General features: G+C 43.2%; 5 protein-coding genes across 14 annotated transcripts; 4 read left to right on the top strand and 1 right to left on the bottom strand.

The window, feature by feature from the left end:
* Positions 1–55023: 55023 nt before the first annotated feature.
* On the top strand, positions 55024–160127 carry RUFY3 (RUN and FYVE domain containing 3). 8 transcript variants are annotated; one of them, XM_075860727.1, is made up of 18 exons: positions 55024–55764; positions 112029–112202; positions 112429–112546; positions 115792–115893; positions 117166–117289; positions 117769–117830; positions 119926–119991; positions 122359–122428; positions 126761–126841; positions 126952–127035; positions 129540–129707; positions 130055–130152; positions 135704–135823; positions 140915–141041; positions 143493–143566; positions 144090–144123; positions 148420–148494; positions 159381–160127. In XM_075860727.1, exons 1-18 carry the CDS (start codon positions 55350–55352, stop codon positions 159522–159524), a joined length of 2136 nt encoding a protein of 711 aa, XP_075716842.1. In that variant the 5' UTR covers positions 55024–55349; the 3' UTR covers positions 159525–160127. The 8 variants fall into 8 exon arrangements, with proteins under 8 accessions (XP_075716842.1, XP_075716841.1, XP_075716843.1 ...); XM_075860726.1 differs by having other exon boundaries at positions 140915–141050; XM_075860728.1 differs by lacking the exon at positions 159381–160127 and adding an exon at positions 150692–150739 and having other exon boundaries at positions 140915–141050.
* A 5936-nt stretch (positions 160128–166063) lies between these two features.
* On the bottom strand, positions 166064–242457 carry GRSF1 (G-rich RNA sequence binding factor 1). Of its 2 annotated transcripts, none has more exons than XM_075860722.1 (10): positions 242047–242457; positions 227827–227980; positions 217918–218073; positions 212881–213069; positions 208110–208248; positions 195228–195409; positions 192987–193108; positions 190559–190697; positions 177886–177971; positions 166064–166603 (listed from the first exon to the last, which is right to left on the bottom strand). In XM_075860722.1, exons 1-9 carry the CDS (start codon positions 242236–242238, stop codon positions 177922–177924), a joined length of 1323 nt encoding a protein of 440 aa, XP_075716837.1. In that variant the 5' UTR covers positions 242239–242457; the 3' UTR covers positions 166064–166603; positions 177886–177921. The 2 variants fall into 2 exon arrangements, with proteins under 2 accessions (XP_075716837.1, XP_075716838.1); XM_075860723.1 differs by having other exon boundaries at positions 242288–242455.
* A 97-nt stretch (positions 242458–242554) lies between these two features.
* MOB1B (MOB kinase activator 1B) lies at positions 242555–341529 on the top strand. 2 transcript variants are annotated; one of them, XM_075860725.1, is made up of 6 exons: positions 242555–242644; positions 285623–285789; positions 304602–304695; positions 314705–314838; positions 316314–316477; positions 339033–341529. In XM_075860725.1, exons 2-6 carry the CDS (start codon positions 285735–285737, stop codon positions 339108–339110), a joined length of 525 nt encoding a protein of 174 aa, XP_075716840.1. In that variant the 5' UTR covers positions 242555–242644; positions 285623–285734; the 3' UTR covers positions 339111–341529. The 2 variants fall into 2 exon arrangements, with proteins under 2 accessions (XP_075716840.1, XP_075716839.1); XM_075860724.1 differs by lacking the exon at positions 242555–242644 and adding an exon at positions 251469–251589.
* A 54119-nt stretch (positions 341530–395648) lies between these two features.
* Positions 395649–401354, top strand: LOC142739167 (deoxycytidine kinase 1-like). Its single transcript, XM_075849798.1, has 5 exons — positions 395649–395932; positions 398406–398521; positions 399891–400084; positions 400173–400320; positions 401235–401354. The coding sequence occupies exons 1-5, from the start codon at positions 395818–395820 to the stop codon at positions 401352–401354; spliced, it is 693 nt and encodes a 230-aa protein (XP_075705913.1). The 5' UTR covers positions 395649–395817.
* A 19196-nt stretch (positions 401355–420550) lies between these two features.
* On the top strand, positions 420551–443194 carry LOC142758708 (deoxycytidine kinase 1). The gene is made up of 7 exons (XM_075860721.1): positions 420551–420820; positions 423294–423409; positions 426594–426787; positions 426876–427023; positions 427925–428040; positions 436025–436124; positions 442867–443194. The coding sequence occupies exons 1-7, from the start codon at positions 420706–420708 to the stop codon at positions 442891–442893; spliced, it is 816 nt and encodes a 271-aa protein (XP_075716836.1). The 5' UTR covers positions 420551–420705; the 3' UTR covers positions 442894–443194.
* Positions 443195–444932: the final 1738 nt, after the last annotated feature.

Genomic DNA, 444932 nt, shown 5'->3' with positions numbered 1-444932 from the left:
ACTCCTCTGGAATATTATCTGTCATTGACTTCTGCTCCTTCTCATGTGCTGTCCTATTTACATGGGATTCTCCAACCTGGATACTCTTATTCTCAGTTGACATTCACCACAGCTTGGGATGAGGAAATGGGGGTTCGACATTCAGAGGAGGACTGGGGAACTTCTTTCTTTCTGGCTCATAAGTTACTAACTTCTTGTTTTGCTAAGGAGAAAAACTATAAAATACTTACCAGATGGTACCGTTGTCCTTCCTTTTTACATTGGATTTTTCCTGATGTGTCTGCTGACTGTTGGAGGTGTGGGGAGGCTCCTGGAACTATGTTGCACATTTGGTGGGATTGCCCCAAGCTCAGTCCCTTTTGGGGAAAATGTTTTGATCTTGGTAACAAGCTTTTTGACACTGACGTTCCTACCTCGCCTTCTTTGGATTGCTTTCCATGGTTCCTGGATCACTCCCACACCTCAAAAAGGGTGTCTTTAGGCATTGTCTGACTGCAGCTAGAACTGTAATCCCACGTCATTGGAAGTCTAGTACTGTGCCTTCTTTAAAAGAATGGGTAACGGAGCTGAATGGGATTATGAGGATGGAGGAGTTGATGTCTGCTGATCGGGGTAAATCCGAGATCTTTGTTCGAACTTGGTCAGTATGGTCTGGATTCCGGGGTGGTGCTGATCTGCCTCTCTGGTTGGATGGCCTCTTTTGAATGCTCATATCGCCAAATTTTGTGTTCTTTTGTCCGTTTGTGTTTCCCTTTGTTGTCTTGTGTTTATGTAACTTTATGCTGCAATCTGCACTTAAACATGTCATTATTACTCGTTTTTGGGACTGGTTTCCCTAAATATTGCACTACTTTTGCTGTGGTTATGGTACTGTTACTTACCATTAGATTTTATTATTTACTTCCTATTACTTTGATGTTTGGGAGGCTACCTCCTACCATTGTTCATATGTCTCTGTAAACATTTTCTACAGTTTGAATTTATTGTATTGCACTGCGTGCAAACTTTTGCAATTTTGTGAGATGTTTTATCTGCTCTGTTTTATCTTCTAATAAAAATGTCTTGATAAAGGAAAAAAAAACTTTCAAGAGCTCAATCAAATTCTGCCACTACAGCCTGGGAAAACAGGACTAGAACAAAGTCCATCGCTATCAGTAAAAACTGTAGAATTCTGGTGTAACTGTGGTAAATGTATGAATTTGCCTACTGAAGAGGAATGCGTCTGTTGTCAAGATATACGCAATGTGCTCAACAAACTGGAAGAAGAAGATGAGCCTATGTCATGCATTACAGAGCATCCTACTTTTATTGACACATGTCTCGACAGGAGAAATTAACACTCTGTGAAATATATTGATGTTTTGGTCAAACACGTACAGCTCCAATGGATAACAGGTAACGACATTAGTTTGTGACATTATTTGGTAGCTCTGGTCTTCTAATTTTAACATGTTTTAACCAATGATGCGAATGTGAACATAGCCATATGCCTGTAATATAATTTTTTTTAATATTTGGATTTTGAGCTGCATGCATGTGGCTAACATATGCATATGTCAGCCCAAATTCTCATAATGTGGTTAGTGTAAGACTAGCAGTAAATTATGATTGTATAACACGCTGCAATCAACCTATGTGTGTTGCCACAGCCTTTGCTAGCTCTTATGTTTGCAGATTCTCCAGTCAATAATATGACAATGTTAGGGTTGACAGTATAAGTGTCACGTTGGGTTTGTGGACCCACTGGGCCGTACCGCCTTGGCGGTATGGCAGCTGGCCAAAAGGGTGCAGTTCACAGTTCGTATAAGGTGCCTGTGGCAGCTCGGACAGTAGCAAGGCAGGGTCGGCTAGGACTAGGCAGCAGGTAGATGTCAGGCGTGGAGCAGCAGGACAGGCGTAAGTACAGCACAGCACCGCTACAGCACAACACGGCACTGGAACAGGATAGCACAGGATACAGGAAAAGGAACACTGGAACTGGAAAACACTAGAAGACCATTTGCAAGACAAACTAGGATACGACAAACAATGATCAGGCATTGAAGCTGGGACCTTCTTATAGCCCAGGGTGCTCTGGGAGCAATCAGCTCAATTTCCCACATGCGTGTGCTTTGGTTTCTCAAGTCTGGACTGAGCTCGCGAGCGCACCCTGGTGGTCATTGCGGAAAAGGACGGCCGCATGTGCAGACATCTCTGGAGAGAAGGGCGTCGACTGGATGGAAGGAGTTCGTGTTCAGCGACCACGGACGTTACAGTATCCCCCCCTCTTACGCCCCCTCCTCTTAGGACCAGAACGAGAGAGAAACCTCTTAATGAGGGTAGGAGCGTTGAGATTCTCTTCTGGCTCCCAGGACCTCTCTTTTGGACTAAACCCCTTCCAATCTACTAAATAAAAGGTTCTTCCTCTTACTTTTTTAATGTCCAGGATCTCTTTAACCTCAAAGGTGTCTGAAGGACCGCTGGAGGCAACCGCAGGGCTAGGAGTCTTGGTAAAGCGGTTCAGAACCACTGGCTTGAGGAGGGAGACATGGAAGGAATTAGGGATCCTGAGGGTAGGAGGCAGCCGAAGCGTGTAGGTGGCAGAGTTGATCTGCTGCAGGCTCTTGAAGGGTCCGAGGAACCTGGGAGCAAATTTGTATGACGGCACCCTCAGTGGAATGTTCCTGGTGGACAGCCAGACCTTCGTGCCAGGAAGAAACTGAGGAGGTTCTCTTCTCCTAGTGTCCGCCTTCCGTTTCATGCGGTTGACCGCCAGCAGGATGGAGGATCGAGTCTGCTGCCAGATCTGCAGAAAGTCCCTAAAAGCTATTGTAAAGGATTTTCCAGACACTGCTTCTGTGTCGACACCTGTGGTTAATCAGCCTGCATCTGTTCCCAGGTCTGCTAGAGTGACTCGATCTGCTACCACTCAGGCTGGTAGGCTGAGGAGTGGGAAAACCTATCAGAGCCTGGCCAGACGGTTCTAGCTCCCGCCCTAGGTCTACTTATACCTTCATTTGCTGCTTGTCCTTTGCCTGTGATTCTCTTGTTTCCTGGCTCTGCTGTTCCTGCTATTACCATTGACCTCTGCTTCAAATTGACCCTGGCTTGACTGACTATTCTCCTGCTCTGCTTTTGCTACCATGTACTCTCCTGTTTTGACTCGGCTCGTTCACTACTCATGTTGCTCACGGTGTTGCCGTGCGCAACTGCCCCACTTCCCTTTGCTTCTGTGTACCCTTGTCTTGTGTTCTCTGTCCTGCACATATTAAGTGTAGGGACCGTCGCCCAGTTGTACGCCGTCGCCTAGGACGGGCCGTGCAAGTAGGCAGGGACTAGTGGCGGGTAGATTAGGGCTCACCTGTCCGTCTCCTTACCCCGACATTACATAATCACAGGCCCAAATACCTTTTCTACCCTGGTCCCTGACACAACTATGGACCCCCTTGAGGCCCTGGCTCAGCAAATGCAGGGTCTCCCCCTACAGGTCCAAGACCTAGCTCAGAGCTGCAACCAGCGTGATGCTACCCAGGTAGTGCCCCCCACCTCACCTCTTGAACCTCGCCTCAAGTTGCTTGACCGGTTCTCAGGGGACCGGAAGATTTTTTTTCTCCTTTCGGGAGAGTTGTAGGCTCTATTTCCGTTTAAAGCCCCACTCCTCAGGTTCTGAGAGCCAGCGAGTGGCTATAATTATGTCCCGGCTCCAAGACGGCCCCGAGGAATGGGCCTTCTCCTTGGCTCCTGATGCCCCTGAACTTTATCTGTTGACCTTTTTTTCTGCTCTCGGACTCATCTATGACGAGACTGACAAGACTGCCTTTGCCGAGAGTCAGCTGGTGACCTTACGTCAGGGTAAGAGACCCGTTGAGGAGTACTGTTTTGACTTTAGGAAGTGGTGTGTAGCTTCTCGGTGGAATGACCCTGCCTTGAGGTGCCAGTTTAGATTGGGTCTGTCGAACGCCCTGAAAGACCTGTTAGTAAGCTATCCCTCTTCAGACTCTCTAGATCAGGTTATGGCTTTAGCGGTACGTCTTGACCGACATCTCAGGGAACGACGACTTGAACGTTTTTGTGCCTTCTCCTCTGGCTCCCCTATCATGGCTCCCGAGGTTCCGTTGCTTCGTTCTTCCACGGAAAAATCGGATGAACCAATGCAACTCGGGGCCTCCGTGTCTCCCCAACAACGTAGAGAGTTCCGAGGGTAAAATGGTCTCTGCTTCTATTGTGGGGATGACAAGCATCAAGTGAACTTCCGCGCCTAAGTGACCATCGGGGAGGTCGCTTGGGCGCACAGGTATTTCCCGTAAATATGAAACCTAATAAGATCTTGCTTCCCTTTCAGGTCTCTTTTGAGGGTAGGTCTGCCACCGGCAGTGCCTTCGTGGATTCAGGGTCTTCTGCTAATATTATGTCTGTGGAATTTGCTATGTCTCTAGCTATGCCATTGATTGATTTGCCTAAACCTGTCCCGGTAGTGGGTATCGACTCCACTCCACTTGCTAATGGCTATTTTATGCAGCATACCGCTGTTTTTGAACTCATTGTTGGCTCCATTCATTTGGAGCAGTGTTCTGTGTTGGTGATGCAGGAATTATCGTCCGACTTGGTTTTAGGCCTTCCTTGGTTGCAGATGCATAATCCCAACGTTTAACTGGAATACTGGGGATCTTACTAAATGGGGTAATGAATGCATGACGTCCTGTTTTTCTATTACTTTAGTTTCTCTCGCTGAGGAGGTGAACACTCTACCTGAGTTTATTCAGGACTTCGCCAATGTTTTTTCTAAAAAAGCCTCCGAAGAGTTACCTCCTCATAGAGAGTACGATTGCGCAATCGAATTTGTACCAGGAGCTAAGCTCCCTAAAGGTAGGATATTTAATCTCTCTTGTCCTGAACGTGAAGCCATGAGAGAATATATCCAGGAAAGCCTGGCCAAGGGTTGCATTCGCCCTTCTACTGCTCCTGTAGGTGCTGGCTTCTTCTTCGTAGGGAAGAAGGATGGTGGTCTTAGGCCGTGCATCGATTACCGAAACTTGAATAAGGTCACTGTAAGGAACCAATATCCCCTTCCTCTGATTCCTGATCTCTTCAATCAGGTTCAGGGGGCCCAATGGTTCTCTAAGTTTGATCTTCGGGGGGCTTATAACCTTATCCGAATCAGAGAAGGGGATGAGTGGAAGACTGCGTTAAACACGCCCGAAGGTCATTTCGAATACCTCGTCATGGCCTTTGGGTTGTGTAATGCTCCCGTGGTCTTCCAGAATTTCATAAATGGGATTTTAACCCCTTCCCACTCCTTGACGTACTATTACGTCATGGCAGCTGTATCGTTCGCGCTCCATGCCGTAATAGTACGTCTCGGGAGTAACGGCCGTTTCGGCCGTCCTCCCGACACATACAGGAGCTGTGACGCTGCTGTCTTGTTCAGCAGCTGTCACAGCTCCTACAGCGGGGACCGATCGCTGTGTCCCCGCTGATTAACCCCTTAAAAGCCGCGTTCTATAGAGATCGCGGCTTTTTAGGGGTTTAATTGCCATCGCCGGCCTGCTACGCGATAGCGGCCGGCGATGGTGACTATGGCAACCGGACACCAAACAATGGCGTCCGGCTATGCCATAGACGGAAGCCTAGTGGGTCCTGACAACGTCAGGACCCACTATGCTTGCTGTCAGTGAGTAGCTGACAGTTCTAATACACTGCACTACGCATGTAGTGCAGTGTATTAGAATAGCGATCAGGGCCTCCTGCCCTCATGTCCCCTAGTGGGACAAAGTAATAAAGTAAAAAAAAAAGTTAAAAAAAGATGTGTAAAAATAAGAAAATAAAAGATTTAAAAGTAATAAAAGTAAAAATCCCCCTTTTTCCCTTATCAGTCCTTTTATTATTAATAAAAATATATAAACAAACAAATAAACTATACATAATTGGTATCGCTGCGTCCGTAACGGCCTGAACTACAAAATTATTTAATTATTTATCCCGCACGGTGAACGCCGTAAAATAAAATAATAATAAACCGAACCACAATCACAATTCTTTGGTCACTTCACCTCCCAAAAAATGGAATAAAAAGAGATCAAAAAGTCGCATGTACCTAAAAATGGTACTGATCGAAACTACAGTTCGTTACGCAAAAAATAAGTCCTCGCACGGCTTTATTGATTGAAAAATAAAAACGTTCTGGCTCTTAGAATAAGGTAACACAAAAAGTGAATGATTGTTTACAAAACGTATTTTATTGTGCAAACGCCATAAGACATAAAAAAAAACTATAAACATCTGGTATCGGCGTAATCATATCGCCCCGCAGAATAAAGTGAATATGTCATTTATAGCGCACAGTGAACGCTGTAAAAAAAACGAAAAAAAAAACAATCGTACAATTGCTGTTTTTTAGTCACCACGCCACCTAAAAATAGAATAAAAACTGATCAAAAAGCCGCATGCACCCCAAGAAAACTACAATGGATTCCTCAAGGGGTCTAGTTTCCAAATTGGGGTCACTTTTGGGGGGTTCCCAATGTTTTGGCACCACAAGACCTCTTCAAACCGGACATGGTGCCTAATAAAAAGGAGGGCTCAAAATCCACTAGGTGCTCCTTTGCTTCGGAGGCCGGTTCTTCAGTCCATTACCGCACTAGGGCCACATGTGGGATATTTCTCAAAACTGCAGAATCTGGGCAATAAGTATTGAGTTGCGTTTCACTGATAAATACTCTTGTGTTATAAAAAAAATGGTATAAAGAGGATTTTCTGACAAAAAAAAATGTACATTTCACCTCTACTTTGCTCTAAATTTTTGTGAAACACCTAAAGGGTTCATAAACTTTCTAAATGCTGTTGTGAATACTTTGAGGGGTTTAGTTTCTAAAATGGGGTATTTGATAGGGGTTTCTAATATATGGGCCCCTCAAAGCAACTTCAGAACTGAACTGGAACCTAAAAAAATAAATAAATGAGGCAATACTTCGCTTCTTACATTATACTGATAATAAGCCGTGCCCACCCCGAGATGACCCCAGTTTTGACCATTTGTATAAACGGAGACCCCTATTAGACCGTTCCAGTGGCCGGTTTTCCCAAGCATACACCCCAGAGAAGTGTATTTCTATTGATGAGTCCCTGGTACATTTTAAAGGGAGGGTTCAATTCCGCGAGTACCTGCTGGGTAGAGGGCAAGGTATGGCGTGAAGATGTATAAGCTGTAGGAGTGCATCAGGGTATACTTACAGGTTTAGGATATATGAAGGAAAGGCCACCCCCAAACCAGACTGCATCCTGGACTACAATAGGTACATGGGAGGTGTGGACTTGTAAGATCAAGCCCTGAAGCCCTACAGCGCCATGCGGTGTGGTATAAGAAGCTGGCCGGGCACATCATACAGATGGCATTGTACAATGCGTACATGCTACGTCGATGTGCAGGCCAGACGGGAACTTTCCTGGAATTTCAAGAGGTGATTATCAAGAAACTAATCTTTAGGGACCAAGAAGGGGGGGCACCCAGTACTTCTGGAAGCGAGCCCACACGCATCGTACCAGGGCAACACTTTCCAGGAGAAGTTCCCCAAACTGGCAAGAAGGGAAAAAGTCAAAAGAGGTGCAAAGTCTGTTATAAGAGGGCGATAATGGATGACACAATATATCAATGTGACACGTGTCCCGAATAACCAGAGCTCTGTATGAAAGTGTTTTAAAATTTATCATACATCCCTTGGTTTATAATTTACCCCAATTTTACTTACCCTGATGCACTCCGCACAGCTTATCCCCCCTCGTCTTTCCCCTCTGAGCCCTGCTGTGTGCCCAGGCAGCTGATAACAGCCACATGTAGGGTATTGCCATACCCGGGAGAACCCACATTACAGTTTATGGGGTGTAGGTCTCCGGTCAAAATGCTCACTACACCTCTAGATGAATGCCTTAAGGGTGTCGTTTTTAAAACGGGGTCACTTCTTGCGGGTTTCAACTGTACTGGTACCTCAGGGGCTTCTGCATACATGACTTCGCACTAGAAAATCCCCAGTAGGCCAAATGGTGGTCCTTTCCTTCTGAACCCTCCCATGGGCCCAAACGGCAGTTTATCACAACAAATGGGGTATTGCGGCACTCAGAACAAATTGCGCAACAGAATGGGGTATTTTGTTTCTTGTGAAAATAAGAAATTTTCAGCCAAAACTACATATTATTTGAAAAAAATAATTTTGTTTTCATTCCCAGCCCAATTCAAATAAGTTCTGTGAAAAAACTATGGGGTCAAAATGGTCACAACACCCATAAATGAATTCCTTGAGGGGTGTAGTTTCCAAAATGGGGTAATTTGTGGTGGGTTTCTATTGCTTTGATACCTCTGGGGCTCTGCAAATGCAACATGGCACCCGAAAACCAATCCAGCAAAATCTGTACTCCAAAGAACACACAGCGCTCCTTTCCTTCTGAGCCCTCCCATGGGCCCAAACGGCAGTTTATCACCACAAATGGGGTATTGCCGCACTCAGGACAAATTGGGCAACAAAATGGAGTATTTTATTTCTTGTGAAAATAAGAATTTTTGAGCTAAAATGACATATTATTGGAAAAAATATATATTTTTTTAATTCCCAGCCCAATTCAAATAAGTTCTGTGAAGAAACTATGGAGTCTAAATGGTCACATTACCCATAAATGAATTCCTTGAGGGGTGTAGTTTCCAAAATGGGGTCACTTCTGGTGGGTTTCCATTGCTTTGATACCTCTGGGGCTCTGCAAATGCGACATGGCACCCGAAAACCAAACCAGCAAAATCTGTACTCCAAAGAACACACAGCGCTCCTTTCCTTCTGAGCCCTCCCATGGGCCCAAACGGCAGTTTATCACCACAAATGGGGTATTGCCGCACTCAGGACAAATTGGGCAACAAAATGGAGTATTTTATTTCTTGTGAAAATAAGAATTTTTGAGATAAAATGACATATTATTGGAAAAAATATATTTTTTTTTAATTCCCAGCCCAATTCAAATAAGTTCTGTGAAGAAACTATGGAGTCTAAATGGTCACATTACCCATAAATGAATTCCTTGAGGGGTGTAGTTTCCAAAATGGGGTCACTTCTGGTGGGTTTCCATTGCTTTGATACCTCTGGGGCTCTGCAAATGCGACATGGCACCCGAAAACCAAACCAGCAAAATCTGTACTCCAAAGAACACACAGCGCTCCTTCCCTTCTGAGGCCTCCCATGGGCCCAAACGGCAGTTTATTGCCACAAATGGGGTATTGATGCACTCAGGAGAAATTGGGCAACAAAATTGAGTATTTTGTTCCCTGTGAAAATAAGAAATTTTGGTAAAAAATTAGATCTTATTGGAAAAAATTTCATTTTCTTAATGTCCCAGCCCAATTGAAATAGGTGCTGTGAAAAAACTGTGTGGTCAAAATGCTAACAACAACCATAAATGAATTCCTTGAGGGGTGTAGTTTCCAAAATGGGGTCACTTTTGGTGGGTTTCCATTGTTTTGATACCTCTGAGGCTCGGCAAATGCGACATGGCACCCGAAAACTAATCCAACAAAATCTGGACTCCAACAAACATATAGCGCTCCTTTCCTTCTGAGCCCTCCCATGGGCCCAAACGGCAGTTTATCACCACAAATGGGGTATTGCCACACTAAGGACAAATTGGGCAACAAAATGGGGTATTTTGTTCCCTGTGAAAATAAGAAATTTTGATCACAAATGACATTTTATTGGAAAAAATGACATTTTTTTCATTTCAGAGCCCAATTCAAATACGTGCTGTGAAAAAACTGTGCGGTCAAAATGGTAACAACAACCCTAAATGAATTCCTTGAGGGGTTTAGTTTCCAAAATGGGGTCACTATTGGGGGATTCCTACTGTTTTGGCACTTCAACACCTCTTCAAACCTGGCATGCTGCCTAAAATATATTCTAATAAAAAAAAGAGGACTCAAAATGCACTAGGTGCTTCTTTGCTTCTAGGGCTTCTGTTTTAGTCCACGAGCGCAGTAGGGCCACATGTGGGACATTTCTAAAAACTGCAGAATCTGGATAATACATATTTAGTAGTGTTTCTCTGGTAAAACTTTCTGTGTTACAGAAAAAAAATGAATAAAACTGAAATTCAGCAAGAAAAATGAAATTTGCAAATTTCAACTCCACATTGCTTTAATTCCTGTGAAATGCCTGAAGGGTTAAAAAACTTTCTAACTGCTGTTTTGAATACTTTGAGGGGTCTAGTTTTTAAAATGGGGTGTTTTATCAGGGTTTCTAATACATAGGCCCCACAAAGCCACTTCAGAACTCAAGAGGTACCTTAAAAAAAAGGCTTTTGAAATTTTCTTAAAAATATGAGAAATTGCTGTTTATGTTCTAAGCCTTGTAACGTCCAAGAAAAATAAAAGAATGTTCAAAAAACGAAGCCAATCTAAAGTAGACATATGGGAAATGTGAACTAGTAACTATTTTGGGTGGTATAACCGTCTGTTTTACAAGCAGATGCATTAAAATTCTGAAAAATGCAATTTTTTCAAAATTTTCTCTACATTTTGCAATTTTTCACCAATAAACACTGAATATATCGACCAAATTTTACCACGAACATGAAGCCCAATGTGTCACGAGAAAACAATCTCAGAATTGCTTGGGTAGGTTTAAGCATTCCGACGTTATTACCACATAAAGTGAAATATGTCAGATTTGAAAAATGGGCTCTGAGCCTTAAGGCCAAAACTAGGCTGCGTCCTTAAGGGGTTAAGAGACTACCTGGGGGTATTTCTTGTAGTGTACTTTTATGATATACTTGTGTTTTCCAAGGACTGGTTCTCCCACATTGAGCATGTCAGGAAGGTGCTCCAGGCCCTTCGGGAAAGCAAACTCTTTGCTAAAACCGAAAAATGTGTGTTTGGGGTGCAGGAGATACCATTTTTGGGTCAAATCCTCACTCCTAACGAATTCCGCATGGACCCTGCTAAGGTTCAGGCTGTGGCTGAATGGGTCCAACCTGCCTCCCTGAAGGCTTTACAGTGCTTCCTGGGTTTTGCTAATTATTACAGGAGATTTATTGCTAACTTCTCGGTCATCGCTAAGCCTCTTACGGACCCTACTCGCAAAGGTGCTGATCTCCACTGGCCTCCGGAGGCGGTCCAGGCTTTTGAGATCCTTAAGAGTTGCTTTATCTCTGCCCCAGTGCTGATTCAGCCTAACCAGATGGAGCCATTCATATTGGAGGTTGACGCCTCAGAGGTGGGAGTGGGTGCTGTCTTGTCCCAGGGTACTAGGTCTCTCACCCATCTCCATCCCTGTGCCTACTTTTCCAGGAAGTTCTCCCCCACTGAGAGTAACTATGACGTTGGCAACTGCGAACTCTTGAAGTGTGGCGCAACTTCCTGGAGGGGGCTAGGCACCAGGTAACGGTCCTTACTGACCACAAGAATCTGGTTTTCCTAGAATCTGCCCGTAGGCTAAACCCGACACAAGCTCGATGGGCGTAGTTTTTTTTACTAGATTCAACTTTGTGGTCACCTATAGGGCTGGGTCTAAAAATATTAAAGCGGATGCGCTGTCGCATAGCTTCATGGCCAGCCCTCCTCCGGAGGAGGATCCTGCTTGTGTTTTGCCCCCAGGTATAATCATATCCTCTGTTGATTCTGACTTAGTCTCCGAAATTGCGGCTGATCAAGGTTCAGCTCCCGGGAACCTTCCTAAGAACAAGCTGTTTGTTCCCCTGCAATTCCGGCTAAGGGTATTCAGGGAGAATCATGACTCTGCACTATCTGGCCACCCAGGCATCCTGGGTACCAAGCACCTCATTTCTAGAACCTATTGGTGGCCTGGGTTGCTTAAAGACATTAAGGCCTACGTCGCCGCTTGTGAAATTTGTGCTAGGTCCAAGACTTCCAGGTCCCGACCAGCGGGCTTACTATGTTCTTTGCCCATTCCCCAGAGACCTTGGACCCATATCTCCATCGATTTTATCACCAATCTGCCTCCATCCCAAGGCAAGTCGGTGGTGTGGGTTGTAGTAGACCGCTTCAGTAAGTTGTGCCACTTTGTGCCCTTCAAGAAACTACCCAATGCCAAGACGTTAGCTACCTTGTTTGTCAAACACATCCTGCATCTCCATGGGGTTCCTGTCAATATTGTTTCTGACAGAGGGGTACAATTTGTTTCATTGTTTTGGAGAGCTTTCTGTAAGAAGTTGGAGATTGATCTGTCCTTCTCCTCGGCCATCCATCCTGAAACTAATAGCCAAACTGTGAGGACTAATCCGTCTCTAGAACAATATTTAAGGTGTTTTATCTCTGACTGTCAAGATGATTGGCTCTCCTTCATTCCCCTCGCCGAATTTTCCCTTAATAACCGGGTCAATAACTCATCAGGGGTCTCCCCCTTTTTCTGTAATTTTGGATTTAATCCACGGTTCTCCTCCGTTTTGCCTGGTGGTTCCAACAATCCCGAGATAGATGTCGTTCATTGGGAACTGTGCACATTCTGGGCCCAGGGTTCAGAAGAACCTTGAGGCGTCCCAGAGCATACAAAAGACTCAGGCAGATAAAAGACGTTCTGCTAACCCCTTGTTTGTGGTCGGAGATCTGGTGTGGCTGTCTTCAAAAAATTTAGGGTGGAGTAGTGTAGGGGTATTTAAAGAGGTTCTGTCATCAGTTTATGAATTCCCTATCTCCTAATTTATCTAATAGGCGCCATGATGCTGATAACTACAGTGTGATTTGTTTTAAAAAAAAAAGTTTATTTGCAAAGTTTTGAGCATTTTTCTAAATATGCTAATTTGGCTCTAATAGCCAAATAGGAGGTGACTCTTTCTTTTCACTCTGGACGGTGTAATGTTTTCTGTATGACGCTGTCCAGTCGTCATACAGCTTCTCCCCTGTCCCTGCCCAGCAACACAGCGTGACCTTATAGTATACAGCCAGGGCCAGCCTTAGGGTAGATGGCGCCCCGTGCAAAATTATCTTTCGGCGCCCCACGCCATTATAAAAAATGCCCCATAAAAAAGCACAATTCCTCCCCACAGTATAATGCCCTATATAGTGCCCCCACACAGTGTAATGCCCATTTAGTGCCCCACACACACAGTATAATAATAATATTTAATAATGTAATATATTATAACGCCTTCAAGGACACAGTATTTTGTCCTCTAATTGTGCCCACACAGTGTTATGTCCCCTAAGTGCTACACACATTATATTGCCCCCTGTAGTGCCCCTACACAGTATGATGTCTGCTTAGTGGCCTCCACAGAGTATAATGCCCCCACACCCCCCTTGTAGAAAGTGCCCCCTGTAGATTGTGCTGTACAGCCTCCCTGTAGACAGTGCCATAATCCCCCACCTCCTCCTTGTAGACAGTGCCATGCAGCCCCCACCTGCCCCTTGTAGAGTGTCATACAGCCCCACCTCCCTCTTGTACACAGTGCCCCCGACCTCCCCCTTGTAGACAATGTCATACAGCCCCCACCGCCCCCTTGTAGACAGTGTCATACAGCACCCACCTCCCCCTTGTAGAGAGAGACATACAGCCCCCACATCCCCCTTGTAGACAGTGCCATACAGCCCCCACCTCCTTATAGACGGTGCCATACAACCCCCACCATTCCTTTGTAGACAGTGCCTCCCAAACAAAATTTTTTTTACTCATCTAGGCCCCGTTCCCACGACGAATGGAGCTGATCCACAATGCAGATGCCCCCTGTAGATAGTACCACACAGCCCCCTGTAGATTGTGTCACACAGCCCCCTTGTAGGTCGTGCCACACAGCCCCCTTGTAGGTCGTGTCCCACAGCCCCCTTTATGTCGTGCCAAACAGCCCCCTTGTAGGTCGTGCCACACAGACCCCTGTAGATCGTGCCACACAGCCACCTGTAGGTCGTGCCACACAGCCCCCTTGTAGGTAGTGCCACAAATCCCCCCTTGCTGCATAGCCCCCTTGTAGGTAGTGCCACAAGGCCCCCTGTAGGTAGTGCCACACAGCCCTCTTGTAGGTCGTGCCACACAGCCCCCTGTAGGTCATGCCACACAGCCCCCTGCAGGTCGTGCAACACAGCCCCTTTGTAGGTAGTAGGGATGTCACGATACCTGAATTTGGACTTCGATACCGATACTTCGTGTAGTATTGCGATTTCGATACCAAAACGATAGTTTGCCAACAGTAATAAAAAAAAAAAGTTCTTCCATTTTCTGATGTGATGCTGAATTTAACCTCCATTTGCCTCACATTAATAGTAATTAATCCCATCATGTTTCTCAGTCATAATGGGTTAATGTGTGAGGTACATGATGGGGTTAATTACTATTAATGTGAGGCACATGGAGGTTAAATTCATCACACCTTGTGCCTCACATTAATAAGTGAAAGAAGTTTTGTTTTTTTTTACAGCGTACACATCATAAATGATGCAAAAAAAATAGTTGTGAAGCTTATTACGGCCGCGCCAATACCGAATGTGTGTATATTTTATGTATTGAGACTTATTTTAATGTTTATTTTAATATTTATGTTTTTACTTTATTTTTAAACTTTAAAGAGGCTCTGTCACCAGATTTTGCAGCCCCTATCTGCTATTGCAGCAGATCGGCGCTGCAATGTAGATTACAGTAACGTTTTTATTTAAAAAAAACGAGCATTTTTGGCCAAGTTATGACCATTTTCGTATTTATGCAAATGAGGCTTGCAAAAGTACAACTGGGCGTGTTGAAAAGTAAAAGTACAACTGGGCGTGTATTATGTGCGTACATCGGGGCGTGTTTACTACTATTACTAGCTGGGCGTTGTGTATAGAAGTGTCATCCACTTCTCTTCACAACGCCCAGCTTCTGGCAGTGCAGCACTGTGACGTCACTCACAGGTCCTGCATCGTGTCGGCACCAGAGGCTACAGATGATTCTGCAGCAGCATCGGCGTTTGCAGGTAAGTCGATGTAGCTACTTACCTGCAAATGCTGATGCTGCTGCAGAATCAACTGTAGCCTCTGGTGCCGACACGATGCAGGACCTGTGAGTGACGTCACAGTGCTGCACTGCCAGAAGCTGGGCGTTGTGAAGAGAAGTGGATGACACTTCTATACACAACGCCCAGCTAGTAATAGTAGTAAACACGCCCCGATGTACGCACATAATACACGCCCAGTTGTACTTTTACTTTTCAACACGCCCAGTTGTACTTTTGCAAGCCTCATTTGCATAAATACGAAAATGGTCATAACTTGGCCAAAAATGCTCGTTTTTTAAAAATAAAAACGTTACTGTAATCTACATTGCAGCGCCGATCTGCTGCAATAGCAGATAGGGGCTGCAAAATCTGATGACAGAGCCTCTTTAATATACTGGCATATATTAGATATAAGCCAGTACATTAGCCTGTGTATGTATAGTACATATGGTAAGACAGCCCTGGGGTCCTTCAATAGACCCTGGGCTGTCTGCCCATATATGGTATGGCCCTCGATCGCGTCACAGGAATTCCCTGTGACGCGATCCAGGGGCATCCCCCCTCCTCACTTTCCCCTGAATGCTGCAGTCAGCTTTGATCGCAGCATTCCGGAGAATAGCGGCGGAAATAAGAGGTTTCTCTGATCTCCGCCATTATAGAGCGGGGCTGTGGATGTGTAATACAGTCATGGCCCCGCTCCTGACATTAAGTGCACGCGCGGTCAGCATGAGGTGATGCGGCCGGCGCTGCACTAATGAGCGGCGGCGCAGACACCGAAGACAGAACACGGGGGTGTTTTGCAGTACGGCCGCCATGTTCTGTCTTCAGTGCCGCCGCTCATTAGTGCAGTGCTGGCCGCATCGCATCATCCTGATGGCGCGCACTTGTCAGGACTCAGGAGCGGGGCAATGGCTGTATTATACAGCCGCAGCCCCGCTCTCATTCATCATGTATTACTATTGTCGTGGAAATTCATCGCTCAAAATATATTAGACTGAAATTTATACGAGTCCCAACAGACTCTCAAGGCCAGACTCCATTAGTCAGAATCCTAATTAGGATATTGCACCGATATATATCGAGAGAGGAGAAGAAAAACACACAGACACGCTGAAATGTTCAAAATTCTCATCTGAAGGATTTATTACCAAACTCAAACTGTTAAACTGAAATTCAGAAGGGGTGTAGGCTTGAGGTAAACCAATCAGAGACAATGTAACAATATTTGTTATTCAGTAAAAAGCATATCATAACGTACAGCCCAGATACAGCATTATAATTCTTCACACATTATGTTTACAAGTGTCTTATCTCTCTTTTGGACAGAATGTCCTCGTGGAGATGGGGGGGGGAGACCTTTCTTCATGCATACTTGCCATCCTCCCATCTCCACTCCCTATCCAACTTCACATGGGAACCAAGGTCAAAGATAAAACATACGAAATCAACATTACTTGTATTAAAGGAACAATGACTTTTCTATTCACTACAAAAGAACCAAGATGGGAACTCCAGACAAGATGGCTGCTGCACAAAACTAAATCATTTAAACATTATCATCACTTTCACATATTACATATCTTAGTAATTCGGCCTCCTGCTTGATAATTCACAATGTAATTTCATACAGAGAATATAAGCAAATAAATCATCCTTCACAAACCTCCCTTTTTCTCATATTAAATTACAGAAATTATATATATTATGATTATGAAACTCAAACAATATATCAATAGGGCCACAACTAATATGATGCCATCACCAATGTCCGGTTAGGGTATGGGGTCCCACCAGTGTATTGACAAGTCATGTACATCATCGTCCTCTTCTTCTCCTGTCTTCTGCACTTGATACTGCTGATGGATTCACTCAGGTCTTTGGTCCTTACTTTGATCTTTGCTGATGTCATCAGGACTTGGTTTGGTCCTTTTCATCTGTCAGACACCGTCTCTTTTAGTTTACTTCACCGGGCTATACACAACACCTCATGCTGTGAGCCTGGTGTGAGATCCCACGTAGGCGGATTAGTGGCGTGTTATTGTGACGCTACAAACCCTCCGCTAATCTGTCTTGTTTCTCCGGTAAGTTACTTGTCTGAGCGGCTTCTTGGAATTGTGACACTGCCGTCAGTTCATGACAAACGCGTTGTACTGGCTCCGGCTGCGCCTGCCGCACCTCAGTGATGGAGTTCATCGTATTAAAAATCTTTTAGTTCATGTTTACTGGCACTTTCTGGGGAACCCCAACCCTTGTCAATTGTTACTAATCTGGTGATAATATCTACATATATAAAAGTTGTTCTAAGTACATACAATAACAATGTCAGGCCCTTAAACTAAATCAAACAAACAAACACCTTTTATATAAGAAAAACTTCTGTTCCAATGGACAGGGCACCTAGAAGATGTGTAATTATTGGGTACATTTCATTTGCACTTGGTGTCACGCTTTCCAGCAGGATTTGTACCTTGATCTGAGCTGATTGCCTGGAACATTTCCAGCTCACCAAAATATACACAGATTCCACATGTTTATCTGACAAATGTCGCAAACCAATTTCTCTTACTCTAATTTATATTGTATGGGAAGGCCTCTTAAGGTCTGTTCTCTTCGTGGGAGGCGGGTATGATAAGGTTGGCACCAGTCTGCCAGGACTGTTCTGTAGGCAAATCAAACAGCTCTAACAGAATTTAGCAGCAACAGCTGTAAAGCCTGGGACATACCAATTAGATCTTACCAAATCGATCCTTGCAGTCTTGGGGCCTATGTGAGGTCATACACCATCAATGCAAACGCCATCAAGAGTGCCTTGGGTCTTACCGGTTCACGTTCCCTTATCCGTCCACATTCTGTTAGAATCTGGTTCTCACGCCTTCCGCTCCCAGTTGGACTCTTCCTGTGGAGAACAAGCTTTTTCATTGTATAAACATTAATTGATCTTAATCAAATAATTAATTTGAAGAAAAACATTAACAAATAACATCTTTACATCAAACGTTCACATTGAGCAATAACTAGAAATGATACATGCAAACTCATTTTTCTTCTTTATATATATATATATATATATGCACACATACATATATATACACACACACACACACACTGCACAGAATTTTCCTTTCACAATAACAACGACAAAAAACAAATAACTAAAAATGTTTTCAAATGGGAATATTCCACTTCTGTACCTTTTATCTGACGCATGACCCTAATAGTCCAATGCTAAGGCTGATCCAGAACTTTACATAAAACTTAACTTCAGTATTTAATATTCCCACAACACTTCTTAAATACAATTATTAAACAAACTAACTTTGGGATAACATCTGGAGAACTGCTGATATCTTATTGTACAAACATCAGGTCAATATTTGGGATAACATTGTTTCCCTGTCACTTACACACAACGTCTGCAGTGGGGAAAATACAGGCCGGGCTTCAGGCCCCCCTGAGAACAGGTCTACACACACAAAACACTTGTCATACACGTCTACCTCGGGTAGTTGTATGTTCTGCAGTCGCTGGGACTGTTAATCTGGCCGGGCTTCACTTTTCACAGGTACCTTTGCTGTTTTACCTATGTCACGCCGTGTGCACATCATGCCGGCTGCTACAAACCTAGTGGTGGCATCATTGTATCCAGGGACAAGCCAATTTACTGACACCTGGCTGCATATATATTCTTGTTGTCAGTTCTGTTTTCTCTTGCTCTCTCAATTGGCTTACCCGATGATCCAATAAAGTTCCTACTACCAATGGGCCCATAATTGTGGGCGATGCCAAAAGCGTACCTAGAATCAGTGTATATGTCGGCCGTCTTACCTTCTGCCAGGTTACAAGCCTCAGCGAGCACCTCCAGCTCCGCTCCTTGAGATGAACAAGAAGGTGAGAGTGGTTTCTGGGTAATTTACCTTGTGCCTCGTATCCTGTTCTACACATGCTGTATATGATAAAGTATGTCTACATTACAAATTTACATTGGAAACCCATGTCACATATAGATAGAACATTTCAAAAGGGTGGAGTTTTATTGTTCCACATTTATCTGATGATCCAGAACACTTGTAAATCCCTCCCACCAGGTCCTGTAAATACCTGATTAATACAAAAACAAACAAAATATGTTACTGAAATCTGGCATAAAATAAACAATATTCAAACATTTTTTTGTTTTGCCTTCTCCCCATCTAAATCTGTAAAGACTCATCTGTGAGTGACGTCACCTCTGCCTCCTGTGTAAATTGGCTGGAGGGGGATCTGGAACCATCTACACAGAAAAACCTCAAAATATAAGTTACTGTCATACACATTTAATCTGGGTTACTCCTTGAAGCTCATACACATTTTGTAGATCTCCTAGAACCAAATTCATTAATTCAAAACAAAATAAAACACAAAACAAAACTACCTGATCAAAACTACCCTTCAACATTCCCTCCTATTTTGACTCTGCGAAAGTAATGTAGCAGGGTTCAAAACTACATATTAACATAATGAGATTAAGCACTCCATCGGGGGGCACTAGTTTAACCCCCTGTAATACACAACAGCCTGGAACAAAAAAGATTACTTTCTCCTGACAAAAATACATTTTATCTTTAAAATGACCTGCAACCATTTACCTGTAAAACATCTCACATTTTCAAAAATAACATTTAGTCAGCACCATAGCCCGTGCCTCATGTGTGAAAACAAAAACAAGACAAATGTAATTAGTTATTCAATAACACAGAAAATAATATATCTGGTAATATTAATTACTGCAAACCAATAAGCTGTACATAAAAATAGGGAACAGTGGGGGCACATACATTTTCAAGACCCCGTGTCTCACAATATCTGTAGTTTAATACATTTGAATTAACATCAAAACATTCCAACATTAAATCTTATCACATTATAACACATTAATCTGCAGTATAGCTTTTATCTTTCTACAAACAGATCCAGCCGGCTGTAATATTTTTCTCCCTTGGTGTAGTTACGGACGACTGCGCTGCGCGAAAATAAAACACATTACATAAAAAAATGAAAAAAAAGTGGAACAGATTTTAACCCCATACACAAAACACTAACATTTTTAGACATTACTGCTGTTAAAAATAGGAAACATACAATATAGTTCTGCTTTAGGGTATGTTCACACGGCGGGGGTCCGTAACGGCTGAAATTACGGGGATGTTTAAGCCTGAAAACATCCCCGTAATTTCAGCCGTACCGGCATGTGCAGGCGCTTGAACGCCGCGTCAATTACGGCCGTAATTAGCGCTGCTATTCATTGGAGTCAATGAATAGCGGCTCCAATTACGGCCAAAGAAGTGACAGGTCACTTCTTCTACGCGGGCGTCTATTTACGCGCCGTCATTTGACAGCGGCGCGTAAATATACGCCTCGTGTGAACAGACAAACGTCTGCCCATTGCTTTCAATGGGCAGATGTTTGTCAGCGCTATTGAGGCGCTGTTTTCAGACGTAATTCGGGGCAAAAACGCCCGAATTACGTCCGTAAATAGGCCGTGTGAACATACCCTAATAGTGTGGCCATTAGTTTCAAACTTCAGACATGTTACATTACACACATCACACAGATGTCTCATCACATCACACATGTTACATTGCACACATCACACAGATGTCACATCACATTACATATGTATCACACATCACACAGATGGCTCATCACATCACACATGTTACATTAAACACATCACACAGATGGCTCATCACACCTGTTCACATTACACTCCCCCCGTTCTGACCCACGTTAGTCACTGCAATGTGCCCTCTCTGCTCCGTTTTCTTCACTCTTCCAATGAAAATTTACACCTGTATTTAAATTGTTCTTTCTCACATCATCTTACTTGTAACTACCTGTAATCACCTGATCACATGCGCTTACGCTGCCAGCCTCTTCAACAATTTTTTTTTTTTCAGTGTGTTATTTTGCCTTCACATACTTTATAATTAAAGCCCCAGCTCCTTTTGCTCATTCTAATGTTGGGGGGGGTGTCTTTCAGTTCATAGAGCCCGTGATATAAGATATATCCCAAACTCTTTCCTCTAGCACTTTGCAATGGTTTCACATGCAAATTATATTTGGTAACATATATATATTATCCTCCCCGCTCAGCCGTTCACTCTGTGGGTTATAGTTTAGGGGGCTGTTATCTATGTTGGTGATGATTTCTTTACGGGCTATGGGTCTGAGCCAATACCAATGTTCTTCACTGTAATTACTACTACGACACAGGTGGCACCTGGGATAAGTGTCAGGGTCATTCATTGAATACAGGATGTTATATTACAACGGTATTCAATCCAGCGGTCTGATGTTACACTACTACAGACTTAATTACTTGGATGTTATTTTACATCAAAGTGTATATGCCGGATTATCATGTGCTAGAAATCAGTCTGTACTGATTCCCACCTTATGCCAGTCTGGCAATGCATACAACTGGTTTATGGACCCTTACACACAATATCACTGGCTGGCAATGAGCCAGGAAAATATAAATGATTTTCTAATACAGCATTCAAAGTTTTCCCTATTGCACTGGGTAATGGTATGGAGTGCAAATTCAATATAGACACAATTTCTTCTCCTTGCACTGGATTCTACATTATCAGGACTTAACCATTGAAGCCCCTGTGGTACTACAGGATATTACTCACAACTATAATCCCAGACTAACGGGTAACAGATCAACTATTAATCCTCAACAATTTTACACAACTAAACAACAAATGACACTACAATAAAGCACCAAGCTCAAGTTTTGTTTTTTTCTGCACAGTCCAGACTACAATCTTTGAATTTCAAATACTTCACATGTGAGTTACGACTTCTCTCCGCCATGCGCTACGTCACTGCATTCCAAAGGCAGAAGTCTTGCACTTCTCACAATTTTTCCTGGTTAACTATGTAATTGCTGGCAAAAATTCTCTCATGTCTTTCATATCAACAGTTTAAGATCACTTACACACCTGCAATCCTTCATCACACAAAAAACTTCAACATACCTTTTTGGATCCATCTTTCAAACCGTTCTGACTAAGGAGTCTTATCCATAAAGAAGTGACGTTCTGACAGCTGGATTCCAAGGCTTACGCAATACATGTGTGAATGGTGTAAGAATAAGCTCCTTACCTACCGCGGTTTTTTGTAATTCACAGATGCAAAGCCAGACCTCTTCAGTGACAGCTTATCAGACGTGCAATCTTCCTGGGTTTTATCGGCACCATTACTGTCGTGGAAATCCATCGCTCAAAATATATTAGACTGAAATTTATACGAGTCCCAACAGACTCTCAAGGCCAGACTGCATTAGTCAGAATCCTAATTAGGATATTTCACCGATATATATCGAGAGAGGAGAAGAAAAACACACAGACACGCTGAAATGTTTAAAATTCTCATCTGAAGGATTTATTACCAAACTCAAACTGAAATTCAAAAGGGGTGTAGGCTTGAGGTAAACCAATCAGAGACAATGTAACAATATTTGTTATTCAGTAAAAAGCATATCATAACGTACATCCCAGATACATCATTATAATTCTTCACACATTATGTTTACAAGTGTCTTATCTCTCTTTTGGACAGAATGTCCTCGTGGAGATGGGGGGGGAGACCTTTCTTCACGCATACTTGCCATCCTCCCATCTCCACTCCCTATCCAACTTCACATGGGAACCAAGGTCAAAGATAAAACATACGAAATCAACATTACTTGTATTAAAGCAACAATGACTTTTCTATTCACTACAAAAGAACCAAGACGGGAACTCCAGACAAGATGGCTGCTGCACGAAACTAAATCATTTAAACATTATCATCACTTTCACATATTACATATCTTAGTAATTCGGCCTCCTGCTTGATAATTCACAATGTAATTTTTATTTTTTATTTTTTTTTATATTTACATTTTTTATTGCATTTTTCAACAATACAGAGGATATACGTCTTAACAGGTGAGCATTACATCCCATGCCATATTATAAGTACTTTACAGACCATAAAGGGGGGGGGGAACAGGGAAGAGGATATTGAGGGGAAAAAAGGAGGAATAACATTGGTACATCCGTGACAAGCATTACAGTTCACATACGAAGGTATAACTTTAACCTCTAATTCACAATAAATCCCGTCACACAAATTTACGGTACTTTTTCCATGGATGCCATATCTTGAGAAATTTATCTCTCGACTGCGAGTTCCAATGAGATAACTCCTCAAACCTATAGATCTGATCTACCCTCGCAATCCAATGATCTAAGGATGGAACTGTATCTGTTAGCCAATGTAGGGGTATTAATAGCCGAGCCGCCACTATCAGCAATTTGAATAAAGCAGATGGGACTACCGAAACTGAAGAATCTGCAATAGAAAGTAACGCAATTTCCGGTGATATCGGAATTGTTCCCTTACACACGGAATTACATATTGAGAAAATTTTCCCCCACCATTCTTTCAGCGGGGCACATTCCCACCACACATGATAAAAAGTGCCTCTGTCCCTCTTGCAACGCCAGCACGTATCTGGATGCGTGGAGCTATACATGCAGGTCTTATCTGGTGTCCTGTACCAACGGGATAGTATTTTATAACTGTTCTCCTGAATCTTAATGCATCTGGACACTGTGTGGGGCGATCAATATCCGGGATATTTCGGCCTCAGTAAATTTCCTTCCCAAATCTCTTTCCCACAATCCTATATAGTATGGAGGTCTAGTTGCAAGAGGGACAGAAATCCTTCTATTAATCTGAGAGATACTCTTAACTGGCGTGCGTTTCTGGGAACATAGTGTTTCAAACCAATTAGCTTCTCTGTGAAACGAGGTGGACCTACAACATAACAGAGTAATAGACTTTACATATGCAAGAAGTAAAAAATTTCCCTCGTTAATCGATAATTTAGACAGTAGAGCAGAATGGGGAATTGGACAACCCTCGTCATCTAATAGTTGAGCCAGCGGCATCTGAGAGCTACTGACATGTAACGGGGCACTATCCCTTACTGCTTTTGTGGCTGCCCCTATAATATCTCTTACCTCTATCAGAGGAGATGGCAGCTGTATTCCCCCTAAGCTAGCTACAAACCCTTTCCAGACTGAAAGTGTTGCCCGTGTAAAGGGATTCGAGGGGCCGTTATCCGAAAGCAGAGAGGGGTCCATAAATATTAGAGTCCTGAGCGGTGACGGGGAGGGTGCGTTTTCCAACGACACCCACAGTTTATGTCCAGGTGCTCGCACCCAATCTAACACCCTAGCTAAATGTATTGCTCTATAATATTGTTCTGGGTCTGGAAAACCAATACCCCCTGTTCTTTTTTGCCGAGTCAGAATGGCTCTCGCAATACGTGCCCTTTTCCCCTTCCAGATAAACGTAGCAAATAATCTGATTATACGAGAGAAATATAGCCGAGGAATAGCTACTGGCAATGTCTGCATCAGATAAGTAAGCTTAGGCAGGACATAGGACATGACAATGTTCTTTCTACCAAACCACGACAGATAAGGCAAATCTAATCGTTGTAACAAGTCTGGTAAAGAGGACAGGAGCGGTAAGAAGTTCAAGGAGAACAACTCATCACAATTTGCACACATCTTTATCCCTAGATAGGATATATGGGGTGACGACCAGTCAAAGGCCGTATTGGCCCTCAATTTTTCTCTACACTCCGGCGACACCGCTATCCCCATCGCTTTTGATTTACTCGCGTTAATCAAGAAATTGGAAACGTACCCAAAAGGAGTCCAGTACTTCTTTTACTTTTGGGAGTGCAATGATAGGGTTCGTGACAATCAGTAGTAGATCATCTGCGTAGGCTGCTACTTTGTGTTCCACCCCCCCTACCCACATACCCGCTATATCTGACTTTAAACGTATAGACTGCATCAAAGTCTCCATCACTATGACAAACAGCAGGGGGGAAAGAGGACACCCCTGCCGGGTGCAATTGCTAATTTCAAAAGGGGAGGACAGGGCCCCGTTCACAGTAATAACCACCGAGGGGGATGCATACATTGAAAAGACCGCATTAATGAATGGGGTAGGGAGGTGGAATGCCCGCATAGTCGGTCTCATAAAATTCCAGCTAACCCGATCAAAGGCCTTCTCCGCATCCGTGCTGAGAAGGACTGTTGGAACCCTATTTTTTTGTGCGTGATGTAATAAGTGTAGTACTCTCGTAGAGTTGTCCTTTCCCTCTCTCTGCATTACAAATCCGACCTGATCTGGTGAAATAATGTCTGGGAGGATCTGTTTTAAACGAGATGCCAGCATCTTTGCTATCAGCTTCAGATCCGTGTTCAAAAGTGAGATGGGTCTGAAGTTAGCACAGATCGTATGGTCCTTCCCCTCTTTGGGAATGAGGGAAATATATGCTCTTGACATATCTACAGATAGAGGTACTCCTTCAGTGGTAAGATTTGCAATGCGTAGTAAGCGAGGGAGGAGAATCTCTCCAAAGGATCTATAATAATCTATAGATAAACCATCTGGCCCCGGGCACTTCCCCACTGGGGACTGATTTACTGCTATCTCCAATTCTGCCAAAGTAAATGGTTCTGCTAACACTGCCCCCTGCATCTCGGAGATGACCGGAAGAGAGAGAGAGTCTAAAAATGAGGATATGAGCCCAGGTCTCTCTGCCAGACATTCCGAGGGTAGTGATTTCTCCAGATTATAAAGATTATGATAAAAGTCTCTAAACAAAGAAGCTATTTTAGGGGCCGAGTAAGTCAAACTGCCATCTGGTGACTTTAACATATGGACATGATTGTTAACCTGCCGTTGTTTGACCCTTTTGGATATGAATTTAGAGGCTTTGTTGCCATGAGCGTAAAAATTTTGTCGGGACCTCTCAAAGTATTTAGCCGACGAGGCGTTAAGTACGTTTTTAAGCTGGGATCTAAGGTCACTTAGTTCAGTCAAATGTCGGCTAGCCAGGGACTGTTTATGGATTTTTTCCAATTTCTGGATCTGGGACAGAAGTACCTCTACATCTCTATCTCTTTCCTTTTTTATATGAGAACATATGCTGATCAGGTGCCCTCTTACAACAGCTTTGTGAGCATCCCAAACTACCTGGGGGGAAGTGTCTTGTAAAGCATTTAGTCTAAAATACTCTTCCAACTTTCGTTTGATATTCTCCTTTACGTCTCCTCGCCCTAATACCGAGTCATTAAGCCTCCACCTTGGCGATCTGCTTTGTGTGTTAGCTAACTGTAATGACAGAAAAACCGGTGCGTGATCTGAATGCACTCTGAAACCTATATTTGTGTTTCTACAGTATTGAAGGTTAGTTTTGTGCAGAAAAAAGTGGTCTAATCTTTGATAGGAATTATGCACATGAGAATAAAAGGAGTAATCCACCTCCGTTGGATGAAAACATCGCCATACATCAACCAGGCCACGATCCTCCAAAGAAGTTTTAACCCTCCTCAGAGCTCTGTATGATAAAGCCGATTTCTTAACGGATGAATCCATTAAAGGATCCATAACCAGGTTGATGTCCCCTCCTATAATAGTCATACCTTCTGCCACGGAATCTACTACCAGTAGTACCTTACTCAACCACAATACCTGTCCAACATTAGGAGCATATAAATTTACAAAAGTGACCAATTGAGTGCCTATCTTACCTTTCAATATAATGTATCTGCCCTCTGGATCCAGAGTGGTAGATAAACAGACAAATGGTCAATTTTTTCCAAAACCCACACTCACCCCCCCCTGGAGGCCCCACTATTGCTGCCACAATGAAACCATACTGGAAAGTGAGAAAAGGAAAGATTTGGATAATGATCCTTCTTAAAATGTGTTTCTTGCAGCATAAGGACATCACATTTTGCTTTCTTCATAAAAGAAAAAATTTGGCTTCGCTTTGAGGGGGAGTTGCAGCCCTTCACATTATATGACACTATCTTCAGAGCAGCCATATTACAGTGCAGAGGTAGGTTACATTATCGCATCCCCAAATCAGACAGGCAAGTACCCAACATATGATCTTTCTGCTACCATATGAAGGCGAGCCGAGAGATATATCCCACATTTTCCATAGTACTACAGGACCATAGATAAGGCACGCGGGTGGGACATAAAGTACCAATGACAGGACGGGAAGGGGGAGACCAAAAATAGATAACAAAGATAACAAAGACGGGGGACAGTACCCCACAACTGAGAACAAGAACAATAACGGTTCACACAGAACCTTCCACCGGGGGGAATCTGGTAAGTTAACCATGTATCAACACAATCAGCTCATCTAGCCATAGCAGTCCATGCCATGGTCAAAATAAAGAATATATTGAGATAAAGCGTGAGTTACCATGCCGCTATTCAAGGCAGTTCCTCTCTTTCCCCTGCTAATCTACATGAGCCCAAACGTCCCGATTTCTTCTTGCTACGTTGACGTTTAGGAGCTGGAACATCTTCCCATGGTGTCAAGTGGGATGTAGCAGGGAGAGACGTCAAATCCAGGACCGGGTCCCAGTCTTCTATATCCAGTGGCTCTATATCCAAGTGCGCATATACGGACTCCAGATCCGTCACGGATGAGACCAGCATGCGACGACCTTCATAGAAGAATGATAATCCAAACGGGAATGTCCAGCGATACATGATATTCTTATTCCTCAAATGATCAGTAAGTGGCTTCAGATGACGACGTTTTTGAAGGGTACTAGATGCCAAATCTTGATATATAGAGATAACAGAACCTTGTAAAGTAAGGGCATCCGTGTTTCTTGCTTTAGTCAGCACAGCGTCCTTATCCGTGTAGTTCAGAAATCGGCATATTACGTCCCGCGGGGGGTCTGAGGCAGTTGGTTTAGGGCGCAAAGCTCTGTGAGCCCTCTCCAAAACAATGTCCGCATGTGTATTAGGGCCGATCAGCGAGCGGCAAAGTCCCTTGATAGTTTCCATCAGAGCATCAGCAGAGATGGATTCTGGAACACCTCTAAAACGCAGATTGTTCCTGCGGTTCCTATTCTCCTGGTCTTCTAGGGCCCGGAATACTGAATTAAAGTGCTTTTGACACGAGGAGAAGCATTGTGTGACTGCCGTGTTAAAATCAAGCATTGCCGCCTGAGTAGCCTCCAGCTTCTCTACCCGTTGTCCCACTTGCCTCATATCTTGCTTAATGTCTGCCAAATCTCTAACCAGAGGCTCCAAAGCCTTATTAAGTACCTTTGTGAAGAAGTCTCTAGTGAGTGGCAAGTCGGTCGAAGTGCTGCCTGCATCGCTGCTATCATCTGCTGCTCCTGCAACATCTTCCCGGGAGCGAGAGGACGACGGCGCCATCTTGGCCTCATGTCCGCCTGCACCCAACGGCCCCCTTTTCACGAACTTCTCCATGTTTCCTTGAGCCCCAAGTGTTCTGGGAGGATCCTGGTCGTCTCTGGACTTACTGCCGCCGATCTTGACCATGGCTGGCTGTAACACGCTAACTTATGCAAGAAATGAGCTGTCGGTAGTTACGGAGCTCAGCAGCACACGTCCATTCAGGTCCGTCGCTAGCTCCGCCCCCCCATTCACAATGTAATTTCATACAGAGAATATAAGCAAATAAATCATCCTTCACACTATATTTAGCTGTGTGGCTCGAACCATTTGGGGATGCACAGTATCGGAACAGTATCGAAGTTTCGATGCATTGTGTATCCCTAGTAAGTAGTGCCACAAATCCCCCCCTTGCCGCACAGCCCCCTTGTAGGTAGTGCCACACAGATCCCTTGTAGTGACACACACCCCCTTGTAGATAGTGCCACACAGCCCCTATGTAGGTAGCACTCCCTTCCTGTAGATAGTGCCACTGTAACTCCCTGTGGCTGGGGATTCCGCTCCTTGACGGAGCGCTTGATGTCTCTGTCCATATATGAACAGTGACATCAGGGGCAACTAACTCCTGAAGCGGAATCCCTGTCCACAGCGTTGCCAACGCTGTGACTGGGGATTCCACTCCAGGAGAAGCCCCTGATGTCTCTGTCCATTTAGTCGGGGGGTGCTATCTACTTGGGTTCTGCAAAAAAATCTCCTCCTCCTCACATCCACTTCGCGCTATGAGGAGGAGGAGAGAAAGCACGTCCGTGGCAGTTGTCCAGAGGAGTGTCGCGGCACCCCTGGAGGGTTCTCATGGGAACCTCATGTTGGGAACCACCAGCCTAGTAGATCGCAGAGCAGGGAGATACCTCCCTGCTCTGTTATAGTGTTGAATAGTATCTGCGTCTTTAGCAGGGCTGTATTTACAACTCACGCTGCCCTAGGCACTAAGCCTGAATATACCCCCATTAAAGGCCTATTTAGTTTAGCCAATCATCATGATTCGCTAGTTTCGAACCAATTATAATGATATTTGGTCAGTGTTAACAAAGGAGAAGATCAATGATAAAAACTTTGCTTATCGTTAATCTCAAATGAGAAAAAAAAAAGTAATACACCCGGCCGTAGTCATAGCGATGCGTATTCTGTTCTGAGCGTAGCCCGACCTCCAGGGATGACGATGCATCCCATGTGACAGCTGCAGCCAATCAAAGGCTGCAGCGGTCACATGGACTACAGCGTCATTGCAGGAGGCCGGGCTACGCTCAGAGAGAGAGAGGGACTACGGCTAGGAGTATTAGCTTTTTTTTTAAATTTATTTCTGCAGTCGTTCCGCCCAAAAAACTGCACCAAAATTTGGTGCCGTTTTTCAGGTGAAATTCCCTGCGGTTCTCAGGACGTATACACTGTGTAGTTTTACATATCCACCCTGTGTGTTCCTACCCTTATAATCAAGTTGCTCTCCCCCACAAATATTATCTCTAAGGGTAAGGCCACACGGAACGGCCCTGACACGGTTGCAACGCGGCTAACAACCACCCCGGTACCATGTTCAGTGCGGCTGTCAAACAGCCTGTTAGTGGCCGCACGTATTCCAGTTACATTCGCATGCGCACTGCCGCTCCATTCATTCTCTATGGCAGCGCCGGAGATAGCCGAGTGCAGTGTTCGGCTTTTTCCGGCGCTCCCATAGAGAATGGATAGGGGGTAAGCTGTTGTAATTTGCTAAATCGTGCGGCCATAAAGGAATTAATACACCCTTTATGGCCGCACGATTTTGCAAATTACAACAACTTAACCCCTATTCATTCTCTATGGGAGCGCCGGAAAACTGAACACTGCACTCGGCTATCTCCGGCACTCCCTTAGAGAATGAATGGAGCGGCAGTGCGCATGCGAATGTAACCGGAATACCCCTTAACCAGGTATTTGACAGCCGCTCCTACATAGTGCCAGCGCGGTTGTTGGCCGCGTTGCGACAGTGTGAGGGCCGCTCCGTCTGGCCGTACCCTAAAGAATCCTTTCTCCCCATATATAACGCTAAGTTCCCCTCTCCCATGATTCATAATTAGCTCCTACACCACAAAATAACCTATACAGAAGTCCCCCTCCTCACAAAATACATTTATAAAGAATCCCCCCTCACTCCTATAGCATTTAGGGCAATGTCCCCTCACCTTCAAAATCGATCTGTAAAAAATACACACACACAAAGCACCTATAACCTAGTCTCCCCTCCCCCACAAAATCGATCTTTGAAAAAAAAACATCCTGTTACACATTACTTAACCCCTTTAGGACACAGCCTGTTTTGGCCTTGTGGACACAGATGATTTTTTCAAATCTGACATGTGTCACTTTATGTGGTAATAACTCCGGAACGCTTTTACCTATCCAAGCGATTCTGAGACTGTTTTCTCGTGACATATTGTACTTTAGGTTAATGAGAAAATTTGGTCGATAAATTCAATATTTATTTGTGAAAAACTTTGCAAAAATTAGCATTTTTCTAAATGTAAATGTATTTGCTTGTAAAACAGATAGTAATACCACACAAAATAGTTACTAGTTAACATCCCCCATATGTCTACTTTATGTTTGCATCATTTTTTTTCACGTACTTTTATTTTTCTAGGACGTTACGAGGCTTAGAACTTTAGCAGCAATTTCTCATATTTTCAATAAAATTTCAATAGGCCATTTTTTCAGGGACCAGTTCAGTTCTGAAGTGGCTTTGAGGGCCTTATATATTAGAAAGTCCAAATAAATCACCCCATTTTGAAAACTGCACCCCTCAAGGTATTCAAAACCACATTCAGAAAGTATTTTAACCCTTTAGGCGTTTCACAGGAATTAAGGCAAAGTAGAGGTGGAATTTACAAATTTCATTTTTTTTGCCAAAATTCATTTGTAATAAAAAAAAATCTGTAACACAGAAGGTTTTACCAGAGAAACCCAACTCAATATTTATTGCCCAGATTCTGCGGATTTTAGAAATATCCAACATGTGGCCCTAGTGTCCTAATGGACTGAAGCACAGGCCGCAGAAGCAAAGGAGCACCTAGAGGATTTTGGGGCCTCCTGTTTTTAGGAATATATTTTAGGCACCATGTCAGGTTTGAGGAGGTCTTGTGGTACCAAAACAGTCAAAACCCCCAAAAAGTGACCCCATTTTGAAAACTACACCCCTCAAGGCATTTTTCTAGGCATATACTTAGCATTTTGACCCCACAGTTTTTTTGCAGAATTTAGTGGAGTCTGTGAAGATGAAAATCACCTATTTTTCTGTGGAAACATAGAATTTTTTCATTTTTACAAGGAATAAAGGAGAAAAAGCCGCCCAACATCTGTAAAGCAATTTCTCCCGATTACGGCAATACCCCATATGTGGTCGTAAACTGATGTTTGGACCCACAGCAGGGCTCAGGAGAGAACGAGAGCCTTTTGGATTTGGGAGCGCAGATTTTGCTGGATTGGTTTTTAGTGCCATGTCGGGTTTGCAACGCCCCAGAGGGACCAAAACAGTGGAAACCCCCCAAAAGTGACCCTATTTTGGAATCTACACCCCTCAAGGAATTTTTCTAGGGGTATAGTGAGCATTTTGGCCCCTCAGGATCTTTTTTAGAGCTAAGGTGACCAAAAAACAGCGATTTTGGCGCTTTAAATTATTTATTACAGCGTTCACCGTAAATGACTTATTATAGGAAAACAAAAACTTATTTTTTCCACTTTTATAAAACATTATTAAAATTTTTTTACTTTTTACACTTTATATTTTTGTTTATTAACTTTTCTTTTACTTTTTACACTTTCTTTTTTTGACCTGCAGCTTTGATCGCTGCTAGAATACATTACACTACCTAGGTAGTGTAACGTATTCCAACGGTCAGTGTGACGTCACAGTTGGTCTACGAGGATCAGCAGAGACTGATCCTCATAGGCTGACATACATGGCAGACTTGGGGGCCGTTGTCTGGCCCCCGGGTGCCATCACAAGCATCAGAAGCCCCCACGATTGCATGGGGGCTGCTGATGCGCAACAAACCCGCTACATGCGGAGATCGCAATCGAGCCCCGCATGTAACGGGTTAATTGCCGATATCAGCGGCGATTAGCCGCTGATCGGCAACACTGGAGTGTCAGCTGTCGGGGACAGCTGATCTCCAAGTTCCCGATGCACACTGTCGCCGACAGTGTGCCATCGGGAACGACACAGTGACTTCCTGTCACTCTGACAGGAAGCCTATCAGGACCAGCCGAAGGTTGGTCCGGATGGGCTACCGTCCATGGCAAACCCGGAAGCCATTGTTTGGCTTCCGTTTGCCATAGTAACTATCGGCAAACCCCGCGATTTCGGACCGGGGTCTGCCGATATGTTAGAAACCCCCAAAATTAGGCGATTGCACCCGATCGCCGAATTTAAGGGGTTAATTCGCCGAAATCAGCGGCAAAGGACCGCTGGCCGGCAAGAGGGGAGTGTCAGCTGTCGGTGACAGCTGACCTCCCGTTTCCCGGTGCACACTGTCGCCGACAGTGTGCACCGGGAAATACTCAGTAACTATACGTCCTCGTGCGGGAAGTAACCTCCCGCAACGACGGACAGTTACGTCCTGGTGCGGGTAGGGGTTAAAGCTCCCTCTTTCCTCCTCCCTCACACAGCACATAAATAAACAAACATGGATTAACCTAAAGCTGCTGCTCTTACCGGACTCCGGAGCTCCGTGGAGGAGTCTTCACTATGGCAGCAGCACAGCAGGAAGGAGCTGCGGGAGGCGCTGAGTCTGTGTGACTGTGCAGTACAGGCTGTGCTGATAAGTGGAGCAGACAGAGACCCCTGCTGCTCCACCAATAAGCGCTCACTTCACACAGCAGTGGAGAGGAAGGAACATTTCTCCTCTCCGGTGGTGTCACAGCTAGAACTGCGATCCTGGTCTCATATGCCACAAGAACCGCTGTTCTAAGTGGTCCACAGCCGGTGACATGGCTATTTGAAGTGATCCTCCTTCCTTCCAGCCTCACTCTCACATACTCTGTGAGGCAGCTTCATGCAGATAGGACAGCGTCAGAGGCTGTGATGTAGCTCCTCCTCAGGAGAATCTTTGGTGTTAACACCCACTTGTCTAATAAAGGCTGATTCACATATTTTGAAAAAAAGCTCAGAACTTTTAAAATAATCAAAATTTTGGCACCCAATTTTCACTAGCATTATCAGGCATTGCTGAACTAGTGACGGAACCTCTTTAAGGCAGGTCATGTGAGGGAGAGCAGGCTAATTCTGTTTCTGCTTACAGGGAATAGCAAGATTGAATTGTGCTGAAGGGACCAGAGAAGATGAGCAGGATTAATGAGAACATTGTTGACTGTGAGCTGGGAGTTTCTCAAATGAAGATGCAGAAAAGGAAGATAGTGTCCACAGAAGGTTCTTGGAAGCCAGCAAACTTGGTAAATCAGAGGTACAACTGCAGTTAGGAGCGGGTGCTAGCAAGCAATATTCAGCCCAGCCTGGTGGTGGTGGGGAGGCCGTGGATATTTCTTCCCTTAAGCCGGGGCCCAGCATGTCTAGAGATATATGTATGCAGGGAAATCATTTTCCCGGGAGTGCGTTTTGTGCCGGGGCAATGGTGTCCATATGTATCAGGCTAGATGCCATAGGCTTGTCATCAAGGCTTGCCAGGGGATTACTTAGTAGTTCCAGGGTTTGGGAGCAGTTTGTGGTGGCTTATCAATGGGCTATGGGGCCTTTAAGCAAGGGAACAATAAGGAAGCATTATCACCGATCCAAGGAAAATGTTTGGGCTAAGGCAGGAGAAGGGTCACATAGGAACACATACTCGCACAATATCTTTTGATGCAGGGAGCGAAGCAGCGATAGAGCACAATAAGCAGAGGAGGGATAGCAGCAAGCCAGCCCAGCAACCAGCAACCCAGGACGGAGTCATTAAGAGCCTGGAAACCGAAGGATGCAACAACTGGGTGATTCCGATTCATCGGACGGGCATTATTTGTGTTCAGATGAGGAGTAATGCAGTAAGGGAAGAAAAATTATTAGTATATTAAAAAAAAACATTTAAAGGTAGTGGAGGGAAAAGCAAATAAGTAAAGGGGCTGTTGCTGGGAGGGGGGGGTGTGAGTTCAGAACAGTGATTTAGTAGAAAAAGGGCTAGCCTTTGGGGGATCAGGATACCTATGCCTGTTCATTGTTGCCCACATATGCACATTTGCCACAAAATGTTTTGAGAAGGGTTAGAGAGGGAAAGTATGTGGTTGTCTTTGTTTTGTCTAGGGAAGTGAAGGTAGCTAAAGAGAAGGGCTTAGCCAGGCAGATAGATAACAGAGGAAAACTATAGTGGAATGAATAAAGGGTTTTCTGGTGTACGCCAGAGTGTCGGTGGATGGTAAACCAAGCAATGTGTTAATTTGTAAAATACATGCATCTAGTGGCGGACGCACATGCTTCCTATAGTGGAATGGGCTGGTATGATAGGGCCTTCAGGAAAAAGATGGGGGAGCAAAATATTGAGCTTTGGTTAGAAGGATTTGAATCTGTGGTCGAGATTTATGGGCAAGGAGAAAGTAAGTACGGAAGTAAGGGCAGATGGGCCTAATATGGGGAGCAGGGAAAGTGCCCTATAATGAGAGTGACTGTGACCCGGAATTTGCAGGCATGTTCCAAGTATAGGGCAGGTATTTCCCAAGTAGAATGTGTAGGAAAGAAATTTCAAGGGAAGCCCAAGACCATTTTTTTTTGTGAATTTGCTCAAGGTGGAGTTTCAGGTGAACATAAACAGATTAACTAGTTGCTGAGTATCCAGATAGGGAGAAAGCGGAATTCCTGGAGAGCGGGGTTAGGTTTAAGTATTTAACCCCTTCAGGACCCAGCCTGTTTTGGCCTTCAGGACCCAGCCGATTTTTTTCAAATCTGACATGTGTTACTTTATGTGGTAATAACGTTGGAATGCTTTTACCTATTAAGCGATTCTGAGATTGTTTTCTCGTGACATGTTGTACTTTATGTTAGTGAAAAAATTTTGTAAATAATTTTGGTATTTATTTCTGAAAAACACCACAATTTAGAAAACATTTGCAAAAATTTGCATTTTTCTAAATTTAAACGTATCTGCTTGTAAAACAGATAGTAATACCACACAAAATAGTTACTAGTTAACATTTCCCATATGTCTACTTTATGTTTGCATCGTTTTTTGAACGTCCTTTTATTTTTCTAGGACGTTACAAGGCTTAGAACTTTAGCAGCAATTTCTCATATTTTCAAGAAAATTTCAAAAGGCCATTTTTTCAGAGACCAGTTCAGTTCTGAAGTAGCTTTGATGGCCTTATATATTAGAAAATCCTCAGAAGTCACCCCATTTTGAAAACTGCACCCCTCAAGGTATTCGAATCAGCAGTCACAAAGTGTTTTAACCCTTTATGCGTTTCACAGAGATTAAAGCAAAGTAAGGGTGAAATTTACAAATTTAATTTTTTTTGCCGAAATTCATTCCTAATAAAAAAAAATTTGTAACACAGAAGGTTTTACCAGAGAAATGCAACTCAATATTTTTTGCCCAGATTCTTCAGTTTTTAGAAATATCCCACATGTGGCCCTAGTGTGATAATGGACTGAAGCGCCGGCCTCAGAAGCAAAGGAGCACCTAGTGGATTTTGGGGCCTCCTTTTTTTTAGAATATATTTTAGGCACCTTGTCAGGTTTGACGAGGTCTTGTGGTGCCAAAACAGTGGAAACACCCTAAAAGTTACCCCATTTTGGAAACTACACTTCTCAAGGAATTTATCTAGGGGGTACAGTCAGCATTTTGACCACACAGGTTTTTCGCTAAATTTATTAGAATTAGTCTGTAAAAATGAAAATCTACTTTTTTTCTGAAAAAACATAGAAATTTTTAATATTTACAAGAAATAATAAAGAAAATGCACCCCAACATATGTAAAGCAATGTCTACCGATTATGGCAATATCCCATATGTGGTAATAAACTGCTGATTGGACCCACAGCAAGGCTCAGAAGGGAAGGAGGCCATTTGGATTTTGGAGCACAGATTTTGCTGGATTGGTTTTCGGTTCCATGTCGCGTTTGCAACCCCCTGGAGGGACCAAAACAGGGGCAACCCTCCAAAAGTGACCCCATTTTGGAAACTACACCTATCAAGGAATTTATCTAGGGGTATAGTTAGCATTTTGACCACACAGGTTTTTTGCAGAATTTAGTGGAATTAGGCAGTGAAAATGAAAATCAACTTTTTTTCAGAAAAAGCATAGAAATGTTTAATTTTTACAAGGAATAAAGAAAAAAAAGAACCACAACATTTGTAAAGCATTTTCTCCTGATTACGGCAATACCCCATATCTGGTAATAAACTGCTGATTGGACCCACAGCAAGGCTCAGAAGGGAAGGAGGCCATTTGGATTTTGGAGCACGGATTTTGCAGCACAGATTTTGCTGGATTGTTTTTCGGTGCCATGCCGCCTTTGCAACGCCCTGGAGGGACCAAAACAGTGGAAGCCCCCCAAGTTACCCCATTTTGGAAACACCCCTCAAGGAATTTTCTAGGGGTATAGTGAGCATTTAGACTCCACGGGTCTTTTGCAGAATTTATTAGAATTAGGCCGAGAAAATTAATATCACAATTTTTTTCAATAAAAATGTTGCATTTTCTCATTTTCACAAGGGATAAAGGAGAAATAAACAACCAATTTTTGTAAAGCTATTTAAGGGAAATACGCCACATGTGGTCATACAAGTTTTTCATTATAAATGAATTAACCCTTTCAGGACTGATCCATTTTTTGCTTTCTTATTTTCGTTTTTCACTACCCGCCTTCCAAGAGCCATAACTTTTTTCTTTTTCCGTCAGTAGAGTGATGTGAGGGCTTATTTCTTGCGGGAGGAATTGTAGTTTCTATTCATACCATTTAAAGTGCCATAAAAAGTACTGGGAAACTGAAAAAAAAATAGGAAAATATAGTAATATAGGAAAAAAATCTGATTCCATTTTTTGGGGTTTTCGTTTTTACCGCTTTCGCCGTGCCGTAAAACGAAAACTACAGCGATTTTGGCGGTTTAAATTATTTACGTTTTTTGTTCACCGTGCGAGTTAAATAATGGTATATTGTAATAGTTCGGCCTTTTACGGACGTAGCGATATCAATTCTGTTTATTTTTTTTACATTACTTTAGAAGAAAAATGGGAAAAATGTAAACTTTCTTCTTTCTCACTACTAATAACTTTAATTCTTCTAAACATTTTATTAGTCCCCTTAGGGGACTTGTACCAGCGATCATTGGATCGCTGGTACAATATACTGCAATACTAATGTATTGCAGTAAATTGTTATTTTTACAGACTCCTGTAACAGCGCGATCGCTGTTCCTGTCCGTTAGTCCCGGGTGTCAGCTGTAATACACAGCCGACACCCGCAGCGTATGGAGCGGGCTCAGCAAGTGAGCCGGCTCCATACATCAACCCCTGCACCATGAAGTGCTATTAAGTCATAGTGCGCAAAGGGGTTAATGCACAGCGGATGGTGTGAATATTGAAATTTCCACTGATATGCCATTTTAGTGCATAATATGTCGTCCCCAGTTTGTGCCACGGAAGACAAATACCTCATAAAATGTTAAGCGTGTTCTCCCGGGTATGGCGATGCCATATATGTGGGCGCAAACTGCTGTTTGGGCACGCTGCAGGGCTCAGAAGGGAGGGAGCGCCATTTTGCTTTTGGAGCGCAGATTTTGCTTGGTAGTTTTTCTGTTTTGGGTTTCGCTGGTATTTCAGTTTATAATGTGGGGGCATATGTAATCTGTGCGGAGATCAGGGCACAATAAGAGGGTATAATAATGCGGTAAATAAATAATAATTCATAGATGTGTGGCCGGTGTCGCACTGATCAATAGTGTCAGATGTTACCCGCTTTTAGAAAACACTGCACATTTTGCATCGCCATATTCTGAGAGCCAGAACTTCTTTATTTTTTCAACACCGGAGCTGCGTGAGGGCTTATTTGCTGTTGGACAATCTGTACTTTTCATTGGTACCATTTTGGGGTACATGCAATTTTTTTTATCACTTTTTATAAAAAAATTTTGCAAGCCGGGTGACCAAAAACAAGCAATTCTGACAATGTTTTTTAGTTTATTTTTTGTAGCGTTCACCGTGCACTATAAATGACGATTTTACTTTATTCTGCGGGTCGATGCGATTACGGCGATACCATATGTATATAGGTTTTTTTATGTTTTGCAGTGTTTGCGCAATAAAATCACTTTATCAAATAATTTATTTTCTGTGTCACCATATTCTGAGAGCCGTAACTTTTTTATTTTTCAGTCAAAAAAGCTGTGTAAGGACTTGTTTTTTGCGGGACGGGTTGTAGTTTTTATCGGTACCATTTTCGGGTACATGCAACTTTTTGATCACTTTTTATTCTCTATTTTGGGAGGGGTGGTGACCAAAAAAATAGCGATTCTGGTGTCGTTTTTTATTGATTTTTTTGGGGGTGTTCATCGTGCGGGAAAAATAACATTACAGTTTTATAGTTGGGGTCGTTACGAACGCGCTGATACCAGATATGCGTACTTTTTTTAACGTGTTCATTTTTTGCCTTTAATGAAAGACTTATTATAGGAAAAAAATGCAGTGTTTGTTTATATAATTTCGAACTTTTATTTTTACACTTTTTTAAAACATTTTTATAATTTTTTTTTACTTTTTTCACTTGTTTCACTAGGGGACACTTGGACTTGCAGCTCTGATCGCTGCTGGAATACATTACACTACACACGTAGTGTAATGTATTCTAACTGTCATTGTGACGTGACAGTCACACTGACAGGAAGCCTCGGAGGACTGTGCAGGAGGCTGCTCCTCCGAGGCTTTCGTACATGGCAACCCGGAGGTCATTGTCTGACCTCCGATTGCCACGACAAGCATCGGTAGCCCCCATGATCACTTTGTGGGGGCTGCCGATGTGCTTCAAACCACTTAAATGAAGCAACGGCAATCTGTCGCCGCATTTATGGGGTTAATTGCCTAAATCGGCGGCGATGGTCCGCTGACCGGCAAGGCTGGAGTGTCAGCTGTCGGGGACAGCTGACCTCCCGGTTCCCGGACACTGTCAGTTAGGACAGTGTGCGCCGGGAACTACTCTGCAATAGTACGTCCTGATGCGGGAACTAACCCCTCTGCAGGACGTACTATTGCGGAGCAGCGCGGGAAGACGTTAAGCTATCGGTTAATGATGGTGGTGCAAGGAGGAAATTTGAAGTCAGCAAATGAGTCACCAGCAATTTTGGTAAAAATAAATAAATAGTAAAGGTTCAAAGGTAAGTTTGAGACGGGATGGGCCAATTGACAAACCCCTGGTTAATGGCAGGGTTGCTGCCCCGCTAAGTGTGGTTTAAAAAAAGGAGAAGGAGAAGTACAGGATAATCCAGCATCTATTCTATGCAGAAGGGTGTTTGGTAAATGATGAGATATGAAAAGAATCATTACCTTAGAGCAGACGCAGGTGAGGTGTTGCGGGAGAGGAGCACTAATGGCTAAAGTGGACATTAGGTTGGCCTTAAGACTATTGGCTTTGTACTCAGAGGGTTTTAAATATACTGGTTGTTGGTTTAGGGGCAAGTACTTTGTTGATAAATGTCTTCCAATGGGTAGTGCCGTGTTGTGTGCTAAAAGGGGTTTTCCAGGGACACTATGTTTTTCAGGCGGGGCAGCGCACAAGCACTGAGGAGTTTTATTAATAAGAGGCAAATGGAGTGGGCATTGAGGCGTAATCAAAGAATTCAGCGGGGTGGGCATTGAGGAGACTGTGGACCAATAGGATGCCTCAAACCCGGGTATATGTCCAGAAGTCCCGGGTTTGAGGCATCCTATTGGTCCACAGCCTGGGGCGTAATTAGGAAAGACAGGGCCCCATAGCAAACTCTTGACCTGGGGCCCCCCAGGTGCCACAAGCAGCCCCCTTATAAATAGTGCCCCCTGTAGAATGTGCCATGCAGCCCCCCTGTAGACAGTGCTATATAGCCCCGCCTTTAGACAGTGTCAGACCCCATTTGTAGATAGTGCCATACAGCCCCTCTGTAGATATCGCCATAAAGCCCCCACTGTATAAAGCGCTATAGAGCTCCCACTGTATATAGTGCCACACAGCCCCCCTCTCTTGTATATAGTGCCACACAGCTCCCCTTAGTAGATAGTGCAGCACAGCCCCCCTTAGTAGTGCCACGCACAGACCCCTGTAGATTGCGCCACACTCAGTCCCCTGTAGATATAGCCACAGCCCTCCCCCTTGTAAATAGTGCCATACAGTTCCCCCATATGTATAGTGCCACAAAGCTCCCCCTTGTGTATAGTGCCACACAGCCCCCCCTTGTGTATAGTGGCACAAGGCAATGGCGCATTCGTGAAAGTTGTATCAGCCAAGGAGATGTCACTCAAACATGGAAAGGTGGGTTTGGAGGCAGGATTATGTGACTCTTCAGGATAGCGGCACTGACCCATGACCCTTTAATGAGTAATTAGAATATAGTGTGCGCCATTTTAAAAGTGGATTTTAAAGATTTTGCTACAGCTGAAAAAAACATACAAGGGAATGCTTGGAAATATTGTCAGGTCATGTATTACAGCATGGTGGCGGTTCAAGGGGTTAAAACTACCAGACAGGTTAACATGAAATATACAATGAATTGAGAACAATTCCATCTGCCCTGCAATTTTGTTATTATAAATATATCCTATACAATTACAGATCCAGAACCAAGCTCTATCATATATATACAGTACCACCACCAAGCTCAGTACATATATACAGCACCAGAACAAAGGTCAGTACATATATACAGCATTAGAACAAAGCTCAGTATGTAAATACAGCACTAGAACCAAGCCCATACAAATATACAGCACCAGAACAACCTCAGTACATAAATACAGCACCAGAACTGTCATGTTGGGTACGTGGACCCACTGGGCCGTACCGCTTTGACGGTATGGCAGCTGGCCAACAGGACGCAGGTAACAGTCTATAGTTAGTATAGTGTACCTGTGGCAGCTCGGACAGTAGCAAGACAGGACCGGCTGAGACTAGGCAGAAGTCAGGCGTGGTGAAGCAATACAGGCGTGGAATACAGCACAGCACGACTTCAGCTCAGCACGGCACTTGACCAGGATAGCAAGGGATACAGGTACAGGTAGCAGGAATGGGGAACACTGGGAACTCGGAAACACTAGGAGACCTTTTGCTTAGACAAACTTTGGGTATGACAACAATGCTCAGGCATGGGAGGAAGGGGCTGAGCCCTTATTATAGTCCAGGGTGCTCATGGGCTAATTTTGACATAACTCAGGTGCATGCTGGCCCTATAAGAGGGGTCATGAGCGTGCATGCGCACCCTACGGGACCCGGCCGAGGTAAGCGGAAGTGAGCGCTTTCGTCTCCTGAGAAGGAGACTGGGGCCAGCGCTCGCAGACCTATGGCTGCGGCCATCAGGAGGTGAACGAGCCTGACGACCCGCGGCCATGGACATGACAGTATCCCGCCTCTTACGCCCACTCCTGTTGGGGCCAGAGCGAGAGAGAAACTTCTTCAGAAGGGTAGGAGTGAGGAGGTTCTCTTCTCCTTGTGTCTGCCTTCCGTTTCATGCGGTCGACTGCCAGTACGATGGAGGATCGAGTCTGCTGCCAGATCTGCAGGAAGTCTCTGCGGAATCAGCTGCTGGTACCTCAGACGTAACGGGCACCGGGAGAGGAATTTGTGGGTGTTGGCCGTAGACAATGAAGAACGGTGTGGTTTTTGTGGACTCGCTAGTGTGATTGTTACATGAGAACTCAGCCCACGGAAGAAGCTGCACCCAGTCATCATGATGCTTGGAGATGAAGTGGCGTAGGTAGTTCTCCAAGATCTGATTGATCCTCTCGACTTGACCATTGGACTGAGGATGGTAGGCAGAGGAAAAGTCCAATCTCACGTTAAGGAGTCTACAGAGGGCTCTCCAGAACCTAGAGGTGAACTGGACCCCCCGATCAGACACAATATGCCGCGGCAAGCTGTGCAGGCGGAAGTTGTATTGTATGAAAAGGTTTGCCAGTTGGGGAGCAGAAGGAAGGCCGGTCAGTAGAACGAAGTGGGCCATTTTCGAAAATCGATCAACCACCACGCAGAGAGTACTGCATCCCGCAGAGGGAGGCAGGTCAGTAATAAAGTCCATAGCTATATGCTGCCAGGGAGCATCGGGGACAGGCAGCGGCTGGAGCAGACCAGAAGGTCTGGCGTGAGCGACCTTGTTAGCTGCACACACTGAGCAGGAAGAAACAAAGTCCATGATGTCTTTGGGCAGCGTGGGCCACCAGAAATGATGGACAATCAGGTCTCGGATCTTACGGGTACCCTCGTGATCTGCCAGTCTAGAGCAGTGTCCCCAGCGGAGGATTCTCCCTCTGTCAGCAAGGCGCACAAAGGTCCTCCCCGAAGGAATGTCCCTAACTTGCAAGGGGTTGACAGAGACAATACAAGACGGATCAATAAAATTCTGTGGAATCTCCATGGTGTCTTCTGTCTCGAATGACCTGGACAAGGCATCGGCACTCACATTCTTGTTGGCCGGAGCTCAAACTGGAACCTGGTAAAGAACAGCGTCCACCTGGCCTGACGAAGGTTCAGCCGTTGGGCCGCCTGGAGATAGGTGAAATTCTTGTGGTCCATAAAAATCAAGATGGGATGAGCTGCGCCCTCTAGTAGATGTCTCCACTCCTCCAGGGCCAATTTGATGGCCAGTAACTCCCGATGCCCCAATCAAGTAGTTGCGTTCTGCGGAAGAGAAGAGCTTAGAGAAATATTCACATACCATTGACTTGCACTTGGAACCTCTCTGAAACAGGACTGCACCAGCACCGACAAAGGGGGTGTCCACCTCCAACGAGAACTGTCGAGAAACATCGGGATGATGGAGGATAGAGGCTAACGTGAAGGCACTCTTCAGGCTATTGAATGCGGACTCTGCCTCAGGAGTCCACACCTTGGCATTCATACCCTTCTTGTTGAGGTTAGAGATAGGAGATGTCAGTGAGGAGAAGTTTGGAATGAACAGCCTGTTAAAATTGGCGAATCCCAAAAAGCGCTGTATGGCCCTCAAGTCTTGAGGGCGTGGCCATTCCAGGACGAACTTTACCTTTTCAGGATCCATCTTGAGACCTCGATTTGAGACGATGTAGCCCAAGAAGGGTAGCGCATCTCTCTCAAACACACACTTCTCCAACTTGGCGTACAGGCGATTCTCCCTTAACCGCAGCAAAACTTGACGGACATGTCTTTGATGAGTCATAGGATCTGGAGAAAAAAAATCAAGATGTCATCAAGATAGACCACAACACAAACATAGAGGAGGTCACAGAAGATGTCATTAACGAACTCATGGAAGACCGCGGGAGCATTACACAGGCCGAAGGGCATTGCTAGATATTCATAGTGCCTGTCACGGGTGTTAAATGCAGTCTTCCATTCGTCACCCTGGCAAATCCGGATTAGGTTATAAGCCCCACGCAGGTCTAGTTTGGAAAAAATCTTGCCACCACGTATACGATCAAACAGTTCTGAGATCAATGGCAACGGATACTTACTTCTTCAAAGTGATCTGGTTGAGACCCCGGTAGTCGCTACAAGGACGCAAGGAACCATCCTTTTTCTTGACGAAGAAGAACCCGGCTCCTGCCGGGGAGGAAGACTTCCATATGAAGCCCCTCTTCAAGCTCTCTTTAACATACGCGGACATGGACAGAGTCTCTGGCAAGGAGAAAGGATATACCCTACCACGGGGAAGGGATGCACCAGGAATCAGCTCGATAGGACAGTCTAACGCCAGGTGTGGGGGCAGCGTCTCCGCCTCTCTCTTGCTGAAGACGTCCGAAAATGCAGCATAATGACCAGGCAATCCTGCCAATGACCGAGGCAGAGGAGGCTGAGCCGAACGAATCCGTGCAAGGCAATGGTTGAGACACTTGGGATCCCACTGGAGAACCTCTCCAGAGTTCCAGTCCAGGACTGGGTCATGTAATGGGAGCCAAGGCAGACCCAGCAGCACGGGGTTAACGGCCTTGGACAAGACAAAGAATGAGAGAAGCTCGGACTGGAGAGCTCCTACTTTGAGCCTCAGCGGCTTCCTCACAGCTACAACTGCGTCTGGCAGAGGTAGTCCATTTACAGATGCAACCATCAACGGCCTCTCCAGAGGGATAGTGGGTAATTGGAGAAGATCCACCAGGTCTCTATGAATGAAATTAGCAGCAGACCCAGAGTCCAGATAAGCAAAGACCCAATGCGTTTTTTCGCCGGACATTATGGTCAGAGGAATGGACAATTTCGATGAAAGTCCTTCTTTATCCAAGGTTGTCTCTCTTACCAACCCTAGGCTTTGGGGCTTTTGGGGACACAGACGCACAAGATGGCCTCCCAGGCCGCAATATTGACAGCGTCTGCGTTGTCTCTCCTGGGTAGATAGCTTAAACTGGTCCATCCTCACAGACTCCTTAGGAGGGTCGACATCTGAGGACAGCAGGGGTTGCTGTAAAGTAGGCACCGGACTAGGGAGACCTCCCTCCCAACGAACTTCTTGGAGCCGTTCTTGGATCCATATATAAATCCGGGGCGGCCAGAATGATGAGGTCATCCTGGGTAGACGGTAGATCTCGAGCTCGTCCTTAATCTTATAAGACAGTCCCTGCCAGAATGTAGCCAGCAGGGCCTCAATGTTTCACAAAAGTTCTCCAGCCAGGGTGCGGAAGTGGATGGTGTACTCGTGAAAATTGAGGAATAGCATGCACGCAAAGAAAATCGTGCAGCTATTGAAGTACAAGCAAAGAATGAACGGAGCGGACATTGAGGAGGCTGGACCAATAGGATGCCTCAAACCCGGGTATACGTCAGAAGTCTCGAGTTTGAGGCATCCTATTGGTCCACAGCCTACTTAATGTTTGCTCCGTTTATTCTTTGCTTGTACTTCAATAGCAGGACCATTTTATATCTAATTATTATGGGGTACATATATTTAGGGATGATGGGGATCACATTAGATATATGTGGTGCAGTCACAGGATTCTGTGACCGCACCTCAGATAAAGCAGATGGGCGGGATAAACTAAAGGGGAAGTGAGAACTAGTGGGGAGGCCAATAGACACAGAGGGGGTGCAATAATTAGTAAAGAACAGCCCTGTGTCGTTACGTAGGTCAGTGCGGTATCGACACAGGGCTGTGTGTATTATAAATCTCGTGCACGAGCCTGTGTCGAGAAAAAAAAAAAGACACAGATGAAAATCAGATCTTCCGGCAGGGCAGAAGTAGGGAGAATAGGAAGGAAAGTCTTTAGATTTAATACAGACTACATATTAGCAACTTTATAAAATAGTTACATAGAATATTAGGTCAAATATTTTGAGTCCCTGGAAAATCCCTTTAATTTGAAGCGTTCAGTACCTGCTTACATTTGTTTTTATCGGATTACCTAGACAGGGTCTGCATGCATGGCTGGCATTGGACACTCGCAGAATGTTTTGTGCTTACAGGACTCAAGAGGGAAGCAGTGAAAGAAACCAGGATATCGCCATTTATAGAGCACCTACAGGTCATGAAGCACAAGGACCAGGACTTGGGGCGTAATGGTATCTTCAGAGAAGAAGGTGTACATTTGTCAGACAAGGCTGGTATGTTCAGTTAGCCACGAACGTTGGTCAGGATGATCAACAACTACATGGGTGGGCCAGCTGGGTGCAGATGAGCACGGCAGGCCGAAGAAGTGGGCTTGGTGGTGAAGCACAAGCACTTGGGCTGTAAGGGATGGTTCAGAGGGGATGGTCTGTTCAACATCAGATGGTTGAAGGATTCGTAAGTGGTGTGTAAAGACGGGGTAGGGAGACAGACAGGTGAGCCCTAATCTACCCGCCACTCAGTCCCTGCCTACTTGCAACAGCCCGTCCTAGGCGACGGCATACAACTGGGCAACGGTCCCTACTCTCACTATGTGCACGACAGACAGACAGACAAGGGTACAAAAAAGCAAAGGGAAAAGGGGCAGATGCCCACGGCAAAGCCAGGGTCAATATGAAGCAGAGGACAAAATAGTACAAGCAGCAGCAGAGCCAGGAAACAAGCAGAATCACAGGCAAAGGAGAAGCAGGAAATGAAGGTATAAATAGACAGAGGGCGGTAGCTAGCTCTGTCTGGCCAGGCTGTGATAGGCTCTCCCACACCTCAGCCTCCCAGCCTGAGTGGTAGAAGAAGGAGTCACTCTATCAGACTTAGGAGCAGGTGCAGACTGACTAACCACGGGCGTGGACACAGAAGCTGTGTCTGGCAGATCCTTTACATGGTAGGGGCAAAGTAGGGCAGTTGGGTAAGCCCTACTTTTTGTGTCGGGATTGCAGCACTTCACACACATGGTGTCAGAAGCTATGGGCCACAGCGAGATAACCATAAACTACATAGCAGGGTTTCTCGTCTGTGGGGAGACACAAGCTAGACGGCTGGTTCCCGGATTGGACTGACTTGGGCAACTACGAAGGTTGGTCACGTTAGCCAGCAGTTGCTCAGGGGGAGCAAGTGGAGGTGCGCGTGCACTGCTGGCTCCAAGTCCGTGGAAGGTCCGGTGGGACGCGCCCCAGCCCATCACGTGAGGTGCTGTAATTCGTCGGGTTCACCCAACTGAACAGTATAATGTGTTGTAAATAAAAAGTGGCTAGTGCCACAAATTTATTTGGCATAATATTGTTGTGTGGTTATTTGTGTTAAATGAGTGGGAGTTTAACATGCACACTCCTTATGTAAAAAATGTAAATTAGATACAGTATGTTATCTATCCATAGCAGTGGCGGATTATCATATGGGCGTTTCGGGCGGCCGCCCGGGGCCCGAGGCTTCCAGGGGGCCCATGGCAGCCCGAAACGCACATTATCTCGTAAATCTATTCAGCGCGCTAGCGCTGCTAACGGCCGAAGATGGGGAGGAGCAGGGAATTCGCCGGGATCCAGGGGTAGGACACGCCTCCCTGACAGTGCGGGCCGCCGCCATTGAGTAACAGAACAGCGACGGACGGCTGTTCTGTTACTCCAAAGCAGCAAGAGAAGAGCCGGCGGGCGGTCACCGGCGCTGAGGTCAGTACAGGATTATCCTCCTGCCCAACTGGTTCCCGACCGCTGGCTGTATTTTTACGGCCAGCGGTCAGGGACGGGTGCTTAAAACCCGAGCCATAGACTTTCTACGGCTCGGGTTTTAACTTGCTGCCCGCGCGATCGGGCAGCTGAATGTCGGGTCTCCGGCTGTCAGTGACTGCCGGGGACCCTGAGGAGAAGACAGAAGCAGCTTTCGCTGCTTCTGTCTTCTCCGATGTCTTCTTACACAGCGTTCAATGAACGCTGTGTACAGGAATAGAGACAGCAGCAGCGGCGCTGTCTCTATTCCTCCCGGTGATCATGTGACAGGTCACATGATCGCCGGGTGCCGTTAGTGGCAGACTGTTGCTGGGTCTTACTAGACCCAGCACAGCCCTATTAGTGACAATCGTCACTGTGAGAGGGCTGATTTCCCCTGTAACTGGGGCTGCTGTGCAGCTCCAGTTACAGTGGAAAAACATGGTGTAAAACAAAGAGAAAGTAGATATAAAGTTCCCCAAAGGTCTTTTTTGACCTTTGAGGATCAGAACATAGTAATAAAAAATAGTAAAGTGCAAAAAAAATAAATAATAATAAATACACATAAAATACCCACCCCAAAAAAAACGTTCCCCCCCCGCCAATCATTGTTGTAACGCTAGCGCTGACCCAATTACCCTAATATAGACATGTAATATATTAAAATTTACGGTAGACAATGACGATCACAGATAAAAGGTCTATTTTAGGGTAAAACAATGTTATTACCAAAAAAAAATAGCTGAAACGTAAAAAAGCTTCTTTTTTTACTATTATTTTCAAACTTTATGAATAAAAATTCTAAAATGGCAAAAAATGTGTGCATAAAAACGATAAAAAACGAAACCTGCATTGTCTACGGAAAAAACGTCGCAAAAATAACGTCGGTTTTATTTTTTTTTAATAAAAATGTGTGTTTGGTGCAACTTTGTAATTACGTTTTATTAAAAAATATTTTCACTTTTTGAGATACAGCTGCTTTGTATCCTGTATCCGTCAGGTCAGCAGGACTGACGGGATCAGTGAAACGGGCCCTGCGCTAAATTATAATCTTAGATGTGATAGATTTGAGGTGGATCCTGCGTGTCACTGATCCCGTCAGTCCTGCTGACCTGACGGATACAGGATACAAAGCAGCCGTATCTCAAAAAGTAAAAATATTTTTTAATAAAATCAATCAATCACACTGATACACAGACATACTATATATATATATATATATATATAATTATAATATAAAGTTTTTAAATGTGTACATAACCTTGTGGCACTATATACAAGGGGGAGCGCTGTGTGGCACTATATACAAGGGGGAGCTCTGTGTGGCACTATATACAAGGGGGAGCGCTGTGTGACACTATATACAAGGGGGAGCGCTGTGAGGCACTATATACAAGGGGGAGCGCTGTGAGGCACTATATACAAGGGGGAGCGGTGTGAGGCACTATATACAAGGGGGAGCGCTGTGAGGCACTATATACAAGGGGGAGCGCTGTGAGGCACTATATACAAGGGGGAGCGCTGTGAGGCACTATATACAAGGGGGAGCGCTGTGAGGCACTATATACAAGGGGGAGCGCTGTGAGGCACTATATACAAGGGGGAGCGCTGTGAGGCAAGGGGGGGCTGTGTAGTGCTATCCACCGTGGTATGTGTGTGGCGCTCTTTATAGGGGGGGCTTTTTGGTGCTATTTACAAGAGGGGGAGGGCTGTGTGGCGCTCTCTACAGGGGGGCTGTATGGCACTATCTATAGGGGGCTGTGTGTAACGCTCTCTACGAGGGGGATGTGTGATATATAGAGGGGGCTGTGTATGGCGATATCTATGGGGGTGTGTAATATCTACAGGGGCTGTGTGTGGCACTATGTACAGGGGGCTGTGTGTATGGTGTTTTACAGTGTGTGGTATTATATTCAGGCGCGCAGTGTTTGGTGCTATTATATTTAGGGGTACACTATGTGGCACCATGATAACTTTATTTTCGTTTATAGGTGTGGAAATGTTGGAAAAGTGAGGAGACGTCTAAGTGGCAAATTCTGCAGAAATGAGTCATGGCCGGGAGAAGTCGTCATGAGCGCTGGACCGGATGGAGAAGAAAAGAGGAAAAAAACTACTAGAATCTGAGACGTCGTCACCTGTGAGTCACTAGATTTATAGAGAATCTGTCACCTCTCCTGACATGTTTATTATAGGAAATCCTTGTATTTCACAAAAAGTCTTTCTGCGGTCCAGGACTGATAGACAATTCCCCTTGTCAGAAGGTTGTGTCCCTGCACAGTGTGATCCTGTCAGTATGTAGGGACACCGCGCTGTGACAAGGGGAATCGTAACACTGTTAATGCTTGCCCAAAAAGGTAGTGTTAAAAATAGTTACGGTGAGGAAGGGGGGCCCAAGTTTGGGTAACAGCCCAGGGCCCATGGTCTACTTAATCCGCCACTGATCCATAGTCTAGTATATTTCACATGAACCCCCCCCTCCCCCACCTCGGTAATTAGAACATTGCCACTGCGCTGGTAACAAGGAGGGGCGGGGGCATTTCAGGGATGAGTACCTGATATCTGAGTTCAACATCTTAAATTTACTATCATTGATAGGGTACCTCCACCAAAACGAGGTGGTAATAGGGAGTTAATCTTGAAGCAACGTGAACTTCAGTGGATAACTAAACTCAATTCTTTATATCCACATGGTTTAAATGTAGACTATCCACTGAATGTTTATAAATAATATCTGGATCAACATATCTCTACTTCCCTTATAACTATCTGATATTATATTAATCTTTGACAATCTATGCTCTTCCTGATCTTCTCTCCCGGGATCCTGTTGATATCGTGGGATGGTAGTTGAAATATATATTTTTTATGTGTAAAACCTGTATGAGTCTATACAGTTTTGTATAAGGGAATAACTTCCAATTTTTGTTCTCTTCTCTTTTTAGAGTGTCAATGATATGATATGACTGGACCCACACGATCTGGAATTGGAGAGTTTGGACTCATATGTTATAATCCTCCCTCAACAATCATGCCTCCATTATATTTCTACATATAAGAAGATCTTTGTCTCTCTTTAATAGTAAAAAATAAAAAAAATAATGAGAATTTTTTTGAAAAAGTTATTTTATTTTTTTATTCATTTTTTTGAGAAAATGTATTACCAAAGTGATGGTCTTGACGTATAATACAACAATTTCAATGTGAATGGGATTTGATTTTTAAAAAAACATCTAGAATTCTACTTTAGATTGGTCCATTTTGATATTATATGCTTTGTCCATGTTCACACTAGGGATCGGTGGCGTTTATGACCATTTTGGTACAAATATTATTTTTTTTTGTTTTAACAAATAATATATATGCAACTAATGGATCCCTGAATTAATTGTGTCCATCATAATCTGTCCGGGGTGGGGAACCATCACCTGACGATATGGTAGATACTTTTTGACATTTATTGTTCCCTTATGGATATGAGGGTTACAGTGCGTGTCTAGGGACAGAATATTCTTTTGATCTGTACCTACACAAGCTATCTACATAAACGTTTTTCGCTATATTGGCGAATTGACCGTTAATATCCCTAGGTGTGATGAGGGACTAAGCAATAAAAACTGAGCGTTTTTTCGCTTTTAAACTTGATTGTAATCTCGAATCCCATTTACCTTATTGCCTTCCCTTCTTAAAGATAGCGTCTTCACACCCGAATGGGCAGTGACGTATATACACAGTCACGTCCATTATGATGGATGACTCATGTTGGGTCATCTGATGTTGCTTCCTTGTTCCCTTGACGACTATTGATCACATGTGCATTTTGACCCAATTGGTGGGTTAGTTAGAGGCATGCTCAGTCTAAGATTCTACATGCTGTTAATGGAGGATGTAGAATACATATGAGTCCAGCTACAATGATTCCTCTCTTTCTAGATTGGTGAGTGCCAGCTGTTGATGTTTTTAATAATTACATTGCTTATATTTAATTAACTTTTTAACACTTTTTGTAACACGAGGATAATACACTTTATGAAAAGCAATATATTATATCATGTTTTATCTTTTGCACCATTTATACTTATGTCACTAGTCACTTTATATCATTGTATGATGACAAAAAATCCTTCTATTGTATTATTGTATACTGATTGATTGCACTGATTGTTTTGGGTTGTACCCCTTATATATACGTACGTATTTCTAACACACACTACTTGAAAATGCCTTCATAGAGGAGGTGAAACGTTGTGGTTCCATGTTGGATGAATAAATTCACTTTATTTGAGTGCTGCTTCACGTTCTCTTTTTTTGATATCTGAGTTTGTAATTTTATAGTATTCCCTGCCCTAGTAAAGATTTTTAAAAGTGTAAGGCCTTATTTACACGACATTGAAAAACGGCCGTGTGACGGCTGTACTTTGAACGGCCGTCACACGGACGTTTTCAGAACAATGATGTTCTATGGGTGTATTCACATGGCCGTTTTTTAACGGCCCGTGAATAATGGCCATCAAAAAATAGGACAGGTCCTATTTTTGGCCATTTTCACGGCCAGACGTCCCCCATAAGTAGTCAATGGATCCGTTTTTAACGGCTGTTAATACATGTAACAACCGTTAAAAACTGATCTGTGACATGGGGATTCAAGAGGTAAGGGGACTATTGGTTCCCTTGCTGGCTATCGGCGGCGCGATGACACATACTCACCGATGCAGCTCCATCCTCTTCAGTTGTGGTCGCTAGTCTCACGTGTTCTTGGAAGGCAACGAGATGACATCATTATGCCGCGTTCGCAGAATCAGTTAGACTACAGACCATACGTGAAGTAGTCGGCGCTGCATCAGTGAGTATGTAGGGCATTCAGGCGGAATTATATGTCTGGTATTGTTGATGTCACGATGCAGGGTGTGGATCCACTGGACCGTACCGCGTAGCGGAATGGCAGCTGACTAAACAGGTAAGTACAGAGTCTATAGTCCAGAGAGGGTACCTGTGGCAACTTGGACAGCAGTAAGGCAGTCTCGGCTGGGACAAGGCGGCAGGTAGACATCAGGCGTGGCGTAGCAGAACAGGCGTGGTATGCAGCACAACACGACAACAGCGCAGCACGGTACTGGATCTGGATAGCAAGGGAAACAGGATACTGGAAGACACTGGACCATTAGCAAGACAAACTTTGGGAAACGAACAATGCTCAGGCAAAGAACAAGAGGGCAGGGCCCTTTTTATAGCCCAGTAGCCTTCTGGGCTAGATTGCAGACTTCCTGCAATATGCGCGCACTGGCCCTTTAAAGGAACAGTGTCATCACAAATTATTTTTTTATATGTTAAAGATGTTAGTGCTTTATTAAAAACGTTTATATTTATTTGTGTGTTTGTGTTTTACTTTTTCTTATTTTTACACTTTTTCTTCCCTGTGGGGGCTGCCATTTTTTGTTCCATTTCTGTATGTGTCGATTAACGACACATACAGACATGGAATACGGCAGCCACAGTCCCATAGGGACTGCGAACGGGTCCCGTCCCATTCACTTCTGTGTACGGCGTCTGTGTGGGAACTGCGCATGCGCCGCTCCCACACAGTCCAATTTGAAATTGGCGCCGTCCGGCGCCATTTTCCTGTGGACCGGAAGTCGCGGCCGGACAGTAATATTACTACTTCCGGTCGCGGCTTCCGGACTTGTGCACTTGGACCAGCGGCAGCAGACGGAGCGGACGGGCCGGAGGGAGCCGCGGCGACAGGAGCAGGTAAGTTATTTCTATGTATGTTCGTGTTTGTGTGTGTTTACTACTGTATGTAAACCTACTACACTGTGTGTTAGCTCAAAAAATGGCGACACACAGTGTAGGAGGTTACACCGTTCAAACCCCTCGTTTATCCCAGCACTAGCCAGGATAAAGGAGGGGGGGATGCTGAGAGCTCACTAGAGCGAGGGCTTTTTACCCAATTTTGCAATGCTGCAATTTTGGGAATAGCTCCATCTAGTGACCAGAAATGGGAAATATTATAAATTAGAATTAAGTTATAATATTTCCTGACTCGTGAAAAAAATAAAAAAAATTTGAACAATGTTTAATCACCCACACACTAAATGTTTAATTAAAAAAAAAACAACATGTTTTTCTGGCAACACATTCCCTTTAAGGTCGTGCGTGCGCCCTCCGGCGGACAGTCTCGAAACCAGGAAGTGAGTGCCGGCGCCTCACAGGAGGGTGACGCTGCAAGGAGCTCAGATGTCTATGGCCACGGCCGTCGAGGGGTAAGTCAGAACGACGGGCTGTGGCCATAGATGTTACAGTTGCGCTCACTGCAAGGGTAGTGTGGCGCTAGTACAGGGAGCATTGTTGTCAACTGTAGCTAATTTTTTTCAGCACTGTCCAGAATTTACAGAGGCAGTCCCGGAAGATTACTACAGGGAGGAAATTGATCAGTTTTTTTTAATGGCCATGAATAACGGATGCAAAATGGATGTCAAACGGCCATTAAAAACGGACAGACGGACTGGAAATGGATGAAAATTTGGAGACACACTGATGCAAAACGGCCATGAAAAACTGACAGTTGATCACTTTTTAATGGCCATTGTTTTTCACTGTCGTCTGAATATACCCTAAGATAACCCCTTCAGCTCCGTCAGCTTTAATGGCAAGCATAGCATAGCATGCAGTGTTGAGGGGGTTTTACACTGGGCGATTATCGGTCAGACGAGCGTTCATAGGACGCTCGTTCCCGATAATTGCCCTGTGTAAACACGGCAGCGTTCAGCAGATGAACGAGCAAACGCTCGATCATCTGCTGATCGTATCGATTTAAAAAAGTTAAATATTATCATTGTCGGCAGCACATCTCCCTGTGTAAGCCGGGAGACGCACTACCGACATGATAATAATGGATGGGGACGAGCGATCGGAATAACGACCGCTCGTCCCCATACGTAGCTCCGTGTGACAGGAGCAAACAAGCGCCGATCAACGAGTGTCGGTCGGTGTAAAAGGAGCTTTATTCTTGCCTTTGGAAATCATGACGGAACCACCAACAGACCACATTATCAGTCAATGGGGTGCACCTGATGCTGTTGGAATCCGTCGTATGAACGCAAGCCATGAAGCATATGTGAACAGGGCTTTATATGTACCTCAAAAATAATTACTAAGAAATCTGCAACTCAGCCCGCAAAAAAACAAATAGTAATGTAAAGTAAATGTAATCATACAAAAATGAAAAAAAATCCTGTAGTGAAAATAGGCTCGGTCCCTAAGGGGTTAATTATGAAGCATTAGGAGAGGAGAGATTTACCCATGTGTAACCGCGCAGATTCGCCATTCAGTCATGTGGGACAGCTACAAACATAACCAGGCAATGACAGAATATTAAAGGTACATGCGCTGCTGTTTTAGTGGCAGAAGCTCCGGTGAACGAAAAATCACTTCATAAAAGACAGCAAGCTTACACTTTATTTTACACATAAATATTTGCTCTAACATTAACATTTGTATAATATTATAAAGTGGTATGTTGTCCGCGCCGTGCACTAAAGGGTTACAGCTTGAGGGGAGGAGCTAAGGAAGAGTCCTGTGTCTGCTTCCTCCTCTGCCTGGCTTGGCTGTCGGGGGAGTTCCGGGCACAGTGGACTGGAGGGTGGCGAGATTACGACGGGCACCGGAGAGTGCAGCCATTGTGCTATCCGCGCCTCACTCTCTGAAGCGCTGTTTGCGCGGCATCTTTGTTACTTATGCCTCGGCGTTATAGTGAGGAGTTGTACAGGAAACCGATACTACATAATGTATGAGCCTCAAGGGAAGACATCATAAGCGCATACATTTGGATGAGGGGACGCCTCACGCCTGGCAGGAGGATTTCTACACATAAGTGACAGTACACGTCGGGTAAGGAAACATGGAAGGGCAGCAGAGTAGTAATGGTGGCCCCCAGGACAAGTCTCTGCGTGGGCGTGACATAGAGATACTGCCGCTACACCTGGACCAGAAGGGCTGTCAGGAGCCTGAAGAATCCCCTCCGGCATCTCCATTGCCACCACCCATATTCCTTTACCCAGGAGCCAGCAAACAGAAGCAGCAGGTCCGATCTTCCCCTAGTAGCGCTCAAGGAGCAGGGGTCCAGCAGGACTACACCCGTATCTCTCCATCATCCTCGCTGTCATCCTCATCATCTCTGCAGGGCTGCGCAGAGCCTTCCTCACCTGGATCCGGGGGCCTTTCTCCTACATCTTCTCTCCAGCTCATGATGCTGATGATGAACTACACAGGCGCCGGCAGTGGAAGCAACAGCAGCGCCGACAAAGTCCCAAAAAGTGAGTCAAGTTGATGGTGGGGAAGATTGAGCAGGATCTGATTTCTAATGACTATAGAGAGCTGTCCACCAAACAATCATTCCAAGGTCCGCTGTCACCGACTGCCCCTTTAAAGGGAATCTGTCATCGTAACTGTTAATAGATGCCCCAAGAGACAGTCCATTGGTGCCCCTCAAAACCCTGTTTGAAGCACCGCAACATAGTGTTTTCTGTTTGTAAATTGAGCAGCTGATTGGCTGAGATCCATCAGGTGGCCACAGCCAGTGTGTCCTGGGCTTCTATTAATGGGGTACATATAGATGTCATTTGGCACCAACGACTTAAGTATTCTATTTGAAAACGTCTAAAAATGTCAGATGAACTTTTCCACAGGCATCTGCATTAAGGCTACATTCTCACGAGCGTGACAGATCTACGTGTGTAAATCTGGTCCGTGTGAGTTGTTATTGCATCTGTGCTTTGCGAGTGGAATGTGTTTTTCACGCACTCGCAAAGCACATTTTTTTAAATTAAATTGATGCGCAAACTGCGCACAGATGTGCATCCGTGTAGTGTGCGTGGTTTTCACGCGCCCGTTGACTTCAATGGGCGGGTAGGTGTGTGAAAACGCACCAGTATAGGACATGTAGCGGACTCTCGCTGCACGAAAACTCCTGCGTGTGTGAACGGCCCCGTTGAAATCAATGGGTCTGTGTGCTGTGCGTGATTTCCATGCACAGCACACGCTTAAGATTCACGCTCGTCTGAATGGGCCCTGAGTCTGGGTTTGTAACGCTCCTTTGTGTCATGACAAGGCCCCGACTGCAGTAAAATACTCTAAAGTCTACAGTGTATGGCCGGCTTTAGTCACGGTGACAGATTTAATTTATTTCTATGTTGCAATGGAAAAGGGCAGTTACCTGACACCCCTGGCAGGACAGTTCAGAGGACACCGATGGCAAGTCCTACCAGTCCAATCCTTATTCTTTGTGATCGGAGAAGTCCTGGAACGCCCACAGATCTGAGATTCTCTGTCAATCGCATAAAATCTGTGGCGTTGGCTGAGGCAGGGTTCACACGACTTATTTGCAGACGTAAACGAGGCGTATTATGCCTCGTGTTACGTCTGAAAATAGGGCTACAATACGTCGGCAAACATCTGCCCATTCATTTGAATGGGTTTGCCGACGTACTGTGCAGACAACATGTAATTTACGCGTCGTCGTTTGACAGCTGTCAAACGACGACGCGTAAAAATACAGCCTCGTCAAAAGAAGTGCAGGACACTTATACACATTATATGCAGGACACTTCTTTCAGACGTAATTTGAGCCGTTCTTCATTGAACTCAATGAAGCACAGCTCAAGATTTACGGCTGTCAGAGAATCCTCGCAAAATGCGAGGAGGAGCATTTACGTCTGAAACGAGGCAGCTGTTTTCTCCAGAAAACAGTCTGTCTTTTCAGACGTAAAAGACACTTATCGTGTGCACATACCCTAACAATCTGATGTCCAGCATTGCGCTGGACCACAAGCAGCAGTACGTTAAGCGTGCCATTAAAGACTTGTATTTTCGGAGTAAGAGACCTTTCATAACTGAAGGCTTTTATTTAAACCCACCCTTCAGGTATTAATCTAGTATTTTTATAATCTGAAGAAAAAAAAAGTAGATATTTCAGCTGCATCCACATTTGATACTTCTCTTTCCCGGACCTCCAGCATCACTCTGGTATGTCACATTGAAGTGGTCCCCACTGCTGCTAGATTTTTTGGGTGGGACTTTTGTGAGCTTTGAGCACCAAGACTCTTTGGTTATAGGGATTTACTTGAGTCGTAAGGGGACGGTGCATAACACAGGAATCCTTTCTTTAGAACGTATTATATCCCAGTGTATTGTTCTTGACATAAGAGTATCCGTTTTGCTCAATAGTAGGTTGCTCTCTAGCAGTAGACTGTTACTTTGCAACAGTATGTACTCCTTCTAATAAAGTGATATCTAACATCCTTTTCTCTTAGGTCTCGGGCCGTTTTTGACGGCATCCGAGTGGCACCCGATAAATCTTCACGGACCCATTCACTTTAGCGGGTGAAAAATGGTCCGAGTCTCCGATCCGAGGAAAGATAAAACATGTCTTAACTTTCCTCGGATCACTGACGGGACTCGGACGGCACACTCAGTCGTGTGCATGAGGTGTTAGGCCCTATTCACACGACAGGGTTTCCCGGCCTATGGTCTGCTGGAGCGGAATCCCTGGCCACAGCTTCGGCAACGCTGGCCGGGGATTGGGGATTCTGCTCCTACAGGGAGCAAAAAAAATCCCCTCATCCTCGTCCGCCGCCGGTGTTGTCCGTCGTACAACGGAAACACTGCTTCCGGTATTTTCATTGTTCTGCTCCTCTAACGGAGCAGAACAATGGAAAGACCACGCAGGTGTGTACCTGGCCTTATGCACACGAATGTGTGTCAAATTGGCAGTGAAAAAACTGGTGTTTTTCACAGCTGATTTGCATCCGTGCGGGACACTATTTCAAAGATCCCTCGTAGATTTGAGTCTATTGAGGCATCCGTGAAAACAGATAAAAATAGTACATGTCCTATATTTTTTTCACCGGGTGTACACAGTCTGCTAAAACAACGGCTGTGTGAATAGCCCATAGAAATATATTGACTTTCATGCAGTCTTGTGACGGCCGTTTAAAATACGTCCGTCACACAGCCAACCTCAACGTTCTTGTGAATAAGGCGTTACTGATTGTTTTCTCCAGTCGTCCCTGATCAGGTCTTGTAGTTCTATAGGGTATCCCAGGACGGCCGCCCAACAACGTCCCCTCTCTCTTCTTGTCTTCCTATACAGCATACTAAGTGGACTAAGAAGGGGACACTGTTTTGGGCTCATCCAGGCTTTGCTTATAGACTAAGGCCTCATTCACACGGCAGGGTTTCCCGGCCGGGTGCCGGCCGTTCATAAATCGGCCGGCACCCGGCTGCATTAGGAATGATAGACCCCTAATGGGGCTATTCACACGACCGATTTTTTGACGGCCGGGAAATCCGGCCGTCAAAAAATAGGACATGCTCTATCTTTGCCCGGGCACCCGGCCGCCCGGCTCCCATAGAAGTCTATGGGGCCGGGTATTACACGGCCATCACCGGAATGTGTTCCGAGTGATGGCCGGGTTTCCCGGCTCTTGCGCTCTATCTCCTCCTCCTCACAGCGCAGAGTGCATGTGAGGAGGAGGAGTTGATGCCATTCTGACGAATGGCATCGCTGTACACTGTGTGGCAGGGCCGGGGTGTACAGCAGGTGGAATTGAGCGCTGCGCTGGCTCCCTTCCCCTGCTTGTTAAAAGCACCCTGGCTCGGCGACACCTTCGATGGCGCCGCTAGTAGTAGTAGTAGCAGCAGCTGCTGCGGCTGCTACTACTGTAGCGGCGCCACTATAGCAGAGCAGGGAGGTATCTCCCCGCTCTGCTATGTGCTAGCCGCACTTTAGCTCCTTGAAGGAGCGGAATCCCCGTGTTTTCGGGGATTCCGCTCCTGGACAGAGCGCTTGATGTCTCTGTCCATATCTGGGCAGTGACAACAGGGGAAACTCCTGAAGCGGAATCCCCGAACACATGGGGATTCCCCTTCAGGAGCTGCCGCTGATGTCACTGTCCGGATCTGCCCGGCCCGGCACGGATGCATAACTTTATGCAAACCGGCCGGGCAAAATGGCCGATTTTACCGGCCGACACTCGGGCTCGGGAACGACCCGGTCGTGTGAATCCCGCCTAAGGTGACCTGCTGGTTTCTCACCCCTGTCTCTGAAAACAACAATGGTCAAAGGCAATGCTTCATTGTTAGTTACTGTCAGCCATCTTTCTGAAAAAACATTCATACTTATGTAGCCATGGCGACGTGTCCCTCTGCTGTCCTGCAGGCCGTCCTCTTGGGATGACGTGGTCTCATGGGATAAAATGCCATCCCAGGAGACCGGTGTGGATGAAGAAACACGGAATTCTGGGCATAAGATTTTTTTTATTTATTTTTTTTGCGGCAGAATCGCCGCTTTTCCGCCGCAAAAAATCGCAGCATCTGCTATTTGTTGCGGGTTCTACCTACCGATTGAATTCAATGGGGAAAATCTGCAACAAATAAGCAGCGATTAAACAAATACAATTGACGTGCTGTGGATTAAAAAACCGCACCACAGGTCAATTTCTGATAGTTTTTTCCGCTCATTTGCGCATCGTGTGGATGACATTTGTTCACATCTCATCCACTCTGCTGCACTGTATTATGCTGTGGATTTTCTGCAATGAAATCCGTTGCAGAAAATCAACAGTATTTACACTACGTGTGAACTCGCCCTAAGGCCCCATGCACACGACCGTGCCCGCAATCACGGCCCGCGATTGCGGGCACGGCCGGCCGCTGACTGACAGCCGCATTTTTGGGCTGTGCTCCCATACAAAGTATGGGAGTACGGCACGCAAAATGCGAAAGAACGGACATGTTCCATAATTCCCGGAACATTTTCACGGCACGGACACCCTTCCGTAGTGCTACGGAAAGGTGTCAGTGTTCAATTAAAGTGAATGGCTCCGTTTTTGCAGACCGCAATTGCGGTCCGCAAAAACTGAGGTTTTTTACGGTCGTGTGCATGGGGCCTTAGGCCGAATTCAGATGACTATAGTCTACATCTGTGTGACGGCCATTAAAACAACGGCCATCACACAGCTGCGTGTATTTCAATGGGGACGTTCACACGGCCGTTGTTTCAACGGACCGTGTGAAGGGTCCGTTGAAAAATAGAACGTCATATTTTCTCCCGTTTTCACAGATCCCTCGATAGACTCAAGTCTATGAGGGATCCGTGAGAACGGGTCCCGCACGGGTGCAACTCGGACGCGAAAAAACTAACGTAAATCTGGCCTTATGCTGTCGTTTTAGGCGCTGATTTCAGCCTTGTTATTTTCAGTGTAAAAATTTTGTATTCTGACTAAACTAACAGTTTATTGGTTGCAGCTTGCTGCCATTGATGTGAACATGGAGTCAGTCATCTTCGGAGATGCAGGCTCCCCCTCCCTCCCGCCGTTGACTGACAGAATTCTCCCTATGCTCACTTAAAGGTAGAATACTGTGAATTAGCGGTTGGATCAAGTCAAACCTACAATCCTAATGTGTTAATCCAGAGGAAGGCAAAATCCCCCATGAGGTGGATGACCATTTCCTCATTCGGGGAAAAATTCCTCCGACTCGAAATGTAGCAATCAGAACAAATCCCTGGGTCAACATCCCATCACTTGTAATCTAGTACTCATAACCTGTAATATTATATTTTTCAAAAAAGCATCAAGTAATAGAGGGAAAGCTGTCAATTAGCGGTGGGAGGACCTGCAGCTCCTGAATACGCGGGACCCCATGTTCACAGCGGTGACGGTACGCTTCAACTAATAAACTGTTCGTTTAGCCAGAATGACAACGTTTTTCCACAGAAAATACTCCTGGCTGAAATCGGACCGCTGGACACTATTTAACTGTAAAATCAACTTCACTGGGGAGGGGCGTGGTTCGAGCGTTAGATGTCGGACTCTCGCTGGTCCAGGGGGGCATGGTGCGCGTTACATTATAAGTTATTATTTCCACTAATGCAAGCAGTAACTGCAGCAACACAGCTATGTAACTAATCCATTACCCAATAGCTATATCAGCCGTTTAGTAGCGTAAAATCTACTGACCGACTCCATTTAAAGTGGGTCTGTCACTAGTTCAGTAATGACCTATCTCCTAGCTAATCTAATAGGCGCTGTCACACTGATCATGCTGGTGAAAAATTGTGTCCCAAAACTTTTATTAATTTAAGTTATGAGCCTTTTTTCTGGATATGCAAATGAGGCTGCACTAGACAAGTGGGTGTCAATACCAGTGATTCTCCTGAGGTGGAGCTACCTCGCAGCCTCTGACACTGTCCTATCAGCATGAAGCTTCTTCACACAGTGTGAGAGACTGAGGCAGCACTAGACAAGTGGGTGTCAATACCAGTGATTCTCCTGAGGTGGAGCTACTTCACAGCCTTTGACGCCATCCTATCAGCATGAAGCTGCTTCACACAGTATGAGAGACTGAGGCTACCCTAGACAAGTGGGTGTCAATATCAGTGATTCTCCTGAGGTGGAGCTACTTCACAGCCTCTGACGCCGTCCTATCTGCATGAAGCTTCTTCACACAGTGTGAGGCCCATGCACACAACCGTAAATAATCTCCGTAATTGCGCACCGTAATGTATTCCGCAATTACGGACGCACCCGGTTTTATTGGCTGCGGACACCTTTCCGTATCGCTACGGCTAGGTGTCCCTGCCGGGAATTATGGAGCATGTCCTACATTTAGTTTCTTATGGGCCGTGCAGTTGGGGGCCGTGATTACTTGCACATCCGTGTGCATGAGGCCTAAGAGACTGAGGCTGGAGGGAAGGGGGATCGCTTCAAATAGCCATATTTCCAGCTGTGGGCCACCTAGAACAGTGTGGTCCAAAGCCGGAGCTGTGAAACAACCGGAGCTATGACACAGTCGGGAATGGAAGCTGTATACTATAAGATCACACTGTGTTGCTGGGCAGGGAATGGGGAGAAGATGTATGCTGATTGGACAGCGTCATACAGAAAACATTACACCGCCCAGAGTGAAAAGAGTCACCTCCTATTTGGCTATTAGAGCCACATTAGCATATTTAGAAAAATGCTCAGAATTTTTCAAATAATAAACTAATATCACATTGTAGTTATCAGCACCAAAGCGCCTATTAGATAAATTAGGAGATAGGGAATTAATAAACTGGTGACAAATCCTCTTAAACTTTCACATTGGCTAAAATCACTTGTGGTGTACCCCAGGGTTCAGTGCTGGGACCCCTACTATTCAACTTATTTATTAATGATATAGAGGATGGGATTAATAGCACTATTTCTATTTTTGCAGATGACACCAAGCTATGCAATATAGTTCAGACTATGGAAGATGTTCATGAATTGCAGGCAGATTTAAACAAACTAAGTGTTTGGGCGTCCACTTGGCAGATGAAGTTTAATGTGGATAAATGTAAAGTTATGCATCTGGGTACCAACAACCTGCATGCATCATATGTCCTAGGGGGAGCTACACTGGCGGATTCACTTGTTGAGAAGGATCTGGGTGTACTTGTAAATCATAAACTCAATAACAGCATGCAGTGTCAATCAGCTGCTTCAAAGGCCAGCAGGATATTGTCGTGTATTAAAAGAGGCATGGACTCGCGGGACAGGGATGTAATATTACCACTTTACAAAGCATTAGTGAGGCCTCATCTAGAATATGCAGTTCAGTTCTGGGCTCCAGTTCATAGAAAGGATGCCCTGGAGTTGGAAAAAATACAAAGAAGAGCAACGAAGCTAATTAGGGGCATGGAGAATTTAAGTTATGAGGAAAGATTGAAAGAATTAAACCTATTTAGCCTTGAAAAAAGACAACTAAGGGGGGACATGATTAACTTATATAAATATATTAATGGCACATACAAAAAAATATGGTCAAATCCTGTTCCTTGTAAAACCCCCTCAAAAAACAAGGGGGCACTCCCTCCGTCTGGAGAAAAAAAGGTTCAAGCTGCAGAGGCGACAAGGCTTCTTTACTGTGAGAACTGTGAATCTATGGAATAGTCACCGCAGGAGCTGGTCACAGCAGGGACAGTAGATGGCTTTAAAAAAGGGTTAGATAATTTCCTAGAACAAAAAAGTATTAGCTCCTATGTGTAGAAATTTTTCCTTCCCTTTTCCCTTCCCTTGGTTGAACTTGATGGACATGTGTCTTTTTTCAGCCGTACTAACTATGTAACTATGTAAGGTCTGTGTGGCGCAGAGATGCAGTTTTTTTTTTTTTTCTTTGCTACTTTTTACTGGACAAGCAGACTAAAATATATATATATATATATATATATATATATATATATATACCAACCTACCAAGTTTGACACTAATAACACATTTCTATGGCCATTGATGTCATGTTAGTTTCTCCGTACCGGTGTGTACTGGATGCTGTCCTAATGTTGTTACAAGATGATGCCCTTTTATTATTCTGGTGTATTAATCTAATATCTTGTGTATCTAGGCGGGGTCTTTCAGGAATATTGTTCCTTTCTTGGATTGGGAGCTACCGTATTTTGAGCCCACAGGACACAGATTTTTCACCGTAAACCGTTTACATATTACTTAATGCAGTTTTTTTAGTAAGCCTTCATCACCATAGCTAAACATTAGGTGTCATGTACTGTATCTACAGTTCTCTGTATGTACGTCGTGTCCAGGGCCCCTCACGCAGGATGTCTCTTATGTAATGTATAAGACTATTGATTATATGCTGCTCTAGAATAGATATTATTTTCTCTGCTTGCCTACATTATGGGCCTCATGGGTGTTTTTCTGGATGAAAGGAGGTGTTTATGTTTTGCTGGGAGTTATTCTGAGAACCTTTTCAGAACCAATTTCGTTATCCCCACTTAAAGGGAAACTCTGGCCCAAACTAAAGTTTCTCGTGTTCTATTAGGGCACTTCATGTTTCAGTCGCTTACATGTTTTTTTTTCCTCTCGCTGCTTCTATCACTAAATATAATGCTAGGGCCGTTGCATATTGGCAGTCTGAATCCGGCTTCAGGGAGAAGGGTTTTCTTTTTGATTCAATGGTCATTATCCTCAGTCACTCATACAGGCACCAGAACGAACTTTACATATAATGAAATTGCATGGACTGCTCCGCATAAGCTCCCCAAATCCCAAGACCCCCCCCATCAGTTAAAGCTGATGATTAAACCGGCTCCTGACACACAGTTCGACGGAAGATCTCCGTTTAGCATCCCTGGCTCTGCTATGCTGAAGGAAGGATACAGTAGTGTCCTCCGAGCAGGCAGACTTGGTACTGACTCTGATACCATAGCACAGAGGAAGAGAAAACGGTGTAATCTAAAATTTAATATGGCGTCTGATCAAAAGCAGAAATGAAGCTTGTCTCCAGGGAAGGGAGTATAATATACATATTATAACAGCAGTCCAGAGCTTAAAGGCTATATAAACCTTTTGAAGGGCATTTATTTATTTTTAATAAAAAGGTCAGTCAGTGTGATTAGTGCAACGTTCTTAATAGTTTTTATTAAAAATTATTTTTACTTTTTGCGATACAGCTGATCTGTATTCTCTATACAGAGCAGCTGTATCATTCGCTATGACCTCAATCCGTCAGTCTGTGAACTTAGATGTGATAGATTACAGGTGGATCCTGCGTGTCCGAGAGAGAACAATAATGAAGACACTCCACTATCTAGACATATTAGATCTACACACAATGGGAACACTAAAAATCTCCAAATCTGGGGGATCACACAAACTAAAATTGGGCCCCAGAGCTGGTGATCTTGACAAGAAACTCCTCCAGGAGGAAGCCCGGTCGATCTAGAGGTTGAGCTCCTTGAGCCCTTATTGTCTCAATGAGGGCTTCACCTATGATGCCTTTCTTTGAACAAAGGGGGCACTGCTCTATAACTTTTGATCCCCCTTTTTAAGGGATCTCTTTGACCACTAGCCTTTCTACTTCCTCTGATCATCACTTATCTGTGATTTTAAAATAAAAATATTCATATAAAAAAAAAAAAAAAAGACATAAATAGGTACTATTCCTGAATATGACCAATCTTACGGCGTTTATATCTATAGTCCTAGTTGTACATCTAGGATAACAAATCCCCCTTCCTTCCAGTTTTCTTATCCTTTTATTTTTTTCCTTTTAATTTTTTGGACTTTCATTCAATCATTAATCCAGTGTGATTTATGGTTTCCATCGCTTGGCTTACCCTTATGACTGTATCCAAGTCTATTCCCTCAGGGACTTGATACCAGCACTTTTTTCTGGAAACGGCACATTCACTCATTTTTCATTTACATCCCTTTACCTCCCCCCACACATGTCTGAGTATTGTCACGTGCACAGCTAATTTACCTTTGTATTCATTATTTCGTATTTTAAGTTTCCTAATTATATGATGATCTTATCTGATCATATATTTTGTTTCACTTCTCTTTTATCACTTTTCATTTTTCCCTTTATACACCCATACACTAACACATACACTGTTAGTCATTGTTACTCTTTACATTTATTTATTTATCCAACATCTTGTAAAAATTATTTTTATAATCGTTATTCATTTTTATTATGATTTCTCAAGTATTTCATCTTTTTATACGCCAGCACGGACACAGTGTGGTTTTTCCACACGTATTGTTTCTGTGATCTGCAATAACTATCAGCTAACCAAATACCTGGTTACCTCCTTCTTGGCTCTATGTTAGTCTATTTTACTTACCTTGTAGTTTTTTTTCTTTTTCCGACACTCTAAGTGCAGTGACATGCGCACTTCTTGTTCTCTCGCACTTCTTGTTCTCTCGCACTTCTTGTTCTCTCGCACTTCTTGTTCTCTCGCACTTCTTGTTCTCTCGCACTTCTTCTTATTTCTCGGTGTACTCGAACGCCTTGTGCGCAGGCGTGCCTTCCTCGATTTCTGATTGGTGCAGTCTTATCGGCCATCTTGATTGGCCTTAAGACCTGTCCGTCCCATTAATGACGGCCGGTCTGTTTAGCCTCCTTCTATTGGATCCTCGCGGACCGACGCCCACTGTCATGGTGGCCCGAGGCTTTAAGAAGGGTGGCAACACGCCGTCAGTAGGCCCAATTGAACCCCTGAGGACGCTACGTTTGTAGCGAAACATGTCGGGGGGGCTTCTTTCTATGTTTTAACCGCAGTGCTTCACTGACTGTCGGCCACTGTTACTATTTGACTTAGGCTGGGTTCACACGACCTATTTTCAGGCGTAAACGAGGCGTATTATGCCTCGATTTACGCCTGAAAATAGGGCTCCAATACGTCGGCAAACATCTGCCCATTCATTTGAATGGGTTTGCCGACGTACTGTGCAGACGACCTGTAATTTACGCGTCGTCGTTTGACAGCTGTCAAAAGACGACGCGTAAAATTACAGCCTCGTCAAAAGAAGTGCAGGACACTTCTTGGGACGTTTTTGGAGCTCTTTTCTCATAGACTCTATTGAAAACGGCTCCAAAAACGGCGCGAAAAACGGGAGTTGCTCAAAAAACGTCTGAAAATCAGGTGCTGTGTTCCCTTGAAAACGACTCCGTATTTTCAGACGTTTTTGGCTCAGCGTGCGAACATACCCTTAGGAATTACAGCGTACTGCAGACGCTGTCCAAATATAGACATACCACACTGTACTGACTGATTGCATCTTAGATATGCAAAATTCCCCACTGCCAGTGAGCATTGGCTAATTTTTAATGAGTGTCGTTTTTTTTTGTTTTTTTTTGTTTACTTATTTAACTATATCCAATAAAAGTTATATTTTATCTTATCTCATGCTTTTGGAGCTGGCTGGAAATAAGGGCATTCCCCCTCTTTTTGCTTAACCGCAAATTAGTTGAACCTTTTGACAGTATTATGCCTGCCAGCCAGCTGGGTCTCTCTTTTCTTTTCTATTATTAGGCCCCCGGCTGCCATAGAAGACACTCTGCAATCTTCTCGCCGTGTGTCGGTGGGAGAGAGTGGAAGCTGCCTCCCTCTTTCCAAAACCCCTCGGATGCGGTGCTCGCTATTGAGTGCCGCATCCGAGGGGTTAAACCGGTGAGATCAATACTTATATCGCTCTCACCAGTTAGAGCAGCTACCTACAGTAGCTGAGAGCAGGGACATTTAACGGCTCCCTGCTCTTTGTTTATTCTGATGCAGTGCCGTAAAAAGGCTATTGCATCAGAATAAAGCCCATTAGTGGCTGCCGTGAAAAGGCGTATTGGAGGTCACTAACTGGTTAAGGGCTTGTTTATTGCGGGACGGGTTGTAGTTTTTGGTACTATTTTGGGGTACATGGGACTGTATGATCAATTTTTTTTAATCCATATTTTGGGAGGGGTGGTGATAAAAAACTATGCCTTAATCACAATTTTTTGATTTTATTGTTTTTTTTGCGGTTTTTACCATGTGGGAAAAATAACATTATACATAGTTTTATAGATTGTGTCATTACGGACGCGGCAATACCAAATATCTGTACTCGTTCATTTTTTTCCTATAATAAAAGACTTATAGGAAAAAAAGCAGTGTTTGTTTTATTAACTTCAAAATTTATCCCTTTACACTTTTATTAAACCTTTTTTTGTCCCACTAGGGGACTTGAGGACCTGCACCTCTGATCTTTACTTTAATTCATTGCGCTACTCACGTAGTGTAATACATTAGAGCTGTTAGTCATTTACTGACAGCAAGCCTATTAGGTCCCGTCTGTGGGCGGGGCCTAATAGGCTATCGTACGCAGCAGACCAGGAGGCCATTGTTAGGCCATCGGTTGCCATAGCAACGATCGGCATCCTCCCGGTCCGATCACATTGTGTTGATGCCTTGATAGCGGCATCTAAGGGTATGTGCACACACACTAATTACGTCCGTAATTGACGGACGTATTTCGGCCGCAAGTAGTGGACCGAACACAGTGCAGGGAGCCGGGCTCCTAGCATCATACTTATGTACGATGCTAGGAGTCCCTGCCTCTCCGTGGAACTACTGTCCCGTACTGAAAACATGATTACAGTACGGGACAGTTGTCCTGCAGCGAGGCAGGGACTCCTAGCATCGTACATAAGTATGATGCTAGGAGCCCGGCTCCCTGCACTGTGTTCGGTCCGGTACTTGCGGCCGAAATACGTCCGTCAATTACGGACGTAATTAGTGTGTGTGCACATACCCTAAGAGGTTAATGGCAGGGATCGGAGCTAGCGCCGTTCCCTGCTGTTACAGCATGGTGTCAGCTGTAACACACAGCTGACACCGGCGGCTGATGTCGCAGGCTCCGCTCCTGAGCCTGCACCATCTTGTTACTGCGACCGAATGCCTTTTAGGCCCCGCCTCTGGGCGGGACCTAGCAAGCATCTGTACTCTGCAGACAGGAGGCCATTATTAGGCCTCCGGTCTCCCGGAGCAGTCATCCGATCTGCCTGTAAACACCATAGATGCAGCGCTTGCTTTTGAGCGCTGCATCTAAGGGGTTAATAGGCAGGATCGGAGGCTAGCTACGGTCCTGGCCTTGAAGCAGTGATGGCGTTAAGCTATCACTGATTTAACCCTGTTAATGCTCTGACGTAATAGTCCGTCAGTTTGTGTTAACAAGACAACGCCTGTGACGGGCTATTACATTCCTGTGTTTTCTTATTGTCTAAATTACAGACTTGTAAAACACTGCTGAAGACTTGTGTAGAAGATTAGTAAAGCAGACCCAGTCGTCTTCCACCTGGCGTACGGACTGAGCTGAGTCTGCAGTATAGAGTTCAGTGTATGGCCACTGTGATGCTGCGAGCGGATCCATCTGCTGCACTTTCCTGGTTAACCCCTGTAGCCGAGATGATGGTGCTGTATGTGTGCCATCTGCAGCTGTGAAGTGTCGCCGCGTCGGGCATGTGAGCTGAACGTCGCCCTTTAGAAGGTTATAGAGTGTATGTAAATGAATGACTGTGGATTAAAGGTACAAGATATCCGCCCTTCTTCCTTACAAGAGTGGTGAGTCATGATGCCACCTCTGCCAGCTGTTGATAATGCTGTTTATTTCCATAATAAAAAATAAAACCTTTTTGTGAAGACGATGATCCCATTGTGCTTTATATTACAGTAATTCATTTCTCTGCCTTATTGATATGTGACTGGATAATGTTGAGCTAACATGAATCATTTATGTGTACGTCAGCCTGTGTGATAGGAGCATTGTGGCAATATGCCAACATCTGTGTAGGTTTTTTTTCTTCTGATCAATCCCCTTGTCCCTGTGATGTCTCTTGAGTATTTCCCAGCATTGATTTATTTTTTTTAAGAGTATTTTTGTGTCCTTTCTAAAAGGACGGCTCACAAAGAATCGCTTAATAATCCTAGAAGCTTTCCAGTCTGGTCAATGCTGTCATAAACTCTTAAGTCCGCACCCTTCCTGTCGTAATCACCTAAATAACCATAGAAAATTGCGCAAGGAATCGCCAGATTTTAATCTGTCCCAGGAAAAGGTCATCTACCCGTTGTAAAATCTCAGGCTGCATAAGGCTCAAGGTTTTCACACAAACTCTACCCTGTATCTAACCTATGATTCCTGTATTAGTTTTCAGCTCCGTGTGTTTAACCCCTTAAGGACTGAGCCTGTTTTGGCCTTAAGGACACAGCCTATTTTTTCAAATCTGACATGTGTCACTTTATGTGGTAATAACTCCGGAATGCTTTTACCTATCCAAGCGATTCTGAGATTGTTTTCTCGTGACACATTGGACTTTATGTTACTGGCAAAATTTGCTCGATACATTAAGTATTTAATTGTGAAAAACATCAAAATTTAGCGAAAAATTGCAAAAATTAGCATTTTTCTAAATTTATATGTATCGGCTTGTAAGACAGATAGTAATACCACACAAAATTGTTGCTAATTAACATCACCCATATGTCTACTTTAGATTGGCATCGTTTTTTGAACATCCTTTTATTTTTCTATGACCTCACAAGGCTTAGAACTTTAGCAGCAATTTCTCACATTTTCAAGAAAATGTCAAAAGGCTATTTTTACAGGGCCCAGTTCAGTTGTGAAGTGGATTTTAAGGCCTTATATATTAGAAACCCTCGATAAGTCACCCCATTTTAAAAACTTCACCCCTCAAAGTATTCAAAACAGCATTTAAAAAGTTTATTAACCCTTTAGATGTTTCACAGGAATTAAGGCAAAGTAGATGTGAAATGTTCAAATTTCTTTTTTTTTTTGCAGAAATTCATTTTTCATCTATTTTTTTTGTAACACAGAAAGTTTTACCAGAGAAATGCAACTCAATATCTATTGCCCAGATTCTGCAGTTTTTAGAAATACCCCACATGTGGCCCTAGTGCACTTATTGACTGAAGCACCGGCCTCAGAAACAAAGGAGCACCTAGAGGATTTTGGGGCCTCCTTTTTATTAGAAAATATTTTAGGCACCATGTCGGGTCTGAAAGGCTCTTGCGGCGCCAAAACAGTGGAAATCCCCCAAAAGTGACCCCATTTTGGAAACTACACCCCTTGAGGAAATTATCTAGGGGTATAGTTAGCATTTTGACCCCGCAGGTTTATTGCAGAAATTATTGGAAGTAGGCCGTGAAAATGAAAATCTACATTCTTTCAAAGAAAATGTAGGTTTAGCTAATTTTTTCTAATTTCCACAAGGACTAAAAGGAGAAAATGCACCACTACTTTTGTAAAGCAATTTCTCCCGAGTAAAACAATACCCCGCATGTGGTCATAAACGGCTGTTTGGACACACGGCGGAGCTTAGAAGGGAAAGAGTGCCATTTGTCTTTTGGAGATCAAATTTAGCAGGAATGGTTTGCGGAGACCACGTCACATTTGCAAAGCCCCTAAGGGACCAAAACAGTGAAAACACCAAAAAAGTGACTCCATTTAGGAAACTACACCCCTTGAAGAATCCATCTAGGGGTGTAGTGAGCATTTTGAACCCACAGGGGTTTCATAGATTTTATTAGAATTGGGCAGTGAAGATAAAAAAAAAACATTTTTTTCCAATAAGACGTAGCTTTAGCTCAAAATTTTTCATTTTCTCAACAAATAAAGGAATAAAATAACCCCAACATTTGTAAAGCAACTTCTCTGGAGTACGGCAATACCCAATTTGTGGTCATAAACGGCTGTTTGGGCATACGGCAAGGATCAGAAGAGAAGGAGTGCCATTTGGCTTTTGGAGCACAGATTTTGCTGGATTGGTTTCTTGACACCATGTCACTTTTGCAAAGCTCCTAAGGTACCAGTACAGTGGAAACTCCCCAAAAGTGACTCGATTCACGAAACTACACCCCTTGAGGAATTCATCTAGGGGTGTAGTGAGCATTTTGACCCCACAGGTGTTTCATAGATTTTATTAGAATTGGGCAGTGAAAATAAAAAAAATCCTTTTTCTTCAATAAGACGTAGTTTTAGCTGAAAATGTTTCATATTCTCAACAAATAAATGAAAAAAAGCACCCCAACACTTGTAAAGCAACTTCTCCTGTGTACGGCAATACCACATATGTGGTCATAAACTGCTGTTTGGGCACAGAGTAGGGCTCAGAAGGGAAGGAGCGCCATTTGGCTTTTGGAGTACAGATTTTGCTGGATTGGTTTCTGGGCGCTATGTCGCATTTGCAAAGTCCCTGTGGGACCAAAACAGTGGAAACCCCCCAGAAGTGACCCCATTTTGGAAACTACACCCCTCAAGGTATTCACCTAGGGCTGTAGTGAGCATATTAACCCCACAGGTGATTGGCAGAAATTGGTGTGCACTCGATATTGCAGAGTGAAAATGGTTTTTCAATAGATATGCCAATATGTGGCGCCCAGCTTGTGCCACTGGAGACACACACCCCAAAAATTGTTAAAAGGGTTCTCCCGGGTATGGCGATGCCATATATGTGGAAGTAAACTGCTGTTTGGGCACACTGTAGGGCTCAGAAGGGAGGTAGCGCCATTTGGCTTTTGGAGCGTGGATTTTGCTTGTAGTAGTTTTGTTTTGAGTCTTACTGGTGTTTCCGTTTATAATGTCGGGGCACATGTAAGGCGGGCGGAGTATATAAGGGGCATAGTCAGGTGGTATAGTGGGGTAAAAAAAAACAATAAAATAATCCATAGATGTGTGTTATGCTGTGACACAATCCTTTCTGCACAGGCCGGTGTCGCACTAATAAATGGTCTTTACTTATTCCCCTTTTGGTCCACACTCGGCACCTTTGAAGTTTGGGGAATTTTGCTGGGAAAGTGTTGTCCAAGTATAATACGGGCACCCTCACTTCCAGCAGATATGTTTGGGCCCACCCCTTCCTGGTTCCCTAATTTTAGGGGCCTTGATAATTCGCCACTTGAAACAGAAGAAATGTTCCCCTCGAGCCGGCACAACTACATATTTTTCTTTCCTGATTTATTGGTGCCTTGACTAATTTTATTTTTTCATAGACGTAGTGGTATGACGGCTGGTTTGTTGCGGGACGGGCTGTAGTTTTTATTGGTACCATTTTGGGGTACATGCGACATTTTGATCACCTGTTATCCTTTTTTTTTTGGGAGGCAAGGTGACCAAAAAACAGCAATTCTGGCATATTTTTTTAGTTTTTTTTATACAGCGTTCACCACGCATTATAAATTACATGTTACTTTTATTCTGCAGGTCAGTCCGATTCCGGTGATACCTAATTTATAGCACTTTTTATGTTTTACAACTTTTTGCACAATAAAATAACTTTTGTAAAGCGAATGGATTTTTTCTGTCGCCAAGTTGTGAGAACCATAACGGTTTTAATTTTTCGTCGACGGTGCTCTATGAGGGCTTGTTTTTAGCGAGACGAGTTATAGTTTTTATAGGTACCATTTTTAGGTACATGCGACTTTTTGATCACTTTTTATTAAAATTTTTGGAAGACAAAGTGACCAAAAAATAGCAATTATGTCAGTATTTTTTAGTTTTGTTTTTTTACGGCGTTCACTGTGCGGAATAAATAACATAATATTTTTATAGTTCAGGTCGTTACGGTCGCAGCGATACCAAATATGTATGGCTTTATTATTTTTTTCAATAATAAAATGACTTGATAAAGGAAAAAGGGCGATTGTGTTTTGTGTTATTATTTGAAACTTTTATTGTATGTTTTACAACTTTTATTTTTACTTTTTTTACACTTTTTTTTACACTTTTCTTTGGTCCCACTAGGGGACTTGAAGGTCCAACTGTTTGTTTGATGTTCTAATACATTGCACTACCTATGTAGTGCAATGTATTAGAACTGTCAGTTGTTCACTGACAGCAAGCCGATCAGGCTCCGCCTCCGGGCGGGGCCTAATCGGCTAACGTAATGGCAGATAGGAAGCCATTGTTAGGCATCCTGTTGCCATAGTAGCAGTCGCCAGCCTTGCCATCGCATGGCAAGGCTGCCAATTGCATACAAACCACTTTGATGCAGCGATTGCATTGAATCGCTGCATTGAAGGGGTTAATGCCAGGAATCTGAGCTAGCTCCGGTTCCTGCCGATAGATCGGGGTGTCCGCTGTAACATACAGCGGACACCCACTGCTGATGACGCCGGCTCAGCTTCTGAGCCGGAAGCTGAGCCGGCGCCATCTTGCCGATGGTACCGGAAGCCTCCTGGGCCCCGCCGACGACGGGGCATAGGAGGATTCCGTTACAGGCTGATCGGGAGGTAAGCATTAGCCCTCCGATCGCCTTTGCAGCCAACGGCAACCCAGCGATCACGTTGCTGGGGCGCCGGTGGCTATAAACTCCTCACATGCTGCGATCTCTATTGAACGCAGCATGTGAGGGGTTAATCGGTCGGATCGGCGGCTAGCTCCGGTCCTGGCCGATACCTCAGGGTGCCAGCTGTAACATACAGCTGTCACCCGGCGGTGATGTCGCTGGCTCAGCTCCTGAGCCAGCTTCATCTCCATCACGTACAGTTACGTGGAGATGCGCGAAAAGGCCATCTCCCATCACGTAACTGTACGTGAAATGGCGCGAAGGGGTTAAAGGGAACCTCTTATCTCCTATTTGCCTACCAAACTGTCCCCAGGTCTTGTAAAACTGTGCCCACATACTTTGTTGTTTTTTGTCTGGGGCGGTCCGTTTCCCTGTAAGTGCTTCTGTTAACTGCATTTTAGCTTGCTTAACTCCACCCTCTTGCCTAGGATTTACTTCACTCTCCTCCACCCTGAATTTTCACGCATGCATTCTATCCATAGAATAGGCCAAAGCATCCCGACGTCCATCCTGGGTCAAAGTTGAACAGGCTAAAATGCCGAGAACGGGAGCTTTTTGCGGGGAAACGGACCTCCTGAATACCACTTGCAGAGTCATTTGCATATGGCATTAAAATCGTTTATCTGGACAAACCAGGTAATACAAAGGTCCTACGGGACCTACCAGACACTTGGACCAGTTTGGTAGACAGGAGCTGACTGTTTCCCATTAATAACTCCTATAAAGTTGGAATCTGTACGTATCCTTACCTCCGCTACTGACCTAGAAGTCTGTGCAGGCCGAATTGGATTGTAAAAATTACAGCCTATGAATGAAATTGAATAAAAAGAATATCTTTAATCTAGTTATCAGGACTGGAGATATATTGGAGATCATGTGGGGGCAGACATTTTGTAGACTTCCTGGCAGTCATCCCATTGAAGAGCACTACAGTCAGCTTAAAATGGCTGCTTACTAGGAACAGCAGATTGCGTTCGGATAAGAGAAACTTTATTATGCAAACTTTGAATCCGTTTCTTTCCTTTTTAAATTCCGCGTAGCCTCTGTAATACCGTAGAGAATTCGGTTTAATAGTATGTTGGTGCTGTATGTATAGGGAGGAGAGTTTTACTGTATGGTGCTTTACTCCGAAGCTTTGTTCATGTGGCAAGGTTTAAGAATTAACAAGCAGTTCTCATGTAATAGTTGAGCAGTCATCACATCCTGATATTTCCGCTATTTGCTGAACTGACAATCTTTTGACCTTCGAGCTGGGCGCTGAGCTTCCCTAGCGACCGTAGTCCAGCTGGAAAGTGAATGGATTGGAGGAAAGTAATTTTGAAACCTGAAACAATGAAGGATATGAACACATGCATATATTCTATTTGGATGGGTATGTAAGTAGGATATAGTAATGAGGATATATTCACATTCCGTCTAGTGCGTAAAGTGAACTTCAATGTCAAATCTCAGCAGGACACAGTGACATTTCGTTCATAATGTTGCCGCCACTGTGAACACAGTCAATGAGGCCTAGTATTAGGGCTGGGCAATTAATCTAAACATAATCGAAATTTAGCACAATTAATCCGTGTCCTCTTGCGAATTTCGGTTTTATCAATTATTTTCTCCCGTTTTAAACTGTATCTGCATTTTCAGGACGCAGATACAGTTGAAACCAATGGCAGAGCAGGGGACTGTGTTGTGTAAGGGCTAGAAAAAACCTTCGTTAATACCCAAAGTGTGAAGAAGGCCTATAGGCTCCCTTTGCAACAATTGAACACTGGAATATGTTAATTAGGATCATTGGAAAATTGAAAGGTTTTCATTCCTCGTTGCTGATGAGAGAGAGCCAAATAATAGCCTTGAAACTATCGTAACATACCTACAATCCAGAGCTATTGGGGGTAGTTTACGAAGACTGGAGTAAAATGCGCCTAAATTATTAAAAGGCGCACACCTCTTATTGAAATTAGGTGCATCTCTGGCTATTGGTGTGCCAGAAGGCCGTACATTTTCGCTATAATTTGACGATTTCTGGCGTAAACTATAGTAAATGTGTTGGCCCGCGGGTGAAAATGCAAAAGTTGCAAAACTGCGTTTTGAAGTCAGAAAAGCAAGACCCTTTATTATATATTTCTTCTGTTTTTAGGTTTCGCTCCTGGTTTTGACTTTCATTCAAAATCTGCATCAAATCTACAGTGTGCGAAACAGGCCTAAGGCTGGATTCACACCGTGTTTTTGTTTCAGATTTTTTATGAAGATTTGAGACCAAGGCAGGTGTGGTCTCAAAAGAAAAGGAAAATATAGTAGAAGAACTTCTCCTTCCTCCTAGATCCACTTCTGGCTTTGGCTCAAAAATCTGCAACATATACGCGATGTGAATTCAGCCTTAGAGGCTCTGTCACCACATTATAAGTGGCCTATCTTGTACAATGGGATCGGCGCTGTAATGTAGATCACAGCAGTGTTTTTTATTTAGAAAAACTATCTATTTTCTCCAAGCTATGAGCGATTTTAGCTTTATGCTAATGACTTTCTTAATGCCCAACTGGGCATGTTTTTACTTTTGACCAAGTGGGTATTGTTGAGAGAAGTGTATGACGCTGACCAATCAGCGTCATACACTTTTCTCCATTCATTTACTCTGCACATAGTGATCCTGCGTTGTTCACTATGTGCAGCCGCATACTCACACATGAACGTTACTGAAGTGTCCTGACAGTAAATAGACATAGTGTACAACCGGGACGGGATGTCTATTCACAATCCCTGAAGAAAAGAAGATGATCACAGCACCAGAGAGAATATTTGATGTAATATGATGGGTTCAAGCCTTTACAGGAACCTGATCCAAGGTTCCACAAATGGAAACAACAATTTTCAAGGAATAGGAATTTTATTAACCCACAAATGCGACGTTTCAGTCCAGCAGGACCTTTCTCAAGCATACCTTATACCAATAATAGATGCAGAGAATACATGCGCTTAGGGATGGCTGTGGGACATCTTTATCACCAGTGTCTTGTTCCTTGAAAATTGTTATTCACAATCCTGACACTTCGGTAACGTTTGTGTGTGACTAACTCACACAGCACATTGAGATCATGATGTGCTGTCATTTACCAGCGCGATTACGCTTACTGTGCTGTAAGTCACACACAAACGTTACCGACGTGTCTGGATTGTGAATAGACATCGCGTCCTGGCTGGAAGCGATGTCTATTCACTCTTGAGACACTTTAGTAACGTTAATGTGTGAGTATGTGACTGCATACAATTGTGCTGATGCCCGTCGTGGTTTTGCGCGATTAGGTTTTCCTGGCAAGATCATGCTGTGCGTGACGGTCTGAAGTTGCCTAACGTTGATTGGACAGCATCAAAGGCTGTGAAGCTGACTCCACCCTGGGATAATCCGTGTAGTCCATGCCCCGTTTGCTAACTACAGTGAATTAGCATTAGGGTGCCAACGCAATGGTGGCTATATCTCAGGAACAAAAAAGAAAAAACACGCTGGAATCGGGAGGGGGGGGGGGGCATCGAGATTCAGGTCAGATATACAGTTGGGATTAGATGACCTAGTGACAGGTCCTCTCTGAGGCGTTCGCCCCTTTATAAATGTATCTTTAATCCAGCAAATTATTTGAGACTGAAGTAAAATCGTAATAAATCTCACCCCCAAGTATTTGCAGAAAGCCGTCTGTATTTCTCACATGTGATTCACGTGCCTGTCTAAGTAATGCGTTTAGATCACATGCTGAGCACCCCCCCCCCCTTCTTCTTTTTTTTTTCAATTAAAAGATGGATGTGGACGTTCATGCTGTGTATGTGGTAAGGCTGCCTCAAACACATTGTAGCATGTCTTTAACCAACATGGTGCCACCATCTGTGCGGTTATTTGTCTCCTGGAAATGTAAGTTATGAGCAAATCCTTGCTAAAAATGCCAATGCACCTTGCACCAAGTAGAAGTGAATGTGTAGTAAATAGCACTGGTTTTAATGAAGATAAACACTCTATTCTGCTGGAATGAGGCTGGACTGCAATACCAGACACATTCCATGGTCAAGAGTGGTGCTGTTTCTAGCGGGAGCGAACCTTTTGTGCAAACCGTATACAAGTCTTTTACGTTTCGTTTATTTGAACGGTACAGGTGTTATTTGTGTCTTTTTGCATAGCTATATTCTATTTTATTTTTGTATATACTAGTACATATCATTTCAATGTGGAAAATATGAGAATAGAACCTCTGTCCGCCGACACAACAAAAGGTTCTTCTTTTTGCTGATCGGAAAACAAGCTTTTCCATCTTCTCTACATGTGATCCTTTTTCCGCTCCGTGTTTTCAGCTGTGTCTGGGGTTAACCTGCTCTTCTGGGTGACAGAATGAATGACAATAGCCTCAATGTGCTTAAATTGAGATTCAGGGTTTGTTTGTAGAGTCTGAAGCAAGGAGGAGCTGCTGATGGCGAGGGGGGAGGTTGTCACAGAGAAGCCACTGGGGTTGGCTGCTGGAGGAGAGAGAACATTTTAATTGCTCTCCCTACATCAGCAGCATCCAGACTGCATCCTGGGACTTGCTTACGCTCCTAGCATCTCTGGTCACATGAGTGTGAATTTTCTCTTCTCTTCATTAGTCAGCCATTTTGGTCACCACCCTGCTTACTGCGCAGAACCAATCCTACAAGATCACAAGTGCCTGGCTTCTGCAGACCTGCTGCCCCCTTTAAACCACTTGCATTCCTGTATTTGCCTTTCATTGTCATATACGTTCTGGTGGAGGACTGCTTTGAATTTTCATGATCTTTGACAAAGAATAATCGTAGAATCTGGAGTAAAAAGCAGATTTGACGCATGACCATTGGCAGCAGAGCAGAAGAGGCACAAACGATTCTCAGGAGCAAACCAGAAAGGAAGAGCATTCCTCCTGTATTGGGGTCAACCAAATAACTGTTCGACATTTTCTGTCTGTATCTCGCTGCGAGTTGCTTGAGCAACTTTACCTCTCTGATCATTGCCTTTCTAACTTGTGTGCAACCATCTTGGATTCTTGAAGGCTCTTTGTGCTGTTATTGTTTTTGGGTGACTGTTGTATCACCTGAGCCATTATGTCGGCTCTCACTCCTCAAGGCGACATGCCAACCCCCACCACAGACAAGATAACGCAGGCTGCCATGGAGACCATCTACCTTTGCAAATTCCGTGTCTCTATGGATGGCGAATGGCTTTGCCTGCGCGAACTTGATGATATCTCACTAACGCCAGACCATGAACCTAATCCTGAAGGTATGGGCCAAATTCCTGCCATGACCACCTCCCTTAATCCCTCCGATTATCACATCCAAGCATTACGTATGATTGTTTTCTACTTTCTACACACCATTATTATTAATTTTGTGCCAAGGTTTTGCCTAAAACCATTTGCCTTTATAAATTGGTGAATTCATTGGGTTGTGGAATGTAATATTTGACTTGGTAATCCTTAATTTGGCTATTGATAGTGAATTTGAATTCTTCCTTAATATGTAGGAGAGAATTGCCTTTTTGTGAAGGTCACGTGTCTCCTGGCCTGCTATGTATACACCATATTTATTGTGCATGCGATATTAAAAGCGTAATAATGTTCCCTGTTGACCATAAGCCTATTTTTATTTCTATGGTTCACGATTACTTAACAGTATTGTATTATTGTTCGCATCCTTTTGACCTGTGAGCCTCCCCCTCCCTATGATCAGTAACCTTCATGTTACCTTTGTAATACGATGCAGCGAAATACGTCAGAGCCTTCAATGGATCTGTGCATCCTATTATGTTGCTGCACAGATGGAGTTAATAGCATTGCTGGTCCATCTGGTTGCAGTGATTATTTGGGACCTGCAGAGGTGAAGTGGTTAAATAACGTTGCCTCCTCCCTTGTTGTAGGGCTCGTGCCATTCTGCTTAAATAGTTTTTAGACAATAGGACATTAGAGAGATCTGCTGTCTGTCTGTAAATCACTCTCTCGTGATCTGTGCCCGGCTCTTTGTTTTTATGAGTGTTGGTAATATGGCAGTGTGTGTATGTGTATGTATGTATGTGTGTGTGTGTGTATATATATATATATATATATATATATATATATATACACAGCTTCGTTCTTACCGACATATAAATAAGGTATACCGTATCTGTGTTGTAATAGTATTAGAACACATTGGAAGGGTCTAATGGTTTGGGCCTTGCACTGGTCGTAACATTCTTCTGCTCGCAGATGTTTTCAGCAAAGCTCTTCTGGAAAAATATTTGAATTGGTTCAAATATGAATTATTTTATATATTGCCCATTTGGCTACCTTTTTATTGTTAATTATTTTGTGCTTTTCCTCTATTTTGTAGTTAAGAAGCAATGTCACTAGTTTTCCTTTACTAGCTCCAATATAGATGGACAAAGTTCTGTAGGGGAAAGTAGCCAGTGTAACATTAACCCGGCAATAAGACCCCCCCCCTCCCCCAGGTTTCTTCGCCCCCTGCACTACCATGTTCCTTTTTGTATGTTCTTTTTAGCCACCACCACAAAAGCTCCATAACTGCTCTGTATAGTTGGACCTTATTCACATGACAGGGGTTCCCGGCCGTGTGACGGCCATTCATAAAACGCCCGTCACACGGCCGCAGTAGGAACAATAGACCCCTAATCGGGCTATTCACACAACCAATTTTTTTTTTTTTTTTTTTTGACGGCCCGGGAAGTCCGGCCATCAAAAAATGATGCATGCCCTATTTTCGGCCGTTCTCCTGGCCGCCGGCTCCCATAGAAGTCTATGAGGCCGGGTAATACGTGGCCATCACTGGAATGTTTCCCGAGTGACAGCTGTGTTTTCTGTCGCTCGCTCTCTCTCCTTCTCCTCCTCACAGTGCGAAGTGCATGTGAGGAGGAGGGTATTTTTTTGCTGCCTGTAGAAGCGGAATCCCCAAACCCTGTGGACAGGGATTGGGAATTCCGCTTCAGAAGTGCCTGACGTCAGTGAAGTCAGGGACTTCTCCTGGAGCGGAAACAACGGCCACAGGGTCGGGGATTCCGCTTCAGAAGGGCCTGACGTCACTGGACACAGTGACGTCAGGCACTTCTGAAGCGGAATCCCCGACCCTGTGGCCGGTGTTTCTGCTCCGGGAGAAGTCCCTGACTTCACTGTGTCCATATATGGACACAGTGACATCAGGCACTTCTGAAGCGGAATCCCCGACCCTGTGGCCGGTGTTTCTGCTCCGGGAGAAGTCCCTGACTTCACTGTGTCCATATATGGACACAGTGACATCAGGCACTTCTGAAGCGGAATCCACGACCCTGTGGCTGGTGTCTCCACTCCAGGAGAAGTCTCTGACTTCACTGTCTATATATGGTCAGGGACTTCTCCTGGAACGGTGGCGCTATCTACATACAGGGGAGGGACCATCTATGGGGGGGATGCTGTGTGGCACTATCTACGGAGGGAAGTGTGTGGCAAAAAATGTACAAATTAAACTCATCCGATTTTTAAAACGGACAGGGAAAAAATGGATGCAAAATGGGTCAAAATCGACCGTTCAAAACGGGGAAATGGCCTGAAACGGAATCGGAATGGATGCAAAACGGCTGGGAAAACGGTCTAAAACGGACGTTTTTATCGGCTGACACTCGGACCCTGTCGTGTGAATGGAGCCTTAAAGTACATGATAAGAAATACTGTGTGTAACTAGTTTATTATGTTAAGCACATCAGAACTAACGAAAAATGAATTTGTGGGCAAAATGGAAAACTTATTCTTTAGAGATGAACCGTTCTCTCTTATACACATTACTGTTCTTATTAGAACTTCTAGCATTATCTACGTTGGGTCCTATGATCCAAACATTTCCAACAATAAAGCTGGCCAACTTTATAGGTGGAGGAATTATAGGTTTCTCGACTTACGTTTTTGCTAATTACACCACAAACCGCGTGGTTGAATATAGTCCGATTTACAATATCCAATAGACTGATCGGATGATTATACCTTAAACTACATGTAACGGCAAGCTACCAGCTCAAATCCCAGGCAGGGACTAGGTGGAGAAGTGGCCACGCATGCGCCAGTCTCTCCCCATTATGTGACGCCCCTTTCTCTATATAGGTGCAGGGGACTTGCACCTATCAGACATTTATGGCATATACTGTGACAATGCCATAAATGTCTGATGAGAATAATCTTTTAAAGCAGAAATGAAAAGGCTAGATATCTGTGCGCCCAAAGTAAGTAATATGTGGCAGTGGCCGATTGGCTCATCTTTGTGAAAAAATGGAATTTCTAGTGTTTGTGTGGAGCTCCACTTTGAATGCAAGTATCCCGTCAATTGCTTATGCGAAATATTACCACCTTGGTTATTTATATGCTTGTGGTGGCATGCATTAAGTGGCATTTTGCTGTAAAGCCAAACGAACAATAGATGGCAGATTCCTCTAGTAACTGTAATCACTAGAATTTATTGCGTCCGTGTGTGCGCCACACCCTTTTATGTTGTTGTGATAAACTGCTACCAATGAACACAGCCACTCTTGGTGGCTAAGTCTACTGGTTGCTTATGGCCGCCTTTCTTTTTTTTTTTATGCCTACATTTCTACCAGAAGGAAATAACATGGAAAAAATAAAAAATAAATCCTCATGTACACTAAAAATGTTAACGTGTTTTTGTTTTTTTTGCTGGTCACAGGCCCAAAGTCGAATGGTTCATTCCTGAGAGATTCCAATGGCATATTTCCTTCAGATTCCTGTCCGGTGCAGTGTTGTCATGAAAAACTTGTGGGCCTCCAAAAGGAAGAGCAATATATATATTGCTCTTCCTTTTGGAGGCCCACAAATATATATATATATATTTTGGTTCCTACCTGTCTTGAATAGTGAGTACGGTATATGCTGCAGAGCTGGAGCTCTCTAGAACACCATTGCACCTGACAGGTCGGAGTAAGAAATGTTGACATCGCTATCTCAGGAATGCACCATAAGATATACAAGCGAGATATTAAAGAATGCCTTTTACAAGACCAGGGCAACGACTGTAATACATTCTCACTGTGAGATTAAAAAAATGTAAAAAGCGCACAAAGACAATATTTTTACACTTTATTAGACTTGCGCCAGGATCCATCATGATTAGTTATGAAAGATCAGTTTTCTTCTCCATTGACTTTTAATGGATTAGTCATGTTTCTGTCAGGTATCCATTCTTTTTGCTGGATACGATACTGCAGCACGCTACGCTATTTTGACAGTCAAAAGAAAAGCAACTGAAGCCTGATGGAATAGAACTAACGGAGGTGTGAACAGGGCCTTCGGGACTATGATGCCGGATTAGCTAGATTTCACTGGATTTCTTTTACCATTAAAAAAAAAATAATGCTGGTAAATGTTACTGTTCCCATCATAAGGGTCACTTCACACCGTTTTTTTGGTGCTGATCTTGACCCGGAAACCGCGTCTGAGTCAAAAAACGTCCGAAATCTCCCCTATTGATTTCAATGGAAGGCAAAGGCGTTTTTTGTTTTATTTGTTTATTTTCACGGGTGGCTCGTGGAAAAAAAAGCGGCCTTTCCTGTTGTGGTTTCCGCCTCTCACCTCCAATTGAAAACAATATGAGGCAGAAAAACCCGCGGCACTCGTTTCTGAGCGGTTTTTTTTGTCCGTGGTCCTTACTTTAGCTTCAACAGCTGCGGATGAAAAACGCAGCGAAAAAACACTGAAAGATATACGTGCAGGCAGTTCAAAATCCGCCTAAAAATTCCTGAAGGAATTCAGAGAGATTTTTTCTGCTTGAAAAAAAACTGTGTGAACTGGAGCTTAAGAGTCCAGCGGTTTAACCCTGTTTGAAGCACCTGATAATAGTTTTTAAAAATTACGAACAATTTTTGAGGAATAGTTGATCTCGGTGGGCCAAATTAGAATTTTTTTTAATTTTTTTTTGCAGGGTGGACGCTTTGGATTCCTTTGCTCTTTAATAGGAATAGCCTCAGTAATGCTAAGCAATTTCCTATCTATTAGGGCTGATTCAGACGAACGTGCCGTTTTTGCGCACGCAAAAACTGCGGCGTTTTGTGTGCGCAAAAGGCACTTGACAGCTCCGTGTGCCCTGTTCATATGGATGCGCGGCTGCGTGCTTTTCGCTCAGCCGCCATCTTTATGACACTCCGCATCTTTATGTCGTACGCACCTATATTAGGCTATGGGGCAGTGCAGACAGTGCGTGAATTTTGCGTAGCGTGAGTGCGTTGCGTAAAACTCACGACATGTCCTTTCTTTGTGCGCTGTTCGCGCATCACGCACCCATTGAATTCAATGGGTGCGTGAAAACCACGCATGCCGCACGGAAGCACTTCCGTGCGAACTGCGTGATTCGCGCAACAGCTGGCAAACTCAATGTAAACCGAAAAGCACCACGTGCTTTTCTGTTTACAAACATCCAAACGGAGTGTCAAAATGATGGCGGCTGCGCGTAAATCACGCAGCCGCGCATCATTCACTGATGACACACGCTGCTGTTAAGTGCCTTTTGCACACGCAAAACGCCGCGTTTTTTGCGTGCGCAAAAGGCACACGGTCGCGTAAATAAGGCCTAAGGCACTTTTTTTGTTTGTTTGTTTGTTTACTTGTTCATCCGCTAGCTTTTTTGGCAAAAAAAACCCAACTAAAAACTTTGTCGAGCCACGCGTTTTTTTTTTTTTTTTTTTTTCTGCCTCCAATTGATTTCAATGAAAGTTCAATAGCGGAATCCACTCCAAGGTAGAGCATGACGATTTTTCTTCAGTGAGCAGAAAAACAAACCTCTGTCCTAGGAAAAAAAAAAGCCTTCTAATTCTTCTAGTCTAGCTTTTATGCGCATGACAGCAGTTCCGTACTAGCACTTCTTGTATAGTTCACATGTGCGTATTTAAAAAATTTTACATCCGTATTTCAGCAATATTAAAAAAATAAATAAAAATAAATTGTTAATCCTATAACAAAAAATTTAACAAATACTGATGAAAAATGGACATCTCATAACAAAATGCTTTGTTTTATTTTTTCATCTAAGAGCTAGAACTAGCTTTTATTTTTACGTCAGTGGAGCGTTGTGAAGGCTTATTTTTTTGCGGGAGGAGTTGTAGTTTCTATTGGCACCATATAAAGTACCATATAATGTACTGGGAAACTGAAAAAAATTCTTTGTGGGGTAGAATTTGAAATAAACTGCAATTCCTCCATTGTTTTTTGGGTTCTGTTTTTTACGGTTTTCACCTTGCAGTATAAACGTCAACTTAAGTTTATTCTGCTGCTCAATGCGATTACGGCGATTTACTAAATTTTCTTTTTTTTTTTGTTTCACTACTTTTACAAAAAAAACATTTTTTAAATAAAAGTCTCCATTCTATAAGCCTTCATTTTTATTTTTTTTCGTTGATAAGGCGGTGTGAGGGCTCTTTTTTTTTTTTTTTTTTTTTGAGCTGAAGTTTTTTTATTGGTGCCATTTTTTGGCACAAGACTTTTTTTATATTTTTATTTTTAATCACTTTCTATAAAAAAAAAAATATTTTTTGTACAATCGTCGGGTCAATGGCTGCCCATGGCCAGGTTCGAGGTATGCGTCGGGTGCATTCACGTACTTATAGGGTATGTTCACACAGGGCGGATACACTGTGTAAAAGCACACCGCGTATTCACCCTGGACGCAGCATGGAATCCCGGCTGAAAAAGTGCAACAAATTGTGGTGCAGTTTTTCGTATGGAAAGTCCGCTGCGGAGACCTCATTACGCGATCTCGTTACGCAATCTTTAGCACGTGCAAAAAAACACTTGCCTGTAGGCATAGCGACAGGTCTCTCTGACAGGCTGGAAGAGTTCTGGGTAATTCTTCATGCCCACTTTAGTCTTTTTCTTCAGGGTGCTAGCCGTTTTTCAGATGGCTAGCACCCTGACCCATTCATTTCAATGAGGCCATGCACACTTCAGTTGTTTTTGACGGTCCCGTTTCTCCGTTCCGACAAAAGTAGAGCATGTCCTACTTTGGTCCGAGATTCCGTGACCGTGAGGCCCATGCAAGTAAATTGGGCCGTCAAAAAAACTGAAGGCACACGGAAGGCATCCGTGTGAGACGGAGCCGTTGCCTAGCAACGGCCGGGCGGGCAGAGGTACACATACAGACATACTGCACTGCACTAATCGGCAGCCCCTTCTCTGTCAGCATTGATAGAGAGAAGAGGCTGCTGATCAGTGCTGGAACACAGCGATATTAATAAAAATAAGTTCATACGTACCCCGGCCGTTGTCTTGGTCACGCGTCCCTCTTCTGACGTCCAGTCCGACCTCCCTGGATGACACGGCAGTCCATGCGACCGCTGCAGCCTGTGATTAGCTGCAGCGGTCACATGGTCTGAAACATCATCTCAGGAGTCCGGACTTGAGAAAGAAGCAGGGAGTTCTGGGTAAGTAGTAATTTTTTTTTGCAGGTTTTTTATTTTAACCCCTTCCTGACATATGACATACAGTTACGTCATAGCCGGGTAGGGGAAGTATGGAGCAGGCTCACGGAGTGAACCCGCTCCTTACGATGCCGGTGTCGGCTGTATGTTACAGCCGACACTTCAGAGTAACGAGTGGGATCGCGCTTGAGCGCGATCCCGCTTGTTTCTCATTAAATGCTGCAGTCAACAGCGACCGCAGCATTTATATAGTTAGAAAGAGGGGGGTGACCCCCCTCTAACAGCTCATCGTGCCCCCGCAACGCAATCGCGTGGGGGGGCGGGCGATGATGCAAATGGCTGCCTGGGGGCCTAATGAAGGTCCGCTATCTTTGTGCACCTATTAAGCCCTGCCTCAGGGCTTAATAGATGCCTGTCAGAATCACGATATACTGCAATACATTAGTATTGCAGTATATCGTGCAAGTGATCGAACGATCGCTGGTTGATGTCCCCTGGGGGGACTAATAAAAAAAAAAAGTAAAAATGAGTTAAAGTTTTTGATTTATTTTTTTTGTGTAATAAAAATAAAATAAAAATATTAAAAGTTCAAAAACCCCCCCATTTCCCATTTTCCCCCTAGAACATAGCAAAATATAAATAAATAAACATAATTGGTATCGCCGCGTCCGTAAAAGTCTGAACTATTACAATATATCATTATTTAACCTGCACGGTGAACGCCGTAAAAAAACCCAATTGTAAACACCAGAATCTCTATTTTTTTGGTCACCTAATCTGCCACAAAAAATGAAATAAAAAGTGATGAAACCGTCGCATGTACACCAAAATAATATTATTAAAAACTACACCTTATCCCGCAAAAAAGAAGCCCTCATACCACTTAATCGACGGAAAAATAAAAAAGTTATGGCTCTCGAATTTGGCGACTCAAAATACATTTTTACACTTAGGTTTTTACTTGTAAAAGTAGTAAAATATAGAAAAAACTATATATATATTTTGGTATCGACGTAATTGTATTGACCCACAGATTAAAGTTAACATGTTGTTTTAATTGCACAGTGAATTCTGTAAAAACGGCGCACAAAAAAACAATGGAGGAATCGCTGTTTTTTTCATTTTCTACCCCACAAATATTTTTTTCTCCCTTTTTCGTAGTACATTATATGGCAAAATAAATGGTGCTACGAAAAACTACAACTTGTCCCGCAAAAATTAAGCCCTCATAAGACTATATCGACGGAAAAATAAAGACGTTATGGCTTTTGGAAGGTGGGGAGGAAAAAACGAAAATGAAAGTTGTTTACGACGGGAAGGGGTTAATGAACCATTAATCTATATTGTGAGCGCCGCACATGGTATTCCCTGTCCAGCGGTAGTCTCTCTCCAGGGTGCTGAATGAGTTAAAGGGCTGCACTGATCGGCAGTAATTTATTCAGCACCCTGGACAGTGAGTACCGCTGGACAGGGAATAGCATGTGTGGCGCTCACAATTTCGTGTATTTCCTCTCGGAAACTGAAACATGGAAGTGTACACAGAGAACACACTGTTCCAATCACGGACACACGGATCCGTGAAAACGGTGATGAAAGTGTGCATGAGGCCTAGTATGAGGTTTTTGGTTTTTTTATTTACTACTTGCCATTCTTGTGGCAGAATCGCAGCTTTTTCGCTATACATCGGCTATTTGTTGTGTGTTTTACCTCGCCATTGAATTCAATAAGGAAAACCCGCAACAGAAAACCTTCGATTCCACAGCATAAATTATCATGCTGCGGATTAAAAAAATAAACTACACTGCAGATCCTTTCATGATGGGTTTTCCAGACGTTTTTTTAAGGCCTAATTCACACGAGCGTGTTAGGTCCGTGATATACGGTCCATATGTCGGCGCATTTCCCTGACCGAACACAATGCAGGGAGCCGGGCTCCTAGCATCATAGTTATCTATGACGCTAGGAGTCCCTGCCTCGCTGCGGCTCCCTGCAGTGTGTTCAGTCCGAGAAATGCAGCCGACATGTGGACCGTGTATCACGGACCTAACACGCTTGTGTAAATCCAGCCTAAGCAGCGTGTGGATGACATTTGTTCACATCTCATCCACTCTGCTGCTAGTGTATTATACTGCAGATTTTCCGCTATGAAATGCAATGTGGAAAATCTGCAGTATTTGTGCTTCTTGTGAACCCGGCCATACGCTGAATGGAAAAATCAAAGCGTGATGTGAACATGGCCTAACAAGGGCAGAGCCTTGACTAGGCTTTCCTTCACCCTAGGCAAAGATTCAGTTTGCTGCCAAAGCCCTGTATTTAAATACCCTATTCAAGGCAGAGTAGTTGGCATCTGTCCCTGGCCTAAAGCATCCTGGGGATTTTCAACACATTCGACTTGTTTCCAACATACAACTCGTTCATTCTGGTAAACTTTGATACAGGCAAATCTTTCACATGTGCAGTAGATCTATGAAGACAATAAACATGATGTTTTCTGTATGTAGGGGAAATGGTAGACCCTACTTGTGTCTGGTCTTAAATGTCATGAGGGTAGTGGTCTTCTTCTGAGCCATTATACTCCTGAAGCCGGCCAAGCCCAGTTCTTCAGTGTGCACGTATGCCTACAGAATGTTAATGTTCTTCATTCCCGCACAACCCCTAAGTACGTGTCTTGTGAATATTATACGTGCCTTGCTCTGAGATGGTCATGTATTCCCAGAAGTGGTTTATACCAGTAGCAAGGATTTAAAGTGATACATCACATGGATGGAGGCAGGAGAATGGATCCGGGGTGTCATGGGAATTGTGTGAGTCCTTGCTTAGTCAGATAACCGGGTACAGATGTTGTCTCACCGAGATATCGCGCACTGTGTAACAATTCACGGTTTGATATTAATATTGCTTTTATAGTGTCTGTGCATATGTAGATTTTTCCTTCTACTATATATGTATACATATTTATTTTTTTATGTTAGTCATAAATGGCACAAATATGACTGGAATAATATTTCCATAACACTCACTATGACCGTTTTCACTGCCGCAATTCATTCTTAGAACATTATTCTTTCATGGGATGTGTTATGATGACCGTAAAGTGGGCTTCAGATGGACGTAATATGACTGAATTTTAGCTTTCTTATTACAGTTGTAATGCCCAGGACCCCCTGTCCCGTTCTACTAAACCTAACTTCTATGTTGATGTTAGTTCTGTTAATTACAACCACAGTGCAACTTGCGACTAGTACTTACGCTAAAGTAAACCATATTACAGTCATCTGAAATGGGCCTAACCCACAAAAAGGTTGTTTCCAACCAGTGGAATAGAATTCAACGTCAAACCGTTCTTGTATGACCATTTCAAAGATTTGAGAGTAGTTAATAATGGACAGTTTAGACTTTTTGGCCAACGTTTGATAGTCAATAGTTTATCAATATTATATCCTCGAAAAATTAGGTTCTGTTCAATAATGTCCTATTTTGTCCCAGATGTGATCGTTATCCTGATCGAGATATCACCTGTCTTATCGTTCACATGCAGCTTTTCGTTTTAACAAAAAAGTTGTTTTTGTATGAACTACTGCCATTTTTTGCTGACACGATCATATGAAGATTAACCTTTTGGAAATCATACTTTTCACATGGACAAATTATCACTACAAATCTTTTCTGGTGCATTTCTTCTAATAGGTGCCCTAAATGGGCCTTAAAGGTTTTTTTTTGTTTTTTTTTAAATCTCCTTTTACCTTCATCTCATGGCTGCCGCTGAATTCAACTTCTTGATTCTCTCTTGGTCTGGTGGATGGTCCTCCTGTTGATTGCCAGTTAAGGTCTGTTGTCATCTCTCCGCTGACCTGCGCATTCACGCTGCCAATCGGAGGTGCAGAGCACTAATGAACGGCTCCAGGGCTACTACTGCGCATGCCCTGAAGCCGTACATACACATCTGTTGAGCTGCAGAGAGGTGGCCGGACTGGGGATAACGTTCATGCGTTAGCAGACGTTCTCCCGAGACCCTGGCCATCTACAATAGAGCAATTGGAGAAGACTGCGCAAGCGTGCCCACCGCTGCTGGACCACAACAAACAAAGAGGAGGTGTCAGGGTGGAGATGGGCAAATATCTGATGAAGGCTACAGTTTAAAAAAAATAAAAAGTTATTTAGTAAAGCTCTTATATTTGGGTTAGCTTTCATATTACACTGTATTAAGGAAATGGGAATATCCTCTTTTTAACCCTTTCAGGACCAAGCTCATTTTGGCCTTCAGGACCAGCCGTATTTTATCAAATCTGACGTGTCACTTTATGTGGTAATAACTCTGGAATGCTTATACCTATCCAAGCGATTCCGAGATTGTTTTCTCGTGACATATTGTACTTTATGTTAGTGAAAAAAATTGGTCGATAAATTTAATATTTATTTGTGAAAAACGCCAAAATTTGGCGAAAATTTGCAAAAAATATGATTTTTCTAAATGTAAATGTATCTGCTTGTAAAACAGATAGTAATACCACCCAAAATAGTACTATTTAACATTTCCCATATGTCTACTTTATGTTTGCATTGTTTTTTGAACGTCCTTTTTTTTTTTCGAGGACGTTACAAGGCTTAGAATTTTAGCAGCAATTTCTCACATTTTCAAGAAAATGTCAAAAGGCTTTTTTTTTCAGGGACCAGTTCAATTCTGAAGTGGTTTTGAGGGGCCCATATATTTGAAAACCTTAAAAAACACTTTATTTTAAAAACTGCACCCCTCGAAGTATTTGAAACAGCATTCAGAAAGTGTTTTAACCTTTCAGGCGTTTCACAGGAATTAAAGCAAAGTAGAGGGGAAATTTACAAATTTTATTTTTTTTGCTGAAATTCATTTGTAATACATTTTTTTCTGTAACACAAAGTTTTACCAGAGAAACGCAACTCAATATTTATTGCCCAGGTTCTGCAGTTTTTAGAAATATCACACATGTGGTCCTAGTGTGGTAATGGACTGAAACACAAACCTCAGAAGCAAAGGAGCAGCTAGAGGATTTTGGGGCCTCCTTTTTATTAGAATATATTTTAGGTACCATATCAGGTGTAAAGAGGTCTTGTGGTGCCAAAACAGTGGAAATCCCCCAAAAGTGACCCCATTTTGGAAACTACACCCCTCAAGGAATGTATCTAGAGCTATAGTTAGCATTTTGACCCCACAGTTTTTTTGCTAAATTTATTTGAATTAGCCTGTAAAAATGAAAATTATTTTTTTCCCTGAAAAACCATAGAATTTTCAATTTTTTACAAGGAAGAAATGAGAAAAAGCACCACAACATTTATAAAGCAATTTCCCCTGATTACGGCAATACCCCATATGTGGTAATAAACTGCTGTATAGACCCACGGCAGGTCTCAGAGGGGTAGGAGCACCATTTGGATTTTGGAGCACAGATTTTGCTGGAATGGTTTTCAGTGCCATGTCGCGTTTGTAACGGACTGGAGGGACCAAAACAGTTGAAACCCCCCAAAAGTTACCCCATTTTGGAAACTACACACCTCAAGGAATGTATCTAGAGCTATAGTTAGCATTTTGACCCCACAGTTTTTTTGCTAAATTTATTTGAATTAGTCTGTAAAAATGAAAATTATTTTTTTCCCTGAAAAACCATAGAATTTTCAATTTTTTACAAGGAAGAAATGAGAAAAAGCACCACAACATTTATAAAGCAATTTCCCCTGATTACGGCAATACCCCATATGTGGTAATAAACTGCTGTATAGACCCACGGCAGGTCTCAGAGGGGTAGGAGCACCATTTGGATTTTGGAGCACAGATTTTGCTGGAATGGTTTTCAGTGCCATGTCGCGTTTGTAACGGACTGGAGGGACCAAAACAGTTGAAACCCCCCAAAAGTTACCCCATTTTGGAAACTACACACCTCAAGGAATGTATCTAGAGCTATAGTTAGCATTTTGACCCCACAGTTTTTTTGCTAAATTTATTTGAATTAGTCTGTAAAAATTAAAATAATTTTTTTTCCTGAAAAAACATAGAATTTTCTAATTTTTACAAGGAATAAAGGAGAAAAAACACCCCAATATTTATAAAGCAATTTCCCCTGATTACGGCAATACCCCATATGTGGTAATAAACTGCTGTATAGACCCACGGCAGGTCTCAGAAGGGTAGGACCCCCATTTGGATTTTGGAGCGCAGATTTTGCTGGAATGGTTTTCAGTGCCGTGTCGCGTTTGTAACGGACTGGAGGGACCAAAACAGTGGAAACCCCCCAAACGTGACCCCATTTTGGAAACTACACCCCTCAAGGAATATATTGAGTGGTATAGTGAGCATTTTGACCCCACAGATTTTTGCTGAATTTAGTGTAATTAGGTCATGGAAATGAAAATCTACGTTTTTTTTCAAGTAAAATTAAGTTTTACCTCAGATTAAAATAGGTAAATAACTAATTTTTTGTACCAGGTATAGGATTTTCTTGATACCTGGTATGGCTGTAGAACCTGATCAGCAAGGTCTACTCCCCCCATGTATTTGTTGTAATCAATGATTGACACAGGCTTTTGCTTTTGGGTAGTAGAACCTCGTTCTACAACATCCATTGTTGCATCAGTGTGGATCGAGCTGAGGATAAAAATATCCTTTTTGTCTTTGTATTTTAGGGCAAGCAGCTCTCCGCTGCGAACACCGCCTGACTGCCCCTTTTTGTACTTTTCATTCACTAATGATTGTGGAAACCCCTTGCGGTTTTTACGAATGGTCCCACAAGCCCCTGTGTTCTGTTCGACCAAACTTTTAAAAAGGGGTATGCTTGTGTAGTAGTTGTCCACATACAGGTTATGGCCCTTTTCTAGAAATGGGGTAATAAGCTCCCAAACAATTTTTCCACTTGTCCCTATATAGGAGGGGCATCCTGGTGGGTTTAGTTGGCTATCTTTTCCCTCATAAATGCGAAAAGCTGATGTATACCCTGTTGAACTCTCGCACATTTTATAGAGCTTTATTCCAAATCTTGCTCTTTTAGATGGAATGAATTGTTTGAAGTGCAGTCTCCCTTTAAATTTTACTAGGGGCTCATCAATGGAAATGTTTTGCGTGGGGGTGTAAATTAATAAAAATGTGTCTGACAACGCTTTGATGATGGGCCTGATTTTGTAGAGTCGGACATAATCTGGGGCACTTCTAGGGAGGCACTGACTGTTATCGTTGAAATGACAAAATCTCATGAGCATTTCATAACGGGCTCTAGGAAGAATGGCAGAAAAGGCAGGGGTGGTTAGAACGGGATGGCTGGACCAGTAAGATCGAATGCTCGGTTTTTTTAACAAGCCCCATCGCAAATGTGAGGCCTATAAATTTTCTTCATTTCATCAATATCTGTTGGCCTCCATGAATTTTGCCTGGCATAATATGAACGGGGATTCTGAGAGATGAATTGGGAAGCATATAAATTAGTTTGGAAAACAATATGTTCCAGCAAATCATTTGTTAGAAATAAGTAAAAAAAAATAATTGGACCAAAACCTTCCACCTCCACATTTGTACCTGGGGTGGCATTAAAGTCAGGGATGAATGGCGCACCAGAATTTGAAGCCTCCCATCTAGTAAATGCTACATCTAGTGGCAAACTCTCTTGTAGGTTGGCATGCGCTTCTTCGCTAAAATGAGGCATGTCACTTGTACTGGGCATCGTGCCCTGATTTGGAGATGTTTCTCCAACAGCCCTCTCTACCTGTCCTGTACTGGTCCTTGTATTTTTTGGCGATGAACCTGAATGACTGCTAGACTCAGAGCTGTCACTTTCGCTAACAGCAAAACCCTCAAAATAGTCTTCGCCATCTGACAAGACACTATCTTCACTGTCAGAGCATAAAAGGGCATACGCCTCCTCTGCAGAATAAAATTGACGGGCCATTTTATTACGTTTTATATTTTTATACGTAAAGGTATATAAACGTAAATGGTATGAAGTTCGTTAATTTAATTAGAACAAATTAATTGACTGGCACAGCACTTCCTATCAAATTGATTACGTATATAACTTATACTACCCTAACCGTCACCTAAATTATTACTAACTATACCGTAATAATTATTATTACTAACTACCCTAATACTAAAACCTAGCACTATACCCTAACCCTATATCCTACCTAACAAGGCAGATTAATGGGATTGGGGGAAATTGTTATGTGGTGTGTTTTTTCACTGTGTCTTATACTGTGATATTCACAGATCTGACACTGTCTCTCTGTTTGCTCTCTGACAGAGCAGCAGGGGAGAGACAGTGTTTATATATACTTGGTCCCAGGGAAAGTTTGTTGCTGCAACAAACTTTCCCTGCGATGGCCATGATTTGTTACCATGACCAGGACCTGAACCAATCAGGTCCCGATCATGTCTCCAGGACCAGAGGCACTGTCTCTCCTCTGTTTGCTCTCTGATAGAACAGCAGAGGGGAGACAGTGTAAGTTACGTGGGAAAGTTTGTTGCTACAACAAACTTTCCCTGCGATGGCCATGATTGGTTATCATGACCATCACATGAACGGGACCTGAACCAATCAGGTCCCGATCATGTCTCCGGGACTAGAGGCACTGTGTCTCCTCTTTTTGCTCTCTGATAGAACAGCAGAGGGGAGACCGTGTAGGTTACGACGGAAAGTTTGTTGATACAACAAACTTTCCCTGCGATGGTCATGATTATCATGACCATCACATGTTCGGGACCTGAATAAATCAGGTCCCGATCATGTCTCTGGGACCAGAGGCAGATGACAGCAGCGAGATCCGGGTGTCAGCGCTATTCTGAGACACCCAGATCTCGCTTTTAACATCCACCGTGAATTCACGTCGGCACTGCACAGAGCCCAGCAAGTGCCGACGTGAATTTACTGTGGGCGGTCGGGAAGCGGTTAATATGTGTGTTTACAGCAAGTAGAAGGATACATTATTCATGTGCTTTCTATTTTTCCTTTTTTATTGTCGTTAAGGACATTACTCAACACGACGTACTGGTATGTTGTGTTGCTGATGCGGGTTCAGAAGCTGAGCCCGCACCATCGCCAGCGGGTGTCAGGTGTATATTACAGCTGACCACCTCCTGCGTGGCCAGGACCGGAGCTAGCCTCCGATCCGGTCGATTAACCCCTTAGGAGCAGTGCTCAAAAGCGAGCGCTGCATCTATGGTGTTTCCTAGCAGATCGGAACCCCGCAATGCAATCGCGGGTTCCAATGACTGCTCTGACAGATTGGAGGCCTAACAATGGTTTCCTGTCTGCCAATTACGGAAAAGCCTGCTAGGTCCCGCCCGGAGGTGGGGCCTAAAAGGCTTCCGGCCGCAAACCTCAGCCACGGGGGTCAGCTGTATGTTACAGCTTACACCGTGCTGTAAAGGCAGGGAACGAAGCTAGCTCCGATCCCTGCCATTAACCCCTTAGATGCTGCGATGAAAAGAGATCGCAACATCTTAGTGGTTTGTAGCGATCGACACTGTGATCGTTACTATGGCAACCGGAGGCCTCCTGGTCTGCCATGTTCGATAGCCTATTAGGCCCCGCCCAGAGACTGGACCTAATGGACTTACTGTCAGTGAATGACTGACCGCTCTAATGCCTTTCACTACGTGGGTAGTGCAATGCATTAGAGTAAAGATCAGAGGTGCAGGCCCTCAAGTCCCCTAGTGGGGAAAAAAAAATAGTTTCAAGTTAATATAGGAAAAAAAGACTGTTTGTTTATTTTTAAGTCTTTTATTAAGTGAAAAAAAAATGAAACTTAAAAAAAAAAAAAAGAAAAAAGAGTACACATATATTTGGTATCGCAGTGTCCGTAACGACCCACCCTAATAAAATCTTATTTTTCCCGCGCGGTAACACTGCAAAATAAATAAATAAACGATGCGAGAATCGCGTTTTTTCATTTTTTTTTTCCCATCACCACCCCTCACAAAACATGGAATAAAAAGGCATCAAAAAGTCGCATTTGCACCCCAAAACAGTACCAATAAAAACTACAACCGGTCCTGCAAAAAACAAGCCCTTACACAGCTTTTTTTTTTTTTTTTAACTGAAAAATAAAGATATGGCTCTAAGAATATGGTGACACAAATTATAAATTTTTTTTTTTTTTTAAGGGATTTTATTGTGCAAACGCTGAAAATTTTTAAAAAGATATACATTTGGTATCGCCGCAATCATATCAACCCACAGAATAAATTGTCATTTATAGCCCACGGTGAACACTGTAAAAGAAAAGAATAAAACACATTATTGGTTTTTGGGCACCTTGCTTGCCAAAAAATGGGATAAGAAGTGATAAAAAAAATTGCGTGTACCCCAAAATGGTACCAATGAAAACTACAGATTGTCCCGCAACAAATAACCCCTCACACAGCTTCGGTGGAGAAAAAATATAAGCGTTCTGGCTCATCAGAATATGACCACACAAAATGTGCAGATCGTTCCAAAAGCAGAGACGATCGGGCACCATTTATCAGTCCGGCCACACATCTATGAATTATTTATTTACCCCATTATGATACCTGTTTATTATGCCCTGATGCACTCCGCACAGCTTACATATGACACCACATTATAAACTGAAATACCAGTAAAACCCCGACCAGGACAACTGCCAATCTAAATCTGCGGTCCAAAGGCTAAATGCCGCTCCCTCCCTTCTGAACCCTACTGCGTGCCCCAACAGCAGTTTACGTCCATATATGGCATCGCCATACCCGGGAGAACCCGATTTAACATTTTATGACGTATGTCTTCAGTGGCTCAAACTGGGAAGAACATATTGTGCACTAAAATGGCATATCAGCCATATTAGTTTCCAAAATAGGGGTCACTACTTGGGGGTTTGTTTTACTATTTGACCTCTGAGCCTTGCAATTGTGGGCCAATTCTGTAAAAATCACCAAAATAGACATGAAATGCGCATGGTGCTCTTCATTCTGAGCCCTGTGATATGTCCAGGCAAAGGATAAATGCGTTGAGAGGTGTAGTTTCTAAAATTGGGTCACTTCTTGGGGGGCTTCCACTGTACTCTAGTACCTCCAGGGTTTTGCAAATGCAACATGGCACCCAAAAACGAAGCCAGCTAAATCTGCATGCCAAGTCACGTTCCTGCCTTTCTGAGCCCTGCCGTGTATCCATACAGCAGTTTGACCACGTAGGGTGTTGCCGCACTCTGGAGAGATTGCTTTTCAAATGTTGGGGTGCTTTTTGTCCTTTTATTCCTTGTAAAAATGTAAAATGTCCACGTTTTGTTCGAAAAAATAAAATTTTCCATTTCACAGCAGAATTCCACTAAATTCAGCAAAAAGCCTGTGGAGTCAAAATGCTCATTATACCAGTTGATAAATTCTTTCAGAGGTGTAGTTTCCCAAATGGGGTCCCTCTTGGGGGCTTTCCACTGATTCGGTCCAGCAGAGGTTTTGCAAATGCGACAGGACGCCCAAAAACCATTCCAGCAAAATCTGCATGCCAAGTAGCGCTCCTGCCTTTGAGCCCTGCCGTGTAGCCATACAGCAGTTTGACCACATGTGGCGTATTGCCGTACTCGGGAGAGATTGCTTTACAAATGTTGGGGTGCTTTTTCTCCTTTAACCCTTGTAGAAATGAGAAATGTTAACATTTTAGTGGAAAGGTCTGTGTTTCAGTACATTAGGATACTAGGGCCACATGTGGGATATTTCTAAAAACTGCAGAATCTGGGCAATAAATATTGAGTTGCATTTCTCTGGTAAAACCTATGTTAGAGGGGAAAAAAAAAGGTTTAAAACAGATTTTCTGCAAAAAAAAAAAATTCTATTAAATTTGTACATTTCACCTCCACATTGCTTTAATTCCTATAAAACACCAAAAGGTTTAAGAAACTTTCTAAATGCTGTTTCAAATACTTTGAGGATTGCAGTTTTTAGAATGGGGTGTTTTATGGGGGTTTCTAATATACAAGGCCCCCAAAGCCACTTCAGAACTGAACTGGTCCCTGAAAAAATAGCCTTTTGAAATTTTCTTGAAAATGTGAGAAATTGCTGCTAAAGTTCTAAGCCTTGTAACGTCCTAGAAAAAGAAAAGGATGTTAAAAAAAACGATGCCAATCTAAAGTAGACATGTGGGAATGTTAATTAGCAGCTATTTTGTGTGGTATTACTGCCTAACTTACAAGCAGATACATTTAAATTGATAAAAATGCCAATTCAGCTCAGTTCTGTAGTGGCTTTGAGAGGACTAAAGACCCCCATAAGTCACCCCATTTTAAAAACTGCACCCCTCAAAGTATTCAAAACGGCATATATAATGTTTCTTAACCCATTAGGCATTTCACAAGTATTAAGTAGGGCTGAAATGTACAAATTTAAGTCATTTTTTTTTTTCTGTAACATAGAAGGTTTTACCAGGGAAACGCAACTCAATATTTATTGCCCAGATTCTGTAGTTTTTAGAAATAGCACACTAGGGCCACATGCATGGGTAATGGACTGAAGCACAGGCCTCAGAAGCAAAGAAGCACCTAGTGGATTTTGGGGACTCCTTTTTATTAGATTATATTTTAGGCACCATGTCCGGTTTGAAGCGGTCTTGTAGTACCAAAACAAAGTAAACACCCCAAAATATACCCAATTTTCCAAACACCACTTGAATTAATCTAGGGGTGTAGTGAGCATTTTGACCCCACAGGTGTGTCATAGATTTTATTAGAACATGGAAGTGAAAATGAAAAACTACAGTTTTTCCCAATATAAAAAAAACAACCATTTCCCCAACATTTTGTAAAGCAACTTCTCCAGAGTATGGAAATACCCCATATGTGTTCCTAAAATGCTGTTTGGGCACATGACAGGGCTCAGAATGGAAGGAGTACCATTTGGCTTTTGAGCACAGATTTTGCTGGAATATTTTATAAGCGCCATGTTGTTTGCAGAGCCCATGAGGTACAAGTACAGTGGAAACCCCCAAGAAGTGACCCCCATTTTGGAAACTACACCCCTTAAGGAATTTATCTAGGGGTGTAGTGAGCATTTTGACCCCACAGGAGTTTTCCAGAACTTGATGCAAAGAATGAAAAAGTACAAATTTTTCACAATTTTGCCATTTCAGTGCCCAATATGTTTTGCCCAGCTTGTGTTATCTGAGCTGCTCCAACCATTAATAGTTACGCAGGTTCTCCCGGGTACGGAAATACCCCACATGTGGCCATTATCTGCTGCCTGGGCGCAGGGCTCAGAAGAGAAGGAGCATCAGTTAGCTTTTGGAGCTTAGATTTTGCTGGAATGGTTTTTAGTATAAAAATTTGTATAAAGTTTATACTGAAAAGTTTAGATAACTTTTGTATAGATTTGCATAAAATTTGGATAAAGTTGGAAATCTGGATAGTTTGGATGAAAGTCACTGATCAGCCACAGGAATACAGGACTAAAATATGTGCAGCTGTGTTCAGCTGGTCTTTCCGGGTACGGCCTAGGCACATGGCAGGGCTAAGAAGATATTTTATTAGAAAGTTTGGGTTAAAAATTAGTCATGGCAACGTCACTGATTAGCCAGAGGGATGCAGGACTGATATATGTGCAGCTGTGTTCAGCTGGTCTCTCTGGGTACAACTTGAGCATACGGCGGTGCTAAGAAGGGAAAGAATGGCATGCGGCATAATATTACTGTGGCTGTGCGAAGTACATCAGGGTAAATATAAAAGGCGGTTCAACAACCAGATCAGAATTTCAGAGACGTATGGTATATTTTAAAACACTCCTTCATGCACAGTCCTGGCTGCTCGGGGCACGTGTTGCACTGATGGTATCTTTTCTTGTGCCGATTTTTAAAGCATCCCTTGCACCGTTTTTGGCTCTTTACCTTCTTGGCATTTTGGGGAACTTAACTGGGGAAATGTTGCCCTGGCACCATGTGTGTGGCCTCGCTTCCAAAAGTACTGGGGCCCTCCCCTTCCTGATCTCCAAATAGAAGGGACTTTATTACCACCTTTTGAAATTCCAGGAAAGTTCCCTGCTGGCCTGAAGATCTGAATAGCACGTAAGCATTATACAATGCTATTTGCATGATGTGCACGGCCAGCTTCTTGTACCACACCCTTGATTTCCGCATGGCATTGTATGGCTATAGCACTTGATCTGAGAGATCAACCCCTCCCATGTATTTATTGTAGTCAAGAATGCAATTGGGTTTGAAGGTCTCTGTACTGGTACCTTGTACAGGGACGGGGGTGTTGCTATGGCCATGTATTGTCAATATATGGACATCTCTCATGTCCTTATACCTGACCCACAATAGGTTGTCGCTGCATTGTGCCCTACTTTCACCTTTTCTGAGCTTTTGCCCGAGCAGTGACCTAGGGAGGCTTCTCTGGTTCTTGCGAACTGTGCCGCATGCCACTGTACTTCTGGAAGCAAGGCTCTTAAAGTAGTACGCTGGTATAGTAATTATCCAGGTAGAGGTGGTAGCCCTTATCCAGCAGTGGATGCACCAAATCCCACACTATTTTGCCGTTAACTCCCATGAAGAGGGGGCATTCTGGGGGATGAATAGTGTTGTCCTTCCCTTCATATATCTTAAATTTGTAGGTCTACCCTGAGTACTTTCGCACAGCTTATAATCTATCCATCTAATCTATCTATCTAATCTATCTACACCACTCTCGACACAACCGCGGGATCATAGTGAAAATGGTCACCAGTGTAATATGATTGGCCTGTCACAACTGACAGACCAATCATAGCAATCGCCGACGAGGGACCAGTTTAAATTGGTCCCTCTGTGATGTATAGTAATTGGCTGCTGTCATGGACAGCAGCCAATCAGTTGTTTTCACTCCCCCCGAGGTGAGTCCGTCAGTTTGCGTTAACAGGACAATGCCTGTGACTGACTATTACGTCACATAGCGTTAAGGGGCTAAGTAGGTGTATTGTTACTGTCGTCTTTGAGGATATAAGATGTTGTACCAATCTGCTGACTACTAGGAAAGCGTTTTCATATGATCCAAACTGAAATAACTAGAACATCTGCTGAGTACAGCCGCTATAGTTATCCGGCTTTTGTGCGTGACAGTTATTGTTTTTCTTTTCCCTTTTTTTTTTTTTCTTTTTTGCTGTTTGCAAATACTCTTGGGAGGATTTGACAGAGTTGGTGTAGAAAATTGGTCATGATCCAGAAGGTGCGTTCCTCACCACCATGACAAATACTTCAGTTAGAATGTGCGCCAAAGCAAATATCTATCATTTTGCAAGTTTTGCTTTTATTGTGGCTTTTACAAGGTGAACAACTGAATACCATAGGATAACAAACTGTATGGCCTTGTTCACACAGTGCAGATTTGCTGAAAATTTTTCATGCATTTTTTCAAGTCCAAAACTAGAAATGGATCCGGGAGAGCAGACCTTTTAAGACCTTCCTTTAGGCCATGTTCCCACGTAGCGTAAACTCTGCAGAATTGACAGTAGCAGCAAAGTGGATGAGATTAAAAAAAATCTCATGCCCACGCTGCGGAAAAAAACTTTATGGGTTTTCCCCACTGAATTCAATGGGGATACAAAACTCGCAACAGAAAGCCAAGTTTTGCAGCTTAATCGAAGCGATTACGCCGCAAAAAAACGCAAGTCCGGGGAAAAACAAATCATACTTAACCAGAACGCTCTACTTATTCCTGCAGTCCAGCCTCCTGGGATGACGTTTCACCCCATGTGACCGCTGCAGCCAATCACAGGCTGCAGCGTCGCATGGCCTGCAACGTCGTCCTAGTAGGCCGGACTATGCGCAGAGAAGATGGAGGAGGGAAGTATGAGCTCTTCCACAGCGGAGATTCTGTACGAACGCACCACAATGTGGTGCGAGTTCCAGGTGGGATACGCTACGTGGTTTTTACGCAGCTAATTCAACCCAAGGGAATCTGGCCTTATATATTTCTTCTGTTTTTAGGTTCTGTTTCTGGTTTTGACTTAAATAAATATATGCAAAATCTTCAGCAAATCAGCACTGTGTGAACAAGGGCTTGTCCACACGTAACGGATTTGTTTCAGAAAATTTCCGCATCAACTAGCATGCATTCCGCAGTGGAAAATCCGCACCATTTCATGCGGTTTTTACGGCAGAAAATCGTGTGGATTTTTTTATTTTTTTTTCAAGGGCTGTGTGATGGTGATATTTCTTCATCCTGTGATGTCTTTTCCACCCCCTGTAAGAAATTCTGCAGCGTTTCCGCAGCAAATTACGCAGCACAACAGAACTTTTTTTCGCAGCGTGTGGATGACCTATCTTACACACCCACTTTGCTGCTACTGTATTCCACTGCGTATTTTCTGTCCAATTCCGTTATGCATGCACACGAACGTAAAAACGCCCGTAATTACGGCCCATAATTACAGGCCCATAGACTTTTATTGGCGACGGGTACCTTCCCGTGCCGTTGAAAAACATAGAACATGTCCTATTTCAGGCCGTAAGTATGGCACGGGCAGGCCCATAGAAGTCTATGGGGCTCCCGTAATTACGGGTGGCTACGTGTGTGCACCCTTAATTACGGGAGCGTTGCTAGGCGACGTCCGGGGATAGTCACTGTCCAGGGTGCTAAAAGAGTTAAACGATCAGTGCTGGATAGAGAGAAGGGGCTGCACTGATCGGCAGTAACTATTTCAGCACCCGGAACAGTGAGTACCATGCGTGGCGCTCACAATATAGATTTCTAATGTTTCCTTCAAAAACCCACAACAAAAACAGTTAATACTTACCCAGAACTCCCTGCTTCTTACTCCAGTCTGGCCTCCTGTGATGGCGTTTCATCCCATGTGACCGCTGCAGCCAATCACAGGCTGCAGTGGTCATATGGACTGCCGCGTCCTCCAGTGAGGTCGGACTGGATGTCAAAAGAGGGACGCATCACCAAGACAACGGCCGGGGTACGTCTGAGCTTCTTTTTTCCTTCTATCGCTGTGGAAACTCTGCCCGAAAGGGCTGCCCATAATCTCTATCCAGCACTGATAGAGAGTAGGGGCTGCCGATCAGAGCTGGATCGAGAGTAGAGGCAGATTTTGTTTCAGAAATATGAATGTAACCTTAATGTCGTGCTGCCAGATGATCGGACTGAAGTATATTTGATCCTATATATATATATATATATATATACTTTATTTACCTATGGGGTGAGAAACTACATGGCAGAGACCTATAGTAGTGTCAATAACCTCTAGGCTACGGCGTAGTTTGCACGTAATGCTGCCATTGCAGCCTACGTGTTTTTTTTCCTTGTCCTATCCATGGGATCATGGGGCATTAAATCGGGGTTACGATGTCTCAATGTGTTGCAGCTCACTTTGGCAGAGTTGTAAATTGATGATTTAATTTAGCTGATCCGAGCGCACATTTTTATCAAGAAGTCTGTCAGCATTTTTGCAACCGCCATCTTATGTATGTGTGTATGGTAGTTTTATTTCAGGCGAAAATGATTATTTTAGTACATCTATATAACCATTACACAATTGAAGCCGTATAGTATCCATATAAAAATGTATACTGCTTATTGAAAAACAAAGCGTAAACGCCTTTAGGCCTCATGCACATGAACGTAAAAACGCCCCTAATTATGGGCCCATAGACTTCTATTGGCCACGTGCCGTTGAAAAATATGGAACATGTCCTATTTCAGGCCGTAATAACGGCACGGGCAGGCCCATAGAAGTCTATGGGGCTCCCGTAATTACGGGAGGCTGTGTGTGCACCCATAATTACGGGAGCGATGCTAGGCGACGTCAGGGGATAGTCACTGTCCAGGGTGCTGAAAGAGTTAACTGATTGGCAGTAACTCTTTCAGCACGTGGGACAGTGACTACCGCTGGAGTTAATAGTATTAAAAGTTAACTTACCCAGAACTCCTGCTTCTTCCTCCAGTCCGGCCTCCCGGGATGACGTTTCATCCCATGTGACCGCTGCAGCCAATCACAGGCTGCAGCAGTCACATGGACTTCCGCGTCATCCAGGGAGGTCGGACTGGATGTCAAAAGAGGGACGTGTCACCAAGACAACGGTACGTATGAACTTCTTTTACCTTCAATCGCTGCCCCTTCTCTCTTTCCAGCACTGATAGAGAGAAGGGGCAGCCGATTAGTGCAGCAAAAACGGGTCCGTAAGTACGGGTGGAATACCGTGACAAAGGACCCGTAGTATTTACGGGAGGAAAAAAATACGTTCGTGTGCATGAGGCCTTAGTCTGTATAAATATGAGACTGTACTCCTATAAATAGTTCCCTACGTGTTGTTTTTTTTTTTTTTTTTTGTCTACCATGCAGCAATGTTTATTAGAGAAGTAAAAAGTTAAAATATGCGGACAAAGATTTTATGAAATGTGACTCCTCTAAAATATCTGTAAGGTGAATTTACTTCAGCAGTAGAACACATTCTGCTTTAAATGTGGCCATACCCATTAGATCGTTGGCCAACCATCTGATGTGTATGGTGGTGTCATGACTCATCCCCGACGGCAGATTCAGGGGAAAGAAGGATCGTCATTTGGGTTCTCAACACGCCTGATTATTTAAGGTGTCTGGCAGCAGTTTATTCCCCTCTCACTGTTGGGAGCACAAACATGCTCGGCTGAGCCAAGGGTGCATGTGTATGGGGGAGGGGGGTCTGGAGGCCAACCGAGCGTTGGGCCCTGCAGCTATCTAGAGTGTATGGCCACTTTTACTGCTGGTTACAGTGCAGCTTTAGTTATCTGTTGTCCAATATGACTTCAGCATAAATGAATGTTTAACTACTGCACCAGAACCACACTTTTACATTGAGAAATATTTAATTCAATGCCAGGTAGTTTTGGCTAGCATTATTGAAACTTGTTTAAAAGGATTCTTGAGCTTATATTTGCTCATATTCTAAGGCCTAATGCACAAGACCGTGGTGATTTTGTGGTCCGCAAAACCACGGATCCGTTGTCTGCATTTGCGGTTCATTTTTCCGCCAAAAAACTTTTGTAGCGCATCAGTGTGTCCTCAGTATTCATGGAGCCTCCAAAAATAGAGGGCTGGAACCCCCTGAGTACGTCACATAATCCGTAAATACGACCGTCCCATAATCCGTAAATACGACAGTAAAGTGACATGTCCTGAGTTCTTGCAGCCCCCACATGGATCCGTGAACATCAGTCGTGTGCATGGGGTTATATAAATGAATGAGTCCGTGGGCTATCCGTAAAATTGCGCATAGCACAAGGACAAAAAAAAAAACCATGGTCGTGTACATTAGGCCTAAATGAGAAGCAGAAGCTGAGCGTGGCCAAATGAGTGAACAACCATGTAATAGATGGTCACACTGAGCCACCGTCTGTTTCCGAGAGTCCCATTATTTAACATGAAAAGTGACTACGCATGTGCAGCCAACTCTCTGGCCAAAGATCGTATTTGACCAGAAACATTAAATGAGTTATTTCTCTTGACTTCCCCATAAACATGCATGTCCTTCTTTGCCATGATATCGATCATCGGGGGAGAGTCAGGTGGTCCCCATACACATTAGATCGTGGGCTGATCCCACTGAAATCAGCTGGTCTGACTGCAACCACTTTATCTGTCACATCAGCTTAGTTCTCGATTTGTGTTTATGGCCACCTTCACCAGTATATCGGTCATGATATTTTCCTATTACATAAAATCTTATTCCAGCTAAATTTTCCTACGAGAAGTACGTATTTATTCATGGACTTCTAGCCGATCAGAAGACTCTGTATTAATAGGTTAACTGTTTGGCTGGGTTCACACGACCTATTTTCAGGCGTAAACGAGGCGTTTTACGCCTCGAATTACGCCTGAAAACTCGGCTCAAATACGTCGGCAAACATCTGCCCATTCATTTCAATGGGTTTGCCGACAACCTGTAATTTTACGCGTCGCTGTCAAAAGACAGCGCGTAAAATAACAGCGTCGTCAAAGAAGTGCAAGACACTTCTTGGGACGTAATTTGAGCCGTTTTTCATTGACTTCAATGAAGAACAGCTCCAAATTACGGCCGTAATTGACGCCTCGCAAAACGCAAGTACGAGCAATTACGTCTGAAATGCAGGAGCTGTTTTCTCCTGAAAACAGCTCCGTAATTTCAGCCATAATTGTCGATATCGTGCGCACATACCCTTTGTCTCAAACTTTTTCTTGCCAAAGAATGTTGTTCTAAAGCGGACCATAGATGTTAGATGTTTTTCCTAAGTGGATGATGTTCATTTTAACAGATTTGTTCTACATGTCTATTTGTAAGGGCTGATGGCCCCCCAAAAAACATGGATCGGATAGGTTAGATTTCAACTTGTTCAAATCCTATTATTACTGCCCCCCCAGTCAGGTCTGATAGCTGTTCCCGCGATTGTTTATCTGATGGCTAATGTATATCTAAAGCCGGTATAACTATAGCCATTCTTATCATTCTGCAAGGCTCATGCAGGCAACTGGTGGACAAGAGAGCAGTGTCACTCCAGTTTTTTGGGCACACCCAACGTTCTGTTTCATCTGAGATTCCTTTTGAAATATAATTAACTACTTAAGTTTATTAAATGGGAGTAAACAAAGAACAGCAGTCTTTTTGTCAACTAGTTTAATAAGGCCGCTAAATAATGGTGGGGATGGGTGGACTGACATTAGATGAACCTCTTCATGGTTTGCTATTTATCACATTTAATCTGGAAAACTGTAGATTGTTTTTCTGTGTGTTCAGTTTAGCATTTATCTCTCAACATGCAACTTCTATATGAATAATAATTATGGAATCACAGTACTTTGAGCGTTAAAGCCTCATGCACACAACCGTAAAGGTTTTTACTGTTCACAAATACCGATACACATCCGTAGCAGTTCGCAATTGCCGAAGCGCCTATAGACTTCCATGCGAGAGTCCGTGCTGTAATTGCGGACAATAGGACATGTTCTATATTTTGCGTGTCATTTCTACGGCCCGGACACAAATCAGCAAATATACGGAAATGTGTCCGTGGCCAATAGAAATGAATGGGTTCTCAATTTAATCAGTATTTATGTACTCGTAATTACGGATAACCACTACGGCCATGTGCATGGGGCCTGACTGAAACTTTGGATTGTCAGTCCAAAGCAATTTACTAGGTAACTTTTTGGGGCTTAGATTTTATTTTGCACCAGATTTGGCCAATTATTTTCGGAGTGTGGTATTCCAGCGATCTATGTAGTCCTCCCAACACCTTGTCACATAGTTTCTTCTGCTGCTGTTCAGCTACCATGCTTGGTGGCATAACCAGAGCTGGCCCAAGAACCTCGCTTTGGTACATATACAGAACCCTTTAATATACTCTATCTTCATATGCACATTAATGGCAAACATCTATGAAGATGAATGTGAAGAAACAAAAATTATCCGAATAAGGAATAGTTGCAATATTTATTTCTCTTGCTTATGTAGCGCCAACATATTCCACAGTTTTGTGCAGATGATGTCATCACTCACTACCCTTAGCAGGGTTCCCAATCTAAATTCCCCATCAGTATGTTCTTGGAGTTTGGGAGGAAACCCATGCGAAAGTAAGAAGAACATACAAACTCCATGCAGATGTTGTCCTTGGTTGGATTCTTCACCCCGGTGCTGCATGGCAACTGTGCTGACCACTGAGCCACTTTATTTATGTATGCCATTAAAGTGTACCTATTTTAAGACCAAATAAAAGTGGTTGCCTGGGACATTTAAAGACAGGCTGCAGGGAGGGGAAGTGATAAAATAACAAAATGAGTAATAATCACCTTGTAAATCCAGCGCCGGTCCAGTGGTCTCCACCGGTCTGTTTATTTACTGGAAGTGTTGACATTCCGTTCCATCCATGTGACTGCTGCAGTCAATCGCTGGCCTCAGCGGTGATGCTGGCAAAAACAGGGTGTCGTCGCTATAGCCAGTGATTTGGCCGCAGCAGTCACGTGAATGGAACGGGAATGTCATCAATTCCTGTAAAAATTACAGACCGGTGGAGGCCATAATGGGTCTTTTAGTTTCTTTCTCCCTGCATCGGCAAATCTACACTAAATTGTGTGAATTTTGGTGTGCATTTCCCAGCGGTAAATCAGCGGTTATGTGTGATGACACGTCATCGCTGGAGCCTCTATGTACAGAGATTGAGAAAAGCCTTGCCATGGGAGGGGAGTGTAGTGTTCTTATTTTGACCTATCTGGACTTGCGGATATGGCTGCGGACCCACTGGTAATCTGCAACAAAAAGATTTTATTGCAGATTTCTTTCGCCTTTGAATTCAATGGAGAAAATCTGTAACAAATCTGTGCACTTTACGCAGCACAAATTTACTTGCATCGCACTGCAGGTCAATGAGCTTGTTAAAATCGTATCCACTTTGCTGGTACTGTATTCCTGTCTATTTTCCATCCGCAAATCCAGACGGAAAATCACGTCACACTGCAAGAAAGTGTGACGTGTGCTTATTGTCTGAGCGTAACTAGAAAATGCTCCGTAGAGTCTTTCCACTTGGAATCAAAAATCCACTATTAACCCGTTGGTGACCGCCAATACGCCTTTTCACGGCGGCCTCTAACGGGCTTTATTCTGATGCATATGCCTTTTTACGGCACTGCATCAGGATAAGTAAACAGAGCAGGGAACCGTCAAATCTCCCTGCTCTCAGCTGCCAGAGGTAGCTGAGAGCTGGGGGCGTCCCTGCTCTGCCATGTGAGATCGATATAAATATCGATCTCACCCGTTTAACCCCTCAGATGCGGTGCACAATAGCGTGCACCGCATCTGAGTGGTTTTGGAGAGAGGGAGGGAGCTCCCTCTCTCCCCCACCAACACCCGGCGATACGATTGCCGAGTGTCTGTGTCTCCAATGGCAGCCGGGGGCCTAATAAAAGCCCCCAGGTCTGCCTGTAGCGAATGCCTGCTAGATCATGCCGGAGGCATTAGGAATAATAGACCCCTAATGGGGCTATTCACATGACCGATTTTTTTGACGGCCGGGAAAACCGGCCGTCAAAAAATAGGACATTCTCTATCTTCGCCCGGGTACCCGGCCGCCCGGCTCCCATAGAAGTCTATGGGGCCGGGTAATACACGGCCATCACCGGGATGTGTCCCGAGTGATGGCCGGGTTTTCCGGAGCTTGCGCTCTATCTCCTCCTCCTCACAGCGCAGAGTGCATGTGAGGAGGAGGAGTTGATGCCATTCTGCCGAATGGCATCGCTGTACACTGTGTGGCAGGGCCGGGGTGTACAGCAGGTGGAAGGGAGCGCTGCGCTGGCTCCCTTCCCCTGCTTGTTTTAAAAGCACCCTGGCCCGGCGACACCTTCGATGGCGCCGCTATCAGCTGCAGCTGCTGCTGCTGCGGCTGCTACTACTGTAGCGACGCCACTATAGCAGAGCGGGGAGGTATCTCCCCGCTCTGCTATGTGCTAGCCGCACTTTAGCTCCTTGAAGGATCGGAATCCCCGTGTTTTCGGGGATTCCGCTCCTGGACAGAGCGCTTGATGTCTCTGTCCATATCTGGGCAGTGACATCAGGGGAAACTCCTGAAGCGGAATCCCCGAACACATGGGGATTCCCCTTCAGGAGTTGCCGCTGATGTCACTGTCCGGATCTGCCCGGCCCGGCACGGATGCAAAACTTAATGCAAACCGGCCGGGCAAAATGGCCGATTTTACCGGCCGACACTCGGGCTCGGGAACGACCCGGTCGTGTGAATCAATGCTTTACTATTAAAAAAATAAAATAAAGTAAAAAAGTTACACATATTTGGTATCGCTGCGTCCGTAACGACCCCGACTATGAATCTATTACATTATTTAACCCGCACGGTGAACGCTGTAAAAAATTAAATAAAAAACTATGGAAAAATTGCTGTTTTCTGTGAATCCTGACTTAAAAAAAATGTGATAAAAAGTGATCAAAAAGTCACATCTACTCCAAAATGGTACCAATAAAAACTACAAGTCCTCCCGCAAAAAAAAAAGCCCTCATACAACCGCATCGGCGAAAAAATAAAAATGTTTCGGCTCTTCAAATATGGAGACACAAAAACAAATAATTTTGAAAAAAAAAGCGTTTTTACTGTGTAAAAGTAGTAAAACATACGATTGCAACGATACCAAATTTGTATAGTTTTTGTAACAACCCGCTGAATAAACTTATTGTGTTATTTATATCACACGGTAAACGGCATAGATTTAAGACGCAAAAAAGAGTGGCGAAATTTCATGTTTTTTTCTATTCCCCTCCCCCCCCCCCAAAAAAAAAGTTACTAAAAGTTAATCCATAAATATGTCCCCCTAAATGGTGCTATTAAAAAATACAACTCGTCCCGCAAAAAACAAGACCTTATACAGCTCTGTCGACGCAAAAATAAAAAGGTTATAGCTCTTGGAATGTGACGATGGAAAAACGTAAAAAATGGCGTGGTCATTAAGGTTTAAAATAGGCTGGTCATTAAGGGGTTAAATATACGTAATATAAAAACCCTTTACATTCTATTCAGCTATTTCTTCGTGTTAACTGTTTTTGCGTCCCGTTTTTTCCAAAAGTGACAACCGGAAATGCAGCCATTACATCTACTAAGTGGGGTTTTTTCACCAAAGACCCCTGTTGTGGCAGCCGCCACATTAGGCGGATAATGAAGGGAGAGGTGGCAACGCACCCAGAGGACTCCCGTTCTCGACATGCAAATCTAGAGCTGGGATATGCCATATGTCTTGGATGGGAATAATCCTTTGAGCATATATATATACCTTGTCATTATTCACTCACCTATGACACTTCTGTATAGAGGGGAACAATGCCCATCCTATTTGGATACTTATTGATGGTTTAATTGAAGGAAAAGTAATAGCAATTTGACTTCCAGAGACACAGAGAGCGTCTGTCTCTCACTTGTATATATTCAAAGCTGCTGGAAGTAAGCGAGTCAGTGGTTCTCCTGCTCTGGAAGCTGACACTGTGATGTCTGCTCAGGTACTTGCTTTTTTATACTCATTGATACAGCCAAAATCTGATCTCTGGCAGTTTGATCCTCCAACGTCCCCGACGAGGTTTGAATTGGCTGGCATTGCTAGAAAAGGTACAGTAATAGATTCTCCTCTATATGTAATCTCTACATCTGCCCTGACAAGTTTCTGTGTATATGCAAGATAATGCGTTAGATTTATTAGAACTGACGTACCTGCTATTAGCCTGAATTTTTACAGGGTAATAAGGTGCCTCCCTTTTGGGGAATATTTTACCTGCTTCTGTATAATGCCGGTTATACTTCGTGGTATTCATGTACTTTAATCCGTGGCCCCTTTTACCAACAAATGCCTTTAGTCTCCGTAAAAGGGGCAAATAATGGGTATTTGCTATAACTGGCACAGCTACTAATTTGAGGTTTACGTCTGCACACCAGCACAACTTGGGTATCGCAAGCTTACAATATCAACCTTTTTCTAATTTTAGTTATTCATTTTATTTATGGCGAGCATAAACCGAAGTAATTTTTTTGTATAATATTTAATGTTCTTTTCTCTAGATCCCAATTATCTCATGGCCAACGAACGCATGAATCTCATGAATATGGCAAAGCTGAGTATAAAGGGTTTGATTGAGTCGGCTCTGAATCTGGGTCGTACCCTGGACTCGGACTATGCACCTTTGCAGCAGTTCTTTGTGGTGATGGAGCACTGCTTGAAACATGGATTAAAAGGTAAGAACGCAGCCACCTTCTGTAGAGATCTTGAAAGCTGAGGAGATTACAATTCTCTTAGATTAGGCTACAAGATGTGTGCACACTTTATTGTGATCAGATGTTCTGTACACCAACTTTTCCATCGTAATTGACAACTGCAGAATTGTTTTCTTCGTCATTTGCTATAGTTTATAGACTTCATGCAGTGGGAAGGGGTTTCATTTTATATGCTATCATTTTCTAGGTAAGAAGACGTTTCTAGGGCAGAATAAATCCTTCTGGGGACCTTTGGAACTGGTGGAAAAGCTTGTACCAGAAGCAGCAGAGATCACCGCTAGTGTAAAGGACCTACCTGGCCTCAGGTAATTGGGGAATTCTCATAATTTAATGTTATGGCATATAGTTAGGTCCTACTTCGGGGACCCTGCTGATCTGGATGACTAACAAAGAGTTGCAGGTCCCTTCATCATTTCCTCCTGCGCAGTGGCACTACCGGCAACCCGCTGTTCAGGGAACTGAAATACCACTCCATTTTAAGGATTGTGGGCTGTCAGTCGGACTGCCAGAGATCGGTATGTGATGGTATAGCCTAGTAATAAGTCATCACTTACTTTGCTGGGAGAACACCTTTAAGGGATTACTATGTAGTATGTGGTATTTGTTTTTAGCATCGTTCTTAGTCCCAGTTCACAGAGTTATTTGGCGCTGATTTTGAAGCGGAAACCGCGTCCGAATCGGCACCAAAAATGGCTGACATTGCCTCTTATTAATTTCAATGGGAGGCGGAGGCAATTTGTTTTTTCCCGGGCGGCTTCTAGTTGCTTGCAGGGGAAAAAAAGCAGCATGTCCTTTCTTGCCGTGGTTCCGCCTCTGACTTCCCACTGAAACAAATGGGAGGCAGAAAAGGCGTGTTTCACTGTAAAACACTGTGAAAGCCGGTGCAAAAAAAAAGCGCAGGCAGGTCAAAAAAAGGTCAAAATTTCTTCAGGAATTTTGAGGCAGATTTTTGTTTTTTCTGCCTGCAAAATACTCTGTGCGAACTAGGCCTTATTGTCCATATTTATTTTAACATTAAATCATACAATGTTTACTTAAACCCATATGTATGTGATCTGCGAGTGGTTAGGCCTCATTCACACGACAGGGTCCGAGTGTCGGCCGGGAAAATCGGCCGTTTTTGGCCGATTTTCCCGGCCGGTTTGCATCCGTTCCGATTCCGTTCCGGGCCGAGTTGCCGTTTTTACCGGCCGATTTGGACCCGATTTGCATCCTTTTTTTCCCTGTCCGTTTTAAAATCGGATGAATTTCATTTAAATTTGTTGCCACACACAGCCCTTTGTAGATAATGCCACAGCCCCCCTGGTAGGTAATGCCACCCAGCCCCCTGTAGGTGATGCCACCCAGCCCCCTGTAGGTGATGCCACCCACCAGCCCCCTGTAGGTGATGCCACCCACCAGCCCCCTGTAGGCGATGCCACCCACCAGCCCCCTGTAGGCGATGCCACCCACCAGCCCCCTGTAGGCGATGCCACCCACCAGCCCCCTGTAGGCGATGCCACCCACCAGCCCCCTGTAGGCGATGCCACCCACCAGCCCCCTGTAGGCGATGCCACCCACCAGCCCCCTGTAGGCGATGCCACCCACCAGCCCCCTGTAGGCGATGCCACCCACCAGCCCCCTGTAGGCGATGCCACCCACCAGCCCCCTGTAGGCGATGCCACCCACCAGCCCCCTGTAGGCGATGCCACCCACCAGCCCCCTGTAGGCGATGCCACCCACCAGCCCCCTGTAGGCGATGCCACCCACCAGCCCCCTGTAGGCGATGCCACCCACCAGCCCCCTGTAGGCGATGCCACCCACCAGCCCCCTGTAGGCGATGCCACCCACCAGCCCCCTGTAGGCGATGCCACCCACCAGCCCCCTGTAGGCGATGCCACCCACCAGCCCCCTGTAGGCGATGCCACCCACCAGCCCCCTGTAGGCGATGCCACCCACCTGCCCCCTGTAGGCGATGCCACCCACCTGCCCCCTGTAGGCGATGCCACCCACCTGCCCCCTGTAGGCGATGCCACCCACCTGCCCCCTGTAGGCGATGCCACCCACCTGCCCCCTGTAGGCGATGCCACCCACCTGCCCCCTGTAGGCGATGCCACCCACCTGCCCCCTGTAGGCGATGCCACCCACCTGCCCCCTGTAGGCGATGCCACCCACCTGCCCCCTGTAGGCGATGCCACCCACCTGCCCCCTGTAGGCGATGCCACCCACCTGCCCCCTGTAGGCGATGCCACCCCCCTGCCCCCTGTAGGCGATGCCACCCCCCTGCCCCCTGTAGGCGATGCCACCCCCCTGCCCCCTGTAGGCGATGCCACCCCCCTGCCCCCTGTAGGCGATGCCACCCCCCCGCCCCCTGTAGGCGATGCCACCCCCCCTGCCCCCTGTAGGCGATGCCACCCACCCTGCCCCCTGTAGGTTGCACCCATCCCCCCCCCCTTCCAGGAGAAGTCACTGACTTCAATGTCCATATATGGATAGTGTAGTCACTGAATTCTCCTGAAGAGGAATTCCCTGCCACAGGTCGGGAATTCGCTTCAGAAGTGAGTGACGTCACTGTGTCCATATATGGACAGTGTAGTCACTCACTTCTCCTGTAGCGGAATCCCCGGCCATAGAGTCAGGGATTCCGCTGCAGAAGTACGTGACTTAGCTGTGTCCATATATGGACAGTGTAGTCACTCACTTCTCCTGTAGCGGCATCCCCGGCCATAGAGTCGGGGATTCCGCTGCAGAAGTGCGTGACTTCGCTGTGTCCATATATGGACAGTGTAGTCACTCACTTCGCCTGTACCGGCATCCCCGGCCATAGTCGGGGATTCCGCTGCAGAAGTGCGTGACTTCGCTGTGTCCATATATGGACAGTGTAGTCATGCACTTCTCCTGTAGCGGCATCCCCGGCCATAGAGTTGGGGATTCCGCTGCAGAAGTGCGTGACTTCGCTGTGTCCATATATGGACAGTGTAGTCACGCACTTCTCCTGTAGCGGCATCCCTGGCCATAGAGTCGGGGATTCCGCTGCAGAAGTGAATGACTTCGCTGTGTCCATATCTGGACAGTGTAGTCACGCACTTCTCCTGTAGCGGAATCCCCAATCCCCGGCCGGGGATTGGGGATTCCGACTCCTACAGCGAGCAATAAAAGACCCTCCTCCTCCTCCTCCTCACATGCACTCTGAGGAGGAGAGAGAGTGCGCGAGCGACGGTAGACCCGGCCATCACTCGGGACACATTCCGGTGATGGCCGGGTATTACCCGGCCCCATAGACTTCTATGGGAGCCGGGCGGCCGGGCACCCGGCCGAAAATAGAGCATGTCCTATTTTTTGACGGCCGGTTTTCCCGGCCGTCAAAAAATCGGTCGTGTGAATAGCCCCATTAGGGGTCTATTATTCCTAATGCAGCCGGGTGCCGGCCGATTTATGAACGGCCGGCACCCGGCCGGGAAACCCTGTCGTGTGAATCCCGCCTTAGGTGATAATGGTTATAAAATGTTTTCTTAGCTATATAACTTTGTTTTTTGTACTGTATTGTTGTTAACTGCTCTTTTGTTGACAGGACACCCGTGGGCAGAGGCCGGGCCTGGCTGCGCTTAGCATTGATGCAGAAAAAGCTTTCCGAGTATATGAAAGCCCTAATTAATAGGAAGGACCTCATGAGGTAACATGACCATTGATTTTTCTTTCTAGATTAGAGGAAGTTCTCATTCATAGTCAGGTGCTGGTCTGGATGGACAGGTTGGCCTTCTCTTGGTGGAAATAAGTCCAAGTTAATGAGAGAACGAAAAACTCTGGTTTAACATTTTTATGAGTTTGTGATTTTTATTTTTTTGCTTTTAGTAACCTTCCGCATTACTGTGATTATGGCATGCATGTGATGAAGTAGGTTAGTCAGTTACTTGGCTCTTAGCTCCTCTTGTGTATATTTGCCTCTGGTCATTGCTGATAACAGTCGCCAGTGATGCATCTTACATATCTGCTATCAAATGCAAAACAAATTCCACATTCTGAACTTTGTGTTTGAGTGGTGGGTGACAGGTTATTAACCTTATTAGGCTAAGTTCACATCTCGTTTTTACTGCACGTCTGACGTGCACGTTTTGACATGAAAGAACAGTGTCAAAATGTGTACCGCAGCGTGAGCGTTGATTTCTATAGTCAGGATGGGTGACCTAATAGTGTCGTTTGTGCATACGTTTTGTGTGCTTACGTTCTATACTTTTTTTTTTCTTTTTCCCATGTACTGAAAAGTGTAGTCTACTATGTTTTCCGGGACTTTTCCAAAACTTCTACCACACGCATACATTTTTATTTGTATTGAAGTCAATGGTGACATATGGATGACGTATGCAATCTTAAACCCTATGTTTGCATACATAAAACGTATACGTTTTTGTCACCATATATGGGAAATCTTGACTTTATAAAGTTTGATTTAGCTAAAAAACAAAAAAAGTCGACGTTTTTAGAAGTAAGAACGGACACAAACGTGTAGTACAAAAAAAGTAAGCCTATGTTACAAATGCATACGTTTTTGTAACTTTAAAAACGTATACGTCGTCGTATACCACAGACGTGTGCACAAAACCAGATGTGAACTTTGCCTTAGTTGAAAATCAAATGCTTCAAAAGATGGTTTTACAATATCCATTACAATTGTTGTAAAAGCTCACATCTATTTATACTTTTATTCCTGTCTAAGTTTACAGTATTTCTTTTTTATGTAAATTTAGGGCATTATAATGCCATGTGACTATGATCAAACAGTAAGTTTACACGGTAATTTTATGTCGCTATGAATTATTGCACGCTTGTGCCATAACTTGGAGCAACACAAATAATCACGTCCACCATTGTGTTTGCGTCTCTGTCCATCAGCCATGTGGAATTGAACCGTGTAAAATCGTGTTGACCGATTTTCTTCTTGTTGCAGTGAATTCTATGAGCCCAATGCACTAATGATGGAAGAGGAAGGGGCCATCATTTCTGGCCTTTTAGTTGGACTCAATGTGATTGATGCTAATTTTTGTATGAAGGGGGAAGACCTTGATTCACAGGTATGCACTCCGGTATCCTCCTGTAACTGATAAAGCAATCTTATTATAAGCTGGTACATCTCTCCAAAAAGTTTTAAAGTAGTTTATCTGGATGCTTTTAAAACCGGCAGCAGGGGATGGTGTAAAATAATAAACAGCCAATCACTGGCCTCAGTGGCTACATCACCGCTGAAATCAGCGATTGGCTGCAGCGGAACACGACAGATGAACGGCACGTGATTGCAGGAGCTTCTGGAGCCGTGAGCAGGTGCTTCAGTGTGGCGGGGGGGGGGGAGTATCCGCCAGTTTATTATTCTATACCATCCCCTGCCCTGCTGCTGATATTAAATAAGTCCTGGATAACCCTTTTAAGTGATGACTGTGTTATGCTTTGCGGTTAAGAATTATTTTGTGTCTCCTTGAAGCATTTTATTATTAATATGGTAATCACCGCAGTGATCTGGAAGAACTAACAGTCACTGTTTTTGTTCAACTTTCAGGTTGGAGTGATTGATTTTTCAATGTACTTAAAGGAAGGTCCTATTGCCAAAAGCAGCGACGAGTAAGTGCGAATAATGCACCTAAGGATATGATAATTGTAGTTTCTACTGTTATAATAATCCACTTACACCTCAGGAGATATCCTAAATTTTTTAAGACCGATCTATTTTAGGTCCGCAGATTTGGGGAGGCAGGATGGCGAGAATTTATAAAAAAGGCGTACGCCTCTTAATTAATGTCACATTTGAAAATGTCTGACTATTTGAACTTCTTTTGTATTTCTGTGAATGTGTATTAGGCCTCATGCACACGGCCCGTGATTACAGGACAGGCGGCCGAGGAATGTCATCCGCGGGCCGTCTGCAAATCACAGACCGTGCACACATTGATTTCAGTGAGTCCAGATCGCAAATGCGGCCCGTATAATGACGTGTCCTATTTTTTTGCGGTCCGGGCTCCCGTCCAATGCATGGACCATGTAAACCACGGTCGTGTGCATGGGCCCAAAGAAATGAATAGGTCTGCAATTCATCCGCATTTTTGCAGATTAATTGCAGACGCAAAAACACGTTCGTGTGCATGGGGCCCTAATGTACAAACCCTGATTATCTAGGACTATGAACCTTGAACATACATTTACAGTTTATATCTAATGCTGAAGTAGATCAGCATGTACTCATTGTGAGTTCTAGGCTATAATATATTGCTGCATTCATAATTCTGCTGGCATTAGAGCTGAAATCTCCTAGATCTGGCTCTTTATATTTTAGAAAGTGTCGTTATTACAATAGGCACTGCACAGTAATCTGATGTGGGGGGGGGGGGGGCGGTCGTACTGCATATCGACGCTCAACGAAATTGTTGGGAATCTGTCAACACTATCCAATGACAACCAGCAGAATTCTGAATGCAGTGCTAAACTGTATTAACCCCTTACAGCCGCAGCCATTTTTCAGTTTTTCCTTTTTTCTTCCCCACATTCCAAAAGCCCTAACTTTTTTTTGTTTTATTTTCCCCTTGACATAGCCGAATGAGGGTTTGTTGTAGTTGTAGTGGTAGTTTTTCATGGCACCAATTATTCTAGCAGATAATGTACTGGGAAACGAAGAAATTTCTGCATGTGGTATTATTTTGTGGGTCAATATGATTACGTCAACACCAAAAAAAAATATATATATATATATATATATATATATATATATATATATATATATATATATATAATTTTTTTTCATTTTTTATATATATATATATATATATATACGTATATATAATAATTTTTTATTTTATATATTTTTTTTTAAACTACTTTCACTAAGAAAATTGAATGTTAAATTCCAAAAATTTGTCGCCATATTCGGAGAGCCATAACATTTTTATTTTTCCATTTATTAAGCTGTGCGATCGCAGGGTGCCTATTTGTTGTCGTGACAGCCTGGGGGATAAATGAAGGCCCCCAGGATTGCCATCTTTGTGCTCCTATTACAATATACTGTGCAAACAATCCAACGATTGCTGGTTCAAGTCTCCTAGGGAGTTTAATTAAAAAAAATATATATATTTTTTTAATACGTTTTTTAAAAAAACATTTACCCAAAAAGTAATGTAAAAAAAAAAACATAATTGGTATCAGCGCGTCCAGAAAAGTCAGAACTATTACAATCTAACATTATTTAACTTAAAGGCTGAATGCCGTAGAAAAAAAACAAAACACTTCATCTCTCAAAAAAAATTGGAGTTAAAAGTGATCAAAAAGTGGTATGTAACCCAAAATTGTACTAATAAAAACTACAACTCGTCCCGCAAAAAAAAGCTGATGGAAAAATAAAGTTATGGCTCTTAGAAGGTGAGGAGGGAAAAAACTAAATGAAAATTGGCCTGGTCATTAAAGAGTTAGAACATGCGTGTTCGTTATTTCTTTGCGATGTAGCGCTAACCTATTCTGAAGTAGTATGGGAGGAAACTGCAGCACTGAGAGAATGTGTTTGTATACGGGCCACATCCAAATTTCAGGCAGATGTAGAGACGTAAATAGGTTTAATCTTGGGACCCCAGAGCTATGTAAATAAAGTACCGGTATATATTCGAATTGTGGTTTACATACAAAACAAATGCTTCATATTAGGTATATGACTGTATATTCATTTTATGTCTAGAGATGTCCAGATAACTGCTATACTAGATCAGAAGAATTACGTAGAAGAGCTGAACAGACAGTTGAGGTACAGTATACAAATTTTACAACCAGCAGGATAACATTAAACTGGCGTGATTTGCATTAAGTGCCGTATTGCCTTCTTTTCAATCTGTAACTACGTTTATGTAAAATTATCAGAAAAGGTGTCCATACAGTAAAAGCACTACATCTTGAAGCGCCTGCATTTATTTGTAATGTATATATTTGTGGGTCATGGGCTGCTGAGCATGAATAATTTAAGGAATATTTAGTATTCCTGACAGAAGGAAGCCATACATTGCCCCAAGCAGACCAGTAATTCTAATTCCCTCCATTTATCCCATTATCCATGCCCTGCATAAAATCAACCTGAGGATACATTCACACGACTGAAAAACAGTAGAGTTCTATGGGTGTACTCACACGCCCGTTTTTTAAACGCCCAGTTTTCAAAAATGGGCCGTCAAAAAATTGGACATCTCCTATATTTGGTGACGGCCCCACGGCTCCCATAGAAGTCAATGGATCAGTTTTTACCAGCCTTTTTTTTTAGGAATTAATCCTTGTAACGGCCGGTGAAAACTGATCCTGGCCGAGGATTCCCCGCACACAGCGCTACTCTGAGCGCTGAGCCCGGGGAAGCCCTTGACATTACTGTCCATACATGGACAGTGATGTCGGGCTTTCAACAATGGAATCCCCGACCAGAGCATCGCAAGATCTCTGGCCGGAGACCCCAGTCTTGTAGATAGCACGCTTCCATATAGATGGCACCCCACTGCCTGAAGATAGCAACCCCTCCAGCCCCCGTAGATAGCGCCACTGTAGCTCCCTGTAGGAGCGGAATCCTTGGTGGCCAGACCCCGCTCTGGCAGGGGATGCCGCTCCTGGAAAAGCCCCCAGCGTCACTATCCATATATGGACAGTGGCGTCAAGGGGTTACTCCTGGAGCGGAAACCCCGGCCCGCTCTGGCAGGGGATTCAGCTCTCCTGAATTAACTGTCCATATACGGACAGACGTCAGGGGCTCTTCTATGGGCGGAATCCCCGGGAAGAGGGATTCCGCTCCCACAGTGAGCTTCTGTGGCGCTATCTACAAGGGGTGTGCTATCTACAGGGTGGGTGCTATGTGGGGGGTGGCGCTATCTACAATGGGCACTCTGTCCCTTTACATGTGGGCACTCTGTCCCTTTACATGTGGGCACTCTGTCCCTTTACATGTGGGCACTCTGTCCCTTTACATGTGGGCACTCTGTCCCTTTACATGTGAGCATCCTAAATGCAGTCAGCCGCAATACCTTTACGCCAAGATCCCAATCTAGCCACAATCTGCAAACAAGTGCTTGATGAAGGTCATAACTTGATCGAAACGTCGCACATGCATATTGGCATATAAATTATAATAAAAGACTTAAGACTTTCACTCCAATCTGGTGTGCTGAGTACTTATTATAAGGATAGATCTGTCTTCCTATTGGCCAAGAGGGTACACAAAAAAAATATTGTGGTGTTTTGGCTAATAGGAGTGATCAAAGAGTGCACTGGACTTAGTTATGGGTCTGGTGTATTCATGAGGCGAAAGCTCTCCCACCTCTTCTCACCTCTATCCGCCATCATTACAATGATTGACGGCTGGCTGCTGTATATCTGCCCTACACAGCAGCCCTTTCCCTGTATTGTACTTCTCTTACCTAGTGCAGCATATTCATCTGACCTATTACTACTTTATGTTCAACCCTTTAATTCTAAAATCTATTGTTCACTGCAAGCCAGTGCCAAAAAGTCGCATTGGGACCGTCATATTTAAATACCATAATACATTACACCACACTATGTTACTTACACATTGAACGCTTTGAGTGACTTTTTTTTTTTGTATGTTTATAAGCTAGTTGTGATTTGTCAAATATTCGCCTGTTGGAACTTGGAAGGATAGCTTATAGAATCGGTTCCCAACTATTTGTGTCTTGCGAGTCACTTTTAAATAGGAAAGGTAGTACTGAGCCACGCTGAGTAGTAAAAGCGAAAACCTCTACTTACGATATGGCTGAAGACCATGGCTTTTAATGTTCATTGTTCGTGATGTTGTTTCGATGGTAGGACCAAGTTCTAGTGATGCTATGGTTTCCATTCCACTAATGCACAAAAATACCTGCAGCTTCTGACCGCTTGGGAGCTACCTGAAGGGGGCGATCTGCTGCTTGTAGATATTGTCTTACAGTATAGTTACTTGCTATTTACTATAAAACTGCTACTCTATATCTATATGTATAATGTTTTTTAGAAGTAGTGATACAAATTTATTTTAGAGGTTCAAGAATAGGAAAGCACCACCAAATTATATTGGTATGTTTTAATGTTTTCCTTGATTTTGTTTTAGAAATGAATCTTTGTTTCCTTCAATGTATTACAGTGCCACTGTTAACAACTTGCAGACAAAGGTGGACGCATTAGAAAAATCCAACACCAAACTAACTGAGGAGGTATGTGGATCTCGGTTCACTAAAATGGCAATTCAGATGAAGCAATACAAAAAACTAAAAATTGAGCCCTTAACCACTTAATGACCAGGCCCGTTTGCACGTTAATGACCAAAGATTATTTTTTTGTTTTTTCACGGTCACATTCTTAGTCGTAACTTTTTTTTGTTCCGTTGACCTAGCCGTATAAGGGCTTGTTTATTTGCGGGACGAGTTGTATTTTTTAATAGCACCATTTTTGGGTGCATATAATATATTGATTAACTGTTTATTTTAGGAAAGAATTGAAAATAAAACGCTAATCCAGCATTGTTTTTCACGTTCTAAATTTACGCTGTTCACTATGCAAAATAAATAACCTGTTACCATTATTCTATGGGTCGGCACGATTACAGGGATACCAAATATCAAATATGTAAAGGTTTTATGTTTTCCTATGTTTGCAAAATAAAAACCCTTTAAAAAAAAAGAAATGTGTTTTTTTTTTTTTTTTTTTTTTTTGCTTTTTGCATCGCCGCGATTCAAGAGCTGTAATTTTTATTTTTTAGTCGATGTAGCCATATGCAGGCTTGTTTTTTTGCGGGACAAGGTGTAGTTTTCATTGGTAGTATTTTGGGGTATGTGGAACTTATTGATTTTATTTTATTTTTTATGGGAGGGAAAAAAAGGAATTTTGCATTTTTATTTTTTTTTACGCTGTTCACACGGCGGTTTAATGTACTAACTTTGTTTGAGTTGTTAAGATCGCGTCGATATTCTATATGTGTTTATTTTTATTTTTTTTACACTTTTACTAAATTTTGGGGAAAAAAGTGGTTTGATTTTATTTTTACTGTAATCCATTTTGTTTTTGTTTTTCCATAAACGTTATCTTTTTTTTTTTTTGTCCCACCAGGAGACTTCACCATGCGATCTGCTGATCGCTTATGCAATGCTTTGGTTTACTTAGTAGACCAAAGCATTATTGTCTGTCAGTTTAAAACTGACAGGCAATCTATTAGGCCATGCCTCTGGCCTAATAGGCAGTTGCTGAAGGCAGACCTTGGGGGCCTTTTTTCGGCCCCGGCTGCCATGGAAACCCAAAGGCGCCCGCAATTTCTTTGCGGGGGCACCGATGGGGTGACAGAGGGAGCTCCCTCCCTCTGTCAAACACAGATGCCGCTGTCGCTATTGACAGCGGCATCTAATGGGTTAAACTGCCAGAATCGGAGCGCACTTTGATTGCAGCAGGAGCCAGGCTGTGTATAACAGCCGTGCTCCTGCCGCTGATCGTGTGGGTACACTGGCATTGCCACGCAATCAGAGCGACTGATATCTGTCGCTATGCAGGAACTAACACCTGTTTGTGACAGATATATCCATCGCTCCTCGTTAAGCGGTTAAATTAGCTTTTTGTGGCAAACTACTTTCGTGGGTTTTTTTTTTGGTTTTCTTTTGGTTTTCTTTTGACAAAAATATGTAAAAATAAAATAAAAAATATTGCTGTTTTCACATTGACCACTAGATGTCAGCAAATATCTAGTTTTACCTTCTACAGTGAAACTGAGTGTCACCAGGTCATTATCACTATTTGGGGGAGGTTTAATGCCCAGAAGACAGATCTATTCTACTGATAGCCCCCAAGATAAGCAGCCGTCATACCGGCTGTAGCAAAGTGAAAATTGTAGAGTTATTGGGGGGGAGCTGGTGGTGACCCTACTGATTCTGCTGTGAAGCATAAAATCTTATGATGTACAAAGAGGGTAAGGAACAGTTCAATTAAGGATTCCCTTCAGAAAGTTAATACAATATTATATTAGAGAATATTCCGTAAATTTATAATAATAATTTATTTTTTCTTTTAAGTATTATAAAATGTTTTTTTGTTAGTTTTTAGCTGGATTACCCCTTAAAAAAACAATCTCCTGATGTCATAGATAAATGTTGAAATTGCATATGTTGAGTCCATGACCACCATCGATTTCCTGTAATAAATAGGCTCTGGCGCTTAATAAAGTGATTGTGCCCTTTAGATACCACCCAGAAATAACGTTTACTGGAACTAGCTGCCCCAATATTTTAAACCAGGCAGCATTGATTTGAATGACCTTTAGAATGCGGTGTTAGTTTGTGATGGAAACCTTTTCTGCGTTGGTGAATACATTTTGGGACTTCATGTTTTTAAGAAATCATTGGAGGTCTTAAATCCTAGTCCACCATTATAATTTTCAAATGTTTCAATGACATACCCGTATGTCACTTTCTGTGGATTTCCCATAGAATAATTTAAAATGAATAGAATTTGAAAGCCGTGTTCCTGTATATTGACTGCCACCTACACACCTTAGGGAAACTGTCATTAGGTTTAAAGCCGCTAAACCGCCAGCATGTTATGTCACAAGGTGTCACAATCCTGCCTAACATTAAAACAGTCTGCCGCACATGAAACTGAGGACCGTAGACCCCGCTTTACTGCTCATGGAAAGTTTACTGACCCCTGCTTTAAGTGCACTACACACATGACCCCGATTCCGCTGGACTCAGTAACTTGTAAGTGATTTTACTTTCTATTGCCTAAACAGACTGTTTTGACATGGGTAGGTTTGGAGCACTAAACCCCATCTGCATGACGACATCAAGTGGTTTAGGGGCTTTAAACTTACTGGCAGATTCCCTTTAAGAGACTGATCGGAGGGTTAGAATTAATAATCCGATATTTGTAGCCTGCTAGTTCATTGGCAGTTAGGACTAATGACCACTTCGCAAGCATGACAAGTGATGGGACTTATCCCCTGTATAAATACATGCTCCCTCTATTGGATTCTCTATTATCTAGCAGAGAGAGTGTCTGTTTGCAGAGAGGACAGCAAGGAAAGTGACCTTCAATCCAGAGGAAGCAGGCAGGAAGAATTGGCTAAATTTCCACGTAGCAGAATGGCATTTAAAGCGTAACTAAACGCTCAATCAACTTTTTATTTTCTAGCAGCATGTGTAATATAAATATATTTTGTAATATAACACAAAAAGGAGCCCAAATTCATTAATAAAGTATGTGTTTTAAATGGCCACTCTGACACTTTTCTACCACGTTTTATTTCTTGTATTTCAATCCGTACATCGTATTTGAAGAAGTATTCGGCACACAAAATGTAGTTTTTAAATTCTTTAGGTTTATTGTATTTGATGCCAGAGGCTTAGTGCGTGCGACGTTTTGGTCAGGAGACCTTCTTCATCAGGCACTTAGTTCCACTGGTTCCTGGCGCATACAGGTGTTCGGCGCTACTGTCTGTATGGCGGCTAACCGCTTGTTTTGGTGCCAAAACAAGCGGTTAGCCGCCATACAGACAGTAGCGCCGAACACCTGGCTACGCCAGGAACCAGTGGAACTACATGCCTGATGAAGGTCTCCTGACCGAAACGTCGCACGCACTAAGCCTCTGGCATCAAATACAATAAACCTAAAGAATTTAAAAACTACATTTTGTGTGCCGAATACTTCTTCAAATACGATTGGGTTGGGACCCTATTCGTGCACCTGCCTTGGTCCAGTGCACTCTGAACCACTACCTAGAAATCCGTACACCGTTTGAATGTATCAGTGTACGAATTCTGATACCTATGAGTATGGGTGGTTGGTGGCCCCATCCTGACGTCGAATGTGCACGCCCCCATCGTGACGTCAGGAAGGTCTCTCTGCCTCTATACACTACACAGTTCTCTAGCAGCAGAGCGCATGGAAGAGACTGTGTGCACTGGTCTCTGTGCCTGCATGATTCTCCACCCTTCTCTCCGGCAAAGACTGTCGGGACACTAATCTGAGCTGCTAATTAGCATCAGATAAGACTAGGACTGCTCCGTCTGTCTCTGTCCCCCCCCCCCCAATCACCCTGCCGTCCTGTCTTATCTTCCCTGCACTTGCCTGGGAAAGGGAAAGAAAAACTGATTGTTTTCTCCTGGAGTGTGCAGAGATATTTACATCTCTGTATATAATGTGTTGTGCTGTTCATAGCTCAGTGCACGCTCACAGTATTGTAGTTATACCTCAGAGTTCACTGCCCATGAAAGATACAGACAAATCGTAACATCACACACAGCAAGACACGCCCTTAGACACGCACCTAGCAACTGCCAGAATCACGAAGTGTGGACGGTTTCACAAGAAAAAAAAGCTGCAAAAAAGGTACTTTGAAGTGAAAAAAATAGCTAGGAATAATGTATTCACATAGAGGGACATAATAGCCGTTTAAATATTTATTTATTTTTGGCGAAAGTTTAGCTACGCTTTAAGTATTTTCTGGATAGACCAATTTAAAACGGTTCATCATGAAAAATATTTATTTTTATTTAACTTTCCAGCTTGCCGTGGCAAACAACAGAATTATTACCATGCAGGAGGAAATGGAGAGGATGAAAGAAGACACTACACATTTTTCTAAGGTAGGCTTGGTGTGCGATATTGTATATGGTCTTTGTAGCATTAATAGTTCCTTATTGTTTGGAGTCCCAGTAAATGTACGTTTTTTGTTTTTTTTTTCTATGTGTTTAAGGGTAACAAACAAGAGCGAACTGCAGACGGGCAAACACTCAGTGAAGCCAGGAAACACTTGAAGGAAGAAACCCAGTTGAGACTGGTAGGATCACGTTTCATGGCACAAAATTGTTTTAACAACCCAGATTATCAGATGCATGTTTAACAGCAGGAAATAAAAAAAATTTTGTCAATTCTTTATTTTCAGAATTTTTAGTTTTACATTTTTACAGTGAATTAATCACACCGTTTAATATCACAGTTTTGTATATAATATAAGTATGATTGCGAAGTAGCGGGGTGGGGGGATAACAAAGGTAGGTGAAGGTGGAATTGGTATCGAACTCTGAGGAAAGTTAGTATTGCATTTTCATACAATGCTCGAGTACTGTCAGACGTTATAAATATTTTATATTTTAAAGTATCACGAGAGTTATTCCTTATTTCTATGGCTCGTGTTTTGTAAGTGGATTATGAGTCTCTTTAATGTTCTATCATTTCATTCACATGAGTCTCCTTATCGAGTTAAAAAATTAAGTTAATGAAGTTGAGAATTTCCTGATTCCTGAAATATAATCTATTTGTTCCAAATCTTGTGGTACTTATTTAGTTTCTATTTTCTCTCGTCCATCTAATCTTTTCAGTGCTGTTTATTGTACCTACTTCAAGAATCAATTATTTAATTGGTGGGAGCGCTTTTTCCGTCCAGTTTCTTGATCCGTATCTTTGCTGCATTTAATGGGGAACTTTAGATGGTTTTCTTTTTAATCTAAATGGATATTGCTGCACTGATTAATTTTAGAATACATCTTTATAGGGGTTTGAGCTCTGTTTTTATTATGGGTAGCTGTAAACATGTCCTGCATCACTTCACACAGCCAAAGAACCGTAAGATTCTAGATTCCTGAAACCACCACTAGGGTAAACAGAGATTTACTGCAGACTGATTGGTTAACGAGTTCACTGGAAACCCTATAAACCCATGTACAGTAAACGCCACCTAATGGTAGAAGACAGAATTTTATCATTTAACTGTAAGGGTCTATTCAGACGAACATTGTTCACGTCCGAGTGTCACAGACCGCGCACTGACTGAACACTGACACATTAAAGTCAATGGGCCAATCAACATGTCCGATTTTTCCGCACAAGAACATTGCGGCAACTTTGGTCCAATTCTTGCACTGGACTCAAGTCCGTGGAAAAAATGCACAGCACGTGGATGCCATCCGAGTGCAGTCAGTTTTTTTTACTGATAGGTTGCTGGCAGATGCTGGAATGACAGCAGAAAGTACTGCCAGAGCAGTATCCGTTTTTCTTACGGAAGTGAAAAACTGATGACAACCGATGCTATACAGATGTAAAAAAAAACTGACAAATTGATCGCACTCTACACAATACTTATTGAACCCTGATGTAAAACGGTCAGTCTTTCCCTGATGAAACAGACAAGTTTTACAACTGTTGTCTGAACTAGGCCTCATTCACACGAATGTGTCCAATTTTGCATCCGGAACAACTGATGTAACGGACCGTTTTTCATATCCGTGTTGCATTACATTTGCGTCCGTGTGTTCGTTTTTCTTGTCCGTAAAAGAAATAGGCCCATTATGTCACTTTTGTCACAATTTTAGTCCCAAACATCTGAAAACACCCAAGTCGGTAACCTGAGCTAACAGACAATATTTGTTTTACTGCATATATAGAGCTTTGTCTGATTCCATGCTTTGTTGGGCTATTTTTTGGCTGCTGATCATGTCTTCCAAACTTGTGGAAAGTGTTCTGTTCGCCTGACTCCTCTGTCGTGGATTTGGCCAGCAGCGTAAGAGCCGCGTGGAGCCAAAGTGCTCCAGCAGTGTCTCCTGGTGATGAAGGCCTCGGTGCCACTTCCTGGTTTCACTTTCTGTTCCTTAGCAACAGATCTGTAAAAAACTGATTGCACACGGATGACTTCCATATGCAATCAGTTTGTTTTCTTACTCACATAGACTTGAATGGCCTAGTCTGATCCAGAAAAGTTGACCAGAATAGGACATGTACTGAGTTTCTTATTCAACTGTGGGTCAGTGTGCTTTCCATTTTTTAAAACGGACACCACCCTGAAGAGAAAATGGGTCGTGTGAATAAGGCCTTGCCTGTAACAAAAAAAATAAAAAATCTATTTATAGATCCGACCCCGAAACAAAGCATTATGAAATTAATCCGCAAATATGTTCATATACCATGTTAGGTAGTTCTGGGTTAATAGAGGGGGGGTGGTCCCTATTCAGGATTCTCATCTCTTTGCCAGTGTGGAGACAGGCAACCCATTGATCTGAATGGGCATGGTGTAATGCTTAATTTCTCCTGTGGTGGCGCTTCAGGATAATTAAACACTTACTGCCAGGTTTCCCCACAGATTAGAGCTGATCCCTGTAGATTCCAGCAGGACACTTTGTGATCAGCTTATTTTCTAAGGACCCTTCTAACAAGTAGTGATTGTCCAAAGCAGAGAACCCCTTTTTTTAGAAAAACCTAAACGATAGGTGAACTTCAATAGAAGATACAAGATAAAGGCAGATGTGTGTTTGTGAATTTTTTCTTGTTCTGATATACTCTCTGTTTTAGGACATAGAGAAAGAATTGGAGGTGCAAATAGGAATGAGACAAGAGATGGAAATGGCTATGAAGATGCTGGATAAGGATGTTTGTGAGAAGCAAGATGCTTTAGCAGCACTCCGACAACAACTTGATGATCTCAGGGCTTTAAAGCATGAGCTGTCCTTTAAACTTCAGGTAGGAAGACATTACATAAAAAAAAAATTAAAGGAACACTCCAGGAAAACAAATTTCACTTTTCGGTGGTAAATGACTGTTTGGATGAAAAGCCATGGTCTGCTTTATTTTTTATTTTTTTTAGTACTTCAAAGCAGATGTGTCGCTGATGAGCAGCTTTTATCAGCTATGTTTGGTAAAAGAGGCTTGTCAGCTAAGCGTTAGTTTAATAGTGTTGTACAGGTGGAGCTCCCCTTTAAATAAGTAATGCAGAATGCTGTCCCCTTGAACTGATTTGCCCAACTATAGCGCATAACTTCTGTTCCTGCGAGACATTGTTTTAATAGCGATGGTAAACTTCCCTGCAGAGCTCAGATCTGGCAGTGAAACAGAAGATGGAGCTAAACAGTCGCTTGGAAGAGAAAACCAATCAGATGGCTGCCACTATTAAACAACTGGAGCAGAGGTAACGCGCGCGCGCACACACATGGAGTGGGTTCTGCGGACACTTTATGCTTTAGATCTGAATAGAAGTGTTTGCTGAGATATGAAGACTCTAGACATAAATGAAAGACAATAACTTAGCCATAACATTTAGACCACTGACAGGTGAAGTGAATAACATTTATCTCAAAACAATGGCGCCTGTCAAGGGTTAGGACATATTAGCAAGTGAATAGTAAGTTCATGAAGTTAAAGTGGGAAAAATGGGCAAGCGCAATGATCTGAAAGACTTTGACAAGGATCAAATTGTGATGGCTAGACGTCTGTCAGATACACTGTTTGATGCTCATGTGCCCATTGTAGATGCTTTTGGCGATGGATAGGGGTCGGGATGAGCACTCTGACCAGTCTATGGTTACCCAGCCCCAAACACAGCAAGCTGCGATGCACTGATTTCTAGAAAAAATTATATTGTATCCAGAGTTTACTTTTTTTCAGCAGTTTGTGCTACAGTAGCTCTTCCGTAAGATCGGACCAGACAGGCTAGCCTTCACTTCCCACACCCATCCATGATCTTTGGGCTACCATATCCGTGTCACCGATTCACTGTTTGTCCTTCCCTGGACCATTTAGGGAAGGTTTTAGCTGCATACCGGGAACTCTGGACAAGACTTGCCGTTTTGGAGATGATCTGACCCAGTCGTCAACCATTACAATTTGGTCCTTGTCAAAGTCGCTTAGTTCTTGAAGTGGATGTGTTGGTAGCAGGAAAAATGGGCAAGCGTAAGGATCTGAGCGACTTTGACAAGGGGCAAATTGTAACGTCTAGACGACTGCATTTGGGGCTGTGTAGCCATAGACTGGTCAGAGTGCTCAACCTGACCCCTATCCATTGCCGAAAGCATCTACAGTGGGCACATGAGCATCAAACAACTGAGCATCTGACCCAGTCGTCTAGCCGTCACAATTTGGTCCTTGTCAAAGTTGCTCAGATCATTACACTTGCCCATTTTTCCTGCTACAAACACATCAGCTTCAAGAACTGACTGTTCACTTGCTGTCTAATATATCCCACCCATAGACTTAATGTAACACACTTCACCGGTCAGTGGTTTGAACCCCTTCCTGCCGCCGCCGCCATTTTTTTCGGTTTTCCATATTTGTATTTTCCCTCCCCACCTTCCAAAAGCCATAACTTTTTAAGCCTTCCTTCAGTATCTCCCTTCACATGTCAGTGGTTTTAATGCTACGACTTGTCTGTCTAGCTATCCTTTTTTTCCAATAACTTACCCAGTTTGCAATTATTAAAATGTCCCCTATGCATCCTTTCTTGCTGCTTTTTTTTTTTTTTTTTTCCTGACCGTATGAAGATTTGTGCCAGATAAAGTAGTGAATTATAGGCATACATACATGTCACATCTTGCACTGTTAATTTTGGTATAAATTTAAAGGGGCATTCCAGTCTCAGACTTTTATGGCATATCCTATGGAATACGGACTTGAACTAGATACATCAAAAGTTATTGTTTGATGTTCTCTAGCTGTAGCACATTTACCAAAAGGGAATTAGAGATTGACCAGTCAAATGGCTCTATCTGTCAAGTCCAAGTGAAAACATCCTGAATTCTTTGTTAGAATGCGTTTAAAAAAGTTGTGCTGATCTGGATGACTATTTGCCCATGTATTATTTCTTAAAGCAGCAATTCACTTTTATCTGGCATCCTACCGTCTTTGGACCCGCTATGGACCAGTCACGGCATATTGAGCACTTTTAATAAGCGTTTAAGAACTCCCAGTACACTGACTGATTTATGTATCGCACCAAAAAAATCTGGGAGTTTCTTCACATCCTGGGATATGGCACAGCGCCCCAATGCATACAACCGATTGTTTGTGGGCCTGTCATTATTATTTCCAACATCCTTTTCTCCACTACAATGACAAACTCCAGCCCCAACCCAAAAAAATACAAAGGACAATACTTGTTGATGCAAAATATGTCTCAACTCCTGAGCCCACGCCATTACAGCACCATAATAGTATGGCAGCTTGCATTAACTGCTATTACGGCATGGGGCAGGAAAGGGTTCTAGTAATACACATCTGAAAAACACCGCAACACCCACACTACCATATAGTGATGTCCGGCCCATATCCATTACAGTGCAAGAAAAAATAAATATATATATATAGATATATCCTGAATTTTTGTATTCTAAAATATTGTCTATTGTTATTGTGTTGGAGTGTCTCAATGTAGCATGTTTTCATGTTGTACAGTTTCAAATCACCTGATTGGATATATAGTAAACTGCACTAAGGGGGCTTAGAAGTTGGATTTAAAGTCTATGTAGACTTTTGTAGCAGTTTTTTTTTTTTTATTTATTATTTAAATCAATGTTTTACTTCGCAAATTTTATATAGATTTATATAAAAACATTTTTACTTTTTCAAAATGCAGCTTCTATGTATCCTGTATACATTGAAGCTGTATCTTGCCGTCAAAGCCGATTCCTTCAGGTGAACTGGACTAATGGCTTGGCAGAAAGCTAATCCTGCGTGACACTGACAAGCAATGTTCCGCTATTAACAATCACACCTCAGTTTGTGAACTTGATGTTTCGTTATTAGCTGGATTGGGAGTGTCAGCGATACGCAGGACCCGAACTTAGCCGAGCCGTCCGTTCAGCTGAATCAGCTCAGACAGAAGGATAAAGGTTCTATGTATACAGGATAAGTTCTGGTTGCTATTAAATATATTTTATGAAATTACTCCGCACAGAATTTTGTATTTTGATTGCAAAAATGCTCTACAAGTACAGACGTTCATGTTAAAGGGGTTCTCCGCTTTGGACATTCCCTACTCATTAGAAGGGTCCCTTGATCACAAAGTCTAACTACTGGATCTGAGCAGTATAGTCAGAGATGTAATTTACAGCTGGAAACAATAGCTGCGTCCGTATATGCTTTCTGCTGGTAACGAGAACCTGTCACCTTTGGGTCATTTTGTTCCTACTATTGCTAAATCCATATTAGAGGCCGTCCATTACCCACGTCCCCTTGAATTTGCTAAGAGCGATGCTAATGCATTAGGAATATGTAAGAAGAGGGGAGATTCACTAAGCAGTTGTAAATCTTACACAAACTTGACAGGTCGTCTTTATTTTAGTTGTATATCTATGAATTTCTTAATTGATCTTTTCCTCTTGATGTTCTGTCTGTTTTATTAATCACTTCCCTCAACCCCCATATAACTTTTTTCTGTTTTCGTTCTTAAATTAACAAACCAGTGAAAAGGATTTGGTGAAACAGGCAAAAACCTTAAGTAGCACAGCCAGTAAACTCCTACAGAAGCAGCACTAGGCGGCTAATACCAGGCTCCTCGCCGACACTAACCGAGCAACTTGGTAGCCGGAGGGAGGAAGTCTGCCATGTTACGAGCTACTACATAGATGTTCAATGTCGCCTACTGTTAATTTCAAAATTGCTGCATTTTGAAGCCATGGCTCCTCCTTTCTGTTACCCTTTTTTTCTCCCACCCTCTCACTATAGATGGAATCTTTGTTAGAACCCCCAAATATTTGCCAAATAAACTTTTTAAAACCATGTCTTTGTGATGCTTTATCAACTTTTTATCCCTATGTAGTACAGTCATTTTAAATCTACTAAAGGAAATTTAAGTATTCGATCATTAAAAGATTACTAGCCCCCCCCCCCCCCCCCCCGCCGCGCCCAAATAGATTCCTTCACAGGAGTACGGAAGAAGTGTTCTTCATTATTACGCTGTCTTATCATAACAGTTCTTCACATCTTGAGTATATAGGTCTAGAAAGGATTGCATATGTGTCAGGAACCTAGATAGAATCATGTGATACATCACACCGTGCAGATTTGAGGCAAAACCCATGACGGAAAACATTCACGGTGTCTGACATATTTAAAACTACATATTTTAAATACTTACTGAAAGAAAGACATTGCTCCTTACACCAGGAATTGGTTTTAATTAATATGGTGACACTTTATCTGGACACATTAAACTGTGATGAGGGTATCCACTGGAGTACTTACCTTTTATGTGGCACTTAAATTGCACCTTTCAATTAAATGAATGTATAAACATTAAGTGGACCTGATTGTACCGTGTCAGTGTGTGCTAAGGCACCCTATCGACAAGGGGAATGGTAACACCCAGTTGTCCGTTTATTTATACATTTCCAGGAGGAATAACCGAGGAATGGCACAATAGAGTTCGTAAAAAAAAAAAAAAAGTGCTCCAGCATTATTTACTAAAACAGGTATGCTAACGGAGCTGGCAGGTCCTCTTCAATATCTTTATTATTCTTTGACACAGCAGTATTTTGGTCAATATTTTTCATCCGGGTTTGTTAGCGAAAACCAGTGGCTTCCAAAATACAGAAGAGTTACAAATGTTTCCATCATGCTTTTTCTGGTTACTGGTTTTGACTTGCATATACTGATGCGGATACGCTGCATAAAGTTACACAGCGTACCCGCAGGGAATTCCGGGTGAAAAACCGCACCAAACTGGTGCATTTTTTCGCCTAGAACGTCCGCTGTGGAAAGATGCAGCATTTAGCCTGCCTGATAGCTGTCCGGCCTCCTGGGATGACGTTTTATCCGAGGAGACCTCTACAGCCTGTGATTGGCTGCAGCGGTGGACATGTGGGATGTAACGTCATCCCAGGAGGCCGGCCCTCTGAAGTCATCCAGCCCGGCCTTCTGGGATTACGTTTCATCCCATGTGACCGCCGCTACAGCCTGTGATTGGCTGCAACGGTCACATGGGATGAAATGTCATCCAAGGAGGCCGGCCTGAAGGTGGAAACACAGGCTTGTGGCGAAGTATAAGATTTAAATTTTTTCCTGAGTTGTCTTTTTTGCGGCGTAATCGCTGCGATTCCGCTGCAAATAACAAAGCAACTACTATTTTCTCTGAGGGTTTTACCTCCCTATTTAATTTAATAGGGACAACCCACAACAAATCAGCAGCGTTCACGCAAATACAATTGGCATGCTGCGGAATAAAATTCCGCACCGTAGGTCCATTTCTGAGCGTTTCTTTTCTGCTTCGTATTTACGCAGAGTGTGGATGAGATTTGTTAAAATCTCATCCGCTTTGCTGCTATTGTATTATGCTGCGGATTTTTCGCAACTAAATCCGTTGCGGAAAATCCGCAGTATTTACGCAACGTGTGAACTGATCCTTACACGAACAATATAGAAACATTTCAGCCATAGCTGACAATAGAAGTGCAGTGTTTCCTTGAATCCATTATATGTAACCTTTTAGGAGATCTATTTAATGAATAGCTTTAGATCCGTTTTTGCCTGCTTCACCTTCAAGCTTCTGTAAATATTGTATAGATTTCCCTCATCTCCTTTATTTTTAAGTACTCTGTCCATTCTAATTTTTCCACCCTTTTACTTTTGTTTTTCTTTGGGTTTTATATTTTGTTTCTTAATCCCTTCCTTATCCCCATCACCACCATTGCCTTTTGTTTTTGTTTTTTTGTTTTTTTTTATTACCCATTCATGTGACTCAAATCCAGATTGAGAGTGTCGGAGCGAGATCGGCTGGAGGCCGAGGACGCCAACAGACTCTTCAAGCAAGAGTTTGGTGACAAGATTGAGAGTCTACAGTTGGAAGTGGATCATCTCCGAAAGCAGTGGTGAAGAAATGATTGCTTGGTGTAGTTCTAGTCAGAAGCAGTGGTGATGCTATCTGGGTGTCTCTGGTGCCAGACATTTCCTAACCTCTTGCAGGTGGTGATATCTTTCATTGCACCCACATTAAAAGATTTTAGGATATTGTCTTCAAACTTTCAGGATTATCTGAACCTGTCTCTAGTTCATAAATTATAAATGACAATGTTGGTATTGTAAGTACAAGTTGTCACAACCTGCAAAAAAACCCTAATAATATTTGGTGGTGTATAATAAATCAGATTTCACGCTGCAATTGGTGTACATGTCACTACCTATTCATAATCCTAATGCAGTTTAGCTCATCATTGTGCAGATATGGGACCTATACGCTCATATTCAACTACATTTACCCAGCTCCTTCTCTTTGGAAGGGAATGCTGATATTGCATGGGAGAGCCGGAGGTAAATTCTCATGGTGTTTGTTTTTTTTTAAAGTGTTTACTGTGATGCTATAAATGACAGGGTAAACCTGTTCTAATGTAAACTTCATGCATTTGTAATAAAGGTCCCATACCTGTATTATAATTTCGAAGCTTTGCTTGCTGCTGCCTTGGATTTACAAAACAATACACGAATCATGCTGACTTTGTGGCTTGAAGGTGCAAAAGATGAGCTATATAGAGAGAGAGTGAGCGAGATATATATATATATATATATATATATATATATATATATATATATATAAGATAGATAGATAGATATAGAGAGAGCAAGCGAGATATAGAGAGAGAGCGAGATATAGAGAGCGAGCGCGAGATATATATATATATATATATATATATATATATATATATATTATGAATTCTTCCAGCTAGCCACACCACAATTGATCGATATACAGTATATACTAGTCCTTCTCTATGAATTAGAATATCATCAAAAAGTTTATTTCCGTAATTCAATTCAAAAAGTGAAGCTCCTATATTATATAGATTCATTACACACAGAGTGATCTATTTCCAGCATTTTTTTCTTTTAATGTTAATGATTATAGTAACTGTTCATGAAAACCCAAAATGTAATGTCTCAAACTAAGAATATTATATAATCCCAATTTCAAAAATTATTTTTAATACCGAATTGTTGCCCTACTGAAAAGTATGTCCAGTATATGCCCTCAATACTTGGTCGGGGCTCCTTTTGCATGAATTACTGCATCAATGCGGCGTGGCATGGAGGTGATCAGCCTGTGGCACTGCTGAGGTGTTATCAATGCGGCGTGGCATGGAGGTGATCAGCCTGTGGCACTGCTGAGGTGTTATGGAAGCCCAGGTTGCTTTGATAGCGGCCTTCAGCTCGTCTGCATTGTTGGGTCTGGTGTCTCATCTTCCTCTTGACAATACCCTATAGATTCTCTATGGGGTTTAGGTCAGGCGAATTTGCTGGCCGATCAAGCGCAGTGATACTGTGGTTATTAAACTTTTGGCAGTGTGGGCAGGTGCCAAGTCCTGCTGGAAATTGAGATCAGCATCTCCATAAAGCTTGTCAGCAGAGGGAAGCATGAAGTGCTCTGAAATTTCCTGCTAGACGCTGCGTGGACTCTGGACTTGATATGACACAGTGGACCAACACCAGCAGATGACATGGCCCCCAAACCATCACTGACTGTGGAAACTTCACACTGGACCACAAGCAACTTGGATTGACGCCTCTCCACTCTTCCTCCAGAGTCTGGGACCTTGTTTTCCAAATGAAATGCAAAATTTACTTTCATCTGAAAACAGGACTTTGGACCACTGAGCAGCAGTGTTGGTCCAGTGTGTTATATCAAGTCTAGTCAACGCAGCCGTCTACCAGGAAGTTTAACAGCACTTCATGCTTCCCTCTGCTGACAAGCTTTATGGAGATGCTGATTTCATTTTCCAGCAGGACTTGGCACCTGCCCACACTGCCACAAGTAACAATACCTGGTTTAATAACCACAGTATCACTGTGCTTGATTGGCCAGAAAACTCGCCTGACCTAAACCCCGTAGAGAATCTATAGGGTATTGTCAAGAGGAAGATGAGAGACCAGACCCAACAAGGCAGACGAGCTGAAGGCCGCTATCAACGCAACCTGGGCTTCCATAACACCTCAGCAGTGCCACAGGCTGATCGCCTCCATGCCACGCCGCATTGATGCAGTAATTCAGAGTCAGAGCCCTGACCAAGTATTGACCAGATACTGTACATACTTTTCAGTAGACCAACATTTCGGTATTAAAAATCATTTTTGAATTGGGCTTATATAACATTCTAATTTTGTGACCCACTAAATTTTGGGTTTTCATTAACTGTTCCCATAATCATCAACATTAAAAGAAAAACATGCTGGAAATAGATTACTCTGTGTAATGAATCGTTATAATATGAGTTTCACTTTTTGAATTGAATTACTGAAATTAACTTTTTGATGATCTTCTACTTCATTGAGAAGGACTAGTATATATAAGAGAGAGATGTCTATCTCTGGATAGTACAGGTTTCTGTTCACTATAGCGCACCTCTCCATGCATGGGGGTGCTGGAGAAGTGTAATCCAGCAGGCTGCAAGCTTGATATTCAGTAAATCTCAAGCATTCAAAATCATATACATTTAATAAAGAGAGCGTGCCTCTAGGTTTGATGTCCTACAGAGAATTCTATATGTGAACAGTGGGTAAAGTGACCATCCCTGCTATACTGCTCCTGCGCTTGCTGCAATTCTGATCTTTCCATAATGCTATTTCTCAGCAATATACCAATCTGTTCTTGCATATTTGCTACTTTTTGTGCTACATAGTCACCATGTGGCTGCTCTCTAAATTCAATAAACCAGCAGTGTAATTGCATATCTGTAGCTATTTTGATCCAGAGAGGAGGAGAACTAAAACAATCCTGCAAATCACTGCCAATTTTTAGGTTTAAGCCTGAAAGAACATTAGGGGAGATTTATCAAAACTAGTGCATAGGAAAGTGGAGTAGTTGCCAATAGCAACCAATCCGATTACACCTCTTGATTTTCAGAGGCTCTATGAAAGCCGCAATCTAATTGGTTACTGTGGAAAATTACTCCATTTTTCCATTGCACCAGTTTTGACTCCAGAGATGACAGTGACGCTTTTTTTATTTTTTACATGTAGAAGGGTTTTTTAATATTCTTTTCATATGGGAATGACCATTTATTAACTCTTGTTGAGCTGTAGCGTTTTTTTCTCTTGATCTCCATCACACTTCGCTGCCGTGCAAGTACAACGTTCTTCATGTACATAGCGATTTAATTATGTAAGATAGTCCATCCAAGCTGTCTTCTGTGACCATGACTATTGTAACCCTTGGTCAAATCACACTTTAATGGCGTTGCCACTATTGCTGTTGGCGGTTACATTTTTAGCTGGATGAGAAGTGAACCACCTGAATCGTACTGCTTCCATCCCGTTCCTGTGGGAATGCCTAAAACATGTAAAGGTCTTTCGAGGCTTCATACTGTACCGATATGAAAATGAGTATCCTTGTACATGAGACTGATAACATACGTTCGGTAGTTTACCAAGAAGTAGGGGACAGATGTCTTTGACTGCATGATAAGACTATACATGTAGTCTGTAACAATGGAGACTGCATAGAAGCGCTGTACACAAAATAGTAGGAGAATTTTAATGACTATTTGCAAAGTTGCTAAAAGAATTACCTTTTAGGATTAGTCTGGTTAAGTTGATAGCCTTAATGGGGTTTTCCGAGAGAGAACTTTTGTGTCAGTGATTTTAATCCCGGAATGTGATTACATTTGTAATGCACTTACTGTATAAAAATTGGCCCCGCTTCCCGATGCTGCCATGGGGCACGACTGGTGACATCACACTACACTTTGCCCGCTGTGTTTTTACCAGCATGCACAGTCCCTGCTGTTCTCTCGTTTGTCCACTTGTCAAGCGAGAGTAGAGCAGGGTCCTCACATGTGCGTTCCTGGCTGTATAACCGAACAGCCCGGCTGTACACTGCAAGTCACTAGTGACGTGTCGTATACCAGGCAGAAACTTTAAAGTGTTTGACCATGTGATAGGTATACGGCTGGTAAACGCAGCGGGCAAAGAGTGACATCACCAGACATGTGCCCCATGGCAGCATCGGGAAATGGGGCCAATTTTAATACAGTAAGTGCATTACAAATGTAATCATATTCAGAGGTTAAAAGCATCGACACGAGTTTTATCTCGGGAAGAGTGTGGGTGAGTGTATGTATGTGTGTGTGTGTATATATGTATATATATATATATATATATATATATGAAGCTAGAGTAGCACTGTCTTCTCTGGAAGGTTGTAAGCGAGCATAATGTTCTTTAGGGTTGGAACCTAAAACTTGTTCATTTTGGGGGGGTTTTCAGTGAGAGATCCCTTTAAGTAGCTATTAAGACAGTATTATGTTATGCTTATTTTTTAGAATACAATTGGATAACCTGTGGTTTTCCAACTAATATGAAACCTCTAGTATTAGCATTACCTGGCAAGTCATGTTGTAGGAGCAAAGGAAGAACTTTAGGTCTCCTATTTAAAATGGTGTGAGACATTGTAATGTCATATCCTTTAGGGTATGTTCACACGGCCAAATTTCAGACGTATACGAGGCGTATTATGCCTCGTTTTACGTCTGAAAATATGGCTACAATACGTCGGCAAACATCTGCCCATTCATTTGAATGGGTTTGCCGACGTACTGTGCAGACGACCTGTTATTTACGAGTCGTCGTTTCACAGCTGTCAAACAACGACCCGTAAATTTACTGCCTCGGCAAAGAAGTGCAGGGCACTTCTTTGCCACGTAATTTGAGCCGTTCTTCATTGAAATCAATGAAGCACGGCTCAAGGTTTACGAGCGTCTCAGACGCCTCGTAAATTACGAGGAGGAGCTTTTACGTGTGAAACGAGGCAGCTGTTAACAGTCTGTCTTTTCACACGTAACTGCCTCTCAGCGTGTGAACATACCCTTAGTATGTCTTGCTTTATTGCAGGCTTCGTAATAATCGTTCACCATGTGGAAAATACATTCTGTGGTGATATAATCTAAAATTGTTTCTCTTCTGTTCTTTTTTAGCTCTCAATATGAAATGGACATGAAGAAAGAGCGAAACCGAAGGTCTTCTGGAAATCAGAAAGCAAAAGAAATGCCTGAAAATAAATACTCACCGTTGAGAATACCACATCTTCTGCAAAAAAACATGGTGAAAACTGTAATTCATGTCAAGCAGTTCTAAACATGTCTACGCCTTTTAATTTCAATTAGAGTAACGGTACTTTAAAATAATGATGACACGAGTCGTTTGAGGGATTGGTGTGGGCCTAAAGTTATGGTTTGGGTTAGTGGCGATATTTTTGTTTGTAATCAATATATTTTTTATTCATTCATTCTGAAAAGGCCATAAAGGGTACATTATAATCATATATATATATATATATATATATATATATATATATATATATACACACACAGGGTGGGCCATTTATATGGATACACCTAAATGGAATGGTTGGTGATATTAACTTCCTGTTTGTGGCACATTAGTATATGGGAGGGGGGAAACTTTTCAAGCTGGGTGTTGACCATGGCGGCCATTTTTAAGTCGGCCATTTTGTATCCAACTTTAGTTTTTTCAATGGGAAGAGGGTCATGTGACACATCAAACTTATCGAGAATTTCACAAGAAAAACCATGGTGTGCTTGGTTTTAACGTTACTTTATTCTTTCATGAGTTATTTACAAGTTTCTGACCACTTATAAAATGTGTTCAAAGTGCTGCCCATTGTGTTGGATTGTCAATGCAACCCTCTTCTCCCACTCTTCACACACTGATAGCAACACCGCAGAAGAAATGCTAGCACAGGCTTCCAGTATCCGTAGTTTCAGTTGCTGCACATCTCGTATCTTCACAGCATAGACAATTGCCTTCAGATGACCCCAAAGATAAAAGTCTAAGGGGGTCAGATCGGGAGACCTAGGGGGCCATTAAACTGGCCCACGACGACCAATCCACTTTCCAGGAAACTGTTCATCTAGGAATGCTCGGACCTGACACCCATAATGTGGTGGTGCACCATCTTGCTGGAAAAACTCAGGGAACGTGCCAGCTTCAGTGCATAAAGAGGGAAACACATAATCATGTAGCAATTTCAGATATCCCGTGGCCTTGAGGTTTCCATTGATGAAGAATGGCCCCACTATCTTTATACCCCATATACCACACCATACCATCAATTTTTGTGTTCCAACAGTCTTGGAGGGATCTATCCAATGTGGGTTAGTGTCAGACCAATAGCGGTGGTTTTGTTTGTTAACTTCACCATTCACATAAAAGTTTGCCTCATCACTGAACAAAATGTTCTGTGTAAACTGAGGGTCCTGTTCCGATTTTTGTTTTGCCCATTCTGCAAATTCAGTGCGCCGATCTGGGTCATCCTCGAGATGCTGGAGTTTGTAAGGGTGCCATTTGTGAGTAGCTAATATCCGCCGAAGGGATGTTCGACTGATGCCACTCTCCAGTGACATGCGGCGAGTGCTACGCTGTGGGCTCTTGCTGAATGAAGCTAGGACAGCCACTGATGTTTCTTCATTAGTGACAGTTTTCATGCGTCCACATTTGGGCAAATCCAACACTGAACCAGTTTCACGAAACTTGGCAAGCAGTTTGCAAACTGTAGCATGGGAGATGGGTGGTCTCGTACGGTGTCTTGCATTGACATCTGCTGCAATGACCGGGGTACTGCTTTCACCAGACATCAACACAATTTCTATCCGCTCCTCACGTGTTAACCTCTGCGACATGTCAATGGCTGTAAACAAAGAGAAGCTTGTAAATAACTCATGAAAGAATAAAGTAACGTTAAAACCAAGCACACCATTGTTTTTCTTGTGAAATTCTCGATAAGTTTGATGTGTCACATGACGCTATTCCCATTGAAAAAACTAAAGTTGGATACAAAATGGCCGACTTCAAAATGGCCACCATGGTCAACACCCAGCTTGAAAAGTTTCCTCCCTCCCATATACTAATGTGCCACAAACAGGAAGTTAATATCACCAACCATTCCCATTTTATTTAGGTGTATGCATATAAATGGCCCACCGTGTGTGTGTGTGTGTGTGTGTGTGTGTGTGTGTGTGTGTGTGTGTGTGTGTGTATATATATATATATAATTTTTTTTACACTGTACTTTTCCAGTGTTGCAAGAGCAAAACTATAAACAAAACAATATACCCCAATAGAGACACTGTTTTAGTCTTAAAAAGGGATTGCCCAAAGTGGACAACCCCTTTATCAAGAGTCCCCCCGAATATAAAGTGATCAAGGAGAGTCCCTCTGCTGAAACCTTCAGCAATTAGCTGTGAGCTTTTAGCATGTGTAATTTTCTTACGATGCCACCACCGGGAAGCATTACATGGTGCCCATTGAAATCAATGGCCTGTCTGTGTAATGCGTGGACAGGCCGGGTCCTCCAGAGACATCGAGAGAGAGAGACCCTTTTTGTAGCTGATCTCCCCACTAGTTGATGTATTAAATCTTAATAGGGTATTTGGTTTAGAAGCCTATTTTCAGACAACTCTTTCTGAAATTTTGCTTTTATTCAGGTTCGGTATTTCTGGAAAGGTTTTAAAGTGACCTGTCTTATTTCCTCAGAACACTCCGCATAAAGAAGCGGATGAAAATGTGAAACAAGCTGCAAGTGAAACCGGCAGCACCACACAAAAGAAGTATGTAATGCTCAATGCTGAACTACATTACAAGCAACATAATGCACATGCTCTACATGAGAACGGAGAGGGCTCAGTCTGCATGCCCAAACACACTTACCAGAAGACTGCGTCTTTATATATGACTGCCCATACTGTCCTAGATCTGAAGAGCGAGAGAGAGAACTACAAAATAGGGGTCACCACATCTGAATTAACAGTGTCTGAGGTGTAAAGTCAGAAGGCAGTCCGTGTCGGCTCCGAATCACCTGCTGTTGTAAGCTGTCCTTTCTGGAAAGCTGTCCGTGCAAAGTGTCAGCCTCAGACCTCCATAAGTAATGCCACGTTCCCTCTAACAGTTAATTTATCATATGACACTGATAGCTTTTATTATAAACCAATTTCTTTTGACTTTTGGGTTTGTGACTATGCAGATAAAGTTTTTACAAATCTAGCTAAAACATTACAAAAATAAGAAACCTATTGTTTCTCCTATCATTTGTTTCTATTTTTGAAGAATAACTTTGTCATTCATTTTTTTCAGTACAACATCACCTTCAATCGACCCAGAGAGCGAGGTTTGTGTATATTGGGAGGTTCAGTCGTATGATTTATTTTTTTTGGGGGTTTCGTAGCAAGAAATTCTTCTCTAGGCTCCGCAATATATATGACCGTATGATTGAAGGGAAAAAGGAGGGAATATCACAAAAGCGGTAATCAGGATTTCTGGATTAAATGTACTTGGTCAACAATCCACTTGTATGATTAATGTGTTCTGACATCAGAATAATTCAATATTTTAGGTACACGAAGACTCAAAGATGTCAGAGGTCCCACTGCCAAATACTTATTGGGGGTGCACAGTCATTCAATTCATTATTAGAGATCCGTCGTAGTCAAATATACAAGCGGAAGCTTTCCTTATATTAAGTAGGGGGAGCTTTATGTCACTGATTGATAGACATGAAGGCTTCCCTGTCTATCTTCTCTCAGACAATCCACAGCATCTGTACAGTGCATTTACCTAGATGCTGCTGAACCTATTTGAGAAGGAAAGGTGGATTTTCATGTCAATCAATCAGTGGCTGACGTTACTACATGAGAAAGAAGTTCTGTATCCAGAGGCGTAGATAGGTTCTCCAGCACCCGGGGCAAAGATTCAGTTTGGCGCCCCCCCCCCCATCCTCTTTCCCGACATCTCCTTCCCCCTCGCCGTGTTTGTTTTCTCTACCAATCGACGTGTCATTTCTTTTTATGTAACACGAGCATAAAATTATTTGTACATTTCACAAGCAATATGGTTCTATACACAACACCAGAACCATGCTCACTACATATATACAACACGAGCACAAATACAGCTCAATTTAGTGCAACCCCTGCCGTATAGGTGTGTACGGCGTAAAACTACAGCTCCCAGCATGGCCCGAACAATGGTAAGTATATGCTGGGAGATGCCGTTTCACAAAAAATAAATCCTATCATAATCATTCCACCCATCATCTCGCTGCAGATCATACAGTGACTACATTACTGATTAGAGGCAGAATAAACATTTACATTAAGTGACTCACCGGTGACGTCTCAGATTCTAGTTCTTTTTCTCCATTTGGTCCAGACCTCTATGACGACTTCTCCCGATCCATTTCTGCAGTTTGCCGCTCACATGTCTTCAGCTTCTCACTTTTCCAACATTTCTGCACCTATAAATAAATATAAAGTTCTCATTATACCACACACTACACCCCTAAATATAATAGCGCCAAACACTGCACCTCTAATTATAATAGCACCATACACCCTGTCACACACACACACACACACACACACACTGTGACCCCTGTAGATAGTGCCTGCCATAGAGCCCCTGTAGAAAAGTGCCCCCATATAGACCACCCCTGTATATAGTGTCCCACAAATAACTCCCCCTATAGTGCTCTACAGATAGCCCACCCCTGTATATAGCCCCCTGTAGATATAGCCCAGCCCTGTATATAGTGCTCCACGTATAGCCCACCCCTGTATATAGCCCCCTGTAGATATAGCCCAGCCCTGTATATAGTGCTCCACGTATAGCCCAACCATGTATGTAGCCCCCCTGTAGATATAGCCCACCCCTGTATATAGTGCCTCACATATAGTCCACCCCTGTATATAGTGTTTCACAGATAGCCCACCCCTGTGTATAGCCCCCCTGTACATATAGTCCACCCCTGTATATAGTGCTCCACTAGATAGTCCACCCCTGTATATAGTGCTCCACAGATAGCCCACCCCTGTATATACTATATACAAGGGTGGGCTATCTGTGGAGCACTATAGGGGGAGCTATTTGTGGGATACTATTTACAGGGGTGGGCTATATCTACAGGGGGACAATATCTACGGGGCTGGGCTATATCTACGGGGCTGGGCTATATCTACGGGGCTGGGCTATATCTACGGGGCTGGGCTATATCTACGGGGCTGGGCTATATCTACGGGGCTGGGCTATATCTACGGGGCTGGGCTATATCTACGGGGCGACTAGATCTACAGGGGGGGCTATCTATGGAGCACCATATACAGGGGTGGGCTATATCTACAGGGGGCTATATACTATATAGCCCACCCCTGTATATGGTGCTCTATAGACAGCCCACTCCAGTATATAGTCCCCCTGTATATAGCCCCCTTCAGATATAGTCCCCCTGTATATAGCCCCCCTGTAGATATAGTCCCCCTGTATATAGCCCAGCACTGTAGATATAGTCCCCCTGTAGATGGACACCCCCCGTAGATAAAGCCCCCCCCCCCCCCCGTGTAGACAAAGTCCCCCCCGCAGATACAGCCACACGTCTATTACAATTTAAAAAATATATATATATATTTTCAAACTCCCCTTATTCCCGCTCCCACGCCGTCCGGCAGCCATGGAGACCTGCTCTCTTCTGCGCAGGTCTCCAGGGGGTTGAACGCAGCGTCTATGAAAGGCGCTGATTGGCTGGGCATGATGACTTTCCCTGCCAGTCAGTCAGCGCCTTTCATCGACGGAAGCGTCACTGGTACAAAAGGTACCAGTCGCTTCATTCGTGGAGCGGGGCTGAATGGCCGGGCACGGAACGTGCCCGGTCATTCATTGCTTCTAATTGTACCTGTGTCCTTGCGACACAGGTACAATTATAGTGCAGGAGGAGGTGGCGCTGGCGCCCCCCTCCGAACTGCGCCCGGGGCACATGCCCCGCTTGCCCCCCCCCCCCCTAGCTACGCCCCTGCTGTATCAGCGGGGTTGTGTATTACAAGGACCTAGTTCTTTTATCTTCTACCTCACATTATATGTCCATGTTTCTTATTATATATTTTTCATTTAAATAAGTAAATAACAAACTACATGGACAAAAATATTCGGACACCTACAGGAGCTTCTATATCATCCCATTCTAAATCTTTATCCCCTTTTTGTTTTTTCCTCCCCGTCTTCAGAAATAGCAATCCTTGGATCGCTTGCATGATATACTGCAATACTAATGTATTGCAGTATATCGCTATACTTCCAGTCCCCTTTGAAGCCCTACCAGAGGCAGGGCTTCAAAGGAGTACAAAGTTGGCAGACCTGTGGCCCCAAGGCTGACATGACTACTGTCGGCAGCCCACAATCGCGTTGTGGGGGTGCCGATGGCACGTCGGAGAAGGCCACCCCCTGCTGATTCTAACGCTTTAAATGCTGTGGTCGCCATGGCCCGGTGCATTTAAGGGGTTAAACGGGCAAAATCGAATTGATCGTTGATTTCAGGCCCTTTGCATTGAGGTGTCGGCTGTATTACACAGCCGTCACCCGGTAAGTATGGAGTCAGCTCAGCTCGTGAGCCTGCTCCAGACTTCCTCTTATCGGCTATCGCATACATGTATGTGGCATGTCGTTAAGGGGTTATCATGGAATTGGAGAGAGCCTGGCTCGCAATCTGTCTTAGTTCATCCCAAAGTTGTTTGATGGGGTCAGGGCTCTGTATGGGCCAGTCAAATTCTTACACACCAAACTCACCCAACCATGTCTTTATGGACCTTGCTTTGTGCACTGGGGCACAGTCATGCTGAAACAGTAAAGGGCTTTCCTCAAACTGTATCCACAAAGCTGGAAGCACACAATTGTCCAAAATGTATTGGTATGCTGGAGCATTAAGATTTCCTCTCACAGGAACTAAGGGGCCTCGGCCAAACCCTGAAAAACAACCCCATAGCATTATCCCTCCTCCACCAATCTTTACAGTTGGTACAATGCAGTCAGGCAGGTAACGTTCTCCTTACACTCGCCAAACCCAGACTCATCCATCACTGTGTCCAGAGTCCAGTGGCAGCGTACTTTACACCACTCCATCCGATGCTTGGCATTGTGCTTGGTAGTGTAAGACTTACATGCAGCTGCTTGGCCATAGAAACCTATACCATGAAGCTCCCAGCACAGTTTTTGTGATTATGCCAGAGTAGGTTTGTAGCTCTGCAGTTATTGAGACCGCAAAGCTTCGTGCATAAAAGTCGCCAATGTGCCTCAGCATTTGGCGACCCCTCTCTGTAACTTTACGTGGGCGGTCACTTTGTGGCTGAGTTGCTGCTGTTCTTAAACGCTTCGGCTTGGCAATAATTGCAGCGGTGACATCCTATTACAGTACTGCTTTCAAATTCACCGAGGCCTTTAGAATGACCCATTCTTTCACAAATGTTTGTAAAGGCAGACTAAACTCAGGTATTTAATTTAGTCTCACTGCCCCTGGTGTATAAAATCAAGCACCTAGCCATGCCATGATTAAGAGGTGTCCCAATATTTTTGTCCATAAAGTGTATAATCATATAAAATACAATAGCAGATATACAGTATTAAGAATGATATTCTTTATAAGGCTCAAGATGGTGAAAAGAATATCCTTCAAATGTGTCAACTGTGTCGAGAAGAATCCAGCATCTTGCTTACCAAGGTAATCGTCTGAAATGTTCATTTTATAATATATATAACTGTATTTTCGTGACTTTTCTCTGAAATATCTTTAGTTGATTCCCAAAACACATTATTTGAGGTACAGAAAATACTGAGCCATGTGAAAGGGGTCCTATCCCCTTTAAATGTGGGTCTCGTCTGATAACATACAACAAAGGTGTTCTATATTGGAAGCTGAATTAACTATTTACCCCTTAATGACCGGGCCTGAAAAGGCCTTAGTGACCATCTACATTTTTCCGTTTTTTACCTCTCTGCCATTCAGCAGCCTTAACATTTTTATTTTTTCATTGACGTGGCTGTATAACGCCTTGGAGAAATTGTATTATATTTTTTCACAGTTTGAGGGTATAAAAAGTTATTTTTACGGCGTGAATAAAGGAAAAAGCTATTCATCATTATTTTTCTTGTTTGTTTTTTTTATCCCGTTCACGTTTCATGCTAAATAACCTGTTCGATTAATTCAGGTTATTACGGTCATATAGATACCTAATATGTGTAGGTTATTTGTTTTTATTTAATGTAGGGGCAATAAAATATATTTTATGCAAACTAATTACTTTTTGGGGGGATTTTTTTAGTTATTTATTTTTTCCTTTTTATTTTTTTTATTTTTTATTTTTTAATCCCATTAAGGGATAACTTTTATTTATAATTTTATTTTTTACTTGTAATGTATTAGCATAATCCTGTATATGTTATACTCTGTCACTTTGACACTGGCTGCTGTTAGGGCAGCACATAGTGCCCTAACAGCAGGCAAACATAATAAACAACCCTGGGGTCCTTTGTAGGTCCCCAGGGCTGACTGCAGAGGGATTCTCTGCTCTTTGATTCAGGTCACCAGGTTTCCAGTGACGCAATCAAAGACAGAAGTTCCCTTTGATCATGCCGCGGTCACGGACCACGGCGATCAAAGGGTTAAACAGCTGGGGTCCGAATGTTTTCCGACCCCAGCTGTGTTCAGGTGGCTGCTCTAGGATCAGGAGCTCTAAGTTACAGCTTCTGCTTAGAGGATAAGCACTCACAAGAGCGCTCATCAGCCTCATCTACAGCGACGCCAAAAGACGTCGCTGTAGACTAAGCACCTGCACCGCCTGCCGTCAAAAGATTGTGGGCGGTCGTTAAGGGATTAATTAGAAAATGCTGTTAGGTCATATTCACACAAGATGTGATAAAATAAATACTGTAGTTTTGTTATTTTATGGGAACAAACCGCATATAAAATCTCCCCCCCGTGGTCTTCAATAGGAAACAATCTTAGAAACATCTAGAATTATTCCTTCAATGAAGCTGTCTCAAGGCCACACGGTGCGTCGTTGACGCGGTTTTGTTGCGTTTGAAAACCGCATACGGTCAACTGCATGCGTTTTTTGTCTCTTTAATGCTGCAGTTCTGTTGCGTTTTTTTATGCGCATAGTTTATGGACATGGTTTTCTCTGGTGTTAAATTTGTTAGGTGCTTCCTGGATATAGTTCACTAGCTTTTATACCCGGCGTTGCTCGGGAGGTTGACTTACGGTATAGATAGAATAAAAGCTCACTATTTAAATACCCAATTATGTGTTCTAAGGCCCCATGCAAACGACCGTAGAATTAGTCCGTAATTACGGACCCATTCACGTCTATTGCCCATGGACTCCTTCCTGTATATTTACAGGAAGGTGCCTGTGCCGTAGAAACGCTCCGCAAAAAATAGGACATGTCCTGTTATTTGCTTTCTACAGACCGTGCTCTCATAATTTATATGGGAGCACGACCCGCATAATAATTAGAGAGTATTAAAAGTTAACTTACCTGCTTCTTCCTCCAGTCCGGCCTCCCGGGATGACGTTTCATCCCATGTGACCGCTGCAGCCAATCACAGGCTGCAGCGGTCACATGGACTGCCGCGTCATCCAGGGAGGTCGGACTGGATGTCAAGAGGGACGCGTCACCAAGACAACGGTACGTATGAACTTCTTTTACTTTCAATCGCTGCGGAAACTCTGCCCGAAAGGGCTGCCCCTTCTCTCTTTCCAGCACTGATGGAGAGAAGGGGCTGCCGATTAGTGCAGAGGAAACGGGTCCGTAAGTACGGGTGGAATACTGGTGACACCGGACCCAATGTTATTGGAAGCACCATTAAAAATCCTTAACACTATGATCATATGATCAAACATTTTTTATTCCCTTTAGGAAATAAGTCCTAAGCCAGTGATCCCAGACTAAACTACGAAGTGGTGGATGAGGGGCGGGGACTTCTGATTCATGCCCATTTGGCATCATTTTTATATTTATATCATTTTATATTCGTTATATTATATGTTTTATATTCCAGTTATGTATCGTTATACACCAGTTGCAGGTATTTTATGTATTTATTATATACCAGTTATTCTATATTTCACTTATGTTATATACGTCATCTCCTTATATATATTTTTTTTCATTCTTAATAAAATGAGTTTTTGCAGTCATGTCACTGTATTTCTGGTCTCTAAGGGTGGTGTGGCCACATGCTGGGAGTTGTAGTTTCACACGACACAGACGACGTGTCTATTTAATAGATGAGCAGCTCTGCACCTGAGGTACTACAACCCTCGGCATGCCCTCAGTGAGAAGATAAATAGAGGACTACTGCTCTCGGGGTAACCACTACTCCCCCTAGTAATTCTTTCCCCCCGGGATTCACCGTCCAGACCGCGTCATGCAGTGATATGACATTCACCGGCAGTGGACGGAGACGCGGAGCCCCCGCTGTACCTCAAACTCCACACATAATGTGATCCCGTAACTGAGGCGGCGGCCGCTCACCCACTTCCTGTGAGGACGCGACAGCGCGGGAAACTGGGGACGTCACGTGACACATTTGGTGCGCACGAGAAGCGGCTGCAGGAAGGAGCTGAGGCAGCTGTATACAATGATGGAGGGCAGAGCTTGCGAACAAAGGTGTCAAGTACAAATTAAATGCGTTTTTTTTCCGTAGCTAAAAATCATGAGGGTCTCATCACTGACGGGATTATTCAGACGTAGCGGTCGTGGCGTTTTGCCGCAATTTTGCGACATATGAATGGACAGCTACAGTTCTGTACATCTGAATAATAGGTTCTGCGGCAGCTGTGTTTTATATAAGAACACGTTATACAGATGTCTCTGACATCGCTGTGTGATCTGCATGCGGTATTGCTGCGGTGCTTGATTATAAATGACGAGTGATAGAGATTAGTCCTTAATGCAGGTCCCAGAAGTCATCGAATGATGTACGTTGCAGCCAATTATGGGCTGCCACGTCATCAATAGGGGGCAGAGCCTGTCCGTGCAATCCGTTACCTGGGGAACGCGTGTCCAATCAAAAATAGCTATTCCCTGATTTTAAACCAATGAAAAATCGGGCTTCAATCAAACTTAAAAATATATATAAGATTACAAGGCATTGCAGAACTGTTAGCAAAAACGCAAGCAGTTCAGCAACATCATTGGCATTACCGGACATTATGAAGACTAGGTCAACCGCGCAAAAAACACATTGTAATATAATAGCAGCAGTCTGTCCATAACCAAAATTTCACCGTTGACTTCTATTGAAAAATGACTTGCTGCGGCTTAAAAATGCAACGTAAACGCAACCTGGCCGCACCATGTGGCCTTACCCTTAGGCCTCGTTTACACGAGCGTGATATACGTGCGTGCTTTTCACGCGTGTCGTACGCACCTATATTAGTCTATGGGGACATGCAGACAGTCCGTGAGTTTTGCTCAGCGTGAGTCCGCTGAGAAAAACTCACGACATGTCCTATCTTTGTGCGCTGTTCGCGCATCACACACCCATTGAAGTCAACGGGTGCGTGAAAACCACGCATGCCGCACGGAAGCACTTCCGTGCGAACTGCGTGATTCGCGCAACAGCTGTCAAACTCTGAATGTAAACAGAAAAGCACCACGTGCTTTTCTGTTTATAAACATCCAAACGGAGAGTCATAATGATGGCGGCTGCGAGAAAATCTCACAGCCGCGCATCATACGCTGATGACACACGGAGCTGTTATGTGCCCTTTGCGCACGCAAAACGCAGCGTTTTTTGCATGCGCAAAACGCACACGCTCGTGTAAATCAGGCCTTAGGCTGGGCTCTGCGAACCCGCAGTGAATTCCGCTCTAATAAACACACAGCAAATTGTGGTGCAGTTTTTCGGCCGGAATGCCTGCTGCGGAAACAAACTATTTAAAAGAAAAAAGGCCTATACTTTGAGCCGTTGTCATGGGGACGCATCTTGTGTTAACAGCATTCCTCCGTTGTCCGGCCCCCTGGGATGACGCTGCAGCAGTCACATGGGATGAAACTAGGAGCTAGGATGCTAGCCTGGACGGACAACAAAGTGTTGCTATGACAACGGCTGGGCTGTAAGTATTAACTTTATTATTCATTTTGCAATTTTTGCAGCTTTTCCACCGCAAATATCACAACACTTGGCTATTTGTTGTTGGTTTTACATCCCCACTGAATTTAATGGTCTGTCTTTAATTTTAACGCTGCAGGGGAAGTATATAGCCACATGCGGCTTCCCCTGTGTATAAGACAACCTCTTTAGCCTCTTAACCCCTAGGCGCAGCACGATGCAACTGTACGTCCGGGTGGCCAGTGTCTTAGCGCACCAGGACGTACAGTTACTGCGCGGTTCCCGGTGCACACTGTCGGCGACAGTGTGCACCGGGAGGCCAGCTGTCCCCAACAGCTGACACTCCACTGTTGCCGATTAGCGGCTCATTTCCGCTCATTTCGGCAATTAACCCCTTAAATGCGCGACCAATTGCAATCGCCGCATTTTAGGCGTTTCTAGCACATCGGCAGACCTCACAATGAAATCGTGAGGTTTGCAGATGGCTAGCATGGTGACCGGAGGCCAAGTAATGGCCTCTGTGTCTGCTATGTACGGAAGCCTATCAGGACCAGCCTCCTGATAGACTTCCTGTCAGAGTGACAGGACGTCACTGTCGTTCGTGATGGTGACAGTGTGCATCGGGAACCGGGAGGTCAGCTGTCCCCGACAGCTGACACTCCACTGTTGCCTATCAGCTCATCGATTTCGGCAATTAACACGTTAAATGCGGTGCTCGATTGCGTTCGCCGCATTTAGGGGGTTTGTAGCACATCGGCAGCCCCCATGCAATTGTGTGACGTCACACTGACCGTTTGAATACGTGGCACTAAAAAGTTAATAAAAATGTTTTACAAAAGTGTAAAAATAAAAGTCATTTTTTTTTCCTATAAGAAGTCTCTTATTATAGGAAAAAAATGAAAACTTTAAAAGACCGTACACATATTTGGTATCACTGCGTTCGTTATGACCCAATCTATAAAAGTATAATGTTGTTTTTCCCACACAATGAACGCGGCAAAAAAAAACAAACTAAAAACAATTCCAGAATCCCTGTTTTTTGGTCACCACCCCTCCCAAAATATAGAATAAAAAGTGATCAAAAAGTCGCATGAACCCCAAAATAGTAGCAATAAAAACTACAACCCGTCCTGCAAAAAACAAGCCCTCACACCGCTTTTTTGACTGAAAAATAAAAAAGTTATGGCGTAAATAAATTATTTTATAAATCGGTGATTTTATTGTGCAAACGCTGCAAAGCATACAAAAACGATATACATATGGTATCGCCATAATCGAATCGACCCGCAGAATAAAGTAAAACTAATTTTTAGCTCATAATGAACACTAAGCAATAAAGACTTTAAAACGCCAAAATCTGTTTTTTGGTCACCAAAGCTCAAAATAAAATGTAATAAGTGATCAAAAAGTTGTATGTACCAAAAAATGGTACCAATAAAAACTACAGCTCGTCTTGCCAAAAATAAGCCCCCACACCGCTCAATCGACCAAAAAATAAAAAAGTTATGGCTCTCAGAATGTGTTGATAAAAAAAAAGTGGTTTTCTTTAACAAATAAATAGTTTTTTGTTTGTAAAATATATACATTTGGTATCACCGTATTCTTATTGACCCGCAGAATAAAGTTAAGATGTTGCTTTTACTGCACAGTGAAAGGGGTAAGAACTAAACCCAAAAAGCTATGGAGGAATCGCAGCTTTTTCCAATTTCACCCCGCAAAGAATTTTATTTTCGGTTTCCCAGTACATTTTATGGTACTTTAAATGGTGTCCATAGAAACTACAACTCTTCCTGCAAAAAAATAAGCCCTCACACCACTCTATTGCTGGAAAAATAAAAAAGTTATGGCGTTTGCAAGGCGGTGAGTAAAAAACTAAAATGGAAAAGTAAAAATGGATCAGTCCTGCAAAGGTTAATTAATTTTTATTAAAAAAATCAATTACTACTACATGTGGGGTATAGTCATACTCGGCAGAGATTGCGTTACAAATTTAGGGCGACTTTTTCTCTAATCCCTTGAGAAATGTTTATTCATTTTCACGGCCTAATTCTACTAAATTCTGCAAAAAACCTCTGTGGTATAAATTCTAACTAAACCCCTAGAAAAATTCCTTGAGGGGTGTAATTTCCCAAATGGGGTCACTTTTCGGGGGTTTCCACTGTTTTGTTCCCTCCAGGGCATTGCAAACGCGACATGGCACTAAAAACCAATCCAGCAAAATCTGTGCTCCAAAATCCAAATGGCGCTCCCTCCCTTCTGAGCCTTGCTGTGGGTCCAATCAGCAATTTATTACCACATATGGGGTATTTCCGTAATCTGGAGAAGATGCTTTACAAATGTTGGGGTGCATTTTCTTGTTTATTCCTTATAAATATTACAAATTTCTGTTTTTTCAGAAAAAAAGTAGATTTTCATTTTCACAGACTAAGGCCTCATGCACACGACCGTATTTTTTCCCACCCGTAAATACTGGCGTAAATACGGGTCCGGTGTCACACGTAGTCGACCCGTTTTGCACCAGTATTTACGGACCCGTGCCCGTAAATATGGGTCCGGTGTCACCCGTATTCCACCCGTATTTACGGGCACGTTTTTGGCGGCAAAATAGCACTGCACTAATCGGCAGCCCCTTCTCTCTATCAGTGCAGGATAGAGAGAAGGGACAGCCCTTTCTGTAATAAAAGTTAAAGAAATTCATACTTACCCGGCCGTTGTCTTGGTGACGCGTGCCTCTCTTCACATCCAGCCCGACATCCCTGGATGTCGAGAGGGACGCGTCACCAAGGCAACGGCCGGGAGACCGGACTGGAGGAAGCAGGAAATTCTCGGTAAGTATGAACGGCTTTTATTTTTATTTTTACAGGTTGTTCTTTATTCTGATCGGTAGTCACTGTCCAGGGTGCTGAAAGAGTTACTGCCGATCAGTTAACTCTTTCAGCTCCCTGGACAGTGACTATTTACTGACGTCGCTTAGCAACGCTGCCGTAATGACGGGTGCACACATGTAGCCACCCGTCATTACGGGAGCTCCATAGACTTCTATGGACTGTCCGTGCCGTTATTACAGCCTGAAATAGGACATGTTCTATCTTTTTCAACGGCACGGGCACCTTCCCGTAAGAAAACGGGAAGGTACCCGTGGCCAATAGAAGTCTATGAGCCCGTTATTACGGGTCGTAATTACGACCCGTAATAACGGGAGTTTTTACGGTCGTGTGCATGAGGCCTTAGGCCTCATGCACACAAACTTATTTTTGTCCTCTCGTAAATACTGGCGTAAATACGGGTCCTTGGTCACACGTATTCGACCCGTATTGCACCAGTATTTACGGACCCGTGCCCATAAATACGGGTCCGGTGTCACCCGTACTCCACCCGTATTTACGGGCACATTTTTGCTGCAAAATTAGACTGCAGTAATCGGCAGCCCCTTCTCTCTATCAGTGCAGGATAGAGAGAAGGGACAGCCGTTTCCGCAGAAAAAGTAAAAGAAATTCATACTTACCCGGCCGTTGTCTTGGTGACGCGTCCGTCTCTTGACATCCAGGCCGACCTCCCTGGATGACGCGGCAGTCCATGTGATTGGCCTGTGATTGGCTGCAGCGGTCACATGGGCTGAAACGTCATCCCAGGAGGCCGGACTGGAGGAAGAAGCAGGGAGTTCTGGGTAAGTATGAACGTCTTTTATTTTTATTTTTTACAGGTTGCTCTTTATTCTGATCGGTAGTCACTGTCCAGGGTGCTGAAAGAGTTACTGCCGATCAGTTAACTCTTTCAGCTCCCTGGACAGTGACTATTTACTGACGTCGCTTAGCAACGCTGCCGTAATGACGGGTGCACACATGTAGCCACCCGTCATTACGGGAGCTCCATAGACTTCTATGGACTGTCCGTGCCGTTATTACGGCCTGAAATAGGACATGTTCTATCTTTTTCAACGGCACGGGCACCTTCCCGTAAGAAAACGGGAAGGTACCCGTAGCCAATAGAAGTCTATGAGCCCGTTATTACGGGTCGTAATTACGGGCGTTTTTATGTTCGTGTGCATGGGGTCTAACTCCAATAAATATAGCAAAATACCTGTGTGGTCAAAGTGCTAACTATACCCCTAGATAAATTCCTTGAGGGGTGTAGTTTCCAAAATGGGGTCACTTTTGGAGAGTTTCCACTGTTTTGGCACCACAAGACCTCTTCCAACCCGACATGGTGCCTAAAATATAATCTAAAAATAAGCAGACCCCAAAATCCTGTAGGTGCTTTTTTGTTTCTGAGGCCGGTGTTACGGTCCATTAGGGCACTAGGGCCACATGTGGGATATTTCTAAAAACTGCAGAACCTGGGCAATAAATATTGAGTTGTATTTCTCTGGTAAAACCTTCTGTGTTACACAATTTTTTTTTATTACAAATTCATTTCGGCAAAAAAAAAATGAAATTTGTACATTTCCCCACTACTTTGCTTTATTTCCTGTGAAGCGCCTAAAGGGTTAAGAAACTTTCTGAATGCTGTTTTGAATACTTTGAGTGGTGCACTTTTTAAAATTGGGTGATTTATTGGAGAATTCTAAAATATAAGGCCCTCAAAACCAGTTCAGAACTGAACTGGTCCCTGTAAAAATAGCCTTTTAAAATTTTATTGAAAATGTGAGAAATTGCTGCTAAAGTTCTAAGCCTTGTAACGTCCTAGAAAAATAAAAGGACGTTCAAAAAACAATGCAAATATAAAGTACACATATGGGAAATGGTAACGAGTGACTATTTTGTGTGGTATTACTATCTGTTTTACAAGCAGATACGTTTAAATTTAGAAAAATGCGAATTTTTGAACATTTTCTCTAAATTTGTGTTTTTCACTAATAAATATTGAATTTATCGACCAAATTTTTCCACTATCATAAAGTAGAAAATTTCACGCGAAAACAATCTCAGAATCGCTTGGCTAGGTAAAAGCATTCCGGAGTTATTTCCACATAAAGTGACACATGTCAGATTTGAAAAAATTGGCTGTGCCACAAGGCCAAAACAGGCTGCGTCCTGAAGGGGTTAATACACCAGGGCTATAGGCGTGATTTTGTAGGTACAGCCATAGTACCTGTATTTTAGACACATTTCAAGCACAAAAGGACAGTTGTGATTGAGAGCCTTTGTCCGGCAGCATAGTAGTTAAACAGCTGGGACTAGGTTTCTACATAGATGCTGCTGCAACAATATTAATCAATAAATGTCTCAAAACAAAAAGAATAAATAAATAAAAGTATTGTCAGTACCTTAACCCATACAATAATTTTAGCACATTACACTAAGTGAAAATACACCCGTGGGCACCATTTTTTAATCTAAACAGGTCCAAGGATGCGCCTAGACCTAGAATTTTGCATCGTAGTGAGCGAAATAAATCGCTGTCCATTTTTTTTTTTTTTGTAGTGAGAGAATAAGCTGTAGCCTAATTCATTCCTGTGGACCGTGATTTATCGCTCACTACAAATAAAGTCTATGTTTTTAGACCGAGCGTAAAGTGTGTCAGACTTTATAAAAGGTGCACGCCTCTTAACAACTTGGAACAAATCTTTCCAAAAACCTTTAGCTCTTTGACTGGCATAAATTTTGCTTTAGGCCTTTTTAAAACTATGATCCTACAGTCCTACTCCATCCATCTATCCCTTTCTTGTTAACCTACCAAATGTTAGAAAAAGTAATAGGGGACAGATGGTCTAATCCTGCAGGTCATCTTCCCATGTGTATGTAGTCTTTTACCATGGAGACTCATTGGCCTGCATTTTTCAGATTAGTTACCTTGGCACAGTAATTAAAAAAAGGTGGTTGTAAAGGTGGATATAACTTTTAACGTGGTCTCTTAGGACTGACTGACCCATGCTCGGTCTAAGGGCCTGTCCACACGTAACGGAATTGCTGAAGAAAATTTCTGCAGCAATTCTGCGTTTTTAACTGCAGAAAATGGTGCGGCTTTTCCTAAGTTTTTTTTTTTCCCCCAATGCTGGGAGATGGTGTTATCTCTAAAAAAAAAAACGCAGGAATTGACAGGATGCGGTACGAAAAATACGCAACCCAGGTAAATTTCTGCTTGGAAATTTTAGTGTGTGGATGAGATTTGTTAAATCTCAGCCACTTTGCTGCTGTATTCTGTCGCGTATTTTCCATCTGGAAAATACGCAGCAATTCCATTACGTGTGGACAAGCCCTAATGGAACCCATGCATTGACTTCCTGGTGGGCTTCTGCTTATACAAAGCAGCCAATCTAAACAGGAGAGCTGCAGTATAGATGGGGGATGGAGTAGCAGCTTGAGTCACTGATGAGACAGTAGGTTGGTTTAAGACTCACACTCCAATTACAGTACTAAAAATAGCAGGTAAGCCTCACCGATAAGCAAAAAGTAAATGGCTGACACCTGTCAGTGGCGTTTGATATTGTGGTTTTTGGTTGTTTTTATATATTAATTTTTTTTAAAAATCTTTCTTTTTGTACTACAGAATGAATGCAAGAATTGTGGTGGGATATTCTGCTCCACGTGTTCATCTAATGAAATTCCTCTTCCATCCTCTATTAATCCTGAACGAGTGTGCAACCTCTGTTACAAGAGACTGATACAGCAATATTCTAACAGCCCATCTTAAAACCAAGGAATTGTATGAACTTACATGGCAACAGGAAATTACTCCAATCCTGCACACACTACGTCGATGAAGACGACTAAACTAATATCAATGTATATTTTCATACGAAGATTGTTCTAAGAACTCGGACACCCTTAAAAAATGTCAATGGTTTATCAGGGCAAGTGGGGTGCTCTGCTCGAATGCGGTTTGATCGGAATTGTACTTTGTTCTTCAAGCTTTTCTATGGTGATGGGCATTGTGGTCTGGGGATTCCTAGAGCAGAACCTGGGGCTTTCAGATTGAGGACTAATTTAAAATGGCTGACATATATTAACTGTATTACCGTGAAACAATGTGAAGACTTTTGCTGCTGAAATTTATAAGATTATGTACATTTGTATGGATTTAATCCTTATTATTTTGATCATTGTATCGTCAATGTGATGCGCGTGTGAGGGCTCAACATTACCATTAGACAAACACATTCAAGTTATCTGTCCCTCATATTGGATAGAATAACCCAAAACTTACACTGGATTGATCACTTCTGCTGTTACCAGAACAAGTCAAATCTTGAAAACTTTTCACTATTGCAATTAATAAAAAGAGAACTTGGGAAAATGTGTACAGGAAGTTACTATTCACAAATATCTCTAAATCAGCCTCTTTTTAATGTGGAGTTGGATGATGAATCAAATTTAGCTTTTTCAACAGGGGCACAGCTATAGGGGGTGCAGAGGTAGCAGTCACACCCAGCCCAAAATCCCCTCACCATATAAATGTCACATGAAAATTAGGAGGGGTCCTGTTAAATATTTTGCACTGGGGTCCCGTAACTAAAAGTTACGTCTCTACTTTCAATTAAGGCGTTCAAACACATCTGTTCCATATTTAGGATTGAGACCATTCCCAGGATCCCATGGTTAGGGTATGTTCACACACACTATTTACGGACGTAATTCGGGCGTTTTTGCCCCGAATTACGTCCGAAATAGCGGCTCCAAAGCGTCGGCAAACATCTGCCCATTCATTAGAATGGGTCTTACGATGTTCTGTGCAGACGGTCATTTTTTTTACGCCCCGCTGTCAAAAAGCGGGGCGTAAAAAAGACGCCCGCGTCAAAGAAGTGCTTGTCACTTCTTCAGACGTAAATGGAGCCGTTTTCCATGGACTCAGTGGAAAAACAGCTCCATTTAACGTCCGTAATGGACGCAGCAAAAAGCGCCTCAACATTCCATTATGGCTGAAATTACGGAGCGGTTTTCTCCAGAAAACAGCACCGTAATTTCAGCCGTTACGGACGCTGCCGTGTGAACATACCCTTAGTGTTACTCACATGGCTTGTTTAGGCAGTGGATTAAAGGGCTCTGTGCTAACCGCGGCTTGACAAACTTACTATAATTTACGCCAGTTATGACGCAAATTTACACCAGCTAATAACTGGCGTACTTTTGACCTATTGGCGTACGGACAGCCAGAGATGCACCTAATTGTCAAAAACTTTGCAGTAACGCCTTTTAATAAAAGTCCCCTCAAAATATTTTGTTTCAATTCCTCACAACTTGCTGTCTGTGAATGGAAACATTCATTGTTTACGTGCAGTCGCTGAAAAATTCACTTGATCTATTCTCACCCACAATTTTTTTTTTTCCCAAGTGTTTTTTCATGGCATTTTCTATTCTGTTCCATTTTTAACATGCATTTTTTAAGTTCTATAGAGAAGCCTATGGGAAAAACCTCCATACGCAGAGCTGCATTTTGAAAAAAAAAAAATACTGACCCAAAAAAGGCACAAACCTAAACACTTTGTATGTAGTGTTTTCTATATTTCACTAAGGATTTTAAAGTAACTATGTACATCTGGTCATAGTGGTTTTAACCTAACACAACTTTGCTGAAAACCCCATGAAAAACACCACAAAAAGCTGTGCTAGAATCCAGGCTTGGACAGAATTTCAGCCTCTGGATGTAAACCAGAATGTTTCCATTCCCTGACTGTGCTGCAATCTGAAAAAAAAAAATTATTGGAAAAATGCAGAACTTTTCATTATGCAACAAATGCATTTTTTATTTTTTTTTTACATAACACTGTAAACTGCTTTTTAAGGAATCCTGTAGAAATAAGCACGTTGCAACTTTGGAAAAAAAAATGTCTTTCTTTATGAATAGATTAATATCAAATAATTACAAACAAATTAAATCTCACCCAAGTCAATAAGATATCTGGATGAATTCTTTCCGGTGTGTTAGGGCTTCTCCACACGTAGTGCGTTGCTGCGTATTTTCTCTTCGGCATTGCGGACGTAAAATACGCGGCGGAATACAGTACCAGCAAAGTGGGTGAGATTTAACAAATCTCATCTGCATGTTGCGTAAGAATTCCGACCAGAAATTGACCTGCGGTGTGTAGTTTTGGGGCAGCAGCAGAATGTCAATTCCTGCTGTGGAAAGTGGAATAAATTGTTGCATTTTTCAGAGATGTCACAATCTCCCAGCATTGAGAAAAACGCAGCAAAATATGCACCATTTTCTGCAGTAAAAAACGCAGATGGTGCGTTTTTCCCGCAGCGGAATGTCTGTCACGGTCAACGGAATTTCTACAGCAATTCAGTTACATGTCGACAAGCCCTTATGGTTCTTTTGCGGAGACTCTACAAGAAGGGAGGCTTGGCGTCCCCCCTCCTATAGGAACGTATTACAAAAAGACATAGAATTTGCATATTTCATTATGTTCCTATATTTTTAGTGCGCTCTACTTAAACATCCTCCAGGATTGCTATGTAATGTGATAGATACTTGCAATTTAATACAATAAATTGCTATCCTTTTTAAAGGAAACCGGTATCATTAATTTAAATGATTAAATAATTTTTAGTGCTATTTTCAATCTCAATGTTTTATTGTATGTTTCAATTGTAAATTTAAATTATTTGATATTAATCTTTGCAAAAATTTCCGTTTTTGTCAAAAGAGAAAAAGTTTCAACGTGCTCATTTCTATATGATTTGTATTGCTACTGCGTGACGTCAGAGGTGTCTCACTTAACATGTCTATTATTGTTCATTGGGTCAGATTGTTCACGGCTATTATTAAAAACTGCTTTTTAAGGAACGTTTTGTTGGAACACACAAGAAACCGCATACTCCCATTTATGTGGGGACATGTTAGGTTTAATTGCTACTATGAGGCCTTATTCACATGAACGTATAATACGTCCGTGCAATGGACACGCTTGTGTGAATCCAGCCTCAATGCATTACTCTGTATGAAATTAATTTTATGCTTCTGGCTACTGTGATTATTTTACATTGCAAGCTTGTAGTGAACAAGGTTTTTAAAATCCATTCGCACAGCAGGAAACGAAACATTTTATTTTTTTTAGTAGACCACACCATGCTCTGTTGCATTTTTGCAATGGTTTTCCATAAATATAAATAGATAAAACTGAGATTGGTTTTCCCCAGAACTGATTTAATTGAATCTGTAGATTGTAGCAGTTTTTGTGGTGCAAGTTTGTGCCATACCAATTCAGGTTGTGTACCCATACTCGGAGGGGAGGCATTAGCTGCATTACTGCCATCAGGTGCCATGTATCATATGTAGTCCTATGAAGCGTGCCATGATTTATTTCTGTTGGATTTGTACTGAATATCAGGGAAAAAAAAACAAAAACACCATGTAAATTAGGATGCATATGGAGGTACAAGGCTGCGTATGAAATGTAGCCACAATGCGGCCGAGTGCATGAGGTCTTAAAACTACCTGGTCAGCCCTACAAAGAAATAGCTAATGCAAAAGATAACCAGTCCATGACTTCACTCATGCGTTGATAGTCTCATGACTCATATGTTTTTCTCTTTGCCTACTTTATCTCAAATTGTGCCTTGCATTGCAAAATGTTGTGTTGTATGGCCAAAGTACTTTAAAAAAAATAATAATAAATTTGAGCTGCTGTCCCACATAGTTGTCGTTTAGGACAGAGATTGTGAAGGAATAAGCATAGCAGTTCAAGTGTAAAGATGAGAAGAGGAATTTACTGGATTTTTTCAGACCATACGATGCACCTAGGTTTTAGACAACAGAAAATTGTAAAAGTAGTAAAATGTGTCATTTTTTTCCTAAGGAAAAAAAAACTATTCAGTTTCACAACATTCTGAGAGCCATAACTTATATTTTTCCATCGTTTGAGCGGTGTGAGGGCTTATTTTTTGCGGGACCAGCTGTAGTTTTTGTAAGCACCATTTTTTGGTACATATGATTTTTTTTATTTCATTATTTTAGCGCTATGGTGACCAAAAGACAACGATTCTGGGGTTTTACATTTTTTTTTTACGCCGTTTACTGTGTCAAATAATACCATATTGTAAAAGTTTAGACTTTTATGGATGCAGCGATACCATTTTTTTTTCTTGTTTTTACATTGTGCTTGGGGAAAAATGGGAAAAGGTTTTTTTTTTTCTAACTTTTAAAAAAATGTACACTCCTGAAAATTGATCTAAACTTTTTTTTTACAAATTTTATTAGTTCCCCTAAGGGACTTGAACTAGCGATCATTAGATCGCTGGTACAATACACGGATGAGTTACGTAAAAGATGGTGCAAAAAACACATGCACTTAATAGAAATAATAATTTCAGACGTAATTGGCGTTGCCGTGTGAACATACCCTTACTACAAAACCATTAGTTATCAGTTTTTACCACAATGGTCCACCAAAAAGATAGTGTAGGGCTTGAAAATGTGCCAATTTTTTTTATCAGAGTGGCGCATAGCTTTTGAGAGATTGGATACTTGTTCATGTCATGGCTCTCCTCTGGCCTCAGCGATATACTGAAGTCTGACGCCCATTGTACTGTCACGTGTTATATTCAGTGCAGCACCAAGAGCGAGCCCAGAAGGCAGCTGCTGTTCACTGACCTTAGATCAGATATTTGATGCAGCCTTGTGAGCCTGCAAAGACGCCAAACACTAGCCCTAACTTCAGGGAGCTAGTTCGTTTTTGGCACCTCTACAGCTACCCAATTCCACACCACGCTTGGATTGCGGTTGTTTCTATTCACACAACAGCGTTCAGGCGTCAGCCACTGAACACAGCCATCCAGGTCCGTTTTGCATCTCTTGTATCCGTTCCGTGTCACTGGTTTCCATTTTTGACACTTTTTTTAATAACAGATGAATCTCATTTGTAGATAAAAAAAACAGTGCCAGCCCCCCTGTAGATGGCACCACACAGTGCTCCCTGTAGCTCATGCCGTACACACACCCCCATAGATAATGTGACAGTGCCCTCTGTATATAATGCCCCAGTTCTCACTGTAGATAGCGCTCTCTCGATCCCGCTCCAGGAGAAGTCCCTGAAGTCCATATATGGACAGTAAACTCAGGGGATTTTCCCACTAGGAGCAGAATCCCTGGCCAGATCATCAGCAACAGGGATTCCACTCAGTAGTCCCTGTCCATATATGGACAGAGACATCAAGAGGTTCCCCGAGCACAGCACTTAAAGTAGCACTGTGCCCAGGGAGTCTTCGGCCAGCGGAGGCGCTCCCTCTGCTCTGAACTAATTCTGAAGCAGGGAGCTGATGGTTCCCTGCTTCAGAATTGGGTTCAACGCTGCAAGACATACCCACGGCCACCTTCCTGTCGGCAGCAGCAGCGGACATTCATCCGGCCACAATTAAAATAGATCTGATACGGCACCAAACCTCCCTGGGCGTCAGACCCAAAACCGCTGCAGCTAATGTTTTTTTTGGATCCCGCTCCTGCACGGTCCAGCACCCTACAGAGCCACGACTAATGTCCCCTGTGCCAAGACGGATCCCATAGAAAGCTACAGGATCCGTTCTAGCATCGGTTTCCCTTCGGCTGTTCTGCAACACACTAAAGGGAAACTGTCAGGGGCAATGGCTATACGTAAATGGCCCCTAACACTGCTGAAACACCAACTGCAAAATTTGGTTGAACACCCCCCCTCCTTCACTGCCAAGTACTGTACTCTGTGACAAAGATGTTTACCAGCTTCTGGAACACACAGATTTTTGGTCTCTTTAGGTCTGGTGATTTTCTGAAGATGTGTGCATATAGGTATCAATAACATGCCTGATCTCTGCAATTGAAACTTTTATTTGTAGCCAAAAACATTACATTTTGATGCAGCATTGCATGAAGACCCCCTACGAATGTAAAGTCCAGGGTGGAATTTTACAATGTGCAAACTGTCTACCTTCAGAAACCTTATGGATACGGGTATTACAATTTTTTTACTTCCAAAAATAGTAAGTAAAAGGTAGATTTTTGCTTCTTTGCACTAGAAGTAGGACCAGGTTTACCCATGGGGGTGTATTGCATTTAAGTGAATAGGGCTCAGCTGTAATACCAGACACAGGACAAGAGGGGTGCAGTTTCTGCATATTTAAAAAAAATAAAATAAAAATTCAACTCCCTATAAGAAAGCACATTGTAAGCCCTGCCAGAGTAGGGGGCAGGACAACGAGTAGGGTGAGCGTCTGATGCTTTAGTTTTTCAATATATTACAAACCATGAAGACAACAGACAAAAACTGACCACTAATATTTATTTTGCTTTACTCCCACCCCAAAATACTACAAAATAAATGTAACTTTTGACAAATTTAGAACCAATTCCAAATAAACTGCAAGGAATAAACCCACCAAACCAAGGAGCTCTTAAACGAGGAGGAAATAAGACAACTGACTGTTCACGATCACTTACCAGTGCCTCTACATCTAAACGGGCACAATGCAGGAAATGTAAATGTGTGTGTACATCTTCCAGTTTATTGGTTTTCCCTCATTTTCAATATTATCTTAGGCACTTTGATGAAACAAGAACTTGCTGCTGGCTTCCGCTTTTAATCTACTCCACTGAACTTTCTTCCAGGCCAATAAGTTCTTTCAAATTAGTACTCTCCTCGTGTCCACCGCAACAGTACCAATTATCTTCTTACATTCAGTCAGGTAACAAATATATATGTATTTAAAATAAAAAAAAGTCCAATCTTTTAAACAGCCATTTAAAATAAAATAGGAGGTGTTTATAGTGTCTAATGTCAGGAGGTGACTAATTATTTGAGCGTCCTAAAACAAAAAGACAAAAAAGGGTGTTAACCTAACTTTATAAGAACCTGTAAAGATACATATTACAACACATTCCTACACAATCAATGACTAGATGATCCATGGAGCCAGCATCCAGTCTTCTAAGTGACTTAGGGTATGTGCACACGGTAGCGGGCTTTTACGTCTGAAAAGACACTGTTTTCAGGAGAAAACAGCTGCCTCGTTTCAGACGTAAATGCTCCTCCTCGCATTTTGCGAGGCTTCTCTGACAGCCGTAAATTTTGAGCTGTGCATCATTGAGTTCAATGAACGGCTCAAATTACGTCTGAAAGAAGTGTCCTGCACTTCTTTTGCCGAGGCTGTATTTTTACATCTGTCAAATGACGACACGTAAATGACAGGTTGTCTGCACAGTATGTCGGCAAACCCATTCAAATGAATGGGCAGATGTTTGCCGACGTATTGTAGCCCTATTTTCAGACGTAAAACGAGGCATAATACGCCTCGTTTACATCTGAAAATAGGTCGTGTGAACCAAGCCTAAGGCTATGTTCACACGGGGTATTTTGCAGAGTTTTGACGAGGAAACCGCGTCGCAAAACTCGGCAGAAACGGCCCGAGAACGCCTACCATTGATTTCAATGGGAGGCGTCGGCGTCTTTTTCCCGCGAGCAGTAAAACTGCCTCGCGGGAAAAAGAAGCGACATGCCCTATCTTCGGGTGTTTACGCCTCTGACCTCTCATTGACTTCAATGGGAGGCAGAGAAAGCGTATTTCTCGCTGTTTTATGCCCGCGGCGCTCAATGGCCGCGGACGAAAAACGGCGCGATAATTGCCGCGAAAATCGGCGTGCAGGGAGAGGAATATCTGCCTCAAAGTTCCAAACGGAATTTTGAGGCAGATATTCCTCCCCCAAAATACTCCGTGTGAACATAGCCTAACTCTCCCACTGTTGGGGCCCCTCCACACACTGCAGATTTTGTTGCAGAAATTTCTGCAACTAAAAATCATTTACATTCATCCAAATGGGAAGAACAAAATGTGCCACGTGTGCAGGGGGCTCAGTGTTTTCATTCATGCAGCTGAATGGATGATTAGTGCAAGACACATAGGCTAGAGAAGACTTGCACAGCTTTCTGGCCCTTGCACACATTGTGGGTTCATTGCAAATTTTCCATCCCGATTTGTGGGTGGAATATCCGCAGCAGGAGACTGGCAGGCAAGTAGAGGATATTTAATAATCTCGTCTACATGCTGCTGTACATTTTCCACACTGAAATCTGAGCATGCTCATTTTGTTCTACAGGGAAAAGGATGAAAGTCGCAGTGAACTTCCAGAATGGCACAAATGCACAGGATTTTGCTGCAGAAAATCTGCAAAAAAAACCCCACTACGTACGTGTGCCCTTTCTCTGATGGGATACAATCCCACACAAATCATTTATACAGTTGTGTGAATGACACCTCAAGCTAAGTTTAGGGTATGTTCACACGGCCTATTTACGGACGTAATTCGGGCGTTTTGGCCCCGAATTACGTCTGAAAATAGCGCCTCAATAGCGCTGACAAACATCTGCCCATTGAAAGCAATGGGCAGACGTTTGTCTGTTCACACGAGGCGTATATTTACGCGCCGCTGTCAAATGACGGCGCGTAACTAGACGCCCGCGTCAAAGAAGTGACCTGTCACTTCTTTGGCCGTAATTGGAGCCGCTATTCATTGACTCCAATGAATAGCAGCGCTAATTACGGCCGTAATTGACGCGGCGTTCAAGCGCCTGCACATGCCGGTACGGCTGAAATTACGGGGATGTTTTCAGGCTGAAACATCCCCGTAATTTCAGCCGTTACGGACCCCCGCCGTGTGAACATACCCTTATAGTGCAGGTTTTAACTGGCAAAAAAACCCTCACGAAAAACTAATTACTCTTATTTTATTGGTGGATACAGGAACTTCATGGTATAAACTGCAGACATTAAGAAAAAAAAAAAAAAAAAATTAGACGCAGGCTATACCCAGCCTATAGGCTCTGAACTAATCTGTTTTTAAGCTTAGTGTAAGGGTATGTTCATACGGTTAACAATAAGGCTAATTTTCAGCTGTTTTTTAATCAAACTAGCGTTTTTCGCAGCTGTTTTTGGAGCCGTTTTTCTATTGAGTCAATGAAAAACGGCTCAAGAAGTGACATGCACTTTTTTACGGGGCTTTTTTTTACGCGGCAGTTTTTAAAAACGGCCACATAAAAAACGCCCCATGGGAACGGAACGCCGTTTTTCCAATTGAAATCAATGGGCAGATGTTTGGAGGTTTTCAACCCCATTTTTAGCTATTTTTTGGGGCGTTTACGGCCCGAAAAACGACTGAAAATAGCCGGTGTGAACATATCCTTAGGAGGTAGACACAGATCTGCTACTTCCTTTTTTTTTTTTTAGCTGATTTCTTTTAAGTCGGGCAAACAGAGCAGGATGGGCCTTTCTGTTCCAAAGACGAGGGAACAGTGCTGAGGAAGTCACACCTGTCTCCCCTCACTCGCCAACAGCAGAAATGCTTTTAGCAACAAGCCAGTTCTGGCTGCCCTGTTACCCATTGAGGTACCTAGGTCCATTGCTTATAGCCCCTGCCTATCCGCCGCAGCTATTGTCCCGACTGTCCAAATTTACTACTCTGCTCCTAGCAGATGCAGCTTCCCTCAAGGAACCCTCAGACAGGAGCACCCAATACCTTGCCTTTGAAGCAGCAGGTTCCTCCATCCACTTAGCCTTCACAACCACATGGCTTTCCAAGGCGGTCTATGCTTGGTCCAAGCAACTCAAGCGAGAAATCCTGTCGGGTACCCCGGCAGAACTAGCGGGTCTTGGCAACCAAATTGCCTGGCCGGTAAATATAAGGTCTACAGCATAGTTGGAATATGCCAGATGTGCATCACTACCGCCAGCAACATTGTGGCTATCCAAGGGACCTGTGGCTTAAAGCATGGACGCAGCTTTAAAGACATCCCTAGCTGGCCTTCCTTTCAGAGGAACATGTTTGCTCAGTGCCAGGCTTGATGAAATCACTGCGGAGGTCACTGGGGGCAAAAGCTCCCTTCTCCAAAAGGGTATGGACCAAAACCATAGATTAGGTCCTTTTAGCTATTGTCTTCCTCTCGTGCGGAGGGGCCCTCATTTAAGCCACATTCCTCTTGGCAAACCTGGACTCAACCAGATTGTACCTCATTCAAGACAGGAGCTCCCAAGCCTACCTCAGCCTGAAGGGGCACTCATATCAGGCGTTTGCTTCCTTATTTTCCAGGAGGTTTGGCTATCTGTGGTGGAGGACACGTGCCAGAAAAGTGGTCACCACAAGACAGAACTTTCCTCTTTTCCTGGCGAATTGTTCTTTCGATCGCAGTCCTCCCCTCTCGCGCAACAGGATTCCAGAAAGCACTTCCAACACTAGACAATCGTTCCGGTTCCTCACAGAGATTCTCAGGTTTTTATTCTAACCTGTTTGAGCTGTCCTTTTTTGGGGACGACAGTCTGCCTGATCTTGGACCTGAAAGCTCCTTAAGAGACATGTGCACCTACGTTATTTTTGGATGGAGTCATTTCTAGTTAGACGTTCTCCATCGGTTTGGCCACGGCTCCTCTGGTCTTCACCAAGGTTATGGTAGCCGGCCTGGCTCTCCTTCAATCCAGGGGATTCATGGTCATTGCTTACCTAGACAACTCTCATCAAGGCTCCTTTCAGACAAGAGAATTTGAAGAGTCTCAGGATCACTCTAGAGACTCTCTCCAGCTTTGCCTAGATCAACCAGCAAAAGTCATGCCTTGTTCCTTCGCAACGTAGCCGCTTCCTGGGGATGCTGTTCGATACGTGTCCTCCCAGAGGAAACAGGTTGGCTCTCCAGTCCAGAGACCGTTCACTCAGATATCGGTACCCCCCTTCCGCTATGCTTTTGCATGATGGTACTAGGAAAGATGGTAGCTACCATGGCAGCAGTATCATTCACTCAGCTAATTCCAAACGGCCATCCTTGCCAGAGGAACAAATCCCCCTTTCTCGGTATCGTCCCATTAGTCTTCCCGCGTGTGTTCGCCAAGCTCAGTTGTGGTGACTTCACTCGCCTCTGATCCTCCTTCGTTGCTCCTTTTTCCAAGTTCATTGGTTGGTTCGGACTACAGATGCAATCCTTCTGGGATGGGGAGAGGTATTTCTAGACTACAACACACCATAAAGGGCTGCTGGACCAAGCAGGAACCCTGTCTGCCCATCAACATTCTGGAACTCTGCGCAATCTCTCTGCTTAACTGGCAGGAAGCCTTCACAGGACACCTCACTAGGATACAGATGGACAATGCCACGGTAGTGGCTTACACAAATCACCAGGGAGTCACCCACAGCAGGACTGCCATGGAGAAAGTGGTTCAGATTTTCTACTGGGTGGAGCGAAATGTTCCAAAAATCTAATTGTCCTATATCACCAGAGTAGACAATTGGATCGTCAACTATCAGTCAGGAACAGGTCAACCCCAGGGAGTCGTCTCTACATAGACATCTTTTCTCAGATTTGTCATCATTGGGCCACTTTGGATGATGATCTGATGGCATCCAGCATGAACTTCAAGGTTTCTCTCTTAGTCTCCAGAACCCAGGATCCTCTTGCAGTCGCAACAGACTCTCTGGTGACTCGGGGGTTCATCCCCCTTCTGCCACGAGTACACAAATAGATCAAGGCAGATGTAGATTCCAGTAGACAACCATGGCTTTTTTGCAGCGGATCACGCATACAGTTCCTCCATACAGGTCCCCAATAGCCCCTTGGAACCTCAACTTGGTGTTAGATGCCCTTTAGTATTCCGCTTTCTAGCTCCCAGCACATCTCCCTAAGTCTACTACAGTGGTTATTCTTTTAGCGGTAAACCCCATCAGGCAGGTTTCCAAAATGGGAGATCTTCGTTGTCCTCTCCATTTTCGATCCTTCACCAAGACAAGGTGGTTCTCCAACGAGTACCTTCTTTTCCCCTGAAGGTCATCTCCACCTTAAAAGGGGGTGTCCATAAATGGACAACTGATGACCTATCCACAGGATAGGTCATCAGTATATGACTGATTTGGGTCCGATACCCGGACCCCGCACCGATCAGCTGCCTCTGGGCACAAGATGTTTTGAGGCGTATACAGAAGTTGGAGCCAGAAGCAGGTGGCTCAGACCACTGCATAGCGGCCGTTCAGCAGAACTGCAGCTTGGCCACTATTCTGTGACCGGAGCAATCTGCTTCCGGCATTGATGTCCGCTGCCCGGAGGGAGCTGGAGCAGCTGATTGGTGCGGGGTCCGGTTGTCATACCACCACCGATCATATACTGATGACCTATCCTGTGGCTAGGTCGTCAGTTGTCCGTTTGTGGACAACCCCTTTAAAGAAATTATTTTGTTTCCGTCCTTCTGCCCGGTCCCTCTCATCCTAGGGAGAGGTCTCTCCAAAAACTGCAAGATTTGTGAGCAATTTTTAAGAAGTGCGAAATCAAGCCTCTTTCCTCCAGCTGTGCAAGGCCGCAACTTATTATTCCATTCACCCCTTCTCAAAGTATCAGCAGATGCGGTTTTTGGTCATAAGGTGCTGCAGGCAGCAGTGGCAAAGACCTCCACTTAATCTTTCTTGTGCTTTTGTTTCCCTCCCTGGGACTGCTTTGGGACATCCCATCGTTCCTATGTCCCCCAAAAAAACGAAAAACAAATTAGGGAGTTTAGGAGTAGAAAAAAAAAAATCCTTTCTTACTGTCTATGGTGAACATAGCTCTCTCCCATTCTTCTAAAGTTTCTTGCCTAATTTGGCGTTTTGGTTCATTACTGTTCGAAAATCTGTTTTTGTTGTTGCTTCTCCTAGTGCTAGAGTACAAATTTATTAGCTCCATGCTTGTAGGCTAGATAAAGCCTGCCTAGGAGCAGCTAATTTTTTTTTTCCTTCGTGGCAATAGGACTTATGGTTGAGGAGGTTGTTGTTGAGGAGGAAGAAGAGGAAGAAGGGATTTTACGGAGAGTACAAAATAATTCTCTCATCAAACCAGAGGAAAACTGGTTCATTAAACTGCTTACTGACACATGCCAGTCTCTCCTCACAAGTTTTCTTGAAGATTCATTAATGCCATGACATGATATACAAGAAACTAATCAAGACATCTCTGAAAACCTCCTATTTTAAAGTTGCAGTGAAGCACAAGCCCCCTCTGTGCTATTAACTGTCTTTCTTTGGTCTGGTTCCCCATTTTTTTTACTCCTTTAAATGCATCTTTATAAGTCCCTCCTACAGGCACTGACATAATTCAGTCTATACAGAAGAAGTAGAAGACAAAGCACACAAGGTAAAGCGTCATAACCAGATAATAAACCACATCCAATGGACAACCTTATTAACTGTAGAAACAAAGGGTGGGAGCGGTCGGTCCTACCCGATCCAAATTTAGCAAACAGAAAGCGGGCATGGCTAGATGGACGGAGCTTAAACGAAAGCTTGTGCTTGGAGTCCTGGTGGGACTGTTGTCCGGATGCTCACAGATTAAGAAATCTGCAAAAGAGAGGAAGATAAAATCCTGGCTTTCTAGGTGGTAGTAGCATGACAAACCACTGTTAGAGGCAGGCGAGTGCTTTTTCCACCTGTGGCTTCCGAAATTCTCTCATCCAGGAGTGTCCCAAAGATTAAGGAACCTGCGAAGAGGAAATCTGTCAGGTAACGCTTTAAAAGCAGTGTCGGCGAGCCAGAACTTAAAGAAAACCTGTATTTGTAATCCTGGACAACCCTTTTTTATTTCAATAACAGCGCCGCACCTGTCCACAGCTTGTGTGTGGTATTGCAGCTCAGCCCCATCAACTTAATTTGAGCGGAGCTGCAATACCAGACACAACCCATGCATACGTGTTGCACGGTTTCTGGAAAGAAGCAGACAATTCTCTAATCCTGGATAAATCCTTTAAGCTAAACAGTTCTGCAGATGGGAACAATGGAAGCTGAGGTACGAACATTCAGTGAGGCATCGCACAGATACTTGGTGGCACTAGACCGGTGATGAGAAAGGTTCACCAAGTCTTCCGTAACTTCTTTCTGAAGCACTCACTGAGTTGGGGTACCCATCAAGTGCAGGCTCTGCTGACCCACGCAGAAGCCTTAAGGCCAAACCAGTAGCTTCAAAGGAGGACCTAGAGAAGGACAATGTGGAAGTTCCTAAGATTGCAGAGAAAAGCTGCATCTGCCATTGGAATAGCAGAAGTCTTGGCTAGACGAGGAACAGGAATGTCCACCACTGGCGATTTAGATATGTACCCTTGGCCGTGGGATAAGAGCCAAAAGGTCTGAGCAAACTTCTACTCAGGATGTTTTCATTACTTGCAGACTACCTCTTCAAACTCTGAGTGAGAGGTAAAGGAATTAGGAGACTGTTTGGGATGACGGAAGGTGACCGCCTCAGTTGACGGAGACCGTTCCGCATCAGTGATTTTGAAAGTGTCGCTCCTCTGGTGTCGGACATGGCACTATAGGGGTCACCATGTCCCGCTGTAAAAATTAGTGGCTACGAGTCCACTCAAATACTGTCCCATTGCAAGGCTAGTGAGTCACTGAAAATGGTGTAATGGCCGCCTGAGGTTACCTAGGTAGTGCTAGGCATATGACTCCCTGCTAGAGTCTGGCAAAAAAGGCCTAATGGAGAGGAAAAAACAAAAAAAGGGGGGGGGGTGCCTTAGGCAGGCAATGTTTTCAGCGATCCTAGCGCCAACAGAATCAGTGCCCAATAGGAGGTCCTGTATGCTGTGTCCCTCGACTCGTTACTAAGAGAAGGAGCGTGAAAAGTAGATCCGCCCATTTCCTGCTGCGATTGGATGCCAGCAGTCATGTAGCGACTGTGCACCAATCACAGAAGGGGACCAGAAGCTGGGAACCACGTCCCACCAGAGATGCAGGCAGAAAATGGCAGCAGGGATTGTAAAAATGGCGGCCAGGAGATATGGATGCAGGTTAGGCATAAGTGATGACTCTGAACTCAACCCCACGTCTTACAGAGCCACGGCACCAGAATTAAAAGAGGTGCACAGCGCCGCACAAACGAGGTGCGCAAAAAATGTGCAAGGAGCACTACATGCCCATTCGTTGCATTTGGGGGGTCCTATACTTACCTCTCGGAGTTCAGCCAGGTTCGCTCCAAAAAGCATAGGGACAGCAGGGATGCCCCCATGTGCCAGCTACGGATGAGGTGGGACACAAATAGCAAGAAAGGAGATACTTAGGCTGAAGGGCGACCGAGATGCTAGTCTTCATTTTGCCATAGGGACAACGGCGCAGTGAGGTCAGCAGTGAGTGCCCACTAGAAAAGGGAGAGAACAGCGGGACAGTATCACCCTTGTTTCTCAACTAGAAGAGAGAAGCAAAAAAATAAACTACAAGAGCAAAGGCAGCCTGTTGAAGCAACAGGGGTGTCTGCCTGCCACAGACTTTGAGCTAAGACTGAATTTGTTTAGTGCCTATAGGAGGGCTATATCCTGTAGGCATGGTCAACACTTCTTAGCGTCACGACTCCTAGTGGCAATAGCATATACCCATTGTCTGACCCCCCCCCCCCCCATGAGATGACTAAGAAAAGGCCTGGTTGTCCATTGCAACCATAGTGCAGCTTTTAATTTTCCAGACCAATAACGGCTCATGCACACGGCAGAGCACTGTGCATGGGAGCTGTACTGCTACTTCGTATGAACCAATACAGCCTCCATGCACCGCTTTAAAGCCTCGGTCAGACCTCTACACAAACTGAGTATGCATAAAGTCCAACGGAGAAAATCTATATGTAATATCATTGGCAGACAGAGGTGCAGTAGAGGCCTCATATGTCTATATGACAGCCCTATTACCGCTCTGTGCATAAGCCCTAAAGAAATTAAAAATGAGCTCAATGGTGGTTGCTATGAGAAACAAGGCCAATTTTCAGCCAGATTGTGTGCAGGCTTTTTGAAGAGTATATTCACTACAACGTAACATCTATCCACTGCCCAAAACTGAAACGAACAGGTACCGGGGAACGCATCCTAGTCACTCGGAGGTACAGTTTTCTGTCCAGACCTTGATGTGTTACTGAGTGACAAATATTATATTTTCCTACATTAGAAAATAAGAGAATGCTCTGACCGACTAAGGTTTTGTACATTGTAGATAATGATATACAGTGAAGGAAATAAGTATTTGATCCCTTGCTGATTTTGTAAGTTTGCCCACTGTCAAAGACATGAACAGTCTAGAATTTTTAGGCTATGTTAATTTTACCAGTGAGAGATAGATTATATAAAAAAAAAAAAAAATCACATAGTCAAAATGATATATATTTATTTGCATTGTGCACAGAGAAATAAGTATTTGATCCCTTTGGCAAACCAGACTTAATACTTGGTGGCAAAACCATTGTTGGCAAGCACAGCAGTCAGATGTTTTTTGTAGTTGATGATGAGGTTTGCACACATGTTAGATGGAATTTTGGCCCACTCCTCTTTGCAGATCATCTGTAAATCATTAAGATTTCGAGGCTGTCGCTTGGCAACTCGGATCTTCAGCTCCCTCCATAAATTTTCGATGCGATTAAGGTCTGGAGACTGGCTAGGCCACTCCATGACCTTAATGTGCTTCTTTTTGAGCCACTCCTTTGTTGCCTTGGCTGTATGTTTCGGGTCATTGTCGTGCTGGAAGACCCAGCCATGAGCCATTTTTAATGTCCTGGTGGAGGGAAGGAGGTTGTCACTCAGGATTTGTCGGTACACGGCTCCATCCATTCTCCCATTGATGCGGTGAAGTAGTCCTGTGCCCTTAGCAGAGAAACACCCCCAAAACATAATGTTTCCACCTCCATGCTTGACAGTGGGGACGTTGTTCTTTGAGTCATAGGCAGCATTTCTCTTCCTCCAAACACGGCGAGTTGAGTTAATGCCAAAGAGCTAAATTTTAGGCATCATTTACACGAGCGTAATATACGCGCGTGCGACGCTCGTGCTTTTCACGCGTGTCGTACACACCTATATTAGGCTATGGGGCAGTGCAGACAGTGCATGAGTTTTGCGCAGCGCGAGTGCGTTGCGTAAAACTAACGACATGTCCTTTCTTTGTGCGCTGTTCGCGCATCACGCACCCATTGAAGTCAATGGGTGCGTGAAAACCACGCAGGTCGCACGGAAGCACTTTCGTGCGAACTGCGTGGTTCGCGCAACAGCTGTCAAACTCTGAATGTAAACAGAAAAGCACCACGTGCTTTTCCTTTTCTGTTTACAAACATTCAAACTGAGTGTCAGAATGATGGCGGCTGCGCGAAAATCACGCAGCCGCGCATCATACACTGATGACACACGCAGCTGTTAAGTGCCTTTTGCGCACGCAATACGCCGAGTTTTTTGCATGCGCTAAACGCACACTCTTGTAAATCAGGCCTTAGTCTCATCTGACCATACCACCTTCTCCCAATCACTCTCAATCATCCAGATGTTCATTTGCAAACTTCAGACGGGCCTGTACATGTGCCTTCTTGAGCAGGGGGTACCTTGCGGGCACTGCAGGATTTTAATCCATTACGGCGTAATGTGTTACCAATGGTTTTCTTGGTGACTGTGATCCCATCTGCCTTGAGATCTTTAAAAAGTTCCCCCCGTGTAGTTTTCGGCTGAGCTCTCCCCTTCCTCAGGATCAAGGATACCCCACGAGGTGAGATTTTGCATGGAGCCCCAGATCGATGTCGATTGACAGTCATTTTGTATGTCTTCCATTTTCTTACTATTGCACCAACAGTTGTCTCCTTATCACCCAGCGTCTTACTTATGGTTTTGTAGCCCATTCCAGCCTTGTGCAGGTCTATGATCTTGTCCCTGACATCCTTAGAAAGCTCTTTGGTCTTGCCCATGTTGTAGAGGTTAGAGTCAGACTGATTAATTGAGTCTGTGGACAGGAGTCTTTTATACAGGTGACCATTTAAGACAGCTGTCTTTAATGCAGGCACCAAGTTGATTTGGAGCGTGTAACTGGTCTGGAGGAGGCTGAACTCTTAATGGTTGGTAGGGGATCAAATACTTATTTCTCTGTGCAAAATGCAAATAAATATATATAATTTTGACTATGTGCTTTTCTGTTTTTTTTTTTAATATAATCTAGCTCTCACTGGTAAAATTAACCTAGCCTAAAAATTCTAAACTGTTCATGACTTTGACAGTGGGCAAACTTACAAAATCAGCAAGGGATCAAATACTCATTTCCTTCACTGTAACACTGCTATTTCAATATGTATTATAGAGAATAGTAGTACCTTTTTATTGTGCGCAACAAAAACCACCAAAACAGATCATTTGCCATCTGGCGATGAATTCAGAAACAGTTCTAAGAATCCTTGTTCTGGAAGGAAAAGAAAAAACAGAGGGTTCATGGTAGTTACAACTTCAAGAGAACGTATACACATCTAAACATTTGATATAATTCAAGTGAACGTGGTTTGCTGAAACTAATTGAATTTTTCCCCATGCCCAAATGAGAGAACTTGTTAACATTTTCCAAAAGCACCAATCTAGCAAATTGATTAACCCAATGCATCCTAATGGCTGACAAACAACCAGATTGACAAATCAGAAAAATTTGAATCCATCAAGTAAAAGTCTATGGGTGGCAATCAACTTTCTACGGCAGTTTTCTGGCGTGGAAAAGCCGTGAAAGGGCCCAAGTCACAATTTGCAACTTTTACCCTTTTTACGCCACCCTCGCAACTTTTGTGGAAAAAGGCGGAGCCACAGCCCCCCGACAAACTTATTAGTTTAAAAATGAAGGCTCAACTACCCCACCTTTTCTTCTCCCCTCTGGCTCCCCTTGAGTGCTTACAAGTAGAAGACAGCAAAACCCACAATTTAAAAACCTTTTTTTTCTTTGCAGCTTCTTTCCTGCTGAGCAGCTGACTAGGGGGAGGGGGTTAACTGCTCTCAGGTGATATAAATTAGCCTGCATGCCTCAGTTGAGCTTGCTCTGTTTTTTGTGCTAGTTGGATTAAAGAGGCTCTGTCACCAGATTATAAGTGCCCTGTCTTCTACATAATGTGATCGGCGCTGTACTGTAGATTACAGCAGTCTTTTATTTAGAAAAACGATCATTTTTGCTAATGACTTTCTTAATGGACAACTGGGCGCATTTTACTTTTTGACCAAGTGGGCTCTGGAGAGAAGTGTATGACGCAGACCAATCAGCGTCATACACTTATCTCCATTCATATACACAGCATATAGTGATCTAGCTAGATCACTATGTGCAGTCACTCCCATATTAACGTTACTGAAGTGTCCTGACAGTGAATAGACATCACTACCAGCCAGGACGTGATGTCTATTCACAATCCTGACACTTCGGTAACGTTTGTGAGATTTACAGCACAGCAAGTGTAATCTCGCGAGATTACTCCGTAAACTGTCATTTAAAACGAGATTACGCTTGCGGTGCTGTAAATTTCACACAGACTTTACCGAAGTGTCAGGATTCTCAATAGACATCACGTCCTGGCTGGTAGTGATGTCTATTCACTGTCAGGACACTTCAGTAACGTTAATATGGGAGTGACTACACATAGTGATCTAGCTAGATCACTATGTGCTGTGTATATGAATGGAGAGAAGTGTATGATGCTGATTGGTCAAAAAAACACCCACTTAATCAAAAAGTAAAACACGCCCAGTTGTCCATTAAGATAGTCATTAGCATAAAGCTAATATAGGTCATAACTCCGTCAAAAATGATAGTTTTTCTAAATAAAAAAACACTGCTGTAATCTACATTACAGCGCCTATCACATTATGTATAAGATAGGGCACTTATATCACAAGCCACTTCAAGAGGCTCTGTCACCACATTATAAGTGGAGTTATTAAACCGGATTGTATTGCTGTGTTCCTGTGTGTGATACTGTGCGAGATAACTGAATTGAGTGCTTACAAATAGAAGATAGCCAAACCAACACAATTTAAAAACCTTTTTTCCTTCTTAGCTTCTGTCCTGCTGTGCAGCTGACTAGGGGAAGGGGCTAACTGCTCTTAGGTGATATAAATGAGCCTGCAGGCCTCAGTGGGGCTTGCTCTCTTTTGGGCTAGCTGAATTAAGTGGCTTGTGCGTGGAGTTATTAAACCGGCGTTAAAAAGAGGAGTTAAAGTCCCTGTAAGTACTCTACTTTGCTTTTACTTTTTCAATTGTTCAGTTTTTTTTGAATCTGGGATAATGGACAGCAAGATTGGAGGTCTTCTTCAGTGTACAGTTTGCCATATGTATGCACGACTGGAGCCGGAGTTCTAGGGTGAATACCTCTGTGGCAGATGTGAGCATGTGGTTCACCTGGAAGCTCGCATTACAGATCTAGAAGAGCAAAATGCAACACTGAGGGCAATAAGACAATCTTGAGTGGAGCATGCTGCTCACTGAGCAAGCAGTTAGTGGGGTAGAACTGGAGGGTAAAGACATGGGTCAGCAGGACCAGGCAAGTAGCTGGGTTAATATAGTTAGGGGCAGTAGAAAGGGGTCCAAGAAAAGGAAGGCCAATCCTGTTTCTGATATTCCAAGCAAAATTGCCAAGTTGGGTGATGATGCGAGGGTGTCTGCCTCAGAAATGGCAGCCCTAGTGGATACTGATCTCCCTAACAGCCGGGAGAACAGCCCAGCTAGTAGTCGGCGGGATGGTAATGCAGGTAAAGCAAGACAATTGGTAGTCGTAGCGGATTCTATTTCAGGAAGACGGATAGAATAATTTGTCGCCAAGACTGCCACAACCGAATGGTTTGCGATCTCCCTGGTGCCAGAGATCGGCATGTGGTGGCACGGGTGGATAAGTTACTGGGAGGGCTGGTAATGATCCAGCTGTCGTGGTCCGTGTGGGTACCAACGACAGAATAAATGGTAAGTGGAGGAGCTTTAAGAATAATTTTAAAGAACTAGGCTACAAGCTGAGGGGAAGGACCTCCAAGGTAGTGTTCCCAGGAATAGTGCCTGTGCATCACAGGAAAGACAGCGGGAGCTCAGGGAGTTAAATGCATGGCTGACGTTTTGGTGTAGAGGAGAAGGCTTTGGGTTCCTAAAGCACTGGGCTTTCATAGGGGTACAAACCGTATTCTGCAGATGATTTGCACCTAAATGGAAGGGGGTCCGCTGTGCTGGGGGAGAGAATTCTAGCTGGGGTGGCGGACTAATTAAACTAGGGCTGAGGAGGGAGGTCAATGTAGAAAATAAAGGGGCAGTTAGGTTAGAGAGGGGGTCAGACTATATTGGTGGGGGGAGAAAGACTGTGGGGAGAGGACTAGACAACAGGATAAGGAGATCCTTTTGTTACAAAACAGCAATGCAAATACAAATGCTCAAATGTCAAATAATCACATTTCTGATACTGAAAGTGAAAAATTGAAAGGCAAGTTAAAGTGTATGTTCAAAAACGCCACAAGTCTAGCAAGCAAAATGGGGGAGCTGGAGGCCTTGATACTGGAAGAAAATATAGATATAGTTGGTGTTGCTGAAACATGGCTAGACTCTTAAATGGGCTGTACAGGTTTCACACGGTTTCGGAAAGACAGGACAAATAGGAAAGGTGGTGGTGGTGTATGTCGGTATGTGAGAAGCGATATGAAGGGGAGTGTGAAAGAGACATTAGAGGGTGAAGATTGTGAGGAGATTGAAACCTTGTGGGTGGAATTACAAAGGGAGGTAAACACTGAAAAAAATTACTTTTGGTGTAATCGATAGACCCCCCCCAATATAACTGAGGAGATGGAAGGTCAGCTCTATAAACAGATGGAGCGGGCTGCACAGGCTGGTACTGTAGTGATAATGGGAGATTTTAATTACTGGGATATTAATTGGGGTCATGGTTCGGCTTCAACTGCTATGGGGAGAAATTTCATCAACCTGTTGCAGGAGAATTTTATCGGCCAGTTTGTGGAAGACCCGACTAGAGGTGAAGCTCTGTTGGACCCCCGGTCTTGATCTCCCAGCTATTCCCGTACTTTGCAGGTATACTGTTGCTTAAACTTGATTATTCGAATGTACTTACATTTATATATGCATATATACCAATCTGTGCAAAGGTGTTATACCTTTCACCTGTTTTAAAACTCATTATGCACGCACTTTAGCATTTTGGGCGATTCTGTGACCGGGTTACTATCTGGGTGTTCCTCTCCTTCCGTGTTCTGATTCCATCTTTTATCTCGTCTAGTCTTGTCTTATTGCATATGTCTAATTGACATTAATAAAGGATTGTTTGTATCTTTTCAATTACATGGTCGTGACCTTTGTTTCTTCTTTGGCCTCATTTCTAATAATGCAGATCTTGTTGGGAATGTCAATGTTCGTGAAAACCTCGGTAACAGTGATCATAATATAGTTATATTTTACATATACTGTAAAAAACAAAACAGGCTGTGAGGGCAAAAACACAGTGTTAAGAAGGCCAACTTCCCCAGGATTCAGGATATAGACTGGGAAGAACTAATGTCAAATAATGGTACAAATGATAAATGGGAGATTTTAAAATAGACTTTGTATCATTCTAGTGCAAAATTTATTCCTATAGGTAACAAGTATAAATGACTAAAATTAAACCCCACATGGCTTACACCTTCTGTAAAAAGAGCAATACATGACAAAAAAAAAGGGCATTTGAAAAATACAAATCTGAGGGTACAGCTGTAGCCTTTGTAAAATATAAGGAGCTTAATAAAATCTGTGAAAAGGTAATAAAAATCAGCAAAAATACAGAATTAAAGGCAGGTGGCCAAGGATAGTAAAACAAATTCCCAAAAATTCTTCAAGTATATAAAAGCAAAAAAGCCAAGGTCTGAACATGTAGGACCCCTAGATAGTGGTAATGGGGAGTTGGTCACAGGGAATCAAGAGAAGGCAGAGTTACTAAATGGGTTCTTTAGCTCTGTATATACAACAGAAGAAAGAGCAGCTGATGTAGCCGGTGCCAGTGCTGTTAATACATCAATTGATATACTGAATTGGATGAATGTAAAGATGGTCCAAACTAAATGAACCCCTTCCCAACATTTGACGTATCCATACGCCAAAGTCGGGTAGGGGAAGTATGGAACGGGCTCACGGAGTGAACCCGCTCCATACGATGCGGGTTTCGGCTTTTTGTTACAGCTCGTTTAACTCGTTAAATGCTGCGGTCAACAGCGACCGCAGCATTTAAATAGTTAGAAAGAGGGGGTGACCCCATCTAACAGCTCATCAATAAATAAATAATAACTGTAAAAACGCCAGAACCTTTATTTTTTTTTCACCTAATCTCTTACAAAAAATGAAATAAAAAGTGATCAAACCGGCGCATTTAAACTAAAATGGTATTAAAAACTACAGCTTATCCCGCAAAAAATAAGTCCTCATACCACTTAATCTTCCCTGAGTTAACCCGTTGCGGACCTGCAATCCCTGGTTAACCCTTGAAACATTAAACCCTTCCCATTGTTAATCCTTTACCTGATTAACCCTTAGTGTACAGGGACAGTTCTATTAGGAGGGAGTAGGACAGAGATGGTGAGCGTGTGAGAATTAGGCTGGATTCACACGAGCCCATTACGTCCATAATGGACGGAACGTATTTCGGCCGCAAGTCCTGGACCGAACACACTGCAGGGAGCCGGGCTCCTAGCATCATAGTTATGTACGATGCTAGGAGTCCCTGCCTCGCTGCCGGACAACTGTCCCGTACTGTGATCATGTTTTCAGTACGGGACAGTAGTTCCATGGAGAGGCAGGGACTCCTAGCATCGTACGTATGTATGATGCTAGGAGCCCGGCTCCCTGCAGTGTGTTCGGTCCGGGACTTGCAGCCGAAATACGTTCCGTCCATTACGGACGTAATGTGCTCGTGTGAATCCAGCCTTACAAGTAACTTGTGTGTGTTGTAACGTAACTTCTATGTAAGTTTAGGTAAGTGGGTGGCAGTATAATTAGGATTGTGATAGTGTTTATACGGTACTGTGATTAGTTACTGTATTTTATATATGAGTGATTACTGTAGGTTACTAAATATTACCTTTATTTACTATACGGTTTTATTCCCATAAGTAGCAGCATAAGCAATTAGATCGACATTAGTATAAGGAAAAGGTAGGGGAACTAGACATAACCCTAGTGATCCTGATTATAAAGGAGATAATAATAGTGGGTGATACTAACCAGTGAATCCCGCTATTACCCCACCCCCTTGAATATTGTTGAGCCAGCCCAAACTGTTTTCAATTTATTTCTGTCTTTTGTACAATAAAATGGTGTTAAAACATGAACTGCAGATAGGCGGAGAGGCGTGGACAGGTAACATACGTACACGGTGTAGTGTTGGGTTATACTGTGCGCCTAAACCTTTTTGAAGTTCAGACGAGTAACACAATTTTATTTAAGGCTTGATACAGGATACAATTGATCAGCGAACCTATTGTTTTTTGTTTTATTTTCTGAGGTATTAACCTCTTTATTTGCTTTGCGACATGCTGCTATACGGCGACAAATAGTCGGGCGAGCGAGCAACTTATACACAAGAGTTTGCAGAAGTGTTCTTCCGGTGTGTTCTTCCGGTGAAGTCCAGCTGATCGGGAAAAGGCGTTCCGGAAGAAAAGGCCCTTTTTCAAAACAGCGGAGGACAATGCAGATGGAGATGACTTCTGGAACCCATGAGTAGCAGCAAAAGCAATTAGATCGACATAAGGAAAAGTAGGGGAACTAGGCATAACCCTAGTGACCCGGATTAGAAAGGAGATCGTAATAGTGGGAGACACTAACCAGTGAATCCCACTATTACCCCACCCCCTTTAAAACTCTTCAAATATGGACACACAAAAACAAAATAATGAAAAAAAAAAAAAAAAAAAAAAAAAAAAAAAAGCGTTTACTGTGTAAAGGTAGTAAAACATACAAAATCTATACAAATTTGGTATCGTTGCGATCATAACAACCCGCTGAATAAAGTTAGTGTTATTTATACCACACGGTAAACGGTGTAGACTTAGGACGCGAAAAAGAGTGGCGAAATTTCTGGGTTTTTTCTATTTCCCCCCCCCCAAAAAAAGTTAATCAATAAATATGTACCTCAAAACAGTGCTATTAAAAAAATACAACTTGTCCCGCAAAAAACAAGACCTTATACAGCTATGTCGACGCAAAAATAAGTTATAGCTCTTGGAATGAGACTATGGAAAAACTTAAAAAATACGTTGGTCATTAAGGTTTTAAAATAGGCTGGTCATTAAGGGTTTAAGGGAATACCACATTTATAAGTTATTTGTTTTTTTATATTTTACTACTTTTACAAAGTAAAAACTGTTGGTTAAAAAACAAAAAAACATTTTGTTTCACCACATTCCGAGAGCAATAACTTTTTTTTCTTTTTTGGTTGATCGAGCGGTGGGAGGGCTTATTTTTTGTGTGACAAGCGGTAGTTTTTATTGGTACCAATTTTGGCCCATACAACTTTTTGATCACTTTTTATGGATTTAAAAAAAAAAAAAAAGCTAAGGTGACCAAAGAAACCGTGATTTTGGCATTTTAAATACTTTATTTTTTACAGCGTTCACCATGCGAGTTAAATAATGGTATATTGTAATAGTTCGGACTTTTATGGATGCAGCGATACCAATTTTGTTCATTTTTTACATTACTTTAGAGGAAAAATGGGAAAGAGTTTTATTGGACTTTAAATATATTCTTTTTTTTTTTTTTCTTAGTCCCTCTAGGGGACTTGAACCAGCGATCATTAGATAATTTTTACAGGCTCCTGTAACAGCACGATCGCTGTTCCTGTCCGTTAGTCCTAGGTGTCAGCTGTGTATTACACCTGACACCTAGGACTGACACCCGCAGCATATGGAGCGGGCTCAGCGGATGAGCCCGCTCCGTATTTAACCCCCGCACCACGACATGCTATTAAGTTGCGGTGCGCGAAGGGGTTAATGCGCAGCGGATGGGGCAAAGTGAAAATTTTAATTTTCCACTGATATGCCATTTTAATGCACAATATTTTGTGCCCAGTTTGTGCCACTGAAGACAAAACACCTCATACAATGTTGAGCGGGTTCTCCCGGGTATAAAATGTTGTATATATGGACGTAAGCTGGTGTTTGGGCACGCTGTAGGGCTCAGAAGGAGGAGTGCCATTTGGCTTTTGGAGCGCAGATTTTGCTTGGTAATCGTTCTGTTTGGGGTTTTGCTGGTATTTCAGTTTATAGTGTGGGGGGGGGGGCGTATGTAAGCTGGGCAGAGTACATCAGGGCATAAGAAGAGGGTATAATAATGCGGTAAATAAATAATAATTTTCATAGATATGTGGACAGTGTCACACTGAAACGGTGCCCAATCGTATCCGCTTTTGGAACGCCCTGCACAATTTCTGTCGCTATATTCTGAGAGCCAGAACTTTATTTTTTCTCCAACGGAGCGATGTGAGGTGCTTATTTCTTGCGAAAAAATCTGTAGCTTTCATTGCTACCATTTTGGGGTACATGCGATTTTTTATCACTTTTTATTCGACTTTTTGGCAAAGGTGGTGACAAAAAACAAAAATTACTAAAGCAATAGGAGACCCTGCTAGCCGACGGGCATTATATTACCACAAAAAAATGTTACACTAATTTGCTGTTAAGCAAACAAAAAGCCCTAATTTACGGCTGGCTGCAATAGTGTGGACTAAAATATAACTTTTATTCTTTATTTGCTAAAAATGACAATGCAAAGAAACACAAACTTTAAAAATTAGCCAATGCTCACTGACAGTGAGAAGTTTGCGTGACACTTCGCTATAAAGCACTCACTCAGTGCAGCACTAAGTGTCAAAGTAGAGACAGCGCCTGCAGACCACTGTATTAGTATGTTTATATGGAAAATATCACTGACTGCCAATGGAACATTCAATTAAAACATAGGCCGAATCCCCCCCATACATATATTTTTCTGTAACACAGAATGTTTTATCCGAGAAACGCGTTTTTAGAAATATCCCACATGTGGCCCTAGTGTGCTAATAGACTGAAACACAGGCCTCAGAAGCAAAGGAGCACCTAGTGGCCTCCTTATTTTAGAATATATTTTAGGCACCATCTCAGGTTTGAAGAGGTCTTGTGGTGCCAAAACAGTGGAAACCCCCAAAAGTGACCGCATTTTTTAAACTACACCCCTCAGGGAATTTATCTAGGGGTATAAATAGCATTTTGACCCCACAGGTTTTTTGCTACGTTTATTCGAATTAGTCTGTGAAAATGAAAAAAATTTTGGTTTTTTTCGGGAAAAACACCGAATTTTCTAATTTTTATAAGGAATAAAGGCACCTCAACATTTGTAAAGCAATGTCTCCCGATTATGGCAATACCCTATATGTGGTAATAAACTGCTGTTTGGACCCACGGCAGGGCTCAGAAGGGACGGAGCACCATTTGGATTTTGCAGCTCAAATTTTGCCAAATTGGTTTCTGGGGGCCATGTCGCCTTTACAGAGCCCCTGAAGTACCAATACAGTAGAAATTCCCCAGGTGTGATCCCAATTCGGAGATTATACCCCTGAAAGAATTAAATTAGAGGTGTAGCGAGCATTTTGAACCCTCAGGTGTTTTATAGATTTTATTAGAATTGGGCCGTGAAAATTAAAAAAAAATTTTTTTCCAATAACCTGTAGATTCAGCTCATAATTTTTCATTTCCACAAGGAATACAGGAGAAAATGTACCCCAAAATGTGTTACACAATTTCTCCTGAGTAGGGAAATACCCCATATGTGGTTGTAAACTGCTATTTGGACACACAGCAAGAGTCTAAAGGGAAAAGGTGCAATTTAGTTTTTGGAGTGGAGATTTTACAAAAATTGTTTTTGGCGCCATGTTGCATTGCGCAGAGGTATCAGTACAATGAAAACCCCAGAGAAGTGACCCCATTTGGGAAACTACACCCCTCAAGGAATTCATCTAGAAGTGTAGTGAGTATTTTGACCCCAAAGGGTTTGCAGAAATTAGTGCACAGTGGATGTTGCAGATTGAAAATTGCCATTTTCCACAGATATGCTATTTCAGTGCCCAATGTGCTGTGCCCAGCTGGTACCACTGGAGACACACACCCCATAAAACGTTAAGCGGTTCTCCAGAGTACAGAAATACCCGATGCGTGATCATAAACTGCTGTTTGGGCACACTGCCAGGCCCAGAAGGAGCCCCATTTGGCTTTTGGAGCTCAGATTTTGCTTGGTAGTAGCCTGGTTTAGTGTCTTACTGGTGTTTCAGTTTATAATGTGGGGGCATATGTAAACTGGGCAGACTACATCAGGGTATACGTAAGCTGGGCGGAGTGCATCAGGGTATACGTAAGCTGGGCGGAGTGCATCAGGGTATACGTAAGCTGGGCGGAGTGCATCAGGGTATACGTAAGCTGGGCGGAGTGCATCAGGATATATGTAAGCTGTGCAGAGTACATCAGGGTATATGTAAGCTGTGCAGAGTACATCAGGGTATATGTAAGCTGGGGGGAGTACATCAGGGTATACGTAAGCTGGGCGGAGTGCATCAGGATATATGTAAGCTGGGCGGAGTACATCAGGGTATATGTAAGCTGGGCGGAGTACATCAGGGTATATGTAAGCTGGGCGGAGTACATCAGGGTATATGTAAGCTGGGCGGAGTACATCAGGGTATATGTAAGCTGGGCGGAGTACATCAGGGTATATGTAAGCTGGGCGGAGTACATCAGGGTATATGTAAGCTGGGCGGAGTACATCAGGTCATAATAGGATGATGTAATAATGGGGTAAATGAATAATAAAATTAATTATCCCTGGATAGTGACATACGCTTTGAACCAATCCTTCATGCACAGGCCGGATTTTTGGGTGCAGGAGTCACACTTCTAAAGGGTGTCCGTGGTATCGTACAAAATATTCGCACTCCAGTATTGTCTAATCTTTGACTTCTTCACTAGCCCCATATGTAGCACAGACCCCAAAATGTCAGTTTCCGCTGCATTTACAGGATCTCTCAGTGGGGGCTGCAAATGAGGACGTGGGATTTTAAGTGAAGAACTGCTGCACATATGAATTAGTCTGGGCCGTCGTTTTGCATTATTGCGTTCCAACAGTCATAACTTTTTATTTTTCCGTCGACGAGCTGTGTGAGTGCTTGATTTTCATGGGACGAGCTGCTGTTTTTATTAGTATCATTTTGGGGTACAAGTGATAATTTGATCAGTTTTTATTACATTTTTTGGGAGGTGAGGAGACCAAAAAAAAAAAAAAACTTTACCTTATTCTGCGGTTCGATACGATTATGGCAATACCACAATTATATATTTTTTATATGTTTTACTACTTTTACACAATAAAAACACTTTTTTCTAAATAAAATGTTTTAGTGTCACCATGTCCTGAGAGCCATAACTTTTACATTTTTTTTGTTGACGGAGCCGTGTGAGGGCTTGTTTTTTGCGTGACAAACTGTAGTTTTTATTGGTACCATGTTTGGGTATGTGCGACTTTTTGAAAAAAGGAAATTCTGCCATAGTTTTTTATTGTATTTTTTTTACGGTGTTCACCGTGCGAGATAAATATTATATTTTTATATGTCAGGCCGATACATATGTCTAGTTTTTGTCTTTCTTTTTTCTAATTATAAAGGCCTTAATAAAAACAATAATCACCTTGTTTCCCTGATTATGTAAAACTTTTATTTATTTATCTAAAACTTCTTTTTCACTTTTTATTTTACACTTACTAGGGGACATGAAGATCTGCTCTTCTGATTCCCTGTACAATACACTGCACTACTTCTGCATGTACTTGTGTAGTGCAGTGTATTGTAACTGTCATTTTACAACTGACAGTTTAGCCTATTACGTCCTGCCTCGGGCAGGACCTAATAGGCTCCCGTACCTGACAACCAGGAAGCCGTTGGTAGGCTTCCCGGTTGCCATTGCAACCATCAGCACCCCACAATTTTTCGCGGGGGGCCAACGGGGTACAGAGGGAGACCCCTCCTTCTGTGAAAATCACTTAAATGCCGCTGTCGCTATGGACAGTGCCATTTGAGGGGTTAAATGGCGGCTATCGGAGAGAACTGTGATCATCGCCGTTGCAGCGGGATGTCAGCTGTATATTAAAGCCGACACCCGCTGAAGATGAAGCACGCACCGCTCCTGTGCCCGCTTCATTCTCAGGGCGTTACTTTACGCCCATTTGCATGAAAGTGGTTAAGCAATGTAAACAGGAGTTTAAACTGCCTGCACTTATTCTTTCACTGCCTTTTTTTGTCCGCAACTAATGAAGCTAATGCAAGAACCGCGGGCAAAAAAATAATTCATTAATAAAAAGCGAAAAACGCTCAGATAACCTGCGGCACTAGTGTCTTTCTGCCTCCCATTGAAAGGAGGTCAGAGGCGGAAAGTGCAGCAAGAAAGGACATGCCGCATTTTTCCCCCCCGAGCAGCCAGAAGTCGCCCGGAGGAAAAAAAAAACCTCGGTCTCTGATTTAAGTCAATGGCGGGCGGATTACTGCCATTTTTTGCCGCTGATTCAGATGCGGTTTCCGTATCAAAATCATCAGCAAAAAAACTCCGTGTGAACTGACCCGAATACAGGTTGTAGCCCAGGATCAATACAAAAGTAACAAAGTTAGGGCCTGTTTACATAAGACCTACCCGTCGGAGGAAACCATAAACGGAAAGGCAAACGGTAACCATAGCTTCCGTTTGCATTACCATTGATTGCCATGGTAATACTTCTGTTGCAAATGGTTTCAGTTTGTCTCCGTTCCGTATGGTTTCCATTTTTTGGGTGGAAATAATAGCGCAGTCGTGGGCATTCCCTTTGAAGAAATGTTGGTGGTCATATTGTTTGACGACAAAGATGACAACATTTTCTTTACTCGTATCACCACATTTTGAATTTTGTTCATATAAATAAAAAGTAGAAATTCATTGAATGGCAGTCAGGCTTACGCATACGGCATCTGTTTTTGGCCATGGCAGCTACAGCATCCTCATGGGTCACAAATCTTACTACTGCTTCCCCAGAAGTACCTCCTACATCTGCACTGTATTCAATATTTATCTTCAAAGGCATCACTGGATGAAAAAACTGTTGAGAGAAAACAGGTCATAACAGCTCAGTGTCCTATAGGGTACAGTCAGTGCAAACCTTCTTGCTAAAAGTGGATTTCCTTTGATTCTAAATACAAAGCAATATCCTCTACACTGTGTGCACAATTAGGCAAGTCGTATCTTAAAGGATTCATTTTATTATTGAACAACTACAGTGCGGTGAGTAAATTCAAAATGTTAAGTCTCAAACCTGAGTATTTAAGAAAGTAAGAGTGAGGTTTTGGCTTTCCTAGGAGAAATATATTATATTATATATATATATATATATATATATATATATATATATATATATATATATATATATATATATGTGCACGGGCCGTGATTTGCGGCTCGGACGGCCACGGCGCGTCACCCCGTGGCCACCCACATTGCAGCCACGAAAATACGTTCGTGTGCATGGGGCCTAAGGGTAAGTTCACCAGGAGTTTTTTTTTTTCTTTAACACATTTTACGCGGAAACCGCGTCAGAAAATGTGCCAAAAAACAGCCGAAAATGCCTCCCATTGATTTCAATGGGAGGCGGAGGCGTTTTTTTCCCACGAGCGGAAAAACCATCTCGTGGGAAAAAGAAGCGACATGCCCTATCTTCGGGCGTTTACGTCTCTGCCCTCCCATTGACATCAATGGGAGGCAGAGAAAGCGTATTTCGCTGCGTTTTTTGCCTGCGGCACTCAATGGCCGCCAGCGTAAAACGCAGCGAAAATCGGCGGGCAGGCAGAGAAAAATCTGCCTCAAAACTCCAAACGGAATTTTGAAGCAGATTTTCTGCCTACAAAAAAACTCAGTGTGAACCCAGCCTTTATGTGTAGAATTATTATGTCACTAAATGAAAAAGGAAACTTTGCCATCTCACTTGTTTATTTTTATCTGTTGAAATGAGAATAATAAACAACTCAAAATTTACAAACCAACATTAGACATTCCCCCCCAAAAAAATAACTAAAAATACAAAAAATAAGAATCAGTGACCAATATAGCCACCCTTCTTTTCAATAACAGTCATAAGCCTTCCATCCATGGAGTCTGTCCGTTTCTTAATCTGTTGACAGTACTGCACTGGTGTACGGTTTTCCTTTACACTAAATCTGCAGTTTAAAAGGAGGCTCTGTCACCAGATTATAAATGTCCTATCTTCTACATAATCTGATCGGCGCTGTAATGTAGATAACCGCAGTGGATTTTATTTCGACCAATCATCGTCATACACTTCTCTTCATTCATGTATTCAGCACAGTGTGATCTTGCGAGATCATGATGTGCAGTCACATACACCCACATTAACTTTACTGAAGTGTCTTGAGAGTGAATAGACGTCACCTGCAGCCAGGACACGATGTCTATTCACACTCCCGACACTTTGGTAATGTTTGTGTGGGACTTACTCACACAGCACATCGAGATCACGCTTGCTGTCATTAAGGCCATTGGGCAAAAAACGCTGCGAAATACGCTTTCTCTGCCTCCCATTGAAATCAATGGGAGGCATTTTCAGCCGTTTTTTGGCGCGTTTTCCACGTCAAAAAACTGTGTGAACTTACCCTTTGATGGGCCTGCAAGTTCTCAATAGGGTTAAGGTCAGATGAGGAAGGGTGCCATGTCATTATTCTTTCATCTTTAAGGCCTTTACTGGCTAGCCATGCAGTGGAAAAAAAAAAAAAAAAGTCTTCAAATATTTCTCAGCCCAGTCTTGACGTTTCAACTTATAGGTCTCGTTCAGTGGTGGTCGGGTTTCAGGCTTCCTTGCCTATGCCATGTCTCTGAGCGCTCTTGTACTTCTGAGCACTCCAGGGAGGTTGCAGTTCTGGAATATGACAGCACTGGAGGATAATGGGTTCCTGGTCGCTTCAAGTTTGATTCCTCTCAAATCTTTGGCAGTTAATTTGCGTTTTTTTTTTCTCAACACGTTTCTTGCGACCCTGTTGACGATTTGCAACAAAACGTTTGATGGTTCTGTGATCACGCCCCAACATCTTAGCAATTTCAAGAGTGCTGCTCTGAAAGACTTCACAATTTGACTTTTCAGAGTTTGTTAAATCTCTTTTTTGGCCCATTTTGCCAGAGGAAAACAAGCTGCCAAATAATTCTGCACACCTTGATATAGGCTCTTGATCTCATTACACAAATACACATCACCTGATATGCTTCATCCAATAAGCAGTCAAGTTTATACAGCTTGGAGTGGGAAAATATGCATAAAAATTATGATATGGTCAAAATACTGACTTGCCTAATAATTGTGCACACAGTGTGGACCTTAACTTACATTTGCAATATCTTGCCCAGAAGCATGGAAAGGGAATCCCCGAATGTGGATATCATGGACTGATGATACAACGGAGAATTCACTGGCATCTGCAGCCTTCCCAGACATGTCCTTCCCATAATCTGTGGGTAGAAAATAGAATGCAAATTAGGTTTCCTAATTCCACAATATATAGGGATTCCTTTATTAAAATATACAACACCATCAGAGTGGATTGTGTCCAATAGTATGCAATAACCTGAGCCTTGTTCTAGTGTCATATGAAAGACTAGATTCTAATCTTTTATATGATAATTCTAGCTGTGACACAATCGGAGATATCACCAGTTTAAAACACAGTCGGGAATGGAAGCTGTATACTATATGATCAGGCGGTGTTGCTGGGCTGGGCAGAGGAGAACTGTAAGGCACTGGACAGAGTCATACAGAAAACATTACACGGCCCAAAGTGAAAAGAAAGAGTCACCTCCCATTTGTCAACTATAGACAAATTAGCATATTTAAAAAAAAAAAAAAAAAATGCACATAACTTTACATGTAAACTTTTTGGAAAAAAAAATTTACACTGTAGTTATTAGCATCATAGCATCTATTAGTGAAGAGATAAACGATAGTAGTCTGTGTAAACTGTATTCAGCTGTACTATGTGTATCCTGTAGCTTGTTATTACTATTATCTGTCTGGTTATATCCATAGAAGGAATATTTTTACTAATGAGTAAGTTGACAGATTGTACAGAGCATGCCCAGAAAGCCCAGCATAGGAGACTGAGGAAAGTTCTAGAAAGCAAGGGAAGGAGCAGGAGGCGGAGCTCTGTGCGAGAGGATCAGACAAGAGAGTGTGGATGGAGAGAGACTGCAGAGAAACTCATGAGAGGAGAGTATAAAGAGGCCCACAAAGAGACTCCTGAACGGAATGTCTGTAAAGAAAGCAGCATCTGGAGAAAACTGTGAAGACAGACAGCTACAGGAGTGTGGCTGAGAACTGCTGGGACTGTCCTCACTGATGTGGCAAGTGGGAGCGGAGGACAAGCCTGTGACATGTGGATATTAGCAGAGACTGATATTGTGTCACTGTATAACCCACAGATACTCATTTAATTTCTGAAGTAAAGCGGTGTAAAATCTGACTCCTACCTGGTTCCTGTGCTCATATATTGCACTGGTGGTGCCACCCTTACATAGGGCATTAATAAACTAGTGACAGATCCTCTTTTTGAACTTTTTCAGTGTGTGCTGCTCCTTGCATTGTGGCAGTTTGCAACATGATTCTAAGGCCCTGTTTACATCACATTTGCAATGAACATTTGGCAGGTAAGCCAGGAAAACTACCGACATGCACGCTAAACGTGACCATAGGGTACCATTAGCCGAACTTAGGCCAAAATAGCGGACTTTTGGCCTCCGCCGCACTGGTATACTTTTTTTTACTTTCAGTAGACTGCGCTATTCCATACAACGGGATCCCGCACTGTATGGCATACATCACAGGCATCCGTTAAAAGTAAATATCATGAAAGTTAAGAACGAACACGTATACCGATACAGTCTATGGATGACAGATGCCACTGTTCCGTCACGACTACATTTAAAGCATATGTCGAGAAGTTTCTCTGATCTCCGCCGTTATGGAGCGGGGCTAATACAGCCATACGGTGGCAGGCAGCTTTAAATCTCCACCGCTATTCTCCTGAACGCTGCGATCTAAAGCTGACCCCCACCGTAGCATTCAAGAGGAAAATGAGACGTGATTGAGGGACATACCATATATGGGCAGACAGCCCAGGGTCCATTGAAGGACCCCAGGGCTGTCTTAACATATTTCCTGTTAGGGCATACTTCGGTATGTACTAACAACTGCCTGTGTACCCGGAGGAAACCCACGCAAACAGAGGGAGAACATACAAACTGCATGCAGATGTTGTCCTTGGTTGGATTTGAACCCAGGACCACAGCGCTGCAAGGCAACATACTTATTGTTGGCAAAGTTTCGTTTTGGTATCGAAATTGCAATACTACACAAAGTATCGGTATCGAAGTCCAAATTCTGGTATTGTGACATCCCTACTGCAGACAACGATGACTTTCAGGGAAGCATAAAAGATTAACAGTTACACAAGGAAATGATCGTTCGTATCAACGCTTGTTTGTCCAAACATTGTCCTGTGTAAATGGGCCTTTACATGTGTGCATTTATTCAGTTCTAGAAAAACAGTAAGAGGTTAAGAGATCAGTATCTCACCATTCATGTGATTGTTCTCACTGACCATGTCAGACTGCCGGTCTTTATTTTCATTTATAGGAGAAATGTCTGGGTCATAAAGTTCTTTCATGGTCGAGGCAAAAGTGACACCTTTCCTTCTTCTAACAATCAATCGAGCATTTTGAATTTCATTTTTTTTGCTTGGAAAAATTTCAATGTACCTTAGAAGGCAGAAAAAATAAATAGATAAAATAAATGCAAATCATCAAAGTGAGATATTCAGATCAGAGAAATATAGAAGTTTATAAGTCTAATTTATGTATGGAAGCTCACGGTTTAGCTTATAAGATCCTAAACGAAGAATTGTATTACAAAAGATATGCAATAGGATATGCAATAAATATCCAATATATGCGGGTTACACCTATATCTAGAACAGGGCCCCCTGACCCCCGTCCTACCTTTAGCCGCTGGACTCCAGCCACTGATTTACGAGGTGGCAAAATTTTCCAGAAACAGCCGGGGAAACATTTTTGCTTTGCCTTGCTATTTCTGGAACTCCCATAGAAGTTAATTGAATATACGCGGTTTCTGAAACTCCCATTCACTTCAATATCTAAACACAGTAATGCGGACATCTATTCTGGGTTTTATAGGGGGTTATTCTTCTCCAATATGGCTACAGGATATGCTATAATGTCTGATAGATGTGGACCCCAGCTATCCCCAGAAAGGGGGGGGGGTGTCAACCAACCCCTGCCCGGCATGGCGAGGCAGCTGCCGCATCCAGGCAGAGAATAATTAGAGAGGTGGTCGCGAGTACAGGGATCCTCTGTCCTCCCCATCACTTCTCTAGACCAGGGTCAAAAATAGAATTAGTTCTTACCGGTAATTTGGTTTCTAGGAATCCTCCATGACAGCACCACAGGAGGTTGACACCACACCCTAATAGTGACAGGAAACACAAGTTAAAAACCCCTCCCCATCCTAACTCCATCAGTGTTTTACAAATAACTATTAGCATCACAAGACACCCAAGAACCATAGGGAGGTAAAAAAGGGTGCGGTCACGGAGGATTCCTAGAAACCGAATTACCAGTAAGAACTAATTCTATTTTCTCCAGTCATCCTCCATGACAGCACCACAGGAGAATACCAAATGATAACCTTTAGGGAGGGACCACTGCTTGAAGTACTTCTCTCCCAAAGGAGAGATCTTTAGTTGAAAAAATGTCCAAACGGTAGCGTTTGGAGAAAGTATGAGGGGTAGACCAGGTTGCTGCTCTACAGATCTGCTCGATGGTTGCATTAGCCCTCTCAGTCCAAGTGAGACTGCTCTTGTCGAGTAAGCTTTACGTTTGCTTGGAGGAGCTAAGCCTTGAATGGTGTATGATTGACAAATTGCCTTTTTAATCTAATTGGAAAGAAAATATCAAAGAGCACTCTCTCTTATTTGGGCCTTGAAATTTAATAAACAAATTTCGATCTATTCTCCATTCACTGGATACCTCAAGGCATCTTAAAATCGCTTTATAAAGAGTTTAATCCACCTAGGATTTGCTAAATCTAAAGAAAAAAAAACTGCTCAAGGCTGAGACCTGTAGTTTTAATGTGCTCTTAGTCCTTTATCGAGGCCCGCATGTAAAAAAAAATCCTTCAATATATTAGGATTGAACGGGTCAGGTGGACTTTCATCACAAAAATAAAAAAGTTTTCTAAACTTTTGTATATATACACTGTTATTCAGACACTCCAGTCTAGTAGGAAAAAAAAATAAGTCAGTCAGTCAGACATGCATCTAGATTTTAGGATGGACTTCAGAAGCCATGCAGAAAGGCAAAACTTTTGAGGGTCCGGATGAAAAACAGGCCCCTAATGTAGAAGGTCTATCGAATGGGGTAAAATTATGGGGTCTTCCAGCTTTAGGTTGTTTAGGAGAGAAAACAAGCTTCTTTTGGGCCAAAAGGGAGCCACCAAGATGAAATCTATTTTTTTCTCTCCACATCTTTTGTAGGACCCTGGATAGCAGGGAAAAGGGAGGAAAGGCCTAGGCCAGCTGGTAATCCCATTTGCGAACTAGTGTGTCCACCCCTACAGAGGCATCTTTTGGGTTTGAGAGGAAAAAAAAAAAAAAGGAGGGACTTTGTGATTTCTTTGGGATGCAAAGAGATCTATTTGAGGACGCCCCCATTTCTGGGTGATGAACTGGAAGACTTGATCGTTTAAGCTCTATTCGTTTGGATACAGATTATTCCTGCTTAGAAAATCGGCCTGCATATTGCATGAGCCCTTGAGATGAATGGCTGTCAGGGACAGTAGGTGCGATTCTGCCCCAAAAAATATTTGTTGATAAAGCTTGAAGACTGATATCTTGTGCCCCCTTGGTGACGTAAATGAGCTACAATAGTCATGTTTGAATAGACTCGAACAGGAGACCCTGCAGTTAGAGGACTTGATGCTTTCAGGGTCTCCCAAACCGCAATTAACTCCCGGAAGTTCGAGGAATGGTGAGAGACTGTCAGGTCCCAAATACCTTGGAACGTTTGCTGTAGTACCAGCGCTCCCCAGCCTCTTTTGCTGGTGTCGGTGGACACGGATATTACTGGAAATTGATGCCACAAAACCTATTTTTTCTGATTTTTTAAAAATATCTACCAGAGGAGAGAAGACGTTGCTTAACTGGACAGAGGAATCTTCTTTTCCATAGATAGAGGATCCTTGCCCCAGGTGGCCAGTATCAGACTTTGAAGAGGTCTGGTATGAACTTGACACCATGCCACTGACTGAATACACGCAGTTATGGATCCTAGTACTGACATGGCGTTTCTCAATGTGACTCTTCTTAGTTTCCAGAAGGAAGCTATCTTCTGGATAAGTTGTAGTCTCTTGTCCTGAGGTAAAAAAGATGTTTGTTTTTGAGAGTTTAGTAGAACTCCTAAAAATACCTTTTGTCTCGATGGCTGAAAATCCGATTTTTTTTGGAGTTTATGATCAAACCTAAATATTGAAGAACCTGGCAGCTCTTTTTTAGGTGAATCTGCAAGATGGGTGATACATGAGCAACAATGAGAAAATAGTCTAAATAAGGAATATTTATTTCTTGTTTCCTTAACCCCTAGGCGCACCACGACGCAACTGTACGTCCATGTGGCCAGTGTCTTAGCGCACAGGGACGTACAGTTACTGCGTGGTTCCCGGTGCACACTGTCGGCGACCGTGTGCACCAGGTACCGGGAGGCCAGCTGTCCCTGATAGCTGACACTCCACTGTATGCCGATCAGCGGCTTACTTCCGCTGATTTCGGCAATTAACCTCTTAATTGCGGTGATCAATTGCAATCACCGCATTAAGGGGTTTCTAGCACATCGGCAGACCTCACAATGAAATCGTGAGGTTTGCAGATGGCTAGCATGGCGATCGGAGGCCAAGTAATGGCCTCCGTGTCTGCCATGTACGGAAGCCTATCAGGACCAGCCTCCTGATAGACTTCCTGTCAGAATGACATGACGTCACTGCCATACACGATGCAGTGTCGGCGACAGTGTGCATCGGGAACCGGGAGGTCAGCTGTCCCTGACAGCTGACACTCCACTTTTGCCGATCAGCGTCTCATTGCCGCTGATTTCGGCAATTAACCCGTTACATGCGGGGCTCGATTGCGATCTCCGCATGTAGGGGGTTTGTAGCACATCAGCAGCCCCCATGGAATTGTGGGGGCTGCTGATGCTTGTGATGGCACCCGGGGGCCAGGCAACGGCCTCCGGGTCTGCCATGTATGGAAGCCTATGAGGATCAGCCTCTGGCTGTTCCTCGTAGACTAACTGTCAGAGTGACTGTGACATCACACGGACAGTTGGAATACATTACACTACCTAGGTAGTGTAATGTATTCTAGCAGCAATCAGAGCTGCAGTTAAAAAAAGAAAGTGTAAAAAGTAAAGAAAAAAAAAAGTTAATACAATTTTTTACAAAAAAGTGTAAAAATAAGTTCTTTTATTATAGGAAAAAAAAATGTCTTATTATAGGGAAAAAATGAAACTATTAAAAAAAAAAACAAAAAAAAAAAAAACAGTACACATATTTGGTATCACCGCGTTCGCAACGACCCAATCTATAAAACTATAATGTTATTTTTACCGCACGGTGAACGCCCCAAAAAAAACAAAAAAAAAAAAACTAAACAATTTTTTGGTCACCACCCCTCCCAAAATATAGAATATAAAGTGATCAAAAAGTCGCATGTACCCGAAAATAGTATCAATAAGAACTACAACCCATCCTGCAAAAAACAAGCCCCTACACAGCTTTTTTGACTGAAAAATAAAAAAGTTACGGCTCTCAGAATATGGTGACACAGAAAATAATTTTTTTTTTTAAAGTGATTTTATTGTGCAAACGCTGCAAAACATAAAAAACTATATACATATGGTATCGCCGTAATCGTACCGACCCGCAGAATTAAGTAAAAATTATCATTTATAGCGCATTATGAACGCCGTAAGAAAAATAATTTAAACCGCCAAAATCACTGTTTTTGGTCACCAAAGCTCTAAATAAAATGTAATAAAAAGTGATCAAAAAGTTGCATGTACCAAAAAATGGTACCAATAAAAACTACAGCTCGTCCTGCCAAAAATAAGCCCTCACACCGCTCAATTCATGGAAAAATAAAAAAGTTATGGCGTTTGGAAGGCGGGGAGTGAAAAACTAAAATTGTAAAACAAAAAAAGGATCAGTCCTGCCAAGGTTAATTAATTTCTATTAAGAAAAAATTATTATTACCATACGTGGGGTATTGTCATACTCCGGAGAGATTGCGTTACAAATTTAGGCCGACTATCTCCTTTACCCCTTGTGAAAATTAAAAAATTCAACATTTTAGTGGACAAAAATGTTTATATATTTTTTTCACGGCCTAGTTCTACTAAATTCTGCAAAAAAACCTGTGTGGTATAAATGCTTACTATACCCCTAGAAAAATTCCTTGAGGGGTGTAGTTTCCCAAATGGGGTCACTTTTGGGGTGTTTCCACGGTTTTGTTCCCTCCAGGGCGTTGCAATCGCGACATGGCACTAAAAACCAATCCAGCAAAATCTGCGCTCCAAAACCCAAATAGCGCTCCTTCCCTTCTGAGCGCTGCCGTGGGTCCAAACAGCAGTTTATTACCACATATGGGGTACTTCCGTAATCGGGAGAAGATGCTTTACAAATGTTGGGGTGCATTTTCTTCTTTATTCCTTGTAAATATTAAAAATGTCTATGTTTTTTCAGAAAAAAAAAGAAGAAGATTTTCATTTTCACAAACTAACTCCAATGAATATAGCAAAATAACTGTGGGGTCAAAGTGCTAACTATACCCCTAGATAAATTCCTTGAGGGGTCTAGTTTCCAAAATGGGGTCACTTTTGGGACGTTTCCACTGTTTTGGCACCACAAAACCTCTTCAAACCTGACATGGTGCCTAAAATATAATCTAAAAATAAGCAGGCCCCAAAATCCACTAGGTGCTCCTTTGATTCCGAGGCCGGTTTTTCGGTCCATTAGGGCACTAGGGCCACATGTGGGATATTCCTAAAAACTGCAGGACCTGGGCAATAAATATTAAGTTGTATTTCTCTGGTAAAACCTTCTGTGTTACACAATTTTTTTTCTTACAAATGAATTTCGTCCAAAAAAAAAAAAAAAGAGAAATTTCTAAATTTCCCCTCTACATTGCTTTATTTCCTGTGAAACGCCTAAAGGGTTAAGAAACTTTCTGAATGCTGTTTTGAATACTTTGAGGGGTGCAGTTTTTAAAAAGGGGTGATTTATTGGGGGATTCTAATATAGAAGGCCCTCAAAACCACTTCAGAACTGAACTGGTCCCTGTAAAAATAGCCTTTTAAATTTTTCTTGATAATGTGAGAAATTGCTGCTAAAGTTCTAAGCCTTGTAACGTCGTAGAAAAATAGAAGGATGTTCAAAAAACGATGCAAATATAAAGTACACATATGGGAAATGGTAACTAGTATTTTGTGTGGTATTACGATCGGTTTTACAAGCAGATACATTTAAATTGAGAAAAATGCTAATTTTTGCAAATTTTCTCTAAATTGTTTTTTTCCACGTTTAAATATTGAATTTATCGACCACATTTTTCCACTATCATAAAGTACAATATGTCACGAGAAAACAATCTCAGAATCGCTTGGATAGGTAAAAGTATTCCGGAGTGATTACCACATAAAGTGACGCGTCAGATTTAAAAAATAAATAAATAAAAAATAAATAAAATAAAAAAATCGGCTGTGCCACAAGGCCAAAACAGGCTGCGTCCTAAAGGGACCAAATGACACAGCCTCATTTTTTAAAATCTGACATGTGTCACTTTATGTGGCAATAACTCCGGAATGCTTTTACCGATCCAAGCGATTTTGAGACTGTTTTCTCGTGAAATATTGTACTTTAGGTTAGTGAAAAAATTTGGTCGATAAATTCAATATTTTTTGTAAAAAACACCAAAATTTATAGAAAATTTGCAAAAATTAGCATTTTTCTAAATTCGAAAGTATCTGCTTGTAAGACAGATAGTTATACCACACAAAATAGTGACTAGTTAACATTTCCCATATGTCTAGTTTATGTTTGCATCATTTTTTGAACATCCTTTCATTTTTCTAGGACGTTACAAGGCTTATAAGTATAGCAGAAATTGATAACATTTTCAAGAAAATTTCAAAAGGCTATTTTTTAAGGAAACAGTTCAGATCTGAAGTAGTTTTGAGGGCCTTATATATTAGGAACCCCCACAAATCACCCCATTTAAAAAAAACTGCACCCCTTAAAGTATTCAAAACAGCATTTAGAAAGTTTCCTAACCCTTTATGCGTTTCACAGGAATTAAAGCAAAGTGGAAGGGAAATTTGAATTTCTGCAAAAAAAATGAAATTTGCAATTTTAATCCATTTTTCCTTTAATACTGAAGGTTTTTACCAGAGAAACAACTGAATATTTATTGTCCTGATTCTGCAGTTTTTAGAAATATCAAACATGTGGCCCTAGTGTGCTACGGGCCTGAAACAAAGGCCCAGGCAGCAAGGGAGCACCTAGTGGATTTTTCGGCCTTCCTTTTCTTAAATTATATTTCAGGCACCATGTCAGGTTAGAAGAGGAATTCATCTAGGGGTGTAGTGAGCATTTTGACCACACAGGTATTTCATAGATTTCATTCGAATTGGGCAGTGATAATGAAAAATTACATTATTAAATGACATTATTTTCCAATAAGATGTAGCTTTACCTCAGAATTTTTAATTTTTTCAACAAAATGAGGAAAAGCACCGTAACATTTGTGAAGCAACTTCTCCAGAGTACGGAAATACCCCATATGTGGTAATAAACCACTGTATGAATACACATCAGGGCTCAAAAGGGAAGGCACGCCATTTAGCTTTTGGAGTACAGATTTTGCTGGATTGATTTCTCGGCACCATGTCGCATTTGTAAAGCTCCTAAGGTACCAGTACAGGGGAAAATGTTCTCCCACAAAAGTGACTGCATTTGGGAAAATACACCTCTTGAGGAATTAATCTAGGGGTGTAACAAGCATTTTGACCCCCCCCCCCCCAGGTGATTCATAGATTTCATTAGAATTGGGCAGTAAAAATGAAAAATTAAATTTTTTTCCACCAAGACGTAGCATTAGTACAAAAGGTTTCATTTTCTCAACAAAAAAAAGGAGAAAAAGCACCGTAATATTTGTAAAGCAACTTCTTCAGAGTACGGAAATACCCCACACGTGGTCATAAACTGCTATTTGGACACACAGCAAGGCTCTAAAAGGGAAGGAGCGCCATTTAGTATTTGGAGTGGAGATTTTACAAGATTCGTTTTTTGACACCATATTACACTGAGCTATAGTTCCAGTACAGTGGTACCCCCGAAAAATGACCTCATTTTGGAAACTAGATCCTTCAAAGAATTTATCTAGGGGTGTAGTGAGCATTTTGACCGCACAAGTGTTTTGCAAAAATGAGTAAACAATAGATGTTGCAGATTTAAAATTGCCGTTTTCCACAGATATGCCATTTCAGTGCCAAATGTGTTGTGCCCAGCTTGTACCACCGTAGACACACATCCCATAAATGGTTAAGCGGGTTCTCCAGAATACAGTAATACCCCATATGTGGTCATAAATTGCCGTTTGGGCACACTGCCAGGCTCAGTTGAACCACCATTTGGCTTTTGAAGAGCAGATTATGCTTGGTGTTTTACTGGTATTTCAGTTTATAATGTGGGGGCATATGTAAGCTGGGCAGAGTGCATCAGGTTATATGTAAGCTGGGCAGAGTACATCAGGGTATATGTAAGCTGGGCAGAGTACATCAGGGTATATGTAAGCTGGGGCGGAGTACATCAGGGTATATGTAAGCTGGGCGGAGTACATCAGGGTATATGTAAGCTGGGCGGAGTATATAAGGGTATATGTAAGCTGGGTAGAGTGCATCAGGGTATATGTAAGCTGGGCAGAGTGCATCAGGTCATAATCGGATAATGTAATAATGGGGTGAATAAATAATCCATGGATTGGTGTGGTACTCTTCTAACCAATCCTTTATGCACAGGCCGGGTTTATTGGGTATTATACAAAATATTTGCGCTCCAGTATTGCCTAATCTTTGACTTCTTCACTAGCCCTATAAGCAGAACAAGGCTCTAAGTTTCCTCATCTCCGCTGCATCTATAGGGTCCACCTATGTGGTCCAGCAAATGACAATGTGGGGTATTTAGTGAAATTCTACTGGACCTAAAAAATTAGTCCGGTCCTTCATTTTGCATCATTGCGTTTTGAGAGCCATAACGTGTTATTTTTCCGTTGACGGAGCTGTGTGGGGGCTTGTTTTTTGTGGAACGAGCTGTAATTTTTATTGGCTCCGTTTTGGGGTACATGCGATTTTTTTTTTATCACTATTTATTCCATTTTTTGGGAGATGAGGAAACCAAAACAGCAATGCTAGAATGCTTTTTTTTTTTTTTTTTTTTTAGTGTTCACCGTGCAGGATAAACAGGTTAACTTTATTCTGGGGGTCGATACGATTACAGCGACACCAAATGTATATAGTTTTTTTACGTTTCACTACGTTCCCACAATAAAAACTCTTTTCTAAAAAAAAAAAGTTTTAGTGTCGCCATTTTCTGACAGCCATAACTTTATTTTTTTAGTTGATATCGCTGCGGGAGGGCTTGTTTTATGCGTGACGAACTGTAGTGTCTATTGGTACCATTTTGCATTACTTGCAACTTTTTATGAAATTTTTTTTGAGACAAAATGACCAAAAAATAAAATACTGTCATTGTGTTTTATTAAAATTGTTTACGGTGTTCACTGTGCGGTAAAAATAATGTGCTATTTTTATAGATCAGGCCGTTCCGAACGCGGAAATACCGATTATGTATAGTTTTTTTTCATGTTTTCATATTTTTCTAATAATAAAGGAGTTGATCAGGGAAACAGGGCGATTGTTGTTTTTTATTATTTTAAACTTTTTTTTTTTCTTTCAATTTTTTTTCTATTACACTTACCTGGGGACTAAGATCTGGTCTTCTGATCCCCGGTACAATACACTGCACTACTTATGTAGTGCAGTGTATTGTAACTGTCATTCATCATCTGACAGTTAGCGTATTAGGTCCTGCCTCGGGCAGGACCTATTAGGCTTCCGTACCTGGGCAACCAGGAAGCCTAGCAATGGCTTCCTGGTTTACATAGCAACCATCGCGACCCGCGATCAAATCGCAGGGGGGGGGCCCGGGGGATACAGAGGGAGCTCCCTCCCTCTGTCAACCACTTCAATGCAGCGGACGTCATTGACAGCCGCATTGAAGGGGTTAAATGGCTGCGATCTGCGGGAACTGCCATCTCAGCCATTGCAGCGGGATGTCAGCTGTGTGTAACAGCTGACAGCCGCTGAAGATAAAGAGCGCACAGCTCCTGTGCTCGCTTTATCTACAGGGCGTGACTGTACGCCCGTGTGCGGGAACTCACTTTGAATTTGGACGTACCGTCACGCCCAAAAGCGGGAAGGGGTTAAATAAGCCACTATCTCCACCATTAACTTTGTGAGGATCCTTGGGGCGGAAGAAATCCCCAACGGAAAGGAGGAAAACTGGAAGGGATATATCTTTCGATTCTGAATGATGGCAAATCTTAACCTATTCATCCCCGATATCAAAAATGTCTATGTGGCATGTGATTTTTCCGAATCAGTGGGATTGTTGACTCCATCTTGAAACAATGGTAGGATACAAATTTGTTTAACGGTTTTAGATTTATTATTGTCCTGAAAGAGCAGTCCGGTTTTTTTTTAACCAAAAATAGGTGAGATGAATGCCTAATCCTTCCTCTTCCTGAGGAACTGGTAAAATGACTCATCTGAAGGAGTTTCAGGATTCCGTTTTGCAGTTCCTTTTGAAGAAAAGGGGTCTGTAGATTTGTAATGACAAATTTCCCAGGGGGATATGAAGAATATTCTATTTTGTATCCTTTTTGAACTGTATTTAAGATCCAGGTGTTTGTGGTCATGTTTTCCAGTTCCTTGTAAAATTGTGAGATTCTTCCACCCACTTTCACGGTCACGGTTTATCTGCATTTGGTCGGTTGGTATTAAGGAAAATTCTTCCCTTGCCACCTTCTAGGTAACTCCATCTCCCAGACTTTCCTTTACCTTTATAGTCTTGGGACTGACTTTTGGAAGGCCGAACTGAATATTTATTTTTTTTGGCTTCGGGTAAAGCTTTTTTATTGTCAGAGAGCTTTTCAAGGAACTTATCCAGTGTGGGTCCAAACACATTCTCCCTTGAACGGGATAGTACATAGTTTCGATTTGGAAACTGTACCACCGACCACAATTTGCGTCCCAAGGATCGTCTAGCAGCGCTTGAGAGGACAGCAGTTCTTGCTGCGACTCTTACCGACTCAGCTGAGGCATCAGCTAAGAACCCTGTAGCTTGTTGTAGTAAAGGAAGGGATGCCAGGATTCCATCCCTAGGGGTACCCTCCCTCAAAGGGGCTTCCAGCTGATCTAGCCAATGAAACATGGATCGAGCTAGACAGGTAGATGCTACATTAGTTTCTAAAAGGGCTGAAGATGTTTCCCAGGTCTTTATTAATAGTGTCTCCGCTTTCCGATCCATAGGATCTTTGAGCGGAGAGGAGTCTTTGAACGGAAGGGTCGTTCTCCTAGCCACTTTGGCTACCTTTATATAAATTTTTGGAATTTCTTCCCAGATTTTTATTTGTTTGTCAGCGAAGGGAAAGTGATCTTCGCTCCCCTGGAATACTCAGCCTTTTCTCTGGATTTTCCCACTTCTGCTTAATTAATTTTTGAATATTTTCATGAATGGGAAAAAGACGTTTCATCCTATTTCCTAATCCTGCGGACATTTCATCATTAACGGTTCTTTTTTTCTTTAAATTTCTTGAATCGCCATAGTGCTTCTTATGGCCTGAAGTAATTCAGCCATATATTCTGATGAAAAATAATATTTTCTGTCTTCATCATACTCTTTCCATGATATGAGATAATTCCCCTTCCCCCATATCTTCAGGAATAGAGAACGGACAGCTTTTAGAGTCAGAATCATCATCTGGGATGAGCTTTATTTTTTTCCCACCGGGATGGAAACGGAGAGCATGTTTGATCGCGAGAAAGCTGCTAGAGACGACTGTATCACTACTCGCAAAAGGGTTTTTATCTCATCCATTAAAGAGGGTTGTTTTTCTTGCATAATTTTCTCTTTACACGCTTGACAGAGGGGTTTCTTATGGGCACCTGGTAGTTTTTTTTTAGAACAAATGCCACATTTACAGGTTATATGTGTCTTTTCTTTAGATTTTTGGGGGGCCTCTGTCAAGAAACAAAAAAAAGGTAAATATAAGTAATTCACTCCCCCTGCTAAAGAATTCCAGATCCCCTGAGAGTAATACTTACTGGGCCGGGGTTTGCGCTGCGGTCTACATAACCAGAGCAGGAGGAGGATCCTTCTATCTCAGGCATTATAGACATGTAGGATTTGTCCTACCTTAGTAAAAAGAACCTCTTGATCAGGGTGTTTTTACATCTCGCCGCCGGGATCAGCGCCTTCCTCGTCCAATCTGAGGGAATCTTTCTCCAGGGCCTCCAATCCGCTGAAATGTTCATAATTTCCGTGTTTGCCGCTACTTAGTTTAGCTTTGGAACGCATATGCATTCTTCCGATCGGAAGTAGTCATCGCGAAACCGGAAGTATCTTTATTCAGCGGCTGGCGTCCCATACAAGCGGAAGAGGCCCTGGGAATATGGCTATGGAGCTCAAGGAGGACCGGAGCCAAAGTTTCTTTGGGACCATTCTGCTCAACCTCCGAAGAGGCGCAGGACGAAGGATACCGATCGACCTCCGCTGCGTGGTAAGTGAACCAGAAAAGTTAAAAAACGTACTAGACTGTTCTCACAGCACTTCTCTGCCCTGCCCCCATAGGGACAAGAAAAACACTGAGTAAGGATGGGGAGGGGCTTTTAACCTCTGTGTTTCCTGTCCCCATTAGGGTGTGGAGTCAACCTCCTGTGGTGCGGTCATGGAGGATGACTGGAGAAAAGTGATTCTTCCACACCTCTTCATTGAAGCCTATGGGAAGCTGGACACAACATGCTGGTCTGTTTCTGTATTATGGGACTTGTATGTTTCCAATGATTGGTATTTTTTATCTTCTGCCTTGTATTTAGGGAAAGTGGATACAATACCACCATTCTCCCTATTGGTTCCCCATCGACCAGAAAATAACATATCCTATGAAAATGCCTTGAGTGTCAGTCGCTAGGAACCAATAACTAAAATAATCAAATACAATACTAGTATGCAATGGCAATTGTACACCATCTCTGGTGTGGAAAAAAGTACACATACCTGCTGCCTATTTCCTGCTTGTGTCTCATAAGTGCTTGTTCTGAATGTTCTTCGGAAACAAACTGTACAAATGCCTCCCCGGACTTTCGCCCTCTCTGGTCAAACACAAATGTTATGCCTTCATCGGCTATACTTAGACCTGTAAAGACACACGCTTCAATAAAACAAAGTCCATTGCTCAAAAAAAACAAAAAAACAATTTTTGCATTTACTGTAAAATCCTTTGCTCATTGCATTAATTTGGGCTATAGGCACTGCCACTAAGGCGGGATTCACACGACAGGGTCCCGCCCGAGCCCGAGTGTCGGCCGGTAAAATCGCCCATTTTGCTCGGCCGGTTTGCATAGAGTTTTGCATCCGTTCCGGGCCGGGCAGATCTTGACAGTGACATCAGCGGCAACTCCTGAAGGGGAATCCCCATGTGTTCAGGGATTCCTCTTCAGGAGTTTCCCCTGATGTCACTGCCCAGATATGGACAGACATCAAGCGCTCTGTCCAGGAGCGGAATCCCCGAAAACACAGGGATTCCGCTCCTTCAAGGAGCTAAATTGGGGCTAGCACATAGCAGAGCGGGGAGATACCTCCCTGCTCTGCTATAGTGATGTCGTTACAGTAGTAGCAGCCGCAGCTGCTAGCGGCGCCATGGAAGGTGTCGCCGGGCCAGGGCGCTTTTAAAACAAGCAGGGGAAGGGAGCCAGCGCAGTGCTCCCTCCACCTGCTGTACACCCCGGCCCTGCCACACAGTGTACAGCCATTCGTCCGAATGGCATGAACTCCTCCTCCTCCTCACATGCACTCTGCGCTGTGAGGAGGAGATAGAGCGCAAGCGACGGAAAACCCGGCCATCACTCGGGACACATTCCGGTGATGGCCGTGTATTACCCGGCCCCATAGACTTCTATGGGAGCCGGGCGGCCGGGTACCCGGCCAAAAATAGAGCATGTCCTATTTTTTGACGCCCGGTTTTCCCGGCCGTCAAAAAATCGGTCGTGTGAATAGCCCCATTAGGGGTCTATTATTCCTAATGCAGCCGGGTGCCGGCCGATTTATGAACGGTCGGCACCCGGCCGGGAAACCCTGTCGTGTGAATGAGGCCTAAGATGCTGACACGAGGCAAACTAAAAAATAAATAAATAAATCAAAAAAAACAAAAAAAAAAAAAAAAGGAAAAAAGGGGAGGTTGGCTCCTTCTACAGCAGGCCATCCACACTAAACAGGTCTTACATCTAGGTGAGCTATCTTTATCCTTAAATAGGACTTTTTCTTCCAAACACCATTAAGTGATACCTCACGGTTGCATTATATATATCTCCTGCAGGCGAGGAAACAGGTTTCTTTCTGTTCAAACATACATACTTCCTTTTGCATGGTTTCCTTAAATCATTTCATTGCATGCTAGGTTTGCAGAAATAATATATATGTGTTTTAGTAGCCACTCATTGCATTGTAGATCTCTAGATAATAACTGCATCATATTAAGTGCCCAATTCCACATCTAGTGGAAGGTGTGTTTTGTCTCACAAGTTGCTCCTTTTTATACATCATTACCATTGTGTATTTTAAATGTATTCAATAAAGGGTATTTTTTATATTGAGATCTTGTGTATTTTGGTTTGTATGACTCCAATTGGGGTAGATTGTCAGCTTAACACAACAACTGGAGAAGCAAACCAAAAAAAAATAAAAAAAATCTGGAAGTTCAATAATCTGGCGAGGATGACTTTTATACTAAACCAAAAAGGGTGAGGCCAAATCAAGCAAACAAGGCAAAGAATACACAGAGCCTGAAAAAATAGATTCAGCAGAGGAGATGTACAGCATTTCAGAAGGATCAGTGAGAAGAGCTACTGCCTGGGACAAAGGAGTCTTTGGGGTTAAAATGCTGACCTCCGGCGTTTCCCACTTGCGGCAAGTTTGGATAAATACTTTCAGATAAAAAGACCACTCCCCACGAAAGTTTCTCACGGCTGAGGAAATCCGCAGCCCTGTTGTCCAGTCCTGCAATATGGATTGCAGAGCTGGAACATGTGCTTTTGCCCAGAGCAGAGTCCAAGAGGATTCCTGCATTGCGGCCTCACTGTGGGTGCCCTCCTGGTGGTTTAGGCATACCATCATGGTCGACTTGTCAATCTAGACTCTGATCTCTACTGCGCTAACATCCCATCAAATAGAGAAGGCCAAGAAAATGGCCATGAGCTCCAAGATATTGATCTGCAGAGAGACTTCCTCCAGCGACTACTGCCCTGGGCAGTGCTAGAACCAAAGACTACATACCATCCATAGAGGCTGGTGTCCATGAAGAATCTCAGGGGCAGGAGGATCTTTCTGTCCATTGTGGCGGAGACTTGTCTCCTTCCAACGCATTCTCTTCTATTGGAACGGGTGTTGAATTGGCCATAGGAAAAGGCCTATAATGCAGTCTAGTCTGCCCAAAACTTTATGCAGAACCAAATGGAATAAGAAGTGCCCATACAAAGGAGAGCCGAGGCAGATGAACTTGACCTTTTGTCAGGGAGAAATACCCAGTGTGTCCCGGTGTTAAAGATTATCCCCAAAAACGCCACGTTTTGAGAAAGGCTGGGGGAGGGCGGTATTTGTGATGGTTGACAATCCAACCAAACCACTGTAGTGTTCAGAGTAATCCTGAGGTTGAGTAATTTGTCCTGCCTGAAGAGAGGGTCCTCTCAAAGATTGTCAAGGTAAGGGATTATGGCGACACCCCTGAATGTAAGTATCAGCAGAATTGCTGCCATGACTTTGAAGACTTGAGGCACCATGGCAAGCCCAAAAGGTTGGGGGGGGGGGGGCAAACAGAAAATGTTTTGAGAACGGATAGCGATGTGTAGGAACTGCCTTTGGAACTGGGCAATGGGGATGTGGAGGCAAGCATCGCAGATGTCAAATAAAGAGAGAAACTCACCCTGTACGATCGACACAACCACCAACTGTAGAGATTCAGACTCTGAAGGATAAACTATATTTCGGAAGGCAGCGATCGTGTGAGGGGTCTGAGAACACTGGTGTCATCCACGTGAAAAATCCAGATGTCCTGAGAGATGCACCCCAATGGGAGCATTAAGTGGGAACAAACACTCAGGCTGAAGTGGGCCTGGCAGTAGCAGGCATAGAGTGTCAGGAACAAGGCTACCAGGATGGTTTTGGTTTAAAGGTTGACCTTCTGGAGTCTGAGAATTTATTGGGCTTTTCCACCATAAAAAGGCCAAAACCTTTGGGAACTTCTAGTAGCATGGCGGCATCGGGAAAAGCTCTGGGGCAAGAATTAAGCTCTTTCCCCCTGCCCCTCATCACTCATTTTATCCAGGTGCTTCACAAATAGCTACCTAACACCAAAGATGGGAGGACCAGTGAGGGCATTCTAGGAAGTGATGTCTGCAGACAACTTGAGCCAGATAGCCGCAAAACAGGCCAATTAAAAAAAACAAACATAAAAACTACTCTTAAAAGCAAGTTGTGACCCGAGCACCAGAATAGATGACCTGGTGTAAAAGGTTTATCCCAGACAGTGTAGGCCTTGCTGACCCAAGAGAAATCAAAAGATGGTGAGCAGACCAGGGGGGGGGGGGGGGGGGGCACCAAGGCAGACTTTGAGAAGAATCACACTTCTTACCCAAAGCATGGTGCTCCTCGCAAGACTGGTGGCTTCACCAGTAGGAGATATGAAAGAGAAAAGATGAAACACTTATCCACCAAGGGAAACAGCAGCTCAGTGCATTTAGAAGTGGAAACAACGATCAGGGCACTTCCATTCCTTAAAACGGACGTCCTCAAATTCTTCATGATTGGGAAAAAAATAATAAATCAGGCTAATATAGGATACGGCAGAAGGAGACAACCTTGAACAGGACACTGGTTCTCGTCCTTCACATCGAGAGTATCTCGCACTGACCTGATAAAATCCTACATGGTGGAAACCATTCTGGAGTCATGTTTAGACTCTGTGTATGAGTCTTGATCCGACGAAGCTGAAGAGTTTTGGGGCAAAAGACAAAAAAACAACTTGTTGCTAAGCACTCTGACAGGAGACATCCCGGCAGAAGCAAAGGAAAGAGAGGGGGACCTGTCCAGTAAAATTTTGCTTCCGTGACGAGCCTCTTAGCTCAGTCCTGTTGGAGGGGAATTCAGACCATTTTCCATGTGACTCCACAGAGGGCCCTCTCTGGGGATGTGCAAAGGTACAAGACGATCCAAGGCTCCAATCAGACTGTGAGAGCTTAGATAGGTCACCTATGGCCTGGGATAGAGACCTTGCCCAAGCTGCACCCTGATTCACGGTGTCAGCGGAATCCTGGGCATGCCAAGAAACAAGGCACAACGAGCAGAAGAGACCAGGTTGGCCACAAGGGAACTTGGTCTGGCAAAGAGCGCACACAAAATACATGGCGACCACCGAAAGGTCTTGTTGCTGTAAGGAAAGTTTATAAAAAAAAAAATTAATGCCTCAGTCCTGATTAGTATTAGTGCCTGTAGGAGGGATATAGCCTGCACAGGAGAAGTCAACCTTTTTTATCTGCCTTGCATCAGCCTCCAAGTGGCAGGGCCTAAACCCATGGTGCTTTGCCCCCCTAATCATCGAACGAGAAATATATGAACCACCTCTCAAATCAGGGCTGTGCAATGGTCAACCTAACCTAATTAAGCTCAGAATAGAAACGATCCCAAAGTACTTTTGATTTCATGAGAAGCAGCAAGTGGAAGTATATACGTCATTCAAATGCTTATTAAAATATAAATTTTTTAAATAAAAATTCACCTGAGAAGAAATTGACAATATCCTGTTCACTACAGCTATATGGAAGACCACGGAGGCGCACAGTACCATCACTTGGGGTACCAGCCGCAGACTGCGCAGCTTGAGAGACAGAGGAGGATGTAGTGGGTGACATCGGAGCTTGCAGCCTTTGCAGCAACGACTCTGCATCTTTCTGGCTCATTTCAAACACTGCAAAACAACAATTAAGCTTCTTAAAAAAAACAAAAAAAAAAACATAATATTACCTTATTTAATAAATATTACGTTTTACACCATGTAAAGTGGATAAGTCACCATACTACGCTGCTCTGTTTAAGGGCAACATTGTATGGGAACAGGTCCATACTACTATTAGCCCAAACGGCACAAAAAAATAAAAATAAATACATTGTGCTGTTTGACTTAGGGACTTAATGGGGTTTTCCCATGAGGGACATTTAGGACGTATCCAAAGGACATGTCATAACTGTCAGATAGATGCGGGTCCCACCACTGGGACCCGCACCTATCTCCAGAATGGGGCCCTCTAAACTCCGTTTAAGCCGCTCTGTGTTGCGGCTGAATGGCGGTGAATTCCAACCATGAAAAAAGGTTATATGGTCTGGAGTTATATAAACAGCATAGCTCACTCAGCTACGCTGTTTCCTTAAGTCCCACAGAACAGAATGGAAGTTACGGAAACAGCATAGCTCGCATGCTATGCTGCTTCCATAACGGCCATTCGCTACTATGGGAGTTACGGAAACAGCGTAGCTCAGCAAGCTGCTTCGTTTTCGTAAGTCCCGACCATATAACCAGGGTGTTGCCGGGAGTCAGCGATATCAGACAAAGCTAGAATGGGGTTATGGGGGCCCCATTCTAGAGATCGGTGACATTTATGACATATGCTGTGGATATTGATCAGGAACTTCCCACTCAGACAAAAGGGATGCAAATTCCAAATCCAGAAATCCCATCCAGATATCAACTAGTAAAGAAACTTGAGAACAGCATCCACGTGGCAAAATAGTAGTGGTGGTTATGAACACATCCCAGATATACAGAAACAAAAGCTACGTTTAGACCCCGCTGGAATCTTGAAAAATATATCTGGGATGTGTTAATAAACACCACTATTTTGCCACACGGATGCGGTCCTCAAGTTTCTTTTATATCCTGTGAATAGGTCATAAATGTCTCCCATGGGAAAACCCCCTTAAAGGGAACCTGTCACCAGCATTTCACGTATTGAACGTTACTTATCCCTCACTGGCCGCTGCTATCAAAAGTTCATTACCATTATCCCCTCTCCTAAACTCCTCATCTGACTGTAAATAACGGTCTGCAAACATTTTGCGCCTTTTATCATAATAATCCGGTGTCCCTTTGTGCACACACACACCAGAAGAGGACATCATTGCACAAGCGCGGGATTTTGTGTGCTGGGGGAAGGGGGAGGAGCTGTCAATCAAAAGTAAGGAGGCGGGGTAAACTCGGAAAGACTTGAGGAATGAAGATTTGACTCTTTTCAAACGAAGATCTGACTCTTTTCTTCTCATTAGCATACGATGTGGGAACACTAAAAAGCTGAATACTAAAGCTACACAGAGCCAACTAAGAAGACAATTATAGGTTATATAGAAATGATTTTTCACCCACTACCACCAGGTATTGCTGGTTTAATAGGTGAAATGCTGGTGACAGGTTCCCTTTAAGGCCCTTTTACACCGGCCAATTATCAGGCAAACGAGCGTTCACAGCTCGTTCCCGATAATTGTCCTGTGTAAACAGGGCAACGATCAGCCGATGAAGGCGCAAACACTCGTTCATCGGCTTATTGCATCGTTTTAAATAACGAAAATATTATTGTTGCCGGCAGCACATCTCTCTGTGTAAACAGGGAGATACGCTGCAGACATGGAAGAAATATATGGGGACGAGCAATCGGAGTAACAAGCACTCATCCCCATACTAGCTCCTTTCGAAAGGAGCAAGCGAGCGCCGATCAACAAGCGGTCTTGTTGATCAGCCCACGTTGGGCGTGTAACATCAGCCTTAGGCTACATAGACATGCGTGTCAGATTTGCGCGCGTAAAAACCGCAGCGTTTTTACTACATTTCATGTCTGTGTGCCATCAGTGTGCGTTGCATATTGGCAGTGTGCTTTGCGTGTGGCATGCGTTTTTTACGTTCGTAGAAGCACTTTTTTTTTTCTCTGCATTCTTTTGTAACGGATGCGTGAAACACAGACAGCACACAGATGTCGTCAGTGTGCGGTTAGTGGTTTTCATGCACCCATAGACTTCAATGGGAGACTAGGTGCGCAAAAGCGCACCAATACAGGACATGCAGTGAGTTTCACGCAACAGACACTCGCTGGGTGAAAACTCACGAATGTCTGAATAGAACGGGTACACGTGCTGTCAGTTATTTCAACACAATACACGGATGAGGAACACGCACGTCTGAATGATCCCTAACAAAGAATACAGAGGACTCCGTTAGTAGTCTGATGTATTCATAAAGGTCAGCACTCCCCCTGCCCACCTCCTTTCACCAGTAACTGGCAGTCGCTGTGTATCTGCATGTATACATGGCAGCCGTCAATCACTGGTGAGATAGGCGGGAAGGGGCAGGGTTTGCGCTCTCGTCATGAACACACCAGATTCATAAACTAGGATTCCACTATATACTTTGAAAGCTGCAGTTAGCCAGACAGCACAAAAAAAAAAAAAAAAAAACTTATGCGGAGAAGCATAGTATGCTGAAAAGCCTACTTTAAAGCAGAAAAAGTAAAAAGATAAACACTTGATTGCACACAATTTTTCGGTCACAACACTCAACAATTCTTATTTAGAATTAAAGGAGTATTGTGTGATAGTCTGTATTCCTGTTGCCATACTACCCCATCAAGTCCCAACAAAAACACAGAAAAATAAAAAACGGAAAACAAAAAAAACCTTGATGCTATGGATTTAAAAAGGAGGTCAATGATTAATTTGTATTCGATTGAAAAGTCTTGTTCCATCAGTCTATGGGCGAGGTTTTATGGAACAGAAGTCTGAAATGCCGCTGAGTGCATAAGAACCAAGGATGTATTTAAACGCGAATGTTTTTTTTTTGCATTATTTTTTGCTAAAAAGAACGGATTGTGACAGATCAGATCCTGTTCATTTCTATGGGCATCAAACTGATTTTACATCTGCTTTTCAATCCTTTCTATCAGTTGTAGAGCAGAAAAGATAGAAAGTGCAAGTGTGAGTCTGGCTTTACTTCACTGGCTATACTGGATAAGGGGAAACAAATGTGCGACTTCACAGGGGGAGAAAAAAAAAATACTTACAAGACCCAAGTATTTTCATTATTCTGGAAGTTCGAAAACGATCAATTTAATGAAAGTAAAATAGTGCACCTATATCCCTCAGCATGTTGTCTCAGGGTCAGCAGCACAAGAACCAACCTTGCTGTGACCATTCAAAGGACTCCTGATATCCATCTTTCTTTTAAAAAAAAATCTAACAGAAATTCAGCAATGATGTAAAACTATTTAAAGGGGTTTTCCCACGAGGGACATTTATGACATATCATGTATGTATGTATGTATGTATGTATGTATGTATGTCATACATGTCATATAGATGCAGGTCCCACCTATCTCTAGAACACGTCCCCCTAATCCCCGTTCTAGCTATTTGTGCTCCTGCTGACTCCTGGCCACCTCCTGATTACATGGTCCGGAGTTACGGAAACAGCGTTACTCGCTGAGCTAGCGGTTTCCGTAACTCCTATAGTGAATGGCAGTTACGGAAGCAACGTAGAACATGAGCTACGAGGTTTCCGTAACTACTATTCAGTTTTATGGGAGTTACAGAAATAGCTTAGCTTGGAGAGTTACGCTGTTTCCGTAACTCCCGACCATGTAATCAGTAGGTGGCCAGGAGGCAGCGTGAGCAGAAAAGTTAGTAAAGTGTTTAGGGGACCCCATTCTAGAGATAGATGCAGGTCCCAGAGGTGGGACCCGCATCTGACATTTATGGCATATCCTGTGGCTATGTCAAATTTCTCTGATGGGAAAACCCCTTTCATTTATGATATTAAAGGGAATGTGTTACCAGCAAAACATGATTTATTTATTTTTTGTTAAACAATTAGTGTATAGGTGATTAAACATTGTTCTAATTTTTTATTTTTTTTCACGAGTCAGGAAATATTATAAATTGGATTCAATTGGATTCTAATTTATAATATTTCCCATTGCTGGTCACTAGATGGAGCCATTCCCAAAATTGCAGCATTGCATGTGGTAAAGCAACCACATTGCTTTATGCTGCAAAATTGGGTAAAAAGCCCTCGCTCTACTGAGCTCTCAGCATCCCCCCCCCCCCCTTTATCCTGGCTAGTGCCGGGAGAAACGAGGGGTTTGAACGGTCTAACCTCCTACACTGTGTGTCACAATTTTTTGAGCTAACACACAGTGTAGAAGGTTTACATACAGTAGTAAACACACACTGAACACAAACATACATAGAAATCCCTTACCTGCTCCAGTCGCCGCCGCTCCCTCCGGTCCATCCGCTCCGTCTGCTGCCGCTGCTCCATGTGCAAAAGTCCGGAAGCCGCGACCGGAAGTAGTAATCTTACTGTCCGGCCGCGACTTCCGGTCCACAGGAAAATGGCGCCGGACGGCGCGCATTTCAAATTGAACTGTGTGGGAGCGGCGCATGCGCCATTCCCACACAGCGGCGTACATGTTAGTGGATGGAACGGGCCCCGTTCGCAGTCCCTATGGGACTGGAGCTGCCGTATTCCATGTCTGTGTTAATCGACACATACAGAAATGGAAAAAAAAATGGCAGCCCCCATAGGGAAGAAAAAGTGTAAAAATAAGAAAAAGTAACACACAAACACACAAATTAATCCAAACGTTTTTAATAAAGCACTAACATCTTTAACATATTAAAACATTTTTTGTGGTAACACTGTTCCTTTAAGGATAAACCGACAAGTTATTTTTTTACTACACCCTAGATTAGTGACAAAGTAGTACAGGTTACTCACCTTCCACATAGCGCTGTCCCAAGTACTTTTTGTGCTGTTCTAATGCTTTTACCAAATCATCTGACGTCTCAAACTCAATGACTGCATCTCCTCGTGGTTTTCCATCCCTATTAAATATGAAGTGCACCCCATCTGCACCATTCCGTACATTGCACCCTGAAAAATAACAGTGATAACATTCTAAAGAAAGATCATACTGTTACATTAGAATAGTTAGTACTTTTACGGACGCAGCAATAACAATTACATTTATTTTTTACATCACTTTAGGGGAAACATGGAAAGTTTTTTTTTACTTTATATTTTACATTTTTTTGTATGCTACAAAACACTGTTTTTTTAATTATTATTTTTAGGTCCCCAAGGACTGTAACACGTGATTGTTTGATTGCTGGTACAATACACTGCAATACTTATCTTTTAGGGCTCAATAGGAGCACAAAGATAGCAGACCCTCATGAGTCCCTCCAAGATGCCATGACTTCGGAAACCCGCAATAGCATTGTGTGGCCAATGGGATGATGGAGGGGCCCCTCCCCCTCTTTCTAACGGTCACTATTGACCATGGAACGGAAAAAGGGTTAAACAGCCAGGATTGGAGTTCTCGCCGATCCCGGCTGTCACATACCGCTCAGCCCGTGCTCTTGTCCACACTCCCCCCTTCCAAGCCATGACGTACAGTTACTTCGAATGTTAGTAAGAAGTTAATATAACTGTTCTTTAAAGGGGTTTGAAGGGAATGGGAGAAAAGGCTGCAATACCTCTGAATCGCCGTTAAATGCGTGTCGACGACTCACAAAGAGCAAGAAGAAATGCAAAGGGTGCAGCCCTGGTACGAGCGCTGCGGCCCCTTCAAAACAGCTGATCGGTAGGGGTCCTGAAAGTTGGGCCCCGACCCATCAGCTATTGATGGCCTATCCTGAGGATAGGCCATCAATTTTTAGTGGCTGGGAAACCACTTTAATCCTTCCATGCTTTTGGTACCTGAATGTCCACATCAAAATTGTACCTTTTGGAATTACACATTCTAAGGTTGAATATTTTTAGTTGTATACCTCAGCTAAATATTTTATTCCCTTTTTTTGCAGCAGAGATAGGGCTTTAATACATTACTAAAACAGAATCAGTAACTTAATTTTGTTTAATTTTTTATGAGGAAAAACGGCAAAGAGACAAAATTTGAAATGTTCAGTTTTTCCTTAAATATTTAATCTAATTATTTTAGATTAAGAAAAACTTTATAGCACAACACAATCCTCGCACTCTGCAGAGTATAGCGGTACTTTGCCTAACATACATAGTTGCTATGACACTCGACAACATTTATTCTAGTTGTTCCCCACCGTTAGTTGGTATATAGGATTTGTAAATGGGTGTAAAGTACTCTATTATTTTAGGTGGTTAATAGCAGGGCAGGAGAGACAGAAAATTGTGACGATAAAATGGGTTTTCCCACAAATTTATATCACCTATCCACAGGATAGGTGATAAATGTCTGATCACTGGGGACCCCCACCGATCTCTAAAATGGGATGCCGAAAGTCTAGGGGAATGACGAAACAGATGAGCACTGTACCCATACACACTGACTGGAACGGCAATGCACATGCGCGTTAGCTGCTCTATTCAAAATCCTCCTCACTGCGATCGTGGGGTGTTCCAGTGGTGGGGCCCTGAGCGATCATTTATCACCTATCCTGTACATGGGTGATAACGTTAATTGTGGGAAACCCCCTTTCATTATCGAAGTGGATTTGGGGTAACATTTAACATGCGGTCACATGTGACAAAAAACGTCATCACAGGAGGACTGCTGCACAAAGACCAGTCAAGAGAGCAGGTACGCGGTGCTATGGGTGTGCCAGGGGAGGGGAGTATAGTTTTGTTTCTTGAAGGTAATCCATCAGCAGTGTTGACCCCTGAAAACTGCTGACAGCGCTATATAGGGGGCAGAGAGAGAAGTGTAAATATAATTGGGATTAGGGATGTCACAATACCAGAATTTGGACTTCGATACCGATACTTCGTTTAGTATTGCGATTTCGATACCAATTCGATACTTTGTCAACAGTAAAAAAAAAAAAAAAAAAGTGCTTCCATTTTGTGATGTGAGGCGCGAGGTGTAATGATGAATTTAACCTCCACGTGCCTCACATTAATAGTAATTAACCCCATCATGTTTCTCAGTCATAATGGGTTAATATGTAAGGTACATGATGGGGTTAATTAGGGTATCTTCACACGATAGCAGGCATTTACGGCTGAAATGACACTGTTTTCAGAAGAAAACAGCTGCCTCGTTTCAGCCGTAAATGCTCCTCCTCGTATTATGCGAGGCGTCTGTGACGCCTGTAATCTTGAGCTGCTGTTCATTGAGTTCAATGAACAGCAGCTCTAATTACGTTGCAAAGAAGTGTCCTGCACTTCTTTGCTGAGGCAGTCAATTTACGCGTCGTCGTTTGACAGCTGTCAAACGACGACGCGTAAATTACTGGTCATCTGCGCAGTACGTCGGCAAACCCATTCAAATGAATGGGCAGATGTTTGCCGACGTATTGCAGCCCTATTTTCAGACGTAAAACGAGGCATAATACGCCTCGTTTACGTCTGAAAATAGGTCGTGTGAACCCAGCCTTACTATTAATGTGAGGCACATGGAGGTTAAATTCATCACACCTCGTGCATCACAATAAGTGATAGAAAGCAAAAGATGCAAAAAAATTGTTGTGCAGGTTATTACGGCCGTGCCAATACCGAATGTGTATATTTTATGTATTGAGACTTATTTTAATGTTTATTGTAACAAAGGTGTGTGTATTTTTTATTTATTTAACATTACTTTTATGTTTTTACTTTATTTTTTAAACTTTAATGTACTGGCATATATCTATATTACAGTACATTAGCCTAAGTATGCCCTAACAGGAAATATGGTAGGACAGCCCTGGGGTCCTTCAATGGACCCTGGGCTGTCTGCCCATATATGGTATGTCCCTCAAATCCCGTCACAGGAATTCCCTGTGACGCGATCCAAGGGGCATCCCTCCTTCTAATTTTCCCCCGAATGCTGCAGTCCGCTGTGATCGCAGCATTCACAGGAATAGCGGTGGAGATGAGGTTTCTCGGATCTCCGCCAGCAGGGCTTCGGCTGTGTATTACAGCCATAGCCCCGCTCCTGACAGGAAGTGCGTGCGCGGTCAGGAGATGCGGCCGGCGCTGCACTAATGAGCGGCTGTTCAGGCACTGAAGACAGAACATGGGGGGTGTTTTGTAGTGTGCCCGCCATGTTCGGTTTTCAGTTCCGCCGCTCATTAGTGCAGCGCCGGCCGCATCGCTTCATCCTGACCCCGCGCACTTGTTATCAGGACTCAGGAGCGCGGCAATGGCTGTATTACACAGCCGCAGCCCCGCTCTCATACATTCATGTGTTACTATACTGAGTATAGTATCGAAATACATGAAATAACGGTATCGAACCGTTTGGGGATGCAGAGTATCGAAACAGTATTGAAGTTTCGATGCATCGTGCATCCCTAATTGGGATGACTCATGTAGGCTGCATAACAGAAAAATCCACGTTTTAAGGGTCAGTTCACACGTAGCGTAAATACTGCAGATTTTCCGCAATGGAATACGTTGCAGAAAATCCAGAGCATAATACAGTGGCAGCAGAGTGGATGAGATTTAAACAAAATCACATCCACACGCTGCGTAAATTCTAAGCGGAAAAATGCTCAGAAACCGACCTGCGGTGCGTTTTTTTTTAATCAGCTGCTTGTCAAAGTATTTGCATAAACGCTGCTTATTTTTTGCAAGTTTTCCCCATTGAATACAATGGGGAGGTAAAACCCGCAACAAATAGCAGATGCAGATTTTCCACCCATAAATACGGACGGAAAAGCTGCAGTCATTCTGCTACATGTAAAAGGTAGCTATAAAGCAACTTGCAGTGTTTCTAGCATATAAAAAAAAAACACCATCTTTTTTGCTTCCGTGTCCTCCCCTTGGTGCTGCTGCCATTCTATACTGCTGAGGACGGGCTCTTAACAGAATTAGTCACCTTACCCCTCTAGCAGCTGACAATATAGTCCCTTCTTACTGTCCCTGCAGATAGGTAACATGGGATCCAGAGTAGTGAAGATATATATGTGTGACATCCGCAGTAGACACTCCCTTAGAAACCAACAAAAATATGAAATAAAAGGCTGAGTGGGCATGTGCAGGGTTCATATCTGCTGTCAGCAGGCTGAGCTTCACAATCCTTAGGCTAAGTTCACACTTGCGTTGCCTGATCCGTTTTTGTATTAAAATAACTGAAAAACGGATCCGTTAAAAATCCCATTGAAATCAATGACATTTTTATTTGCGTCTGTTCACATCCATTTGCTTCCGTTATGTTAGGCTATGTTCACATCTGCGTCAGGGCTCCGTTCTGACGGAGCTTTCCTTCAGATTGGAGCATGGACTGACAAAAAAGGAACCCATAGGTTTCCGTTTCCATCAACATTTATTTCAATGGTGACTGATCCGGTGCCAACGGTTTCCGTTAGTCTCCGTTGTGCAAGGGTTCCGTCGTTTTGACAGAATCAATAGCGTAGCCGACTAGGGTATTGATTCTGTCAAAACGACGGAAACCTCTGACGGAACCCCTCAGAGGAAACTAACGCTGATGTGAACAGGCCAGGCCCTTAAAAATAACTCCTCAGTTAGACGTCTTTTTTTGGGGGGTTTTTTTTAACGGAGAAAAAAAAGAAAAGGGTGTGTTCACATCAGCGGATGTTCCGTCGGGTGAACCCCGGAACGGAAAGCCAACACTGATGTGAACAGGCCCTTACATTGGTGTCAATGTAAAACTGATACATTGTAATCAGTTTGCATCAGTTTTTTCATCAGTTAACCCCTTTGTGACCATCAATATGCCTTTTCACGGTGGTCACTAAGGGGCCTTAGGCTAGGCCGCCACCTTTACACGGCGGCCCAGTCTAAGCCCTATACGGGTGTCCCATGCAGACTGGAGCCGGGGCTCGGCTGTCTGATGACAGCCGGGCTCCTGCTCCAACGCCCGCGATTTACTTAGATCAAGGCCGTTTAACCCATTAAATGGCGCGGTCAATAGCGACCACGGCATTTAACTTGTTTACAGAGGGTGGGTGCTCCCTCTCTCACCCATCGGTAGCTCGAAAATGCAATCGCTGGCCTACGATGGGGTGCCATGGCGGCCGGGGGCCTGATAAAAGACCCCAGGTCTGCCCTGGACATATACCTATTAGGACGTGCCAGAGGCCGTCCTAATAGCCGTTTTTTTAATCATACTCGCGTTTTTTACGGCAGTTTTTGGAGTGGTTTTCCTATAGTCTATGAAAAATGGCTCCAAAAACGGCTGAAGAAGAGACATGCACTTTTATAGCGGTTGTTTGTTTATGCGGCCCAATGGGCAGTTGTTTGGAGGCGTTCTGATTCCAATTTTTCAGCCGTTTTTCAGGACGTTTACGGCCCGAAAAACGTCTGAGAACACTCCATGTGAACATACCCTTACAATAAACAGGCAATAATGCTTTGGTATGCTAAGTATACCAAAGAATTATAGAAGCGATCTGAAGATCGCATAGTAAAGTCCCCTGGTGGGACAAAAAAAAAAAAAAAAAAAGTAGTAATGTGAAATAAAAAGTAGTTTATTTAGTAAAAGTGTAAAAAAAAAAAAAAAAAAGTACACATATATGGTATCGCCGCGGCCGTAATGACTCAAACAATAAAGTTAATGTAATTTAAACCGCTTGGTGAACACCTTAAAAAAAAAACAGATAAAAACCACATAAAACAATGGCGAAATTGCTATTTTTTTTTCCATTGCCCCCATAATAAAAGTTAATCAATAAGTCCCATGTACCCCAAAACAGTACCAATCAAAACTACGTCTCGTCATGCAAAAAACAAGCCCACAAAACACTACATTGACGGAAAAATAAAAAAAATTACGGCTCTTGGAAAGAGACTATGCAAAACACAATTTTAGTTCAAAAGTGTTTGTATTGTGCAAAAGTTGTAAAACATAAAAAACCTATACACGTGTTATCGTCGTAATCGTACTGACCCATAGAATAAGGGTATGTGCACACACACTAATTACGTCCGTAATTTACGGACGTATTTCGGCCGCAAGTACCGGACCGAACATAGTGCAGGGAGCCGGGCTCCTAGCATCATAGTTATATACGATGCTAGGAGTCCCTGCCTCTCTGCAGGACAACTGTCCCGTACTGTAATCATGTTTTCAGTACGGGACAGTAGTTCCACGGAGAGGCAGGGGCTCCTAGCATCGTACATATGTATGATGCTAGGAGCCCGGCTCCCTGCACTGAGTTCGGTCCGGGACTTGCGGCCGAAATACGTCCGTCAATTACGGACGTAATTAGTGTGTGTGCACATACCCTAAAGGTAACGTGCTATTTACGCCGCACAGTGAACAGAGTTGTGAAGGATGGTTTATTTGCTTATATTCTTTGTGTTAAATTACATTATGAATTATCAAGCAGGATGCTGAATTACTAAAATATGTATTCTCCATTTTGTAATGAACTTTCCTCTATATAAACTTCCAGATGAGACTCAAGCAAATGTCTTATCTTCATGTGTTCATAATATGGCCTTCATGACCTATTGTAGCGGTTGGCTGAACGCCCAGACAAAGTGCAACTATTTCTCATTATCGCAACAAACTCCCCCATGGTATAGATCAGTTAACAACTGCCCATTATATGCTTGTCTCCAGGTGTTACCTGATGTCAGCATTTTAATGAAGAATTATAATTATGCACTTGAAATATTTACATGGTCTGCTTTTGGCTGAATAAGAAATAGTCAGATTGCCTCTGATTGGTTAACCTCAAGCCTACACCCCATTTGAATGATATTATTAGAATGGAGTTTGGCAATAAACCTCCAGAGGAGTATTTTGAGCATACCAGCAGCGTCTGTGTGTTATTTCTCCTCTCTCGATATAGATCGGTATGAAATCTCCTGATTAGGATGCTGGATAAAGTTTCTGGCGTGAGTTTCTGTTGGAACACTCGTCTAAATTTCAGTCTAATATATTTTGAGCCATTGACTTCCACGACAGCGTCAATTTAAAAACACATAGAACAACGGTCAGGGTTTTTTTCTATTCCGCCCCCAAAAAATAAGTTAGTCCAAAAATTATATGTACCCCAAAACAGCGCCATTAAAAAGTACAACTAATCCCGCAAAAAATAAGTCCTCATTACAGCTATGTCGACTAAAGAATAAAAAAAGTTATAGCTCCTTGAATGAGACTATAGAAAAACGAAAAAAATAGCTTGGTCATTGGGGCCTAAAATAGGCTGGTCACTAAGGGTTTAAAAGTAGCTTTTTTTTATTTTTTGCTCTGCCTACTTGCAAACAGCATTTGTCAAATCAATTCAAACTCTTTTGACAGGAAAACACCTCTAGTGACAAGAAACTGGAAGTGACCCCCAGCAGACATTCTATTGCCCATTTTGGAGCTGTATCTACATAAAATTTGCTGGGAAAATATTTTTTTTTTTAGCTTTGTCATAATGGCGTGAATTGATGAATGTACTCATACCCTTGTACACTACTCATTTATAGGCCCCCAAGGAAAAAAGAATTTAAGACAAGAGCCTAGCAACAGACCATCAACTAAACAAAACAGGGTGCCAAAAAATAAAGAAACGATTTGATATAAACTGGTAAAACCAGATGCAAACAGATGGTTCTTGCCCGTTTTTTTTTGACGGATGCATTAAACGAATTCTTTAAAAATAATTTACCGTCCGTTTGCATCCGTTATTTTTACAACATCCACTAATCTAAAAACGGATCAGCGTAAGGCCCCATTCACATCGTATTTGTGCCATCAGCCGGGCGTATTCGTTTTTAAAAACAAAAAGACCGTATAGCTCAGCGTATACATACACTATAGTGGGTCAAACGTAGACCAAAATAGCATCCGTTTGGTCTATGTTTGTCATGGGTTACGTTGGGATACTGTTTTTTTTTTTTTTAATGGACTAAAAAGCCTAAAAAGCTGTACTTAAAAAAAAAAATATAAAAAAAAGTATATGCGACGTAACTTTTTTTAGCATTGATCTCAATGGACGACGTATGCAAATGGAATGCTATACGTTTCTATCCGTTTGCATACAGCAAATCATTTTGTTGTTTTGTTTGCTTTTTCGATCAGTGTTTACTTTAAAAAATAAAAATAAAAAAGTATACTTTTTTTAGGTAAAAAACGGACAGAAACTTATACAGACGTATGAGTATATGCGCAATGCACACGCTATAGAAAAAAAAAAACAGACGTAAACTGAAAATGGTACGCGTTTGTATACGTTTTCAATGGTCCACATTTTTATTAAAAAAGCATACGCTCGGCGGATAGCACAAACGCGATGTGAATGGGGCCTAACTGATTAAACAATGCAAGTGTGAACTTAGCCCAACAAGCTAAAATGGAGTCTCCTCAGCTATACTGCCATGCTACTGCAGAGGCTGTGCTCCTTCCCTGACAAGGAGGACAAAAAGCCATTTTTATTGCTTGCTCTGAACTCCGCTCATTAGGTGGACTTGCACATTGCTATATACTGTGAGCAACAGGATTTTTAAATCCGCAGCATACTTATTTTCTAGATGTTCACAGCAGAGTTCATCCTTTTCATTGTAGAAGTGGTTGAAATCTGAGGCGAATCCGCCGCAAAATCCGCAGGACATACATGCAGATTTCATTGCAGAAAACTCTGCCACGTGTGTGAGTACCCTAAATGTCAACTTTTCACTGGATAATTTTTATTTTTTAACAGTGTGTACATGGAAAACATTGTTCATTTTTTATGATCTATACAGTTAATATTAAAGAGGCTCTGTCACCAGATTTTGCAACCCCTATCTGCTATTGCAGCAGATAGGCGCTGCAATGTAGATTACAGTAACGTTTTTATTTTTAAAAAACGAGCATTTTTGGCCAAGTTATGACCATTTTTGTAGTTATGCAAATGAGGCTTGCAAAAGTCCAAGTGGGTGTGTTTAAAAGTAAAAGTCCAAGTGGGCGTGTATTATGTGCGTACATCGGGGCGTTTTTAATACTTTTACTAGCTGGGCGCTCTGAAGAGAAGTATCATCCACTTCTCTTCAGAACGCCCAGCATCTTACAGTGCAGATCTGTGACGTCACTCACAGGTCCTGCATCGTGACGGCCACATCGGCACCAGAGGCTACAGTTGATTCTGCAGCAGCATCAGCGTTTGCAGGTAAGTCGATCTTATAGTATAAAATCTTACCTGCAAACGCTGATGCTGCTGCAGAATCAACTGTAGCCTCTGGTGCCGATGTGGCCGTCACGATGCAGGACCTGTGAGTGACGTCACAGATCTGCACTGTCAGATGCTGGGCGTTCGTTCTGAAGAGAAGAGGATGTTACTTCTCTTCAGAGCGCCCAGCTAGTAAAAGTATTAAAAACGCCCCGATGTACGCACATAATACACGCCCACTTGGACTTTTACTTTTAAACACACCCACTTGGACTTTTGCAAGCCTCATTTGCATAACTACAAAAATGGTCATAACTTGGCCAAAAATGCTCGTTTTTTAAAAATAAAAACGTTACTGTAATCTACATTGCAGCGCCTATCTGCTGCAATAGCAGATAGGGGTTGCAAAATCTGGTGACAGAGCCTCTTTAAGCTTAATGGTGGGACAAAGCCTTTAAGAAGCTCGTACAACAACTCCGGAGAGTAACCATGTCGGTGTTGCTCCGAACAAATTTCACTATAGTGAGTATTTTAAGACATAACCTGTAGCATGATAATGGTTTCTACATTCCCAATATTATTAGATGTACAACATTAACGGCTTAAGAATGGATAAACATACCAGAGAAAAAATTAAGCACATCTTCTGCAGTGCACGACCATGGCAGCCCTCTAGCACGCACAATAAACATCTTACTCGGTCCGTTGTTTACAGGCCCTGGTTCATACTCTGGTAAGTCAAAGTATTCTTCAGTTTCATGTGAACTGTACGGACTCTGCCAAAACAAAAAGCAGAATATAAATTCCCAAGCAGGTGGTAATTTCAAGAGATGCAAGTACACTGGAAACGTCAAAAAGGATAAATAAATAAGTTAAAGAGACTGTCACCACATTATAAGTGCCCTATCTCCTACATAATGAGATTGGCGCTATAATGTAGGTGACAGCAGTGCTTTTTATTTAGAAAAACGATCTATTTTAAACCACTTTATTAGAGATTTTTAGCTTTATGCTAATGAGTTTCTTAATGCCCAAGTTGTTTTTACTTGTGTAAGTGTGCATTTTCTTAACATTTAAACGTATGCTTGTAAAACATAACACACAAAATAGATACAAGTTTACAATTCACATCTGTTTACATCATTTTTTGAACATCCTTTTATTTTTCCAGGACGTTACAAGGCTTAGAACTTCAGATGCAATTTCTCACATTTTCAAGAAATTTTAAAAGGCTATTTTTTTCAGGGACCTGTTCAGTTCTGAAGTGGCTTTGAGGGCCTTATATATTAGAAAGTACCATTTTAAAAAAGGCACCCCTCAAAGTATTCAAAACAGCATTCAGAAAGTGTTAACTCTTTAGGCATTTCACAGGAATAAAAAGCAAAAGTAGAGGTGAAATTTACAAATTCCATTATTTTCGCCAAAATTCATTTGTAATAAAAAAAAAAAAATCTGTAGCCCAGAAGGTTTTACCAGAGAAATGCAAGTTAGTATTTATTGCCCAGATTCTGCAGTTTTTAGAAATATCCCACATGTGGCCCTAGTGCGGTAATGGACTGAAGGACATGCCTCAGAAGCAAAGGAGCACCTAGTGGATTTTGGGGCTTCTTTTTTAGGAATATATTTTAGGCACTCCCCCCCCCAAAGTGCCCCCATTTTGGAAACTACACCCCCCTCAGGGAATTCTGCATTTTTACCCCACAGGTTTGTTGCAGAATTTAGTGGAATTAGGCCATGAAAAATAGTAGAAATGTTTAATTTTTACAAGGAATAAAGGAGAAACAGAACAAGCATTTGTAAAGCAATGTCTCCCGATTACTGAAATACCCCATATGTGGTCATAAACTGCTGTTTGGACCCACGTCAGGGCTTAGAAGGGAAGGAGCGCTATTTGGCTTTTGGAGCTCAAATTTAGCTGGTATTGTTTGCGGCACCATGTTGCATTTGCAAAGCCCGTGAGGGACCAAAACAGTGGAAACCCCCCACAAGCGATCCCATTTGGGAAACGACACCACTTACGGAACCTATCTAGGGGTATAGTGCGCATTTAGACCCCATTCTTTTGCAAATTGTATTAGAATTAGGCTGTGAAAATGAATATCAACAATTTTTCCACTAAAATGTGGAATTTTTAAATTTTCACAAGGGATAAAAGGAGAAAAAGCACCACAATATTAGTAAAGTAATTTATCCCGAGTACAGCTACACCCCACATACGATCATAAATGGGTTTTCTTCATTAGAAATGAATTAACCCTGTAAGGACTAGCCCATTTTTTGCTTTTTCATTTTCTACTCCAAGAGCCATAACTTTTTATTTTCCTGTCAATAGAGCGGTGTGAGGGCTTATTTTTTTGCGGGAGGAGTTGTAGTTTCTATTGACACCGTTTAAAAGTACCACATAATGTACTGGGAAACGGAAAATAATATTCTTTGCGGGATGAAGTTGAAAAAAACGATTCCTCCATTGTTTTTGGGATTTCGTTTTTACGGCTTTCACCATGTGGTAAAAACGACAACTTAACTTTATGCTGCGTCTCAATACGATTACAGTGATATCAAATGGAAATATTTTTTTAAGCCCTCACGCCGCTCATTTTTTGCAGGGCGAGCTGTAGTTTTTATTGGTACCATTTTTTGGTAGACAACATTTTGATCACTTCATTTTACATTTTGTTTTTAGAGCTAAGGAGACAAAAATAAAGAATTGAAAACTCCAAAAACACTTTTTTACCGGCGTTCGCCATGCAAGTTAAATAACGGTATATTGTAACTGACTTTTACATAAGTTCTGACTTTTACGGACCCAGCAAGACCAATTTTGTTTTGCCATTTTGCAAGTCTGGCATTTTTCCTTTTCTATTTTTTTTGCGGTATTCACCATGCAGGAAAAATAACAGTTGGGTCGCTATGAACGCGGTGATACCAAATATGGGTAATTTTTTATTGTTTTCATTTTTTACCTATAATAAGACTTCTTATAGGAAAAAAAGGCAGTTTTGTTTTTTTTAACTTATAACTTTCATAAAACATTTTTATAAACTTTTTTTTTTTGTCCCGCTATCGCTAGCTGCATTTAAGGGTTTAATTGCCTAAATCAGCGACCGGTGGCCGGCAACATTAGGGAGTCAGCCGTCGGAAACAGCTGAACTCCTAGTTTCCAATGCACACTGTCAACGACAGTGTACACCGGGGACAACTCAGTGACTTCCGGTCACTCTGACAAAAAGCCTATCAGCACCAGTCGGAGACTGGTCCTCATAAGCTTCCGTACATGGCAGACCCAGAGGCCATTGTCTGGCCTCCAGTTGCTATGAAAATTATCAGCAACTCCCACAAATGCGTTGTGGGGGCTGCCGATGCGCTAAAACCCCTTAAAAGCATTTAACGGGTTAATTGCTAAAATCAGCGGCAAAGGGCCGCTGGCCGGCAACAGTGGCGTGTCAGCTGTCAGAGACAGCAGACCTCCCGATTCACACTGTCACCAATAGTGCGCACCGGGAAACACTCCCTAACTGTACATCCTTGTGCAGCTAGGGATTAAGTAAGCATTAACTGCTATTTGTTGCTGCTTTTGCCCCCCATTGAATTCAGTAGGGAAAACCCACAACAAAAAAGCAGCGATTCCGCAAATAAAATTGACATGCTGCGAAAAAAAAAAAAAAAAAAATTTAAAAAAAAACGCACCGAAGGTCAATTTCAGCATTTTTTCCGCTCAGCATTTACGCAGCGTGTAGCCGAGTGTTCAAATCCCTTCCACTCTGCTACTACTGTATTATGCTACATATTTTCCGTAACAAAACCCGGCCTCAGATTGGAACATGCAGTTTTCTTTTGTGGCAAATCTGGGAGTGGATTCAAAACGGAGAAGGAAAAAAAAAAAAAAAGTATAAAAAGAAAGACTGATAAATCCTCTCTATTTTATATCCACTTCTGTGTTTAGCTAGAAAAGCTGCATCAGAAACTGACACGAGAACTGGATGTCTGATTCCAGCCTTATTCACAAACTTATTTCACGTCTGTGCGCTGTCCGTTTAAATAACGGACAGCACAGTGATTAACGCAATTCAATGGAGCAGTTTACGCATCTGTGCTTTTTTAAGGAGCAAGTGTCCATTGCAGGAAAGTCACTGCATATCCTATTCTGGTCCGTTTCTGCAGATCAGACCTCCCCCACTAAAGTCTGAGTGCGTAAAAAAATAAAAAATAAAATAAATATATATATATATATATATATATATATATATATATATATATATATATATATATATATATATACATATACATATATACACACACACACACACACACACACACACGGCTGACGCACGGAAACCACACTACCACAACACGGAAAGTCATATGCATGAAAAACAGCCCATTTTTTGCAGACGCAAATCGGACACGCTGGTGTCAATAAAGCCTAACTCCCTAGAATTGTACTATTACATCAAGAGCAACACCTCTATGCACAAATTACAGCTACATTTCCACCAACACACGAAACACGTTCAAGCTGAAATATACGAAGCATATTTGAAGAAAATCAGCCTATAAAATCCAGGTGTTTTTGGAGCGGATTTGCAAAGCGTTTTGAGGCGTATTTTAAAGAGGCTCTGTCACCAGATTTTGCAACCCCTATCTGCTATTGCAGCAGATCGGCGCTGCAATGTAGATTACAGTAACGTTTTTATTTTTAAAAAACGAGCGTTTTTGGCCAAGTTATGACCATTTTTGTAGTTATGCAAATGAGGCTTGCAAAAGTCCAAGTGGGTGTGTTTAAAAGTAAAAGTCCAAGTGGGCGTGTATTATGTGCGTACATCGGGGCGTTTTTAATACTTTTACTAGCTGGCCGTTCTGATGAGAAGTATCATCCACTTCTCTTCAGAACGCCCAGCTTCTGCCAGATCACGCTGTGACGTCACTCACAGGTCCTGCATCGTGTCAGACGAGCGAGGACACATCGGCACCAGAGGCTACAGTTGATTCTGCAGCAGCATCGGCGTTTGCAGGTAAGTCGATGTAGCTACTTACCTGCAAACGCCGATGCTGCTGCAGAATCATCTGTAGCCTCTGGTGCCGATGTGTCCTCGCTCGTCTGACACGATGCAGGACCTGTGAGTGACGTCACAGCGTGATCTGGCAGAAGCTGGGTGTTCTGAAGAGAAGTGGATGATACTTATCAGAACGCCCAGCTAGTAAAAGAAGTAAAAACGCCCCGATGTACGCACATAATACACGCCCAGTTGTACTTTTAAACACACCCACTTGGACTTTTGCAAGCCTCATTTGCATAACTACAAAAATGGTCATAACTTGGCCAAAAATGCTCGTTTTTTTAAAATAAAAACGTTACTGTAATCTACATTGCAGCGCCGATCTGCTGCAATAGCAGATAGGGGTTGCAAAATCTGGTGACAGAGCCTCTTTAAAGTCATTATTTTAGTTGTGAATGAGAAAAATCCGCTTGTAAAACGCTTCAAGTAGTGACTTCACTTGTTTTACAAAGAATACATTTGGAAGCAGTTTGTAGACGTATTTCAGAGCGTACTACAAGCATTTTACGCTCCGAAATACGCCTGAATATATGCTGTGTGAACATGGCCTATAGTGACCACCCATTGGTATTCTTACGGCAGCCACTAACGGCCTTTATTCCCTTGCAATAGCCTTTTACGGCGCTGCATCAGAATAAATAAATAGAGCAGGGTGCTGTTAAGGCCTCATTCACACGGCAGGGTTTCCCGGCCGGGTGCCGGCCGTTCATAAATCGTCCGGCACCCGGCTGCATTAGGAATAATAGACCCCTAATGGGGCTATTCACACGACCGATTTTTTGACGGTCGGAAAAACCGGCCGTCAAAAAATAGGACATCCTTTATCTTCGCCCGGGTACCTGGCCGCCCGGCTCCCATAGAAGTCTATGGGGCCGGGTAATACACGGCCATCACCGGGATGTGTCCCGAGTGATGGCCGGGTTTTCCGGAGCTTGCGCTCTATCTCCTCCTCCTCACAGCGCAGAGTGCATGTGAGGAGGAGGAGTTGATGCCATTCTGACGAATGGCATCGCTGTACACTGTGTGGCAGGGCCGGGGTGTACAGCAGGTGGAAGGGAGCGCTGCGCTGGCTCCCTTCCCCTGCTTGAAAAGCACCCTGGCCCGGCGACACCTTCGATGGCGCCGCTAGCAGCTCCAGCTGCTGTGGCTGCTGCTACTGTAGCGACGCCACTATAGCAGAGCAGGGAGGTATCTCCCCGCTCTGCTATGTGCTAGCCGCACTTTAGCTCCTTGAAGGAGCGGAATCCCACGTGTTTTCGGGGATTCCGCTCCTGGACAGAGCGCTTGATGTCTCTGTCCATATCTGGGCAGTGACATCAGGGGAAACTCCTGAAGCGGAATCCCCGAACACATGGGGATTCCCCTTCAGGAGTTGCCGCTGATGTCACTGTCCGGATCTGCCCGGCCCGGCATGGATGCAAAACTTAATGCAAACCGGCCGGGCAAAATGGCCGATTTTACCGGCCGACACTCGGGCTCGGGAACGACCCTGTCGTGTGAATCCCGCCTAAATCTCTCTGTTCTCCGTTACCAGAGGTAGCGGAGAGCAGGGAGCAGCCCCTGCTTTAATAGGCAAGATCCATATCAGTATCGATCTCGCTCGTTTAACCACTCAGATGCAGCGCTCAATAGCGAGCGCCGCATCGGAGTGGTTTTAGAGAGAGGGAGGGAGGGAGCTTCCTCTCTCACCCCACCGGCACCCTGCGTAAGATCGCAGGGAGTCTGTGGTTTCCATGGCAGCCGAGGGACCTAATAAAGGCCCCCAATTCTGCCACTAATTATGCCTGCTAGGCCATGTTTTACACAGACAGGCACTAATACGCTGCAATACAAAAGTATTGCAGTTATTATAAAAGCGATCAGAAGAACACATAGTTAAGTCATAAAAAAAAATAATAAAAAAAAGGGCGAAAAATTAAACATGAAAAACACACATATTTGGTATCACAGCGTGCGTAAAGACCCAAACTATAAAAGGTACTATATTATTTAACCCGCACAGTGAACGCCGTAAAACAGATAAAAAAAACAAACAATGCAAAAATTGCTGTTTTCCTTGAAAAAAAAAAAAAAAGTTGTGACTTGAAGTATGGAGACACAAAAACAAATAATTTTGAAAAAAAAAAAAAAAAAAAAGGGGTTTTTACTGTGTAAAAGTAGTAAAACCTACAAAATCTATATCAATTTGGTATCGTTGCAATCGTAACAACCCACTGAATAAAGTTAGTGTTATTTATACAACACGGTAAACGGCGTAGATTTAGGATGCAAAAAAGTGTGACGAATCTGCTGGGTTTTTTCCTATTCCCGCCCCCAAAAAAGTTGATATAATTAATAATAAAAGAATTATATGTACCCCAAATGATGAGATGGAAAAAATAAAAAAATAAAAAATAAAAAATAGCTTGGGCATTAAGACCTAAAATAGGCTGGTCAGTAAGGGGTTAAAGCTTTAAAAAAAAAAAAAAAAAAAAAAAAAAAAAGAAAGCGACTAGAAATACAGGCCACAAACCTTCAGTCTGAGGATCACTTATCAAAAACCCTCAAGGACTGAGTAGCTGTATTTGGCTCTGACATTATTTCTATGATCACTGTATTGGCAAAAATATAATTTTTATGCTTATTGTCATAGTCTTAGTGACAAATGACAGACAGACAGGTCCTTCTCAATGAATTAGAATATCAATAAATTCATTTATTTCAGTAATTCAATTAAAAAAGTGGGAAATAATGTAGTGGGTAAAGGAAAAATTATTTGTGGGGTGAAATGGGCAAGAGACCTTGATTCCAACTTTGTTTTTTGGGTTTCGTATTTACGGTGTACATCGTGAGGTAAAAACAACATGAAACTCATATTATATAGATTCATTACACACACAGTGATCTATTTCCAGAATTTTTTTTCTTTTAATGTTGAGGAGTATGGCTAACACTTAATGAAAACGCAAAACTTAGTGTCTTGTGTTATATCAAGTCCAGAGTCAGCGCAGCGTCTAGCAGAAAAATTTCGAGCACTTCATGCTTCCCTCTGCTGACAGGCTTTATGGAGATGCTGATTTCATTTTCCAGCAGGACTTGGCACCTGCCCACACTGCCAGAAGCACCAATACCTGGTTTAATAACCACAGTATCACTGCGCTTGATTGGCCAGCAAACTCGCCTGACCTAAACCCCATAGAGAATCTATAGGGTATTGTCAAGAGGAAGATGAGACTCCAGACCCAACAATGCAGACGAGCTGAAGGCCGCTATCAAAGCAACCTGGGCTTCCATAACACCTCAGCATTGCCACAGGCTGATCACCTCCATGCCACGCCGCATTGATAACACCTCAGCAGTGCCACAGGCTGATCGCCTCCATGTCACGCCGCATTGATGCAGTAATTCATGCAGAAGGAGCCCTGACCAAGTATTGAGGGCATATACTGTACATACTTTTCAGTAGGACAACATTTTGATATTAAAAATCATTTTTGGAATTGGGCTTATATAATATTCTAGTTTTCTCAGACACTAAATTTTGGGTTTTCATTAACTGTTCCCATAATCATCAACATTAAAAGAAAAAAAGTGCTGGAAATAGATCACTCTGTGTGTAATGAATCTATATAATAGGAGCTTCACTTTTTGAATTAAATTACTGAAATAAATTAACTTTTGATGATATTCTAATTCACTGAGGACTAGTATATATGCGGACTAGCGACCATTTCTCTAGCCGCATTAAAGATCCGATCAGCCAACGAAAGACTTTGCTTGTTCATCGGCTGTTCGCTGACCTATCTACACAGGACAACGATCAGGAATGAGCGTTCATTAGCCTGTGTAAACAGGGCCTTAATCTTATCCTGTAATTCGGGCTGTATGTCTTCTGCTCTATTCACAAGTAAAAGCTCTGCTGGTTCCTTCTTACAATTTGTATTGCGGCTTATCTGAACTGTGCAGGAAATCATGTGACCTGAAAGTTTAGCTGTAACTGTAGCACGGTCTTCTGGGCTTCCACAATGCATTGCTCTCGGATAAAATCCAGCAGAATTCTGAATGGAGAATAAAACAGAAAAAAAAAAACAAGGGTTTGTCCGACCAAGACAACCCTCTTTAGCACAAAGCTTTCCCAAAGGTGAGCTGATTGCCGGAGTCTGGATACTACAACCCCATAGAGGAAAGCTGCTATATATATATATATATATATATATATACATACACACACACACCAAAAACAAAACTAAAAAGAAAATGCTGCATGCTTAACCCCTTGGAGATGCAGCCAATTTTTGGGTTTTCATTTTTTCCTCCCCGCCTTCCAAAAGCCAGAATTTTTTTATTTCTCTGTTGACATAGCCATACGAGGATTTGTTTTCTGCGGGACGAGTTGTAGTTTTTCATGCTATTATATAATGTGCCACATAATGTAGAGGAAAACTGAAAAATTATTTGTGGGGTGAAATGGGCAAAAGACCTTGATTCCATCTTTGTTTTTTGGGTTTCATATTTACGGTGTACATTGTGAGGTAAAACCAACATGTTACTTTATTCTACGGGTCGATACGATTACGGAGATACCACATATATGTAGATATTTTTTTCAATGTTTTACCACTTTTATAAAGAAAAAAAAAACTAAAAAAAAAATAAATAAAGTTTTGTGTTTCACCACATTCTGAGAGCAATAATTATTTTTCTTTAGCAGTGTGATGGCTTATTTTTTGTGGGGCAAGCTGTAGTTTTTAGTGGTACTTTTTATTTTGGGGTACATGTGAGTTTTTGATCACTTTTTTATTAAATTGTTTTGGTTAGATAAGGAGACCCAAAAACAGCAAATTGGGTCATTTTAATTCATTTATTTATGGCTTTAACTGAGCACGTTAAATAACGTTATATTGTAATAGTTCAGACTTTTAAGGAGGCGGCGATACCAGTTATGTAAATTGAAAACATTTTCAACACTACTTTAGGAGAAAAAAAAAAAAAGGGTTGTGTTTTTTTTTTAATTAAAAAATATTTTTTTTGCCACATTAAATAAATAAAACACAAAAAAATATAAATGATTTTACTTTTTCGTTTGTTAATAAGTCCCCTTAGGGGACTTGAACCAGCATTCGATCGCTTGCACTATATACTGCAATACTAATGTATTGCAGAATATCGTGATTTGGACAGTCTCCTGTGAAGGGCTTCATAGAAGCACAAAGATAGCAAACCTGGGGGGGGCATTCATTAGACCCCCAGGCTGCTATGACATCCATTGGCACCCCGCAATCGGGGGGGGGGGGCAACCGACAGTCGGAGGTGGCTGCCCCCTTCATTCTAACAGCTCAGATGCAAGGGCCTCTATTGACCTCGGCATCTAGGTGGTTAAGCAGGCAGAATCGAAGTGATCTTTGATACCGCCCGTTGCAGTGGGGTATCGGCTGTAACATACTTCCCCTTTGCTGCTGTCACGTTTAGTTACGTGACATGTTGCCTTAGGGTTAGAGCGTGCCTAACTTTTCAGGAAACTTTTCAGAATTGGATGTCATGCGTGTGCATGAGGAATAACACTTTCTTGCCATTATATGACTTGTATTCTGCATTTTTCTTTTTAAGGCCTGTTCACATCTGAGTTTGAGGCTCCATTAGGGCCTCCATCACAGATCCAGCCGAAAATTCCACCAATAATAGCACAGCGCGCTGAGCTATCGTTTTCTGGTTAAACCACAGACACCATGACAGAAACCGGACGTAACCCATTAAACTCAATGGGTTCCACTGGACGCTAATTGTGTCCCTTATGCAACAGAACCAGCACTTCTGGTATTTTCGTTGTTCCGCTCCTCTGACAGAGGAGAATATCGAAAACACAGACACAGATGTAAACAGGCCTTTAGCAGTTTTCTCCTCTGCAGGTTCGCTCTTCAATTCTTAGTGGTCTCTGAGCTAGTGGGCGGAGCCTAACTGCTATCATGTAGAAGACAGCACACAGAATAGAGAAGCCTGCTCTCATATCTATATTACATATTTAGAATCAGAAGCAGCATGGAGGACATCATACATCAGTAACTAGCAGTGTAGCTGAGAATCCAGCACTGGGGTGAGATAACACTGAGGCCGGATTTACACGAACGTGTGCGTTTTGCACGTGCAAAAGGTCCATAACAGCTCCGCGTGTAAGCAGCATATGATGCGTGGCTGCGTGATTTTCGCACAGCCGCCATCATTATGACACTGTTTTTATGTTTGTAAACAGAAAAGCACTTGTTGCTTTTCTGTTTTCATTCATAGTTTTTACTACTATTGCGCGAATCACGCAATCAATGGGCAGATGTTTGTTGGCTTTCTGCTTCCGATTTTTCGCCCGTTTAGGGCCCGAAAAACGGCCGAAAATGGGCCGTGTGAACATACCCTTACCAGGAAGCTGCAGCATGTCTGTGTGTCTTTCTCACTCTGTGCCTCCCTTCCCTCCCCTCCCTATAGACTTTTATTGATAGAGCGTCTGACTCACTCTGCTCCATTTTCAACCTCTTAATAGACCTCCATGGGCAGAGTGTCTGTCTCTCTTTAGTACGAATTACCCTTTTCCCACTCTACTTAGAGTAGAATTCTTTTTATTCCATTAACACCACAACTTTTATTACATTTCAGACAGACAAAATTTTAAAATGAATTGCCTGTAGTTCTGTGTTAATGCAGTATTTCCTATAATAAACAATGCAGCAAGGCAGTGTAATCATTGCTAGACCTACGATAATACTGACGACTAGATTGTCTGCAGTTCGCATCCTATAACTATACTAAGCTAGGCGACACACTAATTTAAAAGAAAAAAAAACGACGCTCCCCTGACATGTTTTGCAATAACTACACCGTCCTCAGGGGTATATGGCGCCTCGCATGCCACTAGGCAGACTGAAATAGCATCCGTCATAGTCACTAAGACTTGGTGACTGGCAACCAATCAGACACCAGCGTGCTCCATCATGCCTGCGTGTCATCTGGCTGGCGGCAAATTCAGCCAACGAATGGAAGATATCCCTGGCCAATAAGCGGAAGACTTCTGGAGTTTGCGCAGTGAGATTGCTGCTCACCAAGAAAAACACGGTTAGAATGTATCGCATTGCGCATGCTCAAAGACTTCGTTATTAAGGGCAGGCTGTTTAGCGATTGCGCATCTGCTAGAACTTAAACACAAAGTTACTGTGCAGGTTCCTGGACTTAAAATCTAACTTTAGGGATTCCTGGGGAAATTAGGGTATGATAATGGAAGATAAACTGTATAGTATCTACTATGCATTATTTAGAGGATTACAGACGAGAGTAACCTCAAAATCACCACAATTCTAATCCAATATCCATAACGGAGACAGCAAGAGCAGAATATTATTCACAAATTAACATTTTTATATCACTCCCAATTTCTATGAAGTGGCCCATTCATCGGGATACCTAGTCATGGTTGTTAGATACCTTAGGCTACATTCACACGAGAATGTCAGATTTACGCACGTAAAAAGCGCACGTAAACCTGGCGAGTGTGCGTTGCGTTATTGCATCTGTGCTTTGCGAGTGGCATGTGTTTTTCAGGCGGAAAGCTAATTTTTTTTAATGGAATTGATACGCAAATCACGCGCAGCACACGGATGTGCATCCACGTGCTGTGCAGGATTTTCACGCACCCATTGACTTCAATGTGAAAACGCACCAATATAGGACACGCAGTGAGTTTCACACAGCGAACTTTAGAAATAAGCTCATAACATTTAAAACAAATACAAATTTTTACTTGAATTATCGGAGTGACAGCGCCTATTAGAGGTAGTTCGCAGGTTGGGCATTACAAAAGTAGCGACAGATCCTCTTTAATGAAGTACTTGCTCCCATTAACAGGTTTGGAGAAAAACCTCTTAGTAGGCATAAGACGGAAGAAGGAACACCTTCCACAAGGATGATAGCCCTTGGGGGGAGGTCTGAGCCAAGGCCGATCACGGGGTGCCAATGGTTGTCATGGAAGCCTGGGGGTCTAATGAAGGCCATCTTTGTGCTCCTAATAAGCCTTGCCAGAGGCAAGGCTTATTAGGAGCCTCTAATAATCCCGATATACTGCAATACATTAGCCTTGCAGTATGTCATGCAAACGATCCAACGATCACTGGTTCAAGTCCCATAGGGGGACTAACAAAAAGAGTAAAACCATTGTCCATTTATCTCCTAAAGTGAAAAAATATATATATAAAAACGTTACATAACTGGTTTTACCGTGTCCATAAAAGTCTGCGCTATTACAATATAACATTTAACCAGCAAGTTTACTTTGATCTGCATACGGTTAATAAAGAAAACCTCACCTTTTAATCCCCCACTGCCAGTCCACAGTCCTCCGCTGTGTCTACGTTTGCTGAACCTGTGACATGCAGTACCCGCACGTGACCACTCCAGCAATTGTTGTCCAGGCAAGGGGCGGTTTTTCAGACTGAGGACCTATCCACAGGATAGGGCATCAGTATATGATCTGTGGGGGTCCAACACCTGGACCCCAAACAGATCAGCTGTTCTGGTGCCCGGAGGCAGCCGGATGTTATGCAGTGGTCGGTGCCGGACACAGATAGTTCCAGTCACCTTATAGCGGCCATGCTGCAGCTCTGCTCCAATTCAAGTGAATAGGAGCAGAGCTTCAGTAACCCAGCACAGCCACTATACAGTGATCGGGCCATCTGCTCCCGGCACTGATGCTGCATAGCTTCCGGTGCCCCAAGGTAGCAGTGGCGCAGGGCCCAGGTGTCAGACCCCAAAAGATCATACAATGATGACCTAACCGGTGGATAGGGTATCAGCATGAAAAACCATCCCATGCCCAGCAACCACTTTTATAGCTATGCCCTGTGCACTTCGTTACTGTTTTTGTGGTAGTTACGGCAGAGCAAAGCGTAATCTCACTGTAACCTGTCATTTACCGCGTAATCTCGCGAGATTACGCTTCCTCTGCTGTAACTACCACAGACAGTAACGGAGTGCAGAGATTGTGAATAGACATCCCGTGGAATGTCTATTCACTGTCTAAACACTTCAGTATCGTTAATGTGTTAGTATAAGAGAGCACATAGCGATCTAACAGGATCCCTATGCGCTGAGTAAATGAATGGAGAGGAGTGCATGACGCTGATTGGTCAGCATCATACACTCCTCAGCACAACGCCCACTTGGTCTAAAGTAAAAACACGCCCACTTGGGCATTAAGCAACTCATTAGCATAAATCTAAAATCGATGAAAATAGATCATTTTATTAAATAAAAAGCACTGCTGTCACCTACATTATAGCGCCGATCTCCTTATGTAGGAGATAGGCCACTTATAATGTGGTGACACAGTCTCTTTAATGGAATCTGAACCGCATCGTCTGAATGGAGCCTTATACTGTAGCTACAAACTATTTAGAGAAAAAGAGATGGTAGCCCCCTTTTTAATAAAGTTTTCTGTTCATCCATGCCATCTTTTTGGAGCCCACCACCCTCCATACAAAGGCTGACAAAACTTTTTTAACGGGTTTGCTGGGATTTTACGATCATTCTGTTTTTGAAAAATTGTGGTCTGTTATGCTGCTCTACCCAGTATGGATCCCACTAAAGTCAATGGAAGATGAAAGGATTCCATTTTAGGAGACTATCAACGTCAGTCGTGAATTTCCCTTCCATGTCGCATTAAACAGAACAATACGGCTGAGGTAAAGCCGCTAAACGTCTTATTCGTCTACCCGAACACACCTGTCACGGCCAAGACACCTCTGGACTGGGCTCCAGCATGTGCTCTTTACCTGGAAGCTGCTGGTGCAGAAGGACTTGTGCAGCCTTCTGCTCTCCTGTCCTGGAACCCACAGTCTCCCTGCCCGCCACAGACAGCTCTGTAGCTCAGGCTTTCCTCTCCACAGCAGTGCAGCTCCCCGGCCCTGGCCCCTCAGCAGAAGCTGAGCTATTGAGGCGCTGATGATTCTGCAGCTCCCGGCCATGCAGAGGAAGGGTAAACACCACACCCGGAAACCCAGGGGGGGAGCTCACCAAGGACCAGCCGACGACTCCACGGCTCCGAAACGGGAAGAAGAACTACAGCTCCCTCCAACCACCGCTTCACGTCTAACCAATGGGTGACGGTGAGAAGCCGTCGGAACTACATCTCCCAGCAATCATCGCCTTACGCCGGCAAATCAGTGAAGACGTCTCAAACGTAAACCTGATCTGCTATTTCCGGCGCGTACGCTCGGCCAATGAATGAGCTGCCACTGCAGGACTTAATTTCCCGTCATACAACGGTGTGTGCAGCTAGTAGATAGTGCCGGCTATCACGTGGAGGAGCGGATCCTTGTGACATTGTAGAAGTCACCTGACCTTGTCACCTACTCCTCGTATCCGGCTAAGGTGACACCTGTGGGATGCTTGTGTGTTACACTGATGTACCTTACATGACCTCAGAACCTAAATACTGAGGCTCAACTCAATGTTCAGACACAAAGCAGGTCACTAGAGGTCCATCTAATGCTATAATTACATAGAGTCTGTCACAACAGGTTTCTTTAACCCCTTGGAGGTACAGGCAATTTTTTTTTCCTCCCTGCCTTCCAAAAGCCATAATTTTTTTTCATTTTTCCGTTGACATAGCCTGCATGAGGCTCGTGTTTTTTTGTGGAACAAGTTGTAGTTTCTCATGGCATTATTTATCGTACCATACAATGTACTGGGAAACAAATCTTTGTGGGGTGAAATGGTTAAAAATAACAGCTTATTCCTTTGTTTTTTAAATTTTATATTTACGGTGTTCATCGTGCGGTAAAAACGTTAACTTTTGTTCTACGGGTCGATACAATTTTTTAGCAGGGCGAGCTGTAGTTTTATTGGTACCATTTTGGGGTACGTGTGACTTTGTGATCACTTTTTAATCAATTTTTTTGGGGGGCAAGGTGACCAAAAAAACAGCAATTTTGGCGTTTTTAAGTATTTTTTTTTACGATGTTTACTGTGCAGGTTAAATAATGTCATATTAGAATAGTTCAGACTTACGGACGCGGCGATACCAGTTAAGTAAATTTTTTAACATTACTTTAGTAATTTTTTTTATATAACTGTATTTTCGTTTTTCTATGTCCCCTTAGAAAACTTGAACCTGTGATCGTTGGATCGCTTGCACTATATATGGCAATACTAATGTATTGCAGTATATCGTGATTTTGACAGATTCCTATTAAAGAAGACCTCCAGTGGAAACGCAACTTTCCATGTCTGCCTTCAGTCAGTGTGTTTGGTGCAACTTTCAAATTTGTTTTTATAAAAATGTCAAAAATTTTTTGGGGGTGATACAGCTACCCTGTATACAGAGCAGATGTATCCTTCACTGGATCCTGTACTCATCAGGTCTGCGGGACTGACGGGTTAAGTGTAAGCCATTCCTGCGTATCTCTGACACGCAGGATCCACTTGTTTTCCATCACATCTAAGTTCATAACTTAGATGTGATCAATTACAGATGGATCCTGCGTGTAGGACCCGCTGGCACTGAACACGTCAATCCCGCAGACCTGACGGATTCAGGTCTCAGCGAACGATACAGCTGCTACAGGATACAGAGCCAGCTGTATCTTAAAAAGTAAAAATAATTTTTAATAAAAACTAATTTGAAAGTTGCACCAAGCACACTGACTGACGTTTTTATTAATTAAAAAAAACACTTTCAAAGGTGTCCATAGCCTTTAAAAAATAAAGCTACCATCTTGATTGTTAGATTTCCCCAGCTTTCCCTTTGTAACGTCCGCGGTCACAGACCGCAGACTCCTATCATTCTGCAGACGTCTTCCTCCCTAGAGATGACAGCAGATGCAGCCGTCCTGTCCTGCAGTGACCATGTAAAGGATTTACCAGACACAGCTTCTGTGTCGACGCCCGTGGTTAATCAGTTTGCATCTGCTCCTAGGTCTGATAGAGTGACTCGATCTGCTACCACTCAGGCTGGTAGGCTGAGGAGTGGGAGAGCCTATCACAGCACGGAGCTAGCTCCCGCCCTCGGTCTATTTATACCTTCATTTCCTGCTTTTCCTTTGCCTGTGATTCTGGCTCTGTTGTTCCTGTTTGTACTATTGACCTCAGCTTCAATTTGACCCTGGCTTTACTGTCTACTCTCCTGCTCTGCGTTTGGTACCTCGTACACTCCTGGTTTGACTCGGCTCGTTCACTACTCTTGTTGCTCACGGTGTTGCCATGGGCAACTGCCCCATTTCACTTAGCTTCTGTGTACCCTCGTCTATTTGTCTGTCGTGCACTTATTGAGCGTAGGGACTGTCGCCGAGTTCTACGCCGTCGCCTAGGACGGGCCGTGCAAGTAGGCAGGGACTGAGTGGCGGGTAGATTAGGGCTCACCTGTCTGTCTCCCTACCCCGACATTACAGACCACTAGGGTGCGCGCTCTAGCTCTTTCCCGGCCTTGAAGGGCCAGAGCACACACATGTTTTAGATTTGACTGATTGCTCCCAGATCACCCTGGACTATAAGAAGGGCCACGCCCCTTCACTCATTGCCTGAGCGTTGTTGTGTTTACCCGTGTTAGTCTTTGCAAAAGGTCCCTTAGGGGTTTCCAGGTCCCAGTGTTCCCGTTCCTGTATCCAATGCTACGTTGTTCCTGTACCGTAGAGAGTTGGAGTCGTGTTGTGTCGTATACTACGCCTGCTATATTTCACCGCGCCTGGTATCTGCCTGCTGCCAAGGTCCCATCCGAGCCTGCCATCGCTACTGTCTGTATTGCCACAGGTACCCTTATTTGAACTATAGACTTTGCCTTGGTATGCTGTTTGGCCAGCTGCTATCCCGCTATGGTGGTACTGCCCAGTGTGTCCACGCACCCATCGTGACACTCTTCCTCTCTGCTTTGCTATCAATCCCATGATGCTTCAGCACAGCATCACATGACCAGCTAAATACCATACCATTTCTGCAAGCTGGGGGACACTGTGCTTACCATTATCTCTATATTCTCCTAAATAAGCTGAGAAACCATAAGTATACAGCCAGGGAGGCTGCACTATATTCTTCCATGTTATACCTACTGTATGCGACAGGAACCTGTTTAAGTATCAGTGGTAGCTGATGATAGATGTTTCTGTCGTCGTCGTCCCCCCCCCCCCCCCTGTGCAAAACTAGTGTGGTACAGGAACCACTGAAGCTTGTGATGGGTGACACAAATATCTCTTATAGACTTACATAGAGAAAGCGTGTCACCGAGCCTGATTCACACTGCTGCTAAGCATCCATCCCAGTCTGTTATATAGAGATAGAAGCAGAAAGAAAAAATAACAGGTGATAGATTGACACATGGAATAGCATAATGGTACATGGGAAAGTTTCGTTTTGGCCGGAGTGTCCCCTTAAGCTTTGCCTTCGGCAGGGCTTAATCAGAGTACAAAGATGGCAGACCTGGGGGCCTTCATTAGGCGCCCAGGCTGCCAAGGCAACCATTGATACCTTGCGATCGCATTGTGGAGGGGCCGATGGGCAAACTGATTTGGCCGCCAGAGATGCCACGTCCGCTATGGACCATGGCATCTATGTGGTTAAACATGCAGAATCTAAGTGATCTTCGATTCCCCCTGTTGCAATGGGCTGTCAACTGTAACATACAGCCGAAACCCACTCAATATAGAGGGTGCTCAGCCCGTGAGCACGCTCCATGCTTCCCCTTGGCGGCTGTCATGTATGTGACATGTCGCAAAGGGGTTAAAGTATGGCATCTGTTAGATACCAGTGAACTAGAGAGAGCTATTTACCCTCTAGACAGCTTCTCCCGATCAGGGGGCGTAAGGCCCTGTTCACACAGAGTTTTTTTGACGTGGAAACCGCATCGGAAAACGCGCCAAAAAACGGACGGAAATGCCTCCCATTGATTTCAATGGGGGGCGGACGTGTTTTTTTACCGCGAGCGGTAAAAAAGGCTCGCGGTAATAAGCGACATGCCCTATCTTCGGGCGTTTACGCCTCTGACCTCCCATTGACATCAACAGGAGGCAGAGATAGCGTATTTCGTGGCGTTTTTGCCTGTGGCACTCAATGGGCGCGAGCGAAAACGCGGCAAACAGCGTGCAGGCAGATAAAAATAAAAAGATACAAATTCTGCCTGCAAAAAAACTCTGTGTGAACTCTGAAGCCTAAGAGAGCCTCCCAAGGGTCACTTAAAGCCCTTGTATCGCCTACATTGCATGCCGGTCCCCAGAGCAGTGTTTCCCAACCAAGGTTCCCTTTAATCTGGTCGTCGGTTCCTCACTTTCACAGCCGGCATAGACTAGACAAACAGATCTGCGCCAGAATATATAACGCTAAGCAAAAATTCTACAGTTCTATACCCCCCCCCCCCTACACCAAGCTTCTTAGAGGTAGGAATGGAAGAAGTGGTACCTCAGTAGTGCCAAGAAATGTCTGGGTTTCCTCCACAATAGTAGGGTTTTGGATTCCCTTTCAGAGGGAAAAAGATACACTTTTATCTCTGTCTTGTAATCACCATATACTTAGCTACAATTTGAGAGATGAGGAAAGTATGTAAAGTACAGGTAATTCACCACTGCAGTCGAGTTAGTGATCAGATAGGACGTGAGCAGAGGGTGGCAAGTGCAACCTCTGGATGGGAGGTACTGAACAAAGCTTTCAAGGCAGGTTTTTTTGTTTTTTTTTAAATTTGCCCCACTACCCTTAGCCCCATAGCTGTCAAATGGGCAATCATTCATTTAATTGCCACCGAACCCCTCCCCACCAATTCCCTTCCACTGTATGCCCTCTACAAATGTGCAGTTCAATACTCTCCTGTCGGCTCCATCATTCACCTCTCCTATATTTTACATGACTTGATGGAAACGAACCTGCTCGGCATCTAGTACACCGCCAGTGGACTGTAACTGGGCACTGTATAAATAAGGGTTCTGCACCAGTGAACAATAGGTGCTGTTGGATGCTACTGTATAACCAAGAAAATGGCAGCCACATGTTTTAAAAATATGGCAATAGTTCTTATAAATGTGCCCAAATTTCTTTCCTGTAACCCCATCTCTCCCACAATACACCAGTGGGAGAAAATTATCCCTGCTGGCCAAGTCTGTTTCCAGCCCAAAACCCTATCAGACTCTGTCTATTCAACTCCACACCTACACACCGAGGCGTAGCTAGGTTCTCCTGCACCCGGGGTAAAGATTCAGTTTAGCCCCCCCCAAATTCTTTCCTGACATCTCCCTCGCAATTACCATGTTTGCTCTCCCTACCAATCATTGAGGTGTAACTTTTTTTTTCACTTTTTTTTTTTTATGTAGCTGAAGCATAAAGCCATTTGTAAATTTTACAAGCAATATAGTTCTATGTGCGGTCCTTGTTTCGCGGATTCGTGATATGCAGCCATATAATGGCAGCGGATGTGTGCTTTAGGCCTCATGCCCACTTCAGTTATTTTCTTCCGGGTGCTATCCGTTGTTTTAGCTGATAGCACCCTGACACATTCATTTCAATGGGGCCATGCACACTTCCGTTGTTTTAACGGAACCATGCGGCCGTTCCCTCAAAAATAGAGCAGGTCCTGCTCCTGCCCATTTTTGACGGAACAGTCTCGGCCTTTGCATTGATTTGGTCTGTGAAACAACGGACTGCACATGGAAGCCATCCGTGTGCGGTCCGTGATTCACGGAACCGTCATTAGCGGCCGTTCAACAGCCGACAGAAGTGTGCATGAGGCCACAGTCAAATCCTTCCTCCCACTAAAACAATTTATACAGAATCCTCTCACCCCACACATAATATTTACAGTCAAGTCCCCCCTCCCACACAAAAACGATTTATAAAGAACCCCACACACACACACACACTGCCCGCGCCCCCTACTTGCACATACACAGCTGTACTTATCAGTCCGGAGCTCCGTGGAGTGATCTTGATGTTGTCAGCGGTCACACGTTGCAGGCAGGAGGAGAGTTGTGTGTAAGACTGCTCCTCCCCAGCCCTCTCTTCATCCATTCTCTCTGCCTGTCTGCTAGGTAAATAGCTGGGGCCGAACACTTCAATGATGTTCTCCTCACAGGCAGAGTGTATGGCCGGCTGCATTATATGATGCCACATGTCGCCCGAAGCACACACACTCTGCCTGTGCAAGAGAACATCGCGCATTACGTTACACCGCTCCCGCTCCTGTCCCCTGTGCTACCCCAGCTTTTAAATAAATTTAACAGCAATGGGTGGTCATGGCCCTAAACGTCTATGTGGGTACCGGCCCGGAGGGCACATGCCACCACTCCCCTGGTCAGCGCCCCCTTTCCATCCCTTGTAGTTGCCCTGCCTGTCGCCCCCCCCCCCCCCCCTAGTAATGCTCCTGCCTACATAGATTATCTATTGGAATTAATACAACGAAAGTACAGTTGTCTAACATCTAAATTTCTGCAGTTACATGTGATTGTAATTTTTAAAAGCATAGGTTTCCCTCCTGAACACTAAAGGCTGCTTTTTGAATGAGAGTCAAACTACTAATATAAAATTATATATTTAAGATAGTTGAAAATAAGAAGGCCGCATAGATAAGTGAAAAAAGGCTCTGAAATCGGATTTCACCAAAGCTAGGGTGAGGGAAAAATTATTGAAGGGTTTAAAAGGTATAAATGAGTTCTGCTACACGGAAAAGTAGAGATAAATCCAATTTATGTTGCTTAACTGGGCTTACTGCACATTTAATCTCCCGCTGGAAAGATATCTAAGGGAATATAAGCAGAAAATCCCTAAGTGCTCTTGCACACGACTGTGTGTGCCGCCTGAGTCCTGTCCGTGATCCGTGGAAAGATAGGACATTTTTCCACGGATCGGAGAGACGGGTTAGTTTTCACGGACCCGATTCACCCAATGAAGGGTGAAAACTATCGGTGCTACTCGATCATTTTTAGGGAAAAGAGAGATTTGGTCAAAACGATTGAGCGAAGAGATGTTGACATTGACCCATGGCTCTATCTATTTCATTGTGAAAATGAGTAATGTATATAAAAAAAATATCTTGTAATATTGGCAGCTGTGGGGCATTATACTGTGTGGGGAGCACTATGGGGGCAATATACTATGTGGGGGCAGTGTCTGGGGGTATATAATATACAGTAGTATACAGCAGACTCAGGGGAGAAATATTAATTCAATGATGTAGCATGCAAATAGGGGGTGTGGCATAAATCGTTCAATAATCGTAATCGAGGTTACATGTTCAATTAATCATGATTTTGATTTAGGTCATAATTGACCAGCCCTAGGTTATAGTATAACTAAGTATGGATTTTTGTATACAAAATGGAATTGCAGTTTGATCTATGAATATTGAGGAGATCTCCGGTCTATTATATATTTTATGTTTTTGTATAATGTGATATAAAAGAAAAAAATATATATAATATGTATGTGGACTCTATTCCTCTGTCTCTCTAATACTAACATTATATCAGGCAGTTACTATTTAAAGAGGCTCTGTCACCACATTATAAGTGCCCTGTCTTCTACATAAGGAGATCGGCGCTGTAATGTAGGTGACAGTAATGCTTTTTATTTAAAAAAACGATCTATTTTCACCACTTTATTATCGATTTTAGATTTATGCTAATGAGTTGCTTAATGCCCAAGTGGGCGTATTTTTACTTTAGACCAAGTGGGCATTGTAGAGGGGAATGTATGACGCTGACCAATCGGCATCATGCACTCCTCTCCATTCATTTCCTCAGCACATAGGGATCCTTTTAGATCACTATGTGCTCTCTTATACTAACACATTAACAATACTGAAGTGTTTAGACAGTGAATAGACATTCCACGGGATGTCTATTCACAATCTCTGCACTTCGTTACTCTGTCTGTGGTAGTTACAGCAGAGGAAGCGTAATCTCGCGGGATTACGCTTGATCTGCTGTAACTACCACAGAAACAGTAACGAAGTGCAGGAATTGTGAATAGACATTTGGCTTTTGGAGCTCAAATTTAGCAGGAATAGTTTGCGGAGACCATGTCGCATTTGCAAAGCCCCTAAGGGACCAAAACCGTGAAAACACCAAAAAAGTGACCCCATTTAGGAAACTATACAACTTGAAGAATCCATCTAGGGGTGTAGTGAGCATTTTGAACCCACAGGGGTTTCATAGATTTTATTAGAATTGGGCAGTGAAGATAAAAAAAATCCTTTTTTTCCAATAAGACGTAGCTTTAGCTCAAAATTTTTGCACAAAATAAATTTAATTCCTGTTGTCATGTTGGCGTTGTGGTAGGGATATGGGTTCCCTCGCACACATCTGTTGGGATTGTCCGCTTATTAAACCCTTTTGGCATACAGTCTCTAAACACAATTCAGTGTATTACCGGGAAAACAATATCTTTATCAACTCCCTTGATATTAATTTGGGCCCCTGGCCTTTCCTTTCAACCAGCCAAAAATGACTTCACTACCCATCTCCTCACTGCTGCAAAACTCCTTCACTGGAGATCCAGAGATCCTCCATCCATACAACAATGGTACGACGAAATAGATCACATTTGCAGGATGGAGGAACTTGCAAGTCGGGAGGTTAGGAACCATTCTAAATTTGCCTCTATGTGGAATCCTTGGTGGTCCTTTAGGAATACTTCTCCGACCCTCCATTCTTTGCCTACTTTACCTCCCTCTCCTCACCCAAAATAGTTCCTCCCTTTCTTTGGATTCTATTTTGGGACATTTGTTGTCATCCATCTATATAATTTAAAAGCCAGTAATACTAGATTCTCCCCTTTGATGCCTACGTAACATATCCAGCACCTAACTATCTATCTGCATGGAATATTGTATATTTGTTTTTGTTTAGTATTCTCTTATTATTTGTATGTTTCTCTTTACTTAACCTGTTCCGTTCCTGGATGTTGAACTTGTCTTCCTCAATGCTATCTTTTTTGTTTTTGCCACTCAGGGCCTTAGTGCCTTATGTGTAAGATTGTTATTACACTGGACAGCATGTGCCTTATGCTTTTATTTTCTTTATTTTGTAACAATTTCTGCTTGAATCTTGCCGGAACATGTTTTCTGTTTGTAAAAATTAAAAAGTAATAAAAATTATTTAAAAAAAAAAGAAATACAATTGCGGTGTTATTGTGGTCTAAGTTTTCCAAGATAATTTCTGTCCTTGTTGTCATCCTTTTCCTTTTTAAATAAAGTTGTTGAAAAAAAAAGACATTGTGCAGCGTGTGGTTCACACCCCCATCTCAGGCAGAAGGATTACAGCTGCTGTTTTGAGTGGACTGTCACCTCCTGCGCTCTGCTGCTGTCCCTGCTGCTGTCGGCTTAGCAAGGAGATGAGCTTCTTGTTGTGAGTGTCAGTGTGCTTGTCACCCATGTCACCCCTGCATTGTCACCAGGTGCTATGTGCTCTGACACTGTCTTCCTGTCTGCACAATCTGTCATTTTCTCTCTATTGTCGCAGAGTGATCTGTCCATTGTCATCCAGAATTAAGTGTCTGTCACTCTCTATCATATCCTTTGTCTTGACTCGGCATTGAATTCAGTGCATTTCTAGTGGTAGAATATGTAGCAGGCATTTTCTAGTGGTGTGTTGCTCTGAACATTATAGAATGTGGCTTTGTATTCTCCTCTGCAGCTGTCATATACATAATGGCCAGAAGGATCCTATTCGTAAACTTTTCAGGACATCTGGGCCTGGTCTGCATAGTTCTTCTCACTCAGTATGATATTCTGGGATTCTCGTCCTCAGGAAAGTAACATATAACAGGACTAGGGCATTGGGGGCACAATATGGTATCTTATCAAATCTGGATTTGTTGCTGTGATAGAATTGAATGCATTATATTTATATGTTAAAGAGACTGTCATGTCTATCTTAATACGTGCCACTGAAAGGACCCCGGAAGGTACCATCAGGGGGCTGTTAGTGATTGGCTGAGAGTGACCACTTGACTAGCTCCAAAACTAAAGTGGGATGTGTAGCCCTAGGGCGATAGTGGGGTACCTGCCTATCTCACCCTTATTACTATGCATCCTGGTTTGGGGGACCCTCAGTGGCGGAGGGATATCACATAAAGGAGTCAGTCACAGCACCGGTTTATGCGACTGACTTCTGCTGACTGGTTTCTCTGTGTGTCTAGGACGGGAAGTGCATATTAGATTAATTGAAGAGCACCTTTATCCTAGGCCCTCCCCCCTTGAGTGCAGAGGGCCCTGAGAACTACTCAGCCTTGGGAGATGCTGAGGCTGACCATGATGACACCATTGCATTTTGCTTACAGAGTACTACCTTTCAACCCCCCCAAATCGAGACTTCCAGGGCTGTTCAGTGGTTACAAATGTCATATCTAGGTGGCAGCAAAAATTCCATCTTGCACACAAATTTGTGTGCAACAGTCATACCCATAGCTATGCCATAGCTAGTCCAGTAGAAGTGAATGGTGGTATAATGGAGGCTACAATACTCATTTCACATCATTTGGCCTATGCAACCTCTAACTGTTATGTAAAGTTCTCATCACACACAAGGACACTATGTATTAAGTACAGCACAGCCTCCATGTTTATCAAATTAGGTTACATGTAGATTTCACCCTATGTATTGAAAGAGAGAAATCTGCAGTGAAAAGCTGTGGCTTTATCGCAACATACTGTAATGAGCATTTGCAACATACTAAAATTTCCATGCAGATTTTTTCCGCTACATGTGGATGGGGTTTTGAAAACCCCATCCACATGTATTGTACTGTATATTGCTGCAGATTTACGGTGCAGAATCCGCACCGCAATTTTGCCACTTCTGAATAGATATATCGATTTGAATGGATAATACATATGTAAGTGTTTTTGTTTATTTTTACAAATTTTGATAACATGACGGTAATCCGAAAAGACACAGCAGTGTTTCTGGTAAAACATCTTAGGGAGGACACTGAAGATAGTCATTTATTAGGTACTATACTGCGGCTTTTAGACATCCAGACATGTGATTGGAGATTATTGAACATCTGTTTTATGTTCAGGTTAAAAAGAGGCTCCGACCCCCTGTATGCTCTGTGACGTTAATGTCCTATACATGCATGGTAGGAAAGGGAACAGCAATACTGCCTACTTATCAGTGTATGTTTTCTTAAAAATAGATTAAAGTCTAAGATAAGACTCCAGTGCTAACAGGCCCTTATTGTATTAGCTTAACCAGTTCATGACCAGGCACTGTTTAAGCCAGTTTTAGCATGCGTTACTTAAAGGGGTTTTCCCATCTTGGACATTTATGGCATATCCACAGTATATGCCATGAATGTCCGATAGATGGGCGTCCCACCTCTGGGACCAGCACCTATCTCTAGAACGAGGCCCCCTAAACTTTGTGTTAGCTTACTTGGCTCCCGCTACCTCCGGGCCACAACTTAGTTAGGTGGTCGGGAGTTACGGAAACAGCCGAGCTCACTGAGCCACGCGGTTTCCGTAACTCCCATAGAACACCTCTAAATATAATAAAGCGCCATACACTGCACCTCTAACTATAATAGCGCCATTCACTGTCCCTGATTATAATAGTAGCATACACTGTATCCCACACACACACCCTGTAGATAGTGCCCCCATAGCTCCCTGTAGATAGTGACCCCCATAGAGCCTCTGTAGATAGTGCCCTACATAGAAGCCCCTGTAGATAGTGTCCCACATACAGCCCTCCGTGGATAGTGCCCACATATGGACTCCAGAGCTGCAAGGCAATCGTGCTAACCACTGAGCCACAGTGCTGCCCTACATATAGCTTCCCCTATAGATAGTGCTCCACGTATAGCCCACCTCTGTAGATGGTGTCTCACATATAGCTCCCCCTGTATATAGTGTCCCACATATAGCCCACCCCTGTAAACCGTGCCCTACATATAGCCCCCCTGTAGCTAGTGCCCCACAGGTAACCCACCCCTGTATATAGTGTCCCACATATAGCCCACCCCTGTATATAGTGTCTCACATATAGCTCCCCCTGTATATAGTGTCCCACATATAGACCCCCCTGTATATAGTGTCCCACATCCCCACATATAGACCCCCCTGTATACAGTGGCCCACATCCCCACATATAGATGACCGCCCCCTGTAGATAGAGTCACCTGTAGATAAGGCCACTCACAGTTTTATTAGAAAAAAACAAAAACTTTACATACTCACATGATTCCGTTCCCGCACTGTCCAATGGCAATGCAGATCTGCTCTCTTCTGAGCAGGTCTGCTCGAGCTGAACGTCGCGTCGTTCAAAGACGCTGATTGGCAGGGCAGAATGACTTGCCCCGTCAATCAGCGCCTTTCAAGCACGGAAGTTAGCGTCTTTGAAAGGCGCTGATTGGTTGGGTAAGTCATTTTGCCCAGCCAATCAGCGTCCTCGATAGGCGCTGAATGGTCGGGCACGGAACATGCCCGGCCATTCAGCGCTAATGCATGTATTTGTACCTGAGTGCTATAGACGCAGGTACAATTACTGCAAGATGGGGTGGCTGTCGCTAGCACCGGGGCCCCATCCGGTGCTAGCGATCCCTACAGGCATGAGAGGGTCTGTGTCGCCCGGCCCATACATGTTAGTGGCTCGGCGGCGCGGGCCACATAGTAGCGGTGCTACCGCTGTAACATAACGGCTGCTGGCGACGCCACCGGTCATATGGGAGGGGGGGCGTGTCGGCTGGCGGCACAAGCTCCCTCAAGCCGTGGGCCCTGTATCAGCTGCTACTGCGGTAGTTACGCCACTGCTCCTGACATATACAGATGTAGTCATCTTTATCTTGAGTCTTAACGAATTAAGAAAGAAAGTCAAGAAACTTTAAATTGACTTTTCAATGGCTTTTTTTGTGCTGGGGTTTTCTTTGTTCGTGATATTGTGGGAATTCCGACCCGAACCTTAACCGCACCAACATTCAACTTAAGGAGTGCAGCCCATCTTACAACTATATCCTGTGGCTATGTCATAAATGTCCCTTATGGGAAAACCCCATGCCGCGGTGAATAGCAACCGCGGCATGTAAACCGTTAGAAGGGGTTCGGCCCACTCCAACAGCCCCCCCACAACGTGATCGGAGGGCGCCGATGGTTGTCATGGCAGCCTGGGGGCCTAATGAAGGCCCTCAGGTCTGCCTTCTGTCTGTCTCTGTTAAGCCATGCCTCCAGCAGGGCTTATCAGAAGCCTGTAAAAATTACAATATACTGCAATACATTTGTATTGCAGTGTATTGTACCAGTGATCGAACGATCACTGGTTCAAGTCCCCTAGGGGAACTAATAAAATGTGTAAGAAAAAAGTTAGATACATTTTCAGGAGTGTAAAAAATATAAAAAGTTAAAGAAAAAAAACCTTTTCCCATTTTTCTCCAAGCACAATGTAAAAAAATAAATTTGTATCGCTTGTCCGTAAAAGTCCGAACTATTACAATATACCATTATTTAACTCGAACGGTGTAAAAAAAAAATTGAAAACATCAGAATCCTTCTTTGCTCACCTTAGCGCTACATTTTTTTAAATAAGTGATCAAAAAACCGTGTGTACCAAAAAAATGGTGCCAATAAAACCTACAGCTCGTCCCACAAAAAATAAGCCCCCACAGCGCTCAATCAATGAAAATATATAAAAGATATGGCTCTCAGATTTTTTTTTTAACATATTTTTTTTTTGTAAAAGTAGTAAAATATGAAATAACTTTTTCCTAATTTCTGTTGGCTAAAACCTGGGTGCGTCTTATAGTCCGAAAAATAGTGTATATAGCCCCATCATATTGAAGTTGTTCTCATTTACTGTCCCCAGTGGGGCTCACACTCTAAATGCCCTATCTGTACATAGAGTGTGGGAGGAAACCAAAAAACACGGAGAGAACATACAAACTCCTTGCAGATGTTGCCCTTGGTTGGATTTTAACCCAGGAACCCAGTGCTGCAAGGCAACTAAGCTGACCACTGAGCCACGTGTTGAATGTTTCCTGACATTATGACATTGATTGTTTCTCAGGAGTCCTTGGATCTATGCTGTAGGGGGGGGGGGAGAGCTGGGCCTCTTGCTTTCTTTTATTTTCCTCCCCACATGCATTTTGACGTTGCTCTGTAAAGGCCATGTATTTCCATTATTCATGATTGTCATACAGGCAACAAAAGCATGGTGCTTGTGATGTATATCAGACTCCATCAAGTGCATTTAGAGATCATCTACATCTATTTCACTGAGCCGAAGTAATACTTCTTTTAAAAAAAGAAGACTGAGGTATTTTACAAGGGTACAGAAAGAATCTGGAAACTTTCTGTAAATGTTTAAGTTCCAAAACATTCTTCAACAACAATATTCAAATTGAAAAACTGCAGTTTTTCACGTCCGAGGAGCACCCGTGCAGGGCGCGTTGTCACAGATCCCCTGTAGACTAGAGTCTGGAGGGATGTGTGACATGCAGTAAAATAGGACATGTCCTACTTTTTCACTAACCCTTTACACGCTCGGTTGAAACAACGATCGTGTGAACGGCCCCATTGAAGTAGATAAGTCCGTGTGACGGCCGTTGTTTTAACGTCAGCCACACGGACTACTTATACACTCGTCTGAATGAGCCCAAAGACCAGGTTCAAAACTGGCACATACACTTGGGTCCAGAATTATTTGGACAGTGACACAAGTTTTGGCATTTTAGCTGTTTACCAAAACATTTAATATACAGTTATATAATCGATATGGGCTTAAAGTGCAGACTCTCAGCTTTAATTTGAGGGTGTTCACATCCTAATTTGAGGAAGAGTTTAGGAATTACAGCTCTTTAATTTGTAGCTGCCTCTTTTTCAAGGGACCAAAGGGAATTGTACAATTCCCTCGTTAATCCATCATCAATTAAGCATGTAAAAGGTCTGGAGTTGATTCCAGGTGTGGCATTTGCATTTGGAAGCTGTTGCTGTGAACCCACAACATGAGGTAAAAGGAGCTCTCAATGCAAGTGAAACAGACCATTGTTGGGCTGAAAAAAATGAAGAAATCCATCAGAGATATAGCACAAATGTTAGGAGTGGCTAAATCAGTTTGCTACATTCTTGAAAAAAAAAAAAAGCGCACTGGTGATCTCGTGAACTCCAAAAGGCCTGGATGTCCACGGAAGACAACAGTGGTGGATAATTGCAGAATCCTTTCCATGGTGAAGAAAAACCCCTTCACAACATCTACCAAGTGAAGAACACTTTCCTGGAAGTAGGTGTATCAGTATCGAAGTCTACCATAAAGAGAAGACTTCATGAGAGCAAATACAGAGGGTTCACAACAAGGTGCAAACCATTAATCAGCCTCAAAAATAGAAAGTCCAGATTAGACTTTGCCAAAAAATATCTAAAGAACCCAGCCCAGTTCTGGAACAGCATTTTTTGGACAGATGAAACGAAGATGAACCTGTTCCAGAATGATGGGAGTAAGAAGGTATGGATAAGGCTTGGAACAGCTCATGATCCAAAGCACACCACATCCTCTGTAAAACATGGTGGAGGCAGTGTGATGGCATGGGCATGCATGGCTGCCAAAGGCACTGGGTCACTAGTATTTATTGATGATGTGACTGAAAACAGAAGCAGCCGGATGAATTCTGAAGTGTTCAGGGATATACTTTCTGCTCAGATTCAACCAAATGCAGCAAGGTTGATTAGACGTCGCTTCACAGTACAGATGGACCATGACCCAAAACCTATTGCGAAAGCAAACCAGGAGTTTGTTAAGGCAAAGAAGTGGAATATTCTGCAATGGACAAGTCAATCACCAGATCTTAACCCGATCGAGCTGCATTTCACTTGCTTAAGACAAAACTTAAGGCAGAAAAACCCACAAACAAGCAACAACTGAAGACCGCTGCAGTAAAGGCCTGGCAAAGGAGGAAACCCAGTGTTTGGTGATGTCTATGGGTTCCAGACTTCATTGCCTGCAAAGGATTCTGTACAAAGTATTAAAAAAACAAAACATTTTATTTATGGTAATGTTAAATTGTCCAATTACTTTTCAGCCCCTGAAATGAGGAGGCTGTGTAGAAAAATGGTTGCAATTCCTAAACGTTTCACAGGATATTTTTGTTCAACTCCTTAAATTAAACCTACACTTCAATTGCATCTCCGTTGTTTCATTTCAAATCCAATGTGCTGGCATGCAGAGCCCAAATCATGAAGATTGTGTCACTGTTTAAATAATTCGGGACCTAACTGTAGTTATACAGTATAGCCCTAGCATACAAGGCTAAAAAGAAATGGTGTGACGTGTTTGAACACCTTTCAAATTTACCTGCCAAAGCAAAATACTCCTATAGAATATATTTCGTGATGCTGAGAGGATTAGTATGGAGATATAGGGGCTCATTGTGCCTCTAGTCAGGCTCCGTATACATCGCGCTTTAAAGATTAAAAAATGCCTTTAATCATATGTTACATATATGGACAGTGGCGTCAGGGGCTCCTCCTGGAGCGAAACCCCATCCACAGCTACAGAGGCACTATCTACAGGGGGGTGTCACTCTGCTCTTGCTCACATTCACCTTCCAGCCAGGTGCTGCCGGAAAGTGGATGAGACAGCACCTGGCGTTCATTCGGCCACAGTTAAAATAGATAGTATACGGCACCGGACCTCCCTGGGAGCCGTACCCAAAAACGCAGGTAACGTTTTTGGATCCAGCTCCTGCACAGGTCCAGTGCTGTACAGAGCCACAACTCATTTACCTTGTGCCAGGACAGATCCCATAGACAGCTAAGGGATCCGTTCTAGCATCAGTTTCCCTCCTCCAGTTTTGCAACATGCCGGAGGGAAACTGACAGGAGCAACGGACATATGTGAACGGCCCCTAAGACATAATGCAACAGAGCTGGATGTAAAAAGTTCTGGTTCAAGACTATCAGCAATGTACAAAGGCAAATAAAACCAATGTATCATGTGGGTTGAGGTGCTCACAACCCATGTTACCGTATGTAGTACAAAGAAGGAGAAGATAACCCCATCAATTCACAGGTAGGCTCTTCAGGCTAGTTCAGTCCTGGAATCCCTCATTGCAGACCATGGTGATATTGCATGTATGCTGTGAGCATACATGCAGCAGCATAGCAGCAATGAGATACATCAATGCATAACTAGGAAGATTTACCATTCACGTGCAGCAGTGTATCTGCTCTTAGCGGTAGGGATCGGCATAAGGACTTTTTTGTTGAATAGCAACGTGTGGGCGGCATTATTATGTTGGAAAAATTAGTTCCAAGTACTAGGGAAAAAGTATTGTTTGGATTAAATGCATGTATTTCTACTATTTGCTGCAGGGAAAACAATAATGCAATTGTCTGGCAATATCTTGTGTAAAATTTTCATTTACGGGCTTTGGCTCTGTTTACGATATTCCATCAAGCTTCCATTGGTTTTTTAAGCTAGAATAGCGTAGTCTGCTGCACTGTTATTGTTGTAACATAAGGACACCTGAAGGACCCCAACATACATCAATGGTTTCTGTCAGCATTTGTTAGGATCCATTTCAAAACACATCCATCAAAGCTCATGGCTCAGTTAATGTGAAGCGAACCATGGTGTTTTTTCTCACTTTGTCGGGAAGTACTATCTGTGGTAATGAATGAGAGGCCAACGTATGACTCGCTACTGGTATAGACATGGAGGCACTACTGGTTTTGTCAAGTCTCTTTTAGAGAGAAATAGAGAGGTACTACTATCTGTACCTACATTATTTAGGCTATGTTCACATCAAGTTTTTTGGCCTACATTTGACGTATACGCCGAGAAAAGCTACCCACATATACGTTAAATGTAGGCTGGAACGTGGCATCCAGAAAAGGAGAAAAACGGTGGAACTGGTCCATGATGCAAAGAAAGCTTTATAGCTTTATTAACTGAATAATTAGACGTTTCAAGACTCAGAGTTTTTTTTCAACACTGGCATGCGTCACCCATACGCTATAATAATATCCGTTTAACGGATACATCAGGAAAAGGGGTTATAAGAGTTAAACGAACACCATTACAGTCTATGGGTGATGAATACCACTGTTAGGCATCCGTTAACCACATAATGGCATCCATTTAACTGATACATCGTGAAAAGCTTAACACGTTTTTCATCCGAGTGGCACCCGATAGTTTTCACAAACCCATTCACTTCATTGGGTGAATCACAGACCCGATTCTCCGATCCGTGGAAAGATCGAACATGTCCTATCATTCCACAGATCACGGACGGGACTCGAGCAGCACACACGGTCGTGTGCATTAGCCCTTACTTCTGAAATGTACTCGAAAACTTACCTAATAATAAAATAGGCCATACTCTCAGCTGCCTTAACATCACTTTACAATTGGCAGAAAATTATAATTTAAAGGGTAACTAACCGTTCAACAAACTTCTGACATGTCATTGTGACATGTCAGAAGTTTTAATCACTGGGGGGCCTGAGCACTGGGACCACCACCGATCGCTAAAACGAAGCGGCAGAAGTGCGAACAGAATGCTTTGGACGGCATCCGAGTGGCACCCGATAGTCTTCACGGACCCATTTACTATAGCGGGTGAATCGGATCCGTGAAAAATGGTCCGAGGAATGATAGAACATGTCCTATCTTTCCTCCGATCACTGACGGGACTCGGGTGGCACACTCGATCGTGTGCATGAGGCGTACCCTTTAATGTATCATATGCTAGTTGTTTTTACATCCATTTCACTTAGCTGTCAGATTGCCAACAAATATTTTACCCTAAAAATAATTCTTACGAGAAAAAGTATGCAATAGGTATTAAAAACTGCCGAGAACTATTATTAGGTCTCAGTATATGAAGTCTTTGTATCCTGTAAATTATGCAATCATATTCTTCCAGAATGAAGGAATCCCAGTTGTATTAATTTCCCTGTTAAATGATTAGTTGTGCTGCCATTTTTGTTGTTCTCTAAACTAAATAGGTTGTGTATTAGTCATCTAGCAACCTCTACTCTATTTCCACTTGGCTTTAATCCATTCAGTGATGGCAACTTAAAGAGGCTCTGTCACCACATTATAAGTGCCCTATCTCCTACATAAGGAGATGGGCGCTATAATGTAGGTGACAGCAGTGCTTTTTATTTAAAAAAAAAAAACAATCTATTTTCACCACGTTAGGAGCAATTTTAGATTTATGCTAATGAGTTGCTTAATGCCCAAGTGGGCGTACTTTCACTTTAGACCAAGTGGGCGTTGTACAGGGGAGTGTATGACGCTGACCAATCAGCATCATGCACTCCTCTCCATTCATTTACTCAGCGCATAGGGATCCTGCTAGATCCTTATGTGCTGTCTTATACTAACACATTAACAACACTGAAGTGTTTAGACAGTGAATAGACATTCCACGGGATGTCTATTCACAATCTCTGCACTTCGTTACTGTTTCTATGGTAGTTACAGCAGAGCAAAGCGTAATCTCGTTGTAACCTGTAATCTACAGCGTAACCTCGCGAGATTACGCTTGCTCTGCTGTAAGTACCATAGAAACAGTAACGAAGTGCAGGGATTGTGAATAGACATCCCGTGGAATGTCTATTCACTGTCTAAACACTTCAGTATTGTTAATGTGTTAGTATAAGACAGCACATAAGGATCTAGCAGGATCCCTATGAGCTGAAGAAATGAATGGAGAGAAGTGTATGATGCTGATGATTGGTCAGCGTCATACACTCCCCTGTACAACGCCCACTTGGTCTAAAGTAAAACACGCCCACTTGGGCATTAAGAAACTCATTAGCATAAATCTAAAATCGCTAATAAAGTGGTGAAAATAGATAGTTTTTTTTAAAATAAATAGCACTGCTGTCACCTACATTATAGTGCCGATCTCCTTATGTAGGAGATAGGGCACCTATAATGTGGTGACAGAGCTTCTTTAAAGATCAAATACATGTGGACTGTTGGAAGGAGGCCTTAAAATGGTCATAAAGATTACATTTTTGTTAATTACACCAATTTCAACTGGATCCACCTGCAGTCAGATAGTCTTGATGTTAAATGTTGGGTGAAACAAGGATCCGACAGGCGGCGGAAAATCAAACACAAATCTAATTACACAAATGGTGTCACAAAGTTTAAAATATAACCTTTACTTGAATAATTGATAAAAATAAAAAGCTCTTAATACACCACAAAGACAGACCATGCAAATGGAGTGGAGAAATAATATAAAAAATTTAATGTTATTATCAATTCCGCTGTACCTTGTCCACGAGTAGTAACTGCTCAGGTCGTCTAAACAGGCAGTGTAGGCAGGGTTCTTTTAACTTTCCCTGGATAACCCTTACACAGTGCCTAGTCCTATTTCTTGAAGAGGATCAACAGGGCTACCGCCCAAAAAATTATGACCCACTCCCGGCGGCTACTCTGGCAGATGGCTCTAAACAGCCCTGGTGTACCTCCCTACGCTTTTTGTCCTGCCTATCAGCATGGACTCATCAGGGGAATTTGGTAGGGGCTTATGCTATACAAATTTTGTAGAGGCCAAGGGGTTTTTGACCGCGTGGCACCGTGTGAATACACCCATAGATGCCGTTGTCAATAGCAATGGGCGGCCCCCTTAGACGCAATTGCAGGGTGCCGATCGTTGTCAAGGCAGCCTGGGAGCCTAATGAAGGCCCCCAGGTCTGCTATCTTTGTGCTCCTATTAGGCCCTGCCAGAGGCAGGGCCAATATTGCAGTATATTGTACAAGTGATCCAATGATCGCTGGTTCAAGTCCCGTAGAAGGACTAAGAAAAAACTGTTGAATAAAGTTTTTTTTATATACCAAAAAATATTAAAAGTTAAAAAAACATTTTCTCCCTAAAGCATTTGAAAAAATAAATAAACATAATTGGAATCGCCGCATCCATAAAAGTCTGAACTATTACAATTTAACATTATTTAACCTGAACGGTGAACGTAGAAAAAAAATAATAATTCAAAAACACCAGAATCGCTGTGTTTAAAAAGTGATCCAAAAGTCTTATGTACCCAAAAATTGTACAAATAGAAACTACAGCTTGCCCTGTAAAAAAATAAAATAATCCCTCATATCTCCTAACCCGTTAAGGACGCAGAAAATTTTTGTTTTTTCCATTTTGTTTTTTCCATTTTGTTTTTTTCCTCCCCGCCTTCCAAAAGCCGTTACTTTTTTATTTTTCCATCGACATAGCCGTGTGAGGGCTTGGTTTTTGCAGGACGAGTTGTCGTTTTTCATGACACCATTCAATGTCCCATATAATGTACTGGGAAACCGAAAATAAATTCTTTGTGGGGTGAAATGGGCAAGAACCAGCGATTCCACTATTTGTTTTTTGGGTTTCATTTAAACGGCATTCATTGTGCGCCATGTTAGCGACATGTTGGCTGTATTCTAGGTGATTACGGCGATACAAAATGTGTATATATATATAGATTTTTTTACTCTTTTAAAAGAAAGTATTTGTTAAAAAAAAAATGTGCCTACATTCTAAGAGCAGTATCTTTTTTATTTTTCAGTCGATTGAGCGGTATGAGGGCTTATTTTTTATGGGGAAAGCTGTAGTTTTTATTGGGGTACATGCAACATTTTGATCACTTTTTAAAAAACAGAAATTATAGCGATTTAAACATTTTCTTTACAGCGTTTGTCGTGCGGCTTCAATAACGTTATATTGTAATAGTTTAGCCTTTTAAGGATGTGGCGATACAAGTTATGTTAATTTTATTTTTATTTTTTTAATTACTTTATGGGAAAAAATGGCAAAAGGGTTTTTTTTTTTGTTATTTTTTGAACGCTGAATATTTTTTTCTTTTTGTACATTAAAAAAAAGTTTTTAGTTTTTTTTGTTTAGAAGTCCTTAGAGGACATGAACCAACGATAAATGGATCGCTTGCACTATATACTGCAAAACTAATGTATTGCAGTATAGAGTGATATATAGTGATTTTTACGCGCTGCCTCTGGTAGGCATTAATAGGAGCAGAAAGACGGCAGACGTTGGGGCAATGACCAACATCGGCACCCCGTGGTCACGTCACGGTGGGACCGACTGACTGTTGAAGGAGGCCGCCCCCCCCCTCTTTCTAACGGCTAAGATGCCACAATCGATATTGATCGTGATCTTTGATTCTACACATTGCAGTGAGGTTTCGACTGGAACACCCGCTCAGGTTGGAGCACGCTCAGCTCGTGAGCCCACTCCATACTTCCCTTTGACGGGTGCTACATACATGTCGTTAAGGGGTTAATTGACAGAAAAATAAAAAAGTTATTGCTCTGGCAACACTAAACAATTAGATTTTTTTTCCTTGTAAAAGTAGTAAAACAAAAAAAAACTATAGAAATTTTGTATCGTCGTAATCGCATTGACCCACAGAATAGTTAACATGTGGTTTTATTGCATGGTGAATGTCGTAAAAACGAAACCCCAAAAAAGTTGGAGGAATCGCTGTTTTTTTCCCATTACACCCCACAAAAATGTTTAATTATATGGTACAATAAATGTTAGCATGAAAAACTATAACTCGTCCTGCAAAAATCAAGCCCTCATACGGCATTATAGACGGAAAAATAAAAAGTTATGACTTTTGGAAGGTGGTGGAGGAAGAAACGGCTGCGACGGGAAGGAGTTAATACACATATGGTTTGCTCTGTTATCTGTAATTGTAGTGCAGCTTATTATCCATGACTCACATTCGCTAGTACTGCTACAATCTTCTGTTTTCCTGTTTTGCTCAGCATGGCCAGAGCCGTCCATTTCCTTATTGGCATTAAACAATGCAATTATGTTTAGACAATTCAAGTAATACTTGATCTTGAATTCTTATCATGATTCTTGTTTTTTTCTCTGGACAGAGGAGGAACCGGAAAATATTCTTGCCAGCAAAACAATCCTTTATCTTTCTGAAACGTGCATTTACATAGGTTTCAGTTGAATTCAGTTCTGGCCCTAAAAAAAATAAAAATGGATAATGAAGTTATGACAGTTGCGGTCCGTAATGCGGCCTAAAGTCCCTTTTACACGGAGCAATGATCGCCCAAATGATCGTTCCCAATCATTGCGTAGTTTAAACATGCCCGCCAAACGACAAAAGAGAAAACGCTTGTTTTTCATTGATCTCATCTTTTATGTGGGCTTAAAAATATGCTTTATCAGCTGGGGTTTTGCTGCCGACAATAATGTAAAGTGTATGAGAGAGTATCTGGCCATGCAAAAGGACACTGTTCACACTGGATTTTTTGCAGGCAGAAAAAAATCTTGAGGCAGATTTTGAACTACCTGCACGTAATTTTTGTCCGTCTTTTTTTTGCACTGTTTTTCGCCCATGGCCATTGAAGCTAATGCAAGGGCCGTAGGAAAAAAAATGCAGCAAAGAACTTTTAGAAACTAGCGCCACATGCTTTTCTGCGAGGTCACAGGCGGAAACCGAGCCATTTTTTGGCCCTGATTCCGACGTGGTTATCGCATCAAAATCAGCGCCAAAAAACTGAACTGAAAACCTGGGCTATACACAGAAGTTTGTTTTGACTATTTAAAACATGTTTGCAATTTTAAAGAGTTTTTCAAGAAATTTCCACATTACTCTATAGAAAAGAAAAATAGCTACTACTTTGTAAAATCACTCAAATATCCCATCAAGTAGTGATTTAAAAAAAAATCTAGTATTTTTCTTGAAAGTAGTGATTTTCAAGAGATTGTATGAACTATTTCTTGAATTAGAGAGAGAGAGAAAATAAACCGTCATGATTTTACTTGACATGACAACTCTCTTAGCCAGTGACCAAAATCAATGAACAAAAAAAAAAAAGCACACCAAGTTCTCGCAAGTCTGCATGTCTTGGTCTATGCTTTTGAAAGGGGGAGCACATCATTAGGGTATGTGCACACGACCTATTTTCAGAAGTAATTGAGGCGTTTTAAGCCTCGAGTTACACCTGAAAAGATGGCTCCAATACGTCTGCAAACATCTGCCCATTGCTTGCAATGGGTTTTACGATGTTCTGTTCAGACGAGGTGTATTTTTACGCGTCGCTGTCAAAAGACTGCATCAAAGAAGTGCAGGACACTTCTTGGGACATTATTGGAGCCGTTTTTCATTGACTCCATTGAAAAACCGCTCCAATTACGTCCGTAATGGACGCCGCGAAAAACGCTAGTACTTGCAAAAACTTCTGAAATTCAGGAGCTGTTTTCGCCTGAAAACAGCTGTGTAATTTCAGCCGTATTTCGCGTTTGCGTGTGAACATACCCTAACATTTCCAGTGCAAGCCAAACTTGGAGGATGTTTGAATTGACCTGTAACAGTCAGGTTTACAGACTTAATTTATTGTGACACTGAGCTTATCCATGAATTAATGTCCAGTGCTAAAAAATTGATGGCCAATCCTCAGAATAGGCCATTAATATCTCATCAGTCGGGGTCCGACTTCCAACACCCCCGGCGATCAGCTGTTTTAAAGGCGCCGCAGCTTGAGTTTGAACACTTTAGTAGACTTAGCAACTTCAAGGACAATTACACCAAGATGGATGTGCTAAATGTCTCCTTTCCTTTGGAAAGGGTTACCCGTCTGAGCTCCACGTTCCCCTGTTCATGGCACTCTTCCTGCATCAAATGTTTTGGTGTTTCGCTCACCCCAGACGAAATGCCCTATACTCGTTAATCTACACTGCCTTACTCAGGAAAAAGATTACTGATCTCCAATCATATAAGCAGGGGGAGTACTGTCCTAGTTCAGGAGAATCTTGAGGTACGCGCGCTCTTTCTTGGTTTTTACCCTCTGCTATACCCAGAGTAAATGCCATGTCTTATCTCTCCTACCCTCTTCTGACCTTATCGGATCACCTTTTGCTGAGGTGGTCGTCTATCTGCTCGACCTAGTCCCCTGACACCTTTCCTTAACAACCTTGCTTTCCCCCCAGGTGTGGGGGCATGGTTACCTCATTCGGGTGGTGGTGGATCACACGTGACTTCATGGCAGGATTTTTAACATTACCGCTAGCTGACTTGTTGCTTTTTATGTCCGCTCATACCCGCTACTGTTTCAAATTTGAAATAGCTGCTTTAAAGAGGCTCTGTCACCACATTATAAGTGCCCTATCTCCTACATAATCTGATCGGCGCTGTAATGTAGATTGCAGCAGTGGTTTTTATTTTGAAAAACGATCATTTTTGAGCAAATTATGAGCAATTTTAGATTTATGCTAATTCGTTTCTTAATGCCCATCTGGGCGAGTTTTTACTTTTGACCAAGTGGGCGTTGTACAGAGGAGTGTATGACGCTGACCAATCAGTGACATACACTTCTCATTGTTCCAGCCCAGCTTCTTTCACTGCTCAATCACACTGTGCTGTGGATCATGCTGGGCTGGAACAATGAGAAATGTATGACGCTGATTGGTCACTGATTGGTCAGCGTCATACACTCCTCTGTACAACGCCCACTTGGTCAAAAGTTAAAACACGCCCAGTTGGGCATTAATAAAATAATTAGAATAAATCTAAAATTGCTCATAACTTGCTCAAAAATTATCGTTTTTACAAAATAAAAACCACTGCTGTAATCTACATTACAGCGCCGATCAGATTATATAGGAGATAGGGCACTTATAATGTGGTGACAGAGCCTCTTTAATTTACCCTCTCCCTTTTAGCGACATCTCCGTGCTCACTCACTTAAACAAGTTTGAATGTTTATTTCTGTCTCCCCATCCACCTAAACACACCCTCTGTACTAGGGATGCACGATGCATCGAAACTTCGATACTGTTTCGATACTCTGCATCCCCAAACGGTTTGATACCGTTGTTTCATGTATTTCGATACTAAGCTGCGCGGCCGCACAGCTTAGTATAGTAACACATGAATGTATGAGAGCGGGGCTGCGGCTGTGTAATACAGTCATTACCCGAGTCCTGACAAGTGTGCGGGATCAGCATGAGGTGATGCGGCCGGCGCTTCACTAATGAGCGGAAGCACGGAAGACAGAACATGGCGGGCGCACTACAAAACACATGTTCTGTCTTCAGTGCCTGCTCTCATTAGTGCAGCATCGGCCGCATCACCTCATGCTGACCACGCGCGCACTGTCAGGAGCAGGGCAATGTCTGTATTACACAGCCGCAGCCCCGCTGTATAACGTTGGAGATGAAAGGAACCTCTCATCTCCGCCGCTATTCCCCTGAATACTGCGATCAAAGCTGACAGAAGCATTCAGGAGAAAATGAGAAGGGGGGATGCCCCTGGATCGCGTCACAGGGAATTCCTGTGACTCGATCGAGGGCCATACAGCCCAGAGTCTATTGAAGGGCCCCAGGGCTGTCTTACCATATTTCCTGTTAGGGCATACTTAGGTATGTCCTAACAACTTCCTGTGTACTATACGTACACTGGCTTATGTACTGGCATATATCTGATATATGCCAGTACATTAAAGTTTAAACAGAGTTAAAACATAAAGTAATGTTAAATGTAAAAAAATACACATACACTTTTTTTTTTACAATAAACACTAAAACAATTCTCAATACATAAAATATACACATTCGGTATTGGCGCGGTCGTAGTAACCTGCACAATAATTTTTTTGTGTCATTTATGATGTGTACGCTGTAAAAAAAAAAAAAAATAACACAAGGTGTGATGAATTTAACCTCCATGTGCCTCACATTAATAGTAATTAACCCCATAATGTACCTTACATATTAACCCATTATGACTGAGAAACATAATGGGGTTAATTACTATTAATGTGAGGCACGTGGAGGTTAAATTCATCATCACACCTCGTGCCTCACATCAGAAAACGGAAGAACTTTTTATTTTTTATTACTGTTGGCAAAGTATCGAATTGGTATCGAAATCGCAATACTAAACTAAATATCGGTATTGAAGTCCAAATTCTGGTATCGTGACATCCCTACTAATACTTGGTCCTGTTGGATCTCTTTTTTAACAGTTACAGAAAAAAAAATTCTATCCTTTTAAGACCGCATGTCACCTAGCCACCACTTCTGTCCCCACTTTTTTTTTTTTTCCTGTCCCCCTCCTTTTTTTTTTTGGTCATGAAGAGCATTTGTTTTGCTTACGTTGTCTATGTCTAACCTGGACTTTCTCACTGTTCTACATCTCTCTGCATGGCTCTTGAATGCCTTTGTACTCCATGACTAATCCTAGATTTGTATTTTATCCTCTGGATCTCCTTTTATTTCTACTGAATGTTATACTTTGGTATTTTTGGCTATCTTAAAAAGGACTTGCTTCTCATTTCGCCTTGGAATGTATTCTCCTTTCTGCTTATGTAATGCTGTTTTTTTGGGGGTTTTTTCCCTAAAATTTTTGAAAAGTTAATAAAGTCTAATTAAACATAAAACATACAGAGATACATAAACACTCAACAAAACTTTTGGATGAAGGTACCACAATGCCCTCATAGCACAAAAGAAAACAGAGTAGATGCCCTGTTTTTTATGGTTGGGCAGAGCACTAAACTAGTGAGATCCTGCAATAGTATCCGTTGCTGAATTGTCATGACACAGAACTTACATTTTTTAGTAAATGGGCACAATAGATTTTTGCTATTGTAGAAAAGCCCATGTATTTTACTAGTCTCGGTTTAAATAAACAGAAACTAAAATAGATGCTTCCCTTTAAAAGGTGCAACTGTAACCATGGTATGTGAAAAATATGTATGTACTGCACTGCTTCATTAATAGAGAACAATCAGAGATTATCCTGGGAAACCTAAAATCAAGATTAGAAGTGATCCATGAAACGGTTCTCCCATGGCTAAACAACGATTAAACAATAGAAAGCTGTTGCCATTGTACAAACAATAGTTGAGTATAAAGCTGGCTGTGGCTAAATCGACTGCAGTATGCAACACTGCGCGCACTGGATATTGATACCATAGACCTTGCAGCTGCTCTGGAGCCCATAGAGAGAGGGGGCCCAGCCATAGTTGTTCACACTTTTTTCGGACTCTCTCTCCAGAGGAGATGCATTGTTAGCAAGCATGGGGAATTGGCCCAGGGGTCATAAAATGGGCGCGAAGCTCTAGACTTAAGGGGGGCATCCAGTAACTAAGTTACATATTTAAAAACATTTTTTATCTTCCAATAGTTCAGGTTAAACTACTGTCATAACATTTAGGTTCTAAACACTATGTTTGGTGTGTACCTTCAGAATATGTGTCGGGATATAGTGGATGCCATAAGAGTGTTCTTTAGCATCGGCTGGCCAGGTATACGTTGGACCTTATTTTTTTTTTTATCTACTGTATAGGAATGCGTAGTCTGCTGCACTTCTTATACAGTGGGCCACCCAAAAATAGTATATTGCATGGTATAAGTTTTTCTCACGTAGGGGGCCTATGGCTATGTTTACCTATCGCATACATTAAGCCTTTACATAAGTCAGGGGATTTCCCTGGCATATTTGCTGAATGTAAAGGTAAAATGTGAAGTAGACGGCCTAATATAAAGAAAATCTATAAGCACTAACCCGTAAGCTGGCCATACACTTGAGGTAAAAGTCGTCAAAAACCACCAAATTTGATGGACTCGACCGGTGATGTAATTTGTATCTATCAAGTGTCCCTCAATGTCTTACACTAGCTTGTTAGAGACACTATTATTGTGTCACAGCAAAATTTGCTCTCCTATCCGATTTTACTTCAGATGTAGAGAGACGTATGTAGCAAGCAGGCCGGTACACCAGCCAAGGAAACCATATGACGCAGAGGAGTCTCTTGTAGTGTACTGTTGCTTCAGCAATTGTATTTTCCAGTATTCTACCTGCATCTCTTCATGCCTAATGTAAGATCTGGTAGGAGATCGAAGGAGCAGTGAAACTTAAATACTGCGTTCCCATTGTCTTATGTTTAACACTTGCCAGCAGTGATCTATCTACCACAAAGGCACTGCTCTTGGGCCCATGGAGGTGGTGGGGGCAGTGCCAAATTGTTACAAGTGTTCAATTGGCCCAGCAGAAGATCAGAGTCCTCCAATGGGCCCAGGCATAGCAGAACTGGACTAGAACACAGACTGTGACACATGATCAGTACAAGATAAGTAATGCAAATGTATTTATAAAGTTACTTTACTTTTTATATAGATTACATCTGTATATAAACTGCAAAATGTTATTCAAAGATAGACTTATTTAAACTTTATTTCAATGAGGCCGACTACTTTCCATTTTATTGTGGCTTTTTTTTTTACATATGTTTCAGGGTAGAACCCACAGTGCCAGGTCTCCAACTAATAACAGACTATAGTGCAACTCCGCTCTGAAAATATTCATGAGCAGTGGAGCCAAAATGATACTGGGGAGCTTAATTTTATATTGTCAAAGGAACAGCTGCTAAATTCTAGCTATTTTGGTCTTTCACTGCATCATGCCCACATAGAGTTGCCAAGAGGTTTTGGATAGGAAAGATCTTTCTTTCTCTGAAGGAGACAATAGGAGAAATATATTGAGCCACTATTCCAAGTTTCCATAGTGTTGTGTTCTCCTGCATGTGGTGATCAAATGTGTGTGGTAAATAATGACTTCTTGTGGGAGGTAAGATTATAGCTGTGCTGTGTCATTTGTGCTGTGTAAACTAAAATTAAACTCTATAAATAAAGTGAAAATTTTAAGAAAAAAAATACCCCAATGTCTTTATTCATACACAGCTGCTCCTTTAACACAACATAGTATTTGGAACCATAAGGGAGGGAAGAAAACCTGGACTGCACATCCACTTTCTATACTTGATCTATTGCGGCTCAGCAAAATGTACGAACATGAGGTTCTTCGTAAACGTATTGATCAAACTGTATAAGCCCACTTGTCACTTCACGGCAACCTGTTTTAAGTGGGTCCCTACTCTACCAAGTGTAGTATCCCATGACGTTGCTCCCTCTACGGGTTGGCTGCTGGGCTCACCCCATTTCAGACCTCCTGGACCTACCCCACAAGACAAGATGCACCACAAGATCCACATGTCCGTTCCTCAAACAGCAATCTCTCCCACCACTCCCTTCCCCCCCCTCCCCAATAACATGCTTCAAATAACTGGACTACTTTAAACCCTCTGGGGAACCTTGACTTCTAGTCTGCCCTCTGCACAAGCTAGACCTACAGTATCTGACCTCAAAATGGGTCACTTCCACTGGTCAGTTGATGTGTGCGGCTTTAGACTGCATGCTTCGTGGGAATGTTGCTCCCACACTGGGGCTTACTTGCCCCAATGCTTTCTCAACATGGACTGTGTATGGACTTCTATGTCATGCCAACCTTGCATATAACAGAGGACCTGGTGTCCCCCCTTGCTTGTTCCATTACCCTTTTTACTTTATGTCTGTGTGATATGACTTCTGATTGGGTTATTTTCCAATTAAAACAATAAATAAATAAAAAATCCTTTACTAATTTGTTGAGTGAGAGTGAATGGAAAAATCGAATTTTTCATTTACACACAGAATATTTTTTTTAGTGTATAATTTGGGCAAAATACATGCCATTCCATTGACAAATTAAAGGGGTCTTCTGAGATTTAACATTGATGGTGTATCACTAGGATCGGGTGATTCCATTCATTGCATATGCTAGGAATGTGCATCAATGCTAAATGTTGGGAAAACCTAGAATAGCATGAAAAGAAACTTTGTATTTATGGTACTGTATATGCATTTTCTATAGAAACAGTCCTAGGAACATTTCCCAGAACTGTATTCTTTAAAAAGGATATGTCACCTTTCCTGACATTTCAGTAAATACTAGTATTCTCCATCAAATAACAATTCTGTAACATATTTTATATTATATACTCTACATTGTTCCATTCCGCTATTATTCCTCCTAGAAATTTATGAATAAATTAATAACTAGGTGTAACCATTGCCCTTGTCAAACGGGTGTGTCCCTACAAAGTCTCACCCTGTCAGCACTGATTGGACATTGTCAGTCTGTGTTGGGACACACACCCAACTGGTAACACTCAGTTGTCAATTTATTCATACATTTCTAAGAGGAATCACAGAGAAACCGCACAACGTATATTTGTAGGAAAAGAAGCTCTAGAATTGTTATTTCATGGAGAATACAATTATTTACCAAAAAAAAAAAGACATATCAGGAGACGCGACAGGTCCTCTTTAAAGAGGCTCTGTCACCAGATTATCAAACCCCTATCTCCTATTGCATGTGATCGGCGCTGCAATGTAGATAACAGTAAAGTTTTTGTTTTTTTTTAAAACGATAATTTTTGGCCAAGTTATGAGCAATTTTATATTTATGCAAATGAGCCTTTCTAATGGACAACTGGGCGTGTATTGTGTTTGTAACATCTGGGCGTGTTTACTTGTTTTACTAGCTGGGCGTTGTGAATAGAAGTGTATGATGCTGACATATGATGCTGACATACACTTCTATTCACAACGCCCAACTAGTAAAACAAGTAAACACGCCCAGATGTTACAAACACAATACACGCCCAGTTGGAAATAAGAGAAAACACGCCCAGTTGTCCATTAGAAAGGCTCATTTGCATAAATATAAAATAGCTCATAACTTGGCCAAAAATTATCGTTTAAAAAAAACCAAAAACGTTACTGTTATCTACATTGCAGCGCCGATCATATGCAATAGGAGATAGGGATTTGATAATCTGGTGACAGAGCCTCTTTAAGTAATAAACATCCCGATAATCCCAGTGAAAAAAAATCATGGGGGCTTTGCTGCAGATTCCTGAGGTTATCCCTTATGGAAAACAGAGGTATTAAGTGAAAATGTATATATAGATATCACTTGCTAATCATTTATCATTATATGAAAAATTATTATTCCAAATAGCATAAATCATAAATAAAGTTTAAAAAAAAGTATAGAAAAATGTAAGAAAAAAATATCTCTTAATTTTCTCATATTAGGTATACCAGAAACATCTGACAATGTGGTTTAAAAGGATACTCCACTCTGCATCTACTTTAAATATTATCAAGTATACTACGGAGTTGCATTATAAACAGGAACAATTCTTATAGTAAGCTGCTGTCCTGACAATTCACAGAATACACACTGCCATAAATGACTGCATTCTGCCAACATTTCATGCAGTGCAGGTATGATTATCCAATTATTTTCAAGGAGTGATACTGTAGGCTGCGTATTACACAGTATGTATTCCAGTAGGGTTACAGAAAATCACGCATTGGCCCCCTCAAACTATGGTGAGAAAAATAAATAAGCATATACTGACCAAGTCATGTTCAGTGCTGTGGGCAGTAGTTATCTTGCCTTCTGTCTGGCACCGGACAAAATATGTCTCCAGCACTTTCAATGAATGTGGTTAATGGCGGATCATCATTAGGGCGTTTTAGGTGGCTGCCCGAGGCTCCCAGGGGTCTGATGGCCGCCCAATACTACGAAATGCGTCAAAAAACGCTACAAAACTGCATTGTGTATGTCCTGCAAAAGGACTTGCAGACATAAGGCCACATGACCTTATGTCTGCAGTTCTTGTTACTGTTTAGAGACCTGTTGGTCACATGACCGCAGATCCTAGAATAGCAGCAAGACTCCATAGAGAAGACTGTGAGGTGAGCTGCTAGGTGAGTACAAGGGGGATGGATTTGTTTAAGGGGTCTGTATTTAGGGGGTCTGGTCTGGTGTTTTTATTTAGGGGGTCTGGACTGGGGTCTGTATTAGCTTAAGGGGTCTGTATTTAGGGGGTCCGGTCTAGGGTCTGTATTAGCTTAAGGGGTCTGTATTTAGGGGGTTTGTATTAGTTTAAGGGGTCTGTATTTTGGGGGTCTGGTGTGAGGTCTGTATTTAGGGGTCTGGTCTGAGGTCTGTATTAGTTTAGGGGTCTTTATTTAGTGGGTCTGGGGTCTGTATTTTAAGGAGTCCGGTGTAAAAGATCTGCCAGACACAGCTTCTGTGTCGACGCCCCCGTGGTTAATCAGTCTGCACTTGCTCCTAGGTCTGATAGAGTGACTCCATCTGCTACCACTCAGGCTGGTAGGCTCAGGAGTGGGAGAACCTATCACAGCCTGGCCAGACGGTTCTAGCTCCCGCCCTCGGCCTATTTATACCTTCATTTCCTGCTTGTCTTTGCCTGTGATTCTTTCCTGTTTCCTGGCTCTGCTGCTCCTGCTATTATTATTGACCTTGCTTCATTTTGACCCTGGCTTTACTGACTACGCTCCTGCTCTGCGTTTGGTACCTCGTACACTCCTGGTTTGACTCGGCTCGTTCACTACTCCTGTTGCTCACGGTGTTGCCGTAGGTAACTGCCCCATTTCCCTTAGCTTCTGTGTACCCTTGTCTGTTTGTCGTACACATATTGAGCGTAGGGACTGTCGCCCAGATGTATGCCGTCGCCTAGGACGGGCCGTGCAAGTAGGTAGGGACTGAGTGGCGGGTAGATTAGGGCTCACCTGTCTGTCTCCCTACCCCGTCATTACATCAGGTCTGGGGTAATTTTTAGTGTAGAGGGTCAGGTCTGGGGTCTGTATTTAATGTTCTTGTTTTGGGTTTTATTTATGGTGCTTGTTCTGGGGTCTGTATTTATTTAGGGGGTCTGGTCTGGGGACTAGGGATGTCACGATACCAGAATTTGGACTTCGATACCGATACTTTGTGTAGTATTGCGATTTCGATACCAATGCGATACTTTGCCAACAGTAATAAAACAGTAAAAAAAAGTTCTTCCATTTTCTGATGTGAGGTGCGTGGTGTGATGATGAATTAACCTCCATGTGCCTCACATTAATAGTAATTAACCCCATCATGTTTCTCAGTCATAATGGGTTAATGTGTAAGGTACATGATGGGGTTTATTACTATTAATGTGCGGCACATGGAGGTTAAATTCATCACACCTCGTGCCTCACAATAAGTGATAGAAAGCAGTTTTTATTTTATTTATTTACAGCGTACACTATAAATAATGCAACAAAAATTGTTGTGCAGGTTATTACGGCCGCGCCCATACTGAATGTGTATATTTTATGCATTGAGACTTATTTTAATGTTTATTGTAAAAAAAAAAAAGATGTTTGTGTATTATTTTTTTAATTTAACATTACTTTTATGTTTTATTTTTTAAACTTTAATGTACTGGCGTAGATCTATATTACAGTACATTAGCCTGTGTACTGATAGTACACAGGCAGTTGTTAGGACATACCTAAGTATGCCCTAACAACAGGAAATATGGTAGGACAGCCTTGGGGTCCTTCACTGGACCCTGGGCTGTCTGCCCATATATGGTATGTCCCTCAATCGCGGCACAGGAATTCCCTGTGACGTGATCCAAGGGGCATCCCCCCTTCCCATTTTCCCCTGTATGCTGCTGTCAGCTTTGATCGCAGCATTCAGGGGAATAGTGGTGGAGATGAGAGGTTTCTCTGATCTTCGCCGTTATAGAGCGGGGCTGTGTAATACAGCCATTGCCCAGCTCCTGACAGGAAGTGCGTGCGCAGTCAGCATGTGGAGATGCAGCCGGCGCTGCACTAATGAGCGGCGGTTCAGGCACTGAAGACAGAACATGGGGGTGTTTTTCAGTGCGTCCGCAATGTTCTGTCTTCTGTGCCGCTGCTCATTAGTACAGCGCCGGCCGCATCACATCATCCTGACCCCGCACACTTGTTATCAGGACTCAGGAGCGCGGCAATGACTGTATTACACAGCTGCAGCCCCGCTCTCATACATTCATGTGTTACTACACTGAGCTGTGCGCCCGCACAGCTCAGTATCGAAATACATGAAATAACGGTTAACGGTCTCATTGTCAGGATGATGTGTCCCTACACAGTGTAATACAGTCAACAATGTTTGGAGACTGTCAGTATGTACGGACACAGCCCTTTGACAAGGAAAATCGTAACACCCATTTGTCAATGCTCGCACAGAAAGGTAGTGTTTACTATAGACACGGCAGAGCGGCAGTGGGCCCAAGTTTGTGGAACAGCCCAGGCCCTCTTGTCTACTTAATCCGCCACTGAATGTGATCCAGATCTCCCAAGCTTATAGAGACCAGGTTCTGTCACCCGCTGACCATGGATTGCATTGCTAAACATATCAGGCGTTGCATGGTAAACTGGAATCTGAATGGCTCATTAACCCCTTACCGCACCAGGACGCACCGGTACGTCCTGTATTGAAGTGCTTTAAGGCACCGGGACGTACCAGTGTGTCCTGGCTAATATCTGTCACCCTGTCAAAAGACAGGGTTACAGAACTGTGCCGTCAACTGTTTATGACAGTTGATCTGTAACAGTAACACGGCAGGGGACCAATCATAGCGGTCCCCTGTCGGTGATCGCTGTCATTGGTCAGTCTTCTGTGACTGACCAATTACAGCGCATGACAACACAACAGTAACTGGACTGTCAGCCTCTGATCTCTTCAGTCCGAGAGTGAAGGTGAAGAGATCAGACGTGCCCAGCGACAGTGTGAATTCACTTGTCGGATCCAGCTATAATAACCCCACATTAACCCCTCCACTGCTGCTCAGTTTACCTGTTCCCTTGCTGCTGCTTTTAACAGAAGCTTGTGGGAGCTTCTCTTTAAAAAAAAAAAAAACAATAAATAAATAATGAGAGAGACAGGGATAGAATAGAGAGGATAGAGATCAGAGAGAGACAGAGAGAGAGAGGTTTAGATTATTAAGGATTAGTTGAATATAATTATATAGGTGGATAGGGATAGTTGGCTAGGAATAGTTAGAGAGGTTTTATAAAAAAAAAGTTAAAAAAATATAGTATCGAATTATATAGTTCACTGTTACAATACAGTTTATTGTAACAGATAAATTTTACTATAGAGAGAAATACACACACACTTTGCTGTATCAGTTTTGTAAATTTTATATATATATATATATATAAATATATATATATATATATATAAAGGGCAGTATGGCAAAGCGATCATATACAGCTGAAGAGGCGTACGAAATGCTGTGCTCTGATACTGAATCAGCTAGTGACGGATCTGAATTTATTCTTTCCTCATCTTCCAGCGATGATGAGGAAATTCCTCAGAGTCACGAAGTGGGCCGCCATCAAGTTTTCCCTGATAATAGCGAACATTTCTGGGTTCCCCCCGTAAATTATACCCCCCAAGTTCCAGAATTCAACGCTACTTCAGGGATTCACTTAGACACAGCGGGTCTTGATGATTTAAGTTTTTTTAAACTCTTTTTTTCAAATGAGTTTTTTAATTTTATTGTTATGCAAACTAACTTATATGCGGAGCAATTTATTGCCGCTAATCCGCAGTCATTTTATGCCAAGCCAAACAGGTGGCATCCTGTTAATGCAGTGGAAATGCATAAATTCTGGGGGCTGCTGTTAAATATGGGCATCACAAAAAAACCCTTTGAGATCATATTGGTCAACAGACTTGTTCCACCATACACCCATGTACCGCAATACAATGTCCAAGGGAAGGTTTGACGCAATAATACAATTTTTGCACTATAATGATAACCTGCAGTGCCCACCCCAATTCTGACCGCCTTTATAAAATCCGGCCTGTGATCACACATTTTACCAACAAATTCAGTGAAATATACACCCCTGGAAAAGAGATCGCAATTGATGAATCCCTCGTTCATTTTAAGGGTCGGCTAAAATTCATACAGTACCTCCCCAATAAAAGAGCCAGATACGGCATCAAAATTTACAAATTATGTGAGTCTGAAACTGGCTACACATACACATTCAGGATTTATGAGGACAAAGACACAAAGATTGAGCACGCAGATTGCGCCCTCCTGTCCTAGGTACAAGTGGTAAAATTGTCTGGGATCTCTTGAACCCCCTGCTAGACCACAGCTACCACTTGTACCTAGACAATTTTTACACCAGCGTTCCACTTCTTAAATGCTTGACTGTAAAAAAAAAAACTTAGGATGTGGAACCGTACGGAAAAATCAGAGAGGCCTCCCAAAGACACTCCTAGGCCAAAGACTACAAATTGGTGAGAGCAGGGCAATGTGCAGTGATGTGGTGCTCTTCTTAAAATATAGGGACAAAAAAGACGTCCATATGCTTAGCACAATACACAATGACGCAAGCACTCTTGTCCCTGTGCGAGGCAGATCTGCTGAGACCCCAAAGCCTGTTTGTATATAGGCGTATAATAAATATATGGGGGCGTCGATCTTGCCGACCAGATGATTTCGCCCTATGATGCTATGAGGAAATCCAGGACCTGGTATAAAAAATGCCTTGCTGTAAATCTCACAGAGACGCTGCAGACATGTCAGGATTCTGAATAAACATCACGTCCAGGCTGGTAGTGATGTATATTCATTATCAGGACACTACAGTAATGTTAGTGTTTGTATGTGGCTGCACATAGCGATATAACTATATCGCTAGTGCAGTGTAAATGAATGGAGAGAAGTGCATGACGCTGATTGGTCAGCGTCATACACTCCTCTGTACAACGCCCACTTGGTCTAAAGTAAAATACGCCCACTTGGACATTAAGAAACTCATTAGCATAAAGCTAAAAATCACTCATAAAGTGGTTTAAAATAGATCGTTTTTCTAAATAAAAAGCATTACTGTCACCTACATTATAGCGCCGATCTTCTTATATAGGAGATAGGGCACTTATAATGTGGTGACAGAGCCTCTTCAATGGGTTGATGAAAAATTGCAATAGGAAACTTTGGTTTTAGCTAACTTTTAGTTTAAAGCCGCTACAAACTGGAGTATCACTTTGATAGTTCACTAATCCATTTTTACAGATTTTAATTAATCCTATTTATTAGTGTATTCGACTCTTTTAGCAGTCAATAACTTTCATTTTGAGTATCATATCTGTATAGCACTCTTAAAACATTACGCATTAAACAAGAAAACAAACATGACCATGCGTTAATGTGGTGAGAATATTTAGGTTGCTTTATTCTCGGTTTCTTCATACTGATAACAAGGCAGCTGTAACTTATGTACCTTCTATGTATGGAAACATTGAGGAGAATGTATAGAGAGGGTTTCTCAAGTATCAAAGAAGGCTCAGTACTGGTTTTCCACAGAGAAACTGAGCCAACCAACACAGCTGGACCGGGGACTACTTTTACGTCTATTTATATCCATGCCTAACAAGGCTGTTTGCATTTATTTTAATACCATGTGCGGTTTAAGAAAAGAAAAAAAGAGGGCCAGAAATTGAAAATTTGCCATTCTTACATTTTTATTATAATACATTTTTTGCAAAAAATACTGTACAATGCATTTGGAAATTCTATCGGACTATCTTTCTACCAATTCACAGCTACAATACTTTTTAAATATGAAGTGTATATACACTACCGTTCAAAAGTTTGGGGTCACCCAGACAATTTTCCATGAAAACTCACACTTATATTTATCAAATGAGTTGCAAAATGAAGAGAAAATATAGTCAAGACATTGACAAGGTTAGAAATAATGATTTTTATTTGAAATAATAATTTTCTCCTTCAAACTTTGCTTTCGTCAAAGAATGCTCCATTTGCAGCAATTACAGCATTGCAGACCTTTGGCATTCTAGCTGTTAATTTGCTGAGGTAATCGGGAGAAATTTCACCCATGCTTCCAGAAGCCCCTCCCACAAGTTGGATTGGCTTGATGGGCACTTCTTGCGTACCATACAGTCAAGCTGCTCCTACAACAGCTCTATGGGGTTGAGATCTGGTGACTGCGCTGGCCACTCCATTACAGATAGAATACCAGCTGCCTGCTTCTTCCCTAAATAGTTCTTGCATAATTTGGAGGTGTGCTTTGGGTCATTGTCCTGTTGTAGGATGAAATTGGCTCCAATCAAGCGCTGTTCGCAGGGTATGGCATGGCGTTGCAAAATGGAGTAATAGCATTCCTTATTCAAAATCCCTTTTACCTTGTACAAATCTCCCACTTTACCAGCACCAAAGCAACCCCAGACCATCACATTACCTCCACCATGCTTGACAGATGGCGTCAGGCACTTTTCCAGCATCTTTTCAGTTATTCTGCGTCTCACAAATGTTCTTCTGTGTGATCCAAACACCTCAAACTTCGATTCGTCTGTCCATAACACTATTTTCCAATCTTCCTCTGTCCAATGTCTGTGTGCTTTTGCCCATATTAATCTTTTCCTTTTATTAGCCAGTCTCATATATGGCTTTTTCTTTGCCACTCTGCCCTGAAGGCCAGCATCCCGGAGTCGCCTCTTCACTGTAGACATGGACACTGGCGTTTTGCGGGTACTATTTAATGAAGCTGCCAGTTGAGGACCTGTGAGCCGTCTATTTCTCAAACTAGAGACTCTAATGTACTTGTCTTGTTGCTCAGTTGTGCAGCGGGGCCTCCCACTTCTCTTTCTACTCTGGTTAGAGCCTGTTTGTGCTGTCCTCTGAAGGGAGTAGTACACACCGTTGTAGGAAATCTTTAGTTTCTTGGCAATTTCTCGCATGGAATAGCCTTCATTTCTAAGAACAAGAATAGACTGTCGAGTTTCACATGAAAGCTCTCTTTTTCTATCCATTTTGAGAGTTTAATCGAACCCACAAATGTAATGCTCCAGATTCTCAACTAGCTCAAAGGAAGGTCCGTTTTATAGCTCCTCTAAACAGCAAAACTGTTTACAGCGGTGCTAACATAATTAATTGCACAAGGGTTTTCAAGTGTTTGTTAATCATCCATTAGCCTTCTAACACAGTTAGCAAACACAATGTACCATTAGCAAAACCTAAAGATTGGAGTCTGACACACCAAAGTAGAATTAAAACAATGTAACTTTATTAAATCGATATAAAATAACACACATTTAAAAGCAGAGATTTCCACAGTGCGGAAAGACAACCAGATTATATAGACACAGTAGCTATAACCATATAGATAATAAGTGACACAATGTAATCCTAAACAAGATGAAATTACAGCACATAACAATTGTATAGTATATATGTTTTAATAGTGAAGGATGTATATAGCAATATGTAACCAAGTAAAAAGCATTACATGGTACACCCAGGATGGTACCTGTATTAACAACCAAGAAGTTTATCTATAAGTTTACCAGAGGTAGAATAAACTATACCCTGAAGGAAAATCATATGCTGAAAAGGGACTCTTACCCATCATGACATTCACCGTCTCTGGTGTCAAGCCCTGACGCGCGTTTCGGCCCGGAAGCCTTTGTCTGGGGCCGAAGGCGTCCGGGCCGAAACGCGCGTCGGGGCTTGACACCAGAGACAGTGACTGTCATGATGGGTAAGAGTCCCTTTTCAGCATATGATTTTCCTTCAGGGTATAGTTTATTCCACCTCTGGTAAACTTATAGATAAACTTCTTGGTTGTTAATATAGGTACCATCCTGGGTGTACCATGTAATGCTTTTTACTTGGTTACATATTGCTATATACATCCTTCACTACATTATCAGTGTTTTCTCTACCTGTTGCCATTTATGGGTATTGATACATTACCCATTTATTTATTGCTGAGCAGGTTCTCTTGCCGTTTCATATATTATTAAAACATATATACTATACAATTGCTATGTGCTGTAATATCATCTTGTTTAGGATTACATTGTGTCACTTATTATCTATATGGTTATAGCTACTGTGTCTATATAATCTGGTTGTCTTTCCGCACTGTGGAAATCATCTCTGCTTTTAAATGTGTGTTATTTTATATCGATTTAATAAAGTTACATTGTTTTAATTCTACTTTGGTGTGTCAGACTCCAATCTTTAGGTTTTGCTATCATTCAGCGGGTTCCACCGTTACTACCATGCTCAGGTCCCTATAGATACTATGCATTAGGTCAAATACATGATTATAATAAAGAACTTGGGGATTTTTGTTTGTGGTGTTCTACATTTAGGTATACAATGTACCATTAGAACACTGGAGTGATGGTTGCTGGAAATGGGCCTCTATACACTGTAGCAGTGCAGCTACTGGACAGTGCAGAAACTCCAGTTTTAAGCAACCAGGGAACATGTACAGCAGAGAGGGTTTTCTCTGCTGTTGCTTGGGCTGTCTGATGAGCCTAGTTAGGCTCCACCTGAGACGGCTCTTTATATCAGGTGTGTGCAGTTCACACAGGGCTCTCAGTCTGGGGAAGACAGGCATGCTAGCCTGTGAGAGTCACCAACGTGTGAGGTAAAACTGAAGGTTTTGAGGTGCTGGGCACAAGGCTCAGTGTCTCGTAGTGAGGGACACTAAATGTGTTTGTTAGAGGCTGGACGGCCTAGGGTTTATTTTGTATGTTTATTGTTGTACCACTGATTGCTGTTGTGAAGTCAATAAAGCTAGCTGCGGCTGGTTTAAACCTTTTACTCAAGGAGTTGGAGTGAATTTTCTATGTGTGCCAACCATCTCACCCGGGAGATGGCGATCCCATGAGCTAAGTGGTCCCCATGTTGTCACAACACCTATGTAGATATTGCATTAAAAACCAGACGTTTGCAGCTAGAATAGTCATTTAGCACATTAACAATGTATAGAGTGTATTTCTGATTAATGTTATCTTCATTGAAAAAAACTGTTCTTTTCTTTCAAAAATAAGGAAATTTCTAAGTGACCCTAAACTTTTGAACGGTAGTGTACATCCAATGCATTCGGAAAGTGTTCAGACCCTTTCACTTTTTTCCCCATCATTCTGCGCTCAATACCCCATAATGACGAAGTGAAAACAGAATATTCATAATCTTTGCTAATTTATTAAATGGGAAAAACTAAAGTATTGCATTGACATAAGTATTCAGACGCTTTACTCGGTACTCAGTTGAAGCACCTTTGGCAGCGATAACCGTCTCCAATCTTCTTGGATATGATGCCACAAGGTTTGCACACATGGATTTGGGGATTTTCTGCCATTCTTCTCTGCAGATCCTCTCAAGCTCTGTCAGGCTGAATGGGGACCATTGGTGGACAGCCATTTTCAGGTCTCTCCAGAGATGTTCGATTGGGTTCAAGTCAGGGCTGTGTTGTCTTGGCTGTGTGCTTAGGGTCATTGTCTTGTTGGATGGTGAACCTTCAGCCTAGTCTGAGGTCCAAAGCACTCTGGATCAGGTTGTCATTAAGAATATCTCTGTACTTTGCTCCATTCATCTTTCCCTCAACCCTGACCAGTCTAACAGTCCCAACCACTGAAAAACACCCCCACAGCATGATGTTGCCACCACCAGGCGTCACCATAGAGATGGTATTGGCAGGTGATGAGCAGTGCCTGGTTTCACAGACTATTTTTTCTCAGTCTGAGAATTCTGTTTTCACCTTTTGTTGTTATAGGGTATTGAGTGAAAAACTTGATTTTTGTTATTTTAGCACAAGGCCTCAACATAACAAAACGTGAAAGTGAAAGGGTCTGAAGACTTTCCGAATGCATTGTATGTATATACACTAGGGATCATATTTAAAAAGTATTGTAGCAGCGAATAGGTAGAAAGGTAGTCTGATATATGCCGCAGAATTTATAGTGCTGACATTTTTGGACTATTTGTGATAGGAGTAACAATTCTTTTGCTGCCATAAAAAATGCTAGAAACCTGACGGATTTTTGAAAGGTTTAAGCTTTGCCTTTGGCAAATTTAATTCTCTGGACTGGCAAATCGGGTGAAACTATTTGTTCATCTGTAATGAAAGAAAAGTGGAGTAATAAAACAGAAAAACAACTTCACTCTCATGAAATAGTTGTACCCTCGTCATGCATTTGTATATTAATCATTAAAATAAAACCTTTTTAACTAAAGCAGGCCCACAAATGTGGCTGCTGCAAGGGAAATGTGGTATTACATTCTGGTCCTTCAAATGAACGGCCGAACATGTACTAGATTGAGAGCCGCCGTTTGTTGATGGCTCGGACTCTGGCTCATAAAGGTGAGGTCACAAGTGGGGGCCCTCCCTCTATGACATCCTTCACTTGATAAGATATATGGAAAGAAGGTGTCATAGTGAGAAAATCTCTGTCAATTGTGGGAAATAAAGAAAGAAAATATAGTAACCCAATCTTATGAAAAGATAAAATGGTCCTTAGACCAAACTTTGACAAATATTACGAGATCTGGGATACTTGGTTACAATTTTCAAAAACCCAAGAATCAAGACCATTACTTATTAAAAAAAAAAAAAAAAAGCATCAGTCTCTTTTCAATTCTTTGACGTTTAATGCCAGATTTTCCTCTACTGTATACCTTACTGGTCATTTTACCATGAACAAAGTCAAATATGTTCCACTCACATTTGTGTATATTTACAGCAGAGACAACGTTTTTTTTTGTTATAATGATTATATTGTAATCCCATCCTCCCACATCCCCTTCCTTTCTTTAACTCCATCCCTTCTTTCCTTTGTTTTAAAATCGAAATGAAAAAACGTATAAAAAAAGCGGGTTTTTTTCTTTGTTTTTTTTTTAGTGGCAATCGATCTTCGAAAACCTTTAAGCCAAAAAAGAGCATTCCTGAAGGCTCCCATCAGTACGAGTTGTTAAAACATGCGGAAGCCACGCTGGGTAGTGGAAACCTGCGCATGGCTGTCATGCTGCCAGAGGGAGAAGATCTCAATGAGTGGGTGGCTGTGAACAGTAAGTGCTTAGAAGTTTCCTACCTTAAGCGTTTCCCAACCACCGGTCCTTAAAACCTGCGCCATAGTTTATTAAGGCGCGGGTTTTAGCTTGCTCCCCACTTAGTGACTGGCGGGGACCCTGAGGAGAAGATAGAAGCAGCTTTCACTTCTTCTATCTTCCACGATCTCTTCTACACAGTGCTCAATGATCGCTGTGCATAGAATAGAGAAAGCGGCAGGGCCGCTGTCTCTATTGGTCCCGGTGATCATGTCACATGATCACCAGGATGCTATTAGTGGCAGGCTGCTGCTGGGTCTAACTAGACCCGGCACAACCCTATTAGTGACAATAGTCACTATAACACAATAAGAGGGCTGAACTCCCCTATAGCTGGGGCTGCTGTGCAACCCCAGTTACAGGGGAAAAGCATGGTGTAAAAGAAGAAGAAATGTAGTCCCCCAAAGGTCTTTTCTGACCTTTTGGGGGACTGACCATAATAATAAAAAAATAAAAGTAAAATAAAGTACAAAAAAAATATAATAAATATTCATAAAATACCCACGCAAAAAAAACGTCCCCACACCAATCATTGTCGTAACACTAGTCCTGACCCAATTACCCTAAAATAGACTTGTAATATATCAAAATGTATGGTAGACAATGACGATCACAAATAAAAGGTATATTTTAGGTTAAAACTATATTATTACCAGAAAAAATTCTCTGAAAAACAAATTTTCAAACTTTAAGCCTAGAAATGGCAAAAAGGATGTGTATAATAATTATAGCAGTAGAAACCTGCATTGTCTATGAAAAAAACATCGCAAAAATCACGTCGCTAGCCCAACATATAAAAAAGTTATAGCCGTTTAAGGCCCCATGCACACGACCGTAAAAAACCTCCATTTTTGCGGACCGCAGTTGCGGTCCGCAAAAACGGAGCCATTCACTTTCATTGAACACTGACACCTTTCCGTAGCACTACGGAAGGGTGTCAGTGCCGTGGAAATTTTCCGGAAATTATGGAACATGTCCGTTCTTTCGCATTTTGCGGGCCGTGCTCCCATACTTTGTATGGGAGCACGGCCCGAAAATGCGGCTGTCAGTCAGCGGCCGTCCGTGCCCGCAATCGCGGGCCGTGATTGTGGGCACGGTCGTGTGCATGGGGCCTAACTAACTGGCATGGTGTAATTGCTGCCAAGCTTCTCTTCCCATTCTTTGTCATCAGCACACTGCCCGTCCAGCTATGACCTGAGCAGCTAAATCATGTCTGACAATCTGGTTGTTAAGAAAACATTGCCTAACAACCACAGTCTTTTCAAAGGAGTTTGTTCCTACTAACCAGTCTTTCTCAGATACTCACGTCAGAGTAGTATTGCCCCTGAATTAAGGGCACAATAGGAGACTTGTCAGCACTAATATTATGTCTTTCTCTATCAGTTACTGCCAACTAGATTTTATTTTTACAAAACTATGGTTAGGTGAATAGCCTCTTATACAGTTAGGTCCAGAATTATTTGGACAGTGACACAAGTTTTGGCATATTAGTTGTTTACAAAAACATATTGAATATACAGTTATATAATCAATATGGGCTTAAAGTGCAGACTCTCAGCTTTAATTTGAGGGTATTCACATCCTAATTTTACATAGTTACATAGTTACATAGTTAGTACGGCTGAAAAAAGACACATGTCCATCAAGTTCAACCAAGGGACGGGAAAAGGGAAGGAAAAATTTCTACACATAGGAGCTAATATTTTTTTGTTCTAGGAAATTATCTAACCCTTTTTTAAAACCATCTACTGTCCCTGCAGTGACCAGCTCCTGCGGTAGGCTATTCCATAGATTCACAGTTCTCACGGTAAAGAAGGCTTGTCGCCTCTGCAGCTTGAACCTTTTTTTCTCCAGACGGAGGGAGTGCCCCCTTGTTTTTTGAGGGAGTTTTACAAGGAACAGGATTTCACCATATTTTTTGTATGTGCCATTAATATATTTATATAAGTTAATCATGTCCCCCCTTAGTCGTCTTTTTTCAAGGCTAAATAGGTTTAATTCTTTCAATCTTTCCTCATAACTTAAATTCTCCAAGCCCCTAATTAGTTTCGTTGCTCTTCTTTGTATTTTTTCCAACTCCAGGGCATCCTTTCTATGAACTGGAGCCCAGAACTGAACTGCATATTCTAGATGAGGCCTCACTAATGCTTTGTAAAGTGGCAATATTACATCCCTGTCCCGTGAGTCCATGCCTCTTTTAATACACGACAATATCCTGCTGGCCTTTGAAGCAGCTGATTGACACTGCATGCTGTTATTGAGTTTATGATTTACAAGAACACCCAGATCCTTCTCAACAAGTGAATCCGCCAGTGTAGCTCCCCCTAGGACATATGATGCATGCAGGTTGTTGGTACCCAGATGCATAACTTTACATTTATCTACATTAAACTTCATCTGCCAAGTGGACGCCCAAACACTTAGTTTGTTTAAATCTGCCTGTAATTCATGAACATCTTCCATAGTCTGAACTATATTGCATAGCTTGGTGTCATCTGCAAAAATAGAAATAGTGCTATTAATCCCATCCTCTATATCATTAATAAATAAGTTGAATAATAGTGGTCCCAGCACTGAACCCTGGGGTACACCACTTATTACCGGGGACCATTCAGAGTAGGAATCATTGACCACAACTCTCTGGATACGGTCCTTGAGCCAATTCTCAATCCAATTACAAACTATATTTTCTAAACCTATAGTCCTTAATTTACCCATTAGACGTCTATGAGGGACCGTGTCAAATGCCTTTGCAAAGTCCAAAAACACTAAATCCACAGCGGCCCCTCTGTCTAGGCTTCTGCTCACCTCTTCATAAAAACAGATTAGGTTAGTTTGACAACTTCTGTCCTTAGTAAAACCGTGCTGGCTGTCACTTATAATGCTATTTATTGTCACATAATCCTGTATATAGTCCCTCAATAGCCCCTCAAACATTTTCCCCACGATGGATGTTAAGCTTACTGGTCTATAATTACCCGGGGAAGACCTAGAGCCCTTTTTGAAAATAGGCACCACATTTGCGCTGCGCCAGTCCCTTGGCACTATACCAGTCACTAGAGATTCTCTGAATATTATGAAAAGGGGGACAGAAATAACTGAACTAAGCTCTTTAAGAATTCTAGGGTGTAACCCATCTGGTCCCGGGGCCTTGTGCACATTTATTTTATTTTATTTAGCTTGGACCATATCTACATTCATCCAATTCAATATATCAACTGATATATTAATAGCACTGGCACCGGCTACATCAGCTGCTCTTTCTTCTGTTGTATATACAGAGCTAAAGAACCCATTTAGTAACTCTGCCTTCTCTTGATCCCCTGTGATCAACTCCCCATTACCATTATCTAGGGGTCCTACATGTTCAGACCTTGGCTTTTTAGCATTTATATACTTGAAGAATTTTTTGGGATTTGTTTTACTATCCTTGGCCACCTGCCTTTCATTTTGTATTTTTGCTAATTTTATTACATTTTTACAGATTTTATTAAGCTCTTTATATTTTACAAAGGCTACAGCTGTACCCTCAGATTTGTATTTTTTAAATGCCCTTTTTTTGTCATGTATTGCCCCTTTCACAGAAGGTGTAAGCCATGTGGGGTTTAATTTAAGTCGTTTATACTTGTTACCTATAGGAATAAATTTTGCACTATAATAACCCAAAGTAGATTTGAAAATCTCCCATTTATCATTTGTCCCATTATTTGACATTAGTTCTTCCCAGTCCATATCCTGAATTGCAGCCCTCATCCTGGGGAAATTGGCTTTCTTAAAATTACATGTTTTTGCCCTCCCAGCCTGCGTTTGTTTTTTACAGTATAGGTAAAATGTAACTATATTATGATCACTGTTACCAAGGTTTTCACGAACATTGACATTCCCAACAAGATCTGCATTATTAGAAATGACCAGATCCAACAGAGGTTCACCTCTAGTCGGGTCTTCCACAAACTGGCCCATAAAATTTTCCTGCAACAGGTTGAGGAAATGTCTCCCCTTTGCTGTTGAAGCTGAACCATGACACCAATTAATATCCCGGAAATTAAAATCTCCCATTATCACTACAGTACCCGCCTGTGCAGCCCGCTCCATCTGTTTATATAGCTGACCCTCCATCTCCTCAGTTATATTGGGGGGTCTATAGATTACACCAAAAGTAATTTTTTCAGTGTTTACCTCCCTTTCTAGTTCCACCCACAAGGTTTCAACCTCCTCACAGTATTCACCCACTATTGTCTCTTTCAGACTCGCCTTCATATCATTTCTCACATACAGACATACACCACCACCTTTCCTATTTGTCCTGTCTTTCCGAAAAAGTGTAAAAACCCTGTAGATTTACAGCCCAGTCATGTGAAGAGTCCAGCCATGTTTCAGCAACACCAACTATATCTATATTTTCTTCCAGTATCAAGGCCTCCAGCTCCCCTATTTTGCTTGCTAGACTTCTGGCATTTGTGAACATACACTTTAACTTGCCTGTCAGTTTTTCACTTTTATTATCAGAAATGTGATTTGACATTAATTGGGCCTTTTTATTTACACTGATGTTTTGTAACGAAAGGATCTCCTTATCTTGTTGTCTAGTCCTCTCCCCACATTCTGTTTCTCCCCCCACCAATATAGTCTGACCCCTCTCTAACCTGGCGTTCACAGTGTGGGTTAAATAATGTAACAGCTTTATAGTCGGGTCGTTACGGACGCGGCGATACCAAATATGTGTAACTTTTTTGCTTTATTGTAGTTTTTTTTAATAGTAAAGTATTTTGTAAGGGGAAAAAGTGGGTTTTTCATTTATTTATTTTTATTAACTTTAGTCAACTTTTTTTACTTTTATACTAGTCCCACTAGGGGACTTCACTATCCTCCGATCGCTATTATAATACACTGCAATACTTTTGTATTGCAGTGTATTACTGCCTGTCCGTGTAAAACGGACAGGCATCTGCAAGGTCATGCCTCTGGCATGACCTAGCAGGCATACACTACTGGCAGACCTGGGGGCCTTTATTAGGCCCCCGGCTGCCATAGAAGACACAGACACTCGGCGATCTTATCGCTGGGTGTCGGTGGGAGAGAGAGGGAGCTTAGATGCGCTAGTGTGCGCCGCATCTGAAGGGTTAAACGGGTGAGATCAATACTAATATCGATCTCACCCGGCAGAGCAGGGACGCCCTCAGCTACCTCTGTTTACTTTATTCTACAGCAGCGCCGTGGAATGGCGGCGCTGTAGAATAAAGCCCATTAATGACCGCCGTGAAAAGGCTTATCGGCGGTCATTAAGGGGTTAAGCAGGTAAAAGGTCTGGAGTTGATTCCAGGTGTGGCATTTGCATTTGGAAGCTGTTGCTGTGAGCCCACAACATGAGGTCAAAGGAGTTCTCAATGCAAGTGAAACAGACCATCGTTAGGCTGAAGAAAAAGAATAAATCCATCAGAGAGCGAGCAAAAAAGTTAGGAGTGGCCAAATTAACAGTTTGGTATATTCTTGAAAAAAAAGAGCGCACTGGTGATCTCGTGAACTCCAAAACGCCTGAACGTCCCCGGTAGACAACACTGGTGGATAATCGCAGAATCCTTTCCATGGTGAAGAAAAACCCATTCACAACATCTACCCAAGTGTAGAACACTCTCCTGGAAGTAGGTGTATCCGTGTAACGTCTGTGGTCGCTGACCACAAACTCCTTCCATCCAGTCGACGCCCTTCTCTCAAGAGATGTCTGCACATACGACTGTCCTGCTCCACAGTGACCACCAGGGTGCGCTCATGAGCTCAGTCCAGGCTTAAGAAGCCAGAGCGCACACATGTTGGAGATTGAGCTAATTGCTCCAAGAGCATCCTGGGCTATAAGAAGGTCCCAGGCCCCTCCTCCCATGCCTGAGCGTTGTTGTCGTATTCCAAGTTTGTCTTGCAAATGGTCCCCTAGTGTTTCCTGCTTTCAGTGGTCCCTGTTCCTGTATCCTGATCTAGTGCCGTGCTGAGCTGTAGCCGTGCTGTGCTGTATACCACGCCTGACGTCTACCTGCTGCCTAGTTCCTGCCAAGCCTGCCTTGCTACTGTCCGAGCTTCCACAGGTACCCTATATGAACTATAGACTCTGACCTGCGTCCTGTTAGCCAGCTGCCATACGGCCCAGTGAGTCCTCGAACCCTACGTTACAGTACGCTCAGTCCAAGACCATGACATCACAAGACATCACCTCCGGTCTCGACAGAGCCAACTCCGCCGTGCCTTGAACATTCTCACATGTTGGCAGGAGGCACGAGCTGCCGTTCCTTCTACTACACCTCCTGGCAGTGTTGACCCGCGTTTTTCTTTGCCACTTCCGGTCTCGCAGGTACCTGTCGTGGATTTTTGAACCAATGCCAGATCCACTTCAGCCTGTATACTATGACATTTTCGTCTGAAGGCGCAAGGGTCGCTTTCATCATCTCTCTCCTCACTGGTAAGGCTCTTGCATGGATGAACCCTATCTGGGAGAGACAAGTACCAGAGACCCGTGACTTCCAGGGCTTCCTCCGGACTTTTCGCATTGTGTTTGAGGAGTCTGGACAGGTCTCATCTGCAGCGGCTACCTTGATTAACCTACGCCAAGAAGACACCTCCGTGAGCGAGTACGCCATCAACTTCCGCACCCTGGCGGGAGAACTGTTATGGAACAATAAGGCCCTGGTGGCTGCATTCTGGCATGGACTGTCTCCTAAAATTAAGGACGAACTTGCCACTCGAGACCTGCCAACTACCCTGGATGACCTCATCCTTCTGTCCGCCCGTATTGATATGCGGATCAGAGAACGCCTCCAAGAGGTTCGTCGGGAGTGAGGCCTTCCTAGTCTAGTTCCCACTTTGCAGCAACCCCTGATGTCGCTCCTCAGATATCGATCCTCCTAAGAAGTCTGTGATGATGGACCAGTGTAAGCTATCCACCCAGGAGAGACAACGCAGACGCACTTCAGGACTCTATATTGCGGCCTCGGTGGCCATGTTGTGCGCCTGTGTCCCCAAAAATCCCAAAGCCCAGGGTTGCTAGGAGAGACAACCTTGGGTAAGAAAGGACTTCTGTCTAAATTCTCCATACCAGTGACCATAGTGTCCAACGAGAGAACGTATCAGGTCTCTGAGTATCTGGACTCTGGATCCGCTGCTAATTTCATTCGTAGAGAGCTGGTGGATCTTCTTCAATTACCTACCACCCCCCTGGAGAGGCCGTTGACGGTTGCATCAGTGAATGGACTACCTCTGCCAGACCCAGTTATAGCTGTGACCAAGCCACTGAGGCTCCAAGTGGGAGCTCTTCACTCCGTACTCCTGTCGTTCTATGTCCTATCCAAAGCCGTTAACCCTGTGTTACTGGGCCTGCCTTGGCTCCGACTACATGCCCCAGTCCTGGACTGGAATTCTGGAGAGGTTCTCCAGTGGGACCCTGAGTGTTAAACCGATGCCTGGTGCAGATTCGTTCGGCTCAGCCTTCGCTGCCTCGGTCATTGGCAGGATTGCCGGGTCATTATGCTGCATTTTCGAATGTCTTCAGTAAGAGGGAGGCAGAGACATTGCCTCCACACCGGGCGTATGACTGCCCTATTGAGCTGATTCTTGGTGCATCCCTTTCCCGTGGTAGGGTATAACCTCTTTCCTTGCCGGAGACTCTGTCCACGTCCGCCTATGTGAAAGAGAACTTGGAGAGGGGCTTCATATGGAAGTCTTCCTCCCCGGCAGGAGCCGTGTTCTTCTTCGTCAAAAAGAAGGATGGTTCTCTTCGTCCTTGTATTGACTACCGAGGTCTCAACCATATCACGGTGAAAAATAAATATCCGTTGCCACTGATCTCAGAACTGTTTGATCGTATACGTGGTGCCAAGATTTCTTCCAAACTAGACCTGTGTGGGGCTTACAACCTAGTCCGGATTCGCCAGGGTGATGAATGGAAGACTGCATTTAACACCCGTGATGGACACTATGAATATCTAGTAATGCCCTTCAGCCTGTTTAATGCTCCCGCGGTCTTCCAGGAGTTTGTTAATGCCATTTTCTGTGACCTCCTCTATGTTTGTGTAGTAGTCTACCTTGATGATATCTTGATTTTTTTCTCCAGATCCTATGACGCATCAGAGACATGTCCGTCAAGTTTTGCTGCGGTTAAGGGAGAATCGTCTGTACGCTAAGTTGAAAAGTGCGTGTTTGAAAAAGATGCTCTACCCTTCCTGGGCTATATCGTCTCGAATCGAGGTCTCGAGATGGACCCTGAAAAGGTAAAGTCTGTCCTGGAATGGCCACACCCTCAAGGCTTGAGGGCCATACAGTGCTTTCTGGGATTCGCCAATTTTTACAGATCGTTTATTCAAATCTTCTCCTCACTGACTTCTCCTATTTCTAACCTCACTAAGAAGGGCATGAACGCCAAGGCGTGGACTCCTGAGGCATTCAATAGCCTAAAGAGTGCCTTCACGTCAGCCTCTATCTTCGATGTATCTCTACAGTTCTCGTTGGAGGTGGACGCATCCACTGTCGGTGCCGGTGCACTCTTGTTCCAGAGAGGCTCCAAAGGCAAGTCAATGATATGTCGATATTTTTCTAAGCTCTTCTCTTCCGCAGAACACAACTACTCGATTGGGGACTGGGAGTTACTGGCCATCAATTGGCCCTGGAGGAGTGGGGACATCTACTAGAGGGCGCAACTCATGCCATCCTGATTTTTACGGACCATAAGAACCTCACCTATCTTCAGACGGCCTAACAGCTGAACCCTCGTCAGGCCAGGTGGTCACTGTTCTTTACCAGATTCCAGTTTGAGCTCCATTATCGCCCGGCCGACAAGAATGTGAGGGCTGATGCCTTGTCCAGGTCTTTCCAGACAGAAGACACCATGGAGATTCCACAGAACATCATTGATCCGTCTTGCATTGTCTCTGTCAATCCCCTGCAAGTTGGGGACATTCCTCCAGGGAGGACTTTTATGCGCCTGGCTGCCCGTGGAAGAATCCTCCGCTGGGGACACTCCTCTAGACTGGCAGGTCACACTCGGGACCCAAGGACATTATGGACTTTTGTTTCTTCCTGTTCAGTATGTGCAGCCAACAAAGTCGCTTACCCCAGACCTGCTGGTCTGCTCCAGCCATTGCCTGTGCCCAATGCCCCCTGGCAGCATATAGCTATGGACTTTATTACGGACCTGCCTCTCTCTGCCGGATGCAGTACTGTCTGGGTGGTGGTGGATCGATTTTCAAAGATAGCCCACTTCGTTCCTCTTCTGACTGGTCTTCCTTCTGCTCCTCTGCTGGCCAAGCTGTTCATCCAACACATCTTCTGCCTGCACGGCTTGCCGCAGCATATTGTGTCTGATCGGGGCTTCAGTTCACCTCAAAGTTCTGGAGAGCCCTCTGCGGACTCCTAGGTATAAAGTTGGACTTTTCCTCGGCCTACCATCCTCCGTTCAATGGCCAGGTCGCCACTTAATCTCCAAGCAGCATGATGACTGGGTGCTGTTGCTTCCGTGGGCTGAGTTCTCTTACAACAATCATACCAGCGAGTCCACACAGAAGACACCGTTCCTTATTGTCTATGGCCAGCACCCACAAATTCCTCTCCCGGTCCCTGTTATGTCCGAGGTGCCAGCTGTTGACACGGCTTTTGGGAACTTTCTGCAGATCTGGCAGCAGACTCGATCCTCCATCCTGTTGGCGGTCGACCGCATGAAGCGGAAGGCGGACACAAGGAGAAGAGAACCTCCTCAGTTTCTTCCTGGCACGAAGGTCTGGCTGTCCTCCAAGAGTATTCGACTGAGGGTGCCATCGTACAAATTTGCTCCCAGGTTCCTCGGTCCCTTCGAGATCCTGTAGCAGATCAACCCTGTCGCCTACAAGCTTCAGGTGCCCCCTACCCTCCATATCCCCAACTCCTTCCATGTTTCTCTCCTGAAACCAGTGGTTCTGAACCGCTTTACCAAGACTCCAAGCCCTTCGGTTGCCTCCAGCGGCCCTTCAGACACCTTCGAGGTTAAAGAGATCTTGGACACCAAGAGAGTGAGAGGAAAGACTTTTTATTTGGTGGATTGGAGGGGGTTTGGTCCAGAAGAGAGGTCCTGGGAGCCACAGGAGAATCTCAACGCTCCTACCATCATTAAGAGGTGTCTCTCTTGTTCTGGTCCCAAGAGGAGGGGGCGTAAGAGGGGGGATACTGTAACGTCCGTGGTCGCTGACCACAAACTCCTTCCATCTAGTCGACGCCCTTCTCTCAAGAGATGTCTGCACATACGGCCATCCTACTCCACAGTGACCATCAGGGTGCGCTCACGGGCTCAGTCCAGACTTAAGAAGCCAGAGCGCACACATGTTGGAGATTGAGCTAATTGCTCCAAGAGCACCCTGGGCTATAAGAAGGTCCCAGCCCCATCCTCCCACGCCTGAGCGTTGTTGTCGTATTCCAAGTTTGTCTTGCAAATGGTCCCCTGGTGTTTCCTGCTCCCAGTGTTCCCTGTTCCTGTATCCTGATCTAGTGCCGTGCTGAGCTGTAGCCGTGCTGTATGCCACGACTGTCCTGCTTCTCCACGCCTGACGTCTACCTCCTGCCAAGCCTGCCTTGCTACTGTCCGAGCCACAGGTACCCTATATGAACTAAAGACTCTGACCTGCGCCCTGTTGGACAGCTGCCATACCGCCAAGGCGGTACGGCCCAGTGGGTCCTCAAACCCTACGTGACAATCAGTATCTTAGTCTACCATAAAGAGAAGACTTCATGAGAGCAAATACAGAAGGTTCACCAAAAGGTGCAAACCATTAATCAGCCCCAAAAATAGAAAGGCCAGATTAGACTTTGCCAAGCAACATCTAAAGAAGTTAGCCCAGATCAGTAATGATGGGAGGAAGAAAGTATGGAGACGGCTTGGAACGGCTCATGATCCAAGGCACACCACATCCTCTGTAAAACATGGTGGAGGCAGTGTGATTGCATGGGCATGCATGGCTGCCAAAGGCACTGGGTCACTAGTGTTTATTGATGATGTGACTGAAGACAGAAGCAGCCGGATTAATTCTGAAGTGTTCAGGGATATACTTTCTGCTTAGATTCAACCAAATGCAGCAAGGTTTATTGGACTTCGCTTTACAGTACAGATGGGCAATGACCCAAAACATACTACGAAAGCAACCCAGAAGTTTTTTAAGGCAAAGAAGTGGAATATTCTGCAATGGCCAAGTCAATCACCAGATCTCAACCTGATCGAGCTGCATTTCACTTGCTTAAGACAAAAGTTAAGGCAGAATGACCCACAAACAAGCAACAACTGAAGACAGCTGCAGTAAAGCATCACAATGGAGGAAACCCAGTGTTTGGTGATATCCATGGGTTCCAGACTTCAGGCAGTCATTGCCTGCAAAGGATTCTCTGCAAAGTATTAAAAAAAAACATTGTGTTTATGGTAACGTTAATTTGTTTAATTACATTTGAGCCCCTGAAATGAGGAGGCTGTGGGGAAAAATGCTTACAATTCCTAAACGTTTCACAGGATATTTTTGTTCAACCCCTTGAATTAAATCTGAAAGTCTACATTTCAATTGCATCTCAGTTGTTTAGTTTCAAATCCAATGTGGTGGCATGCAGAGCCCAAATCATGAATATTGTGTCACTGTTCAAATAATTCTGGACTAACTGTAAATATTAGCCTTATTTATAAAAACTAGTGCAGGTAAAAATTTATACAGTTCACAGTCTTAACTGCACTAAGGACCTGTTCACACAGAGTTTTTGGCGTGGAAACCGCGCCAAAAAACTTCTGAAAACGCCTCCGATTCATTTCAATGGGAGACGGAGCATCATGCCCTTTCTTTGGGGTCTCCGTCCCATTGGACCTCCCATTTTAGCGGAGTTTATTGCTCGCAGCGCTCAATGGCCGCAGCCAAAATTTCTGAAAGAATTTTGAGGCAGATTTTTCTGCCTGCAAAAAAACTTCATGTAAACAGGGCCTAAAGCATTGACCACATGATCTAAGAACATACGTTAGATTGACACTGATGTTATAGAAGATCCATTCTCTCGCCCCATTATTTTTTTCACAAAAATGGAAATGGATCCCACACAGGAAAAAACGGGAAACAAAGGAAGTGTTTGTGAATGGGTCCTAATATCCCCCAATTCTCCTTTTTGGAGGCATAGTTTTTACTTCTGGCCCTCTTAGTTTATAGCATGTCCTTCCTTTGCAGCTGTTAAATCTACATTAGTAAGCCATTTGAAACCGAAGGATACATGCACACATTGCGTATTTTGGTGCGGAAAATATGCAGCAAAACCACAGGAAACCGCAAGAAATTCGCAGGAAAAATGCACATGAAGGTGCGTTATTTTATGCGGTTTTCAGTGCGGTTTTTACATTTTGGAGAGTAAATTGCAGCGTTTTCATGCTGCGGGTTTTGCTGCGTATTTCTGTAGAACAACAGAGATAGAATTCGCAAGCGGAATCGCAAGATAAATTAACATGCTGCGGTTTATGAAAATCCGCACTGCGGGTCAATTTACGACCCATAAAATACCACAGCGTGGACATGAGATTCCCTGGAATCTCATTGACTATGCTGGTACTGTATTAAACTGCAGTTTTGCCGCGCGCAAATACACACGGCCAAACCGCACATAATACGCATCGTGCGCATTGACCCTAATAGTTTGAAGGCTTTCTTTCAGTCCTGTGCAGGGATCTATTCTTCTTTTGTTGAATAATAATGGACAAGAAAATGATTGTTCCAAACATCACTACATATGCAGCCTAAGGGTATGTTCACACGCAAACGCAAAATAAGTCTGAAATTACGGAGCTGTTTTCAGGCGAAAACCAGCTCCTGAATTTCAGTTTTTGCAAGTACTCGCGTTTTTCGCGGCGTCTTTTACGGACGTATTTGGAGCTGTTTTTCATTGATCAATGAAAAACGGCTCCAAAAACGTCCCAAGAAGTGACATGCACTTCTTTGACGTGGGCGTCTTTTTACGCGCCGTCTTTTGACAGCGACGCGTAAAATTACGCCTCGTCTGAACAGAACATCGTAAAACCCATTGCAAGCAATGGGCATATGTTTGCAGACGTAATGGAGCCGTCTTTTGAGGCGTAATTCGAGGCGTAAAACGCCCGAATTACGCCTAAAAATAGGTCACACTTGGCAGATTAGCTGCGGATTTTCCGCAATAATAGATTTCATTGCGGAAAATCCACAGCGTAATACAGTAGCAGCAATGTGGATGAGATTTGAAAGTGGTGCAGAAAAAAAATCAGCTCATGAATTGACCTGTGGTGCGGTTTTTTTAATCCGCAGTATGTCAATTTATGCTGCAGAATCACTGCACCTTTATTGCGGGTCTTCCCCATTAAATATAATGGGAAGGTAAAACCTGCAACAAATTACAAATGTTTTGATTTTTATGGTGGAAAAGCTGCGATTTCTGCCATAAAAAAAGCAAATCAGAAGAAAAAAAACAAACTTTTTTTTGTTTAAATTTAATTTTAAAAAGTCTATACTTCCTTCCTGGGCTTTGTTGTACCGACGCGTCTTTCTGTTCACAGTGCAGCTCGACCTCCTGCGATGACCTACCATTCCATGTGACTGCTGCTGCCAATCACAAGTTTCAGCGGTCATATGGGCTGCAGAGTCTTCACAGGAGACTGGGCGGCACATAGAACAGAGGGACGCTTTGCTTTGGCAACGCCCAGGGAGTAAGTATTGGCTTTTTTTTTTCCAACTCTGTTTTCCAAAGCAGAGATTCCAGACGAAAATCTTCACCACAATTTGGTGCAGTTTTTCGTCCGGAATTCCATGCGGGTTCTAGATCGGATACGCTGCATACTTTTAAGCAGCTGTGTGCACATACCCTTAGAATATGATCACATGTGGCAGATTGTTTGCAGAAATTTTTGCAACTTAAAAATTCATCCTATATATCTGAATGGGGTTTTTTCTGCAGCATGTGCATGGGTTTCTGCAAGCCACAATTCGATAAATCGGCCAGTTTCAGAAATATCTGCAACAAATCTGCCATATGTGAACACACTTTTAGGCCACTTTAACCCCTTCCCGACATTTGACGTATCCATACGCCAAAGTCGGGTAGGGGAAGTATGGAGTGAACCCGCTCCATACGATGCGGGTGTCGGCTGTTTGTTACAGCTGACACTTTAGAGCAGGGGTCAGGAACCTTTTTGGCTAAGAGAGCCGTAAACGCCACATATTTTGAAATATAATTCCGCGAGAGCCGTACAATATGTTTAAAGGGCCATTGACAGATCAATCGCTCCAATGTTCACTTAGTACAGCAAGGAATGCTCCTCCCTGCTGTATAAAGCCACAACTGGACTGAAACAATGGTAATTAGCAGTAAAAAAATTAAATAAATAACTTACATTGTGAGCTTGCGATGCATGACATCAGTCCAGCAGTCTGGCTTCTTCTTTTTCCTGCGCATGACTGGAAGCTGGCATTCTTCCCACCTGATGTTGAGAGAATGCCAGCTTTGAGGCATTCGCAGAAGAAAGAAGCTGGAATGTTGGACATGTCACACAACGCATTGTCAGTTATGTCAATTATCTATTTTATTATTTTACAGCGAATTATTGTTTAGGTCCAGCGGTGGCTTAGTGCAGCAGAGAGGAACACTCCTTTGTGTACTAAGTGACCGCTGGAGCAATTGTATCTGTCAGTGGCCCTTTTAAAAGTGTTGGTCTTACAGAAAATGAACAAAAAAGAGAGGCTCAGACCCATCTGGGAGACCTCCAGAGCTGTAATAAAGCGCTCAGAACAGATTTTTGCCCTGATAGTGGTCCTTTAAATCAGTTTCTTATGCCCACAAGAGATTAATTTAAAGCCCCCAAGAGTGTAATATGGGTGGCAGATGTTTTTTAAGGCCATATTTTTATTTTTTTTGGGGGGGGGGGGGCTATATTATGGATTATGTGGGATTATTTTCAGGGGTGAAGTGGGAAGGGGGGGTTGGTGGGACACACTGTATTACACAGCCCCTTTATTGATGCAGCTCACTGCTGCTGACCATGAGGCTGTGTAACAATTTCCATGTTATAATGTTCACCTTCAAAGCAGCAGCACAGCCAGGGGTTTCTGGAACGTCCAAGGGAGACACAAGGGAGGAGGCAGATGCCGCTTCACTAGGGGACGCAGGTGCGTGCTTGCAGACGGCGCGGCTATGCAGGGAGTTATGGGAAATGTAGTCCATGCTCCCTGCCGCTCACCACTGCCGCCAATGCTTATCAGGCCATCAAAGAACTACCGTATATGTCGGCGTATAAGACGACTGGGCGTATAAGACGACCCCCAACTTTTACCCTTAAAATATAGAATTTAAGATATACTCACCATTTCGTGCAGGAGCGCTTCACTATGGCCATCGGCGGCAGGACCCAGGACTCTCTGTCTCTTTGAACTCGCGCATGCGCAGATAGGCGAGGTACATGATGGGGTTAATTACTATTAATGTGAGGAACATGGAGGGTAAATTCATCGCGCCTCACATTAATAAGTGAATGAAAGCCGTGTTTATTTCATTTTTTTACAGCGTACACATCATAAATGATGCAAAAACATTGTTGTCCGCGCCATTACTGAATGTGTGTATTTTATGTATTGAGACTTATTTTAATGTTTATTGTAAAAAAGGTGAAGGTGTATATTTTTTTAAAAATGTAACCATACTTTGTTTTTACTTTATTTTTAAACTTTAATGTACTGACATATATCAGATATATGCCAGTACATTAACCTGTGGACAGATAGCACACAGGCTGTTGTTAGGACATACTTGGGTATATCCTAACAACAAGAGATATGGTCAGACAGCCCTGGGGTCCGTCAATAGACCCTGGGCTGTCAGCCCATATATGGTATGGCCCTCGATCGCGTCACAGGAATTCCCTGTGATGCGATCCAGGGGCATCCCCCCTTCTCACTTTCCCCTGAATGCTGCAGTCAGCTGTGATCGCAGCATTCACGGGAATAACGGCGGAGATGAGAGGTTCTCTGATCTCCGGCGTTATAGAGCGGGGCTGCGGCTGTGTAATACAGCCATTGCCCCGCTCCTGACAGGAAGTGCGCGCGCGGTCAGCATGAGGTGATGCGGCCGGCGCTGCACTAATGAGCGGCAGTTCAGGCACTGAAGACAACATGGGGGTGCTTTGTAGCGCGCCCGCCATGTTCTGTCTTCAATGCCGCAGATCATTAGTGCAGCGCCGGCCGCATCACATGATGCTGACCCCGCGCGCATATGTCAGGACTCAGGAGCGGGGCTGTGGCTGAATTACACAGCCGCAGCCCCGCTCTCATAGTCATGTGTACTATACTGAGCTGTGCGGCTGCAACGTGCATCCCTCCCATAGACAGGTAGGAGCCCTGTCTGCGAGCCAGATACGGCCATCAAAAGAGCCATATCTGGCTCGCGAGCCATAGGTTCCCGACCCCTGCTTTAGAGTAAAGAGCGCGATCACGCTCGTTTAATGCTGCGGTCTAACAGCTCATCGCGCCCACGCAACGCAATCGTGGGGGGGGGGCAATGGTTGCTATGGCTGCCTGGGGGCTTAATGAAGGCCCCCAGGTCCGCCATGTTTGTGCACCTATTAAATGCCTGTCAGAATCACGATATACTGCAATACATTAGTATTGCAGTATATCGTTCAAGCGATCTAACGATCGCTGGTTGAAGTCCCCTAGGGGGACTAATAAAAAAATAAATAAATAAAGTTAAAGTTAAATAAAGTTGTTTTTTTGGTGTAAAAAAATATATATATATTAAAAGTTCAAAATAAAAACCCTTTTCCCATTTTCCACCTAGAGCATAGTAAAAAAAGAAATAATAATAAGATACATAATTGGTATCGCCGCGTCCATAAAAGTATGAACTATTACAATATATCATTATTTAACCCGCACGGTGAACGCCGTAAAAAAAAAAAATTGTAAACGCCACAATTTCTATTTTTTGGACACCTAATCTCCCACAAAAAATGAAATAAAAAGTGATCAAACCGTCAAAAAATGGTATTATTAAAAACTACAGCTTATCCCGCAAAAAAATAAGCCCTCATACCACTTAATCGACGGAAAAATAAAAAAGTTATAGCTCTCGGAATTTGGCGACGCTATATAAATTTTCTTTTTTACACTTAGGTTTTTACTTGTAAAAGTAGTAAAATATAGAAAAAACGATATATATTTGGTATCGCCGTAATTGTATTGACCCACAGAATAACATGTTATTTTAATTGCACAGTGAATTCCGTAAAAACGGCGTGCAAAAAAACCATGGAGGAATCCGTTTTTTTCATTTTCTACCCCACAAATAATTTTTTTCCCGTTTCCTATAACATTATATTGCAAAATAAATGGTGCTACAAAAAACTACAACTCGTCCCGCAAAAATCAAGCCCTCATAGTACTATATCGACGGAAAAATAAAGACGTTATGGCTTTTGGAAGGTGGGGAGGAAAAAACGAAAATGAAAATCTGAAAAAGGGCTGCGGCGGGAAGGGGTTAACACAGCAGTATTTGGTCAGTATTTGTAAACAAAAACCAAGAGTGGAACTTAGGGAAAAAGTATAATAGACAGATTTGGAGTGTTTTAGCCACGCTCCTAGTTTTGGCATAGAAGTACTGATGGAAAATACTGTCTAAATACTGACATATGAAAGAAACTTTAGGGTATGTTCACACTGTTTATTTTTGGCCGTGTGAAAAATCGGAAGCAGAACGCCTCCAAACATCTGCCCATTGATTTTAATAGGACAAACGGCGTTCCGACGGGCCGTTTTTTTTACGCGGCTGTTTTGAAAAACGGCCGCGTAAAAAAGCGGCCACGAAAAATAAGTGCAGGTCACTTCTTGGGATGTTTTTGGAGCCATTTTTCATAGACTCTATTGAAAACAGCTCCAAAAACAGACGTAAAAAATGCAGCCAAAAACGCGAGTGGCTTAAACAAAGTCTAAAAATCAGGAGCTGTTTCCCCTGAAAACCACTCCGCATTTTCAGACGTTTTTGGGTTTGCGTGTGAACATACCCTTAAAGTGAATGTCAACATCATATCATTAATTATTAATTAAATTTTGGGGGTTTCAGCAGATATGCTTATGGGGATACCAAATATCTAAAGGTTATTTCTTTTATTTATTTTTTATGTATTTTTTACATATAGGGACTTTACATTTTATTTTTTTTAATTAACATTATGTAGACAGATTTCTGCATGGCAGCATATTGTGCCTGTCCATAAAACAGGCGCCTTTTAGGCCATACTATACTATAGCATACCCTAATAGACATAGACAAGAGCTAACCCTGGGGACTAATGTCAAGTTCTGGGCTGTCTCTATGGTGACGCCACAGTTAAAATGGGGCTCCTTCCCTCGTACAGTGCTGCGACCATGTTTGTATATTACAGCGCCCCTCCTGCCTGCCTGATTTCACAGGCAACTTGACAGTTCCCGCGAGATCATCATGATGAAAATATACGCCATGGTGTGACAATGTAGAAACGCCCATGACTTACATTTTTGGCATGGAGTCGGAAGGGGTTGAACTGACATTCTGATAACTATTTCGCCAGAAGAGTACAATACAATAGTCATTGTGAGAAATACTGGCAAAACTATTTTGATGAGGTCTAATTGCTTATTTTTATATTTTTATAGTGTCAAGCTCAGTGATTGTTCTTGGCCAGGACTCAAATGTTTTGGATACTTTTTATGCAAATTACTTATATCTTGAATGCTAACATGCTTTCCTTTCATTTGCAGCTGTGGATTTTTTCAACCAGATCAATATGTTATATGGGACCATAACTGATTTCTGTACAGAGGAAAGTTGCCCAGTAATGTCTGCCGGTCCAAAGTAAGACAAATATATTTTCTCTGCTAACTTGCACCCAAATTATTCTAATACGTTTTAGTAGAGTGATTTAAGGGCTACAGATGTAATATAGCTGAATATTTTATTTAACCTTTTCAGATTTGATCAAACTACACCATCATGGTAAAGCTAGCTAAATGATTTTGGTGCGATTGGTTAACATCTTTGGAGGCAGCTTAACAGTGGATTTAAACCTCACCAATTCTTACTTTTCCTGTAAGATAAACTATGACATAGGTGTCTGACAGTGGCTTATTCCTCGTACCCTATGTTCGGGGTCGGGAGAGATAGCTGTCAAAAGAAAGTATGGTCAGTTTTGTTAAAGAGGCTCTGTCACCACATTATAAGTGGCCTATATTGTACATGATGTGATCGGCGCTGTAATGTAGATTACAGCAGTGTTTTTTATTTAGAAAAACGATCATTTTTGACAGAGTTATGACCTATATTAGCTTTATGCTAATGAGTTTCTCAAAGGACAACTGGGCGTGCTTTACTATATGGCCAAGTGGGCGTTGTACAGAGGAGTGTATGACACTGACCAATCAGCGTCATACACTTCTCCCCATTAATTTACACAGTACATAGCGAGATTAAGCGAGATTAATCTGTAAGCTGTCATTTACAGCGAGATCTCGCTGTGCTGTGCTGTAGTCTCACACAGACGCTACAGAAGTGGTCAGGATTCTGAATAGACACGTCCTGGCTGGAGGTAATGTATATTCATTGTCATGACACTGCAGTAACGTTATAGTGTGTTTATGTGGCTGCACATAGCAAAAATAGCTATATCGCTATGTGCTGTATAAATGAATGGAGAGAAGTGTATGACGCTGATTGGTCACTGATTGGTCAGCGTCATAGACTCCTCTGTACAACGCCCACTTGTCCATATAGTAAAACACGCCCAGTTGTCCATTGAGAAACTCATTAGCATAAAGCTAATATAGGTCATAACTCCGTCAAAAATGATCATTTTTCTAAATAAAAAACACTGCTGTAATCTACATTACAGCGCCGATCACATCATGTACAATATAGGCCACTTATAATGTGGTGACAGAGCCTCTTCAAGTAAAGATTACGGTAATCAGTAGGTTTCTCTGCAGGCCTATGTAAAACAGATAACACAATGTGATATCACAATGTGGGAAATGCTAGAACTCTTGCAGCAGTGTGAAATACACTCCTCAACATTGTAATTGCAACACTAAGAAGGAAAGCTTTTGGAATTGTGGAAGATACAGGATCGATAGACATGTTAATGATATGCAAATGATAAATGGAAATAAAATATTCGAAACATCTTGATTTATTCAGTATCATGTATGAGCGCCACGCTCAGAAATACACGCACTTACACGCCTCGGAATGCTATCAGTGAGGTTTTTAATAGTTGTCTGAAGAATTTTATGCCACGCTGAATGCACTTGGGCAAGCAAATCATCAAGATTGGCTGCTGGCAGCTCCCTTTACAATTTCCGACCAGTGATGTCCCAGATGTGCTCGATGGGAGACAAGTCCGGAGACAACGCAGGCCATGGTAGCATGTTTCGGCCACGCAGGCTGCTCACTATAGCAGGAGCAACATGCGGCCTGGCGTTGTCCTGTTAAAAAACGGCTTCTGGTACACTGTGGAGAAATGGCTGTACCACCAAACCAATGTAATGCCGAGCTGTTAGTGTAAGGCCTCTTCATGGCGTTGCCCACGTAGTCTCCAGACCAATCTCTGGCTATCATTGCACCTGAGACAAAAGTGGGACTCATTGCTGAAGAGGATAGACTTCCATTGCTGTCTTGCTGTTCACACTGAATAAATTTGACAGCGGTGGCGTGTGGTCAATGAAACACCTGTAGCTGGACGTCTGGCTCGTAGCCCAATGTTGTGCAAACTCCATCTGATGGTTTGTGTCGAAACTGGTTGCCACTGTAGGCTTGGCATGTGACGTCCAATTTTACTTGAAGTACAGAATGGAAAAATAGCGCATAGTGATCCAATCAGACTCGTCCGTGCAGAGTTTTTAACAGTGCTAACATCTCGGCCTAGGCGCGTAGCAATCTGTCAGAGTGATAAACCAAGGTCTCTCAGTTCAAGAATTCTGTTCCTCTCAGTTTGCAACAAGTGGCAATGACTGGCACATCAAAGAACAAGAGGCATCGCACCATAACCCCACACCACGTGACCTTTACTTTCAATCTGGCTTTTTTGCCCCTCCCACATGCTACAGATTGAAGCTAAGTGCTTGAAAATTTGATAATTTGCAGATCTTAGCGACACCTGCTACTTCCTCGATTTGCGTGACAAGTGTAGTAACAGGAACATTGGCCATTTGGTAGGCTCTGAACACAGTAAATAAACTTTATAATATGCATTTTTGGAAGCAGTGACATTAAAATAAAAAAAGATGTTATGGCTGATGTTATGGAGATATTAATGTTCAAGAACATTTTACTGAATAATTCTCTTGTATACTGAATGTATTAAGGTAATTAAACTCTCAGAAATCTTCTGACATGTCATAGTGACATGTCCAAAATGTTGATCCGTGGGGGTCCGAGCACAGAGACCCCCACCGATCGCTAAAACTAAGCCGCAGAAGCACTCGGGTGAGCGCTGAGCCGCTTGATTTCTTATCAGCTTTTTTTGTAAAGCCGAGCAGTTGGTGTACGGGCTCAATAGGAAGTCTATGAGCCCGTACACCAACTTCTAGGCTTTCCGAGAAAAGCAGATCAGAAAAGAAGTTGCTCAGCGTTCACCCGAGCGCTTCTGCCGCTTTGTTTTAGCGATCGGCAGTGATTGGACCTCCACCGTTTAAAACTTTTGACATGTCACTATGATATGTTATTAGTTTTCTAAAAGTTTAGTTACCCTTTAACAAATATTAGGAAATTACTTTATGGGGTTTGTTCAGTTTAAACAAATGAATGTTATTTTTTGTAGAATACAATTTTTCCAACATACTTTCTGTATTAATTTACAGATGAGGTGACAGAGGGAGCCCCCTCCCTCTATTGAACCACCTAGATTCTGTGGTCACTATATTACCTCTGATCAAGGCCGTTGCAGTGGGATGTTGGCTGTATATCAAAGCTGCAGATGATTGTGCCTGTGGCATTGCCCAAACCATAAGGGTATGTGCACACGAGAACTGTCTTTTACGTCTGAAAAGACAGACTGTTTTCAGGAGAAAACAGCTGCGTCGTTTCAGACGTAAAAGCTCCTCCTCGTATTATGCGAGGCGTCTTTGACGCCCGTAATCTTGAGCTGCTCTTCATTGACTTCAATGAAGAACGTGTCAAATTACGTTGCAAAGAAGTGTCCTGCACTTCTTTGCCGAGGCAGTCATTTTACGCGTCGTCGTTTGACAGCTGTGAAACGACGACGCGTAAATGACAGGTCGTCTGCACAGTACGTCGGCAAACCCATTCAAATGAATGGGCAGATGTTTGCCGACGTATTGTAGCCATATTTTCAGGCGTAAAACGAGGCATAATACGCCTCGTTTACGTCTGAAAATAGGTCGTGTGAACCCAGCCTAACTGTCCTCCCCACTGCGGTCAAGCAGTGAAATGGAACTGGGGGTTTGAGACCCCTGTTCTCATGATCGGCCCCCAACGATCAGACAATTATCACCTATTCTGTAAATAGGTGAGAATTGTCAATTCTGGGACAACTCTTTTAAACCTTGCCCTTCAATGTCTTTCCTATTTGTAAAGGAAAAACAAGGTAACCTTCTGTTGTTTAACTCTACTTTGTTTACATGACACTACTATCCTTCCGTTGCTGCTAAAAGAAAATTAGTTGAAAATGTTGTTTCCATTACTACAGTTCAGTTTACTGTCAACAAGGTGGGGAACCCGTTCCCGACTTTGCTATAGGTCCTCATGAATTCTAGTTATTTATGCCACTAGTCATTTTACAGCTGCTGTTATTAACCGTTCGTATATTTACTGTATGTTTGAAAGGAAAGTACATGCTATATTTATCACAGAGGAATCATGCAGTCTCCACTGGTCTCAAATGACATGGGAAGTAATCTAATAAATCTAACTGACTGACTATCTGTGAGGAAGTGCACTGCAAACTGTTTGTCTGAATTAAAAACATGTAATCCAATCTGTTTCCTCCAAAGCATAGCAATAAGGAGTTCATTGCCTAACACAACAAGACCTAGTTATGTTTTAGAGCAGTGGTGCTCAACCTTTCTAGAATGTACTATTTCCAAGGGCCGCAATAAAACCTAAAGGCAAACTTCAGGTAAAATTTTGCAAAGGGCAACAAAGAGAGATTCCCTTTGTCATGCACAACCCCCTCAGGCCATACACTAGTTTATACATTTTTGCCAGAACAAATAGAACAGTACTAGCCAAAGCTCTATCCATAGTTGTGACAACCACAGTGATCTCCATAACCGTGACAGGCAAGTATCCCCCAGAGCAGTGACTAGCCACAGTATCTCTGTCACGATCTGTGTGTATGTGGACCCACTGGGCCGTACCGCGATAGCAGCTGGCCAACAGAGTACCAAGTCTTTATATAAATAGTTCAAGCACAAGGGTACCTGTAGTGGTTCAGACAGTAGCAACGGCTAGGCACAGATGGGACCTTGACAGTAGACACCAGACATGGTGTAACACAGCAGGCGGAACCGGTGTCACAACACGACTCCAACAGGTATAAGACACAGGAACAAATAGCACGGGATACAGGGTACATGTAGTGGGGCACAGGAACAGGATAACACTAAGGGACCATTTGCAAGACTAACATAGGAAAACACAACAACACTCAGGCATGAGCAAAGGGGCAGGGTCCTTCTTATAGTCCAGGGTGATCATAGGCTAATTAATGATAATTCCCATGTGCGCACCGTACGGGACACAGCGCGGATGTAAGCACTGGCATCTCCTGGGGAGGAGTTGCGGGCCAGCACTCACAGATCCATGGCTGCAGCCATCGGGGGTGAGTAATCCCGACGGGCCGCGGCCATGGACGCTACAGTATCCCCCCATTTACACCCCATCTTCTTGGGGCCAGAGCGAGAGAGGAACTTCTTAATGAGAGCAGGGGCATTGACGTTCTCCTCTGGCTCCAGGACCTCTCCTCTAGACCAAACCCCTTCCAATCCACCAAATAAAAAGTTCTTCCTCCAACTTTTTTAAGTCCAGGATCTCCTCAAATACATCACAAGAAACACTGGAAACAACTGCAGAGCTAGGCATTTTTGTGTAGCGGTTCAGGACCACAGGCTTCAGGAGGGACACATGAAAGGATTTGGGGATCCTGAAGATGGGAGGCAGCCAAAGCTTGTAGGAGACCGGGTTGATTTGCTGTAGGATCTCTGAGGGTCCGAGGAACCTCGGAGCAAACTTGTACAAAGGTACCTTTATACGGATATTCCTTAAGGACAGCCAGACTTTGGTACCCGGAAGATACTGAGGCGGCTCTCCTTCTAGTATCCGCCTTTCGCTTCATGCGGTCAACCACCAGCAGAATAGAGGACCGGGTTTGCTGCCAGATCTGTAAAAAGTCCCTGAATACAGAGTCGGTTGCGGGCACCTAGGAAGTAGCTTAAGCAGGAAGAGGAATTCGTGGATGTTGGCCGTAGACAATGAAGAACGGTATAGAAAGCAGTGGATTCACTTATGCGGTTGTTGTATGAGAACTCGGCCAAAGGGAGAAGCTGTACGCAGTGATCATGCTGCATGGAGATGAAGTGTCGTAGATCCTCTCGACTTGACTATTGGACTTGGGATGGTAGGCTGAGGAAAAGTCCAACTTCACATCTAGGAGTTTACAGAGGGTTCTCCAGAATTTTGAGGTAAACTGACACGATATGAAGAGGCAAGCCATGCAAGCGGAAGATGTGTTGGGTGAAGCGGTTAGCCAGCCGAGAAGCAGAAGGTAGGCTGGTCAGCGGAACAAAATGAGCCATTTTCGAGAACCGGTCCAACACCCGGACCGTATTGCATCCAGCAGAGGAAGGAAGGTCTGTGACAAAGTCCATTGCTATATGCTGCCAGGAAGCACTGGGCACAGGCGGAGGATGGAGCAGACCAGCAAGCTTGTTGGCAGCGCACAGAGTGGAGGACGAGACAAAGTCCACAATATCTTTGGGCAGCGTGGGCCACCAGAAATGACGGGCACTCAGATCTCTGGTTTTACGAGCACCAGCATGCCCAGCCAGTTTGGAGCGGTGCCCCCAGCGAAGGATTCTCCTCCTGTCTGCCAGGCGCACAAAAGTCCTCCCTGGAGGGATGTCTCTAACTTACAGAGGATTAACAGAAATAATACAATACGGATCAATGATACTTTGCGGAGACTCCACGGTGTCCGACCTGGACAAGGCATCGGCCCTCACATTTTTGTCAGCAGGACGGTAGTGGAGCACAAACTGGAACCGGACAAAGAACGACGACCACCTGGCTTGACGTAGGTTCAGCCGTTGGGCCGACTGGAGATAGGTGAGGTTCTTATGGTCGGTATATATCAGGGTGGGGTGAGCTGTGCCCTCTAGTAGATGTGAGGGCAATTTGATGGCCAGTAACTCCTGATCCCCAATAGAGTAATTGCGCTCTGCGGGAGAAAAAGGTCTAGAATAATAGCCACATACCACTGCCTTCCCTTTGGAACCTCTGAAACAGAAGTGCACCTGCACCAACAGAAGAGGCGTGAGTGTAGTGATGGGAGCTGTCAGTGAAGAGAAGTTTGGGATAAACTGCCGGTAGAAGTCGGCGAATCCCAAAAAACGCTGTATGAACCTCAAGCCTTGAGGACGTGGCCATTCCAGGACGGACTTTACCTTCTCAGGATCCATCTTGAGGCTTTGATCTGAGAGGATTTAGCCCATGAAGGGTATAGATTTCTTCTCAAACATGCACTTCTCCAGCTTGGCATACAGGCGATTCTCCTTTCATCGGAGACATGTCCGTCAAGTTCTACTGCGATTAGTCATCTGATCTGGAAAAAAAAGAATAATTTCATCAAGATAGACCACAACACAGACATAGAGGAGATCTCGGAAGATGTCATTGAAGAACTCTTGGAAGACCGCGGGAGCGTTACACAGACCAAAGGGCATTACCAGCTATTCATAGTGCCCGTCTCGGGTGTCGAATGCCATCTTCCATTCGTCACCCCGGTGGATCCGGATCAAGTTGTAAAACCCACACAGGTCTAGTTTAGAGAAAATCTTGGTTCCTCGTATGCAGTCAAATATTTAGGAAATTAGTGGCAACGGATATTTGTTCTTGACCGTGATTTGATTGAGGCCCCCGGTAGTCGATGCAAGATCCGTCTTTCTTCTTGACAAAGAAGAACCCAGCCCCAGTCAGGTCGGAGGACTTTTGTATGAAACTCCTTTCCAGATTCTCCTTGATATAGGCCAACATAGACTGAGTCTCTGGCAAGGCAAGAGGGTATACCCGTCCACGCATTAGGAACCAGTTCAATAGGGCAATCATAAGCCCGGTGTGGGGACAGCGTCTCAGCCTCCTTCCTGCTGAAGACAACCGCAAACTGAGAGTAATGAGGAGGTAATCCTGCCAACGACTGAGGCAGAGGAGGCTGGGCTGGATGTATCTGCAACAGACAGCGATTGAGACACTTGGAGCCCCATTGAAGAACCTCTCTGGAATTCTAGTCCAGGACTGGGGCATGTAGTCGAAGCCAAGGCAGGCCCAGCAGCACAGGGTTGACGGCTTTGGGCAGGACAAGAAATGAAATTAGCTCCGAATGAAGGGCTCCAACTTGGAGCTTCAGCGGTTTGGTGTCAGATACAATTGGATCAGCAGAGGCAGTCTATTCACTGAAGCAACAGCCAAAGACGTCTCCACAGGGATTGTGGGCAACTGGAGAAGATCCACCTGTTCTTTTTGGATGAAATTAGCTGCGGATCCAGAGTCCAGATAGGTAGAGACCCGGTGCGTCTTTTTGCCAGACACTATGGTCACAGGGACGGATAGTGCTGTAACCAATCCTAGGCATTTGGAGTTTTTGGGCTTCTGAGGCGACAAACACGCAACATGGCCTACGAGGCCGCAATACAGACAAAGTCCCGAAGTGCGTCTGCGTTGTTTCTCCTGGACGGATAATTTGAGCCGGTTCACCTGCATAGGCTCCTCTGGTGGAACAACTAGTGAGGGCAACAGGGATTGCTGGAAAGTAGGAGCCAGCCTGGGAAGTAGTCTCTCCCGACAAACCTCTTGGGATCGCTCCCGGATCCTCATGTCAATCCTGGTGGCGAGAAGAATGAGGTCATCCAGGTTCGGTGGCAAATCTCGAGTGGCAAGCTCATCTTTAATCTTGGCAGTCCCTGCCAGAATGTAGCCACCAAGGCCTATTTGTTCCAGGACAGCTCTGCCGCCAGGATGCGATACTAAATGGCATACTCTGCCCACAGAGGTGTCTCCCTGGTGAAGCGTCAGCAGAGATGCAGCTGTTGAGAAGACTCGTCCAGGTTCCTCAAATACTGAGCGGAAAGTCCGTAGGAAACACTGGAAGTCACTGGTCTCTGGTCCCTGACGTTCCCAGATAGGATTCGCCCATGCTAAGGCTTTGCCAGTAAGGAGCGAGATGATGAAAGTGATCTTTGCGCCATCAGACGGAAATGCTTTGGCATGTAAGCTGAAGTGGATCTGGCACTGGTTTAGAAAACCCCGGCAGGTACTCGCGTCTCCGTTAAAGTGGGAAGGTAGTGGCAGCGAGAATTGAGTGTTAGTACTGGTACTGCCCGGAGGAGTAATAGGAGGAACAGGTGCCTTGATGGCTGCAGCTTGCGTATCCAGTTGCTGTGTAATGGAGTTCACTGCCAGGAGAAGTTGGTCTTGTCTTGAACGAATGTCTCGCAGTTCTGCCTGCATGGCTTGTGACGTCGTCATGGTCTTGGGTTGACCAGCGGGGTTCATGGCCTGAGCGTACTGTCACGCTCTGAGTATGTGGACCCACTGGGTCGTACCGTTGTAGCGGGATAGCAGCTGGCCAACAAGGTACCAAGTCAATATATAAATAGTCCAAGCACAAGGGTACCTGTAGTGGTTCAGACAGTAGCAATGGCTAGGCAAAGATGGGACCTTGACAGCAGAACCAGACGTGGTGTAAAACAGCAGGCGGAACCGGTGGCACAACACGACTACAACAGGTTTAAGGCACAGGAACAAATAGCACGGGATACAGGGTACAGGTAGCAGGGCACGGGAACAGGATAATACGAAGGGACCATTTGCAAGACTAACATAGGAAAACACAACAGCTCCGGCAATGAGCGAAGGCGCAGGGACCTTCTTATAGTCCAGGGTGATCATGGGCTAATAAAAGATACAGCGGACTGGAGCGGAAGTGAGCGCTGGCGTCTCCTGGGGAGGAGATGCGGGCCAGTGCTCACAGATCCATGGCTGCGGCCGTCGGGGGGTGAGTAATCCCGACGGTCCGCGGACATGGACACTACAATCTCTATTGAATATTTAACTTTTTCCACCCCTGCGCTGCTCCTCTGAATAAGTAAGTCAGAACGACACCCCTGTTTTAGATTGGACATTTTCCTGAAAGGAGGAGACCTATTAGAGAGATTTATAAAATACCCTTTTGTTTACATTAAAAAAAATTACAAAGATTTTTTTATGATTATTTCATGTTTTAGTCACAAAGTCAGAGGTGGCACTACTTCGAAATCCTGATGCAACATAACCCCTTCTGACTTCTGAATTCTGTCAGGCGCAAATCTTCTAGAAAACACTTGACAGCAATTAAATGCAGAAATATTGTCATTAGAATCTATCAGGCTTTGGTCCTGTAACTTTAAGTGAGTATAGATGTAAGGTAAAAAAAAAAATTTTATGTACAATAAATGGCCTTTCAGAATTTTCTTCTGGTAGGTCTGTAAATGTTTGCGGTGATTGTTAATCAAATTCCATAAAAACAATAATCCAGTCTTCAAAAGTAACTTTAAAAAAAAAATACAAAAATTATAAAAATACATCATTTTTTTTCTAGGTATGAATACCACTGGGCAGATGGAACAAATATAAAGAAGCCGATTAAGTGCTCAGCCCCCAAATATATTGATTATCTAATGACTTGGGTACAAGACCAGCTAGATGATGAAACACTTTTTCCCTCAAAAATAGGTATGAATATCATGACAAAAAAATGGAATAGTATCTGATTTTTATTTCATACTGATAATAGTTTTCTAATATTTTGGTTATATATTCTATTTGTACTTAAATCCAAAATAAAATGCATCTGATTATCCAGATAATCTTATAATCCAGCACTTGTTTCCAGCACAAACTTGAGATGTAAAGTAGAATTTCCGTAGATCAAAAGCACTGAACAGAGAGAACCAGGAAATTCCCTTGATTAAAAAGCAAAAAGATAGTTGGCGATTTTTTTGTTTTCTTTGAGATTTCTTTCTGCAGAATCTCCACCCTTCTAAGTTAGCTCTATATACTTTTCTATAACTTTCCAATAATCAAGAAATATATCATTATCAGGCAATGGGTTAGGTCTCAGTAATGCTGGAATAAAGGAATTTACTGTATTTGGCAAAATATGAATCATGACACGTAGTAGTAATGTAAACGTAAAGAAATGGACAAGATATAAACAATATCAATAGTAACCGTTCTGAAAATGTCAGAAAAAGTGGTGTGCCTTTCAAGTCACCCTTCATGCGATAGGATCTGTTAATAATGCTGTTGGGAGGCTCCTAAGACAGTTCCGCCACATTTGCCAGCATGAATCGCACAGTATGCAGCCGATGGAAAACACAAAGGTCCCTGAGAAACCCCATTATATGTCCGTCGGGCACCATTGGGATTCGTTGTATGACTGATCCAGCACTGCGTTGTGGCATTTGTTATGAATGGAAGCACAACACAGATGTGAACATACCTTAGAGAGTATATCCACTTCTTTCTGTGTCTAAAAATGTAAGTGAATTATGTGGGGTACTTTCTGAGATAGTTGTGCCATATTCCCAAATAGATATATGTTGTCAGCATGTATTATACTATTATTATATACTGACTTATATACTGACTTACACCAGTATTTGTAAATGAGAACACAACCTTAAAGTGCAAGTGGGATCCTGCTTAACCTGTTGACAACACAGGATGAGTATGCTTGTCCTGAGCGGCAGGCGGTTGCCACATCAGGACAAGCATACTCGTCCTGCTAATCATGCAGGCACAGCAAATGGGCCTCTGCGATCTGCAGTAGGATAATGGCTGTAATGCACACTGGCAAACAGCAGAGATCAGAGAAGCCTCTATTCACGTGTGCATGCACGAAGCCTGTACAACGGCATACAATCCCATATGGTTCCATATAACGAAGCCATAGACTCCCCTAATATAAAAAAATTGGAGGCACATAGATTTTTATGAGTACCATATAACAGATCCGTACAACATGGATCCATAATACAGATGGTTACATGAGGAGTTATGCTGCTAAAAATCCTAGGGAAAAAGACCTAGGCATCTATCACAGTGTGGTGATGTGAACCTTGCTTGCTAAAAGGTTTCTGGTTTGCTGTAATATAGCTTTGCTATATTTGGCTATAGTAACATTGCTTTATTCTCTTATGTTCTAGGTGTTCCCTTTCCGAAGAACTTTATGTCTGTAGCTAAAATTATATTAAAGCGACTTTTCCGAGTCTATGCCCACATCTACCACCAGCACTTTGACTCAGTGATCCAGTTGCAGGAAGAGGCACATCTCAACACGTCATTCAAGCACTTTATATTTTTTGTCCAGGTAATGATGACCTCAGCAATCTAACCATGGTGACATATTACAGTTGGCTAGAGAGGAATATTCTGGATGAGAGAGAGATTCTGGATGAAGGAGTCTACCAGTGTCAGTGCTGACAAACCCTGTTTGGTCTTAATAACAATCCATGTATGGTTGTTAGAAATATATAATGTTCTACTGTATCACAAATTTAGGAGTACTTTACATTTACATACAGTGAAGGAAATAAGTATTTGATCCCTTGCTGATTTTGTAAGTTTGCCCACTGTCAAAGACATGAACAGTCTAGAATTTTTAGGCTAGGTTAATTTTACCAGTGAGAGATAGAATATATTTTAAAAAAAACAGAAAATCACATAGTCAAAATTATATATATTTATTTGCATTGTGCACAGAGAAATAAGTATTTGATCCCCTACCAACCATTAAGAGTTCAGCCTCCTCCAGACCAGTTACACGCTCCAAATCAACTTGGTGCCTGCATTAAAGACAGCTGTCTTAAATGGTCACCTGTATAAAAGACTCCTGTCCACAGACTCAATTAATCAGTCTGACTCTAACCTCTACAACATGGGCAAGACCAAAGAGTTTTCTAAGGATGTCAGGGACAAGATCATAGACCTGCACAAGGCTGGAATGGGCTACAAAACCATAAGTAAGACACTGGGTGAGAAGGAGACAACTGTTGGTGCAATAGTAAGAAAATGGAAGACATACAAAATGACTGTCAATCGACATCGATCTGGGGCTCCATGCAAAATCTCACCTCGTGGGGTATCCTTGATCCTGAGGAAGGGGAGAGCTCAGCCGAAAAGTACACGGGGGGAACTTTTTAAAGATCTCAAGGCAGATGGGATCACAGTCACCAAGAAAACCATTGGTAACACATTACGCCGTAATGGATTAAAATCCTGCAGTGCCCGCAAGGTCCCCCTGCTCAAGATGGCACATGTACAGGCCCATCTGAAGTTTGCAAATGAACATCTGGATGATTGTGAGAGTGATTGGGAGAAGGTGCTGTGGTCAGATGAGACTAAAATTGAGCTCTTTGGCATTAACTTAACTCGCCGTGTTTGGAGGAAGAGAAATGCTGCCTATGACCCAAAGAACACAGTCCCCACTGTCAAGCATGGAGGTGGAAACATTATGTTTTGGGGGTGTTTCTCTGCTAAGGGCACAGGACTACTTCACCGCATCAATGGGAGAATGGATGGAGCCATGTAACGTCAAATCCTCAGTGACAACCTTCTTCCCTCCAGCAGGACATTAAAAATGGCTCGTGGTTGGGTCTTCCAGCACGACAATGACCCGAAACATACAGCCAAGGCAACAAAGGAGTGGCTCAGAAAGAAGCACATTAAGGTCATGGAGTGGCCTAGCCAGTCTCCAGACCTTAATCCCATCGAAAACTTATGGAGGGAGCTGAAGATCCGAGTTGCCAAGCGACAGCCTCGAAATCTTAATGATTTACAGATGATCTGCAAAGAGGAGTGGGCCAAAATTCCATCTTACATGTGTGCAAACCTCATCATCAACTACAAAAAACATCTGACTGCTGTGCTTGCCAACAATGGTTTTGCCACCAAGTATTAAGTCTGGTTTGCCAAAGGGATCAAATACTTATTTCTCTGTGCACAATGCAAATAAATATATATAATTTTGACAATGTGATTTTCTTTTTTTTTTAATATATATAATCTATCTCTCACTGGTAAAATTAACCTAGCCTAAAAATTCTAGACTGTTCATGTCTTTGTCAGTGGGCAAACTTACAAAATCAGCAAGGGATCAAATATTTATTTCCTTCACTGTATATTTAGTATCCTATCATAAAGCAGTATTCAGTAAGTGTTCTTAAGGTGGTCTTGCACAGCCCGACATGGGCCATGTAAACGAGTTCCGATTGACGAGACAGCTCGTTGATCGGCACTCGTTTGCTCCTTTCACAAGGAGCTAGTATGGGGACGAGCGCGCGTTACTACGATCGCTCTTCCCCATACATTTCTATCATGTCGGCAGTACATCTCAGTTTACATAGGGAGGTGTACTGCCGACAACGATAATATTTTCGGCATTTAGAAATATACAATCATGAGATGAATGAGCGTCTCATTCATCGGCTGATCGTTGCCCTGTTTACACAGGGCAATTATCAGGAACGAGCGTTGTGTGAATGCTCGTTTGCCAGATAATTGGCCGGTGTTCAAGGGCCCTAAGGCCCCATGCACACGACCGTATTTTTTCCCTCCCGTAAATATTGGCGTAAATACGGGTCCTTTGTCACCTGTATTTACGGACCCGTGCGCGTAAATACGGGATCATAGTCACCCGTATTCCACCCATATTTACAGACCCGTTTTCTCTGCTTCTCTTTACACGAAGATAGAGATATTGTACTGCACTAATCGGCAGCCCCTTCTCTCTATCCAGCACTGATCGCCAGCCTCTTCTCTCGATCAGTGCTGGATAGAGAGAAGTGGCAGCCCTTTCGGGCAGAGTTTCTGCAGCGGAACGCAGAAATAGAAAGAAAAATAAGTTCATACGTACCCCGGCCGTTATCTTGGTGACGCGTCCCTCTTTTGACATCCAGTCCGACCTCCCAGGATGACGCGGCAGTCCATGTGACCGCTGCAGCCTGTGATTGGCTGCAGCGGTCACATGGGATGAAACGTTATCCCTGGAGGCCGGACTGTAGGAAGAAGCAGGGAGTTCTGGGTAAGTATGACTTTTTTATGTTGCGGGTTTTTGAAGGAAACATTAGAAATCTATATTGTGAGCGCCGCGCATGGTACTCACTGTCCAGCGCTAGTCACTGTCCAGGGTGCTGAAAGAGTTACTAAATCAGTGCAGCCCCTTCTCTCTATCCAGCACTAACTCTTTCAGCACCCTGGACAGTGACTACCGCTGGACAGTGAGTACAATGCGTAGCAACGCTCCCGTAATAACGGGTGCACACACGTAGCCACCCATAATTACGGGAGCCCCATAGACTTCTATGGGCCTGCCCGTGCTGTAATTACGGCCTGAAATAGGACATGTTCTATATTTTTCAACGGGCCGGGCACCTTCCCGTAAGCAAACGGGAAGGTACCCATGGTCAATAGAAGTCTATGGGCCCGTAATTACGGGCGTTTTTACGGTCGTGTGCATGGGGCCTAAGTCTGCTGTACGCTTTAAGTCTAAGTTTAGTTTAACTTTGACATGAGAGACAACAAATACAGGATGGTGTTTGTTTACACACGCACATGCTTTATAACAGCCTGCATGGAGTGCCATATTGTAGCCGCTATGCATGGCCCCAGACAAAACAGATAAAAACAAGGGGACATATATACAAAAACACCGAAAAAGGCCATACTTACAAATGGACACAGCCAGGTCAGAAACGCTGATGAAGGAGAGTGAGCAGGTGCTTTAAATAATAATAGCCACTCCCACTAGTTTTGAGGGGAGTGGTGTGTGGTGCATGGGATGTGTAATAAAGAATAATAAATGAATAGTGTATGTGCAACTGTAATAATATAAGTGAAATATAGGAGGCAGTAATGAGTAAAGTGCCTCAATAAAAATAAATGAGTAATGGGGTGCAAGTGTGTGAAACATGGAGGGATAGTGTGTAAGTCATGAGGCGCAACGTGTATAGCCAGGTAGAAGCCTATTTGTGACGCCTTGATAATTCATAGAGCGGGCTACCCTGCTTGCTAAGCCAAACAACAACACACCATGCTCTCCCAGCATCAAAGACCCAGCTGTGTCCAAAATAAGCAAATATAAGTAATAATGAAAAATACCTGGGGTATTAGTGATAATTTTGGCCAAAAGGACGCAAGCTCGCAATCCAACTTTTTTTTTTATGCATGGCCCCAGTCTGCAACATGGGCACATCGGCCATGTCTTCTGCGAGAAGCATGATCATCTGGTCTTTACAAATATCCCACGATACCTCGTCTTTTCTGTTTTGAGTTGTAAGTCTCCGTACAAAAAAACATCCTAAAACTATTAAAGGAGACTTACTGTAAAGGATCTGCCAGGCACAGCTTCGGGGTTAACGCCCATAGATAATCAGTCTTCACCTGAGTCTATGTCTCTGAGACTGACTCCAGCTTCCACCACTTAGGAGTGGGTGAGCCTATCGCAGCCTGGCCAGACTCAGCTAGCTCCCGCCCTCTGTCTATTTATACTTGCCTTTCCTGTTCCTCCTTGCTTGTGATTCTTTCCGTGTGGTTTCCTGGCCCAGCTACAGCTCCTACTATTTGATCCTGCTCCATACTGACCCTGGCTTACTGACTACTCTCCTGCTCTGCGTTTGGTTCCTTGTGCTCTCCTGGTTTGACTTGGCTCGTTCACCACTCTGGTTGCTCACGGTGTTGCCGTGGGCAACTGCCCCTTTCCCTTTGCTTTGTATTCCCTTGTATGTTTGTCTCGTGCACTTACTGAGCGTAGGGACCGCCGCCCAGTTGTACCCCGTCGCCTAGGGCGGGTCGTTGCAAGTATGCAGGGTAGATTAGGGCTCACTTGTTCGTTTCCCTACCCCCGTCGTTACATAATCACAAGCCCATACCTAGTCTACCCTGGTCCCTGTCACTACTATGGACCCCCTTGAGACCCTGGCTCAGCAAATGCAGGGTCTCTCCCTACAGGTCCAGGCCCTGGCTCAGAGGGTCAACCAGCCTGATGCTACCATGGTAGTCCCCCTCACCTCACCTCTTGAACCCCACCTCAAGTTGCCCGACCGGTTCTCAGGGGACCGGGGGGCTTTTCTCTCCTTTCGGGAGAGTTGTAGGCTTTACTTTCGCTTAAAGCCTCATTCCTCATGTTCTGAGAACCAGCGGGTGAGTATAATTATGTCCCGGCTCCAGGAAGGGCCCCAAGAGTGGGCCTTCTCCTTGGCTCCTTACGCCCCTGAACTTTCCTCCGTTGATCGCTTCTTTTCTGCTCTCGGACTCATTTATGACGAGACCGACAGGACTGCCTTTGCCGAGAGTCAGCTGGTGACCTTACGTCAGGGTAAGAGACCTGTTGAGGAGTATTGTTCTGACTTTAGGAAGTGGTGCGTAGCTTCTCGGTGGAATTCGAGGTGGCCAATATTGTGGACAGCAAGATGGTCCAAGGCTCCCTCCAGTACCTGTCCATTGGAGAGGATACGGGCCTGAGGAGAGGACTTGGGTACCCGCCCGGGATGTTCATGCTGGGGTATTGGTCAGGAAGTTCCACCTTCGTTTCCCCAATAAACCAGGTCCACTTAGAAAGGGTCCGGTGGCCCCTCATAAAAGGGGGGGTACTGTAAAGGATCTGCCAGGCACAGCTTCGGGGGTTAACGCCCATAGATAATGAGTCTTCACCTGAGTCTATGTCTCTGAGACTGACTCCAGCTTCCACCACTCAGGCTGGCAGGCTTAGGAGTGGGAGAGCCTATCGCAGCCTGGCCAGACTCAGCTAGCTCCCGCCCTCTGTCAATTTATACCTGCCTTTCCTGTTCCTCCTTGCTTGTGATTCTTTCCGTGTGGTTTCCTGGCCCAGCTACAGCTCCTACTATTTGATCCTGCTCCATACTGACCCTGGCTTACTGACTACTCTCCTGCTCTGCGTTTGGTACCTCGTGCTCTCCTGGTTTGACTTGGCTCGTTCACCACTCTGGTTGCTCCCGGTGTTGCCGTGGGCAACTGCCCCTTTCCCTTTGCTTTGTATTCCCTTGTATGTTTGTCTCGTGCACTTACTGAGCGTAGGGACCGCCGCCCAGTTGTACCCCGTCGCCTAGGACTGGTCGTTGCAAGTAGGCAGGGACAGAGTGGCGGGTAGATTAGGGCTCACTTGTTCGTTTCCCTACCCCCGTCGTTACACTTACCAAAAGAATTTTAGAAAAAGTCATTTACTAAGAATGACTTACTTTTATGCTGAATATTACTTGAAGGTACAAGGTCAAATCACCGTCCACATCAATGTTCACACATCTACAAACATCTTCAAGTCCGTTACGATGTACATATTGTGGTAAATGGTGATCTGAATCCATGCAAGCTCTCTATGACTAAATTGTACCTAAAAAACCCAAGGGGTCTTGTCGTCAGAATCTCTCAGTAATGCAATCTCAAGCGTATTTCAAGCCATTATATCTCCGCATAGAAAATATGTTTTCACATCAAGAATGTACACTTAACCCCTTCAGGACACAGCCTGTTTTGGCCTCGTGGACACAGATGATATTTTTCAAATCTATCGTGTCAATTTATGTGGTAATAACATTGGAATGCTTTTACCTATCCAAGCGATTCTGAGACTGTTTTCTCGTGACATATTGTACTTTATGTTAGTGAAAAAATGTGGGCGATAAATTCAATATTTATTTGTGAAAAACGTCAAATTTTAGCAAAAATGGGCATTTTTCTAAATGTAAATGTATCTACTTGTAAAACAGATAGTAATACCACACAAAATAGTTACTAGTTAACATCCCGCATATGTCTTCTTTATGTTTGCATTGTTTTTTTCACGTCCTTTTATTCTTCTAGGACGTTACAAGGCTTAGAACTTTAGCAGCAATTTCTCTTATTTTCAAGAAAGTTTCAAAAGGCTATTTTTTCAGGGTTCAGTTCTGAAGTGGCTTTGAGGGCCTTACATTTTAGAAAGTCCCCATAAATCACCCCATTTTTAAAACTGCACCCCTTAACCGGTTAAGGACTGGGCTGTTTTACAGCTAAATGACCAGAGCAAATTTCACAATTTTGCTATGCGCTTCTTTAGATGACTATAACTCAGCAGGTGAATAAAGTTCATCTTTGAATTTTACACTCTTTTTAAAGGACAGATAGGGCTTTGTTTTAGTGGCATTTGTCAGTATATATCATTTTGATTTTTTTCTCTAAAGTGGGCAAAATTGGAAAAAAATGCAAGAATTTAGCAATTGCGCCAGTTTATGCTAGCATTTTTCACACACGGTATGGACCACGGACAAAATTCATCTCCTTTCACATTCTTCCACTTCTCCCGTGCATGGGGATACCAAATATGTGTGCCTTATTCACTGTGCGGGCATGTGCCAGGGCTTGGCATAAAAGGAGGCTTTTTGGCCTTTTCGGTCGAGGAATTTTGCATTTGATTTTATAGCCGCATACTGTTTTCTGGGGGGCGTAATGCTGCTGAAACATTAGAATCACCCCATAAATGACTTCATTCACACAAGTAGACCCCACAAGGTTTCCTTCAAGGTGTTTATCATATTTTTAGCAAGTCCAGTTTTCTTCTGAAAGTTTCTTGAATAAGATGGAACAAAAAAAAATCAGCTATTTTTTAGCAAATGCGTCAGTTTATACCAGCATTTTTCACACACGGTATAGACCACGGGCAAAATTCATCTCCTTTCACATTCTTCCACTTCTCCTGTGCATGGGGATACCAAATATGTGTGCCTTATTCACTGTGCGGGCATGTGCCAGGGCTTGGCATAAAAGGAGGCTTTTCGGTCCAGGAATTTTGCATTTGATTTTATAGCCGCATACTGTTTTCTGGTGGGCATAATGCTGCTGAAACATTAGAATCACCCCATAAATGACTTCATTCACACAAGTAGACCCCACAAGGTTTCCTTCAAGGGGTTTATCATATTTTTAGACAGTCCAGTTTTCTTCTGAAAGTTTCTTGAATAAGATGGAACAAAATAAAATTACCTTTTTTTTTAACAAATGCGTCAGTTTATGCTAGCTTTTTCACACACAAAATGGACCACGGACAAAATTCATCGCATTTCACATTCTTCCACTTCTCCTGTGCATGGGGATACCAAATATGTGTGCTTTATTTACGGGCATGTGCCAGGGCTTGGCATAAAAGGAGGCTTTTTGGCCTTTTCGGTCCAGGAATTCTGCACTTGATTTTATAGCCGCATACTGTTTTCTGGGGGGCCTAATGCTGCTGAAAGATTAGAATCACCCCATAAATTACTTCATTCACGCAAGTAGACCCCACAAGGTTTTCTTCAAGGGGTTTATCATATTTTTAGACAGTCCAGTTTTCTTCTGAAAGTTTCTTGAATAAGATGGATCAAAATAAAATTAGCAATTTTTTAGCAAATGCGTCAGTTTATACCAGCATTTTTCACACACGGCTTAGACCTCGGCCAAAATTCATCTCCTTTCACATTCTTCCACTTCTCCTGAGCATGGGGATACCAAATATGTGTGTCTTATTTATCACATAGAGAAGTAGGAGGGCGGACGATAGAAGAAGCTTATTTCACAAATCGCTTTTTTTCAAAGCTGGTTTTACAAAACTCAACAGAGTTTCTATAACACTTCCAAAATATCTGCTCTTGAAGCAGAAATCCCAAAATATTCATCTAGGGGTATAATGGGAATTAATTTTTTGGGGTTTTCTAAAATAAGAAATTGCAGGTTTATGCAAATGGAGCTCTCCAGCAGATGAACTTTAGAGAATATGCAAACATGACATCCACCCCTCACCCACCCATTCCCTCCCTCACCCTTGGAGTAAAATCAGGGGAAAAATAAAAACGTAATGTAGGGCAAATATATTTTCAACGAATTAACTAAAATCTAATAATTCAGAACAGTGTGGTATTTTTTAAAACATGGCTCAATGCACAGGCCTGGTTGTGAGGGACATGAGGGACAGAAATATCGGGAATCTTTGCGGTGCCCGTCTTTTCTGCAGACGCGGCACTTTTTCTGAGGGTTGCTTCTGGTTGGTTTTGGGGGAATCCGACTGATGAAGTGTCTTTCAGTCAGTCGCGTGACATCCTCAGACTGGGGGCATTCTCGGGTGTCCTGAACATCAAAAATGAGGCCTTCAATAATTTTTTCCTGGAAATCCAGGTATGTGTCTCTGCCTCTGTTTTTTTTGTAGAGCACAAATGAGTTGTGGATGGCCACCTGTAACAAATAAATGGCCACTTTTTTGTACCAGGTTTTAGTTTTGCGTTTTACTAAATAGGGCTGTAAAACCTGGTCGCTTAAATCCACCCCCCCCCATGTACTTGTTATATTCGGACACGCTCACTGGTTTGTGCTTGTCCGATGTTGCCCCCCTTTCCCTCACTGCCACTGTTCCTGCGGTATGAATCGTGCTTAGCACATACACATCTTTGCAATCCCTGAACTTGACCGCCAGCAATTCTTCAGATACATAAGCACAGGAGTCCCCCTTTACCATGCGCTTCCCCACTAATTGCTGTGGAAAACCAATTCTGTTTTTGCGCATGGTACCACATGCCCCAGGTCTTGCAGCATGCAAATGCCTAAACAGGGGCACACTCGAATAAAAATTATCACAGTACAGGTGGTACCCCTTGTGAAGCAGAGGCTGCATTATCTCCCACACGATCTTACTGCTGGTGGAAAGATCAGGGGGGCATCCAGGAACATTTATTGTGCGGTCCCGCCCTTCATAAATTCTGAAGGCGGTGGTATATCCTGACCCGCTTTCACACAATTTGTAGAGCTTAACGCCATATCTTGCCCTTTTTGAAGGTAGATATTGGCGAAAGCTAAGTCTGCCATGAAAGTTGAGGAGGGATTCGTCCACACTTACATTCTGCTCAGGGGTGTAGAGTTGCAGAAATAAATTATTCAGGGAATTTATTAGCGGTCTTATTTTGAACAACCGATCCCGGTTTGCATCGGTACTTGGGGGGGCCTGTGCGTTGTCATTGAAGTGGAGGAACCTCATTATTGTCTCATAACAAGACCTGGGCATTACTGAAGAATATACTGGGGTGGCTTGGGCGGGTCTTGTTGACCAGTAAGACCTAATGGAGGGCTTTTTGACAATACCCATATTTAGGGTGAGCCCCAAAATTTTTTTTAATTCCAGCAAATTGGTGGGCGTCCAATCTCTGGCATGGGTGGATGAAGGTTTCTGCCTTATATATTGAGTGGCATATAAATTTGTTTCGTGGACAATCTGATTTAGGATGTCGTCCGTTATAAATAAATGGAAGTAATCCATTTGGACAAAATTTGTATTGTCCACGGTTATGCCAGGAGTGGCAGTAAATTCGTGGATTCTAGGCCCAAAAGATGGGGCAGGTGCCCATACAAGAGCCTGGACTGAAGGGACCAGGCTGTCCCGTGCTACAGCGCTACTTGGCCCTGCGCTTTCCATCTCGGACGCCATCTCTGATGCGGTCTCCGACTCAGACCACAGCATGGCGTATGCCTCCTCGGCGCTAAACAACTTCCTCGCCATAACGTAACTAACACTAACACTAACTAAACAAATTGTTGTTTTTTTTATATAAAACACACAAACTAACTGCTATATATATCTACACTACCGCTAACAAAAAAATAAACCGCTATTGCTATATATATTATATATATGTGGATGTATATATAATTATATACTCCCTACCTGCCTATTCTAATAGAATAAAAGATAGAAAGGTAGATATATAGAAAAAAAGATAGATGGATAGATAGATTGTATAGATAGATAGAAATCTATCTATACAGAGAATGTTTTAGAGTGTAACTGTATTTTTTGTGTAACTGTAAGGGTATGTTCACACGGCCTATTTACGGACGTAAATCGGGCGTTTTTGCCCCGAATTACGCCCGAAAATAGCGCCTCAATAGCGCTGACAAACATCTGCCCATTGAAAGCAATGGGCAGACGTTTGTCTGTTCACACGAGGCGTATATTTACGCGCCGCTGTCAAATGACGGCGCGTAAATAGACGCCCGCGTAGAAGAAGTGACCTGTCACTTCTTTGGCCGTAATTGGAGCCGCTATTCATTGACTCCAATGAATAGCAGCGCTAATTACGGCCGTAATTGACGCGGCGTTCAAGCGCCTGCACATGCCGGTACGGCTGAAATTACGGGGATGTTTTCAGGCTGAAACATCCCCGTAATTTCAGCCGTTACGGACCCCCGCCGTGTGAACATACCCTAACTGTAATCTTCTGGCAGCAATTCTCCCGAGACTCTTCTTCTCCTCAAACTGAAACAATGTTTGAGGAGAAGAAAAGAGGCAGGAGATTTACTGCCAGAAAAGTCAAAATAAAACAAATGTGGTCGCTGTGATAGGTTTTCACAGCGACCACATGTTCAGGGACCATCAGATTGGTCCCTGATACTCTGCCCAGTGCCCAGAGCTGTTGGTAACAGCGTGGGCACAGGGCTGTGTGCACGCGATCGCGTGCACACTGTTTTCTATGCAGAAATGCATGTGATCGCTGTGATTGGTTGTCACAGCGATCACATGTTCAGGGGCCAAAAGATTGACCCCTGACATTCTGCCCAGTGCCCATGGCTGTTAGCAACAGCCAGGGCATAGAGCTGTGTGCACGCGATCGCGCGTGCACAGTCTCTGAAGTGCCGCCGTAAATAGTCTATACGGCGGACTTCAGAGACCCTGACCGCTGGCCGTATAAATACGCCCAGCGGTCGGGAACCTGTTAAACTATTCAAAACGGCATTCAGAAAGTATTTTAACCCTTTAGGCGAGGTGAAATTTACAAATTACATTTTTTGGGCTGAAATTAATTTGTAATAAATTTTTTACTGTAACACAGAAGACTTTACCAGAAAAACGCAACTCAGTATTTATTGCCAAGATTCTGCAGTTTTTAGAAATATCCAACATGTTGTCCTAGTGTCCTAATGGACTGAAGCACCAGCCTAAGAAGCAAAGGAGAACCTAGTGGATTTTGTGGCCTCCTTATTTTAGGAATATATTTTAGGCACCATGTCAGGTTTGAAGCGGTCTTGTGCCTGAACAGTCGAAACCCCCCAAAAGTGACCCTATTTTGGAAACTACACCCGCAAGGCATTTTTCTAGGGGTATAGTTATCATTTTGGCCCCACAGTTTTTTTGCAGAATTTAGTGGAATTAGTCTGTGAAGATGAAAATCACCTTTTTTTCTGCGAAAACAAAGAATTTTTTTATTTTTACAAGGAATAAAGGAGAAAAAGCATCCCAACATTTATAAAGCAATTTCTCACGATTACGGCAATACCCCATATTTGGTCATAAACTGATGTTTGGACTCACAACGGTGCTGAAAAGGGAAGGAGTGCTTTTTGGATTTCGGAGCGCAGATTTTGCTGGATTGGTTTTCCATGGCGGATTTGCAACGCACTGGGGGGACCAAAACAGTGGAAACCCCCCAAAAGAGACCCCATTTTGGAAACTACACCCCTCAAGGATTTTTCTAGTGGTATAGTTAGCATTTTCACCCCACAGGTTTTTTTTAGAATTTAGTGGAATTGGGCCGTGAAAATGAATTTCAACATTTTTGTCCACTAAAATGTTGACTTTTGTTAATTTTCACAAGGGATAAAAGAGAAAAAGCACCCCAACATTTGTACAGCAATTTCTCCCGAGTACGGCAATACCCCATATGTGGTTATAAATGTTTTTTTATTCGAACTTAATTAACCCTTTCAGGACTGATCCTTTTTTGCGTTTTCATTTTCGGTTTTCACTGCCCGCCTTCCAAGAGCCATGACTTTTTTTTATTTTTCCATCAATAGAGTGGTGTTCGGGCTTATTGTTTGCGGTAAGAGTTGTAGTTGCTATTAACACCATTTTTAAAGTACCATAAAATGTACTGGGAAACTGAAAAAATAATTATTCTGTGGGCTGAAATTGGAAAAAACTGTGATTCCTCGATTGTTTTCGGTCGATTGAGCGGTGTGAGGGCTTTTTTTTTGGCGGGATGAGCTGTAGCTTTTATTGGCACCATTTTATGGTACATACAACTTCTTGATCACTTTTTATTACATCTTTTTTAGAGCTAAGGTGACCAAAAAACAGCGATTTTGGCGGTTTAAATTCTTTATTTCTTACAGCGTTCACAATAAATAAAATTTTACTTTATTCTGCGGGTTGGTACGATTACGGCGATACCATATGTATATAGTTTTTTTTAATGTTTTGCATCGTTTGCACAATAAAATTACGTACACCATGTTCTGAGAGCCGTAACTTTTTTACTTTTTTGTCAAAAAAGCTGTGAGAGATCTTGTTTTTTGCGGGACGGGTTGTAGATTTCATTGGTGCTATTTTGGGGTAAATGCGACTTTTTGATCACTTTTTATTATATATCTTCGGAGGGGTGGTGACCAAAAAATAGCGATGCTGGCATCGTTTTTCGTTTATTTTGTTTGCGGGAAAAATAACATTATAGTTTGGGTCGTTACGAACGCGATGATAGCAAATATGTGTACTTTTTTTTTGAAGTTTTCATTTTTTTCCTATAATAAATGACTTATAGGAAAAAAAACTTTTATTTTTACACTTTTATAAAACATTTTTAATAACTTAAGAGGCTGGTCCTCATAGGTTTCCGTACATGGCAGACCCGGAGGCCGTTGTGTGGCCTCTGGATGCCATCACAAGCATCAGCAACCCCCACAATTGCATGGGGGCTGCTGATGTGAAACGAGCCCCCTAAATGCGGCAATCGCAATCGAGCACCGCATTTAACGGGTTAATTGCCGAAATCAGCGAACCTCCCGATTCCTGATGCACACCTTGTTACCGACAGTGTGCATCGGGAACGACACAGCGACTTCCTGTCACTCTGATAGGAAACCTATCACGACCAGCCAGAGGTTGGTCCTGATGGGCTTCTGTCCATGGCAGACACGGAGGCCATTGTTTGGCTTCCGTTGGCCATGCTAATTATCGGCAAAACCCTCGATTTTAGACCGGGGTCTGCCGATATTCTAGAAACCCCTAAAATGCGCCGATCGCCGTATTTAAGGGGTTAATTACCCGAAATCAGCGGCAAAGTACCGCTGGCCGGCAAGAGTGGAGTGTCAGCTGTCGGCGACAGCTGACTCCCGGTGCACACTGTCGCCGAACAGTGTGCACTGGAAACAAGTCAGTAAGCCCTTATTCACACTACAGGGTTTCCCGGCTGGGTGCATTAGGAACAATAGACCCCTAATGGGGCTATTCACACGACCAATTTTTTTGACGGCCCGGGAAACTTGGCTGTCAAAAAATGGGACATGCCCTATTTTCAGCCGTTTACCCGGCCGCCCGGGGATTCCGCTACAGGAGAAGCGAGTGACTTTGCTGTCCATATATGGACACAGCAACGTCACTCACTTATGAAGCGGAATCCCCGACACCTTGGCCGGGTATTCCGCTACAGGAGAAGTGGGGGACTACGCTGTCCATATATGGACACAGCGACGTCACTCACTTCTGAAGCGGAATCCCCGACCCCGGTGCCGGGGATTCCGCTACAGGAGAAGTGAGTTACTACACAGTCCATATATGGACATTGAAGTCAGTGACTTCTCCTGGAAGGGGGGGGGGGAGGATGGGTGCGACCTACAGGGGGCTGTGTGACATTACCTACAGGGGGCTGGCTGGAATTACCAACAGGGGGCTGTGTGGCATTACCTACAGGGGACTGGGTGACATTACCTACAGGGGGATGGGTGAGTGACATTACCTACAGGGGGCAGGGTGGCATTACCTACAGGGGGCAGGGTGGCATTCCCTACAGGGAGCAGGGTGGCATTGCCAACAGGGGGCTGGGTGGAATTACCAACAGGGGGCTGGGTGGAATTACCAACAGGGGGCTGTGTGGCATTACCTACAGGGGACTGAGTGACATTACCTACAGGGGGATGGGTGAGTGACATTACCTACAGGGGGCAGGGTGGCATTACCTACAGGGGGCAGGGTGGCATTGCCAATAGGGGGCTTGGTGGCATTACCTACAGGGGGCAGGGTGACATTACCTACAGGGGGCAGGGTGACATTACCTACAGGGGACTGAGTGACATTACCTACAGGGGGATGGGTGAGTGACATTACCTACAGGGGCAGGGTGGCATTGCCAACAGGGGGCAGGGTGGCATTGCCAACAGGGGGCTGGGTGGCATTACCTACAGGGGGCTGTGTGGCATTGCCAACAAGGGGCTGTGTGGCATTGCCTACAGGGGGCTGTGTGGCATTAACTACAGGGGCTGTGTGGCATTACCTACAGGGGACTTGGTGGCATTACATACAGGGAGCTGGGTGGCATTACCTACAAGGGGCAGGGTGGCATTACCTGCAGGGGGCAGAGTGGCATTACCTGCAGGGGGCTGGGTGGCATTACCTGCAGGGGGCAGAGTGGCATTACCTGCAGGGGGCTGGGTGGCATTACCTGCAGGGGGCTGGGTGGCATTACCAACAGGGGGCTGGGTGGCATTACCTACAGAGGGCTGGGTGGCATTATCTACAGAGGGCTGTGTGTGGCAACAAATTTAAATGAAATTCATCCGATTTTAAAACGGACAGGGAAAAAAACGGATGCAAAACGGGTCAAAATCGGCCGTTAAAAACAGCAAAACGGCCCGGAACGGAATCGGAACGGATGCAGACCGGCTGGGAAAAACGGCCCAAAACGGCCGATTTTATCAGCCGACACTCGGACCCTGTCGTGTGAATGAGGCGTAACTATACTTCCTCGTGCGGGAAGTAACCTCCCGCGACGACGTATAGTTACTGAGGGCCTATATATTTATTTTGGAAGGCCTTCTTTAGAGACAGAAGGTATAATTTGAATTCAAAATGTAGGTATTGTAGGTATACGTTTACTAATATTTAATTATAATAATTCTGCCTGTGTAAACGTTTAAAACAAATTTTATTAAACACAATTCATCATTAAAACATGTAGGGCAATGATTGCCAAAATGATCCAGATACAGGCGTTGGCAAGCGAATCCAGATAGCACAAAGTAGCTTGCGAGGCGAATGACATGCACTTTAGCATCAAGATATAAATGCTTCACATGTAACACACACCACGCACATTAGAACCTGCCACGTGTGCTGGCAAATATTCAAATGGATTTGCCTGCCACAGATATGATAAGACCGACTAACCCAACGCGTTTCTGCCCACATAGGGGAGCGTCCTCAGGGGTACACTTAGTCTAAATAATCTTTATTGATAAATGGCCGATTAGCATGTGTTATGCTGTCTTTATTTATATTTCAAACTTGGCGCGCATGAGACATCTGATGTCGGTCCCAATGCGCGCCGAAAACACTCTGAGATCTTATGCATCCAGAGCCCCACCTCCCTGGCCGGGGCACGATAGGGCCGCACCAATAAGACAACGACACGTCAACGCAGACGCCCATCTAATCCGGCCGGCCCCCTGGTGACCAACAGGCCAACGGGAACGATGCATACAGCATCACTAGTTACATGGGAGGAGCCAAAGCCGGCCGTAACAACTCAAGCCAGACACCGCACCGAATCGGATGCTGTAACACAGCCGGAGACAAAAGCAAAAGAATGACAGCCCGAGGGCCGTAGGCTGATGCCCATACACAGAAGGATAAGGGATAATAAAAGACCAGGGCTGGCAGCTGCTATATGACCCCAAATAAGGGCAAATAAATTGCCACATTATGCATGCAAAGAGCACACACCGCGGAAACACTACCATTAAACAATGTGTCATATGCGGACCCCGATCAAGGGGGTCATAGATAGGGGATAAACAACGGGCCAGTGGACCCAGCAATAAAATACCAGCCAAACAAAGTCCGAAATCAGTGTCACCCCATTCAGTATACAGGGCACCAAGAAAGACACGCCCACAATGCATCCATAAAAAGCCTAAGTGGATAAGACTTAACCACGTAGACTAACGCCATATCAGGTGTAGAACAGGGAAACACAAGATACACAGTCCATACGGATTGCAATAATTCTCATTACACTCATTATGCGGATGAGGGCACCTCCAAATCCTAGAGGAATGGAACATACGAGATAGATACGTTGAGGCCTAGGGGTTTAACCGTTTGCATCCTAAAAATCCATCGTGCCTCCTTCTGTAAGATGCGTTTATCCCAATCACCTCCTCTAATGGGCGCCTTGACCCATTCCATCCCCTGAAACATGATGACAGAGGCGTCCCCAGAGTGACACTCCCAGACGTGTTTGGAAACCGTGGTGTCAACCCTGCCGTTAATATCGCATATGTGGTTCCGAATTCTCCGTCTGAACTCTCTCTTTGTTTTGCCCACATATTGTAGCCCACAGCTGCAAGTGATAAGGTACACCACCCCCTTTGTAAGACAATTGATGAATGCCCTGTTGTAAAACGTCTCTCCCGTCACATTGCTCTTGAAAGTCTTACACCTAAGGACAGAGGTACAAGCTTTGCACCGTCCACACCGATGTGAACCAACAGTATTGGTGGACAGCCAAGTAGTGGCAGCCGTTCCCTCAAGATGACTGTGTACCAGTCGATCCCTAAGGTTCCGACGTCTACGAAACGTAATCTGTGGCCAATCTCCGACCAAATTTCCAACGTCAGGATCAGTTTGAAGTATGTCCCAGTGGGATGCAAGTATGTCCCTCACCTCCCGATGTGCAGCATCGTAAGTCCCAATTATTCGAATGACATTATCATCTCTAGGACGTACTTTCGGATTGAGAAGAGATTCCCTATCAGCCACCATGGCATGCTGGAAGGCCGATCTCAGAACACTAGAAGGGTACCCCCTATGCTCAAAACGGTTCTTCAACCCCATAGCCGATGCTCTGAAATCAGATATGGTAGTGCAGTTTCGCCTCGCTCTTATATATTGTCCTTTGGGTATTCCCATCTTTAGAGACCTAGGATGCCAACTGTCCCATCTCAACAAATTATTAGTGGCGGTAGGCTTTCTGTGCATCTCTGTCTTGATGTATCCCTGACTCGTCTTCTCTATCTGGATGTCCAGAAATGTGATCTTGTTGTCCCTGATCTCCGATGTGAAGAAGAGACCCAGGTCATTGACATTTAAGATAGACACAAAATCATTGAATTCCGCTGTGGTACCCGACCATAAGATGAAAACATCATCAATGAATCTTATCCATAACACAATGGAGTAAACATACCTCTCCATTGCATCACAGAACACAGTCTCTCTCTCCCACCAGCCCAGGTATAGATTGGCATAGCTTGGAGCACAGGGGCTACCCATAGCCACTCCTCTGAGCTGGTGAAAGAATTTATGATCGAACACAAAAAAATTGTGTTCAAGTACAAATCGAAGTAAAAGTAGGACGAATCGATTATGTGCATAGAACTGAGCACCTCTTTCTTTCAGGAAATATTCCACAGCCTCACATCCAAGGGAATGTGGGATAGAACTGTAGAGAGCCTCTACATCGAGACTCGCCAACAGAACATCAGAGTCCACTTTAATTCCCTCCAGTTTACGTAAGACCTCCATTGTGTCACACTCATAAGATGGAAGTGCCGTGACAAAGGGCCTCAAAATCCTATCAATATATAGGCTGGCATTTTGTGATACACTATCAATGCCGGAGACAATAGGTCTCCCCTTCAGTGGATCCAGACCCTTGTGAGCCTTGGGGAGGCTATAAAATGTTGCAACCTGTGGAAAGTTCCCCTTCTTTAGAGACGTGTAAAACAAATTTGCATAAAACTAGTAGACATCTGGTATAAAATTAGTAAATCTTAGTTTTAAAGGCTAATAATTACCCTTTAACGACTTGGCGACATGCCACATACTATTACATTGCTGTCGCCAAGGGGAAGTATGGAGCGCGCTCACGGGCTAAACGCGCTCCATACTCGGCGGGTGACGGCTGTGTTATACAGGCTACGCCTCACTCCAGCGGGCGGAATCAAAGTTCACCCTGATTCCACCCATTAAACACCTTAAATGCTGCGGTCAATTGTGACCTCGGCATTTAAATTTTTAGAATCGGGTGCCTCTGCGGCGCGATCGTCCATTTACAATGGTTGTAATGGCAACCTGGGGGCCTAATAAAGGCCCCCAGGTCTGCCATTTTTATACTCCTTTGAAGCTCTACCTCTGGCAGAGGAGACTGTCCGTATCACGATATACTGCAATACATTAGTATTGCAGTATATCATGCAAGCGATCCAACTATCGTTGGTTCAAGTCTCCTAGGGTGACTAATAAAGAAAAGTAAAAACCAGTTAAATAATGTTTTGTTTTTTTTTTTTAATATATTTAAAGTTAAAAAAAGAAACAAATTTTGTAATTTTTTCCCCTAAAGTAATGTTAAAAATAAATAAAAGTTAACATAACTGGTATTGCCGCGTTTGTAAAAGTCTGAACTATCACAATATAGCGTTGTTTAACCCGCCCGGTGAACGCCGTAAAAAATAAATAAATTATAAAACAAGCAAATTGCTCGCCTTGCAAAAATTAAGCCCTCACATCACTAAATTAACGGAAAAATAAAAACTTTATGGCTCTCCGAAAATGGCGACACAAAACATTATTTTTTTTAGCAAGTAGATTTTTTTTTTTAAAAGTGGTAAAACAAAACATATAAACTTGGTATCGCCATAATCGTATCAACCTGTAGAATAAGGTGCACATGTAGTTTTTACTGCCTGATGGATGCCGTAAAAACAAAGCCCCCCCAAAAATTGCGCAATCGCAGTTTTTTTCCCATTTCACACCACAAATATTTTTTTTTCAGCTTCCCAGTACATTATGCGGTACAATAAATCGTGCCATGACAAACTACAACTTTTCCCGCAAAAAAAAAAGCCCTTATACGGCTATGTCGACAAAAAAACAAAAGTTATGGCTTTTGGAAGGTGGAGAGGAAAAAACGAAAATTAAAAAACTTAAATTGGCTGTGTCTACAAGGGGTTAAATTAAGGTGGCCATTCACATTACATGCATGTCGGCCAAACCCGCCGAAATTAGACCATCGAATGCAGCGGTCACCAACCTTTTTTGCATCGAGGACCAGTTCGATGCAAGAAAAATTTTCAAGGGACTAGCAGGGCGGCGTGGGGGTGGGGTGGGTTATTAGGGTCAGTTCACACATTGCGTAAGTACGGCGTATACCTGTATTATAATACCTGTATTATGCTGCGGAAAATCCGCAGCATAATACAGTAGCAGCAAAGTGGATGAGATAAAACAAGTCTCATCCACACGCTGCGTAAATAGTGAGCAGAAAAAAACGCTCAGAAATGGACCTGCGGGGCATAATATTATTCCGCAGCTTGTCAATTGTATTTGCGGAAATGCTCCTTATTTGTTGCAGGTTTTCCCCATTGAATTCAATGGGGAGGTAAAACCCACAACAAGTAGCAGCAGGGGCGTAGCTAAAGGCTCATGGGCCCTGGTGAAAGAATTCAGCTTGGGCCCCCTACCACTCCCCAACACCACCAGACCCCAGCCCGCACCTATGCCCACCAGCCTTGCCCAACAGTCCCCATAGCTTCCCCCACAGTATAATGCCCCCATAGATGCCTCCATGGTATAATGACCCCGCACAGTATTATGCTCCCATAGCTTCCTCCCACAAAGCATAATGCCCCATAGTATAATGCTCCCCATAGCTGCCCCCACACAGCATAATGCTCCCCATACAATATGCTCCCCATAGCTTCCCCCCACACAGTATAATGCCCCATAGCTGCCCCCATATCTTCCCCCACACAGTATAAGGCCCACATAGTATAATGCTCCCCATAGCCGCCCCATACAATATGGATGACGTTAGAGTGCCGACCTCCTGGGATGACGTTTCATCCCATGTGACTGCCGCTGCAGCCAATCACAGGCTGCAGTGGTTTCCTGGGATCAAAAGTCATCCCAGGAGGCCGAATGCTCAGCATTTTTCCGCAGCGAACCTTTCCGGGCAAAAAACTGCACCACAGTTTAGTGCGGTTTTTGGCCCAAAATTCCCTGAGGCCAATGGGGCGGATACCACATACCGGTAGTGGTCCGCGGTCCAGTGTTTGGGGATCACTGATCTAATGTGTATGATGGCGTCCTGACTCCCCCCCCCCCCCCCCCCCCGATGACAGATGTCAGGAGATAAAAGGATTGGGTTGTTGAATTTCAACATGCCCGATTCTTGTGTTTGCAAGTAGATAAGCCACTGCCAGAGAAGTCCGGCAGCGGTTTTCTCACTTCTTCCTATTGAAAACACATACACGATCGGCCAAGCGTGCTTTTCTATGGGGAAGTCAGGAGTAATAGCTGTTGGACGAACAATCGTCCGGCTGACAGCTATCTTAAGTTTATGGCCAGCCTTCTGTCCGGTGTAATGGGCACTTTAGATATGTCAGGGCTGAATAGCAATATTCAGTCCGGACATACCATTGTCACTAGGATTGCGCTAGCAAACTCTGCGATTCTGGCGATAGTCATGGTGAAGGATGTGGTTCAGTCTACAGCTTCCCTCCAGTGGCAATATAGGGGAAGCGGTAATCTGAGACTGTGCTGATGCTGTCACGATGGGTGTGTGGACCCACTGGGCCATACCGCTGTAGCGGGATAGCAGCTGGCCAACAGGATACTAAGTAAATGTCTATAGTTCGAATAAGGGTACCTGTGGTAATTCAGACAGTAGCGATGGTTAGGCTCGGATGGGACCTTGGCAGCAGGCAGACGCCAGGCGCGGTGTAACACAGCAGGCGTAATATACGGCACAACACGACTCCAACTCTCTATGGCACAGGAACAAGGTAGCACAGGATACAGGTAGCAGGTACGGGAACAATGGGAACTGGAAAATACTAAGGGACCATTTGAAAAGACTAACATGGGTAAACACAACAACGCCCAGGCAATGAACGAAGGGGCAGGGCCCTTCTTATAGTCCAGGGTGATCATGGGCTAGTTTGACACACTATTCAGGTGCGCGCACTGGCCCTTTAAGGCCGGGCAGGAGCGTGCGCGCGCACAGGTGAGTGAAGCGGAAGTGAGCGCTTGCGTCTCCTGAGGAGATGCGGCCGAGTGCTCACTGATCCAAGGCTGCGGCTGTCGGGGGGTGAGTAATCCCGATGGTCCGCGGCCATGGGTGTTACAGACGCCAGTAATAGATGTCACCATAGTCTGCGATTGTAGTGGGCAACTACAGCTAGTAAGAAAATAGAACCCTGTGAAATAGTAGTGGGCTTCTAAATATACTCTACATCACAAATGGCTTTCATACAATTAAAGGCTATGTACACTTTTGAAGGCATTTTTTTATTTTATTTTTTAGTCGATGTTTTATTTGATTTTGAACAACTTTTTAATTGTTTTTTATTTAACATTTTATTTCCTTTTTGAGATACAGCGTCTATGTATTCTGTGTACATAGAAGCTGTATCTTGTCGTCAAAGCCGAATCAGTCAGGTCAGCGGGACTCACAGCTTTGGTAAACGCTGGCCCTGCGTGTCCCTGACATGGAGAATCTAGCTGTTATGGATTACATCAAAGAACTTAGCTGTGTTTGATAACAGCTGGATCTTGCATGTCTGAGACACGAAGCCGTCGGTCCTTCTGATCTGACAGATTCAGCTTAGACCGCAAGATAGAGCTTCTATGTACACAGGATTCATGGAAGCTGTATCTCGAAAAGTAACTTTTTTGTTAATAAAAACCACTTCAAAAGTTATTCAAATCAAATAAAAGATTGATTTATTAAAAAAAATAAAAAATAATTGCCTTCAATAGAGTACATAGCCTTTAAATACAGGCTGAGTAGCTGTTATTGCAAATATATTGCAATTTATTGAGCTAAGAATGACATGCTCTAATGATAAATTCTATTGATAATTTACAGGAGTTCAACTTAATTGACAGAAGAGAACAAGCTCCTCTGCAGGAACTAATTGAAAAACTGACATCCAAGGACAGATAAGAAGATCCAAGCCGCAAGTGCAAAGATGCCTTTCATTCAAGAAAGCTTTGTTTTATTTCTGTTCCATTTATAACAGCCAAATCCTATTTGATTTTTTTTCTTTTTTTTTTTTTTTGCGTGTGTGCTTACAGAGGGAATGTGATGTATCTATTTACTTGCCTTCTAGTGATTCCAGTTGATTGTATTTTACATAAGCTGTTTCAGAGGAGAAGGAATCTGTTGTACCCCTGTAATACTTTGCACACCTTTACTGCACTGAAGAGGTTGTTTTGTATAATGTGCCTAATTTAAATACGCCTCAATTTCGACTCAACCACTGAACATATTGTACATCATTACATGAATGCTTGCCGATTTCCTAGCTAGTGTAGTAAGCAGCAAAACGGAACATGAGATCTGATGTGTAGGACGTGTGTTGTGCCCATGTAAGTCAGTGTAAGCCAGACACTGGAACACATTTTCATATTCTGTATGCCTCCAAAACAGACTAGTTTAAAGACGAGAAATAGTGTAAAAGTTGAGATTATGAATTTAGTTTCCGATTTAGTCAGTGGAGCGAATGTATCTTAAGGCAGAATTTTCACATCGATCTTGATGCTTACACAGATTTCAATAATGTATGCCTTAAGCTAATGCAGTTCCTGCACCTAACAAGGAAGAGTTGAGATTTTTGACGCACAAACTCCTGCATTCATTTGTGGTTTGGCTTGGTCACGAGAAGCAGGTAACCAGTAATAGGAATGTAATACATTATAAAAGTGCACATAGAACAAATACTTTCATATGTATAGCAATATTTGAAAAAGTTTAGGCTAATGAATGTGGATGAAAAATAGATGGAAAACTGTTGAGCCATGACAGGGCTGGTCGGTGCCAGGAAAGGAAGTCTTCTGCAACATGTCAAAGAAACCAATATTAGGCCAATATGAAAGAGATGTGGACTACACTATCAAGGGCTTCTGTACACAGGCACATCTCTGACAGTACTCTAGTCAACCTACATAGATACAGACTTATATATCGTAAAGCCAAACAAATACTCAAACACTTGAACCTAGGAAAAAGACCAGGATGGAGCATGGACATATTTCATCTTCTGTGCATCATCTCTATCCTCTATCTAATACACAGTGGCAATGAATTCTTCAGTACCAAGAGATTCCATTGTCTTTAAAATACCAAGACTGAAGCGGAGACATGGGCAGTTTTTCTTATTGTACATATCACTAGAGTTTTGCCAGTTGGGTAGCTATAGACCAGTTGTATGAGTAGCTATTCTCATTATCTGCTGATATTTGACGGCACCCATGGCTGCCGATACGTATCATTATTGGATAATGATACTGACATTATAGACGTTGATCAGGCAGCCAACCTTAGTTTGTATAATGTTCTGACATTATTGACTTTTGAAGAACAGAAAGGGTTCGTGGGCCTGGACTGACCTGTGCAATTGATTTATTAAAATGCAATTTGATATGCATGCACTTTAATAGACACCTTGATATACAAGTGGGATATAAAAATTGTGATCACACACATCTTTATACAATAAACTTTATCTATACTATCTGCAAAGAAGCATTCGACTTTGCATCTTTGTTTATAAATGTCAATTCTATTTCCAATATTAAACATTTGAACAATTACTTATGTCTGAAAATATTAATGCTGTTTATGCAAATGGCTCTTTTTTAACATACAATTGCTTCAGCTACAGCATAACATGGGAATACCAATGCCAAAAAAAACTGGAAACCTTACATCATCCTGAAGCCATATTTCCAGTAAAATATCTAATGTCTTTCAATGAGCAGCTGCTAGCAAACGCTGAAGAGATGGCTTTCATATTTCCTGGTGCTGCTGTGGAGTTATATAGGGTACAAAAACACTCCGACTGAGTCATATATCAATCAATGAACAATATATACTGCTCCGTTGTACTGAATAGTCCTGGGTAGATATTTGTTATACATGTACACCTACAGTATCTAATGAACTTAAAGTAGAACTAAACCAAACAGGCTTAAACATGGCTGTTGATACTGCATATAGACAGCAAAGACCCTCTATGAAACCATGAAAGAGGCTCATTTTACAGCATATGATGCCTCTAACCAATCTTCTATACAGGAATACAGAACAGAAATGCTTATAATGTGTTGCATGAGCAATTGCAGACCTGATCTTTTCCTGTAGTCATTGACCAATATACCAGCTCTCTCCACTTCCATTCTTTTCTTATAAGTTTAGTTCCAATTGAAGGGATCAACATATATTTTTCTATTCTCTGAAAAAAGTGATATAGCACTTACTGGTAAAGATATGTCCATTATATTGAAACATAACTTCAAATTAAATATATGTTTTAGAGAACTTTTATTGTTAAATAAACCTAGAGAACTCATGTGTCCAAGAATGTGTTTTGTTAGTTATTGTGCAATATATAAGTACTATTTTTTATGATTATATGGCCAAATAGGGAGGGGTATATAATGGGGGTCTTAAGCGGTATATTCTCTTTTAAACATGTCAGGAGATTTTATTGATGGGATCTAAAACCTGAGACTGTCACTGATGGCTAGAGCGTCATGTCTCTGTTGGGTTCGCTTGCTGGGCATTACACCCTTTAAAATAATGGCCTTCTTTCTGGAGATGATTGGGGGTCACTCCCCGCTGATAGCATTTTCTGTGCCACAGTTACATGTTATAAAATGGTTAAAGGTGCACATACAAAACTAATGTGCAATTTCACACTGTGAAGCATTTAGTGTGTGGTCTGATATGGCTAGTGTATTTAATATTCCAAAATTTTTAATTAGACTTCGTCGGAGGTATACGTCAGGAGGATTTGCGGACAAATACCTCTGATAGAAGGCTGCGACACACGCCACTTTATAGGCAAACTATGACCTACTTTGCCCTTAGAAGCCAATAGTATAAAACGTAAACCACTAAATTTTTGTGCTGTATTTCTCTGTATAGAATAGCATAGTCTACTATGCTATTCTATGAAGCAAAAATGAAAAATTATGCTGATTCATACCGGCCCGGCATATGCCAAAGGGACACTCTTAAGGCATACACTGGGTGTATGGACCCCTATGGATATGTTTGGTGTATGCACCAGGAGCTTTCTTGTATGTAGTTCGCAAACGTAATGTGAACACAGCCTTAGGCCTCATGCACACGACCGTAAAAACTCCCGTTACGGCCCGTAATAACGGGCTCATAGACTTCTATTGGCGACCGGTGCCTTCCCGTTTTCTCACGGGAAGGTGCCCGTGCCGTTGAAAAAGATAGAACATGTCCTATTTCAGGCCGTAATAACGGCACGGACAGTCCATAGAAGTCTATGGAGCTCTCGTAATGACGGGTGGTTACATGTGTGCACCCGTCATTACGGCAGCGTTGCTAAGCGACGTCAGTAAATAGTCACTGTCCAGGGAGCTGAAAGAGTTAACTGATCGGCAGTAACTCTTTCAGCACCCTGGACAGTGACTACCGATCAGAATAAACCTGTAAAAAATAAAAATAAAAGACGTTCATACTTACCGAGAACTTCCTGCTTCCTCCAGTCCGGTCTCCCGCCCGTTGCCTTGGTGACGCGTCCCTCTCGACATCCGGCCCGACGTCCTGGATGACGTTTCAGGCCATGTGACCGCTGCAACCAATCACAGGTCAATCACAGGCTGCAGCGGTCACATGGACTGCCGCGTCATCCAGGGATGTCGGGCTGGATGTGAAGAGAGGGACGCGTCACCAAGACAACGGCCAGGTAAGTATGAATTTCTTTAACTTTTATGACAGAAAGGGCTGTCCCTTCTCTCTATTCTGCACTGATAGAGAGAAGGGGCTGCCGATTAGTGCAGTGCTATTTTGCCGCCAAAAACGTGCCCGTAAATACGGGTGGAATACGGGTGACACCGGACCCATATTTACGGGCACGGGTTCGTAAATACTGGTGCAAAACGGGTCGAATACGTGTGACACTGGACCCGTATTTACGCCAGTATTTACGGGTGGGAAAAAATACGGTCGTGTGCATGAGGCCTTAGCATTTGGAAGTAGTGGTGCTGCATGGAGCCTGACGTTACCGCAAAACAGTGCATATAATGCTTGTTAATACTTGTGGGTTTTGCAATGTCTGCTAGGATATGGCATGCTACGGCTTAATAATATAGCAGAATGCCCCAGGTACCCGAGTGGCTCAGTTCAGCATGGTGTGAACAGGATTTTTACACTCTGCATGTAAGTGCAATTTCTCCTTTAGTCTATATTAAATGTACTAATAAATATACTAAATATACTACATTATATGTATGATGCTTAGTAAGTATGCATATATTTTTTTCTAATACATATATAGATTAAAAGGAACAACTACATTAGATCTATATTTACACCGTTCAGCCATAACGTGGATTGGACTTGTTTTTCCAGCACATCCCACAGATACTTGATCGGAGTCAACACCTTGAACTCTTTGTCATGTTCTTCCAACCATTCCTGAACAATTTTTGTAGTGGGATAGGTGCATCATCCTCCTGAAAGAGGCCATTGCCATTAGGTGTATACCGTTGCCATAAAGGGGTGAACTCAGTCTACAACAATGTTTAAGTAGTTGGTACGTGTCAAAGTAACTTCCACATGAATGCCAGGACCCAGCAGAACATTACCCAGTGCATCACACTGCCCAGGGCAGGCCTTAGGCTAGATGGCGCCCCGTGTGAAATGATCTTTCGGCGTACCACCCCATCATAAAAATAAAATGCCCCATAAAAAAAGTATAATGCCCCTTTCGTGCCCCCATACAGTAAAATAATATATAATAATAATAATATATTACAACCCATTCAAGGACACAGTATTTTGTCCTCTAATTGTGCCCACATTATTATGCCCCCTGTAGTGCCCCCACACAGTATAATGTCCGCCTAGTGGCCCCCACACAGTATAGTGCCCCCTGTAGATTTTGCCATACAGCCTCCCTGTAGACCGTGCCATAATCCCCCACCTCCCCCTTGTAGACAGTGCCCCCAAACAAAAACAAAAATTGTACTTGCCTAGGCCTCGTTCCCACGATGAATTGAGCTGCTCCATGATCCTGCAGCCTAGTACAGAGTTTCCCAACCTTTTCGGACTCGAGGCAGCACTGGATAAATAACATTTCCTCAGGGCACCCCTACCAAAAATTGTTTTGAGAAAGACAGAAAACGGCTAAAAACAAACACTACATTCGTACAGCGTTTTTTGTAAGGCAATTGACAGCATTGTTTGACCTTTTTTCTTAAGCCATTGAAGCTAATGCAAAAGACGTAGGAAAAAAAGCTCCAATCGGGCGACGCAGGTATTTTCTGCCTCCTATTAATTTCAATTGGAGGTCAGAGGTGGAAACCACTTTAAGACCATCAGCCCCCCACTCACAGAAAAATGACCATCAGCCCCCCACTCTCAGTAATATGACCATCAGCCCCCCCACTCACAGTAATATGACCATCAGCCCCCCCACTCACAGTAATATGACCATCAGCCCCCCACTCACAGTAATATGACCATCAGCCCCCCACTCTCAGTAAAATAACCATCATCCCCCCTATTACAGTAAAAATACCATCAGCTCGCCACTCAGAGTAAAATGACCATCTCACAGATTCCCCCTGTAGATAGTGCCACACAGCCCCCTTGTAGAGAGTGCCACACAGCCCCCTTGTAGGTAGTGTCACACAGCACCCTGGTAGGTAGTGCCACACAGCACCCTGGTAGGTAGTGCCACACAGCCCACAGCCCCCTTGTAGGTAGTGCCACACAGCCCCTTTGTACATAGTGCCACACAGCCCCATTGTAGATAGCACCACTGTAACTCCCTGAAAGTGTGGAATCCCTGTGTGGCTGGAGATTCCGCTCCTGGAGTGCTCCACTTCATGTCTCTGTCCATATATGGACAGTGACATTAGGGACAACTCCTGAAGCGGAAAACCCGTCCACAGCGTTGCCGATGCTATGACCGGGCATTCCACTCCAGGAGAAGCTCCTGTCGTCTGTGTCCATTTATCAACAGTGACGTCACTGGCTTCTCCTGGAGTGGAATCCCCGGTCACAGCTTCTGCAACGCTGTGGACAGGGATTCCGCTTCAGGAGTGTCCCCTGATGTGACTGTCCATATATGGACAGAGACATCAAGTGGAGCGCTCCAGGAGTGGAATCCCCAGCCACATGGGGATTCCTCTCCTTCAGGGAGCTACAGTGGCACTATCTACAGGGAGGGGTGCTATCTACAAGGGGGCTGTGTGGCACTATGTACAAGGGGGCTGTGGGCTCACGGGGAGTCTGCTCCTTCAGGGAGCTACATTGGCGCTAGTAGATAGAGCAGGGAGATACCTCCCTGCTCTGCTATAGTGCCGTCGCTACCGCTGTAGCAGCCGCAGCAGCTGCTAGCGGTGCCGCTGCCTGTAGGCGAGGGGGGGGGGGCGGCGCGGGCGCCCTCATTCCTGGTGTTGCCGCTCTGGCTACTACAGTGGCAACGACGCCACTGAGTGAAGAAACGGCCGGGCGGAAAGGCGACTGCTGAGTCGCCGGGCCCGGGCGCTTCTGAAACAAACAGGGGAAGGGAGCCAGCGCAGCGCCCCCTACCACCTGCTGGAGTGATGCACCCTGTGGAGATCGCACACTAAGTCCGGCCCTGACACCGCCTCCACCGGCTTGCCTTCTTCCCATAGTGCATCCTGGTGCCATCTCTTTCCCAGATAAGTAAAGCACATAGACCCAGCCATCCACATGATGTGAAAGATAACGTGATTCTTCAGACCAGGCCACCTTCTTCTATTGCTCCATGGTTTGTTCATTTACCCATTCTAGGCACTCTGAATTGTCGCTAGCTATGCAGCGCCATATGCAGAAGCTGCTATGCACTGTGTGTTCTGACACCTGTAATGACGGGGTAGGGAGACAGACAGGTGAGCCCTAATCTACCCGCCACTCAGTCCCTGACTACTTGCAACGGCCCGTCCTAGGCGACGGCGTACAACTGGGCGACGGTCCCTACGCTCAATAAGTGCACGACAGACAAACAGACAAGGGTACACAGAAGCTAAGGGAAATGGGGCAGTTGCCCACGGCAACACAATGAGCAACGAGACGAGTCAAACCAGGAGTGCATGAGGTACAAATCGCAGAGCAGGAGCGTAGTCAGTAAAGCCAGGGTCAAAAATGAAGCAAGGTCAATAATCATAGCAGGAGCAGCATAGCCAGGAAACAGAAAAGAATCACAGGCAAAGGAGGAGCAGGAAATGCAGGTATAAATAGACAGAGGGCAGGAGCTAGCTTCGTCTGGCCAGGCTGTGATAGGCTCTCCCACTCCTCAGCCTCCCAGCCTGACTGGTAGAAGATTGTGTCACTCTCTCAGACTTAGGAGCAGGTGCAGACTGATTACCCACGGGCGTCGTCACAGAAGCTGTGTCTGGCAGATCCTTTACAGTACCCCCCCTTTTAAGAGGGGCCACTGGACCCTTTCTAGGTGGACCTGGCTTATTGGAGAAGCGAAGATGGAACCTCCTGAGCAATACCCCAGTGTGAACATCGCGGGCGGGTACCCAAGTCCTCTCTTCAGGCCCGTATCCTCTCCAATGGACCAGGTACTGGAGGGAGCCTTGGACCATCCTGCTGTCCACAATCTTGGCCACCTCGAATTCTACCCCTTCAGGGGTGAGAACAGGGACAGGAGGTTTCCTCGAGGGAGCCAAGGACGGGGAGCAGCGTTTAAGGAGGGAGGCATGAAACACGTCGTGTACTCGAAAAGACGGGGGTAACTCCAGTCGGAAGGAGACAGGGTTAAGGACTTCAATGACCTTGTACGGCCCTATATATCGGGGAGCAAATTTTTTGGACGGGACTTTAAGGCGCAAATTTTTAGAAGATAGCCACACCAGATCCCCGACCACAAACAAGGGGTTAGCAGAACGTCTTCTATCTGCCTGAGTCTTTTGTATGCTCTGGGACGCCTCTAGGTTCTTCTGAAGCTGGGCCCAGACTGTGCACAGTTCCTGATGAACGACATCTACCTCGGGATTGTTGGAACTACCAGGTGAAACGGAGGAGAACCGTGGATTAAAACCAAAATTACAGAAAAAGGGGGAGACCCCTGACGAGTTACTGACCCGGTTATTAAGGGAAAATTTGGCGAGGGGAATGAAGGAGACCCAATCATATTGACAGTCAGAGATAAAACACCTTAAATATTGTTCTAGAGACTGATTAGTCCTCTCAGTTTGGCCATTAGTTTCAGGATGGAAGGCCGAGGAGAAGGACAGATCAATCTCCAACTTTTTACAGAAGACTCTCCAAAACAATGAAACAAATTGTACCCCTCTGTCAGAAACAATATTGACAGGAACCCCATGGAGACGCAGGATGTGTTTGACAAACAAGGTAGCTAACGTCTTAGTATTGGGTAGTTTCTTGAGGGGCACAAAGTGGCACATCTTACTGAAACGGTCTACTACAACCCACACCACCGACTTGCCTTGAGATGGAGGCAAATCGGTGATAAAATCCATGGAGATATGGGTCCAAGGTCTCTGGGGAATGGGCAAAGAACATAGTAAGCCCGCTGGTCGGGACCTGGGAGTCTTGGACCTAACACAAATTTCACAAGCGGCGACGTAGGCCTTAACGTCTTTAAGCAACCCAGGCCACCATTAGTTTCTGGCAATGAGATGCTTGGTACCCAGGATGCCTGGATGGCCAGATAGTGCAGAGTCATGATTTTCCCTGAGTACCCTTAGCCGGAATTGCAGGGGAACAAACAGCTTGTTCGACAGTGCATCAGCCTTAATATTTTTAGACCCAGCCCTATAGGTGACCAAGAAGTTGAATCTAGTAAAAAATAACGCCCATCGAGCTTGTCTCGGGTTTAGCCTCCGGGCAGATTCTAAGAAAACCAGATTCTTGTGGTCGGTAAGGACCGTTACCCGGTGCCTAGCCCCCTCCAGGAAGTGGCGCCACTCTTCAAATGCCCATTTAATGGCTAAGAGTTCGCGGTTGCCAATATCATAGTTACTCTCAGTGGGCGAGAACTTCCTGGAGAAGTAGGCACAGGGACGGAGATGGGTGAGGGACCTGGTACCCTTGGACAAAACAGCACCCACTCCCACCTCGGAGGCGTCAACCTCTACGATGAATGGCTCCATTTGGTTAGGCTGAATCAGCACAGGGGCCGAGATAAAGCACTTCTTAAGGACCTCAAAAGCCTGGACCGCCTCTGGAGGCCAGTGGAGGAGGTCAGCACCTTTGCGAGTAAGATCCATAAGAGGCTTAGCGATGACCGAGAAGTTAGCAATAAATCTCCTGTAATAATTAGCAAACCCCAGGAAGCACTGTAACGCCTTCAGGGAGGCAGGTTGGACCCATTCAGCCACAGCCTACTTGCAACGGCCCGTCCTAGGCGACGGCGTACAACTGGGCGACGGTCCCTACGCTCAATAAGTGCACGACAGACAAACAGACAAGGGTACACAGAAGCTAAGGGAAATGGGGCAGTTGCCCACGGCAACACAGTGAGCAACAAGAGTAGTGAACGAGCCGAGTCAAACCAGGAGTGCACGAGGTACAAATCGCAGAGCAGGAGCGTAGTCAGTAAAGCCAGGGTCAAAAATGAAGCAAGGTCAATAATCATAGCAGGAGCAGCAGAGCCAGGAAACAGAAAAGAATCACAGGCAAAGGAGGAGCAGGAAATGCAGGTATAAATAGACAGAGGGCGAGAGCTAGCTCCGTCTGGCCAGGCTGTGATAGGCTCTCCCACTCCTCAGCCTCCCAGCCTGACTGGTAGAAGATCGTGTCACTCTCTCAGACTTAGGAGCAGGTGCAGACTGATTACCCACGGGCGTCGACACAGAAGCTGCGTCTGGCAGATCTTTTACAACACCTTTCTATCATAGCCAGCATTAACTTTTCAGCAGTTTGTGCTACGGGACACAGCTCTTCTGTTCGAACAGACCATAAATGTTAGAGTATGTGCACACACAAAATTAAAAACGTCTGAAAATATGGAGCTGTTTCCAAGGGAAAACAGCTCCTGATTTCCAGGCGTTTTTTAATCAAACTCGCATTTCTCGCAGCGTTTTTGACGGCGGTTTTTCTATAGTCAATGAAAAACGGCTCCAAAAACGTCTTTTTACGTGCCGTTTTTGGAAAACAAGGTGTAAAAAAATGCCCCGTCGGAACAGAACACCGTATTTCCCATTGAAATCAATGGGCAGATGTTTGGAGGCGTTCTGCTTCCGTTTTTTCAGGTGTTTTTCGAGGCATAAACGCCCCCGAAATACGCCTAAAAACACTCCGTGTGAACACACCCTTAGACTTCACTCCTCACATGCATTAATGAGCCTTGGGCTCATCCTGTCACTGGTTCACTGGTTTTCCTTCCTTGGACCACTATTTGTAGGTACTATCCAGGGGTGGGATTCTAATTTATAACAGCAGGTTCCCAGTTTTGCGGACAAAGTCATTGGTGTCGCAGTATATCGCGCCATGGAAAATTATTCTAATAATAAAATAAAACAATTATGATATTTCAAATACACCCTATATTAAAGTGGACTCTAAATAAAGAAATTCCCCGTCCAGAATGTTTAACTGGATTTCCACACTTTGTATATAATTACATAAGCGTACATACCTACCTACCCATACATTATATTAAACTGACCCATCACGTATACACCGTGTTCCAAATTATTATGCACATTGGATTTAAGTGTCATAAACATTTAATTATTAGTTTTTCAATTAAACTCATGGATGGTATTGTGTCGTAGGGCTCTTTGGATCATTGTAATCAATCTCAGACACCTGTGATAATTCGTTTTCCAGGTGTGCCCAATCAAAGGAAAACTACTTAAGAAGGACGTTCCACATTATTAAGCAGGCCACAGGTTTCAAGCAATATGGGAAAGAAAAAGGATCTCTCTGCTGCCGAAAAGCGTGAAATAGTACAATACCTTGGACAAGGTATGAAAACATTGGATATTTCAAGAAAACTTAAGCGTGATCATCGTACTGTGAAAAGATTTGTGGCTGATTCAGAGCACAGACGGGTTCGTTCAGATAAAGGCATAATGAGGAAGGTTTCTGCCAGACAAATTAATAGGATTAGGAGAGCAGCTGCTAAAATGCCATTGCAAAGCAGCAAACAGGTATTTGAAGCCGCTCGTGCCTCTGGAGTCCCGTGAACCTCAAGGTGTAGGATCCTACAGAGGTTTGCAAGTGTGCATAAAGCTATTATTCGGCCACCCCTAAACAATTCTCACAAGCAGAAACGGTTGCAGTGGGCTCAGAAATACATGAAGACTAATTTTCAAACCGTGTTGTTTACTGATGAGTGCCGTGCAACCCTGGATGGTCCTGATGGATGGAGTAGTGGATGGTTGGTGAATGGCCACCATGTCTCAACAAGGCTGCGACGTCAGCAAGGAGGTGGCGGAGTCATGTTTTAGGCTGGAATCATGGGGAGAGACCTGGTAGGCCCTTTTAGGGTCCCTGACGGTGTGAAAATGATCTCTGCAAAGTACGTAGAGTTTATGACTGACCACTTTCTTCCGTGGTACAAAAAGAAGAACCGTGCCTTCCGTAGCACAATTATCTTCATGCATGACAATGCACCATCTCATGCTGCAAAGAATACCTCTGTGTCATTGGCTGCTATGGGCATAAAAGGAGAGAAACTCATGGTGTGGCCCCCATGTTCGCCTGACCTCAACCCTATTGAGAACCTTTGGAGCATCCTCAAGCAAAATATCTATGAGGGTGGGAGGCAGTTCACCTCAAAACAGAAGCTCTGGGAGGCTATTCTGACATCCTGCAAAGATATTCAAGCAGAAACTGTCCAAATACTCACAAATTCAATGGATGCAAGAACTGTGAAGGTGATATCAAAGAAGTGGTCCTATGTTAACATGTAACTTGGCCTGTTAAGTTGTTTTTTTGATCGAAAGAGCTTTTGATTGCTGTAAATATGACCTCCTGATGCTGCAAATTCAACAAATTACCATTTTAGTTATCTTTACAACCCTTAAAATGTTTTGATCTCTGTTGTGCATAATAATTTGAAACAGTGGATTTTGAGTTTTTTACTTCTAAAAAAAAATCTGTTATCATTACGAGATTTGTTCAATAAAATTCTCATTATACTCGAACGGTTGATGGCTTGAAGATTATACTGACTGTCATTTGCATCGACTATTTAGGAATATCAGCGCAAAATATCATTTGCATAATAATTTGGAACGCGGTGTAGACCTATATGCGCACATTCTATATCCTAAGAGTGCTCAGCCCATTGAGTTAGGCTGTCCATTGACAAAAGGGTGGAGGACAGTGCGGTATGAGCAGTAAGCTGCGACAAATCTCCCGGCTAATGCACAGATACGGTGTCAGAACAAAGCTCAGTACATATACACTGCAACAGATCCAAGCTCAGTATATAAATACAGCTCTGGAACCAAGCTCAGTACATAAATACAACACCAGAACCATGCTCAGTATATAAATAAAGCACCAGAACCAAGTTCAGTACATAAATACAACACCAGAACCAAGCTCTGTACATAAATACAGCACCAGAACCATATATGTACTGAGCTTGGTTCTGATGCTGTATATATGTACTGAGCTTGGTTTTGGTATTGTATATATGTACTAAGTGTCATGGAGCGGGGTGTAGATCCACTGGGCCGTACCGCGATAGCAGCTGGCCAAACAGGTATATATGCAATGTCTATAGTTCTGAAAGGGTACCTGAGGTAATGTAGACAGTAGCAGTGGTTTCAGGCTAAGGTGAGGCTCCGGCAGTAGCAGACACCCGGCGGGGTACGTCACAGTAGATGCAGCGGAGGGCACAACACGACTCCAACTCTTGAAGGCACAGTAGCACGGGATACAGGGTACAGGCGGCAGGAACGGGAAACACTGGGAACTGGAAAACATTTAGGAGACCATTTGCAAGGACAAACTAGGGTAACACAACAACGCTCAGGCAATGATTGAGAGGGCAGAGCCCCTTTTATAGTCCAGAGGCATTCTGGGCTAATTGCAGCTATTCTGCAAATGTGCGCGTACTGGCCCTCTAAGGCCGAGCATGTGCCCGCACCCTGCGGGAGACTGTGTCCGAACGAGGAAGTGAGTGCCGGCGCCTCCCAAGAGGATGATGCCGCCCGGTACTCACTCGTTCATGGCTGCGGCCGTCAGAAGGTAAGTCAGGACAACGGTCCGCGGCCATAGACGTTACACTAAGCTTTGTTCTGGTGCTGTATATATGTACTGAGCTTTGTTCTGGTGCTGTATTTATGTACTTTGCTTTGTTCTGATGCTGTACATATGTACTGAGCTTCAATGAAAAAAGAAGAACGCAGCACTCAAAAATAAAGTGGTTTTAATCACCAGACATAATCTGTGTAACGTTTATGGCCGAGGGCCGTCGTTCAGACTTACCCTCTGACGGTCCCGGCCATGGATATCTGTGTCCTCTGTGACATCTTCCTCCAGGGAGATGCCGGCATTCACTTCCGGGTTTTCGGACTGTGTCCCGCAGGGTGCGCGCACGCGCGAGTGCCCGGCCTTAAAGGGCCAGTACGCGTCCAGCTGTCATTACTCAATAATTAGCCCAAATGGCTGCTGGACTATAAAAACGGCTCTTCCCACTTGATCCTTGCCTGAGCATAGTTGTATACCTAAGTTTGTCTTGCAAATGGTCTCCCAGTGTTTTCCAGTTCCCAGTGTTACCCGTTCCTGCTGCCTGTACCCTGTATCCCGTGCTATCGTATCTACAGTGAGAGTCAAGTAGTGTCTTCCGCTGCATCTACTAGCCATCTACAGTGAAAGTCAAGTTGTGTCTCCACTACTGTCTGCATTGCCTCAGGTACCCGTTCTGGACTATAGGCATTGTTTTGTACCTAGTTGGCCAGTTGTCCACACCCCGCGCCGTGACAGTACACGAAGGCCATGGACCCCGCTGACCAATTCAAGGGCCTGTCATCCTCCCAAGCCAAAGAAACCACAATGCCTGGCATTGGTTGGAGAAACAACCCTGGGCGATACAGCATTTAATAGAGAACTCTCCTCCAAACTGTTCATTCCTGTGACCATCGTCCCTGGCGAGAGACCTCATCCAGACTTTGCCTACCTGGACTCTGGCTCCGCAACCAATTTCATCTGCCAAGACCTTATAGATCTTCTTCAGTTGCCCACTGTTCTGCTGGAAAGGCCGTTGATCGGTAGTCGGACTGCCTTTGCCTGACCCAGTTTTGTCTGTGACCAAGACGTTAAGGCTCCAAGTGGGAGTTCTTCACTCTGAACTTATCTCCCTGTTTGTTCTGCCCAAGGCCGTAAACCCCGTGCTGCTGGGTTTGCCTTGGCTCCGTCTACATGCCCCAGTCCTGGATTGGAACTCTAGAGAGGTTCTCCAGTGGGGTCCCAAGTGTCTCGACCGCTGTCTGGTGCATGTCCATCCGCCTCAGTCTTCTCCGCATCAGTCACTGGCAGGGTTGCCTCCTTGTTACTCTCAGTCCGCAGATGTCTTCAGCAAGAAGGAAGCAGAGACATTGCCACCACATCGAGCATATGATTGCCCTATCGACTTGGTTCCTGATTCGTCCCCTTCTCGCGGTAGAGTATACCCTTTCTCCTTGCCAGAGATCCAGTCTATGTCAGCCTACATTAAGGAGAATCTGGAGAGGGGCTTCATTCGAAAGTCCTCATCCCCGACCGGAGCCGGGTTTTTCTTTGTCAAGAAGAAGGATGGATCCCTCCGACCCTGCATTGACTACCGAGGCCTCAACCAGATCACGGTGAAAAACAGGTACCCATTGCCTTTGATTTCGGAACTCTTTGATCGCATACGGGGGGGGCAAAAAAAATTCCAAGCTAGACCTGCGGGGGGTTTACAATCTAATCCGGATTTGTCAGGGTTACGAGTGGAAGACTGCATTTAATACATGTGGCGGACACTACGAATATCTGGTCATGCCCTTCGGCCTGTGTAACGCCCCCACGGTGTTTCAAGAATTTGTGAATTACATTTTTCGTGATCTCCTCTATGCATGTGTTGTGGTGTATCTCGATGACATTTAGATTTTTTCCCCAGATCTTGTGACTCATCAGGGTCATGTCCGCCAGGTGTTGCTTAGATTAAGGGAGAATCATCTTTACGCTAAGTTGGAGAAGTGCGTGTCCGAAGAGAAGTCTCTACCCTTCCTGGGCTATATCATCTCTGATCAGGGTCTCAAAATGGACCCTAGGAAGGAAAAGGCTGTCCTGGAGTGGCCACGCCCCCAAGGTTTAAGGGCCATACAACGCTTCCTGGGATTCGCCAACTTCTACCGACTGTTCATTCTCAACTTCTCTTCTTTGACGGCTCCCATCTCCACCCTCATTAAAAAGGGTATGAATGTCGAGGTATGGACTCCAGAGGCTGAAGTCGCATTTAAAATCTTAAAAAAGGCCTTCACGTCAGCCTCTATTCTTCATCATCCTGATGTATCCCTACAGTTTTCGTTAGAGGTGGATGCCTCCCCCTGTTGGTGCTGGTGCACTTTTATTCCAGAGAGGTTCAAAAGGCAGGACGGTGGTATGTGGCTACTACTCAAAGCTGTTTTCTCCCGCAAAGCGCAACCACTCGATTGGGGATCGGGAGTTACTGGCCATCAAGCTGGCCCTGCAGGAGTGGAGACACCTACTGGAAGGCACAGCTCATCCTATCCTGATCTTCATGGACCACAAGAACCTGACCTATCTACAGACGGCTCAACGGCTGAATCCTCGTCAAGCCAGGTGGTCGTTGTTCTTTGCGCGGTTCCGGTTGGAACTCCACTACCGACCTGCTGACAAGAATGTGAGGGCCGATGCCTTGTCTAAGACATTTGAAACAGAGGACACTCTGGAGTCCCCACAGAATATTATCGACCCTTCCTGCATCTATTCTGTTAACCCTCTGCAAGTTAGAGACATCGCTTTGGGAAGGACTTTTGTACGTCTGGCAGACAGAGGAAGAATCCTTTGCTGGGGTCACAGTTCCAAGCTAGCAGGTGATGCGGGTACCCGTAAGACCCGAGACCTAATTGCTTGTCAGTTCTGGTGGCCCACACTGCCCAAAGACGTCATGGACTTTGTCTCCTCCTGTACGGTATGTGCAGCAAACAAAGTTGCCCACTCCAGACCAGCAGGTCTGCTCCAACCACTGCCTGTCCACGATGCCCCCTGGCGGCATGTTGCTATGGACGTTGTCACAGATCTGCCTCTCTGCGGGATGCAGTGTGATCTAGGTGGTGGATAGATTTTCTAAAATGGCTCATTTTGTTCCCGACTGGTCTGCCTTCTGCTGTTCGACTGGCCGACCTCTTCGTTCAACACATCTTCCGTCTGCACGGCTTGCCTCTGCATATTGTCCTGGATCAAGGGGTCCAGTTCACCTCGAAGTTCTGGAGGGCACTCTGCGGCCTCCTCAGTGTTAAGTTGGACTTCTCCTCGGCTTATCATCTTCAGTCCAATGGACAAGTCAAAGGGTTATCCAAATTATGGAGAACTATCTGCGGCACTTTGTCTCCAGATGGTATAATGACTGGGTGCAGCTGTTCCCATTATTATCCTATAATAACCATACTAGTGAGTCCACCACCTCCAGTCCGTTTTTCATCGTCTACGGCCAACATCCTCGAATACCTCTTCCTGTCTCTACTAGAAGACAAGAACCCCCCCCCCCCCAGTTTCTTCCAGGTACAAAGGTCTGGCTGTCTTCCATGAATATATACGACTGAGGGTGCCGTCTTGCAAGTTTGCTCCCATGTTCCTCGGACCCTTTGAGATTCTGCTACAGATCAATCCTGTGTTGTACAAGCTTCGGCTGCCTCCTACCCTCAAGATCCCCAACTACTTCCATGTCTCCTTGCTGAAGCCCGTGGTCCTGAACTGCTACTCCAGGACTCCTAGTTCCGCAGTGGCTCCTGGCGGTTCGTCTGGGACTTTCGAAGTGAGGGAGATCCTGGCCACCAAGAAAGTGGGAGGAAGGACGTTTTAGTTGGTGGATTGGAGGGGATTTGGTCTTGAGGAGAGGTTTTGGGAGCCAGAGGAGAACATCAATGCCCCTGTCCTCGTGAAGAGATTTCTCTCCCACTCTGGCCCCAAGAAGAAGGGACGTAATAGGGGGGATACAGTGACGTCTCTGGCCGAGGGCGGTCGTTCAGATTTACCCTCTAACGGTCCCGGCCATGAATATCTGTATCCTCGGCAACATCTTCCTCTAGGGAGATGACGGCACTCACTTCCTGGTTCTCAGACTGTTTCCCGCAGGGCGCCCGCGCGTGCCCGGCCTTAAAGGGCCAGTACGCGTCCTGCTGTCATTACTCAATAATTATGAGCATTGTTGTATACCTAAGTTTGTCTTGCAAATGGTTTCCCAGTGTTTTCCAGTTCCCAGTGTTACTTGTTCCTGTATCCCGTGCTATCGTATCTACAGTGAGAGTCAAGTCGTGTCTTCCGCTGCATCTACTAGCCATCTACAGTGAAAGTCAAGTTGTGTCTCCGCTACTGTCTACATTGCCTCAGGTACCCGTTCTGGACTATAGACATTGTTTTGTACCTAGTTGGCCAGCTGCTACCCCGCTATGCGGTACGGACCAGTGGGTCCACACCCTGCGCCGTGACAGTCTGCAACGTTTCACCTTCTCAATGAAGGCATTTTCAAAGGCTTGAAAATGGCTTCATTGAGAAGGTGAAACATTGCAGACTATGTCTGGTGATTAAAACCCACTTTATTTCTGAGTGCTTTACCGTTCTTCTTTTTTTGATTCTGTATCGTATGAGGAGAGGTCATTCCTTTTTGAAGCCTAGCACAAGCCATTTTCGTTGGGTATTTTTGCCACAGTGCTGCTCCTCTACCTGTTTTTTTTTTAATATGTACTGAGCTTCGTTCTGATGCTGTATATATGTACTAAGTTTTGTTGTGCTTCTGTATATATGTACTGAGCTTGGTTCTGGTGCTATATTTATATGCTGAGCTTGGTTCTGGAGTTGTAAATATGTTCTGAGCTTCTGTTTGGTGCTGTATATAAGTATTGAGCTTGGTTGTTATGATGTATTTAACTCCAGAACCAAGCTCAGTACATGCATACAGCACCAGAACCAAGCGTAGTACATAAAAACAGCACAAGCACAAATAGAGCTCAGTACAGAGATCATTTGCAAATTCAGTTTAACCCCTGTCATATAAGTTTGTATGGCAAAAAACTACAGCTCCCAGTATGGCCAGAACAATCGTAAGGATATGCTGGGAGTTGCAGGAGTTGAGCGCCTCCTCTAGCGGCCAGCCGCCATACATAGCGCAATCTCGCAGAAACCAGCATACTACAGTTCCTGAGGAAGGTCAAGGAGTTGAACGAAATGTTGCACCGATACTGGCAAAAAAAATAAATAATATTCTTGGAAAAACACTCTTATTGGTGTGCATAGTACTCTCTTTATACTTATAATTGGGTTAGGCCCCTACTTATGCACCCACCTGAAAACCTAATGCTGTCTAAACCTTGGCAAATGCTGGGAGTTGCGGTTTCACAAAAAAAGAACGATACACCCATCATCTCGCTGCAGATCATACATTGACTACAGTACAGGCACAGGGAGAATAAACATTTACATTTAGTGACTCACTGGTGACGTCTTCTCAGATTGGGGTCAGTCTTTTTCATCTGTTCCAGACCTCTATGATGACGCCTCCTGGCCACAACCCATTTCTGCAGAGCTTGCCGCTCAGATGTCGTCAGAAGCTCACTTTTCCAACATTTCCGCACCTATAAACGAAGATCAAATTCTCATGGTGCCACACTCTATGCCCCTAAATATAATAGTATCATACACTGTGCCCCTGAATATAATAGTGCTACAGACTGTGTCCCTGAATATAATAGTACTATTCACTGTGCTCTGAATATAATAGTACCATACACTGCGCCCCTGAATATAGTAGTACCATACACTGCGCCCCTGAATATAATACTACCATACACTGTGCCCATGATTAAAATTGTGTCAAACACTGTAAAGTAATGCACCACACACACACAGTGCCCTTTGTAGATAGTGCCCCTCATAGAGTCCCCTGTAGATGGTGCTCTCCGTAGAGCGCTCTCTAGATAGTGCTCCCCATAGAGCCCTCTCTAGATAGTAGCATTCCCATAGTGCCCCCAGTAGCATCCCCTGTAGATAGGGCCCCCTGTAGCGTCCCCTGTAGATAGTGCCCCTGAGGCGTTCCCTGAGGGTAGTGCCTCCTGCGGTGTTCCCTGTAGATAGTGCCCCCTGTAGCATCCCCTGTATAGTACCCCCTGTAGCATCCCCTGTAGATAGGGCCCCTATATACTCCCCTGTAGTTAGGGCCCCTATATAGTCCCCTGTAGATAGAGGCCCCCTATATAGTCTTCTGTAGTTAGTGCCCCCTATAAAGTCCCCTGTAGTTAGTGCCCCCTGTAGTTAGTGCCCACTATAGAGTCCCCTGTAGATAGAGCCCCTTATATAGTCCCCTGTACTTAGTGTCCCTTATAGATAAGGCCCGCAACACTGCCCACATAAAAAGGAAAAAATAAATCATTATATGCTTACCTTTCCCCATTTCCGCGCAGTCCTCCAGCGACGCCAGGCCTCTCCCAGCGGAACGACGCAGAAGCGCAATGACGTCATCACGCCGACTGCATCATCGCTAAAGCGCTGAATGGTGAGGCATCATGTGCCTCACCAGGGCAGCGCTATGCAAATCAATTGTGTCCACGTCCTAAGGATGCAGATACAATTGAGTGCAGGGGACCGGTGCCGGTTTCCCGCTTCACCCAAGTTCGGAAGAATCGGGGCGAAACGGCCGTACCCCAACCCTGGTACTAACCACTGAATACTGGGAACACAAAAACTGCCGTTTCGGAGATGCTCTAACCCAGTTGTCAAGTCGTCACAAATTAGCTCTTGTCAAAGTCGCTCATTCTTATGCTTGCTCGTTTTTCCAGCTTCCAACACTTTAACTTCAAGATCTGGTTTACTATCTGCCTAATGTATCCCACCCATTGACAATCACCATTGTAATGAGATAATCAATGTTATTAACTTCACCTGACAGTGGTTTTAATGTTATGCTGAATGGTATATAACCATGGCAACCAGTATTAACCCCTTACCGCTGCAGCCACTTTTGACCTTCCTGACAGAGCCTCATTTTTCAAATCTGACATGTGCCACTTTATATGGTAATAATTTTAGAATGCTCTTGTCTATTCGAACAATTCTGAGATTGTTTTCTCGTGGGGTAAAATTTGGTCAATACATTCATTGCTTATTTGTGAAAAACACCAACATTTTTAGAAAATTTGCAAAAATTTGCATTTTTCTAAATGTAAATGTATCTGCTTGTAAGACAGGTAGTTATACCACAAAAAATAGTTACTAATTAACATTTCCCATATGTATACTTTAGATTGTCATTGTTTTCTTTTTCTAGGATGTAACAAGGCTTCTAATTAGCAGAAATTTCTCACATTTTCAAGAAAATTTCCAAAGCCTATTTTTTTAGGGACCAGCTCAGGTCTGAAGTGGCTTTGAGGGCTCTATATGTTAGATACCCCTTTTAAAAAAAAAAATGCACCCCCAAAGCATTCAAAACAGCATTTAGAAAGTTTCTTAGGCGTTTCACAGGAAGTAAAGCAAAGTGGAGGTGAAATTTACAATTTTTGTTTTTGCCGAAATTCCATTTTAATCCATTTTTTTTCTGTAGCACAGAAGTTTTACCAGAGAAACACAAGTCCTCATATATTGCCCAGATTCTGCAGTTTTTAGAAGTATGCCACATGTGGTCCTAGTGTGCTAATGGACTTAAGCACAGGCCTCCGAAGCAAAGGAGCACCTAGTGGATTTCGGTTCTTCTTTTCAGATTATATTTTAGGCACCATGTCAGGTTTGAAGAGGTCTTGTGGTGCCAAAACAAAGGAATCACCCAAAAAATACCTCATTTTGGAAACTACACCCCACAAGGAATTAATCTAGGGGTGTAGTGAGCATTTTGACCCCACAATTAACTCTGGCCACTCTTTGGATAAAACAATATATATGGTTGAAAACCGCAAGTGTGAACATAACCCAGCGGTTTTCTTTTGAATTTCTTTCTTTTCAAAACTTTGTCAAAGAAATATATATAATGAATGTTATTTATGCATTAGGGGATTTGACTTATGCATAGAGGTTCTACTGTATGTTCTCTTTTCCTGGCCAGGAGATTAATTTATTTTTAAACTCTTGTTGTATATATTAATATTGCCGGTATTATCTGGAATTTAAAATAAAGTATTTTGATAAATTTTTATCTAACCCAAGAGTGCCTAGTTATATTTCTGGATCATTTTTCTTTTTTCCTTTTTTAGTTACATAGAATTTATTAGAATATGGGCGTGAAATGTAAAAATGTAAAAAAAAATTCAATAAATGTCGTTTTAGCTAAAAAAAAATCTAAAAAAATCCACAAGGAATAAAGCAGAAAAAGAACTTCAACATTTGTAAAGAACAACTTCTCCAGAGTACGGTAATACACCATGTGTGGTCATAAACTGCTGTTTGGGCACATGGCAGGGCTCAGAAGGGTAGGAATGCCATTTGGCTTTGAAGCGCAGATTTTGCTGGATTGGTTTATTGGCACCATGTCGCTTTTGCAAAGCCCCAAAGGTACCAGTAAAGTGGAAACTCCCCAAAAGTGACTCCATTTGGGAAGCTACATCCCTTGAGGATTTCATTTAGGGATATAGTGAGCATTTTGACCCAACAGGTGTTTCATAGAAAATATTAGAATTGGGCAGTGAAAATAATTTCTCAACAAATAAAGCACAAAAGGAACCCAAACATTTGTAAAGCAACTTCTCCAGAGTACAGAAATACCCCATATGTGGTCATGGAGTAAATATACAACATTTTGCAGGAAGCATTAGCTTTCCATGACGTATACTCACAACAAATGTCGGGAAGGGGTTAAAACTTTAACTGTTTATACTGTTGACTGCATTCAGAGAAATGGAAACATCTTATACATGCCCCTAATTTAAAAAAAAATATGTATATGTTTTACACCTCCTTTAACTGATATAAGTTTAAATCACTGTCGGTAATTCTCAGTTTCCGTTAGTTTTCCCCAACATGAATAGTTAAGATTATTTTTACTGAGTCGTTTAGGGGATATATAACTTGGCAGTCAACGCTTCACTGCCAATGTTTGTGTCGTAGATATGTCAGCTTATATAAGATAAATGATACAATATATCAAGAATATGTGTCTAGTGCTTTCGCACTTTGCATTGACACAACATAATCTAGTGTGGTAGATAATGATGCTAAAAAAATTAACATATCACATATATTCATGTCCAGACCACCACACCTATAGAGATCTGCACAGGGTAAATAAATGCAATCCAAGTCCAGCACATCCAAGTTAGGTGCAAGGAATATTGTTCAAGTGCTAAGACCCTTTATTCCTATCCTACCCACTATTAGCCCTACGCGTTTATTTGGTATCTATTTCTGCAAATCTTTGGGGGCTTACAGCAATCAATCTATTACACTGCGTTCCAAATTATTATGCAAATGTTATTTTTCGCTGATTTTCCTAAATAGTCGATGCAAATGACAGTCAGTATAATCTTCAAGCCATCAACCGTTGGAGTATAATGCGAATTTTATTGAACAAATCTCGTAATGATAACAGATTTTTTTTTAGAAGTAAAAAACTCAAAATGCACTGTTTCAAATTATTATGCACAACAGAGATCAAAACATTTTAAAGGTTGTACAGATAACTAAAATGGTAATTTGTTGAATTTGCAGCATCAGGAGGTCATATTTACAGAAATCAAAAGCTCTTTCGATCAAAAAAAAAACTTAACAGGCCAAGTTACATGTTAACATAGGACCCCTTCTTTGATATCACCTTCACAATTCTTGCATCCATTGAATTTGTGAGTATTTGAACAGTTTCTGCTTGAATATCTGTAAAGGATCTGCCAGGCACTACGTCTGTGGATACTCCCAGGATTAATCAATCGACACCTGAGGCCGGACCTCTTAGACTGACTCCGGCTCCCACCAATCAGGGTGGCAGGCTCAGGAGTGGGAGAGCCTATCGCGGCCTGGTCAGTCGGAGTTAGCTCCGCCCCCTGTCCATTTATACCTGCCGTTTTCTCTTCCTCATTGCTTGTGATTCTTCCTGGTTTCCTGGCCCTGCTACAGCCTTGCTCCAGCCTACTACAGCCTTGCTTCAGCCTTGCTACAGCTGCCGCTTATCCTGCTTCGCTCTGACCCCGGCTTGCTTCCTGCTCCTTGCTCTGCGTTCGTATACGTCGTGACATCCTGATTCTGACTGGCTCGTTGACCACTCTGGTTTCCTCACGGTGTTCCGTGGGCTACCGCCCCTTCCCTTGCTTGTTCCCTGTTTGTATTCCCTTGCACTTAGTCAGCGTAGGGACCGCCGCCAAGTTGTACCCCGTCGCCTAGGGCGGGTCGTTGCAAGTAGGCAGGGACAGGGCGGTGGGTAGACTAGGGCTCACTTATCCCCTTTCCCTTCTTCCTGCCATAACATAATCACAAGCCTCTACTTAGTCTACCCTTTCTCCTACTCTATCATGGACCCCCTTGAGACCCTGACCCAGCAGATGCAGGGCCTCTCCCTACAGGTCCAGGCCCTGGCTCAGAGGGTCAACCAGCCTGACGCTGCCATCGTAGTACCCCTCGCCTCACCTCTAGAACCTGACCTCAAGTTACCTGACCGGTTCTCAGGGGACCGTAAGACTTTTCTCTCCTTTCGGGAGAGTTGCAGACTTTACTTCCGTCTAAAACCTCACTCCTCAGGTTCCGAGAACCAGCGGGTGGGAATCATTATATCCTGACTCCAGGAAGGGCCCCAAGAGTGGGCCTTCTCCTTGGCTCCTGACGCCCCTGAACTTTCCTCCGTTGATCGTTTTTTCTCTGCCCTCGGACTCATTTACGACGAGACTGACAGGACTGCCTTGGCCGAGAGCCAGCTGGTGACCTTACGTCAGGGTAGGAGACCTGTTGAGGAATACTGTTCGGACTTTAGAAAGTGGTGCGTAGCTTCGCGGTGGAATGACCCTGCCCTAAGGTGCCAGTTTAGGTTAGGCTTATCTAACGCCCTGAAGGATCTGCTTGTTAGCTACCCCTCTTCTGACTCCCTAGACCAGGTTATGGCCTTAGCAGTACGACTTGACCGACGTCTCAGGGAACGACAGCTTGAACGTTTCAGTGTTTTCCCCTCTGACTTCCCTGCGATTCCCCCCGAGGTCCCGTCTCCTCGCTCTTCCACGGAAGACTCGGAGGTACCTATGCAAATCGGGGCCTCCGTGTCCCCCCGACAACGTAGAGAGTTCCGCAGGAAGAATGGTCTCTGCTTCTATTGTGGGGATGACAAGCACCAACTGAACACCTGTCCCAGGCGCAAGAATAAGCAGCCGGAAAACTTCCGCGCCTAAGTGATCATCGGGGAGGTCACTTGGGCGCACAGGTATTTTCCGTTAATATGAAACGCAATAAAATTTTGCTTCCCTTTCAGGTCTCGTTTGGTGGTCGGTCTGCCACCGGCAGTGCCTTCGTGGATTCAGGCTCATCTGCTAATATCATGTCTGTGGAATTTGCTATGTCTCTAAAAATGCCTTTTATTGATTTGCCTAATCCTGTCCCGGTAGTGGGTATCGACTCCACTCCTCTTGCTAATGGTTATTTTACTCAGCATACTCCTGTTTTTGAACTCCTTGTTGGCTCCATGCATTTGGAGCAGTGCTCTGTACTGTTGATGCAGGGATTATCGTCCGATCTGGTATTAGGTCTTCCCTGGTTCAGCGTTTCAGACCTGGCTGTGTCCATTTGTAAGTATGGCCTTTTTCGGTGTTGTTGCATAAATGTCCTTGTTTTTATCTGTTTTGTCTGTACATCAGGAGCTTTTCGCTCCAGTTAGGGACTCGCAAGTCTGGGGATCCTTGTCGTGGATTGCGAGCTTGCGTCCTTTTGGCCAAAATGATCACTAATACCCCAGGTATTTTTCATTATTACTTATATTCGCTTCTTTTGGACACAGCCAGGTCTTTGATGCTGGGAGAGCATGGTGTGTTGTTGTTTGGCCTAGCAAGCAGGGTAGCCCGCTCTATGAATTATCAAGGCGTCACAAATAGGCTTCTACCTGGCTAGTTACGTTGCGCCTCATGACTTACACACTATTCCTCCTATGTTTCACACACTTGCATCCCATTATTTATTTTATTTATTTTTTAGGCACTTTACTCATTACTGCCCCCTATATTTCACTCACATTATTACACTTGCACATACACTATTCATTTATTATTTCTTACTACACATCCCATGCACCACATACCACTCCCCTCAAGACTAGTGGGAGTGGCTATTATTATTTAAAGCACCTGCTCACTCGCCTTCATCAGCGTTTCAGACCTGGCTGTGTCCATTTGTAAGTATGGCCTTTTTCGGTGTTGTTGCATAAATGTCCTTGTTTTTATCTGTCTTCCCTGGTTACAGTTGCATAATCCCACGTTTGATTGGAATACTGGGGATCTCACCAAATGGGGTAGTGAATGCCTGACGTCATGTCTTTCGGTTAACTCTATTTCTCCCCGTGAGGAGGTAAACACGCTACCTGAGTTTGTTCAGGACTTCGCTGATGTTTTCTCTAAGGAGGCCTCCGAGGTGTTGCCCCCTCATAGAGATTACGATTGCGCTATCGATTTGGTACGAGGTGCTAAGCTTCCTAAGGGTAGGATATTTAATCTTTCATGTCCTGAACGTGAAGCCATGAGGGAATATATCCAAGAATGCCTGGCCAAGGGTTTCATTCGCCCCTCTACTTCTCCTGTAGGTGCTGGCTTCTTCTTCGTGGGGAAGAAGGATGGTGGTCTTAGGCCGTGCATTGACTATCGTAACTTGAATAAGGTCACCGTAAGGAACCAGTATCCCCTTCCTTTGATTCCGGATCTTTTTAATCAGGTTCAGGGGGCCCAATGGTTCTCTAAGTTTGATCTACGGGGGGCGTATAACCTTATCCGCATCAAAGAGGGGGATGAGTGGAAGACTGCGTTCAACACGCCCGAAGGTCATTTCGAATACCTGGTCATGCCCTTTGGGTTGTGTAATGCCCCTGCTGTCTTCCAGAATTTTATTAATGAAATTCTGAGAGATTACCTGGGAATTTTTCTTGTAGTGTACCTTGATGACATACTGGTGTTTTCCAAGGATTGGTCCTCCCACGTGGAGCATGTCAGGAAGGTGCTCCAGGTCCTCCGGGAAAATCATCTGTTTGCGAAAACCGAAAAATGTGTGTTTGGGGTACAGGAGATACCATTTTTGGGTCAAATCCTCACTCCTCATGAATTCCGCATGGACCCTGCCAAGGTTCAGGCTGTGGCGGAATGGGTCCAACCTGCCTCCCTGAAGGCGCTACAATGTTTTTTGGGGTTCGCTAACTATTACAGGAGATTTATTGCCAACTTCTCGGTCGTCGCTAAGCCTCTTACGGACCTCACTCGCAAGGGTGCTGATGTCCTCCACTGGCCTCCTGAGGCCGTCCAGGCTTTTGAGACCCTCAAGAAGTGCTTTATCTCAGCCCCAGTGCTGGTTCAGCCCAACCAAAGGGAGCCATTTATCGTGGAGGTTGACGCGTCCGAGGTGGGAGTGGGGGCTGTCTTGTCCCAGGGTACCAGGTCCCTCACCCATCTCCGCCCCTGTGCTTACTTCTCCAGGAAGTTTTCGCCCACGGAGAGTAACTATGATATTGGCAACCGCGAACTTTTAGCCATTAAATGGGCTTTTGAAGAGTGGCGTCACTTCCTGGAGGGGGCCAGACACCAGGTAATGGTCCATACTGACCACAAGAATCTGGTTTTCCTAGAATCTGCCCGGAGGCTTAATCCGAGACAAGCTCGATGGGCGCTATTTTTTACCAGATTTAACTTTTTGGTTACCTATAGGGCTGGGTCCAAAAATATTAAGGCCGATGCCCTGTCACGTAGTTTCATGGCCAATCCTCCTTCGGAGAAGGATCCTGCTTGTATTTTACCCCCTGGTATAATCGTTTCTGCCACTGATTCTGATTTAGTCTCTGATATTGCGGCTGATCAAGGTTCAGCTCTCGGGAACCTCCCTGTGGACAAGTTGTTTGTCCCCCTGCAATACCGGCTAAGGGTACTTAGGGAAAACCATGACTCCGCACTATCTGGTCATCCTGGCATCTTGGGTACCAAACACCTCATTACCAGAAACTATTGGTGGCCTGGGTTGCCTAAAGACGTTAGGGCTTACGTCGCCGCTTGTGAGGTTTGTGCTAGGTCTAAGACCCCCAGGTCCCGACCTGCGGGCTTACTACGTTCTTTGCCCATTCCCCAGAGACCTTGGACCCATATCTCCATGGATTTTATCACCGATTTGCCTCCATCTCAAGGCAAGTCGGTGGTGTGGGTGGTAGTAGACCGCTTCAGCAAGATGTGCCACTTTGTGCCCCTTAAGAAACTACCTAACGCCAAGACGTTAGCTTCTTTGTTTGTTAAACACATTCTGCGTCTCCATGGGGTCCCAGTCAATATCGTTTCTGACCGAGGGGTACAATTTGTTTCATTATTTTGGAGAGCCTTTTGTAAAAAGTTGGAGATTGATCTGTCCTTCTCCTCCGCCTTCCATCCCGAAACTAATGGCCAAACGGAGAGGACTAATCAATCCCTGGAACAATATTTAAGGTGTTTCATCTCTGACTGTCAATTTGATTGGGTCTCATTCATTCCCCTCGCCGAATTTTCCCTGAATAACCGGGTCAGTAACTCGTCAGGGGTCTCCCCGTTTTTCTGTAATTTCGGGTTTAATCCACGGTTCTCCTCCGTTTCTCCTGGTAGTTCCAATAATCCCGAGGTAGAGGTCGTTCATCGGGAACTGTGCACAGTCTGGGCCCAGGTTCAGAAGAACCTAGAGACGTCCCAGAGCGTACAAAAAATTCAGGCTGATAGAAGACGTTCTGCTAACCCCCGGTTTGTCGTCGGGGATCTGGTGTGGTTGTCGTCTAGGAACTTGCACCTTAAGGTCCCGTCCAGGAAGTTTGCTCCCCGATTTATCGGGCCTTATAAGGTCATTGAAGTCCTCAACCCTGTATCCTTCCGTCTGGAGCTGCCCCCATCCTTTCGCATACACGACGTCTTTCATGCCTCCCTCCTTAAACGCTGCTCCCCGTCCTGGTCCCCCTCGAGGAAACCTCCTGTTCCCATTCTCACCCCTGAGGGGGTGGAATTCTAGGTGGCCAAGATTGTGGACAGTAGGATGATCCAGGGCTCCCTCCAGTACCTGGTCCATTGGAGAGGATACGGGCCGGAGGAGAGGACTTGGGTACCTGCTCGAGATGTTCACGCTAGGGTATTGGTCAGGAGGTTCCACCTTCTCTTCCCCACTAAACCAGGTCCTCTTAGTAAGGGTCCGGTGGCCCCTCATAAAAGGGGGGGTACTGTAAAGGATCTGCCAGGCACTACGTCTGTGGATACTCCCAGGATTAATCAATCGACACCTGAGGCCGGACCTCTTAGACTGACTCCGGCTCCCACCAATCAGGGTGGCAGGCTCAGGAGTGGGAGAGCCTATCGCGGCCTGGTCAGTCGGAGTTAGCTCCGCCCCCTGTCCATTTATACCTGCCGTTTTCTCTTCCTCATTGCTTGTGATTCTTCCTGGTTTCCTGGCCCTGCTACAGCCTTGCTCCAGCCTGCTACAGCCTTGCTTCAGCCTTGCTACAGCTGCCGCTTATCCTGCTTCGCTCTGACCCCGGCTTGCTTCCTGCTCCTTGCTCTGCGTTCGTATACGTCGTGACATCCTGATTCTGACTGGCTCGTTGACCACTCTGGTTTCCTCACGGTGTTCCGTGGGCTACCGCCCCTTCCCTTGCTTGTTCCCTGTTTGTATTCCCTTGCACTTAGTCAGCGTAGGGACCGCCGCCAAGTTGTACCCCGTCGCCAAGGGCGGGTCGTTGCAAGTAGGCAGGGACAGGGCGGTGGGTAGACTAGGGCTCACTTATCCCCTTTCCCTTCTTCCTGCCATAACAATATCTTTGCAGGATGTCAGAATAGCCTCCCAGAGCTTCTGTTTTGATGTGAACTGCCTCCCACCCTCATAGATATTTTGCTTGAGGATGCTCCAAAGGTTCTCAATAGGTTTGAGGTCAGGGGAATATGGAAGCCACACCATGAGTTTCTCTCCTTTTATGCCCATAGCAGCCAATGACACAGAGGTATTCTTTGCAGCATGAGATGGTGCATTGTCATGCATGAAGATAATTTTGCTACGGAAGGCACGGTAATCACTGTTATTAACTTCACCTGACAGTGGTTTTAATGTTATGCTGAATGGTATATAACCATGGCAACCAGTATTAACCCCTTACCGCTGCAGCCACTTTTGACCTTCCTGACTGAGCCTCATTTTTCAAATCTGACATGTGCCACTTTATATGGTAATAACTTTAGAATGCTTTTGTCTATTCAAACAATTCTGAGATTGTTTTCTCGTGGGGTAAAATTTGGTCAATACATTCATTGCTTATTTGTGAAAAACACCAACATTTTTAGAAAATTTGCAAAAATTTGCATTTTTCTAAATTTAAATGTATCTGCTTGTAAGACAGGTAGTTATACCACAAAAAATAGTTACTAATTAACATTTCCCCTATGTATACTTTAGATTGTCATTGTTTTCTTTTTCTAGGATGTAACAAGGGTTCTAATTAGCAGAAATTTCTCAAATTTTCAAGAAAATTTCCAAAGCCTATTTTTTTAGGGACCAGCTCAGGTCTGAAGTGGCTTTGAGGGCTCTATATGTTAGATACCCCTTTTTAAAAAAAAATGCACCCCCAAAGCATTCAAAACAGCATTTAGAAAGTTTCTTAGGTGTTAGGCGTTTCACAGGAAGTAAAGCAAAGTGGAGGTGAAATTTACAATTTTTGTTTTTGCCGAAATTCCATTTTAATCCATTTTTTTTCTGTAGCAAAGCAAGTTTTACCAGAGAAACACAAATCCTCATATATTGCCCAGATTCTGCAGTATTTAGAAGTATCCCACATGTGGTCCTAGTGTGCTAATGGACTTAAGCACAGGCCTCCGAAGCAAAGGAGCACCTAGTGGATTTCGGTTCTTCTTTTCAGATTATATTTTAGGCACCATGTCAGGTTTGAAGAGGTCTTGTGGTGCCAAAACAAAGGAATCACCCAAAAAATACCTCATTTTGGAAACTACACCCCACAAGGAATTAATCTAGGGGTGTAGTGAGCATTTTGACCCCACAATTAACTCTGGCCACTCTTTGGATAAAACAATATATATGGTTGAAAACCGCAAGTGTGAACATAACCCAGCGGTTTTCTTTTGAATTTCTTTCTTTTCAAAACTTTGTCAAAGAAATATATATAATGAATGTTATTTATCCATTAGGGGATTTGACTTATGCATAGAGGTTCTACTGTATGTTCTCTTTTCCTGGCCAGGAGATTAATTTATTTTTAAACTCTTGTTGTATATATTAATATTGCCGGTATTATCTGGAATTTAAAATAAAGTATTTTGATAAATTTTTATCTAACCCAAGAGTGCCTAGTTATATTTCTGGATCATTTTTCTTTTTTCCTTTTTTAGTTACATAGAATTTATTAGAATATGGGCGTGAAATGTAAAAATGTAAAAAAAATTCAATAAATGTCGTTTTAGCTAAAAAAAAAATCAAAAAAAATCCACAAGGAATAAAGCAGAAAAAGAACTTCAACATTTGTAAAGAACAACTTCTCCAGAGTACGGTAATACACCATGTGTGGTCATAAACTGCTGTTTGGGCACATGGCAGGGCTCAGAAGGGTAGGAATGCCATTTGGCTTTGAAGCGCAGATTTTGCTGGATTGGTTTATTGGCACCATGTCGCTTTTGCAAAGCCCCAAAGGTACCAGTAAAGTGGAAACTCCCCAAAAGTGACTCCATTTGGGAAGCTACATCCCTTGAGGATTTCATTCAGGGATATAGTGAGCATTTTGACCCAACAGGTGTTTCATAGAAAATATTAGAATTGGGCAGTGAAAATAATTTCTCAACAAATAAAGGACAAAAGGAACCCAAACATTTGTAAAGCAACTTCTCCAGAGTACAGAAATACCCCATATGTGGTCATGGAGTAAATATACAACATTTTGCAGGAAGCATTAGCTTTCCATGACGTATACTCACAACAAATGTCGGGAAGGGGTTAAAACTTTAACTGTTTATACTGTTGACTGCATTCAGAGAAATGGAAACATCTTATACATGCCCCTAATTTAAAAAAAATATGTATATGTTTTACACCTCCTTTAACTGATATAAGTTTAAATCACTGTCGGTAATTCTCAGTTTCCGTTAGTATTCCCCAACATGAATAGTTTAGATTATTTTTACTGAGTCGTTTAGGGGATATATAACTTGGCTTGCCAATGTTTGTGTCGTAGATATGTCAGCTTATATAAGATAAATGATACACTATATCAAGAATATGTGTCTAGTGCTTTCGCACTTTGCATTGACACAACATAATCTAGTGTGGTAGATAATGATGCTAAAAAAATTAACATATCACATATATTCATGTCCAGACCACCACACCTATAGAGATCTGCACAGGGTAAATAAATGCAATCCAAGTCCAGCACATCCAAGTTAGGTGCAAGGAATATTGTTCAAGTGCTAAGACCCTTTATTCCTATCCTACCCACTATTAGCCCTACGCGTTTCTTTGGTATCTATTTCTGCAAATCTTTGGGGGCTTACAGCAATCAATCTATTACACTGCGTTCCAAATTATTATGCAAATGTTATTTTTCGCTGATTTTCCTAAATAGTCGATGCAAATGACAGTCAGTATAATCTTCAAGCCATCAACCGTTGGAGTATAATGCAAATTTTTTTGAACAAATCTCGTAATGATAACAGATTTTCAAATTATTATGCACAACAGAGATCAAAACATTTTAAAGGTTGTACAGATAACTAAAATGGTAATTTGTTGAATTTGCAGCATCAGGAGGTCATATTTACAGAAATCAAAAGCTCTTTCGATCAAAAAAAAAACTTAACAGGCCAAGTTACATGTTGACATAGGACCCCTTCTTTAATATCACCTTCACAATTCTTGCATCCATTGAATTTGTGAGTATTTGGACAGTTTCTGCTTGAATATCTTTGCAGGATGTCAGAATAGCCTCCCAGAGCTTCTGTTTTGATGTGAACTGCCTCCCACCCTCATAGATATTTTGCTTGAGGATGCTCCAAAGGTTCTCAATAGGGTTGAGGTCAGGGGAACATGGAAGCCACACCATCAGTTTCTCTCCTTTTATGCCCATAGCAGCCAATGACACAGAGGTATTCTTTGCAGCATGAGATGGTGCATTGTCATGCATGAAGATAATTTTGCTACGGAAGGCACGGTTCTTCTTTTTGTACCACGGAAGAAAGTGGTCAGTCATAAACTCTACGTACTTTGCAGAGATCATTTTCACACTGTCAGGGACCTTAAAGGGGCCTACCAGCACTCTCCCCATGATTCCAGCCCAAAACATGACTCCGCCACCTCCTTGCTGACGTCGCAGCCTTGTTGGGACATGGTGGCCATTCACCAACCATCCACTACTCCATTCATCAGGACCATCCAGGGTTGCACGGCACTCATCAGTAAACAACACAGTTTGAAAATTAGTCTTCATGTATTTCTGAGCCCACTGCAACCGTTTCTGTTTGTGAGCATTGTTTAGGGGTGGCCGAATAATAGCTTTATGCACACTTGCAAACCTCTATAGGATCCTACACCTTGAGGTTCGCTGGACTCCAGAGGCACCAGCGGCTTCAAATACGTGTTTGCTGCTTTGCAATGGCATTTTAGCAGCTGCTCTCCTAATCCTATTAATTTGTCTGGCAGAAACCTTCCTCATTATGCCTTTATCTGAACGAACCCGTCTGTGCTCTGAATCAGCCACAAATCTTTTCACGGTACGATGATCACGCTTAAGTTTTCTTGAAATATCCAATGTTTTCATACCTTGTCCAAGGTATTGTACTATTTCACCCTTTTTGGCAGCAGAGAGATCCTTTTTCTTTCCCATATTGCTTGAAACCTGTGGCCTGCTTAATAATGTGGAACGTCCTTCTTAAGTAGTTTTACTTTGATTGGGCACACCTGGAAAATGAATTATCACAGGTGTCTGAAATTGATTACAATGATCCAAAGAGCCCTACGACACAATACCATCCATGAGTTTAATTGAAAAACTAATAATTAAATGCTTATGACACTTAAATCCAATGTGCATAATAATTTGGAACACGGTGTAGATCTTCTAGCATTCTAGAAGTCTAAGTGTACATTGCACTGAATGCAACAAATCGTGCTACAACGTGGACATAGTAAGCTAGCCACTGTTGGTGGCCAAACACTCCATCTTATAAGGTGGAGGACACTCTCCCCACATGTGGATATTGAACCAATGGTAAGGGTCCAGCGCGTAATGCCAGTCACACCCACGTAGGAGGGGGCGCGTCCAGGTCAACCAATCATAGTGCGGCATAGTGCCGACTCCCCTGAGATGATGATTGGGGCTGTGATTGGAGACTATGCACTGTCAATCAGCGCATGGAGCGTCCACAGCAGGAGTGGGCTGAAACACTGTTCCAAAAACCCCTCCATGTCAGGGGAATGTGACAGGCAATACCTTCTCTAAGTATATATGCGCTGTGTCCACATAATGAACATTGGTAAGGTAATAAGTTTATACAATTATAAGTTTTAGACCAGTCGTTTTATCTTTAGAGACTGTCAACTCCGAAACTCCCCCTAAGGCCTCGTGCACACTTACGTCGCCGCTTTTAACTGGTCCGTGAACCCGTTTTAGCGGCCGTGTGGTTTCCGTGTGTACTCCCGTGTGCACTCCGTGTTTCCGTTTCCGTGCGCCGAGCATGGTACTGTCCAGGGTGACAGTACCATGCTCGGCGCGCGGAAAATAAAATTTTAATGTAATAAAAAATTTTTTTTAAAAATAAGTTCATACTTACATTCCTCCTGTCCGGCCTCCAGCGATGACGTTCAATCCATGTCGCCGCTGCAGCCGATCACAGGCTGCCGCGGCCGCGGCAGCCGGTCACAGGCTGCCGCGGCCGCTGCAGCCGGTCACAGGCTGCCGCGGCCGCTGCAGCCGGTCACAGGCTGCCGCGGCCTCTGCAGCCAATCGCAGGCTGCCACGTCACAAAAGAAGGTCGGACTGGAGGAAGAAGAGGGACTCGTCACCAAGACAAATGCCTTCCGTGTGCCTTCAGTTTTTTTGACGGCCCCATTGACTTGCATGGACCTCACGGTCACGGACCAAAGTAGGACATGCTCTACTTTGGATCGGAAAGGAGCAATGGACCGTCAAAAAAACTGAAGTGTGCATGGCCCCATCGAAATGAATGGGTTTAGGGTGCTATCAGTGACAAAAACGGATAGCACCCTGAAGGAAAAAACTGAAGTGTGCATGAGGCCTAAACTACATTAATTAGTAAATATCTTAAAAGACACCAATTCTGATTCTTTATTTTTCTTTCTACCCACATGCATACTCCCTCTTTAAGCCCGCAAACTGGGCATGCACTGCATGCTGATGATGAGTCCTGGGAGTTACCTCCATTATATCGGAGAGTCCCCTCTATGCATCAGTATGCAGCGCATGTCCCGTTTGCTGGCTAAAGGGAGTTTTACACTGGGCGATTATCGTGCAGACGAGCGTCCATATAACGGCAGCGATCAGTAGCTGAACAGGCAAACACTCGATCATCTGCTAATCGTATAGTTTTAAAAAAGTTAAATATTATCGTTGTCGGCAGCACATCTCCCAGTGTAAACAGGTAGACGTGCTGCCGACATGATAATAATGTATGGGGACGAGCGATCGGAGTAACGACCGCTCGTCCCCATGCATAGCTCCGTGTGACAGGATCGGCGCTCGCTGCACTGGTCGAGTGTCGGCTGGTGTAAAAGTCCCTTAAGAGCGGCGGAAAGCGAGTGGAAAGATAAAAATTAGATGCGGAATCAGCATCTTACTGATTATAGTAGTTTAGGGGGGTTTTCGGAAAGTGACATAAGGCCCTTTTATACAGGTCAATCATTGGGCAAACGAGCGTTCATATAAACAATGAACGGGCAAATGCTAGTTCATTGGCTGATCTGCTCGTTTATGCAGCATTAAATATTATTTTTGTCAGCAGCACATCTCCCTGTGTAAACACGGAGATGTGCTGCCGAAATGATGGAAAAGTATGGAGACGAACGATCGCTCATTCCCACACATAAGCAAACATTGTTCCTTATGAAAGCAGCAAACGAGCGCCAATCAACGAGCTGACTTGCTGATCGGCGCTCGTTTTCACCGTCCATATCGGACCGAGTAATAGGACCCATAGACTCTTTTTAATAGAGTGACTGTGGCAAATACAACAGACTATGCACATTCCATAAACAGTATAAGTATATTGCTAGTGCGTGGTAACAGATGTAAAACATAAACATTGTGTATACTTGCACAGAAATAAAATGTGTCAGCTGTCCTGTTTCCTTATCTACAAATATTTTCTTTAAATTTAATGCTTCACTGATCTTGTTCATGTGTTTGTGGCTTACAACAGAAAAAAAATCTATGATCGTTTTCATCACTTAAGCCACAATATTGCAACTGTTTTATTATGTTATGAATATATTATTATATTATGAATAAAGTACCTTTGTATGTTGCTAAACAATGAAGGGTGGTAAAGGCTGGTTTTACACAAGCTTAGGCTTCGTTCTCATCTGCATCAGGGCTCCGTTCCGTCATTCACATCTGCGTCAGGGCCCCATTCCATAGTCTACGGTATTCATCCAGTCAAAACAACGGAACCCTTGCACAACGGAGATAGACTCAAACCATTGGCACCGGATCCGTCTCCATTGAAATCAATGGTGATGGAAACGGAAACTTACAGTTACAGAGCCCTGACACAGGTGTGAACGAAGCCTTATTATGGCTCAATGCTGGAGACATACTGTATACATGGTACCAAGAACCGAATCGGCTCCTGTTCAGGAAAAACTTTCATTGGGCCTTCTTCTCACTTTTTTTTCAGCATTTTAACCCCTTCCCTCTTTGGCCACTTTTGACCTTCCTGACAGAGCCTCATTTTTCAAATCTGACATGTTTCACTTTAAGTGGTAATAACTACGGAATGCTTTCATCTATCCAAGCGATTCTGAGATTGTTTTCTCGTGACACATTGCACTTTAACCCCTTAAGGACGCAGCCTTGTTTTGGCCTTAAGGCTCAGAGCCCATTTTTCAAATCTGACATATTTCACTTTATGTGGTAATAACGTCGGAATGCTTAAACCTATCCAAGCGATTCTGAGAATGTTTTCTCGTGACACATTGGGCTTTATGTTAGTGGTAAAATTTGGACGATATATTCAGTGTTTATTGGTGAAAATTTGCAAAATTTAGGGAAAATTTATAAAAAATAGCATTTTTCAGAATTTGAATGCATCTGCTTGTAAAACAGACGGTTATACCACCCAAAATAGTTACTAGTTCACATTTCCCATATGTCTACTTTAGATTGGCATCGTTTCTTGAACATTATTTTATTTTTCTTGGACGTTACAAGGCTTAGAACATAAACAGCAATTTCTCTTTTTTTTAAGAAAATTTCAAAAGCCTTTTTTTTAAGGTACCTCTTCAGTTCTGAAGTGGCTTTGAGGGGCCTATGTATTAGAAACCCTGATAAAACACCCCATTTTAAAAACTAGACCCCTCAAAGTATTCAAAACAGCATTTAGAAAGTTTTTTAACCCTTCAGGCATTTCACAGGAATTAAAGCAAAGTGGAGGTGAAATTTGCAAATTTCATTTTTCTTGCTGAATTTTAATTTTATTCAATTTTTGTTGTGTAACACGGAAGGTTTTACCAGAGAAACACTACTAAATATGTATTGTCCAGATTCTGCAGTTTTTAGAAATGTCCCACATGTGGCTCTACTGCGCTCCTGGAATAAAACACAAGCCCTAGAAGCAAAGAAGCACCTAGTGCATTTTGAGGCCCCTTTTTTATTAGAATATATTTTAGGCAGCATGCCAGGTTTGAAGAGGTGTTGAGGTGCCAAAACAGTAGGAATCCCCCAATAGTGACCCCATTTTGGAAACTACACCCCTCAAGGAATTAATTTATGGCTGTTGTTATCATTTTGACCACACAGTTTTTTCACAGCACCTATTTGAATTGGGCTGTGAAATGAAAAAAAATGTCATTTTTTCCAATAAGATGTAATTTATGACCAAAATTTCCTATTTTCACAGACAACAAAATACCCCATTTTGTTGCCCAATTTGTCCTGAGTGCGGCAATACCCCATTTGTGGCGATAAACTGCCGTTTGGGCCCATGGGAGGGCTCAGAAGGAAAGGAGCGCTATGTGTTTGTTGGAGTCCAGATTTTGCTGGATTGGTTTTCGGGTGCCATGTCACATTTGCAGAGTCCCAGAGGTATCAAAGCAATGGAAACCCACAAGAAGTGACCCCATTTTGGAAACTACACCCCTCAAGGAATTCATTTATGGTTGTGGTTATCATTTTGACCACACAGTTTTTTCACAGCACCTATTTGAATTGGTCTGTGAAATAAAAAAAATGTCATTTTTTCCAATAAGATGTCATTTTTTATCAAAATGTCTTATTTTCACAGGGAACAAAATACCCCATTTTGTTGCCCAATTTGTCCTTAGTGCGGCAATACCCCATTTGTGGTGACAAACTGCCATTTGGGCCCATGGGAGGGCTCAGAAGGAAAGGAGCGCTATGTGTTTGTTGGAGTCCAGATTTTGCTGGATTGGTTTTCGAGTGCCATGTCGCATTTGCAGAGCCCCAGAGGTATCAAAGCAATGGAAACCCACCAGAAGTGACCCCATTTTGGAAACTACACCCCTCAAGGAATTCATTTATGGGTGTTGTGACCATTTTGACCCCACAGTTTTTTCACAGAACTTATTTGAATTGGGCTGGGAATTAAAACAAAATAATTTTTTCCAATAATATGTAGTTTTGGCTGAAAATTTCTAATTTTCACAAGAAATAAAATACCCTATTCTGTTGCGCAATTTGTTCTGAGTGCCGCAATACCCCATTTGTGGTGATAAACTGCCGTTTGGGCCCATGGGAGGGCTCAGAAGGAAAGGACAACCATTTGGCCTACTGGGGATTTTCTAGTGCGAAGTCATGTATGCAGAAGCCCCTGAGGTACCAGTACAGTTGAAACCCCCAAGAAGTGACCCCGTTTTAAAAACTACACCCTTGAGGCATTCATCTAGAGGTGTAGTGAGCATTTTGACCGGAGACCTACACCCCATAAACTGTAATGTGGGTTCTCACGGGTACGTCAATACCCTACATGTGGCTGTAATCAGCTGCCTAGGCACGCAGCAGGGCTCAGAGGGGAAAGACGAGGGGGGATAAGCTGTGCGGAGTGCATCAGGGTAAGTAAAACTGGGGTAGATTAAAAATCATGGGATGTATGATACATTTTGAAGCACTCTTTCATACGGAGCCTTAGTTTTTCGGGACACGTGTTACATTGATATATTGTGTCCTTCCTTATCCCCCTCTTATAGCAGACTTTGTACCTCTTTTGACTTTTTTCCTTTCTTGCCAGTTTGGGGAACTTCTCCTGGAAAGTGTTGCCCTGGTACGATGCGTGTGGCCTCGCCTCCAGAAGTACTGGGTGCCCCCCCCCTTCTTGGTCCATAAAAATTAGTTTCTTGATAACCACCTCTTGAAATTCCAGGAAAGTTCCCGTCTGGCCTGTACATCGACGTAGCACGTACGCGTTGTACAATGCCATCTGTATGATGTGCCCGGCCAGCTTCTTATACCAAACCGCATGGCGCTGTAGGGCTTCAGGACTTGATCTGACAAGTCCATCCCTCCCATGTACCTATTGTAGCCCAGGATGCTGTCTGGTTTGGGGGTCTCTGTACTGGTACCTCGTACAGGTACATGGGTACTTGACACACAATATGTTGCTGCTAGATTGTGCCCTGCTCTCACCCCTTCTGAGTGTTTGCCCTGCAGAGTCTTAGGGAGGTGTCTCAGGTTTCTTCTAGCAGTGCTGCATGCCGCAGGACTTCTGGGAGTGAGGCAGTTGAAGAGTGGGACGCTGGTATAAAAATTATCCAGGTAGAGGTGGCAACCCTGGTCCAGCAGTGGGTGCACCAAATCCCACACAATTTTTGCATTAACTTCCAGTGGGGGGGGGGGGGGGCATTCTGGGGGCTGAATACTGCTGTCCTTCCCTTCATGTATCCTACATTTGTAGGTTTACCCTGATGCACTCTCGTACAGCTTATACATCTTCACACCATACCTTGCCCTCTTACCCGGCAGGTACTGGCGGAATTGAACCCTCCCTTTAAAATGTACCAAGGACTCATCAATAGAAATACACTTCTCGGGGGTGTATGCTTGGGAAAACCGGGCACTGAAACGGTCTAATAGGGGTCTCCGTTTATACAAACGGTCAAAACTGGGGTCATCTCGGGGTGAGCACGGCTCATTATCAGTATAATGTAAGAAGCGAAGTATTGCCTCATTTATTTATTTTTTTAGGTTCCAGTTCAGTTCTGAAGTTGCTTTGAGGGGCCCATATATTAGAAACCCCTATCAAACACCCCATTTTAGAAACTAGACCCCTCAAAGTATTCACAACAGCATTTAGAAAGTTTATGAACCCTTTAGGTGTTTCACAGGAATTTAGAGCAAAGTAGAGGTGAAATCTACTTTTTTTTTGTCAGAAAATCCTTTTTATACCACTTTTTTTTATAACACAAAAGGTTTTACCAGAGAAACGCAACTTAATATTTATTGCCCAGATTCTGCAGTTTTGAGAAATATCCCACATGTGGCCCTAGTGCGGTAATGGACTGAAGCACCGGCCTCCGAAGCAAAGGAGCACCTAGTGGATTTTGAGCCCACCTTTTTATTAGGCACCATGTCCGGTTTGAAGAGGTCTTGTGGTGCCAAAACAGTGGAAAACCCCCAAAAGTGACAGCATTTTGGAAACTAGACCCCTTGAGGAATCCATTGTAGTTTTCTTGGGGTGCATGTGGCTTTTTGATCAGTTTTTATTCTATTTTTAGGTGGCGCGGTGACTAAAAAACAGCAATTCTACTATTGTTTTTTTATTCTATTTTTTTTACAGCGTTCACCGTGCGCTATAAATGACATATTCACTTTATTCTGCAGGGCGATACGATTACGGCGATACCAGATGTTTATAGTTTTTTTTAATGTCTTATGGCGTTTGCACAATAAAATACGTTTTGTAAAAAATCATTTACTTTTTGTGTTACCATATTCTAAGAGCCATAACGTTTTTATTTTTCCATCAATAAAGCCGTGCGAGGACTTATTTTTTGCGTAATGAACTGTAGTTTCCATCAATACCATTTTTAGGTACATGCGACTTTTTGATCTCTTTTTATTCCATTTTTTGCGAGTTGAAGTGACCAAAGAATTGTGATTGTGGTACGGTTTATTATTATTTTCTTTTACGGCGTTCACCGCGCGGGATAAATAATAAAATAATTTTGTAGTTCAGGCCGTTATGGACGCGGCGATACCAATTATGTATAGTTTATTTGTTTGTTTATATATTTTTATTAATAATAAAGGACTGATAAGGGAAAAGGGGGGATTTTTACTTTTATTACTTTTAAATCTTTTATTTTCTTATTTTTACACATCTTTTTTTAACTTATTTTTAACTTTTTTACTTTGTCCCACTAGGGGACTTGAGGGCAGGAGGCCCTGATCGCTATTCTAATACACTGCACTACTTGCGTAGTGCAGTGTATTAGAGCTGTCAGCTACTCACTGACAGCAAGCATAGTGGGTCCTGACTTCGTCAGGACCCACTAGGCTTCCGTCGATGGCATAGCCGGACGCCATTGTTTGGTGTCCGGTTGCCATAGTCACCATCGCCGGCCGCTATCGTGTAGCAGGCCGGCGATGGCAGCTTAACCCCTAAAAAGCCGTGATCGCTATTGAACACGGCTTTTCAGGGGTTAATCAGCGGGAGACAGCAGCTGTCACAGCTACTGTATGTGTCGGGAGGACGGCCGAAACGGCCGTTACTCCCGTGACGTACTATTCCGTCATGGAGCGCGAACAGGGCGCATTCCATGACGTAATAGTACGTCACTGAGCGTTAAGGGGTTAAGTTACTGGCAAAATTTGCTCAATATGTTCAGTATTTAATTGTGAAAAACACCAAAATGTAGCGAAAAATTGCAAAAATTTGAATTTTTCTCAATTTAAATGTATCTGCTTGTAAGACAGGCAGTTATAATACACAAAATTCTTGCTAATTAACATCCCCCATATGTCTACTTTAGATTGGCATCGTTTTTTGAACATCTTTTTATTTTTCTATGACATCACAAGGCTTAGAACTTTAGCAGCAATTTCTCACATTTTCAAGAAAATTTCAAAAGGCTATTTTTACAGGGGCCAGTTCAGTTGTGAAGTTGCTTTGAGAGCCTTATATATTAGAAACCCCCAAAAAGTCATCCCATTTTAAAAATTTCACCCCTCAAAGTATTCAAAACAGCATTTAGAAAATGTCTTAACCCTTTACACATTTCACAGGAATTAAAGGAAAGTAGAGGTGAAATTTACAAATTTCATATTTTTTTGCAGAAATACATTTTAAATAAAAAAAAATTAATAACACAGAAGGTTTTACCAGAGAAATACAACTCAATATTTGTTGCCCAGGTTCTGCAGTTTTATGAAATATCCCACATGTGGCTCTAGCGTGCTACTGGACTGAAGCACCGGCCTCAGAAGCAAAGGAGCACCTGGTGGATTTTGGGGCCTTATTATTGTTAGAATATATTTTAGGAACCATGTCAGGTTTGAAGGGCTCTTGCGGTGCCAAAACAGTGAAAATCCCCCAAAAGTGACCCCATCTGGGAAACTACACACCTCAAGGAAATTATCTAGGGGTGTAGTGAGTGTTTTGACCCCACAGGTTTTTTGCATAAATTATTGGAAGTAGGCCGTAAAAATGACAATCTAAATTTTTTCAAAGAAAATGTAGGTTTAGCTAATTCTTTCTCATTTCCACAAGGACTGAAGGAGAAAAAGCACCGCAAAATTTGTAAAGCAATTTTTTCCGAGTAAAACAATACCCCACATGTGGTAATAAACGGTTGTTTGGAGACACGGCGTGGCTGAGAAGGGAAAGAGCGCTATTTGGCTTTTGGAGTTCACATTTAGCAGGAATGGTTTGCGGAGGCCATGTCACATTTGCAAAGCCTCTGAGGGGACAAAACAGTGGAAACCCCCCACAAGTGACCCCATTTTGGAAACTACACCCATTAAGGAAATTATCTAGGGGTATAGTGAGTGTTTTGACGCCACAGGTTTTTTGCATAAATTATTGGAAGTAGGCCCTGAAAATGACAATCTAAATTTTTTCAAAGAAAATGTAAGTTTAGCTAATTTTTTATAATTTCCACAAGAACTGAAGGAGAAAAAGCAAGGCAAAATTTGTAAAGCAATTTCTCCCGAGTAAAACAATACCCCACATGTGGTAATAAACGGTTGTTTGGAGACACGGCGTGGCTGAGAAGGGAAAGAGCGCTATTTGGCTTTTGGAGTTCACATTTAGCAAGAATGGTTTGCGGAGGCCGTGTCACATTTGCAAAGCCCCTGAGGGGACAAAACAGTGGAAACCCCCCACAAGTGACCCCATTTTGGAAACTACACCCATTGAGGAAATTATCTAGGGGTATAGTGAGTGTTTTGACCCCACAGGTTTTTTGCATAAATTATTGAAAGTAGGCCGTAAAAATGACAATCTAAATTTTTTCAAAGAAAATGTAGGTTTAGCTAATTTTTTCTCATTTCCACAAGGACTGAAGGAGAAAAACCACCGCAAAATTTGTAAAGCAATTTCTCCCGAGTAAAACAATACCCCACATGTGGTAATAAACGGTTGTTTGGAGACACGGCGTGGCTGAGAAGGGAAAGAGCGCTATTTGGCTTTTGGAGTTCACATTTAGCAGGAATGGTTTGCGGAGGCCATGTCACATTTACAAAGCCCCTGAGGGGACAAAACAGTGGAAACCCCCCACAAGTGACCCCATTTTGGAAACTACACCCATTGAGGAAATTATCTAGGGGTATAGTGAGTGTTTTGACCCCACAGGTTTTTTGCATAAATTATTAGAAGTAGGCCGTAAAAATGACAATCTAAATTTTTTCAAAGAAAATGTAGGTTTAGCTAATTTTTTCTCATTTCCACAAGGACTGAAGGAGAAAATCCACCGCAAAATTTGTAAAGCAATTTCTCCCGAGTAAAACAATACCCCACATGTGGTAATAAACGGTTGTTTGGAGACACGGCGTGGCTGAGAAGGGAAAGAGCGCTATTTGGCTTTTGGAGTTCACATTTAGCAGGAATGGTTTGCGGAGGCCATGTCACATTTACAAAGCCCCTGAGGGGACAAAACAATGAAAACGCCCAAAAAGTGACTCCATTTAGGAAACTACACCTCTTGAGGAATTCATCTAGGGGTGTAGTGAGCGTTTTGACCCCACAGATGTTTCATAGAACTTATTAGAATTGGGCAGTGAAAATAAAAACAATCCTTTTTCTTCAATAAGACGTAGTTTTAGCGCAAATTTTTTCATTTTCTCAACAAATAAAGGAAAAAAAGAAACCAACATTTGTAAAGCAATTTCTCCCGAGTACGGCAATACCCCATATGTGGTCATAAACTGCTGTTTGGGCAAACGGCAGGGCTCAGAAGGGTAGGACCGCCATTTGGAGTGCAGATGTTGCTGGATTGGTTTCTGGGCGCCTGTGGGCCCAAAACAGTGGAAACCCCCCAGAAGTGACCCCATTTTGGAAACTACACCCCTCAATGCATTTACCAAGGGGTGTAGTAAGCATTTTAACCCTGCAGGTGTTTTGTAGAAATTAGTGTGCACTCAATGTTGCAGAGTGAAAATGGGATTTTTTTCCATAGATATGCCAATAAGTGGTGCCCGGCTTGTGCTACCATAACGAGACAGCTCTCTAATTATTGTGCGGTGTTTCCCGGTTTTAGAAACACCCTACATGTGACCCTAATCTTTTGCCTGGACATATGACAGGGCTCAGGAGTGAAGAGTACCATGCGGAGTGGAGGCCTAATTTGGCGATTTACAAAGTATTGGTTCACAACTGCAGAGGCTCAGATGTGAAATAATAAAAAGCAACCCCTGAGAAGTGACCCTATTATGGAAACTGCACCCCTCAAGGCATTTATTAAGGCGTGTAGTGAGCATTTTCACCCCACAGGTCTTTTCCATAAATGAATGCACTGCGGATGGTGCAAATTAAAAATTTATATTTTTCCCTAGATATGCCATTCAGTGGCAAATATGTCATGCCAAGCTTATGACACTGGAGACACACACCCCAAAAATTGTTAAAAGGGTTCTCCCAGGTATGACGATGCCATATATGTTGAAGGAAACTGCTGTTTGGGCACGCTGTAGGGTTCAGAGCCGAGGGAGCACCATTTGGCTTTTGGAGAGCGGATTTTGCTTGGTACTATATTTGTTTGAGTATTGCTGGTGTTTCCATTTATAATGTGGGGGTACATGTAAGCGGGGCGGAGTATATAAGGGGCATAGTCAGGTGGTATAATAATGGGGTAAAAAATAAATAAATAATAATCCATAGATGTGTGTTACGCTGTGAAGCAATCCTTTCTGCACAGACAGGCTGGTGTCGCACTGATAAATGGCGTCCTTTCTTATGCCCCTTTTGGTCCACACTCCGCACCTTTGTAGTTTGGCGAATTTTGCTGGGAAAGTGTTGTCCTGGTATAATACAGGCACCGTCGCTTCCAGCGGATATGTTTGGGCTCTCCCCTTCGTGGTTCCCTAATTTTAGGTCCTTGATAAATCGGCTCTTGAAACAGAAGAAATGTTCCCCTCGGGCACAACTGCATATTTTTTTATTTCCTGACTTATTGGAGCCATAACTAATTTTATTTTTCATAGACGTAGCGGTATGAGGGCTGGTTTGTTGCGGGACGAGCTGTAGTTATTATTGGTACCATTTTGGGGTACATGCAACTTTTTGATCACCTTTTATCCTATTTTTTGGGATGCCAGGTAAACAAAAAAACGCACTTCTGGCACAGCTTTTTTCGTTTTTTTATACAGCGTTCACCATGTGTTATAAATGACATGTTAACTTTATTCTGCGGGTCAGTACGATTCCGGCGATACCTAATTTATAGCACTTTTTTATGTTTTACAACTTTTTGCACAATAAAATTACTTTTGTAAAAAGAATGTATTTTTTCTGTCGCCAGGTTGTGAGAACCATAACTTTTTAATTTTTTTATCGACGGAGGTGTATGAGGGCTTGTTTTTTGAGGGACGAGCTATAGTTTTTATAGGTACCATTTTTGGATACGTGCGACTTTTTGATCACTTTTTATTCTAATATTTGTAGGGCAAAGTGACCAAAGTTTTTGACGTTTTTTTTTACGCTGTTCACCGCGTGCAATAAATAATATAATATTTTGATACCTCAGGTCGTTACGGTCGCGGCGATACCAAATACATATGGTTTATTATTATTTTTCAATAATAAAGGACTTGATAAGAGTAAAAGGGGGATTGTGTTTTATTTGATTACTTGAAACTTTTATTGTTTTCAAACTTTTATTTTTTGCACTTTTTTTTACACTTTTTTATACTTTTTTTACACTTTTTCTCAAGTCCCACTAGGGGACTTGAAGGTCCAACGGTCAGATATTTTTTTTTCTAATACATTGCACTACCTATGTAGTGCAATGTATTAGATCTGTCAGTCATTCACTGACAGCAAGCCGATTAGGCTTCGCCTCCCGGCTGGGCCTAAATCGGCTTCCGTAATGGCAGAGCAGGAGACCATTGTGTCTCCTGTTGCCATGACAGCAGTCGCCAGTCCTGAGTGCCTGTCAGGGCTGGCGATCTGCTAAGAACCGCTACGATGCAGCAATCGCTTTCGATTGCTGCATCAAAGGGGTTAATGGCAGGGATCGGAGCTAGCTCCGGTTCCTGCTATTACAGGTGGATGTCAGCTGTACAGTACAGCTGACTTCCACCGCTGATGACGCCGGATCAGCTCCTGACCCAGCGCCATCTTGCCGGCAGCTACGGAAGCCGATCAGGGCGGATCTTGACCGGCTTCGGTGCTAGGCAGACCGGGAGGCCAGTATTAGGCCTCCGGTTGCCATTGCAGCCACCGGAACCCCGGCAATTTCATTGCTGGGGTTCCGATGAGCTGCAAACACCTTAAGTGCAGCGATCGCGTTTGAGCGATGCACTTAAGGGGTTAATGGCGGGGATCTAAGCTAATTTCGGTCCCCGCCATTACAGTCGGATGTCAGCTATAAGATACAGCTGAGATCCGACGATGATGGCACCAGCTCAGCTTCTGAACCGGTGCCAAACATTTGCCGTAAATATACGGCATTTTGCGGGAAGTCAATGCTTTCCATGACGTACATTTACGGCAAATGTCGGGAAGGGGTTAAGGGCGGATTTACACGAGCGTGTGCATTTTGCGCGCGCAAAAAATGCGGCGTTTTGAGCGCAAAAGGCACTTAACAGCTCCGTGTATCATCACTATATGATGCGTGGCTGCGTGATTTTCACTCAACCGCCATCATTATGACACTGTATGTTTGTAAACAGAAAAGCATGTGGTGCTTTTCTGTTTTCAATCATACTTCTTACTGCTGTTGCGCGAATCACGTGCATCCCATGGAAGTGCTTCCGTGTGGTGCGCGTGGTTGTGCGAACAGCGCAGAAATATAGGACAGGTCGTGCGCTTCAAGCAGCGGACACACGCTGCGTGAAAATCACGGACTGTCTGCATGGCCCCATAGGCTAACATAGGTCCGTGCGACGCGCGTGAAAATCACACGCATTGCACGGGTGTACTACACGTTCGTGTAAATCTGCCCTAAAAGACATGAAAAAAACGCCATGCTTTTTAAGTGTTTTTAACGACATTTGTACATGCATTATTCATTTAGTATCCTTTTGTACGAGCGTTTTCTGCATTTTTTTTTAAAAACACACCAGACTCCAAAAATGCCAAAAAACAAAAAGCTGTGTTTGTAGGCGTTCTCATATTTTACTATAGACTTAAAAGTAAAAAGTCTGGCCGCAGTGTTTTTGGGAAAAGCCCCAAATGAATACGCTGTGCATGAATTTAGCCTCAAAAAGTATTTGGGAAAAGCTCTCCTGATCTCACAGGATGGGAACTGATCCTGTTCTAGTTTCTAAATATACAGCTCATGCATGGAGGTGTACGGCTGGGGTCCCACAGTGCAGATTTGCTGCAGATTTTGTCTGCATTTTTTAAGTCAAAACCAGATTTGGATCCAGGAGAGACCTATAAGGCTTTTCGTTATATATTTCTTCTGTTTAGGTCCCTGGTTTTGGTTTAAAAACCGCATGCAATATCTGAGGCAAATGTGCACTGTGGGAACCCAGCCTAAGGCCTCATTCACACGGCAGGTTTTCCCAGCCGGGTGCCGGCCGTTCATAAATCGGCCGGCACCCGGCTGCATTAGGAATAATAGACCCCTAATGGGGCTATTCACACGACCGATTTTTTGACGGCCGGGAAAACCGGCCGTCAAAAAATAGGACGTGCTCTATCTTCGCCCGGGTACCCGGCCGCCCGGCTCCCATAGAAGTCTATGGGGCCGGGTATTACACGGCCATCACCGGGATGTGTCCCGAGTGATGGCCGGGTTTTCCGGCGCTTGCGCTCTATCTCCTCCTCCTCACAGCGCAGAGTGCATGTGAGGAGAAGGAGTTGATGCCATTCTGACGAATGGCATCGCTGTACACTGTGTGGCAGGGCCGGGGTGTACAGCAGGTGGAAGGGAGCGCTGCGCTGGCTCCCTTCCCCTGCTTGTTTTAAAAGCACCCTGGCCCGGCGACACCTTCGATGGCGCCGCTTGCAGCTGCTGCTGCTACTACTGTAGCGACGCCACTATAGCAGAGCAGGGAGGTATCTCCCCGCTCTGCTATGTGCTAGCCGCACTTTAGCTCCTTGAAGGAGCGGAATCCCCGTGTTTTCGGGGATTCCGCTCCTGGACAGAGCGCTTGATGTCTCTGTCCATATCTGGGCAGTGACATCAGGGGAAACTCCTGAAGCGTAATCCCCGAACACATGGGGATTCCCCTTCAGGAGTTGCCGCTGATGTCACTGTCCGGATCTGCCCGGCCCGGCACGGATGCAAAACTTAATGCAAACCGGTCGGGCAAAATGGCCGATTTTACCGGCCGACACTCGGGCTCGAGAACGACCCGGTCGTGTGAATCCCGCCTAAGGCTTTATTCAGACGAACGGGAATTACATCCGTGCAACGCGCGTGATTTGCACGTGCGTTGCACGGATCTATATTAGTCTATGGGGCCGTGCAGACATGTCCGTGATTTTTACTCAGCGTGAGTCCGCTGAAAAAAAGTCACGAAATGTCCGTTCATTGGGCGTTTTGCGCGAATCACGCACCCATTGAAGTCAATGGGTGCGTGAAAACAACGCATGCCGCACGGAAGCACTTCCGTGCGAACAGCGTGATTCGCGCAACAGCTGTCAAAAGGATGAATGAAAATGTGGTGCTTTTCTGTTTACAAACATCCAAATGGAGTGTCATAATGATGGCGGCGGCTGCGCGAAAAGCACGCAGCCGCGCTTCATATGGTGATGCCACACGGAGCTGTTAAGCGGCTTTTGCGCAGGCAAAACGCCGCATTTTTGCGTGCGCAAAAACGCCACGCTCGTGTGAATCCGGCCTAAGGGTGGATTCATACACAGCAAATTTTGTTGCAGAAATTTCTGCAACTGAAAATCAGTTCCATTCATCTGAATGCTGTTATTTTTGTAGCATGTCCGTGGATTTCTGCAAGTTCCATTTAGATATATGGAACGGATTTTCAGTTGCATAAATTTCTGCCACAAAATCTGCCGCGTCTGAAACCACTCTAAGGGCTTATTCAGACGAACGTAGAAAACAACAGCGGTCACACTGCCACATGTATTTCAATGGGGCCATTCACACAGCCGTTGTTTCAACAGACCGTGTAATGGGTTCGCTGAAGGATAGAACATGTCATTTTCTTCCGTTTTCACGGATCCCTCCATGGACTCAAGTCGAAGCATAAATTGAAATGCTGTGGTTGTAAAATCCTTACTGAAGGTCCATTTATAAACATTTTCTCTGCAGATTTTTTCTGCAGCGTGCGCATGAGATTTGTTAAAATCTCATTCACTTTGCTGCTACTGTAAATGCTGTGGAATTCCCGCACAGTATTCCGTTGCGAAAATTTTGCAGCGTTTACGCTACGTGGGAACCCAGCCTAGAGGTGTTTAAGGATTAAATAAGGGGCTGCGAGCAATTGGGGAATAAACCTGGCGGTTAGGAGAGATATGAATATTATTTGTGTAGAATTCAAAGGAGCAAGACCCCACAATAAAGGGGCTGTAGTTGCAATGTATTTATGAAATGATGATGCGGGGCATAAGCAAGTCTCAGATTGCAGCATTGCACTACCAATTACTGTCTCACTAGCTACACATCGGGGGACGTCGCTTGTAGGGAGGTGCAAGCTGTGTGAAAGACCCACAGTACGGCTTTGGTTCAGGCAGCAACAAAGGTCAGTCGGAGGACCGATAGATGCCCCTGGGGGAGGGGGCGGCAGGGGGCCATGCAGCCAAGGTAGGCAGAATTGGCCGCAGTAGGAGGTTGGGAGCGGAGTGCAGGCGGGATTCAGCTCCTAGAGTGCAATGCCTCAATTGGGCTGCGCTTGTTTCTGTGTATCTAATCTTTGGTCATTAAAAGGTAACACTAGCCACAAAAATGTTTTGCAGTGTTTTTATTCAGGTGGGGGAGTCCTTTGGGTTTAGCAGGTGGGCGCTGGATCAGTAAATGCTTTAACCCCTTCCTGACATTCAACTGCTTAGGTGCCGTGGTCAATAGCGACCGTGGCATCTAAGTGATTCGACAGTGGGGGGGCCTTTGTCATTCCGTTGCAGCCCCGCAACACGATGGCGGGGTGCCGATGATTGTCATCAGGTCTGCCATCTTGGTCCTCCCCTCTGGCAGGGCTTAATAGGAGGATGCTGAAGGCACAATACACTGCAACACAGTAAAGTATTGCAGTGTATTGTGCCAACGATCTAACGATCACATGCTCCCTAGGGAGACTAAAAAAAAAAAATTAAAATTAGCTAAATAAAGCTCTTTGTAATAAATAAGAAAAAAAAATTACATGGAATTATTATTATTTTTTTCCTCTAAAGTAATGAAAAAATAAATAAAATTGGTATCGCTGCGTCTCATACGTATTGAAAAATACAATGCTGCTTTGAAGAGAAAACAGCCTCTGAATCCTGGCGTTTTTGGAGCCAATTTTCAAGGCGTTTTTGGTGTTTGCAAGAATATTTTAACCCCTTAATGACCAGCCTATTTTAAACCTTAATGACCAAGCAATTTTTTACGTTTTTCCATCGTCGCATTCCAAGAGCTATAACCTTTTTATTTTTGCGTCGACATAGCTGTATAAGGCCTTGTTTTTTGCGGGACAAGTTGTATTTTTTAATAGCCCCATTTTGGGGGACATATTATTTATTGATTAACTTTTATTAACTTTTTTTTGGGGGGGAATAGAAAAAAACCTGAAATTTCGCCACACACAATAACTTTATTCAGCGGGTTGTTACGATTGCAACGATACCAAATTTGTATAGTTTTTGTATGTTTTACTACTTTTACACAGTAAAAACGCTTTTTTTTCAAAATTATTTGTTTTTGTGTCTCCATATTTGAAGAGCCGTAACGTTTTTGTTTTTTCGCCGATGCGGTTGTATGAGGGCTTTTTTTTTTGTGGGAAGACTTGTAGTTTTTATTGGTACCATTTTGGAGTAGATGCGACTTTTTGATCACTTTTTTTTTAAGTCAGGATTCACAGAAAACAGCAATTTTTCCATAGTTTTTTATTACATTTTTTACGGCGTTCACCGTGCGGGTTAAATAATTTAATAGATTTATAGTCGGGGTCGTTACGGACGTGGCGATACCAAATATGTGTACGTTTTTTACGTTATTTTATTTTTTTAATAGTAAAGCATTTTGTAAGGGGAAAAGCTGGGTTTTTCATTTTTTTTTCACATTTTTTTTAAATTAACTTTATTAAACTTTTTTGTAACTTTTTTTACTAGTCCCACTAGGGGACTTTAATATGCGATTCTCCGATCGCTATTATAATACACTGCAATACTTTTGTATTGCAATGTATTACTGCCTGTCCGTTTAAAACGGACAGGCATCTGCTAGGTCATGCCTCCGGCATGATCTAGCAGGCATTTGCTCCAGGCAGACCTGGGGGCCTTTATTAGGCCCCCGGCTGCCATGGGAGACACAGACACTCGGCGATCGTATCGCCAAAACCACTCAGATGCGGTGCACGCTATTGCGCACCGCATCTGAGGGGTTAAACGGGTGAGATCGATACTTATATCGATCTCACACGGCAGAGCAGGGACGCCCCCAGCCCTCAGCGGCCTCTGGCAGGGAGATTTGACGGCTCCTGCTCTGTTTACTTTATCCTGATGCAGTGCCGTAAAAAGGCATATGCATCAGAATAAAGCCCGTTAGCGGCCGCCGTGAAAAGGTGTATTGGCGGTCACTAACGGGTTAAAGCGTATTTTTGTACTGTCAATGGAAAATCAGCTTCAAAAACTCCACAAAAAGTGACCTGCTACTTTTTACGAGGTGTATTTTTACGAGGCATTTTTTTTTATTCAGCAGTGTAAAAATATACCCTGTATAAATTATACAAGTGTATTTACCATACTGAGACCATGAACCTCCCTATAACAACCACAGTCTATAGAGAGATCATGAACCTCCCTATAACAACTCCATTCTAGTCAGTGCAGTAGTGAGACTGCTAGAATTGAGTTGCTGTATGGGGGAGCTCCCTATAACAACCACAGTCTATACTGAGACCATAAACCTCCCTATAACAACCACAGTCTATACTGAGAACATGAACCTCCCTATAAAAACTACAGTCCATACAGAGATCATGAACCTCCCTATAACAACTACAATCTATACAGAGATCATGAACCTCCCTATAACAACCACAGTCTATACTGAGAACATGAACCTCCCTATAACAACTACAGTCTATACAGAGATCATGAACCTCCCTATAACAACTACAGTCTATACAGAGATCATGAACCTCCCTATAACAACCAGTCTATACTGAGACCATGAACCTCCCTATAACAACCACAGTCTATACAGAGATCATGAACCTCCCTGTAACAACTACAGTCTATACAGAGATCATGAACCTCTCTATAACAACCACAGTCTATACTGAGACCATGAACCTCCCTATAATAACTACAGTCTAATTGAGAACATGAACCTCCCTATAACAACCAGTCTATACAGAGATCATGAACCTCCCTATAACAACTACAGTCTATAAAGAGATCATGAAGCTCCCTATAACAACCAGTCTACACTGAGAACATGAACCTCCCTATAAAAACTAGTCTATACTGAGAACATGAACCTCCCTATAACCACAGTCTATACTGAGAACATGAACCTCCATATAACAACCAGTCTATACAGAGATCATGAACCTACCTATAACAACCACAGTCTATACCGAGACCATGAACCTCCCTATAACAACCACAGTCTATACCGAGACCATGAACCTCCCTATAACAACCAGTCTATACTGAGAACATGAGCCTCCCTATAACAACTGCAGTCTATACTGAGATCATGAACCTCCCTGTAACAACTAAAGTCTATACTGAGAACATGAACCGCCCTATAACAACCAGTCTATACAAAGATCATGAACCTCCGTATAACAACCAGTCTATACTGAGAACATGAACCTCCCTATAAAAACTAGTCTATGCTGAGAACATGAACCTCCCTATAACATCCACAGTCTATACTGAGAACATGAACCTCCATATAACAACCACAGTCTACACTGAGAACATGAACCTCCCTATAACAACCACAGTCTATACTGAGTTCATGAACCTCCTTATAACAACCAGTCTATACATAGATCATGAACCTCCATATAACAACCACAGTCTATACTGAGATCATGAACCTCCCTGTAACAACCAGTCTATACTGAGAACATGAACCGCATGATTCGAGGACTACGTCAATGACAAAGTTTTTTTTATTATCAATAAAATGGTTAATGAGTTGTTTTTTTAATTTCAATAAAATATTTTTTTTATGTCCTTGTATTTTTTTTAAACTTTATTACTACCGCCTTAGTAATGGCCGCTGGCTGATTGACAGCGTCCATTACTAAGGCGGGGCTTAATGTTAGCTAGTGAAAAGGCAAACACTAATCCCCATTATTACCCCGGTACCGTCTGCCACCAAGGGTGCCGGGAAGAGCCGGGTACAATCCAGTACCCGACCATCTGTAGTGACGGTTGAGCACTGGGCCAACCGCAAGCTGGTATTATTAGGCTGGGAAAGCCCAAAACCAGTGGCCCTTCCCACCCTGGTAATGCTAGCCTGCTGCTCTGTCGTATCTGGCTGGTTATGAAAAATGGGGGGGGGTCCCCCCCATTTTTGATAACCAGCCAGATACGACACAGCAGCAAGCTAGCATTACCAGGATGGGAAGGGACACTGTTTCTGACCATTCCCAGCCTACTAATACCAGCCTGCAGCCGCACCAGTGCCCGACCATTACTACAGATGGTCGGGTACTGGATCGTACCCGGCTCTTCCCGGTACCCCTGGTGGCGGTGGGTATCGGGGTAAGGGTATGTTCACACGGCCTATTTACGGACGTAATTCTGGCATTTTACGCCTTTAATTACGTCTGAAAAGACGGCTCCAATACGTCGGCAAACATCTGCCCATTGCTTGCAATGGGTCTTACGATGTTCTGTCCAGACGAGGTGTATTTTTACGCTACGCTGTCAAAAGACGGCGCGTAAAAAGACAGCCGCCTCAAAGAAGTGCATGTCACTTCTTGGGACGTAATTGGAGCCGTTTTTCATTGACTCCATTGAAAAACAGCTCCAATTACGTCCGTAATGGACGCCACGAAAAACGCGTGCACTTGCAAGAACGTCTGAACTTCAGGAGCTGTTTTTGCCTGAAAACAGCTCTGTAATTTTAGACATATTTGGCGTTGTCGTGTGCACATACCCTGATAATGGAGGTTAGTGTTAGCCTCTGCACCGGCTAACACTAAGCCCCACCTTAGTAATGGACGCTGTCAATCAGCCAGCAGCCATTACTAGGGCGGTAGTAATAAAGTTTTAAAAACATACAAAGACACAGAAAAAATATTTTATTGAAATAAAAAATAAAAAAAAAACACACAACCCTCGTTAACCATTTTATTGAGAATAAAAAAGCCGTCATCGAAGTAGTCCTCGAATCCGACGTATTCCAACGACCGAACCTGTAAAAAAACACAACAAAAGAACAATTAGTAACACATGTGGCAGGCTTAGATACAGGGTCCATGTGCGACACGGTCTGTTAGACACTGTATCTAAGCTTACCACATGTTAGGCTTAGATACAGGGCCACAGCAGACAGTAATCTTAGGCTATGTTCACACGCCTCGAATTGCGCCTGAAAAAACGCCATAATACGCCTACAAACATCTGCACATTGCATTCAATGGGAATTACGATGTTATGTTCCCACGAGACTTTATTTTACGCGTCGCTGTCAAAATACGGCGCGTAAAATGACGGCTCGTCAAAAGAAGTGCAGGACACTTCTTGGGACATTTTTCATTGACTCCATTGAAAAAAGCTCCAAAAACGGCCGTAAAAAACGCAGCGAAAAACGTGAGTTGTTAAAAAAACTTCTGAAAATCACGAGCTGTTTTCGCCTGAAAACAGCTCCGTATTTTCAGACGTTTCTGGTCACTGCGTGCGAACAAACCCTTATACTGTATAAGTTTACTGTCTGCTGTGGGCCTGTATCTAAGCTTACTATATTTTAGGCTAAGGTACAGGGCCCGATGTGTGATACTGTGTGTTGGACCCTGTACCTAAGGGTATGTTCACACGGCGGGGGTCCGTAACGGCTGAAATTACGGGGATGTTTCAGCCTGAAAACATCCCCGTAATTTCAGCCGTACCGGCATGTGCAGGCGCTTGAACGCCGCGTCAATTACGGCCGTAATTAGCGCTGCTATTCATTGGAGTCAATGAATAGCGGCTCCAATTACGGCCAAAGAAGTGACAGGTCACTTCTTCTACGCGGGCGTCTATTTACGCGCCGTCATTTGACAGCGGCGCGTAAATATACGCCTCGTGTGAACAGACAAACGTCTGCCCATTGCTTTCAATGGGCAGATGTTTGTCAGCGCTATTTTCGGGCGTAATTCGGGGCAAAAACGCCCGATTTACGTCCGTAAATAGGCCGTGTGAACATACCCTTAAAAATAGCTTCCTCATTTTCAGCCGTTTTTGATTTTGTGTGTGAACATAAATTAGGGTACATGCAAAATAAAAAACGGCTGAAAATGATAGAGCGGTTTTTACTTGAAAACAGCCTCTGATTTTCAGCCATATTTGTGACCAAAAAAATGTTTCTTGGAGCCGTTTTTCAATTGACACAAGAAAAAACATCTTCAAAAACGGCTCAAGAAGTGACATACTCCTTTTTTATGGTGCTTTTCTTTAAGTGCCATTTTATTTAAAAAAACAACGGCGTAAAAAACCGCCCCATCTGAACTAAACACCATTTTTCCCATGGAATTAAATGGACAGATGTTTGTAGGCATTTAGCGTGCGTTTTTCCAGGCGTTTACACCCGAAAACACTACATGTGAACATACGGTGGAATGAGGAGTTTGTGTACAGTAGGTAGAAAGCGCAATAAGGTGGAACAGAAGCGAGGAGCCAAAGACGTGGGCAGTGAACTCGGAAGAGATAAGCGGTGCCCTGGAGAAGTAGTCATGGCGGCCTGGGTCATATCTGGTACCGTTTACTGGGGGGACTTCCTCGTGCACTCTTTATGCAGAAACTGGCTGCTACTTTCTATAAGGGCGCGCGGCAGCAATATCTGAGGCGAATTACATAGAGAATTTGCAGCGCCGAATACCGGTCCTCTTTATTCCATATTGTAACCCCGCACTCCTCCCCAGTCTTTCCCGCCCCGCACTAGTGACAGTTCTCTTCACGTTCTGGCTCCTGTCACCAATGACTTCCCCTTGTGACTCGCCATTGGTTCGGCGCTTTCTGTTCAATGCGTGTCTTCACTGGTCCCGGGTAAACGGCAGTTCCTGATTGGTCCAGAGGTTTGAAAGGTTTACGTCCAATGATGTCCCCGGCTCCGCCCAACTCTCCTGCCTGCGCCAAAACGCAAAGACAGAACGAGCGGGAGATCCAGAAGTCGCAGTCTCCAGTACTAGTGCCCTGCCATGGCCACCCCGCCGAAGAGAATCTGCTCCGACCTCTCTCCATCACCCTCTTCTGCTACGTCATCCCCGGGCAAAAAGAGCAAGGTGAAGCGGATCTCCATAGAAGGGAATATCGGTAAGAAGCGTGACTGGAGTAGGCGCGCACCTGCTGCATGTATAGGGGGTCTGTCTGCCGCCGTCTATAAAGGGACGCGGCCGTCACCCGCTGGCGGCATTTGTGTACGTCTGTCATGAAGCGGGTGGATTGTCGCCCTGTATAGTCACGTCCAGTTTCCCGCCGTCATTGTGAAGAACTGGTGGCAGCTGTTCTTGGCTCTGGACAATGCGGCTATTGACTGCGCATAGAATATTATTACAATATTTACTGATATTAATTAAAAATGGTGTTTACTTAATTACAATGAATTCACCCATTCACTTATACAGACTGGTATTTAGGCGGTAAGATGGGAAACTGGTCCTCCTGCGCAGCTGTCCTCAGATATATCAGAACTAGCGGAAAGGGGGTTAGTTTCCTATGGCAACCAACTAGGTTAAAGCTTACACTTTCCAAGACCTATGAAAAATGAGAGGTGCAGTCTGATTGGTTGCACTTTTCCTTTGCACCAATTTTGATATCGCTCCTCCATTGTTCTTTCTTAGCCATGTGGGTTGGTGGAACGCCAGGCATTGTAGTGCACGCCACCGCCTACACCTGACATACAAGTATCAACAGTTTCTAAGACATGTGGACAGCTGTAGTCCCTGATCCCATCCATCGGAAAACTTCCAGTGCAGAGGTGGTTTGATATTGGTGGCAAGATCTGCATTTTATTAAGTGCCAATTAGCAATAATTGCAATCTAAAACAATCTATGGCAAAATTCATCTGAATGGATTTGTCAATATGCCCGTGGATTTTTGCAATCTATTCAGATGAATGGAACAGTCACCAAAACGTCTGCAATTAATCTGCAGCGTGTGAATATAACCTTAGAATTATTCTCCCCTACGTGCAATGCTTCTAGGGGAACGTTTTTCCGTAACATAGCATCTGATGGAGTGAGCCACGATATCTCTTCCGTTTTTATAAAGAAGAAACTTCTATATGAAATCTAATATTACTACACCATACTCAGCGGTTGTACTGAGCTGTGATTTACAGTATACCGAGAGGTGGTACTGTGCCTATTAGTGCCTGTTCACATAAGCGGTCGGGTTCAGCTCATCTGATGCTTTTGTCAGGAACCGATGAACGGAATCTATGGCTTCGGTTTGCATTACTGTTGATTTAATTGAAAATGATAGTAAAGCAAAAGGAAGAGAGAGTTTCTGTTCATTAGTTCCTCTGCCGGAAATGTGGAGCGGAACCCGAACTCTGATGTGAACAGGCCCTTATACTGTCACTTTCTTATTTTTATGTGATTGTCCACAAACTAATTTGTATAAACAAATCACACCCAATAATAGTCACCTGCCCTTTTACGTGTGTGTGAGATGTGCAGCCAGGCGGACACTCTTCGTCACACAGGACGCAGATGTTGTCTGTTTTGTGACTTTATCTAACTGTTTTATTAGGTCAGCAGATATATTATTGGAAACCGGTAGTAGTTGTAGGAGGAAAGTCTATTCTGCCATGAATGAGCAGCTCACTTGAGAGGCCGGGACGTTACAGGGCAGGGATCTGGAAAATGGTAGGGAATGCAGGGAACAACCTGTTGAAAAGTCCTGCAACTTTCTATCATATATGGGGTAATCTAACACCTACTAAGAAGATTAGGCCAATATATGCATAAAGCAAACTAGATGCGCTGTGTGACATGAATATCAACGCCTATATGAGAAATCACACACCTCGCACCGATCCGCGACTCTGGCTGCCTCTGGGCACCGGATGTTTCGAACGGGATGCAGTAGTTGAAGCCGGAAGCAGATGGCTCTGACCACTGCATAGCGGCTGTTAGGCAGAACTGCAGCCCTTCTCCTATTCTCCTGAATTGAAGCTCGGCCGCTATTCTTTGACCGGTGTCATCTGCTTCCGGCAATATCGTCCAGTGCCCAGAGGCAGCCAGCGTGGCGAATCGGTGCGGGGTCCTTGTGTTGTACACGTATTGATCATATACTGATGACCTATCCGCTGGATAGGTCATCAGTTGTCCATACATGCAATACCCCATTAATGAATGATTTTCATTATTGTGTATTATACTGTGATTAGTATTTGTTTATAACTGAAAAACCAGTTAACCGTTCTCCAGTGCTGGCAGAGCAGTGCCTGTTTCGCTTCCGCTATGGAGTGGCGGTATTTGTGGATACCGCCAGCACCACTAGTGAAAGTTGTGTATAGGTCTCCGCAAGAAGGTAATGATCTGCATGTCCTCTACTGCATCACTACATATTTTGCACGCTGCTTTACTTAATGTAGGAAAAATAATGAAAAAAGAAAACGCATGTTTTTACTTCAAAACTAAATGTTATTTAATACCGTGACTCAATCATTTCCAAAACGAAAGGTTTATTAGTGCGAGCCAATCAATTGTCAGTGTCATGTACGGTAACGTTTGTTTTTAAGGTGTACAACTTCATTTTTATTTCTATTCTGTTTAATAGCTGCAGGCAAATCTACGTTTGTCAATATCCTCAAGAAATGCAATGAGGACTGGGAAGTTGTTCCCGAACCAATAGCAAGATGGTGCAATGTGCAAAGCAATCAGGATGAATTTCAGGTACCATATGTTATATATAGCACATTTAGATTTTATAGCAGATCCGCTTTAGTTTAGAAGAATCTATAACCGCTTATGAAAATAGGCAATGTTCTGTATGGATGTGCAAAAAGCAGCCATTGAACTTATTGCTTGCTGTATTGATTCTGATTTGCTCCGGATGCCTTCCAACAGCAAGTTAAATAAAGCAAGGGCCTGTTCACATCAGTGTTCGCTTCCGTCAGACCTTTCCGTCAGCGGAAACCATCAACGGAAAGGAAAAATGGAAACCATAGCTTTCTGTTAGCGTTGCCATTGATTTCAATGGTAACTGTTTCCGTTTGCCTCAGTTCTGTAAGGTTTCTGTTTTTTGGCAGAAACCATAGCGTAGTGGACTGAAAAGGAACAAAAATCAAACCTTACATAACAGACAAACGGAAACCATTAGCAACTGATGCATTACCATTAAAAATCAATGGTAATGCAAATGGAAGCTATGGTTTCTGTTTGCTTTTCTGTTGATAGGTTCCGTCAGAGGAACCCATCAACGGAAACCCAACGCTGATGTAAACACACCCTAAAAAGAAATACTTGCTGACACTTACATGTTCATAGCTCCAAATACTAACATTATCTGACAATCGGGGCCATTTCTGCATGGAACTGTTATCCCAAATCTTCATTCACAAGAGCAGAGTACAGATATATTGAACTAAAATGATAGAAGTCTAAATTTATGGTCAAATTAAGTTCTGGGTATCATTGGATGTAAGATTTCTGGAAATCTATTTATGAGCATATTGAAAATGTAGTCTGCCTTTGAGATTCTTTTCTAGAGTATATTAAGGTCACCAGCAATTCTGAAATTGGAGACCGATTGGATTGATCATATCCTGATTTCAATTTCTTAGCATTTTAAGATCTTTGTTTGCTGTCTGTGGATAAAAACTTTCTTGTTTACATATAGAGGCTGACGATTGGTACAGACCTAGTCCTGCTTTCAGCTGACAAGTGCATAAAATTGTACCCAGCCTAGACCATGCTCTGGGTAAACACCTCTGGCTACACAGAGACCTGTCTGTTTATCTAAGGCTGAGCTTACATCTGCGTTCGGGTTTCCGTTGCTGTGCTCCGTCATAGGAGAAGAATAATGCTGAAAGTTCATCCGTTAAATCCGTTGCATGACAGAAACCATCGGCACTCGAAAGAACTTGTCATGCTGCGCTGTTTTGTCTGGCAAATGCCTAACGGATTCTCCAACGCAGTTGTGAACAGCCCCTAACTGAGGATTGTCTAGACTGGATACAAACTATCCATTATTTTAGCTGAGAACTTTGTAATTTACGTGCTGACTTTTTCTTTTCCCCCCACGTTTCATGCTCACAAATAGGAGCTCACCACATCACAGAAAAGTGGTGGCAATCTTCTCCAGATGATGTATGAAAAGCCTGAACGCTGGTCCTTTACCTTTCAATCCTATGCTTGTCTCAGCCGTATTCGGGCCCAGTTAAAAGTCTTCGGGGGGAAGCTAAGAGAAGCAGAAAAACCTGTGATCTTTTTTGAGCGATCGGTTTACAGTGACAGGTAATGTCCTTGCTGGTTACATGTTTACATTCAGTAAATACAAATGAATACTAGTCTTACTGAAGCTGTGTTGTGTGTTCACTTTCAGATACATTTTTGCCTCTAATTTGTATGAGGCAGAGTGTATGAATGAAACAGAATGGACGGTTTATCAAGATTGGCATGAGTGGCTGAGTTCTCAGTTTGGGGCTGATCTTGAGCTTGATGGTATGGTCTATCTCCGTGCAGCTCCTGAGGTAAATATCTTACAAAAAATGTTTTATGGTCCTGAAGCTTGAACATAGGAGTTTTAGACTTGGTGTGTAAACCTGGCCTTAGGGCTTATGCACGCAGCTGTATTCAGACTTCGAGGTCGTCCACGTAGCCTCTACTGTACCTTTTGTAGGTCTACAATTTCATTTAAAGGCATTTTTCAGGTGGATTCTGTACGACTGCGACAGAAAAATAAATGTGGTTCTGTACTAAGAAGCTGTATAGGCTCCATGCGCAGGACTTTGACACTTATTCTCCAATGTGAATAGATCGCTGATCTCATAACTCTTGTGTGTGTAACTGTTGAGAGATCAGTTTGTAGTATGGATTATGACATGTTTCAGGGAATTCATATCTCGAAGTGTCTTATCTTCTCCACCACAGTTACACTTTAGATATTAGGTAACTTACAAGATATTATGTAAGGTGGATATGTACTATAGAATCATTATACTTTTCGTGTGTCTAAAGGGGTATTCCGGGGAGTTTAAAAAAATTGGATTCACTGGAGGAAATGGGATAAAATAAAAACTAACCAATACTCGCCTGTTAAATAGCCAGCCGCTCCATCACAGACACTGGTGGCCCCTGCTGGACTTTGTTTACTTTGCGGCTGGGATGGTGTGCCGTTTATTCATGTGACTGCTGAGGCCATTGGTTGGCTGCAGTGGTCAGATGAACGGTATGTCCTCACTGCTGGACAAGAAAACTACTGGCGCTGGAGTAACGGGTGACCTAACAGGTCAGCATTGGTAATTTTTTCACATTTCCTACTGTCACTCCTAATTTGTTAAGCTCCAGGAAAGCCCCCTTTAATAACTTCTACGTTATGTTTAATGTTGAAAGCTTTCTACTTGATTTTAAAGTTTTTATTAAAGGGGATATCTTTATCACTTAGAAATGCCTACAGAGAATTTATTCACGTGGAAGAGATGAAGAGCAGGGAATTCCTATGGAATATCTGGAGAAACTGCATTATAAGCATGAAAGCTGGCTCCACCACAGAAACATGAGGTGAGTACTGTTTATTCACTCTTCTAGTGTGTAAAGTCTGCAGAAAAGTTAGCTTGGTATGGGAAGCAACGTATAACTGAGTTGGAGGCTTAAAGCCATGTTCAGATGTGGCGTATTGAAGTATTTTCCATGTAGAATTCTGCGCTGAAAATCCGCAACAGAGTACAGTACAATGTAAGTGAATGGGGTTTTACAAAACCATATTCACATGATGCAGAAAAAAACTTGAAGGTTTCAGCTAATACGACAAATTTTTTTTCTGGATTTTTGAAGTCTGCAGCTCTTGTGTGTCCATGGTTACAGAGTACAAACAAACCCTATGTGTGGTCTGATTCAGCAATCATGTGTTTACAGTTTCATCTATCCCCCTCATACTGCCTGTAGGTTAAAGGAAATGTCATTACATTTTTTTTTTTTTTATTTAAATATTATATTTAATGTTTTTTTCCCCATTACATTTTTTTTCTTAACACTTTTTTATTTTTTATTTTATTTTTATTTATTTTTTAATTGTGGGCTGCCGCAAAACGTAGATCATCGAAGTAGTCCAATAGTTCCAGTGGCACCTGCAAAACAAAAAAAATAAAGTTAGTAGTATGAAAAATAAAACAACTTGTACTCGCCTACAGCAGACTCTGGTCTTCTCCCTTGATTAAGCTTCCCATCGAAATCAATGGGAAAGTGCACCATTTGTGTACACCCTGCACTTTTTCTTACCCGAACTAATTTAAAAAAAACAAAAACGTTAGGTTAATCCTTTGGTGCAGAAAAGGCGGCACATTTTCGGAATGGTCAATGGGAGTCCGGTACGCACAAAGAAACGCACACAATGTGTCGAATGTGGAAAATGCCTGCATTTTATAAAATGTTAGCGTATTTAACTTTTTTTTTTATCACAACAGGTTTTTTAAATTCGCACGCGTAAAAAAAAAAATGCCTTGTATGTACTAAGAGTGCGCTTCCCATTGATGTCAATGGGAAGCTTAACGCTTTCATGACCAGCCTATTTTAAATCTTAATGACCAAGCTATTTTTTGACTTTTTTTTTTTTTTCCCATTCAAAGAGCTATAACTTTTTTATTTTTGCGTCGATATAGCTGTATAAGGACTTGTTTTTTGCGGGACAAGTTGTGTTTTTTAATGGCACCATTTTGGGGTACGTATCATTGGCTAGCTTTTATTCACTTTTGCCACACTTTTTTTTGTGTCCTAAATTTATGCTGTTTACCACATGGTATAAAGAACACTAACTTTATTTAGCGGGTTATGTTTGCAATGATTACAAATTTATATCGTATGTTTTACTACTTTTACACTGTAAAAATGACTTTTTTTTTAATTTTTGTCTATTTGTGGAGATTTTTTTTAAATTTTTACCCTTTCACCTATGACAGCACCTTTTGGAGAGACATCCCATTCGCTGGACAGGAAGCCTGACTATCTAAAAAAAAAAAAAAAAAGACACACCTCTCCACACACTGTCAGGTTTCCTGTCCTCTGGATGGGATTGTCCTGTGGATCAAGACACTCTCTCTCCAGGCCTAAGACTCAAGTCACTAGCTGGTGTAGATTGGATTTTCTGGCACACGGACAGCCAGAGATACGCCTAATTAAATAAGAGACGTGCACGTCTTAATAAATTAGGCGCATCTTACTCCAACTTCTTTTTAGATTAAAACTGCCGTATGAAACGTCAGTCCTTATAAATCCCCCCCCCCCCCATTATGAACCAAGGGTACGTGTTATATTCCTAGACGCAAAAGAGATAGGCCTGGGGACAGAGAGGTCCACAGGGGTGATGTTGGGACACTCCCAAAATATACATGAGGGTCCCCACTTGTGTTCCCTCCCCGTAGATGTCACATGACCTGGTAAATGCTCGCTCTGTAAAAGCCAGTGTGTTATTCAGACTAATGTGTCAAATCGGCCTTGAAAAGCGGCCGATTTGCACCCATGCGGGACCCGTTTTCACGATCCCTTAGGGCTCATTCAGACGAGCGTGTTCTGCATCTGTTGAAATAACGGAAAGCACACAGACCCATGCAAGTCAATAGGGCTATTCAGACGTGCGTGATTTTTCACACATCGAGTGTCTGCTTTTGCGGACCTGGTCATCCATTTAAGTCTATGGGTGCGTAAAAAACATGAACAGCACACGGACGTCATCTGTGTGCTGTCCGTATTTCACGCATCAGTTGCTAAAGAAATGCAGAAAGTAAGTGCAGAGGGGAATCACGGACATGAAAAACGGATGCCACACGATAAGCAGACTGAGGTGGAATGGAAAGCACACAGATATGAAATGAAGGAAATAAGGTCAGTTTTTGCGCACGCAAATCGGACACGCTCGTGTAAATCCCTCGAAAAACACCTAGATACATCTGCCCATTGAATTCAATGTGAAAAAGGGCGTTTAGTTAAGACGAGGCTTGTTTTTGCGCCGCGGTTTAAAAAACCGCGCGTAAAAAGGAGCATGTCACTTCTTGAGATATTTTTGGAGCAGTTTTTCTTTGTGTCAATGGAAATACAGCCCCAAAGACGACTCAAAAAAGTTTTTGGGCTACAAAAACGGTTGAATATCAGAGAGGCTGTTTTCCCTTAGGGTATGTTCACACGGCGGGGGTCCGTAACGGCTGAAATTACGGGGATGTTTCAGCCTGAAAACATCCCCGTAATTTCAGCCGTACCGGCATGTGCAGGCGCTTGATCGCCGCGTCAATTACGGCCGTAATTAGCGCTGCTATTCATTGGAGTCAATGAATAGCGGCTCCAATTACGGCCAAAGAAGTGACAGGTCACTTCTTCTACGCGGGCGTCTATTTACGCGCCGTCATTTGACAGCGGCGCGTAAATATACGCCTCGTGTGAACAGACAAACGTCTGCCCATTGCTTTCAATGGGCAGATGTTTGTCAGCGCTATTGAGGCGCTATTTTCGGGCGTAATTCGGGGCAAAAACGCCCGATTTACGTCCGTAAATAGGCCGTGTGAACATACCCTAAGCCTAATACATGGTAGGCTTAGGTACAGGGCCCCAGCAGACAATAATGTTTTACTTATCCTCCTCTTCGGGTCTGGGGGCAGGGAAGGTCCTGACGCCATCCAGCGCCGCGACGTTGTGCGCGGTGCAGAGCGTCGTGACGTCAAGATGCGAAAAGATGTCAGGACTTAAGCTGCGCTCGGGAACTAGGAGGGTAAGCATATTGTCACTATAGTAACAGGGGCCCGTGTAGTTTATTACCAAGGCCCCAGTTACTATAGTAACTATTAATAGAAAAAATGGGAGGGATCCTCCAGCTCACCTGAATTGATGTTCACATTGCCTGTAGCGCTCGGGTCCTCGTGTCGGTACACGTATTGAATAGACAGAAAAAATAGGAAAATGGATCCAGCGCTGAGACCAGGTGTGTCAGTTAAAATCGGAAACTTCTTCCAAGTTTTATTTAGCAAGAAAAGGTGATTAAAATAGACAATCCGTGTTTCTTGAGAAAACACGGATTGTCTATTGTAATCACCTTTTCTTGCTAAATAAAACTTGGAAGAAGTTTCCGATTTTAACTGACACACCTGGTCTCAGCGCTGGATCCATTTTCCTATTTTTTCTAACTATTAATAGACATGGCGTGTTGGGCCTCAGGCCCCTGGCTTCAGGGCCCGGTCGCAATTGCGACCACTGCAACCCCTATAGCTATGCCTCTGGGCTGTATTTTACAGCCGACACCTGCTGAGTATGGGGCGCCCTCAGCCCGTTCCATACTTCCTCTTGATGGCTGCTACGTACATGTATATGGCATGTTGTTAGGGGGTTAAAGGGGTCCTCTGGACATTTCTTATTGATGGCCTATCCTTAGACTAGGTTATCAATATTAGATTGGGGGGGGGGGGTCCAACTCCTGGCACACCCACCGATCAGCTGTTTTGAAGGGGCTGAAGTATTCGCCTTGGCCTCTTCAGTGTTTACCAGGCACAACACCGTACACATTGGTAGCAGCTGTGCCTGGGATAGCAGCTCAGTCCCGTTCACTTGAATGCAATGCCAGTCACAGTCACCCCGTGTGTGTACGGTGTTGTGCATGTTAAATGGGAAAAGTCCACGGCGAGAAACGCTGTGGTCCCATCAATCACGGACCCCCACTGATCTGATATTGATGGCCTATTCTAAGAATGGACTATCAATATAAAATGCCCAGAGGATCCCTTTAACCCCTTAAGGACACAGCCTATTTTGGCCTTGTGGACACAGCCGATTTTTGCAAATCTGACATGTGTCACTTTATGTGGTAATAACTCCAGAATGCTTTTGCCTATCCAAGCGATTCTGAGATTGTTTTCTCGTGACATATTGTACTTTATGATACTGAAAAAATTTTGTCGTTAAATTCAATATTTATTTGTAAAAAACACCAAAATTTAGAGAAAATTTGCAAAAATCTGCATTTTTCTAAATTGTAATGTATCTGCTTGTAAAACAGATAGTAATACCACACAAAATATTTACTAGTTAACATTTCCCATATGTCTAACTTTAGCTGCAATTTCTCGCATTTTCAAGAAAATTTCAAAAGGCTATTTTTTCAGGGACCAGTTCAGTTCTGAAGTGGCTTTGAGGGCCTTATATATTAGAAACCCCCTATAAGACACCCCATTTTAAAAATTGCACCCCTCAAAGTATTCAAGACAGCATTCAGAAATTATTTTAACCCTTTAGACGTTTCACAGGAAATAAAGCAATATAGAGGGGAAATTTACACATTTTAATTTTTTTTTACGCAATTCATTTGTAATACAGTTTTTTCTGTAACACAGAAGGTTTTACCAGAGAAATGCAACTCAATATTTATTGCCCAGATTCTGCAATTTTTAGAAATATCCCGCATGTGGCCCTAGTGTGGTAATGGACTGAAACACAGGCATCAGAAGCAACGGAGCACCTAGTGGATTTTGGGGCCTCTATTTTATTAGAATACATTTTAGGCACCATGTCAGGTTTGAAGAGGTCTTGTGGTGCCAAAACAGTGGAAACCCCCCAAAAGTGACCCCATTTTGTAAACTACACCCCTCAAGGAATTTTTCAAGAGGTATAGTTAGCATTTTTAGTCCACAGGTTTTTTGCTAAATTTATTGGAACTGGTCTGTGAAAATGAAAAGGAATAAAGAAGAAAAAGCACCCCAACATTTGTAAAGCAATGTCTCCCGATTACGGCAATACCCCATATGTGGTAATAAAGTGCTGTTTGGACCCACGGCAGGGCTCAGAAGGGAACGAGGGCTATTTGGATTTTGGAGCACAGATTTTGCTGGAATGGTTTTCGGTGCCATGTCGTGTTTGCAAAGCCCTGGAGGGACCATAACAGTGGAAACTCCCCAAAAGTGACCCCATTTTGGAAACTACACCCCTCAAGGAATTTTTCTAGGGGTATAGTGTGCATTTTGACCCTACACAGTTTTTGCTGAATTTATGGGAATTATGCCGCGAAATTGAAAATCTAAATTTTTTCTAATAAAATGTAGTTTTAGCTCAGATTTTTTCATTTTTACAACAGATAAAGGAGAAAAAACACCCCAATATTTGTAAAGCAAACTCTTCTGAGCACAGCAATACCCCATATGTGGTAATAAACTGCTGTTTGGACACATGGCGGAAGTTAGAAAGGACGGAGCGCAAACCTGGCAAAAGTGACCCCATTTGGGAAACTATACCCCTCGTGGAATTTATCTAGCGGTATAGTGAGCATTTTGACCCCACAGTTTTTTTGCTGAATTATTGGGATTATGCAGTGAAAATGAAAATCTACATTCTTTCCACTAAAATGTTTAATTGTTTTCATTTTCACAAGGAATAAAGGAGAAAAAGCGGCCCAACAATTGTAAAGCAATTTCTCCTGAGTCCGGCAATACCCCATATGTGGTCATAAACTGCTGCTTGTATACACCGCAGGGCTCAGAAAGGCAGGACTGCTACTTGGCATGTAGATTTTGGTTGATTGTTTTTTGGGCGCCATGTCGCATTTGCAGAGCCCCGTACAGTAGAAACCCCTGAGAAGTGACTCCATTTTGGAAACTTTACCCCTCAGGGTAATCATCTAGGGGTGTACTGAGCATTTTGATCCCACAGGTGTTTCATAGATTGTATTAGAATGAGGCAGTGAAAATGAAAAAAAAAAATTTGCACGAAAATATGTCGTTTTGCACCCATTTTTTTTCCCACAAGGGGTAATAGGAGAAAAAACAACACATAATTTGTTACCCAATTTCTCCCGAGTACGGCAATACCTCATGTGTGGCCCTAAACTGCTGTTTGGGGACATGGCAGAGCTCAAAATGGAAGGAGTGCCATGCGGCTTTTAGAGCGCAGATTTTGCTGGACTGGTGTACGGGCGCCATGTCGCATTTGCAGAGCTCCCTTAGGTACCAGAGTAGAGTGTAAAACCATGAGAAGTGACCCCATTTGGTAAACGACACCCTCAAGGCATTTATCATTTGCCTGGACATATGACATGGCTTAGGAGTGAAAGGCGCATGTGAGACCTATTTTGGGGATTTTCGCAGCATTAGCCCACAATGGCAGAGCTCTGAGGTCAAATAGTAAAACAAACCCACAAGTAGTGACCCCCATTTTGGAAACTGCACCCCTCAAGGCATTTTGACCACACAGGTTTTTTTTCTATTAGAAATGAATACTCAGTGGATGGTGCAAAGTGAAAATTGCAAATTTCCACAGGTATGTGCCATTTTAGTGCACAATATTTTGTGCCCAGTTCGTGCCACTGAAGACAAATACCTCAAACTGTTAAGCGAGTTCTCCCGGGTATGGCGATGCCATATATGTGGACGTAAATTGCAGCTTGGGCACGCTGCAGGGCTCAGAAGGGAGGGAGCGCCATTTGGAGCGTGGATTTTGCTCGCCAGTTGTTCTGTTTGGGGTATTACTGGTATTTCAGTTTATGATGTGGGGGTACATGTAATCTGTGCGGAGAACATCAGGGTATAATAAGAGGGTATAATAATTATCCACAGATGTGTGGCCGATGTCGCACTGATACAGAGGCGTAGCTAGGTTCTCCAGCACCCGGGGCAAAGATTCAGATTGGCGCCCCCCCCCCCCAACTTATTTCCCGACATCTCCTTCCCCCTCGCCATGTTTTCTTTCCCAACCAATCAATGAGATGTAATTTTTTGTTCACAATTTTTTTAATGTAACTTGAGTATAAAAGCATTTCTACATTTTGCAAGTTCTATAATGTAATTAACATAAAAATAAATGAAAATAAAATAAATTAAAGAGGCCACACACAGCCCCCTGTAGATAGTGCCACACACAGCCCCCAGTAAATAGTGTCACACACAGCCCCCCTTGTAAATAGTGCCACACACAGCCCCCCTTGTAGATAGTGCCACATTACAAACAGATAGTGCCCATCTACAAAGGGGCAGCGGGCTGCTGCCCCTTTGTAAATAGCGCCACACTCCCCCCCCCCCCCTTTTAAATAGCGCCACACTGTGAACAGACCGGTGAGCGGTAGCCTACCGATACCACTCTCCGCTCTGCCTGGTGTGATTTACCGGAGGAGCCGAGGAGGTCATTCGGCGCAGGCAGCGGCGGAGTTTCTTCTGACTAGGGTTGGTGACAGCCAGGGCCAGCCTTAGCTTGGATGGCGCCTTGTGCGGGACTCTCTATTGCCGCTCCTACACAACAAAAATTAACCACATATAGGGACACGCTGGAACATATATACTGTACATACTTAAAGACAGAAATTTAGACATACAGGCAAATATACATACACACATCAGGAATATATACATACAGGTAAATATATAGACGTACAGACACATATACGCGCGCGCACACACACACACACACATAAATACACAGACAGGCACATATACAAATACATAAAAGGCACAAATATACAAGCACAAAGACACATTCACAAACAGACCCATATATACCCACATACAGATAGTAGTGTTACCTGCAGTCCTATGTAACAACACAGATAACACAGTGATAACTCTCTAAATACAGATAGTAGTGTTACCTGCAGTCCTATGTAACACCACAGATAACACAGTGATAACTCTGAGTACAGATAATGTAGTACCTGTTGCCTGCAGTCCTATGTAACACCACAGATAACACATTGTAGCAGAGCTGAGATTGTAATTTAGCACTATGTGTTATCTGTGGTGTTACATAGGACTGCAGGCAACAGCTACTACATTATCTGTACTCAGAGAGTTATCACTGTGTTATCTGTGGTGTTACATAGGACTGCAGGTAACACTACTATCTGTATTTAGAGAGTTATCACTGTGTTATCTGTGGTGTTACATAGGACTGCAGGTAACACTACTATCTGTATTTATAGAGTTATCACTGTGTTATCTGTGGTGTTACATAGGACTGCAGGTAACACTACTCCATTATCTGTACTCAGAGATATGACTGTGTTATCTGTGGTGTTACACAGGACTGCAGGTAACAGCTACTACATTATCTGTACTGTGTAGCAGAGCTGAGATTGTAATTTAGCACACAGTACAGATAATGTAGTAGATGTTCCCTGCAGTCCTATGTAACATCACAGATAACACAGTCATATCTCTCTGAGTACAGATAATGTAGTAGTGTTATCTACAGTCCTATGTAACACCACAGATAACACAGAGATAACTCTCTGAGTACAGATAATGTAGTAGATGTAAGAGACAAACACATGCAGAGAGACACGCACACACGCACACACAGAGACACACATTACACACAGAAACTCACCATGTCTCCATGCTGACAGGTCAGGACGGGCTGTGTGTGGGCGGAGCTTCCTCTCTGCTTCTCGGCAGAGCACAGGCAGATGCAGGAAGGCTGCAGCACGGGGAGTGGACCTGTCCCCTGATCTGAGTTGTGAGGTCAGGTGACTGGACTGGTCCACTCCCTGGCCGTCACAGACCCCAGTCAGAACGCCGTAATGTCCTATCTCTTCCTAAGCTGCTGCAGGTGTCCCACATACGGGGCGCCTGTCAGCAGCGATCAGCTGCTCTTCGGCGCCCCCCCTATCAGTATCTTCCAGGCTGCGCCCGGGGCACATGCCCCGCCTGCCCCCCCCCTAGCTACGCCCCTGCACTGATAAATGGCGCCCGATCTTATCTGCTTTTGGACACTCTGCACATTTTGCATCGCCATATTCTGAGAGCCAAAACGTCTTTATTTTTTTCTCCACCGGAGCCGTGTGAGGGCTTATTTGTTGCGGGACAATCTGTAGATTTCATTGGTACCATTTTGGGGTACATGCGATTTTTTTGATCACTTTGTATTTCATTTTTTTGGCAAGCAAGGTGACCAAAAACCTGCAATTCTGATGTTTTTTATATTTTTTTTTTACGGCGTTCACCATGCGCTATGAATGACAATTTAACTTTATTCTGCGGGTCGGTACGATTACGGTGATACCAGATGTATATAGTTTCTCTTATGCTTTGCAGCGTCTGCACGATAAAATCACTTTTGTTTCAAATAATTTATTTTTGGTGTCACCATATTCTGAGAGCCATAACTTTTTTATTTTTCCGTCAAAAAAGCGGTGGGAGGGCTTGTTTTTTGCGGGACGGGCTGCAGTTTTTAATGGTATAATTTTGGGGTACATGCAACTTTTAGATCCTTTTTTTTATTCTGTTTTGCGAGGGGTAGTGACTAACAAACAGCGATTCTGGAATAGTTTTTTTTTTGTTTTTTTTTTTTACTGTGTTCACCATACGGGTAAAATAGCATGATATTTTTATAGTTTCGGTCGTTACACGGGGATACCACATATGTGTACTTTTTTTTATTTTTTTCTATAGTAAAAGACTTATTATAGGAAAAAAGGCTGTTATAGTGTTTTTTAAAAAATTCTCACGCGATACCAATGATTATACCCAAAAGAAAGTATATAAGTGGAGGAAAAGTCACCATTTGGCACAGAACAATCGTTCTATGTCCGTAACATCTTTATCATCCCAAAGTGAACCAGAAAATGGGTCACATCAACGATCTTATCATCCATACGGAACGAGGCAGAAAAGAAAAGCAGTATATAGACAAGCGGCTAATAAAAGAAAACCTGAGATGGACGCAACATCGAATCCTCTCAAGGTAATTAATTTATCTACGCATACGCTTTCTGTCTCTGATTTGGAGGTTTTAGAAAAAGGGTTGACTTTTTCCCCCTGTGCCAGGTTTGACACATTTTCAGCTATCAAGGACCTACATATATTTGGAAGGTCCTTGATATACAAAAAATTCTTCCATAGGTCCGAGCACGATGAAAATTTCCCCACTGATATGGAGCAGCAGACCCTTCGTGATTTGGAAGAATTGCTGAATGAGCAAATACAAGACTCGACAGGTATAATCCCTTTATCTCTAAAGACTAAATCTAAACGATTTCCAGCTATGACAATGTGTTCTGCAGTGGACTCTTTTGTCAAGGCAGTCAGCCAAGAATTTGAGAGGATCTCTAGTAACATCAATAATGATAATCTAACAAAAGTACAACGTCAAAGTCTAAACAAATTGACTAAACTAAGTGACAGTGTAATCAAAGCAGCCGACAAAGGTGGTAATATTGTAATTTGGCCCTGTACAATGTACGAAACAGAAGCATATAGACAATTACATCAGAAAAACTGTTATAAAAAACTAACATTTAATCCCCTTTGTACTTATAGAATAGAACTAGAAAAAATCCTGACAAAAGCTGTATTTGACAACATTATTAATAAAGAGACTGCTGAAATATTGATTCCGACAGAACCAACGATATCTACACTCTACCTACTTCCGAAGGTCCACAAAGACCCAAAAATCCCACCAGGAAGACCTATAATCTCAGGTAGGGGCAACCTAACTGAGAAGATCTGTAAATTTATTGATCACCATCTAAAAAGTCTAGTAGAACTATTACCATCTTATATTCGGGATACGGCAGATCTTCTGCAAAAAATAGATGGTATCAGTGTAGAGGAGGATATGCTGTTGGTCACATGCGATGTGGAATCATTATATACCAGCATCCGACACTCTGATGGCCTGAAGGCGGTTTCCTTTTTCCTGACCTCAGGGAATGTGGAAAGTGCCTTCTCTGGTTTTTTGGTGACATTACTAGAGTTTGCACTCACACACAATTTCTTTATTTTTAATGACAACTTCTACTTACAGCTCCAGGGAACGGCAATGGGGGCAGCTTGTGCCCCGTCATATGCCAATTTGTTCCTGGGGCTGTGGGAAAGAGACCTTTTCCGGGGGGGGTTGGATGTCTCTATGGACAGTGTCATCTTTTGGGCCCGGTACATAGATGACATCCTCCTCATCTGGAGGGGTACGCCTGAGTCTTTTGAAATGTTTGCCAGTGATTTAAATAAAAACAAATTGAATATCAAACTCACATACCATTACGATAAACACCAGGTAGATTTCCTAGATGTCAAATTAACCAGAGATTCAAGTGGTTTCCTTCAGTCGGATGTATTTCGCAAGGCCACTGCAGTCAACTCTCTTCTCCTTGCTTCTTCTTCCCATCCCATACAGACTGTCCAAGCCGTACCTATAGGCCAATTCTTACGAATTAGACGGATTTGCTCCTCCTTGGACTGTTTTGAGAAACAGGCATACGATCTCACAAGCCGTTTTCTGGCACGGGGATATAGTAAACGCTCAATAAAGAAAGCCTACCATCGCGCTAAAAATACCTCTAGAGAGACTCTGCTGTTCCCTAAACCTAAAAACAAATCTAGTACACAGGTGAGGTTTATTACAGAATATCATTCACATTGGCATCAGATGAAGAGAATTTTAAAACAGTTTTGGCCCATTTTACTTACAGATTCCACTATTGCAAAATATATCCCTAAATACCCCTGCGTTACAGCGAGACGGTCCAAGAATCTTAAAGATTACCTAGTGAGAAGTCACTATCAGAACAAGAGCCACAGATATCTTTTTGGAACAAAGGGCCCTAAATGGGGATGCAAAGCTTGTGGTCATTGCGTAGCTTGCCCTAACATCGAGCAAGCTACCTCTTTTTTCCGACTCAACAGGTAAGCATATTTACAACATCACACACCCAATTACCTGCTCTACTAGAGCAGTTGTTCACTACGCAACATGTCCCTGTCCCAAAATTTATGTTGGTTTGACCACAAGGGAATTTAAAATTCGAGTAAGGGAGCATGTACGGGATATCCTTATGGCAAAAGACATCGAAGCGACTGAGACTCTAAAACCCATTGCAAGACATTTCAAAATCTACCACGCTTGTGACCCTACCAAGCTGAGAATTAAAGGGATAGATTGCATCCAACAAAATATTCGTAAGGGCGATGTAACAAAAAACTTAGCGAAGTGCGAGTCAAAATGGATCTGGACTCTGGGAACAATGCGCCCTAGGGGACTCAATGAAAATCTAAACTTTGCTCCGTTTCTCTAACCGTTGACCTCCAGCGGGTCATTTTTAAGTATGTTTTAACTTCTTTTGTTATTTTGCATTTTTTCCTAATTATATCTTTTTTTCCCCCGCTCCTCTTTAATCATAGAACCATTTGATTAGTCCACAGCTGGATGAAATTGAAACTTGAATACATAAGAAAAAATTGAAGAGATCTGTGCTCTCATGAAACACTATATATATTTTTATAAAATAATTTTTTGTATGACTATTTACTGTAATTTATTGTTATTCTGTATATTTATCTTCACTCACATTATTTACTTATTCATTTACTTTTATTATATATTTTTTCTTTTTAATTGTGTACTATTCAATATAAATATACCTTGGACATATTTCTATGTTTATATATATGTATTGAGTCTTTGTGTATACGCAAGGAAATCCCTTATTTTTACTCTTATTATATTAATATATTTCTTTACATATTTGAGTGTTTATTTAATGAAATTTGTATATATGTGCACATTTATATAATAGTACAATGATTCATAGTATATTATATTTATTATATCTAATGTATTGCTGTCTTTCACTTATTAACATATATATATATTTTTTATTTTTTTATTTTATTATCTTTTATTTTCATCATCATATATATATTTCCCATATTCCTTATACTTAGTTTTTAACACAACTATTTACATGTATATATATATTTCCATATATACTCTTCTTCATTTTGCACTTTAATTCATCACTTAACCTTTGGTTTTTATAACCTTTCATGGTTTTATATATTAATACTAATATGACTCACTTTTCTTATCACTCCCTTGCACTCAGTCACTCTGTGTTCTTCTTCTTTTTTATGATGAGCAACATTCACATTGATGCGTTTTCCCTACTAAATAATTAAACTAAATACTCAATCCATTCACTATCCATTTTTATTGATGTAACTTACATATACTTTTCAAATAGTCATCCTTTATACATATTGATATCGATCTACAACAATAATGGTAAACGAAGCCAGTGTTTCTGTGTTTCATCTCGAAGCGCGGTCTCTGGGTTTTCTGACAGCCTGCCCAGTCATGTGCTTTCTTTGCAACTTTCACTCTCTTCATACCGGCATTTTGCCGTGTGCGCTTACGTCAGGGGGAGTTGTTTCGCCTACCTTTGAGTAGGGCGTCTATATCGGAGTGGGTGTAGTGCTCCGACGTCAGACGCCGGGGGCTCACTCCTGCTCTGATGACGCTCTGTCAAGGGTTTTCTGAGCGACCATCTCCACACCTGGCGCATGACGCCGCTAATGAATTCCGTATCTTTTTGCAAAGCGCGCATGATTGGACAGAGGTTCTTTTAAAGGGGTGACCCCAGCTGGAGAGACACCACCCCCGGACGAAGGCATCCCGCCGAAACGCGCGTCGGGTTGACGGTCTCTCATCGCAGGGATATCATCATCATCATTATGGGTATGTTATCCAACTCACTTCTCCCGTGCTGCTTGTGTTTATTATAACATTTATTTTCAAGTACACGTAGTTTTACTCTTCAGCTTGTCAAGCAGGCATATGGGTGACTGGAGTTTGGCTATAGACTTGTACATTATTCATCATTTCACACCAGTGTTATTGTACATTGTTGTTTGTTACATAACATTAATTTGGATCTCTGTGTAGACCATACAACAATACAATCAGTCTGGCTGCTACAATCACTATACTTTGTCCCCATTTTTCCTGTACTCGTATTCCCTGCGATTTTTGAACGTTTTTACTTCTCATGCTCTGTATGACTCATTTTTAATTGTTTGTGATTTATGTCAATAAAGTTTATACTCTTTCCGTTACACTTTCTTGTGTTAATTGTACCCGTAAATCTATAGGTTTTATATGTTTTTTAACATGAAACTTATTTTTTTTTACTTTTTTACAAATTTTTATTAACTTGTTTTAACAGTTTTTTTGTCCCACTAGGGAACTTGAAGGCATGAAGCCCTGATCGCTATTCTAGTACACTGCACTACCTACATAGTGCAGTGTATTAGAGCTGTCAGCTATTCACTGACAGCAAGCCTATTAGGCTTCGCCTCCCGGCGGGGCCTAATAGGCTTCCGTACTAGGAAGCGATTGTTAGTCTATGGTTGCCATAGCAACCATCGGAACACCCGCGGGTGCCGATGGTTGTCATTAGCAACCATAGGGTACGATCTAATCACTTAGATGCAGCCAAAGCTGCATCTAAGGGGTTAATCGGCCGGATCAGAGCCTAGCTCCAGTCCTGGCCGTTAGGGCACGATGTCAGCTGTGACAAACAGCTGACACCCGCGCCCGTGGCAACCATCGTGGTTACCGACAGGCTACAAGACACTTCGATGCATCGATCGCGTTGATCGATGCATCGAAGGGGTTAATCGGCCGGATCGGAGCCTAGCTCCGGTCCTGGCCGTTACAGCTGGGTGTTGCACAGGCGATACCCGGCAGTGATAGCGCTGGCTCAGCTTCTGAGCCAGCGCCATCACATACACTACATCATGGAGCTGTGATTGGTCAGTCTGCTTTGACTGACCAATCACAGCGATCGCAGGCAGGAGACCGCTGTGAATGGTCCCCTGCCGTCTTACTGTGCCGATCAACTGTCATAAACAGTTGACGGCACAGTTCTGTCACCTTGTCCTTTGACAGGGTGACAGTTTTTAGCCAGGACGCACCGGTATGTCCCGGTGCCTTAAAGCACTTCAATGCAGGACGTACCGGTGCGTCCTGGTGCGTTAAGGGGTTAATGTAATGTTTGTGTGAAGTTATATAACATGGCAGAGGGAAGGGCCAGGCAATCTTCAGTATGGGTGTTAGGGCTTATTCAGACAAACGTATAATACGGACCTATGTTAGTCAATGGGGCCGTTCAGACTGTCAGTGATTTTCACGCTGCGTAAAACTCACGACATGTCCTATATTTTTCGCGCATCACGCACCCATTGAAGTCAATGGGTGCGTGAAAACCGCGCACGGCACACGGACACACTTCCGTGTGTGAAGTTTTAGATCCTCGTTCCCAGTTAGTCAGCCTCACACAAATATACATAGTGGCGATCCTTCACACGTGTGCCGCACGTGATGCGCGCTACAGTAGTCAAAACTACGTGCTTTTCTGTTTACAAACATAAAAACAGAGTGTCATAATGATGGTGGCTGCGCGAAAATCACGCAGCCGCGCACCATATGCTGACACACGGACCTTTTGTGCACACAAAACGCCACGGTTTTTTGCGCGCACAAAACTGACACGCTTGTGTGAATCTGGTTCCGGCTCGAGTTCACACTGAGTTTTTTTACACGTTTTTTAACGCGGAAACCGTGCCAAAAAACGTCCGACCATTAATTTCAATGGGTGGTGGAGGCGTTTTTTACCCTGCGAGCGGTAAAAAACGCTTGCGGGAAAAAGATGAGACGTGCCATATTTTCGGGCGTTTACGTCTCTGACCTCCCATTGACATCAATGGAAGGTAGAGAAAGCGTTTTTTCGCTGCATTTTTTTGCCCGCGGCGCTCAATGGCGAAAAACGCGGCAAACGGCGTGCCTTAAGGTCCTGTTCACACAGTTTTTTGCCACGGTTTTTAACGCGGAAACCGCGGCAAAAAACTGCCGAAAGTGCCTCCGATTGATTTTAATGGGAGGCGGAGGCGTTTTTTTTTCCTGCGAGCGTCATGCCCTTTTTTCGAGCGTTTTCGTCTCTGACCTCCAATTGACATCAATGAGGAGCTGAAAATGCGCTCAATGGCCGCGAGTGAAAAACGCGGCAAGTGTTCTGCCGGCAGGTCAAAATCAGATTTTTCTGCCTAAAAACTTCTCCCACCTCCCTTGAACTTTTTAACTTGATCTACTTGTCCTCCGCCCGTCCTATGACTGTCTTCCGCCTGTCCTCTGAGACTGTACTCCGGCCGTTCCCTTTAGCACCGCCCTCCATCCTCTTCCGGGCCGAGCGCTGCTACCGCCTGATCATCAGCTCCTCCCCCTAAGAACGACATGACACTGTACAGGACATTGTCACTTTCAGGTCCCTGCTCAGTCACTGAGCATCGCCGTCCTCTCTCCGACATCGTTTTCAATTGTGGGCGGCAGTGAAGTGGCTAGCACCGGCCGGCTTCCGGGCCCCTCTGGATGCCCGGTGTTGGTGATACTACTAGGCATGAGCGGGCCTGTAATGTAACTGGCCAGGCGACACGGGCCCCCTCATGCCGCGGGCCCCGTAGCAGCCGCTACGACTGCTACAGTGGTAGTTACGCCACTGGTAGCAATAAGGACATGGTATAATAAGGCCTTGTTCACACAATGCAGATTTTACATATATTTTTGAAGCCAAAACCATGAGCAAAACCTAAACAGAAGTAATATATAATGGAAGGTAATATAGATCTCCTGTCCTGGATCCAATTCTGGGTTTGGCTTAAAATATGCATGCACAATCTGCACTGTGTGAACAAGGCCTAAGACTCAAGTCACTAGCTGGTGTAGATTGGATTTTCTGGCACACGGACAGCCAGAGATACGCCTAATTAAATAAGAGACGTGCACGTCTTAATAAATTAGGCGCATCTTACTCCAACTTCTTTTTAGATTAAAACTGCCGTATGAAACGTCAGTCCTTATAAATCCCCCCCCCCCCCATTATGAACCAAGGGTACGTGTTATATTCCTAGACGCAAAAGAGATAGGCCTGGGGACAGAGAGGTCCACAGGGGTGATGTTGGGACACTCCCAAAATATACATGAGGGTCCCCACTTGTGTTCCCTCCCCGTAGATGTCACATGACCTGGTAAATGCTCGCTCTGTAAAAGCCAGTGTGTTATTCAGACTAATGTGTCAAATCGGCCTTGAAAAGCGGCCGATTTGCACCCATGCGGGACCCGTTTTCACGATCCCTTAGGGCTCATTCAGACGAGCGTGTTCTGCATCTGTTGAAATAACGGAAAGCACACAGACCCATGCAAGTCAATAGGGCTATTCAGACGTGCGTGATTTTTCACACATCGAGTGTCTGCTTTTGCGGACCTGGTCATCCATTTAAGTCTATGGGTGCGTAAAAAACATGAACAGCACACGGACGTCATCTGTGTGCTGTCCGTATTTCACGCATCAGTTGCTAAAGAAATGCAGAAAGTAAGTGCAGAGGGGAATCACGGACATGAAAAACGGATGCCACACGATAAGCAGACTGAGGTGGAATGGAAAGCACACAGATATGAAATGAAGGAAATAAGGTCAGTTTTTGCGCACGCAAATCGGACACGCTCGTGTAAATCCCTCGAAAAACACCTAGATACATCTGCCCATTGAATTCAATGTGAAAAAGGGCGTTTAGTTAAGACGAGGCTTGTTTTTGCGCCGCGGTTTAAAAAACCGCGCGTAAAAAGGAGCATGTCACTTCTTGAGATATTTTTGGAGCAGTTTTTCTTTGTGTCAATGGAAATACAGCCCCAAAGACGACTCAAAAAAGTTTTTGGGCTACAAAAACGGTTGAATATCAGAGAGGCTGTTTTCCCTTAGGGTATGTTCACACGGCGGGGGTCCGTAACGGCTGAAATTACGGGGATGTTTCAGCCTGAAAACATCCCCGTAATTTCAGCCGTACCGGCATGTGCAGGCGCTTGAACGCCGCGTCAATTACGGCCGTAATTAGCGCTGCTATTCATTGGAGTCAATGAATAGCGGCTCCAATTACGGCCAAAGAAGTGACAGGTCACTTCTTCTACGCGGGCGTCTATTTACGCGCCGTCATTTGACAGCGGCGCGTAAATATACGCCTCGTGTGAACAGACAAACGTCTGCCCATTGCTTTCAATGGGCAGATGTTTGTCAGCGCTATTTTCGGGCGTAATTCGGGGCAAAAACGCCCGATTTACGTCCGTAAATAGGCCGTGTGAACATACCCTTAAAAATAGCTTCCTCATTTTCAGCCGTTTTTGATTTTGTGTGTGAACATAAATTAGGGTACATGCAAAATAAAAAACGGCTGAAAATGATAGAGCGGTTTTTACTTGAAAACAGCCTCTGATTTTCAGCCATATTTGTGACCAAAAAAATGTTTCTTGGAGCCGTTTTTCAATTGACACAAGAAAAAACATCTTCAAAAACGGCTCAAGAAGTGACATACTCCTTTTTTATGGTGCTTTTCTTTAAGTGCCATTTTATTTAAAAAAACAACGGCGTAAAAAACCGCCCCATCTGAACTAAACACCATTTTTCCCATGGAATTAAATGGACAGATGTTTGTAGGCATTTAGCGTGCGTTTTTCCAGGCGTTTACACCCGAAAACACTACATGTGAACATACGGTGGAATGAGGAGTTTGTGTACAGTAGGTAGAAAGCGCAATAAGGTGGAACAGAAGCGAGGAGCCAAAGACGTGGGCAGTGAACTCGGAAGAGATAAGCGGTGCCCTGGAGAAGTAGTCATGGCGGCCTGGGTCATATCTGGTACCGTTTACTGGGGGGACTTCCTCGTGCACTCTTTATGCAGAAACTGGCTGCTACTTTCTATAAGGGCGCGCGGCAGCAATATCTGAGGCGAATTACATAGAGAATTTGCAGCGCCGAATACCGGTCCTCTTTATTCCATATTGTAACCCCGCACTCCTCCCCAGTCTTTCCCGCCCCGCACTAGTGACAGTTCTCTTCACGTTCTGGCTCCTGTCACCAATGACTTCCCCTTGTGACTCGCCATTGGTTCGGCGCTTTCTGTTCAATGCGTGTCTTCACTGGTCCCGGGTAAACGGCAGTTCCTGATTGGTCCAGAGGTTTGAAAGGTTTACGTCCAATGATGTCCCCGGCTCCGCCCAACTCTCCTGCCTGCGCCAAAACGCAAAGACAGAACGAGCGGGAGATCCAGAAGTCGCAGTCTCCAGTACTAGTGCCCTGCCATGGCCACCCCGCCGAAGAGAATCTGCTCCGACCTCTCTCCATCACCCTCTTCTGCTACGTCATCCCCGGGCAAAAAGAGCAAGGTGAAGCGGATCTCCATAGAAGGGAATATCGGTAAGAAGCGTGACTGGAGTAGGCGCGCACCTGCTGCATGTATAGGGGGTCTGTCTGCCGCCGTCTATAAAGGGACGCGGCCGTCACCCGCTGGCGGCATTTGTGTACGTCTGTCATGAAGCGGGTGGATTGTCGCCCTGTATAGTCACGTCCAGTTTCCCGCCGTCATTGTGAAGAACTGGTGGCAGCTGTTCTTGGCTCTGGACAATGCGGCTATTGACTGCGCATAGAATATTATTACAATATTTACTGATATTAATTAAAAATGGTGTTTACTTAATTACAATGAATTCACCCATTCACTTATACAGACTGGTATTTAGGCGGTAAGATGGGAAACTGGTCCTCCTGCGCAGATGTCCTCAGATATATCAGAACTAGCGGAAAGGGGGTTAGTTTCCTATGGCAACCAACTAGGTTAAAGCTTACACTTTCCAAGACCTATGAAAAATGAGAGGTGCAGTCTGATTGGTTGCACTTTTCCTTTGCACCAATTTTGATATCGCTCCTCCATTGTTCTTTCTTAGCCATGTGGGTTGGTGGAACGCCAGGCATTGTAGTGCACGCCACCGCCTACACCTGACATACAAGTATCAACAGTTTCTAAGACATGTGGACAGCTGTAGTCCCTGATCCCATCCATCGGAAAACTTCCAGTGCAGAGGTGGTTTGATATTGGTGGCAAGATCTGCATTTTATTAAGTGCCAATTAGCAATAATTGCAATCTAAAACAATCTATGGCAAAATTCATCTGAATGGATTTGTCAATATGCCCGTGGATTTTTGCAATCTATTCAGATGAATGGAACAGTCACCAAAACGTCTGCAATTAATCTGCAGCGTGTGAATATAACCTTAGAATTATTCTCCCCTACGTGCAATGCTTCTAGGGGAACGTTTTTCCGTAACATAGCATCTGATGGAGTGAGCCACGATATCTCTTCCGTTTTTATAAAGAAGAAACTTCTATATGAAATCTAATATTACTACACCATACTCAGCGGTTGTACTGAGCTGTGATTTACAGTATACCGAGAGGTGGTACTGTGCCTATTAGGGCCTGTTCACATAAGCGGTCGGGTTCAGCTCATCTGATGCTTTTGTCAGGAACCGATGAACGGAATCTATGGCTTCGGTTTGCATTACTGTTGATTTAATTGAAAATGATAGTAAAGCAAAAGGAAGAGAGAGTTTCTGTTCATTAGTTCCTCTGCCGGAAATGTGGAGCGGAACCCGAACTCTGATGTGAACAGGCCCTTATACTGTCACTTTCTTATTTTTATGTGATTGTCCACAAACTAATTTGTATAAACAAATCACACCCAATAATAGTCACCTGCCCTTTTACGTGTGTGTGAGATGTGCAGCCAGGCGGACACTCTTCGTCACACAGGACGCAGATGTTGTCTGTTTTGTGACTTTATCTAACTGTTTTATTAGGTCAGCAGATATATTATTGGAAACCGGTAGTAGTTGTAGGAGGAAAGTCTATTCTGCCATGAATGAGCAGCTCACTTGAGAGGCCGGGACGTTACAGGGCAGGGATCTGGAAAATGGTAGGGAATGCAGGGAACAACCTGTTGAAAAGTCCTGCAACTTTCTATCATATATGGGGTAATCTAACACCTACTAAGAAGATTAGGCCAATATATGCATAAAGCAAACTAGATGCGCTGTGTGACATGAATATCAACGCCTATATGAGAAATCACACACCTCGCACCGATCCGCGACTCTGGCTGCCTCTGGGCACCAGATGTTTCGAACGGGATGCAGTAGTTGAAGCCGGAAGCAGATGGCTCTGACCACTGCATAGCGGCTGTTAGGCAGAACTGCAGCCCTCCTCCTATTCTCCTGAATTGAAGCTCGGCCGCTATTCTTTGACCGGTGTCATCTGCTTCCGGCAATATCGTCCGGTGCCCAGAGGCAGCCAGCGTGGCGAATCGGTGCGGGGTCCTTGTGTTGTACACGTATTGATCATATACTGATGACCTATCCGCTGGATAGGTCATCAGTTGTCCATACATGCAATACCCCATTAATGAATGATTTTCATTATTGTGTATTATACTGTGATTAGTATTTGTTTATAACTGAAAAACCAGTTAACCGTTCTCCAGTGCTGGCAGAGCAGTGCCTGTTTCGCTTCCGCTATGGAGTGGCGGTATTTGTGGATACCGCCAGCACCACTAGTGAAAGTTGTGTATAGGTCTCCGCAAGAAGGTAATGATCTGCATGTCCTCTACTGCATCACTACATATTTTGCCCGCTGCTTTAATTAATGTAGGAAAAATAATGAAAAAAGAAAACGCATGTTTTTACTTCAAAACAAAATGTTATTTAATACCGTGACTCAATCATTTCCAAAACGAAAGGTTTATTAGTGCGAGCCAATCAATTGTCAGTGTCATGTACGGTAACGTTTGTTTTTAAGGTGTACAACTTCATTTTTATTTCTATTCTGTTTAATAGCTGCAGGCAAATCTACGTTTGTCAATATCCTCAAGAAATGCAATGAGGACTGGGAAGTTGTTCCCGAACCAATAGCAAGATGGTGCAATGTGCAAAGCAATCAGGATGAATTTCAGGTACCATATGTTATATATAGCACATTTAGATTTTATAGCAGATCCGCTTTAGTTTAGAAGAATCTATAACCGCTTATGAAAATAGGCAATGTTCTGTATGGATGTGCAAAAAGCAGCCATTGAACTTATTGCTTGCTGTATTGATTCTGATTTGCTCCGGATGCCTTCCAACAGCAAGTTTAAATAAAGCAAGGGCCTGTTCACATCAGTGTTCGGTTCCGTCAGACCTTTCCGTCAGCGGAAACCATCAACGGAAAGGAAAAATGGAAACCATAGCTTTCTGTTAGCGTTGCCATTGATTTCAATGGTAACTGTTTCCGTTTGCCTCAGTTCTGTAAGGTTTCTGTTTTTTGGCAGAAACCATAGCGTAGTGGACAGAAAAGGAACAAAAATCAAACATTACGTAACACACAAATGGAAGCCATTAGCAACTGATGCATTACCATTAAAAATCAATGGTAATGCAAATGGAAGCTATGGTTTCTGTTTGCTTTTCTGTTGATAGGTTCCGTCAGAGGAACCCATCAACGGAAACCGAACGCTGATGTAAACACACCCTAAAAAGAAATACTTGCTGACACTTACATGTTCATAGCTCCAAATACTAACATTATCTGACAATCGGGGCCATTTCTGCATGGAACTGTTATCCCAAATCTTCATTCACAAGAGCAGAGTACAGATATATTGAACTAAAATGATAGAAGTCTAAATCTAGATATCACTGATTAGTATCTTTAGGGGTATATATTGTTTGTTTAATGGTAGCAATATAGTTATATTGATTACAAGCTACAACCTGCCTGTGTGAAATACCCCACGCAGTTTGTAAAAAAATGTCTTCACTTAGGTTCAAGTGTTCATCACTTATATTCAAGTGTTAATACGCTTTCTTTGCCACTTTGGTCTCAGTGACTTGCTGGAAAGTTTTCTTGGGTGAGCTCAAAAATTGTGTCGGGCGGACTAGGTGTTGATTGTTTATACTTGGTTTTGATTTTTCTATTTTTGTTATTTAATATTCATTTTTTATTTTGATTTTTCAATTTTTTGTTGATATTTAATTCCAAATGGTGTAAAGTACGTCCGAGTATTGAGTTCAAATACCCTCAGGGGTATCTCCCCGTTCGTGTGATAATTCAGCCTGATAGATGCTGTTATAATATGCACTCTGCCTGTTGCATCTATGTTATAGTGCTAAATCTAGATAGCTGCACTCTGTGAGGATTTCAGCTAGTGTCTATCAGCTAGTGCAGCTGCCAGTTACTCTGCCCTTATAAGGACTGCTTCCTGTGTTCCAGTCGGTCACTGAATACACTGTTATGTTCAGACTGAATTGCTGCGATACATTAAGACTGGATCGATATAAAGTCTAAGGATATAAGCCTGTACTTTTCGGCTGGTGCAGCTATCAGCTGTAGAGCCCTTATAAGGACTACTTCCTGTGTTCCAGTGAGTCACTGAATTCACTGTTATGCTGAAACTGAATAGCTACGTGAACTATGGATATAAGCCTGTACTATTCGGCTGGTGCAGCTATCAGCTGTTGAGCCCTTATAAGGACTGCTTCCTGTGTTCCAGTGGGTCACTGAATTCACTGTTATGTTAGGACTGGAACACAGGAAGCAGTCCTTATAAGGGCTCAACAGCTGATAGCTGCACCAGCCGAATAGTACAGGCTTATATCCATAGTTCACGTAGCTATTCAGTTTCAGCATAACAGTGAATTCAGTGACTCACTGGAACACAGGAAGTAGTCCTTATAAGGGCTCTACAGCTGATAGCTGCACCAGCCGAAAAGTACAGGCTTATATCCTTAGACTTTATATCGATCCAGTCTTAATGTATCGCAGCAATTCAGTCTGAACATAACAGTGTATTCAGTGACCGACTGGAACACAGGAAGCAGTCCTTATAAGGGCAGAGTAACTGGCAGCTGCACTAGCTGATAGACACTAGCTGAAATCCTCACAGAGTGCAGCTATCTAGATTTAGCACTATAACATAGATGCAACAGGCAGAGTGCATATTATAACAGCATCTATCAGGCTGAATTATCACACGAACGGGGAGATACCCCTGAGGGTATTTGAACTCAATACTCGGACGTACTTTACACCATTTGGAATTAAATATCAACAAAAAATTGAAAAATCAAAATAAAAAATGAATATTAAATAACAAAAATAGAAAAATCAAAACCAAGTATAAACAATCAACACCTAGTCCGCCCGACACAATTTTTGAGCTCACCCAAGAAAACTTTCCAGCAAGTCACTGAGACCAAAGTGGCAAAGAAAGCGTATTAACACTTGAATATAAGTGATGAACACTTGAACCTAAGTGAAGACATTTTTTTACAAACTGCGTGGGGTATTTCACACAGGCAGGTTGTAGCTTGTAATCAATATAACTATATTGCTACCATTAAACAAACAATATATACCCCTAAAGATACTAATCAGTGATATCTAGATTTTTACTAGGGAAAACAAACTTGACAATTTACTCGGTGAACTATAAGTCTAAATTTATGGTCAAATTAAGTTCTGGGTATCATTGGATGTAAGATTTCTGGAAATCTATTTATGAGCATATTGAAAATGTAGTCTGCTTTTGAGATTCTTTTCTAGAGTATATTAAGGTCACCAGCAATTCTGAAATTGGAGACCGATAGGATTGATCATATCCTGATTTCAATTTCTTAGCATTTTAAGATCTTTGTTTGCTGTCTGTGGATAAAAACTTTCTTGTTTACATATAGAGGCTGACGATTGGTACAGACCTAGTCCTGCTTTCAGCTGACAAGTGCATAAAATTGTACCCAGCCTAGACCATGCTCTGGGTAAACACCTCTGGCTACACAGAGACCTGTCTGTTTATCTAAGGCTGAGCTTACATCTGCGTTCGGGTTTCCGTTGCTGTGCTCCGTCATAGGAGAAGAATAATGCTGAAAGTTCATCCGTTAAATCCGTTGCATGACAGAAACCATCGGCACTCGAAAGAACTTGTCATGCTGCGCTGTTTTGTCTGGCAAATGCCTAACGGATTCTCCAACGCAGTTGTGAACAGCCCCTAACTGAGGATTGTCTAGACTGGATACAAACTATCCATTATTTTAGCTGAGAACTTTGTAATTTACGTGCTGACTTTTTCTTTTCCCCCCACGTTTCATGCTCACAAATAGGAGCTCACCACATCACAGAAAAGTGGTGGCAATCTTCTCCAGATGATGTATGAAAAGCCTGAACGCTGGTCCTTTACCTTTCAATCCTATGCTTGTCTCAGCCGTATTCGGGCCCAGTTAAAAGTCTTCGGGGGGAAGCTAAGAGAAGCAGAAAAACCTGTGATCTTTTTTGAGCGATCGGTTTACAGTGACAGGTAATGTCCTTGCTGGTTACATGTTTACATTCAGTAAATACAAATGAATACTAGTCTTACTGAAGCTGTGTTGTGTGTTCACTTTCAGATACATTTTTGCCTCTAATTTGTATGAGGCAGAGTGTATGAATGAAACAGAATGGACGGTTTATCAAGATTGGCATGAGTGGCTGAGTTCTCAGTTTGGGGCTGATCTTGAGCTTGATGGTATGGTCTATCTCCGTGCAGCTCCTGAGGTAAATATCTTACAAAAAAATGTTTTATGGTCCTGAAGCTTGAACATAGGAGTTTTAGACTTGGTGTGTAAACCTGGCCTTAGGGCTTATGCACGCAGCTGTATTCAGACTTCGAGGTCGTCCACGTAGCCTCTACTGTACCTTTTGTAGGTCTACAATTTCATTTAAAGGCATTTTTCAGGTGGATTCTGTACGACTGCGACAGAAAAATAAATGTGGTTCTGTACTAAGAAGCTGTATAGGCTCCATGCGCAGGACTTTGACACTTATTCTCCAATGTGAATAGATCGCTGATCTCATAACTCTTGTGTGTGTAACTGTTGGGAGATCAGTTTGTAGTATGGATTATGACATGTTTCAGGGAATTCATATCTCGAAGTGTCTTAGTTACACTTTAGATATTAGCTAACTTACAAGATATTATGTAAGGTGGATATGTACTATAGAATCATTATACTTTTCGTGTGTCTAAAGGGGTATTCCAGGGAGTTTAAAAAAATTGGATTCACTGGAGGAAATGGGATAAAATTAAAACTAACCAATACTCACCTGTTAAATAGCCAGCCGCTCCATCACAGACACTGGTGGCCCCTGCTGGACTTTGTTTACTTTGCGGCTGGGATGGTGTGCCGTTTATTCATGTGACTGCTGAGGCCATTGGTTGGCTGCAGTGGTCAGATGAACGGTATGTCCTCACTGCTGGACAAGAAAACTACTGGCGCTGGAGTAACGGGTGACCTAACAGGTCAGCATTGGTAATTTTTTCACACTTCCTACTGTCACTCCTAATTTGTTAAGCTCCAGGAAAGCCCCCTTTAATAACTTCTACGTTATGTTTAATGTTGAAAGCTTTCTACTTGATTTTAAAGTTTTTATTAAAGGGGATATCTTTATCACTTAGAAATGCCTACAGAGAATTTATTCACGTGGAAGAGATGAAGAGCAGGGAATTCCTATGGAATATCTGGAGAAACTGCATTATAAGCATGAAAGCTGGCTCCACCACAGAAACATGAGGTGAGTACTGTTTATTCACTCGTCTAGTGTGTAAAGTCTGCAGAAAAGTTCTCAGCTTGGTATGGGAAGCAACGTGTAACGGAGTTGGAGGCTTAAAGCCATGTTCAGATGTGGCATATTGAAGTATTTTCCATGTAGAATTCTGCGCTGAAAATCCGCAACAGAGTACAGTACAATGTAAGTGAATGGGGTTTTACAAAACCGTATTCACATGATGCAGAAAAAAACTTGAAGGTTTCAGCTAATACGACAAATTTTTTCTGGATTTTTGAAGTCTGCAGCTCTTGTGTGTCCATGGTTACAGAGTACAAACAAACCTTATGTGTGGTCTGATTCAGCAATCATGTGTTTACAATTTCATCTATCCCCCTCATACTGCCTGTAGGTTAAAGGAAATGTCATAAAAAAATTTTTTATTTAAATATTATATTTAATGTTTTTTTTTCCCCATTACATTTTTTTTTCTTAACACTTTTTTATTTTATTTATTTATTTTTTAATTGTGGGCTGCCGCAAAACGTAGATCATCGAAGTAGTCCAATAGTTCCAGTGGCACCTGCAAAACAAAAAAAATAAAGTTAGTAGTATGAAAAATAAAACAACTTTTACTCGCCTACAGCAGACTCTGGTCTTCTCCCTTGATTAAGCTTCCCATTGAAATCAATGGGAAAGTGCACCATTCGTGTACACACTGCGCTTTTTCTTACGCGAACTAATTTAAAAAAAAAACTAAAACGTTAGGTTAATCCTTTGGTGCAGAAAAGGCGGCACATTTTCGGAATGGTCAATGGGAGTCCGGTACGCACAAAGAAACGCACACAATGTGTCGAATGTGGAAAATGCCTGCATTTTATAAAATGCTAGCGTATTTAACTTTTTTTTTTATCACAACGGGTTTTTTAAATTCTCACGCGTAAAAAAAAAAAAATGCCTTGTATGTACTAAGAGTGCGCTCCCCATTGATGTCAATGGGAAGCTTAACGCTTTCATGACCAGCCTATTTTAAATCTTAATGACCAAGCTATTTTTTAACTTTTTTTTTTTTTTTTCCCAATTCAAAGAGCTATAACTTTTTTATTTTTGCGTCTATATAGCTGTATAAGGACTTGTTTTTTGCGGGACAAGTTGTGTTTTTTTAATGGCACCATTTTGGGGTACGTATCATTGGTTAGCTTTTATTCACTTTTGCCACACTTTTTTTTTTTGTGTCCTAAATTTATGCTGTTTACCACATGGTATAAAGAACACTAACTTTATTTAGCGGGTTATGATTGCAATGATGACAAATTTATATCGTATGTTTTACTACTTTTACACTGTAAAAATGACTTTTTTTAAAATTTTTGTCTATTTGTGGAGATTTTTTTTAATTTTTACCCTTTCACCTATGACAGCACCTTTTGGAGAGACATCCCATTCGCTGGACAGGAAGCGTGACTATCTAAAAAAAAAAAAAAAAAAAAAAAATTACACCCCTCTCCACACACTGTCAGGTTTCCTGTCCTCTGGATGGGATTGTCCTGTGGATCAAGACACTCTCTCCAGGATTGCAGACCCTCCAGCAGGTACTCACTTGTGTTCCTGGAGGTCTTCTGAAGGTGTAAGCCTCTTAGGGAGCAACCTGTAGTCTGGGGCTGGTATCTCCCTTTCCCGGTCACCGCTTCCCTCTACGGAGGTGGTAGATTCCTGCCACCGGTGGGGTCTCCTCTGGGGGGAGAAGCTCTCCTGGGGTCAGGCCTGGCTCCAGGTTACAGACAGTCAGGACTCCTGACCCAGCATTTGGCCGCTTCCGGTGCACTACAGTGACCACTTCCGGTCGCGGTGCACGTCCCTTCGGGCTGGAATGACGCGTGGACGTCCCAGGAAGCGGTGCTCCGGCGGCCCATGTGGGGAGGAGGGGCTACAGCACGTCGTGGCCTGGGAACCTCCCCAGCCAATCCTAGGCCTATGATGTGTGGAACGACCTGAGCAGGAAGATCCTCCAGTCCGGTACTTTAAACAGCATGGGATCTTCTAGGAAGCGTGGTAGGACAAACCTTTGTTTCCATTAATAAGTTTGCCCTTCCTTGTATATTGCATGTTTCCTAGGTCAGAGAGGGTCCCAGGAAAAAGTTGGACAAGGCTCGCAACAAAGAATGTGCTGTTCGTAGTAGGAAGCTAGCAGCCTCTTATCAGAAAAACGGTTATGCCACCTTTTGTTTGTATAAAATCCTGGCAGAATCCCCCAGCTTTGCCTCTAGCATAAGAGATCTAGTGCGTACAGAGGTTAAGAGCTCCCTTAGATCCCTCAAAGAATCGTGATCTTCCTAGCACCTCGTCTGGCAAGACCTAGGCGTTTCTAATTCCTCTAGTGGAGAGGAAAGGTTTGAGGAGGAAGGGGAGCTAGGCTCCTGAGTTTTCCTCTGACGAGCATAGGGGAGAGAAGAACTTCTTCCCAGAGGATGACGTGGACCAACTTCTTAAAGCTGTCCGGGCCACTATGAATATCGATGACCCCAAGGAACCCCGGTCTGTTCAGGACATTATTTTTGAGGACCCGGGTCCTAGGAAACAGGACTTTTCCTGATTTTTGAAGAGAAAATATCCCTTTGAGGAGGGTTTAAGTAAGGACTGGGATAGTTTTCCCAGACTGGATGCCCCGTTAGCGAAGATATCCAGGAAAAATGCCTTACCGTTCGAGGATCTTGGGTCTCTCTCCGATCCTATGGATAGGAAGGTGGACTATTATCTAAAAAGAACCTAGGAAGACTCTTAAGGGACCTTTTTAGGCCTGGTATCGCAGCCACATGTGTAGCCAGGTCTCTTAAAATCTGGATAGCTCAGTTGGAGCTTCATCTCCGAGATAAGACTTCTAGGGAGCAGATACTGGCTTCCCTCCCGGTTTTTTCTAAGGCCACAGATTTTTTGGCTTATGCCTCAGTGGACTTGGTCCGTCTGGCAGCCAGATCTGCAGCCCTATCCAACTCAGCCAGAAAAGCTGTGTCTGAAGACGTGGAAGGGAGATGCAGGCTCCAAAGGGAAACTTTGTTCTATGCCTTGTTCAGGAGATTTTATGTTTGGCCCTCCACTGGAGGATGATCTGGAGAAAGCATCTGATAGGAGGAAGGGGTTTCCTACCCAGGGCAAACCAGACTCCTTTCGTCCCAGGAAATTTAATAGCCCATTCCCAAGGGACAGGATTTTAGATCCTCAGAATCCTAAGAATAAAGATCACCAACAATGACGCCAGGAGGAGTGATGTAGGAGGACGCTTATCCCTTTTCTATCAATAATGGGAAGAGATCTCCTCTAACAAATGGGTTCTAGATATCATAAAAACAGGATACAAGCTAGAATTCATGTCTCCTCCAGACAGATTCCTCCTCACAAAGAGGCAGAAGTATTCAGAGAAACAGCGGGCCCTAGAATCCGAGGTTGTTTCTCTTATCCGGAAGGGGGTTCTGGTGCCAGTGCCGAGACCATAGATCGGGAAACGCTATTATTTCCCCCCCCCCCCCCCCACGCTTTTTCTGGTAAAGAAACAAGCGGGCCGATTCAGGGTCATAATAAACCTAAAACCGCTAAACTCCTTTCCGATTTACAAAAAAATTCGGATGGAGGGTATTCCCTCTACTGTAAGGGGTTCTCTTCAGGGATTGTATGATGGCATCCATAGATCTGGAGCATGCTTATTACCATGTACCTGTCTGCATCACTCACCAGAAGTATCGGAGGGTGGCAGTAGTTTTGAACGACTCTCTAATCCACCTCCAATACAGGGTGCTCCCGTTTGGCATCTCTCAGGCACCGAGAGTCTTTACCAAGCTGATGTCATTTCTGATATCCTATATATGAACAAAGGACGTTCTGATAATTCCCTACCTAGACGACTTTTTGATAGTGGCAGACACTGCCCAAACTTTGACACTCCCTCTACAGTCAGTTCATGCGACTTTTGATAGATCTGGGTTGGAACATAAACAAGTCAAACGTAACTCTTCCAGACAGATGTGTTTTTTTTTTTTTTAATGTTTTTTTTCTTAGGGAACGATCCAACCTTTTGATAGAGCGGGTCTCTGTTCTCTTTTTTTGGATCACTTCTTTCAGAAGGGCTATATCGGTCCTGGGCCTTTTGACCTCCTGTATCCCAGCCACAATGTGGGCTCCGTTCAGGTCCAGACATCTGCAGAGGGACATATTGGAGAAGTGGGACAAGAGCAAGTTCTCATTAGATCACTCCCTACTCCTTTCCTCGGTAGCCAGACTCTCAAGTGGTGGATGACGGTAGAAAACCTCAGGAAGGGTGTTTCATGGGAAATGTCCCCAACCCTGAATATATCAGATGCCAGTCCTTGCTGGTGGGAGCCTATTGGGAATCCTTCTGCCTTCAGGGTCCGTGGGATGCTCAAACCTCCATAAGATCTTCCAACTACAGGGAGCTGGAGGCAGTACTTCAGGCAATGAAAAACACAATTCCTATACTTTCGGGAAGAAGGGTAAAGATTCTTTCAGACAACACGACTACAGTAGGATACACAAATCAGGGAGGTACAAGATCATGGCTTCTGATGAAGTTGGCTACAGAGATCTTTTCCCTAGCCGAGCTACATCTATCGTCCCTTTCAGCTGTCCATCTAAGGGTAAGGGACAATCGGGTAGCAAACTTCTTGAGCAGAAGACCGTTGCTGCAGTCAGAGTGGTCCCTGAATCAGGATGTCTTCCAGATGATTGTGGCCAGGTGGGGGAATCTGCAATTTTTTGCATTGGTTTTTCTTATTTTTTTACAGCATACACTGAGCGGGTTAAATAATGCAGTTACTTTATAGTTGGGGTTGTTACATACGTGGCGATAACCAATATGTCTAACTTTTTTTATTTATTTTTTATTTTTAATAGTGAAGCAGTTTTTAAGGGGAAAATTATTATTATTTTTTTATTTTTTTTTTCTGCGTTACCGCCTGTCTGTGTAAGACATTACCTGGGGTCCTTGTTAGGCCTCCCGGCTGGCATAGAAGACACACCCTGCGATCACACGCAGGGTGCCGGGGTGATAGGGAGCTCCCTCCCTCTCTCCAAAACCACTCCGATGCGGTGCTCGCTATTGAGTGCCGCATCTGAAGGGTTGAGCGAGATCGATACGGATATCGTTCGAGCCGGGAACGCTCCCAGCCCTGGCTGCCTCTGGTAAACGTGAGCAGGGAGATTTAACTGCTCTATGTATTCTGATGCAGCACCGTAAAAAAGCTACTGCATCAGAATAAAGCCAGTTAGTGGCCGCCGTAAAAACACTATGGCTTTTTAAGTGTTTTCTGGCACGTAAATACGTGGCAAGTGCATGCTGTATGAACCTGTCCACGGAAGTCATTCACCACAGGGTCTTCCCTCTTGGCCTTCATCGTTCTTAGCCTTTTGTCTCCTGTAGCTGCTGCTGCCGTGATCACATCGTACCATTGTACAATCACTGGCAAAATGGAGCTGTGCTGGGCAAGTTGAAGACCCCCTTCTCCTGGCTTGTAGCCAGAAATAGAGGGAGGGGGTCGTGATTTTTGGCACTAGCGGGTACAGTGTTCCTCCCAAATTTACAGCAAAAGCAAGTCAAGTTGTTTTGCCTGATTCAGTTGATGTACAGTATTTCTGGGAAGTGCTCCCTCTGGTGGCCAACATAGGAAAACATGTCAAATTAATTATTTTGTAATATTTCCCACCTTGTAGAAGATAATATATATATATATATTTATATATTATCTCAGCAGAAAAGACAGCAGCACTCCAACACCGGCAAATTGATATGTAAACGGGTGCCGGCAAGTAGTCTAGATCCAGAGACTAAATCGATATCCCAAAAATTAAATCTTGCAGCACTCCAGTAGAGTAAATGAAAAACTGGTTTTTATTCAAGCCAACATATAAAAAGTGCAACGTTTCAGTCCAGCATTAGGACTTTTTTCAAGCATGCTTGAAAAAAGTCCTAATGTTGGACTGAATCGTTGCACTTTTTGTATGTTGGCTTGAATAAAAACCAGTGTTTAATTTACGGTACTGGAGTGCTGCAAGATTTAGTGTGTGTGTGGTCACTGTATATGTACTGTCACTTTACTCCACTTTCCCCCTTTTTTGTCTTCTACCTACTGAATATACTTACAGGGTTCATTTGATGAACAATAGGGTAATTATCCTTTTGAGTCTATATGGAGTTTAGACAATTTTTTATACAGCCCTTATACACATAGATAATCAGCAAGTGTCAACAATTGCTCCGCTGTTTATACTAGAGTCTTGTCCTTATACATTTTTAAACATTGTCATATGTGTTAAATAAATTCTACTTTTTATCTAAATTTGCTATATGGCTCTGCTTTGTTCTTCTGTGTGTGGTCAATAATATGGAGCTGCCTGTGTGGTAAACCTATGGGGGGATGTTTCTGCTGTAAACTGCCCAGCCCTGATTATAAATGCTTTTGGAGTTTATATATCAATTGTGTGTGTCTTAACCATTTCCCCCCCCCCCCCCCCCCCCACCTTCCAAAAGCCCTATTTTCGGACACCCGGCTCCCATAGAAGTCTATGGGGCCGGGTAATACACGGCCATCACTTGAATGTGCTCTAAGTGACGGCCGTGTCTTCCGTCTCTCTCTCTGTCTCTCTGTCTCTCTCTCTCTCTCTCTCTCTCTCTCTCTCTCTCTCTCCCACAGTGTGAAGTGCATGCCGAAAATGGGGCATGTCCCATTTTTTTGACGGCTGGGTTTTCCGGGGCGTCAAATAATCTGTCGTGTGAATAGCTATTATTCAAAAAACAGCCGCTGTAGGAACAAGGGCTAAGGCTTTGTTCACATCTGTGACAGGGTTCCGTCTGACCTTTCCGTCAGGGGAATCCATGAACAGAAACAATAGCTTTCCATTTGCATTATCATTGATTTCAATGTTAATGTTTCTGTTCTGTAAGGCTTCATTTGTTTTGTTTTGTTTTTTTTGTCTGAATCAATAGCGCCAAAAATACAATAACCCTACGGAATGGAGACACATGGAAACCATTTCACACAGAAACATTACCGTTGAAAACAATGGTAATGGGTTCCCCTGACTGAACCCATGAACGGAAGTCCAACGCAGATGTGAGCGAAGCAGAAGGCTAGGTTCCCACGGGTCGGATACGCTGCGTAAAAATCGCACAACGTGTCCGACCTCGAACCCGCAGTTTATTCACCCGAAAAAAAATCGCACCACACTATGGTGCGGTTTTTGGAACTAAATTTCCGCTGTGGAAAAAAGAGCTCATACTTGGGGGGGGCCCCCCCTCCGTCTTCTCTGCGCGTAGTCCGGCCTCCTACGATGATATTGCAGGCCATGTTACTCTGCAGCCTGTGATTGGCTGCAGCAGTCACGTGGGATGAAACGTTCCAGGAGGCCGGACTGCAGGAAGGAGGACGTTCTTTCTTTCTTTCCTTCTTTCTTTCCTTCTTTCTTTCCTTCTTTCTTTCCTTCTTTCTTTCCTTCTTTCTTTCCTTCTTTCTTTCCTTCTTTCCTTCTTTCTTTCTTTCCTTCTTTCCTTCTTTCTTTCCTTCTTTCTTTCCTTCTTTCTTTCCTTCCTTCTTTCCTTCCTTCTTTCCTTCCTTCTTTCCTTCCTTCTTTCCTTCCTTCTTTCCTTCCTTCTTTCCTTTCTCAGGATTTGCATGCCCGTTGAGTTCAATGGGGAAATCCTGCAACAGAAAATAAACTTTATCGCAGCATAAATTGACATGCTGCAGAATTAAATTTCGCACTGCAGGTTAAGTTATTAACGTTTACGCTATGGGTTTTTTCCGCAGTGGGCATGAGATTTTCTAGATCTTATCCACTCTGCTGCTACTGTAAATGCTGCGGACTTTCCGCACAGAATTCCATTGCTGAACATCCGCAGTGTTTACGCTACGTGGGCTAATAGAGGTGCGTTACTTGTGTGGAATTGATGATACAACACACCTGTTTTCACTAGATGAATACTAATAGATCAGACTTTGTTTCACAGGATGGATTTTGCATATCTGCAAGATGTCCCCATTTTGACACTTGATGTGAATGAAGATTTTAAGGATGATGACCAGAAGCAAGAATGCCTTATAGAAAAAGTATGTGAGCACTGTACACTTTTATGCTAGTTTTCATGTGTGGGTTTTTCTTTTCTCGTAGGTTGTCAAATAAGGTTTTCGCCATTTCTTAATTACACTGGTTGTGACTAAGGTATAACATTATATACCAATTATTAGTATAAATGCTAAAACGGTATGTATAGATAAATTCAAAGTGGGAGATGACCTCATGCAAGGGATGCCTAAACAAGCTGGCCATGAACGCTCATGACATGCAGAATAAATAGCTAGTGAAATCTGGTGGTGGTCCTCTGAATCGCACAAGTGGCCGTTCTTTCATACCCACAGTGTTTAGACTATTTAAATGATTGATGGCTAGAAGATCAATAACAATATTTGTGACTATATCAAGCAGTAATGAATTGCACCACAATTTAATGTTTTAAATGTATACAATTCCTGAAATGGAATTAAAATAAATGAATGCAGAAGACAAAAATATAATCCATAACCGTTACTACGATACATGTAATGCCTTTACCTGTACATTAAGTTGTAACCGGTCAAAGGTTTTCGGGACCACCCCTTCCCCCCGCCCCCAAAACAAAGGTTGCCTAAAATTTATATTAACATCTCACTGCAGACCTAACAAAAAAACCTTCAAAATGCTGTGATTAATATGATGAGGTGGCCTTCCCTCTCACAAGCGCTGATAGCTGGGGTAGCATTCAGCGGGACGACTGCTGCAGTTTCCACCAGGAGAAGGGCGTTACATAAAATTAAATCTAAAATCATTTTAATTCTAGGTAGTAATGCAACAAAACCAGGAAACACCAAGAGGACTGAATGCTTTTTCAAGGCACTGTACTTTAAGCATTACCTGTATTTTGCCGTTGGTTGGAAAGAGTGCGGCCTTAGGCCCCACTCACGCGACTGTAGATTTCATCCATAATTACGGACCCATTAATTTCTATTGCCCATGGAGACCTTCCCGTATCTTTACAGAAGGGCGTCCCTGCCATAGAAAGGCTATGCAAAAGTAGGACATTTTTATTTATTTTTTTGTTTTTTTGCGTTTTACAGACCGTACTCCCATACTTAATATGGGAGCATGGCCCGCAAATGCAGATGGCCTTAGGGAATTTGATTTCCCCCTTATCTGCTTCACTACTACTACATAAATAGCTTGTGTGCATCAGCCCGAAGAAGAAATGGCCATAATGTTTAAAGTATAAGAATAGTACTCCCTTCAAACGGTTGATCAGTGGGGGTGCGGAGAGTCTGCCCCTCACCGATCTAGGTATGTTCACTTGAAAAACGGCTGTAAAATACAGTGCGGTTATCAAGGGAAAACAGCCTCTGATTCTCAGCTGTTTTTGAAACCAGTCTTTTTTTTTTTTTTTCAGCTTTTTTTTTTTGTAGCAGTTTTTTTTTTTTTTTTTTATTGACCCTATGAAAAACTGCTACAAAAACGGCTCAAGAAGTGACATGCACTTCTTTTTTTTATGGGGTGTTTTTTTACGCACCGTTTTTTCCAAACGGCTCCATAAGAAAACCGCCCTGATGAAATCAATGGGCAGATATTTGGAGGTGTGCAGCTTCCGTATCTTCAGGCGTCTTTCGAGGTACTGAAAATAAGCAGTGTAAACATACTCTAAAATTGATGGCCTATCTTTAGGATAAGCCAGCACTATTAACCCCTTGCGTTCCTTCTCAGCAATAGTACGGCGCAGGCCGCTCATTGCAGCGGACCTTCGCCATACTATTGCGGAGAAGGAATAAACTGTCACTATGTGAAATCACAGTGATATAACAACGGCGGCAGCTGTCATTGACAGCTAACTCTGTTACCGGCCTGGGGACCAATTAGCAGTCCCCCATGCCGGCGATTGCTGTGATTGGTCAGTCTCTGAAGACTGACCAATCACAGCCGTCTGTGACGTCTACAGGAGAGAGCTCCTGTCACTTTCTCTGATCTCCTCATTTCTGTGAGATCCGTGAGGAGATCAGAGAAAGCTGTGTAAAAAAAAAAAAACACTTTATTAACCCCTTCCCGAAAATGCTCGCTCCATCTTCATCGGGTGTCTGTTGTAATATACAGCCGACATCTCACTGCAACTACAGTGATCACTGTTCTCTCCGATCGCTGTAGTTTAACCCCTTAAATGCCGCTGTCAATAGCGACAGCGGCATTTAAGTGATTGATACAGAGGGAGGGGGCTCCCTCTGCACCCAATTGACACCCCCCCCCCCTGATGGTTGCAATGCAATGGGGTTCTGATGGTTGCAATGGCAACAAGGAAGCCTAGCAACGGCTTCCGGGTTGCCAGGTACGGGAGCCTATTAGGTCCTGCCCAAGGCAGGACGTAATAGGCTCAACTGTCAGTTGTAAAGTGACAGTTACAATACACTGCACTACATAAGTACATACATAAGTAGTGCAGTGTATTATACTGGGGATCTTCATGTCCCTTAGTAAGTGTAAAAAAAAAAGTTTTAGAGAAATAAATAAAAGTTTTACGTAATAAAAACAATCGCCTTGTTTCCCTGATCAATCCCTTTTATAATTAGAAAAAAAAAAGACAAAAACTAGACATAATAGCTATTGCCACGTTCGTATTGGCCTGACCTAAAAAAAATATATATTTATCCCGCGCGGTTAACACCGTAAAAAAAATACAATAAAAAACAATGGCAGAATTTCCTTTTTTTGGTCACGTTTCCAAAAAATAAAATAAAAAGTGATCAATAAGTCGCGCATAGCCAAACATGGTACCAATAAAAACTACAGTATGTCACACAAAAAACAAGCCCTCACAAAGCTCCGTCGACAAAAAAATAAAGTTATGGCTCTCAGGATAGGGTGACACTAAAACATTTTATTTAGAAAAAAGTGTTTTTATTTTGTAAAAGTAGTAAAACATATAAAAAATATATAATTGTGGTATTGCCATAATCGTATCAAACCGTAGAATAAAGCAAACATGTTTATACTGCCCAGAGAACGCCATTAACAGAAATTCTTTCACAGTTTTTTTTTTATAATTTTTTTTTTTTGGTCTCCTCACCTCAGAAAAAATGGAATAAAAACTGATCAAATTATCGCATGTACCCCAAAATGATACTAATAAAAACGACAGCTCGTCCCATGAAAATCAAGCACTCACACAGCTCGTCAACGGAAAAATAAAAAGTTATGACTCTTGGAACGCAATAATGCAAAACGACGACCCAGATTAATTCATATGTGCAGCATTTCTTCACCTAAAAACCTGCGTCATCATTTGCAGCCCCCACTGGTAGACCCTGTAAATGCAGCGAAAACGATGAAATTTTGGGGTCTGTGCTACATATGGGGCTAGTGAAGAAGTCAAAGATTAGACAATGCTGGAGTGCGGATGTTTTGTACAACACCACAGACGCCCTGTAGAAGTGCGACTCCTACACCTAATAATCCGGCCTGTGCATAAAGGATTGGTTCAAAGCGTACGCCACTATCCATGGATCATTAATTTTATTATTCATTTTTCCCCATTATTACATCCTATTATGACCTGTTGCACTCCGCCCAGCTTACATATACCCTGATGTACTCCACATAGCTTACATATACCCTGATGTACTCCGCACAGCTTACATATACCCTGATACACTCCGCCCAGCAAACATATACCCTGATGTACTCCGCACAGCTTACATATACCCTGATGTACTCCAACCAGCTTACATATACCCTGATGTACTCCGCCCAGCTTACATATACCCTGATGTACTCCGCCCAGCTTACATATACCCTGATGTACTCCGCCCAGCTTACATATACCCTGATGTACTCCGCCCAGCTTACATATACCCTGATGTACTCCGCATAGCTTACATATACCCTGATGTACTCCGCACAGCTTACATATACCCTGATGTACTCCGCACAGCTTACATATACCCTGATGTACTCCGCACAGCTTACATATACCCTGATGTACTCCGCACAGCTTACATATACCCTGATGTACTCCGCACAGCTTACATATACCCTGATACACTCCGCACAGCTTACATATACCCTGATGTACTCCGCCCAGCTTACATATACCCTGATGTACTCCGCCCAGCTTACATATACCCTGGTGTACTCCGCCCAGCTTACATATACCCTGGTGTACTCCGCCCAGCTTACATATACCCTGATGTACTCCGCACAGCTTACATATACCCTGGTGTACTCCGCCCAGCTTACATATACCCTGATGTACTCCGCACAGCTTACATATACCCTGATACACTCCGCACAGCTTACATATACCCTGATGTACTCCGCACAGCTTACATATACCCTGATGTACTCCGCCCAGCTTACATATACCCTGGTGTACTCCGCCCAGCTTACATATACCCTGGTGTACTCTGCCCAGCTTACATATGCCCCCACATTATAAACTGAAACACCAGTAAAACACTAAACAAAACTACCAAGCAAAAGCCAAATGGCGCTCCTTCTGGGCCTGGCCGTGTGCCCAAACAGCAGTTTATGTCCACATGTGGGGTATTACCGTACTCTGGAGAACCGCTTAACAATTTATGGGCTCGGTCTCCAGTGGTACAAGCTGGGCACAACACATTGGGCACTGAAATAGCATATATGTGGAAAATGGCAATTTTCAATCTGCAACATCCACTGTGCACTAATTTCTGCAAAACCTTTTGGGGGTCAAAATGCTCACTACACTTCTGGATGAATTCCTTGAGGGGTGTAGTTTCCTAAATTGGGTCACTTTTCGGGAGTTTTCACTGTACTGGTACCTCAGCGCAATGCAACATGGCGCCAAAAACGAATTTTGTAAAATCTCCACTCCAAAAACGAAATTGCACTTTTTCCGTTTAGACCCTTGCCGTATGTCCAAATATCTGTTTACAACCACATATGGGGTATTTCCGTAATCAGGAGAAATTGTGTAACACATTTTGGGGTGTCTTTTCTCCTGTATTCCTTGTGGAAATGAGAAATTATGAGCTAAATCTACAGGTTATTGGAAAAAACATTTTCTCATTTTCACGGACCAATTCTAATAAAATCTATAAAACACCTGAGGGCTCAAAATGCTCGCTACACCTCTAATTTAATTCTTTCAGGGGTATAGTCTCCAAATTGGGATCACACCTGGGGAATTTCTACTGTACTGGTACTTCAGGGACTCTGCAAATGCGACATGGCCCCCAGAAACCAATTCAGCAAAATCTGAGCTGCAAAATCCAAATGGTGCTCAGTCCCTTCTGAGCGCTGCCGTGGGTCCAAACAGCAGTTTATTACCACATATGGGGTATTGCCGTAATCAGGAGAAATTGGTTTACAAATGTTGAGGTGACCTTTTTTTTTTTTTTTTTTTTTTTTTTTTTTTTTTTTCCTTTATTCCTTATGAGAATTCAGGTTTTTTTTCCCAAAAAAAAGTCTCTTTTCATCTTCACAGACTAATGCCGATAAATTCAGCAAAAAACCTGTGGGGTCAAAATGCTAACTATACCACTAGAAAAATTCCTTGAGGGGTATAGTTTCCAAAATGGGGTCATTTTTGGGGGGATTCTACTGTTTAGGTCCCTCCAGGGCGTTGCAAACGTGACACGGCACTGAAAACCATTCCAGTAAAATCAGAGCTCCAAAATCCAAATGGCGCTCCTTCCCTTCTGAGCCCTGCTGTGGGTCCAAACAGCAGTTTATTACCACATATGGGGTATTTCCGTAATCGGGAAAAATTGCTTTACAAATGTTGGGTGCTTTTTTTCCTTTATTTCTTGCAAAAATTTGAAATTTTTAAGTTTTTCCAGACAAAAAGTAGATTTTCATTTTCGCAGACCAACTCATAAATATAGCAAAATATCTGTGGGGTCAGAATGCTAACTATACCCCTAGATAAATTCCCTGAGGGGTGTAGTTTAAAAAAATGGGGGACACTTTTGGGGGTTTCCACTGTTTTGGCACCACAAGACCTCTTCAAATCTGACATGGTGCCTAAAATATATTCTGAAAAAAGGAGGCCCCAAAATCCACCAGGTGCTCCTTTGCTTCTGAGGCCTGTGTTTCAGTCCATTAGCACACTAGGGCCACATATGGGATATTTCTAAAAACTGCAGAACCTGGGCAATAAAAATTGGGATGCGTTTCTCAGGTAAAACCTTCTGTGGTACAGAAAAAAATGTATTACATATGAATTTTGTAAAAAAAAATGGGGTGTTTTATGGGGGTTTCTAATATATAGGGCACTCAAAACCACTTCAGAACTGAACTCGTCCCTGGAAAAAAAAATTTAAATTTTCTTAATATGAGAAATCGCTGCTAAAGTTCTAAGCCTTGTAACGTCCTAGAAAAATAAAAGGGTGTTCAAAAACCGATGCAAACCTAAAGTAGACATATGGGAAATGTTAATTAGTAACTATTTTGTGTGGTTTTACTATCTGTTTTACAAGCAGATACATTTTAAAATTGGAAAAAAAAACATAATTTCAAATTTTCTCTAAATTTTCATGTTTTTCACAAATAAGCAATGAATTTATCGACCAAATTTTTTCACTAACATAAAGTACAATATGTCACGAGAAAACAATCTCCGAATCAATTGGATAGGTAAAAGCATTCCCAAGTTATTACCACATAAAGTGACACATGTCAGATTTGAAAAAATGGGTCTGGTACTCAAGGGGTTAAAGTTCCAGATAACCCCTTTAATCACTCATCACTCTAGCAAACTGATGTGTTCTACTGTTCTAAACGGAATTTATTTTCTTCCAGGTTAAAGAATTCTTAAGTACATTATAGCATCCAGAAGTCGTTTTGAAGCAGCAGTCTTCCCCGTCGTCGTCCCCGCACATCTTATATATATTTTCATCATTGTATAGTTTATAGTTTGTATTTTGGGGTGGGGAGGGGGGACAATTATTCTGTGAAGCAAAGCTCTAAAGTATACAGCTCCGATGTTTCAGTTGCGCTATGATTGTGTTGGAACTTGCATATGTTTTTTTTTTTTTTTCCTTTCATGATCCAGTACATGCTGAACAGAATATTTGTTTTAAAAAAAAAAAATAATTTGATTTACGATTTCAGCTTCTGGTCAACAGGTTGTTTTGTTTTTAATGATTATGTATATGTACATATTTTAATTAAAAAAAAAATATGATCTGTTTTATGTAATTTGCTAATGTTAAATCGTACATATGTTCATCAGTTCATAGTATCAATGAATTTCATGCATTGGACAGCACGTTTGTAAGACCCCCATGCACACCACCGTGCCTGTACATCAGTCAGTGATTACGTGCACAGACTACTCCTAAAAAAATGGGACATGTCCTATTTTTTTTTTTTTAATGGAATCTTTCTACGGCCCAGACACTTTTTTTTTGTAAATATACGGGAAGGTGTCCCTCGGCCATAAAAATGAATGGGTCTGTAATTACGGACGAAATCTACGGTCGTGTGCATGGGGGTCTAAAGGTGTATTTGCATGTGCTAGTTTTCTGATGAGTTTTTTTTTTTTGTGCTGCGACTTGCGAAATCACAGCAGAAAAATGCTATAAAACCGGCATGTGTAAATGCACCCTGAGGCTGGTAACCTAATAGTCCAATACTTTCAAATTAGTGTGTCATGCCATATTGGCCAGGCAACTGGGTTATTCTATGAATTAATGCTATTGCATGCTTGTGTAATACCATAATAATCCCACTTGAACTCCCCTCTTTACTACCAGGTTTTGAAAAGAATGTTAATAATGTCTTTATAAATGAAAATAAAGTTTTTTGTATTTTGGAAACCTCAGTCAATTTATAAGCTCTTATGGCTGTTCTTTATATATACACTGTAAGGCCTTTTCAATCGGTTTTTCAGCATTTTAAACGCTTGTAGAAAATTTTAATTTCAAGTAGAGTTAACCTGTTAGTGACAGCCAATATGCCTTTTCACAGTGGCCACTAACTGGCTTTATTCTGATGCATACTCCTTTTCACAGCACTGCATCAGAATAAATAAGCGGTGCCATGAGGAGGAAAAACGAGCTGCTCTCGGCTACCGGAGGTAGCTGAGTGCTTGGAGCACTGACTAGGGACTGTTTGCGGTCCCCAGACATGTGATCGCCAGTATTCAACGAATACCAGCGATCACCGTTATAACTGCGTGACATGGATTTCAGCTTTTTATCTCCTCACCATAAATGTTTGGTGAGAGGAGATGAATAAAACTTGTTAGGCCACCGATCGGCATCGTGGTCCCTGATGCTATGGTCACTGTGATATACCGATCAGTGACCATAGTCCTATGTTTACTAAATACAGGACAGGATTTGTGCTGTTTGCCTCCCTCCTCTCACTAGTTTTGTGAGAGGAGAGGGAGATACTGCTTCAAATCTTGTGCTGTTGGATCTGTGGTGTTTTTCACACTATGACTGTTCCTAGATTACCCGTAGTCTCAGTCTTTCCTTTTCTGATTACCGTTATTAGCTGCGTTTTTACCGTAAAAAACTTAGTTGTTTTGTTTGTCTTGTAAAAATACAAAAAAAAGTTTGTTAGTGTAGCAAGCCGGTCTGGCTGCGATACGGACACTGCGTCAGAAGCAGAATTTAGTTCAGAAAGCGACAAGTTCTGCTTTTGCCACTGGACCCCCTAGCCCTATGGGGCTGGACTAAGCTGTCACCTTTGGATCATTCCGAGCAGGGACTAGTAATGCAGTCCCTTCCGCAATGTGGGAACCTGCAGTTTTTCTCCCCCCAAGTGTTGCTATCAACGTGGATGTCTCAAATTTTACCCCCTATAATTTTTATTTTATATTTTTTTCATTTTGTTCATAGGTATTTAGGTCCTGGAAT

The sequence above is a fragment of the Rhinoderma darwinii genome, chromosome 1 (assembly GCF_050947455.1).
Source record: "Rhinoderma darwinii isolate aRhiDar2 chromosome 1, aRhiDar2.hap1, whole genome shotgun sequence".
NCBI lineage: Eukaryota > Metazoa > Chordata > Amphibia > Anura > Rhinodermatidae > Rhinoderma > Rhinoderma darwinii.
Note: the sequence above shows the minus strand (reverse complement) of the source record. Positions and strands in the feature narration are given on the sequence as shown.

Bases quoted from the DNA above. Each gene is read 5' to 3' on its own strand.
- LOC142739167 (XM_075849798.1), top strand. From the start codon at position 395,818: ATGGCCACCCCGCCGAAGAGAATCTGCTCCGACCTCTCTCCATCACCC. The intron at 395,933-398,405 runs GTAAGAAGCGTG...TCTGTTTAATAG, and splicing joins CTCCATAGAAGGGAATATCG to CTGCAGGCAAATCTACGTTT. The intron at 400,085-400,172 runs GTAATGTCCTTG...GTTCACTTTCAG, and splicing joins CGATCGGTTTACAGTGACAG to ATACATTTTTGCCTCTAATT.
- RUFY3 (XM_075860726.1), top strand. From the start codon at position 55,350: ATGGAAGGGCAGCAGAGTAGTAATGGTGGCCCCCAGGACAAGTCTCTG. The intron at 130,153-135,703 runs GTAACGCGCGCG...ACTCAAATCCAG, and splicing joins ATTAAACAACTGGAGCAGAG to ATTGAGAGTGTCGGAGCGAG. The intron at 144,124-148,419 runs GTTTGTGTATAT...ATTCTTTATAAG, and splicing joins CAATCGACCCAGAGAGCGAG to GCTCAAGATGGTGAAAAGAA.
- MOB1B (XM_075860724.1), top strand. The intron at 314,839-316,313 runs GTATGAATATCA...CTTATGTTCTAG, and splicing joins ACTTTTTCCCTCAAAAATAG to GTGTTCCCTTTCCGAAGAAC. The intron at 316,478-339,032 runs GTAATGATGACC...GATAATTTACAG, and splicing joins ACTTTATATTTTTTGTCCAG to GAGTTCAACTTAATTGACAG.
- GRSF1 (XM_075860722.1), bottom strand. From the start codon at position 242,238: ATGGCCGGGAGCTGCAGAATCATCAGCGCCTCAATAGCTCAGCTTCTG. The intron at 195,410-208,109 runs GTATGTGTACTT...CTGCCTTCTAAG, and splicing joins AAGCAGGAAATAGGCAGCAG to GTACATTGAAATTTTTCCAA. The intron at 193,109-195,227 runs GTGAGATACTGA...TTCTACCCACAG, and splicing joins TGAGAACAATCACATGAATG to ATTATGGGAAGGACATGTCT.
- LOC142758708 (XM_075860721.1), top strand. From the start codon at position 420,706: ATGGCCACCCCGCCGAAGAGAATCTGCTCCGACCTCTCTCCATCACCC. The intron at 420,821-423,293 runs GTAAGAAGCGTG...TCTGTTTAATAG, and splicing joins CTCCATAGAAGGGAATATCG to CTGCAGGCAAATCTACGTTT. The intron at 427,024-427,924 runs GTAAATATCTTA...TTTATCACTTAG, and splicing joins ATCTCCGTGCAGCTCCTGAG to AAATGCCTACAGAGAATTTA.